Raw genomic sequence first — 543,621 nt, forward strand, 5'->3', positions numbered from 1 at the left:
CAACACCTCAAACTGCCCCACTGACATCCTGAACTATGTACGAACACACAGCTTCAGCTCCTGGATCCAACCAGGAAATCCTCCATGCTGCTGTTTTCTTAGTTTCTTACTTTTTCAGCTCGTCATCGTTTGACGTCGGCTTCATTTTTAGTTTTCACAGTGTGTTTATTGAGGAGGAATTGTCCTCAAAAACGCAACGTGTTCAGTGTGTAACAGCCTTAATACATGATGTGTAATTAATTTATAACGTTGCCCTTCCAGTGTGACTCATACAATTAACATTTTCACTTTACAGTGTTAGAGGTAGAAGAGAGGAGCATACCATGGGGGTGAGTATTACGGGTGTGGTTGCTTAGAGAGGTGTACTAGAATTATTAAGATTAACCATTTAATTTCACCTGTGTCAATCCTAGAGTCACAATTTTATATCACAAAATCAATCTCTTTTGACCTGTTTGATCATTGTGGTAACTTATGTTTAATGTTCGTTCAATTTGACTTTAAAACCATCTGTGGGTGTCACATTTTTGCTAATTCTGATGTCAGTGTAAGTGATTCTCTGCTGAATAAATATTATACATTCAAACTGTTACAGCAGAACAAGCACCAGCACCTCTGAGTCACAATGTGGAATTCACATAGTTTCACATGGTGACACAGAAATGCATATTTTGTTATTTCAGACTTTTGAAATTTCAGGTAGTAGAAAACAGATGTTAGCTTGTCTCAGTAGTACACCCCTCAAGTGTTTTGTTTGTTTGTTGTGTTATTTTGTGTTTGTTCATAGCATTGCTGTGTAAACTGTAAGTGCACACTAAATCCTATTGTAATTTTCTAAATGAACAGTGAAAGAGAGCGAGAACTGCAGCTTGTCAGAGATTACAAGCCTCACAAAGATGTCCAGCATCTCAGAATCATGCTTCATGGACCACCAGGTGCTGGAAAGTCCAGCTTCATTAACTCTGTCGACAGTACTTTAAGAGGCAAAATCACAACTCGAGCTTTGACAGATGCAATCTCTGGTGACAGTTTCACTACTGCAGTATGTATGAGGATGTATCTATCCTTATCATAGTTGCACACTCATTTCCTTTGAGGTTTTCTATGACTACAGGAGCGCACTGCAGTGGTAGCTGCTTTATAAGCATTAAACTATAAACCAGTGAAAAATAGTCAGCACAACTAGTGTGTAAATTATTTTGAAAACTGTTAAGATCTTTAGTATCTGGCACTAATATAACAACATCACATTTTTTATTTACAGTACAGGACATTTAAAATTCAGAAAGGAAATCCAGAAACTTTTTACCCTTTTGTCTTCACTGACACCATGGGGCTTCAGAAGGGCGCTGAGGGATTAATTAATGTAGAAGACATCAAACTTGCCATTAGTGGACATGTCAAAGAAGGTTACATGGTATGATGTTTTTTAGCCAGATGTTTGTACACAGTCTGTGATACAGAAACTGTATCGTGCAATAAGGTTTAAGTGACTTTGCTTCTTTTTTTTTCCCAGTTCAAACCCACAGAATCAGATCCTAACTACAACAGTTCTCCTACTTTAGATGACAAAGTCCACATACTGGTTGTTGTTATTCCTGCTAACGCAGTGAGCATGATCAGTGATGAAACATGGGGGAAGATGAGAGAAGTCAGACGACATGCTCGTGACAAAGGTGAGAGCAGATGTTCTACATGTATGATGTCACAATTTCAAATACTAGAAAAACATGAGATAAAATGATTGCATTGGTTTCTGTATTGGCAGGGATCCCACAAATAGCTCTCATCACTAAAATTGATGAAGCCTGTCCTGAAGTCAAAAAAACATAAAGAACGCCTACAGGAGCAAGCGCTTGAATCAGCTGGTATGTTCCAGGACTTTCATAAGTTTCATGAGTTTGTAGACAGTTTACACATGAATATATCATCTCTAATTCAGCTGTACATTTCAGTATATTTGAACAGAAACCTCAGCTATAATGAATACAAATATTTGAATAAGTAATTTATAATTATATCACTAGTGCAACAATACAGTTTCAGTTTTTTTAAATGTAATATTGTTTAAACTTAGATGGACAAAGTGAACGTGGACCTGGGTATTCCACTGAACTGCATCTTCCTCGTGAAGAACTACCACAAAGAAAGTGATACGAATAACAATGTGGATTCACTGATACTGAGTGTACTGAAAAAGATCATTGACTATGGAGAGGACTACCTGAATGACATACAATCCTGACCTGTAATCAATGTGTGAGGGAGCTAGAAAATGAAAATGTTCAGTTACTCTTCAAGTGATTTTGCTCATGTTTCATTTGCCATCGCTACAGTCACAGTCACACAAAAAGGGTGTGAAAAGAAACTTCTTTTCTTTTGCAAATTAAATCCAAATAAACTTCAAGGAAAATCAGCACATATACTTTTTGCTATTTACGGTATATTCAAAATGGTAACTGCATGAAGAATGACAAATATATGTTTGTAAACTGCTATCTGCCGTGTAACTCAAAAAAATCATTTTAACCTTTGATGTAAGACTCTCCTCTGTGAATCAGTGATTTCTTGATTAAAGAACTGTAATTTAAGTTGGATAAGTGGTAGAGGATCGATGAATAGATTAGGGCTGTTCGATATATATGATATATATCGGATGACGATATAAAAACATCTATCGTGTCATTTTACGCTATGTTTGTTTTGTGGTGTCGCAAAATAAACTGTTTACAGCAACAAATTTTCATGGTTTTGATGGTCACTGTAGTGGCTATATTAATTTCTTAAAGTTCTCTCTTTCTCTTATATTTAATATAACCACACTACAGACGGACAAGCCTGTTTTTATGCGTTGTCGTTAGCAACAACGACGGTAACACGATTGCGTGTCCGCTTGTTTATGTTCAACATAAACCTTTCACAATAAAGCTCAAGATCCTGTTGAGACTTTTCCAAATAAACTGAATCAAGTGAAAGATGCAGATTATTTATGGATGAGAAGTAAAAAAGAGCCGCCAGGTGCTAAAAAATAAACCTTAGACTCAAACGTAAGAAGAGGCTTTTCCCCGCAGCACGCCGTGTAATAAATACTCACAAAGAAAACGGCGGCCGTTACAACTTATGTCTAAAAATGTATCGTTTCATGCATCGGTTAAAACACTCGACTCCAGCTACATGACGCACAGCTGGAAACACTTCCCACAAGTCGAGCTGCCCGAGATTCACAGAATTTACAGAAAATGTTACATTTTTGTGATTTATATCGTTATCGGGACGATAGAATTCTTATATCGGGATATGAGATTTTGGTCATATCGCACAGCCCTAGAATAGATATTTAATTACTTAGGTTTTCAACCCATACAAGCATCCAGTTAGATATATAAGTCCAAATCAGGATATGTGCTTAGTCCCCCCCTTGGCTATGCATTTGAGAGCTTAATCAGATGGTACAGATCATCTGTCCTCTAGTCACAGACTACTATTCATGAATCTAGTAAGTTTTCATACTCAGCTTTTTGTTTAATTATTTCCATTTACAGTAAATTCAGCCACGCTGATACTTTGTTACTACTGTCAGTGTGAGAGTAAGAACATTGTAGGAATAAACAGTGTATAAGTATTAGAGATGGACCGATCTGATATTACGTATCGGTTTCGGTCCGATACTGACCCAAATTACTGGATCGGATATCTGCGAGAAATAAAAAATGTAATCCGATCCATTAAATATCAAAAAAGCACCTCACAAAACTTGCTAACTCGGCTCATAACCGTAGCACCTCGCAGCAGTATGCGTCACGTGATAGAGCGGCTGTGTGTATTTGTAGCCTTGCTACCAAACCAGCATTTCATCTCCAAGGAAGTTATCCCAGAGAGAAGTAAAGAAAGTGTGTAACTTCATCTCTGAATGTCTGCAAAGCATTCCCACGTTAAGCTTAACAACCGATATATGGAGCACTGCCTCTCTCTCTCTCTCTCTCTCTCTCTCCTGCTGCTACTTCAATCATGAAACTGCTTAATGATCAGCTGATCGGCTTTTCTGTCAAGAGTCCGTCTCTCTTCTTAGTTTTTGGCTCACTTCTCACCAGAAAGAGGAAACCAGCGGCTGAACAACAGCAGCACTATTAAGCTTGATAAGCTGTTGTTAGAATTTATTTAATATTACTTTCTACATTAAAGTTGATTACATCGATTAAGCATCATGAGGTGGAGGGTGGGGGGTGGTTCCCTATTTTTTCTTTTTGCTGGGAGTTTGCAACCCTATTAGTTAGGTTGCTTAATATTTCTGCTAAGTACTCTTTAAAATACCAGAATAGGGAGGATGGAGTAGGTTTAATTTTATTAGATTGATCAGTGTTGCTGAACTATGAAATATCTTGGGCGCTGTGTATTTTTTTTTTTTTTTTACATACAGGTATAACAGAATAGCTTTAGTGTTGTTATTTATTTAAACTTGAGTATAAACTTATACAAAATGCAGCAGTTTTATTGATTAAAAAACACACTATATCGGATTCATATCGGTATCAGCAGATATCCAAATTTATGATATCGGTATCGGACATAAAAAAGTGGTATCGTGCCATCTCTAATAAGTATTGCTCGCTGCTGTTTAAAAGTTTGAGAGGAAAGAGTAGATATAAAAACAAACATCAAAGATGGGCTCAGTCTACGTATACATTTGATATCAGGTCAGCAACTACACCCTAACCCTAACCCTGAAGATGGATGGATGGATGGATGAGGAAGTTAAATAAAGTTGTGCCTATGACTTTATTACTGATGCTCATCAGGGAAAGACAAAGTGAGCTGTGTGGCAGGCTTGGTTAGGATCCAAATACTGGGCTTTGAGACAGAATAAGTAAGGAAAGACAGCAGCTTTATTGTTGGAAAATACATGCTAACACTAAGTACATGAACACTAAAAAGGAAACAAACATGAAATGAGAACTAAGAATCTTGCGCTAAACCACGAATGGCGAGACATAACATGACATGGCTATAAAACAAGGCGCTTACACAGCAACTGCGGAAGAAGTGACAACAAGCAGGAAGACACAGGACTTTAGTACACAGAGGGAGAACGAGGGGAATGAGGCACAGGAGGAGAGCACAGCTGGGAGTAATCAAACATGATGAGACCAAGGGGAAGCAAAACTCAATACATTAGTGATGTGTCGGTCGCGAACGAAATGGCTCTTAGAGCCGGATCGTTGACGTGAACGACGCGAGCCGGCTCCTTATCGCGAGCCGTGGGGTTTTTTTTCTCTTTCTCTCACCCTCTCTCGCACTTTTTTCCACTTCACTCAGCACACAAGCCTTGTGCTTTGTAGTGATGTGCGGATCGATCCTGAAATATCGATTCCTCCGATACCAGTCATTTATGTTCTAGAATCGATTCTCACATTAAAATATCGATATTTTAGTAATTTAGAGTAAATTTGCAGTTTATCATTAACAGGAACACAGTGGAAAGAAACTATAACATTCGGATTGTCTACATTCAAAGGAACTACTTCCTCTTCCGCCTTTCATAGTCATGTGCAAATTACGGCTGTATAAATGTCTCGCAGATCCTTGGCGTGCCCACTCACCACAATGGCTGAGCGTAATTGTGCGGACGTATTTACCTCCACAAACAGCTCAGACGTGGTTTGCGATACATGTGGCAAAAAAGTGCTCCAAGAGTGAGGTGTTGTGGCCATACTAGGGAGACATTCAAAAGGGCTGTTGGGGGGGGGGGGGATAAATAAATTTTACAGGGTTTATTTATCGGATAAAATACGTTAAATGTCACTGTTATTATTGGCTGGGGGTGTCCAAATTCAGAGGCTGCTTGAGGACCCGGCCTTCGTGGTCTAAAGCAGCGGTCTCCAACCTTTTTTGCGCCACGGACCGGTTTATGCCCGACAATATTTTCACGGACCGGCCTTTAAGGTGTCCCGGATAATTACAACAAAATAAAACTAGTACCGGTAAAAAAAGAAGATTTATTCATAACACATATGAAAAGACCCAGGAAAACCGAGTTAACGATAAAAACAATAACAAAATAACGCTGAAAACCGATAAAAACCCTTAAAACCATACATTTCAGACATGAAATACAATAAATAAAATAAGTTTTGTACAAAGTATCGGATCAGTATCGCCGATGCCACCCTGAATATTACTTGGTATTGGATCGGAAAGAAAATCAGTGGTATCGCACATCACTAGTGCTTTGCGCTGGGCAGAGGGGGGAGGGGCGGTAGTTACACTCGCAGAAACACAGGAACAGAGCAGGAGGGAGAGAGAGAGAAAGAGAGCCAGGGACAACATCACATCACTATTATTTTTTTTTTTACACTTTTTTTTTTTACATTACTAATTCCTTTTGTGCATAATTGTATGTTGTTGTTAATAATTAATTAATTAAAGCAACAAATCAACCTAAAGAGCCGGCTCTTTTCAGTGAGCCGAATCGAAAGAGCCGGTTCTCTAAAAAGAGCCGGAAATCCCATCACTACAAGGGGAATCAAAATTCAATACATTAGTGATGTGTTGGTCGCGAACGAAATGGCTCTTAGAGCCAACTCTTTGTGTCACGCCTGGCGTAGCAGATGTGTGGAATGGAGATAAGGACCCATTCCACACGTCTGCTACGCTAAGTAGTGAGTGAGCTTTATTAACAAAAGGTGAAATACAGCACAACAGGAAGGGGGAACATAACAGAAAATACTCTAAACTGGGAAAACTAAAATTTAACACAAAGCCAGAACACGAACGAGGGTACCTTGCAGGGAGAATCACCAGGAAGCCGGAGGAACAAAAACGGAATAACGGAGGGGAATAACGCAGACGAACCAGCAACTAACAGAGGCAGACACGCGGTTTAAATACACAGAAGGATAACGAGGAAATTAAACAAAAGGAGGGCACATCTGGGAGTAATCCGACCTGACGAGACAGGGGAAAAGTAAACTGAACACACTGAGAACAAACACGGACCTTCAAAGTAAAACAGGAAACACATACACGTAATGACATAACACACCAACTTAACACAGACTGAGGGACACAGAACATAAGAACATGAACCATGAAACAAAAGAGTACAAACACCCAAGGTAACCAAAACCACAGAATAATAATAACATAAACACGGAGTCGCAGATTCCGGATCATGACAGGAGCCCCCCCCCCCTCAAAGGCTGGCTCCAGACAGCACAACAAAAAACATCCAGAAAAAACAGAAAACAACCCGACCAGGGCGGGGGTCCAGGAAGGAGGGTTCGGAGCAAAACAAAGCAGGAGCACTAGAAGGTCATAAAACAAAACACGAGTCCAAAACCAAAAGAAGACAAAAAAGAAACACACCGGAGCTCGAGAAAACAAAGTCCAAAACAGAATACTTCAGGGGGCCGGCCCGGGGGCCGACAACACAGGAGCCCGAACAGTCCAGGGGGCCGACCGTGCGGACGGCAACGGCGGCGACTCAGGCGAAGGGGGTCCGGGGGCCGACCGTGCGGACGGCAACATGCATATAAAAGTCACTTATTAATAAAAAGCTGAAAAAGGAAGAACATGTGCAAGAAGGGTGTAGCTATTGCGGTAAACAGTGTGTTAAGTGGATGAGTTGTACAGAGAGATGGCCACAGGTAGGAATGATTTTCTGTGTCGTTCAGTGGTGCTTTTCGGTAACCTCAGTCTCTCACTGAACGTGCTCCTGTGACTGACCAGCATGTCATGGAATGGGTGGGAGGTGTTATCCAACATTGTCTTTATCTTGGACAACATCCGCCTCTCCGACACCACCTTTAGGACTTCTCCCATCTTTCTAACTCCAATGTGTTCAGGTAAATAAGTTCCCAAATAAATAATCAGAAAAAATAGCACATAAATAGTTATTTTCATTTCATCATTTTCATTTTTAGGGTATGCTTTTAAGTCGCATTTATTTTATAAAGCCATCATTGTGAAGCATGTCAGCCGTGTAATAAAGCTTTGACCTGTCCACGTTGTTCCCTGCTGTCCACCCTATTACAGCTGGGATAGCACCAGCACCCCCATGACCCTGAGCTGGATAAGCGGAAGAGGATGTATGGATAGATATTTAATGACTTAGGTTATCAATGTCACGGCTGGGGCAGCAGTCGTGTTGTGGAATGAAAGGAGGACCCAAAATGCAGGCAGCCGACTGATGATATGAGTGAGGGTTTATTTACAGGTGACAGTGGCAGAAACAGACAACGAAGCATGAGAAATACTAATACTAACGGAAACCTAAACTGGGAAAACTAAATAACAAACCAGAGATCATACGAACGGGGTGGGAGGCAGAGAGACGCAGACGAGGAACAGGACACCATGAAACACAGACGAGCCGACAACAAACACAGACCGACACCCACTAAATATACACACAGAAGGTAATCGGGTAATCACACACAGGAGGGAAGAACAGCTGAACCCAATACACATGATGACCGGAGGAGACAAGCTGAACACAATGACAACAGACTGAGACCTTCAGAACAAAACAGGGAATCTAGAACCCGAACCGGACACAAGTGGGGAGGACACAGAATAACTAGAACAGAGGAAAATAATCATAAAACACAAAACGCTGGGTCAACGACCCAGCACCATGACAATCAATCCATACATGCATCCAGGTAGATATATATTGTGTTATTGTGTAGAGGTAATGTTTATCAGAGAGTGTTATCTGTAGTAATTACTGCTGTAATATCTACACCTTTTTTTGCAAACATATGTCAACCTACTGTTAGAGTGCCTCTGGAGTATTCATTGGTCCACTAGAGGACAGTGTTGAGCCTCAAATGATCAATGTGATCCAATAAAGCGTTGATGCTGGAACACAATAAATACAGATGAGACCAGGACAGCAGGGAGCAAATCAGTATTAGACGGGGAAGCATGGGGGTCAATATCAAGCACATGAGACTATCAAAGTAAAGCATGAACTAAAACACACACATGCAGCAAACAGGAAGGGAAATATGACTGAATGGGAAAACAATGGACACAACTACATAGGGAAACAGACAACCAGAGCACAAAGACACAAGACAGATACAGGGACACAAGTAGGAAACAGAAAGGGATCATAAAATAAGGTAACTTGGAATAATAAAATCAAGTAGATGAACTACCTTATAAACAGAAACTACAGAGGATATAATAAGTTCTAAAGGAAATTGAACAAAACGAATCTACAAAAAGCCAGACCAAAACACAATAAATTCTCAAAACCACCAGGAACATACAGCAGAAGAAAAACTTGAGAATAATTAACAAAGAAAACTATGAATACTAAATCAGAATGAAAACACAACTGGAGTGGAGGTAAAAAGGTAAATAAAACTACATCAGAGGCTAAAACTGAAAACGCTGGTTACAAAACCCAGGATTATGACAGAAGTAAGTTTTTAATTTTGAGAAATAGGTGTTAGTGACACATACACATTAAGAAGCTATGCAGCTACAACTACATTAGACTGGCATCAGATAGAGCAAATAATAGAAGTCACATGACCCAAAGAGAAAGTGAAAGGACATTTATAAATCCAAAGTCACACATCATCTACATCAGTGTGAACAACAACCAAGACACGCCAACTTCACAGCACAGTTGGGCATTCAGGTACGGTAACACTGTGTTAATAATCCAATGCAGGAAATCCAGTTATTAAATTATTAAATTGACCTTTATTGAGTCATCTCACATTTGGTTGACATGTGTCAAGTTAAAATAATTTAATTTCAAGAAGAATTTAAAGAATTTACTGTTTTATAATTTACCGTCTTTTTTTGCTTGTTTAATTCACAGATAGTTGATGACAAAAAAATGTTGAATATTAAAAAAATATTTTCGGGTAAGCAGTTTTTTTTCATTTCATATTCATTGTTGCTGGTTTTCTTCATCCTTCTCTTTTGATTTGCCCTATATTGTCATGTTTGTGAAGCCCTCGTGGGTTTAACATGTAATATTGAGCTACACAAGTAAAACTGGCTTGACTTGACTGAACAGTTTTGAAATCAGGAAATACTGGAGACTCGAGTGATCTTGATCTGAATTTGTTATAGATGTTTGCAAAATTATTTTACAACAGAAAAGTTACCATAATGTCCTTTGGTTTGAAAGTGGCAAAAAGTAACATTTCATTTGACTGGAAAATCTAATAGAACTGAACTGAATATGGGAAAGTGTTGCTAACATGTTTTTACTTTGTCATATTTCAATTGCAGGTAATCGCTCACCACCTTCTCGTAAGATATTTAAAATATGATACAAAATTATTTAGTCCTGAGGAAAAAACTTGAGGCTTTTACACACTGGACACGTAAGATCTGCGCAAATATTTTCTGGTCTAAAAACATTTTTCGGACTCGTCTGTTAGTGCAGCTAATGCAGCTGTTCACACTGACAGTTTGAGCAGCAGAATTCCAGGAAGTGTAATTATGTCATACCATTTACCGTAGACACACAGTGTCACGGCCGAGGCCGCCTGAAAAGTGAAAGGACTCAAATGCTGAACGCCGAACAGCACGTAAGTAGTTTTAGAGACGACGTTTATTCACTCAGTAAGTGTTCATAAACTGGAAAGTGAGGTTAACAAGTGCGAAGTGCCACAACTGAATCAAAGGGGTCTTAAGCAGCCTGGGCTAAGTAAGCAATCTGGTCTTGGTCAGTGGAAACAGCAGTTCCGGGGATTGGGCTGGAGGGAGAGTCACACTGGGTCCAGGGAAAGGGTCAGAGTCACTGTAAATAGAGTACAGACGTTCAGGTATGGTTCAGGAGAAATATGGATGAGCTGTTCGTTCTGAATCTTCCTTCGTACTGCGTACTTGCCGCGGGTGGTCGGTGGTGACGTGGAGGGGTGAGTGGTCCGGGTGTGTGGTCCGAAATTCCTGGCGTGGAGGCAGGGAGGCAGGCAGGTGGTTCGGGTGAACAGCCCGTGGGACTGTCAGGTGGTCCAGCGTCCGGGTTGGAGCTCTTCGGCAGAGATTAGTGTTTGGCAGCTTGGTGTGGCTATGAGAGAAACACACGACGAGACAAGGTAATTCACAAAGCGAGTGCGAAATCACGGTGGTGGCCTGCACTAACTAGGGTTAGCTGAGAATCTGGCGAAGAGAGGTTGAGTGCGCTGGCCTTATGAGTCCCCGGCTAAATTACCCACAGGTGTGAGCAATCAGCGGAACACTGAGGCCCCTCCCAGGGGTAGAGATGCCGGCTCGGAGGGAGACACACTGGCACACACCCGGACCATGACACACAGCTACTCAATGCGGCTTTCTGAAATCATTTTCCTGCCTCGTCTCAAACTGTCCCACTGACATCCAGCACTATGTACGAACACACAACTTCAGCTCCTGGATCCAACCGTTAAATTCTCCCTGCTGCTGTTTTCTTAGTTTCTTACTTTTCTCAGCTCATCATCGTTTGACGTTGGCTTCATTTTTAGTTTTCACAGTGCGTTTATTGAGGAAGAATTATCCTCAAAAAAAGCAACACGTTCAGTGTGTAACTGCCTTAATACATAATGTGTAATTAATTTATAACGTTGCCCTTCCAGTGTGACTCATACAATTAACATTTTCACTTTACAGTGTTAGAGGTAGAAGAGAGGAGCATACCATGGGGGTGAGTATTAAGAGTGTGGTTACTTAGAGAGGTGTACTAGAATTATTAAGATTAACCATTTAATTTCACCTGTGTTAATCCCAGAGTCACAATTTTATATCACAAAATCAATCTCTTTTGACCTGTTTGATCATTGTGGTAACTTATGTTTAATGTTCGTTCAATTTGACTTTAAAACCATCTGTGGGTGTCACATTTTTGCTCATTCTGATGTCAGTGTAAGTGATTCTCTACTGAAGTATTAAATATTATACATTCAAATTGTTACAGCAGCACAAACCTCTGAGTCACAATGTGGAATTCACATAGTTTCACATGGTGACACAGAAATGCATATTTGGTTATTTCAGGCTTCTGAAATTGCAGGTAGTAGAAAACAGATGTCAGCCTGTCTCAGTAGTACACCCCTCAAGTGTTTTGTTTGTTTGTTGTGTTATTTTGTGTTTGTTCATAGCATTGTTGTGTAAACAGTAAGTGCACACTAAATCCTATTGTAATTTTCTTTATGAACAGTGAAAGAGAGCGAGAACTGCAGCTTGTCAGAGATTACAAGCCTCACAAAGATGTCCAGCATCTCAGAATTATGCTTTATGGACCACCAGGTGCTGGAAAGTCCAGCTTCATCAACTCTGTGGACAGTGCTTTAAGAGGCAAAATAGCAAATCGAGCTTCGGCAGACGCAACCTCTGGTGACAGTTTCAACACTGCAGTATGTATAAGGATTCAATTCAATTCAATTCAATTTTATTTATATAGCGCCAAATCACAACAAATGTCGCCTCAAGGCGCTTCATAGATACAGAGAAAAGCCCAACAATCATATGACCCCCTATGAGCAAGCACTTTGGCGACAGTGGGAAGGAAAAACTCCCTTTTAACAGGAAGAAACCTCCGGCAGAACCAGGCTCAGGGAGGGGCGGCCATCTGCTGCGACCGGTTGGGGTGAGAGAAGGAAGACAGGATAAAAGACATGCTGTGGAAGAGAGACAGAGATTAATAACAGATATGATTCAATACAGAGAGGTCTATTAACACATAGTGAGTGAGAAAGGTGACTGGAAAGGAAAAACTCAATGCATCATGGGAATCCCCCGGCAGCCTACATCTATTGCAGCATAACTAAGGGAGGATTCAGGGTCACCTGGTCCAGCCCTAACTATATGCTTTAGCAAAAAGGAAAGTTTTAAGCCTAATCTTAAAAGTAGAGATAGTGTCTGTCTCCCGAATCCAAACTGGAAGCTGGTTCCACAGAAGAGGGGCCTGAAAACTGAAGGCTCTCCCTCCCCTTCTACTTTTAAATACTCTGGGAACAACAAGTAGGCCTGCAGAGTGGGAGCGAAGTGCTCTAATAGGGTAATATGGTACTACAAGGTCATTAAGATAAGATGGGGCCTGATTATTTAAGACCTTGTATGTGAGGAGCAGGATTTTGAATTCAATTCTGGATTTAACAGGAAGCCAATGAAGGGAAGCCAAAACAGGAGAAATATGCTCTCTCTTTCTAGTCCCTGTCAGTACTCTTGCTGCAGCATTTTGGATTAACTGAAGGTTTTTCAGTGAGTTTTTTGGACATCCTGATAATAATGAATTGCAGTAGTCCAGCCTGGAAGTAATAAATGCATGAACTAGTTTTTCAGCGTCACTCTGAGACAGGATATTTCTAATTTTAGAAATGTTGCGCAAATGGAAGAACGCAGTCTTACATATTTGTTTAATATGTGCGTTGAAGGACATATCCTGGTCAAAAATGACTCCAAGGTTCCTCACAGTGTTACTGGAGGCCAAGGTAATGCCATCCAGAGTAAGAATCTGGTTAGATACCATATTTCTAAGCTTTTCAGCGCCGAGTACAATGACCTCAGTTTTATCTGAGTTAAGAAGCAGAAAGTTAGCGGCCATCCAAGTCTTTATGTCTTTAAGACATTCCTGCAGTTTAACTAATTGGTGTGTGTTATCTGGCTTCATGGACAGATAGAGCTGGGTGTCATCTGCATAGCAGTGAAAATGTATGCTATGTCTTCTAATGATGCTGCCTAGGGGAAGCATGTATAATGTAAACAGAATTGGTCCTAGCACTGAACCCTGTGGAACTCCATAATGAACCTCAGTGTGTGAAGAGGACTCTCCATTTACATGCACAAATTGGAGTCTATTAGATAGATATGATACAAACCACTGCAGTGCAATACCTGTAATACCTACAGCATGTTCTAATCGCTCTAACAGGATATTATGGTCAACAGTATCGAATGCTGCACTAAGGTCAAGAAGGACAAGCACAGAGATGAGTCCACTGTCAGAGGCCATAAGAAGATCATTTGTAACCTTCACTAAAGCTGTTTCTGTGCTGTGATGAACTCTGAAACCTGACTGAAACTCTTCAAATAAACCATTCCTCTGCAGGTGATCTGTTAGCTGTTTGACAACTACTCTTTCAAGGATTTTTGATATGAAAGGAAGGTTGGAGATTGGCCTATAATTAGCTAAGACTGCTGGGTCTAGAGATGGCTTTTTGAGTAAAGGTTTAACTACAGCCACCTTGAAGGCCTGTGGTACATAGCCGATTATTAGAGATAGGTTGATCATATATAAGATCGAAGAATTAATCAATGGCAGGACTTCTTTGAGCAGTTTTGTAGGAATGGGGTCTAAAAGACACGTTGATGGTTTGGAGGAAGTAATTATTGAAGTTAATTCAGAAAGATCGATTGGAGAAAAAGAGTCTAACTTAACATCAATGGAACTAAGAGTAGCTGTAGATAATATTACATCTGTGGGATGATTATTGGTAATTTTTTCTCTAATGATAAAAATTTTATTTGTGAAGAAGTTCATGAAGTCATCACTAGTTAACGTTAAAGGGATGGTTGGCTCAAAAGAGCTCTGACTTTTTGTCAGCCTGGCTACAGTGCTGAAGAGAAACCTGGGGTTGTTCTTATTTTCTTCAATCAGTGATGAGTAGTAAGCTGTTCTGGTTTTGCGGAGGGCTTTCTTATAAAGCAACAAACTATTTCTCCAGGCTAAATGATGATCCTCTAAATTTGTGACACGCCATTTCCTCTCCAGATTACGAGTCATCTGCTTTAGGGTACGTGTTTGAGAATTATACCACGGGGTCAGGTACTTCTGATTAGAGACCTTAGTTTTCACTGGAGCTACAGTATCCAGAGTCGTACGTAGTGAGGAGGTGAAATTATTAACAAGATAATCGACCTCTGTTGGGGTAGCGTTCAGATAGCTGCTCTGCTCTGTGTTGGTACAGGGCATTGACGATGATAACAGTGGCTGGATTATATTCTTAAACTTAGTTACAGCGCTTTCAGAAAGACATCTACTTTGATAAAGTCCACTCTCCACTGCTGCGTAATCAATTATTGTAAATGTAAATGTTATCAAGAAATGATCAGACAGGAGAGGGTTTTCAGGAAACACTGTTAAATGTTCAGTTTCTATGCCATATGTTAAAACAAGATCTAGAGTGTGATTAAAGTGGTGGGTGGGTTCTTTTACATTTTGAGAGAAACCAATTGAGTCTAACAACAGATTAAATGCCATGTTGAGGCTGTCATTTTTAGCATCAACATGGATGTTAAAATCACCCACAATAATTATTTTATCTGAGCTCAGAACTAAATTAGATATAAAGTCTGAGAAATCAGACAGAAACTCTGTGTAAGGCCCAGGTGGACGATAGATGATAACAAGTAAGACTGGTTTCTGAGTTTCACAGCTGGGGTGGACAATGTTAAGCATCAGGCTTTCAAATGAATTAAAAGTCTGTCTTGGTCTTTCATTAATTAATAGACTGGTGTGAAAAATTGCTGCCACACCGCCCCCTCGACCTGTGCTTCGAGATTTCTGGTAGTTAGAATGACTCGGGGGTGTAGATTCATTTAAACTAACATAATCATCCTGCTGCAACCAGGTTTCTGTAAGGCAGAGTAAATCAATTTGTTGATCAATTATTAAGTCATGTACTAACAGAGACTTGGAGGAGAGAGACCTAATATTTAATAATCCACATTTCACTGTTTTACTCTTTGGTTCAGATGTGGATACTGTATTGTTCTTTCTTTGTAAATGTTTAAGTTGTTTGTTGCTGGTTTTTAGTTTGTTTTTTGTCTTTTTGGAAGCAGACACAGTCTCTATGGAGATGGGTTTTTGGGGGGGTAGCAGGAGGAGAGAAGCTGCAGAGAGGCGTGTAAGACTGCAACTCTGCTTCCTGGTCCCAACTCTGGATAGTCATGTTTTGAGGGGTTTAATAAATTTGTCGATATTTCTAGAAATGAGAGCTGCTCCATCCAAAGTGGGATGGATGCCATCTCTCCTAACAAGACCAGGTTTCCTCCAGAAGGTTTGCCAATTATCTATGAAGCCCACATCATTTCTGGGACACCACTCAGACAGCCAGCAATTTAAGGAGAACATGCGGCTAAACATGTTGTATCTATCCTTATCATAATTGCTGTTAGATGCTTGCATGAAAACACACTCATTTCCTTTGAGGTTTTCTAGGACTACAGGAGTACATTGCAGTGGAAAATGCTTTGTAGACAATAAACTATAAAAAAAGAGTAAAAAAAAGTCGGTACAGCTAGTGTGTAAATTATTCTGAAAACTGTTTAGGGTCTTTAGTATATGACATTATAAACACTATTTTTTACATTCACAGTACAGGACATATAAAATTCAGAGAGAAAATCCAAGAACCTTTTATCCTTTTGCATTCAATGACACCATGGGCCTTGAGAGGGGCGCTAACGGAGAAATTCTTGTGGAAGACATCAAACTTGCCATGAGTGGACATGTAAAAGAAGGTTACAGGGTATGACATCTTCATTCAGACACAATCTGTGAAACTGTATTGTGAAAAAAGGTTTAAGTGATTTTCCGTTTTTTTCCCAGTTCAACCCCAAATGTCACTTGTCTGAAATGGATCCTGACTACAACAGTTCTCCTACTTTAGATGACAAAGTCCACATTCTGGTTTTAGTCATTCCAGCTGACAGAGTGAGCATGATCAGTGTTGAAACTGTTGAAAGGAATATGAAAGAAGTCAGAGTAGCAGCTCGTGACAAAGGTGAGAGCAGATGTTCTAAGAGCATTTATTATGTCTTAATTTGAAATAGTAGAAAAACATGAGATAAAATGATTGTATTGGTTTCTGTATTGGCAGGGATCCCACAAATAGCTGTTATCACTAAAATTGATGAAGCCTGTCCTGAAGTCAAAAAAGACATAAAGAACGCCTACAAGAGCAAGCACGTGAATCAGCTGGTATGTTCAAAGAAGTAACTTTCATGAGCTTGTAGACAGTTTACACATGAATGTAACATCTCTAATTCAGCTGTACATTTCAGTATATTTTTCAGAAACCTCAGCTGGAATCAGTACAAATAATTCAAGAAGTAATTTATAATTATGTCACTGCTGCAACAATACAGTTTAAGTTTTTTAAAAAAAATGTAATATTGTTTAAACTTAGATGGACACAGTGAACGTGGACCTGGGTATTCCACTGAACTGCATCTTCCTCGTGAAGAACTACCACAAAGAAATTGTGACAGATGACAACATGGATTCACTGATACTGTTTGCACTGAAAAAGATCATTGACTATGGAGAGGACTACCTGAATGACCAGAATGATCCAGATGATGTGTGAGGGGGATAGAAAAAGGTGATTTTGCTTCACCAGCATTACAATCACAGCCACACAAACAGTTAATTTCACCAGAAACTTTATCAAACTGATTTTTGTCTTGTTCTTATTTTATTAAACTTTTTGTTCTTTTGCAAATTAAATCCAAATAAACTTCAAAGAAAACTAATACATGTACTTTTTGTTATTTACTGTATGAAAAATGACAGCTATATACCTGTAACCTGTTGCCTCCTGTGTAACTCAAATACCTGATTTCAAGTCTCGATGTAAGACTGTCCTCTCTGAGTAAGTGATTTCTTGTTTCCAGAACTGTTTTAAATCTGTTCACTTAAAATAATGACGACTGAACAGAGCGTGTGTTTATTTGTTCATTGTATTTATTATATTGAAATAACATTGATAACGTTGGCAGTTAATGATATTTTAATCAGAATCAGAATACTTTATTGATCCCTAGGGGAAATTATTTTTTGTTACAGCGCTTCATTATAAACAAACATTAACAAAGACAGACAATACACTATCTAAGAATAGCACAATATATACATGCATATAAAAGTCCCTTATTAATAAATAGCTGAAAAGGGAAGAACATGTGCAAGAAGGGTGTAGCTATTGCGGTAAACAGTGTGTTAAGTGGAGGAGTTTTACAGAGAGATGGCCACAGGTAGGAATGATTTTCGGTGTCGTTCAGTGGTGCTTTTCAGTAATCTCAGTCTCTCACTGAACGTGCTCCTGTGACTGACCAGCATGTCATGGAATGGGTGGGAGGTGTTATCCAACATTGTCTTTATCTTGGACAACAGTTGCGGACAACATCCGCCTCTCCAACACCACCTTTAGGACCTCTCCCAACTTTTTAACTCCAATGTGTTCAGGTAAATAAGTTCCCAAATAAATAATCAGAATAAATAGCACATAAATAGTTATTTTCATTTTTAGGGTATGCTTTTAAGTCCCATTTATTTTATAAAGCCATCATTGTGAAGCATGTCAGCCATGTAATAAACCTTTGACCTGTCCACGTTGTTCCCTGCTGTCCACCCTATTACAGCTGGGATAGCACCAGCACCCCCATGACCCTAAGCTGGATAAGCGGAAGAGGATGTATGGATAGATATTTAATGACTTGGGTTATCAATCCATACATGCCTCCAGGTAGATATACAAGTCCAAATAAGGAGTTGATGTTATTGTGTATTTGTCATGCGGCGGCTGTGTGAAGGCAAGAGAGGATCCAAATGCACGGCTCTAGACACACGGGGATGAACTCAAAGGCAGGTCTTTATTAACAGGAACATAAGAAGTCATACAAAACTATACTGGGAGTCCGAGAACAAGATAACCACAAAAACTGGAGCACAAGGAGCAAACAAAAAACAGTTCGGGAGGCCAACCTGGAGGATGGCAACACAACAGTGCAAAACAGTGCAGTTCAGGAGGCAGACCGTGCGGACGGCAACGGCGGCGGCGTGGAAACAGTTCAGGCGGCCGGCCGTGCAGAAGGCAGTGGCGGCGGCGAAGGAGACAATAGAGCTGGTCCGGAGGCCGCCCAAGACAGTGATGACGTCTGGCTAGAGGCCCAGAAATTGGCTGACGACGCTGAGGTGCTGGACGTACCTTGGGCGGCGGTGTAACAACCGCTGGACCAGGCGATGCTGAAGCGGATGCGGAGGCTGGACCAGGCGACGCTGAAGCTGAAGCTGGCGACGGCGAAGCTGAAGCTGAAGCTGGCGACGGCGAAGCTGCTGCAGGCGTTGATGACGAGGCTGCTGCAGGCATGGATGACGAAGCTGCTGCAGGCGTGGATGACGAGGCTGCTGCAGGATGACGATGATGGCTGGACGGGCTCCTCAGACCCCCCCAGCGGAAACAGGTGGCCGAACGGGCCCCTCGGACCCTCCAGCGCAGACGAGGACGTGCTGGCCGGGCTCACCAGAACCCCCAGCGAAGACAAGGAAGTGCTGGTCGGGCTCACCAGAACCCCCAGTGGAGACGAGGAAGTGCTGGCCGGGCTCACCAGAACCCCCAGCGGACGAGGCGGGTGGCGGCGTGTGAGCCGCGGAGTGCTGGATGGACTCATCCGAGCTTCCAGCAGAAGCTGATGTAGAACCAGAGGGTATTGGGTCCCCTGGCTGGATGTTAAGCGGACCAGAAGACTGAACTGCTACAGGGGACTGGGCTACCCAGATAGCAAGGAAACATTGAACAGATGTTGATTTTCCATCTGAACCATCAGAATCGTCAGGCTTGAAATGTCAACACAAAATCAATGTTGAAACAACATTGAAATACTGATGAAACCTGACACTGACATTGAAATAACATTGATTCACTGTTGTTCTGTCATCGTTGATTGTTGATCTATTTATAGTTGACAAGGTGACAACAATCACGTTGAAAAACCATTGATTTATGGTTGAGCAGGAAATTAAAGCTGCTAACACTTGGACTATTCCATAGCCCCCCCTCTCACAGTGGTACATCCCTTCAGGTAACCATTGTCTTGTACAGTAGAGCGGGACATTAGATTTACTCTCAGCGGAATTGACCGGAGAAGGCATCAGTTCATGCACTGCACTGGCCTGCACCACGATTAATATAAGGTAAGAATGAATGACTTTTGTTCTATTCGTCATTTCCACGGTTGCATTTGAATAACAGTAAAAAACAAACAAACTTGTTAATGTAAAGTTTCGGACAAAATGTGGGAGCCCGAAATTGTGTCTACTTTCATCTTACAATCCGGCAACAAATAAATTGCACTGCGAACAAAGTCAACAAAGAAAACATTTTTGTTTCATACTTTTCCGTTATATTCCCTTACAAAGCTAGCTTTAACGCTTCGAGGGTTTCTTTGTTCTTGCCGTCGCCTCGGCGCTTGACCCAGACTTTCGCTCTGTAGTTGCTTTTTAGCATACTACTACAAAAAATTGTAAATCTGTGATATATGATTGATAAACGTAAAGGTAACTGTATAAATGTGTTCAATGACTTTGTTACTTTTAATGATTGGAGAGCACCCGGGTGCTCTCCAATCATTAAAAGTGAGGTGAGCGTGCAACGTGAGCGTGCAACGTAAAGTTTGAATTGAGTGCGAATCGAAGCGGCCGCTTCGATTCGCACTCAATTCAAACTTTACGTTGCACACTCACCTAACTTTACGTTGCACGCTCACCTAACTTTACGTTGCACGCTCACCTAACTTTACGATGCACGCTCACCTACCTTGCGTTTGCACCTTTTGTCCACACGTAAACTGCGTTTTATTATTTATTCATTAGTTTTTCGCCTCTCACTGCTTAAGCCATTAATCTTTCTGGAATTGTTTTTTTAAACAGATGCGACCTCACAAAAGATTTTAGCTATGCTGTCAGACCTGACGACAGCTGTTAACGAACTCCGTGAGGAGGTCAGAGCCATCCGCCATCCCTGCTGCAATGAATCGGTAGATGCTGGGGTACTGCCTCTGGATTTGCCCTTGCACAGCATTGAGGAGCTAAACAATGCAGAGGCAGCTCTTCAATCATAAGAGGCAAATAAGGCAATGGTAAGTATATAAAGGTTATGTACACTTTGTAACTATAAAGTGTAATAGCTGTCAGATGTGATTTAAATACATAACAACGGCCTGTTGATTAAACACACAAGCACTTGCATACACATTTAAGACATGAGACACGCTAATTTCATCTCTTAAAATGTGTCTATAGGTGAGACGCTTTGCCTTGATTGGAGGGACCACACTGGAGGTGCGAGTCCGCCGTGTAATGGCTTATGCCATTACAAACGAGCTGGCCTCGGTACTCAACTGGGCAGGGAAAAAAACCAAGGACCAGACAAAGCAAAAAATGTCATTTAAAGATACAGCGCTCTGCAAATGCATATATGGTGGTAAGTTTTACAGTTTTTTTGCTATATTACTTTGTCTTTCTTAATAACAAGACTTTCATGTCCGGTTAATCTGGAGATGGAGTCTTTGGTCTTTGGCTTGTTTAGTCCTCGGGTTGTAGTTGTACAGCTCGAGGACCCCATGTTTATTTTGTTTTAAAGGATACACGGCACACCATGCTAAGACTTATCACTTTTTCCGCTCATAGCTCTTTGGGAATCAAATGCGGCAGTTTGCAGATTTACGCCTGGTGACTTTCATGTTTATCAGCCTAGGAGTTTACATACTTTCTCCCCGCTGAAGACAGTTAACAAGAGCTTATTCATGTGCTCTAATTCACTTTTGTTTGTGTGTGTGTATTTTTTTCCTAGATGGCCTGACGCAGCAGTTAGGGGCAAACTCTATGTCCAAGTTTGTCTTTGCACAAGCAGTGCAGAAATGGCTCCGATACGCCCCAGATCGTATGGGTATGGGTGGTGCAGGACGCACATCATGCATCCCCATCCCAGAGTAAAAAATTACAAACTTCTGTGAAACATATAAATGTAAATAGGAAACTGTCTTTTAATAAAGTATTTAGCAAACGAAACATGCCTATTGACCTTTTTTTGTTTATTTTTTTTCTCTGTTACATCACATGCAATGCTTTCTTATTTTAGGATATTAATATTGACATGATACAATGTGAGACATTTGTTGTTGTTTTTTTTATAAAGGGTGTCCAATTTGAGGAATAAGTACAATTATGTGTTTAGGTGGTTTAAGTATTGATGGAAACATGCAGTAGTTTAGTATTGGTTAAAATACCTATAAAGAAAGGTAGATTTCCAGTCATGATTTAACTGTTGTTTTAATAAAAAGCAACTGTGCGAAAGAGGTGGAAAATCAACACCATAGCTCAACAGTGTTTCAATATCAGAATCTGACATTGAAACAATGTCAGATTCAATGTCAGGTGTCAACATTGATTCAACATCAAAACCTGACGTTGTTTCAACATTAAAAAAGGGTGCAAGAGTGACGTTAGGTCAACGTCACACTTCAACGTTGATTCAATGACGTCGCCTGATATTGACTCAACGTTGTCTCAATGTTTCCTTGCTATCTGGGTAATGATTCAGGTGCGAGCTGAGCTACAGGAGACACGGGGAGCTGAGCTACTAATGGTGGTGAAGTAGATGACTGCATGGAGGACTGAACTGAGGGCGTCTGCACTGGCACAGGGGACTGAACTAATGTCCGAGTAACGGTGGTGGTGAGAGTGGAGTAGGTGGTGGAGTTGATGACTTCACAGGAGACTGCACTGGGGACACTGGAGACTGCACTGGGGACAGATGAGCTGCAGGAAACTGAACCGGGGACTGCAGTGACGGTTGTGGTGGAGGTGTAACGGGTGGAGGAGTGGATGATGGAGCTAAGGGCGACTGAGTGGCAGATCGAACTGATGACTGAAGTGATGGTACAGGTGAAAATGGAGCTTGAGGTGGGGTAGGTGACTGAGGTGCAGGGGACACAGGAGACGTGGCTAGCGGGGACACAGGAGACGTGGCTAGCGGGGACACAGGAGACGTGGCTAGCGGGGACACAGGAGACGTGGCTAGCGGGGACACAGGAGACGTGGCTAGCGGGGACACAGGAGACGTGACTAGAGTAAAAACCGGAAAACCGGTGATGATGCGGGGGTGACGGTCTCCTCTTCATCATCCGACCACATCGCTGCTAGGAAAGAAGCGGGAGAGCGACGGTCAGAGCTGAGAGGGGAAGGAGAAGGGCTCCGCAGCAGCGGCGCCGAAAAACCCTCTCGTTTTAGCAGCCGCTGTTGCGATACGGAGAGCCCCGTCTGCTGCTGCGATACCGTCGCGGCGAGCTTAGTTCGCTGTCGCTGCGGTGGCTGCCTGGCGGAGATCTCCGTCTGCTGTCGCTGTGGTGTGGAATCCCGGGAGGAGACGCTGTCTGCCAGCTCACGAGCTTGTAACGCCTCCTTGGCTCGGCTCAGTTCATTAATAAAGCCCTCATAGCAGGTGAGCTGGCGAAGGTAAGGGTTACCCTCGATTATTGCCCTTATGGCGTTAGGTCCGACGGAAATTGTCCGTGAGTCCAAGGCGTGGGTTATTCGTTTCACCAGACTCTGTACACGGAGAATATCTCCCTCACGGGCGGAGCCTACTGGATCCATTTCGTGGTTGCCTCGTTCTGTCATGCGGCGGCAGTGTGAAGGCAAGAGAGGACCCAAATGCACGGCTCTAGACACACGGGGATGAACTCAAAGGAAGGTCTTTATTAACAGGAACATAAGAAGTCATACAAAACTATACTGGGAGAAACTAAAGCTGAGGCGCTGGGAAGACGCGGGAAATGCACACAACCTAGAAGGACGACGCAACACGGAACAAAGGGATACTTTGACATAAATACACAGAAGGTAATGAGGGAAGTGGGAACACACGGGGAACGCAGCTGAGGACAATTACTCGTGACAGAGCGGGGAGGACACGAACCTGAAAATACTGACACAAAGATGTGGACCTTGAACACAACACAGTACACAGAGATGAGCACAGAGAGAGAGGCAGAGAACAAGGATGAATACACGAGGGGATGAGGAGAACACAGAACACAAAGGACGGGAACACGGTACCAGAACAAACACCACAATAACAGCATGGACACGGGGGGGATCCAAATACCAAACCAAACAATCTAATGAACATAAGGAACAAAATACAAAACCACAGGAAAACTAAGAACACTGGGTCAAAATGACCCAGGACCATGACAGCATTGTATTATTGTGTCGAGGTCATGTTTACCAGAGCGTTATCTGTAGTAATTACTGATGTAATATCTACACCTGTTTTTGCAAACATATGTCAACCTACTGTTACAGTGCCTCTTGAGTATACGTTGGTCCACTAGAGGACAGTGTTGAGCCTCAAATGATCAATGTGATCCAATAAAGCGTTGATGCTGGAACACAATAAATACAGATGAGACCGAAACAGCAGGGAGCAAATCAGTATTAGACGGGGAAGCATGGGGGTCAATATCAAGCACATGAGACTATTAAAGTAAAGCATGAACTAAAACACACACATGCAGCAAACAGGAAGGGAAATATGACTGAATGGGAAAACAATGGACACAACTACATAGGGAAACAGACAACCAGAGCACAAAGACACAAGACAGATACAGGGACACAAGTAGGAAACAGAAAGGGATGATAAAAGAAGGTAACTTGGAATAAGCCAGACCAAAAGACAATAAATTCTCAAAACCACCAGGAACATACAGTAGAAGAAAAACTTGAGAATAATTAACAAAGAAAACTATGAATACTAAATCAGAATGAAAACACAACTGGAGTGGAGGTAAAAAGGTAATTAAAACTATATCAGAGGCTAAAACTGAAAACGCTGGTTACAAAACCCAGGATTATGACAGAAGTAAGTTTTTAATTTTAAGAAATAGGTGTAAGTGACACATACACATTAAGAAGCTATGCAGCTACAACTACATTAGACTGGCATCAGATAGAGCAAATAATAGAAGTCACATGACCCAAAGAGAAAGTGAAAGGACATTTATAAATACAAAGTCACACATCATCTACATCAGTGTGAACAACAACTAAGACACACCAACTTCACAGCACAGTTGGACATTCAGGTACGGTAACACTGTGTTAATAATCCAGTTATTAAATTATTAAATTATTAGATTGACCTTTATTAAGTCATCTCACATTTGGTTGACATGTGTCAAGTTAAAATAATTTAATTTCAAGAAGAATTAAAAGAATTTACTGTTTTATAATTTACTGTCTTTTTTGCTTGTTTAATTCACAGATAGTTGATGACAAAAAAATGTTGAATATTAAAAAAATATTTTCGGGTAAGCAGTTTTTTTCATTTCATATTCATTGTTGGTGGTTTTCTTCATCCTTCTCTTTTGATTTGCCCTATATTGTCATGTTTGTGAAGCCCTCGTGGGTTTAACATGTAATATTGAGCTACACAAGTAAAACTGGCTTGACTTGACTGAACAGTTTTGAAATCAGGAAATGCTGGAGACTCGAGTGATCTTGATCTGAATTTGTTATAGATGTTTGCAAAATTATTTTACAACAGAAAAGTTACCATAATGTCCTTTGGTTTGAAAGTGGCAAAAAGTAACATTTCAATTGCCTGGAAAATCTAATAGAACTGAACTGAATATGGAAAAATGTTGCTAACATGTTTTTACTTTGTCATATTTCAATTGCAGGAAATCGCTCACCACCTTCTCGTAAGATATTTAAAATATGATACAAAATCTTGAAGACAAAACTTGAGGCTTTTACACACTGGACGTGTAAAATCGGTGAAAATATTTCCTATCTTAAAAATATTGTTCAGACTCATCTGTTCTTTTTGCAGCTGTTCACACTGACCGTTTGAGCTGAACAATTCCAGGAAATGTAAACAAGCAGGCAGAGCAACGTTACTGAAATCCATGGGTAAAAAGCAGAATTGATGAAATTGTTTATTGATGTATTTTTGCGATCCAAGATCGATTTGTCTGATTTTTTGGATCTGAATAAAATGACCTGAATAACAAGGCCACTGCGTCAGACAACAAGTGCACTCTAAACTCACACGGTACGCCTACTGAATACACAATCAAATGGAAATAGTCATGTCATACTATTTACCTCAGACACACAGCTACACAATGCGGCTCAGTAAAATAATTTCCCTGCCTCGCCTCAAACTGTCCCACTGACATCCAGAACTATGTACGAACAAACAACTTCAGCTCCTGGATCCAACCGTTAAATTCTCCCTGCTGCTGTTTTCTTAGTTTCTTACTTTTTCAGCTCATCATCGTTTGACGTTGGATTCAATTTTAGTTTTCACAGTTCGTTTATTGAGGAGGAATTATCCTCAAAAACACAACGCGTTCAGTGTGTAACAGCCTTAACACATAATGTGTAATTAATTTAAAACGTTGCCCTTCCAGTGCGGCTCAATTAACATTTTCACTTTACAGTGTTAGAGGTAGAAGAGAGGAGCATACCATGGGGGTGAGTATTAAGAGTGTGGTTGCTTAGAGAGGTGTACTAGAATTATTAAGATTAACCATTTAATTTCACCTGTGTTAATCCCAGAGTCACAATTTTATATCACAAAATCAATCTCTTTTGACCTGTTTGATCATTGTGGTAACTTATGTTTAATGTTCGTTCAATTTGACTTTAAAACCATCTGTGGGTGTCACATTTTTGCTCATTCTGATGTCAGTGTAGTGAGTCTCTGCTGAATAAATATTATACATTCAAATTGTTACAGCAGCACAAACCTCTGAGTCACAATGTGGAATTCACATAGTTTCACATGGTGACACAGAAATGCATATTTGGTTATTTCAGGCTTCTGAAATTTCAGGAAGTAGAAAATAGATGTTAGCTTGTCTCAGTAGTACACCCCTCAAGTGTTTTGTTTGTTTGTTGTGTTATTTTGTGTTTGTTCATAGCATTGTTGTGTAAACTGTAAGTGCACACTAAATCCTATTGTAATTTTCTTTATGAACAGTGAAAGAGAGCGAGAACTGCAGCTTGTCAGAGATTACAAGCCTCACAAAGATGTCCAGCATCTCAGAATCATGCTTCATGGACCACCAGGTGCTGGAAAGTCCAGCTTCATCAACTCTGTCGACAGTGCTTTAAGAGGCAAAATCGCAACTCGAGCTTCAGCAGACGCAACCTCTGGTGACAGTTTCACCATTGCAGTATGTATGAGGATGCATCTATTCTTATCATAGTTGCACACTCATTTCCTTTGAGGTTTTCTATGACTACAGGAGCGCACTGCAGTGGTAGCTGCTTTATAAGCATTAAACTATAAACCAGTGAAAAATAGTCAGCACAACTAGTGTGTAAATTATTCTGAAAACTGTTTAGGATCTTTAGTATCTGGCACTAATATAACAACACCACATTTTTTATTTACAGTACAGGACATTTAAAATTCAGAAAGGAAATCCAGAAACCTTTTACCCTTTTGTCTTCACTGACACCATGGGGCTTGAGAGGGGCGCTGAGAAAGGAATTCATGTGGAAGACATCAAACTTGCCATTAGTGGACATGTCAAAGAAGGTTACACGGTATGATGTTTTTCATCCAGATGTTTGTACACAGTCTGTGATACAGAAACTGTATCGTGCAAAAAGGTTTAAGTGATTTGGCTTTTTTTCCCCCAGTTCAAACCCACAGCTCTCTTGCGTGAATCGGATCCTAACTACAACAGTTCTCCTACTTTCGATGACAAAGTCCACATTCTGGTTTTTGTTATTCCTGCTGACACAGTGAGCATAATCAATGATGAAACATGGAAGAAGATGAAAGAAGTCAGACTACATGCTCGTGACAAAGGTGAGAGCAGATGTTCTACATGTATGATGTCACGATTTCAAATAGTAGAAAAACATGAGATAAAATGATTGCATTGGTTTCTGTATTGGCAGAGATCCCACAAATAGCTGTTATCACTAAAATTGATGAAGCCTGTCCTGAAGTCAAAAAAGACATAAAGAACGTCTACAGGAGCAAGCACTTGAATCAGCTGGTATGTTCCAGGACTTTCATAACTTTTATGAGTTTGTAGACAGTTTACACATGAATATAACATCTCTAATTCAGCTGTACATTTCAGTATATTTGAACAGAAACCTCAGCTATAATGAGTACAAATATTTGAATAAGTAATTTATAATTATATCACTAGTGCAACAATACAGTTTCAGGTTTTTTAAAAATGTAATATTGTTTAAACTTAGATGGACAAAGTGAACGTGGAACTGGGTATTCTACTGAACTGCATCTTCCTCGTGAAGAACTACCACAAAGAAACTGATACAAATAACGATGTGGATTCACTGATACTGAGTGTACTGAAAAAGATCATTGACTATGGAGAGGACTACCTGAATGACGTACAATCCTGACCTGTAATCAATGTGTGAGGGAGCTAGAAACTGAAAATGTTCAGTTACTCTTCAAGTGATTATGCTCATGTTTCATTTGCCATCGCTACAGTCACAGTCACACAAAAAGGGTGTGAAAAGAAACTTCTTTTCTTTTGCAAATTAAATCCAAATAAACTTCAAGGAAAATCAGCACATGTACTTTTTGCTATTTACGGTATATTCAAAATGGTAACTGCATGAAAAATGACACATATATGCTTGTAAACTGCTATCTGCCGTGTAACTCAAATAAATCATTTTAACCCTTGATGTAAGACTCTCCTCTGTGAATCAGTGATTTCTTGTTTAAAGAACTGTAATTTAAGTTGGATAAGTGGTAGAGGATCGATGAATAGATATTTAATTACTTAGGTTTTCAACCCATACAAGCATCCAGTTAGATATATAAGTCCAAATCAGGATATGTGCTTAGTCCTCCCCTTGGCTATGCATTTGAGAGCTTAATCAGATGGTACAGATCATCTGTCCTCTAGTCACAGTCGGACTACTATTCATGAAACTAGTAAGTTTTCCTACTCAGCTTTTTGTTTAATTATTTCCATTTAGAGTAAACTCAGCCACGCTGATACTTTGTTACTACTGTCAGTGTGAGAGTAAGAACATTGTAGGAATAAACAGTGTATAAGTATTGCTCGCTGCTGTTTAAAAGTTTGAGAGGAAAGAGTAGATATAAAAACAAACATCAAAGATGGGCTCAGTCTACGTTTACATTTGATATCAGGTCAGCAACTACAGTGTCTCTCTCCTGGTTTAAGATCATATCTGTAAAATAGTTTTTAGCCAACATGAGGAAGTTAAATAAAGTTGTGCCTATGACTTTATTACTGATGCTCATCAGGGAAAGACAAAGTGAGCTGTGTGGCAGGCTTGGTTAGGATCCAAATACTGGGCTTTGACACAGAATAATTAATGAAAGGCAGCAGCTTTATTGTTGGAAAATACATGCTAACACTAAGTACATGAACACTAAAAAGGAAACAAACATGAAATGAGAACTAAGAATCTTGCGCTAAACCACGAATGGCTAGGCAAGACATAACATGACGTGGCTATAAAACAAGGCGCTTACACAGCAACTGCGGAAGAAGTGACAACAAGCAGGAAGACACAGGGCTTTAGTACACAGAACGAGCCGCTTCACTCCGCACGCGAGCCTTGTGCTTAGCGCTGGGCAGAGGGGGGAGGGGCGGTAGTTACACTGGCAGTAGCACAGGAACAGAGCGGGAGGGAGAGAGAGAGAAAGGGAGCCAGGGACAACAAAGTCACATTAGAAAGGTATAGCAATCATCCACAACTATTTTCAGTTGCAGATGATAAAGGATTCAGAAAGTTTATTCATGCAGGCCCATATTAGTGGGGCGGCTGTAGCTCAGGTGGTAGAGCAAGTCACCTACTGATCGGAAGGTTGGTGGTTCGATTCCTGGCTTCCCCTAGTCTGCATGCCAAATATCCTTGGGCAAGATACTAACCCCAAATTGCTCTCCGATGCATCCATCGGAGTATGAATGTGTGTAAATGTTAGCTAAAAAAAGCACTTAGACAAATGTGCTTGTGTGAATGGGTTAATGCACAAGTTGTATAAAGCGCTTTGAGTGCTCAGAAGAGTAGAAAAGTGCTATATAAGAACCAGTCCATTTACCATTATTACAGAGAACAGCATGTTCTTTTTGTTTTCATATTTTAATTTATATTTAATTGTGTTGGGACTTGCAGTGTTTTGCGTTGGTTCATATGGAACCCAAAGGGAAGAAATGCTTCACCATTTTTCTAGTCTTTGGCTTAGTAAGTGCTCTGTAAGTGTCAGCAGTGTCCTTCCTTTTCCACCTGTATCTCTTTTATGCAATCTTTCACACCGTGAGACTGCCGTTTTTATCCTTCTGAACAGGGAGCACATCAATCTGTTAGCAGAGCAATATGTAAAGTTCATCTAAGCATCTCCCATTAATGTTCAGTAATTAAGCAAAGTTCCCACAGGTCACAGGGGTGTTGGAGCCTATCCCAGTTGTCACAGTGTCGGGATACACCCTGGATAGCTCACCTGTTCTGGCTGTATCCCAAGATATAGACTTAGACTACCTGGGCAAGGGATTTCACTCTCAAAGTGCTTCTTGTTTATTTTGCTTGCTTGTTTGTTTGTTTTGTTTGGTAATTCCTTTATTTGGTTATTGTCATTTGTAACCATTTATCTTGCCCAGACGCACTTTGCAGTCAGGAGTATACTTAATGTGTCAGTCTAATAAAACTGCCCCTATATTATGTACTGTCAGATGAGTTACTGCTCAGTGATGTAAATTAACCTTTATGTGCGTTTCATTTTCCTTTTAAATTCAGCCAGCAGTTCATTTGACTAATCCTGCTTTTCATATTAGTACTTTGCTTGCTCTCCCAAGTGCCTACCAGGTCTCCCCTCACTTGTCACGCTTTGTCCTCTGACAGGAATTAAAAGCTATATGAAATGGAATTTAATGTACTGTTTATAGACATCAGCAATAGATGCATATTTTAGATGGGAAATCTGCCAAAGCTGGAAATTGAGCATGGGACTTGGCTGATTTTGTACCTTTCTGCAGTGTGTCCTCACGAAAGGAAAAACAGGCCTATAAATTCTGGTGTTAGGTAGAGCTCTTTCTGTCTCTCCCTCTCGCTCTCTTTGTCTCTCTTTCCCCTCTCTTTACTTCTACAGGCTTGACAGGAGGACAAGAGACTGTTGTCATAGTGAAGTTGGAAGAGTTATCTCCTATGACTGGTAGATGTCCAGAAGGTGCAGAAGATGAAATATGAGCCAGACACAGACCTAAGGTCAAAAATGGAGGACCAAGTTTAAACCGTAGGCCTTCTCCCAGCTATATTGACCAATCACATTAATAGTGTGTTTTTATGACACATAATAAAAGTGTTTACTCCCTGGGTGTGGTGCTCTTGTGTTCATTCAGTTTGTTGAACGGAGGAAGAGACACAGTGCTGTTATTAATTTGAACCTTCAATCGTTTAATTAATAGAGGAAAATGTATACTTTGAGTTTCTTTATCTTCTCTAATAAAATGAATTCAACAAGACCTGCAGAACATTTAGGTTCAGTGGCTGATATGCAAACTTCATACAAATTATTTAAGCAAATCATGTTTAGATACTTTTTTCTTTCACTTTCAGTAGTGTAACACTTAAATGCAACTGGCATATAGTTCAGTATCCTATTTATCTATTTATATAGATACAGACACTATTTTTACTTGACCTGAGGATGAGTCACATCCAACCAAGAAAAGGAAAACAATGAGCAAACACCTGGGACAGTGTTGTGCTCTCAACTTTGGGTCATACAGACTCTGGTAACCCTAGCATTTCTCCCCATCAGTCTCTGAAAAGACCCCTGCTCATCATCCTTGATAGGGCCATTTAAGAACTGTAAACTAGATTTTCACACAAGAATAATGACCTGATGAGAGCCATATCTAGTCTTGCACCCAAATCTAGCACATTCTGAGATCCTACCCTGCTGCACCCTCTGGCTGTGGTGGCTGGTACTGTAACAGATAATGTAAATCTGAAAAATGAAGTTCTTGTGGCAAAACAGATGCTGCTCAAAAAATATTAAAAGGAAACAGACCTGTCCACTGTGTGTAAAGTCCTACAGGAGTACAAGGTAACCTTTCCTGAGTTGCATAAATTGTGTGTAACAGCCCTGGCGATTGGCGTGTCTTCAGCATTGTGTGAGAGTTTATTCTCCACTTTGTCAATGGGTCCTAACCCCCTATCATCGCATCCTGTTACATAAAAGAAAGAGGAATTCTGTGATCTTGGCCCATGAGAAGTCCTTAACAAATAACTTGGATATCAAGTTCAATTTCAAGTTCAAGTTCAAATTTTATTCACCACATGCAGGTTGCCTTGCAGTGGAATGGACCCGCCCCCGACCTTACACACACAACACAGACATCACATGGGGATACAAGTCAGAGAACAGTTGCATTACAGAAAAAACACTGAAATGTACACTACAATGGGAAAGTACAAGAGGAAAAAAAGAGATCTCTAATCATGCTGGGCTATAGGACAGCATGAGAACAGGAAACAAAAAAACTCCCCTGCACAGAAAGCACATAAATGTCCACAGTACAACATTATAGAGCACGTCACCAGCAACAGGGTTGGGTAGGGGATGAGGAGTAATCCCAGGCAACACAGCAGCCATCCTGCCACTGCGCCGTCACTCCAGCGCAGGCCCAGACCCGCCTCGTGTTCCCAGGAGGCAACAAGCATCGAAGGCATTGGAAGGGGAGGGGGGATGTGTGAGTGCTTATCCGTGTAAGTGTATGCGTGTCCATAGTTCAGCTGAGACAGTGTCCTTCGCCCTATCAGGCTAAGTAAACAGTCTTCCAGCCAACCCAGGTGGCCTTGCATAGAATGGGAAGAACAGTCTAAACACAGTCGTTATCAGGGAGTTTTTGTTCGGCTCCAGCCTTGAGCCCACAGCTGGCGCCAAAGGGATATCCGCATTATGATGTTGATGTTGTTGATGTTGTTGATTTTTCTTTTATGCGAGCAGCTCATGAGAATTTCAACGCTGTTCTTTAACACTCCGACACTGGTCTCTCCATCTCCCGTTGGAGAACCGCAAGTTTCTCCATGATGTTATCAAACTTGTGCTCCGTGGTCTTGTCATTCTTGTGCTCAGAGAGCCGATTCTGAGAACTCACGACTGCAGTGAGCTGTTCCACAATGTAATCCAACTTTCGCTCAGAGGTGTTATTCTCAGCAGACCTCTCCTTGATGTAACCCAATATATGCTCAGAGGTGTTATTCTGAGTATTCACGGCAGCCGTAAGCTCCTCCAAGGTCTTACCCATGCTGCTTTCGAGCCCATTCTGAGAAGTCACGCCTCGTCCCATTGTTTCAATCCCAGCGGGCAGCCTTGGGGGGTTTGAACAGCCAGTTCCGCTTTCTTAATTCTCCGATAAGCCAGGGCCAAGCCAGCTCCGATCAGCAAGCATCCTGTTATCATGGTTCCGAATAGGTAGATATCTTCAGCATCCTCGATCGACAGGCACACGACCCTCCATTTCTTCCACCCGTCCATCGTGTATCCGGCAGGGAAAGTCCCTCCAGGGCACTCGGGCTCTCCTGAGCCCAGACTTCTCGTTGAGAAAAGGGTGTCAATAGCATTCAGAGACCAGTTGATCAAATCCATAATTCTCTTTTAGGTTTAGAGAACAGACTGTGAGAGAGTGTTCCAGGGAAAGTAATACACACAAGACAAGACAAGGACACAAGAGGCTAAGCAGGGAAGATAAGGGGAAGGAGGAGAGGAGAAAAAGTGTGACTGCCTTTGCCGAGAGCCAAACGAGAAGCTGAATGATGGATGAATTTGTAAGAGTTTTTGGAAAGGGAAACAGGAGACTGTTGTTGTAGAGTGGACTGAGGTGAAGGAAGAATGGAGCTTGTAAAATAAACAAGCATATAGAGTATGCTTGGGGAGTGTGATTGTGTGTACAGTGTCTATTTATGTCTGTCTCCACGTTGGGTGAGTGCTGAGTAATTGCATATGAGAGCATGATGGTGGGAATGGATGTTTGTATCTTCGTGTGCCTGTTTGTCTGTGTCTATATGTCAGGTCGGGTATCAGACTCCACCTCTCTAGGGACATCTCAGGCCCTCCAAGGTATGGAGACCTGTCATGGTCCTGGGTCGAGCGACCCAGTGTTTGAGTTTTATGTATCTTTTGTATTAATTTGTGCCCTAGTTTAGTTCATCTAGTTTATTTTGAGATTGCTGTTTAGTCCTTTGTTTCTTAGTTGTTTATGTCATCTCCCCCTGTACTCAGTCTCCCTGGTTCATGTGTCATGTCTGCGTGGTTATGTTTAGTTCATGTCATGTCTAATCTCCATGTTTCCTGTTTTACTTTGAAAGTCTGTATTCAATGTCAGGGTATTTAGTTCCACTTCTCCTGTCCTGTCTTTAGGTTCATGTGTGTCAGCTGTGCTCCCATGTGTGGCCACTTCCCCTGATCATCCCTTATGCGTATTTAGTCTCTGTGTTTCATGCAGTCCGTCGCGTCGTCTGTGTTCTCACCCACCATGTTTGTATTCATAGTTTTCTGTGGCATCATAGTACCAGTTTCCCAGTTTAGTTATAGTTTAGTTTCGTCACTGTGCTTCTGCCTTGTTTGACCCCCATGTCATCAGCCAAAATAAAGGCTCGCTTTTCGTTTGAACTCAGTTTCGTGTCTTCGCCTGTGTCTGCACCTGAGTCCTCCACACACTCTCCACTCGGTCTGCCACTGCGGATCGTGACAGAGACCTATTTCCCCCCACCACTCCCCCTGCCAGTGGCAGACGCCCTCAGACATCGGTGCGTTGGTGGTTCTTGGTGTCCAGGGATGGGCGTCTAGGTACGCACCGGCTCACTCCTGGGGCAACCTTGGTCCCCTTTGGGGGGTGGAGTGCCCTTGGCCTCTCGGCCTGGGGCTCGGTCATTCTGGCACATCTGGCTGCCGGCGGAGCCCACAGACACGTCACTGCAACCCCCCCCCCCCCCCCGGCTTCTGCTCCACGGCCGCTGAGTGACCCCTCGACTGGTGCTCTCTTCAGCTCTTTCTGGGATAGTGGCGCGGTTGCCCCTCTGTTGGTCTTCCTTGGTCTCTTGTGTTCTGAGGGCCTCTGGATGTCGGGAGTCTGGATCTCCTCCATACCTGCTTCATGCCCTGGAGGACGGGGCTGTGGCCCCCCCACACCCTCTAGCACAGGGGTCGGCAATCTGCGGCTCCGGAGCCGCATGCGGCTCTTTAGTCCTTATACTGCGGCTCCGCGTGGTTAGGAAAAATAAATTACAAGTATTTAAATGAAGTGTATTTTTTTTGTATTAGTTCTTTTTAAACTTTAAACATCTAAATTGAAAAGATTATTGTGATCTTGAAATATAAAAATAAAATTATATTTTATTATTTTTCATCGCTCAAAATAAGCATCACACTCGCGGAAACCGCTATACTCGCCGAAACGCCATGCATTTACCGAGACTTTCAACCCCAGGTAATAATAATAATAATTATGGATTGCATTTATATAGTGCTTTTTGAGAACCTCAAAGCGCTTTACAATTCCACTATTCATTCACTCTCACATTCACACACTGGTGGAGGAAGCTACCGTTATAGCCACAGCTGCCCTGGGGCCGACTGACAGAAGCGAGGCTGTTAATCGCGCCATCGGCCCCTCTGGCCAACACCAGTAGGCGGTAGGTAAAGTGTCTTGCCCAAGGACACAACGACGAAACTGTCCAAGCTAGGGCTCGAACCGGCAACCTTCCGATTACAAGACAAACTGCCAACTCTTGAGCCACGATCGCCCACAAAAAAGCCAATTATGGATCTTCGGATCCACATTATATCAGCAGCTCCACCGTGAACTATGTTAAAAACAAACACCGCTCCCACCTCACAGATGACATCTTACAGTCCTGCGTAAAGATGAAAGTGACTTCACTGTGCGCAGAGGTTCAGGAGCAGAAGTTCCATTGTAAACACATCACGGCAGACCTGACGATGTTTGCATGAACATGCTTTTCAGCATCTCTTTATTGACCACTTTTCACACACAGTTGCTGTACGCATGCAGTCGGCTGTAGCTTTTCAGCTCACAACCCGACAACACAACAGCAAAGAGAGCACACACTTTAAGGCGGCGAGGCGTGATTGCGGGCGCAGCTCAGGTGCGTACGCCTCCCATGCAGCGGTACTGCAGACCAAGCCCCGCCACATACATTTACCATGTAAAATAAATATAAGTAAATAAATAAATATTTATTCAGAATTTTGCAAATATTTATTTTTTATTTTTTTAGTAGCATAGTGCTTTTTTCCAATTATTTTTTAAAAGTCAGGTCAAGGTTCTGCTATGCTCCAAAAGCCCAAAGGCGATATAAGGGTGGCGGCTCACAACAGTTTTTCTTTGCTACATGGATCATTTTAGTTCAGCTGGGTGTCTTTCCTTTTTGTTATTCTTTCTTTCTTTCTTTCTTTAAGAGTTCAAAATGTGTTCATTACATAAATAAAATGTAATTTTCCTTGTAGCACTTCATGGATTTCATAAGCAACACACTCACAAAGCATAAAGGTAAAAAAAAAAAAAAATATATATATATATATATATATACATACAGTGTTATCTTCATTTTAGATGTCACAAAGTATTTGTGGCTGCCAGTGTTTTCTTTTGCGTGGAAACTGGGTCCAAATGGCTCTTTGGGTGTTAAAGGTTGCTGACCCCTGCTCTAGCAGATCATTACATGAAGGAACCTTTTAAATACAAGCGCGCTCATATTCACAGGTGTACACACAGGTGCTCACACAAACAAACGACACCCTTTTTGGCTCCTACCTCAAAGCACACTGTGCCATTATGGGTGCATGTCTGATGCAGGGGCATTAACACCTTTCTTATATCACCACTCTGAAGACCGATGAGCGTTGTCAACAGGTTTACTGAAATTCAAAAGGGTAAAACTAATGTGCAGCATAATATGCATTTATATACCACCCTGCTACTACATAGCATATGTCAAATTGTGTAATTAATTTCTAATTATGCCAAGTTGTACTATCAATGCTATCCCAGGCGACCTCCAAAATCGCAGGTAACTAGCTTAACAAATGGACTAGCCTTACAGCCAAATACTGCATTAGCGGGCAACATATTGCACAAAAACAAAGTTGCAACTTATACTTCAAGTACATACCTAGAAAATGAAACTATAAGTAGCTTCGGGTAGCTTCAGCTTACTCTTTGGCTGATTTTGCTTTGCCATCATTACAATCACAGTCACACAAAAATACTTTAAATACTTTAAAGTTTGTTTTGTTCTTATTTTCTTTAACTTTTTTCTTTTGCAAATTAAATCCAAATAACCTTCACAGAAAATCAATACATGTACTTTTGTACTTTTTGTTATTTACTGTATGTTAAAAATGTTAACTATAAGAAAAATGAAAGCTATATCCATATAACCTGCTGTCTGCTGTGTAACTCAAATCATTTCAGTCCTTGATGTTAGACTGTCCTCTGTGAATCAGTGATTTCTTGTGTATTTTAAGATATTCTTTTAAGTCACATTTGTTTTATAAAGCCTCCAGACTCCAGCACCCTTGACCCTGAGTTGGATAGGCGGAAGAGGAGAGATGGATATTTATTTATTGACTTAGATTATAAATCCATACAAGCATCGAGGTAGTTATATAAATCAGGACTCGTATATGTGCTTGGCCTCCTCCTTTGCTATGCAATTGGGAGCTTAATCAGATTCTGGAGTTTGTTGGACTTTCAGTCAGAGTCGGACTGTTATTTATGAAACTAATAAGTTTACCTTCTCAGCTTTGTGTTTAATTACTTCCATTTAGAGTAAATTCAGCCATGCTGATACTTAGTTACTACTTTCAGTGCGAGAGTAGCAACACTGTAGCAGTAAACTGTGTAATAGCATTGCTTTACAGACTATATTTCAGTTAATGAGTTGATTGTTGTTATTGTGTAGACCTAATGTTTACCAGAGAGTGTTATTGTAATTATTTCTACACCTGGTTTTGCAAACATGAGTATTCTTCGATCCACCAGAGGGCAGTGTTGATCCACAAATGAGCAATTCCATCCAATAAAGCTATGATTCTGGCTTCACAGCACATAAGTAGTAAGTAAGTAAGTAAAATTTTATTTATAAAGCACCTTTCAAGACAAAGATCACAAAGTGCTCCATAAAGAAATACCAGAGCATTTGAAACAAAACAAAAAGTTAACCACACACTATTCCAAAAAGATGAGTTTTTAGTTGTTTTGTTTTTTAAGAGACTACAGAGTCCACAGATCTCAAGCTCAGAGGAAGAGAGTTCCAGTCTGGGGGCCACAGTGGCAAAAGCTCTGTCTCACTTGGTTCTCAGCCTCGCAACAAGTAGGCCCTGATCACATGACTTCAGGGATCTCGTAGTGGCATAGAGCTGTAGAAGTTCAATAACGTAAGCTGGTGCTAGTCCATGAAGAGCTGTTTTAGACTTTTTTAAAAAATAAAATAAAATTCTGTTGTTTGTTTTAAGTGTTTAATTGGCCTTGCCCCACCCTACCTCTGAGCGCTTACATGTACACTCACCCTCCTAGTCACACAGGTCAGCTAAGTTGTGAAGTTCGCTGCCATTGCATATTAGACTCACTTCTGCATTGCGTTTTTTTAAAGTAACTACTTAAGAAACTACTTAAAGTGCTTTAAAACAGTAAAAGGCTAGGCTGGGCTGGGCTTTGCATGTCTCTGCTAATGAATGTGTCCTGTACTACCTGTAGAGCACGTTGGCTGAATTTCACTGACCTATAAAGAATTCATGATTAGATACTTTTACTTTTCAGTAGTGAAAGACCTACATTTAAAAAGAGCCATTGTATTCCACATGGTCATTATTTGTTATAGCCACGAACTACAACATTTCTATGAAGCTGTCATGTTTTGGGGGGGAGGATTAGTAGTGATGGCCATATGACACCGATGCTTTGATACAAGCTTTGAACTCGAATTTGCATTTTCCTTGAACCACTGCTTCAAAGCTTACTTCGGTGCAGGAGGAAAACCCAACAAAAACAGGTGGACCATGACGTCTCCTGATTGAATCGCATGAATGGTTGAACCCATCTTTACTGCAACAGAATGAAAGATTCTTTGTAATGCCTGCTTCCCACGTAAACATGTATTTTTGAAAGCTGGAGTAGCTGGCAGCAAAAAAAAAAAAAAAAAAAAAAAAAAACCCAAGACAGTGGAAAAAATATTTTGTGATTAAAAATCTTTACATCCCTGTCCCATGTACATAATCATACCCTGACCAAGTTACACAAGCACACCCTACCATCCCAGCACATCCGGTTTCCCCCAGTACAATTTCTTTCAGCTGCTACAATACAACTGTTTACAGGATCAACTTACAAGTCAATCCAGCTCTCCAAAATTGTATTGTATCAGTCATAAAAAAAAGTTACATTCAGCACATAATTACTGAGACATTGTTTTGCTGTCTCCCATTTCACCACTAGAACCTACTTTCAATACAATTGAAATAGTTCAATGCTGATTCATTGCTTCATTTGCGCATAGAAATTAATAACCAAATGCAGACTCCATGACTGGTTTGATGAAAAATGAACCTTTATTCAGCACAGGCAGCAAATCCAGGTGGCTGAAGAAAACAGGAGACAAAATCACTGAGGCAGACAATCAGTACAACATGAAAGAGAGCTTCTTATTCTCCTACATTTAAGTGGCAGTTTGCAAACAACTTTTAGGTGCATTTACCGCCACCCTCTGGACTGGAGTGTGGGCCAGAGTAGTTTGTCTACAGTCTTGATACACACCCGTCAATCTTAAAAAGCTAAACAGTGCCCTATAAATTACATCCCCTGCATTCCTTTGAAATATGTCCCTTACCCTTAGGTGAATTCTATTTTCCTGTAATTCAGACTTCAATATTTACCTTTCTTGCTTGTACTTATTGCACTCCAACACTAACTGCTCAAATGTCTCCTCTTGTCCACAGAAGTCACAATTCCCTGTGTCATGTTTACCCATCTTTTTAAGTGTGCTATTCAAGCCTGTGTGACCAACTCTTACTCTCGAGATGACATCCTCTTCTCTTCTATGACAGCAAGCTAAAGAAAACTGAGGGCTTAAATAGACATCACGCAATCATGGAAAGAGACACAGCTGGGGAAAACAAGGCGCAGGTGAACAGAATCAATTAACTAGCAAGAGGGGAAGCTAAACTGAACATAACGTACATGAGATGAGAGACTATCAAAATAAAATAGGAAGCCTAAACACTGAGACACAGGCTGTATCCCAATTCAGGGTCTGCAGCCTTAAAGGCCGCATTTTAAGGCCGATTATGTCACAGCGACGCGACGAAGGCTGTCCCAGTTCGAAAGCTGCTCGAAATGCGGCCCTCAAATGCGTACTTCATGTCCCTGAATTTTAAGGACGTGGCGGTGTAGACTTCGTGGCCCAACATATCCCAGAATGCATAGCACGGCGGTGGGTGTGGATAATTTTACTGAAAAAAAACAGCGGATGAGGGGCGCCCGAAGAGTAAACTTTAAGTAAGTACTGAATATTATGTCACTTATTTATGTGCAAATGTTTAATAACGAAGAACATTAAAACATTACTGTTGGCCACATGTTGGCAAAGTCATGTGACATTAGTGACGTTTGTACTAACTTGGTTTTAAAACCTTTACTTTAAAATATACGCCGTTCAATAGCTGAGCTTAATCTTACAGAGAATGATCAAAGCTCATGTAGAAACAAACAAACAACAAGATTTTCTCCTTCATTTCTGTCAAACAAAGCTGTATGAAACGTTTCCAGCTGTTAGTATCATGGTTGTTAGGCAACCTGGGCAGCGCGACGGAGGCTAGACCATCCCATTTCACAAGCCTCGCACTTCCGGCCTTAGCGGTCTTTGAGTACGCGGCCCTTGTGGACCGTTAAGGCTGCGTACTTTAAGGCTGCAGACCCTAAATTGGGATACAGCCACAGACTAAGACACAAACTGGACCGGCACAAACTGAAAGTAAAATCAAAAACAACTGATTCCTGACTAAACACAGGAGACTTAACAGAAACATAGATTATGCACAGGGAACATAGAACAAAAAGAAAAAATAACAAAGAAAACTATGAATACTAAATCAGAATAAAAACACAACCTAAGTCAAGCTAAATTATGTTAAATTCTCCCAATTCTTTTGATCTTTGGGCAGAAGGACAAAGGTTATCTGTAGTGACAGGCATCCTTTCCTGTGTTAGGACTTCTGGAAGTTCATAGAAGGCATTGTTGCCCAAACCAGGAATTTCAAGACCAGCAAGTTAGTGTGTAGAGACAAAAAAAAAAAAAGAGAGACAACCTTTTCTTGATCCATCGTTTGTAACAGAAAGTGAGTTATTTTGCCCACAGGTTTTAGCCTTTGCATGATGTGCTCTGAACAGACACTAGCTGAACTGTCAGGATCTAAAATTGCATATATCTGTATGACATGACTACCTTTAACGGACTTTATTTGAACTGGCAGAATGGAAAGCCATCCACTGTCTCTTCTGGCCCCTGTATGACCACATGTTTTTATAGGAGTTTTATTCTTCTGAGAGGAAGGCTCTCCAGAGGATTTTGGACTTAAACTATTTATGTCTCTGTTATCAATATGGAGGACAGTGAGATAACCTTTACCACATGTCCTACATGCAGTGTTGGGAAGGTTACTTTTAAAATGTATTCCATTACAGAATACAGAATACATGCCCCAAAATGTATTCTGTAACGTATTCCGTTACGTTACTCAATGAGAGTAACGTATTCTGAATACTTTGGATTACTTAATATATTATCATGCTGTTTACAACTACATGAATGTACTATTGCTGTGATTTATTACTGTTACTGAAGGTCCGCGGCTCCGAACCGTAGTAAAGGGACCTCTGGCTAATACGTTGGGTTCCGTGTGGGGCTAGTAGCCGAAAACTAGCTTTACTTTGTTGTCTGGGTCAACTTTCCGAGCAAGAGACAGAGAGAGGCGTTGAAAGGCTGCTCCAACGGAACTTATTGTTTTTGGAGGAAAACACGAACATGGCGTACAGTCGAGTCTTAATAGCTTACTTACAACTGGGCTCGTCAGGCACTCTTCTTGGCTGCAGTGGTTATTATTATATTTACATGCTTCCAGCTCCCGTTTTTGCTCGATGACAGCTCGTACTTTTCCTTTTTCTCCCTCCCTCGCTCACAGACACATAACGTGTATGGCAGTCCATTCTCCCTGCAGCACGGACTACACTGCCTATGATGCTACATTCTTTAGAGCTATACCTGTAGCATTCTGCCTGTTAGCTTAGCACAACAACAACAACAAAAGGCCTCTCTCACCCAGGAAACGCACAGAGAGAGAGAGCGTCACCCTGTAACCATGGCAACCGTAACGCTGCCGCCTGGAACAACAGAACGTAGCTGTCAAACAAAACCCAAACAGTCCTGACCCGCGACAATATGAAACAGGTAAGTACCGCAGTGTAATCCATTTATTTCAACAAAGTAACTGTATTCTAAATACCACCTTTTTAAACGGTAACTGTAACGGAATACAGTTACTCATATTTTGTATTTTAAATACGTAACGGCGGTACATGTATTCCGTTACTCCCCAACACTGCCTACATGTCAAACACTTGCACAGTCTTTACTTATGTGCCTAGCACATAAGCAACCAAAACACAGCCCTTTCTCCTTTAGAAAAAGCATTTTGTCTCTGTGCTTCTTCCGCTGAAACTGTTGACACTCCTCCAGTGTGTGTTGTTGAGTACAGCAGACAAAACATGGCTTTACTGTAAAGTCATGGTTTGTTGTGGTAATTAACCTTCCCATGCTGTAGGTTTTAACCATGTTCATGGGTGTGACTGTAGCAGCAAAGCTGTTCCCTTTAATTTGTTTAGTTGGGTGTAACTTCCTTCAGTTTGTTGTTGACCTTTCAGACAGGGATTGTTGATTTTACATTCTGAATGTCCCCAAATAAAGGATCCAAAATAAATTGAAACCAAATCTAACTCTATTTTTAGAATTTTTCAGTATATCATATGCAAAGGCTCCATTTCTCTCTCATTTTGTATAGCAGTTTGAATTCTAAAACCTAAAAGAGAATTATGGATTTGATCAACTGGTCTCTGAATGCTATTGACACCCTTTTCTCAACGAGAAGTCTGGGCTCGGGAGAGCCCGAGTGCCCTGGATGTACTTTCCCTGCCGGATATGTGATGGACGGGTGGCAGAAATGGAGGATCTTGTGCCTGGCGGGACTGTCGATCGAGGACGCTGAAGATATCTACCTATTCAGAACCATGATAACAGGGTTCTTGCTGATCGGAGCTGGCTTGGCCCTGGCTTATCGGAGAATTAAGAGAGCGGAACCGGCTGTTCAAACCCCCCCCCCAAGGCTGCCCACTGGAATTGAAATGATGGGACGAGGCGCGACTTCTCACAACGAACGCAGCATGGTTAACACCTTGGAGACACTTACAGCTGCCGTGAAGACTCAAAATAACACCATTGAGCGTATGGTGGGATACATCAAAGAGAGGCCTGCTCAAAATGAGACCCTTGAGCGAAAGTTGGATCACATCGCAGAACGGCTTACTGCAGTTGTGGGGTCTCAGAATCAAAAGAATGACAACACCACGGAACAGAAGTTTGATACCATCATGGGGAGGCTCGCGGTTCTCCAACGGGAGATTGAGAGACCAGTGTCGGAGTGTTAAAGAACAGCATTGAAATTCTCCTGAGCTGCTCGCATAAAAGAAAAATCAACAACATCAACATGCGGACACCACGGCACCAGCTGCGGGTCCAAGGCTGGAGCCAAACAAAAAAAACTCCCTGATAACGACTGTGTGTTGACTATTCTTCCCATTCTATGCAAGGCCACCTGGGTTGGCTGGCAGACTGTTTACTTAGATAGGGCAGAGGACACTGTCTCAGCTGAACTCTGGACACGCACACACATACACTTACACTGATAAGCACGCACTCATCCCCCTCCCTTTCCAAATGCCTTCGATGCTTGTTTCCTGTGGGGGAAGACGGCAGGTCTGGGTGCCGCGCTGGAATGGTAGCGCTGTGCAGGATGACTGCTGTGTTTCCTTCGGATTACTCCTCACTCCCTACCCAACCCTGTGGCTTGTCACATGCTCCAATGTTGTACTGTGGACATTTATGTGCTCTCTGTGCAGAGGAGTTTTTTTGTTTCCTGTTCTCATGTTGTCCTCCCATAGGTGCCAGCATGAGTAGAGGTCTCTTTTTTTCCTCTTGTACTTTCCCATTGTTGTGTACTTTTTCAGTGTTTTTCTGTAACGCTGCCGATCTCCGACTGTATTACCATGTGATGTCTATGTTGTGTGTGTAAGTCTATATAAATATATACTGCAATATATCCAGTTCCTGCATATATTGCAGGGTTTTCATGACATTACAACTCCCATGTAAGAACAGAGAATGTGCTTGCAATGATTTCACATCTTCATTTTTAATGGCAGGCCAGGATAATGTCTTTTCAATGTAAGCAGCTGCGAGTTTATATTCATTTCCAGTGTTCTTTGAGCATTTGCTTTGCTTGTATATAGCCTTGTCCTGCAGCCATATATTGGCAACTGTGTACTAGCTCTCTTGGCTGTCATGTTGTAAACTGTTCCAAATAATACAGTACAATACAATACAATTTTTTCCACTCCTTGTTCAAACGCGCCAATGAAAGAGATGTACTGAAGAGGATCACCATCGAATACAGGGATTTTCCTGGATGGTATAGATGATGAACGCTGATGCTGTTGCTGATATTTCATTTCGTCTTCATAAAATGGCACAAATATCCTCAGACTGTCTTTCTCCCACTGTAAGAATCGACCTGCGTGGTAGAGGATCCAAATTATGAAATTTTGTTGTGTTGCCTGTTTGAGCTTGTAGAGGCTCACTTTCTATTTCTGCTTGTGGTAGGATCATTGCAGATACACTGCTTTTAGTATTGCAGGTTTATCTTCTTTGACTGGTGTACTGGGCTTGACAGCGGCTGCAGCTGCAGTTTTTCCTCTATGCGACCAAGTAATGCGGCTTTTTCTGCATTTGCTTTTATTCTTGCAGAAGAGGTTGTGCTTACTTCAGTGATGGAAGTGATATATCAACAACATTTGAAACACTGTCCTCTGGGTTAACACCATCATCAACACCATTATTACCCTTTACATTCAAATGTTCGCAACCAGATAAGCACTGTCTCACTTCATATGCAAACTTATCAAAAGACAATATTTTTGCTTTAAACCATGTTTCATGCTTTTCTTTTTCATCATCTAGTAACAAACACATGAATGGACCATGAACAGATTTTGCTCCATTACACAAAACAACTAAATCACTGAATGAATCTTGAACCATGGAGGTTTTATTCAGAATCAGAATCAGAATCAGAGAGACTTTATTTATCCCCAAGGGACAGTTAAGATACAACAGAGCAGCATGACGTTGAAGATAAGGACAGGGTATAAACAGACAATAAATACACGGAATATACAGTATATACACATTTTTAAAATTACACAGTTTTAAAATTAAAGTGACTGAATAGGTGAATAAATAACTGTAAGTGACTAAAAGTGAAAAAAGTTTCAGCAGCATAAATGAGTGTGGGAAATGGTCTTATCGGCTGGAGTTAAAAACCAGAGTGGGTTTGGGGACAAAGGTGGCTCTCCTCCTCTCAGTCCTGCAGGAAATGCAGCAGAGGCGCCACCCAGAGGGGACCCATCAAACCCCTGAAGAGCGGGCCCGTGGTGTTGTGAGGGGCCTGACAGTAGTGACAGGAGAACTGTGTCGTCAGCATATTTCACCAGGTGACAGTTGGGCTGTGTGGATCTGTAGTCATCGGTGTAGAGGATGAAGAGCAGGGGGGAGAGCACACAATGCTGGGGGATGCCAATTATTTTTAATTGAGGCCCGTTATACTCTCTTTTAGATGGTTAGCTTTATTTAATCTACATTTTCTATCTGCAGTCTTATCCAGTTTCTAACAAACAAACACCACTCAGGTGTTTCCGATCCCCATGATCGGAAGGCCGGGGGCTCCAATCCACTGAATGGCTACTCTGAGGTACCCCTGAGCAAGGTACTGTGCCTACACACTGCTCCCCATGTGCCCAGTGGCTGCCCACTGCCTCACTGAGCGAATGGGTGAGAGGATTTTCCCATGGGGATCTATAAAGTTCCACTTCCATCAATTTCATTTGTTTTCAACAGTTCTCTTTATTCAACACTATATCACAACAGCTCAGCAGCCACAAACTGTTTGCTACTTACGAACAACAACACACCTGCTGCTAATTACGCGTGTCTACCTTAAATACATTCCCATAGACATACCATATCCTAAAACATAAATATTGACCCCTAGCGGCATTCATAAGGTACACACAGAAAAAATGTCTCCTACACTGCATGCATGCTCCACTGCATTTGCCTCTGGTGATGCAGAGGGCTACAAAAAAGGCCAGATATGACCTACAAAAATCCATCAGGGAAGCTAAGAGGCAGTACAGACTGAAACTGGAAGGATACTACAACAACTCAGATTCCAGATGTATGTGGCGGGGTCTGCAACAGAGGAGCAGCAGGGTCACAGTCAGCTGCAACATGCTACCAGATGAACTGAACGAGTTCTATGCTCACTTTGACACCCTCAACACCAACCAACACAGGCAGCACAGTCACTCACTGTGACTTCGACCTCTGAGGAGGACTAACCCCCGAAAAGTAGCCGGCCCTGACAACATCCCTGGCCGTGATTTGAGGGTCTGCTCTTCAGAGCTGGCTGAGATGTTTACAGATATTTTCAATTTGTCCCTCACCCAGTCAGCTATGCCCACATGCTTCAAATCCACCACCATGTTGACAGTCATATACCATATCAAAGAAGCCATCCCAGACACATTAGACCCTCTGCAATTTGTTTATTGGAGGAAACGTCCTACTGAGGACACCATTAATGCAGCCATCCACACAGCCCTCTCACACCTTGAAAAGCAGGACACCTATGTTTGAATGTTCTTTATAGACTACAGTTCAGCATTCAACACCGTCATCCCAAACAGATTGATGGGGAAGCTCTCTATTCTTGGACTAACACCCCCCGTCTGTTGCTGTGTCCTGGATTTCCTCACAGGCAGACCTCAGGCAGCCAGAGTTGGTACCAGGACATCAGATACAAAGATAGTGGGCACAGGGACTCCCCAAGCCTGTGTGCTCAGTCCACTCCTGGATACCTTCTTCACCTATGACTGCATCCTCTCCAAGAGCAACACCTCCATCATTAAGTTCACTAACGAGACAACCGTTGTCAGGCTGATTACTGGTGGATAGGACACTGCTTACAAGAAAGAGGTGGCTCAGCTGGTGTTCTGGTGCCTGGAAAATAATCTCTCCTTACATTCCGAGAAGACTAAGGAGATGTTTATTGACCCAAGGATGAGGAGAGACCAGCACGCCCCACTACACATCAACGGGACCTTCAATTTCCCCACATCAGTGAGGATCTCACCTGGAGCCAAAACACATGGCAGATCATCAAGAAGGCTCAACAATAACTCTTCTTCCTAAGGAAGCTGAGAAAATTTGGATTAACCTCCAAACTTGTTAACAACTTTTACAGATGCACAACGGATGTGGTCGCAAATTTTGAAGCCATTCTGATACCTTCTCCCACCAACGATGTGGAGATCCAACCTCTTTAGATCCAATTAAAATCAAGACAGTCAAAAAGATGCTCTGGAAAAGAGTAGAATTCTTGGAACAGAGTTTAATACACTAAATCATATGAACAGCAGGAAAAATACATACAGACATTTAGCAAGAAAATTACAAACCAGAAAGCAAGCAAAGCTAAACCCCGGGGTGTACAGCCTTAAGCACAGACAGTAGAGAAACACAGAGACGGACAGAGAAAAACAGCAGAGGGAAAAAAGTGCTGGGGTGTCCTCTGGTCCCCTAATATATAGGGATCAGTACCCCGCCCCCTGCTGCTGGGTAACTTTTCCACCCGTCCTCCAACCAAACACAGCTGCAGGGGTCAGGTAGCGGCCAAGGTCTTGGCCAGAGGCCAGTCAGGACTCCGGCTACCGTTTGGCTTTGGCTTATCACAGTAGGTCATGACACAGTCAAACATCACACATTAATCCTAATTATTAAATCTTACACAGCAAGTGGCACAATCTTATAATATATAATCTTATAACTACATAGGTTACATGCTTTCTCATATATAAAAACACAGCTGCGGGCCCAAGGCTGGAGCCGAACAACAACTCCCTGATAACGACTGTGTGTTGACTATTCTTCCCATTCTATGCAAGGCCACCTGGGTTGGCTAGCAGACTGTTTACTTAGCCTGATAGGGCGAAGGACACTGTCTCAGCTGAACTCTGGACACGCACACACACACACTTACACTGATAAGCACTCACTCATCCCCCTCCCTTTCCAAACGCCTTCGATGCTTGTTTCCTGTGGGGGAAGATGGCGGGTCTGGGTGCCGCGCTGGAATGGTAGCGCTGTGCAGGATGACTGCTGTGTTTCCTTCGGATTACTCTTCACTCCCTACCCAACCCTGTGGCTTGTCACATGCTCCAATGTTGTAATGTGGACATTTATGTGTTCTCTGTGCAGAGGAGTTTTTTTGTTTCCTGTTCTCATGTTGTCCTCCCATAGGTGCCCAGCATGAGTAGAGGTCTCTTTTTTTTTCCTCTTGTACTTTCCCATTGTTGTGTACTTTTTCAGTGTTTCCTCTGTAACGCTGCCGATCTCCGACTGTATTCCCATGTATCCCATATTCCTCTGCGGGGCAACCTGCATATGGCCAATAAAGCATTCATTCATTCATTCATTCACTGTAGGTTCAAAGTATGTGTGTGTGTGTGATTATATCATATGATATTTTATCGTGATGTGTTCAAGATTAGGGATGGGTATCGTTTAGGTTTTATCCGATACCAGTTCCAAACCGGTACTTTTGAAACGGTGCCGGTGCTTAAAAAATGGAGAACACAAAATTGGTCCAAAAACCTCTTATGTTCAGCTTTTTTTTTGTAAAAAGATAACAATGTTAGCCTTTTTTGCAGGTATAGGGGATTTATGGCATCACTCTTGGCTGGAAGCAGTGCTTAATCAATGGAAAAAAACACAAACTTTGTCCAAAAACCTCTCATGTTTAGCTGTTTCCCCCTTTTTCTTTGGTCATTTTTGACCAGGGTGAAGGGAGTAACTACGACGGTGTTTGCTAGTTCACCTTATGTGCATTAATGTAATAACGTGGTTAGCCTACTCAACGTAAATTACACACGGACAACATTAAGCTACTCACACAGAAGAACGGCTGTTGCTGCCATCATTATCCGTCATCATTTCTGCTACACTGGCAGGGCTAGGGGCCAGGAGTCTCCTCTTCGGGTTTTTGGGGGATGTTGCAAACTCCGGGTCCGATAACAGGCAACCCACCCGCAGTAGATGTGCATGATGTGAGGTCTCGCAGCAAGCTATCAAATACGGTGCATTTCTCGGCTTTAACAAAATGCTACACGTCGCCAGGTGTTTCATCAGATTCGAGGAGTTACCTCCTTTGCACAGTATCACCTTAAAGCACTTGTTGCAGGCTACTGAGTTTGCAGGACCTGTACAGCACTCGCTGTCTCAAGAGGGCACACAGCATCCTACGGGACGGTACACACCCAGGACACCGGGTGTTTAAGCTGCTGCCGTCCGGCAGGAGGTTCAGGCTGCTGAGGTCCCGGACAAATAGACTTAAGGACAGCTTTTACAACAGGGCAATAGCCCTGATCAATGCAAATAGCTGACCTGATTGGCTACCTCCCTGGACTTTTTTAGGGGGGAGGTAACAATGTTTAAAACAACAATAACAATAATGATATTTATATTTATAACAAGGTGCAATAATAATTAATGTGCAATAACAACAGTGTGCAATAAAAATACACTTATTCTTCTTTTTTATTACTAAGTTATTATACTGTGTTGTGTTGTTTGTGTTGCGTTGTGATGTGTCATATCGTGTCGTGTTGTGTTATATGTAGTGCCGACGTAGGACAGTTTTCCAATTTCATTGTACTATTGTACTATGTATGACTGTGCAATGACAATAAAGAGTTATCTTATCTTATCTTATCTTATCTTATCTTATCTTATCTTTTGCTGTGAAGTACAGCGAGACTTTGACCGCTTCGGCTTGGGTATTTTTAATCTGTAGTTCTGCTCTAAAAGAACGTACGTACCTGGACCCGCCTACTACGCTTGCAAAGGTAAAATGATTGGCTAGAATCAAAAGTGTATGACATTTCAGGGGAAAAAAAGCACCGAAATAAAGCACCGAAATGTGCGCTGCTTTTCGGTCTGGTTACTACCGTTTATGTCAGAACCGGACCGGTACCCATCCCTATTCAGGATCTCTGTTACAATGTTATTGTTTTGGTTGTGCTTCATGAAAGACATTGAGTGTGTATTGGGGAAGTTATTCAGGAGAACTCTCAACAGCATTAACTGCCCTGTTACTGTAAAACCTTAATAAACCACAGTGAAGCAAAATGTCTTGTGCTTAAGACTCTATGTGAAAGTTAAAATATATATGTTCAGTGCACATAGATATATAGAGTATATAGTTACATAGTTATACATATCATACAAAAATCCTCCACACGGAGAGTATCCTGTCAAACTCCATCACAGTGTGGTACGGGAACTGCTCCACTCAGGACAGAAAGGCTTTCCAGCATGTCATTAAAATGGCACAACTCATCTGTGGAGTACCCCTCCCATCACTACAGAACATTTACAACACTTGGGTCAGGAAAAGGGGTTCATCAAGGACCACACCCACCCACAGCACACATTGTTCACACTCCTGCCATCTGGCAGATGCTGCCTAAATGTGAAAGCAAGGAGCACCAGACTAAAAAACTGTTTCTATCCACAGGCCATCAGGCTACTAAATCTCTGACTTACTGTCAGACTGTAATTATCCATAACTGTAAATTTGCAATTTTGTACATTTATATTAATCTGTAAATAAGCAATTTTTGCATATATCTTTACATAAACACTTTTGCATACTCTGTATATATTATCACGGTGAAAGTGTTGAAACTACTTACACTTTAAATTCTAATTACACCCACACATAAGTTACAAGCTACAAGTGCCACAAAGCACTGTTTTACTTATTTATTACTTTCTTTTTAGTTGTGTGAAGGGAACCTGCAAAGTAAGAATTTCATTGCTCTGCATAACCATCTGTATTTTGCAGTGTACATCACAATAAGCTTCTTGACTCTTGAATCTTTAGTTTACTACCTTTTGTTTCCGAGTCCTGCATTTGGGTCCTAGCTCTGCTTGCCACACAGCACCACCATGAGCAGCATGTGTTTTTGTCACAAAATGTACTTGATAATGAGGGTGGGAAACTGCAATAACATCTCTCAGGAGTCCCAAAGGGCCAGAGGTGTAGCGCTCTTCACTACAACACAGACACAGGTCGGTTCTTTGAAATAGGGGTTTATTACTTGGGCTTTCTCTGCTCTTTAGTTACACCATCAAGTCTTCAGGCCTTAACGCCAGTACACCATTATGCCAATACACAGTGAGAACTGTTTAAATTGAGTGAACGGTACACACACATTAGCAATTTTACAGTACATATATTTAGTCCAAACATAAAATAAAGACAGAAATACCTCGTTGACCGCTTGTCCTGAAAAGAGGTCCTGATGAATTCGTGTTACTTTGCCTTGATTTCTTTTTTTTTTCTTTCTTTTTTTTTCCATGGGTGGAATTTAATGAACAAATTTCAGCAAATTTTCATGAATCTCTTTATTTATCTAGCAAAATATAAAATAAGAATCATTGCAGAATCATTATCAGGATAAATCAGAGGAAAGCCACCCACGTGGCATTATAAGCACAATCAACTGATTAACAAGGTTTACTCTTACTCTCTTTTATACTTCTTACAGTTTCTATTTTACGCATCTAAACTAGATTTGTTCATGATGAGTTTGCAATGATCAGGATGCTGTCCATTATGTTGTACACTCTTAATCTAATCCTTTTTTTTTCTTCTTCTTCTTTTTTGCCTGTCCCGTTTGGTTCTTTTGCCATCAGAATTATTGTCTAAAGGCGAAGAAAGATGCCCAATTTACTTTACCAAATTGACCATCCCAGCCTTGCCGTAATGATTTGATTCATCTTTTATTGTTTATTTTATTTATTTATTTTTATTTTCACTTGCTAGATACGGGACAGACTTGAATGAGGAAAAGAAAAGGGAGAAAGGAAGAGGGGGGGGGAAACAGCGGAGAAGAGGGACAGGGATAAAGGGCAAAAAACCAAAAACCAACTAAATAAGCAGACAAAAAAAAACAAACATATATCCATCACCTGGATCACCTGTTGAGAAAGAAAAAAGAAAACAAGCAGAAGAAAACGAGAGCAATACAATAAACAACATCACAATGATATATGGGAATATAACAGTAAATACTAAATATTAAACATTATTGTGCAGCACGTAAGGTCGACAGCGCACAGTGTGCTTTGAGGTAGGAGCCAAAAAGGGTGTAGTTTGTGTGTGTGAGCACCCGTGTGTACACCTGTGAGCATGAGCGCGCTTGTTTTTAAAAGGTTCCTTTATGTAATGATCTGCTAGAGGGTGTGGGGGGCCACAGCCCCGTCCTCCAGGGCATGAAGCAGGTATGGAGGAGGCCCTCAGAACACAAGAGACCAAGGAAGACCAACAGAGGGGCAGCTGCGCCACTATCCCAGAAAGAGCTGAGGAGAGCCCCAGATGAGGGGTCACTCAGCAGCCGCGGAGCAGAAGCCAGCTGCGCCAGAGTGACCGAGCCCCAGGCCGAGAGGCCAAAGGCACCCCACCCCCGAAGTGGCCCGAGCGAGCCCCAGGCTCCAGGCCCAGATAAGCAGCCACCAAGGAGTGAGCCAGTGTGTACCTGGGCGCCCACCCCCAGACACAAAGAACCACCAACGCACCGATGTCTGAGGGCGTCTGCCACTGGCAGGGGAAGTGGTGGGGGGAGATAGGCCTCCATACCTTAGAGGGCCTGAGATGTCCCCAGAGAGGTGGCGTCTGATACCCAACCTGACATATAGACACAGACATACAGGCACACACAGATACAAACATCCATTCCCACCCTCATGCTCTCATATGCAATTACTCAACACTCAACCAACGTGGAGACAGACATAAATAGACACTGTACACACAATCACACTCCCCAAGCGTACTCTAAGAACCGGGTTTAGGTACCTTGGTACCTGCACCCAGACCCAGGTGGTGTTACCCTTTTTCCCTGCGGTGGGGAGAAGCAGACCACCCGACTCCGCAGCAGCAGGGAGGCCCCACACTCCAGACCCCAGTCGGACGGCCAACTCCTCCTCCCGGCCCCCCAGCTCCAGCAGGTCGCAGAGAACAGGGGTGTGAGAACACTCCAAAACCTCCCTCCGCCCGCTCATGTGTTGATGCATGTGTGTTCTAAGGTGCATTTAAAACCCAGGAGGGCATGGAGCTACCTGCCAGAAAGCAGCAGGTAAGCGCATAGCCCCTCCTAATAGCCCTCAGTGTCTACGTGTATTTAAAATTGAGAGGTGGGCAACGACTCCAGGGGTGAGGTGTACACCCTGATGGTCTTTTGGAGTCCGTGTAGCGTGCCCACCCCCAAGATCCTACATGTATGTGTTATGAGAGTGTGAGTAATGTGAATGTCTAAGTTGTGAGATAAAATTGAGGCACAAGAAGCCAGAAGGGGACAGAGGGGGGATGCCTCCCCTGCACCCTGGTGACACACCTTTACCCCAAGGCCCTGCATGTGTGGGTGATTGTGGTGGAGCGGGAAGAGGGAGCAGCTGGAGATGGGGAGGCAAGGAAGGGAGGGGCAAGTGACCCCTCCCTGGGGCTAGCTCCCCCGCTGACCCCAGTAGGCACCCCCATACTCAGCAACCCGCCAGGGAAAGGGGGCCCAGGCCCATCCGGACCGGGGCCCAGAACAGCAGCGCCGCCCGGCCCCACAGAGCCCGGGACAGCCCACCTGACCCCACCACTTTGCCTTGATTTCAATAAACCTTTAGTTTAGCTGAGTAGAGCTTCATGAGTGACATCTGCTCAACCGCAGTCCAAGAAAGAAATATACTCTCATTGTATACTCTCTCGTTGTACTCTCTCTTGTATAATCTCGCTAAGGGAGTTCTCATGAGACATTAGCCCTTACACATTACACAGTAGGGGTGGGGGAAAAAATCGATACTGTGTAGTATGGTGATATTTTGTTTGCTAATAATGTATCGATACAGGGACAGCAGAAATCGATATTTTGTTGCAAAAAGGTTTTTGTGCTCTGACTTCAGAGCATGTTGATCCTTTTTCTGAGCAAGAATCCTGACATTCCTTCACTGTCCAAATGTGTTTAACTTCTTTTTTGGCAGTAATAAACATGACAGTTTACTTATTTTAATTTAAGACATGTTTTATTTTAATTAGGTTTAAAACTTTTTTATTTAATGTAAAATTATATTTTGTTTTAATTTACTTTCAAATTCTTCAGTTGCAGTTGGGCTGCATAGTTTTCATAAATTTCCTAGTTCAGAATAGCTATAATTGTACCAGATGGTTGCGTTCAGTTAAGTTGGACTAGACTGTAATACAAACTGTTCAGTTTGTCAACAATAAAACTGACTGAAATAAGAGAAAGACTGAGTGTGAGACTTTGTTATTAGATAAAATGAATATTGATAAAGTTTACCTTTATGTACAGAATCTGAATATCGCAAAATATTTTTTTAAAAATTGCAATAATATCGTATCGTGCGTTAAGTATTGTGATAATATCGTATCGTGGGATGTATGGTGATTCCCAACTCTATTACACATATACATTTTAAATGAAGACATTTTTAAATTACATATTCATGAAATTACACTATCCATGATAAATCCGTTATCCACATCATGAGCTCTAAATAGAATGTTGTTTAACAGCATTTACAAGAGGCAATGAGAAGCCTGGCATGCCAGACTGCTAGACCCTGCTATGTGTCAAGAACAAGGTCTCAGGTGCTCCACACTATATCTGTGCAGTTTTATCTCAAACGACTGCATGATTCCAGAGAACTTAAATGACTTTTATGCTCAAATGAAACAGGTTCAATAGAATGTGATGACATATCAAAAATTCAGTAAAAAGCTTTGTGTTCTCATGAAAATCTAAGTGTTTCTTCTTCTTCCTCACCTACTAAACATCTGTGCAGATGTTCATCTGTTTAATGTCAAACTGCTGCCATACTCTTGAGAAATTAAAGCACAACTCTGCTCAAATTGAATAATTTGAAAGGAATGTGATAACTTCACAATCATATCTGATATCATAATGATATGAAATTCTCAATGAATTTCTCTTTTTTGTGACTCACACTACAAGCTTAAAAATTGTCATCTCAAACCGCTGCAATATTCTTTAGAAAATAAAAAAAACAATTATGCTAATTTCATTATATCATTCTGCTAAAAAGTTTATTAAAATAATTCCTTATCACAATATTTCTTTCCAGTTTTGAAAATCAATTCATTTTATTTCAATCAATAACTTTTTTTGTTCATTCCTATTAACACAAACTTGCCACCATGATGTTTTTTACTTTTCACATACATTATATAGCATATGGAGTACAGTTGAATGTTTATCATTTAGTCCTGTGTACAGAAATGGTTGCAGAAGTTAGTTATGCTGCAATAGACGTAGGCTGCCGGGGGATTCCCATGATGCATTGAGTTTTTCCTTTCCAGTCACCTTTCTCGCTCACTATGTGTTAACAGACCTCTCTGCATTGAATCATATATGTTATTAACCTCTGTCTCTCTTCCACAGCATGTCTTTTATCCTGTCTTCCTTCTCTCACCCCAACCGGTCGCAGCAGATGGCCCCGCCCCTCCCTGAGCCTGGTTCTGCCGGAGGTTTCTTCCTGTTAAAAGGGAGTTTTTCCTTCCCACTGTCGCCAAAGTGCTTGCTCATAGGGGGTCATATGATTGTTGGGTTTTTCTCTGTATCTATGAAGCGCCTTGAGGCGACTTTTGTTGTGATTTGGCGCTATATAAATAAAATTGAATTGAATTGAATTAGAACTTGAGAAACCGGGGATGAACTTAACAGCTTGAATGCTGGAGTTTCATCAAAACACAGATGCAAAATCAGAGGAACACTGGAGCCAGGAATAGTTTTGCACTCTTTGCTCTGTGTTCCCAAGTTTTTATTCTAGGGAAAATTGCGGAGTGCAAAAAATTGGAAACATGGAGTAACGTAAAATTATGACGGTAGGGCATGACAAAGGACAGTGGAAGATGGAGAAAATAACTGCAGAATGAATAACAAGACAATGGGGTTAATTTACATAGAGGAGAACAGGAGTACTAGACAGGGGAGGGCGATAAATGCAGATGAAACCGAGACACCAAGGAACAAATAAAGACGAGGGGAGTAAAATTCAATATCAAGCACTTGGACTATCAAAGTAAAGCAGGAAGTAACACAAAGACACATACAGTCAACAGGAAGGGGGATATGACTGAATGGGAGACAAATAAATAGGGAAACAGACAACCAGGGCACAAAGAGACAAGACAGATACAGGGACACAAATAGGAAACAGAAAAATGATCATAAAAGAAGGTAAGTTGGAATAATAAAAACCAAGTAGATAAACTACCTTAAAAACAGAAACTACAGAGGATATAAGTTCTAAAGGAAATTGAACAAAACTAATCTACAAAAAGCCAGACCAAAACACAATAAATTCTCAAAACCACCAGGAACATACAGTAGAAGAAAAACTTGAGAATAATTAACAAAGAAAACTATGAATACTAAATCAGAATGAAAACACAACTGGAGTGGAGGTAAAAAGGTAATTAAAACTACATCAGAGGCTAAAACTGAGGGACACAGACAACCAGGGCACAAAGAGACAAGACAGATACAGGGACACAAATAGGAAACAGAAAAATGATCATAAAAGAAGGTAAGTTGGAATAATAAAAACCAAGTAGATAAACTGCATTATAAAGAGAAACTACAGATGATATAATCAATTCTAAAGGAAACTAAACAAACCTAATATACAAAAAGCCAAACTCAAACACAATAGATTCTCAAAAACATCAGGAACATCCAGTAGACGAAAAGGACAATCTTTAGAATAACTAACAAAGAAAACTATAAATACTAAATCAGAATGAAAATATATCTGGAGCAGATGTTAAAAGGTAATATTCAAACTGAAAACTGCAACAAAGGCTAAAACTGAAAACGCTGGGTAAAAATCCCAGGATTATGACAGAAGCAAGTTTTAGATTTTAAGAAATAGATGTTAGTGACACATACAAATTAACGAGCGATGCAGCTACAACTAGATTAGACTGCCATCAGATAGAGAGAATAATAGAAGTCACATGACCCAAAGAGAAAGTGAAAGGACATTTATAAATCTAAAGTCACCGTCATCCAGTGTGAACAATAAACCAAGGGACGACAACTTCACAGCACAGTTGGACATTCAGGTACGGTAACACTGTGTTAATAATCCAATATAAGAAATCCATTTATTAAATTATTAAATTGACCGGACTGAGTCATCTCTACCATTTGGTTCAGATGTGTCAAGTTAAAAGAATGTTGTTTCTTGAAGAATTTAAAGAATTTACTATTTTTTAAATTTACTGTCTTTTCTGTTTGTTTAATTCACAATTAGTTGCTGACAAAAAACATGGAGAAAAGTAAAATTTTCTTTTGGGGTAAGCATTTTTTTTTTCTTATCATATTCATTGTTGGTGATTTTCTTGCCACCCTTTGCCCTTAATATATTGTCATACTTATACATAGATACATGTAGTACTGAGCTACACGAATAAAACTGGCTTGACTTGACTCAACAGTTTAGAAATAAGTAAATGCCGGAGACTAGAGTGATCTTGATCTGAATTTCTTTTAGATGTTTATAAAATTATTTTATAATTTAGTAGTTACCATAACGTCCTTTGATTTAAAAGTCAAAAAAACATTTCATTTAACTTAAAATCTAATAGAACTGAACTGAATATGGAAAAGTGTTGCTAACATGTTTTTACTTTGTCATATTTCAATTGCAGGAAATCGCTCACCACCTTCTCGTAAGATATTTAAAATATGATACAAAATCTTAAAGACAAAACTTGAGGCTTTTACACATCGGACGTGTAAAATCTGTGAAAATATTTCCTATCTTAATATTGTTCAGACTCATCTGTTCTTTTTGCAGCTGTTCACACTGACCGTTTGAGCTGAACAATTCCAGGAAATGTAAACAAAATTCCTGGACTGGAACTTTGGGCGAGGCGCGATTGGTTACAGGCAGAGCAACGTTACTGAAATCCATGGGTAAAAAGCAGAATTGATGAAATTATTTATTTATTTATTTTTGCGATCCAAGATCGATTTGTCTGATTTTTTGGATCTGAATAAAATGACCTGAATAACAAGGCCACTGCGTCAGACAACGAGTGCACTCTAAACTCACACGGCACGCCTACTGAATACACAATCAAATGGAAATAGTCACATAATATAATTTACCTCAGACACACAACTACACAATGTGGCTCAGTAAAATAATTTTCCTGCCTCGCCTCAAACTGTCCCACTGACATCCAGAACTATGTACGAACAAACAACTTCAGCTCCTGGATCCAACCGTTAAATTCTCCCTGCTGCTGTTTTCTTAGTTTCTTACTTTTTCAGCTCATCATCGTTTGACGTCGGCTTCAATTTTAGTTTTCACAGTTCGTTTATTGAGGAAGAATTGTCCTCAAAAACACAACGCGTTCAGTGTGTAACAGCCTTAACACATAATGTGTAATTAATTTAAAATGTTATGCTTCCAATGTGACTCATAGAATTTACATATTCACTTTTTAGTGTTAAAGGTAGAAGAGAGGAGCATACCATGGAGGTAAGTATTAAAAGTGTGGTTCCTTAGAGAGGTGTACTAGAATTAATAAAAAAAAAAACCTTTTCACCAACTCTGTGTTAATCCTAGAGTCACAATTTTATATCACAAATTCAATGTCTTTTGACCTGTTTGATCATTGTGGTAACTTATGTTTAATGTTCGTTCAATTTGACTTTAAAACCATCTGTGGGTGTCACATTTTTGCTCATTCTGATGTCAGTGTAAGTGATTCTCTGCTGTATAAATTGTATACATTCAAATTGTTACAGCAGAACAAACCTCTGAGTCACAATGTGGAATTCACATAGTTTCACATGGTGACACAGAAATGCTTATTTGGTCATTTCACACTTCTGACATTGCAGGTAGAAAATAGAAAATAGATGTTAGCTTGTCTCAGTAGTACACCCCTCAAGTGTCTTGTTTGTTTGTTGTGTTATTTTGTGTTTGTTCATAACACTTTTACAATAGGATTTAGTGTGCACTTACAGTTTACACAACAGTGGTTCAGGTTCAAGGTTCAAGGTTCTGTAACCTGACACATGTCGAGGAGCGTGTCAGGTTACATTTCACTGTGTGTTATACTTGTATAACTATGCATGTGACAAATAAAGAACCTTGAACCTTGAACCTGAACCACTGTTGTGTAAGCTGTAAGTGCACACTAAATCCTATTGTAATTTTCTGAATGAACAGTGAAAGAGAGCGAGAACTGAAGCTTGTCAGAGATTACAAGCCTCACAAAGATGTCCAGCATCTCAGAATCATGCTTCATGGACCACCAGGTGCTGGAAAGTCCAGCTTCATCAACTCTGTCGACAGTGCTTTAAGAGGCAAAATCGCAACTCGAGCATTGGCAGACGCAACCTCTGGTGACAGTTTCACTAATGCAGTATGTATGAGGATGCATCTATCCTTATCATAGTTGCACACTCATTTCCTTTAAGGTTTTCTATGACTACAGGAGCACACTGCAGTGGTAGCTGCTTTATAAGCATTAAACTATAAACCAGTGAAAAATAGTCAGCACAACTAGTGTGTAAATTATTCTGAAAACTGTTTAGGATTTTTAGTATCTGGCACTAATATAACAACACCACATTTTTTTATTTACAGTACAGGACATTTAAAATCCAGAAAGGAAATCCAGAAACTTTTTACCCTTTTGTCTTCACTGACACCATGGGGCTTGAGAAGGGCGCTGAGAAAGGAATTCATGTGGAAGACATCAAACTTGCCATTAGTGGACATGTCAAAGAAGGTTATATGGTATGATGTTTTTCATCCAGATGTTTGTACACAGTCTGTGATACAGAAACTGTATCGTGCAAAAAGGTTTAAGTGACTTTGGGTTTTTTCCCCAGTTCAAACCCACAGCTCTCTTGCGTGAATCAGATCCTAACTACAACAGTTCTCCTACTTTCGATGACAAAGTCCACATTCTGGTTGTTGTTATTCCAGCTGACACAGTGAGCATAATCAGTGATGAAACTTGGAGGAAGATGAAAGAAGTCAGACTACATGCTCGTGACAAAGGTGAGAGCAGATGTTCTACATGTATGATGTCACGATTTCAAATAGTAGAAAAACATGAGATAAATTGATTGCATTGGTTTCTGTATTGGCAGAGATCCCACAAATAGCTGTTATCACTAAAATTGATGAAGCCTGTCCTGAAGTCAAAAAAGACATAAAGAACGCCTACAAGAGCAAGCACTTGAATGACCAGGTATGTTCCAGGAAGTAACTTTCATGAGCTTGTAGACTGTTTACACTTGTATTTAACATCTATAATTCAGCTGTACATTTCAGTATATGTGAACTGAAACCTCAGCTATAATGAGTACAAATATTTGAATAAGTAATTTATAATTATGTCACTAGTGCAACAATACAGTTTCAGTTTTTTAAATGCAATATTTTTTAAACTTAGATGGAAACAGTAAACAGGAACCTGGGTATTCTACTGAACTGCATCTTCCTCATGAAGAACTACCACAAAGAAACTTATACGAATAACGATGTGGATTCACTGATATTGAGTGTACTGAGAAAGATCATTGACTATGGAGAGGACTACCTGAATGACCAGGATATGAATCATTGAATGAATGGTCCAGGAGGACGATATTTCGTCCCACTATATACTTGAGTGTATATTGTTGGGTTGAATAATCCTGACCTGTAACAAAAGTTTGAGGGGGATAGAAAATGAAAATGCTCAGTTACTCTTCAGGTTATTTTGCTTTGCTGTTATTACAATCACAGTCACACAAAAAGTGAATTTCACCAGAAACTTTATTGTACTGATTTTTGTCTTGTTGTTATTTTATTTCACTTTTTTTTCTTTCGTAAATTAAATCCAAATAACCTTCACAGAAAATCAATACATGTACTTTTCGTTATTTACTGTAAATTCATAATGGTAACGGCATGAAGAATGACACATATATGCTTGTAACCTGTTACCTGCTGTGTAACTCAAATAAATCATTTCAACCCTCGATGTGAGACTGTCCTCTGTGAATCAGTGATTTCTTGTTTTCTAAACTGTAATGAGAGTTTAGAAGCAGAAGAGGATGGATAGATATTTAATGACTTAGGTTATCAACCCTTACAAGCATCCAGGTAATTATACAAGTCCAAATTAGGACTTGTATATGTCCTTAGTCGTCCCCCCCTTGGCTATGCATTTGAGAGCTTAATCAGACGTTGCAGATTATTTGGCTTCTAGTTAGAGTCGGACTACTATTCATGAAACTCGTAAGTTTACCTTCTCAGCTTTTTGTTTAGTTATTTCCATTCAGAGTAAATTCAGCCATGCTGATACTTTGTTCCTACTGTCAGTGTGAGAGTAGCAACAACTGTGACCCAGTATTCATGTCTTTTTGGGTTTATAAATATTATTTGATTTAGTATCCTTTGTGGTTTTGGCTCTCTTATTGTTTTCTGTTTATTTTATATTTATACTTTCTATTCTTTTGGGTCATCTGTACATCAAGCTCCGAGATCCAGGCTCCAGTATTCCATGTTCACGTTTCATATGTTTAGTGTTTAGTTGCTTTCCCAGTTTAGGTTTTGTTAGGTTAGTCTTTGTTTCCCTTTTCTTTTTTGCATTGTTTACAACCATAAATAAAGGCTCGCTTTTATTTCCATTCAGTCTCTGGTGTAGCGGCACATCCTTCTTTGCCGCTTCTGCAGGACGTAAAGTTTCTGACTCATGCTTTTCTTAGATTACTTGTATGCCTTTCAGTAGAAAAAATATCAAAACACAAGCCCTTTGATTTGAGGAAATAAAGACTGAAAGAAATGTCTGATGGAAAAGGAAACACTGTGTTGTGCTGCTAAATTTTTGAGGTTATAAGTCATCAGTGTTTAAATAAGAAAATGCCAAGAGGAGACTTGGAGCCCCGAGTCTGCATGCAAAACATGAAAACTCCATAGCAGTGATACGTGTTCATAGGTGTAGGCTACTTATTCTTTCTTATGGTGCTTTGCTGTTCCAATGAAACAAGAAGATCTCATTTGAAAGCACATTTTTGGCCATCCTGTGATCTCATTTGCCATATTCTCTTAATATCTTAGAGTTATTTCCAAGGGAAAGAATGTTTATGCTAGATTCTGTTTTAAATCAGGTTGTTATCTAAAAGTCACTCTCATAAAAGTGATTTTAGAGTAATGTGCAACAATTGTAATGTCTTCTTGATGCATTCTCAGTCATCCAGGTAAGTTAATCTCCAAAAGTTGATTCTGTTCATCTGGACGTGGCATTTTCCGTAGGAGAAACAACCTCCCAGCCCATTTTTCCTTCAGTGGGCTGGTTTCAGTCATTATGCAAATGTACTGTTCATAAGATTGGGGAAACCTGCAGTCAGCTGAGACTGAAGAAATATGTGAATGCGAATATAAACAATAGGGGTTTTTTTACAGTAATTACATAAACAAACACAATTGTGTCTGAGAGTCAAATTGAGTCACTTAAAATCCAGTGAACTGTTCAAGTTTGTCAGAAAACTGCTTACTGACTTTATTTAAGGGGTAATTTTAAGGCAATATAAAGGCCTTTTTTGTAAACTGACAGAAATCACTTTAATAAAGCTGTGATTTCTGATTCTAAAGCTGTTAGTTTTATCTCTCTCCAAACAATATTGACCGAACCAGCAGCAAAAGAAGATCCAAACTACGCTTCACATAAACATCTCATGGACTCCCTCTGACTTTTGCTGTTTTGATTCTACCACACTTCATGCACAGCGCGCTCTCTCTCTCTCTCTCTCTCGCTCTCTCTCTCGCTCTCTCTCTCTGTACTTCAAGAACAGTTTCCCGTCCAAAAATCTGTTTTCTGCATTATTCGCTTGCTTGTTACGCACAAGTCTACCATTGTTTACAGCGCTGTCGGTCGCTGTTTTTTTTTTTTTTCTTTTACTTACTTCCGAAAAGAAAACCTCATTTCTGGCGTTCAATAGGCTACTGAAGAGATTTATGTTTTTTTTTAAATTATGCAAAATGCAAAAAGCTTAGCCGTGTCTCTAATAAAACCGCTGTAACTTCAGAGGTAATGTTCATATGTTGATTAATGGTTTTCTTTCGTTTTTGATGTAGGGGAGACCGGGGATAGTTGTAACATTTTTGACATTTCTGTCTGTAAATTGGAGCTCTTTTAAGGTAGTGGATTCAAAATGTAATGCAAAGTATTTACATGACTCGGCTATTAAATAGTGCAGCTATTTTCTCTGCAGCACAATTACCCATTGCATGGTATGGTCTCAAACACAAAGAGTGAAATGTTACAATTAACCCCATAGTCTGGGTTAGTTGTAACATATCCTGGGGTGAAATGTAACACAATGAAATAAGGGTACTAACAAAACATTAACATGTAATCTTTGTTTATTCAACACATGAATGCACTTAGAGCCATTTATGTAGCTATGTGTGTGTGTGACAGAATGCAGAAATCTAGCTTTTGAACATATGTCAACCCCCCAAAAAAGACAAATTATGGAATTTTCTGCAACTGAATATTTCATTAATTTTGGTTGGTCTTCCTTGAGTTTGGCCTCATTGGCTCAGTGGGCATTATAACCTACAACTCTTGCACCAATGAACATAACAATGAAGCTGAAAAAATGTAGTTGTTCACCAGCATTGCAATTCCATTACTTTTTATCATGGCTTACCTTGGTGTGGTTTGCAAAGTGCTTCAGAAAGATGAGGAAATCTGTTTCTTGCACCCATCCTGATTTATTTCCACTACCAATATTTCCTACTGGTCCATCTCTGACACAGTGGTCTGCATAACGAATGTGTGGGAACACAAACAGTGGAGGAATTGTGTTGCCAATGGCATTAACCGCATATACAAAGGCGACCAGTGAACCTCTCTCTGCTGATGTCGTTGCCCCAACTTGTTTAATATAAGTTAAAGTAATAGTGTGGTAAGTTGTAACATCTGCATTATTGTTACAACTAACCCAGACTGTTGCTGTTACAACTGACCCAGACTCCTATAGCCATGAACTAGCTAACATTACAACCAACGGCTAAAACATTAGCACTAAAGACCTACACAGAATATATCCCCGTAGACATACAAATAACATAATTTAAGTTTGATGAGTTTAACTGCAAAGCAAATAATGCTATTAGAAATTGAAATAAAGTAGAAAAACTTACTTTTTGGTATACAAATTACTTTTTTGTGTGTTAAATTGTCTGTGTTTGACAAAATGTGCTGATTTTTCACATGTGATAGCAGAACTGAATTGGGCATGCACAGGATGAGTCACATCATTTGAAACTTAGCCCTGATTGGAGATATTGGAAGTGTTACAACTGACCCACGTTACAACTATCCCCGGTCTCCCCTACTGCAGAATATTTTTATAAAATCCCAGGCCAGGAAAATCACCTTCCTGTTTTTCTGTGTTTTATCTTCAGCTACTTTGACACAAAGGCATCTGCTGTGATGCTTACAGCTTTGATAAAGTCTCACAAGTGTCAGCTTCCTTTTTATAGATACAAAAATATGTAAATATACTGATCTGAATTATAATATTTCTGACTGTCTGAGGCTAAATTTCCCAGATTCTAATCGAATCGAATCGAATCATGGATCAAATCGATTCTAGAAATCAATGACGATACCCAGCCCTATTTTTCATGTCTGTCTAGGGATGGGCTGGGACTAAAAAACAGCCCTGGACTTTGACTGGGCCCGGCCCAAAGTAATCGATGTGCGGAAACTCGGCAACAATAATGCTTGGCATGAGTGTTACAAGACTTTAATTGTGGCAACAGGGTGGAAAAAAAAAACTAGGCTGTGACTGTCTGACTTGGAGCGCTTAAAAAAATGTAAAGTTGAGCTGCAGTGTGTGTTTTTCCCTGCTCTCGGTCTAAGCTCAACCTAAAAAAAAAAGATAATGGAATGGATTTTAAAAAAGGTTTTCTTCCAAGATAGCATGGAATAGATTATATAACATACCGTTATATAATCTATTCCATGCTATCTTGGAAGATGCTATCTTGTGCAGTAAGAGTAATTAATGCATAAATTATTAAGCTTATCAAGCAATAAATTCATTTTAAGACAGCATGGAATAGATAGAGATGGCACGATACCACTTTTTTATGGCCGATGCCGATATGAATCCAATATAGTGTTTTTTAATCAATAAAATTGTTTATATATATATATATATATATATATATATATATCTTGCTGCCTTTTGTATAAGTTAAAACGCAAGTTTAAAAAAAACAAAAAAAACACTAAAACTATTCTGTTATACCTGTATGCAAAAAATACACTGCACCCAAAATATTTCATAGTTCAGCAATACTGATCAATCTAATAAACTTAAACCTACTCCATCCTCCCTATTCTGGTATTTTAAAGAGTAAGCAGCCGAACTAATAGGGTTGCAAACTCCCAGCAAAAAAAAAATAAAAAAATAGGGAACCACCCCCACCTCATGATGCTTAATCGACGTAATCAACTTTAATTTGATGCAGTGTGAAAAAAATGCACAGAAATAAATTATTTTTCAAGAATAATTAAATAGATTCAACATCTTTCTTCAACAGAATTGCAATTGTTCCTAACACTGTAAACTGTAAGTGTAAACTTTATCCTCTTGTTTCTAGGACTACAGGAGTGCACTGTAGTGGTAACTGCCTTACAGACACTAAACTACAAAAAGTAGGATAGTAGATACAACTGTAAGTGTAAACTATTCTGCAAATACTGTTTAGGATCTTTAGTATCTGGCACTAATAAAACAATACAAGAAAATTAAGAAAAGAAATCCAGAAACATTTTACCCCTTTGTCTTTACTGACACCATGGGCCTTCAGTGCAGTGACAAAGAAATTACTTCTATTTTACAAAGTCATCTTTAGTGACACGTGTTAGCTCTGCAATCAGCTTGTGACCTGTCCAGGCTGTACCCTGCTTTCCGTCCTGTGACAACTAGGAGAGATTCCAGTCCTCTGTGACCCTGAGTTGGATTAGCAGAAGAGGATGGATGGATATTTCATCACTTAGGTTATAAGTCATGAAATTAGGCTAATCTGTCTTCGTTCGAAGTTTACTTTCTTAGATGGTAGATTGGAACAACCATAGCACCGCAACTTAGCATGTAAAATGAAACTGAAATATCGAATGTATGAATTGTTAAAAAGAAAAGGGTCGTGTCGGCACATGCTTTGTCTCCGTGGGATAAGTATGATCCCCACACCTTTCAACGTGCTTAGCTGTCCCTGCTTTTCTTGGCAATTAAGAGCTAGTTTTTCTGACTTTCAGACAGAGCCAGACTATTACTCATGAGACTAGTAAGTTTACCTCCTCAGCTTTGTGTTTAATTGTCTTTATTCAGAGTAAAGTCAGCAATTCTGATACTTTGTTCCTGCCAATGTGAGAGTAGCAACACTATAGCAGTAAAGAGTGTAAAAGCATTGTTTCACAGACTATATGTTAATGAATTGACTGTTGTTATTGTGTAGAGCTAACGTTTAAGCTGAGTAGTCGAGCAGATTGTTGTTTTTGTGAAGCATATTTTCAATAAAATTCAAAAATAAATTAGGCAACTGATCGAAATCTTATTATTTTTCTATATCGCAGCCTCATTTACTTTGACACAGAAACATCTGCTGTAATATTTACACCTCTGATGAAGTCTCACAAGTGTTAACTTTATTTTGATACCACGACTTCTTACAAAGAGTTTGTAATTGCAGAGAAATACACTTTTCAGTTTGACCATCCCATTTTTGAGCAAGAACCTCAGAGAGACCGAGGCTAATGTTTACCAGAGAGTGTTACCTGTTGTAATTACTGCTGTACTATCTACACCTGTTTTTGCAAGCAACTCCATACTTCAACCCACGTGTCAGTGTATTCTTTGGACCACTAGAGGGCAGTGTTGACCCACAATTGAGCGATTTCATGCAATTTAACTACAATTCAGTGTTCATATAATATTGTATTATCTGCTTCAGTCCCATGGTTGAGATTGTATTTTATTGTGTTCACGTGTAACTTTTATCTGTTTATTTATTGTCATTTGTGTTATTTCAGGTATTTCAATATATTCCAGTTATCTGCTCAATTACTCAACTTAAACATTAGCTCTACACAATAACAACAAGCAATTCCTTAACTGAAATATAGTGTATGAAGCAATGCTTTTACACTCTTTACTGCTGTTGTTACTTTCACATTGCGAGTAGGAACAAAGTATCAGCACGGCTGACTTTACTCTGAATAGAGACAATTAAACACAAAGCTGAGGAGGTAAACTTACTAGTTTCATGAGTAACAGTCTGGCTCTGTCTGAAAGTCAAAAGAAAATAGCTCTCAATTGCCAAGACAAAGAAAGGGACGGCTAAGTACTTTGATTGGTCGATTCTGATTGGTCTGTGTGGGGATCATACTTATCCCACAGAGACAAAGCATGTGCTGACATGAGGGTTTTTAACAATTCATACATTCTATATTTCAGTTTCATTTTACATGCTAAGAGGCTGTGGTTGTTCCATTCTGCCATCACCTAAGAAAGTAAACTTTGAATGATGAAAGATTAGCCTGATTCATCCATCCATCCTCTTCTGCTTATCCAACTCAGGGTCACAGAGGACTGGAGTCTCTCCCAGTTGTCACAGGACGAAACGCAGGGTACAGCCTGGACAGGTCACAAGCTGATTGCAGGGCTAAGACGTCATTGAGGATAATTTATAAAATAAATGTGAATTTGAAGCACACCTTATACATCAAAATGATGAGCTGTATGTAATCTGATTATTTGTTGTGAATGTATTTAGCTGAACACATTGGAGTTAGAAAGAACTTCAAATACCATAAATTGCTAATATTAGCAATATTATGTCCGTTTTATTAATACAATAAATTAATTACTGAACAGATTTAATTACAGTTCTAGAAAGAAGAAATTAGCAGATCACAATCACCACCACCAAAATCACCACTCCTACATGCCTACATGCACAATTAGGTGCACGATCAGGTGGTGCCAGCCCAGGCCCCTCGCTGCAGCCGCCCCTTGCCTAGTTTGTCCCAGCTGTGTTCCCACCTGTTCCCCGTCCTCTCATCACTACCAAATACAAGCGTGTATTTGGTAGTACAACATTAAGATCATTCAATCCTGCCTGGTACCGCACACGACCATGGCTGGAGTACTCTGTTGTGCGGGACGCATGCTTCTGTTTTGACTGTCGGAAATAAGGCAGCACTGTTAATGAGTAGATTTAGTTTTTACCTTAACTGGTTTTAACAACTGGAAAGCAGCACTTGATTGAGACAAGGGGCTGCTGAGTCATGTGTCCAGCCACAACTATGTGCATGCTTCAACCATCTGGACTGAGCATAAAAGCAGAGAGGCCACAGGGGCTGCTTTGGATTCAATGTTGGTTGGTAAACTATAACTTGAAAAAAAACATCTCTATGTCAAGAGTATTGGTAGTGCTATAACGTTTCTCTGTGCAAATGAGTTGGGGCTCTGTGGGACTGCAGAACCCTTGAGATATGATGCAGGGGTTAATGATAATGACATTGCTTAAGGTATTTTTCTTAAAGTGATGGAATATACCTTAGAGAAGGATGAGGAGCTGGCAAGCATTACTAAGGGTATCCCCCAAAAAAAAGCAAAATTCACAATTTTGGATAAGGACATCCGAAATGAAATTATCCAAACAGTGGCTGGAGAGGTCAGGAAAAAATATGACCTCTCAGTCAGTTGGTCTGTGCAATGTTTCTGAGGCTGTTAGTGCAGCACCTTAAAGAAACGTGAGGTTTTTCCGTGAGGATGACTGCTGGGGAGTGTCTTCTCCTGATGAGGATGAGTCACATCCAACAAGGAGAAGGAAAACAGTGAGCAAACACCTGGATCAAAGTGTTGTGCTCTCATTCTTGGGCCATACAGACTCAGGTGAACCTACCATTTCTCCCCATAAGTCTTTGAAAAGATCAGCATCCTCGACTGGGGCCATTTCAGAAATGGAAACTAGATTTTACCATAAGAATAATGACCTGATGAGAGCCATATCTAAGTCTTGCACCCAAATCTAGCACATTTCTAGACCTCATCCTGTTGCACCCTCTGGCTGTGATGGCTGGCACTGTAGCAGATGTTGTAAATCTGAAAAATGAAGTTCTTGTGGCAAAACAGATGCTGCTCAAACAAGGTGCAAAGGAAACAGACCTGTCCACTGTGTGTAAAGTCCTACAGGAGTACAAGAAGCTTTTCCTGAGTTGCATAACTTGTGTGTAACAGCCCTGGTGATTGGTGTGTCTCCAGCATCATGTGAGAGTTTATTCTCCACTTTGTCAATTATTTATTCTTTATACTTTATTTTGCAAATTTATTTGAGAATTAGGCCATCCAGTTAAGATAAATTTTATGTTCTTGGTTTTAAAGATCTAGATGGATATTTTATTTTATTCTGTATTTTATTTTATTTTTTTATTCTATTTTTCTGTTTGTTTGTTTTCTCAAGACTTGGTGAACTGAGGGTTTTTTTTATAACTTGGCCTAACCCTTTTTAATTTTGTTAATATTGGCTGTGTTATTGTTGGGTTTTAATATATCTGATATCGAGTATCTTTTTGTGAGAAATTTCACTTTTGTGAGATACTGTTATCGAGCACACCACCCCTTTCCCGCCTCCATTGCCACCATGTGCCATCTTTACATTTCTGTCTGCCCCCTCATATATGCCTGTCTAGAACCAGCCCAGAAAATTTATGTAATTGTACTTGACCCCAAAAATCTTTGAAATGTGGTATCTAATCAGTTGAGTACTCTGGATGGCATTACCTTGGCCTCCAGCAACACTGTGAGAAATCTTGTAGTTATTTTTGACCAGGATATCTAAAATTAAATCCTGTCTCAGGGTGACACTGAAAAACTAGTTTATGCATTTATTGCTTCTAGTCTGGACAACTGTAATTCGTTATTATCAGGATATCCTAATAACTCCCTGAAAAGGGAGAGAGAAACTATCTGTACTTTTAAAATGAGGCTTTGAAGGAAATGTTAGTAAATAGTGCAGATGATTTACTGTCAATCTGTGGAATTTTCTGTTTTACTAGTTTTGGAAAAGTCTGTGAAAGTCCGTAAAAAAACACACACACACAAAATCTCCTGGCAAAAAACTAACAGGACATTTTCTTTTTTTAATTGAATTTATTTTTGCAGTTTTTAGTGCTCACTCATTCTTAGGTTAAACTCTTTTCCCAGTCTGGTGATTTGAGGAGAAAGAGATGATGCAATTGCTCCAGCAATTTTTAGTGTAGCCTGGGATAGATTGGTTGCTCTTGAAGCTTGTTTTTCACGGTCAGAGTAGGGTGGAGGTGACGCTGTGGAAAACTTGTCCAAATCTGGCCCTGGATTTACGTCTGATGATGTTGACCTTGCTGGTCTGTCATTTTGCTCTGGCCTTTTTTTAAATGTGGTCTAGACTAGTGTGGACAAGAGAGGAGGGAATTCATCAAAGTGACCCAAATAAAACTGAAAGCATGCTTATATAAAACAAACTTGGTCTATGTCAGTGGAAACGGAAGAGAACCACTTTTTTATAGCACAATGGATATTCAGGTATGCTAATGTGTCAATATTGTAGGAAAAACAATGATTGCTGGTCTGTCATTTTGCTCTGGCCTTTTTTTTAATGTGAGTTAATTTAGCTTCACATTTTATTTCTGCAATTTTTTTATTTGTAAATTGGACGTTTGGATTATTTTAAGTTGTACTTACTTTGAGTTCAGAACTTGGAATACATGGAGATACTGTAGAATACATGTAGAGCAAACTGATTGAGTGGCTGATATGCAAACTCTGATCCAGAAAAAGCTGATGCTTTGATACTTTTTTTCTTCCACAACCAAAGGTTAAAAACTTACATTTAGAACCAGGTATTGTGTACACTGTGGTAATTATTAGCATTAGTCATTAATTACCACATACCACGACACTACTTTTGAATCAATAACTCCATTCTAAGAAATACGTGTGTATGACACATACAAACAAAGAAGCTATAACGGACTAGTGTGGACGAGTGAGGAGGGAATTCACAGAAGTCACATGACTCAAATAAAACTGAAAGCATGCTTATATAAAACAAAGTCATACTCAGCCTACATCAGTGAAGGCAACACCAGAGAACCACTATCTTTCCATCACAATTGGATACTCAGGTATGCTAACATTGTGTTATCATTTCAGTACTGTAAGAAAAACAATTATTAAATGCAACTGGCATTTAATCAACTACCTGTTTTATTCACAGGTAGTCAGTGCAAAAAACATGAGCTTCATTAGGAAACTTATAGAATCTATTCGGGGTAAGCAGATTTTTTTTGGGTAACATTTTTATGGCTTAAATATTTGTGATGGTTTGCTTGTTTGTTTGTAGCTCTGCTTTGATAAGTTCATAAATTTTGAGGTTTTTTGTTTGTTTGTTTGTTTTCTTTTTTGCATTTAATCCCAGTATGTTTTCATGCATGTTAAGCTCTTTGGGCTTTTTCATATATTATTGCTCTATACAGATAAAACTTGCTTGACTTGACTTACCAAATAGCTTGATGATATTTAAGTTTTGGGGGTTTTTTTTGTTTTTTTCTGTTGTTATTTGCATGTTATTATATTTGCATGTTCAAAATAAAGTTCTATCTATCTATCTATCTATCTATCTATCTATCTATCTACCTACCTACCTACCTACCTACCTACCTAATAGCTTTTTGAGGTGTGTAAATCAAAGCTGCTAAAAGAAGAAAATCCTCGATTCTTGTGTTGTCTTGATCTGGATTAGTCATAGATGTTTGCAAAGTGGTTTTATAATGGAAAAGACTTTTGATCTGAACGTGGAAAATGGTAACATTTAATTTGACATAAGAAAATGAAATAAGTAAATTATATAAGTAACACTGAATATGGAAAAGTGTTGCAAAAATGTTGCTACATTGTCATATTTTAATTGCAGGTACTCCACCTCCCCCTCCCCCTCCACCTTTATCTCCTCGTAAGATATTTAAAATATAATACAAAATTGTTTAAATATTAAGATTAAATCATCACATGATTAATTTTTTAAAATTCCCTTGTGTTGTGATTCACACAATTAACATGTTCACTTTACAGTTTTACAGAAAGAAGAAAGGAACATACCATGGACGTGAGTATTATGGGCGTGCTTCTTTTTTGTGTTCTAGAACTTTGATGTGACTAGTGTTTTTTACACATGCTTGTTATTAGATGTAAATGTCAGACCAGATTATATAATGTATAAATGTATCAGTAGAGAGTTCCAGACCTCCAATGTGCAGCTGTTCTGTTGGCAATGAATCACAGTGCTGGGTGTGCACTGAGTGCTAAAATAAATGTATTAAATTAGGAATTCAAAAAATTAATCATTTTCTGCTATATCTCTTGCTGTTATACTTATTATAATCTTTAGAAATCAGCATCACATTTTCCTCTTCCGCCTCTTATAATCAGACCAATGAGTTACGTGAAATATCAAATGCCTCATTTATGTAACTTCGCACACTGAGGCAGAAAGCCTGAGTTATCAATAATAACCACCATCATGATGCAAATTTTCTGCAACTCGTTTTTTAGGTATCATCAAGCGAGCCAATGCAAACCTGAGTGTGTCAGTCTGGCTTGGTAGTACAGCCCTCAAGTGTTTTGTTTGTTTATTGTGTTATTTTGTGTTTGTTTATATTACTGTTGTATAATGTTAAACTGTAAGTGCACACTAAATCCTGTTGTAATTTTCTTAATGAACAGTGAAAGAGAGCGAGACCTGCAGCTTGTCAGAGATTACAAGCCTCACAAAGATGTCCAGCATCTCAGAATTCTGCTTTATGGACCATCAGGTGCTGGAAAGTCCAGCTTCATCAACTCTGTCGACAGTGTTTTAAGGGGCAAAATTGCAACTCGAGCTTTGGCAGCAGCAACCTCTGGTGACAGCTTCACCATTGCAGTATGTATGAGGATGTACATTGGCTTGCAAAAGTATTCGGTCCCCAGGGCCGTCACATTACAGCCACAAACATGAATCAATTTTATTGGAATTCCACGTGAAAGACCAACACAAAGTGGTGTACACGTGAGAAATGGAACAAAAATCATACATGATTCCAAACATTTTTTTACAACTAAATAACTGCAAAGTGGGGTGTGCGTAATTATTCAGCCCCCTGAGTCAATACTTTGTAGAACCACATTTTGCTGCAATTCCAGCTGCCAGTCTTTTAGGGTCTGTCTCTACCAGCTTTGCACATCTACAGACTGAAATCTTTGCCCATTCTTCTTTGCAAAACAGCTCCAGCTCAGTCAGATTAGATGGACAGCGTTTGTGAACAGCAGTTTTCAGATCTTGCCCCAGATTCTCGATTGGATTTGGATCTGGGCTTTGACTGGGCCATTCTATCACATGGATATGTTTTGTTTTAAACCATCCCATTGTTGCCCTGGCTTTATGTTTAGGGTCGTTGTCCTGCTGGAAGGTGAACCTCCGCCCCAGTCTCAAGTCTTTTGCTGTCTCCAAGAGGTTTTCTTCCAAGATTGCCCTGTATTTGGCTCCATCCATCTTCCCATCAACTCTGACCAGCTTCCCTGTCTCTGCTGAAGAGAAGCATCCCCAGAGCATGATGCTGCCACCACCATATTTGACAGTGGGGATGGTGTGTTCAGAGTGATGTGCAGTGTTAGTTTTCCGCCACACATAGTGTTTTGCATTTTGGCCACAAAGTTCCATTTTGGTCTCATCTCACCAGAGCACCTTCTTCCACATGTTTGCTGTGTCCCAAGGTGGACGGCCTTGTCTTGGTAGGTTTACAGTTGTGCCATACTCCTTCCATTTCTGAATGATCGCTTGAACAGTGCTCTGTGGGATGTTCAAGGCTTGGGAAATCTTTTTGTAGCCTAAGCCTGCTTTAAATTTCTCAATAACTTTATCCCTGACCTGTCTGGTGTGTTCTTTAGACTTCATGGTGTTGTTGCTCCCAATATTCTCTTAAACAACATCTGAGGCTGTCACAGAGCAGCTGTATTTGTACTGACATTAGATCACACACAGGTGCTCTCTGTTTAGTCATTAGCACTCATCAGGCAATGTCTATGGGCAACTGACTGCACTCAGACCAAAGGGGGCTGAATAATTACGCACACCCCACTTTGCAGTTATTTATTTGTAAAAAATGTTTGGAATCATGTATGAGTTTCGTTCCACTTCTCACGTGTACACCACTTTGTGTTGGTCTTTCACGTGGAATTCCAATAAAATGGATTCATGTTTGTGGCTGTAATGTGACAAAATGTGGGAAAGTTCAAGGGGGCCGAATACTTTTGCAAGCTACTGTATCTATTCTTATGGCATTTGCTGTTAGAGGATTACATGAAAAAACAGATTTTCTAGCACTACATGAGCACACTGCAGTGGTAACTGCCATATAGACACTGAACTAGAAAAAGTAAGATAGTAGGTACAACTAGAGTGTAAATTATTTGGTAAACTTTTTAGGGTCTTTAGTATCCTGAACTAATGTAACAACACTACATTTTTTTATTTACAGTTCAGGACATATACAATTCAGAAAGGGGAGCCAGGAACGTTTTACCCTTTTGTCTTCAATGACACCATGGGCCTTCAGTCCAGTGACAAAGGAATTCATGTGGAAGACATCAAACTTGCCATTAGAGGACATGTAAACGAAGATTACAGGGTATGAAATCTTCATTCAGATGTTTGTACACAGTGCTGTGATACAGAAACTGTATCATGCAAAAAGGTTTCAGTGACTTTGCTTTTTTCCGTTGCCTGAAACAAATTCCAGCTACAACAGTTTTCCCACTTTAGATGACAAAGTCCACATTCTGGTTTCAGTCATTCCTGCTGACACAGTGAGCATAATGAATGATGAAACTGTCAGGAAGATGAAAGATGTCAGATCAGCAGCTCGTGACAAAGGTGAGAGCAGTTGTCGTTCATATGATGTACAATTTCAAAAACCTGAAAAACATGAGATAAGAATTATTCAACATACTTTATTAATCCCTAAGAAATTATGTAATTGATTGCATTGGTTTCTGTATTGGCAGGGATCCCACAAATAGCTATCATGACTAAAATTGATGAAGCCTGTCCTGAAGTCAAAAAAGACATAAAGAACGTCTACAAGAGCAAGTACTTGAATAAGCAGGTATGTTCCAGGAAGTAACTTTCATCCATATGTAGACAGTTTACACATGAATATAACATCTCTAATTCAGCTGTACATTTCAGTATATTTGTACAGAAACCTCAGCTGGAATCAGTACAAATAATTCAAGAAGTAATTTATAATTATGTCACTAGTGCAACAATACAGGTTTTTAAATGTAATTTTGTTTAAACTTAGATGGAAGCAGTGAGCGTGAACCTGGGTATTCCACTGAACTGCATCTTCCTCATGAAGAACTACCACACAGAGATTGAGACGGAGAACGATGTGGATTCACTTATACTGAGTGTACTGAAAAAGATCATTGACTATGGAGAGGACTATCTGAATGACCAGGATGATCCTGACCTATAATCAGTGTGTGAGGGGGAAAGAAAAGGAAAATGTTATACAAAAAAGTCACACAAAAAGTTAATTTCATGAGAAATCTAATCCAAATATTTTTGTCTTGTTCTTGTTTTCTTTAACTTATTTTCTTTTGCAAATTAAATCCAAATAACCTTCCTGGAAAATCAATACATCTACTTTTTGTTCTTTACTGTATCATCAAAAGTGTTAACTGCAGGAAGAATGACAGATATATGCATGTGACCTGTTGTCTGCTGTGTAACTCAAATAAATCATTGTAAGGCTGTCCTCTGTGAATCAGTGCATTAACACAGTGAATCCTAATTTTGCTAAGAAAATTAAAAAGCTAAAAAGATACACATGCACAGATGGAGGGTAAATGGAGGTGTGCTGATTTTGGTGGTGGTAACTCTGATCTGTGGAGTTGATTTCTTGTTTTTTGAACTGTAATTACATCTGCATCTTCTGCATCTTAAAGACAAAGGTCACTCTTTTGACAATGCCAATGTCCACATTTTGGACAGAGAAGACAGATGGTTTGAAAGAAGAGTGTCCACTGTGAACGACCATCTTTGAACAGAGGCGGTGGCTTACGACACCAACTGTCTGCCATCTATAATCCAGTTTTGAGATCCCTTCCCAGACACCTTAACGTTCACCATCCTGGGCCTTTTGACCTAAATAAATCACATGATAGGGTCGGGCTGGGTTTCACTTTGGGTTCACCTGAAACCTTGGCTGATGGTGACCCACACCCATTTTCACACCTTGGCTCGTGTGATTAGGTACAGGATCAATAGGGGGTCTGTTGGCTTAAAATCTGGGACCTTTACAAATGTTGACATATTACACGTGACTAACATAAACGCAACAGTTGTGCCACAAATAAACATCTTACTTTTCTAACAACATATAAAATACAAATTGCATGCTGCATTAACTTGAAGGGGTTAATGAAAACACATCTTGCAGTGCATACTCTTTAACCACAGCTGGAAAACTTCACTGCTGTCAGGATCCTGGGTCTCCTGACCCAGTGTTTTTAGTTCTTTGTGATTCTTGTATTTTGTACTTGTGTGATTTATTCTATGGTTTCTAGTTTTGATCCCTTGCCCTTCATGTTTCTCTGTGCCCCCTCTGTTCTGTGTACGTGTGTGTCTTTGCGTGTTTGAGCTTCTTGTTTTCTGTGAATTATGTTCTCATGGTTGGTCTTTTGTTACTCCCTCGAGTCTAGTTTCTTGTGTTCCAAGCTTAGTATTTCCCTCTGTGTATTTGGTTCTTAGAGTCCGCTGCCTTACGGTTTATGTCTATATTTCTTAGTTGCTGTCTCCACCGTGTCAAGTTCGCGTCTCTGTGTTATACTTCCTGTTTTACTTTGAAGGTCCGTGTCTTATGTGAATGTGTCCTGCTTTGCTTCCTTGTTTCATCAGTTCTGATTTCTCCCAGCTGTGCCCTCCTTCTGTGTCTCATCCCCCTCGTTACTTCCCAGTGTATTTAAACCCTGTGTTTCTCTGAGTCAGTGTCGCGTCGTCCCTCAAGCGGTGTGTTTCCTTGTGTGCGCCGCTCTGCAAAGTGTGAGTTTATATTTTCCCAGTTTCGTTTAGTTTTGCATGCTTCTCCCCTGTCAGCAAATAAAGCTGAGTTTTTTGAGTTCATCCCTCAAGTCTGAGTGCCTGCATCTTGGGTCCAACTCCTGCCTGCCACACAGTGATTCATGACAACTGCATGTGTCTACAAATCTCCACCACCAACTGAGAAAGGAAAGCATGCTGCCCTTTACCAAATGTTAATGTTAATGGTAAATAACTGGAAAATATCATCAACCCTAAACTACAGACTGGTTGTTTAGGGTTGACGATTGGTTGGTTCCACCCTGGAAACATTTTGTAGAACCTTTAAATGTGTGTTTTAAACCCAACAATGTGTACGTTAAATCAGATTTATTAAAAATAATCATTTTCACCTTCACTATTAAACACTTCACTTGCATTCATCTGTGTCCGAGTTGTGCTGCAAAACCTTGACCTTCTCTCGATGAGCTTCATGATGTGCCCACCTGAAATGGTTTTCACTTCACAGGTGTGCCTTGTCCTGTTGTGCAAAAGTCAGTTTGGTGCACAGCTGACAGCCCTATTTGACAACTGTTAGAATTCATATTATGGCAAGAACCAATCAGCTAAGTAAAGAGAAGGCCTCACATGAGGACACTCAGAAAATGAAGACCAAGGCCCTTTCTCAATTCTACGTACGCAAGTCCATACTCGCGTTCTTGGCGAGACCGGACTTGCCGAGAACGCACGGGAGTACGGACTTGAACAGACCACGAGTACGGACTCGCGATTTGTACAATTGGAACACCAGCGTACTTGATGATGTCACAGGTCCGGAGTTTTTACTGCCGTCCCCTCTTAATTTAACTGTGATTAATATGTTATGAAGCTTAACTTTAATCTCAGCCAAACCGATTTACTCGGGAACAAATAAAACACTGAAATAAACCAAACATTAACATTTAGACGTTATCTAAGTGACTTATATATCTTGTAACGAAATGTCTCTATTAATAAAAATAGTGTACATGTATGCCTTAATAAAAACAACCAGGTGAGATGTTAAAATGCTTTTATTTTTATTAGTAGACACTCAAAAATTACAATAGACAGCTGCTGGGGTTTGGAAGAGAACTGAACAGTGAAAACGATGTGTCCGATGAGTCCGCTGCTCTCGACGGGCTCTAGTAATCCTTGACCTCCCACTTTGCTATCAGGCTTGTGGTTAACAGACATCTCCGAAAACATCGGAGCACGTTTAGAAATGTATGATATCTTGATAAACCGAGCAGATATTTGAAGTTTTCACAGCTACATTCTCGCCTGAAAATATCTTAAAAGTTTATTTTGTGACCCAGAAACAGTAATATTTAAAAGTTTTTAGCTGCACTCCTCCGCCATTGCCGCGTTTGAGTTTTGGACAAAATGCATTCTTGGATATTTAGCTGTACCAAGTCCACACAAGTCACCACTGATTCATGCTCAATAAAACAGGCGGAGTGAGAACACATCTGGGAATTTTTCGTGTTCTTGGCTTGATGCATACTTCAGATTGGAACAGTACTTGGTCTCCAACTGATGATGTATCACAAGTACAGAAGAACGCAAGTATGCGCAAGTACACATATTGAGACAGGGCCCAAGAGTCAACTCTGCTGCTGAGGATAAATTCAGTCACCAGCCTCAGAAATGAAAAGCTAACAGCACCTCAAATTAGAGCTCAGATAAATGCCACACAGAGTTTCAGTAGCTGACTGTTGTGACCCAAGATCATATGGGTCATATGTGTGCTTGTGTGCGACTCCTTCCACCAGAAGATGGCTGAGGGTTTTTTTTCTCTCTTCTCTCTCTCAGGTGTGGACATGAATGTCTCTTAATGGAGACCAGTGCCAGCTGAGTGGTGTGACCCACAGAAGAGCTGGCATCTTCTGTGGATTGATTCTTCCGATAGGCGTACTGGTGTGGGTCACTGATGGTGGCTTTGATGTGGGCCATAATCAGCCTCTCAAAGCATTTTGTGACGATTGCGTGAGGGCTACTGGCCGATAGTCATTTAGACCTGTCACAGCAGAGCTCTTGGGGACTGGGATGATGGTGGCGGTCATCATACAGGTGGGGAAAGCTGCCTGGATGAGGGAGGAGTTAAAAATGTCTGTCAGGACCTCAGAGAGCTGATCAGCGCAGTTCATCAAAACCCGCCCGGGGATGTTATCTGGGCCGGCAGCTTTTCGGGGGTTAATCCTCTTGAGGGTCCTCTTCAATTCAGCTGCTGTCACACTGAGGGTTAGGGTCCTCAAAGCGGGCGTCAAAGCCACACGCGCATCTTCCGTGCGTATGTGGCTTTGGCTCTCTCACCTGCAGTCAGTTCTCTTCTAGCTCTTGAATTTCTGTGCATCACCAGACATGAAGGCAGCGTCCCTGGCTTTCAGCAGGGCACAGACATAGATGTAACATTGTGTAGATAGATTTAGGAAATAAGTGCTTAATTTTTTAAAACATGTTTAGTGGCATCTTGTGTCAGTACAGAATGTGACTTCATTGAGTGAGTAGGTGGGTTGGTTGCTTGGTTGCAGTCAAGACTTACTATAGCATTAGCTAAATAGCATTAGCATGTTACATATTGGCTAACTAATAGCAGAACCAATAGAAAAACTAATAATCAGTTTAAAGGTGTAATTTTGCCCTGAGATTTATGTTAAAAAGTCAGATTTTTCCTCGTGTGGCCGGATATACTGAGCGGTGCAATCTGTGATATTTTATGGAATAAATTAATCTCTCTTTTCCTAAGCACACAAGTCACATTAGTGAGGCTGTGGCAATGTCTTTATGCTAAAAACATTATATGCTGTCCCATTCAATGCCTAGAATATATCCAGTATTTACTGTTTTAGTACTACTTCACTTGTGTTTGTTATAGGCACATAGTATGGCCTAAAGTCCCCCAAACTTAACAAATATAAAAGGTTTAATTTGTCTCAAGTAGTTTCACATTTGAGAAAAACATAGAGGGAACAGTTTACCCTGCCCGGGATAGGGTTAACGGGGCCCTGCCCTGGAGCCAGGCCCGGGGAGGGTGCCCGAGGGTGAGCGTATGGTGGCCAGGCCTTAGTCCATGGGGCCCGGTCGGGCACAGCCTGAAAAGGGGACATGGGCCCATCCTCCCACAGGCCCACCACCCGCAGAAGGTGCTGTAGGGGTCGGGTGCATTGTGTGCCAGGCGGCAGCCAGGAGCGGAGGCCCTGGCAGACTGATCCCCGGCTACCAAGACTGGCAATTGGGACATGGAATGTCACCTCTTTGGTGGAGAAGGAGCCGGAGTTAGTGCGTGAGGTTGAGAGGTACCGGCTAGATATAGTCGGGCTCACCTCTACACATGGCTGGGCTCTGGAACCAGTCTCCTGGAGAGGGGCTGGACTCTGTCTCAGTCTGGAGTTGTCCCTGGTGAGAGGCGGTGGACTGGGGTGGGTATTCTAATATCCCCTCGGCTTGCTACCGGTACATTGGGGTTCTTCCCGGTGGATGAGAGGTTTTGTTCCCTGCGCCTTAGGGTCGGGGAACGGGTCCTGACTGTCAGCTGCGCTTATGAACCGAGTGGCAGTTCACAGTACCCAGCCTTCTTAGAGTCCCTGGGTGGGGTGCTGGAAGGTGCTCCACCTGTTGTCCTACTGGGAAACTTCAATGCTCACGTGGGAAACGACAGCAAGACCTGGAGGGGCGTGATTAGGAGGAATGGCCTCCCTGATCTGAACCTGAGCGGTGTTTTGTTATTGGACTTCTGTGCAAATCACAGTTTGGCCATAACGAACACCTTGTTCGAACATAAGAGTGTCCTGGTGCACGTGGCACCAGGACGCTCTAGGCCGCAGGTCGATGATTGATTTTGTAATCGTATCACCAGACCTGCGACCATATGTTCTGGACACTCGGGTAAAGAGAGGGGCTGAGCTGTCAACTTATCACCACCTGGTGGTGAGTTGGATCAGGTGGCGGGGGAGGACGCTGGACAGACCCAGTGCACCTAAATGCGTAGTGAGGGTGTGCTAGGAATGCCTAGCAGAGGTCCCAGTCCGCGAGATCTTCAACACACACCTCCGGCAGAGCTTCAACAGCATTCCGAGGGAGACTGGGGACATTCAATTCAATTCAATTCAATTCAATTTTATTTATATAGCGCCAAATCACAACAAATGTCGCCTCAAGGCGCTTCATAGATACAGAGAAAAGCCCAACAATCATATGACCCCCTATGAGCAAGCACTTTGGCGACAGTGGGAAGGAAAAACTCCCTTTTAACAGGAAGAAACCTCCGGCAGAACCAGGCTCAGGGAGGGGCGGCCATCTGCTGCGACCAGTTGGGGTGAGAGAAGGAAGACAGGATAAAAGACATGCTGTGGAAGAGAGACAGAGATTAATAACAGGTATGATTCAATACAGAGAGGTCTATTAACACATAGTGAGTGAGAAAGGTGACTGGAAAGGAAAAACACAATGCATCATGGGTATCCCCCGGCAGCCTACATCTATTGCAGCATAACTAAGGGAGGATTCAGGGTCACCTGGTCCAGCCCTAACTATATGCTTTAGCAAAAAGGAAAGTTTGTCCATTCGGACATTGAGTCCGAATGGACAATGTTCAGCATCTCCATTGACGAAGCTGCTCCATTGAGCTCTGGCCGCAAGCTGCAAGGTGGTTGGTGCCTGTCATGGTGGTAATCCCCGAACCAAATGGTGGACACCAGAGGTGAAGGGAGCCACCAAGTTGAAAAAGGAGTCCTATCGGGTTTGGTTAGCCTGTGGGACTTTGGAGGCAGCTGACAGGTACCGACAGGCCAAGCGGAATGCGGCTCGGGCAGTGGCTGAAGCAAAAACTCCGGTGTGGGAGGAGTTCGGAGAGGCCATCTCTCCCCCGCCTGCACTATACTCCCCAAAAGTATAGTGCAGGTGGAGCGCTGCTGACTTCGACTGAGAAAATTGTCGGGCGGTGGAAGGAATACTTTGAGGACCTCCTTAATCCCACTGACACGTCTTCCGAGGAGGAAGCAAAGTCTGTGGATGAAGGGGATTACCCGCCAATTTCCGGGGGCAAGGTCACTGAGGCAGTTAAACAACTCCTTGGTGGCAGAGCCCCTGGTATGGATGAGGTCCGCCCCGAGTTCCTGAAGGCTCTGGACGTTGTAAGGCTGTCCTGGTTGACACGCAATGTTGCGTGGAGATCAGGGGCAGTACGCCTGGACTGGCAGACCGGGGTGGTGGTCCCCATCTTTAAGAAGGGGGACTGGAGGGTGTGTTCCAACTACTGGGGGATCACACTCCTCAGCCTCCCTGGGAAAGTCTATGCCAGGGTGCTGGAAAGGAGAGTTCATCCGCTAGTCGAACCTCAGATACAGGTGGAACAATGCGGTTTTCGTTCTGGTCGCGGAACACTGGACCAGCTCTTTATCCTGTCAAGGATACTTGAGGGTGCATGGGAGTTTTCCCAACCAGTCTACATGTGTTTTGTGGACTTGGAGAAGGCATTCAACCATGTCCCTCGGGGTGTCCTGTGTGAGGTGCTGCGGGAGTATGGGGTGTCTGGCCCATTGCTACAGGCCATTCGATCCCTGTACAACTGTTGCAAGAGCTTGGTTCGCATTGCCGGCAATAAGTCGGACTCGTTCGCAGTGGGTGATGGGCTCCACCAGGGCTGCCCTTTGTCACCGATTCTGTTCATAATTTTTATGGACAGGATTTCTAGGCGCAGCTAAGTGGTGGAGGGCTTTAACTTCAGTGGCCTCAGAATCTCATCTTTGCTTTTTGCGGATGTGGTGGTTCTGTTGGCCTATCGGGCGATGGCCTCCAGCTTGCACTGGAATGGTTCACAGCCGAGTGTGAAGCAGCGGGAATGAGGATCAGCACCTCCAAATCTGAGGCCATGGTTCACAGACGGAAAAGGGTGGAGTGCCCACTCCAGGTCGGGGATGAGTTCCTGCCCCAAGTGGAGGAGTTCAAGTATCTTGGGGTCTTGTTCGCAAGTGATGGGAGAAGGGAGCCGGAGATCGACAGACGGATTGGTGCTGCGGCCGCAGTGACGCGGACGCTGCACCGGTCCGTCGTGGTGAAGAGGGAGCTGAGTGTAAAAGCGAAGATCTCAATTTACCGGTCGATCTACATCCCTACCCTCACCTATGGCCACGAGCTGTGGGTAGTGACCGAAAGAACGAGATCGCAGCTACAAGCGGCGGAAATCAGCTTCCTCCGGAGGGTGGCTGGCCTCTCCCTTAGAGATAGGGTGAGAAGCTCAGCCATCCGGGAGGGGCTCAGAGTAGAGCTGCTGCTCCTCTACATCGAAAGTAGCCAGCTGAGGTAGTTCGGGCATCTGACAAGGATGCCTCCTGGGTGAGGGGTTCCGGGCATGTTCCACTGGGAGGAGGCCCCGGCAGACCCAGGACACGCTGGAGATATTAGAGATCTCTTGGCTGGCCTGGGAACACCTTGGTGTTCCCCCGGATAAGCTGGAGGAGGTTGGCTGGGGAGAGGGAGGTCTGGGCTTCTCTGCTTAGACTGCTGCCCCCGCGACCTGGCCCCGGATAAAGCGGAAGAAGATGGATGGATGGATGGAGTTTCACATTTATGTTTTAGGTTTTTGAAGATCTTATTATAAAATGATGCTATATTTATAATTTAGTTTAAACCATCTCTCCTTTTTGATCATCTGTCCCTTACTGTTGTATAACTGTGTTAGGAAGATGTCACAACATGCCCAGCATGGGGCTCCTAAAAAACATAAAACTGTTCAACAAATGAAACATTAATTTGGTGCTGGCCTTACACAGGAAGGCATTCATCAAAATGCGAACAGCAAAAAAACATCAGTGCACAACAGGCAAAGAAGCACCTGAAAACATTAAATCAGCGATAGAACTTATTATGGAGACTGAGATCCACGGTTGGTTCAATATTTTATTCACTCAGAGAAATGGGTGAAATAAATAGAGGGGGGGGGGGGGGGGTGATTGTTGTCACAGTAACTACTGTAATCGTCTTCACTGCTATAACATCTGAACACACAATGCATTTACATTAATCACGTTCAGTTAAATACATTAGCTAGCGCCAAAAAATGGCATACTGTATTACATAGCTTACATTAATGTGGTTCTGGTTTCAGTAATATGTCATTTGTAAGTGAAGTTTTAAAGATAAACGCTTTAACAAAAGATTTTTTCTCCCAATGGCACGAGAAAATTGTAGCTTTTCTGTACAAATCACCTTCAGCGTGATCGACGAGGTCAAGTAGAAAATAACGAGTGTTACAAATCAAAGCCAGAATAAAAACATAACATCAAACATATATATGTATATATATAAAAAAAATTGTACAATAAGTTGCGTACTGACATCATAAAAAAGATTTTTCCAGTGTTGTATTGCTTTGCCTTTGGTATTGATAAAGAAGGAGCGCAGATCTGTCACTCTGAGTGTTTCGTTTACCTCTAAAAAATTGTTAGAACTGCATGAAAACGAATGTGGGAGCTTTTCTGAGCATCGTTTTAGTGTACCGGCGCTTATGTGGAATAAAATATAAACCTAATTGTTTTCTTAGTGTTCATATTGTTACATGGTTTCTGTTGATATTTTGAATTACATTGGGGGTTTTTAGTGTTAGACTATTTCCTACACTCTGGACTGTTCCCTGACATTTTTATTACTTTTATTTTACAGTGCACATATGATAAATAATGTGTTGCCACAAGTTAAGATGTGTTTTTAAAGGTAGCTTATACATTTTATTAATTTCACAACCATAAGATTAATCAAGAGCAAAATGCTGTTTCTTTAATTCAATGCTATCATCTCACTTTTTCCTTTTATTTTATCATTACAAAAAAAATGAGTAACCCTGCATTACAATTTTAAATAAATTTTTTTGAGATATTGCTTTGGATGTGAAATTTGAAATGGATGTGAATCTGGAACTCCCTGATGGTCATCTTAATTCCTGAGAAACCTTTTGACATTAACTACTGTTGATTTTTTTTCAGCAACTACCCTTTTCTATGATTTCTTGTTTATTATTTGACAAGTTTAAGCACAATCGTCTAAACCCAGAGGTGGATAAACTGACACAGTAGGTCCAAGCAAATATCAGTAAGGCTACGCACTTATATGGATCATTTTTGTATTAACACAACACTAAAAATGCAATTCAATCCCGTAAAACCTGTGAGGTCTCTTATAAGTGCTGGTAGACTTAGATTGCATTTAAAAAGTTTGTAGTTTTTTTAAGTTCAGAAATCTGTGAACCAAAATGATTATATTAAAATCAGAAAATGAGAAATAAAATGTGGAGTGTGGGAATAAAATTCAAGTTTCAAGGAGGAGTTTTGTCAACACGGCTCAAATATCTGTGAAATATATACGCCCATGTAGAGCTAGTGTTCATGCCCAAGGCCAGTCAGTAAAATACTTTCCTAGCAATTGTGAAATGTTGCACTAAAAAGGAATGAGAGAGAAGTACACAAGTACAGGGAAAAAAAAAAGTCTTGATTCTCGTGTCAGTGTTTCAAAGATGGCTAATCAGCTCGCCTGCAGGCTAGTATGGCTTCACAGCTTTAAGGTCAGTTGGGACAGCTTTGCCAACAGCTGGCAGGTGTTTTACATTGGTCCACAGTTTGGCACACAGGTCACTGTGAAGGTCAAAGCTAGTGGAAATGGAGACTTTTCTGCTGCAGAGGAATTAACTATAAGCAGCTTGTTGTCCACACAGGTTCAATGATTTCCAAGTCATTAAAAAGTCAGGAACTAATCTCATCCTTCAGTGTCTGACACAAATCTCAGAGGTTTGTTTCGTCCCAGGTCGGGTCGTTCATGTTCTTCAGAACTCTCCTCACAATTCTCTCCAGCTCTTTCCTTGCCCGCTGTTCCTCCTCTAGCGTCCTCTTCATCCTCTTGTTGTCCTGGAGGAAGGGTGAAAGGATAAGGAGAAAAAAATAGATGAAAATAAATCAAAAGAGAGACAATAGATATCAAATTCATCACCAAAAATAAAGTGAACCTGCAAAGGCAGAAACAGGCAGAGAAAAGGTCAGTTCAAAGCCACCACAGTGATCTAGGTCATAAATAGCATTGATGCACAGAAAAGGCTTCTTTCAGCTGCTCCGTTACACCAATATGGAACTTTTGTCTTGAAACCAAAGTAAAAAACCCATGACACTGTGCTGTGCTCCACACTAAGTATGTTTTTACTCATTCAGGACCTGATCTCCGTTTAGAAACAGCCTCCATCCCTACTTTGTAGCTACTACAAAAATACTCCAAAGTATTAATGATCTGCAGTAATACTGTCAGTAGAACCAAAACCCTAATTTCCTTTATTTGTATCAGGATAAAGGATCTGCCAGTACAGCATGTGTCCTTAATTAAACATGCAGGCATGTATTCAAACACACTGCCAGCAACTTCTTGGAGACCATCTGTGTTCTTGGACCTAATTTTGAACCTTTTATGTAAAACACGAGCAATAAACTGGTTACAGTAAGAAGATCTTGGCAGCAATAACCTTGTTTCTAAAAGAACTGGAGACAGACCTGTTTGAGTTCCTGGACTTCGTCTCTGAGGCTGTACACAGTGTCCACCAGACTCCTGCAGGCACAGAAAACAGTTCTTATTTATTTAGCTTCACCAGCACTGACTGAATATGCACAGTTTCACATGTTTAACTCTCTGCATGAGTGTTGATGTAGGATTTATATACTTTGAGATTCTGTTTAGTATCCTCCACTTTCATTAAGCATATTTATGCCTTCGATTTTTAAAACGTTTCTTTTTATTTATTGCCATAATAACTGCATGCCCACAGGGATGACAAAGGCAGTATCAGTTTTCTGTGTGTAAGTATTATAGCAAACGTTAAAAAAACATCTTTGTCTCTCACCTCTCCTCTACTACAGTCTGTCCATTGCTCCTTGTTTCCTCCACTATAATCTTCTCCTCTTCTGGGAACAACACCTGGACGTCCTTCCTACTGGAGCCTGATTCGACATCGACAACAGTCAGGTTATTATAAAAAATATAACCTGTGTGACAAATCATTTCAACTTGTAAACATACAGTTCAAAGAACAATATCAGAGGCTTTAACAGGTGATGCCTTACAAACTACAAGCAAGCAAATGATATAATATTACCTTCACTGCTGGCAGATATAAGATAATGAAATGTGGCACTTTCAAACACAAACCTCACACACACACACCGAGAAATCTGTTTCATTTTGCCTGGAGCCTGACTGAGGCTATATGCACTTAACCTCCTAGGACCCGGCGTCCACATATGTGGACATCACATTTTGGGTTATTTAGACCAAAATACTAAATTTTGCTCTACAAGGGCCTGACATCCACTTACGAGGACATTATACTGCCTCTGTTTTATCGAAATCTAAAAAGAATATCCTCATATGTGGCTCTCATTTTTCTTAGAAACAAAAATCAGGTAAAAAAAATAATCTGGTGATTCCTTGTTTTTACATTCATCGGGTCATAATATGCCCAAATATCAAAGAGAAATTAAAAATGCATGCCATAGAAGAGTTCAGATCTTAGGAGGTTAAACCTGCAGTGAAAGGCAATCTGTATGGTTGTCATGAACGTATCACCAGTTATTATGTTACTGTACTTGTCCACTTGCTTGTTTTGTTTGTATGCATTTCAAACAGCAATAAACATATTTTACTATCAGGTATATTAGCAGACTGCTGTATGCTAATGAGAATACACACAGGGTAATACACAGAGATAACTACTACGTACATATTATACAGCACAGACACAGTACACAGGTATACGGACAGCAAGGGGAAGGTTTGAATCACTACACTAATATATAAAATGCTTTGAAGAAATATTTGCCCCCTTCCTGATTTCTTAGTGTTGTCCATATTTGTCACATTTAAATATTTCTGATTATCAAACAAATTGTAATATTAGACACAGATAATGAAAGTAAACACAAAAAATCTAAACTTAAATCTGATTGAGATGCTTTGCCATGACCTTAAAGAGGTAGTAAATGCTTGAAAACCCTCCAGTGTGGCTGAATTAACATAAATCTACAAAGACGAGTGGGCCAAGATTCCTCCACACTGACGTAAAAGACTAATTTCCAGTTATCACAAATGCTGGATTGTAGTCCTTGCTACCAAGAGGGGAAACAACCAGTTTTTACAGGGCAATTAGTTTTGGACACAGGGCCTAGAGGGGTTTGGATAAAAAAAAATTTTGCCATTTAAAAACTGCATTTTGTAGCTACTCGGATTATCTTTGTCTAAAATGTGTTTTATGATATGAAACATGTAAGTGTGACAAATATGCAAAAACTTGGAAATCAGGAAGTGGGCAAATACTTTTCCACAACGCTGTACATATCGATCACTATGTAAACCAGCTGGTTCAGCATCATGTCGGGGTTTGCAACATCGATATCTTACGAGAAAATGAGGCAGTCCTGTAACTATGGGCAGTCCAGATACTGTCATAATCCGAGTCCTCTGATTGGTCAGAACACGGAGGGTTGCCAGGCAAGCCAGCCACTGTGAGGCTGTTGTCAGCGAGTACGTGGTTGTGCATGAGGTCAGTTCCTTGCCAGGCTTTACAGAACCAGCAATGGACGGCATTTGACAAACCAAATTGAATGTTTGGGGGATGAAGGAAGGAATATAAACCAAAGTGTAACCGATAATTTATAAAACCAGGTTGTATGGGATAAAAAATATAAACATAGTGATGACAAAATTAACAAAATAAATGGATGATGTTAATAAAACCCAATAGCACAATGTGTATGTTAACAGTTAATACAATAATTGGAGCATGAGGAAAACAGAGGAAGTGAGGTAAGACATAAAAGGAGAAGAGAGAAAAAACTGTTAGAGCCAAAAGCAGAAAACAAACAATGGTTTCCAATAAGACACAGCAACTATGTAGTTCTATGCATGATGCGTTTACATATGTTGCGCTGATGGATGTGTGCGTACTCACTGGAGTTAAGAGTCTGTCGTGTCTTGGCACTGGTACAATAAGCTTCAATGACTTTGAGTATCTGAGCATCCTCCTCTAGAGCTGCTGTACCTGAGAGACAAGGGCAGACCAGGGAACTGAGCTGATGAGACTGCACCTACACGCCCTCTGGTGGACATTTCTTCACTGTACAGCTTTCTAAAAGATTCAATAAAGGCTTACTCCAACTTCAACCACATATCAAAGTTAAAGTGATCACCAAAGAAAATCTACACAGTTTGGATTTCAGCAGAGGTGAGGACTATGCATTGTTTTTATTAAAAACAATATGCTGGTTTACTGTCTTAGAGAGAACTCCTTCCATTCATAAAATCTGATAGAAATGTACTTAATGGGCTGTCACAATGGACAAGTTACTTTCTTGAGTCTAAGACGCTTCAAAAACTAGTCCAGTTTTATTCAGTGTTACACTGCTGTCCAGCTGGAAGTTTAGCAAAATGCACCTTTTTCATGAGTTGTGACTCTGACAGATTAAAGTTTATAGTACTTAAACATTATCTAATAGAAGCAACTGAAGAAATTTAGATTCACTACTAATAATATTATTAGTTATGTTGCTATGAAGTAATAGAAGTCCCCATGGCAACATTTTATAATTGAAAGTTCAAATTTCTGTTCTTACTTTTTCTGACAGTGAAGTCCTCTTCTGATGGTTTCCTCTCTGGCTTCCTCTTCGGGAGGAGCTTCTTCACATTCTTAGGACTCTTACTCATGTCCTTCAAAAAAAGATAAAAAATAAAATTCAGATTTCACTTTTTCAGTCAAGTCTTGGATTATATCACGCAATACAACAGAAATGAATGAATTTAGAAAAATGTTTGCAAAAAAAGGACATACACACCAAAAGCAATATCTATTCTGTAATAAACTATAAAATCGAGCACCTCCTTGTAGCAGAGAGCAGCAGAGGGCCGGAGAGGAGGAGCAGGGCGAAGACAGCTTAAGCTCCAGGGTTTGGGGGTACTTGGTGGCTCCAGGGGTCCCCACATAGGGCTGCTGATTCCCATCCCATGCAAGGAGACATGGGGAAGGGTGTGGTAAGTGTTCACACTGCTCCCTCCACGAGACTCCGAGTTTCTAGAGGGAGTGACAGGGTGAGAGGGCAGCTGGGAGGAGGTGGGTGAAGTGGAAAAAGAGGAGGAATCAGAGGAGAGGAAATTAGAGGGAAATGACGTGGATGAGCTGTAATTCATTTATTTTGTAGAAAATGTGCCGACTTACTGTGTGACAGACAGACAGAGTCTTGTGTGTGGATGCAGCCGGAGCATGGGTGTGTTTAGTGAGAAGGTCCAGCCATTCCTGCAGATCGTGCTGACTGTTACATGCTACCTGGATGCGCTCACCCTGGCTGCCTGCACAATGACCCACACAAAGTGGAAGATGTTAATATTGCAGACAAGCACACACATCATACAAATACAAAAGAAACCTGACCTTCCTCTCCCCAGTCATTCTTATATTTTCCAAATTATGCTGAATGTGCTACTTGTGTTTTGTACGACAGCCCTTACTTTTTATCCATAAGCAAAACTGACTATTTTTTACTATATACAGATCAGTTCAAGTCAAGGCTTTGTGCAGGCCAGTCCGTAACATTCACTTTGGGCTTCTGGCGGGAGGCGTGTTGGATGACAAAGCGAAGAACCAGACCCAGTTTTGCTTTCTTGAGGGTTTCTTTCAGAATCTTCACAAAGCCGTTGTTCTTCATGATTTTTTCCATATTGACGAGATTCTCAGCTGCAGATGCACTGAAGCATTCTCACAGCATAATACTCCCACCACTGTTTGGCCTTTGGGTTGCACACCTCTTCCTGCTTTCTCCAAACATAAGCAACGTCTCTGCCCTAGAGCCCTAGTTTTGTCTCATCTGACCAAAGGACGCAGTTCCAGTGTGAACGACTGTGTGACGACTTCTCCAGGTCGTCTTTAGCATACTTCAGTCTAGCTTGAAGCTGTCTTTTCTGTAGAAGTGTTTTTTTCTTGGACTGCAAACTTGCAGCCAACTCCTGTGCAGGATTCTAACAATTACAATACCAGAATTGGCTGAGTCATTCACGGGTGTCCTGATAGTTGTTCTGGATAGATCTGCCGGTTTCTTCCTGTTAAAAGGGAGTTTTTCCTTCCCACTGTCGCCAAAGTGCTTGCTCATAGGGGGTCATATGATTGTTGGGTTTTTCTCTGTATCTATGAAGCGCCTTGAGGCGTCTTTTGTTGTGATTTGGCGCTATATAAATAAAATTTAATTGAATTGAATTAGATCTCTCAGTAGTTTTATTTCCATAGTCTTTGGAATAATATTGTTTTACAGAAAAGCAGAAGTGTAATTAAAACATAATAAAAAAAATTCTGAATTTTCAAAAATATTTTGTGAAAATAGTTTGTATACATGTTAAATTTTTAAATATGTCCTCAAAAAAGCAAATTATACTTGAGGGTTAAACTGCAACAGTAATCACTTTATGCTTTTCAGCATGTCCTGCAAGGAGTGTATCTTCTGGGTTCTTATTATTAATGAATTTATGCAAAAACAATCCTTGAATCTCAGAGTTTTGGCGAAAATGCCCGGACTCCCAGTGTTCCCGCCTAATGTAAATGTGAGATCATCAGGAGCAAACTGTCTGTGAAACCCCATATTTGAAACAGGCCATAAGTGTAAAGATGCTGAAATCAAGTGAGATTCTATAAAAGAGCTAAGCAGAAATGTCTTGTAGTAAATGAAGAAAGCGGCTGACCAGATATTTCAAAAGCATTCTTCAAGTTTTCTCCATCCTCTATCCTGGAAATAAGCATTCCTGATAATGGTATCCGCCCCTGCAGACCAACCAGAAACAGTGTTCATCAGTGCACCAGATAAGCTAGTAATGTTTGACACCTTAAAGAAATACATGCATGTTAGTGACAGGAACATTACTGTGGAAATTACAGCGATCAAATCAAGTGTGCCATACCTGATAGATGAATCCACTCATTCTCAGGCTGGCAGAGACCATGAGCAGAGTGTGATGGAAGAGAAGGAGGTAGCATTCATTTGACTCCTGAAAAATAGGATGTTTTATTGGATTATTGCAGGGTTTACCTTGCACTATAAAAGTGCCAAGTGCTGTATAAATAAAATTGAATTGAACTGTGAACTGAACGGTGTTCATTGTGGGAGTGAATATAAATTTCTGGTACATTCACACGGCACAGTTTGTTTAAACGCTAAGTTTAACAAGTATGCTCAGGTTTTTCTGGCTGATCAGAAGCTGGCCTGTGAGTATGCCTTTCATTTCAGAAAGACAACAACAGGTTCTGTGTGTTGTTAAGCCTCTTGCAGGTCGTGATAAGTACCGGACAGTTCTGTGAGTGAACTGCGGCCTGGGACATGTGAAGGACAGGGCCAAGAGTTCGGATATCATCTCCTTCCCAGTTTCTGATCGGCTCTGTTAAAATCTGCAACACCAGTTCCTTCTTCTTCCTGATTTCCTTACACTGAGCCTGAGGACACAGAAACACAGAACAGGCACTCAAAAGCTCCGTGACATCATTTCTGATTGATACAGTGAAACAGAGGTTAAATGTACAAAAAACAGGTCATAAAATTACACTCAAACTCAAAAAATGTAACATAAGACACCATTAGTCGCCTCTTATGGGTTACTTTCTGCAGGTTGAGTACCCCCTCATTTCTGGACTACATTAGCATGCACATTACGTTTGACTAGCTTAATGTTTAAGGACTGATAAGCATGTGTCTTACAGAGAGGTTTTTAAAGGCTGTCATAGAAGCCTGTAGATCAGCTCTGTCAGGGTGTTGGTCCTAAAAGACACAGACAAGATTCAAGATTTAAGCACATGAAAACAAATAACCCTTTTCCCTCTTGTCAACATTCTCTGCCCCAGTTATCATCATTCAATAAAATGATTCAATTAAATTTTGCAGGACTTGAGTATACTAGCAGAGATGCAGAAAGACAGGGAGCGACTCAAGCTTACTTCCATATGTCTGTCCAGTTCTTTCAGCAGGGTTGGGTATCTATCCAGTCTGATGAAGGGTTTACTTAGGCTAGTGGTCAGTGCCAAGATCCCAGGGGGGGGTGCTCCTTTTGACTCCATGTACTCTTTCAGCTCCTCACTGTGATACACACACACAGACAAAATATACAAAATACAGCACATGAGCTTACTCTTTCGGGATAGAAAGTTTTTTTCTGTGGATTAAAATGATCAGACGGTACCTGTGTTGTGTCAGTACATTGACAGCAGAAGGGTGATTAGAGCAGTAGGTCAAATAGATTTTCTTCATCTGGGGGATCAAGCCCAGGAAGAACCCTCCAATCTTCTGCTGGCTCTCAGGAAGTCTACACACACAAATGACATGACAATACCAGTCTGGATAAAAGCAGAATCCTAGTATATTTGTTGCACATAAAGATAAAAGTTTCACTCTGTGGTAATTATGGGTGTTAGCCAGCCTTCAGCCTTAACATAAAACAGGAGTGAAAACTGATGGGAAAACAACATTTCAAGACCAAACTTTAAAACTATAATGTCTTCTGTTAAAAAGATCATTTAGTGACACACAACCAATCGTCAGCTATACAAATGAAACACAGGCTCAGCTGTAAAATACTGGATAAGAATGGCCTGCAAAATTTTCAAACATTACAAGAAAAATATGGGCTAGGAAAAAGTGATTTTTTCAGATACCTACAATTACGGCAGTATTTGTCCTCAAAAGTGACTAAAGAAATTAATACACAATCCAATGAAATAATTAATCTGATTTCACAAACATACTATAAGGGATGCAAGTCAGTTATCTCTAAACTCTACCAGGGCATATTGAAAAGTAGGGGAACTTCAACAGATTATATAAAGGGAAGATGGGAGAGAGAGTTGTCCTCAGTTATAACTTCTGAGCAATGGGACAATATGTGTGAGACTGCCATTTCAACCTCATCCTCTGCATACTGGCGAGAATTTAGTTGGAAAAACCTGGTACGATTTTTCATACCACCAAAACAACAAACACGGGGAAATTCTTCATGCTGGAGGAGCTGTGGGGAAACTGTTGCAAACCATACCCACATATTCTGGTCGTGTCGAAAACTTTCTAAATTTTGGGAAGATGTTATATCAAAGATAGAACAGACTATAGGCTTTAAATCAAAACAACGGCCTGTCATAACATTTTATTTAGGAGACCTACCCGAAGAATTAACAAGCAATGACAAATATCTCCTGAAGATTCTTACTGCTGCTGCAAAAAAAGCAATTACTCGTAAGTGGCTCTGTACTGACCCCCCTGTTCTGGACGACTGGTTGAGCGTTGTTGAGGAGATTCATAAAATGGAAAAACTTACCTTTTTGTTAAGGCTGCAAGCTAATATTTATACCACAAGATGGGACAAGTGGTTGAAATATATCCGAAATTAGAATGTTGTTTTTTGTTTGCTTTTTTTCTTTCTCCTGTTTGTGCCTACTCACATCTATATAAACTTCTGCATGCCTCTCCTAAGCTGCTCTTACATCTGTAGATGTGCTGTCAATTCATGGATATAAAGTCATGTTCTCACTGCCAGAATTGCTTTGTGGGAAAAAGCTGTGCTTTCCAGTCGACTGCTTGTTTTGTTATTGTTGTTTTTGGTTGTTTGTTGTTTTCCTTTTCTGTTGTAAAAATATGTAAAACCTTTATTAAAAACTAAGTAATAAAAAAAAAGAAACACAGGCTCAGCTGCTGTTGTTCATCAAGGTTAAGATTTTTATTACCCCCCAAAAAAATCATTATTATCATCGTGTACTTGTCCAAACTGGAAAAACAGGTTGTATGACTTCATATGACCAATAGATGTCGCTGTTGTTACAACAATCGCCAACATGAAGCTCCATTCAGGACAGCTGCTGGTCTGAGTAATTTTAGTGCAACAGGATGTGAACATGGGTTCATCTGAGTATTGTGCATGTTTTAGAAAGGCTATAGAGAAGTTATATGATAGCCAAAGTTCAGAAAAACATATACTACATACACAGATTTAATTCCAGCACAAAAGTGAAATTAACAACCTGTAAATACAGCAGTCAAACTTTATTCAGTAAAGCAAGCAAGGTTCAGAGAAGAAAGAAATGTCTGTCACTAAGAAACTGACCAGTCAGTCCAAACTCCATCCAGTCTATCTCCAGTCTATCACGGGTCATCAGTCAAAACTCAAAAATATGACATGCACAGTAAAGACTAAGAAAATAAATATATACTGACTTGGTGTGCTCTTCCAAAGACTGAACCAGCATTTGCTGAAAGGTTGAAATGTCTTCCAGGTTTGCCTGAATGTGACCGATGTCAACACTGCTGAGTCTGCAGAAGAGAGGAGAGGAGAGAGCATTAACTCTGATGGTGTGTCAGAAAATATCTAACACAAGTGAGACACACCACACTGCATATATACAGACAGATATACAGATAACCTGTCAGATCCATCCAACTATTTCATGAATTATATACAGCCAAGTACTGTTAAAACCTGCCTTGTAGGTTTCAAACATTTATACCCTATAAGGATAATACAGAAAAAGTATATTAAGGAAAATGTATTCAAGGTAAAGGCACTGTAACTTAAAGTACATGTCTGATGTGGATCTACCTGAAATATATAATAACAGTATGCCTGGCTCCAGCAAATAATATATTCTCTCATATGTGTGTGTAAATATTAGATATATGTGTATACATATTCAATTTAGATTTACGACAGTGTAATAGATATGCCTGTGTGCGTTTCCTCCCCCTCTAAAATCTGACTCTGTTGAATAAAACAACGAAAGGTGTAAAAATAACTCTACCTGTCTGTGGGATGAAGTGGGCGAAGGTATGAACCCAAGAGACTCTGTAACTCCCTTGAATATTCAGTCTCTGCCTCCAGGATGTTCTGTAGGACCTGATAAAGCCGTCACACACACACACAAAATTTTCCATTACATATGTTAAGTGATACTATTAAAATATAAAAGAAAAGAGTGAAAGAGTGAAAAAGTCCCAGGCCATTCAGTTTCCTATCACTGTAAACGTCTATCTTCAGGTTTTGGATAATTGTACAGCATTATATGAGTTTATAAGGAAACTGCTTTTCAGTGGGAAGCGCATTTGTCACAAACTAACAGGGAAAGTCATTGGAGCCTTCGGGAACTGTAGCGTTGTCCTGGCTCGATTAGCTTTCCAAGGGTCTGACTCCGCAGGCTAACTGGCTAATCTCACCATGACATCAGAAACCTCCCAGTAATGAGGTTAATGAATTGCACGGTGACAGATAAGACAGCGCTTTGTCTCCCCTCAGGCCAGGAGCCTGTATATGTTTACCAGCATTTTAAGCAACTGTAAATTATATTTTTGTATATATTATTTTATATCTTATATTTTTTTATTTAAAAATGATCTATAAGAGGAGATGGAGACGATGCCAGTGTGTAACCAATCATGAAAAAGCACACAAACAGATGAAAAGCATGCATCTTCTACTTTAAAAGCTTCTGTTCTAAGGCTTTGGGGGATTCTTTTATGAGAAAAAACACAATAACTTTTATCTATGTCTTCGTGTTTTTGAATTTCTTTTTTAGGAACAGCTTTGACTTCAGGCACGTCTGTGTGCATGTGTGTGTGTGTGTGTGTGTGTGTGCGTGTGTGTGTGTGTGTGTGTGAGACACACTCAGGTAAACCACCCAATGATGGATAGTCTTGTGAGGTTTTGCAGCTTGTTGCATTATTGAAACACTCACAAACAGCATCAGCAGTAGCCAACCCTGAGGCAAGGCTGCCCCAGAAACCAGTGGAATGGAAGAAATAACCTACATTACATCTGCGCCACTCACACACACACACACACACACACACACACACACACACACACGCACGTACACACAAGGATGACACACGTAGGGGTGCTATGCAAGCTCCAAAATTACATGCTACACAATCATTAAATAGATGTGTGGAAAAGAACAGATTGCAACAGTCCACAAAAGCCCACACACTTGAGAAATCCATCCATTGGCACAATGTAGGTGAGCAAACACACACACACATAGAATTTCTTAAGATTGTGATACTTACCACATTGTAATAGGTCTTGTTGATGATAGTGGTATCAAAGCCTTTGGGCGGACTTTTGAGCGTCCCAGACTTTGGCTTGTCTAACGTTTTGTCTAAAAAAAACAACAAAAGAAAAAAAAATGGAGAAAGAGAGTCACTGGCTTTAAAATACAGATAAAAACAAAATACAAGCTACATACAAATTTTGCCAAATAAAAATAAAAGTGATGTGCTCATATAACAACACAACACATTCTTAAGTCACTGTGTGTTTTATTTTACCAACTTAACTCCCTACAGTTTTCTTTCTAAGAATTTAAAGGATAAATCAAAGAAGACAAACTCGATCAAAAGGCAAAGGTCAACGACCGAAAAGTAACAGTTCTGATCGCTCACACAGCAACTAAAGCAATAAATCTTCCTTTCACTGTGGCGCACTGATACCGAACGTCTCATCTAGTAAAAAAAGATCAACAGTCGCTGCACAAGAGCACCCAGAAAATCTCCCTCAGAAAATGTCACATAGAAACAAATTTTTGGGGATGAAAGCTCCAACATCCTCCAACTGCAGGACAATGTTGTGGCTGATCCAGTATGTAGGTCAACCAGTGATTGAATGCTATAACTCATTGACTCGACAATGTCATGTCATTTCACTGTCCCGGCCACTGTTTTTACAGCCCTGGGTGGCCCATAACAGAAACCTTCTCGTATTCTTCTCTTTACTATTTGTAGACACTGCAAAGTAAGGCAAGACGAGAGACAACAGCACAAAAGTATGTTCCAGATAACGATCGCCTTAATGCACTTTTTAAACTCACCCGACGGACTACAGAAACTAAAGAGCAACCTAAGGAAGCTACAAAAGACACTTTCCTAGATCTTGGTTCATTGCTCTCAAAAAGAATGCTTTATGTCATCGCTGTTGACTCTACAAACAGCCACAGCAATCACAAGTATAAGCCTGCTATCTCACACATCAAACAACTCCCACTGGACATTTGGATTTACTGCCATTCCTCAGAGTGCCGTTATCACAGTTGAAGTTTTCTGCTGTGAGGTTAAAGTCAGGAAGTTTCTTTTTATACAGCAGCTCTGGAACTTCCTTTCTTTGTGTTATTGCAAAGCTTTCTTCCTTCTGTCCTGCCTTTCCTCCCCCAAAAGCAACAAAACTAACCAACAAATGTAACCTAAGATGTCAAAATTCAAAGAAACACCATGTTAGTATTAAAATAAAGGCAGAAAAAGCTCATATATGTTGATTATTGTTGAATTCCAGGGTGAAGAAACCTAACTATGCAACTATGTTAAAGAACGGCGAGGAATGAGGGGAATTTCTGAACAAAACAAACAAACCCAAAAAGAAATATGACATATGAAATAAATCTCAATTACTGTACGTGCCAAGGATATCTTGTCCAGTCCTTGAGAAATCATTCAACTAAAAGAGGTCAGGAAGTTATAATCAGTAAGAACAGACATGCAGGAAGTCTGTTTGTGTGTATCTGGGTGTGTGTCTTTGCTGCTGCTTTGGGGGAAAAAACCCTCACGTTAAATTGATATTAGCAGAGTGGGTTTTTTTTTTCAATTCCAATGTTTATTTTACTGCATTTTAAAACTTAAAACTGTCATATAATATTAATGGCTCATATCGTGCATGATGGAAGCAAAATGTTCAAAATATTTTATAAGCAGGCTGCTCTAAATCTGCTGACGGGCTTGAAGATGGGAATATCTCAAGTCAGCGATCTTAACATGAGGCTCATGTGCAGAAAGGTATCAAACTGTCCTCTGTGACCAAAGCAATAAGGAGTTATTTCTCCTCAGTGGTGCACAACATCTGAAGCAGTAATAGTTTAACCCACCATTTCCTTTCAGCTCCCGTACATAGTTACTGGGGAACCACCCAGTCTTGTCCTTCAGCGTGCCTTCCCACCAGCCCCCCTCCTCCTGCCTGGTCACAATAATGAGGTCACCCTTGGAGAAAGACAGTTCGTCCTCATTGGTCTGCTGGAAGGGGAAGCGTGCCCTGACCAACAGCTGGCCACACCCACTGCCCTCTGACATGTCCTGTGAACGAGAGGAGCGGAAAACAACGTGAAAACAGAAAGCTGTTATTTATTAGTCGTGTTCAGGCAGGCACCACCTTCAGGGGACTTTTGAGGATTAAACTGTGTTTTCACAACACAATAATATTTCTAACCCTGTTGCTGTTTGTTTGCTGTTATTACCGTTCTTATCTTTGACATGGTTACTCACCAGGCTGCGGTACTGAGGCTGCAGCAGTTTCAAGGAGCGACTCTGAGTGTTCAGAGAGTCAAAGGACTTGATCCTTGAGGTTGAGGAGTGTGCCACACATACGGTGTCCCCAGAAACACTCAAATCTGCAAATGCATGATGCAATTGAATACATCTTAAATTCATGTGGTGGCTAAACAGGAAGATGCTTCAAAAAAGTCCAAATGTTTGCAGAGATGGAGCAAATACTGCTCTCACACACACACAGCGATCTTACCTTCAGTAGCTTTGTTGAGGGCAACCAAGGAGTTTAGCACCTTAGAGAAGTTCAGTCCCTGCAGCAGGTCATTGACCTCGAAAGGCTTCAAGGAGAGAAAACCAAATAAAGAATATGAAGGGAATTTTAGAACAGCAATAAACCATAGAGAGGTTTGACGTAAAGGGGGAAAAATGTACACACATTCATAATAAATTCATAAAGCATGACATCGAGAATCACACAAACTGCCTTCCTGAAATAGCTGTGCATGTATCTCACATAGAAATGTGGAAGCAAATAAAAGGGGTTTGAAAAACAAAGGGCAACAAAAAACTACATAAGAAAATATCTTCTTCCTATTTGGTTCACTTGAATAATTGTAAATGTACATAATGAAGAAGTATGTCCGCCTAAAAAATTAAGAAACACAAGTAGTTAGTGGGGGCTTACATCCCTACTCCAACTACAGTCTGGACCAGGATTACTTAAAGTCTGAGCCCCCCCTCGTTAATCTCCACATTACACACACATGCACACACAGACACACAAAACCACAATCAACATACTTGTGAGGCTCCTAATCTTGTGTACACCACACACACTGAATGACTTCTAAATTCCCAAGCCGTGAAGGTGGGGCGATACTGAAGCATAAAAGTCAGCTTTGGAAAATAGAGCTATTTAAAAAGAAAGAACATCTGTAATCCTCATTCTCTGTTTCTGCGCAGACTGAGTCGCTTTGATCTAATAAATAGAACCACACTGTCCTTTTATGTTGCCTCTCTCGGAAAGTGCTCTGGTTTGATTTATGCATACAAGCTTGACTGGTAGTCAAGAGCAGCGTGGACCAAAACGTTAGTTCACACGTTCACCTCTCCTACTGGCACTGGCCCAAGATACAAAATGAGACTTAGCGACAGAGCTACAGATGCATGTGAACATTTTATCCATTTAATGCAGGCCCCTGATCAATCTGACACCTGACACAAAAAAAGCACTTTAACTAATGAAGGAAAATGCATTTGACACAGACATCCTACATGTTACATTTGGCAGTTACCGACAAATGTTCTTACTTCTGTCCAACCAGAATCCTAAGATTTAGATTAGGATTACTTTAGCTCCACTGAAGCATATTAGGGTGAAAGAAAAAAATGTACTACAATTACAAATTCAGACAATCCTTAAAAAAAATCAAGCATGCAATATGCTTGTCTTACACTTTGCCCTGTAGATTTTCTCGCCTGCATCTGTAGACGAGCACCTACCGTCACAACTCACTTACAACAAACACCTGTCATAGGTCAAACAGCTTACCTGATTATAGGCAGCACTTGATCTACTGTTGCAGCGAAGGCACTCAAAATGCACAGGATCACTGTCCCACCCTGGTCAGGTTTAATTAACAGCAGACGCCAATCTATGATCACGACTGTTTTTTTTGTTTTTTATTAACTGTGCAGCTCTTCTTAATCACGTTCAGCGTTCGTCCACGCTCAAGCCGGCACTTATTGCCCGCTCTCTAATCCTCTTGTGCTGGACACACACAGTCTGGCTCGCCCTCTTCTTGTCCTGAGGACTGTCTGAGAGAATTACAATGCTGATGTCAGTCAGACTGCTAGTAATGGAGACCTTGGCTTCCAGCAACATGGCTGGCATGCCTCTAATCAAGCTGATTGGAAAACCCACTGGCTCGGGCTGCCTGGCGTGCAGCATTACATCAGCCTACTCTTTTACTCTCCTTCATTTCATCTTTTCATGCTCCTTCCATTCCTCTTCTAAAAGCTCACAGTTGTTTTCCAATTCCTGAGCGAAACCTTGACTCTTGTGTTGCATAATCTACTCTTCTCAATTATGACCCCATGGCTTTTTCCACGGCTAAGATCAATAGTGTGTACGTGTGTGTGTGTGTCACATCATACACTATTTACTAGCTTTCTCTTCACACTCACTGTGAGCCAGGATATAACCTGGCTCCTGGGCCTGCCGTTGTGCAAACACAGACACAAGCACACACCCTAATATGCGATTCTGAACACTGAGAGCGGTATGGATATTTTTAGCACAGCATTTTATAACAAATTCAATATCCAGCTTCATACTTAACCCTTTCTGTGCCAAACAACTGCTTATTCATTCCCAAATATTAAGGGCAGTAGTTGAAACAGCATTCAGATCAGCAGAAAAGTCTGCTCCACCTCCAACAACACACTCCCTTTGACTTAAAGCACGCCCCAAATGAGAACTATGGTAATGATCAAGTCACACATTAACTATCATGTTTTTCTCTTATTCCAAATGGGATGACCCACAACTCAATGGTATCGACCAGCAACGCACCAATATAACCGACAGACATTGATGTCATTCTCTGTCATTATAAAGGATATTAACCTGTGGTGATGGCCTGTGTTTAGCTGTTGTGTATCACGTGGAAGCAAAGAATAAACAAGTGATAAGAAAAATGACAAATAAATTTAAAAAAACATAAAAATGGATAACTCCTAGCATCAGCTATTTTTATTTTAGACCCTAGTATGGGCCCAGAATTTCACATTTGGTGCATCCTTAGTCTGGACTATAGTCATCCTGAAAACAAACATACCCAATTATTGATCTGTTGTGCAGTCTGAATACTGCTGCCAAGTCAGAAATGAAAACAGAGCGTCCACGCTTATCTCTGCTTCTTGTTTCCATAACTACAAATGGTCTACAGGCAGCAACAGCCATACAAGCCTGTGGGCTCAAAACATCTTTGAGACAGACTGAAAATCAACTCATTTTGGCCTACTACTGGCTCAGCTCCTCACAGTCAACCCCACAGCTGGTGGTTTTCAGCATGGGTAGAGGAGTGTATCATATGAGGATACGCCCACCTTGTCTTTCATAACTTTCATATAAAGCACCACGCATGTAGGCGTTTGCTAAAGACTTTATCAATGACTAACTAGTAAAAACTATAACTTTCGAGTTTATTTTTAAGAAAAATCATTCCCAAGTTTGCCTGGACCACATGAACATCACATAAACAGCACACCTGATGATATAAAGCCTCATATTTACAGATTATTATACAGTAATAAAGCTTAAAAGTGTCTGAATACCCCAAAATGGCTCATATAGGCATGTACAAAGCTTTAGTAAGCATTAATAAAGCTGAAAAGGGCTTCCATTAGGATCTATTTCTTATGAGGTCACCTTCTTCCAGTGTTTTTCAGTGTTTATAAATATGTAATTAACGAATTGAATTAAAACAAGTGGACACAATTGTGTCGTTGTGTTTTAATGCTTCCTCGAGGAGAAATAGCCACAGGTATTCACTCATTAATGACACACTTTCAGCTCATGAGTACTGTCTCGTGCCATTAGCAGCTACTATAACAAATGCATTTTTTAAGTAAAAAAAAAAAAGGGGGGTCCATTCAAACAATGAAACTGTTTGTGAAACCACAGGACACGCTGCACCCGAGGCTTCCCGCTGTTAATGGGCACATTATGGATGCATTAACTCACCTCCACACCGAAAGCCCCGCAGCCTTTAACAAACTCGGTTATGTTCCTCTGACACTCGCTGTCGCCCCTCGGCTCCTGGAAAAACTGCGCACGAAGAAAAAAACACAACAACACCAAATTAGCCCAAATTGTCAACTCATAATAGACACAGAAGAGTTCCTGAAGGTGTCTAAGGTTTCGTCCGCTTGAAAACAATCTTATTCCAGCCGTTTGCTGCCTGTGCACTTGCTGCTTTCCAGGATCAAGCCAGCTCGGGTAATCAGTCAAACTTCCGGGTTTAATTTTCAGAGTAAAAGCATTTTTTTCATACCTTTAAATGCTTGCTTTCGTTAAACAATAATAAAAAGTAGCCAACAATTACACAGAGCTTGTACTATAATGTAATTTTTCAGCTAGTTCATCGGGTTTTAATGTTATCATCATACACTACACTATGATGATAACATTACACTACAAAATGTGCTTAACAGAAAAAAAAACCCCAATATATATCGTCTAACTTAAAATAAGCGCATAGTCTTCACCGAAGACAACTAGCTATGAGCTATCCTCCTAAATAAGAAAAAAAATAATTCTAATGAGCAACAAGCCGTAGATAATGACACGGTTCGTGCCTTTATTTTGATAGGACGACTCCCTCCCTGTGCGCAGGTTACTTTGAAACAGGTTTAAGATCTCCCAGGGAGGTTGGATAAGTAGGATATGACGTTGACTGGTTCATGGTCCACTGTGTGTGTGTGTGTGTGTGTGTGTGTGTGTAATGAGCTGATAAGCCTGTACATTAAAGCAGTAAGCTTCCTAAACTCTAGAACTGGCTCTGACGACCTATGAAGCAAAACACATGTAGTGTCATAGTTGAATAATGATGATCTAAGTAGCGTGCATTAAGTAGAATTGGCAGCTAGAAGTATTTCTGCTGGTATTAGGTGCGTTTCAGTAAAATATTATATTTTTAATGCAGAAGGCGGGTCACATTTACATATAACTTCACAAGCTGCCTCCTGCTTTTATATTCCCATAGACATGAATATTTTTTTTAATTGTGAAATGAAAATAACACTTGAGGGGAAAAAAGAAGCCTGTACTGCAGTGGTGAGGATCAAATTGTCGTATTTTCAAGTAGCAATAACTGATTTTTGATTTTCCTTACAATCAACTCAAAAGAAAAATGTAAGAGAAAAAATCTTATATTCGCGATTAATTTTGCAAAGTGATTGGGGTGGGTTTTTTTGTTTTTTAAGATTGTTATTTTTAAACCCTACACATCCAGGGATATTTAATTCCGCAGGATGAAGCTTAATTGGTCTCATGTAATATTTATCATGAAGCTCTTATCATGAACACTTTTAATACAGTTTTCCTTTCTTTTGCTTCCCCATATTATATCGATTTCACTGGGTTATTATTAGTCAGTTATACCTCTTTCTCCCCTTGCATTTACTTACTTTGTCCACCGTCCCGGGTCTGAGTCGCTCCAGCAGCCTGCACAGCACCGCTCCATCTTGCAGGGACGCCTGGAGGAAAGCCTCTGGATCCGAGATGCTTTTCTTGGGAGACTCCAGGACTCCGAGCGTTATGAGCCACGTTACCGTCTGTTCGGCTGAATTCATGCTTGACTTTCAGATGTCATAAAAAACAACAAAAGCAGCGGCGGGGGGTAGCAGCAGCACTCTCCCCTGTTAGTGTCTGCGCTAACCTACTTGTGGTTTGTCCAAAATCAGACGGCGGCGTCAGCCCCGCCTTGTTTTGAACACTACAATCAGCGCGCACTGGCTGGATCCTCTGCGCTGTTTTTTCCTGATATGGAAAAAATAAGGTGGAAGTGAGAAATACCGCTTTTCCTTCCTCTAACAGCCCCTCATTGTCTGTGCTCTGGCTCTCCCTCAGCGGATGTTGGCATCACCTTTGCTCATACACAACTGTAGCAGCGGCAATATTGTCAAACCAGCTGCTCCAAGAAGCAACTTCCTTTGATGGTTTACAAATTAAAAGTCTAACGCAACAGCAACAAAATGAATCTGATACAAAGTAACTACAGGCAGTGTTGGGAAGGTTACTTTTAAAATGTATTCCATTACAGAATACAGAATACATGCCCCAAAATGTATTCTGTAACGTATTCCGTTACGTTACTCAATGAGAGTAACGTATTCTGAATACTTTGGATTACTTAATATATTAACATGCTGTTTACAACTATGTGAATGTACTATTGCTGTGATTTATTACTGTTACTGAAGGTCCGCGGCTCCGAACCGTAGTAAAGGGACCTCTGGCTAATACGGTGGGTTCTGTGTCGGGCTCGTAGCCAAAAACTAGCTTTACTTTGTTGTCTGGGTCAACTTTGCTAGCAGAGACAGAGAGAGGCGTTGAAAGGCTGCTCCAACGGAACTTATTGTTTTTGGAGGAAAACACGAACACGGTGTACAGTCGAGTCTTAATAGCTTACTTACAGCTGGGCTCGTCAGGCACTCTTCTTGGCTGCAGTGGTTATTATTATATTTACATGCTTCCAGCTCCCGTTTTTGCTCGATGACAGCTCATACCTTTCCTTTTTCTCCCTCCCTCGCTCACAGACACATAACGTGTATGGCAGTCCATTCTCCCTGCAGCACGGACTACACTGCCCATGATGCTACATTCTTTAGAGCTATACCGGTAGCATTCTGCCTATTAGCTTAGCACTACAACAACAAAAAGGCCTCTCTCACCCAGGAAACAGGCAGAGAGAGAGCGTCACCCTGTAACCATGGCAACCCTAACGCTGCCGTCTGGAACGACAACGTAGCTGTCAAACAAAACCCAAACAGCCCTGACCCGCCACAATATGAAACAGGAAAGTACCGCCGTGTAATCCATTTATTTCAACAAAGTAACTGTATTCTAAATACCACCTTTTTAAACGGTAACTGTAACGGAATACAGTTACTCATATTTTGTATTTTAAATACGTAACGGCGGTACATGTATTCCGTTACTCCCCAACACTGACTACAGGGCCAGCATTGCTTATACCGATACTGATCCCGATACTTTTAATCTATAAAAGCAGCTTATTTAGAGGAGCTCAGTGTTTCATAACTTTTCGAGGAATCAATTTTTGGGGGAAAGCTGGACTCTTTGCACGTAGGGTCAGTATCTCTTGTTTAAAAATTTTATAGGTAATAAAAAAATACAATTGACAGTTAACACAAAATAATTCAAACATTTTTTTAGAATGCATGTTTGATTTATACTTTTTTATTTACAAATTTAATTTACTGTTGATATTTGGCAACAAGACACAGGCTGAGCTGGCTGGCATAATAGTGTGCATGTAGTATTGCTAAAGCAGCATTTCTGTATAGTACCACTGATAATTCAGTTTAGAGGATACAGTAAAGTGTCAAGTCTGTTGTTTAATTAGAGAAAGCACTAAGACAGAATGAGGCCATGGTCCTCAGCTGGAAAAGGTGGAGTGACTTCTCGTTTGGCTCTTGGCGAAGGCGGTGACACCTTTCTCCTCTCCTCCTTTCCCTTATCTTCCCTGCTTAGCCTCTTGTGTCCTTGTCTTGTCTCATGTTTTTTGTATTACTTTCCCTGGAACACTCTCTCACAGTCTGTTCTCTAAAACCTAAAAGAGAATTATGGATTGGATCAACTGGTCTCTGAATGCTATTGACACCCTTTTCTCAACGAGAAGTCTGGGCTCAGGAGAGCCCGAGTGCCCTGGAGGGACTTTCCCTGCCGGATACACGATGGACGGGTGGCAGAAATGGAGGGTTGTGTGCCTGGCGGGACTGTCGATCGAGGACGCTGAAGATTACCTATTCGGAACCATGATAACAGGGTTCTTGCTGATCATAGCTGGCTTGGCCCTGGCTTATCGAAGAATTAAGAAAGCGGAACCGGCTGTTCAAACCCCCACAAGGCTGCCTGCTGGGATTGAAACGATGGGACGAGGCGTGACTTCTCAGAATGAGTGCAGCATGGATAAGATCTTGGAGAAGCTTACGGCTGCTGTGAACACTCAGAATAACACCTCTGAGCGCAAACTGGATTACATCAATGAAGAAGTTCACTCAGAATAACACCTCTGAGCAAAAGTTGGATCACATCTTGGAGCAGCTCACTGCGGTCGTGAGTTCTCAGAATCTGCTCTTTGAGCACAAGAATGACAAGACCACGGAGCACAAGTTTGATAACATCATGGAGAAGCTCGCGGCTTTCCAACGGGAGATTGAGAGACCAGTGTCAGAGTGTTAAGAACTGCTTTGAAATTCTTATGAGTTGTTCGTACAAAAAAACCCCACCATCATAATGCGGCTATCCCTTCGGCGCCAGCTGTGGGCTCAAGGCTGGAGCCGAACAAAAACTCCCTGATAACGACTGTGTTTAGACTGTTCTTCCCACTCCATGCAAGGCCACCTGGGTTGGCTGGCAGACTGTTTACTTTGCCTGGCAGGGCGAAGGACACTGTCTCAGCTGAACTATGGATACGCACACACATACACACTGATAAGTACTCATCCCCCCCTCCCCTGCCAAACACCTTCGATGCTTGTTCCCTCCTGGAGAACACGGCGGGTCTGGGCCCGTGCTGGAGTGACGGCGCAGTGGCAGGATGGCTGCTGTATTTGCTTAGGATTACTCCTCACCCCCTACCAACCCTGTTGCTGGTCACATGCTCCATAATGTTGTACTGTGGACATTTATGTGCTTTCTGTGTAGAGGAGTTTTTTTGTTTCCTGTTCTCATGCTGTCCTCCCATAGGAGCCCAGCATGAGTAGAGGTCTCTTTTTTTCCTCTTGTACTTTCCCATTGTAGTGTACATTTCAGTGGTTTTCTGTAATGCAACCATTCACTGACTTGTATCCCCATGTGATGTCTGTGTCGTGTGTGTAAAGTCGGGGGGCGGGTTCATTCTACTGCAGGGCAACCTGCATGTGGCGAATAAAATTTGAACTTGAACTTGAACTTGCCCACTCAGGGCACGAGACCCTGCCCCAAGTGGAGGAGTTTAAGTATCTCGGGGTCTTGTTCACGATTGGTGCTGCGGCCGCAGCACTGCGGCCGCAGTGATGCGGACGCTGTACCAGTCTGTTGTGGTGAAGAGAGAGCTGAGTGTAAAAGCAAAGCTCTCAATTTACCAGTCGATCTACGCCCCTACCCTCACCTATGGTCGCGAGCTGTGGGTAGTGACCGAGAGAACAAGACCGCGAATAAAAGCGGAAGAAATGGACTTCCTCCGAAGGGTGGTTGGCCTCTCCCTTAGAGATAGAGTGAGAAGTTCAGCCATTCGGGAGGGGCTCAGAGTAAAGCCGCTGCTCCTCCACATCAAAAGGAGCCAGTTGAGGTGGTTCGGGCATCTGACAAGGATGCCCCCTGGGCGCCTTCTGGACGAGGTTTTCCGGGCATGTTCCACTGGGAGGAGGCCCCGGGGCAGACCCAGGACACGCTGGAGAGATTATATCTCTCGGCTGGCCTGGGAACGCCTTGGTCTTCCCCCAGTGTCTCCAAGCTGGAGGAGGCGGCTGGGGAGAGGGAGGTCTGGGCTTCTCTGCTTAGGCTGCTGCCCCCACGACCCGGCTCCGGATAAGTGGAAGAAAATGGATGGATGGACTAAGACAGAATACATAAAGGAGGTTTTGGGTGTAAATTTACTTTATATTTTCTTTATATTTACACCCAAAAAGATGTCATAAATGCTGTCATGTGGAATGGCATAAATGACTGCATTTATGTCATTCCAGATAAATGACATCATTTATGTTGTCATTTCTTAGTAAACAACTCAGAAAGTGGAAATAAATTAACTTTAATCACTGATGTTAAGGGCCAAGCTGTCTTAATTTACCTGCTAGACAGCAATTTTTCAATTATTTTTTTTTTTTCTTGGTGTACCCTTTATTTTGAAGGTAAACTCTCCTGACTTCCGTTTTAACCTTTACCCTCCTCCAGTGTTTTGACAGCTGCACGTCACAGGACCGTCCCATTGATGACTAACAGGCTAATTAAAGCACACAGAGCAGATTCCCCGCGTTGTGGACAGATACGTGCAGATGTGGTGATTTATCCACGCGGTAACGTACTCATAAAATGTTGTGTCTTCATTGTATGGCTTTAAATGACTAGCTGGCTTTTACAGCGACAATTTTGTATGAGGCTTGACTGTCATCAGTTAGCAGTTAAGGAAATGCACTTAATGCTCATCAGTCAGTAATGAACCATAACTCGACTGGGAAAACCCTTTCCCATTAACTGCGCTAAACTGGACTCTGTCGCCTCCTGCCGGACAGCATGGTTCATGGGTTATTTCTGATTCCTAACTGCTGTCTGTTTATAAATAAACAATAGAATCTAAATTCCTGCAATAACAGCAGCTACACGGTGGCTTTAAGACACAATGGCATAGGAAAACGTAATTATATTGTCACATAGCTATCAGACTCTTTGGAGGAATTATGCATGAATTAATGAGTATCTTGTAAAACTCAAATAGGAAAGCTGTCAAACGTTTGACAGCTAATTGTGCTAAACTGTTTCCATTTATATTTAAAGTTTTAAAGTTTTACAATAGCTTCATTTTCAACCTCAGTGCCTCCTCATTACAAATGACCCCGTGTTGCAAACCAGGAAGGACCGCTGTGTGCAAACCCTATTCTACTTTAAGCCCAGAGAGGCTATTATTAAGATAGATAAAATTAATATACAGAAGAAAATTGATTCATAGCATAATTAAGTAACAAGTGTTCACTTTAGATTCATTATGAACACAATACAAATTACTACAGGAAAAATCCATTTGGAAATGTTGCATATGCATAGCAACTCCATGAAATTTTCAGGAGACTCACCTACAAACAGCACTAATAAACAAACGCCTAAACTTTTGGTAAATATAATCCCAAACATAATGTTAGACAAAGTGAAAGCTGCTTTCAACCTGGGTCGCACATACACATTACACACGCCAAACGTACACGGCTCATAGCAATTAAAGGAACATTTGCACAAGGTACGCAGTAGTTTGTATGGCCCCCACATGCTTGTATGCAGCCCTGCTAACATCAGAGCCTGCTCTTAATGAGATGACTGATGGTTTCCTGGACGATTGGATGGAAACATAATGTCCCAGAGGTGTTCTGTTGGATTTAGTTATGTCCCTATATGGATATGCCCCCCACAGACCATCACTGACTTACCACCAAATTGGTCATGCTGAATGATGTTACAGACAGCGTAACGTTCTCCACAGCTTCTTCAGATCCTTTCACGTCTGTCAGATGTGCTCAGGGTGAATCTGCTCTCATCTGGGAAAATCACAGGGCACCAGTGGTGGTCCTTCCAGTTCTGGTATTCGATGGTAAGTCCCAGTCGGGATCCACAGTGCTGGGCTGGGAGCACAAAGCCCACTAGAGAACACCAGGCCCTCAGGCCACACTCATGAAGTCTGATTGTTTGGTCAGAGACATTCACATCAACGTCCTGCTGGAGGTCATTTTGTAGCTCTGGCAGTGCTCGTCATGTTCCTCCTTGCACAAAGGTGCAGATACCGGTCCTGCTGATGGGTTCATGACCTTCTACGGCCCTGGTTAGCTCTCCCACAGTAACTGTCTCCTGGAAACTCCTCTATTTTTATGAGACTGTTCTTGGAGACATAGCAAACCTTGTGGCAATGGGACATATTGATGTGCCATCCTAGAGGAGTTGGACTACCTGTGCAACCTCTGTTGGGACCAGGTAAATGGTAAATGACTGGTTCTTACAGCACTTTTCTCTTTTAACTGAGCACTCAAAAGGCTTTATATATCATGCTTCATTCACCCATTCATACAAGCACTTTTTTCTATGCTTAAGTGTTCAGAGAGGAACTTGAGGTTAGTATCTTGGCCAAGGATATTTGACATGCAGGCTAAATGACTGCACGTCTAGAAAAGTGTGACACAAATGCACTGATGTTAGACTTCAAAGCAAACTGGGCTGGGTCATGTTGGGTGTGAAAAGAAAATTGATAGATCACGCTAAACAGGATGTCACACTAAGAATTTATATATTCTAAAAGCTTTAAGTCGCTTCAATGTGTGAATTCTTTCTGCCGCTGCCAGTAGCTGATGATATTTACAACTCGCATGTCTTCGATTCATTTGAATTTTATTTTGTTGCTGCACAAGCCTTCATTTCGTCTGTTATTATGAGTTCCACGCAGGGTCTGAGCAGAATGCCACTAGCTACCATCCTCCATAAACAGTGTTGGGGAGTAACGGAATACATGTACCGCCGTTACGTATTTAAAATACAAAATATGAGTAACTGTATTCCGTTACAGTTACCGTTTAAAAAGGTGGTATTTAGAATACAGTTACTTTGTTGAAATAAATGGATTACACGGCGGTACTTTCCTGTTTCATATTGTGGCGGGTCAGGGCTGTTTGGGTTTTGTTTGACAGCTACGTTGTCGTTCCAGACGGCAGCGTTAGGGTTGCCATGGTTACAGGGTGACGCTCTCTCTCTGCCTGTTTCCTGGGTGAGAGAGGCCTTTTTGTTGTTGTAGTGCTAAGCTAATAGGCAGAATGCTACCGGTATAGCTCTAAAGAATGTAGCATCATGGGCAGTGTAGTCCGTGCTGCAGGGAGAATGGACTGCCATACACGTTATGTGTCTGTGAGCGAGGGAGGGAGAAAAAGGAAAGGTATGAGCTGTCATCGAGCAAAAACGGGAGCTGGAAGCATGTAAATATAATAATAACCACTGCAGCCAAGAAGAGTGCCTGACGAGCCCAGCTGTAAGTAAGCTATTAAGACTCGACTGTACACCGTGTTCGTGTTTTCCTCCAAAAACAATAAGTTCCGTTGGAGCAGCCTTTCAACGCCTCTCTCTGTCTCTGCTAGCAAAGTTGACCCAGACAACAAAGTAAAGCTAGTTTTTGGCTACGAGCCCGACACAGAACCCACCGTATTAGCCAGAGGTCCCTTTACTACGGTTCGGAGCCGCGGACCTTCAGTAACAGTAATAAATCACAGCAATAGTACATTCACATAGTTGTAAACAGCATGTTAATATATTAAGTAATCCAAAGTATTCAGAATACGTTACTCTCATTGAGTAACGTAACGGAATACGTTACAGAATACATTTTGGGGCATGTATTCTGTATTCTGTAATGGAATACATTTTAAAAGTAACCTTCCCAACACTGTCCATAAAGTAAACCCCAGATCTCAGTGACCAGCCAGGCCAGAGCTGATAGTCAGCATGCTGACTTACTGCTTCTGAGTCTGCACAGGAGAAAACACAGGCACAGATGCTGAGCATGACACACCCAGTCTGAAAAAAGTAACAGAATCTTCCATCCCCCTATTTTTATAAATATGTTATAAATTATGTTCAAATACATAATTTAAAAATGTAGATTATGTAAATTACTCCATATTGTGAGACTATTCAGTGCATGATGTTCTTAAAGCTGCTGGCCTACACACTTGGCATATTCCTTTGGCTTGGCTGCTGTACAGATAGAAGGCATCTCTACTGATTAAGTAATTAACAGACTAAAGAAGAAAATCAAAATCAAACAAGTAGGAAACAAATGCAAGTTGAATAGTTGGAATATCATAAAAAATCACCTGATAAAGGTTAACCTGGTACAACATGGCGAGCTTCATCACCAACAAAACGCCAACTGATATCTTTTGGAAGATGTTGTCTACATCCACAGATCCATCTCTCCAATCGGTTGGGTGTGATTTTCAGGTTGTTGTGCAGTTCACTGTGGAGATGATTTCACATTAAATAACTGTAGAACTAGCACCGCCTACTCTGCTTTTAAGCTGATTGGCTGTCTCTGGCAAACAGAAGGCTTAAACAGCAGGTGGGTGGGGCTTCTGTGCTTGAGATGACCATATTGAGTGTATCTGCTATCTAAGATATCACTCAGAATCAAGAGCAAACACAAATGTCAGCAGTGCTTAGTCTGTTGCAGTCTGACCTGGGCCTACTTAAGACACTGCTTGGAGTTATAGTAAATTCACCGTGCCAAATTTCTTAAGTGTTCCCGAGGTATCACTCAAACTTATCACTTTATTATTTATTACCTCATATATGCTCTGTCCAACTCTGCTTGGATAAGCAGCTGCTTGTTGTTTTTGTAACACTGCCAAAAGGGAAGTTGGTGAATAAACTATGCAAAGTCAACACTCATAACACGTTATCTTTCTTCAACTGCTGTAAATGCAGATACCAATAGATAGGCAAATAGTTCATGTCAAACAGTCAACATCGGTCAGGCTCTGCTCAAAACATCAGTGGGTGTGTTTTCCAGTGGAAGCCACTGCAACTTGCTCAGAGGAGATGAAGAGGGCAGGAAGTCAAAGTAAAGGACTAAAAGGTTCCTGAGGTGATTAAAGGACAGAGCAAAACTGCTTTGAGATGCAAAATCACAACATCACACACAAGGAATACTCACATACTGAACTCATTAATTGAAATGTGTGTAATATGAGCATCCAGAGTGTGTATAGAAGTGTTCGCTTAAAAATATGTTTAAGAAAACAGGAGGAAAAGAACTTCTTATACAAAATTATTCATTTTATAATCACATAGATCGCATTACTTTACCAATCTTTGATAATATGAAATAATCAACAATAGATTTACTATATTTTTCTTCAAAATATAGTGGAGAAGAAGTAGAAAGTAGTATAACATAGAAATACTTCAAGAAGTATTATAAGACAATGTCAGAAAAATGTACATTTTCTTGTGTACTTTGTGTTGGCGTCTGCTAGAAAATGCAAAAAGGTTGCACTCGTACTTGCATGTACATATTCCATATGCATATGTGATCCAACCCACACACGCCCATATACTCATTTAGAGAACCACCTAATTCTTTCTCAAAGTCAACAGAGGTAAAGCAAAACCACTGAGGTAGAACCTGAAACCAGGAGGCTAAAGAATTTTCCATCATGGCCACCACAGGGTACGCCTTACCTCTAAACACATTTGCAAACTGTCCAGTTGCATCTTTAAATAAATGCCCTATTTAGGACAAACATTTTTGTTATGTAAAACAAGAGAACACTATAGATAAGCTGAACCTCTTATAACAGGATGAGATATACAAAATTGTCAGATGTACTTTTGGTCAATTAAGGTGGACAGCTCTTGGTGTATTCCACAGTAAGTTCAATAAAGACCTATGCTAAAAGGTGATCTACAGCAAGTTCAGATATGCTGACACTAAACATAGTGCAGTTTAAGCTTAATTACTGCTCACAGAAATGATGACCTTTTGATGGTGTTAGATAAAACATTAAGACACCATCGCGGTTATCCTGTTTTTTTTGTCCCTAAAGTCAAGCTGGTGATTTAAGCAGTTTAAAGTGAGCTATTCTGTTCATTCTAACTCTGATTCTATTACAGTAGCTTTGAATGATTCATAGTTTAAAAAAGAAAATCCTTATTTATCTTACACTGGCCCTTTTTGCAGCCCCAAAGTACAGCTGGGGCTGTGAGCACTTCTACATACAGGGCTGTGCAAAAGTCTTGAGCTATATTTCATTTCTTTATATTTTGCAGAAAAATCAAAAGTTGGTGCCGCTATTTATTAAAATATGTGAAAACATATATGGAAGTACAATATATAAGGCAAAAAGACTGTTTGTACAACCACCTTTATTCTTCAGCATAGTCTAATCTGACATTTCTTTAAGTAGTCTTCAGGAATAGTTATCCAGGCTTCTTGAAGGACATCCCAACTCTTCTTTGGATGTTGGCTGCTTATCTTCTGTTGTCTATCAAAATAATCCCACATTGCTTCAATGTTGAGTCACAGACTCTGGGGAGACCAATCCACGACTGATCGTGTTCCACTCTGTGCTTTGCTATGTGCTTCTTTGTCAAATCTTTGTCTGACTTTTTCCTGTTTCTTAAGGACGCGACTTTCAGATACTGTTGATCTGCTGAATAGAGTATTTAAGCCTGCCATTTCTTCTTTTGTCCTCCACTTGTCCAGTTTCCTCACATTTTTCAAGGATACACTGCACACCATGCTAAGATATGTGGGGATCATCTTTTTTGTATCTTTGTATCTTTTCATATACTCAACCAAAGAAATGGGAAGGAGTTATGTGTTTTTGTGACATGTTGTCACCAGAAAAGTTCCTAAAAAACAATTGAAAATGCTTCTTTTGCTGATTGAGATAGATGCTTTTTCTATTTTTAGCTTGCTTAACAAGTGGGGGAAAAAAGAATTGGTAGCCATATCTACATATGTGTCTAAATTTAAAATTCATGCTTTACTTGAAGTTGTTCCTTTTACATATCGCCTGTTTAGTAATCAGGCCACACTTTCCAATTTCACCTGCGAGGTACTTTTGCTGACTTTTTGAAGAGGAAGCAAATGTCCCGTGGGCTATGCCACTTTTGCACAGCAGTGACTTGCGGTTGTGGACTGTGCCATTGCATGTAAGAATGGGGGGTGACACAGCGGTTTCATCAGTCCTGTCAGTTTTTCTGTAGCTGCACTTCAACTTCCTCATTTGCTCGTCAGTGCTGTTTCCTCTTTCGCATACTGATATGATTCTTGTTCAGCAGACAACTTCTTATAGGTCTGCTCTTTTAATCTCCAGAAGAATACAAACAACACAAAACTTTGCTTTACAAAGTAATAGGTGTGCGCTCTGTCGCTGGGTTTGAATAGTCTTCGTTTTTTCAAAGACCGCATGAACATTGAGCCGTACGTGAAGCTTGTGCAACACTGGTGAGTACAGAGGCATCGCAGCAGAATTTAAGCCATTTACTGACACATGAAAGCTCTTTAAGTCTAACAACACGGTGATCTCTTACATGTCCCCAGCTTCAATGCGCCCCTACCTGTTTTCTGTGTGAGGGAGAAAGAAGCAGCAGACTGAAAACTTGGACAGTCATGGATGTCTAAGTGCAGTAGCTGTTTGTGTGTTTGTGTGTGTGTCGAGTGAGTGAGTGATGTCGGGAGACACCAGCACCCTTTCCTGGAGGAGCATGTCTCTGACCAGCCAGTCAGATTCCTCGGACCTGTCTCCAACAGCGGGTGTCCACAGGGATGTCCTCTCCCAGGTGAAGATCATCAAAGTGTGTTTCCTCAGCAACAGCCCCAACTTGGGCAAGAACTTCAAACTCATCCGCTGTGAGGAGGGATGGACTGTCAAGGTAGACCTTTTTTTACTCTTACTTCATACTCTACTCTAAGACTATAAAAGCTTTGCTCTGCTGTGCTTATCAGATAGACTGAAATGCTTTAATAATGTTCTGCCACCCTGCTTTCAGCTACTCTTCTCTAACTTTTCCTGACTTTATTGGCATCACTGCACTCAGATGTATTCTTCATACCTTCTTCTAGGACAACAAGGAAGTCTTGGATTTCTGATAACAGGATGCACACACTGATAAACAAGCCTTGCGCTGGCATTTAGCCTTCGCTTGAGTTCTCTAAACTTACATCAGAACGGAATTTATTCGCATGACGCAGCACGTGTTGTAAAGTTGATTCCAAGCTTGTACTGGAAAGCTAAAATTCAATGTGCTTCTCTAATTATTTCAATCCCAGAATCTGATCAGCACGGTGCTGTCCAGCGGCTGCGTTGGTCCAGAGATAAAATACACTCAATGCTACGGCCTCCTTCTTAAACACCTCAAATCCTCAGAGATACACTGGCTGCACCCTGATCTCACTGTGGCTGAGCTCACCCACCGCTACGAGCAGCAGCACTTAGAAGCTGAGTGGAGGTTGGTAAACCTGTCACATCGCTGAATATTTTGTTTTGACTGGTTTTGACTGGTTTTGACTGGGCGGTACACTCAAAAACACAAAAAAAACATTCTTCGGCAAACATGAAACAATATTTTTGAGTAAAATGCAGCTGAAATGTATAAAATCAAAGCTTTATTTATTCATATGACTAATCATTAAAGAAATGTGCTTGGTATGTACAATCTTAAAATACACTAAAGATACTTTTTTTAGCCTTTTTTGGATAGGGACAGCTTAGAGAGACAGGAAAGTGGGGCGAGAGAGAGGGGAAGACGAGTGGCAAAAGTCCACAGGTCAGACTTGAAGGCAGGCCTCTCCAGCCATACGGCATTTGGTCGCCTGTGCACCCACTGAGCTAAGCATCCCACACTGAAAATATTCAAATAAAGTGTACTCTATCTATCTAAATCTAACAAAAGTATCGATACTAAGCCAGGAAACTAATATCTCACAAATAACTAGCAGACATTATTGCTATTTGTGATATCTCAAAAATAATATAAAGTTTATGACCATGAACTGTGATCTTTATTTGTTCAGATATGACTTGAGGATCAGATACATCCCATCAGACTTTATGGAAAAATTCCAAGATGACAGAACCACCATGCTCTACTTTTACCAGCAGGTCAGTAAAATTGTCAGTGTTTTTTGCACCTTCATCTTTGCAGTTTAATTTAGGTTTCCACGTTCACCCTCAGGTACGAAGTGATTATATGCAGCAGTATGCCTCAAAAGTAAGCGATGGAATGGCTCTACAGCTTGGCTGTCTGGAAATCAGGTAACATCTCATGGACAAAAGAAAAACTGGGCAATAATTGTGCATGCTTTCATGGAAAACTGATGGATGATACTGTTACTACTTACAGGAGGTTCTGCAAAGACATGAATCCAAACGGATTGGAGAAAAAGTCAAACTTTGAATTTCTGGAGTAAGTTTAGCATGCATAACCTTCCTACTTCTCATGCTACTGCCTGTTTACCTTTTACCTCAGGCCTTTCGTGCCTTTGTGGTATATGCGTTTGTACCACTTTATTGTTTTTGTTAGTTGTTTTTTTTTAATAGGCCTGCGCCACCTATATAACCAGCATTTCTCAGAAATAGAAGGGCTTTCTATTTCTGAGAATTGATATGTGGATATGTGGTGAAAGGTGGATGAAAAGGAAGAGTAAAAATGACCAGATGCAGTCTCCGGTTAACACAAAAAGCTACATAAAGTGCATATTTCTAAAAGTGAAAGTTTCACATTACATATTGTTCTAAACTAGAGAGATGTGGGGTTGCATCAAGTTTTTGTTTCATTATAGCTGTCTGGCTTCCATTTATTCCTCCATTAGGAAGGAGATAGGACTCGACCTCTTCTTCCCCAAAGAGCTCATTGACAGCATGAAGGTATGGAGCCAGAACATTTCGATACTATTTCTGCCTAAAGTTACAGGATGAAATAAAATGTGCCTGATTGTCGCCGTCTGCATCTGTGTGTCAGCCCAAGCAGCTGCGTCGCATGATCCAGCAGACGTTTCAGGGCTACTCGACTCTGAATCAGGACCAGTGCATGGCGAAGTTCTTCACCACTCTGTCTCAGTGCTGGTGCTTCACGCAGGAAAGCTTCGCCTGCCAACTAGTGGTGGGTATTTGATGTGTGCACTGGTTGTCACGTCACACTGAATAAAACAAGTGGTTACTGAATTCTAACAGTAAAAACTTGTTTTGTTTGAAGATAAAACGCAGTGCAGTGCTTTATATATTTATGTTTTTCATTTCTTTCTTTGTTCACAAAAATGGGATCTCTTCTCTTCTCAGAGAGGTTTCAAAATTATTAATGTGTGTGTTTTGTGTCTCTGTAGCAAGGCTGGAGCTTAACGATAGACTTAGTTATTGACCCTGATGGGATTAGTCAGCACACTGAGAACTCAACGGTGAGTTTGAACTTTCTCTTACTTCTATTCATTTTTGTTTGATCTCTTAAAACAAATCTGTCATGGTGTGTGTGTGTCTCTCTCTCTATATATATATATATTGTCTAAATCTTTTAAATCTTTTCAGCCCATCTGTTTGGCCAAGTTCTCTCAGGTCCGCAGCATCTCCTGTACTGCAGAGAGTGATGGGCGAGCTCTGCTCAAAGCGCACATTGAGGGAGCCAAACAGGTAGCACTGAACTTCCTGATTTGTTTAACTGCTGTATTTTGTTTCATTTCTACCCTTTTCATCAGTTCCCTGGAGGCGTGAAATCGTCAAAGACTTCCAGGGAAGTAATGAAAAAGAACTGATGAAATTTTGAAGTAAAGTAGGTATCATTGTCCCCATCACCGAGGGAGAGTGATAGGGTTTATGATCTGGATTTTATTTATTTTTATCACACTGCTTTTACAAACAGTAGTTGTGTTGTAGAAGTTGCATTGACTATATCTTAATGCACCCAGTGTTTTTTAGTTCTTAGTGCAGATTAAATGTCATGTATCTTCCACCCTCCAGCCGCTGTCAGTGAACACCTCCTCCCTGGCAGTAGCAGAAAACATGGCTGACCTGATTGATGGCTACTGCCGACTGGAAGGCGCTGAACGTTCACTTATTGTCAGCCCCAACAAAGGTAAAAGTAATGTCCATCCATGGAAAAAGCAAGGGTCTTGAGATTAAAAAATGTCTTTTACAAGCGTGTGCTGGCCAGAAAAAGAGCTGTATAATGGAGTTGCATAAACTGGTATCACATGCATACTGGAGATTTTACAATATATTCATGCAGAGTGTGATTTTGAGAAACTTTATGGTGTCATTGTAACGTTGTAGAGCGTGATATTGAAAAATAAAATGTGAGTTGTACAGCTCCATGCCCTCTCATATAACATATTATGTCTTTAAAGGTCAACTTTGACCTTGGGCACTAACAATGAAGATCGAGGTCAAACACTTACCCAACTTACATACTCATCCCCCCAAGGCCTAATATATTGTCGTAAAGTTTGAAGACAATCTATAAGAAGCTGTGTGTAACATAAACTTCTGAATGAGTTTCACAATTGGTGTGACTTTGCCCCCGTTTTGACCAAAATTAAATCAGCTCAGGCTGTTTATGCTATCTACCATCACACAAAATTTGAACATGATATCTTGAAAACTGTGGATGCTAGATTTCTAACAAAAAGACAGACAAACAAACCAGCAGAACCAGTTACATAGTCCAACTGTAAACCAATTGCAGGGTGAATGACTTGAATGCAGCCTGCATTCAAGTCATTTAAATCACCTAAAATAAATTAAGAAAGACTATTTCCTAAGTTTTGATTCTGCAGCTCATTCCAGGGGGAAGGAATGCCTATCCACCCATCTTCTTAACCACTTATCTAGCTAAGAGTTGTGGGAGGGCTCAAGTACGTCCAAGCTATCATAGATTGATAGGTCGGGTATAGTTTGCCAGTCTATTGCACTCTTTTTTTCTTTTTCTTTTTTACATGATTTCCATGTAACCCACTCATCCTGCTTAATCCTGGCACTTACTTTTGGCCTCTTGGCTCTCACTTTCCATGAATTTGATATTACATTTGACATTAAAAAATAAAATTAAGCCATGTTTTTCCCACTTATTGCAGTAAGGTTTAGTATAACAGTGCAGGAAACTGTGGAAATAACCTTTAATTGTCTAATCCTACCACCTATGCCTTAACCAGATATCTGACTCTTACAGGGAGAGATACGCGAATGAAACTTCCTGACATCCCAAAATGGTGAGCGTGATGAGTCATATTGGAAAGTTGTGGGGTTTTTTTTAAATGTTATTAAAGGTGACACATTGTTTTCCCTTGGTGGGGATAATTTAGTAGAAGCATAACGTATGTGGGTGTAGTTTATTTTAAGATCTTCCTCCTCTGTGTTCATTTTTTCATATGTCTACCGCTCACAGCTGATATGTCACAGATGTTTGCTGAAACGTTCGCTTGTATACAAAATGTTACAGAAAGAAAGAAACAGTTTTCTCTCTTTTTCTTCCAGTGCTGGTTCCAGTGCTCCCAGTAAAGGTTGCAGTAAGTACTAATCCAGCCTCTAGAATTTTACTTTTAACTTTAAAAGCAATGTATGTATGTATACTAATAATGTGTTTTTCTTTTATTCGTTTAACTTTAGATTCTGATATTTATGCTGAAATCCCTGAAGACGGAGCTGACATTAGTGGTGAGTAGCATTTGACTTCAAATCAAAACTGATCCTAAAGCTCACGCAGATTGTATCGCTACCAATGAGCCAAAACCATCTGTCAGTTAAGGTGTTTGTGTTATTGCGATGGTCAGTTGTGGGGATTTTGTTATATAATCCCCTGCTGCTCTCTTCCTTATTGAGAAAGAATGAAAATGTTAAAACATTGTTACAAAACAGCAAACTAAGAAAAGCTGGAGTATTCAAAGTGAGTAAGTAGAAAGTTAAAAATGTACACGTAAAAACTTCCCCGGGTTTAACCGAAATTATACAGTACTGTGCAAAAGTCTTGAGCCGCCCTCATTTCTGTATATTTTCCTTCCAAAAAGACTGAATCTAGTTTTGGTTTTTTTTTGATTTTTAACGTAACCTTGAGCTTCCTGAAAGTTTTTTAATGTTTTTCCTTGGACATTGACTGCTCTATACCAGTTCTATAACTTGACCATTTTAAGAGTGCTTGGGGGTTGTTGTTTTTTTGTTGTTTTTTTGCTTCTTTGTTGTTAAGGTACTTCACACTTATGAATCATTCAAACATAAAAAGGCACCTAACTCAAGGGATGAGCCAGTGTTCTGTTTTCACATAATAACTTGGCAAAGAACCAATTTCTGTAGTTGAATCTATAAAAATGATTTAGATAACACAGTTTGGCAGACATATAAATAATATTTTTGCACCAGTGAGGTGATCCCCAAAGAGCTGTAAGCTGAAAGCTTGGGATTTCTCAACATTGTGTGCAGTGTGTCCTTAAAAAATCGGAAGAAACTGGACAAATGGAGGATAAAAAGAAGAAATGGCAGGTGTGGGAGATGCATCTGGCTATTGATGGGTTGATTGATGTGTTCGCTGGAGCCTCATCAGAAATGGTCTTGGTTCAATGGCCAGCTGGTGTCAACAAGTACCATCAAATTTTGATCCACTATGAAATACCATCTGAAAAGCAACTGGTCGACAACTGCTTCATTTTTCAGCATGTCAGTGATCTCAAACACACTGCCAATGCAGTTAAAGAACACCGGGGTAGAAACCCAACATTATCAGTCACAGATTGGCCTCCCCAGACCTCGGACCTCAACATTATTGAAGCAGTGTGGGATCATGTTGACAGAGAACAGAACAAAAGGCAGAAACATCCAAAGAAGAGCTTTGGATGTCCTTCCAGAACCCTGGAGAACTATTCCTGAAGACTACTTAAAGACATGATAAGAAAGCTGCCTTTAGACTATGATGAAGAATAAAGGTGGTCATACCAAATATGGCCTCTGTTGGAATTGTACAAACTCTGTTTTTGACTTATACAGTATTTTTATATAGATGCGCAGATGTTTCAATAAATAGCTGCACCTATTTTCCTGGTGGTATATTTTTGGCAAGACTTTTACATAGTACTGTATATTTATTTTGGTTTACACTTACACAGGAAGTTTATTAGGTGACAGCTGCAGTGAGGAGTTTACACCTTCTGGGTACTTGTAGTGGTGTGTATCCGGTACCTTTGGTGCAGGCTCTCTGTGGCTGGTGTCAAATACTTTCGAGTTGTAACATGGTCTGTTTCACCTCTTATCCATGTCCAGTTCCACCTCCATACTCTGTATGTCACTATTAAACACAGACATCAGGGATTTATATATTTATAGAAGTCCATTGATTGATAAATATTTTAGGGCATTTAGATCTTATATACTTGTTTTCTTGGTGCACTACTAAAAACAAAGGTAGCTTTTCCTTTTTTTCTTTTACACTTGCTTGCTATGTTCCTTTAAATATCCAGGAGATGTGGGTAAGTAACAAAAAGTGCCTGGGTTGGAGAAAATTTTGCAATAAAATTAAGGTTATTATTATTAATATTTACATCAAATTATATGTATGAGCTGTTATCACCATCAAAAGAAATAAAAACCTAGAAATTGGACATCAGATAAATACAAAATACAAATACAAAAGCCTAATATCAAGTAAATTCAAAAGTTTAAATCAACAGAGAAGAATACAGGACAATCTAATTTTGAAATGTGTGTTTTGTGAGCTAAACAAACTTCCCAGGACCCGTGTAATGGTTCCACTTCATTGGCTAAATTGGGCAACCTAAGGCTAAGAAACAATGCTAATAACAATACTAACAGTAGCAGGCCTTGGTAAACCCCTCCTTACACTCCTGCCTTCCTCCCTCAGTGTATAAGTACAGCGGCGGAGGTGAACATACTGCTGCAAAGTGTGACACAGAGGATGTAAGCGTGTCCCAGTAACATGTAAGGGAAGGAAGTACAAATAGTGGCAAACCACACATCCTGTTGTGTGTAGGCTTTTCTTTTTGTTTTTTTGTTGTCTTGTCTTGTTTGAAATGAACAGCTTTACATTTACAGCATATCACCTGCCTTTTAAAAGAGGGAAACGTGGAGTTTTCTCAACCTGTGCCTTTGTTTCTGTGTGCAGAAAGGTACAAGATCTCCAAGGAGGATTTCGTTGTGGGACGGATCCTGGGCGAGGGATTCTTTGGAGAGGTTCACGATGGAGTTTATAAAAGCCCAGTGAGTCCATCTGTTGTGTTGACTAACTAGCCTCACGCTAAGGCTCAGACATGCTTGATAACAACATCCCACAAATATCCATTAAACTCAAAGCTGAAAATATGAAAAAGGTTTGCAAATGTAAACCACTGTGCGTGTGTGTTTGTTTGCAGACAGGGGAGAGGATCCGAGTGGCCATCAAAACATGTAAGGACTGTTCGGCTGATGTAAAGGAGAAGTTTCTCAGTGAAGCCGGTGAGTGCATTGCAGCTGCAGTGATTATTTCCTTTTCTTTTCACTACACATGTCAGCGTGTGCAGGGGTTTGTGACGCAACTGCAGCACGTAGGAATTTATAACAAAAAAAGCACTTTAGGGGCAAGTTGGGTCTTATATGGGTGGGTTGTCTGTGAAGGTTCTCAGTCAGCTTGCAAAGAAAAGCGTCTGGACTTCTTTAAGTTGCTTGAAGACGTTTCATCTCTCATCCGAGAAGCTTCTTCAGTTCTAAGGTCAAATGGTGGGGAGTCCCAGATTTAAACCTAGTGGGAGTTTCCCCCACAGAGGGACAAAAGGACCCCCTGATGATCCTCTAATCGCCTGAGCCAAGGTGTGCAACTGGGTGTGGGTCCCAATCAGCCAGGGTTTCGGGTGAGCTCTTTGTGAAACCTGGCCCCACCTTATCATGTGAATTCCTGAGGTCAGATGGCCCAGGATGTGAGTGGGCGTTAAGGCGTCTGGGGAGAGAACTCAAAACTGGATTATAGATGGCAGACAGTTGGTGTCGTAAACCACCGCCTCTGTTCAAAGATGGTCACTCACAGTGGACATAAATGGCTTCTTTCACTCCTCTTTCAAACCATCTGTCCTCTCTGTCCAAAATGTGAACATTGGCATCCTCGAAAGAGTGACCTTTGTCCTTAAGATGCAGATGGACTGCTGAGTCTTGTCCTGTGGAGGTGGCTCTTCTATGTTGTGCCATGCACCCATATGGGTGGGTTCTTATATACTTGAAAATGAAAGCGTTGGCTAATTTTTGCTTAAAGAAGTAATGAGTAAAGTGTGACAAGCCAAGAGTGAAATGTGCTAGTTTAGATCATTTGAAGGTTTTTGCACCAGTAACGAGGCTGATGTAGTGAACTTCCTGTTGTCTGCTTGTGGTTTCATGTAATAACTCCGACGGCTAGATGTGGGAGTCTGGAAGCCGCAGGTTTTATCATCCATTGCAAAAACATCAAAGCTTGAGACGTAACAAGCTTTGCAGTTTTCTGTTCTGAGATAGACAAAACATTCCTGAGGTCTGGATCTTTGCTGATGGTTAAACTGTTTAAATCAAGCGTTACATTTTGAAATTTCATGGTCACAGGACAAAATATCCAACATTTTTGTTACGCTTTTTCCCCAGAAATGCCCTGCTTCTTCTTCCATGATCACCAGCAACGCTCTTCTTATTTTCTCTGTTTAATCCAGCATTCACATTTGCATTTCTATGTAGCACTCGTTTTGGTCTCAACCTTGTGCTGTGGCACTCATCACGCTTCACTAGCTGCAAATTCACCAGCTAGCCACACGCTTCTTTGCTGGGCATGCAGTGGGTGTTAAAACAAAATGAGCAACAGAAACTCCTCTGGAATCAGGTTTTTAGAGTTAATCAAACATGCACTTTTGGGTGAAAACTGTATGACAGTAAAATATATAATAACATTCGATTAAAGAGATGTGGGGTCTTTTAGGGGATGCCACATGATGGCTCTGGTTTTCAAATCTCCTCTGTAAAGTAAAGTTGAACATCTTTTATTTTTAGGCCTATCAAACATGAGCAATTGCCCGTGCTCATCTGATAGGAGGGGCTTAGAAAAGAGAGGGGAGAACTATCAATTTTGCTTCTGAAGAAAATAATTATAATCTTCCTCATAAAGTATGAACAAGACTTGCACGAAAAGCAGAAGTCAAATGTATTTTTAGATAAAGAGCTTAGGTTAGGCACAGTGGTGTGATGGTTAGCACCATTGCCTCATAGTGGGGAGGTCCTGGGTTTGAATCCACCACCTGCCTGGGGCCTTTCTGTGAGGAGTTTGCATGCTCCCGGTGTTCTCTCTGAAGCCATGCAGTCAGTAGGTTTAGGTTAATCTGTGTAGTTGTCTGTCTCCTTGTGACAGTCTGCCTAGGCTGGAGTAATGCTAAAAGAGATTTGTAAGCAGGACTTTGGGGCTAGTATGGCTTTTGTTTTCTGTAAACAAAAAGCCGTAATATAACCAAGAACCATTGCTGAATGTAATCTCTGTCTGTCTCTACAGAGAAAATAGTACATTAATAAAGTCTGAATTCTCTCTGTTAAAGACTTGATGAAAAATCTGGATCACCCCCACATCGTGCGTCTGATTGGAGTCATTGAGGCCGATCCTGTCTGGATTGTCATGGAGCTCTATGAACACGGAGAGGTATGTTTTTGTGTTTTTATTCTAATGGTAAACCTAAAGTGTCGCAACCTAAACCGTGACTTGCAACTGTGCCTTGTTTCGCTCACAGTTGGGGAACTACCTCATAGAGAACCAGTACAGCCTGAGCACAGCGACGCTTGTCCTCTACTGTCTACAGATATGCAAAGCTTTGGCTTACCTAGAAGGTCTCAACATGGTGCACAGGTAGCACATTTTCCACAAGTAGTGTGCTTTCATTAACTGCAGTGTATTTTAAGAAAGAAGCTCAGCAGGACTGAATGAAAAACACTTTTATTTTGCAGAAACTTTAAAGCCTCTCTGCATGTTGTGCAGATATTAAGTGAAAATAGTTTGCATGCTGATTTCTTTTGGTGTGATGTTTCTTTATTCTTCGCGTCATCCTGTGGTTTCTATTTTCTCTGTCTGTCTGTCTGCGGGCCATAGAGACATAGCGGTGAGAAACATCTTGGTGGATTCTCCAGAATGCGTCAAACTTGGTGACTTCGGCCTCTCTCGCTACGTAGACGAACATGAGTATTATAAAGGTGCACACATCGAAAAGTTTTGAATGTTTGTAGAAGTCAAAATAAATGTCATGTTTTTGCTTTGCCCGTTTAACTGCACCCATTAACTTAGTGAATCTCAATTTCTCCTCTGTGTGCAGCTTCAGTGAGTCGTTTACCAATCAAATGGATGGCGCCAGAATCCATCAACTTTAGACGTTTCACCACAGCCAGTGACGTCTGGATGTTCGGTGAGAAAAAACAACAACAAAAAAATTCATTCTCTCAGTTACACATGCAGGTCTTTACTCCGTCTGAACACGACACAGGCTTTTATTAAACCAGGAACAGAAACAAGTAGTGCTTAAAGTTAGTTTCACCACGGTACAGCTTGAGGTTTTCACTCAGTTGATTTGTAATTCCTCAGGCTGTAGACTGATGTGAACCATGTTATTTAGTCCTTCCATCTCTCATAGCACACCGTTTTTGGGCTGATGTTAATGCTTGAGGAGTCCACTTCAATTAATTCTTTTAAATTTAGAGCCAAATCACAACAACAGCCGTTTCACAGCAGCTGTTGTTTTGGCATCTTGAGGCATGTGAGGCTCTGCAGCTAGTGCGTCAGCCAAACGTTGGGAGTTTTTAAAGATAACCCACCTCAGCTCTCAGCGACCCGTCTGTGCAACATAATGTGGTCTGCCGCTTCATGCCTGAGTTACTGTGGTTCCCAAACGCTTTCTCTTTGCAGTAATACCTCTTACAGCTGGTCGTGAAATTTCGAGGGGGGAAGAAATTTCATGAACTGAGTTCATAAAGATGAAGATTGATTTCTGTAAAAGCAGACTGTGCCTGATTTTACATACCTGTTGGGCTACAGCTATCGATTTTAGTGATCAAGTGTTCTACTGATTATTCCATTAATTAATCGAGTAATACCCAACAAATACTTATGTCTTATTAACTATTAAAAGTATTCAAAAGAGAAAGAGGCAGGTCTTTAAAAACAGTTCATAGGTTTCCAACCTAAAATAAGTCATAAATCAAATGGGTTTAAGTCCACTGAGAAGGCTTTCTTAGTATGTGTGTCTGTGTGTGTGTGTGTGCATATGAGCAAGTGTGAAAATGTGATTGAGTATGTTTGTCTGTAAGCCTTTGAAAGAGCATGTGGCAGCTACAATGAAGAAAAGTGAGCATATGATATGTTTTTTTTTTTATTGATTAGCATTCAAATATCTCAGTGAAGACAGAACAAAGATCTACCACAAAGCAAGAAAGCATGAGACAAGGCTAATCAAAAGGTATTGGCTGAAGCATTTGCTTATTATGCCAACCCTTTTAACAAAAGATCTTTTAGCATGCAGCTCCTGTACACAGGGCTCGAAGCAAATAATAAAACAAAGCAAAAACAAAACAAACAAACAAACAAACAAGAAAAAAACAAAAAAACAAAAAACTTTCCACCTTAGTAAGTAACTACATCAAAGCAAAAGAATCAAGAGGTTTTTTTGTTTTTTGTTTTTGTTTTTCTTTGCTCTTTTCATTCTTGATATATATATTTTTCTAATACTCTATTTTTAAACATATTTTTAAACAAGGAAAATGAACTACACCTTTTTAAATCACTGTCATAACTATTCCACAGGTTAACTCCTCTAACAGAAACACATCTCTGCTTTATATTTGTCCTTATCTTGTTTTTTTTTAAAGAAATCTGTTCCCCTTAAGTCATATTGACTCTCTCTGACTTTGAACAGCTTCTGAGTACTGGGGCAAAGCAAGTTATTTTGTGCTTTATACATTATCTGTGCCATTTTATATTCAACTAAATCATAAAATTTCAGGGTATTTAGATTAATAAACAAAATGTTAGTTGGTTCTATATAGTTTGATTGGTTTATAATTCTTATAGCTCTTTTTTGCAACTTGAAAATAGGAAGAGTGTTCGTTTTATATGCATTACCCCATATCTCCAGACAGTAAGTCATATATGGAAGCAACAGAGTACAATAGAGTGTGTATAATGATTTTTTGTTCAGGACATGCTTTGTTTTATAGAGAATAGCAATGGTTTTTGACATTTTTGTTTTCACATGGTTTATATGAGACTTCCAACTCAGCTTATCATCAATTATCACTCCAAGAAATTTATTTTCGTACACTCTTTCAATTTCAATTCCATTAACCCTGATTTTAGATACATTTTTCATTTGTCTAGTGCCAAAAATAATCAATTTTGTTTTCTTTATATTTAATGATAACTTATTTACATCAAACCAGTTTTTTAATATATTTAACTCCTTTTCCGCTGTAGTCAGAAGCTGTTCTAGGTTTTTACCTGAGCAATACAGAGTGGTATCATCAGCAAACAATACACATTTTAACAGTTTGGAAATGCTACATATGTCATTTATGTATAATATAAATAATTTAGGGCCCAGCACAGAGCCCTGAGGAACACCACAAGTTACCTTCAACTGCTTAGATTTTACATTATTGAATTCGACATATTGATATCTGTCATCCAGGTAACTTTTCATCCACTTGTATGCTAACCCTCTTATGCCATATCTCTCTAGTTTATTCATTAATATAGAATGATCAATCGTATCAAACGCCTTTTTTAAGTCTATAAAAACACCAACAGTATATTCCTTATTATCTATAGCATTAGATATCCCTTCTACAAGTTCCATCACTGCCATCGAAGTGGACCTTTTCACTCTAAAGCCATATTGGTTATCACTTAGGAGATTATGCTTCTCAATATATTTATCAAGTCTATTAACAAATAACTTTTCTAAAATTTTTGAGAACTGTGGGAGCAGTGATATTGGCCTATAATTGGTAAACTGACTTCTCTCTCCGTTTTTATGGATTGGAATAACTTTTGCTATTTTCATTTGTGAGGGAAATACACCAGTTTGAAAGGACAGATTACAAATGTATGCGAAAGGTTGCACTATATATTCTATAATACTTTTAACTAATATCATGTCAATATCAAAACAGTCAGTGGACTTTTTATTTTTAAATGTCTTCACAATATTAATTATTTCTCTATGAGTTACAGCACCAATAAACATGGAGGACACATTCTGAGTAATATGTTTATTTAGGTCGTTATTATTTCTTGACTCTGGAATTTCTTTTGCTAAATTAAAGCCAACATTTACAAAGAAATCATTAAATTCATTTGCAATGTCTTTAGTTTTATCAAGCACAATATCTTTATCTTTTTTAAAATAATCTGGATAATTCTTACTTTTTGAGCCCTTTTTGATTATACTATTTAATATCCTCCATGTTTCTTGTGTGTTACTTCTACTTTGCTCCAATAATTTGTGGTAATATTCTTTCTTACTTGTTCTTAATCAACTTTCTCAGAAGTGAGCACTTTGATGCAACGCTTCCTGCTGCCAAAAACAGGCATGCTGGTGTTTGCAGCTGTCAGTAATTATTGTTAATAATATTTAAGTGACCCACCTAAAAAACCCAAGTCAGAGGCTCAGACTTTCCTGGAACATGTACACATTTTTAAAAAATATATTTTTTAAATATTAAAATATTATCAATACAATACAATACATATTTATGTTTTATATTAATCATTTGTAAATCAGTGAAACAAGTGAACCAGCCATCATCATTTTACATTGTGGGCTACAAAAAGCCCACAAGTGGGCCATACCAGACCACTGAAACTACGTCATGAATCGTAAAATCACCAAAAAAAAAAATTCTGTCAGGGCTCCGTGTGCGGGCAGGCGGAGATGAGGATCCAAATGCAGGACTCGAAAACAGAATGCAACTCAAAAACTCAGCTTTATTGCTGGCATGAAAACAAAACATGAAGTGAACACGGACTGCAGAGACCAAAAACACACAGACATGATCTGAGGGTACGACGCAACACTGGTTTGAGGAAAACACAGGGCTAATATACAAAGGGTGGTGATCAGGGAATGGGTAACAGGAGGGAGACACAGCTGGGAGAAATTGGGACTAACGAGACAGGAGGAGCAAAGCTGGTCACACTGATATAAGACACAATCCTTCAAAATAAAACAGGAAACAATACACAAGGACGCAGACTAGGAAACACAGACTTAACACGGGCAGAACTAAAAATAAACCAGAATAAGCTGGAACATAGAACATCATCATCAAATAGATCAAGAGGATAACCAAAAAATACAAAATCAAACCAAAACATGAAAACTCAAAATACTGGGTTAAAACTGACCCAGAACCGTGACAAATGCTCCTTGTTAAAAAAAAACTGTAATTCCTGTAGTAGATGGTGTCAAAACAGGAATGTGTTTTTCATCATTTATCTACCAATTAATTAAATAGATGTAGATTGAGGTGCTTTATATTGGAACATAAAGACCATACAATAATACAAATCAATCAATAAGAAGAAAAGCTGTAAAACTTAAAGGTAAAAATCTATGCACTCCTTCACATTTTCCAAAGCTGTCCAATGTCCCAGATTCTGGCCCCGGACCGTATGTTTTACACCCTTGCTGTAAACTAATGTTACTAAAGCCTAGAATTGAATATAATTTAGTATGCATGCTGCATATTATGGGGCGCCGTTTTTAAAGTGAAACATGCTGAAATTAACGGCAACATTTTTCCACATTTAGCTCAAAACCTTACAAAAACGTGTTTTTTCGAGTAATTTTTTACAACATTTATGTAAAATGTTTGTAACTTTTCATCAAATGTTAAATATGAAATCTAAATTTTAAATGTTAAATCTAAATGTTAAATATTAAATCTAAATATTATATTTCAATCTAAATGTTAAATCTAAATATTATATTTCAATCTAAATGTTAAATGTTAAATCTAAATATTATATTTAAATCTAAATGTTAAATTTGCATGTTAGCCTAAACATTTAGATTTAACATTTAACATTTAGATTTAGCATTTAACATTTAGAATTAACATTTAGATTTAGATTTAAATATAATATTTAGATTTAACATTTAGATTTAACATTTAGATTTAAATATAATATATAGATTTAACATTTAGATTTAACATTTAACATTTAGATTTAAATATAATATTTAGATTTAACATTTAGATTTAACATTTAGATTTTGATTTAAATATAATATTTAGATTTAACATTTAGATTTAATATTTAAAATTGTGTTTTAAATATGAAAAGTTACAAATATTTTACTAAATGTTGTAAAAAAGGACTCGTTTTGAGCTAAATGTGGAAAAATGTTGCCGTTAATTTCAGCATGTTTCACTTTACAAACGGCGCCCTATAGCATATTACTAGTAACAAGCGCTGCAGTTTTGGACATTTCCTGAGCTTGCCAGTAACAGCTACAGCTCCGGTAACAGTGTGTGTAGACAGACTCCTCTTTATTCTATTACAGCGTCATCTTCACTGCTGCTGTTGTTTCTCATGAGTCTTTTTGTTGAGATAAGTAGGGGCTGCTTGAGCTTAATGGTGTAAGACATTTTATTCACACGCGTGCTCCAAAATACATTTGCACTGGTTTTAGTCACAAATTTAGGTGAAAGGCTCACAACTGTGCAGTGGTCAGTGGCAGCTGAGTGCTGCATAGTCGTGGTTTAACAAAGCATCGCAGTAAAGAATTTACATTGGGGATTTTTTTAGTAATCAAGTCTCTCAGTGAATAATTGCAGCCCCACACCTATGGGACTGAAGACATGCTCAGTACTTTTGTTCATGTGATGCAGAGGTGTCAAACATATGCGGGCACCAGATTTGGTTGGGCAAAGACTCCAATCTGGGCCAATGGACAGCTTGAAAAATGTGACAGAATGCATAAATTTTCACATGTATTTTCATAAGTTTTACAGCTTTTCCGATTAATAAAGACCCCTCTCTGCCACTGAAATTTATACTGCACCAAAGTAATTAAGTAGCAGATAAACAATGACAATAACGCTCCTGTTTTTAAAATATCTACTATAGAAATTAGATTGTTTTTCCCATTTTTTACAGTCAGGCCACAGGAAAAAGCATGACATAAAATTATTCATTTTTCTGAAAAATCACCTTGTTTGATTTGAAACAAAATTAAAAGTGTCTAAACAACATGAGTGTGTCTCTCTAAAATCTGATGTTCAAGCTTAAATCAAGTTTCATATCTGAAATAATAGTTTAGTTGGGAATCATCTTAGAGACAAATCTGCTGATGTATTTATATATATATATATATATACATATGTGTATATATATATATATATATATATATATATATATATATATATATATATATATATATATATATATATATATACATAAGTGCCAGTCTCAGTGTGAATAGATAAACATAGATTATTTTTAATATAGCTAATCATATGTGTGTGTGTGTGTATGTGTTCAACCAGCTGTTTGTGTGTGGGAGATCTTCTCAATGGCCCAGCAGCCGTTCTTCTGGTTGGAGAACGGGCAGGTGATCACCCAGCTGGAGACAGGCGTTCGACTCCACAAACCGCAGCTCTGCCCGCCCATCATCTACTCGCTGCTTACCCGCTGCTGGGCCTATGAGCCCAGTGGCCGTCCCAGCTTTGGCCAGCTTGCCTGCTCCCTCAGGTGCACACTCACCTAACTGAACACATGACCCCCAGTACCTGCAGAAGGACTGATCCCACTATTCAAAGTTATATAAACTGATGATGCCTGTGTTTAACAGTGACATCCACAGAATGGAAGTGGAGCTGGAGAAAGATGAGAGGCGAAACAAACCACGGTCCAACTCGATAGCATTTGATCCCAACCACACGGAGCCTCCACCAAAGGTACCACACATGCACCAATATGAGAATCTCAGAGGGTCTAAACTCCTCCCTGCAGCTGTCTTTAAATAAACTTCCCACCTAGGTGTAAACCAGCGTAGACAGATTAGGCTGAATTACTGCACACAGAAATGATGACATTTTGATTTTGTCAGATGAAATCTTAAGACATCAACAGTTTCTGGTTCCTTACAGTCAAGTTAGTTGATTAAATGACTTAAAAAGGACTTTTTCTGCTTATTTTATCTCAGTGTTTTTCACTCTTTGTCTGTTATAGTAGTTTGACTTAGTCATAGTTCAAAGAATCTATGGAATGGAAACAAATAATGTGCTTTTTGAAAAACCGCCTGAACATACAATTTAAAATTGCTTCTTTGCTAAGTTGTCTGTTATATGTTTACACATTACACTGGTGCCTTTTTTATGCTTAAATTATTTATAGGTCATTGTTAAGTGGCTTAGTGAAAAAGCAGCCAAAGACCTTCAGAAAGCCCGTGGCACAGATAAAGATCAAGAACTCAAAGAAATGAGGGGTGGCTCAAGACTTGCACAGCACTGCACACACATATATTTTTGTTGCGTTACAACGCATCTTGAAAGTGAAATACACCAGAGTTTCTGCTTATTAAATGTGCCAAACTTTTCACTTTGGTCTCATAAATGAAGCTGCAACTGCAGATGCTACATGCTAGTTCCTCCATATTCAGGTTCCTAGAAAGCTGGAGATAGTGTGGAAGTGAATGGGGAAGATCCAGTCTTTCATTAACTCACACAGATCACTTTCTTTTTCACAAGCAAATTTCAACCATTTATCTTTAGTTGCCTTTTTTATACGCTTATTGTGATTTTTAAAATGTCTTTTTTCATGTGTATGCAGTTTAAAGTTATGTGCAGAATGAATTATGTAAATGTATTAACCTACATATTGTCCTCTTTCTTTCTCTTAGCCTTCCAGATCAGGAGGCAGCACCCTTCCCCGAGGCTCACACATACAGGTATCTAAACACACTTACACACACAGATATACAGTGGTGTACACATACATGTATATTTGTGTCTAAATTCAGATTCAGCTGCGCGCGTCCTCTTACCCAGGAAACACATATTCAGTGAATGTTAATACCGTTTTGAAATTTGAAATTTTACCTTCACAAAACTGCTTCTTATCAGCAATTGCATTATTGATCTTTTCATATTGCTTAACAGAATGAGAGGGAAATCTCTTAGAGTCACGTTCGTCAGTGGAAGCGCTTCTGGTTTTTGGCTAAAGGCGTTAAAATTGGATGACCGGAGGATATAGTGGAAGAAACAGAACACGTGACAACAAAACTGTTTTGCATAAGCAACTGAGAAAACGTTACAAAAAACACATGAGGTTTTAAATAACTATCTGCGCTGTATATAACTATCTGCACCAGTATAATAAAATTAGTAACATGTCAAGGGCGTGTGTGTGTCTGTGTGTGTTTTTGTGCATGTGTAGGCACCTCCAAAGGATAGCAGCCCAGCATGGGAGAAAGAGAGAGTGGAAGAAACTTTGGAAAGACAAAGAAGAGAAATGATGATGGACAAAATGTGGCTGGAGCAGGAAGAGAAACAACTGGTGAGAGATCTCACACACACACACAAACACACACATAATGCAGCCAGGTTTGAACCACAGGAGTTTAGCAGTGTAACAAAATGAAGTGATACATGTCTGATACAATTTCATGGGACTATAATTGATTACACATAAAGCACTAAAGCTTATTTTTAAATGTGTTTTCCTGTAGGTTCCTGTTGTGGGACGAGATACAGAGATCGAGGTACTTTCTTCTTCTTTTCTTCTTGTGCAAATCATGCTTTGATCAGCGTGAGGCAGAAACCCAGTTGAAAATACAGCTGCTCGGCCATGCAAACCCATGCCGTGAAGCTCCTGGTGCACAGTTTTTGTGCTGATGTTAATAACAGAGGAGATTTGGAGCTCTGCAGTGTTTGAGTCATTACAGTACTAGCAATAGCTATGCAACCACGTCAGCAGTGGGTAAACCCACTGTGCAACTTTAAGTGATTTCCCACTTCCTGGTGGAGTTACCATGATTCCTAAATGCTTCAGATTTTCTGCAATACTGCCAACATTTGATCTTGAAATATCTAGGTGGGAAGAAATTTCATGAACTTACTTCCGAGGTGCGAGGAGAAGGACAGAGATCTGGTGACAGATCTTCCTTAATGCTTCAGCAACACATGAAGCATTAAGGAACAACTTTATTGGTTGACCAGCGTGTTTCAGCTTATGGCTTTCATCGTGGTCACAAGTCGAAACGCGTTGGTCTTTTGTCCATATAGTGTAAAACTATAAATGTTAAATTGATCTTCCATCTACAGTTTGAGCTGACAAAAATTCAGTGGTGACTTGGTTACATCAACAGAGTTTAAACTTTTAAGACACAAACATTGTTGTGCTTTAAATAACTCGTGTGGTTTGCTTAATGAGGAAGTTGATTTACTCAAAAATGTGGTAATGGTGTGGGGTGGGGGTTGGGAGGGTGATTGGTTTAAACATATTGGTTTCCAAAGATTATTTAAACGCTGCTGGCTAACTGTACTCTTAAGTTGATAAAGAGTATCTGTGTCACTGTTTCTCTGTTACTTGCAGCTTCCTCACAACAGCTCAAAAAACGGTGAGTCCACTTTTCTCTCTTTTAACTGCAGTGTAACGTACAAAATTAATTAATTATTTAACTAATTAGTAAGTTTCAAATTTACTCCAACATTTATCATCCTTTTTTTTTAAACTGTTAAACTGTTCATGGAGTGGGCAAAATCCTGTGCTGTTGGCATTACTAGTCTGATACATGGCTTTGATTTATTAGATTCTCTTCTGTGTTTCAGGTCCTCCACAGAAACCTCCAATGCCAGCTGCACAGGTAAAAGTGCGCAATAAAGTTTTCATCGAAAATAGTTAAGAAAGGGTTGAAAAGGTTTAAATGTGGACATTTTAAAGCTTAAATGAAGCTACATGTCAGTAAGAGCTTTCTTGTACTGCTGCAGCCTCGTCCCACAGCTGAGCTGGACCGATCAGGTGATCAGGTTTACACCAGCGTCATGGCGATGGTGAAACAGGTGGTCCAGCTGAAGAATGATGTCAACACACTGCCGGCTTCTGAGTATCCCAATGCTGTCAAGGTAGGTCTATGGTAGTATCTATGATACACTGAGGATCAACTTTTTTCAGAGCACACAGTACTGACAGCAGAGGGCGCCGTTGGTTTAGCTCAAGCAGACATAAAGCTTTCTATCAGGTGAAGGAGAGTTTATACAACTAAACATGAGTTCCAGCATTTAAAACATGGGACATTTGTGGTGTTATTAAAATTAACAACAGGTGCACTAGAGGGGCAACAATGAGACAACCAATGTTCCCTCTAAGCTGCGCGCGTGCGCAATTGCGCACTGCTAGCACGGTCTCAGCGCACAGAAAATCTGCGTTGCGCACAAAAAAAATCTAACCTGAATTGAAATTAAAATTTATACTTTAACAATTCTGTTTTGCAGTGTTAGTCAGTGAGTGACTGGCTGCTCCCGTATGGCATTAGAACGATGCCACCTTATCCCATAGTCCAGCCAATAATGTGATTCACATTCGTATATACACAGCTAATCAACGTTGTTGACAGGCTATGACAGCGTCCTTATGTGCCGACACCGGTGTTTTAGCTAGCAAAGCAGCGTGGCTGATGTGCAGTAAAGCCACGTTAATGACAACGTGTACAACCATTGGAGATGTGAGCAGGACAGACGGAACAATTGACGAAAAAAGTGTGAACTTTATACCAGTTTTTAAATTGTGTTGATCGGCGTAAAACCAGAATTATGTTAAAAAAATCTATGTAATGTTTGGTTTTCTTCCTGAATACTGTCGGAAGAAACGGTAAAAACGGCGTTTTATAAGGAAAAATGGGACTGTGAGCAAAAACAAACTCCACCCCCTCTCCCTTTCCTATTGGTGGAAAAATGTACCATGTTGACCAATCAAAAAATTATATGGCAACATGGCATTTAGTTGTTTAGGGAGGGGGGACGTTTTAGGAGTGACGGCAGTGTGTTGAGATGTGAAAGATTTGCGACGTTTAGCGCAAATCTTGTGTAGTTAGTGTGTAGTGTAGTCAATAGTTTTGTTGTGTGTGTCAGAACAATGAGGCGACTGCTGAATGTTACAGGTGTTACAGCAGTGATACATCTCCTGTTGTCAGGCCTGCAGGTATCAGGCTGTTGTTCTCCTTTATCTCATAGTGGACAGAAATGATTTTTTGGAGTGGCACAAATAATTTGTGTGGCATCAAATTTGATGCAAAACAGCTGATTGTTCTGTAAATAGTTTGAAATGTTTATTTTAAAAAAAAACGCCTTGGCTTCATTTTTAGGTAAACAGCTGCAAAAAACTTTGTTGTTTGCATAACCCAGTTACTTTTTTGAAGAAGTAACTATATAATTAATTGCCCAACGTTGGTCATTATATACTGTATTTTGCAGACAGAGAGTTACAGGACTCTCTCAAAGACCGCAGACTCATAATACAAGTTAGAGCTTTACAGAAAATAAAAACAAAGTTGTGTTTTCAAAATTGGAGTTCAAATTATTTTTAATAACTTTTTAAATCTTTTTAATTTGCATTGTAAGTGGGCTAAAGCAGTTAATTAAATGTCGTCTAACATAAATGTAAATGCTGTAATTTGATTATTTTAATAAATCATGTAACTTGGATGGATTCGATGCCGGTGTGACCACAGTGCAAACGTCTGCTGTTGCTCACAGTGGTCCAAGGGACCGCTCAGGGCGTTTGTGTGTTCGCTCAGACACGTGAAAAATTAGAGGGAACATTGGAGACAATTCCCAAACTCATCATGTCCATCATTAGTGCTGTAACTGTACCATACACGGACCTTTTTTCAGGAGTAGTTTGAGCCACTGACAGTAGAGGGCGCTGTTGTTTTAGCTCATGCACACATAAAGCTCACTATCACGTAATGGAGAGTTTACACAACTAAACATGAGTTCCAGCTTTTAAAACAAGGAAGACTGTTTGTATTTGAGTAATTGATAATTTTATCCTTCCTCGTCCTTACTTGTGCTTACTGACTGAGTCGAGTCAGTAAGCACAAAATAACTTGCTTTGCCCCAGTACTCAGAAGCTGTTCAAAGTCAGAGAGAGTCAATATGACTTAAGGGGAACAGATTTCTTTAAAAAAAAAAAACAAGATAAGGACAAATATAAAGCAGAGATGTGTTTCTGTTAGAGGAGTTAACCTGTGGAATAGTTATGACAGTGATTTAAAAAGGTGTAGTTCATTTTCCTTGTTTAAAAATATGTTTAAAAATAGAGTATTAGAAAAATATATATATCAAGAATGAAAAGAGCAAAAAAACAAACAAAAAAAAACAAAACAAAAAAAACCTCTTGATTCTTTTGCTTTGATGTAGTTACTTATCTAAGGTGGAAAGTTTTTTTTTGTTTTTTGTTTTTTCTTGTTTGTTTGTTTGTTTGTTTTGTTTTTGCTTTGTTTTATTATTTGCTTCGAGCCCTGTGTACAGGAGCTGCATGCAAAAAGATCTTTTGTTAAAAGGGTTGGCGTAATAAGCAAATGCTTCAGCCAATACCTTTTGATTAGCCTTGTCTCATGCTTTCTTGCTTTGTGGTAGATCTTTGTTCTGTCTTCACTGAGATATTTGAATGCTAATCAATAAAACATCACTCACTCACATGTCTCTCACTCCATTCATCTTCGCTTTTCTCCATCATCTACCTGCAGGCAGTGGGTATCTCTCTCCGGACCCTGATTCAAAGTGTTGATGAGATCCTTCCCTCTCTGCACTCCTCTGTCACATCAGAGGTAGGTTTCAAATATTGTCTGCCTTATGTTTTGTGACAGGGTATGCATATCAGCCAGCAGACCAGATGCAGAGGGATTTTATTTGAAGATTCACATAAACAGAAGTTATGTTGTGAAACAACCTTAAATACTCAGTGCAAAAAGGCTTTTTGGCTTCTATGTGTGTCAATATAGAGATTATTACCATTTGACACTTTATGCCATATATAAGCATACTAGATCATCTTTTCAGTCTTCATACCTTTTTTTTTTTTTACCTCCTGTTGTCTGTATGATCTGATCTTCCTTCTGCTCCGTCCTAGATTGAGGGCACGAAGAAACTGCTGAACAAGGATTTGGCAGAGCTGATTAATAAGATGCGACTGGCCCAGCAGAACTCCATAACATCACTAAAGGAGGAGTGCCAGAAGCAGATGTTAGCTGCTGCTCACACTCTTGCTCTTGACTCCAAAAACCTCCTGGATGCTGTGGACCAGGCTCGAGTCAGGGCCAACCTGGCCAAGCCTAAACGTGACTCAGAAGACGAAGAAGATTCTGGGGAAGACACATAGGTTCCCTGCTGATCAAACGAACTTGAAAGTTGGCTTTAGTTATAAAAGGATCAGTTCCTTTCTTGAGGACATGTGGAGGCTATTATGGTGCAGCTCTGTCCCGGGGGGACAGGGGTGTATCAGCTAATGAAAGATGTCATACTGTATTTGTATATGCGCTTAAACAACTGAACTGAAATGCTGAATGTATTAATAATATTTGTAGTGTTTATTCTATATTTTTACTATTAAAAATGATGACCTTTCTGTGTTGCAGTGGTCATTTTATGATATAAATTAATGATACATGATACACCTGTGGTATTAATGTAAAAATTCTATGTTGCTTTGTTCTCAAGTTATTGCATTCACACCTCTGACCTTGATCTTTAGGTCCAGTTCACTTCAGTTTGAAGTCATTCAAAAAAATTTGGTAGATGGTATCAATTTGAAAAACCTACATCGCCTCGTTCTCGAGTTATCCCAGTCACAAACTTGCTTGTCCATGCTGGCTACCCGCCCAGCAGTTTGACAATAATACGTCTGAAAGGTAAAAAACTACACTGAAATGATGTACTAAAGTTTGTTCATGTGCTCATGTGGTTACCACAGCAAGCCAGCACACCCTTGAATATTGTGCTTTTAACATCAGTCCTGTTAAATGGCTGTGGGGTAAACTCTCTAGCAGGTAATTTGCATAGCTGTTACTGTGCAATGACAACCTCGGGCAGCCTTGGGTGGGGTGTACAGACTTGAACTGCATTTATTCACAGTCGTTCACAGTAAAGAAAAAAAAAGACTATATTGTTGCTTCTAAGGAAAGTGGCCAACTAGAAATATTGTTTTTGACAAAACAGTTTAAAACTTTTTATTTTTCCTGTTTGTAATGTGAATAAATTGTTAAAATGTTAATATGTGTTGTTTCTCCAGACTTTAATCGTGAAATCCAACAAATGACACGAAACAGGTGTCGATAACAAGCAGAACAAGCTGTTTGGCATTGACAGGGAAGATTTTATGAGTGGGCTTTAGGGACGTTGTTGCTGAAACGCTCTTCACACACATTACTAAAACACTTTCACACACACACACTAATGAAAACTGAGAAGATTTCAGTTGAACAGGAAGTTGAGAAAAACAAACGGTACATTTCAATACCACAAAAACCACGCTGATGTCTACTCAACAGCTTGTTAGCAGCATAACAGAACAATTTTTTGGCCTTGGTAGTGACTATCAGAACACTGTTGTAGGATAGCAACAAGTCTAGACCTCCTGGCCATGCTAAGATGCACCATGCTAGCTGCACCTACAATCTGGAAAGAGGACTGTGTGACGGTACCTCAACTACAATGAAATTTTATCTGATACCCTGAATTTTTCACATGCATTCTTTGAGATGAGAGGCAATGAAGAGGATGTCGTAAAAATGTTTCACTTGTTTCCTGCAATGTATTGAGTCTTTCAAAACAAATATTCAGACAATTTTAGACAAGAGGGAGTGCTAGATGATTATACACAAACTCTATTGGGATTTCTTGTTTCTGGTGTCTGATGTCCAGGTGCCAAAGTGTGACTATTCAGCACATCCACACTTATACTTACAGCAGGTCGATGCTCCATGGCTGTCACATTTTAAAGAGTTCTGATGGTAATATATTTCACTTGCAGGCTGTTGAGCAGACATTAATGTAATGTTATCTGTATTTTGAAATGTGTTCTCACTGGTCACTGTCCTGTTCACCCAAAACACCTTCCTATTCAGTTTAAACGGCTTCCTTTTCACCTGAAACAGCTTGGTTTTCAGTAGTGACAACCTTTCAGAGTTTTTATTAGGTGTAACCCACATATTCAACTCTACCCAACCCCAAAATACATTTCCTAGACAAACTTGGTACCACTACAGGGGAAATTGGGGCTTTTCAGTGGTATAAGATTTAATGCCAAGAAGCATCATTACAACTTAGAGATAATAGACAAATTTCCTTACTTTTTTGTAGGCTGACACACACTCTCTCCAAATCTTTTAATAAGTAGTGCTGAAATTTTGGACTTGTCAAGTTTTGTTAACTTGACAAGTCCAAGGCCTATTAACTTTTCTTAACTTGCCTTAGTTATCCTGACTCTTGCTAGCATAAAAAATGATTTATTACACAAAATTCACTGGACTGAACAATTATCAGAGTCCCAGATATGTAGATTTCCACAAGTTTGACCAATTTGCCAAGGTCTGGAGGAAGTCCCAAACCATCACCCTCAGTAAATTGGTTAGGTCTGCCCAGGGACCACTAAGGCTCAAACCTGCCATGAATTGGAAATTGCTGGAACACTAGCATCACTGTCCACAGTGATGCATGTTTTGCAACACTATTGACTGAGAGGGTGCCAATAAAGAAAGAAGCTCCTGCTCCAAATCAACACCTTTGAGCTCAGCTGAAATTTCCAGCTTACCAGATGGACAAGCCAAATACCTTCTGGAGAAAAGCTTTATGGTCAGACCAGTCAAAGATTGAGCTATTTTGCTACATTTACAAGAGGTATGTTTTGGGGTAGTAAATGTGAGGCTTTCAAACATAAGAACACTGTCCCAGGTGTCAAGCATGGTAGTGGTAGCATCATGCTTTGTGGGAGTTTCATTACACCCTGGAAAAAGAACAGTTCAAAGAAATCATTAAAAGCTTAAAATTACACTGATGGCCATGATGAATGTATATAAACCTCTGACCAGAATTAACAATGTCTTTACATGGACTTTTGAAAAAGAAGGTTTTCACAGGAATCTGAGCAGTCCTGTGAAAAACTAAGCTTATCCCACAGTAACTGAGAGGCTAAGAAGCAGCCGAGTGTTGCCATAATTATCTTGTTGGTGGAAAGGCTGCCAGGAAAAGAAAATGTCAGGTTTGTAAAGTTTCATCTGAAGAAGTTACAACTCTTCTGGAACAATATCCTTTAAACAGAAGAGACCAAAGTGGAGATGTCTGACCATAATCCATCCATCCATCTTCATCCACTTTATCCGAGGCCGGGTCGTGGGGGCAGCAGCCTAAGCAGAGAGGCCAAGACCTCCCTCTCCCCAGCCACCTCCTCCAGCTTATCCGAGGGAACACCAAGGCGTTCCCAGGCCAGCCGAGAGATGTAATCTCTCCAGCGTGTCCTGGGTCTGCCCCGGGGCCTCCTCCCGGTGGGACATGCCCGGAACACCTCACCCAGGAGGCGCCCAGGAGGCATCCTTGTCAGATGCCCGAACCACCTCAGCTGGCTCCTTTCGATGTGGAGCAGCAGCGGCTCTACTCTGAGCCCCTCCCGGATGGCCGAACTTCTCACCCTATCTCTAAGGGAGAGGCCAACCACCGTTCAGAGGAAGCTAATTTCTGCCGCTTGTATACGCAATCTTGTTCTTTCGGTCACTACCCACAGCTCGTGGCCATAGGTGAGGGTAGAATCAGAATCAGAATCAGAATACTTTATTAATCCCGAAGGAAATTAGGGTTACAGCATGCAGCACGCTAATGGCGCATGCGCACTTACAAAGGAACCTAAGGGACGTAGATCAACCGGTAAATTGAGAGCTTCGCTTTTACACTCAGCTCCCTCTTCACCACGACGGACCAGTGCAGCGTCCACATCACTGCAGCCGCAGCCCCAATCCATCTGTCGATCTCCGGCTCCCTTCTCCCATCACTCGCGAACAAGACCCCGAGATACTTGAACTCCTCCACTTGGGGCAGGAACTCATCCCCAACCATGGCCTCAGATTTGGAGGTGCTGATTCTCATTCCCGCTGCTTCACACTCAGCTGCGAACCGTTCCTGTGCGAGCTGGAGGCCCTCACCCGATGAAGCCAACAGAACCACATCATCTGCAAAAAGCAGAGATGAGATTCTGAGGCCACCATTGAAAGCCCTCCACCACTTGGCTGCGCCTAGAAATCCTGTCCATAAAAATTATGAACAGAACCGGTGACAAAGGGCAGCCCTGGCGGAGCCCATCACCCACCGGGAACGAGTCCGACTTATTGCCGGCAATGCGAACCAAGCTCTTGCAACGGTTGTACAGGGATCGAATGGCCCGTAGCAATGGGCCAGACACCCCATACTCCCACAACACCTCCCACAGGACACCCCAAGGGACACGGTCGAACAGGGCCGTGCAGAGAGGTTTAAAGGGGCGGGTGCTCAAAGTTAAAAAGGGGCACATTGAACCAGGCTGAATAACAATTTCCCCAATTTCCCCTATAGTGATGCCAAGTTTGTCTAGGAAATGTATTTTGGGGTTGGGTAGAGTTGAATATGTGGGTTACACCTAATAAAAACTCTGAAAGGTTGTCACTACTGAAAACCAAGCTGTTTCAGGTGAAAAGGAAGCCGTTTAAACTGAATAGGAAGGTGTTTTGGGTGAACAGGACAGTGACCAGTGAGGACACATTTCAAAATACAGATAACATTACATTAATGTCTGCTCAACAGCCTGCAAGTGAAATATATTAGTCTTAAAAGAGACCAGGGCCATGCAGAGAGGTTTAAAGGGGCGGGTGCTCAAAGTTAAAAAGGGGCACATTGAACCAGGCTGAATAACAACAACACACATTCATCAAGAATCTAATATGGGCAACAAGGCAAAGCAAACGTAGCCGATGTTTTACCCGATGTACAATGTTGCTGTAGAGGGGTTGCTGTGGATAGTGCTGGAGGGCAGGGCTGTGTTGATCTGAGACTGTAGACATTAAAAAGTCCATAGGAGAGATGGTAGCTGATTAAACAAGTGTCATGAGATAATAACAAAATGCAAAGATTGGTGACAGCGCTTGGAACCATAAGGCAACAAAAAACTGTGAGAAATAATTTAGACTCTGCTTGTGAATCACTCTTTGCTTCTCTTCTTCCTTCCATCCCATCATTTCATATATCACTCTCCACCTGTCTATCTAAGAACAAGGCACAACTTGCTATTGCAATAAACTATAATCTAATTATCCACACCTAACAACTCTTGCACTTAATGATGACAGAAAAATATTATAGCACTGCCTTTAGTAGCCTCACACAGCTCCTACTGTTTCCTCCTCATGTCCTTACCAGGCATGTCTGGACAATGTTATATCATGAGTAATATTTTTTTTAAAAATCCATCTAAATAAAACACACACATGCACGCACACACAGTGACATTTTAGACCTTCTTTAGAATACTGTATATACTATGGGCATCACGGTGCTGATCCAGAATCCTTACATTATTATTTATTACTAGAGCTACAATAATAAAGCAATGAGGAGAGAGAAGTAATAAATATGAAATAATGTATTTATGATGATTCCATTTGTTTCACTATCCACTCTGTGCAGGGGCAAAGCTTGTTACATTTTTAAACTGTAGAGATACAATAATTTTACTGCTGTAAAAACCAAATTTTGTCTTATTTAAAATATAAATCTTATATAATCTGCTTCTTAATGTATGTTCTTTAAAATACAGCGTGTGTTTTTTAATATATTATAATTATAATAATGCATAATTATGTGGACATGCATATTAGATCGTTTTTAGTGAAATATAATCCCTCCAGAAAGGCAGGAAAAGCCTGGAAACTTACTTTAAAACGAAATATGTTCCCTAAAACGGTGGACAGAGCTACAGACCCATGACAGCCTTACACAGGTAGCCAGCAGCTATGACCAGCACTACTTGTGCAGTTAATAAAAGGACAGGTAAAGTTTGTCACGCTGTTGCACACACAGCACGCTCGTTTGTTTCAACTTACCAACGTGTGCATAATAAGCTAATACTCCTGTGTGCTATAGACTACAGTGTACGCTGTACACCTACTTACTGGTTTTGTCGCATCAGTCTGTGTCTCTGAGTTATGTGATCATGTGACTGATGCATGCCAGATCCTTTTATTTAGCAAAACTGTGATTAATAGTTAAATATTATTGTTGAGGGGCACAGACAGGACTCCGCACGCACACACACATTTAAAAAAATAAATACATTTTTTGCCTTTTGCCTCAACAAAAGGGCACTTTGGGCACCCATCAGGAAAGGGGCGGGTGCTCAAGCCCCTCTAGCCCCCCCCCTCTGCACGTGCCTGCAGTCGAATGCCTTCTCTAAGTCCACAAAACACATGTAGACTGGTTGGGCAAACTCCCATGCACCCTCAAGTATCCTTGTGAGGATAAAGAGCTGGTCCAGTGTTCCGCGACCAGGACGAAAACCGCATTGTTCCTCCTGTATCCGAGGTTTGACTAGCGGACGAACTCTCCTTTCCAGCACCCTGGCATAGACTTTCCCAGGGAGGCTGAGGAGTGTGATCCCCCTGTAGTTGGAACATACCCTCCGGTCTCCCTTCTTAAAGATGGGGACCACCACCCCGGTCTGCCAGTCCAGGCGTACTGCCCCTGATCTCCACGCAACATTGTAGAGGCGTGTCAACCAGGACAGGCCTACAACGTCCAGAGCCTTCAGGAACTCGGAACTCATCAACACCAGGGGCTCTGCCACCAAGGAGTTGTTTAACTGCCTCAGTGACCTCGCCCCCGGAAATTGGTGGGTAATCCCCCCTCATCCCCAGCCTCTGCTTCCTCCTCGGAAGACGTGTCAGTGGGATTAAGGAGGTCCTTGAAGTATTCCTTCTACCGCCCGACAATTTTCTCAGTCGACGTCAGCAGCGCTCCACCAGCACTATACACAGTGCAGGTAGAGCACCGCTTTCCCCTCCTGAGACGCCTGACGGTTTGCCAGAATCTCTTCGAGGCAGTCCGAAAGTCTTTTTCCATGGCCTCTCCGAACTCCTCCCACACCCGAGTTTTTGCTTCAGCCACTGCCCAAGCCACATTCCGCTTGGCCTGTCGATACCTGTCGGCTGCCTCCGGAGTCCCACAGGCTAACCAAGCCCGATAGGACTCCTTCTTCAGCCTGGTGGCTCCCTTCACCTCTGGTGTCCACCATTTGGTTCGGGGATTACTACCACGGCAGGCACCAACCACCTTGCAGCCGCAGCTCAATGCAGCAGCTTCGGCAATGGAGACGCTGAACACTGTCCATTCGGACTCAATGTCCCCAGTCTCCCTCGGAATGCTGTTGAAGCTCTGCCGGAGGTGTGCGTTGAAGATCTCCCGGACTGGGGCCTCTGCTAGACATTCCCAGCACACCCTCACTACGCGTTTAGGTGCACCGGGTCTGTCCAGCGTCCTCCCCCGCCACCTGATCCAACTCACTACCAGGTGGTGATCAGTTGACAGCTCAGTCCCTCTCTTTACCCGAGTGTCCAGAACATATGGTCGCAGGTCTGGTGATACGATTACAAAATCGATCATCGACCTGCGGCCTAGAGCATCCTGGTGCCACGTGCACTTATGGAGACTCTTATGTTCGAACAAGGTGTTCGTTATGGCCAAACTGTGATTTGCACAGAAGTCCAATAACAAAGCACCGCTCGGGTTCAGATCAGGGAGGCCGTTCCTCCCAATCACGCCCCTCCAGGTCTCGCTGTCGTTACCCACGTGAGTATTGAAGTCTCCCAGCAGGACAACAGAGTCTCCAGGTGGAGCACCTTCCAGCAGCACCGGGCCCCATGGACTAAGGCCCGGCCACCAGACGCTCGCCCTCGGGCACCCTCCCCGGGCCTGGCTCCAGCACGGAGGTCGGTAACCCTATCCCAGACAGGGTAAACTGTTCCCTCGATGTTCTCTTCATAAGGGTCTTCTGAATCGCTCTTTGTCTGGTCCCTCACCCAGGACCAATTTGCCATGGGAGACCCTACCAGGGGGCTAAAGCCCCCAGACAACATAGCCCCTGGGATCCATGGGACACACAAACCCCTCCACCACAATAAGGTAGCGATTCATGGAGAGGGTCTGACCATAATGCACAACAAAATGTTTTACAGAAACCAGTCAAGCCAAATCACCCCAAACACCTCATACCAACTGTCAAGTACTGTGGTGTAGGGGTGATGATTGGGACTTTCCTTTGCAGCCGCAGGACCTTGGTGTTTTTCAGTCACTGAGTTAAACATGAACTCTTCTGTATATCAAAGTATTCTAGATCTGTCCAACAGCTGAAGTTTGGCTTAAAGCTGGGTCATTCAACAGTGATCCCATGCATTGCAGCAAATCTGCAACAGAATGGCTGAAAACAGAGAACAGTCAAGGTTTTTACAGTGTTAAAGTGAAAGTACAGACCTCAACACAAATGCCTGCAAACATAAATGAAATAAAGCAATGCTGTACATAGCAGTGGACCAAAATTCCTCTGCAATAATGTGAGAGACAGATAAAGTCAAACAGAGTGACGTGAAAACTTTCATGAATGTCTATTGTCATTTCCAAGGGAAATAAGGCTTTGATACCAACTTCTGCAAGCCAGTAAAAACTGAGGTTATCATCATGCAGTCAAAAAGTTTAACACATGTTTGCATGATCAACACATCTCACACCACATATGTAGAATTTCTGACTTAATAGTTTCATTAAATTAGTTAAGCCGATTACAATAACAGCAAGGTATGTTGCAAACACAGCACAGAGGTGATATGCTATATGATTAAGTCAATTGTTAAGAATGCAGAGCTTTGACATACCCTTTAATCATAAGATAATGGATCTTTTCACAACCATTGTTTCAGCCCTGCAGCAGATTCGTCTTTAACACAAGTTTCTACAAAGGTAATGTCACAGGCTTGCCAAGCAGACACATCAAATCTGATTTCGTTTCACTTTTCTTTCTCATGAGAGGAAAGAAATTTGCTTTTTAAGCAATTGAAGCCTCAAAGAGGCTTTGTGAAGTCACGAATACCCTTAAACTCTATAGCAGAGAGTGTCACAGCTGGGGCGGCAGTCGTGTGGAGGTGAGGAAGGAGGATCCAAAAGCAGACAGTGGCGGAGGTGCAAGTGGGTTTTATTTACAGTGCACAAATAACCAAGGTGTGGGCAGAACTGAACATAAACCTAAACTGGAAAAGCTAATACAAAAGGAGGACATGGAGCGAGGAGCAGAGAGACGTGGAGACACACGGAATAACATTAAATACACGGCAGATACACAAATGAACACAGGGAATGAACACAGACGACGCGACGAGGAGCACAGTCCAAAAAGGCCCAGACGGACAAGTTCAGGGGGCCGACCCGGAGGCCGACAGTGCCAGAGGCCAAAACAGTTCAGTTCTGGGGGCCGACCGTGTGAAAGGCAGCGGCAGTGGGGCAGGTCCGGAGGCCGGCCACGCAGTAGGCAGTGGCGTGGAAACAGTTCTGGGGGCCGACCGTGCGGACGGCAACAGCGGCATGAAAGCAAGTCCGGAGGCCGGCCACGGTGACGAAGATGCCCAACATGCGGCCTGGCAGATGACCGACGATGTCGAGGCGGCAGTTTGGGACCTGAAGGTGGCATGGCCCCCGCAGCACCAGGCGAGGAGGATGCTGAGGCTGGACCAGACGAGACGGAAGCTGAGGCCGGACCAGGCGAAGCTGATGCAGAGGCCGGACCAGGCGAGGCGGAAACAGAGGCCGGACCAGGCGAGGCGGAAACAGAGGCCGGACCAGACGAGACGGAAGCAGAGGCCGGACCGGGCGAAGCTGATGCAGAGGCCGGACCGGGCGAGGCGGAAGCAGAGGCCGGACCGGGCGAAGCTGAGGCAGAGGACCGGGCGAGGATGAAGCCGGAGCTGGACCAGGCGACGGCGTGGGTGGAGGCGCTGAAGCTGGACCAGGCGACGGCGTGGGTGGAGACACGGAAGCTGGACCAGGCGACGGCGTGGGTGGAGACACGGAGGCTGCAGCTGGCGAGGATGAAGCCGCGGAGGCTGCAGCTGGCGAGGATGAAGCCGCGGAGGCTGCAGCTGGCGAGGATGAAGCCGCTGCCGCTGCCGGCGGCGTGGATGGAGCGGCAGTCGGCGAGGATGATGAGGCTGCAGCTGGCGGCTGGACGGGCTCCTCGGGCCCACCAGCTGACGAGGCAGAAGACTGGACGGGCTCCTCAGGCCCTCCAGCTGACGAGGCAGGAAGCTGGCTAGGTTCTCCTGAACCTCCAGCTGACGAGTCTTGGGGCTGGACGGGCTCCTCGGGCCCTCCAGCTGACGAGGCCGGAAGCTGGACGGGCTCCTCGGGCCCTCCAGCTGACGAGGCCGGAAGCTGGACGGGCTCCTCGGGCCCCCCAGCGAAAACAGTCTCAGAACCAGTGGGCACTGGAGCCCCTGGCACACACAGAACAGAACCAGCAGGTGCGGGGACCCCTGGAAGGGAGAAACAGAACCAGCAGGTGCGGGGACCCCTGGCAGGGACAGAACAGAACCAGCAGGTGCGGGGACCCCTGGCAGGGACAGAACAGAACCAGCAGGTGCGGGGGCCTCTGGCAGAGACGGAACAGAACCAGCAGGTGCGGGGACCTCTGGCGGGCACAGAACAGACTGCAGCTGCGCGGAGCACCGACCCTGCTCAGGCAGCGACAGCCGGGTGCAGTCCTCAGCTGGGTTCTTAGCCTCCAGGGGTCCAGAGTCAGCTGGGGGCTGAAACCCAGCCTCTGGGGAGGCCCTGGAGCAAGTAACAGTCTCTAAACTAGCCAGCTGTTGAGGAACGATTGCCGTCTTAACGTGTTTGTCTCTCTGCAAAACGTACGTACTAGAAAAAGAGTCCAAAATGGGAGGCACAGACGCAGCCTCCCGTACAGAGGGAGTCGGTGAAGACGGAGCTGGCATAGATGACTGGGCTAGTGGGGATACCGGGGGCCGAGCTGAATGCTGCTGTGCAGCTAAACGAGCTTGCGGCTGTGCAGCTAAACGAGCTTGCGGCTGTGCAGCTAAACGAGCTTGCGGCTGTGCAGCTAAACAAGCTTGTAAAAAGCTAATACAAAAGGAGGACATGGAGCGAGGAGCAGAGAGACGCGGAGACACACGGAATAACATTAAATACACGGCAGATACACAAATGAACACAGGGAATGAACACAGACGACACGACGAGGAGCACAGGCAGACACGCACTATAAATACACACACCAGGTAATTAGGAAATGGCAGACAGGCGGGGACACAGCTGGAACTAATGGACATAACGAGACACAACCTACAAAGTAAAACAGGAAACACACAGACTGTTTTACACAACCAACTGGGGACACGAACAGAACACAGAGGAGAGACACAGGTAGGGATGATGGAAACACACAACCCTAAGAACAAATACGAAATCAGAATAAACTAGAAAAATGATAATAACAAACTCAAAGCGCTGGGTCACCGACCCAGGACCATGACAGAGAGATTATAAAGGAATTTTGGAGTTAGCCAAGGGCTTATCCAGCTTATCCTCTTTATAAAATTCTACCGTCAACTTCTACTGTAAACTGTATACTGCAGACTTTATAAAAGAAATTTCTTATTTAAATTAACCATGCTGCAAGCACGTCTGCAGGAACGTGAATTACATTAGATGCAAATTGGTTAGTCACAAATCATATGAGAAAATGAACACATGCACTAAAGGTGTTTCTTTCAAAATAAAAGTCTTCTTAGTCTTCTTACAGAGGATAAAGACATCCATTATGTGACGGCACTGGATACAGGTTACACATTAAAAATCTGCGCACTGGCTGAATGCAGGTTTCTCTAGAGTAGCTGTTTTAAGATGGCTATAAAATTCCTTGTTTTCAATACATTTCTACCATATTTGGGTTTAATGAAAATCCTTCAACAATGTAATTATGTAATTAATTATTTCTATTGTCCACTTTCTAGATCAAGAATTTATCTTAAGATAGAGAAACTGAATGGTTTGTTTTTCTTTTTTAAAGTGTATTTGTTTTAACTGAAAAGCCTTCAGTAGCCCCTTTAATTCTAGACACCCGTAGTTGAACAATATTGTTTTAACAATGTCAGACAATTCTAGTTATTACACAGTTTGAACCCCTGTCCCCTCTATATTATTATTAAATGTTCTTTCCAAAAAGAGCATGCAGTTATCTCATTTTACAAAAGAAAACAAAAAGGCGGACAAACCCAAGTTTCGGGTCTATTTATAACACCTAGAGAAAATCCCCTGAGGTGGAGTTAGCCATGTGTTTATGCAACACCTGCCAATATAATTCTGCCCAATGTTCAGTTTACGCATTCAGCTGCGGACGCTTATATCATTAAGCTGTAAACAGAATCCATTCACCAGGTGAGTATTTTACATTTAAGTAATTTTACTTTAGAATGAACCTTAGAATACCATAAGAATTTAATTCTGAACACTAATTACTGCATATGCATTTAAACATTGGAAACCATCCTAAAGGTGATGCTGTAAAAAGTATCTAAATATCAAAAGAACTTTTATTTGTTTTTATTTTTGCAGTTTTCTCTCTCTCTGTGTGATAGATAGACTGGTGGTCTGTGCAGAGTGTACCCTGTTTCCCTCCCTCTGACAGCTCAGATAGGCTCCAGTTAGAAAAGCCGTTAAAAAATGGAGGGATAGATGGTTCCAGATCATGTTAGAGGAATGAAGTTTGCATTATTAGAAACAATATCTCTTCAGGTTTTTAATGCTGTGGTTGAACACAGGATGAAGAAGCAGCTCATCATTGATGTGGACACTGGGGTGGATGACGCTATGGCCATCATGGTGGCCCTCGCCAACCCTGATGTGGAGATTTTGGGGATCACCTGCTGCCATGGCAACACACCCCTGGAGAATGTCCTCAAGAACACGCTGCGTGTCCTGAAAGTCTGCAATAGGCTGGATGTAAGTTTTGAGCAGAGTGTGGGAGAGCCTTATACATGGATATGGTGACAGATCTGACTGCATGGCTGCATGCTGGATGACCTGCTATTAAATGCAACCTACAATACAGATTCCAGTGTATCGTGGCTGCTCAAAGCCTCTGCTGGCCCGCAAACAGCATGCGGGTGATTACCACGGGAAAGACGGGCTGGGGGATGTCCCGGATCCAGATGCTCCAGGCTTGGATCTGCTGCAGAAGAAGAAAGCTGTGCAGGCCATGATCAAGCTTGTGAATGACAATGCTGGAGAGGTGAGTGCTCTGTTAAACATGTTGCTAATGTACTGTAAATAAAATGTGTATGCATGTATTCTATGTATACCAGAATTATTATAGTTTTTGGATTCTCTTTATTTATTTTAATTTTTGTTTTTAATTCAGTTTAGTTCGGCTTAGTTTCTAGAGCGGATTTGCTCATTTCATTTCAGTTGTTATTAAGTTTTATGTATCTAAAACACAACTCAATGACAACATTGTTTCACTACATGTGCCTTGAATTTAGGATTTTCTGGAAATGGTTTATTTATTTTAAAAAAAAAGGTAAACATAAAGGTTTACTCTATGTAAATGATTTTCACTAAAAAAGTAAATTTCTAGATAAAAAACCATTATTTGTAGGGGTTTTGTTCATCCCACAGCTATGTTATAAATAACAAGAGCGCTCCAGTCATCAACACAAATTAGTCTTCTGCCTTCAGGTGATCCTCGTAGCCACTGCCCCCCTCACTAACCTGGCTGTCGCAGTGCAGTTGGACCCTTCCTTGCCAAAAAAGCTGAAGGCGCTCTACATCATGGGGGGAAACATTGAATGTAGGCTTTTATTTACCCTGATGTACTTATTTTCTGATTTATGATTTTTTTTTCTATATTAATAATAACAAGAATTGCATTAATAATGTCTGTGTGCAGCCAGAGGTAACACCACAGTGTGTGGAGAGTTTAACTTTGTAGCCGACCCAGAGGCGGCTTACATCGTGTTGGACCGCTACACCTGCCCAACCTACATGGCTACATGGGAGTTCACCTGCAGGAACAGCCTTCCGTGGGTAAGGAAACAGACAAGCTGTACAGCAAGCTGTACAGCAAGCTGTACGGCTTTACACTAACTGAAATTACATTTAAAATAATATTTGAATATTTGTAATAATGCTATTTTTGGCTTGACTGATAATTTCACAGTGATTTAAATTTGCACCCTCAATTTTTCCTCCTGTAGTCTTTCTGTGACACCTGGCTTGCCGAATCTACTCAGAAAGCAGACTTCATGAAAAAGATTTCAAGTCTTTCAAGGACGGTAAGAGCGTGCAAATGATATTATTACAATAATTAGAATCCCATCCCCAGAAAGTGACAGACAAATTTATATCTTAATACATTTTTGCAAGAAAATATGTTGCAAGAAGCACTGGATCCCCAGGTGCTGCGAATGATGAGGAATTTCTGTTAAACAATTTTGAAGTTTTTTCACCTTTATTAGATAGGCCATGGGAAAAATGAGACAGAACAGCAGAAAGAGAGTGGGGGAAGACAGGCCAAGAGGGATGATCTGATATGGTCGTGTTGGTGTTGTTCCCAGATCATCATGAAAATGTTGTTCCAGGTTCAACATTGCAAGTGACCAATCACATTATTGTGACGTTATTCTTTTGCGCGCCAAGCCATTCGTGCATTTATGAAATTCCAGTGTTGCAAGGACAATATCAATTTTGCTTACCGTTTATCAAAAGGTTAGGGTTAGGGTCCGTTGATCGGCAGACAGAGGCGGTGTCTTGCAGCTTAAGTACAGTTTTTTGTTTTATGCCGGTTTTTCCCGAAGTCGCAAAAGTATGACGTCACAACATTCTGATTGGTCACTTGCAATGTTGATCCTGGAACAACATTTAGTATGATGATCTGGGAACAACACCAACACGAGGATATCAGATCGTGCGGCCAAGAGAGCCTCGGATCAAACTAAACCGCAGACTGGTATCGTGTCATGTGTTCACCATCTCAGCCCAGTGAGCTAAACTGCCACTCCTCCCAGATTAACTTGTCTAAGCAGGATCTTAGTGCTGTGACACAATAATGCCAGGCTTCAACACACTGTGCTGCCAAAAGTATGTTATGATACTTACATACATGTCATTACACATCCTTGTTCTTTAATTTATAATTTGCTGAAAGGGGGGAGAAGCATAATACATAAGAAACAAAAACCGTCGCACTGATAAAATGATTGAAAAAAAAAATGAACCCCTGCTTCTTAAACAGGGAACGACCATCCCAGTCTTCCAAACCTAACCAATGACCCAGATCTCAATGCAACACTGCAGTGAAGTGTCACAGCATTGAGAAAATCAGGGCACCCCAGGTGCACTGACATCAAGCAGTCACCTCACCCCCAATGATAGGCGAGTCATCCTGCGTCTACAATTGGGGAGTTACAGTATATTTCCATTTTTAAGAAGGATAGTTCGTCAGCTTTATTGCTCTGGACATTTTCTGTTTACTCATTTTATCTATTTGTTGTTAGATGTTTAACACGACCTCCACTGGTTTCTTCTTTCTGGCGCAAAGTGGGCGATAAACAAACAAGATAGACAGGACCTGCGTCAGAAAAGCCGATCATCTTATTATTGATCAGTTTCATGATTGAAGTAGAAACAGGAGAGGGAGGGGGAGAGAAGAAGAGGCAGCTGTGAAGCAAAAACACAGAATAAATCCAGCTTTGTGTCTTTTTCATTGTAGCTGAAGTACAGGACAAGCTGCATTCTTTTTCACCTCAATACGAAACGCGTAATATTTTCTCCGAGACGATTCCGGTTTTTAGGGGACGGTTGGCAACTCTAATAATTAACCTTATGAACAAAATAAAGTTCAACATCAACATCATAGCACCACCCAGGTGTATAGAAACTCTGTCATGCTAGCTAGTACCCAGTACAAAAAAGTCAGCATAACTAAAATAAACTCCACCTAAACTTGGTTTATATCTGACCCAGATAGACTGCAGGTCATAACTTCTTACCTGAAGTTCAGTTCACCTGACACTCGGACCGGCGGCCACCTCGGGTCTCTGCTCCTCCTGCCTCCCCTTTCTCTCATCCACCTGCTGGCCTCCACCACTTGCTAATGTTACTGAATCTGTTGAAGCTCCACGATAGCCACCGCAAGAAGTAACGAATAACGACCCTATCTAAATCCCAGTAACGATTAACGCGTTCCTGATTTTGACATAATAACTAGTTACCGTGCTCGTTACCACAATAATAACGTAGTTACTGTAACGCGTTACTTAATAACGTGTTAGTCCCTACTAGGGATGGGTATTTTTAACGATTCGATTCTTTATCGATTCTCTTATAGATTCTTATTTTTAAAAAAGGAGAACACTAAGGTTGATTAGCTGAGAACTTTGTTTTATATGTGTTGTTTTATCTTTTTGAACAAGATAGAAATTTAGGAGTAACATGGCCTTACAAACCCAACAGTGAGATCTTAAGAGATCCACAGCCTACGGCTCTTCAATGGGGTGTTCACAGGGTTCCCAGGAAAAAAAATTGTAAATGTAAAATAATAAAATAAATATTCTTCTGTAGCAATAACAAAGTATAACATAAATTATTCTGTAGCAATTACACAAGAATATCCAGTAATGTCCCTGCCTACAATTAAACACATTCACTTACCGAAAATCATCTGCTGTGGCAAATGGGTGCAAGCCTTTGACCACAAACTTAGTCACTGCTCGGTGACATTCGTCTATCCTGGCCTGAAAGGAGACGCTAACGGTAGACTGCAGCGAAAACTGCCAGCATCTGAGCCAGACTCTGTCTCTCTCTCTCATCATGGTCCCCTAAATGCACAGTAATGGCAGGTTTTGTAATAAGGCAGATCGCGCTAACATAATATGCACTGTTAGTTGATTATTTACCTGCCGCATTAACGGGAGAGGACGTGCAAACGTTACCGCTGCTGCTGGGTTGAGATTCACGAGTCCGGAGCGGAATTAAAAACACGACATTCATTTAAGGTCATCGCGTGTTTTGTGAGCAAATGCTTTTGCATATTTGTTGTGTTTCCTCCCTTAAATGAAATATCTACTTTGCAAGTATTGCAAGTTGCCCTGTTGTCATCCGTTCTCGTAAAGTATGACCAAACTTTTGAGCGTTTGAAGGGCCGTGTTTCCTGCCAGGTAAATGACGCTCCGCAACGTGGTGACGTCATTCGGGGCGACTGGAATCGATAAGGGAATCGTTTGCAAAAATGCCAAACAATTCCAAGGAATTGAAACAGTTTGAACCGGTTCTCAACAAGAACCTGGTTTCGATACCCATCCCTATTCCCTACACTGATAATCACAAAATGTCTAAATACCTCTGATGTACTGATTTGACAGAAAGCCCAATCAGCTGACTATAAGAAGGAGATTACTGCAGGAACTGGTTTTAATTCCTGTGACGTCTATGCCTTAGCTGCTGCCATCGATGATACATTGATAACTGAGAGCGAAGAGGTAAGCAACTCCTGATTTTTATCAGGTTAAGTAAAATTTCAAGTATTGTTTAACAGTTTCTTGTGTTTCTCCTTCAGGTTGCGGTGGCAGTGGAGTTGGAGGGGACCTACACCCGAGGCATGATGGTGGTGGACTACATCCAGAAGCTGAAGAAAGACCATAAGGCCATCATCATGAAGAAAGTTGACTTGGAAAAGTTAAAGCAAATGTTGACCAATGCACTCAAATAGAATGTTTCTATGCATGCTGAATGCGTGAGTTTGGTTCATAACAAGAAATAAAAACTGATTTTTTTTCTCTTTGAAAAAGAGCACACCCAGTTGCTGGTGCCTAAAAGCTGCTGGGAATTGATTTTCCAGGTCGCTCACTATAACCCCACGGTGAATAATGGTCCAATTTTCATGGCCAAGCATGTGGGCTTATGTGTCTGTGGTGTCAGCTGGCGAACCAGCCAGCCATTCCAAAAGTGCCTTTATGCCTATTGCTGTTAATGGAGGTCCCGTTTGAGATCACTGACATGGACCTCATCGGGCCATTTTATCAGAGTGCACGAGGATATCACTTTGTATTTGTTCTAGTCGATTATGCGGCATATTATGCAGATATCCAGAGGCAGTGCTGCTGCGCACCATTTCTGCAAAGAGTGCGGCGCAGGCACTTTTCAGGTCATCTCCCACATCGGCATCCTGAAAGATATACTGACTGACCGGGGAACTTTATTCATGTCCCACACACTGAAAGAGCTATACAAATTACTGGGCATTAATCTGTTCAGACCAGCATCTACCACCTTGAGATTGATGGATTGGTGGAGCGGCTGAATAAGACTTTAAAGTCCAGTCCTCTACTCATGAGGATGAACGCAATTGGGATCTCTGGTTAGACCCTCTGTTGTTTGCAGTGTAGGAGGTGCCCCATGCCTCCATGGAATTTTCTCACTTTGAGTTGATGTTCGGCAGGAAGCCACGAGGCTTGTTGGACTTGAATAAAGAAAACTGGGAGGAAGGTCTGAGCCCACCTAATAATTAGATTCAATAGGTTCTGGGCCTGAGAGCAAAGTTGCACATGTTGGGGAGGTAATCACGAGAGAATTTGCACCAGGCCCAGGAATAACAGCAGCACAACATAGGCAATTTTCACCGGAAGATGCTTGTATTGCTCCCTTTTTTTCAGCGCAAAGTTACTTGCAAAGTGGCAAGAACCCTTCATGGTCACAGGGCGAGTGGGTGGGTACGGTTGGACAGGGGAGGAGCCACCCAAATATATCACCTTAACCTTCTTAAAGCGTGGAAAGAGGCTAAAACCAACTCTCTGGTGAGTCTGGTTAAGGAGAGATGAGTGGGGGGTAGAGGCGCCAAATTCAACCATTCCCACCTTCCTCCCCACCTGGGCGGAGCATGTGCAGTCCTGGATTACCTTTGGCCAATGAAATCTGATGTGTTTTCAAAGTGTTTCTTTTATTTCTTTTAATCGCTCTATATCTAAATATCGACCTCATTATACGAGAAAAAAAACTTTTCTCTAAAAAGAGCATGGCAGCATAGCTTACGTTTCTTCTTGAACAATGTGCTTTGCACAAATGAAACCAGATTGGAGATGTTTGGCCATTATGAGTCAAATAAAAAACAATCCAAACATATCAGCACAAATAACTCATGTCAACAGTCAAGAATGGTGGTAGAGGGGTAATGACCTTCGCTTATTTTCTAGCCACAGGACCTGAATATCTTGCAGTCGGTGAGTTAAACATTATTCTAGAGTCAAGACACAAGTTTCTATAAGGTTTTAATTACAATTTAAGCGCTCTACACCGCAGAGGTTATGAAGGAATTCCCACCTCCCACTGGGCAGAGTTAGCCAAAAGCTAATGCAGCCTCTCTCTAAGTAATTCTATCCAGTCTTCAGATCACAGCATTCAGCTGCAGTGGCTCATATCAGTAAGCTGTAAACATCTGTCAGAATCCATTCACCAGGTGAGCATTATACATTTTATTGTTACTTCAGGTCATCTTAGAGTCTGCTCTTCCCCGATGGTCACTTCTCATTTCCATGAGTGGCTTCACTTGCCTACCAGCACATCCAGCGATTTAGCTGGACTTGTGCTGCAGCGATTGTGAGACTGCAGCTGCTGAGAGTCCACTACTGCTGAACCTTTGGATGGCAGACAAAAAAAATCTTACGATGTTTTCAGCTAAATTGCTGGACGGGCTTTTAGGCAAGAAGTGAAGCCGCTCATGGAGGTGAGAAATGACCATCAGGGGAGAGCAGACACAATCCGACTACTACCAGCACACTTTTGCACCGGATGTTTTCGTAAAGTTTTCATTTTGGTATTTCTGTGGATCCATACAATTAATTTGCATGTTAGCTAAATATTTAGTTTCCTGTAACATTTAGATTTAACATTTAACATTTAGAATCAAATATAACATTTAGATTTAACATTTAAAATTGTGTTTTAAATATGAAAAGTTACAAACATTTTACTAAATATTGTAAAAAATGACTCGAAAAAACATGTTTTTGTAAGGTTTTGAGCTAAATGTGGAAAAATGTTGCCATTAATTTCAACATGTTTCACTTTACAAACGGCACCCCATACACCTGTGCCATATTCATGCTGTCTAATCAGAACCTTGACAAGCCACACATGTGATGTGGCATGGATGTTCATGGCAAACAAGAAGTTCTCACTAACACAGATTAAGAGATTTGTGAACAATATTTGATAGTAATGGGTCCTTTGTGTATGTAGAAAATGTTTCAGATCTTCATGAAAAATGGGAGCAAAAACAAAAGTGTTGCATTTATATTTTTGTTCAGTGTAATATAACTACACATCATGGTGTGAGATTAATTTTCCGTAGAGGCTGAATAAACTCAGTAAGCCAAACTCAACACTACTCTGTATTAATTTTCTCTCTTTATAAAATACCAGAGGCAAGATTAGATGTTATAATTAGGTGATGAAAATGTGAAACAGACATAGCGGTAAAATATTAGCATTGTAACTATTTACTTAACATTTGCGAAAACTATGTTTTGTAAAATTTCAATACCTGTAAGGTTGTGGGTTTTTTTTTAAGTGCTATTACCTTTTCGCGTGTAGTTTAATTCATCTGCAGTTTTTCAGAGATTACCTAGTCAATCCAGCTCAGGTAAATGGACTGGGGGGGGGGGGGTTTCTACTGTACTTGAGCACTCATAGCAATTTATACAACATGGCTCATTCACCTATTCACACACAAAAACAGTAAAGTGGAAAAATGTTGACTGGTCCTGATGTTTGCAGTGATATTCAGATGGTAGGGTCAGATTTAGGTGTAAACAACATGAAAGTGTGGATCAACTGCGAATATGGACTAAAATGTATCATACTGTTGTTGGTATAATGGTGTGAAACAATTTCAACACTTTGGGCTCCTTGATACCAACTGAGCTTCATTTGAATGTTGCAACCTACCTGGGTACTGTTGCTGACCACATCCATCCCTTCAGCACTACAGTGTACTCATTTTCTGATTGCTACTTCTAACAGGATGACAAATAATGTTTGGGTTTTTTTATTTATCTTTTGTGTGAAACATTGCTTAAAGAATTTAAAACACACGACTTTAGAACGACTCTTTTATTTTGAAAAAGAAATATTTTTAAGTCACTTGAAGCTCTGGCTGAAACACAGTCACCTCCAGTTCCATGTATTTTTCTTGAACTCCTTTTTATAAATTAGAGTGGTTTATTATGCATGCAATACCGCATTAGCCGCTTAGATTTTCTTCTTCCACAGAAAAAAAACAGAGAGAAACACAAAAATCCGCTAAAAGTCCAGATGAAGCTGCTTGGAAAAGGGTGTTTGGAGAAGCCACAGCATGAAGCGATGTACACAGTTTGCGGTTGCATAGTACAGTACATGAAGTTCCTCATTTTAAAACAGCATGCCGTCTTGTATTGCACATTACTGAAACTTTGTATACTGGACCTTGCTGTTGTCCCACACGGGTTGACTTAGTCTTATTTCAGCACATGTATACAGCAAATCGCATCTCAAAGACATTATGTACATTTATCTCTTATAAAAATAATTGACAGCAAATATTCATGTGTTATTTTTCTACTGGAATAAATGTTTATTCTTTTACTTTCTCGCTCTTTTTTGTGTTTTATATTATACCAAAGAAAATCTTCTCTACACGTCCTGTGTTTTGTGGTCACCTGGAGATTTAGTCAGAGAAAAAAAAAATCAATCAAAGATGAATTTTGCTTGCAGAGAAACTTTTGCTGACACATAAAGTCAGAAGGAACAAAGAAAAGCAGGTCTGGAGGTCTGTGAGTGAAAGTGGCATTATTTCATTCTTACATTTCTCTTCATAAAGAGAGCAATGGTGGGACGCTGGTCAGGAAATCCCTTCTGATTGTCTCAAGCAGCCCAGCTCAGCATTGGTTGGTTTGATTTTGAATGGTAAATGTCTCGCTGTTCAATCAACCAATGGATTTTATGCTATGGGGCACAATGAGACAGATAAGCTGCTTGTAAACAGTAGTTTTATGCACTCTTTTCCCATTTGGATAACATGGAAATAACCAGGAAACAAAGGCAAACAAATAATCTGTGCCTTTATCCCAGATTCACATTGTAGGAACAGCTGCTCAATAACCACTGTAGTTTTTGCTTACTCATTTGTGCTATTCAATTTGTTTCATAAATTATGTATTTCTGCACTTTTATCCAGATCTATGCAAAGTGATCCACTGCACCTTCTTTTACATTTAAATCCATTTATAAGAGCTGCTTAAAATCAGGGAAAGTCAAATTATGTCACGTCAGCCTCCTTTTCTAAAAAAAAACCCCAAATGATCTAATCAGGCCTCCCAACAGCTCAAAACTGTTTCAGGCTGTAGAACTGTTGGGGACTGTTAAATATGGGTCGTGGTTCATGTCTAGATTTTGAATATTCAAATAAAGAATAAAGATGCTACAGTTTGAAGAAGTTCCTCCTGACCGGCTGAAGTGCATATCATCAAGATTTAGTAAAGCTAATGTCCTATGTTGGACAACTCTGCACCTCACAAGCAACCAAAGATTTTCAGTGCTAATTTTCTTTTACAGCTTCAACACAGACTTTATTAGGCCTGCTCATGCTGCCACCTAGTGGCTGCAGCATGCTTATCCTTATTTGTGCTGTAGCTACATCACCATCTGATGTCATTTAAAAGAACACCATACCAGAATCAAATTTGAAAAATCTTGTGAACAATTTGTACTTATTCGTAATTGAACATGTTTAACTAAACAAAAAAAAAAAAGTAATATAATAAAAATCAGCCTAAAAACAGCTCCCACTTCCTATTAAACGTTTATGAGAACACTCTGTATAGATCTCGGACAAAACAATAATAGTAATTTGCTATTTATAAGGCACCAATCTAATTTGGTGCTGCAGCAGTCAGTACTGTACATCGTTTTTGTCATAAGGGAAATAACATTTAGAATAGATGTATTTGTTTAACATGCCAAAGAAAACTCTTTTGACACACATTCTAATTCTTACTGTACATATGGTAATTTTCCTAAAAATCACATTTCTCCAGGTGTGCCAAGCTCAGATTTTGCCATGATTGGGACCAAACTAAGCTTATTAAAAAATAAATAGATTTTTAAAGCAAACTAGTTAAAAGTAACTGCACTGTGTTATTACAGTAGATTGTTATTACTCCGTTTTTCAGTGTTATTGATTGATTGATTTTCTTGGGGGAATAAATACTTTATATTTAATGCTTTAATTCATTTCTCAGTAAACATGGTTTAAATTTAGTATTTAATTACATGGCACGTTTGGTCCTCCATACAGTGAAAGAAAACATTTGAATCCTTGTGATGTAGCCGTGTCACTCACTTCCTGTATGTATCATATCACATACAGGAAGTTGTGAGGTACACTGCAAAAACAGGCATTTAGGTTGTTCTTTGTGTTTTTGGTCCTGGAGAAATATGGAAGCCAAAAAACTGTCGAATTTACAATAGTTTTTATCGAAAGAGCACAAATTTCCAAGATAATAAAGAATGTTCCAGCAGTTTTTCTTGTCAACATGACGACTTACTCATCTTATTATCTTCTGATAACACGCAACGTGATTCCTTACTTTATCCTCGTGACTTTCTCTTATTTGCATAAACTATAATAGGACACTTGAATGTTACCTAATATACCTTTTAAAGTACTTTGTTTTAATAGAAAACCCTAAAGTTGGTCCAATGGTACCATTTATTATCTGGAAATAGTAAGATGATTAAGTCAGAATCACAAGATAATACTATCTCTTAAAAGAATGGGATATGTACAGCAAATTCTGTTAACAAAACTTAAGATCATCCTTAGCAAACACAGCAGCTCTCATGCTCCATACAAAGCACCATGTGGGCAAACTGCCCTTTTTTGTGAGGGTTCAGCCTGTGTCGGTTGTTTCAGTGCACTTTCTAATATATAACAAATTTCTGGTCTAACAGAAACTTATCAGTGAGATGGCTTCACTTTTATACCATGCAGGCCACTTTAACATTTTCTAAATTATCAAAATATTTGTTTGTGTCGTTTCAGTGTACTGAATGAGCGATTACCCTCAAGGATCCAGAGATATCATTCGTCTGCAGTTTGGGACATTTTCTTTTCTTTTTTTTTATATTTTTGGAGAAACGTGCCTCATACTTGTACAAACACCAACTTGATTACAGTGGGCTTTTTTTTTTTTTTTTTACCTTTGGAGGGAACATGCTCTGCAGTCAGGAAAACATGCCAGCTACACAGGGAACGAACATGGTGCAACCAATCCTGCCGTGTAACATTTATATCATTTCAACCCCTTAAAGCCAACAAAAGGAACTTTGACAGAGATTAACCAGTGACTTGACTTAATGCTAACCGACATCCATATGTGTGTTTTACCTCTACGTAACTGTGATTTTACTGCTAACAAATGCAAAATAACCTGTAGCTTCAGCAGCAGATGGAACTTCACGTCAAACAAGCAAACAAACAGAAGAAAAACAAGACGCTGGCAGGGGCGAAAATGTCAAGACAGAACATCCCAGCCAGCTGAAGAGCGTCCTCCTGCATTGGTTTTAATGCCAGTCCATATTTCAACAGTATCAACTGCATCTCAAGTAGAATTTTGCTATTGTAATCCACTACAATATCACACAGTCTCGGCTATTGCCTTGTCTAACTCTCTAAGTGCAGTAGAGCAGTATTGCCTTCCTCTACAGTGTAACAGAGGTCTGATCCCAGCACCATCAGAGTCTGTTCTGCTTATGACGGTCGGGGTCTTCACCCAAATAAAATCCTGAAGCTATGCTACACAAAAGCTGGACTTGCTCAACGTGACTTTCAAATAGCAAAATAGTTTGGGAATGTGAAGCACCAGTTTTCAAAACTAGCAGCCAGATATCATCTGCATAACCAACCCACAAACCCACCACCGAGCGCCTATCCACAACGAGGTGAAAATTGGACCTCCATATCTACACCTCATCATGGGAGAATCCAGAGTAAAATATCAGTGAAGTGGATGCGGAGGTTGATCAACTACAAGCATGCAATAAGCTAAATGAAGAGAGGATTTATACATGGCCCAGGATAGGGGGCAGCAGCCTTTCAGCAGTTTGTGTGCAGAGGGCTTCCATCTGACCTGGTGTGACGCTTCAGGCACTCAGAAGCCCATACAGTACATCATCACCATCTGACTACTATCCATAATTAGACTGTTGACACCGGCAACAAGCACTGTGTTGCACATCTGCTGAGCATTATGTTAGTAAAATCCCAAAAAGGTCCCAGAAACTTAAAGAAATTTTACAAGTTTTGTTAATGTTGGCCTGAACCTCCTCACTACTCACACTGTTGACTGATGGGGGTTTGCCCTGACAGCTTGATTAAAAAGAAAATACCTGAATGTGATTCTTTTTTACTTTGAAAGAGGAAAAATAGCCAAGTAGATCAAAAAGAAAGGGGCAAAAAAGGTACAATTTGGGACCATCTTGGCTCTATTGCAGCGTTTATTTTGGGTGGAATTTTGGGCCGTGTGGGCCACTGTGGCAAGACGAGTGTTTTCAGAGCCGGTGCCGGGAGTCATGGCTATAGCTGCCCGGTGAGCTGCGATTGCGATGTGGCTTGTATGCATCCTGATAGGGATCCTGGTAGTCCTGGTAGGCGTCCTGTTGCTCTCGGCTATGCTGGGAGCCAGAGGACATGCGGTTGCGTCCCTTATGTGCCCGCTCGTTGTGGTAGTTTTCATCTGACGTCATCAGGTTGCGACGTTCATTTGGGGTCGAGTGGTCTCCTGTGTGGTTGCTCTGTCGCATTCTTTGGCTCTGCTAATCACACGAACATACCAAGGACATAGATAAGGCTCAGGAGGAAAGGAAGAGACCTAATAACCAACACGTTCTCACTCCCAAAGCGTAACATTTTACGCTAGGTCACAAATCGTCAACATATTACGTTTTCGGCTACCCACCACGTTCCTGAATGACGACCTCGGAAAAATGAGGAAATATGAGAACCGTATGGACTCAATCTACACATGTTCGCTCTTTTTTTTCAAATCGCTTAGAAACACGCTACTTAACATAATTAAAGTCTTGGTTAAGGTCAGGAAAAAGGTTATGGTTAGGGCTAGGGATAAGGTTAGGTTTAGGGCTGGAATACAGGGCTGGAACGTCTATTACCGCGGGAGCGTCATTGCACTGGATTTCAGCCATAACCCGCCACGTACCATAAGAACGCTGAAGGTCTCCTTTCGTGTTCCACAGGAACGCCGCGGGACGTGACAAAACGTCGGCATGTTATGCCACGGGAGTGAGAACGGGCTCTAATAACACAGTATCCACACAAATGCACACATGAAGCGCCTTGAGGCGACTTTTGTTGTGATTTGGCGCTATATAAATAAAATTGAATTGAATTGAATTGAATTGAATTGAATTGAATTTAATTGAATTGAATTGCTTTCAATTTCCAATGGGGAGTTATCAGTGGGTGTAGATTTCACTGCCTGCAGCAAATAGGATTATGACTTGCTTAGCATGGACATCGTAAAAATCTGTTCAAAAAGAGGAGGAGCCAGAGATAGAATTTAGGTCGAATCAAACATGCACTGTCAGATTTGCGCGGTTAGGCAAACAGATGACAGTAATAACATGCAAACACATGGCAAAGCAAAAAAGTTTGACCAACTGTATTAATGTAACGACACACTTGTGTAGGTTTAACTTTCTCTGATATGTGGGACTGTGCTGAGTTGCTGATAACGCAGGGAGAAGAAGAAAGATCACAGCGACAATGACAGTAAGTATAGTGTAAAAATACTTAGACAAGTTTTGCATTTTGATAAACATGCTTATCCTTGTCTCTTACTGTCCACACTGAGGCTACGTCCACACGTACACGGGTATTTTTGAAAACGGAGATTTTCCGTTTTCGTTTTAAAAAATAATCCCGTCCACACGTAAACGCAGAAATGAAGGAAAACGCTGCTAGGAACATGCCAAAGCAACAGGTGGCAATATATTCCTAACCGTGCAGAAATGTTGGCCAATCAGAAGTCTAGAAGCCTCGGTGGGAATTAGTAAACAAAGCTGGGGCATAGAAGCAGAACCGAGTCGTATGTGTGGAGGGACAGTAACTGTGTGTGCATATGTAAGCATTTAAACACTGCAGAGAGAACAATTAACAGTAACAGTATTGTAGAAATTCATTTCAACGAAACAATAACGTGGCGCACAGTGTGACGTCAAAAAAGGCGCACACCTTTGACGCTGCATTTTCTGCGTTTTCTCCGTTTTTCTCGTCCACACGTAAATGCAAAAACAGAGTTTTCAAAAATATCCACCCTGGCCGGAGTTTTTAAAAAATCTCCATTTTCAGTGACCAAAAACGCCGTTTACGTGTGGACGAAAGGTGCAAACGCATAGAAAAATCTGCGTTTTCAAAAATACCCGGGTACGTGTGGACGTAGCCTGAGTCAACATACATGGATTAAATGTGTACATGACTTTTGCATTGACGCAGAGTCGTCTGCATTTTTTTTTTTTTTTTGAGCGTGACAGAAATTTAGGCTCTGGCACCACTGAAAATATTTAACATTTCATGGTTCTTCACTGAAGACACACTAAGAACAGCTCACTCCATATCTGCAAGGTTATCAGAGGGAAGCATCAATGGTTTCTTTGTTGACACATTAAATCAGGGATCTTTCTCTTTAAGCTGATAATAAAACAGCTGGATTATGCAGGATGCTACAGTGCCAACACTCTGGTGTAGATTTAATGGACAAACTGTTATTTCCCACAGAACAAAATGCCACAACTCCAACTGTCGTGACTAGACACAACAATTTATTTCAAAAAACAAATGCTGCAAACTCGGAAGGTATAACTCTTTTTAAATAACATGAATGAAGAGGAGAATGAGTAAAAATGATTTGCAATAGGCTGGGTTTACTCTTTTTACTTTTATTATCTGAACCACACCCATCAAAGTCAAAGAAAATAATTTTGGCACAGGTGGATGTGTACCTGCAGTCCAGAGATGCTGGTGGGGTAGGGCGTGAGTGTGGTGGGGCCCAGGTTGCGTCCCAGCAGGGGGTTCAGGGGCGTCGCCATCGAGGTGTGGGTCGCTTTCCAGTATGCCTCGAGATACTCGGCGAGATGCTCACAGGCGTCCTCCAGCTGGTTTTCATCCAGGATGATGTCAAACATTTCCTGTTAGCAGCAGAGGACACATGAAATACATGATGTGCACTCTTACACTGTATGTGAGGCTCAGCTATGAATGTACATTAGCACAAGGAGTACTGATAATAAACATCATATCAACGGCTTCAATAAATACAAATGCTTCCAGTTTTTGCTCTCCAGGACATAAAAATCTCCCTGACTCTCGTTTGACCTTAAGATGCATTTGTTTGGGAGTGCAGAAACAAAGTTTATGGGCAACTTTTTAAATACAGAAACTGTAAAAGTACGAGAACAATGAGCCACACAAGCCAGCGCAGGAGGAGAAAGTTGGCTTACTGGTGGACACTGGGCTAGTTTGTCTGCTGCCACGAGCTGGACGTTCAGGTGTTTGCTCTGGGACTTCCCTCTGGACTTGACTAGCCTCTGCAGAACCTGGATGAAAGAGCAGAAACGCACACAAAGAAACCAAAAGTATCTCAGTTTTAGGTGAACTGTCTGCTCATATCATCTGCACCTTCTTCTGAGAATTTGGGATTTTTAATAATGTTTACATCTACAAATAAATATTATACCCAATGGGGTTAAACTGTGTCAAATTTAGCCTCAAAATATTTATTTATGATCACCATTAAGCCAGAACCTTTATGACCAAAATGTGATGAAAACAAGTAACAATTATTGGTTGAAATAAACTAACAGTCCAAACATGTTGGAGGACTCGTGCCCTCAGTAATGCAGTGATGCTATACGCCTAATATTGCTGCTTCTTCCTGGTTACACTGGTCAGTTTTACTGGTCAACAGTAGAAAAGCATGCTAGGAAGATGTCGTGTAAAACACGTGCAAACAGTAAACAGCAGATTCTCAGTCTGATTAAACTTAATCCTAAAGACAGACAGTTGATCAAAGTGGTTACTGTTGTAGTCCCAGTGCTGAGGGAGGAGGTGAAGAAGACATACTCTCCCATGCAAAAGTGCCAAAGTGCAGATTTATATCCCCCAACACACACGCGCGTGTTCATCAGAGGCTTTAAAAGTACAGGACTTCATGCTAGTTTTGAGGTAACACTGTGATTGTGATGAGCTGTAACACCCGTGGATAAACAACATGAGCCTAACAGAGACACCATTACCTTTGTTCTCGATGTTTGTCTCCAACTGAATGACTCTGTTGGACAGTCACTGTGAAGATCATATATGCTTAATTTCCTGTTTTGTCCAGCCTTGACTTGATAACCTTGTAACCCATGGCCTGATTGATAATAAACCCATCAGAGAGAGTAAAAATGTTTCTTAGTGCGACAAAAATCTTCCTCTTTGAAGGTCTGCCTATGATCTGAGTACCTTTGGTGAGGAGACTTTAACATGGACGATGATGGGGGCCAGGGAGGTCTTGAGAAGCTGGGCAGGGTGGTTGATGGTGTCGGCATCCAGAACCACCAGCTGCAGGGAGCGGGCCAACTCGAAGATCCTTTCAATCTCACTTTGCACCTCAGCTAAGGGGACAAAGACAGACATTAGACATTTGCATGATTCTCGCTACTTACAATTAAACTTCACAGTTTCAGACTATAGCTCAGTCAACATATACGTGAAACTCACCTAAACTGGAGCGAGTGTTGGATCTTTCTATGATGGCCCTCTTACTGGGGTTGTTAAGAACAGACCTTTTGGCCAGCGATATATCTGCTGTGACTCGTGTGATAGTTATCCTGTAATAAAGAAGACATAATTTTTTTAACCAGGGCACTGACTCGATTTTGAAGACTGCACAGAGAAGAAAAAGGACCAATAAGAATTACTCTCCATATTTTTTTCTTCTTGCAAGTAACTTTATATTTTACTTACCATTTATTGGGAGTGAATAAAGACTATGTTAGAATTAAAATAGTTCTATAGTTCTTCCTAAGAAGTGTGCATTTAATTTGTCTTTACCTGCCATCAAATCTGTGCTTGAGGAAGTCAAATAGTGCTTTCTGCATCATGTCTGTTACCTGCGAAGCAAAAATGAAAAATTGGTCAGGGACTTAATCTCGGAATATGGCTTTGTGTGCTTTGTGATCCTCAGTATGAATAAGCCACCATCCATCAGGCAAATCCAGGACAACAAGACAGATGGCACTTTACTGCTGCTAAAAAAAAAACATAATGATGTCGGATGCCCCATCTGAGCAAGCAATATGGTAATGACATCATCAGCTTAGATAGTTACCATGTGACCAAACGCAGCATAAATCAATGAAATGTACTGTTGTTTATGTATAAAGTTTTTCTTTTCATTTACCTATGATATTTGTTGTTATAATTGGTATTTTAAAACAGGAAACATGGTAAAAGGCATGCACCCTGCACCACTGTAATAACTGACCATAATTTGTCTGTACAAATATACTTTAGAGCACCAAGACGTTTACATTTTTAAAATTTTACATAACAGTGAACGCATTTTTAATTGTTTAACATAAAAAACATTCAGACACTCCTAGCTTTTAGGTTTTACTTTGAAAGGTTTTGATTGGCTCTCACAGCTCACAGTTGAGAACAGTCTAGACTTCCCAGCACTAAACGGACATGACGGACACAGCTAGCTACAAGCTGGTGATCATTGAGGAGTATTCGCAGTCCCATACCTGGCACTCCAGATGTACCTCAAAGCAGTTCTAGTATTCTGCTTTTCTACAAGCCACAATTATCAGCAGTACTGGAAGCAACAAGCAAAAATCTGCCAATTACTCAACATATTCTTATCTGAACTCTTCGTCTCCTCGCTAGTCTGGCTGCAATCTGGATGTTACGTGGGCGATGACACGTTCATAATTAACAGTGCCAACAGAAGGCTATTTTGGGGGACTCAGTGAAAAATGTACAGGAGTCATCTCATTTCTTGTCCTATTTGTAATTAAATTCAGATTATTCATGTTTGTTTGCTTTTAATGTGAGAACGTCCGATTGTTCATTCGGCTGTAGAGGCAGGCAGCTTACCTCGTAGCCCTTGAGTGAGGGTCCCACCAGAACTACAGGCCTCATGGAGGGAACCACATCATATGGGGGGATGTGCTCCGTCTGTTAACACAAAGAAGCAGCGGTACACTCAGGCTGACAAAAATAAAACCACAAGAGACAACAGACTGACGAAAAAGCAAAGCAGACAGCTGCGATAAACCTTTTTCATAGCAGACGCCGTGGCTCCGCCACTGCAGGAGAAGTACAGGTGTGATAATGATGGCTGCATTAAGGGCAGGACCTGCTTTCGCTGATGCTGGTTCACTATCATGAGTTACCGCAACTCTAAATAAAGCTAAGCCGTCATTATTATACCTATGCTTTCATTACAGTGACGAGGCGAAACGTCTGCCTAGAAACGGGTTTCTGGACTGCAGAGTCAGCTCAACACACAACCACACGTAGTAAATGGGAAGCTGGTTTACTGCCATGTCAGGGCATGTAGCAAATGGTAAGTTAATTTGTCACAATTGAAGCAAAAAGAAAAAAAAATAAGAATATTAAGAATACTTTTAGATTGTCCCAACTTTACTCAACTTTACAAAAAAATCTAACACATTATCTCAAATAAACGTTAATTTAACATGTTAGCTTACAAAATGTGATTAATGCACCGGTGTTTATCATTTGCTACATAAACGACCACTGTACACAGATTTTGACCAAACACTCACAAAACTACAGTTGAACCCAATTTCACAATAAAGGTACCACCACGACACAGTACAACTCAAAACAGCAAACACTTGGTATCATTTAGTTATGTAAGCCAACACATTTCATGTGTAGATCGTTCACACAGTTAAAAGCCACATTTTATTAAACAAAAACTGTGCATTACAAGGTAATAACAATATCAGATTGCGGTATATTTTGTGGTGAATAAAAACATTGAAGTTTAGGAAAAAGTAAATATTAATAATACTTTTGGTGACATGGCATAGTCTTTTAACATCACTGCTTAACTTTCTCTGGAATCAAACCAAGGTCTTTCAACTGCACAACTTAAAATTATGTAAATGGACGAGACTGATTCACATTAAGCATTCAGGGGTGGTTGAATTTCCAAATAGCATATGCAGTTGCCTACAAAATTCAGATATTAATTCAATTTATAATGATCTATTACACTGTCTCTCTCTAAGTATATCAGCTGACAGTAAACAATGTTCATAATGAGAAATGTTTCAGGTAAGTTTTTTTGGATCCCAACTTTTATATAATTTACAAGATTAGATTAGATTCAATTAGATTAGATTAGATTCAATTAGATTAGATTAGATTACTTGGTTTTGAACTCCTTGGCCTTTGGTTTGATTGGGTTTTTTGGCACTCAGTCAACATATTTCTGCAAAAATGGCCTGATGCATGAATTCTCATGCTTGTTATATATGTACTGATCTATGTCATATTCCCTTACAAACTGAAGAGTGTGAATATAATAAACTTAGACATAAGATGTTAATGGTTTTTTTGTTTTGTTTTTTTTTTTTTTTTGGGGGGGGGGGGGGGGGGGGGGAGAGTTAGTATAGCCAGGTCAACCATTTCCCCCATTTTCCTCTCCTTTATGCAACAGTAAGACTAAGTAACCACATGTGGCTTCATATTTAATCCACAGTTTTTTATTGTAAAGAACCTATCATAATGTATTATGTTGCGCAGTGATGGCACTTTGGCGTCACAGGAATCATTATAACTTGTTGTTGGATATTTCAGTAGATCTGAAGCATTGTACGCTATGTTACTGTAACTTATTCTAAATGCTACCCGTTCCTGTCACAACAACAAGAATTGAGTGGATAGTATATGAGTGTGTTTTACCGTCACCAACTTACCACTTTCTGTTTCTGCTTTCCTGTAGGAGGAAAGAGAAGACAGCGACAGTGATGTCAGTAGCTGCTGCCACAGGAGGAGTCACCAGAATATTTCAGAAACACTCCAACATGCTTCACATATGCAACTTTCCATTATAAGCCATAACAAATGAAACCTACCAAGGATAACTATAATATGAAAAATAGAAAAAAAAAAAGCAGTTCTATTGTCCTAAGGTTATATTCACAAAGTCACATGAGTGCAGTTCAGAGGGGGGGTCATAGTCTTGTCGTTGGGTTCACACTGTGGTAAGCCCCAGTCTCAGAGCGCCTGCAGTCCTCAACTGGAGGAAGAGGAGGATCATGGGAAAATGTACCAACAACTCTGAACTTATGCTCTACGCAGAGACATGGGAAGGTTTTAGAGTCTTATTTTCTCTATGTTGTTGTGGCCGAGAAGCTTGGCTCTAAGCTGGCAGCTGGCTATTAAAAGCCCTCTCCCCCTGTCCGATGTTCTCACCTGCTGAGGATATGAGTGGTCGGATAGAGGCAGAAACCTCATCCTCCACACTGGAAGAAGAGTTCCCTCCAGACTTACTGGAAAAGACAATGGGAAAAAGAAAGACAGAAAAAAACCCACAGTATTAATTCAGAAAAGGACTGAAACCTAAAAAAAAAAAAATCTATAGTATGCTAAGACTGAAATAAAAACTAAAACTAATGATATTGAACATTTAATTAATTTAATATTTAATCAGCTAAACCACCTTAAACATCAGAACACCGTAACACAAGTCTCTGTAGTTTCCCATATTTCTTAATTTTTCTAATAGTTTCTACTGTAAGTATTTTCATTTTCTCTTTGTGTTCCTTCCCGTGTCTTCCTGATTGTCTGTTTGCCTTTACTCTTTGTGTTTAGCATAGTTGATTCCAGTTTTATTTTGAAATTTATGTGACTGTGTTTATACTTCCTGCTTTTGTTCTTTTCCTGCCCTTATTACTCTCTGATTGAGTTCATCTCTTGTCCTTCTCCCTGGTGTGCATTTAGTTCGCATATCTTTTTACCTACTTCTCCTGAGTCTCCTCTCGTGTCTGCTTGTTGCCCAAGTTGGAATTTCCCCCTTCTGTCATCACTTAGGTCCACTGCTGAATTTTCCCCCATAAAACTTCACATCTTCCTCAAATATTTACATCATCTTAAGTATGGCAAAACTAATCACAGCATTAACAATTATTAATTCAAGAACTTTTTCAAGTTACTTTCTTTCTTTTTTTAAATATACAGTGAATAATTTAAACAGAAACTGAGTGAAAGTTGCATCTTCTTTTAAAACTAAAAGAATTTTCATGAAACTTGGGAATTCACCTCAGGTTGGCTTTTTGTTACAGATGTCCATTTTTAAAGTATATGAGGCTCGTTGTTATTCAGTTATTCAGCTATACACTCAGCAGACACTTTATTAGGTACACCTTTTCAAACACTCTTTACCACAAATGTCTAATCAGCCAATTATATGGCAGCATATGGATATATTTAGACATGGTCAAGACAACCTGCTGAAGTTAAAAGCGAGGATTAGACTAGGCAAGAAAGGTGATTTAAGTGATTTTAAATGTGACTGTTCATGTTCAAAGGGCCAGTAAGCACCTTCTTTCTTGGTGAAAATGCCAGAGGTCAGGGGAGAATGGTTAGACTGCTCAGAAATGATAAGGAACAACAGCAACTTAAACAACCACTCATTACAACCAAGGTCTGCAGAAGAGCATCTCTGAATGGACAACATGGCAAAATTTGAAGCAGGAGGACTATAGCACCCAAAGACCATACCAGACACTACTCCTGTCAGGTAAGAATAGGAAACTACGATTCATCAAAATTGGACAATTGAAGATTTGAAAAATGTTGCCTGCTCTGATGATTTCTGGTTTAGCATTTGGTTAGAACTTGGCGTTGTGGTTGTGTAATGGATTGGGGGATATTTTCCTGGCACAGTGTGTTTCCTTTTGTACCAAGTGATCCTTATGTAAATGCGACAACCTGCCTAAGTATTGCTACGGACCATGTCCACCCCTTTATGACGACAGTATACCCATCTTCTGATGGCTGCTTCCAGCAGGATAAGACATCATGTCACAAAGCTCAAACTGGCTTCTTTAACATAACAATGAGTTCATTGTACTCAAATGCCCTCCACAGTCACCAGATCTCAACCCCCTTGGGGAGGTGATGGAACGGGATATTCCCATCACGGATGTGCAGCTGACAAATCTGCAGCGACTGTGTGATGTTGTCATGTCAATATAGACCAAAATCTATGAGGAATGTTTCCAGCATTTTGTTATCCTAAACCAAGAATAATTGAGGCAGTTCTGAAAGCAAAAGAAGCCCATCCTGGGCTCCACCTAACAAGGTGTACCTAATAAAGTGCACTCAAAACTTAGAGGTGTTACATGGTTAATACGTGGCAAGCCTATTGTATGTGTGCTCTGTTAATGCATGAGTCCCCCGTGTTAGTTAATCGTTAAATCAAAAACATCTGTATTTTATCAGATTTTCAGTTTTTTGCTTGCTGTGCATTATCTGACAGTTTAGGAAAACAACATGGACAAAAAAAAAAATCACTGTCTGATTCATATAAACAATATATGCTATTTGTTACAAGAAGAAAAGACCTGTAATTTACTGGTATATATATGTGGATTTACTTTGAGCATTTTTTTATTTTATTACATAGCAAGTTCTTGTGGACTTCTATAATGCAACATAAAATAAGTATAAATAATATAAAAGTAGACCTATAATTTTAACTAATATGTAAAGCAGTAAAAAATGGCTTCAAATTACAAGTGATTTTACTCAACAATAATAATAAATCCGTGAAGTAAACGACATAAACAAAGCAAATACTACAAAAATATATGAATAAAAATGTATCTCTTTTCAAGATGCTTTACTGTCCAGGATCTCTGTAAGTCAAAAAATCTCTAACATAGTGGTCCTATTTTTCAGTGACACAGAGTCGTCCTGTTTAACGGGGGTTCGAATGTCTCTCCCTGTCTGTGAGGTTCGATGACAAAAAGCCACAGAAGCCACGCTGTTAAGTGAAGCTTCAGCATTCCAGTCGAGTAGGATTAGTATTAAACTCAGCAGCAAGGCTCGGGGAACTGCCTGTGAGTTATTGTACAAACTCTGGATGACAGAACATTCAAGACACATTATACACACACACACAAGGAAACTCGAAGGCTGATAGGTGTGCTAATTACAGCTATTGAAACCGCTGGACTGGTACAGTCGACACGAGTGGAGAGGACGGAGTAAATGGGCATGAGTCACGAAAGAGTCAAAGGAAACTTTAAAGAGTAAATAAATAAAAAATAAAAAAAATCACAGTGAGACACTAACACAGTCAAACAGGTGACGAGGCTTTCATGGAGAAGTTACATGCTTTTATATAGGATGAAATTATTTTAACTTCTGTATTGGTTAAACAGCAGTCTCAGGGGCTGTGTCAAGAGTATTGCATCAAAATATTCAAAGGTGTGAAGCTGATAAAGGAATCAATTCAGGCTGTTAATATAAACTGGCATTTTGGATCGCAATCAATCATCATTTCCATCGCTAAGACAAGTCAAAATTCCCACGGCACCCCTTCCCTTCCTACACCCCCAACTAATTACAGTATTTTCTTGAGCAATTTGATTATCTCATTAGCTGAACAAAAGTTATGTTGATAAAATTGAAACATGTCCACAGTAGTTCCATATAAAAGTTGAATTGCTTAAATGTCTTGTTGTGTCCCATTAACACAATCCTAAACACAAAGATAGCAAGTTCACTGTCAAGCAAAGAAAAACAACGAAACCTCACACAGGAAAGGTTAATTAAATTATTACCAAAATCTACTGTACTGTACAACTCTCAGCTTAATTTGTCTTTTTTGTTTGTTTGTTTGGGCAATTCTACCTGTTTATAACCATGATTTGTCCAAAGATGATCTAAAATTACTGACATCTATTTCCATGCTACCTCATTCCTAGCAATATATGCATTTAAATAAAATGTCATCTAGCTAGATTCATGAGATTTTAAATACTTTGCTTTAAAAAAATGTGGCAAGTAGAACACGTAGAAGTAGTGCGCTCAGTGGAAGCTACAAAATCTACCAAATTCTGGTTTATCTGAATAATGTTTGCTTCTTACGATCAAAAATGCTACAATTTTGGTGCAAAGTTGACTTTAAATGATCCTCAAGTAAGGTTTGATTTACGTGAGAAAAACAATGAGACGACGACTGTGGTTTTGTGCTACTTACCCTTGGACTCGTCCTCTCTTTTGCTCCTGCTGGAGTCGAATGTTTTCCAGCTTCAGAGGGCTGGGAATGAAGCCGATCTCGCAACCCTCTTTCACTAACCGACCGATCCACCAGTCATTGTTGAACTTCTGAAGATGCAAACGTGAAAAGGGATCAGATCAAATTGAATTTTGTATCATCACATATATGCCGTAGTTATGATGTTTTAATACAAATACATTAACCTCTTTTATGTGCAGGAAGTCCTTGGCGTCAAAGGAGATGGCTGTGGCTGGCACTGGAACATCTTCATCCAGTGCGCCACAATAGCTGACATTGGTCCTTACAGCAAATGCCACAGGTTTACTCTGAAGGACGAAAACACAAGCTCAGTGAGGATCAGAAAAGTATATTTAAAATGATTAAAAACTTCTTACTCTAACAGACTTGAGGACTTTTTATTGATCTGGGAAAAAATCCATAATAAAGATAAACTAGCATGAACATTGTCACAGCCTGTCTACCTTGGCTCTTTCCAGTTGAACGGCAGCCTGCTGTTCCCTCTCCTGACGGCTCTGTCCCGGTCCTTGACTCTGGCTTGGGCTCTGGCTCTGGACCTGAGCCTGCACCTCCCGCTCCTCCTCGAGAGAGACATCTGAGTCTGATGGTCTGCTAGTGTATGAATCAGCTGATCCCTACGAAAAGAAATCACAGAGATTACTGAAACTATACAGACTGGATACATCTTTTGATAATTGCACCAATCAGGCATAACATTATGGCCACTGACAGGTCACCCGTTAGTGGGATATATCAGGGAGCAAGTGAACATTTTGTTCTCAAAGTTGATGAGTTTGAGTCAGAAAAAAATGTTCAAGCATGAGGATATGAGCAAATTTGACAAGGGACAAATTGTGATGGCTAAACAACTGAGTAGGAGCATCTTCAAAACTCCAGCTTTTGTGGGGTGTTCCCAGTCTGCAGTGGTCAGTATCTATCAAAAATGGACCAAGGAAGGAACAGTGGTGGCCAAGAGTCACTGATGATTGGGTACAGAGGGCTGGCCCATGTGATCAGACAGACAAGTTGCTGGCTGTATCCCAATTCAGGGTCTGCAGCCTTAAAGGCCGCATTTTAAGGCCGATTACGTCACCTCGATGCGACGAAGGCTGTCCCAATTTGAAGGCTGCTCGAAATGCGGCCCTCAAATGCGTCCTTAATTTCCCTGAATTTTAAGGACGTGGCGGTGTAGACTTCGTGGCCCAACATATCCCAGAATGCACAGCGCGGCGGTGGGTGTGGATAATTTTGCCGAAAAAAAACGGCGGATGAGGGGCGCCCTAAGAGTAAACTTTAAGTAAGTACTGAATATCATGTCACTTATTTATGTGCAAATGTTTAATAACGAAGAACATTAAAACATTACTGTTGGCCACATGTCAGCAAAGTTATGTGACATAAGTGACGTTTGTACTAACTTGGTTTTAAAGCCTTTACTTTAAAATATACGCCGTTCAATAGCTGAGCTTAATCTTACAGAGAATGATCAAAACTCATGTAGAAACAAACAAACAAATGAACAAAAGATTTTCTCCTTCATTTCTGTCAAATAAAGCTGTATGAAACGTTTCCAGCTGTTAGTATCATGGTTGCTAGGCAACCTGGGCAGCGCAACGGAGGCTAGACCGTCCCATTTCACAAGCCTCGCACTTCCAGCCTTAGCGGTCTTTAAGTACGCGGCCCTTGAGGATTGTTGAGGCTGCGTACTTTAAGGCTGCAGACCCTGAATTGGGATACAGCCGCTGTAAATCAAACTGAGAAAAAATGTAATGCTGGTTCTGACAGAAAGGTGTCAGAATACACTCTGCATCGCAGTTCGTTGCATATGGAGCTGCATAGCTGCAGACCAGTCAGGATGCCCATGCTGACTCCTGTCCACTGCTGAAAGTACCAACAATGGGCACGCCTGTGTCAGACCTGGACCATGGAGCACTGGAAGAAGGTAGACTAGTCTAGTGAGTCACATTTTCTTTTACATCATGTGGAGGACCAAGTCGCTCACCTGGGGAATATCTGGCACCAGGATGCACTATGGGAAGAAGGAACCAACTTACAGAACTTAAAGGATCTGTTGCTAACATCTTGGTGTCAGATACCACAGCACACCTGTTTTGGTGGCAAAAAGGAGACTAACACAATATTAGGCAGGCGGTCATAAAGTTATGCCTGATGGGTGTATGTTGGGAGTGTGTTGTCTTTAAAGATGGCAAAACTATTCTAGAGCAAGAGTTGCTGCCCAACAAGAACAGGAAATAGTCACAGTGCTTTAAATTTGTTATCAAGTTATGGCTAATCCAAACTAATATTAGTACTCTGTTCCTGATAGGGTTATTAAAGAAAATGAAAACTACACTCAAGGCCTCTAAAGTAAAATAAAAAACTCTGCACAGCAAAACACTGTCCCAATATCAAGGACTTTAAAGAACAGTTAGAACAGATGCACCCGAATGACCTGAATTTTCTCTCTGAAAAGACAAAAAAAAAGCACAAAGGCTCTGAGGTTCATTCAGTCACATGGTGATAGAGGACACGTTTCAAAACAAGGATGTGCTTTAGCTTTATCTGAAAGCATCTGAGCTGCTAAGCACCATAAAGATAAATTGTTTATGGGATCACTTGCTGAAGTTTTGGAGTTCGATGCACATCAGCTTACAATCACAGTGCCAAATACTGAGTGGTGGCTTGGCACACTGAATGCAGAACAGGTAAAATCAACGATATATATATATTTAAAAAAAAGAGTAGGCTGCCAGTAGCATCTCAGACAAAGTGGATTTCTATTCTTGTGCTGTCAGCAGTTTGCATGACTACATGCATTTAATTCTCAGAGAGTGAGAGATGTCTTCTAGTTATTTTTTACTCATCTGAAACAATCATCCCATACAATCATGAAACTGTATTAGTCAAACTACAGTCTACATAGCGACAGAAAATACTTCAAACATACATACATACATTTCTCCCTACAGAGAAAATAAAGCTACTATGGACTACTAAAACCAAAGAATATCAAAATAAGAAAATGAAATATAAACTAAATATAAACTGCTTTTAAATTAATGTGCAGGCCTTGCTGTAAGGTTCTCAATGAAAACGTCATGTGACCACAAAAAAAAAGCTTGCTAAAACTGTTTTTAACTGTTAATTATTTTTAACAAACATGACTGTCCATTCTGCTCGCTTACTTGGTGCAGTTAAAACAGTAACACCTTGTTTGCTTTTATAAGACAGACATATGCAAGTATCTGCCCATGACTTGTTTTACAGACCAAACACACTGTGTAAACTGAAGACCTCTAATCAGCAGGGTTGGGTCAAAACTACCAAGTAACCACAGCACTAAAGGTGGGAATCCCCAAACACCCCACGATACGATGTTACTCCAATACCAGCTCCAAATTATGTCCTTAAAGTTAAACTATGTTAATACCTGTTTTGTCTAATAAGATAAAGTTATCTCACTTCAGATTTTCTTTTGTTGTTTTGGGCCAAAAAAATGCCAAATGCCAAACATAACAACACTGTGACGAAAACCTCGCTTAATAAGACAAACAGTCTGCAATTGATTGGGGTCAAGCTGGCGATTACATGTAATCTGTTTCTGATAATGCAGTAATTCACTGTCATAAACCATTTTTTATTACATATTTGTTGCTGTCTACATATACAGAAATTTACATTTAAGATATACAACCAGCTGGTAACCAGCAGTAAAGTTCTCTTCTACCCTCCTTCTACTATATGTAAAACAAAATTCAATACAATCAGACCACCATCTATTATTATTTTAGATGTAAAGCAGTTGCTGTCATGTTTTACTCGTGTGACTGAGCCGTTGGCTTGCTCCAAATTAGAAGGTAGCGTTGTTCAGCTAAATGTGTCCACTGTTGGATGGTTTTTTTTCAGTTGAGCCAATCTAATTTCAGTTTGCTTGGCTAATGTTATCTCAGGACAATGGTGGATAAGAGATCTCTGGTTAATGGTATTGTCAGTGCATTTTAATGTATTTATTAAAATAGCAATATGTGGTGTCTGTGCAACTACTGCAATACTATACTGTCCCCCTATACACCTACAGAGAAGATCTGAGTTAGAGAAGAAGAATCGGAGGCCACGTGACGTGACCCCTGAGATGCGTTGACGAACAAATGCAAGGTAATGGTGGCAGTGCCGAGCTGAAAGCAGGTGTTGTAACAAAACTCGATGCAGACTCTATGCTCTCGGCAGCATTTGTAGTGCAAAATGCAAAGCTGGTCAGGGCAATGCATCTAACCTGTCGGAAACACCTGGTTAAACACAAAATAATGATATCTCTAAAGGCTGATAAGTGGAGAATATTTGATAGGTTAAAAGCCAAATTCGCCAAAGGACCTGCAGCTAATGTTAGCATGTCAATCGCCAGCACATAAGAAGTCGTCATCTTCTTCAAGTACTTAATTAGGTAGTTTGCTGACAGAGAAAAGGAGCTTTTGTCACTTTGTTGGATGATATTTGAACATTTTTATACCGGCTATGCTGAAATTTCTTATTAGCATGCTATTCGTGTACATTTAATTTACAAATTTTGGCACCTGCTTGCGTATCCCTTACATCTGATACAGGATATCGGTGGTCCATTTTTTTGCAACCTGTCAGGATTTTTTCTTTCACTTAGAGCCTCAAAAAAAAAAACGCTAGGCTTGCAGCAGTTCATCCAGCCACCCAGTAGGAATTCCTTCAGTGCAACATTTTTTGCTCAAACACGACTGGATCAAGTGCTTCCTTCTGCTGTTTTAATCTAAACAATCAGCCACTAATGATGATTCAATTAAGGAAGACCATTACTCCCAAGAAGATCAATCAATTTAGTCATCACAGCTAAGCACTTTCTGCTTTGTTTTGTTTTTTTGCTGTTTTTTTTTACAAGCCAGCAGTGGTAAGGCCTGACTTCAGCACGCTGCTCATTTGAAATGTAAGCATCCCATCCCAGACTAACTGGGTGTTTTTGTAGGACTTCCAAGAACAAAAAGATGACAGAGGAACAAACACATCACTATGTTCCTGCTGGCTGTTTTTCAGCTGTATCAAACACATAGTCCATCTGTACAGTTTATTCGCGCTCAGCCTGTGAGAGCTGTTACATGGTGTTATCTGTGGCTCTAAAGGGAGTTTTGTCAGGTCTGGGGGAAAATAACCCCGCTGATGTCATAATGATATAATTTGGGTTATCTCAGTTTTAACTTGGAGGCAAAGTGCTAATTTAGAACAGGAGGCCTGAGCTTCAGTTTCAGGGTATCAAGTCAGAAAGAAAGGAGCAAATAATGACAGAGTTGCATTATAAGGATGCAGTTCATTGGGCACAATCTCTAAATGTTAGATTAAAAGTCAGAACACATTAGTCTCTGCAGTTTTTAATCTTGACCATGTGTCCACCAATTTCATATAAAAACGTCTTTTTCCCCCCGATATGATTTTTGCATCACTGCTCAACTCAATCTCATGTATCTGTGCGGAAGATTTGAGGGTGCACTGTAGCACTTGAGCTATTATCCAATGGAGTAGCTTCAGCATGTGACTCATCAGCATCAGAATCCACTTCATGACATCACGATGCATGTTTCGCCAAGCCTCGTCAGAGCCCTTACAGCACACAGTGGCACGATCAGATTAAAAAAAACAAAAAAAACACTCAGCTCGACAATTTTTGAGAAAGTCAAATGTGGGAATGAGGATCTATCAGAGTGGAGAAACGAGTGATTAGCATCTTTGAATCTTTGAATCTGGGCTTGGTTCACCTCATGAGTGTGATGAGCACTAAATGGCTCCTTCTGGATCCGATGGTTTCCTGACGTCCAATCTTACAGCTTTATAGGCAGATTGCCATCACATGCACAACTACACATGCAGATAAAGCAAAACACACACACACAGAGACACACAACAGTGTGAATGTCACACATCAGAAGCCATCTGCCTAACACCCACCCACCCAACCCCCTCCCAGTCAAGCATAACCCACGATCACGCTACACTGTACCGTTGGCTTACCCATCGAAGGCCTTATATGTGTGTATATATGTGTGTGTGTGCAGTGAGCTACTTCCATCAAAAAACACACAGCTGAGAGCACAAAAGCAGACTCACACACACCCATCCAAACACTCACCGCCTCCGAGTCTTCAAATCCATGCAGGTACAAATTGTCATACATGGAGGTTTGATATTCCAGTGAGCGCCTCTAGAAGAACGAGGGGGTAAAAAACAAAAAGAGTGTAGGCGGACGAGGAAGGAGGGGGCCCCAGATTTAAAAAAAGGATGGATGTGGGGGGTGACAACAATCCCTTCTCTCCACAGCAGAGAAGAATGATTTTAAAAAAAAAATCTCCCCTCCCGTTGGATCACGCCTGGTCCTCCGGAGGCCCGTCGCTTGATGGATGCAGCTTCTCCCCGATCCCAGAGTGCTGCTGGCTGGCTCACGTTATAGGATGGAGAGGCTCTCCCTGGAGGTAGCCCAATCCTGGCATTTCATTTCATCAGGCTTCCTCGCACACACACACACATATACAACAGCGAGAGCAGCAGAGGCAGCAGCAGAGCAGTGGATCCTTCCTCAATATCCAAGCCTGATGACAGAGCCAATGTGCAAGAAGCTGATTGGCTGACTGGCTGTCCACTCATCTTGGATGAGCGCTCTCCTTGATTTTTTATTTTTTTTTGTTAGTGCGGGGAGGTAGCAGGGATCGGGGGAGGGGGATGGGGGATCAGCACCCTCCATTTCCTTGCTACCTCTCTTTCTCACTCTGCTTATTTATTCTCCAGAGAAAGACAAAATAGCTAAATAGCTAAAATAACAGGAGCATTATTAGAAACATGGATTTAAATTCATGGAAGTTCATTTTCTTTTGAGAATTAATGTGGTTGTGACACATCTACACCACTAATACCACTAAAATAGAATAAAAGTCAGGTACTGAATGGTTTGGATTAAACCTGAGCCAATCTTTTGTTAACAAATACTTAAAATAATTACTAAAGACATAGTATTTTCTATTTTTTAGGGTATCACAGTCCAAACACGCCTTATCTCCTTATCTCTTTAAATGTTAATGTAACTTTTATATTTATAAATCATTTCCTGGCATTAAGGCCTAAATGTGGTTTCAAAGTCCTCTCCACACAGTCAGCAGTTAATGCTTAAATAATATGTTATTACTAAAAAGGAACCATTTTCATGGCAACTGAATACAAACGCTTTTCATTTGAAATGGTGCAAAAACACAGGTGTTACTGATGAGACCTGCAGAGAATCGGTTCTATTTATGTACACAGGCGTAATTAATGTGATCAGTAAAACCTGTGATAAGCCAAAAATATCTGCTGCTGAAAAGCTCTGCTCCAACTAAACTGAAACAACTAATACTTAAAAATGAATATTTTGTGGGTGAATATTTGCTGATAATCTCTTTTGTCTATGATACCAGATTATTTAGCTACTGGAAGATAAAAACAATGGGTGGACACTAGGGCTGCTACGATTAGGCGACTAGTCACGATTATGTCAACTATTAAAATCGTCGACGACTAATTTAATAGTCGACGCCTCATTTGAAGCTTTGTAAGATCCCAAAAACGTGGCAATAAGTAGTAGGATTTAAGAGTGTAATAACAGACTGAAACAGAAGATGGCAGCACTGCATGTACAATGATGTCAGCTGCCGTTAAACCCCGAAGAAGAAGAAGCAGTGTCCGGTATCGTAGCTGTGTCCAAATTTAGGAACGGCATCCTCCTGTGCCTGCATTTGTAGGCCGATTACGTTACAGCGACACAACGAAGACTTCGACAAATGCGCCCTTCATTTTCCCAGATTTGAAGGATGGGTCGGGTGTATACTTCGTGGCCCAACCTATCCCACAATTCATAGCGCAGCCCTGCTCCGTTTCCAACAATGGCAGCAGCTAGTTAGTTTTAATATTACTCTTATTATTCTTTCTGGGTCACAAAACAAACATTAAACATATTTTCAGGCGAGAATGTAGCTGTGTAAACCTCAAATATCTGCTCAGTTTATCAAGACACCACATATTTTCAAAAGCGCTCTGACGTTTTTGGAGACGTCTGTTACCCACTAGCTCGATAGCTAGCCGGGGTTCAAGCCTCACTAGAGCCCGTGAGAACACCGGACTCCTGGCAAAATCGTTTACAAATCCACCGCCGTCTTTCGCTACTCAGGTTAAACATGACATATAAGTCACTTAGATAACTTAAAAATGTTATTGTTTGGCTTTTTTTTAGTATTTTATTTGTTTCTGAGTAAATCGGTTTGGCTGAGATTAAAATTATAGTTTTTACACAGCTGAATAAATGTCAAGCAGGCAACTGATTATCAGAAGTGTGAGATGCTGGAGAATATAATCCGGTGTCCTGTTATATTTTAGATAGCAAGGAGTTTATTAAACTTCACTGAAACAATCTGCAAATTTCATTAAAATTTAATAAACTATCATCTTGTCTTTATTTTTAGTTAGCACATACCTGAAACACTTAAAGCTGTAAGCTAATGATAGTTATATAAGAGCAGATGCTGCTGGTGCAATAAGCTGTACGTTTTATGTCCAATGGATGCATGATCTGATTAGTCGTTTGTGGCAGCCCTAGTGGACACATGCTTTAGAAAACTCTTGGAAATTCTTTAAGTTAACCAATCAATTAAGAAAATACTTGAGCCGGACCAATATAATTGGCAGATATTAGCTATTTGACAATTGACTGGTATCATCATTTTTAAATAAACACCGTTCAACCATGTTATGAGTGTTGATATTGCATAGGTTGTCTACCAGAGGGCACTCTGCAGCTTCCCATTTGGTACCACATGTTTGTATGTTCTGAGCAGTTGGGTAGAGCGTAAATGAGTCAAGAAATCACTACACAAAAATTAGGGAAATCTTGTCTAAAAGTAAAAAAAAAAAAATCAGCTTATTCGTTGGATGGTCAAATCCAAATGTGATGAGAAGGTGTTGTTTACCTTTTTTAAAATAAAATCACATGAACAGTTCCAAATTCAAAGAAATTCAGTTTTAAGTCACAAAACAGAGAAATAAGCAAATTCAATTGGCTAATCATTTCAGTTTCACATTTGGTCTAAACAAATTGAAAAATATACTATAACTTGTCAGCACAATAATCTAATAATAATCAGTTTCACACTTTTTTTGGCTCATGCCTTACAATGGTTTGCTTCTGCGTCTACCTAAAGGCTCAAATTAAATTAATGTTTAGCTCGCTTGAGCCAAGACGACAAAAGATGGCCTTTGGTCAACAAGAAAAGTACATTTAGCTCTTAGCATTTAGCCCCTAGATTTAACTCTTTGAACACAGACTAACAAATATAAATTGTTTATCTTTTTCAGAAATGGCTAAAATGTTAATGATAACTAAACTAAATAACTGTGTACTTTAGTACTGATCATTTTTACCATAATCAAGCACATTTAACATACCCTGTACCCAGATGCTGCTCTCAACTTAACATAAAATTCATTTTTCCAATATTAATATACCAGTGAACCAACAAAATGTGCACTGGGGTTTAAATGCACTACATTACTGGAAACTAGAAGCTTGATGAGTGTATTTTAAGCAGACCGCCTTACTCACAACCATATGACTCATATATATTAAATAAACTTTCTTCAACTTAAAAAATAGTACAGAATAACTATTACTAACACTAGAAACGGCACATTTATAAAAAAAAAATTACACCACTGAGTACAGCATGCTGGGTAACACCATGAATAAGAGTCTGCTGAGAGCTGTGACGGGCTCTGTGCCACATTCAACAACAGTAAAGACAGATGGAGGATGAAGAAAAGAGAGCAGAGATGCTCCAAAAATAACTTTTGATAAAAACAGACGAGCTGTGTCTGCTTTATGCACTTTTTTCCATTTTAAATATTGAAACTGGTTTGTTCGGTGAAGAAGAGGCAACATCTTACTCAAGACTAACACGTATTTTTCCTCAATGCAGAATAATTTCTGCCCCAAATTTTGGAAATATAAGTCTAAATGTAAGTCCACTTTTAAAAGCCAACTTAGTTATGGGAACATTAATTAAACATTAACACTAATGAGCCATATGCTGAGTAAAAACAGTGGGAGCAAAAACTACCATTACATTTAACCTAAAAGCAGAACAGCCAGCCTGCTGAGGCCAGACTCCACAGCCCTGTGCCAACAACACAATATTTTCTAATAGAGACTAAGAATGCTACACTATTTGGTTTTTTTGGTTGTTATATTTGATCTATTTGTTATTTTTTTTATGTATAAATGACAGAGGAATGGGCCATTGTAATCCTATATAAATCCCTGCTTATGCAAAAAATAGAAATAACAACAACAATAATAATAATAATAATTTCGCTCTGTTGCCTATAACGCCAATAATTTTAAAGATATCATTAGACAAAATTTTCAACATACCAACCAACACTACACAATAATAAAACAGTAAAATCTACTGCCCCTTATGTTTCCAGTAAAGCACCAGAACTGATTGATTGTTTTAAGGAATAACTAAATGACACCATATTCAGATATGCTGTAAATGTTCATATTTTGCATTTTATGCAGTTATAGACACTGCCTGATGTAGGGTTTATGCCACAGCTGCCCTAAATTAACACTATTGGTAATTAGCAGCATCATTTTTATGCCTCTGTAATGGTTGATCCAAGCTCTTAAATAGAAATGAGAAATTTGATGCTAAAATCTGATTATTATTGTTATTTATAAATTTTCAAATGTACTGCTTAACAAAAAAAAACAGCAAAAATAGTAAAGCACATTGATATTTTTTGATTAAGATGTAAAATTATAGTTATTTACTTGCAATTCATTTTAGTGCTTGATTGTTATGCTTTGTTAATTTCTGTATTCTCAGAATAGTCCAGAGTGCCAGCTCGGATTTGGGTATGAAAATGTGAATTCAATTTGGTATTTGCCTAATAAATAATGATATAATTGTTAGTTTGAACACATTTTTGACTTTTAAAATACTGGTGTTGTCTTGTTTTTATATCAGGTGACCTAATAATATTGTTAAGTACTTTATATTGAAAGAAAAGATGTTGTATAACTACATCTAAATATGTTATTGATGCACTGCCACCTTCTACTACCTGCACTTTACCACCCCCTGCAGTCAAAAGCAGTGTATGTCGTAAATGTGTGATCATCAATCAGAAACTCAGCAGAGTAAAAATCATGAATAGCTGTTTGTTTGGGGGTTTTTTTGAGGTATGAAGATCCTGTTCAGTAAAAAACACCATATATGATGAAGCCCATTTACAACACAGGGTAAGCAAATATCTTAACAAGGATTTAATTTAGGGGAAAATTTGATACATGGAGCAATTAATGCTATGCATAACTATATGTGTTTTTTTGTTGTTGTTTCTATCCCATTTCTATTATTTGGTATAAATGCACAGAAATATCTGAATTACAACCATTCAGAGCATTTGTTCCCTGCAGTACCTGTCTGAGGATGAAGCTGGTGGAGGTGGTGCTGCCGTCAGACCTCTTGAGGCGACTCCTCCTGGAATAAGTCCCTCGGTTCACCTGGCGGGAAAAAAAATGAACTCTTAACCAGCAGCTACAGTGTCAACTCTTACATTTTCTTGTGCACATCCATTATATTTGGATCGCTTGCTGAAATGCCACATGAGACTAATACATGATGCAAAGTGACATTCGGGCACATGTGCTTCACACAGCAGCTGATGCTCTTTCCAAGATTAGATAAGGTCAACCTTACAAGCCATCTGACATGCAACACAAGCTAACTTCTATTATATGTTTCTGCATTATACGCTGCACTTGCCAACTTACTTTTCTCCTTACCTCACTCGTGACTTTCTTTCTTGCTCTCCTCCAAAAAATCCAAATATACCAACAGAGTTCATCTCCAGGGAGGTAAATTAATTATCTGCCAGTGATTTGCCCCATTTCTGTTCAAATCTCCAGAGTTAATGACAATGTCACCATTAAAAAGTCAGAGCCTACTTCCCTGAATTTATAAAACAGGGCCATTAATCTGGGTCACCATCCCTCTTCTGCCTCTCACTTTCAAGCTAAGAGCCCAAAGCCAAGAACTGACCCGCTATTATTACACACAGTAAAGATCAATCAAACTGGAGAAAAATAAATTATCAGCTATCTAGCAGGGGGCTGATATCAGGGGACTGATGCACTTCCTTCCCTTTATATACCACAGCTATTAAAATAGATGCACTGTTAGAAAGCTTGGGTCAGTCTTATGTTCTTTATAGATGCAAGGCAAGTAAGGCATTTCTGTGAGCTGAAATTGCAAAAAAACTGTATGAAAAGCATGACTTTTAAACATCAAGTGGAATCCACCTTAAACTGAAGCCACTGAAATGCTGACACACTGGTAGGACTATGTCTTTTCTATCTGTTCTGTAATGCTTTGATTCATAAGTAAACAAGGAAGAAAGTCATTAAGTAGAAAAGCATGGGCAAGGAAGAAAGCATGTGTAAAGGCTCAAAATAATTACGTTGAGGTGAATCAGTAAGTCAATAAAACCATTATGAAAGTGAGATTTCCAAATAATGTAGTTTATTAAGTATAACTAAAGTCCACTCAAAAAATAAAACTTTTACATAAGTAAAACATCACTGATTTGTTATTCCCTCAGACACAGTTCATTTATTGTTCTTAATATCTAAACTATACTGTCACCTGGAGAGTATAAAGGTGGGAAGATGTGCATTGCAAAACACAAAGTTAAAATAAAAATAAAGAGTTGACCATCTATGCTTTGTTTTTTGTCAATAGTCTCATTCATATTTAAATACTAAAACAGTACAGTTAGGTGTTTTAAAGCCTATATTCATAATGTATTACAGGGGGGGTTGTTTTTCTTTTTAAAACAAAGCTACCTTTTGCTGTCACCATAACGCTTGTAGTGGACTGAGCTACTGAATTATTCTGGTTACATTTTTATTTTAATTAAATTTAAAATACTTTTTCTTCACTTTTAAATTAAAATGTATCCTCCGCAACAGTAGCAGCCTTGAAGACACCTGACCTACCTGAAAGATGGGCGCTTGGATGCCCTCGCCAATCTTGTTCCGTATGTAGATGTGCCGGGACATTTCGGCCAGGACATCGGTCCAGAGGGCTGGCTGCTCAGGTCCAGCCCAGCGGAGGGGCGGCGGGTTCCGGGCTGCGTGCTCCAGTTTCACGCCACACAGGAGAACATGAGCGCTCGTCACGAGACAGGTGTTCCCGCTGCTTGTTCCTGCCGCGCGCGCCGGGAGCTAAATCAGACACACTGCAGCCGCTCGAGCCACTCAAAACCAGATGCGCCCTGATGATGGACGGAACTATTTTAGAAGCAGAGGAGGGGGTGGTGGGGGGGTGTTACCATTTAAAACGCCTCAGGTGACTATTTTAAACATAACAGGGAGCTAATTTAAGCTCAAAGCCCGAACAGCCCCTGACACATTTATTCGGCAGTTTATTAAAAAAGACCCACTGCTGTTGCTGAAGTGTGATAATGAAGAACACATATAACATCCTATTTTGTCTTGCAGATGGATTTGTTTTTATCTTGTTTTCACGTGTATTCATGTGTGTTCAAAATAGTAAACAAAATTTAAAACAATTTAAAAACCACTGAGAGTAAATGTACATATGTCATATACACGGTAATTTACTAGACGCTACATCTCTACAAAAACAGAAAGATTTCTTCTTCTTGGCACACTTCAAACGTTAAGTCTTTTGAACCTTTAAAATAAAAAAGTAAAAAAGAAATTCTCTGACACTTTAAAGGGAGGGACCTTTATACATATATATATATTGTGTTCCCTTGTGTGTGTGTGTGGGGGGGGGGGGGGGGATACTCAGGGTTGATGAAGCTATTGTTATGTCTAATTTAGGTGCACCCCTGTCATAAAATTAATAGCCCCAGTAATAATTCTACATATAACAGTGTCTTTCTTTTCTGTTGTCCATCATGATTACCTTTAGCTTTGGATCTAGCTCGCTAGCTCTTGGCTGTTTCCGCTTCTGCAGTTCTCATTATACTAAACGGTTGCCAAGAGATTCTTTTTATTTCCCTCCAGTGATGAGTTCGTTTGTTGTCTCATCAGCTCTTCCAACAAGCGTTTGGCTTATTAAAATCATTTTTATGTAACAAGAAAACAGGTAAGTTTCCATTTCTTTGTTTCATTTCTGCATCACCAAACTGATACCTGCCTGTACTGTAAGCAGGCATCAGTGATATGTGTCATGTATGCTTATAGGGGCCGATTTACCCTCCCCAAATATAGACCAGCAGACAGTACACCTATGCAGAAACGTGGACTGGCCTTCAGAAAAAATCTGAACAAATAAATCAGGTTAGTTGGGGTTTTTATTCAGTCCCAAGAAAGACTTTGTGAGAACTTAGAAAGGAACTGATATTTACACACTGTGTATGTTATCGACATATTAATGTTGAGCTAATACCAACTATCCATATTCTCTGCAAACCCCACTTTCATGTTGTTTCACGTTTTGCTCAGCAGATGGCAGTATAATCAAAGGGACCGTAACAAGGACCGAACACTGTTTACTGGACCCACCAGTAGGTTCAGGAGCACAACTGAAGTATGTTTTCACCACTGTCCCTTTGAGTTAGTGCATCGGGTACATGAAATGACATTTCTTTTACTGTATACACCACAGATGTACAGATAAACCACTAGGCCTCAATAAAAATGTAATTTCTGTAAGTATTTACAAAGTGCTGTTAATTAGAGCAGAGCTTTTCCAGACATTCGTGTTAAATTTTGGATGCTTATATTATTTTAATTTGCACACAGAAACAAAATAATTTCACAAAAATCAAAAACTACCAGGATCAAAATTATTATTAACCCCCCTGATGCTAATGGTTAGCTGTGTAATGTGTTGTCTCAGACACAACTCCTGAGCAATCTCAGCCCATTCTCTTTCTCCTTGTTGTATATCTTTGCATACTTCAATCTGGCTTGAAGGTTTTTCTTGGTCTGAAACCTCGCAGTCCACTCCTGTACAGGGTTCTAGTGATTTTTTTTATTTCTTCAAGACTATAATTCCCAACTTTGCTAAGTCATTCACTGGTGTCCTGACACTTGTTCTGTCTTTAGACACATCTCTCACCAGTTTTCTTTCCAGTCCTTGAAATCATTTGTTTCCTACCTATTCCAGGCTTGTTCTGAACTGTGTCACTCTCTTTGAATGGCTTTCTTTCTTTCTTTCTTTCTAGCCTGTCCTGTGTGGCAGCTTTTGCAATCAAAATCCTGATCATTTATACTTTTTTTTAAAGATTTAAGTTATTTCACTGGCACTCACAGTGTCTTAAATGCTGATGCTTAGCATCACTTGTGCTAGTTTTACATGAACAGGGTGTATGATCAAATATCATGCCACCATTTTTGCTCCACAAATTTCACTAATGCCTAAATATCCAAGAGAAACAACAACATTTCGACATTTAGAACAACTATCAAACACACTGCATTGGTCTCATCAATTTACCATGATTAGTTTCGATGTTATGAGCACAAATGTGGGAGCAGGTGAGGTGGAAAAACTGGAATTCTGGAATAACACAGAAGTTTGACATTGTTCCAGCCACGTCTGATTGGTCAAAAGCAGTAATATTGCTATCTGTCACATAGCCCGATCTTTGGGAGAAATCCGTGTGGTTCTATAACTTCACGGTGAGTCAGTAAATTACAGCACACATCAGTTATAGGTCAATGAAGTGGTCACAATCAATTTGATGGACTGTCCTGCATCTGAAACTGCAAAAACACATTCTAATTTACTAGAAGAGCTCTTGGCTCAGTTTGTCTAACTGCAAATAAATATCACAGTTTTCCAACTGAGAATTGTGCCAAATGCTTTTTGGCTGTAAAATTGTCAGAGTAGATCTGCAACATTTGTTTTTCATAAGATAATTGAGTTTATGTTGTTATTAGATCATTTAAAATAATTTTCTAGCAAAATGTCACAACAGATGCATGCAGTATGTTTTACTTGTATCTGCAGAGAAGCTTCAGCTTCAACAAAGAACATGTTAGTCCATTAGTCAGCCCTCTGAGACACTGAGTGGTTTTATCTGTTGTTTGGTTTTTTTTCCTCCAAGGTACCTGAATGCCTCTGCACTCACCTGGTCAATAACACAGTTATTGTATAGCCTAAGAATATCTTAGTCACTGTGCTTTTACAGCCATCTCTCCTCTCACGCGATCTCTTGTACCTGCAGGCATGCATCGCATGAAGCCTGGATGAAAACATAACGGTCCGCTGGCAAGGATAACGAAATCTAAGCAGAAACTTTATTTTTGGCGTCTGCAGAGGAAGCATGTGATGTATAGTGTCCCGGAGGCAAAAACAAAAAAATAAAGGTATTGCTAATGTTCCTCTGTGTGTCAGTGCGTGGCACTTTTTTTTCATATACTGAAAAAAACAAAAAATACTTTGATACACCGATTTATGTTCTGAGGCACTTTGATCAGAGAAACCTTCAAACAAGTGAACATAGCAGATTAACCTGCTTTAAAGTGGACAGATTAAGTTGTTTTTGCTTCAAGTTGGGATAATATGGATTGTATTATGGGATGTAAAGACAACCAGCTCTCTTACAGAGACTCAATCGCAGTTAAATTTTAATGTATTTATGTAAGATTGGGAAAAAGCTCCCTGAGTAAATGTCAAAGGTGGATTTCACACTTTAAATTATTAAACTGCTTGCATATGTCTGTGACTGAAACTCTGGGTTAGGGTCTGCTACTGCTTATTAACTAAATGAGCAAACAAGAAATGATATCTGGCAACAAAAAACCCTTCAAAGTCATTAAATCAGGGACCAACTAAGTGCAAACAGTGAGTGACAACACCTTTATGAATAAATACTGCACAGCTACTTTATTAGTTACACCTTCTTAGTACTGGGTTGGGCGCCTGTTGCATTCAGAACTACCTTAATTCTTCACATTATAGATTCAACAAGGTGCTGGAAACAGAGATTTTGGTCCATGTCGACGTGATACCGTCACACAGTTGCTGGAGATTTTCTGGCTGCACATCCATCATGCAAATCTCCTGTTGCAGCACATCCTAAAGATGCTTTATTAGTGGTTAGTTTAATAAACGATTATTGAGCTTATGATGATGTGATATCCTGCTGGAAGTAGCCATCAGAAAATGAGTACACTGTGATCATGAAGTGACAAACATGGTTAGTAACAATACTCAGGTAGGTTTAAATCATTATCATTTGTTATTAAAAGGCCCTAAAGGACCTAAAATGTGCCAAGAAAAGTTGCTTTCACATTGTTTATTGAACTTTTTTGGGTCTTTATTGTTCAGTTTTGGTGAGATTGTGTAAAGAGACTGATTAGACAAACAGCTGTACCTAATAAAGTGACTAGTGAGCGCAGTTCATCTTCTTTGTACTGTGAAATATTTATGGACTCTACACTCCTCTTTTCCTGCTCCTAAATGGGAAGGGGTGGAAAAAGAAATTCACATGAATAAATAAATTAATATGCTGCGTGACGGTTGACTATTTTGGTGACCCAGTGTTTTTTAGCAGCAGATTAAACTCTCAGACAGCAGAGCAGAACTGTTCACTGGACTGTGAACAACAAACACTAGAGTGCCATCTATTCGGGGCAGTGATGTGAAGTAAAGCATTTGGGACTTGATGGGTAGACGCTGGTCTTTTATTAAAAATGTGAGCTAATCAGCGGTTGGTGCCTTTTGTAAATAGTTATTAAATGGTTTAATATATTTAATAAAAACAGCGTATGTAAGTGCAAGTGTATTCAAACAGGCAGGTGTTTATCCTGGCAAGCATAGAGACACCATGAATTTATTTAATGTGCACAAAAAGCACGCACATGTAGAAAAGATTGTTGCATAATACGTGTTTTAAAGATTTTTCTTTCCACACTTTTAATCATGTGTCATGTACTTTGGGGCAGGAAGGTGTGGCTTCTCCAACAGCAGACATAGCTGTTACTGCCATGATCCAGCAGCACTGCTCTTACAGTGGGAAGCACAAACAGGATTACAGCCTCAGTCACAGAAAGCAGGATTTCTAAGAACTCGGCCTTGCAGCGCCTTTTATCTTACAGAAGCAATAATCCCACAAAGGCCGCGGTAAATTAGCGGCGGGCAAGCAACAGACCTGACTGCAGCTTTGAAATTTTAGCTTTTGAAATTTGTCACTAATCAAGAGCTCTTCAGCGGTGACTATCCCAAGACCACATTCTGCACAAATCACCATTATGAAGGCATGCAGAGAGTTTTGCATCCTGTTTACTGAGTTAGCGCTACTTTTTTTGACATTGCATATTCTAATTGTTCCCATGAGTACCAAAGGATGCCCAAGTACATTTCACACTGTCTGCCTGTGTACAATTACAGCAAAAGTATGCCATAAAAAATAACGTTCAAGTGCTCGAAGTAAAGGTAGTAATAATAGTACTATTTACAGAAGTTCTAGGTAGGTAACAATGTCACACTATTAAGCATTATTAAGGTATTATAAAGTGCTCATCATTTATATATCATTACTCCTCCTTAGTATGCCATTTGTAAATACAGATATATTTATAAACATATCTGTATTTATAAATGAAACACTGGAGGCATAATAACATATAAATGATAAATTAAGCACCTGCTAATGCTTAATAATGTGACATTATTATACAGTGTTATCCAGTACTGTAATGGGTAATGCCACCAATTTACCACATTAAATGAAATTAAGTCACTGAAGTTATTAACAGTCAGATTAACAGTGCTGGTAGTTACTGGTTAATTACCAATGGCTAATACATCAGTATGTCCAGTTTTTTGACTGAAGATTTTTTTTAATGCTAAAATTTATTAATTGTTATCCATGAATTTACAAATCTACTGTTTTAAGAAAAAGGTAAAGCATATTATTATTATTATTTTATTTTTTTTATTTACTTGCCAAATTACAGTCATTCATGAACAGAAGAATTACTTTCAGTGATGAAACGTTATGCTTGATTAGTCCAGTAACATGCCCAAAACTGTAGATCCGGTTAAGTTGCACTGTGAATATACTGGTGCCAGATATTTAATCAAAGCTTTAGTCAAAAGCTTAGATGATTTCAAATTGCCCATTATAAATGTTTTAAAGTAAAAGTCTGCTTCTTTAACAGATTAGTAACGTGAGTAAGTAAACAAACGGAGGACATAGTGCAGATAACGTTTTCAGCTTTACTGGCACCTGCACCTTCCCTCCCTTCTCCACCTGCTCCTGCTGTTTGTATTATTTATCAGTTATACTCTCTGACCTGCAAAGATAGAAATATTCACTCTGGTATACAAAATGGTAAAGTTACCATTTTGACTTACCTGTAAGCTCGTCTGCTTTCAAACAACGTCAAATATTAAAGACATGAGGGAAGTGGAGGCAGTGAAGTCGCTAAAAGAAGAACACCTTGTGACCCTTTGCAGTCAAACGACTTGCAGGGAATAACACCTGAGTGCACAGAAAAGCTATATCAACAATTATTTTTATGCCTTTGAGCCCATTTGTTTTATTTCTAGTCCATTTGGGGGGCTGGATAGTGATGTCACACTGTTTTCATGACTGTTCCTCTCTTATTTAAGCTTATATTCATTTGCCCAAGCCCATGCTTGGAGTTGGAGTGATTTTGTGTGACATCAGAGAGAAAACAAAGTAGCTGTGCTTGCCCATCACTTAGACTTACCTCTAACTGTGCAGGGCTGCGAGGGTGCATGTCTCTTTTTAGGTACCAAAATTTACCAAAATCAACCACTTCAGAGGGTCTAATACAGCGGGACACATGAGACTGCCTGGTTCTGCTTTCTCAGCGTTTGGCCTGGCACTCTGACAGCAGCATTTTTCCTAATAACATTCACAGCTGAAGAAACAATCAGTTTTAGAAACCAAAGTGCTGACATTTCAGTGGTTCTCCACACCTCAGCTGGAAATATTGATTTTGGTTTAATACACAAAATAAATCTTATTACAGTTAAATCCTTTGTGCAGTTTTTTCCCCCAAATGCCATTATCTTTAAAATTGCAAAATATGTCATCATCATGGTCAGTTTCTCCAGTTTGATCTCGTATCCTCGGGTACTACTGCCTGGACGTAATCTTACTCAGAAGCAAGGCTAAGGCTAGTGTGGGCATCATCTTTCTTCTGATCTGTTGGGCATTCAGCAAATCCTCTAACCTCTAACCTTAAAGCTCCAGCCTATGTTGCCTTGTGCTCTGTTCAACTTTGCTGTATCAGCTCAGTCTTCTTTAGTCTATTTGCAGACAGCTGTAAAGTCAGCATACTGTAGAGTGGTGCAGAGACATCCAAGATATTAAATCAATCAGAAAGATCGATTGAATAAAATAGTTCATTTGATCTTTTTGAACTGAATAGAACAGCATAAAAAGTCTTAAAACTGCACATTTGCAATTTTTACTTCCTCATCCTTAAAAATCCTACAAAATCTCAGTTTTAAAAGAAGACATTTGTAGTCCAAAACGAGCAGATTTCATCATGAATTTGAAAGATTTTTTGCACTTATTTGGTATATTTTTCAATAAATGGTGTGGTCGTTACCATATAGCAGTACAAAAAAAAAAGCAATGACAATCAAACTATTGGCACCAAAATGTATTTTTGTCATCTTCATTGTTTTTTTCAGTGTACATTATAGAAAAATATAGAGTAGCAAAAGTTCACAGTGTCCAAAAGGCAGTGTTAAGTCACATCAATCATATTTAACACAAGCGTTTTTGGGAGCAAAACAAATCCATTTTGGGGATTTTTCTTAAAATAGGAGGATAAATTGTGTCCAGTGTGAATCAGATTTGACACCAAAGCGGCCTTTAAATACAAAACTCACTTTCTCTGCCGCAGACAGGGTAGGAACACCGTTTTTAAAAAGACATTTCCACTTTCTTGGTTAAATACATTCAAACATTTGTACACTTTACACAAACATGGACTGTATATTCATGAAAGAATGTCAGTACATGCAGTTACTTGTATATAAACACACATATTGTACTATCGGGGCTTTTTGTTTCATGCTGTGTAAAAATGCTGAGAAACTGGTGCACTCACTTCTTGGTATTTACAAATTAGAGACACAAAATATGCAATATACATTTTATCATTAACAACACAGAGCTTGGATTTAACACCAAAAAAAAAAAAACCACTTTACTTTATTGTAAAGTTTATTTGTTTTAAAATAAAAATATACAATTCGGTTCAAATTTGTTATGATTTAGAGGTTAAGGGTGCAAAGTGTTTTTGGTATTACTAGAAGCCAACATATTTTTCAATTTCCTCTCACAGTGACTTTTATGTGGGAAATTTTCAGCAGTAGAGTTTGAGGTTGGGCTTTTTCGGCAAATCAAAACAGAATCTGGCACAAATCATCAGGAAACTAGAGCCAGTGATCAACCAGTGCACCTCCAATCCAGTTACGTTAACAGCTTTTTCAGCTAAAAGCAACGATTTTGTTTCCATGTTCCTTTCCGATAACAGTGGAAAATTAACCGAGCAACCGTGCCAAAGATGCCCCTATTTAATTACCTAATAATTTCCCCAGGAAATGTATTACATTATATTTTATATTATGTAAAAAATGGCACATTGTAAGAAAAATTACCCACCATTTGAAGAAATAAGCAACAAATAGCTGAAAAACACATTTATACAAGTGTGTGCAATGTTGTCCAAGTAATGAGACACGCCATCACGAGACCGGCCACTTCATTAGATACACCTTACTAGTAATAACTTTGACTCCCTTTTGCCTTCATAACTGTCTTAATTCCTTGTGGCATAGACTCACAAAGGAGCTGGAAGCATTCTTCAGAGATTGATGGATACAGTGTAGCGATGAAGGGATGAACATGGTCAGCAACATTACTTAGGCTATGGAGTTTAAGCAAAAGACTATATTAAGGGGTCCAAAGTGTGACAAAAAATGTTCCCCACAAAATTCTGCTACCTGCTGAGGTTTGATTAAAGGTAGATTCTGACCCTGCCGTCTGAATGTTACAATACAAATTGAGATTCGTCAGATCAGGCAACAGTTTTCACATCTATTGCCCAATTTTGGTGAGCTTGTGTTTGTAGCCTCAGTTTTCTGTTCTTAGCTGACAGGACTGACATCATGTAGCCTATGCTCATCTGCGTACTTGGTTTGAGTTACTGTTGCCTCCATCGTTCTTCCTCGTTCTGTTGCTCAGTTTGAACTTCAGCAGCTTCAAAATTTGATCAATATGGTTTGAATTAAGAGACGTGCAGGGAGAAACCAGTTATTTTCTACGTTGTCTTCCTCAATAGAAAACACCAACGTTCAAGCACATTTTATCATCTTAAAGTTTTACATTTTAAATTTGTGCAGAACCAAAACATAAACCAAAACATTTTTGTATTTTTTGGGGGCAGCAGTTGTTTCCCAGTCACTTCAGTAAAAACAAAAATCGTAGCCACCATAAGCAAGTTAATCACAAAAAAGTTACGTTTTGTTGCATGAAATTAATATTCATTTGAAAAGTCTAACACTGACTAATGAATTATTCACATTCTGTTGAAATATACATGAACAGCTGTATTGTTTTTGGTGATTTTTGAACGCCTTGTAAAATCGGGGCGGTACGCCCCCATATTTTTCCATAGCTGAATCAGCAGACAGAGACACCAGTACAAACAGTGACATCTGTGAACACCCCTAAAATAATTTGTTCATTCTGCTGATAGAAAAGTTGGCAAACATGCATTTTCTTTTTTTTTTAAACCAATGTACAGTACGAAGTCAAGCGTGTCAAAAATGTCCTCTTCAGGATTGCTGTCCATCGTTTTGCCAGCTAAGTATGAAAATTAAAGCGAATAAGCTGCGAGTCTGTTAATTTCTTAGCTTTATTCAGAGTGGAGATGTTCCTCCATCATTTCATGGATCTGTTTTTTTATCATGGAAATCAGTCTTTGCAAACTTAGTGTCCAAGCCGTCTAGAGAAGGTACTGGCCAAAATTGCATAAAGGCCTCACAACCAACGTAAGAGTCCAGTGGATCCAGTTACACACAATGTCAGCGGAGTTCAAGCCCTGGAGGTTTGGGTTCTGCTTTCTGGCACCCTGAGCACGACCAGGGCACTTCAGGGAGGGTGAAGTGAGTAGACGGGGGTCCCTGTAGATGGAACAAACGAAAACAAAACAAGTCCTCCTCTGGGAGGTAAAAGTTGATGCACTGTGGCTCACGAACAGATGCACGCACAACATCTGAAACAAGGGCCGGATCGATCGGACCACCCACAGCTCGTTCTTGGTTACTGGCTCATAGTCTCTGCAATCAGTAAACCAGTCACCTCTTATTCTGGCTCTAAGAAAACAGGCAGCTACATGGTGAAGAAAGGGAGGAAACGAAAAGGCTGCCGGCTTTTGTGGGATACTGAAAGTACCGTCAAAATATAAGAATTTAAAGAACTTCCTATAGATGCGGAAAACTAAAAAGACACTCAAGATGTGCTCTCAGCAGCGCTTCTTTATATGTGAACTGTAATTTGGGATCACCTTTGTTTTGCTTCTTCCTTTATATTTACACAATTGACCTTATTTTGAAGATTATTAGTCCCCAAATCTGGGATTAATAAATTAAATCTTCCCTAGTTACAGCACCACACAGTCCACGGTGACTGACTGCGGGGGTTTTGGGCTGGCAGACATTTATTCATGTTAGGGTAAAATGACAAATCGTGCAGGGCGATGGTGCGCAGACAGGTCAGATTTTTTTAAACGGGAATTTTACATCTGAGTGATTTATACTGGAAATCTTTATAATCTCAGTGCTGTGGTCAGAAATGATAGTGAGTTGTGACACACAGCTGGAACTGCTTTAAAGCAAAGAAATAGTCCAAAACCAAAATGACTTGCATGGCCAAATATTTGGGTATTTCATGAATAACTCTAATAGAAATCATTTTGGTGTTTACCTTAAGACTATTTAAGACTTTGCTCTGATTTCTGAATGATGAGCACATTGTGGTGGATGAGTTTGTTGGTTGAAGCCCGGCCTCCTCTCAGCTGTGCATGTAGGTCCTGCAGGGCGAGTCTGGATGGAAGTCGTACTTGCTCAAACTGGAAGGGTAGTAAGTGGTGGCAAACATATTGCCTGAGGGCACCGGAGAGGGGAAATGGTTGCATGTCTCATCGTTGACATGAATGTTGTTCTTGTTCAGCATCTACAAAGTGGCAAACCGTGTTTTATAAAAACCTTTAGAGTCTATAAACCATTTAGAAATGTATTTAAAGTAATGTACGAGCCCACCTTGAACTCCATGGGGATGTACTTCTCATTCTTTGGCGTGGCGTTGCCCTGCTTGTTGTAGGTGAGGTGGTTTGGTGTGCTCGGGTGGATTACCGCTGACTCTGCCGATGGTCGGTTCAGGTGGTGACAGTATGTGAAGGCCAGAGCTGACAGGAGGGCTGCTGCAAAGAAACTGGCTAAGCCCACAGCTGCCAGCTGGAACAAGGTAAAGGCTGTACACAGAGAGGCGGGAAGGAAGAGCGCAGAAACAGAGCCATTGTTAAACCAGTGAGAAAAGTAGCCTAGCAAGGGAATGGTTAATGATAGGCTGAGATGACAATTGAGGACACTAAATAACACTGATGAAGTTTTAAGTGAAGTTTGCCTCAAAATGTTACAAATGCACACGATATGATCCGCAAGCATAAACTAAGTTTACGAATGTGTGCAATTTGTGTGTAACTATTTGTGTGCACAGATTATTTGCGTCTGACCACACAGGATCGAACAGCTGTGTATCATGTTCTCTTGCAAAAAAGCTTCCTTCCTTCCAAATTCGAGAACACATTGACCTGGATTATATTGATATTCAAAATATACAGATTATATTTCCTAGTTTTACACTTGCACTTGAACGCAGCTTACATTTGTGGATCTGTGAAGAGCTGGCAGTGTGAAATTTTTCTCAAAAACCCAAGTGGGCATGTTGTGTGATCTGTGCGTATCGGGCGATTTGTATTTGTTCATGAATTTAAGTAATAAAAGTCACAAATATTTTTAAAGATTTGTACAAACAGGAAGGTTTTTGAAAGCGAAAAGGATCATGTTTGTGAAGCTGAAGTTAAAATCATTGTGTGTAAATGACTGCGAAATGTGCGGTGGCCCTGAAAGGTCAAACAACAGCTGCAAAACGCTGCAAAAGCACACAAAACACAACAGAACAGAAACAGAAAAAATAAAATAAAATAAAGTAAGTTGAATAAAATAAAAAAGAATAGAAATAGAAAAAAAATTCTGATCTGATTCTAAAAAAAGAAAATGACAAAAAAATGTGACAGAACAGCTGCGAAAGTGACAAGCTAACAGTAAACAGCTAATAGCTAACATGTATGTACAGTTTTATATGAATCGTATGATTAAAACATTTTCTGTATAAATTCCATGGGGCGATCGTGGCTCAAGAGTTGGGAGTTCGCCTTGTAAGGTTGCCGGTTCGAGCCCTGGCTTGGACAGTCTCGGTCGTTGTGTCCTTGGGCAAGACACTACACCTACCGCCTACTGGTGTTGGCCAGAAGGGCCGATGGCGCGATGTGGCAGCCTCGCTTCTGTCAGTCTGCCCCAGCTGTGGCTACAACTGTAGCTGCCTCCACCAGTGTGTGAATGTGTGTGTGAATGGGTGGATGACTGGATGTGTAAAGCGCTTTGGGGTCCCTAGGCGGGACTAGTAAAAGCACTATACAAATACAGGCCATTTACCATTTTAATATTTTGCTTTTGCAGCTTTTTTTTTTTTTTTTATTTGACAGTGTTGTCTTCAGTTGCATTTGACCTCTCAAGGCCACCATATTTTTATTCTCCTTTGGGTATAACCTTTGTAAAATAGTTTTACATGAGAACAAACTGCTTTGCATTTGTGTGTGGCTCATTTATGAGTACACTGTACACATTTGCAAATCTTAATTTACGCTCGTGGGTCATGTCGTATGCATTTGCAACACTTTTGAGGTAAATTTTTCACTGTAACAGGAAATAGTCTGTCTAGAAGGTGGTGTAAAAAATTTGAGCTTTTGTTAGAAGGGAAAGAAAGCGAGGAACTAAAAGCAACTGAAAGTTGATGTCACTACCTGAATGGGACAAATATCGATTCCACATTTTCGGCCAATCCCATGCCACGCGGGGCCGAAGTCACAAACAAAAGTCAATATGGTACCAACTGTGTGGTACACATCAGGAGAAGAAGAAAGCCAATAACTTTTACAAGAATGGCTAGTTGTTGCTACATCCTCCAATTAAACCGAGGAGATACTGATTTGGTTTGGATGCAACGCTGGAAGAAAAGCAGGAAACCCTGCAGATATTTCATGCTGGGAATTGAAGAGCGCAGGAGGTGTGTATGTGTGTAAGCTGGGAACAATGTGTAATTATTTGGGGGAGAGTGAACAGAAAGACATCAGTTGTTTTCACTCACTTCCACAGCTCTGGTCCTCCTGACCGGGCAAAATGACTGCAGAGAGACAGACATGAAAAAAAGAAAAGCCATCAATGTAGAGAAGAAGAAAAAAGAAAATCACAGCAGCTCCGAGAGATCAAACAAGACAAAAGTAGTTAATTTCTCACAAAGCCTTCCCTGTTCTCGAGGTAGGCACGCTGCTGACATCTCAGCTAATTCATCTTTTTAATTTTCTCCAAATGCAGAGTGAACAAGTCAGCATTTAGCGTGCCTGATTAAACTTTTCACTCAAATTAATGTTTCCAGCTTATATCTGCAACAGTCTGCAGCGGTCCTGTTTACATGTGCGATCATGCGCTTACCCGGCACCTCGTGAGGCTGGCACGGCCTAGACTGGGTGACGTTGCCCTGGCAGAGACTGACCTCAGCCTCTTGGTTCTCATCGCAGCGGCGGGTGCGATGCTGCAGGCCCTCGTCGTCACAGTCCCCCCACTCTGTCCATTCACCCCAACCTGCAAACACAGGAATCAGGGAAAACGACAAACGTCCAAATGAGAAACAGGAAAATATATGAGCATTTTTCCAATCACCAACAAACTCAACCTCCTCTGCAAGGAGAGGAACTGTGTGGTAAGTCACCAAGAGTGCAGCCTGAGGAGTTCTGGCCACAGTGCATCAGTGCAATGGTCATCATCATCAGTCAGCAACCTTGTGTGCCTCCCGGGATCGCTTTGTTTCCCGAACAAAAGCCTAAAATGGACGAGCAGTTGATTACACCGATTTGCCTCCCGTGTCTCTGCATTTTTTTCTTCTTTTCAAAGTCCAAGGGAATAAAGATATACAAGAAGCTGCTCGCATCCAAATTCAGGTCGATAGGGAAATTTGGGGCTATTTCATTAACTGTTTTTCCGTTCCTTCTCCGACCTTCAGATGACGCATGCTGGGAGAGGCACCAACGGCCACATTGTTTTCCTTCTCATCACAAATATTGATTGGCCTGTGTGGGGGAGATTTCCCATCAGTGGCCAAAGAAGAAGCAGTTATTTAATCTGGGTAGACTGAGAGAATCTAGAGAGTATTTTTAATGGTGTAATAATTGTAATGAATTTTTAAAAATTTAGAAATTTGGATAAAGGGGTTGTTTGTAAGAAAGGTATAAGCTGACTTTTATCTTTAACTTCACAACATTAATGTTCAAATCAGATTAACTCAGCAGAAACTGCAGTCCTTTGTAGTGAATCCCCCCCTAAGACACAGAAATTCATATTATAACTGCTGATAATATCTGTACCATAATTTCTTCACTTCAGTTAGAAAGCTTTTATCTTCAAACCTAGACACAGACAAAATCTGCTAGTGATGTAATATGTTCAACTGATCCATCTGTGACCATTACACATCTTTGGTTTGTCTGAAACCTTCCATAGTGCGGCTTCACATATCCCTTCATACCCTCACAGGCGTGTATATTACAAAGGGCCTCTTCAGTATGCAGGCCTATGCAGATATCTCCTCCGTTGGCAGGGGGTGGGCTGCTGCATGTCCGAGTCCTCTGGTAGTGCCCGCCTCCACAGCTGGACGTGCACTGGGACCAGGCAGACCAGCAAGACCAGGCTCCATTCACTAGATTTTGAAGAAAACCCCATAATAATGTAACACAATGTAATGCAAGCTAATGATGCTATATAAAAGTTTCATGTAGCTGTGACCTCAGTGCACAAGTGTTTTTAATTGGCATTTTTTCCACTGGCCACCAGGGGGAGATTCCTATAGTAGCAAAAAGTCTAACTGTGCAGAGGTCTATTGCGGAGGGCCATGAGTACCAAAACGAATTAAATAAATATATCATTAAATAATAAATCAAATGTGCCATTAATAAATTAAAATAGGAAGAAAATATTTATTAAATTCAATTAAATGAATGAATATTCAATTATTTATATACTGAATTAATTAATGATTTAATGATTGATTATTTAATGAAACACAACAATAAACGAGACATACAACATACATTCATCTCGTAAACGATCGTCCCCACTAGAATAAAGACAGACAGGAAATCAGTGTATGCATGCTTTAGGATGCGGGTACCTAATGATTGTTAGCCGCTAACACATGAGCATGCAGTGACCACAGTTCTGCAGTCAGATCCACCACCCAATCAACATACATGCTCAGCTCTAGGCTTAATGCTTAATGGGACCTCAGTGTCCAGCTGGTGATGTCACTGTGGTTGTGTCCACCATTTATATACAGCCTGTGAGGTACAGTGCACCAGAAGCTCTCTGTTACCTGGACACGGTTGAGTGTTGCAGTCCTGATACTCCACCGGCGATCCCACACAGGCGCTGGGGTTGATCCTCCCTTCTATCGTCAAGCAGCTGCGTTTCCGAGTTCGGAAGCCTCTGGAGCACTGCTGGGAACAGCTGGACCACGTTTCCCAGGATCCCCATCGGGCACCTTGTGGCTGGGATGAAGTTCGGACACTTGTCTTCATTAAGTCTTCAACCAAAGCTAGCAACAAATATAAAACACATTTTGTTCTCTATCTTAGAATCCAAACAAGGGAAACAAATAACACTAAAAAATATACAAGCCGATCACAACATCTGCCGCAATCTGCTGAACGAGTCAGAAATTTTCTCTGAATTCAAATCGGAGACACGCTATTGTATGGTTTTATTGCTAAGCTCAGCAGCCAGCCTGTTATAAAACAACAATTAGCGAGGTACAATGCAGGCACAAAATGAGCTAGATTTCCCTGTACGCTGACACACACATACAGTTGGTATACCCACAATTGCAAATAATTTACATATGAATCAGAAGCGCTTCCTGAGGCTTTTAAATGAGGCCACCAGAAACATTTCATTAAGATTTTCTTTTCTGAGGATGACAACTTGAGAGCAGTCACACAAGCTACAAAAAACAATGATATTTCCCACTTCCTCAGCTTTATTTATTTTGGAGTAAATACCCAAAGGGTGATACAATCCAGATTCTATGAGAGAGAAGAGAAAAAAAACCAAAAGCTTCGATGGCTCTGAGGGATGAAGGAAGAGGACATCTGCTTCCCCACAACAGTTCAATGATGTTTAATCAATCTGCTGACTGATGTCCACAGACAGGAAACCAGCTGTGTTTAGCGTGGCGTACTGGGAGATATGCCACCAGCAGTGCTGATAAAAGCTCAGACAGATACAGCTCTAGGCAGATAGCGTGTGTACGACTGCTTTATGGAGTCGAAAAACTTCACAAAAATGATTCAAACCTTAAAAATTTACCCGCGCTTACCCTCCCTGTGGAATCCAGGTACACCTGCATTCTAGCAGGTAATCACAGCAACAGCTGTGTTTGCACATTTACAATCAAGCACATCTGCTGTGACTTACAAACAGAAAATATGGCAACATTTCTAGTTTCTAAGTTGTTAAACTCGCTTTTCCACATCTCCCAGCTTATTTGCAGTACTCACAGTCAGTCTGGCAAGCTCCAGACCCGTCGTTGGGGCAGAAACGGGTCTCCACCTTCTTCCTGCCCAGCTGGAGCTGCTGGGGGTCCGGCAGAAGTGCCCGGCAGGTGTACCTGAATCTCTGCTCCTGCCGTGACCCGTCTTGGCTTACATTGACGGGCATCCACTGGGTCCAGGGGGTGTTACGACGAACTTCAGGGCAAGCTTCCAGGTTGCAGGCTTTGTACTCCTGCAGAACAGGATGGAAACAGCTCTTCAACTTTAAAGCTAATGAAAAGGCAAATCCCAGCAGGCTACAGCTACTGCTGTCTATCCTATCACAGCTACATCTCCCAATTGATTGCAGAGAGAGCCTGCTGCCTTATTATATCCTGCCAAACAACACAAACATTACAGTTTTCCTGGGAGGGGGCTCTATCATGCAGCAACTTACTGTATTTAATAGGACATAAACTTGAGCTTTATTGAATGCAATGAAGAACAAAACCCTTTTTAGATGTGAGTTTTCCCCAGTTGCAGACATTAAAGTTTAATGCAGAAGAACTTCCAGCCCTTTAATTGGGTAGTGCTCGGAAAGTTTTTCTCTGCACCAGCTAACTTTGACTTTGCCCTCAAAAAAGTAAGTATAAGTAATGTTAGTAAGTATAAATAAATAATTCTGACAATACAAAATGAAAAAAAATGTAGAAAGTTTGTAGAAATAGAATAGCAGAGCAGATAGACTGGGTTGGATCAGATTTCCCAAGTGTTTCCAAAAAATGGCAGGGCTTCAGAGTTCAAATGTATACCTAATAAAGTGGCCTATGATGTGGACAGATAGACTGATTTTTCCCCCCAAGTCTAGCAGACTGAGACTGAGCAGAAAGAGCGGGGACTGTGTGTACCTGCCGTACAATCTGAGGTACTTGTGGGGAAAACAAACGTCCTTTATCTTGTTGTATAAAAACAGACAAGTAGGTCACTCATGTCTGCAAATCAACTCGGATATTATTCTGCCTACTCTCTTCTCTTCACATATAGAGCAAAAATACCGTAGCACATCCAGGACAGCTGTTTCCGTTCTCACAGCTTCTCGTCCTGGAGTGGACCCCCCCACCACAGTCAGCACTGCAGTGAGCCCAGGGTCCCCACGCAGTCCACACTATGGGAAGTGGGCATGGCTTTTTCTCATTGCACAGCCTGGAAACACAAAGAGGAATGCACACATGCACGCTCACTCACACACAGAGCTTTGTAATGCAGTAATCGGGCCTGATCGCTAAATTCTGAAGTAACCTCCTCACCTCTCCTCCCGTCCCTGGCCGACACAGACTCTACCGCCGTGGCGAGGTGCGGGGTTATTGCAGGAGCGCTGCCTCACCTCAAACCCAATGCCGCAGCTGCTGCTACACTGGCCCCACGATGACCAGGGAGTCCAGCCGCCATTCCTGAGAAAGAGAACGTAAGAAGGGATGTGACTGAGCCTGATGTTTTAAAACGAATGTCTCCGTTTTTTAAGCAAACTGTCTCCTTTTATGAGTGTATTAGTTGTTAGAATATAGTTGAACATAAAGGACTATTTTTAGATTTACTTACATGACATGTGCATTTTGTCAAAGATTGATTTCAAAGGATTAGTATGGGAATAATGGCTGTCTGCATGAAAAGAAATATACCTGGAGCAGTTCGCCACCTGGATCGTCGGGCCCTTGCATTCAATCCCACCACATCTGGCCACCGGTCCATTGCAAAAGCGCGACCGACACAAACAGCTGCTGATGGAGCCATCGCCATCATCGTGGTTACAAGGCTGCCAAGGCTTCCACGGACCAAAACCACCATCCTGAGTCAGGTTCCTCACCTCCAGAGAGGATTAGAGAATCACATATGATAATTAGCATGCTATATTAGGCTAGTGATAATGAGTTTTTGTTTTTTATTATCAAACAGGAAACTTGTGATGAAATTCTTATTAGAAGTGAGATAGGAAAGATCTATACAACAGACAAACCCAGGGTCTTACAGGGCATTCAGTGATGTTCTGCGTCCACTGGTTCATGTTGGAGCTCTCCTCGATGGTGGTGCACCGCTTCTGTTTATGATCCCAGCCACAGTAAGGGTCCCGGGCCTCCATGCAGGAGCTAACAGGTATTCAGATAGACTATCACTGTCTGTAGATGCCTTTCTTTAGCAGTGTGCAGATTTTTAAGCTGACACAAAGTCGGACAATACTGATTGTTGTGTTTCTGCTCATAAAAGATCTCCTGTTGTATTTTGAGTGAGAAAGCTGTCAACTATTCCAGCAGTGTACTTATTGTCAACAAAATTCATAAAAGCCTGCTTGATATGTCTGCTCTGAGTCTTGCAGAACTGTACACTCAAAAAAATGAAATTGGGTGGTTGTTACATGTGCAAGATTCAAACTTGTAATTTGAACTAAATAATTTCACGTTTCTATGGTGAACATAATTAAATCATGTAGCATCTGCATGAAATTCAGCAACTTAATTTGTTCTTGTTGAGATGACCGGATACGATCTAGTAAGAGTGGTTCGTTGCCTGGACTCACGAAATTCACAAGATCACATTAGATGTCAAACTGCAGGAAAATCGCTGGAGTTTTAAGAGGTAGACAACTACACCCACACCATGTGTTTGCTATTTATTGTGGTTTAACCTGTCAAGGACAAAAACGTACAGAAAATTCTTCATCAAGCCTTGTAATCATAGCTTTCCTAGTTTTGTTAAGCCTGGATTGACAACTTGGTGGTGTGATGGTTCGTGCTGTTGAGTCACAGCAAGAAGGGCCTGGGTTCAAATCTACAATCTGGCTAGTTTGCAGTGTGTAATTAGAGTTAGGTTAATTGGTGATTCTAGATTGTCCATGAATAAGTGAAAATGGTTGTTTGTCTCTATGAAATAATCAGCCCCCATATTGGTTCATTAAGCAAGACTAGCAGTAATTGCCTTGATTAACAAAGTAGTTGTTCAAACAACAAGATTTCATTGTGTTTTCCTAAAGTTTTTAACTTGTGTAGAATTAATTAAAACAAATTTCACTCTACATACTTAAATGAATCACTTCAAGTCAATGTAAGTATTCTACGTTGATCCAACGTAATCTGATTACATCAAACCACCAAATGCCAAATGTGTTGGTTTGACATGGTCAAAAATGGGTTATTGTACTCGGTTAAATCACGTGGAAAAAGGTGCCGTGATTCAATTGTGTTCATCCAACAACAGATTTTTTTGAGTGTACCCTGACAGTTCAAAATGTGTCTCTTTGTAGGGAAGATAAATAGGGCTCTTAACATAATCATCTTTGTCAGCATTTGTTCGCAGGCCCTTCAGACTTGGACAGCCGCGTGTGTTTGTTAGTAGATTTGCCCACTCATCACCAGCACCAGAAAATCAATATATGAGCAGGCTCACACAGACTAAAGGCTACAATTTTTCATTTGCTTTATGCTAAATATTTATACTCAGTCATATTTATGGTTCTTATGTTCATTAATCTGTGGGTATATTTGTTTCTATTTGGTATAAAGACAAAAAAGCATTTTAGAAAATCTTGGACCAAACCGTTCAGTTGGGTAGCTGGAGCAGCGCTCTAATGGGATCTTCACCAATCTGTCATCGAGGCCCACAAACAATGATCTGTCATTGTGGAGAATTTGCAGACTCTTTATTGGCCCCACTTTCCCTTCGGGCAGGATCCTGAGCTCCTCCAGGTAGCAGTCATGCAGGCTTTTATTGGTTGTGGAGAGAGCCTTCAGAATGGTGCCATATTCTTTTAAGACAATAGTAATAAGAGCAAGCTCCAGGAGGGCAGATAAAAAAACGGTTCGAGTGATTATTTTCTCATTTTTAATTAGAACGTGTCTCACCCGTGCCGATGTACATGACGTGGTAGAGAGAGTGTCGGCCCTGCACGATATCCACCACCAGCTTAGAGAAACGCAGGTTGTCCTGGGTGAGCAGGGGGTTGACGGTTACTGGCTGGACCACGTCGTTCATGAGGAAGAGCCGCTGGGCGTCCTGGAGGCTGCGCTCTGTCAGGTTTCCCCCATTGGCGCCCTCCTCTAACGTGCCACACTGAGCAGCCAAGAAGGAGGCAGCAGAAGGGCGTTTAGTGAAAGGGAAGCTTCTTATATTGTGTCTGTGAAGGTTCTTAGTCATCCAGGTCATCGTAGTCTAAGGAGCTTGGAAAGAAGCCCGTTTTCACACCTTGGCTCGTGTGATTAGGTAGAGGATCATCAGGGGGTCCCTTTGTCCCTCTTGGGGGGAAACTCCCACAGGGTTTAATCTGGGACTCTCCACCATTTGACCCTAAAACTGGAGAAGCTTCTCGGATGAGAGGTGAAATGTCTTCAAGTAACTTGAAGTCCAGACGCTTTTCTTTCCAAGCTCCTTAGACTTCTTATACTGTGTTATTATGGACAGTCTGCATAATTCATAATCCAGAAAAGTCTTATTTGTAATATACTGGCCAATTATGCAGTCTCTTAGTTCTTCGTCTAGCTGAAACATGCATTTAAACACACGTCTCTTAAGATTCTCCACCTCAAAAGCTCATTTTCTTCTGATGCTGCTCCTCATGCAGTGTTTGTGCACTGCACCTCCACATAAGGTAGGGGTGTTAAACATAAGGCCTAGAGACCAGAACTGGACCAGTAAAGATTAAAATTTGGCCCACTGGAAGGCGTTAGAAAATGTGGAGGAGAGATATTTGGTACTTTTAACTGTATTTTCATACGTTTTATAGCTTTTTCAACTGATAAAGACCTCCCCTGCAGCCATGCATGCTACACCAAAGTAATGAAGTTATAAACAATTAAATGACAGAAAAGTTCCTGGTTTTTACAGTGTGTCCACAGTAAAAAAAAAAAAAAAAAAAAAAAAGGGTAAAGTCCGATGATGGATATCTTATTATCGTTAGGCATGTAAATAGTTTTGTGCATGCTAGCTTAATGGCAAACCTACAGGCAACAAATGCTTCATAAAAAAATTGCTAAGCTTTTTCTTGTTTTATATTTAAGGACAAAATTTCAGGCAAGATCATTACTGTTGCAAAAGGACTGTTAGCGACAGTGTTAATTTATATTAAATAAATGCAAGTTTAAAATTGCACATAGCAAAACACAAGCTTATATACAGACATTATACAGCAGGAAATGTGACTACAGTTTCCCTGTAGCTCAAACTGAATAGCACTTTGCAGATGCATTGGGAAATTTGCCAAGCATTTATTTTGGGGACATGTATTTGTTAGAGCTGAGCAAAACTTCTCTGCTGCACTGCATTTAGATATCTGCAATCAGCACAGAGTGATGAAGTGGATGTCAGTCTTTTGAAAATTTCTTTACAAGCCTTCGTGGAATTGCTGGGCAACTGTGGCAAGATAAAGCTGTTTGCTTTAGTGTCCTCACCAACCTCATGTTCTCAGAGAAAAATACATATGTATAAAGAAGTCTGAATTCTTTGTCATTGTCCATGTTTTGAAATGAGTTACCTGAAAGTTGGGTATAGGGTTTGGAGTGGCCAGCCAAGCAGTGCGCGGGTTCTCCTGGTATCGAAATGGTCCATTGAAGGCTTGGGTGATGGCGCTCAGATTAAAAGCACAGACAGCAGAAGCTGATATGCTGTTTCTAGAGAAGCACAGGAAATTACAATGCTCAGGTCTTAGCTAATGAATGTGAAGGAAAGCATCATTCATCATCAGCAACATTCTTGAGCACATCTCTACAGAAAAGCACATATTTCTTGAATTGTTAAATTTATAACGGTAAAATACAAACATAACCTTTTAGTTGCCTCAGTTGAAACTACTCTATGGAATAAACATTAGTGTAAAGGTGTGTAGTCTTAAAGCAAGCCCAAAGGCACAGCTGATATGCGAGGACACATTTGCCAAAATAAATTACCTTTCATACAATAATGATAAGAGAGATTAATAGTTAGTACTCTTGGTCAAAGTTTTATTAAAAAGCCTCAAAGTGCTGTCTAGGTATATTAGCCAGAAAAGGACTAATGTACACAATATCACTGTAACTTACCAAACCAAGTGTTTTTACGAGGCTTTAAATAAGGCAATGTACAAGTGCCAAAATAATCCAGTTCCTTTAATGGCCAATGTGTTAACATTTACGACTTTAAAGAAGAAAAAAGCACATTTCTAGCACAGTATAATCCCCTGTCTTGGTTTTTATAGACAGTGACAAACTACATGGCAGCTGTCCAGGAACAAATGCTTTAAAGCTATGCGTAATTAAGGTTGTGTAGACCTGGAGTGACGGGTAGGTGCACAGACAACTGTAGCTGCTAGCTATAGTCTTACCTCAGCTAATCCATGCCCATATTTTCAACCAATTTTGTGAAATTATGTGACAGACAGCATTGCCTTCTGGGTAGTTCATTGTACTAACAGGCTGTCTTACTCTTTTATTGAGTTTTGAGTCAATTCTATGCATTATTGATTGTATTTAGCACAAATTAGCTAATGATTACTGTTGCAAAAGGACCATTAGCGACAGTGTTAATTTATATTAAATAAATGCAAGTTTAAAATTGAACATAGCAAAACACATGCTTATATACAGACACTGACAGTGTGACACTGACAGTGTGTCAGTGTGGCAGCATGTGTCAGTGGAACACAATTTGCTAGCCTAGCTAGCTTTCAATAGCTAGCTTAGCACTCCATCCTTGTGTCTATATTTAGTCACGTTAAGCAAGCTGGTAAGGCTACAGTGAGTACATCTTTCTTTCATATCCTCCTGAGAACCGAGGAAAGTTTCTTTCATTGTAACTTTTTTTGTGATGTCCTGCCTATTTGGAGCTGAAAGAGGCCACCCAAACACACTTTTGCAAACAACAGGACTTATTAGTGTAGCTCAAATAAGTCAAAATATATTGACCAAAAACAAACGTCCTTTAAAGAGGACATAAATGAACAGACTGGTTCTCAGGAGGATATACGCTCTGAGTTAACTTACTTTGGTATGTAAAATGTCACGATCCTGGGTCTTATGGCCCAGTGTTTTGAGTTTTAGTTCATTTTGATGTTTATAGTATGTTTAAGCTCATTAGGTTTCCTATGTTCATTTGCTTATTAGTTCCCCCTTGTGTTTTCAACCCCTGTGAAGTCTCCCTTACCCTTCATGTGTTTCATGTCTGTGAGTCTCGTGTTGTCATGTCTGCATTATGTTTCCTGTTTTATTTTGAAGGGGTCCGGTGTTCCTATGGTCAATGTTTTTAGTTTTACTCTCCTCTTGTGACGTCGTTATGTTCATGTGTGTCAGCTGTTTCCCCATGTGTTTCCATTTCCCTCATTATCGTCCTGTGTGTATTTAGTCGGTGTGTTCTGGTCATTTTTTGTCAGGTCGTCTGTTGTCCACGCCATGTTTCCATGTCTCATGTCTAGGTTTTTCTTGTTGTTTGTTTAGTTCTCCCAGTTTAGGTTAATGTTAGTTTTACTTCAGTCTGCATTGCCCTTTGTTTGTTCCTTTTTTACCAGCCATATTAAACGGCTCGCTTTTTGTTAACATTCAAGTGTTGTTCCCTGTTCCTTAGAGTCTGCATTTTGGGTCCTTCTCGTCAATTCATACAGTCTGCCCTCGCCAGACTGTGACATAAAGTCTATGAAATTACATTATTAACAAACAGAACTCACACATTAGTGGTAAAAATGCCATAAATCAGATCTTGCTCAGGTAAGTAGAAGGTGCTCTGGAGCTCGTTGTAGTAAAAGGGGATTTCTCCTGAGCGTGAGCAGTTGAGGCGAGCCTTCATGAAGGTGGTCCAGGTGTCCTCCAATAGAAAGCGTCCACCCATATCATTCTTACAGACCCGAGCCACTCGAGAGAACACCATTTTCCCACAGTCATTTTCCACCGCAGTTTCCCTCAGGAAGAAGTAGGCAAAACGACCAATCTCATAAACAGACACAAAATGAGGCTCTAGAAGAATAGAAGAGGCAGAGACACAGGTCAGCGTGATGGATCGACGAAAGAGTGATGAAAAGAACAAACGTTGTGGTGCTTTGTTAACCGTTGAGCCATTTAGAGTTGTACTGGGCGGTGCGCAGGGGCGGCATGTTGCCCAGGCTCCTGTAGATCACTGGGTCACGTCCAGAGAAATCAATCACTGTGGCAGCATACAGCTCGCCCTTTTCTGTGATCATGGCAGTGGAGTTGTGACGCGGGTCGTAGGGACATCGGGCAACACCGTTCACAGTGTCTAACACCTGACTGAGGTTAGAAATCTGACGGAAAGAAGGGAAAACTAAACTAAGCATTTCCTGCTATTTTAGTGGGTTGACAAGCAATTTTGTTCTTTCTGCTTTTATTGCTTTATTCACCTTATTTCAAAACTTTTAATGAATTTCACAACTTTTAATAATGTAATCTTCAGTTTCTATCATTTCCCAAATGCACAAAGCTGCTGAAGACATCTGAGGATCACAAAGGCACCAAAACTATTTATAATTACTAAATATAATTACAAATTATATAGAGAAAAGATAAATTAGCTAATCAAAGTGACTAGAAAATGACTTTTATTGTCAGATTTCTGGATTTTATCCTTTTTAAATTCCATGTCCTTTTTCCATTTTACATCGGGCTCTAGCAACTTATAATTGCCTTTCTTTTAATTACCCCAAAAGGATTTTAGACTATAAAATATGTATTTTCTTGTCATATAGTTTCATTAATTCTACTTAAGTGCAAAAACTGACATTTTACTAACCTGTCTGGTTATGCAGACAGGGGTAAAAGCATTGGTCCCACATGTGAAGAGCGTCCTTCCGCTTATCAGCAAAACCCGTACATAGTTTTGGCATTCACCCTGCAGACAAATACGCCAGAACTCAGTTTTACTGTTTCATGACATGTCATCAAAATGTCCAATATAATATAATCATATAATAATATAATCCAGTCTAACGTAATATGTTTCTGAATACACAGACAAATATCTGTATTTCAGTCACAGCACAATACCTCAGATTTGCCTTTGCTCTGACATGAGCGCTTTGTGTCTTCATCGGATGCCCATTCTGTTGCCTGAGGAGAAATGTTCAATTGTAGAATGTTTTTTTTTTATATTGGATCTTTATATTTAATAACAGATACTGTTAAAATGTTTAAAAATAAAATGTCTTTGACAGTGTGTAGTCTTAACCTTACCTGTATGAGGGAGGTATTATTCAAACTCAGTCTGAAGAGGAAATTTCTGTAAAAGATATTTTATTTTAGAGCTAAAAGAACAGACTGCTCACAATAGCAGTGTACAGCATATAAATGTTATCCTCTAGTATCTCCCAACTTCTGTCCAGACACAGTTTGATGAAAACACATTTGTGCCGCCTGGGCAATATAACTGTATAGCTTGTGTTGCTGGATTTTTTCTTCTTCCTTTTGGGTCTTTTTACTCCATTTAAGAGCTGTCTTTACTCTTTAGTGCTGTCTTTGGGCTTTCGGGACTTTGTGTTTTAATTAAAAAAATGTTGTGTGTATTTCCCTTGTTTATGTCCAGAAATATCATCATGTAAGAATTGGGGGCTTGTCTAGGATATGAACGCTGGCACGCTTCTATGATGACACATCATGTATCCACTTTACACCACTGTATGCTAGTAACATGCTGTATGATTACTGTTTGAGTGATGCATGCTATTTGGTACCTTGCTCCTACAACAAGCTGGTTTCGTCTCAGGTCCAAAGCAAGTTGGGAGAAGTCCTTTGCACCTGGATGTGAGAACTCAGACACCCAAGACCTCAGTGCTGGATGCACAAAGAACCAAATGATGAGCAGTGAGGGAAAAATAAGAAGAAAGAGTATAAAAGTAAGTGAAAGGAAAAGCAGGAGAGGATAACATGAAATATGAGAGACAAGAGAAGAAGAAGATGAAAAAGATCCATTATCCAGTGTTTGCCTTTTGCCAGCTTTACAACTCATCTTTAATCGTAGGGCCTAAGACCAGAAAGGAGGCTTTTAAACAGACTTGAAAGTACTGATTTATTTTCCAAAATTATAGGGTAGGACATAAAGATCTGGAAGTCTCCCAATTTTCATATTATATTACTTGTTCTAATTAATTAGCAATCTCTTGAAATAATTTATCATGAATTCAACAACATAAATTTACCATCACATAAGACTGTTCAATGTCAAAGTAATAAGATAAGTAAGGTATATCTGTCAGGTCTTTATTTTTTCCTCTCAACTTGTGCAGTTGTCTCAGATTTTTTTAAAGGACACATTACATACCATACTGAGATATTACAGACCTTTACATTGTAGCTCTTTGGGACACACCTACAATTTTATGTCTTTCTATTAAACAAATGGGAACAAATTATTTGTTTTGTAACGGGTTGCTAGTCGCAAAGTGCCTAAAGATACACAAAGAACCACTTTAAATTTTGATCTTTCCTAAGTTGGCCATTGTGTGTAGACCCAACACTGGTTCATCGCTTGAGTAAGGTGCCTTTTTTGCCAGGTCAAGTACAAGGACTGGGCTAAAAACATGTGAAAAAGACACCACCACTGATGAAACATTGCTCAAAACCAATTTAAAAGATAACAAGTATGTCTGCCTCCCTTTAAGCAAAATATAAAGAAATGAGGGGAGGCTTAAGACTTTTCCATCTTCTCAAGAACTTTGTTTTGAAAGTTTCTTTATAACTTTAGTCTATCATGGTTGATATTACATGCCCCTAATTGAAAACCACCACCTGAGCAGTATGACAGCGAATCAGAACTGAGCGGTAAATAAAGTTGCTTTAGCTGTTTTACATAAGCTTCGGGGAGGGCGAACAAACCACATACAAATGATGCTTCCCGCAATGTTTCAGAGCAAATTACTGCTGCTGCCTCTCAGGACTAAATGCCTGTTCCTCTCATTTGATAGCCAGCTTGTGGGGAAAAAAATGTATCAACAACAAAAGCAGCACGGTTTGCCAGGCAAACACTTTGAGCTGAATGCAAACTGACATCCAGTCAAAATAATGACATCAAAGGCCCTTTCACAGTCATTAGACAGCTGAAGAAGAGCATTTAATGAGGCCATGCTGCAGACACAACATCAACACCTTTATTAATTTCACATAAATCTTTACATTCAATTATTTTGCAGAAATTGCCAAACACAGCTCCAACTTTCAACGTGTCTTTTGTAAGCCTCGATGCGTGAGATAAACACAATTCCAACAAATCCTTATTAATGCAGATTAATTCCAACTAAGAGTTCATCGTGCTGCCAGATTTCACAACCTTATATTAGAGTCACGCTTCACACTTTGTATTGGTTAATCTCAATTAATGTCACATAAAACAACAAATTGAAAGGTTATGAGCAACCAGCGTGTCAAGATGCTTATTAGAAACTGAACTATCATTCTTGTCTGGTCTCAGTTCTGCTTTGAATAGCTCTGAAAGAGGGCAACAAAACAACATGAATACAAACCATCACTTGAACAGCAGTGATTTTCGGAGAGCTATTGAATCCAAATTGCTTTTGTGCACTTGCCTGTGTACATAATGAGCTGCTGCAAAGCAGACAAGGGCAGGCAGTCTAAGTCTCTCATTCAAAATACCAATCTGACAGCTGACAAGGAGAAGCGACTTGTTCTAATTTCTTGGACTTTCTCTTTTAAGTCCAAGAAATTAGTTAACTACAGGGAATCAGAAATCGACACTCATTCTTGCAACAAAAGAGCCAATTAACTAAGAGCGTCTAGTTTCATCGACCTTATATTTCAGATTTCAGAACTGTCTACACTTTGCATTATGTAACTTCTTGGCATTTTAGCAATTTTATTTAACAAAATGAGCACAGGAAAGAAAATAAGATCATTGTTATTACTGGACCTGGATCCTTTATTAGGGATACCTTGCTGGCGTCAGGTCAGACCTGCTCTTGGCTCCAGAAGAACTTGAATTCTTAATGGCATAAATTGAACAAGATGCTGGAAACGTTCCTCGCAGATTTTGGACGTGATAGAGTCACACAGTTGCTAGATTTGAAGTCAGTATGAGCTTTATCCTGCTGGGAGCAGCAATCAGACGATGGGTCTACTGTGGTTATACAAGGACAGACATGGTGAGCAGCAAGACTCAGGTAGGCTGCGGAGTTTAAACAATCGACTGGTATTAAGTGTGCCACACCATTATACCACCACCAGTCTGACCCAATGTTACAAAGCAATGGGTCATCGTGGAAATGGAAATCGTGTTCTTTATGTCAAATTCTGACCCTGCATTTAAATCAATACGCGCCACATCAGGCGATTTTCCAATGTTTCCACCTGTTGTTAATTTTGGTGATAATTGTAACTTCAGTTTCCTGTTCTTAGCTGACAGGAGGGTGCCCAGCGTGGTCTTCTGCTGCTGCAGCAGATCTGAGTGCTTCCGAGGGTGCAAAGATGCTCTTCTGCATACCATGGCTATTTGGGAAAATCCAGCAAATCAGCAGTTTCTGAAATAATCATCTTTCTCAATCATCTTTCTTCCCAATTCAGATGCTTGGTTTCTTTGGTCCGTTTCTTCTGATTTACTGTGTATTTCCTGTGTATTCTGTGCTTCCTTGTCTGCTCTTGTGTCATTTCCTGCTTTATTTTATTGTTTGTTGTTTTCTTGTGTTCTATTTACCTCTTGTCTTTGTCTTTTTCTTCCACTACAATGCCCTGATTGCTTCCACCTGTTATCGTTTTACCTTGCTATACATGGTGCCTTTTTGTGTCTCCCTTTGTCAGTTGTTCCTTTTTGGTTTCTTTAATGATTTTTACAATTTCTATATCAGTTAAAACTCACCATTTGCTTGTTATATCATCTTCATTCTGTGTCCTGTGTTTTTGTCTTCTTTTCAGACGGAAACATAACTTGTCCAGGATAAAGATAATATTGCTGTTCCTTGTCTATTTCCATTTCCAGTGACATTTAACAAACATAATTTCTCAAAAGCTGTAGACTATTGTGGGTTTTATGGTTGGCTACAATATGGTTGTGATAGCAACAGAATAAGCCGTGCAACCGCGTTTAGACAGCAGTGATTAGAGCAACAAAAGTAGGTGAAATGACATTCTAAAAGTTTAAAGCTTTTATGGATTTGGACGAGACTTTTGTGCGAGCACCCAGCCTGCTGTGCTGATAAATTTTCGTGAGAGCATTTTTTGAATGCAAACTAATCGATCGCTGTTGCTGTGGTGGTTGTAGCTGAATATACAAACCCAACGAAAATCAGTTTTTAAAGAGTGGCGAATGAAATGTTGAGAGATGGTATTGATTTAAAGTTGGTGGATAAGTGAAGCTTGTTATACAATTATGCAATCGTTATTTAACTTTGCAAAGGACCATAAAATGTTTGTGACCCAACCAAAGCTCCTTCACAAAGATACCATTTCAGCTTCAGGGACTCTTTATTGTTTGTGTAGCAGGGTCTGGCCAGAGAACCTCCTCGTGTTTCCAAGAAGAAATTATACAAAGTTAAAGTAAACATTACCAAGGGATCTTTAGATCCATATATGTACATTCTTATTCAGTGAAGCACTGGAGTAAAGCCATGTTTAGCAGCCATGGTTTGACATGAGAGTATGATCAAAGTGTAGGGGTGATAAAATCAGAAGGGGCAGACATATATACAGTTTTTTTATACTTTAATTTAAATCGAAAATGTATATCTTATGTAGCCTTTTGCATACAGTTGGTCCTCATACAACCCTTAACCCATAGCCTTTACGTCACTTATTCAAGCAAAAGATGCATTTTGATTACCGTTTTACAATAAGGCTACCACACTGCTCGCTCACAACAACCTGCTTAAAGAGCCTGAATCTGAGAACTGTAGACAGTCTAGGAAACGCATGCATGTCTACAAGTTTGCCTAATTCTCAACATCAGCATGACAACCCGATCGTTGTGTGACGAGGTTAAGATCTCTGATCTTGATGTTGGGCACGTGGACTAACCGGCTACATGTGAAAATCGTCACTTTGAAAGTGGGCTCAAAGAAACACGGCCTTTGTGTGCGTGACTCTTTTCAATTCGCCGACTGTGTATTCTTACATAAAAAAACCAACACAAATTATGTTGTTTGAAAACAGAAATTGTCTTGTGGAAAATAGATACACTGTCCTCTTTTCACAATGGGTAAACGTGCAAGCAACGCAGTCTCTTACTTCAGCTGAAAAAGTGTCTCCCTTCAGCATGAACTTTGGTGCTAGGTTGGGGCCTTTGTTCAGTTTTGCATGTGCACATACGTTGCTACGATGGGGTAGGCCTAAACTAGAGTGATTAAAATGTACAAAGTTCCTGATTTTGCAAGCGTGCCTTTATTTTTGAGCCCTAACTTCATTCGTGCCCCCCCCCACTCTATCGGTGGTGTGTTTCTTTGCTCACCTTGGTAGGAAACAACAGGATGTTCCTTTCTGCTGCAGTCGGCAGGCTTGATGTGAGGCTCCTCTGACAGACACATGGATAAACAGATGACCAGCACAAGGCCACAGGGGGAGAGGGCCCATACCCCCCACCCTGATGTTACCATAGTTACAACCGCATCCAGTCTTCTATCGGGTCCTCAGGAATCACCTGTCGGAGCAGAAGTGATATCTGTCAATCAACCAGGCAGGAATGGCAGGGAGAGTAAACCGATCAGCCTTGTGACAAATAAATATCCTTGTATTTTTTGGCATTTTGATAATCACTCTAGAAAACTCAATACATCAGTGCTGGACTCTAAAAATCCATATCCACTCAGTAATAGCTCACACTTGCACTCACTCTCCATCCTCCTGCCCATTCATCTAAATTAATTTTGCCAGTCGACGGGGCCCGCTGTCCCTCCTCACTTTCAGTCTGTCTGCTTTTGGTGTCCATCACCTCAGTGTCAGCAGGACTCGGTCATGGCTAATTCACCTCAAAAGGCCAGAGCCGCCAATCTTCACTAACGCCAGCTCTCAAACTTTGGGTGCCTCTTTCTGACTGAGGGGATCCATTCAGAGATGAGCCCCGGGCACAGAGCCAAACAGGAGGGTGTGCCACATGAAGGGTCGAATTCATTTTATATGAATCAGAATCTGCTCAAAGGTGATGATCTCATGGTGACTTTAGGCACAAAGATCAAAGGCTCTTTTATGTAGTTTACAAATTTCCATCCAGCTGCGTCAGACAAGTATCAGACTTTTGCTTTCTCACGTGCAGCACACAGAGGGAGGCAGCGTTCAAGATACTCTGTTTGGTATAAGTAAATGCAGCCACATACTAGCTGTAGCATACATACTGACGCTGGCAAGTTAGTTACAAGCGTCTAATCCAAATGTGTTGGGTCTTTGTGTTTTCACGCACACTTCTGTGGGGCCACATTTTCTCATTTATTTAGAAATTTACAGACTGGAAACAGAGCAAGACAGGACAAAGTGACACCCACCAATAAAAGATGTTACTATCACTTTTCAGTGGCTGCATGCATTCACCAAGATATTTAAAGTTTGCTAAATTTATGCAAACAAGGATAAAGACCTTTAAATGTTTTTGCATGTGAAATTACTCTATGTATGAGCTCTGAAATGGAAAAAAATGTCTTTTGAATCATCTAATAGATTTCTGTTTTAAGCTCCACTCCTGTACTTGCCAGTGAACCATTGGGATGTGAGCAAGCATTTAAGTAGCTGAAGACTAACTACAGGAGACACCTTCACCATGAGAGCACGTGAAATGCCTGAATCTAGCTACACTGTCGCCTGAGGGTTAGGCGGGACTAGAGCACAAATTTGACTCTGAAAATGTCTGAGCTGAGTGATAAATGAGTTTATGGAAAAGGCCATAATGTCCCAACTATGTATTGAAAACTTTTGAACATGCTCAACACTACAGGGCAGCATATTTCTTGCCCATTCACAGCGGCGTCTTTTTCTTTAACCCTTAAACCAGTTTCAGTGCAGCTGCTACGCACTACAAAGAATGGAGGCGGTGAATGTCTGCCTGTCTACTGCTCACTGGGAGGACTGAATACATGTGGAGGCAGAGGTTTTTCAGCCTGCTGGGTCTTACATTGCTGCTTAATGAAGCGACAGGAGCAGAGCCTCCACCGCTGGCCTCGCCTTTGTTACGGGGCCACGGTCCTCTCACCGCGCAAAGGCTGGCCAGTGAGAGGCCTAATGTTCTGGGATTTGTCTATTCAGCCCAACGAGGGGGAGCGACAGTGGATGTCAGTCAGATTCTTCGGGGGCAGTAGGAAATGTGTGGACGCAGACTCTCCCTTGGTGATTAGCGTTAGTTAAAGACAAAGAGCGCATATTCATCATCCTCTGTCTACATGACAAAGTGTGCTAGGACCTCTGTATGGTTTGGTTAAGTTTAGTAAAGTACCACCCAGACTCTTTAGACACACTGTGAGCCCAACTATGTGCACTCATGTTTTTCTTGAATGTTTTTAACTGTGCTTTAACAAAAGCATTGTGCTTCCGTCTTTGCTTCTGAGAGAAGGTAGTCACCTCTAATATGACCATGAAAGTTCACTTGTCGCCAACGCTTTTTCTAAGTACTGCCCCCCAAAGCTGTATGGTTGTGCCTTTATATTTGTCCTTTTCACACTTCTTACCCTGTAACAGGGAAATCTGATAAGTTCTTTCCAGAAATACCCTGAAGGTTTTACAGTAAGCTGGTCTCCACAACAAAACGTTTAGTACTGTGTAGAATATAAGCTTTACAGTATGATGCTGTCAGCTGGTTGACTTTCATTAGTCTTATTTGAGTATTGCAATCTCCAACATCATTGCTGTGTGTCCAACCGTCTTTGTGAACTATAACAACACATGGCTAATGAAACTTATATTCGTTGCACTGCCAGGTTACGGACTGTTGCTGCACCAACATTTTGACAGCTACAAAAGGTGGCCATACCAAATATTGACTGTACAGATTCCTTCTGTGTCTTATATACTGTAAATGTATACTGTAATATTTAGTAAATCAGGGCATCTCTTCCCCAATTTTCCTGAAAAATATAAAGGAATGAGTAGAGGTGGGAATCACCATACATCCCACGATACGATATTATCACGATACTTAACGCACGATACGATATTATTGGGATTTTTTTAAAAATATTTTGCGATATTCAGATTCTGTACATAAAGGTAAACTTTATCAATATTCATTTGATCTAATATCAAAGTCTCACACTCAGTCTTTCTCTCATTTCAGTTGTTTTGTTGACAAACTGAACGGTTTGTATTACAGTCTAGTCCAACTTAACTGAATCAACCATCTGGTACAATTATAGCTATTCTGAGCTATGCAGTTTATGAAAACTATGCAGCCCCTTCAGCAACTGAAGAATTTGAAAGTAAATGAAAACAAAATATAATTTTACATTAAATTAAAAAGTTTTAAACTTAATTAAAATAAAACATGTCTTAAATTAAAATAAGTAAACTGTCATGTTTATTGCTGCCAAAAAAAAAGTTAAACACATTTGGACAGTGAAGGAATGTCAGGATTCTTGCTCAGAAAAAGGATCAACATGCTCTGAAGTCAGAGCACAAAAACCTTTTTTGTAACAAAATATCGATTTCTGCTGTCCCTGTATCGATACATTATTAGCAAACAAAATATCACCATACTACACAGTATCGATTTTTTCCCCACCCCTAGGAATGAGTAGAAATGAGGGGTGGCTAAAGGCTTTTATTCAATACTGTATCTAAACAAACAATAAATACTTTTCATTTCATTTGTCATATGAATTTAACATAATCTGGAAAAAAAAGGTAGGGTAGATTGCTGCCCCTCCCTGAGCCTGGTTCTGCGGGAGGTTTCCTGTTTAAATGGTAATTTTCCTTCCCACTGTCACCAAGTGCTTGCTCATGGTCTGACTGTTGGTGTTTTTTCTGTTTCAGGGTCTTTACCTTATAAATATAAAGCGCCTTAAGGAGACTGTTGTGATTTGGCAGTATATAAAAAACATTGGATTAGCTGAATTTAATTGAAATCTGAAGTAAGCATATGACCGCATCAGTACAGAGGACATATGTTACACATAAAATAAGTAGATGGTCGTGTGATGCTTCTAAATGTGGCTTGAGTGATTCGATGTAATATTATGGACCCGACAGTGGCAGACGGACCTGAGCTACAGTCTTTGAATTTGTTATAGAAAGTTGGAAATAAATTGCTTCAAAAATAAAATCAGAGAGCTTTTTTCCCAGAGACGGAGCGTGTCTGAACATTCATTCACTCGTGTAGCTGGCTGCGATAGAAAAACACCTTAAAGAAATAACAACTTGTGATGGGATTAGAAACACAGAGTCTGCAATTCATGTGACCGGTCTGTGTTTGGACTGTGTGGGAAAAAAAATCCCCCGGGAACACAAAGTGAACATGTGACCACCACACTGGAGCAACACAGCCAAGATTTTAAGGCAGGGCCATGTCAGTAAATAAAGCCGAGGACTGGGCCGCCCTGTATCAACACAGCTAAGCATGACAGGTGTATACTCAAACCCCTGCTGCCGGCCAATTTGTCTCTCCTACTTCACTGGTGCCTCTCCATGTGATTCCTCTGCAACAGCGAAAGCTGATTCAAACATCTTGCGCACAAAACTACACACTACAAATCTAAGATGCTTGTGCGTCTGCTGAAACAAGAAGATAACTTCATGTTCCTGCAGCAACTCCAAAACCTCACACAAAGACATTCAACTGTAACCTGTACTCAAATTTTGCAGCAGTATTTAAGGCTGAATATTTTTTCTGTATGCTTTTCATTTTATTGGGATGCCTTTTAAACATAGATGTTTTGGTAGATTAGATTTGTTTCACAATTGCAAACTACTGTATTGATTATTCTGCAAGACGAGACTGAATGAAATTTCATCTGTTAAATATTTAAAGGAGATACACAGCAATGCAATTAAGCATTTACTGTGTTATCACGTGAGCATCTACTGTATATGGATCCAAACAAGCGGTTAAGGATTGTGCTCGTTTCTAGCAAATGTGACTTTGAAAGTAACTTCTCCTGACCAAAGTAGTCACTGCAAGTGGCCTCAGAGTCATTAGCAGCACTAGCCTGGGAGACGGGTCTGTTGTCCATCACGTCCTACGATGTAAACCAACCCTGCAAACAGAATCAGCTCGTGGCTACCTTCCACTTTCACATCTGTGCCCATATATAGACTCTTTATCTGCCATTGTGATTTACTTTGACATTTATTGCCGGCACTTGAGTTGTAGAAGTTTCTTAAGCTAAAAAAAAAAAAGCTTTACTTGGCAAAAAAGGTTAAACTAATTCCCCTTACACGTTCACACCAAATGGCACTCATGGCTTATTAAATGTGCTTGAACTTTTCCTGCAGTACAGATAGTTTGATTCTTATATTAAAATCTATCATGATATATGCAGGCCACTTTAATCGGTATATCTTGGCACTGTTGGTTCCAGAACGTAATACTTCACGGCACAGATTCAACAAGGTGCTGGAAACACTCCATATTAACACAACAGCATCACACAGGTGCTGCATATTTGTTGGCTGCACGTCCATGATGGGAATCCCCCATTCGACCACATCCAAAAGGTGCTCTACTGGATTGAGAGCTGGTGTGTGTCAGGACTATGAAGGCCATTTATGTGCAGTGAACTCATTGTCATGTTCAACAGGTGATTTGAGCTTTTGAGGTGCTTCCAGCCATCAGAAGATGGGTACCCTGTGGTCATAAAGTGATGATCAGCAACAATACTCAAACAGGTTGTGGTGGATAAACAGTGCTCGGTTAGAGTGTGCCCATGCACCATTATAGCACTGACAGAAGGATGGATCCATGCTTTCGTTTGTTTGAGTCTACCGTCCAAATGTCAAAGCAGACCAGGCAACATTTTTCCAATCTTCTGCTGTCCAATTCTGGTGAGACCGTGCAAACTGTGGCCTGAGTTTCCTTTTCTTCTGCTGTAGTCTAGATGAGTACCGCAGCATTAACAGACAGATGCACAACAAAAATCAAATGTCTGGCACAGCAGACGACCAAGAGCTTGTCCGTCAGAGCAAATCATCACACGTTTGGAAATACTTTGGATTTAGGGCAAGTGATGTTAACTAATAATAAGTTACAGCGTCTGCATGATAATTTATTACGCACCACAAACTGCAGGATTATTATTAACGCATGAAGGCCAAGAGAAACAACGCAATATTTGCAAAAGTGAATCATCCGCCGTGCACTCAGGCGTCCATAAAAGCGAGCCTGTATGCGTGTCTGCATATCCATCCAGCAGACAAAGACCTATTGAAATCCTCGAGGCAAAGATATGTGTCCACTAAACATGGTGAGTAATGAAGGATCATCGTGGACAAAAGATGTTTTCCCCTCATGCAATTAATTTTCTGAATTGGCAAAACCGACATTGTACACAAACGATCATAATGGTTTGGAAAAAATGGAGTGGAAGAGTTTATATTTTGCTTCTAGCTTCTGCACTCAATCATCAGTGCAGGTCAAGTAAAAATAGGATTTTGTGAAGATGTTTTAACTAACTGACTAACCAAGAAGTGCAGCACAATGTAAAAATGAATGCAGTGCCTTGCTGATTTAATTTCATGTTAAGTTTTAGTAAAGTTAATTGTATTTACATAGTTTTGCTATTGTACATCAGCAGGATCGTAGCGGAACATGGACGTGAAAGCAGTGTTTACAAGACAGTACAATTAAAACAAGGATAAATAACTAAACTTAACTGTAATCTTAATATCGATCAGATTAATAGTGATAATCACAATCGCGCAGCTCTAGGTTATTTGAGTTGCTTTCCTTTCAGGTTAAAGCAGTCTGGCCACTCTCCTCTGACCTCTGACATCAGCAAGGCATTTTCACCCAGAGACCTCCCGCTCATACTCAGAATGACCATGCCATGTTCAGAGTGAAAAATGTTGGAAATAAATTCCTTCTAAATGTGAAGGAAGCTAAATTTCAGACTTTGACTATGCTTTTTTTTTTTTTTTTAAAGTTTTCCTACTGATAAAGACACCCCTCCCCCCAATTAAGTAAAGTAATTTAACCTCAAAGTGTTGTGTTGACAGATTTCTTTCATTTACTGCAACTTTAAAGTATAAATGCAACCTGTAAGCCATGAGATTGGGGGGGGTCAACAACTTTGCAGAAGAACACAGGGCATTAGGGGTGGGGGAAAAAATTGATACTGTGTAGTATCGTGATATTTTGTTTGCTAATAATGTATCGATACAGGGACAGCAGAAATCGATATTTTGTTACAAAAAGGTTTTTGTGCTCTGACTTCAGAGCATGTTGATCCTTTTTCTGAGCAAGAATCCTGACATTCCTTCACTGTCCAAATGTGTTTAACTTTTTTTTGGCAGCAATAAACATGACAGTTTACTTATTTTAATTTAAGACATGTTTTATTTTAATTAAGTTTAAAACTTTTTTATTTAATGTAAAATTATATTTTGTTTTAATTTACTTTCAAATTCTTCAGTTGCTGAAGGGGCTGCATAGTTTTCATAAACTGCATAGTTCAGAATAGCTGTAATTGTACCAGATGGTTGATTCAGTTAAGTTGGACTAGACTGTAATACAAACCGTTCAGTTTGTCAACAATAAAACTGAAATGAGAGAAAGACTGAGTGTGAGACTTTGATATTAGATCAAATGAATATTGATAAAGTTTACCTTTATGTACAGAATCTGAATATCGCAAAATATTTTAAAAAATTGCAATAATATCGTATCGTGCATTAAGTATTGTGATAATATCGTATCGTGGGATGTATGGGGATTCCCACCTCTACAGGGCATTATTACAAACCTTCAAAAAGAGGCTGTCATGTCTTCAGAAGCCAAACAGTTTGTTTTCTTTCGTTGTTGGTTATTTGAAAATGTAAAAATGACCCATCGACTCCTTAGAAAAGTCAGGAAAAGTATTTAGAAAAAGCTCCCCCCCCGTTCTCCTTCCCCTGACACACTACAGCTACACAAGTAGAAGCCGCTGACGTTTCTCCCCTGGTTTAACATTTAAGTGGAAATGTGTGTAGTGACACACTGACAAGTGTTTGGACAGAGCAGCAGTGCCTCTGCAGCACTTTGTCACAGTTGTACAAACTTCACACAGCAGAGGCCTTTGTCAAATCCTCCATTTTTCTTTCTGGACTCTTTCCCTGCTGCTTTTTTTTTTCCTGCAAGTTTGTGAGATTTCTTGAATATAGTGATTTTTTTTCTGTCTTTTGAGTGTCAACTACTTCTGCTGATGCCAGAGTGATTCACAGTGATGTTCATGCAAAATTTAAGAAACATGGAACTTCCCCCACCTCTATTTGAGGAACCATGCAAGCTCACTTTGACTTTTTCCTCTTAGAAGAACTAAACAAGCGTATCCCAGAGAACTTAGGAGGACTCTGATAGAGGCCAAAGAGATGGCCCCTTTATGGAGTGTGGTCCGAGGGCTTGAGTTGACTCTAGGTAAAAAAAAACAAGGCATGGGTGAACCTCTTTTGTGAGCCATGTGACCGGCAGGTTATTAAGCTTTAACACGTCAGCTCGGCAACTGTGAAGGGGCCGTTTCCTTTTCTGTCAGCGTGAGTAACCTCTTCCCTCATTTCTTGCAAAACAGCTATTATAGGTAATTATCCATGTCGTGATCTGCCTACAAAAAGACGCACTACAGAAGACCTTGAAACTGCTTTTTAGCACTTCCGCCACACCAGCTACAAACTGAGCACCCGACAACACTGGGTGTGCGCGTTAAGTGTGCTTCATTAAAATCCAGACATGTCCTCTTCACGGAGGAACTCTGTGACAGCGAAATTAATAACGAGCAATTATTTCTTCATTCAGAAGCCCTGTAATTTGTTCCTGCGTGACATCAAAAATAAAAGGAGGGAGTCCAGCATCTGACCCTTGTATATCAGCCTCTTGTCTAAACTCTCTCCACCCGAGTTTTTGGACAGCGTCCAACTATCATGAAAAGACAGAGTGAACACCAACCCCCCACCCCACTACACCCCACTACAAAAAGAAAACTGGATTCCAAACTCCAAATTCCTCCTTGAGTAAAAAAAGAAAGAAAGGACAACATCAAAACACTGAATCAAATTGCTAAAATTCTCTTTCTGACTGCAGCTCCTGCTCGCCCTCACCTATAAGGAGCACTGATATTGATTACCAATGAAGTCAGTTGATGGAGATTTGTTAGCTGGAGCAAATGGACACTGAGAGGGCACCCAAAGTCCCTCCATCAAAATATTCAGAGAGGACCATTTCCGAGGCAGTGTTCTCAGCTCCTTCCTACCGGGGTGAATGGCCTCTCTGTGCAACCTGCCAACTATCTGCCAATGGCTGCTCTCTTTTACAAGTGAATAGACTGAGTTTAGCCACAGTTAAAAAGACACACTAACGTGCCATGGCTGCGCCACAATGGCCGCCCGGGTAATTTGCCAAACCTAATGATGCCGGTTTGGCCCGGGCGAGAGGAGGTAGAGAGCAGGAATCCTAAAGAGGCACGCAGCTGCACTGATCCCTCTCTTCCTATCTCTCTCCTCGCTCCTCCCCGTCTCCCTCCGTCCTCTTATCATGATCTCCATTTCTTTTGCTTTGCTTTTTTGCCAGATGACACGACTGGGATGTATAACCAAACACGTACAGCTGCAATCACTCTCTGTCAATACCCGCTGCCCCACTTGAAGGGAGCCGCTCTGTCAGTAGACATGATTGAAGATTACTGGTTGGACAGCTCATTCCCTGTAACATGAATTTCAATGTGAAGCCAGGGTGATGGAAAAATCACATAAAACAAACAGGAAGAAAAAGCAAACGGCATCCAATGGCCTTAGCTACGCTTGAACGGTACCACAACAACAATTTATTTCACATTTTTATGCATCAAGCTTGTAGTTTTATCCATTAAGCAGTTGTTGAAGAGTTGTGGTGTCACTGATCAAGATGTTTATATCAATAATTGGTTAAATTACAGCCTATAGCTACTTTAATGCCAACCCTAATGCCATCTGCTCTATCAGGAGATGTATTTTTACTTACTTAGCTCTGAATGGCAAAAACGTTAGTAACAGTTCATGTAGTATGCATGACTGCTAATGATTATCTCAGAGTGGATGATGCAGAGACGGAGCTGCGCTCTAATGCTTGTATTGATCTAAAAATTTTAATAGACAGTAGTTGTGTTTCACTTCAAGGCAAGACTGATAATCAATATTTAAGGAGCTGTGCAGAAGCTACAAACACTCTTGATATGGAGGAGATGGTTTACAAAGGTGCCAAAGTGCTAACCACCGCATAACAGGGGTATTCAGCTGCATGTTAAGTTAATTTGTGATTCTAAATTACATCTAGAGTTGAATGTGGGAATCAGTGTTAGGCCTGTGACAAAGTGGTGAGCTGGCCAGGGTGTACCCTGCCTCTTGCTCTGTGACCTCTGGGACACCCTGAATTTGGAAAGCAGAAGATGGATGCATTCAACAAAAAGAAAAGAAATACATTAATTCACATGTTATAAGAGCGCAGACAACACCGAGTGTTTTAACATTTGGTATTAAAATCTTTTCCTCCAGGTGTCCAGTTGAACTCTGTGTACAGATTTTCCTGCTGGATGTCAAATCAGCTTAATAAGGAAGGGCTAGATGAGAAAACAAAAAACAAAATGTTTTTCATGGACAAATGTGCCCCAGAACGCCTCGGCAAATAGTCTGAGTGATCTGATCACAAAGAGTCTTAGCGCTTGTTTACATTTGTATTGACCACTGTCCACTTTTGATCTGATCCGCCAAGATGGACTTTAAACTCAAGTGTTAACACGGTTTAGATTACAAAGTGCAGCTGCCAAAACAAATCATAGAGATCAATCCGCACCTCTCTAATCTGTATGAAGAGTTCCTTCACATACTGAACAGTCATCTGTAGACAAAGAGCAGTATTCAGGCATAGAAAAAATTCAGAAAGAATTTCAGAAAGAACATTTTTTGGTGAACTTCCAGCACTGAAAACCAATCTTGCCCAACAGGTCTACCAGGACTGAAGCAGACTGCTGGTCACAGAGCTATAGTTGTTGTTATTATACTATTTCTGGCCTGGCTGGAGGAGATTTGTACAGTACTGGTAGTAGTAGTAGGAATTGTAGACACCATGGCCATAAGTCTCCAAAAGTTGATTTACGTGAAAAAAAGACCATCTCTGAATCGAGGAGGGGGCCTAAGGGTACATCTTTTGCCATCTTACAATGCTGTGATTGCAGCCGTTCTCCAACTCTCTGTGAATGGTACTCAAGACCATTGATCAGTGGTTGTTGATCAATGGTCATGAGAATTTGCATAATTAAGATTAAGGAACTGACCTCCCAGCCCATTGTTCTTTCAGTGGGCTGATTTCAGTCATTATGCAAATGTACTGTTTATGAGATTGAAACCTGCAGTCAGCTGAGACTGAAGAAGTCACCTGGATGAGTGACGAAACGTTTCTCCCACAAAACGCTACGTCCAGATGAACAGAATCAACTTTTGGAGATTTACTTTCCTGGATGATTGAGAATGCATCAAGACATGGCCATAAGTGCAGCAATGCCTAGTGATTTGACTGGTAGACGACAGATGGTGCACAACAATATGTTGGCAAATGAATAAAAATCCCAATCCACTGAAATTTTTCCCTAAAAAAATTCTTATTCATGCTGTAATGAAATACCAAAGGACAGCCAGCCTTTATGGTCAAAATATGTAAAATAACAAAATTAATTTTATGTCTTGAATGAATGGGCCAATATTAGCCAACAAATGAAATGAAATATAAGAAACTTTAACCATGTTATGAGGATTGATGTTGCATAGTTTGTCCACCAGAGGGCACTCTGAAAACTACCCTGTTGGTACCACACGTGATTGGAACGCCACAAACACAATAACCAGATCATCTGACCACAGTAACGCTTGAGTCGCTCAACTCTATGTCAGTCAAAAGCTGATTGGTTAACAAGCCAAAGGAGTGACAGGAGAAGCGTGAAAAAACATCAAAGACGTTTGACTTTGTTCGTTATAACCTTGCTCTTCTCCATGGCTGACCAATGGTACAACAACAGCACAAGCAAGAGTAGCCCTTGTTGTACCACAAACTTGGGACACTGCCTCCATCTGAGAAGAGACGATCTCTGCAGGTAGACGGGCAGCCTGTAGCGCATGCTGAGCTCCTAAATGAGTAAATAAATAACTACACAATAATTTTAGGGAAATCTGTTTCATGTGACCTACAGAAAAAAATATTGCCTGTTATATCTGACTTTTAAATCACCAACTTCTGATATTGGTCCTAAAAGCCCTATATTGTCAAGGCTACTGTGTTCTACATATAAGCCCTTTACTGATAAAACTATATTCCTAATGAATCCATTTTGCAATCACCAACATTTTGATTATCAGCTTTAATTTCATTCATAGTAACTGATTAGAATGACTCGTAAATGTCTTACTCCCCAAAACTGTGCACGGCAAACACAAACTGAGTTAATATTATTCCAAATACGACTGTCTTGGGTTTTGAATTTCTTGGGTGGCTGACAATCTGAGCATTTTAATTACTAATCCACTGCACAAAACCGATGCTGCTGTCATGAAAAATCTCATAAGACCTGGTCCTTATAACCCACCAGAAAAAATGATCATGGCTACTATTTTCCACCAACGACTAATTTCCATAAATCATGCTCATAGTGTAAAAACACCCCGAAGACATTAATCAGCAAACTGTTGGTGCTGTGATTAATGAGATGACAGCATGGTGTCAGTAATTAATTGAAGAGTAAAAGGCGACTCTTTGCAATTTTAAAAATAGAAATAAATAAGCATGCTGCTCTGTGGGAAAACATCAAACAGGAACGTTACACTCGCACACGTGCAACATGTGGCTTTTTTCAGAAAGGCTTCATTACTGAAGTGGGGGGAAAAAACCCACGCACACATTCAGACATAATAACCCAGACTAAGAGTATTGATCCAGGGCTGGGAGTTTCCTCTGTCTCCCCTGCTTCTCTCCACCCCATTCCTCTGTCAGTTTTAGCACTTATGCTTTAACCAGAACAAAGGAAACATCCACTACACGTTACACAAACACATCCCCACATGTAGGCTCCAAAGTCACAGCTAGGGTGATGTACGCTGAAGACGAGCGAGGGGGAAAAAGAGGAGGGGTAGGTGAAGGGTCATATTATAGATGATTAGAGAAGAAATGAGCCTGCAGTGACATGAAAACTGACAGGCAGGCAGAAGGAAAAAAAACGGGCAGAAAAAAGTAGACACAAAGACAGAAAGGACAGGACAACACAAAAGAATAAGCAGTTGCACTGATGCAGCCAATCTCCGCATGGGATATGTGAAAGCAACGCACACACGCCGCACAAATATCACACAGAAGAAAATAAACTTACTGGTTCACCATCAGCACCAGACAGATTCGGCAGATGAACGAGCGTGGCACGGATCCCGGCGCTTCACATGGTGGGAGAGAGCGAGACAGAGAGAGAGAGAGAGAAAGGAAGGTATGAAAAACAAGAGAGGGAGAACTTGTTACACATCGGCACACAGTGGCACGCTGACCAGAGAGTGTGCAGGGAGGTGAGGGGAGGTAAAGGGGTGAGTGTGTGTTTGTGATGGGGGAAAATAAGGGAGGGGGGCAAAGAATTTCTATCTGTGCAGAGCAAACTCAATAGACAGAGATGTTCTGCCCTGTGTGAGATCCAGTTTTAGATTCTGTTAAAGAATTAGGTCACAGTATGGCGGGAGCCAGCTTGAGCATTTGAATTAGTTGTGGTTTGTTACAAGCTGAGTATTGCTGTGCTTTTGCAACGCATTTAAGACTGAGGACTTATCGACATGTCCCGTTATTCACTTATAGTCACCTCAGACTGATGCACTGATGGAGAGTAGCTGATTAGCAGGCAAAGTAACTGCAGACGACACCTTTATGAGTCCTAAAGAATAATCAGAAACACCGAGCTAGCATTTTGAGCACAGAGTGTATATAAAATATAGACATCATCACTGTGGTGTCACCTGTTGATTATCAACAGCGGGGAGTGTTCAAGCTTTTTGAAGCTGACTGTGAAAATGAAAACGCCGCTTGATTTGCGATGGGCACGTCGTTAGCCAATGAGCATGCCCGGGATAAACCTCCTTTCTGGCTCTGGTAATAACCATAATTTACAAAATGTACTTGATGTTTTGTTCAGCAGTGGACCAACCAGAAACACTGTCCTCTGTTTAAGGCAGATTCCGCTTTGGCTTCACTTTTCAGACTTGGAAGCTACGTGCATGATTTATTCAGTCTATAATCTCAAGCTAAAGCGAATGGCATTTAAGGGCACACCTTTAATCTTGAGCTAAAGGGGCTGGCTTTGGATCAAAGCAGCCATACGCCAAATCAATCGATCATCTTATCACACAAGCACAAATAACTCAAAAGCTGGTGAAAATCATGATTCCCAGATAGCATTGGAAAAATACATTAAAAGGACAAAACAAGCAATGAGAAAGCTGTGCGTGAGGCCACCATCGTGATCAATGGTAAATGGACTGGTACTTACATAGCTCTTCTTTCCTTTAACTGAGCACTCAAAGCCCTTTTAAGCACTTAAAACACTAGGAGTGCTCAAGAGATAAGTTGCACTTCTCTCCTTTGCCCTCTTTCATGTTTGCTCACTGGAGCAGAGGAGATACACGTGGTGAAACGGCGAGCAGAGGCGAGCAGCAAAACATAAGCAGAGACCTCACACGGAAATCAGATGAAAAAGCTGCACATAAAGGGTGAGCAGGTAACCAAGTGCTCAATTTCCAGACGGCAGCAACCTAGGTTCCAATCCAACCTGTGGAGCTTTGCCACTTTCTTCACTTTCCTGTCTGTTGCTACTATCATTATCAAATAAAGGCAATTTACAAAAAACACTATAAAAAAAAGGATTGTGTACTGAATTATTTGGTTTTTTTGGTGGAGGTGGAGGGGTGGTTTAACATTTAACTTTCTCTTTCACACTCTTATAACCATGAGAAAGGCCACCACTAACACGTCCCTGGTGCTACCAAAACGCTAACAGCGAAGCTCGAGTTATAAGACAGATGGAGTGTGACTTCCAGACTCTGACTGGGACACCTGTCAATCAATGTGACCACACCCGTAACTCAGTTATGAAGGTGGATAAGTTATTTAAAAAAAATGCCCTTTTATTGCTGTAAATTTGAGCATTTTAACATGGTTTGAAACCACCTTAAACGCACCAAGTGTTGCTGGGTTTGCTATATTATATAGTGTGGCACAAACAATCAGCAGCAGATAGATAATGGATGATAGGAAAATGTCACTTCTATCTGAGAAGCATTCTGAAGTAAAAGAAAATGTTGTGTTTATGGCAAAAACCTTTAACGTTAGTGCTAAGAATTAAAACACAGCGACGCACTCTCAAACTAACTATTTACGCTTCAATCAGCAGGCACAAAGGCAGACAAAAAAGAGGTTAAGTGCTCTCAGCTACATCTGAAATCATCTGGATACTAAAGTAAGACTTGGTGTTGGTTGAACACAGCTGCAGTAGCACCGATGTGTAAATGAATCAGGAGACAGAGTCAACACCAAATTCCATTAGTTCAGACAAACATTTCGTTTGCCTAAACAAAGAAATTCAGACTTCCCTCTTGAGAGACCCGATGCCCAGCAGAAAACTGTGATAACATCCGCTAATAAATTTAACTGACTGTGACCCATTAAGGGCAAAAAAGTTCAAACACAAGCACGAGTACCTTTACAACTGAATATGAATACTTTAAATACCCTAAAGAAACTAGCTGTGGATTTTTGTGTTAGCTGTAGAATAATTAGAGATCATGTCAGAAAACATGAGTCTAACTCTTTAACTCTTGATGCAGTGAATAAATTTAATATTGACAGCTGTAAGTCAGCTTGGTTTTCCCATCAGGCTTTACAGAAACTTCATCCAGTGGATGTTAGAGGCGGGTGGATCAATCCAAATATTGATAGTCGATACTAGAGCAGGGCGATATGACCAAAAATATTTATCACGATATACATTTGAAAATTTGCGATAACGATATAACTGACGATATAATTGACACTAGACAAAATACTGTACAACTCCACAACTTTATTAGTGCAAAAAACCCCATCAATGTATTTTCACTTAAACAAGCAGCTGTTTTTTTATGTACATTAAAGTTATATAAAAATGTAACAGTGCAAATTCCTCGCTGACAGTTTAACCAAAAGTCATTTCCAGTGAAAATTGGCCGACATATCCTCAGCATAACCATGTATAATATCCACAAAACTTAAAAAGAGGTTATACACACACAATACGGTAATATTATGTTGAAGCACAGTACGTATCACTCCGCGAGGCTCCGCCTACGATAGCCGTAATGCTCCGACAATCCATCAAGCCGTGCGGCTTTGTAGCTTAGCAAAGTCGTACTAAAACATTTGACAGATTTTCGAGCGCCGTGTACATAAAATCGTTTCGAGGTCAGTAAACACAATTAGAATTCATACATAAGGCACACGGGATTATAAGGGGCTCTGTCGATTTTTTAGAAAAATCAAAGGATCGATTTTAAGTGTGCCGTATTTTCCAAACAACACGGTAATAACGACGGCCTGCTAGCATGCTCTACCAAAAATAGTGCTTTGTTGTGTATCTGACGGACGAAAGCTAAACCAGTTCCCCACCACTGAAGTTGCAGCATTTTTGCAAACCAGTTCTGGTTCATCCGTTTCATTCAACAATCTGCTTTTGCTCTTCTCATTCTGCGTCGCCGCCATGTGCGTATGTAAACATAGGCACTGCGCATGCGCGTTTTACCCATATTCTATCGCGATATTTCATTTTCCTATTGTTGCCCAAAATTACACCAGTATTACCGTGAAAGGTATGATATGGCCCAGCCCTAGTCGATACCACTGGTATCTTGTTGTCACTGGTATCAGATTGATACCAGTGCGATTAGATTGATGCTTATCATACCCCGAACACACTCTGTGAAAAATATCTGAACCTTTTTTGTTAGTTACTTGTTAGTTAGACAGTAACTTGGTATCGGATCAATACCAGAGTATCACTAGTGGATACCTGGTAATTACACATGCCTTTGGCAGATCAAATGAACATGGAAGTAAGCAATGAGTGGGAGGAATGTCCGGAGAGTAGGGCTGGGCCATATTATACCTTTCACGGTAATACCGGTATAATGTTAGGCAACGATAAGGAAATGAAATATCGTGCTAGAATATGGGTAAAACGTGCATGCGCAGTGTCTTTGTTTTCATACGCTTATATGCACATGGCGAACAGGCATGGCGGCGACGGAGAATGAGAAGGGCGAAAGCGGATTGTCGAATGAATCCGATGAACCAAAATTGGTTTGTAAAAATGCTGCAACTTCAGTGGTGTGGAACTGGGTTGGTTTTCATCCGTCAGACACACAACAAAGCAAAAGATTTGTAGAACGTGGAAGCGGTCCGTGGGGGCAAAGGGAGGAAACGCCACAAACCTATTTCATCATTTGAACCAGAAGCACTTGTTGGAGTACAACAAAGCTGTTAAAGCACGTGAAGAAACGTCCGCTTCAACTAGCGCGGTGGTGAGACCAAAGAAGCTGACTCAACAAACAATCAGCGTAGCTTTAAATAGCTGCACGCTAGGACTGGGCGATATATCAAGTTTTTAAATATATCGACATAGTTTTATACGAGATATGAGATGTGACAATATCGTTGATATCGATATAGTCTACGTTACGTTATAACTATACTTGTGGAGCCGCAAGTTTGCCTCTCTTTCGTCCACTGTGTCTCTACGCAACGTTACTCTGCCTCGCCTCTCTCCTTCACTGAACACAACTCCTCCACCCCCATCGCTTCACCTGCAGGCAACAACAAGATGAACACGGCAGCTATCACAGAGGAGCCGGTCGGTAAAAAGAAAACATTTGGAGATTACTATTTTAGTGCTGTCAGCGTGACGTTAACGCCATAACTGCATTAACGGGGCAAATCTCTGTTAACGAGTTACCGCGGATCGCCCCGTGCGTGGGGCTGAACGGCGTCAACTAGTGATGTGCGATACTGAAATATCGATTCCTCCGATACCAGTCATTTATGTTCTAGAATTGATTCTCATATTAAAATATCGATATTTTAGTAATTTAGGGTAAATTTGTAGTTTATCATTAACAGGAACACAGTGGAAAGAAACTATATCATTTGGATTGTCTACATTGGAAGGAACTACTTCCTCTTCCGCCTTTAATAGTCACGTGCGAAATACGGCTCTATAAATGTGTCGCAGCCTCTGGCGTGCGCACTCACAACAATGGCTGAGCGTAAATGGAGTCATGTGTGGACGTATTTTACCTCCACAAACAGCCAAGATGCGGTTTGTGATACATGTGGCAAGAAAGTGAGGTGTTGTGGCAACACCATTTACCTCGTCAAACACCTCAGAGTAAATCATATCACAGAATATGACGAGCATGTGTTGAGGCGAACTGAAGAGGAGGAGAGAGACAGGTGCTGCTAGGGCGAGACAGACGTCTCTCACGGAGTCCTTTAGTGCTGCAGGCAGGCAACATGCTCAAATAGCCACAACTTCAGTTTTCTGTATGATAATTCTACATTATTAAGTGATAAGAACAAGTGATCTGATGTCCTGTAATTATTATGAAGCTATAATTTGAGATACAATAAAAGATACAGTAAAAAAAAAAAAATTTGTACAAAGTATCGGATCAGTATCGCCGATACCACCCTGAGTTTTACTTGGTATCGGATTGGAAAGCAAATCAGTGGTATCGCACATCACTAGTGTCAACGTGTTAACGAGCTAACCGCGCTAACGCGTTGACGTCTAAAATCCTTTCATTTTCTCAAAAAGTGGACAGTGTGCTGTCATGGTCCTGGGCCATGTTGGCCCAGTATTCTTAGTTTTCGTGTGTTTTGTATTTTGTTCTTTATTTATGCCGTGGTTCCTAGGTTGTTTAGTTAAGATGTTCCTTATTTGGTTACCCCCTGTGTGCCCCTCTGTGTATCTGTGAACCCTTGTTTCCCCTCCTTGTGTTTTATTCCATGTTTTCCCCAGCCCGTTATGTCCGTGCTCTCTCTCCTCCTGTCTGAACCTCTGTCTACTTCCTGTTTTACTTTGACAGTCTCCCGTCAGTGTTGCATTTACTCCTGCCGTGTCTCGTTACGATTATCTGTGTCAGCTGTGTTCCCCGTGTGCTCCCACTTCCCTCGTTAACCCTCTGTGTATTTATGTGCATGTCTCCCTCAGTTCAGTGTCGCGTCGTCAATGTCTCCTCTCCGAACCTGTGTGCTTTTCTGTGTTCCCTCGGTCCTCAGTTAGCATTCCCAGTTTAGTTCTGTTTTGTTGTAAGGCCTGCAATAAAGCAGTGATTTTGAGTTCAGTTCCTGTGTCCGTGAGTTTTGCGTTTGGGTCCTCATCTGCCTCTACACAGCCAGTTCATGACATGTGTCTTATGTATGAATTCTGGTTGTGCTTACTGACCGCGAACCGATTTTATGTGGTAGCCAGCGCTCAGAAACCTTTCAAAAAGTGTTTTGGTACGACTTTGGTAAGCTACGAAGCTGCACTGCTTAAAGGATTGTTGGAGCATTACAGCTACCGAGGAGCCTCGCGGTGTGATACATATTCTTTTTCTCGTACATCTATGCTGTATGTTAATAAAAGTGCCTGTGTGAGATTTGGGACACAGCTTTGACTAAGAACTCTCTTTGTGTTCTTACTTTATGGCTTTAAAAAATATCGAGATATATATCGTATATCGCCATCCAGCTAAAGAATATCGAGATATGAATTTTGGGTCATATCGCCCAGTCCTACTGCATCTCTAATGACAAAAGTAGCAAACCCTGGGAGGAACTAACTAATGCAGTGATGCATTGTTTAGCCAGGGATATGATGCTCATTCAGCAAGTGGAAAGAGAAGTCAATTATATCGTCAGTTATATTGTTATCGCAAATTTTTAAATATATATCATGATAAATAATTTTAGCCATATTGCCCTGCCCTACCGGAGAGTATACATAACTGTTCACTTAATACGAGATACAGGCTTATACAATTTATTACATTACCATAGACCACAGGTGTCGAACTCCAGCCTCGAGGGCCGGTAGCCTGCAGGTTTTAGATGTGTCCTTGATCCAACACAGCAGATTTAAATGGCTAAATTACCTCCTCAACATGTCTTGAAGTTCTCCAGAGGCCTGGTAATTAACTAATCATGTGATTCAGGTGTGTTGACCCAGGGTGAGAGAAAGAGCATTTGGAAAGAGCTGGGAACCAGACGCATTTACAGCTATCCTTGGGGTGACCAGTGATTTGACGTGTGTTAATAAGTATGAACAGATTGCAATCCGCTTTGGAATGGCAATTGCAAGAAAGTTAATAGTACGGCAGTCGGGTGGAAAAAAAAGACTCTGCACTCACATTTGAGCTTTGGATGGGAAGAATTGTAAATATGTTGCATCTGGAGAGACTGAGGCTTCTCGGTGATATGAGACTCAATATATTTGAGACATCCTGGCATTTTAATGGCATTTTTGAATGGGGAAAATTAGTATGCTGCGTGTGTGTGTATTTGCTTGTGTCTTTACTGGGAAATACTCAAAGAAATAAAAAGAGGTAAGGGTATTTGTTTGAATAAAAATGCAGAAATCTACGTCCAGTGCAGGAAATAAAATATACATTTTCCAATTCAACACGCGGCGTATTTAAATTACAACCTTAGAAATGGCAATGCAGTCCAATCTTTCTGTTGTATTAATTTACATCTAATATCTTTGATGTTCCACTCTCCACAGCTGTGTGTTTTATGATCTTCGCCCGTCCAGGTTCCTTCAAACTTAGAAGCATAATCACATTCTTTCTGTCATTCCTGAAAGGTTTTTTGCTTCCTTATACATGTGTGATATTTGCTTAAGCAAGCGAACACAGCTGCTGGCATGCTATGGACAGCTTGCACCGTGCTGCCACTGACCACTGCTGAGTACAGGAAAGGCCGAAACCCACCCACCATACAAAATTCTGGGCATATCTAAGTGCATCATGAAATTTAAGGACTAATAAATGGAATGCAAAAAGGCATAAATGTTCGCAAATACTGTTTCTGTCGTTAAAATGATAAATACAGAAATCTTCTGGCTGTAATGAGCCTGATCAGCGGGCTGTATGACGGACCAAGATCAAATAGCTCTCCTCTGGATGCACACCATCATATCTGCGCAGTGCTTTACCAGCTCTGTGCGGACGCTCTATCAAGCCAGCAAGCAGGAAATATGACAGCTCCTCACACTGTTGACAGAGACAGCAGCCAGGCGCGACTGTACAAGTGGCTGCCAATCTGATAAGGCGAAGGGGTGACCTCCTGTTCAGAAATTAATGGCACCGATAAATCAAACACACTGAAAAACGACAGGCTCGTTTAGCTTCTCGTGCGCCCGGCGGAGCCTAAGAGACAAATAACACTGTCCAGTCTCATCCCCAACTTTAACAGGGCAGGATATTCATCTCCCCCAGCCTCAGTCTCACCACAGCGGAGAACCAAACCCCCCCACCACTACCACCACCACCACCCCACCCCCTGAGAGGATGAATGGCTCGCTCCTGTGCAAACTTCACGATGACCTCCTCCGGCTGTGTTTTTGCTGCCCCTCCTGTCAGCGCTGAGGCTGAAAGATTGCAGGCACGGTGAGGCGGCAGGGGAGCCCTCAGCGCAAGACGAAGCAGCACCGGTGAAAAACGACCAGCTCGGAACGTTATAGAGGACAGTGGGCTTTGGGTGGGGGCTAAAAGACAGCCAACAAACTGTCAGCTAAACAAGTGAATATGAACTTCTGTATCACCTTGAATATAATGGTTCAAAGCGCCTTCAGTGGCTCGGGATTCCCAGCATTCTTTAAAAGCATCTTAGTCTCAGTGTATTTGCTATATTAAAGTTTAGTATGTGGTACGTTTGAACATTTTTGCACATATTTGCTCGCTTTTTACCCTCTTTGATGAACATTTAATCATTTAACCTGTTGTTAATTTGAAATCACTGCATATGTAAGTCACCTTAAATACAATTTTTAAACGCTATGCCATTCAGAATATGCCTATTCTTAATTATGAATGTGTAAGGCTATTTTATGTCAGCAAAAACTTCAACTAGCAGCTCAGGTTGACCGAGCAAAAGTCAGTGGACTGATCACCAACAACTACAATCCATGTGCTTCATTGGGCAAGATACTGAACCTCAAGTTACCCTAGATGCATCCATCTGAGTGTGTGCGTGTGTGAATGTTCGATAAAAGCTTGGGTGAATGAGACTTTGAATGCTCAAACTGAGTAGAATATAAGTGCCACTCTGTTTACGGTTGGATAAATATGCGCTCATAAGTTTAGAAGTACTTTATTTATCCCATATTTGGAAATTCTGGCATCATCATGTCAAATTTTTCTGACGTCCCCTTTTAGAGGCGTCATCTGCGCTTGTGAACTCAAGCAAAATGGTTCGATAACAAAATAAAAACCTATTTTTTCCATGTTTTTGTGTCTTTAATCTCAGAATATTTTCAGATTCTCTTCTTACAAATTGATATTGATATTGATATTTTAACTTCATAATATTAGACAATATTACATTTTTGTACCACGTTAATATCAGGGCAGCTCCAGGACTTTTTTTCCTTGTGAATTTGCGAAGTTAATCTCAGAAAATGTAAGTTTTTGTTTAAATATTACACAACTTTTTTTAACTTATGTTTCTGAATCAATTTGCTTTTATGCACTCGTTATCCACTCCTGTGTTTATGTGACTTGTGGCACTTGTAGATGAACTCGTGGAAATTAGATCTTGGCGTTGGTTACATTTAGTAAAAAATGTAACCAACACTGACATCTGTCCCGCAGCTTGTCTGAGGTATTAGAAAGCATAATTTTCAGTGTCAATTAAACTGCGAGTTATGTTCAAAATCAACTTATTGACCATTTTGTTGATAAGAAATCTATCACGGAGCAAAACTAACTTTGCCTATGATCACATTTCCTCCAAACTTATTAGCAAATATTATCACTGAATATCACAATATCAACACTCTAATATTGTCACAATCAATTAATCCAAACACACCAGCCAATCCCCAATGGGCTCCATTAATCAAAGACCAGCTGCAGAGGAGGGCTACAGTGGTAACCCAACAACTCTTAACCCCCAAAACCAGCGCCACCACCCACGTCACCGCCTTCAATGGACTCCTTGTGCAGCACATAGGGCTCCACTGTGAAGCACGTCTGCGTGTCACAAAGAAATATTGATGTTAAACACTTCAAACATTCAGTTCGTTCCGCTTTAAACACTGGCTGTGTTGATTTTCGAAAACCCTGCAGTCACTGAGGTTTACCTTTCTACTGGAGCTATAAAAAAAAAGACTCACACACACAAGAAGAAACAGGGGCTAGGTCCAGTTTAGAGGTTAGAGAAGAAGCCCACAGACACTTACGGTGAGTCACTGAGCAACATTCTGGGAAATTTGCTAAAATCAGATCTCAAACATGTAGATTAGCATAAGTCGTGTTTGGGTCCAACCTATATTAGCATGCAGCTGGTCTTGTTCTGTCAAAACTAGAGTCTGGCAGCTTTTAAAATATCATGTTTACTCTTCATATCTTGTTTATTTACTTGTGCAGAAATAGAAATGCAAAAATGAGAGATGGTTTTAGCAGCTGCAAACTTTTTTTTGCTATTTATGGGGTAAACTTCAGGAGGGTAAGCGTCTCGCACAGCGGCACGAAATCTCTTACCAAAATTCACATGCCATCTGAAGGTCGCTGCTTTTCATTTCCAGAAAACTTTCTGCTCTTCCTCATAATTACCACCATTGTCCTACAATGCAAGGCACAAAATGCAGAGATTTTTACCAAGGTTTTTTAAATAAATAAAGGTTAGGCACACAGACACAGTCTCAGTCTGTCCATCGGGGCCTCGGGAATAAACTTGCTCATTTGCTCTTTTTCCACTCCAGCCCAACCTCATGACACTGTGGAGGTCTGTGGGTAACACATTCAGGGATCCAGTTTAATGACTGAATACCACTTCCATTTCAGGGGTTATACATTAGCAGCAGAAGGGCTGTTGCATATAGTCAAGGCTCTGAGAAGCCCTGTCTCTATTTAGTGCTGAGGCAGAAAGAAAAATTAATTGCAACTAAAACTGTTATTTATTTGAGTATTATATAGCAATAAACACATTTAATACTTCCTGCACAGTCTAACTGTAAAGCTTGTCATAGTCATCATCTGACATGTTTGACTCCGCTGCCTGCTGTCACTCACACATTTAACGAGGAATAATCATAATAATGATAGCAGCACGTTCATGTTTACCAGTTAAAGTCTGAACAGTCTGTCTGAAGGAAATATCTGTTAAGTTCTCTGCCTTTTTTCCTTCTTCTGTCACATGGATCTCTTTTTATTCAATTCAGTTCAATTCAGTTTTATTCATAGCGCCAAATCACAACAACAGTTGCCTCAAGGTGCTTTGTATTGTAAGGTAAAGACTACAATAATACAGAGAAAACCCCAACAATCAGACAACCCCCTAGGAGCAAACACTTGGTGACAGTGGGAAGCAAAAACTCCCTTTTAACAGGAAGAAACCATTGGCAGAATCAGGCACATGAACAAGTTTTTCAGCATCACTCTGAAACAGAAGTTTTAGAGATATTGTGCAAATTTTTTTAAAAAAAGCAGTCCTATAACCTAAGATTATAACAATAACAATACAATAACCACCTTGTGTTTCTGCCCCGTCTTCAATGACAGCAGCAACAACAACAACAACAGCAATAGTGCAGGCAAGACAGAAGTCATGGTGTGCTCTCCTCCCAAGATGGTGCTACAAAAGTTGTTTTATTGTATTTTTGCAGTGGTTTGCAGTTGTCTGCAGTTTGTTTGGCAGGTACCTTTGTACAAATCAACTACTTTCAGAAGGCTCTGAAGCAAAACCCATTTGTCAGTGTCCTAAAAGGAAAATATTCACTCACTATATCATCTACAAGCACCAGGTTCACAGTCCGAGGTGTATACTGACTGAACACCTGGAGGAAAATTACGGGCTGATGTGAAGCCAATCCATCATGTTATCCACTTGCAGTACAGTCACTGAAGCTTTACTGTTGCACATCAGTCCACCAGGAATGTAGTCTACTTCTAAAGTTTGGTTAACCGGTTAAAAATAAATCCTGCACCGACGACACTGTCTAATTTTACTGGCGTCCTAATCTTTCTAAAGATATTAAAATGCATTCACAGCACGTGATGCAGTGTTAAGAAGTTCTGACTTACAGAACAAATAATTTCATCAAACTGTCAACTTCAAAGCTTTAGTACTTAATGCTTCCAACATGTGATTTAAATAAGAAAATATTAGAGCCGAATTTGAGGGGGAACTCCAACTAAAGGATATTTCACGGTTTTAAACTGAAATATGCTTTCCAGGCAGCCCGCCAATACAAATTTTACATTTGTAAATGGAGTTCGGCGCTAATTCGTTCAACGCATTAACGACAGACGGGCTGGTGAATTCCACGAGCTCGTCTATGAAATAAAGTTTAAAAATGGAACAAAAAAAGAAAAAAATGTTAATGGAAGCTCGAGCTTACCTCTCACCTTTGGGTCATCACAGGATTCACGGTGAGGGAAGTTATGCGGGCTCAGAGACAGATGCAGGACGCGCTGCAGACCCGCCGTCCACAGCTGTGCACTCTGCTGCAGCCCTGTGATGGCAGGGCGAGGCAGGCTCAGACCACTAGGGGCGCTGTGTGATAAACTGAGTGGTTTCAACGTTTAATACCGCAATAAGTGTGATTTGACAGGCGTCTTTATGGATGACGGAAAACAAAAAGAGAAAGAAAACAAGAAGAAGTTATGTTGCTTTTTTTTTTTTTTTTTTTAATAAAAGTCAGTCTCAGGCCCGTATTGAGTCATTATGACTTCCCAGAGCCGATAGCCAATGTGAGTCTGTGACACTGTATTGCAGAACATTTTCTCCAGTAAGACAAACCTCGATTTTTAAAGAAACTTTACAAACTTTACAAAAAAAAAGTGGATCCACTTAGTCAGAAAGGTTGTGCTAAAATTAGTCTTGGCTATGGATTGTCCAAGGGTTGCCTTCTCTTTCTTGATAGAAGGCATGTGCCACTTATTACTGGCACATGGACGAGCTCATTGAGAAAAAGAAAAATACAATCAAGAAAACACTGAGCAAAGCTTGGCTGCCACCTAGTGGGAGAACATTACGCAATCCCACTGCAAAACATAAACCTAATCATGTACTCTATGTAAACAATGACTGTAAAGGACTACAATTTGCATTTCAGATAAGATATGAATATTTCCAAAAGCCTCAAACACGTTTTTCAATTAAAATAATCAATTACGACCTCTGTATATTTTATTTTTATTTAATTATATATATATATGTATGCACACACGTAGATATACATATTTACTATACATATTCAGTAATGTGCAGATACTTTATATTTGTACATATATTTATTGTTATAATCCTCAGATTTACCCATTCATATATTTTGTTTGTTCTTACGTTATTGTATTGTATTTTGCACGCCTCTGTTGCTTGTGAAGCTTGTACACAAGAATTTTACTCACATGTGCTGTACCAGTGTACCTGCACATGTGATGTGACAATAAAAGTGATTTGATTTGATTTGAAAACATAAACACATAAAAACTCAGTCAGAAATAGAACGAGTTCAACATATAATACAGTTAATGTAAGATAAAAACAAATGAGACAATTTACCTTGCAATCTGTATTCAGGTGTTTCTTCTGTATACACTATAAATATAAAAATGCAATTTTCAACCATAGTTTGGCTTTAAATCTAGAATTATTTCTTTCTTACCTATTTCTACTTGCAAGATGTGAATGCTTTTGGACTTGTAATGGTAGATGTTCAACATAAAAAAAAAAGCATGTGAGCATATGACATAACTAAATGAATGAATGAATGAATGAATGTTGGGAAACATGACAGAACAAAAAACTAAACAACGACAAATCAGCCACAAATCTAATAGGGCAACAAGTGTATTGTTTTTCTGCCTCTTCTTCTTCTCATTCTTTATGATCTGCATATAATACTAATCATCATCATCATATTATAGCACTTTTTTCCTGAAATTACAACGTAATAAATAAAGCCTGAACCATAAAATTATTGCCAGGAAATTATTTATTTATTTATGTATGGTATTTTTTTAAAAACTGGACTGTTACTTGAACCTTCTGACTAAAAAAAAATGAATTAAATATTACTTTGCATTTATGAGTTATAATCTGCATCTGGCATTGTTGTGCAATTTATTTAGGTTTTCGTGAAGAAGAAAAAAATCATACGGATTATCCACAGGTCTCAAAAACTCCTGTATGAACTATGATGCATTTGGCTTCATATGGTTAAGTCTAACAATATGCAGTGACTGAGGAAGCATTAAGTTGAATTTCTCTTGTAAAATTACCAAATCATGCCATTTCTAAAGTCTTCACTCAAAGCTCTACTTCAATCTTGTTATTTAGAAAATAAAGGAGAATATATTCATTGTTCAGTCCTATCTAATCGCAGTTTTTAGTATATCCACCTGAGTAAACCTGTTTGCTTTTTTAGCTGTGATAACGTGTTGATGAACTGTTGCTCTGATTGTTTCTATTTTCTTAGCCATGACGTAATAAACTCCCGCGCTTTAGTAATTCACCGGTAGCTAATAGAAACAACGCATTCACGCTCCCTGTGTCGATTTCAACCAATAGACACAGAGAGTGCGTGCCAGCCAATGGCGAGCGCATGCCTAAGGTCTTCGATCCAATGACCCCTGAGTAAGGTCGATAAAGCTAGCCAATAAGACGCTAGCAGCATTGTGTGACCGAGGCAGGGTCTGCCGGGTTCATTTCGCCGCTCCTCCACCCGGCTGCTCTTTTTGGATCTCACTGCAATGGCGGAACAGCAGCAGTTCTACCTCTTGCTGGGTAACTTGATGAGCCCTGACAACAACGTCAGGAAACAGGCAGAGGTAAGAAGAGGAAAAAAACAGTTTTTAGTGGCTGACAAGTTCGGTGAATGCTGGAAGTCGTGTGGCCAAGTTAGCAGAAGCTAACCACTTAGCTGTCCAGCCTGGCCGCGCGCAGGCTCTCACGTCAAGCTCGGTAGCCCACGTGCGCTGTGAAGCCGAGTACTAGTCAGCTAACGCTAACTACCACCATGTTGCGTAGTTATACGTGGACATAATTTCGATGTCACAGATACCAGCGCTGTCGTGACACCATGTAGCCGTACGTGTCTCGGCAAAGCTCGGGCTGTTCGGTAAATAGTAAACGGACCCGTTTGTCGGAACCAGCCTCCAAACCTCCAGCTGACAGTGGCGCCTGTAGAGTACAGGAAGTAGCAGCAAGCTAATGAGCTACCCACAGTGCTGCTAGGTTTGTTAGCTAGCACGCTAGGGCTCAGCACATTGGCTTGCTAAAATATTAAAGCGGAATATTGAGACTGAACGTGGCACATATGCTGAGTTACTGCTGCGGTGATAAACAAACCATCAAAGGGATAGGCTGTAGATGGTGAGGTAGTTCATTCAAAGGGGCGAGTACTTATGCAATGGCCTCCGGTCGTGTTAACTAAAAGTCAAGTCTTAACCAGACAGTTTAAAACTAGCTGCCGTGTTTCCCTTCGTGAAGCTGATCATCTCAGTTTCAGACACGTCAGTAGCTAGGCTCGTCTCCCCGGATTAGTTTCTCTCAGAGGATTTGTTTAGGCTGTGTCTAGCTCGCCTATTCACTCTCCCCCCTCACAACCACCATTATTAGCCTCTTGTCGCCGCAGAGCATTGTTACCAGCGTCCCCCTCCCTCTCCGGCACCCCGACTTTTGGATGAGGTGGTTGAATCTTATCACACACCACCTCTATCTACCAGTCAGCGTTTTTCTTTGATGAACTCAGACTGTCTGCCGGGATGCTAAGCTCATTGGAATTCATCCTTTATAGGAACTCCTCCCGTTCTGTTTTACTCACATAATAGGAATTGATCCACCTGTATGGGACCTAAACTCACATTTTAACAGTTGAAAGATACAGTTAGTCACCATTTTTTTTTGTAGTTAATCCCATCACTGCTTCATCCAAGTGGTGGTATTGTGAGAAGCCATGAAGTGCATTTGAATTTGTGTGGCAACCAAATTCATTTAGGCTTTAGGTGGACAAATGGATTAGTGCAGTAGTTCAAGTCAGGTTATAAGAGGAGTGGACTTTGCAGATTGATTTGCAGGTAATTCAAGGGTTGCTCAACCTGAGCGCTTGGTCATTCTGATTCTAATTGTTTGGGATTTGATTTCAGCCCAGCCGTTGGCACATCTGTGCTCCTCCCTGTCTCGTTTTGTCAGCTCGGGAATCATTGAAGGTGGCTCTCCTGTGCAGTTGTGTTAAGAGTTTGTACTCGATCCTTCCACATGATGGGGATGCTGAAACTACATGCACATAGTGACTTTTACCAGAGCGCACACCAGAGGTTTCACTGTATCCCTGTGGAGTCTCATTTAACTTGGGTAAACCAGCATAAGTGGTAAAATAAATGGGTGGCTCTTGTGTATGAGCCCATTAGGGCTCTTGTTCAGTTTATATACATATTCAGTACACTTGCACAAAAGTCACACTTTTACTGCTCATTAAAATACTGATTATCTTTATAGCAAATATCAGTGATGTACAGGGTTTTTCCTGACTCAGAACTGGACATTTGGGGTATGATTATGCAAAGAAACACAATGTGAGTTGAGGCAGAGTGTGTTACCTTACCTGACAGATGTCTATGTATTTTTCTGTTTTTTTGTTGGTTTTTTTTTTTTTTTACTATTTTTATAAGGAAAATATATTCATGCTTCTGTAGCTTAACCCTCAGTAAAAATGGGAAAAGTGAATATTCAGTCCTGCCTTTATATTTCAGGAAATCCCTGATATGACCTCACTGGACAGTCCTTATTATTTTGACCACAGCATCTGTTTAAGCTTGAGTGTTTTGGTTTGTTTGTTTTGTTTTGTTTTTTTGGGGGGGTTCTTTGTAACTGCAGTAAAGGGAACATGATGCTGTATTAGCAGTAGAAATTCATGTTGTGCACGGCCTGTCTGATCCTAACCGCGGTGCTTTCATTTTCTTTTCAGGAGACCTACGACAATATTCCAGGCCAGAATAAGATCACATTCTTGCTACAAGCTGTCAGAGATGCGTCTGCTGCAGAGGAGGTTTGTACACGGATTGTGAACATATCTGTGGCATGACATGGTGAATTTTTTCAGCCTGAAGCAGGGGGACTGCAAAAACTTGGCCACTTAAGAGCCCATCTGAGACATTTATGATCTGCTGTATTGTGCTCAATGAAGTCTTGACACACCCAAAAGAGACAATTTAGGCCAAAGGTCAGACAAAGTTGACGTAATTCTTTTACCTTTAAAATCTTAAGTTGTCAACAAATGTTGTGTGTGAAATTTGTTTTTCACTCGTTCACATCTCCGTGGGTTTTTCAGGTGCTGTGTCACAGTTCATATGAGACATTACATGCTAAATAAATGGATGACGTGCATTTTTGCCATATATGAATAATGTACTGAGTGGGTTTTAATACACACAATAACTTGGCAAAACATCATCCAAAGTAATCAGGGATGCGCTCCAGCCTCTCTGTCAGAATCTAATAAAAGGATGGTGAAATATTAAATCCAAATATTCTAGCAGTGTTATTTTTTTTTTTTTTTTTTAAATAAGCTCCTCATAATCTTGTCAAAGGGATACTTTGCATTATACTGAGTGTAGTAATTGTTACCCATTCAGACAGCAGTACACATGGGAAAGAGTGATGCAATGCGTGACACTGAAGCCTGCAATACCTTTTATCTCTAAAAGGTGCAACATTGCTGGCATTTCAAGTATGTAGTCCGGCTATCACATGTGAGGCCTCGACGCTGCCTGACTACGGCTTGTTGTGAGTCACAGTTCTGGCATTCAGGCAGTCATGTTTACTCTGAATCCACCAGCTGCTTGGGCCCTCATGCTTCCTCTGCTTTACTTTACCTCAAGGCTGATATTTTTAGAGGCTTGAAATGGGAGCAGGCAGAGAGGTGCTTGGCCCAGGGAGAGTGACTCTGCCATTCTAAGACACTCGGTCTGGTTTTATTTTTTATTCCCCTTAATGACCACTCACTCTAAAGGTTTTGGTTTACCAAATGGGTAACATGTTTTTGCAGAAGGAAACGATTTGTTTCACAACACTTGTTAATGAGAGAGCATAAACTATCAAACTAGCTGGTCCAGTAAGCCAACTGCCCAACTAAACTGAAAAAGGCCCGTGTATAGCATCCTGCTATGCGATTGCATTTGTCCCTGACCACCAGAATCCCTCACGTTAACTTTTAATGAGTGGAAAAAGGTTGGCGTTCATCCTCCAGCTTCACTGTGCTAATGTTATGCTAACATAGCTGTGTCGCTACCAATCACGTAGCACAACATGTTTAGGTGTAAACTAGCGAGCTAACTTCCTGTTAACTTCTAACTCCGTTAAATGTAATAAATTCTGTTTTCATGGATGTTAAACTGAATTGTTACACCTGGTAAAGCAGCAACGCTGATGATTTAATTGAAGATGAAAGAATTTAGATCGTTTTTAACTCTCAGTATTCGTTTGAGTTTGGGAGCTGAAGGGAACAGAGTTTTGGACCCAGATTACTCCACGAAGCTCCTCACTACGGCAGCTGTAATGCTCTGACAATCCATCAAGCAGTGCGGCTTACCAAAGTTGTACTAAAACATTTTTTAACAGATTTCTGCAGCCCAAATCGGTTCGAGGTCAGTAAGCACAACCAGAATTCATACATAAGGCACACTCTCGATTTTTGAGAAAATTAAAGGATTTTAAGTGTGCTTTATAGTGTGGAAAATACGTTATACAGAAGAAAAGAATATATCGTGATATATATCGTTACCGCACGTGCTTCAAATTATATCGCGATATGAATTTTGGGCCATATCACCCAGCCCTAGTATGACGTCATGTTGAAAGCAGCATTGTATTTAATTTTTTTTGCCCCCACAGGTTAAACAGATGGCAGCAGTGCTGCTGCGGCGGCTGCTGTCTTCCTCTTTTGAGGAGATCTACCCAGGCCTGACCGTGGAGATGCAGACAGTCATCAAGACAGAGCTGCTGACGGGCATCCAACAAGAGACCTCCCCAACCATCCGCAAGAAGATCTGCGACATTGCAGCCGAGCTGTCCCGGAACCTGATCGGTGAGTATTATTATTATTATTATTATTATTATTATTATTATATTTTATTTTTTTTCTCTCTCTCTCTCTGTTCTGGTGGCTGTTGATTAAACGCTGAGGATAAGCCATGACTCAGTATTTCCCATGTTATGCAGGAATAATGGGCAAACATTCTCATGGGTCATTAATGAAATTCTCAGATGTTGATCAAATAACATTCAAAGTGGAAATTACTGAGGAACGTTTGGTGTTTTTGTTTAATGTAGATGACGATGGGAATAACCAGTGGCCAGAGGTGCTCAAATTTCTGTTTGATTCTGTCAACGCTGAGAATGTCGGCCTCCGAGAAGCTGCCTTGCACATATTCTGGTGAGCTCCTGTTGCATGATGAATTCAAACTCTTACTCAGGCGAATGCACTGATGGCTGACGGATGTCTTCCAATGATATCTTTCTAGGAACTTTCCAGGAATCTTTGGCAACCAGCAGCAGCATTATATGGAGGTTATCAAGCGCATGCTTGTTCAGTGCATGCAGGACCAGGCAAACCCACAGGTAAGGTTTTAGGATGGGGCGTGGCCTGGTAGCTGAAACGTGATGTCATTTAACTATGTGTGGATCTTTCTTTCATATCACACGCCTCTCAGTTCCCTTTCTTAGCTGCTTTTATTTATTTAAATTAATCTCACAGATTCGTACCCTGGCAGCTCGGGCTGCAGCATCTTTTGTTCTGTCCAATGAAAGCAACACAGCTCTGCTGAAACACTTTGCTGATCTCCTGCCGGGAATCCTGCAGGTAAGCTACAACACATTGGTGTGTTTGTGTGATTTTCAGACCGGATCACTTTGTACGATATGGAACCTGTCAGTACTTATGTTTTTGCACCGGTAATGGCTTCTGAGCACTAAGAGCATCAGTCATTTATGATCTATTAATTAAAGTTTAATGTCAGATATCTGCAAATGGAGGCTGGAACTTCAAAGTAAATGCTCTACTGCTTACTTGGAGTGACATAATGTTTTCATACTGATATCATTGATTCTGATGACAGTCTCTGCATTGAGAGGTTATTGAAGTCATGTGAAAGCAAAGACACATGCAAGTGTTTGGTAGCTTTTGTTCCTGCAGGTTATAATAATGCAGCATCATTATGAAATATTGGACATCTTGGATCCTGTAGCAGATCTTCTATTGCAGTAGCATATTTTGTTTGTTTGTGGAAGAGGAAGTCAGGACTTCAGAATGTGGCATTAACTTTGCCACACCTGTTGAATATATTTGCATTACAAACCTACCTGTTTGTTTGATTTACCCATCAGGCAGTGAATGAGTCATGCTATCAGGGAGATGACTCTGTGCTCAAGTCTCTGGTGGAAATTGCAGACACGGCACCCAAATACTTGAGACCCAACTTGGAGGAAACACTGCAGCTCTGTCTGAGGGTAAGCTGCAACCTCTAAATAGTGAATTTCTCTTTACCACTGATCAAGACTCGAGGCATTTCATGTGCAAGTGTCCTGTCTCCTCAGCTGTGCGCTGATACCAACCTTACAAATATGCAACGGCAGCTGGCATTGGAAGTCATCGTCACGTTATCAGAGACGGCGGCGGCCATGCTAAGAAAACACACGGCCATTGTAGCACAGAGTGGTAAGAGTTTGATTCAGCAGCCTCTTTAATGATGTGCCCAAATAAGATGAGTGGAGTAGTTTTGATAGAAGTCTGTGTTATGTTTATTAGTGCCTCAGATGCTGGCTATGATGGTGGATCTCGAGGATGATGATGAGTGGGCGATGGCCGATGAGCTGGAAGATGAAGACTTTGACAGGTACGTCCTGATGCACTAATATATTTCCATCTTTGAGTGTCGGTACAGCATCTGCGTCCCCTACTTCTTAAAGTACTCTGAAGTTCAGTACATGTGTGCATGTCTATAAGTTCCTGGATGTTTCTTGTGCTTCACCAGTAACGCTGTGGCTGGGGAGAGCGCGCTCGATCGAATCGCCTGTGGTCTGGGAGGGAAGATCATTCTTCCCATGATCAAACAGCATATCATGCAGATGCTGCAGAATCGTAAGTAAAGCTGCACATTACTGCAGCACTGATTTAACTTTAATTAAGCTACCATCTGTTTTCATACAGCAAAATGAACAGCTGCTTGGATACTAAAGTGCTTAAATTTGTGTCAATTATGTGTTCCCTGCTAGCTGACTGGAAGTATCGCCATGCTGGGCTAATGGCGCTGTCGGCCATCGGTGAGGGTTGCCACCAGCAGATGGAGGCCATCCTCCAAGAGATCGTTAGCTTTGTCCTCCTGTTCTGCTCCGACCCTGTAAGGAAACGACAGCCGTCGTATAAAAGTGCCACTCAGTTTACTTAACCGTCTTAATGGTTAGTTGGTCAATGTTTAGTCGCATCATTTCCCATTTCTTAATCATTTGCTCCTTTTTCCTTCCTAGCACCCAAGGGTGCGGTATGCCGCCTGCAATGCTATTGGACAAATGGCCACAGACTTTGCCCCCACCTTCCAAAAGAAATTCCATGATAAGGTATCTTAAGTGACTTAAACAGCTGTGCCAGCACTTTCATTTTCTTCATGGCTACAAAGACTGTTTGTTTGTTTTAGGTGATCTCAGCCCTGCTGCAGACCATGGAGGACCAGAGTAACCCTCGGGTGCAGGCCCATGCCGCCGCCGCCCTCATAAACTTTACAGAGGACTGTCCTAAATCGCTGCTCATCCTTTATCTGGACAACTTGGTGCAGCACCTTCATGTCATCATGGTTGCCAAGCTGCAGGAGGTACAGTAAAGTGTTCGAGGAGACCGTGCATTCACAAAGTCTGTGTGTGTGGTCGGTCTCATACAAATCATTTCTTCAACCTTCAGCTGATCCAGAAGGGCACGAAGCTGGTGCTGGAGCAGGTGGTGACATCCATCGCCTCAGTGGCCGACACCGCAGAGGAGAAGTTTGTGCCATATTACGACATGTTCATGCCCTCGCTCAAACACATTGTAGAAAACGCCGTGCAGAAGGAGCTCCGGCTGCTGCGCGGCAAGACCATAGAGTGCATCAGTCTCATCGGCCTGGCTGTCGGCAAGGAGAAGGTATACTTTGACCATCAAAGCATACCATGTGTCAAGATCCTAATTCAAGGTTATTCCCTTTAAATTAAGCTTTAACCCTCATATTCGCACATCTTTCTCTCTGCCCTTCTAGTTCATGCCAGATGCATCGGCTGTCATGCAGCTGCTCCTCAAGACCCAGACTGACTTCAACGATCTGGAGGATGATGATCCTCAGGTAGGACGACTTGAACAAAACTTAAAACGATCTAGTTCAAGGTTGTGGTCACGCTCAGTCAGCTGCTATGGTTTGTTCTCGGTTTAGATCTCCTACATGATCTCAGCCTGGGCGAGAATGTGCAAGATTCTGGGGAAGGAGTTCCAGCAGTATCTGCCGGTGGTGATGGGCCCCCTGATGAAGACTGCCTCCATCAAGCCTGAGGTGGCCCTGCTTGACAGTAAGTAACAGACAGCTGCCGCCTGCACTGACTTCTGATGCGTGTCCAGTTTGTTCTATAAGTCTGAAATGAAAGTCTGCAGGCATTCAAATGAGCAGATACCAAAGCACGCTTTAAACCTGATCAATCCAGTGGTGAATAAAAGCCTTTACCCACATTGCAACGAATCAGTAGATTAATAGTCACAATTCTCTCTGAAGAATATCTGCTCACTGTCACGTGTTCATATTTAATTTTGCAGTGATGTGCTGCCTGCTGGGACTTCTGTATGTGATTCTTGTATGTGTAATGTAAAGGATTCACTTAAAACTCTTTCACTTTCCTTCTTTTAAAGCCCAGGACATGGAGAACATATCAGAGGATGATGGCTGGGAGTTTGTCAACCTGGGAGACCAGCAGAGTTTTGGAATCAAGACAGCTGGCCTGGAGGAGAAGGCCACTGCCTGTCAGATGCTGGTGAGAAGAAAATGAGACTCAAGACTGTCCTGAGAAGCTGTGGATGTGGTCATCACTCACTCTTCCTCTTCTTTCTTTTTCTCAGGTGTGTTATGCCAAAGAGCTGAAGGAAGGTTTTGTTGAGTACACCGAGCAGGTGGTGAAACTCATGGTTCCTCTGCTCAAGTTCTACTTTCATGATGATATCCTCTTGTTATGACATTTTGAACTGCAGTATAATTGAATGGTCTGATTCCTGTATAGCAATTTCCTATTCTCCCAGAGCACTCAGTGCTGCATGATTGGGGGGGGGTCCAACCTTTAAAATAGTTTAGCTGGATTCAAACATTCAGGAGGAGGCAACACGATCAGATTAAAGTCTTCAGCGTGAACGTCTCTGATGGTTCCACTGTTCAGATTAAGTGAAAATACAGGTGACGTTGGCCTTAACTGTCTCACGTGTGCGGGTGGCAGCAGCTGAGTCCATGCCCCTGCTGCTCGAGTGTGCCCGGGTTCGAGGACCAGAATACCTCACCCAGATGTGGCACTTCATGTGCGACGCCCTCATCAAGGCCATCGGCACAGAGCCAGACTCGGATGTCCTGTCAGAAATCATGCATTCGTTTGCCAAGGTAGCTACATTTTGGGCTTTTGTTTTTTTATCTCTCCCCGTGAGCCATGTTGATTTGTGCACTGACAAAAGTGTGTTTGTTAAAGTGCATAGAGCTGATGGGAGACGGCTGTCTGAACAGCGAGCATTTCGAGGAGCTGGGCGGCATCCTGAAGGGAAAGCTGGAGGAGCACTTTAAGAACCAGGAGCTCAGGCAGGGTGAGACTTCAGAAACACAAATATTTTACCCATGACAAATGATACGTCACAAATACCACGAGGGCATGATTATTTTAAATGCTGGTACAAAATCCTAACACGTACTTCATTGTGTTATCCAGCTAAGAGACAGGATGAAGATTATGATGAGCAGGTAGAGGAAACGCTACAAGATGAGGTGAATATTTTTGCTTTGTGTGTTAACCTTCAAAAATGATGATGATGCAAGACACTCCAAGCCTTCATGGTGTTTGTCTTCTCCCAGGATGAGAACGATGTGTACATTCTGACCAAAGTATCTGACATCCTGCACTCGGTGTTCAGCAGTTACAAAGAGAAGGTGCTGCCTTGGTTTGAGCAGCTGCTGCAGCTCATTGTCCAGCTAATAGTGAGTGATTGCTGAGCACTGTTTAGTATCATATGTACATGGAAACGGGAAATGACTACTACTAAACTGTCTCACTTGTCTTCAGTGTCCTAACAGGCCCTGGGCTGACAGACAGTGGGGTCTGTGCATCTTTGACGATGTGGTGGAGCACTGCAGCCCCTCCTCGTTCAAATACGCAGAATATTTCTTGCGGCCGATGATCCAGTCACTCTGCGACACGAGCCCCGAGGTCCGGCAGGCAGCTGCCTACGGCGTCGGCGTCATGGCTCAGTTCGGAGGCGAGAGCTACCGCCCCTTCTGCACAGGTATGACCTGGTCTTTACTTTACCTGCTGGCAGTTCAGTTGCTTGGCGACACCTACATGATGTGCTCTTCGTCACAGAGGCCCTCCCCCTGCTGGTCAGAGTCATCCAGGCAGCTGACTCGCGCTCAAAGGAAAACGTCAACGCTACAGAGAACTGCGTCTCTGCTGTGGGAAAGCTCATGAGGTTCCGACCAGAGTGCGTCAACGTTAACGAGGTCCTTCCCCACTGGCTCAGCTGGCTACCGCTCAAAGAGGACAAAGAGGAGGCGGTCCACACTTTTGACTTCCTCTGTGACCTCATTGAGAGGTAGGGTACCGAGACTTCATTTTCCTGACTGTCTATGAACCCCCTGCACACCTGACCTCTCAATCCTTTCTCCACAGCAACAACCCGATTGTCCTCGGACCAGAGAACGCAAATCTTCCTAAAATTTTCTTCATCATAGCCGACGGAGTCTCAAATGAATCTATCAAGAGCGAAGACGCGTGCAGCAAGCGGCTCGCTAACGTGATCCGTCAAGTGCAGGTAAGCCCAGAAATGTTGACACAGCCCTCAAATCTACTTGATGTTTAAATGCTTTGCAGATTACCCATTCTTGTCATGTCTTCCAGACCTCAGCAGGATTGTGGACACAGTGCATATCGACACTCAACGAGACGCAGCAGAAAGCCATACAGGACCTCCTGAGTACTGCCTGAGCCTGAACCCTGCCTCCGTCACCTCCCTTCTCTTTAAAAATTAAAAATCAAGCCCATTAAGAAAAGTTGAACTCCTGAACCTCCTCCAAACACTCCCTCTTCTTCCTCCTGCTCTGATCTGTAGTGCATATGGATGCTGGCTTCACCCCATCCCCCACCACAACCCCCTACCAACTACATTACTCCACCTACATTCAACTGACTTGGAGCAGGTTGGATATGAATGACAAAGGAGGACTCTGGCCATCTGCTTTAAAGACTTTTTACCTGTATTGACGGGAGTGGGATAAGAGTAAAAGGTTTTGTCTCTTCACGTTACACGTCTTCTACTCGGATGTTGTTGTTTATTTTTTCCCAACCATTCCCAGACATGTGACCGGTCTCGTCGCGCCCAGACTCAATCACCAAGTCGCCCTACACAAACTCATTGGACAGTCGGGCTCAGGAGGAGCTACAGTGGGGGGGACGTGGGGACAGGACAATTCTAGTGGACTGAGCAACTGAACGAGGTGGAAATGCACACTGGGCAATCACTGCCTGTCTCCTGTGAAATTTATTATTTTATTTTTTTTGTATTTTTATTTTTATTCTTTTCTCGTTACATCACCCCAGCATTTCCTGGGGGGAAATGTCCTCTGACTACTGCAGCTCAGAGCTTTCAAAAGTAATGGCATGTTTAAGTGGCTAACCCTAGAACATATTCATCGTTAGGAAATTTACGTCATCGTTGTCTGGGAGAGTTGATATCGACTTGAGCAGCTTTCCTCCATAGCCTTCCAGACGGCTGTTCACAGGAAGTGAAGCATTTGAACGGTTAATGGCCCTTTTTAGGTAGCAGCATAACGACTCGGGGCTCTTTAAGAAGTTGGTCACAGCCGTAAAGCCTGTGGCGCGTTGGTGAAATATGAAGTGTAGAATGAAATGTATTTGTTTAAGTACTACTTTACTCTTAACTTTACAGTTCTGACCCTTTGCAGTCCTGCAGGTATGTGATGGAAATCCAGAAACTACCAAGAATAAAACTACATTTGAGAATTCTGAAAAAGTGGTCTTTTCATTTTCTGCTTGCAACTTCCAGTCATTCGGCATCTTGGACAACCAGGGGAAACTGTCATCACATGTCATCACGCGCATATTTTGAAGCTTTGTCTAAACTGGCTTTAATTTCGCAACACATAAGATGTTGGTTCTGCCAGTGGTGTCCTGATTAACATGTTCTGTAAGCTGAAATTATCAGTTCAATTCTAACCCAAAGTCGTGTTTACAGCCAGGATTTAAAGTGTTCAAACATGTGGAACAGCTGAAAGTAGTTTCTGTATAAAATCAATTTTAAAAAAGAAATTTTCTCCCCCATCTTGTCTCAGAGGTTTTGAAAGTTCCTCTTGAGGTTGTACTTCTGGGAAATTCCGGATACTTTGTCACAACTCAAATTCTTGTAGTGTTTGCAGGTGCTGTTACACTGAAATGGCAAGATATAACTGCTGCCCTTAAATTTTTTTTTAAAGTGTCTATCTATTATATTACGCACTTATTTATACGTGTATATATTTTTATTTTAAAATATATAAACTTTTAAATTGAGTTATTGGGTAATTCTGGATCCTGGTAAAACATCCTAGCCACTGAAGACACGAGTCACAGGTGTTCCATGTAGTCTGTACAGAGCTTTATTGGGACATCTACACCAAAAGAAAAGTTTAAAGCTTTCAACCAAACTGAACGGTCATGGATGTTACCCTCTTTCAATCAAAAAAAGAGATCAAAATAAACATAAGCATGTCGAAGAGTGCATGGTAAACACCAGGCTACTGGAAAGCTCAAACGTCCTGCAATAAAATCCAGTATCCACACGGGTTATGTTGACTTCTTGATTAAACTGGGGCTGGTTAAACCTCATGGTCATTTTCAAGGCTGCGATTTAAGATGGTGGTCAATTTTATTGAACTGGGGGGGTCATTATTCCCCTCGATTCACAATTACCAACCTTTGAAATGATCGTTAAGTTTCAACAAAAACCGACGCGTTATCGCAGGGGTGGGATGTTGTATTAGTTTCAGCTAGGAGTATGTGGTTTAACTGGCAACTGAGTGTTGTTGCAAAGCAAACTGAAGCGTGGAAATGTTTTCTGTACAGCAGTTAATTCACTTTACATTCCACTGGGGACGTTTGCAAATGCTGAAGTTGGCAGTTTAAATCCCCAGACCAGCTGGGAAAACCTGCTGAGGGACATTGAAGCGAGCGCCGCCTTCGCTGTAAAGCCGAGCACAGAAATCCTCGTGCAAGGCCGTGTGCAACTTTCTTTGTCCAGACTGGCTTTAAAGAGAAAACTCATAATGTGAAACGTAGTCATTCGACTTGTAGATCTGTCAGCTTCAGCTCAGATATGATCAGCAAGGTGATTTTAGTGTTCGGCGGTGAGCTACAGTTCTCAAGAATGCAGGTAGCCTGTCCTCGGATGTGGGTGGTTGTCTGAAGTGACTGAAAACGCCACGATCATCTGATTTGATTACACACTGAAGACGAGAGCCGATTTACACCACAGAGAAAATGAAGACCTTTGAGTTGGATCAACCCTACCGGACCACAAAGGGGTGTGTGTGTGTGTGTCAGTGTCACAGGAGATAACATAGTATTTACAGTGAAGATGTACAAGCTGTTAGGTGTACTTGACAGGAAGGAGAGGGAAATTTCACATTGAAACACGGTGATTAAGTCAGAGTAATTTTCACAGGACAAACAACCAGAGGAGCCTCCAGTCTGCTTCTCCCTTTCATTCATTTTTCAGTGTCCATGTCTTTGTCTCCTCAGGAAGTCCTTCTCTACTTTCAGCCTTCGCCCCCCTCACTCCTCGCCTACTGAAGCATGTCCACGAAGGCGTCGAACTCGTCTATGTTTTTCTCATAGACGCGCAGCTTCTCCGGCAGCGAGTCCTGCGGAGGGAGAACGCAAACTCACGTGACTACTGAGATTCATTTCCGTGCTGTCAATTCTGTAGGCGCCAAAAGCTTCGCCGTCAACACAATTGCAAATAAGAAGGTATTTACCAGGTCGTCAGCCATCGATTGGGAACTGATGTGAAGTGAGAGACTGGCCAGTTGTGGAGGATTCTGAAACTCTCTGTAGAAGGTGCCCAGATCCATCGGCAGCAAGTCGTCTTTAGAGAAGGCCGGACGCTAGGTAGACAGGAAGAGAAACCACTTCAGCTTCATAGTAAAACACCTGGAATCTTGTTTGCTTTAAAGTAGGGCTGCCACGATGAGTCGACTAGTCATGATTACGTCGACTATCAAAATCGTCGACGACTAATTTAATAGTCGACGCGTCGTTTGAAGCTCATCACAAAACAGTGGGGAAAAAAAGAGAAACAGATCACAAAAGACAGAAATAAGTAGTAGGATTTAAGAGTGTAATAACGGACTGAAACAGAAGATGGCAGCACTGCATGTACAAGGATGCCAGCTGCCGTTAAACCCCGAAAAAGAAGAAGTAGCTCTGTCCCAGAATTCATAGCGCGGCCCTGCTCAGTTTCCAACAATGGCGGCAGCTAGTTAGTTTTAATATTACTCTTATTATTCTTTTTGGGTCACAAAATAAACGTTAAACATATTTTCAGGCGAGAATGTAGTTGTGTAAACCTCAAATATCTGCTCAGTTTATCAAGACACCACATATTTTCAAAAGCGCTCCGACGTTTTCGGAGACGTCTGTTACCCACTACCTCGATAGCTAGCCGGGGGCTAGGCTAACTAGAGCCGTGACAACACCGGACTCCCGGCACATCCTTTTCAAACCGCTGTCTTTCGCTACTCAGGTTAAACATGATATATAAGTCACTTAGATAACTTAAAAATGTTATTGTTTGGCTTTTTTTTAGTATTTTATTTGTTCCTGAGTAAATCGGTTTGGCTGAGATTAAAGTTATAGTTTTTACAAAGTTGAATAAACGTCAAGCAGGCAACTGATCAGAAGTGTGAGATGCTCGAGAATATACTCCGGTTTCCTGTTATATTTTAGATAGCAAGGAGTTTATTAAACTTCACCGAAACAATCTGCAAATTTCATTAAAATTTAATAAACTATCATTTTGTCTTTATTTTTAGTTAGCACCTTAAACACTTAAAGCTGTAAGCTAATGATAGTTATATAAGAGCAGATGCTGCTGGTGCAATAAGCTGTACGTTTTACATCCAATGGATGTATGATCTGATTAGTCAACTAATCGCAAAAATAATCGGTGACTAGTCGACTATCAAAATAATCGTTTGTGGCAGCCCTACTTTAAAGTGGACTTTTTTGTTTGTTTGAACCCAGCTGTGCACTGTTTGGTTTTTTCTCATACAAAAATAACTACATACAAAATCAACCATGACGAAGTCGTCCTGCTGCCCTGACCCCTCTGAGCCCTGAGAATGAAGGCTGCCCTGCAGGGGAGACGGGCAGGGAGGAGAATCTGGAGGGTGAACCTGAACACAAACAGCAGAAAAGGTGTCAGCCTTAAAGTGAACCTCAACTGTACTTGTTGTGCAAGACAAGACATTTGGGAGCATTATTTTTATCCACAATAACACTGAAGTTACCATAGGATCATTCTCCTCCGAGTCCAGGCCTCGAGGAGCAAACGCAGCAAATGGCAGGTCCAGACTGGCTGCTGTTATCTACACAGATCCACACAGAGCAGGGTTCAGTGTGGTGGGTGAGAAGCTAAAATCGGTGTAAAAAGCAGCCTAAGATGACGTACCTGTGTGCTGGGTTTATTAACAAAGGCTCCGACCTTCCTTGTGAACGCATTGAGCGACTCCACAGGGTCCGAGGGAGAAACGCTCCTCCGCCCTTCTTCTTTGCGTCCGTCTCCGCTCTGCGACAAGCCGTCATCATCGCCACTGAGAGGAGAGAGAGGGACAAGACAGGAAGTTTAAATTTCAAAATGATTTAACGGAACTACGGACCAACACTGGAGTTCAGGGAATAAAAATAGGTTACAGTTTTCACCGGTTAATGCAAAGCCAGAGGACAATCACCTGCTGCTCGGTGTGTTGGGGGCATGCTCTACTGTCAGATGAACATCTGCTCCATGAGGAGGCATCAACAGAGCCCCGCCTTCCTTCCCAGCATGCAAGACCTAGAGAAGAAAAAGCAATGGCAGGGTTATGAGAGGACAAAAGCAAGAATCTTGATGGACATCGTTTAGTTATTTAAGAAGCTAATTAGGAAATAAAAAGAATGTTAATCAGTAAATAGAAGAAATCATAACTGCAGTCCTTCATTAGGCTTTCTGGAAAACAGAATATCAAACTATGAGAATAAACCACCATAACATCATTATTTATAACAGTCAGAAGTCTTTGCTTCACTGATCACATCGTCCTCATCATAAGTGGGACGTTTTATGCATTCCTGCAATCACCTCAGAAGTGGAGTTCCACAGGGTTTGATTCTTAGTCCACTGCCGTTTCTAATCATGTTTATTTCTAGTCAGTGTTTCAGTGTCAGTTTTCTTTTTATGTGGAACTAATTTTATGAACTTATTAACACTTTAATCATAGACTAGTTTTAAAATGTTGCAGTGATAGCCTTGCAGCAAGAAGGTCCTCTTACTATGACCTACAAATATGTAGGAAGTTCGAAGATTCTTGTTCAACAGCTGGCTTTTTGTTTAGTGTAAAAAATATGCCTGACCTCTTCCATCACAAACTACTGAGCTGAGAACTTTGATGTTTCTCCATGGCTGCCTCAGATCTTAAACCTTTATTTTCTGACTCTTCTTCAGATCATTGTAGCCGCTGGTGATTCTTGTTTAATTGAGTTCTGTTGTTTCTGTCTTCCGATTGTGTTCTTGTGAAGAGAAAAATAAACTCTGGGCATAAAACATAATTAACTGCTGATGGTGTGAATGGCGTTATCACCTGGTTTGGATTGGAAGCAGGGTGACAACACTCTGCAGCTCCTGCTAGAGCCGTCGGCTGGTAGGATAACCTGGAGGCGTACAGCTGAACAGGAAGAGACACACACAAGAGGAACGATTAAGCATGGAGGAGTTCAGGTTTATCATATACTGTGTGACTTTTAAGGGACATGCGGAGCTGTCACAATGATAGATTTACTGAGGTGGTGCCATGTGATGTGGATGATCAAACATGTCTAGTGATCAGCAGCAAACTGAAGCTGTGCACTGAACAAAGTAGTGGAAATTTAAACCGAAGATGGAAAGAACAGGATTAGATGAACACACGCCCAAAAGCAAATGTTAAGTCTGAGAAAACAGATCTGTTCAGTGCAGAATCAGGTTGTGTCTTACAAAAACACAAAGAGTCACACTCCCTCCCAATGGTCAGTATAGACTCACAGTGTGAGTGACAAGTCCAGGAGCCAATGGGAGCTGCAGACTATCCAGCGGGAGGGGCTTGGGCAGTTTAGAGGGAGACGGGCTCAGCGTACACACACACTGAGCCAAAGCAGTCGCACACACACACACAGAGAGATAGAACGCACAACAAGACAACAGGAAAAGAGAAAAAAAAAGACAAGGAGAGAAAAAGAGAAAGCGAAATGAAAAACAGGAGTGAAAATGGAGAGAAGAATCCACAGGTTAAAGAAAGAGATGACGACGAGGGGCGAGGGAGCGTACGCTAACCTGAGAGGGAGGGGAGGTGGAGAAGGAGGTGGCGCAGACCTCCTGTGAGTCCTGAACGCCTGCAAACTGCCCTCCGTCCTCTTCATCGGGAGCCCTGCACACACAGAGATATTTGTAGTTGGAGTGCAGAGGCAGGAAAGTTCTAAGCTGATGGCGGACATGTATACATTTGTTTCTATTGCTGAAAGATAACAGAAAGCCTGAGGTCAAATGACACAGAGTGGTATTAGATTAAGGCACTGTATGTTTTCCTTCTGATACACCGATTCGACTCTCATGGAGATAAAGGACAGGGAGATAAAGTGTGACCTCAGAATGATGGATTGCATCACCTTAAATCTGACTACTCAACTTCTGCACTTGGAGGTCATTTAAACTTCTCTGCAGTTGTGGGAGACAAAACCAGACTGAGTGGCGAAGCTACCTGTAGTTGCAGGGATGGCCCATGTTTGCCGGACGCTGGCTGCCGCAGGGAGGATCCACGAAGTGATCCACGATGATCCCCATGATGGGAGCCGACCTTTCGAATTGCCTGAAGAGGAGGACGGTTAAACTGCTCATAAGATGTGTTTCCCATTGGAATAAATATACAAGAACCTTCTCTGAAGGACAGCTGTTGTGGCTTTGATTTGTTGGTTACCTGTTAGACATGAATGCCAGATTGGTGCGGTAGGCGCACGAAAGCGTGATTGTACCGATAGGGGTGCCAACAACTCCAACGCGCACCGTTTGGAAACCTTAAAAACAAGCACAACATAAGCAAATGTAAACCAGCCCTATAGTGTAAAAGTACTTAATGCAATACAGTAGTGATGAAAGCTTACTTTTGAAAAAATGTTTACAGTACAAGCAAATCAAACTGCTGTGTCAAACTGGAGCAGAAAACATGAAGAGATGTGTGTTGTTCAGTGTTTCTGTATTGATTTAACAAATGTCAGCCGAGTTAGGCCTGATTTAGACTTCTGTGGTACACCATTGCAGAGCCCACATCACAACCTATGTGACTGGCTGATGTCGTTTGTGTGGGTGCATTACGTGTTAATTACCACGAGTCCTTATGTTGATGCTGTGACTATTGTTCCTTATATATCTCTGGAAGTGCACGTCAGTTTTCATCACAGATTTCCCAGTGAAGCATAAATTGGTGATGCTTCAGTGACATATGGCACAACCACAAACGCCTCTGAACAACAGAAAGTACAACATAACCTGGCGCACACCTCCCTAGAAATTTAACTACATGTCAGGTTGTCGTCATCCAGGTCATGGTAATCTAAGGAGCTTGGAAAGAAAAGCGACTGGACTTGAAGTTTCTTGAAGACGTTTCAACTTCTCATCCAAGAAGCTTCTTCAGTTCTGAGAGCAAACGGTGGCGAGTCCCAGGTATTGAAGCCCTAATGTTGTTGTCCCTTAAAAGGATCGCTGACCCACTATTGATCATGTGCCTCATCACATGATCCAAGGTCTGAAAAAGGGTCATTACATGTCAGGTTGCAGTCTACAACTACTGTGAATGGCCTGTTTAGCACCATCGACTCCTCCGGGGCATTTACAGCTACTTTGTCAATGCAGTTTTGAATTTATCAGAGAAAGAACAGCAATCATTGTCTCAATATAAGGAATATTTAACAGTCGTAGGCTCTACAAAGCTTTTTCACAGAAGCTTAAATCAGGTCTTAAACTTACCTTCTCCTAATCCACTCAGCTGGACCTCTCCGAAGTAGATCCTACACAGAAGAAGCAACACGCAGTTTAGAAGAATGGACTGAAAACAGCACAAAGATAAAAAGGAGTGAGATGATGCACTGGAAGTGAGGACAAATCACCTGTAGAGTATGACATAGTCGTGTCCCTGCTTTCTGGACAGTTTATAAGCAGGCGTGACTCTGGTGATGGCCAGCAGAGACTTCAAGAGGACAGACAGACGGTTATAGACTGCATATGACACCTTGATTTCCTTATCGCACCTGCAGCAGACAGAAAACACGGCGATGTGTTACAATACAGCAGCTTAAGGGGATTTTAAATAAAGACCAACTGAATATAAAAATATCTCTGCAAGGTGTGGTGATATGTAGGTGTTTATGTAATAAGGTTTACCAGCAGGGGGCGCTGTATTTAAGAAAGCTCATGAATGCCTCCAGGGAGCACATAAAAGAAGACTGGTCTGTGGTGTGAGAGGTTTTTTAGAATGGTTTCAATAAAGTGATTGGAGCAGTAGCTCGCAAGGCATAAGTGGATCCTGTGGTCTTTTTAACAAGCGCTACGAAGACAACACATGGTACCAGGAGTGGGGTTCTCAATTTCTATCAATCCCTCGACACCGGCTCTCCTCCTCTGGGAATCTTCATCATCGCTGTCCTCTGATCCAGAACCTGGTAGCTTCTCCTCTGCTGTGTCATTCTGAGCTGCACCTTCCTGCTCCTGCTCTTCTTGCTCTTGCTTTCTCCTCTCCTTTTCTGCCTTCATCTGGGCATCTATCTCTTCGGGGCTGGTGTACGTCCGCATCCGACCCTTGTGGCCACCTTTCTTACCTCCTTTTGGCATTTTAACAAACGAAGTCTTTACTATAAAGTCCCTAACCAGTGAACACTGACAGAAAACATAAATGTGGCGGCCACATTTATGTTTCCATTTTACACATGGTACCAGGAGTAAAAGTGGGAGAGTGGAAGCGATAGCAGTTCAAAGTTGAGAGATGGAAAGTTTGAAGCCACCGGAAGGACTGAAACTGGTGGGGAATGTGGACAGCAACTGGCGGTGTTTTAAGCAGCAGTTTGAGCTGTATATGGCTGCCATGGGACTGGACTCCAAACCCGATGCCAGGAAAATTGCATTGCTGCTCACAGTAGCTGGTCCTCAAGCCATTGAAGTCTTCAACACGTTTGAGTTTGAGGAAGTTGGTGACAGGAATAAGTACGACAAAGTGGTTGAAAAGTTTGATGCACACTGTTCACCACAGAAGAACACAGTATATGAAAGGTATGTTTTCCGATCTCGGATGCAGCAACCAGAAGAGACTTTTGATTGCTTTGTGACTGATTTGAAGCTCAAGGCACAGTCATGTGATTTTGGAGAGCTGAAAGATTCTATGGTTCGTGATCAAATTGTGTATGGGATCCATGATAAACGGACTAGAGAACGGCTGCTCAGAGATTCCAAGCTAACTCTGGATGAAGCAGAAAGACTGTGTCACGCAAGTGAGTTAGCCCTGCAGCATGCAAAGACATTTAATGAGACACGCGTCGCTGCAGTACATGATGGTGCAAAAATAGCTGTGGTTAAAATGAGGAAGAATATGTCACAAGAGTCCAGCAAAGAGGGTACAGTGTACTCCTGTAAGCGATGTGGTAGCAGACATGAACCTAGACAGTGTCCAGCTTATGGCAAAAGATGTTTGAAATGCGATGGAAAAAATCATTTTGCCAAACAATGTCTGTCGAAAGCCAAACCCAAATCAGTGCATGTAGTTGAAGAGACTGACTTAAGCGAGACTTTCTTTGTGGGCATGGTGTCACTGGGGGATGTAAAACGTGAGCATAGCGTAGCAGAAGCCAGTGACCGACGCTCAGATTATGAAGACATGTGGATTGTTTCACTCCCAATACAAGGAACTTTGGTGGCACTGAGGATTGATACAGGTGCACAGGCAAACCTAATCAGCATGACAGAGATCCATGCTATGAAACCAAAGCCCAAAATAGTAAAGAAAAGAGTACCTCTAAAAGACTACAATGGAAAGAATATTGAAAGTAGTGGTCAATGCAGACTTAAAGTGACAATAAAACATAAGGATTATGATGTATTGTTTAATGTTGTTCCAGAAGGTCGTGAATCACTGCTGGGTGGAGTGACATCCAAAAGATTAGACCTAGTAAAAAGGGTGTACCACATTAGCTGTGCAGAAGCAGCAAGTGGACAGCGAGGAGCAGTTGACTCCATTGTGCAGTATTATGAGGATGTCTTCAAAGGTTTGGGATGTCTACCATGCACTTACAGTATCCAGCTGAAAGAGGATGCAAAGCCAGTGATCCATTCACCACGTAGAGTCCCAGCTCCACTGAAGGACCGTTTAAAGAAAGAACTGGACAGGATGTCACAGTTGCAGGTCATTACAAAAGTGGAAGAACCAACTGAGTGGGTAAACTCAATGGTTTGTGTGGATAAGAGGAATAAAAACAATGATTTGAGAATATGCATGGACCCTGGTGATTTAAATCAAGCCATAAAACGTGAGCACTACCAGATACCAAAGCGTGAAGAGATTGCAAGTGAAATGGCAGGCGCCAAATACTTCTCAAAGCTAGATGCAGCGCAGGGTTTTTGGCAAATAAAGCTAGATGAGAGAAGTTCAAAATTTTGTACTTTCAATACACCTTTTGGCAGGTACAGATTCCTCAGAATGCCATTTGGCATAATCTCAGCATCTGAGATTTTTCATCGTGCCATGGACAACATGTTAGAGGGATTACAGGGTGTTCGCTGTTATGTTGATGATGTGGTTATTTGGGGCTCCACCCTACAAGAACATAATGAAAGACTGGTGAAGGTGCTGCAACGGGTAAGGGAGAATGGATTAAAGCTAAATCGTGACAAGTGTTATTTTGGTGTAAAGGACATAACATTTTTGGGAGACAAATTCTCTGCTGAAGGTATTGAGCCAGATGAAAGAAAAATAAAAGCCATCGCAACAATGCCACGCCCGACAGATAAGAAAGGTGTGCTCAGAGTGATGGGAATGATAAACTTTGTAGGAAAATTCATACCTAACTTGTCAGTGAGAACATCAAAACTAAGGGAGTTACTTCGTGATTCCATAGAATTTAAATGGTCAGCGAGGCATGAACAAGAGTGGAATGATGTAAAAACCACATTGACAACGCGCCCAGTGCTTGCATATTATGATCCAACTAAGAGTCTGAAGATCTCAACAGATGCCTCAAAGGATGGGCTTGGAGCTGTTTTACTTCAAGCTGAAGAGGGGAGTTGGAAACCAGTTGCTTATGCTTCTAGATCCATGACTAAGTCTGAAACCAGATATGCTCAGATTGAGAAAGAATGTCTTGGGCTGGCATATGGACTTGATATTTTTCACTGTTATGTTTATGGTCTTCCTACCTTTACAGTTGAGACAGATCATCGTCCTCTTGTGTCAATCATTAAGAAAAATCTGAATGAGATGTCGCCGAGGATTCAACGTCTCATGATGAAACTGCAGAGGTACAGCTTTGACTTGATATACACACCAGGCAAGCATTTAGCTTTAGCGGATGCACTGTCGAGAGCATCAGAGGTGTGTCACGCAAGCTCCACTGAGAAAGAAGTAGATGATCATGTTAATATGATTGTGGAGTCTCTGCCGGTGTCTGACGCAAAGATAAAACAAGTATGTGAAGAGACAGCTGCAGACAGGGAGCTGCAAATGGTGATGGAAAATATTCAAGGAGACTGGCCCAAAGGGTCTTGTTCAAAGTATTATCATGTTAGATCAGAGCTCAATGTGGCAAATGGACTGCTGTTGAGAGGCAATAGGATTGTGATACCACATAGTCTGAGACAGCTGATACTTCAAAGAATACATGAGGGACACCTGGGCATAGAAAAGTGTAAAAGGAGGGCTAGAGACACTGTGTACTGGCCTGGCATTAATAAAGACATTGAGACCATGATCGGAAAGTGTGAAACATGTAACAAGTTTCAGAGCAGACAGGCAAGAGAACCCATGATGATTCCTGAACTTCCTACAGCGCCTTGGAGGAAAGTAGGAACAGATCTATTTCATTTTAATGGGAAAGACTATCTGTTGGTGATAGATTATTACTCTAACTTTCCTGAGATTGCTCTGCTTAGAAGTACAACTGCTAATAATGTGATCACACATGTGAAGTCTATCTTTTCCAGACATGGAATACCAGAAACTGTCATTAGTGACAATGGTCCTTGCTATAATTGCAAAGAATGGCAGAATTTCGCAAGAGAATACGGCTTTAAACATGTCACATCCAGTCCTCAACATCCACAGGCAAATGGCAAGGCTGAAAAAGGAGTGCATATCATCAAGCAGCTTCTGAAGAAGGCTACAGACAGTCAATCAGATCCTTATTTAGCTCTGTTGAGCTACAGGACTGCTCCTCTTGACTGTGGTTTATCCCCTGCAGAATTGCTGATGAATCGTAAGCTACACACAACTTTGCCCTGCTATGCAGAAAGCAAGCAGAGTGATGAAATTATGAAAAAGCAAGAGCATCTGAAATGGAAACAAAAACGGCAATACGACAAGGGAACAAGAGCACTTGGATTGCTTGCAAAGGATGATGTAGTGAGAATTCAAGATCAGAATGCATGGAGCAGGAAAGCCATTGTTCTTCAGGAAGCAGGTCCGAGATCATATGACGTAAGAACTGAAGAAGGTCATGTGTTCAGAAGGAACCGTCGCAACTTGCTGAAGACTAAAGAAACATTTCAGGAGGAACAATATGGTGAGGAAGATGAAAATGTTGATGTGTCACATGCAGAGACAGTGTCTGATTTGAAACCACTGGATGGACATGAGTATGTGGAGAAGAGTGCAGTGGTTTCAGAACCTGTATTGAGGAGGTCAGAGCGTGAGGTCAAAAGACCAGTTAGGCTTAATCTGTAAAGCTATAACTGGATTTGTTTTTATCTTATATTCTGATGGTGTTGAAAAAAAAATAATAATTGAAAAAATTTTAATGTAAAACAATTATGTGTATATGTTAGTTAAAAAGACCTATGTTGTATATAATTCAGAGGAAAGGGGATGTGGTGATATGTAGGTGTTTATGTAATAAGGTTTACCAGCAGGGGGCGCTGTATTTAAGAAAGCTCATGAATGCCTCCAGGGAGCACATAAAAGAAGACTGGTCTGTGGTGTGAGAGGTTTTTTAGAATGGTGTCAATAAAGTGATTGGAGCAGTAGCTCGCAAGGCATAAGTGGATCCTGTGGTCTTTTTAACAAGCGCTACGAAGACAACACACAAGGCAGCTCGTTTTCGTGTTTCCAGGTCTGCTTCTCCCCGACTACCTTTCTTTGATACCCCTCTCTAAATTTATCTTGTATGAATAAAGCAGTGTGGTGCTCGGGGAATGGAGACCATTACTGATCATTTTGACTGTACTTTCAAAAGCACAGGTGCACAGAGTAATACCAAAATTAAAACAGTGTTTTGTACAGTACTGGTGGACCTGACAGGGTGCCGACAGGCTCACTTTATCACCTACAGAAACAAAATAGTTCAGACACAGTTTTCAAACGGAAACACTTCAGCAGTTAGGTCAAATTATCACTCAACTCTTCTAGTTTTAAAAGAAGTCTAATTTTAAAGAGGTTTAAGGGAAGCTAATGGCACTCGTCACTGACCCACTTTACTGATGTGTTTATGGGCTCAATCGCTGACTTCACATCTCACTGAATACAGCAAGACACTCGTTTATTTTAAATTACGGTTCTCATTAGAGAAAAAAAAGCCATAGACCAGAGTACACTTACAGAGAACTACCCTTCTGATTTACAAGTTCCTACAATGAAATAAGCTTCAAGACATCAAGAAGGTGAGGGTCAAAATTCTCAGCTTGAGGCTTAAGGATAGGACATCATTGTCCATTAAAGTGGGTGATGTCCAATTGTTTATATACAAATTATTTTACTCAAACTGCTGGTTACTACTGTATTTCTGAGCTTCTTCGTGACTTGGATGCTCACAAAGCTCTACGTTTAGTACAGGTGTCTGACAGCTAAGTTTTGGCAGAGAGAATCAGTAACAGTACTGATGAGTACTGATTCAGATACTATAGTTAAAAGATTTGTGGTCCTGCTGGCTGATACTGTGCAAACATGAAGAAGCAAAATCAGCAACTCTGAACCACATGGCCTACAGAAGACTTACTAAAGCAAAAACAAAATTCACTCACTTTTCATTCATCTCCAGGCACCAAGTCTCTAACTCCATCGAGTCCCCCTGAGGGAAGACAAAGCAAAGACAAACTAATGAACACAGTTACATTAAAGCGGCTGCATATTTAGTTAATGATGTGGTCTGGTTGGTGTTGCAAAAGTGTAAAACAATGATAAACCCAAAGCCCAGTTTTTACAAAACAAGAAAACAGGATGCAGGTTTTTTTTTTTTACCTCTGATGTCTTCAGAGAGATCTCAACACACATGGAGCGCCCGATGCCTGGAAGCTGGCCAGCCAGTGCCTTTTTGGCTTCATGGGTAACCTCTGGGATGTCTTTGATGGCCAAATTAAACTAGAAGGAATATTAACCTGAATATCCATAATCCATGCCATGAAAAGATCCACAGTTAACTTGAAAGCCAAACAATCATGACAGAGAATGACTACGTTGTTTTACCCAGTCAGATCCAGTAGGCGATGATGACGAGCGAGTGCAGATCTTCTCTCCCAGCCTGGCTTGGACTATCACCTGGACAGTCTACAGATACACAAACAGGCTGCTCAAACAATGACCTGGTTTTACAGAAACAATCCATAGAAAATTGCTGACAAGCCTGTCCAAAATATAACAGGCACTGTTATGAAAGAGACGTATGTTGGAAAAGATTATTTTAATTCCAGTGCTTTGAGCCACACTAATAAAAACCTGGCTTTCCATTGTTTATTTATTTATTCAGTTCTGAAGCCTCAAATGTCCATTTAGAAACCTGCAATTACATATGTATAGAAAAAGTTATGCTAGTGTCTCACCTTAAGTGCAAAGAACTTAATAAACTTGTCTAAGTCCTTTTGATCCTGGGGCTTCAGGTCACTCTCCATATTGTTACAACCCTGCAAGATAGATGATCAATAGAAACGTATTGAGGCAACAAGGGAAATTATTGTGTTATAGCACAATAAAAATAATACAGCCTACAACAAATAAGGAGGATAGTTACAGTAAAAGTGTAAAAGCACAGTGAGGGCCCTAAACTGTGGGAGTGCAAAACCTTTACATGTAAAACAATGATAAAAACAAAGAAAGTAAAAGATAAGACTGAAATTGCACAAGTAGTGCAAATTACATTACAACAAATAAAATAATTAATAAGTAATATGTGCACTATAAATCTAAGAAACAGCTGCAAGGTAAAATACAAAAATACACTTTCTTACAGCTTTTAAAAACAGATTTATGGTGTATACATTCAACCAAACAAGAGTGAGAAACAAAACGTAAACTATTCATGTACATACATGTGTATGCGCAATTACATGTGTTTAAGTAAAAGTGACTGAAAAACCTAAACACTGGGGAAAAGCTGAATTCAACCCCCATTATCTCCCCATTGTCCACGTGTTGGGGGGTTTTCACGCCACAAACCCCCATTTCAGGACTACAGTTCCTAAGAAAATATCTCAATTACTTTAACAAAATAAGCACTTTTCACCACACTGGCAACAGTTTAGCGTTTTTAACTGAAAAACGTGGACAATATAGTAATAAATAAAAGGTATTAACAGGAAAACTTTATCACCGTGGTCTTAGCCCTCCAAACAACAGTGGACTACAAAAAAATAATAATAAAAGCAGGCTAGCAGGTTAGGCCTCCACGTTGAAATTGTCCAAATTATAGTTAGAGGTCATGTTAGAAAACAAAAAAAACCCTGACAGCCTTATTACCCTTTACACAACAACCGATAGTAAATTCAAATTCTACAGTACCGTCTTTCTTTGGACAACTACGAAAGGTTTAAGGTTCGCAAAGCCGAAGCTGTGAAGCATGAGGATACTGACCCACGGAGCAGCAGCCGTTAGCCTGCAGCTAACACTAGCTGCCCAGCTCAATAACGTACTTTAACTTAATCGCGAAACAATAGTACTTACATTAGCTGTGACCTTAACGACGGAGCTTCAATAAATGCAAGCCAATTTAATGCAAGCGAGACCCAGAGCTGTGTCACACAGACATTTTATACGCCCATTTGAGATGTACACAACGTCAGCAGCTGCTGTGCCACTTTTCTGTTTATCTTCTCCATGTCGACGTGTTTGTGTAGCGGCGTGTTCACCGCGGCGTTTTCGTTAAAATACAAAACTGCTACATTTAGAGTAAAAAAAAACAAGTTTTTGATAAAATAATCAGGAAGTATTTTTATGCGATTTGAAAAAAAAAATTATAACCACACTGAACTTATATCTAAAACATAAACGCCAGTCTGTGTGGCGAATCTGCGAATTGAGAGCCGCAGGTTAACGTTAGCTATTTCAATGACTTGTTTTTTGGGCCCATAAATGCTTTATTTTTTATCTGAAGGTAAGAGTATTATCCTTAATCGTGCAAAAATTATTTATCAGTGCTTTCAATTCGATTTGCAACTGTCCCACTACGACATGACAGCAAAGTTGTCATCTCAAGTGAGCAAAGAAAAATAATAATAATAAAAAACGCAAGCTAGGGTAGCACGTTAGCACGCTGGCTTGAGTTGGCTCACATGTACTGGAGCTATCCCTAAAGCTAATGATGGCTCGCTGATAATAACGTTTAAAACATCAGGATATTCCCCCCTAGTATTAAACTCTCGGTATTTAATGGGTTCTTGTATACAAATAACGTGGTTTTCCTTATTAGCGAAAATATAATATCAGCAAAATAGCACATTAATAATTGTAGCAATGTTTGGTGGAATAATATATGCTGTAGATTAATGTCGGAAATCTGTATGTAAAATTCCTCCCAGGTTTGAGGAAATAAGGCTATACCAAGTATTTAAATTGAGTTGCTCTTATTAGCAATTAAAAGGAAATGTTTTCTTATCCTCAGCATGGCCATCCCTATAGCCATCTTGGACTGTGATCTACTCCTGCATGGTCGAGGTCACAAGACCCTTGACCGCTTTGACCTGGACTCAGTCTCAGACAGTTTCCTCCTCACGCAATTTGGCTTCCCCAGAGGCTTTATCTTGTATCTGGTGGAATTACTCAGAGAGGTTTGTGGGCCTTCATGTCATGTTAAGAGATCAGTTTAACTTTGTCTTTATGAAATATGCAAACACTACTCTGTTGTGTTCCAGGGTCTATGCAGGCGAACCCAGCGCTCCAGAGCCATTAGTCCTGAGGTCCAGGTGCTGGCGGCACTGGGTTTCTACACATCAGGTTCATTCCAGACTTCTATGGGGGATACGATTGGTATAAGCCAGGCGTCAATGTCGAGATGTGTGTCCAATGTGACGAGAGCCCTGGTGGAGAAAGCACCTCAGTTCATCACGTTCAACAGGTACGATGATGTTATGCCACTTGATGTCAGGCAGGAATGACAAAAAAATTTGAAACTGTAACTTTGTTCCCAGAAACTTGTTTTTACTTCAAAAGAAGTAAAAGAAAATCTCACTTGAATAATAATAATGATGTTTTCCAAACAGAGATTTATCCACCATAGAGCAGTCCTTCCGGGAGTTTCAGAGGGTCGCAGGATTTCCTGGAGTCCTGGGGGTGCTGGACTGTGTTCAGGTTCATAATATGACATTGTGTAAATAACGTGTGTGTTTATGTGCGTGCACGCTCATGCACTCATTTGTTTCTACAGGGGTAACCTAATCATCTCTCTTACTTTAATTTAATTTCCAGGTGGCCATCAAAGCACCAAACAGCGAAGACTCCTCATATGTGAATAAGAAGGGCTTTCACTCTGTGGCCTGTCAGCTGGTTTGTGATCCCAGAGGACTGTTACTCAGCGCAGAAACGCACTGGGCAGGTGGACTCCAAGACACTGTTGTTCTAGAAAGATCTGCTCTTTACAAACAGCTGCAGGACACAGAGCAGGGCTGGCTGCTGGGTGAGCTCTGGACTTTCTATTCCTTATTAGAAATTAGCTTGTGGCGTTGGAGTCAGAGGTTATAAGTTTTCCGATTTTCAGGTGACAGCCGTTACCCTTTGAGGAAATGGCTGATGACGCCAGTTGACTGCCCAGAATCCCCTGCAGAGTTTCGATACAATCTGGCCCACACGGCTACACGTGAGATCGTAGATCGAACCTTCAGAGCCATCCAAACCAGATTCAGATGTTTAGATGGCACCAAAGGATACTTACAGGTATGGCAAATGTGTCACAGCCAATAATCAGGCCCAAACATATTAGTAGAAATAAACCACGAGACATTTTTAACCTGCAAACAGTATATTTATTTGTTCACGCTCTGCCCAGCAGAGTGCCCTCTGGTGGACAAACTAAAAAGCTGAAGGATGTTTCTCCAGTGTCCTCTTTATTTATTTTTTTATTTATCAGATGTCATAAAAGCCAATACTGATAGATCGGCAAATAGGTGATATCTGCCGATAACATCTGACAATCTGCTGAGTTCATGGTGTTAGAATGATACACAATCAGTACCAGAGTCAAACAGGCCACGGTCATAACCGAAAATGAGACCTTTACCTTATTTGTGAGTGAAATATAGCAATGCATCTGGCGTAGTATTGCCAGTAATGAGTTGGTTTTTGCATCTGTAACCGCTATCCCTCCTCTCCTGTTTACAGTACTCTCCAGAGAGGAGTTCATCCATCCTGCTGGCCTGCTGCGTTCTCCACAACGCTTCCTTGCAGTCTGGATTAGACGCCTGGACTCTGGAAAGAACAGAGCCTCTCGAGCAGCCAAAGAGCCTCAACCATGACCGTGACAGCCAGGCAGAGGATCTTCGAAGGCAGCTCATATTCAAACACTTCAGCTGAAGCTGTGGCGGTTAAAGGGGACGAAAACTGGGACCAGCGCAAAGCTCAATATCACAAGAAACACATTTAAAGCAAGAACGTCCACAGACACGCTGTTGCTGATGCAGTTTTTTAATATTTTGCTGGATTCTACTCTACTGACTATACTAAGATAACATAGATATATTTATGTATGGAGAAACATGCAAGACGCTATACAACAAACCAAGACGACATATCCATACACATTTCAAATAACTGAACTCCCTGGAAATGCTTGATTATTCCCTCAGGACATTCAAATAGTTTCCAAATCTTTATGGAGTGGTTGGAATAATCAAGCACCTCCTGGTGTTTGACAACTATTCAAACTGTGCAGCTGCTTCGTCATCCAGGTTTCTTTACAAGTTGAAAAAAAATCACCCACCCCATATTTATTTTTTTAAATCCAACCCTGCTAATTTTCTTTTCCCCATTAGATTCCACAGGTTAAGATCTTGGACTATGTCACAATACAAAAACAAGACCCTTATTTACAACAACTGCACATTAGGTTGTCTTTTTTTTTTTTTATGTACATCGGTGCATTAAGACTCACGGGTGAAAATGACAGGCTGCAGTCACATGATTTTCTTCTTTTTTTCTTTTTTTTTGGAACATGTGCGGCATGACGGAACAGTCACAACGTGAAACAGATACAGACGATGTGAGTAAGAAAAGGAGAAAATCTGTGGTAGCTAAATCTTTGGTGCTTAAAATTGATTTTGAAGTGGCAGAACGTTCTTAAAGGATTTAAATAATGGATAAGGCTTTTATTTTGAAGGAATACCAGTCATTAAGGGTGTTTTTTTCCCCCCACTGTTTCTTGAACCTTGTCAAAATAGTGGTGATGAAATAATTTTTTTTTTTTTGTCAGTTTTCAATCAAGTTATGCAATTAACAAAACTAGTGGTGTTTTACTGCCTGGAATGTATTAGTCACTTAAATGGCTTCATCAATATATACAAACTTTCTACAAACAGGAATAAATACAACATACACTGCTGTCGCACGACCACATTTTTATATCAGGATTGCTATACTTTTTGTGTTGTTTATTCAAAGTTTGCTTTTTACATTTAATTACCAAAAAAAATATAGAAATTAAACTTTTTTCCCAAATATTTTGTTTTCTTATATTCTGGAGATTATTTTTGGTCAAATTACTGCGAGGAACCCTCAGAGATTTTCATGCGACAGCAGTGGAACATAAACACTGTATTACAGTTAAAAGACAGAAACAGATCATGTCAAAGCTTTACACCTGATGAATCAGCATGTAAAACGTTACATCATCCTAAATGCCAAAACACAACGTAGCACTATTTCCTTGTTTCCTTTTTTTTGTGCATAAAATAAATATGCTCTTTTTTTGATGCTCAGAATATATTATAAGTTGTATTTTTATGCTTTTTTTAAATGTTATTTTTAAAAAAAATGGAGACAATAAGATAAAGTAACTTTTTTTTGATGCATAAATTAAATATGCTCTTTTTTTAATGCTGCAAATATATTACATATACATTTTATAATTTCATAAAAATACTTTTGTCATGTTTCCCCAACCTCTTTATGATCCCTCGGTATGAAAATATGATCTCTCTCCCAAAAGAAACAGAGCAGAATTTTGGTCAGAGCTGGAAAAAATAATTCAAATGTCAGATGTGGATGTAAAAAAGCTGAAGCGTAATGCTTAAAGCCAGATAAAAGATCCACACCCTGTGTTGATTTTGGATCTGTAAGAGAGATCTTTGTCAAACAAGTTGCGACTGTTGTGATCTCAAATGCGTAAAGGAATGTGAAATAAAAAGGTTTCACCCAGATTTAAAAAAAAAGATGATTCATCCATTTTCTGCAACAGAATAAACAAATCGTTTAGTTCAAGGAACATTTTCAGGCCTGTGTTTCTATGTGGGACTTTAGGTGTAAGGCCAAGTTGGTCATATTCAACTGAGCGGAGTGGAAGGCACTTTCAGAATGGCACGGCTTCCAAAAGCATATGTTGATGCCTAGTTGGTGTTGGTGCTTACACATGCTTTTATCTATTTCACACTTTGCTTAAAAGTGTTTCCTGTTACAAATGTTCCTATTAGGTCAACTGCTCTGCTCCACTCTGTGTACAGGAGGGGCTTTCACGTATATGGTGAAACAGAGAGCAGAGGAGAGATGACCTAAAAACACGACAGAGGCTCATACTGCGGAAAAATGACTATTTCTAAATGCATGTTAATTGGTAAATTTACACATTGATGACATATTAAGCAGATGCAGCCCTTCGTGCTTTGTTCACCAACCTAATGCGGCACATCAGGAGCATCTTGGAATAAAAGTACAAGAACTACATGATAAAAACTAGAATCCCACAGTGGACGTTTTTAAATGTACACTGCCTTTTTTTTTTACATTTCTTTCAGCCACATTCCCATAATTCTTTCTGTTTGCTCTTGCAAAAAGACCGTGTTGCTTTGCTCTGAACAGGAATGCTACACTTCATTTGTTTTGGGGAGGAATTAAATATATTTCTGGAAACGGGAAACAACTGTTTTAGATGGTCATCTTTAGGGCTGTCTGACAAAGTAACACAAAAGGTCTTTACGCGTGATCACAGCATTAGTGGCTCATATATGCCTTTCATTTTGGCAGCTGTGGCTGTTTTGTGCTCATGGCCTGTTTAAGCCAATCGAATCTATAAGCTCTGACTGCAGGTTCTTTAAAGTTTAGTAAGGCGACTGTGTTTTTAATGTTTTGTGAGTTATAAACTATTTTTTAATAACTAAATATAAAAAAAGATTAGTTGAGTATTTAAAATGATGCTGATGATTCTTTTTTGTGCATAACAATGGAGATTCCAGCACGAAGGTCTGTTTAAAATTGAGAACGTTCAAGTGCAACAGAGTCTGTTAAAGCAGAGAAGTGAAGCTGTAGATAAAGGCATGGTAACAGAGGTGCAGGATGGGAGCCGTAATCTAAGCTCACTAGAGGAGATGATGATAATGGATTTTCTAACAAACTAACAGAAAACGTTTTTTGGTCCAGCTGGATGTTGATTTCAGCAACCTGGAGCATTCGGGTCCTTTGGAGGGATTCAGGGCTGAGAAGTTAGATGAGGAGAGGCTGAGCTGTGTCAGAAAAACTCAGAGTCTCCATCTGGTTTTGTTTCTCTGATGAGGAGAAAGGCAGAGACGGCTGGTTAATGTTTGACAAGTGGCGTGTAAATATTGCAGCATACAGTGGAGTTTGTTTGTACCTCCGCTCCATCTTGGACCCGCTTGTCTGGTTGCTGTGGCCGTCAGCTGTGTATCGGCCGATCTGGTTGTGGGAGTGGCCTTCTGACTGTAGCCTCTCTCCTTCTGATGTCGCTAAACTCTCCTCCAGTGGAGCCTCTTCGTTGTAGAAGAGCAGGCTGCGGGAGCGGACTACGACACAGAAACATGCAGCGTTCACCGGACATCCCTCGTGAGCCATCGTTGCTTTTAATTATGTGAAACCAAAAGCTTTTTGTACATATTTCAAAATATCTCCCATTTCGAACAACATCCCAGTTACATTTTGTAGTTCTTTCTCATAGTAAGGGTCAGGGCCTGACTATAAGACCCTGACCCATTAGAAATGATCATATATAAACTTTCCAACAACCGTGAAACAAAGGAAATTCTATGCTGAGTTTAAAGTCAACTGGATGAGCATTTCTCATATTTTTTGCTAAAAGCTGTTTCCTATTGGTTGACTGCTCTGTTCTGTGTTTGGTGGGAGGGGCTTACACACGTGTGGTGAAACAGGGAGCAGAGGAGAAAATCTAATATGACCACAACTCTTAACACTGCATTGAAAACAGTCCAGATACTGAATTCTTGTGACTCCAGTTTTGTTTTTAAGTATTAACTTATGTGTTTTCCACTTTTAATTATTTGTATGGGAACATATAACTGTGCCTTTCTCTCCCTGGACAGTTGCAGAGGAGTCTGGTCAATTTTAGGGGGTTAGAGCCTATTAAACCTCACCGCTCAGAGGATGGTTGCTTGCAGAAGAAAGTTGCACTTAATTTGATGACAGCCTAACGTCTGGTTTCAGTAGGGCTTTCCCACGAGTGAGTTGTTAAAGGAAGTGAATTTATAGGGAAGTGCAAAACAGCTCGGAAGGAAAATCCAAACCTGTATCCACTTTCCAAATGGGCTTTCATTTTGAAGAAAATTGTAACAGTATATATGAGAAGATGGAGAAAAATATATTTCTAAAATGTGATGCCGCTCTTTGCTCTGTCTAATAACTGTAAATGCATTGAATGCATTAGACTGGAGCTACAAAAGGAAACTTCAGCAAAGCTTAGACACCTTTTGATGATGACAAATCTGCCATAAACACTAAGATGCTAAATACTGAACATATTTCTAGACCTACCCTGACTGGTGGTGTAGAGGTCCGCCGATGGAGAAGAACGAGAAGAGGGGGAGGACTGAGAAGAAGCGGGGGAGGAGGGCAAAGAGGAGGTGTGACTGACCAGGGAGAGGGGAGAAATGCAGGGAGAGAAGGAGCCCAACACCAAGACAAAACACAGGGCCATCATCTGCGGAGAGAGGGGAACATAACACTCGTGTTAATAATAATCACGAGAGCGCTCAGACTGTGATGCTCGTGATGTATTGGGCTCATGCAGACACTTCAAACTTATTGAATTCTGAATTTCAGTGCATATTCCAAATTAAGAAAAGAAAAAAGAACCAAAAAACATTTTTTTAAACTTCTTAGACGGTAAAAGGAAAAAGGATAAAATGGATCCATTCAACAGAGACTGATGGAAAAGAGGAGATGCATGTGATATACTCGCTCCATCATCAGTATCAGTTTGCTTGATATGAGTAATATGACCACTACAGTTGTGCTTAGCATACATATAGTGATAGGAGCCGATCATTATCATTGACTGCTTTAAGATGATTTAGCCAAACGAGAATGCATCTTCTAAACTTCAAATGGGAGGCAGGTAGGCTAACTTCATAGAGACATATTAATTGTAATATTTATACAGTTATAATATATCCAAATGCTGTCCAAAAGCAAATAAAATCACCTCAATTACAACAAAAATATTAACATAAATGTGTGTGGACAGCAACAGCAGCCGTAGTATTTACCATGAGGCATGTTCCTGTCTGAGTTGAGGCCATTTTACACGAACGGGGGACGACCTTCCCTGAAATCAGCGACTGAAGCTTCTGGAGCTGCTGTAGGAGAGACCTGGAGACAGGAACAGAGGCAGAGATTAAAGAACAAGAAGGGCAGTAGTCATTATTTAGTGTACAGAGAAGACTTTGACTCTCACAGGTTGTGGCCTCAGAGCGTTTGGGAATTTCAATCTCTATAATATGTATATGGCTGCACCCACAACGTGCATGCATGACTTCGATCTCCACCCAACCCACAACAAAGGTCTCACACACAAACTCAGACGTATAGTTTGTTTCAGCCGAAAGATGCACGGCTCTCATTATCGGGTTTATTCTACATCAAAGAGAACTCTAACCACCTGATTTACTTTTGTTTTCCGTGTCCAACAAAACAAGCAGAGAGCAAAGCTAAGCTGAATAGAGTGCATGAATAAAACCACTAGAAAACAGCACATTAGTGGGATCTGGGGAGCAGGGCTCTGATGGTATGAGCCGTCTGTGGCTGTAAGGACACACTCTGACCACTAAGTGGAGACAGAGATCAAGTTTCTGACACACAAACACACACGCGCGCAATGCAAAGCAGAAAGTCAGTTAAACATTTAAAAAGTCAGACGCTCAGTCATCTGTTGCTGCTTTTATAGTTTCAAATTTCCATGCTGAAATCGGTGACAGGCCCCAGAATAGAGCAGGGAAACGCGGCCTGTCAGCTGTAGTAAACTCGTGGAGGAATGATGCTGACCTGCATCACTCGCACGAGTCTTTGATGTAAAACCACAGCTCAAGTTATTGCAGCTTAAAATCCACGGCAGTGAGTGAGTAAAGGTGTGTGAAAAAAGCAACAAGGACAATGGGAACGATTGTCAGCTGATTAAAATTCAGTGCTGGAAGCTAAGCTAAACTAAACATATCCTACACGTTTGTCTGATGTGGATATGCAGACGCTAATCCAAATCCAACCCCGAGTGTGAGTTACACGACTAACAAACCGGTAGTCCCAACCAAGTCCTGCGCGGATCCGACTAGACGGAAAGAAAACAGCACAGGGGAACAAAATGACCACTAATAACTGCATCTGGGACACTTTTAGGAACTGGGAGCTTAAATTTAGTGCGTTTGTTTAAAGCCTTTTTTTAAACTCACATTTACTCTTATGAGAGTGAACGGGGCTGCGTGCTGACTCACGTTTCCCAGTTTGCGCCAATTCATTGTTCCTCCCTGCAGTGGTTTAACATATTCATCGGTGTGCATGTGTGTGTGTGGCTGGAAGGGAGGGGGCTGCCTTCCATGATGAAAGCTGCTGTTAACTCGCCACTTTAATGACAGGCTGAGTGTGCCACAGACAGACAGACAGACAGACTCTCCTACCCCCTCCTCCTCAGCCATCCAACCCTCCACACCCACCCACCCTTCTAACCACCCACTCCAGGATAATAGCAGATTGGTTTCATATTGTTATAATAACAGAGGAGACAGCGGCACCTCGGTGAGTCTACGCTTTGCTTATAGAGCACAGATAAATTTCACTCCAGACCCCTTTAATTCTCTCACGCTGCATAGATATTAAAATCCCGTAAAGGTTTCACCCACAGAGCGCGTGTGAGTGTGTGTGTGTGTGTGTGTGCATACGCTTGTGTATAAGCTACAGTCCTGTTTGTAGTTTTGCATCTCCATTCTCTCCGGGTGAAAAACGAGAACCATCTTCGTAAGGCCTTCTGCAGCTCGTCCGGCTCTCAGTTTACCAGGCTGCATTCTTTGCACACTTGCTGCTCTCAGTGATCGCAATCCAAACATCATTACATGAATGGTGGGTTTGTATTACTGGTGTGTGGAGCCAACATAAAACAGCTTCAGTCTGTTCAAAGCTGGAAGATAAAGTAAAGTCTGCTGGCACACGTGTGCGTGCATGTGAGTGAAAACCTCACCTGTTGGCTGTCTCCAGGTGTTCTACTTTTCTCCACAGGTCGCTGTTTTCTGACGTGTAATTCTCCACCCTGATACACACACAGTCAGAGATACACACATTGTTTTTATTGTCTTATCCCTGCACATGTTGCTCTGATGAAAAACAGCATTATCCCCAAAGGCTGGAGTGTCATGAAAGGTACATTTTGACCAATAATCCACAACATTTTGACCAGTAATTATCTGTTATTGTTGAGGAGGCACAAAAACTAAAATCTTCTGCCAAGTGAAAAACTTCTTTTTCTTCTTCTTCTCTAGACTGCTCCCTTTCAGGTCAGCTGCTTCCATTTAACCCGACACACCAACCCCCCTGCATGTCCATCCATGGATCCTAAAAGGTTAATTGTGTTCACCTGGACATAGTGTGTTCACTGGGAGAAATGTTTTGTCACTCATCCAAGTGACGTCTTCAGTCTCAGCTGACTGAAGGTTTCTGCAACCTTATAAACAGTACATGCACAATGAGTGAAACTAGCTCCACTGGAAGACAATGGAAGATGCAACCATGAATCATCTATGTGGGTTTCTTCTTTTCCTCCTGCCTGACATCTCTATCTTCAACATACTTTGAGCAATATAGCCACTATCCTGCCTCTGTTTATCCAGACCATCTCAGCTTTGCCTCTGTAGGTGGTTGAAGGTTGTAGTAGGAAGAGTGACTGTGAATCATCAAACTTCATAGCTGACAAATGAAGGCAATGCACAAGTGCCAAAAGCTGCAGTTCCCCTACTAGCCATGGCTGTTGAGCTCCTGAGCTTCCCTTCATTGCTCATTTTAGTGACTGAACTCTTGATAATCTAATAAATTTGGCTCTCCATCCTTGGATCCAAATATGCCCCAATTAAAGCAATGGGCAGTCATCTTTTAGGTACAGTCTGTAGCTACGACATGATTTAACCTAGCCTAATCAGCTAACCTGACTTAAAAGGAGGTGAACAGCCGATTGCTGATTCATACCAGCTCTTCTAAGTTACTGCGCTAACAGCTGGATCTTTGAAAAAACTACATGATGCAAAACATGAAGGTCCTAATTCAGAACTATGAGGTCAATAAGCCTCTCAAATTCATTTAACCAGCTCATCATTTCACAAGAAAAGAATCCTTTGCTCTGCTCAGATGTACTTTAACCACTCCGTGGGTCCCAGTAATGTCAAAACCATTTTTTTTACTTTGCACAGTGTCAAACTAACATCTTTGATGACACAAATCTGTTACAAAGTTTAAGAAAAATGCCTCACTTGCAAGAGTTTCTCCCTACTCCGTTTTCCTCCTCTGTCTTCTACTAATCCTACTGATCTCCATTATCAGGGTAACGTCTCGCTAATCTCTCGCTTTCTTTAATCCTCCCGATGTCCCGCTGTGTGTTGGTTGGAATATAACTCATTCATGCACACTCCTTTGAGGAAAGCATCCCGCTGTTTTCTTTTTTAAAGGTTCGTCCAATAATCCCCTCCTCATGTCCGAAAAAAAAAAAAATAGAAGGAGATGGATTTCTGTTTTTATTCACATCCTCTTATGTCTCTGCTGCTTTGGTTGCTTTGATTTAGTTAAAAGAGGCTGCACTCTGACACACCTCTTTCCCTTCACTCTAATGGGATTAATGGTGCATTTTGTATACCTGTACAAATCTTTTTTGGCATTTGTATTTGTCGCAGTGGAAGCTGTGTAAAATAAAACCCATATTTTCAACTCTATTTCACTGCCCTGTCAGGAAAGTCAGTGAATCTGGCCCATGTGTTAAGCAGGTTATTGGAGTCCTGCCATAGCAAGGAATGGCTGGAATAATGGAAAGTAGAGAGGAGAGAAAAGCAGTCTCTGTTAAGCTTTGCTGTTCTTCAGTGAATCACAGTGGAGGAGACGAGTGCTGATGAAATGCTTTGTGTGTTTTGCTTTTTTTTTTTAATTCTCTCTCTATCTCTCTCTCTCTCTCTCTCTCTATATATATATATATATATAGAGAGAGAGAGAGAGAGAGAGATAGATAGATATATAGATATATATAGATATCTCTATATATATCTATATATATCTCTATATATCTCTATTAGGGGTGCAACGATACTCGTATCGATATTGAACCGTTCGATACAGTGCTTTCGGTTCGGTACGCATATGTATCGAACAATACAAAATTTAAAATTTATTTTATCAACTTTCCTTCTGACGGTGCTGTCTGTGTTGAGCGCTCAGTGGATCTGCGCTCGACAGTGCAGCCTAGGCGGAGTAGTCGAACACAGATTCACTGAGCGCAGGGCAAGCTAGCTAGACAGAAGTTAAGCTCTCCTTGCAACATGGCAACTTGAACCTCCCCCACCCTCATTCAGATCTGGCGTTTGGAACTATTTTGGTCTTCATGTGACATATGACCCTGAAGGTAAGCGCGTCATGGACTAAAGTAAAACAGTATGTTGGATGTGCCACGCAATGCTCAATTACATTGGTGGGAACTAGTGTGTTAGCGCAGTTAGCTCGTTAACGTGTTGGCCGTCCAGCCCCACGGACGGGGAGATCCGCGGTAGCTCGTTAACGGAGATTTGCCGTGTTGTGGCGTTAACCTCATTTCAATGAGATTTACGCTGACAGCACTAGTGGGAACACAACGAATATGACTGCACATTTACGCCGACATCATCCTAGTGCAAAGACAAGTGGAAGCAGACAAAAACAACAAGCAGGCATGCTACAAACTTTACCCGAGTCATTTAGACAGCCGTTAGCACATGATTCTCCTTATGGGGACCTGATATGTTTAATATGCTGCTGAGAATATAGCCCAGAAGAAGCGTATAGTATAGCTTTTATTTTGGAAAGAGCCATTTCTCTGTAATAAACTCTCTTTTCCAAAGATGAGTGATTCCTCAATCAGATACAGGGCTCGCAAAATCGCTAGCCCGACGTCCCGGGGCTAGCAATTTTTCCAGTCGGGCTACCAAAATCTATCTCTGCCCTGCCCATCGGCCTATCGTAGGAAGGAAAAATATATGTCAATGCTTTTGCATTCTTTCGGAAATGTAGCTGGGTAATTATGTCATTGGCATCGGTGAGCCACTGTCAATATGTGACATATTGAAATCCCGTTTGAATTTGCGCTTGTTTTTTGCTTTCACTTTGCAATCGCGCGAACTGTGTATAGAGAGCGACAGCACTGATTGGTGATGATAATTTGCGCACCAATTCCTCTGACATCATCTTATCAATCGTTAGCTTACTATGCAAACAAGACAAGTGAAATCTCCCGCAGCAAGCTTAAACATGTGAGAGGTTGATCGCGCAGAGAATCGCTGAGCGTTATGTGAGTGCGTGTGTAAAAGCAGCAGGATATATATTTTAGTTCTGCTGAGCCAAATAAGACAGGTCAGGGTGAAGAAGTGACAGCCAAAGAAAAGCTTACCACAAAACGGAAAAGTTATGACAAATCAGACTATAAGGCAAAAAGAAAGTGCAGCTTTATGGTTTCATGGACAAAAGAATTTCTGTGGCTGCAATATGACGAGCTAAATAACCAGGGCTGCACATAAGTGGTCCACAGGTGCGCATTCGCTGTCAAAATAAAAAACGCGCACAAGATAAGAAGTTGCAACACGTGTTTGCGTACATAAGATTTTCAGGAGGAGGACAGACATTTGTTTAGAACTCTTAAAGATGTCGAAGAAGCTCCTTTAAGCAATTACTTTGGTGTTCCTCCACCTCCAAAGAAATGTCAGAAGGAGTCCGAACCACAAAAGAAGCGCGTATTCTCGGAAAAGTGGTTGCAGGAGGTGAGCTGGCTTCAAACAACTGATGAATGCACAGATGTGGTGCAGAATGTGCCGTGAAAATTTAATAAATGACAAATTAAAAAGGCATGAACATTTTTTTTGTATCAAAAAAATATCGAACCGTGACACCAAAGTATCGAGCCGAACCGAACCGTGAATTTTGTGTATCGTTGCACCCCTAATCTCTATATATCTCTATATATCTCTCTATCTCTCTCTCTCTCTCTCTCTCTATCTATCTATCTATCTATCTATCTATCTATCTATCTATATATATATTTATCCGACCTCACAAGGACCTGCATTTGCCTCCCATTCCCTGGCAGAGCTCTTGCGTCTGTTACTGCGCTCAGCTCCAAAGCAGTTAGGGAAACCTCTAAATGTGAAAAAAAAGAAATCTGGCTCTTGACTAAACTGCAACTACCAAGCTCACTTCAGTGTTACACAACACCACCGTTTTTTCTCTTTGGGCCCCTGAATTTTTCTGTTTTTTTTTCTTTGCCAGTCATGCATGCAATGACCAAAGACAAGATTTTGCATAAAGAGACATGTGGTTAGAGTCATCTTGGGAATAAAACCCTACAAAGCTCTTTAACACTCTCAAATACAGTGTAAGGTGAAAGACGTGGAAGATTCTGGTTAGATGTTGCTCTAACTAACCGTTCAAAGGGGGCCTATTGTGCTTGTGCTAATTTTCTGTAATTTACATGATTCTAACATTTCAAATAATAAAACTTTTGGTTTCACATGGCTTTTTTTTTTTATCTCGGCTCTCTGCGATGTCATAGAGAGGGGATCACATACAGCTCTAGCCATGGCCACAGAAGCCTGGTGCATCTGGCGTTAAAACCTTCTGTTTACAAGGGGAAGCCAATGATTAGGGTCAAGGTCACACCATGTGAATCTCATTAAAAACTTTGTATTAGCCACAGCTTTTTATGGATCGTCTTCAAACTTCACAACAATAAACGAGGCCTTGGGGAATATGAGTACCTACTGTAGGTTAGCTAAGTGTTTGACTTTCATTGTTAGGGCTCAAGGTCATATAAGAATACATTATATTGAAGAGGATGGAGAGAGCAGTTCAACATACTTTTTATTTTTCAATACGACGCCCTGTGATTTCACAGTGACGCCTTAACAGGCTGACGTCAGCATTTTGTAATAAAAACTTTGTAAAAAAGTTTTAGTGAAGCCCTTGCCCTTCGAAGGAAGCTGCACTCTGAGTGCTCTTGTTTTGAACTGTGAATCATGCTAAGCCAGTCTAGGAGAGTCATGCACAGCTGCTGGGCTGTCATGACAACAGCAGTCAGCAGTTGAGTCGAGTCAGCAGTTTAAGGTACGAAAGTCTTCTAAACAATGACAACAATGCTCTTAATATAATTTTAAGTAAACTACAATTATTATTATTATTATTTTTTTAAAGGCTTTGCACAGACGACAGTTACAAATGTAAACCAAAAGAAATGTGCATGGAGCGGAAAGATAAAATTTTTTTCCAGCCTTACTTTTTCTCCAGACATTCCACATATTCTTTCTTCTTCCTCCGACTCTCCTGAGCTGAGATCTGGAGAAACGGGCACAAAACCAATCATTGCTGCACCACAAAACCGCATTTCTAATTGGAGCAAAATTTTTGGTAAACGTGTTACTATTTCTGTTTGAAATAGTAACACAAGGCAGTCCAAGATTCTGGGAATAGCTCACGTTTTTGTTTTTGTTTTTTTGGTTAATTAAATGTTCAGTTCAGCCGGGCACACTAACAGAAGACAAAAAGGTGCAGTGCCTGCTTACCTTATTTTTGATCTTTCGTCTGACTCTCTTCAGTGCCTTCTCTTCACTCTTCGTGAGAGGAAGTTTGTTAGGTACCGGGTAACCCTCCGCAACCAGGGTCCTCTTCTCTTCTTCTGTCAGCATGAGGGGTCCCGAACCCTGCAGTTTCTGCACAGTGAAACAAGCACTTCATCAGCGCATAATGCTAATAAGCTCTCATAATTCAGTCTCTTATTTATGTCGGTCTGCTTTTAATTTGCATGTTGACAGCGAGCACACCAAAATCTCACATCTCTCTGTTCTTTCTGATGTTGAGTCGAGTCAAAACAGGACTGCATTACACCCTGGTACGAGAACAACACTGTTGGAGTTTGTGCGATGGTTTAGCTGTTCACGTGTTTCATTAATAAAAAAGAAAAAAAGAAAAAAGAAAAATGTTGCTGACACTGAACAATTGTGAGTAAACGAGATTGGGTCACGATGGCCTCAGTGCAAATGTGATTCATTTATTCTGAGAAAAGCTGCTGAATCAGACAAACAACGTCCAGACGGACGGATTTTCTGACTTTCTGTTCTTTCAGCAAATTATGGGATGTATTTAACCCCAAATTAAGCTGATTTACAGATCAAAAATCCCAACTCTACAGTGTCTGCTTTCACAACAGAAGGGCAGCCTATGAAACTCACAGCGCTATATAAGGACACAGTCATTTGAACATTTCTTATAGCAAACACCAAACCACTGACACATTAAATCGACCACATGCGCTGCAGAACGGGCACGGAGAGGAAAAAAACAACAGAGGGCACAGAGGGTAGGGGCTCTTTAACTCACATGCGGCGCGGTGAGGAGGGGCGAAGAGGAGATGGCCGAAGAAGATGAGGATGAGGACGAGGCGCGACCTCCTGGCCTCTGTTGCGGTTGAGGGGAAGACGGTGGCAGAGGGAGGTGTGGGGAGGAGGGGGGCAGTGAGCCATCACTGTCGCCGTGGTTACTGCTGGGAGGGGTGGGCGGCAGCTGGAGAGCATCATCTAAAAAGGAGCGAAGCAGGAAAGGAATCAGTGCTTCTACTTTAAACAAATGACCACTGAAGATATTCATAGCTAACGTAAGGCCATTCTCCCAGACCCCAAATATTATACTGCTGTGATTATTGTGGCGTATGCAGAGACAGCTCGACGAGTATTTTTGCCCTGATTATGGTCTGTAAGGTGGTAGTGGCTCTAACGCTGGGGTGGGGTGGTTAAGCCCTCATCATATTTAAAGTGAAGGCTTTTGTTCCAACAGATGTTTGAAATCATTTATTTTGTAATACTTTAGGTGAAAATGTGCACTAACTAACTCATTCAGCTGCTCACTTCCTTCACAAGGGGTCACCACAATGGGTGGATCCACATATTTGATTTGGCACAGATGTTTTAGACCAGATGCCCTTCCTGACTCAGCCCTCCCAGGGATTTGCGTCTCCTTCTGGTTTCAAACCAGGGATGTTAGGTAAATGTCTTAACCTCTACACTATGAAGCCACTTCTAACATTAAAATAATCGGAGTCAGACAAACCACTATAGCACTGTGAGTGTGTCTGTTACCGCTGGGCAGGCTGAGGTACTGTCCAATCTCTCTGGGTTCATCTTTTATAGCAATGGGCTTCATATCCTCTTGACTGCGCTCCTGTAGAAACAACAAACGTACCTGACATCAAAAACACCACCCATTTTATTTTTTTAAATGTTTCATCACTGAGACAAAGGACAGATGGATGCTAACCGTGTGTTTCCATGGTGAGCCTCTGTGTGGAGGGGCGGGGCTTAATATGAGAGGCGGGGCTTCCAAAGGCTGAGGATCTAACCTTTGGCCAACATCAGGCTCCTCCTGCTTCACCAAGATAGCTGACAGGTCCTGGCTGAAGCTCCACTCAAACTCTACAGAAAAGACACCACAGACACAGGCAGGGTCACAAGAGGCTGGAGTCTATCCCATTTATCACATGGTGAGAGGTAGAATACACCGAGACAGACTGCCAATCTGTCGCAGGCGAACACATAGTGACAGGCAACCATTAACACCTACGGCCAATACTGAATCACCAACTAACCTAAGCCCAAGGCATCTCTTTGGACTGTGGGAGGAAGCCAGAGTACCTGGAGAGAATATTTCACACAGAAAGGCCTTCTTGCTGTGAAAGAACGATGCTAACCACCACACGATCATGCTCCCCTAAAGTCATCCCCATCTTTCTTATACTGAAGTATTTAATCTGAACCAAATGGTTTGATGTGTGAGAACAACAAAAACACAAAGAAAAAGCTAAAGCAGAGCAAAAAACTGCAGAAATACCTGCAGATGTTTTCCATGTGTCACAAGGGGAAGGGGGGGGGGGGGGGGGGGGGGGAATCACATTGTTTTGATGTCATAGCAATGCAACATGGGAACACCGTCCCATCTACACAAACCCTACCCCTAACCCCCATGACTCCAATACAACCATATGCATACAACCACGATCGTACCCCAACCCTAACCCGACTATATGGCCCTGACTTTTGCATTCACACTTAAAGGCCACAGTGTTATTGTGTATTGGACCAGACAATCCCAACTCAAGGTTCAATCGCTAACTCCTTCTTTCAACTATCAAATGAAATACCAGTGGCAATAATGAAAAACCACCAGCAACAACAAAAAGAGTCAAGAATTCAAGAAAAGTGTTCCCATTCTTTAGAAAAGAAGGTTCCAGTTAACTGAGAAACTTGAGCAAAGTTGACCTTATTTCTCCTCAGCGAGGCTTTGCTGTAGGTCTTCCAACGGGAAGTAATTGACAGCTTCCAAATCACACTTTGAAGGAGCTCAAAATATCTGAGCTCTTCCTGACAAGGCTGGACAATGTCGTTCTGGCAACTGCGGTGCATAATTTCCCTCCAGCTAGTGTATATACCCTGAAATAAAAGATGGGCTGAACCAGCAACTCGCCCTCATTATGCTTCCTGGGAAGAGAAACAGTCGCCGACTTTAAACACTGAAAATATGCATAATCGAGTGACCCGGCAATGAGGCGAGAGTGCAATTTCAAAGGAGGGTTCACCTAAACACGATGTGGGTATATTTCTAGAGGAGCACAGGTAAATCGTTGTTTAGTCTGCTTTGAAATCCAGGAAGTATTTTTAGGAAGTTTTAGTGTGTCCGCAGAGATGCCAGTGCATCCAACCTCCTGAAACGACCTGAGGCAAGACAAAGCTGACAAGGCCTGCTAACATCGTGCTGCTTGTTAGTGACTGATGACAGCTAATGAGGAACTTCTTTCTTTCCACTCTGACAAGCCTCATATCTTTGCTGGACGGTTTCTTTTGTCTAAAACTTCTTAAACAGTGGTATGAAAGCAGCATTCAAACCTCTGAGACTGTTTTAACTAAACATTGAAGATTTTGAGTGATCTTAAGAAAAGGGGATTGACAAGACTGTCTTCAGACGACAAGAAAGAATTCACTGGAAGCTTTGTTAGATACTGCCATGACTCATGAGGGGTGCTGAGTCAGAAGGATCCTGCAAAGAGAAGAACGAAGAGTGGAAAGGATAAATAGATAAACAGCTGTAACCTCATCGACCTGTGCCTCATGTTTGCACCCCCGGGACCAGATTTCACATTCTTACCAGTACCTGAAGCAAGACGATCTAAAATAGACGTTGACTTTTATTTTTAAAGCCTTTTCGAAGCACAAGTTCTGCTAACTCCCACACAGCACAGTAGCCCTCTGGAGATATTTTGTCCCTGAAAGAGGGTCGGAGGAAAATCCACAAGAAAGTGTTGTGTCTCCTGAAGCCTGTCTCACAAAACAAAATGACTAAGTTACCTGGATAACTGCACAGAACAAAACCTCAAACAGCTGTTTTGTTTGGTTACAGATTTGGTTGGTTCCAGATTTTCCAAGCTGCCCTATCCAACTAACAAGATTCCTGTTTGCGAGTCAGAATCCAGATGCTGCAATCAACAGCGTCATCTAATCCAGTGGTCTCCAACCTTTTTTGCGCCACGGACCGGTTTATGCCCGACAATATTTTCATGGACCAGCCTTTAAGGTGTCGCGGATAAATACAACAAAATAAAACTAGTACCGGTACCGAAAAAAAGAAGATTTATTCATAACACACGTGAAAAGACCCAGGAAAACTGAGTAAACGATAAAAATGATAACAAAATAACGCTGAAAACCGATAAAAACCCTGAAAACTATACATCTCACACCTGAGCCTCAACTCTCGCGGCCTGGTATCAAACGACTCACGGACTGGTACCGGTCCGAGGCCCGGGGGTTGGGGACCGCTGATCTAATCCAAAGATACAAAGACTCGGTGGTCTTTTTCTTGCAACTCAACTCTGACCTTTCCAAATAGGTGGCTATAAAGTAGCGTTCCACCAATTTTGCACATGGAGTTCAGTTTACTCTGCATTAGAGGCAATTGTGCCAGATTGATCTCAGAAGTGTGTGTGTGGGGGGTGGGGCAAACATGTAAATGGAAAACATTGAGGTGGTACTTAAATATAACGGAAAACCAAACAAAACTCGAGTCAAGCCAAGTTGAGGCACTGGCTAAAAGAAACTGTCCTTGAAAGTGGTGTGCAATAATTTACAAGTCATGTGACACTGTGGTTGATGAAAGAGAAATCCAATCGTCAGTTGAATGTTTAGATTGGAAAAAAATGGAGCCACTCAATCAATCCACTGTCTTCTGTTTCTCTCATTCACAATTTAAGTTGGCAGCTAACACAGGGTGAGAGGCGAGGTACACGCCCGACAGATGGCCGATCTGATGCTAACACAGAGAGACAAACAACCATTCGCACTCACATTAACACCTATGGGCAATTTAGAATCACCAGTTAACCTAACCCCACTCAGTGCATGTCTTTGAACTGTGGGAGGAAGCCGAGTACCTGGAGAGAACCCACACAGTCACTGGAAGAACATGCAAACTACACATGCCAAATGCCACACCTCAGCTTATGAAGGAAGGAAAGAAAGAAAGATAAGTTTTGTCACCTTTTATTTCCCCGAATGTCTCAGAATGCATTGGTGACAGGGACCTCCTGGCCTCCCTAGTTCTCAGGAGGCTGATCAGTGCTTAGGAAGTATTTCTTAGCCTTTAGAAGACAGGTCCTAGTTGTGGCTTTTTCCTTTATCTTCACCTCTGCACCTGCCCGCACCATCTTGTGCCTCTTTGTCTCCAAACTGCTCAAACCTGAACTGTCCCTCTAATGTTCCTATTTCTGAATCTACTCCTAAGAGTGAGTGAAGGTCTAAAAGTTAAAGTCTAAAAGGCTCCGCGAGCTTTCAAATGGAAATTTTCATTACAACTGTCCTGTTTATTTGAACAGCGCTTATAACCCTGGGACATACGAGTACGTCTAACCAGAATTAAAGGGTCAGCTGCACATGCTTTGAATTAAGGCCCTTTAAAGGTGAGCTGCTCCACGGGGCATAATTAGGCAAAAGTCACGCATTAAAAGTTTTCTTCCTACAACGTTAAAAGCGAAACCACGACACAACTTTTAAAGAGTTAACTGCGGGCAGACAGGGAGGAGTGAGGATGTTTCATTATGTCAGCACTGACACACGAACGCCACGCCACCAATGACTTTGATGTTTGTCGCATCAAACACACATCCTAAAGGCTCCCCTGGTGCATTGAAAGAGGGCTTGTGCTGTTTCGTGCGTGCGTCTGTGTGTGTGAACGTCACGTTAATCACATCCTGGTTTCCTAGCAACGTTGTGCTGGTAAAAAATGGACTGAAGTTTACAAGCCGTGAGTGTGTGTGTGATTGGTGAGAGCAAAGAGGGGGGACGGAGGTGTGTTCCCAATCAGACAGCTGCTTGCGTGCTTTTGTGTCTGCATCCTGTCCATCACTACAGCAGAGAGAGAATAAATCACATGGCTGCTGACTTTGGGCGTGTGGGTAACGCCCAAAGTCAGCAGCCATGTGAGGAATAAACAGTCCCTCAGGGCAGTGAAAAACAATGATAAGAAGCATTATGAGCTACAATATATCTAAATCTACTTGCTGCTGCTTATTTGAACCCAATAGTTCAATCACAGTGGGCACAAACAGGGATAGCCATTTGCTTCTGAAATCACAAGGGTCTCTCAACCCTATAAAATCTGCCTTTTAGCCTATACTTGACTGAATGTTCAAAGCGATGCAGGCAGTAGAGGGATGAATTATTGCCATTAATGGACCGTGCATCATCTGAGTTTGTACATCAGTAGGTAGAAAATTGGGCTTAATAAGTCCAATGTCATCACAACCGCAGCACTTCCCCCTTGAGCTGGAAGAGCTTAAGTCCAAGGCTGCAGCTAACAATCGCTGCGCTTTTATTCCTAATTGATTCAATTATTCTACAGAAAAAAGGTCGTTAGGTCTGCGAATTGATGAAAAACATCCCTGTTATTACTTCCTGAAGGCTGAGGTGACATCTCAAAATATCTTGTTTTGTCCCATCAACAGGCCCCCAACTCCTCAAAAGTCAGAAAAAAACAGTTAAAAGCAGGAAATCCGAACATTTTTAGTTTTTATCTGACTGCAGTGAAGCAAAAAGCAAATGCCTAACCAGTTAATCGCATTTTTCCACGCCACGGCATCACTGTAATAGACGTCTCTTTAGCAAGTGTAACTGCCATAGAAGTGATGATAATGTAGCTGGATAAAAACCTCCACTGGCAGTGCGAGGACCCCACCCCAAACAGCTCATTAGTCCCACTTCACTATTTTTTTCCATGCTGCCCCGACTCCTGCATGATCTCACACTCATTACGGCTCAGCTACCTGTGAAAAATACCATTCGCCGCTAATGTTGCTGATTAGCAACGTGAGCCTGAAATGTTTTAGGAAATCAACGAGCGCACAAAAGGCATCAGGAGGAAGACAGGAATCCAGTTTTGGGGGTGGATCCGACATTTACCTATGCCACACATCCTGCCTATCAGAAAGTGGCCTCTCCTTAATGAGGCCAGTCCTGCTGCTCGCCTGAGCCTCGTTAAGCTTCCTGCCCTCGTTAAGTCCTCTAACACTGTTTTTTAATGAATACCAGAAGCTCTTAGCTGTTAGCCAATGCATAAGAAAATGGTCCTGAACACGGAGAGGCCACCGTGATATTTCCACTGACATCACAGTGACACACTTGTCTAAATGTAAATGTAAGGTTTAGGACAAGTAAAACCAATTGTTTCACTATCCACGTTTTGGAATTTTGTTGAATGTTGTTAATTAAAAAAAAAGAAAAAAAGCTTAAAAAGGTCTTCCTGTGTGGGTAAATTGCTGTAAGCTCAGGTAAGAAATCCGGCGTTAATGACCAAATGGCTCCTAGCAGTCATCACGGGGGGTTAATGCAGGAGAGGTGGTTGCTGTGTTTGATCTCAGCGGGGCTGCAGTAGCATTAAAACATTCAATGGATCAGCGCAAAAAGGAGCTGCAGTAAAACACGCAGCTTCTCTTTAACCGAATAAGAGGCACAACAACAACAACAAAGACCACACGCTGAGAGGAAGAAAGAAAGTTTCAAATGACCACAGACAATCTGTACGCTGTTGTGTTCTGCTGGAAGCAGTGTGAGTCCCGCAGTAACAACAAAGCAAGGCAGCCAAGTGACCCTCGAAGACCTCCAGGAACCACCAAACCACATTTGATCACTACTGATTTTAAGCAGCAGAGCCTTCAACTTTTAGGCCCCTCTTCTATGGGACCAGCTCCCAGTTTAGATTCAGGAGACAGACACCGTCTCTACTTTTAAGATTAGGCTTAAAACTTTCCTTTTTGACAAAGCTTGTAGTTAGGGCTGGATCAGGTGACCCTGAATCCTCCCTTATTGATGTTCCAATAGCCCTAAGCTGCTGGAGACTTCCCATGATGCATTGAGTGGTTCTTCTTCACTCACCTCTTTTAACTCTCTCTGTGTTTATAAGTTAATCATTAGTTATTATTAATCTCTGCCTCTCTGTCCACCACAGACATTCAGATAAACAATTAAATGACAGAAAAAATGATTTTTTTTCACCGTGGGCTACATAAATTTTGAATTTTTACACTGTGTTCACAGTGCAATAAATAAATAAATAAATAAAACAGGACATTTTTGTGAATTAACAGTCTGGGCAGTCAGCTGCCAAAACTTTGGCTGTAATTTTACACATTTATTTGTTACAGTTTAAGCCCAAACAGTCGTGCTGACAGATTTATTTTGTTTACTACAGCAGCATTTCTTGATCACAAAAACTAAAAATGTGCTGGTGAAATCGCACTTCTGTTTCTTAGATTGAGATAACTGGGAGATTAAATTGAAGTTAAACTTCTTTACACTGATAGAGAGGGCAGTTTCACCAGTGTGCCTCACCTAAAATCAAAGTGGGCCATGATGTAAAATGAGCTTGAGGTGACTGTTGTTGCAATTTGGTGCTAAATAAATAAAATAGGATTGAACTGACTTGATTTGTTGGGAACCGCCCAAATAGGAGGACATCATAATCTTTTATTGTTACAGTGATACGCTGCTGTTGTAGACTGAGGCTAAGTAAGCACTAACTGATTTCTTGATTTCCATATAAACCGTAATGACCTTCCATCTATTGTGTGCTGTGTTCACTGTGATGGGTACTTTAAGACAAAAGTGGCCTGGATGCAGTTCATCAGGCTAATATCTGATCTCACTTTTATCAACCACTGTGCAATTCAAGCAATGCAACATGGGTGATACTTGCTGGGGCAATAGGGGCAAATTTTCTGAGCGTCTTTATCAGGACGCTTCTCATATAAAAAGCCCAGCAGTTGGTGTCAAAGAAGTCTGATCTTGTCTGCGAGTGGTACATGATCCCTGCATCCACTGTTTTACCCATCATTGTAATTCTAATTGGACAGGACCTTCTTGTCCAACAAAGCACACTAAGATCCACAAATCCCTTCATTCAGAACTGACGGGCTTTCTGAAAGGTCAAGAACGTCTAACACCTCTTGGTGCCTAATTAACCTGACTCATCGTGACAAACAAGCAAAACAGCTGCTCTACTGCCGTGCTCTCGTTTGAAGCTGGAAAGGCCTGCAAGGATGTGCGCATCTTTGGCAAGGCTGCAAGGATTCGAGTTTGATTCTGGGAAGTGAGATACTAGGATTTATGACCAAGGCTTGCCGTCTCAGAAACATTTTAGCATGCACGCTAAATGGCCTGGAATCTCACAAGACACCACATGTGCATTTTTTTTTTTATTATTATCAAAGTCCCCTTCTCCAAACTGCATAAGCAATACCACACAGCAATGGAACTGTGCGCAGAAGTCCAACCCTGAAAAATCATTCATGCAGCGATACCGCAGAACTTCTCAGATGCAGCAGTCTTGTCAAAACACTGCTACATGCCAGTATGACAGCTAATAGTCCAGGAGTGCCACAACTTATCTGTCACTGTGAAAAGTGTCAACTCTAGAAGTGAAAATTGAGCATTCAACAAGTGGCCTAATCTGACATGCAGCTCTTTATTCAACAGGCACAGCACTGTGCATAAAACAGAGCCTAATATAATCGCTAATGCTAAAAAAAGCTCCTTAAACCGCTGAGACAACATGTACAACCAGCTGCATGCAAGACAGTTTTCTTTCACCGCCGCTGCACACAGTAAAACCCCTTTGGTCATCCTCTCCAGTATAACCACGTTAAGGTTAAAAGGAAATGCTGGAAAACAGGGACTAAATCCGTTTTATGTTTATTTATAACACATTGCTGGGTTTGCCATTTGCTTGCCAGAGACGCTTTGGAGAGCCTTTTAACATTCATGCAAAAGCAGAGAAGAAGACAAGATGTTGTCGTCCTAAAAGAAAAGCAAAGCAACATTAACATAGTCTTGCAGCGTCTTATTTTTGTGCCAGTGTACGAGCGGAAAAGGCATGTTAGGACACAGTTGGTTAAGCGATATTTTGTACCATTTCCCTTTAAAACTTTCGAACGCTGCCTCTAGAGTGAAACATTAAGGCACCATGCAGCAGATGCGGGTTGTAAAATGCATGCATGCACATGTCCAATAACAAATGCATACAACGTGGGTTTGTCAATGTGTGTGTGTGTGCACCATATGTGAACTGATAGTGAAGAAATAAAGAAAAGAATATCCACAAAGTACCATGAAATCACAACTAAGCATTTTTTTAAATTGTGCAATATCAAATATTTAATGCTGTATTTCTTTTCCCTTTTCCTGTTTGGGTTTGAATCACTGTGCAGATATTCATATTTTGTTTGAAGTTTGGACCGACTGGAGCGGTTGTCACTGTAATCTGATTTATTCAGCCTGATATTACTTCATCCTTTGTCCCTCTCTCTTTCTCTCTCTCAGGAGCAAAGTATTATCTATCCATCAAGGATTGTGCTTTTTTTTTTCAAGAAAATGTGGCATTTTGGCAGTGCAGATAATTTGATATTTATACGAATGAAGTGGATTTTATTGGATTACAGGAGACAGAGAAGCAAAAGAAGATAAACAGGCATCAGAGAGACAGAGAAAGGGAGAGAGAACGAGAGAGATAACCTGACAGAAGAGAGAGAGAGAGTTTCCGCTGGCTCCGGCTAAAGCTGCAGATTTAAAACCATACGCTTGTCATAGTGTTGTGTGCGTCTGTGTGTGTGTGTGTCTATGTGTGTGTGTGTCTGTGTGTGTTAGGTGGGCAGGGCTTAGCTGGAGGAAAGCTGCTCATACTGGGTTCATACAGCAGGATCCCCGGGACAAACGGAGAACAGACAGCACGCAGACAGACGGCGCGAGAGCGAGACAGGTAGAGACGCAGACAGGAAGGGTAGGGATAATGAGGAAGATGAGTCAGGAATAGACAGAGGAAGGTGAAGAAAGCAGGACTCGGAATATGCAACATTTCTCCTCAACTTGCACACAAAGTGCAAGTGGATCGTTAAGCCATTGATTATATATGACAGGCAGTGGATTGAGCCAATCGAAGTGCACGACAGTTGACAGGCAGCAGAGAGGGTCAGGCTGCCTGCTAAGTGTTATATCAGGTAGAAACCTGAGCCAACCAGATAACCAGGGGACAGCCAGCGTGATAAAGAGCCAGACTAAACATCAGCAGGAGAGTTTTGCTTGGCTCTGAGCGGTTTAAAAAGAAGCCAAGGCTAAGAAATAATGAAAAGATCAAACTTACCAGAGTCTTGGTCCATTTTGACTGACAGGGCTGGGCTCTGGGGGGCTGAGTCTTCACTCAAGGAGTAGCTGTGCTCTGCTTGAATATCTGTGAGATTAACAAGGCCGTCTCACAAGGATGGAAAATGTAGCAGCGCAAGCTCTGTGTGTGCATATTTGAGAGCTCTCTCATCTTCTCAGTCAATTGTTTTCAGTTCCAGTTTTTAAAAATATTTCAGTCATACTCTCTGTCATGTAAATACAGAGTTATAACATGACAGCACGCTTACAGAAAGAAGCCACAAAGCCAGTTCAGTGCCCGACACCTCATGAATGTCACTGCAGTGCTCTTCCGGTCTCTTGGCTGCATCAGTGATAGCTATTAAGACATATTTTGTCATTAAGGCCTTAATCGATGATGATCATGAGAGCACGGGTTCCTCATGAATGCTGCCCCTCAATATTCATGATTTTCTTTAATTAGACAGAAAAATCTGCTGGGAACTTCATTATGTCCAAGATTTAAGACTCTCGCAATTACTCCGGGTGCTGTGCATAAGTCTCGAGCTACCTATATTCTTTATAGTTTGCTTCCAAGGAGCGATAGTTCTCCAAGGTCTTTCAACAATTTCCCATTGGCTCCCTTTTGACCTATTATCAGTCCAGTCCTGACTATTGTCACAGGAATGTTTTGTTTATTAAGCCATGTAACACTGACCAATGAATCACTCAACCACAAAAGGGCACTCAACTCAAAGGATGAACCAGTGTTGATCCTACAAATAAAAAAAAATGTAGCAAAGAACCCATTTTAAATTGTATCTTTAGGCACTTTGTTGCTAGGAGACTGTCACAAAAACACATCATTTGTTCCCATTTCTTCATAGTTAACAATAACACAGGATTTAAAAAGTATTGTTGCACCAACAAGCTGATTCCCAAAGAGGTATTAGCTGAAAATTTGCCATATCTCATCATGAAGTTGAGTGTATCCTTAAAATCTTGAGGAAATAATTGAGAACCAAAGAAGAAGAAGCAGACCTAAAAAAAATCACTTTGGATGAACAGTATCTGCAACTCATGTCTGTAGGAAACAGGAAAAATCCCGCAAAGACCTGACACGGGACCTGAGAGATGATACTGAACTTTTAGGTGATCAGCTATTGTTCAGCGAAGGCTCATTACAAATTGTCTCAGTGGAAGGATAACAAGGAAGTCATTCTTAAGAAAGAGAAATGAGGAGAAAAGGCTGACATATGCCAAATTACACAAGAACTGAACTGAAAATCAGTGGCAACAGGTCTGATGGAGTGATGAATTCAAATGTGGTTAGAATCATTGTCGGGATATGTGGAAGAGGTTATGAGAGAGGTACAACAGTGAGTGTCTACAGTCATCTGTAAAACACGGTGGAGCCCCTATCATGGTTTGGGGCTGAATTTCAACCAGTGGTGCTGGAGTTCCTGCCGAAACTGATGCAATTATGACCACAGAAATGTACCATCAGAGTGTGATTCACAATGCAATACCATCTGAAAAGCAACTAATCAGGAACAGCTTCATTCTTCAGTATATCAATGATCCAAGACACACTATCAATGCAGTAAAAGCATACAGTACCAGTCATGGATTGACCTCCCCAGAGCTCAAGCCTCAACATTACTGAAACTGTGTGGGAACATCTTGACAGAGGACAGAGGAAAAGGCAGCCAACGTTCAAAGAAGAGGTTTGAATGTCCTTCAACAAGCCTTGAGAACTATTCCTGAAGACTACTTAAAGAAATGAAAGGAAAGCTGACTAAAAGAGTTCAGAATAAAGGTGGTCATGCCAAATAGTGACTACCAAACTCATTAGAATAAACTTTTCCAGAGTACTAAAAGTACTATTTTCTGGATAAATGTATACATTCATGATGCTATGTACATATCCACACGTAGTACATATACATATGTCCATACAAAGTGAGAGTGCTGTTAAGACTTTAATGTAAAAGTGACTCAGGCGTTCTTGAGACATGATAATAACTTGCATCCTGCTTTTTGTCCTTTCTTCTAATCATTCTAATGACTTTGTGACTATGGCAACGGCTAACAGTGACACTCATTTGTCTCAAGTGATGAGCTGATGACAGCTTCCACAGGCTGTGAGCGCCTATATTGCAATAACTTTGAGCTGATAAACTAGATCCAGTAACAAGCGAGTTTAATCTGTTCCGTTCTGCAGGCAGGAGTTCTGGAAGTCAGACTTTGGCAACAGAAGCTGGCTCTCATATCATGAAATTTGAACTCTTGGGCACAGAAGGAGCCAGCGCTGATGTCAGAGAAGTCAACCCAAGTAATGAGACTGGGGACTTTTCTCCCCAAAGGTTGGCTAAAGCCGGGTATGCAATGATATGGTTGCCACAGTTGAGCTAGTTCTGACCTTTAGACAGGTTTGAACGGTGAACTTCTTACAGTGGCTTTTCCCATAACCACTGATGTGACTGGTTCCAACTTTCTAACTTGTGCCCAGCAATTCTGGCCCTGGCGCCAGTCATTTGGTGAAAATGCATGAAACTGGTTCTAGAGTAGGCACCAGCATTGGTGCTTCATTGGTGAAAAAGAGGTAAATGTGCAGTTCTGGGCTGCCCTCAATGAACAAAGACCAACAAAAAAGACCTGCGGTGCTCTTTTGAGTCGCGGCTCCAGACATCTGTTATTACTGCGCCAAAGAAGAGGACAAAGAATGGAAACACACAGTAAATGAATTGCAGCAACTGGCCTTAGCTTACAGTTCAACAGCTATTGTCATCATACCAGCATACGTAAGTCCAACCTGGTGCTGTACCCATGTGTATTCGATCCAAGGACCAATGAGTGCTCCTGGCAATACTCGTGATTACGGAAAACAAGTGAGAACTAAACAACTAAAAGGGATGATACGGAGCAAAAAAAGCCCAGCCATAAGGAGCTGTGTGTGGGTGTGTGTGACAGGTGGATTTGGATTATCTCTCATAATAAAACAAGAGGAGCTCACCTGGGCTGCTGTCCATGTCAATGTGTAAAAATGAAGGTCTTTCTGCCAGTAGGGGTCGCTCTAATACATGGTCGTCGAAGAAACTGTTAAATAATTCACTGCTGAAGTCGTCCATCTGGTCACCCGAGAAAGGCTGGAAAACATATACAGAAACAGACACAGACAAAGGAGTATTTAGCTGACATTACTTTATAAAACCACTCTGGTACAATGAACCTCATGCAATTCAACGTTCAATGAAAAGCACAAGGATAAAGACAAGGGAAGATGGGCTCAAGGTATGGCGCTCAAATGCTTTTCTTTTTCCAACCAACAGTGCAAATCTGAAAACATCCAGCTTTCAGTGATATAAAAAAGACAAAAGTGGCAAACCTTAGATAAGCTGGGACAAGAAAATAGCTGGAATTTTCATTTTCTGCAAATCGACTCATCAAATAATGGACCTATAGTTTCAGTTCTACGACAGACTTATCTCTCAGTGTCAGAAACAAGACAACATGGGCTGTGTTGATGACACGAAGAGTCAGTCAATGGGAAACAGCATTGACAGATTAATCCTCTAGTCTGGATGAATGAGTCACTGAGCAGAGAGAGACGGTGTTCTGGAAGCAAGGGACAGCACGGTGCTCTGATTTCACTGGTTTATGCACACATAAATACACATACACACACACACACGATATGAGTCACCCTGGTCTTCAGAAAACATGGGAAAAGCTGAACCAAAGCCTATGCGCACATACACATGGGTTGGTTGGAAACCCATCAACACACTGCTTGGAGGCTCTTCAGACACAGTGACAGAAATAACTTGATTTAATTAGCAAGAAACACAAAAGTTGATTTACATGTTTTATTCCTGGAAATTAGCTTAAGCGAGGCTCCCAGAACTGCCAGAAGTGTCACAACAGATAAAATCAGTCCAGGAGCAACAATAAAGACATGATTGGGATAATAAATACAAGGCTTACCTCAATATTTCAAATACTAACAATGGATCATATGCACGGAGGGAAAGGGCTTGTAAGAACTGTAAGAAATCGACTGAGGGCTATCAATGGAGCTGACATAAACACTAAGTTTTAGAGCACATTTTAAATTTGATAGGTGAACATGACTTTCTAAGCGTTCCTGTTATGATTAGATTCCCGTGTCTGTCTATTATGGGGGAATTTTTTTCCCCCTGTGAATTAATACTATCAGATAGAGCTCACATGAGCAGATTTAACCTCTTCAAAAGTATATCTGACTTTTATTAATTGGCTTTATTCAAATGTTGCTAAATGCATCCATCAAAAAACTTTAAAAAAAAACAAAACCCTGCAGACCCTGCTTAGTAACCACGACTGCATTTGAAAGTGGGGGTGGAAGTGTATTTGAACTTCAGGGTATGTACTGATGAACGGACATCCTCCTTCAGGATTTTCTGGTAAAGCGCAGAATTCGTGGTTGCATCAATTACAGCAAGTCATCTGGAAGCAGCAAAGCAGCAAAGCAGCTGCAGACGATCACACTACCACCACCATGTTTAACTGTTGTTGTGGTGTTCCTTTTATGAAATGCTGTGTTAGTTTTATGCAGACGATACAGGACTCAAACCTTTCAAAAAGTCCAACTTTTGAATCATCAGAATAGTCTCTCAGACAATCTGGATTTTTTTCAAGATGAATCATGAACTTTGACCTTAACTGATGCAAGTGAGACCTGCAGTTCCTTAGATCATATTTCTGGGTTCTTTTGTGACCTCCTGGATGAGTCGTCGATGCACTCTTGAAGTCATTTTGTTAAGCGGTCATCTCCTGGGAAGGTTCACCACTGATCCAGGTATTCTCCATTTGTGGATAATGGCTGTCACTGTGGTTCACTGGAGTCCCAAAGCCATAGAAATTACTTTATAACCCTTCTCAGACTGATAGATGTCAATGACTTTGTTTCTTATCTATTTCTTTAGATCAAGCCTATTTCACTTTATCAGACATGTATTTAAATGATTTTGTGACTCAAGAGGACTGGCAGCAATCAGGACGGAGTGTGACTGGTGACATTAAACTCAAGTTTCTAAGAAAAATGTGGTTAATAACTGTTAATTCATGATTTAACAATCAGGGAAATTACTTTTTTCACAGGGGGACAGTTAGGTTTGGATTCTTTTCCCTTTAATAACGAAAATCAACATTTAAAAACGGTTTTATATTTTATATTTACTCAGGTAATCTTTGGCTGATATTAAAATTTGTTTGATGATCTGAAACATATAATCGTGACATTAGAAATGGGGCAAATACTTTTTGCTGGGGGTTAAATTATGTAAGCGTAGCACATGAAAAATATCTGATCTTGTGAATTGTGTCAATTTCTAAAACAGGAAGTGGGGAGGAAGGTTCGGGATTTGGAGGTTCAGCAGACATGCAGCAGATGTACAGGTGCAAATGAAAATTTTAAAGATCTCTGCTACACTGAGGTGCTCCGGGTGGCCTTGACAGTAAGCCAGGAAATAGTCCTGCACACAACGGCAACTGTAATTATATGTATTTCTGTCCTATATATAACACACTTTTAAACCCACCTACGCATTTGTGAGTCATGGTCCGCTGGAGTCAAAAAAAAAAAAAGATAAAAGGAAGTCCATGAATTAGATCAATTTTTGTACCTGAACCTCCCCATATGGAAAAGATATACATAAATCTTATAAAGTTTGTATCTGTCTTGTGTGAAACTTGTATGAAAAGCATACAAGAGTGAAAACAGATATAAGATCCCTTGAAAAATTATATAATGAAACTTGTATGTTTTGTATACTTACTAAAAAAATATATGAAAGTAATGAGAAAGTGGCCACTTTCATGAGTAAATCATATATGTTTCTACTATTTCTTTTCCATATGGGTCAAGGCAAAAAATAAGTGTGAACCCGAATGAACCCGAATGATATATAGCCCACGCTATGATATGAAAAGTTTAGTTGGTTCCAAATCAGCGTGCAAACAACAGCGCAGTTTGTCCAGGACAGTGGCTCCAACTCCATCAAATAAAAAGCTTCTGTTCCATATTCACATTCTCAATGTCGCTCTCTTTTAATCTTGTGTTTTGAATTCATCCATACTTTCACTTCCTTTACTACCTATCCACCTCTGGGTTTGCCCTATCCTAATGCAAACGACTGGGTAAACCCTGGACAGGTTGCCAGAAAGGCAGACATGAACCCAGAACCTTCTAGCTACAGGGAGACAGTGCTAACCACTACATGACTGTGCTGCCTATTATAAACTCAGCAAACTCCTTCTGTTTATAGTCATGCGAATTCCAATAAAAACGCAGTCGCTGCTTAGTGCAGTTGAAGCCAAGACAGCATAAGCCAAGCCTCAGGTCAAAAACATCTATGAACGAGAAGTAAAGTCAAGGTTTCTGTAGCAGTGAACCTGCGGGGTCTTGGCCACCCGTCGCCCTCCCTGTGGCTTTTGTGCAGTTTTCCCGAGGCGCACAGTCTTTCACTGCAGACCTGTGGTAAAGGACTGTGTTTAGCAGGGCCTGGCGGTTGCTCTTTTGACATGGATGGTCCAAAACACCCTCTAGTGTGAGCCTAACTCAGTGGTGAAATACAATGCAGAAGGTGCAGTCATCTCATCATTTTCCCTTTTGAATATAACTCACGTATACAGTAATCCAAAATGACCAGATATTAGCTCATATCTTCTGATCCTCTTCCACATGTGCATACTCGCCCATTCATACACACATACAGGAATAGCATATGCATGGTGACAAGAGAAGCCCTGTTCTCCCGTTGCACTAAATGCCATCAAAATATCCGTTTAAGTAACCTCGACACTGCCCCTTTAATACTGCTCCATTAGGGAATATAGGTCACATTTAAAACCACCCTATTCAAAAACAAATCGAGAAAAGTTTCCTAATTGCGGTCATAATGGGAGTGATGTAGAGAGAGGGACAGAGAAAAAGCAGAGAAAGGTCCATAATTGAAGCATTATGCATCCAAAATTAGTTCTAGTAGCTGCATTAGCTCAACAGTGCAGCCAATATGTGGTTTTCTCTTTATTCCGCTATACTGTGTTGGGTTTTACTTCATATTTGTCTACATTTGGCTTCAGTTTTGCATTCAGCTGGAAGAGCGACTCTATTTTTGGGGGTTGGTTTGTTTTCCACTTGCTTACCTCCAACACACCTGGAGCCTTCGATGCAGCTCTCACCCAATACAAGCACAATCGTGTGTGAGGTTAATCTTTTGCCTATCCATCACCTGGCATTGGGTTGATGTATGCGCGGCCACGCTGACTTTTTTCCCCCCGCGCATCCTGCACATTCAAGTATTCTGGCTGATAAGCCTTTTTCCTCTTGTGGCTGGACATGTGCAGACTCCTTTCACTAGAAAAACAATGGGAAATCTGCAGTTTCAAGACTCGGCTAAGTTTCATCCTTCCAGGTAAACCTTAAAGGTAAAAAAAAAAACCTGGAGGGTGAATTTCACGTGCAATGGAATAGGCTGCAAGAGGGGTGTGGCAATGACGACTTAAGAAATCTTTCATTTTAATGTTAATAAATGTTTTTCCAGTTTGTGTAGAGTGTAGATGTATACACCACAACACTGAGCCAAATGTAATAACTGAAATAATCAGATGCTGCCAAAAGTCCCTGCATCTCAACACAGCAGCAGCAGCAACAACCTCCTTTACAACCATTCATCCCTCACACCACCAGGTAAAGAGCTGCTGACACAAATAATGCTCCATGGAGAAAGCCAAGCTGTTGTTGTGGCAGCTACAGAGTTAACTTGTGGGCCACAAGTAAATTTATGCACGCAGATAAAGCAATGTTTTTGTGCCCCACCAATCCGTTTTCAGACTAAAGGTCAATATTCAGTTGAAAATTTCTCTGAGCTAAATGCACCGATGCTAATCTGCATCACACCTGCACTACCTGACATTCAAATGGCAAACGCACCGGCAACATTTCCCATTCCTAGAACTGCAATTTGCAATTAATTTATTATCGCAACGAACTGTTTTATCATCTGTACCGAGAACACCCTGTGTAGCGCAGCCACACTAGAAGCATACTTTTATTATTGGGGAGCTTATCCTCAAAAAGCTGCAGCCAGTGTGAACGAAGGAGCCGAAGTCTGAACCTGTTATTACCTGAAACGCTTCCCCTCTCTGCTGGGAAAAGATCCACTTTAGAGAAGAAAACAGTGTTAAAAAGCAGTTGACAAGTTTTATAGCTCATTTCAGGGCTGATGTGTCATTAGAGGGGACAAAGCTGAGAGATAAACCACACAAAGAGAGCTGGGAAAGACAGAGGTATGGGGTAATTATAAATGTAGAGAGCAGCTCTGCTATGCCTGTAATTAACCGTGTGGAGTCTTAACACATCTCTCTCTTCTCTCTTTCATTCAGCTACTTCGCTGGTTCAGGTGAAGATGGCAGAAATAAAATGGACCAAACTGCCCAGCCACTAGTCAGCGGCAGTAGAGTTCACAGGCAAGAAGAACCACCTCCTATATCTTTACGAGGACTGAAAGCACAGACTTAAACTGGATCACTGAGGCCAAAAACTGTATGTCATTATGGAGGGAATACAGCAGTGGAAAGTATCGTAAAAATCTTCAGAACAACATGTAAAAGACCAAAGGAAAATACGCTGAAAGAAAAATATCTTCATGAAGTCATGTAGCCTTGTAGACTGCCACTGACAATCATGTGGATTTGATCACAGGCTTCATATAAAAGTTGGATGTAGCCGCTGTGACATCCCCCAGCGGTTTGTGGACTACTGTGTTGAGGCCTCCCATCAAGCATACTGGCTGTCACCATGAAATTTAGATGAAATGGTGGAGCGCTACGTTTCTGCTAACTTTAGTAAACTTGTTTAGCAAGGTGCAAGAGACACAGAGACTGATACCTGCTATTAATGTTGACAAAGGAGATTTACTTACTTTAGATAAGATAATTAGATAATTAGATAATTGCATTCAAATTCACCAGCACCACAGTCTGTAGTCCTGTTCATTGATTCAAATTAGTGAAGCTACAGCTCACAACTGCAGCCACCTGTCAATCAAGTGGCCACGCTACTCATTAAGTTAAATGCACAAGTCATATAGAGGTGGTGAGCTCACACTGGAGTGGTTCAAGTGAGAATAATAACAACTGTACGGCATTAAAACATTCACAACAGGTGGGATATCCAGTCTTTAAGTGATGACCTGATGAACCCTGCTTCCGGGTCCAAACTCTGCATTTATTAAGGCTGTTGTGATTTTTAACATGGTTTAATGCTTTATATTTTGTTCTATTTAATGTGAACAAGCCCCTAAAAAAGTCAGTGATCATCGGCTGTCAGGTTTTCTGATATTGGATTGTCATTTATGCTTAGAAATATTTACTCATATATGCTTAGAGTTTTATAATCAATTGCATATTGATAGAGGTTTGATCCTTAGCAGTCTGTAAAGACTCTGTGTGCCTTCCAGAGTGTTCATACACACTCACATCCTGGGGTCACGAGAAGAGGTCGTACCTTCTTTTATTGTTTTATGGTATAGCAAACACAAGTATATCTGTTTTAGTCTAAGTGTCTTTTGTTTAGATGAACTGCTGGACTTCCAGACCAGCAGAATTAGGGAAGTCGTTTATGGGGTCACACACGCGCACACACGGTACTCTCTGGTTACATGTATATCTATGTAAGACTCATATGTTAATGAACCTATGCATATGCATGTAACCTCAATAAAGGAGCAGTGTTACGAGGGAGCAGACGAGAGCAACTGAGATCAAGCGAAGGAACGGCGCTCGTCCGGTTCGCTCCCTCGTGTATGAGTAACACAAAGAACTTTGCCTACTTGTGTCTTGCTTTTGCTGTGTAGTAGAATTGTCTTGAACGTTCCAGCGGATAGGTTTATGCTACAAACCTATCATGGGCCTCTCTCGGTTTTTATCATCACTATTCATTTTAAAGCTCAGTTTTTAAAACCTTACAATGTAACTACAGCCCAGCCCAAGCAGCAGTATATTAATGACTAACCTTATATTGCAGTTGTTCTCCTGACTGAAGTTTGGCCCGTTAACATCATCCTGCCATGAAGTTACATTTGTTCCTAACCATCAGGAGCCCTCATTGAGTGGGAAAAAAGTTAGCGTTTATCCTCCAGCTTCAGTGTGTTTATATGATGCTAACCATAGCTGTGTAGCTAGCCACCACACAGCACATCATTACATACCAGCTAGCCCAGCTTCAGTAACCCTACAAACGCCACTGCTGTTTAGTTTTCTGTCTTCATTTATGTCGGAAGTGATACCAGAGCTGTGCATTTTAATTTTTGCTGTGGTGGTTAAGCTGCCGGATCCTTCACGGTTCGTGCACGTCGAAGCTCAGTTTGCTCTTCCTGGCGTTTCAGCCGTCGACACGAAATACCGTCATGTGGTGGCCTCGCTGGATCCGCTGTCCACCTGCTGTATGATGACCCTCCTCCAGGATCCCCCCACCCAAAGGAAATACACCGCTCTCAAGGCGCTGCTGCTGCTGTGCTACTCCCTCTCAAATGCAGAGCGGCCCAAGAATCTCTCTCTCGGGCCTGGGTGATGGTACCGCACTCAAGCTCATGGAGAGCTTGAGTGCGGTCCTTGCTAGGAACAGATGACGGCAGATTCCTCTTCACTCACGTCTTCCTCCGACAGTTGCCGGTGCGAGCTGGCCTCGCCAACTCCCCGCTGCTGGTTGTGAAGGATTACCACTCACTTGCAAAAGAAGCGGATCCCATTCTCCTGGCTACTAGGAGGTTCGGCATCCAGGCAATAGTTCCCGACTCACCGATGGCATCTCCCACGCCCCCACCGATTCTCAACAACTCATCGATGGTGGCTTTGCAGTTTTAAGGCCGAGGGAAACGAGTCCGCCTGTGCTCTGTAGCGGCCGTGACTGCTGGGGATAAGGAAAGGCTACTCTTCATAGAGGACTCACGCTCAGGGAGACGTCTTCTGGTTGACTCCGGCTCCCAGAAGAGCCTCGGGAACTCTCGTGTCGTCTTTGCATACCTTCACAATGGTATATTATTTCATCTTATAAAAAATTGTAGATTTGCCACATACCACCAGAGAGAGCCGGACCACACTTTTATGAAGACTGAGATAGCGTAAGGAACTTGGTCAATTGAGAGGAAGTCGATGCTTCTCCACATTGAAGGGAGCCAGTTGAGGTGGTCTGGGTATTTCACATGGACATTTCCTGGACGAGGTGGTTGGGGCATGTCTTACTGGGAGGAGGTCCCGGGGCAAACCTACAACACGCTGGGGGGATTATATCTCTTAGCTTTCCTGGGAACAACTTAGTGTCTCCCAGATAAGGTGGAAGAGGTGGCTGGGGAGAGGGAAGGCTGGGAGTCTCTACCTTGACTGCAGCCCCCACGACCCAGACCCAGATGAGTGGCGGATGGATAGATAGATGGATGTTATACTGAAATTCACTTCCATTCAGTTGTCCTGAAGGGGGAATTCAGCAAGAGAGAGAAAAATCTTATTTTTTACTGTAAACATGTTTATTTCTGCTCTAAATTTGGACATTTTAAAATGGAAGTCTATGGAAAGTCACATCCTGTACCAACCTCAAGTGGCCATCTGTGGCGGCTCGACTTTTAAGTCTCGAGGTTTGAATAGACTAGAATAACTTTATTATCAACATCAATGGAAAATTGTCTTCGGGTCCCTAAGCCATAAACAAATCAATCAATTCATACATACACACATATAAAACTGGCACTTGGATTTGATGAATAACGTTTATAATGGCCTATGCAAGAAAGTATTTCTTGTGTATCATAAGTAAATTAATAGGTAAAACATAATGACTACTTGTAATCAAAGCTTCCAGACTTCATTAATCCACGCTTTAGCTAATCATGAAGTAATACAACTACTATTAAATGGATCAAACCTGCTGCATTCGGCAGGAATATTATGCAGACCTCCACTCCAATTATGCACTTCTGCGCCACTGCCTCAGCGACGGTTGTTAGCATTAGCTCAAACTCTCAAATAATTGCTGGCAGTAACCTGGACAGTTTTAGGTCCAAAGCCCTGCAGGACTAAGGTCCATTATAATGAATCCCACAGTGAAATAAATCTGGTTCTCATACCCGACCATGCGCATGACTTACGCCTTCAAAAAATAAGAAAAAAATCCTGAAATAAATTTCTTCCTGATGCATTTGTTTAAAGTGTTTTCTATAAATGAGTTATGTGAGCTGCACGTGTGTTTCACGTGTCTAGTCTATGTTTAGATTTCTCTGATTTAAGCCTTGATTTTTTTTCCCTTACATAAAAGCAGGGATTATTTTGCATGCTTAAAAAAAAGAAAAAAGAAATACCAAAAAATTCCTGGTTGCTCCAGTCTGTAGGAGATATTTCCTAGATTAAAGGAATTTCTTCCATCTTTATCACGAAACAGGTGAAATTATCCTTCACTGCACTGGTAGAGTTTTCAAACAGGTTTTAAAATTCAGTAAAATACTGAATGACTGGCCTAGACCTTTTTTTTTTTGTGTGTAAAATGAAACTGCATTTTTGAGAGACCTGGAAACATCATGTCATTATCCTGTAACGCTGGCTGCCGCAGATAAGAAAATGGTAATGTTCTCTACTGTATTTGGCTTCATGTGGTGATGTGTGGCTGCAGTGGGTTGGCTGGATTTGGCCTCACTTGAACTACATTTGTGAGCAAGAGAAAAGGGAGCTGTGGTTATTGTGTGTGATTGTGTGTGTGTGTCTGTGAGACAGACATGAAATGAGCTATAGTTCTCAATAAAACAGCAGAAGAGTATTTTTCCTTCTCTTCTCACACACACATGCGCAAACACACACACACACAAACACGCACACTTTGCTGCATGCCTGCACACATTCCTTCTGGCAGCTGAGCGGCCAATGGGCAGCCAGTATGCAAATAAGTTGGGCGTGTCCTTTTAAAGCTGGAGTACAGGGTCTGAATGGAGAGTAGAATAGAATAAAATAAAAAAATAAATAAAAAAGAATTGAGTGTGGATGGAGAGGAAGGTGAAAAGACTAGAGCAGAAAGAAGCTTTACAGCCTAAATATTTAACAGTGTTACTGCTTGAGCTCAATTTGTGTGATTTTCGACTTGAAAAAACAGCATATCATACTAATAATAATAATATATATATATACATACATACATGTAGTGTATATAGTGATTTCTATGTCAGTTTATCCATTACTCATTTTAGTTTTGTAATATTTTAAGTGATAAAGTTAAACAGCATCTTTAAAGTGAGCACTTGTTGCTTCTGTTGTCATGTGTGAGAGTAATCTGGATACATTTGGGTTTAGGGACTGGTGGATTAACCAGGATGTATACCAGAAATTTTCCATCTTGCCTTTTGAACAATTTATAAGCAAAAGCAGACATAGTAAAAAAAAAAAAAAAACTTCAATGGCTTTACTTCTTTATTCATACTTGAAGTTGTTAACAGGCTGCATTGTTGTTGCCATAGTTACAACTTCTTTACCCCTGCGTTATGTGGCTGTGGGTCATATGACTATGAAATAAAATAAAAGGCACATTAATCCATTCTGAGAAAATAATTAGCTGTGCCTCCAATCTCATTTCCTTTAGGATTAAGGAGAACATTTATGAGTTGCTGGCAGGTGGTAATTTGGTGCTCTCTACGCATGATCAAAGCATCTGTTAAGGTTTAACAGTAGCCGAAGGACACTCCCGTTTAACCGTGCCTCGTGTTTTAAAGTGATTCGCGCTTAATGCTTACGTGTGTCTTAATTTTTCTTTCTTGTTATTATTCAGTAGTCATCAGGCGAAGAGCTGACGAGGGTTTCTTGTACAAACACCTTATGTTTGGAAATTTGAGGAATTTGCTTGCATCACGATTGGATTACATGAGTTCAAAATGATAAATCAATAAAACTCCACGTCTGTGCTCATATTTGGTCGCACTCTGCTCTTTGTCAGGCCCGGCAAATTCATTTCACGGGCAGTAATTTGCAGTAAATTGTCCCATTAGCTGACAATCGATTTTTGTTTTGTCTTGCTGCCCACACCTGTTTCTTGTACCCACTGGCTATTAAAAGCTATATACTGTAAAAAGGTAAATAAAAAGCAGAGCAAAAAAATGTTTAAACCCCTACTGGACTGGACCACAGTGCACAGCCTATTAAAAACCAAAGAGCTGAGGTCTCCCTGCATCCAAGCAGTGAGCCTTCCAGCTTTTAACACATTATTAAAAACTTGTCCATTGTGGTAATAGATGCCACTTAAAAAAAAAAAAAAAAAAAAAAAAAATTATATTATATTATATTATATTTTATATATATATATATATATATATATATAAACAGAGCTCTCTGCTCCTCTCTGCACAAACCACAATCTCAAACAATTCTGTACATAAACATAGAAGAATTGTAATTTTTATTTTAAATGAGAATAAAAAGACAACAAGTAACATGAAAGACTTGTTGACTGCAACTAAGTTGGTTGAGACTAAAATGGAGCCAAGAAGGAGTAAATATGCAATTTTCTACTATAGTTAGTAGGAAAGCAAAAAAAACCCCAACAACAACAACAAAAAGCACATTACTGTGGGTTTAAATAAGAACTCATTTATTACAGAAAAGTAATAGAGTAATATACACCTGAAAAAAAGCTAAATAAATAAAAGGAAAAATGAACCAACGGCATGCAGAACTCTCAGCTCAGACTGCAGACTTGAGAGAGACTGAAATTTCGGTTAATCAGCCATCCTTTCCCATGTCCTCTGTGGTGCAGCCCAGCCTAGTGGCTTCACAGCAGAGTGGACTACTTTATTTAGAACGGTGTTGTGGGGTTTTAAACCACGAGCAGACTGCTCGGCTGACTCACCGACTAGAATAGAGGTCTGCCTAAAAAACCTGTGGCGTTTAAAAAAAGAAAAATGAGGAGGACACAAAGTGGAAAAAGAGTGAGCGAATGAAGGGAAACAAAGACAAAAGATGCTGCTCTTAACAGAGTCTGCCCTCGGTGGTTTGCAGCAATTAAGTCCCTAAAGGGAAGGGTGCAGGAACTCTCTGGAGCACGGCGCACATTCACTGTTCTTGGCGAGGATGAACGCGTCCCGCCATGCTCACGGGCTTTTATCGATCCTCTCATCACTATTAACCCTGACTGTGTTTACATTCAACAGTGTGGCTAAAAAGAAAAAGTGCAGAACCAGAAATACAAGCTCGGCTGCCAGCGTTAAACAGACAATCTCCACATAACAACGACTCACTATTCATGGAGCAATTTGAACCCTTGATTCTTTATCAAATCCTGGCTTGCTGTTGCAGCACTTTTGTTATATCAAGAAATCTACTGCTGGTGCTACTGATGAACAAACATGATTCTACACAGCCACATCCTGTTGTTTGTAACAGTGACAGACGAGGTGTCTCTGCAAGGATGGGGATGTGCTCAGAGCACCGAGGGAAACAGGTGCCGTTGGACTCGCAGGTGTGCGGGGGTTTAAGTCGCCATGAGTGATGATGACCAGCCCCAATCCTAACCCCATGTTTCTGAGAAACAAAAAATGTTTGTTTGTTTTTTTTTTAATTAGAAAGATTGCCAAAAAATTAAATAAATAAAACAACAATACAAATAAAAAATACAGTGATAGCACAGAACTGGGGTTAGGGTTATCACTGATGACTCCACAGGGTTGCATAAAAAGACAGATTGGAAATCGGATGAAGCCATCAAGAGATAAATACAATAATTAGGTAGATTACAATAAAGGAGGGATTAAAGACTATTTTCTTTTTTCTTTATAAAATGATTCAGATTTAATGAAATAAAAACACTGACACACACACTCACACAAACTAAATTAATAGTCAGGTGTGCTGGTGAATGCTGCAACATCTGCCAGCTGAACACACACGCAAGTTAACCAGTAACACCCCAGCCTGTGTGTGTTCCCGATCTCGTTTACACAATTAAACACACACACTCCCCTACACACGTACACACATGGGGTTATGAGCACAGGTTACGAGCCCCGGATGTCTGTCAGGATCTAACAGCTACACCGCCCTCCTGAGGTCCGGCTCCGGGCGGAACAGGCAGTGTAGGTGCGTTTGATTTTAACGTAGATGGCAAGAAAAAAAAAAGATAGAAAGAGAAAGAGCACTAAGAGTTTGATAAAAATGTAATTAAAAAAAGCCTCACCACATTAGTGAGAAAATCTCCGTCGCTGAGTTCCTCCAGGTCCAACAGGTTGGTCCCTCCGGACGGATAGAGTTTCTCCGCTGTTAAACTGTCTAAGATAGAGTCCATCATGACTGCCTGCGTCTGTCTGCAGCTCACCGGACGGATGGACAGCTGTGCGCGTCTTTAAGTCAGACCATTAAAAAGCGGGCAGTTTGTTTTCACACGGCCTCGCACCGCCCGTGTGTGACTCCAGCTGCTGCTGCTCTCTCTCTCTCTCACTGTCAGCGCTGACAAATGTCAAATTTTCACATCCTCCTCCAGTTGCGTGTCGCTGAGACGTCGGCGCTTCTTCCAGCTCTCTCCTCGCGTGCGCCGCCTCAGCCACTCGCTGATGAATATTCAGAGAAGCCCCGCCCACGTTACGTCTAAAAAAAGAACACGCCCACAAAACAAAGTTGTAGTCGCTTATTCGCTCATTAACAAAAAGGAAAAAGAAGAAGACTACGCGACCGATTTAGGGCTTTAGATCTGGGGTGTCAAACATAAGGTCTGGGGTCCAGGAGTGGCCCAACACAGACTCCAATCTGGCCCACTGGATGGCTGCAGAAAATGTGAAAGTTTTACAACTGATAAAGACCTCCTCAACTTCTCTGGTGACTCTGCAATAGTCGGCCTCATCACTGATGGGGACGACAAGGAGTACAGAGAACTTATCCATGACCTTGTGGACTGGTGCCAGCAGAACTATCTCCAGATCAACACTAGTAAAACCAAGGAGCTGGTGGTAGACTTCTGCAGGCACAAACATCCTCCACTGCAACCACTAAACATTCAAGGTATGGACACTGAAGCTGTGGACAGCTACAGGTACCTTGGTGTTTATCTGAACAATAAATTGGACTGGACTCGTAATTCAGATGCCCTCTACAGAAAAGGGCAGAGCAAGCTGTACCTGCTGCGGAGACCCAGGTCTTTTGGAGTGAAGGGCCCACTCCTGACGATCTTCTATGACTTTGTGGTGGCCTCAGCCATATTTTACAGTGTGGTCTGCTGGGGTGGCAGCATCTCTGCTGGGGACAGGAAGAGACTGAACAGGCTGATCCAGAGGGCCAGCAGAGATCTGATCAGCTAGAGTAAGTGAAATCCTTTTCCATTTTTTTGCACTAAATAGAATCTGTAATATTACCCAATTCACATCTAACTGAGTTATTATGCACTTATTTTAAGATCCATGAAAGTTCTGTGAATAAACAAACAGCACACACAGTATATGATCCACCTGCAGACATCTTTGAGCATGAAATATATGCAGAGCTCCATGCCTATCTTTCAGAATGTGTATTTTTGTGGAGATGAAACTGGGGAAAAGACTATAAAGGCTGTTTTGACACCTCAAGATACTCCCTGCAGCTATCACACACACACACACACACACACACACACACACACACACACACACACACACACACACACACACACAAAGTGGGAATGAAACAGATATTTCTCTTCACTCCACCATGATTGCTCAGGCTCGCCTGTCTCATTTCATCCCTCTCATTCTGTCCCAGATTGTTTCTCCTCTAAGACACAGATTGAAATACAGCATGGCAAGAGAAACCCTGTTCATTGTTTCAGAGGTGCACAATGTGTGTGTGCTGCAACTCCGACCTGTCCCACGATCTGGCTAGATTTTAAGTGAACCCAGCATGTCATCTGTTTTGTTGGATTAGTACCAGTAGTAGTAGTAGTTGTTATGGTTAAATGCCCTATGGACCGCTTGGTCATCCATTATTTAGATTCACCTAAAAATATCTCAAAACGCCTTTTAAATTGGCATAACGATAATGCCAACCGACGTTAGTGAAAGTGTTTTTGTGTGTGATGTCTCTACAACTATTGTATGGATTGTGATGGTTGTTTTTAGGACAACCTTATAATAATGAATTTCAGTATCCTATAAATGCATGAACTAGTTTTTCTCTCTGTGACAGGATGTTTCTAATATTAGAGGTATTGTCCAAATGCAAGAAATCAGTGCTACACGTTTGTTTAATATGTGCATTGAAGGACATATCCTGGCATTACTTTGGCCCTCCAGTATTACTGAGGGCCGAAGTAATGCCATCCAGAGTAAGAATCTGGTTACACACCATGGTTCTAAGACTTTTAGGCCTGAGTACAATAACCTCAGTTTTATCTGAATTTAGAAGCAGAAAATTAGAGGTCAACAAGTCTTTATGTCTTTAAGAAATTCTTGCAGTTTAACTAATTGATGTGTGTTATCTGGCTTAATGTTAGATAAAGCTGGGTATCATCTGCATAGCAGTGAAAATGTTTACTATGCCTTCTAATTATACTGCCTAGGCCTAGGGGAAGCATGTATAGTGTAAATAGAATCGGTCCCGGCACAGAACCCTGTGGAACTCCATATTTAACCTTAGTGTGTCATAAGTCTGTTAAATACCTTTAATTTCTACAGCATGCTCTAATGTCTTTAATAAAATGTTATGGTCAACAGTACTGAGTGCTGTGCTGAGGTCAAGCAGGACAAGCACAGAGATGAGTCCACAGCCAGAGGCCATAAGAAGATCATTTGTAACCTTCACTAAAGCTGTTTCTGAGCTGTGATGTGCTCTGAATTCCAGCTGAAAGTCTTCAAATAAACCATCCCTCTTCTGACTCTCTTAAGATTTTTTGAGATTAAAGGAAATTTGGAGATTGACCTATAATTAGCTAAGACGGCTAGGTCAGGTGATGCTTTTCTAAGTAACGGATCACTGGCATGGAATACTGACATGTTTAAAGGCCTGTGGTATGCAGCCCATTAATTAGATAGATTGATCATATTTAAGACTGCAGCATTCAAAAATCCCATACCAATCGGAAACAAAATCTGCCATTGAAACTGCAAACAGAGCACTATAATACAATACAATGTTTTTTGAGGGTACACTCCCCAGACCTCAAGTCAGATTTGGCTCTTATCCACGCAGTGACTACTGCCTTATACGCATCAGCGTTTATAATTGATAGAAAGAGAAAGCTGAATATAACACGTCAGCAATTTAGTACATTTCCAGTGTTGTTTGGATTGTTTTTGAACCCAAACGAGGATTTGTCATTCATGAAAATGATAACTCACCAGAACTTCATGGGGCCCTGAGGATTATCAGCACACATTTAGGACAGTGTTTAAACGTGATGTATTGTTCATATTGAGGTCATTGCAAAGGGTGTGGTGGAGGTTAAGAGACATGTGCTCTTCAGAATGGACCACACTGATTATCATCAGGTATTTCTGTGTTTGTTTTATGTTCCATTTCAAACAATAGTTTGTTATGTAATGATCTCTTACTCTCCAGGCTTCTTTCACCTGACTCTGGTTTTCCTTTTTTCCCCTGCTTTTTTCCTTATCTATCATTTCTTCCCTCTCTGCTCCCCTTCCTTATCCCTTCTCATTCTTCTTTTCTCCTTCCACATATCACTTTACGGATGGTGTCCCACCCCAAGGTACAAGGTGTCTCTGTTTTTCTCTCTCTCACACACACACTGGTGTTATATAACTGTGGTGACCTTTCGTTTACTCGAGCAGGGCCCTTTTAAACCTACAAATACCTAATTCACAATTGAAGCTATATTCTGGGAGGTTTTGACCACAGGTGGAGTTTTAATGCTCTTGTTGCAGTAATAATGGAGCAATGGGCCAAAGAAGAAGACAATAAGTTGAATATAACTGCACAATGTAGATATTTTTGCAAGAGTATATATATATATATATATATATATATATATATATATATGTATATGTGGGCGGTCTTCATCCGTCTTCATTTTTCAAGCTCAGGTCCTCTTACCTTCACCCTCCACATCTTCTTGAGCTTTTGTCTCAGCCCTTGGTACCTGTTCCTGTCATTATATAGTATAGTATAGCTACATCTATCGCTACAGCCATCTTCCTCTGCTTGTCCACCACTGCTATGTCCGGTTGGTTGGCCATCACTAGTTTGTCTGTATGTATCTGGAAGTCCTACAGGATCTTGGCTCGGTCATTCTTGGACCATGCTAGAGGGCATGTCCCATTTTGATATAATCTCCTGATTGACTCTGGCAATGAAAAAGAAAAAGAAAAGAAAAGAAAAAACAACAACATTTTGTATAATTCTAGCAAATTTGAACGTATGACCGCCTTTATTCTTCAGCAAAGCCTGAACTCTCTGAGTCAGCTTTGGTACAAAAATACCGTTTTATGTGTGTCATATTGTATTGTCTGTTTTTCAAAGATTTAATTAAAGAAATGGGAACAAACGATACACGTTTGTGACGGGCTGGTAGTAACAAAGTGTCTAAAGATATAATTTAAAATGGTTCTTTGCTAAGTTGTCTGATATTTTAGGCACAACAATGGTTCATCCCTTGAGTTAGATAACTCAACACTTGAGTTAGATAACAAAACTTTGAAAGACCTTCGGAAAGAACGATTGCTCAAACCACTTAAAAAAATTATAAAATAATTCCTACTTGAAAGCAGAAACAGTAAACAGTTGCCCTGCTTTGGCCCTCTTGATAGAATAATCTGTCTCTTTACCTGTTAAACGGTCTTGTTTTTACCAGACTTTGCCTACCATGAATGTATATTGTGTGTTTTTCAGACCTTTTCAGTAAAATACAGCCGTCTGCCTGATGAAAGTGCTTAAACCAAAGCATTGGGCTCTTCTAATTTTTCTATTTTGTGCCGACATGTCTCGTCTGTCCTCCGTCCACCAGCCTTTGATTCTGAAATCGATTTCAGTGCCCATCTTTGAAGGATGTCTCAATTCCTAAAGTACATTTCCACCAGAGATGAGCAAGAAGAGAGGATGTTTGCCTGTTGAACTATCCATTGCAGGACTGTTTTTGGCTCCTGTGAAAGAGAAGCAAACAGCTTGACCCATTATGTGACTATTTTTTATTCATTTTAAATCCTTATTTCCTCTGTCTAAAACAAGCTGAAAACAAGATAACCTGCAGGGAATGAGAAGCCAGAGTCAATCTCCTGATTGACTCTGGCAATGAAAAAGACAAAGAAAAGAAAAGAAAAAACAACAGCAGATGGGTGGAGGTTTTGTGTTCACAACCAGAGCTCTGTGCCTGAGATGACCTGGTATGAGATGACCATATTGGGGATATCTCCTCTCACTGGTGTCCTAGTGACCTAAGAGTAGGAAAAAAAAGGCTGACACTGAACCTTTAGAGCAGCCTGAAGCCCGAGGTTTTGCCTCACAAGGATTACTTTGACATCATTATTTACTTAAACTTTGGCCATATTTAATATTAGCAACCACTGTTATAACAGTATAAATATGACAGATAATAAGAAAAAAGAAGATTACCTCTGATAATCAATTACAAATCTAAATCACTGTTATCTCAAATCACTGCTAATCTCTTAGCAGTGACTTAAATATTTCTAAACTGCAGCTTATGGATGTAAACAATCATTATATTAGCAAAGTCTGGAAAACTCGCTTTGATCAGCAGATTTGAGACATCTTTTGTGGATACAACGTGTTTACTTCACCTGGAAACAGCAGAGTGAGAGACAAATAAAGTTTAACATTTAATTTAACATTAATATATTCAAAGTAGGTGAATAATCTTACTTTTAAGGTATATGTTTACATGTGATTAAAGTTTAAGTTGGTCTAACAGCAACACATCTCAGTACAAACTAAAAAGAAAACAAAAAACAAAAACAAAAAAGAAACTCAAAGCCTGCTTAAATGCACAAGCTTCCCTATTGGCTGTCTATCTGCCAACGTATGTGACAGGCAGCTTGTGATTGGCTGTTTCTATAATGATGCAGGTATGACTCATGTTCTATTCTGAGTCAGAGTTGAAGAGGGGTCCTGACCTTTTGTCTCCTTGGTGACCGTTATGATGTCACCACACCTCCTTGCTGTCATCATCCTCTTCTGGCTCCCTCTGTCTCTGTCACTAATCCATACAGGTCGGTTGGCATCACAGGCGAGGAGAGCAGTGACATAAAAGCTCAAAGGCAGAGGACATTCAGTTTATCTCTGCGTGAGTAAATGATGTGCCCACTCTCCACCACACAGTCACTACCAGGCAATTACTATTAACCCTGCCTCTGCTGACCCTGATAACAGGCCTGAGCGCATTCATTCGTGGCCAGTAGACACGAGTGGCTGTCCACTGCTGATCTTCATTAATATCCAGTCATACTTTTTTATCACTGACTTTCTTATCCAAGTCTGTTGATGTTAAACTACAGTGTCAGAGCTGGTGGTGAAAATACTGAAAGCAATGAGGGAAAATATATTTGGTACATAAACAAACAAATTGTGCACCTGAACTTTTGCCCTTTGCAGGGAGGGATAGGTTTCATCCCCCCATCACGATAAACTGCATAAGCAGTTAAGAATATGGATGGAGGAAAATAATACAGGAAAAAATGGAAACAACAGGTACAAACAGGGAAAATAAATCATAACAAATGTATATTAACACAAAGGCAACCTCAACAAGAAATGCAGTGGAGGAGTGATTCATAGTTTTGCCTCACTGCCAGAAATTCCTGGGTTCAAATCCACCGTCTGACCATTTTCTCTATGTGGGGTTTGCATGTTCTCACAGTGTCTGCGTGGATACTCCGGCTTCCTCTCACAGACTGAAGACATGCAGTGCCTTTGGACTGTGGGGTTGTTTTGATTGGTGATTATAAGTGGGCCACATGTGTTAATGTGACAGATCAGTGACACATCCGGGGTGTGCCCAGCCTGTTGCCCTATGGCAGCTGGAATCTGCTCCAGCGCCCCAGAATTGGATAAGCAGAAGAAAATGAATGATTGGAGTTAATGCCTACAAAATTATTTTAGTGCACATAATGGCCTGATAATTTATCTGTTGAGATGATTATTATTTCTAATTTTGGCACTTTCCATGCTCCGTACCCACTGACCAATATGTCACAATCTATGCCCAACTAGTGCCACAAGTAATGTATTGAGAGATGAGAGTTGAGCATATCAGTCGTTTGGACTCACAACACCTAAAAATTAAAATATGCACTTCTCCTTAGTTTACAAGAAAAATCACAGTTTGTCCCAACAATCCTTCTGTCATCTTGATCAGTAACAATCAAGGTTATTATCGTTAACGAAAACTAACGAAATAAGGAAAACTAGAAGTGAAAAAACATTTTCGTTAACGGAAATAAAAATAAAAACAAAAAAAGGAAAACTAACTAAAATTAACTGAATTTATAGCAAAAATGTGTTTAGTTTTCATTGATGTGTACGTGTCATACAATAGTCAAGGGTGAAAATAAAGTTTAGTTTCCAGATTTTTTTCTTGCTGTCTAATTATGCCAGCAGGTGGCAGCACGTTAGTCGAGTCGTCTGTGTTGCTGCTCCGTCCACGCGCAGAATCATGTCAGGAAAAGTTGAGCGAAAGCGCCAGAGTCCAATTTAGGATTACTTTGAATATGACTGTGTTTTGGATAAAGCAAGTGTCTTGTAGTGGAAACAGACAAATTATGAGGGACATTTCTAAAGGGAAAAAATCCCACAAACCTTAAAGTGCACTTGAAAAGCTCACACAAGAAGGCTAACCTAGCTTACCTTGAGAAGGTAAGGGAGCACACTCAACCCTCATCCCCAGAAAACAAAAGCTAACCCCAGGCAAGGCAGTGTGATGCATCCCGAGACAACAGGACGGGGATATCTACATAACTGTGTGAGTCAATTACCTTCAAAAAGTTTATCAATTCACTTGAACCAAAATTACGAACACCCGGTGCTGCAAGAGTTAACAGTCTCATTGGGGCCAAGATATACATTTTATAGTTGCCTGGTATCAATGGTTGTTCATCTGCCTTTATTTATTTATTTAAAGAACCCATAGGTGGGAATGTGAGTTGTCTGTCTCTGCGTATTAGCCCTGCGACAGACAGGCGACCTGTCCAGGGTGCAGTATGGTAGCTGGAATAGCAACATACCCAAGGATGAGCAGAATGACTGATATGATGAAACTGGGATTTTGTTACACTTAATTATTGCAAACACAACTAAAACTATAACTGAAACGAATCAAAACTAAACTGTAACTAAGGATTTTCAAAAAATAAAAACTAAACTAAACTAGCAAACAATTGGTAAAAACTAATTAAAACTAATATAAAATTGAAAATCTGAAGTCAAAACTAAATAAAAATAAAAACTAATGAAAATTGCAAAACTATTAAAACCCTGGTAACAATGACAGAAATATAAACAGGTAATCACAGAATGGTAAATGGCCTGTATTTGTATAGCGCTTTTACTAGTCCCCCTAAGGACCCCAAAGCGCTTTAAACATCCAGTCATCCACCCATTCACTCTCACACACTGGTGGAGGCAGCTACAGTTGTAGCCACAGCTGCCCTGGGGCAGACTGACAGAAGCGAGGCTGCCATATCGCGCCATCGGCCCTTCTGGCGAACACCAGTAGGCGGTAGGTGAAGTGTCTTGCCCAAGGACACAATGCCCGAGACTGTCCGAGCTGGGGCTCGAATCGGCAACCTTCCGATTACAAGGCGAACTCCCAACTCTTGAGCCACGATCGCCCCTAGAATGATCATTAACTGAATATCTTTTCACTGTAAACAGCATAACACTGAGGGTTTATGAGAAGAAAATCTAATTATAACTTTAAAGCTAAGATCTGTAATTCTCTGAAGATGTTGATCTCTGTGTTTATATATAAAGCGTATGGGGTTCTGTGGCTGCTTGTTGGTGGCAACTGGGTGGAGCAGTTGATGGTCACAGGGTGGACAGAGCGGAGTGATGGAGAGCAAGCACATATCCAATTTTCCATTATGTCTGTACGAATAGCCGGAGATAGATTGGTGAGTATGAGCAGTGAAGTCTGTAAGAAGTCCAGTATTTTTCCTCCCTGTTGGAGTCTGACTTATTTTCTGTCTCTCACAGTCTTGCTTTGCACCGTCTGCCTTTTTTTAGATGTCTCTCGCTGATCATAAAGTTCAGAAGTTCAGACAAAAGGGGAGATGCATAGGAAAAAGCACAGAGACATGGTCGAGTAATGCCAAGACTGTAATGAAAGCCAGCCTCATTCTTCACACACTGTTACATCATCCACTCACTCCAACAACAAAGCCAAGTCAAAGTGTTTCTCACACACTGATGAACTCTGCTGACTAGAAGGATTCCAGTGTTGATGAAATTATTATAAATGAAAACATTAAAGCACAAAAATGACCTTGTAAAAATAAATATGTGATTTTCAGTCTTCCTGTGGCAAAGATATTGGCATTATCTTCTGCTATGCTAGTCTTTCTCTTTTCAGGGAAGTTTTTTCCACAAGATTTTACAATTTACTGACAAAAAACCCCGTAAAGGGCTTGAGGTCAGGTCTTTGTGGGGGTCACTCAACTCCTTCCACACCAAAGTGGGTGGTTAAAAATGTAATGTTTGTGCATGATGTCTGCACCAAACCAAATGATTGTACCGCCCCCTGCTGGTGGGTGGAACATATTTTAAAAAACAACAACATGTTTTTTGTGAATAGAAAATAAATGCAAACGCTTGTGTTTGCACCTAGTAAACATACATACCAGACTAATAACATTAACATGTTGTATTTGTGTTTTCAGTCATCCTACATCATTCCAGGGTATCTAAAGTTCAATCTGATTATCTCTAGAGCTGCGGTCCCCAACCCCCGGGCCTCGGACCGGTCTGTGAGTTGTTTGGTACCGGGCCGCGAGAGTTGAGGCTCAGGTGTGAAATGTATGGTTTTCAGGGTTTTTATCGGCTTTCAGCGTTATTTTGTTATCGTTTTTATCGTTAACTCGGTTTTCCTGGGTCTTTTTACGTGTGTTATGAATAAATCTTCTTTTTTTCGGTACCGGTACTAGTTTTATTTTGTTGTATTTATCCGTGACACCTTAAAGGCCGGTCCGTGAAAATATTGTCGGGCATAAACCGGTCCATGGTGCAAAAAAGGTTGGGGACCGCTGCTCTAGAGCCACTCCTAATGCCTATAACCACTGGGACCACTTTGGACTTTACCTTCCACATCTGCTCCAGTTGGTACTTCTCTATTATCTCATGCTCCTTCTTCCCGATGTTGCTGATAGATTGCCACATCTATCACAGTTGTGGTCTTCTGCTCCTTGTCAACCATCATTGTGTCTGGTTGGTTGACCAGTAGCCGTTTGTCCCACAGGACCTTAGCCCTGTTGTTCTCAACTACCTTTGGGGGTGTCTCCCATCAGGATTTGGGGACTTCTGGTCCATATGGGGCAGACATGTTCCTGTACACTATCCCAGCCACTTGGTGTGTCAGTGTTCATGGTTCTTACATTCTGCTACTTTATGCAGGATAGTCTTCAGGGCACCTTTGCACAGTCTGCAGCTTGGGTCCGTCCAGATCTGGTAGATTTTTGACTCGATGGATCTTTCTTCTGAGGCCTGTTCTTGTGCTGCCATGATCAGAGCCGCTCTGCTGTACTTTAAGCCACTGGTACCTACTTCCTTAATCTGTCAATGGTACATCCCATGCAGGGCTTGGTCATCTATGACAATTCCTCCTCCTTTACTTCATTACCATCTGTCTTCAGCTGCCTCAGGCTTTCTTGGAGTAGCTCATCTCAGGTGGATGTTTCAGATGTATTTATGGATGCTGACACTTTCTAATCATCTCTTTCCCTCTTTCTTTATTGCCTCAGGCTGGACATTAGAGGGAGACTTCTCTGTGTTGTGAAATGCTTTTGTGTCTTCACTTAAGTGGCATCCATCTCCTCTGGTGGCCAGATTCCAACTGAGTATCTGATGAATGATGGCTTGGATTCTGCTGGTTTCTCACGGCCTGTCTTACCTTTTCGAGGTATTTGACTGTGGCTAACCTTTGCGCATCTTTATCATTGCTTCCATTGGCCTTTGGGATACCCATTTAGTTGTAAATATCCTGTATATCTGCTATCCTCCCTTCTGGTAGCTCCACCCATTCAGTCTGGATCACTTCTCCTCTCTTTTCAACCCTTCGACCACATTTATCCAGTCCAAATCAAATCCTGATGTTCTCGTTGTAGATCCCCGTTAGATAGATCAGTGAGTTATTGTTTCAATCCCTCCTGGGATGCAACGTAATAATCATCCATTTGCAGGTGGTAGCTCACAGTCACTCCACTCCTGAATCTATAACTGGATCCACTCTCAGTGATGAGCTGGCTTATGTGGTTGAGGCCTATGCAGAACAGAAGTAGGTGCATTGGAGCTGTTGTCTTCCACAGTCCCATTAAGTTCTGAATAAATGTTATTAGTGTACTATTAGCCTTTACAAGTATCCATATGTGGGGCACTGAGTCGTAGGCTTTCTAGCAGTCAGTTCAGACACCACTCAAGTGTATTGCAGCAACTCATGTGATTAGCTGATTGTGTACATGCCTAGACATGGGCATTTTGATCTCATGATCAAAATGGGAAAGAAACGTGATTTTACTGATTTGAGTTTACAGGAAGTCAACTGAATAACCGTTTTTTACAACTCTGAATTTACAAAGCAGATGGGCTACAGCAGCAACACTGAGGCTACAATTTGCACAGGCTCAAAAAAAACAAAACAAAACTGGACAAATGTTACCTGGTCTGACGAATATTGATTTGGCCCAATTAACATGAAAGCATGTTGGAAAGGTACATGTACATTCTGCCTTGTACCGATAATTCAGTGGTAGTTTAATGGGGTAAACAATATTTCTTTTATGTATTATTTAAATGCCACAGCAGACCTTAGTTGCTGCTAACCATTTCCGTGCCTTTGTGACCACACTGAACTCATTTTCTGATAGCAGCATAACACATGATGTGTGACAGAGCTCAGATCATCTCAAACTGGTTTCCTTAACATGGCATTGAGTTTACTGTACTCAAATGGCCTCCACAGTCATCAGATCTCAATCCAACAGATTCACAGAGTTGACAAATTTGCTGCAACTGTGATGCTGTCATGTTAATGGATCAAAAGAGTCAGTGAAGGATGCTTCCAGTAGCTTTTTGAATGTATGCTATGAAGAATTAAGACATTTTTGAAGACAAAAAAAAGACTCCAACCCAGTAGTATCAAGGCATAACTAATAAAAAGTGTCTGGTGAGTTTATATTTTTTAAATCCTGGTCTCATCACCCATAAATCCAGAAACCCAGACGTTGCATGATAACTCTCAATCTGGATGTGAGATATGGGAGATATCTAACACTAAAAGAACTAAAGTAAAAAACAAACAAACAAACAACCCATTATACACTACAGTTTTTTCCCATGGGGGTTTGTTTGCTGTTGTCACCACTGCATGGTCTTAGATCTGGTCAGTTTCCTGGTCAGAGCGTGACGAACAGTCAACATGTAGGAGCGACGTTCAGGCAGAGGGCGCTGCTGATCCAACACCAACCTGTGGCACACACACACACACATACACACACAATCAAACAGCACATGAAAAAGAATCATAAAATCCTCTGGGCTCTAATAGTACACCCAAGAGAGATATCTAATTATTGTTTTTGCTTTCCAGTATCGTTCAGGAACTTTCCTATCATCATCTATAAGTAAATCTTTTGTACCACCTTTGTTTATTGCAGTATGACAGGGCGCAGTCCATCAGGAGCAGCACTGACTGTTGTTTTGAGTATATTTAATTAATAAAAATGTTGCATTCATAGTAGAAACACTGAAAACACGCTTAAAATCTGACTAGCATGGATATCACATGTCTGACAAAACACAGAAGAAACAAACCTGATGAGCTGAAGCACTGCTGCTTCCACTGCTAGGACTGCTTCAGCCACAGACAACTCTCTGAAACCACACCTAAACACACAGAACGAAATCAATGGCTCATTTAGTTAGCATGCAAGGAAATCGTTTTTACTTACTTTATTTAGCACTCAGACTTTGTAGGCACCATATAGTGGAATTCAGGCTGAGCAGAATTGATATCCAATACATACACTACTATACATAAATATTTAATTCTGTAACAAAAATGTGAAATTCATTAATAAAATATTGACCATGTAGTCACAAAAAGTTTGTTTCCATATAATTTACATGCTGTGTGCCTCACCATCCCCCCATGTGTACATTATACATGAAGTAAGAGGGAGTAACAGCAGAAGCTCCAGCTCAGAGCACAGCATGAATCAGTGACAGCAAATTTGGCGTGGATTAAGTCAGAAACAGCATAAAAGGGGGCACTGGGGTTGCAAAGTGGTTTGCAGATGGACAGCAAAGATGGGGAGGCTAAAACAGCTTCAGCTGGGATTTGCCAGCTGGTTGTGTACAAGAGTATCAGCTTACGATTACAGCCCAGCTTGACTGGACTGACATTTTTCTTAATCAATGACAAAGTTATTTTATTATCAAGTATAACAAAGACAAGAAAAGCATTGTACAGTATTACCATGCACATATGAAAACATGAGCGCTCAAACCTTAAATCCTTGGCTAGTCTCTGTCCTTCGTCTGTTGTCACCTGCCTGCCGATTTCCAAATCTGCCTTATTGGCGACCAGCACCGCGGGGACCACTGACACACAGACACACAAAGTGAAGTGAAATAAACCATCATGATGACCCTATGGCACGCAGTCTGGAGTCATTCTGTCAGCACACTACTAACAGAAGACAGGGTGGCACTACCAAACATGGAATCTACGTCCACTCGATCTGTGAATATGTGGGTGTGTTTATGTGTGTATGTAAATCAAAGAGACAGAACAGAGGCCTGATGTTTGTGTGAAGAACAGACTGTTAGTTCAGTTTTCAGCAGCCGTTTTCTCATACAGATCAAATTATCTCCCCACCCAGATTCTGCTTGGTTTGGTCAATGAGCGTCTTGAGTTGTGGGACCTCCAGGAAGCTGAAGCGCTGTGTGATGGAGTACAGCAGCAGGAAACCATCAGCCCAGCGAATGGAAGACTCCAGAGAAGCTACAGAGCTCTGCTAGAGGAGAATATATCATCAAAAGGTTTTCAGATTTATTCATAAACAATAGACATAGCTGGATATGTGTTAACAGGCTAACACTGTCACACTAACATCTACTTCAACATCACCATCTCACATGACAAGCTTGTCTTTGGACAGGGTAAAACAATGGGGTTACTTAACGTAATCCCTGGTTCTTTGATAACAGAGTGAGGTGTTTCACTACGCTAAGGCGATTCCCATAGTGAAACGAAGTTAGAAAAAGAACCTAGAAACGTCTTGCTATGGGGTGGCCAATACAATACTGGACTCCCTTGCTAATATTTCTTTATTTTTAAAAATTCTGTGTATAGTATTAATAACAAGAAAACACAATCCAAGTCCAATGAGAACAACAAAAGGTGTAAGTACAATCCCTGAAGATTCTTAGACTTCATATACAACAATATGAAATAAACATAAATTTATATACTATGAACATATTATACATACTATATCAGAACAGGAGGCGGTAGAAGTTGAACACTTATCGAGCCCTACTCCTTTGATCTTTGGAAAGTTAATTAGTATTCTGTGTCCTACCAACACTTAGTCCATGGTTGATGGAAATAACTTTCAGCTAGTACTCAAAGCACTTTTACACTCCAAGCTGCATCCACAGGTATTTTTATTTTATCACTCATGCACACCCACAAAGAGGATCTTCAGTATCTTTCCCAAGCACAACCTACAGATGCAGGAGCTGGAAACTGAACTACCTACTGGTAGAATTAGGAAACAAGTGTAATGGGTGTAACAACTGAAACAAATGGCATTACTTGTCCAACTACACTGTAGACTGTGGAGGACCATGAGTGACAAAATGAATGAACTAAACACAACATTAAATAATTAATTTAACATTGAGTAAATTAATTAAAATAGGAAATAAATAAAACATTTTTCTGAAGTTTTAAAAGAAATGAATTGCTATTTAATTAATTACATATTTATAAAATAATTTCAATTTTAATTACTTAATGACACAGTCAATTAATTATTTAATGATGCAATTAGTTAATCTATTTTGGCACTTTTGACCCTCCATACAAAAACTTGTTTGCAAAACAAAAAACATTTGAAAATTTTGCAAAATAAATGCTTTCATTTGAAAAACATAACAAATAATTTGGACAGAGCAACAGTGTAGCCTTTTAAAAAGCTACAAATAAAAGCCAATATTTACCTTCCAAGTTAAGTCCAGAATCTCCAGATCGACTGCTTCCTGATCCACCACCCGGCTGCATTTGTAGGTCACCTCTGAAGAACACACACACAAAGACACACACAGAGAACTGTGTCACTTTCAAAAATCCTGCCAGTGAAGAACTCGGGTAAGTTATGTAATGTTTACTGTCAGCAATGCAAAAATATTTACCCAGGTCTTACCCTTTTTATGGTCGTATTCACCAATAAATCGCTTGGTTATGAAACGAACACACAGCGCTGGGGACACAAAACAGACACAGTGGCTGAAGGCGAGAAGCACATTTCTAACACATTCTGCACAGTCGCACACACACAAAGTTCCTTTTAGTCATTTGAATCTGATCTAAATGTCTGTGAAGGTTCTCAGTCATCCAGGTCATCGTAGTCAAAGGAGCTTGCAAAGAAAAGCGTCTGGACTTCTTTAAGTTACTTGAAGACGTTTCAACTCTCATCCGAGAAGCTTCTTCAGTTCTAAGGTCAAATGGTGGGGAGTCCCAGATATAAACCTAGTGGGAGTATCCCCCCACAGAGGGACAAAAGGACCCCCTGATGACCCTCTAATCGCCTGAGTCAAGGTGTGAAACTGGGTGTGGGTCCCAATCAGCCAGAGTTTCGGGTGAGTTCATTGTGAAACCTGGCCCCACCTTATCATGCGAATTCCTGAGGTCAGATGGCCCAGGATGTGAGTGGGCGTTAAGGCGTCTGGGGAGGGATCTCAAAACTGGATTATAGATGGCAGAGAGTTGGTGTCGTAAACCACCGCCTCTGTTCAAAGATGGTCGCTCACAGTGGACATAAATGGCTTCTTTCACTCCTCTTTAAAACCATCTGTCCTCTCTGTCCAAAATGTGAACATTGGCATCCTCGAAAGAGTGTCCTTTATCCTTAAGATGCAGATGGACAGCTGAGTCTGGAGGTGGCTCTTTCAGACCCAGCAACACGCTCAGACAAAAACTGGTTCACCCGAAAGACAAAACGCCAAAACACAGACTTAACAATGTGGTGTATGCTGTACAGTGCAGCGAGGAATGCCCAGACCTCTACATTGGAGAGACCAAACAGCCACTTCACAAGCGCATGGCACAACACAGAAGAGCCACCTCCAGTTGAAAGAGGAGTGAAAGAAGCCATCTATGTCCACTGTGAGCGACCATCTTTGAACAGAGGCGGTGGTTTACGACACCAACTCTCTGCCATCTATAATCCAGTTTTGAGTTCCCTCCCCAGACGCCTTAACGCCCACTCACATCCTGGGCCATCTGACCTCAGGAATTCGCATGATAAGGTGGGGCCAGGTTTCACAATGAGCTCACCCGAAACTCTGGCTGATTGGGACCCACACCCAGTTCCACACCTTGGCTCAGGCGATTAGAGGATCATCAGGGGGTCCTTTTGTCCCTCTGTGGGGGAAACTCCCACCAGGTTTATATCTGGGACTCTCCACCATTTGACCTTAGAACTGAAGAAGCTTCTCGGATGAGAGGTGAAACGTCTTCAAGTAACTTAAAGAAGTCCAGACGCTTTTCTTTGCAAGCTCCTTTGACAATCTGATCTAAAGCATCCTCACGTCATGCCTCCTTATGTGAGTGTTGCCTTCAGAACGACGCTCTTAGTGACTTTATTTAAATAAACGCATAAGTGCTTCCTTTGTGTTTGGGTGGAAAGAGCCCAAAAGTCTCGTGTCTGTTTGACTTTCATGTCTGCTATTTAAGGCCTTGCTGTATTTTATCAGGATACATTAAAAGGTTAAACACGCTTGTTTAAACCATCACTTGAGCCTTTACACCTGGAAAAACACTGAGTTTACTTTCAGGCATGCTGCCCACCACTGTCACAATCAAATCCCAGCATGCAGACTTTGTCGACATTGTGCATAGATGTTTTGTTCCCTGAAATTTACTCTGGTCCTTCTAATATGAAAGAAATTAATGGAATTTGATGTGTGAGCCTTTAAACCATTGACAAAGTGCCGACAGCTAAATTTGGCATTGCTATTTTTGTAGTTTGCTATTCGCATTAGTTGTTATACTGTAAGAATGTATGATAATTTTTACTCATCACACGTCTTATGTTTCCTGAGTTATTTGGTTTTTTTTTTTAAAAAAATTTTATTGAAAAAAGAAAACAACAGTACTTGCAGTTACCGAAATACAATCAACCTTTCTTCATCTCCCTAAGTAAATAAACATATATATATAAGAAAAAAAACAACGCATTCTAAAACAAATACCCCCCCCCCCCCCCCCCCCCCCCCCAGTCCCACACAGATCAACACAACCATCAAACATATTAGAGGAATATAACAGTAACAGAAGTACATTTAAACAGGCAATACCTCTAGACTAGCAAAATAAGAGATAAAGGGTTGCCACTTGTGAAAAAAATTGGCTGTGCAACCTCTCAACGTATATTTAATTTTTTCAAGTTTTAAAAAAAACATGACATCTTTAAGCCACCGGGAAATAGTAAGATACTTAACAGACTTCCAATGCAACAATATTAGACGTCTCGCTAATAGGGATGTGAAGGCTATAATATCCTTTTGTGTGGAATCAAGTGCGAACAGGAATCCCAAATACAGCAATCAGAGGACAAGGATGAAGAGTTACCCCAAGAACAGTTGACATAATAGCAAAATACCCAGTCCAGAAACTTTGTAGCTCAGGACACAGAAAAAACATGTGGCTAAGGTGACAAGGAGAACCATGGCAACATTTATTTTCCACTTCTGGATACAATTCAGAAAGTCTAGACTTAGAGAAATGCACCCTGTGTATGACCTTAAATTTAATTAGTCCAAGACGAGCACTGGAGGTGGAAGATCGTACCCTCGCTATAGCCTGTTCCCAAAACTCCTCATGTATTCGAATTCCTAGTTCTCCTTCCCATGTACACTTAAGCTTAACATTAGAGTGGTTACTAAAAGACAGAATAGCATCATAGAGTTTCGAAATGGTTCCTCTGTGATGAGGAATAAATGATAATGTAGTTTCCCACTGCTGTTCTGGAGGTAAAGAGCGGAAATCTGGGAAACACTTGGCAACAAAATTTCGAATTTGAAAACAGCAAAACAAATGGGTAAAAGGGAGATTATAACGAGAAGACAAGTTGGGAAAACTATCGAAAACACCATCCACATATAAATGTTTGAACTGTTTTATACCCTTGTCACACCACACTGAGAATGTTGAGTCCAAAAGTGAAGGGGGAAACAAATGGTTGTCGCTTAGAGGACCCGGTTTCCTCAGTTATTTTCGTAGGAATATGTGTAATATTAAAATGTTATGGGTGTGTTGTAATGTCTCTATAACTGTGCTATGAATCTGTCTTCTCAATGCATGAAAGCAGCTGAGCTCATAGTCGAGCGCACAAACATTTGAAATGAAAAGCAACAAGTTTGTCTATTACACTCAACTGAAGACGAGCTACTTTTAGAGCTGGACAAAAGTAGCAGACCTGTATGACATTCAAAACATAGCAGTGGAGGTGATGGAGGTACATGTCAGTGCTATCAAAGATAAACACTCTAGGTTTTCCATTTTTAGCAAAAACCTTTAAACCGTGACGTGCAGTTAACCCTAAACTTAACCTCTTTCATGCACTGCTGAGATGTTATCTGTTTCAGAACTTACAAAGCACGTCCCCCTCTCTGCGTGCCTGTGGTTTTCAGCTGCTTTGTCTCCAGCTTACCTGTTTTCCCAGTGTTCTGAGCTCCCAGAATGAGAAGTTTAACTGGAACCATTTTCCTGTTGTAGCCAAAATTAGTCCAGCGCGTGCCCTGCTGTTTGTCCCCGATTGATGCCCTGCAGGGAAGAGCAGAGGATGCTGAGCCAGCTTTGGGAGACAAAACAAAAGTAAATGTCAAAATAATAAAAACTGCACACAGTCTCAAAGAACTGAGAAAGAGCACGGACAATGAAGCCAGAAACTGAATAGAAAACTTACTACTGCAATAGTACTGACCATAAAGTGAAAATAAACTCCAGATATGGGGAGTAGTAAAAAATAAATAAATGAACTCGCTGCTTGGTCTTAGACACTGAGCAGACAGAGAGTGGAGAGATGAGACTGTCTCCTCTTCTCTCCTGTGCCCCCCCCCCCTTAGGAAACTGCATATGACAGGAGCCATTTGTCTGTGGGAATGGCGTCCAACTCCGAGCGCACATCCTATTTTGGATCTATTGAGAACAAACACACGGGCACTCCTTTAACTACTTAATCACATCAAAAGCTCGCCTCTATCCACAGAAGTTCTTTGACACCAGATATCGACCCAGAGTCCAAAATGATCTCAAGCCTCACTATAATAACTCTGAGACTCAGGTGAGTGCCTCTGAGTGCACATACTTCAATTTCAGAATGTCAACTGGGCCGAGAGCGTATTTTGAAGCTCAAGTATGTGCATATATTTAATGAATATTAAAAAACTTTTAAACAGCTACATTTCAGAAGGAAGGTGTGAAACCCATCGTGCTTTTTGCTACCTTCTGCCATGCAGATATACTGCTTCAATGCTGGATGCTCATATAAAACATGAAGCCACTCTGTGAGTCAAAAGCTCAGGCTTCACATATTGTTTTGTGCACTTGGATCTACATGCCATAGAGATAGGACGTCCTTATATGGTCATCTCAGTCACAGCACCTGCAGTCTTTTGTTTGTGAGGGGCAGCCAGTCAGAAGAAAGGAAGGGAGAGGAGCTAAAACTTGTTTCCAACAGTGGATCAAGTGAGGAGTTGCACAGCAGCTCAGTGTAAATAAGGATTATTTTAAACTCAGAACATGCAGAGCTCCTACAGGAGTCCAAATTCTGACTTATTACTTCCTTTCTAGAGTCTAGTAATATAATACATATTTTAAAAAACATACATTGCAAAAATAAAGTGAAGAATATGAGGACTTGTTTGATTTTAAAGCATTTGGAAGGCGTCATAAGCAGAGATGGGCAGTAACGCGTTACTTGTAACGTTACTTGTTACTTGTAACACGTTACTGTAATCCGATTACTTTTTTCCAGTAACGAGTAAAGTAAGGGATTACTATTGAAAAAATGGTAATTAGATTACCGTTACTTTCCCGTAGGAACGCTGCGTTACTGCGTTACTAAAACCGTGATTTTTTGCGAGAATGTCTCATTAAAGTGACGTAAGCGAGTGCGACGTTCGTGACAACAGCTGTGTGCAGATCAACAATGGATCATATATGGAGTGCGGGAGAGAGTATGAGCGTGCAGCGTTTAAAGCGTGAAAGTACTGACCTTACTTTGAGTTTGATTCCATAAAAAGTGACAAAAACATTAGTGTCCGTTGTGCGTGGGAAGAAAACTTCTTTTTACAGCGAAAAAACCCCTAAACTTCCAAACAAGCACCGAGTAGCTACGACGTAATGGGAAACTCACAGAGAAACTCGCGGATTCTTCCATTGACCGCTGCAGCACACCTGCACCAGGGTAAACCTCCGCCTACCCCACTCCTGCTTTACAGGTGAAAATAGAGCAAAAGGACCGCTAGTCTTTGACTTTATTTATTTTCTGCTTTGTTTTACTTGCATCTATTTGAAAGACTGAGTGTAAACACACACACAAAAATTTATGTGCTGGAATGTGCAGAAAATAGGTTTAAATATTAAACAAATTTCTTCAAGTCAGAGAATGTTGCATATAATTAAATTTTTGCTTGATGCATAAAGTTAAAAGGTTAAAACTAATAAAACAAGTTTTAAAAAGAGACTTTTCCATTTGATTACATTTTGTATGATGGATTATGCAGAAAAAGTAGAATTGGGCTGAAAGATCTATCGCTTTATTACCTATTCAGGTTGTAAATCGTGTTTTTAAAAAGTAACTAAGTAATTGATTACTTTTGAAAATAAGTAATCAGTAAAGTAACGGGATTACTTTTTGGGGGAAGTAATCAGTAATTAGTTACTGATTACTTTTTTTCAAGTAACTTGACCAACACTGGTCATAAGTGATATAATTTGAATGTTATTAAAATAATGCAATGGGAAAAAAAACTCCTTAAAACTGGAGTAAAGACATTTTTAGGATTTTATTTATATTTTGTATGTTTCTCAGATTTATTCCACAAAGCTGGTTCTCAGCGGCGAAAACAATTCAACAGTATACACAAGCATTGAGGGCGACTTCAACTTATGGAGCAACACAAAGTTCAGAGCTGTCGTCATATCAAGCGTTCAGCAAACAGATGGCTCGTCGACGGCGGCGGCTCCTTCTGTGACGGCTTTGACGCACTTCGCCATTGTTTGGGAAGCCCTGCTGATGGAGTCTGGAGACAGAAAGAAGCAGCACAGATTATGATACATATTTGCTTGTACATTATTTTGAGAAAAAAAAACAGCTATTATATATACTAAAAAAATAAGTAAACAAACGTACCTGTCATGTAGAAGTCCTTTACTGTAAGCTGAGGCGGCACCAGAGGAGCTGCTAAGAGCTCCTGGTTCACAGTCTGAGAGGAACAGAGTGAGGAGATAAACAGCTGAATAAAGTTGTCAGGTAAATCAGAGGCAGACCAACTAACTGTGAGTGTTTCTGTACCATAGCGAGCTCATTGGCTTGTTTAAAGTAGTTCGCCTCCTCGACATCGTCGTAACGGACCAGGTTAGGAGAGACTTCGGCAAGCCTGGATCGGATCTCATCTAAGGAGTCGTAGGGCAGCGTTACACCCGTCAGCTGTAAACGCACAGAGACGTTAAGATGACTGGTTTCGTGTTAATAGTGAACATCAGTACGGATACTCAAAACACTTCCTGCTTACTTCAGACAAAGCTCTGATGATCTTCCAGTCCTCTCTGGCGACTCCAGGAGCAGTGACGGCTATCTTGGTGTGCTGGCTCCTGCCTTCAGTGTTGACATAAGTGCCGTTTTTCTCCGTGTATGCAGCACTGGGTAGGATGATGTCTGCCATTGGTGCTCCTACGTCACCGTGATGACCTGAAGGGGTTGCAAATTGATGTTCATTCATGTCCCCAGATTAGCAGCATTTGGTTTGTCAAATCTGTGTGTGTGTGTGTGTGTGTGTGTGTGTGTGTGTGTGTGTGTGTGTATACCCTGGTAGATGATGAGGCTGTCTTTGGGCAGGTCAGCTCTGCTGATGCAGCCCGCATCAGCTCCCAGCAGGAAAAGCACTTTAGGTGGATTCTTCCTGATGGCGTCCACTCCGGCCTTGTAGCCTAGATCGAGGGCAGCCACTTGACTCGCCACCCTGCTCTCACACACACACAGACACACACACACACAGTATGAGCATCTACTGTATCTCATTGCATTAGGGTTACTTGAAATCAGCTGCTTAGCTGTACCTGTGCAGGACGTTAAGGACTTTCCAGCTGTCCTCCACTCCGCTGCTGGCTCGGGCGTTCTGAGCAATGGTGGAGACGGCGCTCAAAATTGCAACTCCATCTTCTCTTTGCAGAGCGCCGCTGCCCACAACCACAACTGGACGCTTGGCAGCTGAAAGGACCTGCCAGGAGAGAGCGGAAAAAAAGATATTCAGTCTGGAAATGACTGCCCCTGCCTGAGCCTGGTTCTGCTGGAAGTTTCTTCCTGTTAAAAGGGAGTTTTTCCTTCCCACTGTCTTCAAGCGCTCACTCATAGCAGGCAATCTGATTGTCGTAGTTCATTCTCTATATAGTCAAGCGTTTAAGGCCATTCACCATTTTGAATCTCACTGGACGACGTGCGTGTCCATTACCTCGCAGAAAGCATGTGTGCCATTGGCCAGCTGCTTCAGGACTGAAGTGTCTTCTCCTAGGTGATCGTACGTGTAACTCAGGTCAACCTTGTGGCCCACCGTGGCAATCTGCAGCTCATTATGGAGCCAGCTGAGTGAGACGATAACAATTACCAAACTTTAAAAAAACAAACAACTTAAAACTTAGACTTAAATAACAAACCGTTAACTGTGATATGTGTTTACCTCTTGCGGATTCTGGCATTGAACAGTGGGGCTTCATAGCGAGGGTTCGTTCCCACGAGCAGCAGCAGGTCAGAGTCCTCAATGCCAGCAATGCGAGAGTTCAGCAGGTAGTTGGAACGCAGGTCAGTTCTGCAGAAAGCAAAAAGAGATGTAAAAAATAACACTGTCAGCTAATAAAGCCATGCATTTTAGCACCTAAGGGATGATGGGAGGCTCTTCCTTACCCTGCACCTGCCATGGGGAACAGCTCCTCAGTGCACAGGTTTTCTGAGTTGAGTCTGTTGAGGAGATCTTTGAGGGCGACCAGAGCTTCAGCGTCCGCCATCCCTCCCACTATGGCTGCCACCTCACTCCCCTGCACGCTCTGCAGCTGCACAAACACAATGTGATGACGACATGACGACAGCCCCAAACTTCATGACTACAAACAACAACAAACCTTAAAGTTTCACAGAATTTATATATGATTAATTTAATTACCAAGCAAGAGCCAATAAAGAAGCAAAAGCACTTACTGCTCCAGCAACACGAGTGAGAGCGTCCTCCCAGGTGGTCGGGGTCAGCTGACCTGATTCATCCTTCACCATTGGTTGGGTCAGCCTCTGCCTCTTCAGCCCATCATATGCAAACCTGCAGATACAGTTTAGTTCAGATACAGTGGAATACATACATATATATATATATATATATATATATATATATATATATATATATATATATATATATATATATATATATATATATATATATATATATATATATATATATATTTAAAAAAAAAAACACCCAACTGTTTTAAAGATGATTATAAAGTGTGAGACTTTATTTCCTGTTCTGTATTACCTGGTCTTATCAGAAATCCATTCCTCATTGATGTCATCGTGGAGCCTGGGCAGTATCCTCATCACCTCGCCTCCACGTGTGCTCACAACAATATTGCTACCGACAGCGTCCAACACATCGATTGACTCGGTTTTCCTGCAAAGACGGCAGAACAACATGACGTAAAACTGCTCCTGGAAGTTCAAGAGAACTCGTGTTAAATACAATCGAGCATCAGACCCTTTCCTACCTAGTCTCCCACGGTCTTGCAGTGAAGGCGTAGGGCTTGGAGGTGAGCGCCCCCACAGGACAGATATCGATAACGTTGCCCGACAGCTCCGACATGAACATCTTCTCCACGTACGTCCCGATCTGCAAGTCGTTTCCTCTTCCTGTCGTTCCCAGGTCTTCAACGCCGGCAATCTCGCTTGCAAAACTACAAACGCACGCAGGCAGGGCAAGCTGTTTGAATATCCACCTCCATGCAAATGTTACAGCTCCATCAAAGCATGAACTGGTTTTAATCACTGTACATCAAATCTGTCAACACTGCTTTTAGTTATTTATTCACCCTTTATTACAGAAGTGCAATATTTTCTTTAATTACTGTTAGGGATGCAACGATACCAATTTTTTCAAACCGATACGATACCGATACTTGGATCTGAGTACTTGCCCATACAGAGTACAAAAACCGATACTTCTACCACACACACACAAATGCAATGAATTGGAAGACAGGTTTTATTTTATTCTCTGCTGATAAAAAATAAAATCTTAATAAAAATGACCACAAAAAAATTTCAAGTGAAAAATAAACACTTCTGTTAAATTATTGCAGAGTCTCCACATTGTAATTTAACAAAATATCACTGAACTATTGGCACTGTCTCGAGCTTTCAGAATAATAAATAAACACTTCTGTTTGGAATAAAATAAACTTTTAAATTGTTACAGAGTGTCCATATTGTAAACAAACAAACAAAATAACGAAAGTATTTGGCATTGACGAACAAACTCCTCATCTGCCCGTGGATCATCAGTCCACTGTCCCGTTAAACCAAGGACTGACATCGCGCACACACTGCTTGTCTTTACCTCTTCAGAAAGTTTTGGCACCATTATCTCCCTGATGTGTGGGCGGTTGGGAATTTCATATCGCAGCTCGAGTATGCTGAGAAGACGATGCAATCCTATGTTTTCCACGGCCGGCATTGGCTGGTCATCCAGAGCGATAAAATGAGTCAGAGCCTCTGTTATTTTAACTGCCCGTGGATTTTCTCTTGACATTTTTCATCGCTTTTCCAAAACCTGAGTTAAAGTTGGCTGTTCCACACTGCTGACATTTTGTTTAGCCTAGCTACAGCAGCCTCCAGTTTCTCTTTTTTATCTGGAGCTGCCAGTCTCACTCGTCTAACCCTGTGCCTGTTTAGCGCGGGATGTCCCCCTAGTGGCCAATCTAAAAAACTACAACAGAAATGACAAGCCACCCTCTGATTAATGAAATAAGTTAGTATCGGTTCATGGTATCGGTTAACTTTTACGAGTATGAGTACACACACATTTTACAGTATCGGTCCCGATACCCGATACCAGTATCGGTGCATCCCTAATTACTGTGACCTTTCCCTCTTGAAGCACACATTGATGTCTAGCACTGTGCATGTATGTGTGCGTTTTAGATGAATAAGTGTGTTATCGGTCTTTATTATGTCCTTATGTTCGGTTTCTAGGTAGTTTAAAACACAATTATAAAGGAATTGTGGACCTTCCATGAATGTAACGTGTCTTTTCCCACATTACATCGCTGTTAATGCCACATTATTACATTATTCGTGACTGATGTGTACATGACACTCACCGGACGCAGCGCGTGCACTGGATGCAGCGGGTCATGATGGTTTTAATGAGAGGCCCAATGTTTTTGTCCTCCACTGCTCTCTTTCCTTCTGAGAAGCGGCTGCGGTCTGAACCGAACTGCATGGACTGATCCTGAGAAAAGAGGAGAAAAAGACGGGAAAAAAGCTGATCCTTTGATCTAAATGCGCTCATGAGAATAACTTAAATTACACTTCTGCAAGGTTACCTGCAGGTCACACTCTCCTCCCTGATCACAAATAGGGCAGTCCAGCGGGTGGTTGGCCAACAGGAACTCCATTACTCCCTCTCTGATGAGACACAAACACATGAATACACGCCTTTAGTTTTCCTTCGTTTGACTTGATGTTTTCAAAGTGTGCCCAAAGTTTGAATAACATTAAGCTAGAACCAGAGACCGCTACAGTTTTTACCTGGCTTTTCGTGTTTTCTCTGAGTTGGTGAGGATGTTCCAGCCTTTCATGACGGGCATGGCGCAGGCTGCTACTGGCTGAGGGCACATGACACAACACGCATACATTACAAATAAATTACTAATCATTTGCGCTGAGATTGGTCCCAAAGCATCTTAAACTCAGTCTCAGCTAAAATCATTTTCATCAAGTATAAACAGGAGCCTGACGTTACCTTTGGTGCTTTCTCAATCTCCACCAGACACATGCGGCAGTTTCCTGCCACAGAGAGGCGCTCGTGGTAACAGAACCTGGGGATTTGAACCCCGACCTTCTCACAGGCCTAGCCAGGAAAAGAAACAAGGCAATTTGGTTAATATACGTGATGTGAAATTACAATCCAGGCTTTGGCGAATAGATTGCCAGGTATTTTACGTTTTCTTGCTAATTTTGTGGTCTGACTTCTTTAGAATTAAAATGTGAAAATGACTAACAGATGAGTCAAAGCTTTGCTAAAATATCCACATTCCTATTACACTAATATTCCTTTATAAAACAGGAAAGTGACTAAATGTCAGTTGATCTGTCCTTAGTGGTTACTGCCCAGTCGACTGGTGCTTGAGGGAATCATAAATCCAGACTGCGTGGTGTTATTTCACAGTGTTTGAAAACTAGGCCAAAACTTAATCCAGAGATTAGTTAGCTACCTAAAACTGACCCTCTATCCTTGTTACTCTACACTGGCTACCTGTTAGATACAGAATTAGTGTATTTGAGCCCATTTTTGAATATGAAGCTCAGATTCACTTTGATGCACGAAATTACTGTCATGAAAACACAGATACCACAAAGTACTACACAGCATGAGCCGGCAACACTAGGTGACATCTACAACAGCTTGCAGTAAAATTGTGTACTGAAGCTTTCGTACCTGCAGCACAGTAGTTCCAGGCTCCACCTCCACTGGTTTCCCATCCACAAACACCTCCACCATGTTGCTGGCTGCACGCACTGGGGTACGCACTTGAAGTGCATGCACATAGAAAGAAAAGATCCTACTCAATCAACAGGCACATTTTTATGCCTGTTACATGCATACAGTAGGTGCTACATTTAGAAACTTGCATTAACTGCTATGTAATCTCGACTCTAACTCACAGACCATACCTGGGTTGGAAGAAGCCAGGCTGCCCTTGGCAGCTCCAGCTAGAGCCCGGCCAACGGTCGGCAGTCGCAACATGACTCTGTGAGAGAAAACATATGAGCGCTACTCAATGTGCTAATGCTGAAGTCATCATAATTACTTAAAGTGTACACAAGTGTTTGCAAAGGAGAAAGCAAGCATAAATGCCAGATCTTTACTTTTGTTTTCAAAACACAATCACTACAGTGAATTAAAGGGCTCTGCTGTTGCCACTTTTGTCCCCATCTATATTCTGAAAATGCTGGCGACCAATAAAAGAAACATGCAAAATCATGTCGCTCACAAGGCAAGTTACAGTGTCCTACATCTGTAATACACCTGAGGGCCTCAGCAGTGGCGTCATGTACATAATTAATTAGATATTTGCAGCGATACAAGTTTGTAATACAAGCTTCCTACTTTATTACAAACTGTACAAACTCTCCTCATGAGACTTTCTTTTTCATAGGGTGGACAAATTACTACATAATCACATTTTACACATTAAATATAGGATTTATTACATGGTTGTTATGTTGGATTCAGTAAGTCTAGTTTAAGTGACAAACTCCTACTCCTGAGCCACGGTACCCAGTGCTTCTGGGCTTTGCAGTTGTCAACAATAACAAGTGTTATGGCCGCGATTTCAGTGTTCAGCATTTTAACAAAATAATGCAGAGAAATGAAGAATTTACAAATAATATCGAGACAACAAAACATCAAACAGCACAGCACAACAGCTTTAAATAATACTCTGCTTATGTGGATGTGCTAATGAGCTGCGGGCTAACAGTGACAGCTAACAGTATTACTCAAGGACACAGAGACGCTGCATGTTCGTAGAGGGTAACTGAAGTTATAAGCTCAAATATTTCCTTTTTCGTTTCCTTCCATTTAATTACACATATATGTCGATGCGTTCATGTATGCATCACATTTGTTTGGTTCTTACCTTTCGCTATTTGGCCTTCTGGACCAGAACAGCGGTGATCTTAGTTATACCACCAATTGAAACAGCTATGGCGTGAGCAGAAATAGCAGGATGTCGTGTTTCCGCTTGAATACGAGGTCACACTTTTCACAATAAAAGTCTTAAATTCGTTCAAGCACTAATATTCAGCATAAATTGCAGTTTTTATTTACAGTCTGTAGCTTCAATGTAGCAACAAAATGTCCCCAACTTAAAAAAATTAAAAAAAAATTAAAGTAAAGTAAATTAAAAATGTAAAATAAAATTTGAAATCTCAATCATTTAAAACATGACGGTATTTGAAAAAAAAGAAACTGAACTCGGTTTGTAAATTTTATCTTGTGGATATAAAATGTATTAATAATATGGAACAAAGTAATGATATATTGGTCTGTGTTTTGGGAAAAAACAAAACAAACAAACAAACAAACAAACCCACTGATAACTACACGGCGTTTTAAATTGCCACACTGGAGACTTTCTCGCCGTATGAAAGTTCAAACTTCACCTTTGACTACATTTCCCATGAGGAAGGGAACGTTACCGGAACTATCTACGTGTGCATTTTCGCGACAGTTCAGGAAGCATCATATGCAAACAGCTACAGAAAACGAGCAGTAGTTTGGGCTTTCTCATGTGAAGGACTACAAGAGAAACAGGTAATTTTGTCTTTAAGTGAGGAATTTCAGTCGTTTACCAAAAAACTAAATAGCTACTGTTCAATTTGCGTTATGGTTATTGCTGGTGAGACTTAACGGGCCGTCTCATCTTATTAAAGTAGCTAGCAACGTGCTAACTGTGTCTGCTAGCAAACAAAGCGACAAGGAGATTAAAACATATCAGTGTTTATGCAGGAAGTCACTATTATTATTTAGTATGTGTCCTATTTAATTGCTACGAATGAGATGACTTTACATAATGTGTAGATGTTTGATGCAACTTAGTGAAAATGCACCAGATAGCTGCTTCTGTGCTGTTCTTTTTAAGCAGTTGTTTTTTTATTGAAGAAAGCCAAGAATGCTTATCAATCACAACTTGCTGTAGGACATATATAATATTACAGGTTAAGAAGATATAGTGTACAAGTTTGCTTTGCAGGACTATGTGCCAAATTTGAAACCTGAATTTACAGCTAAGGTACAGCTTATATATAACTTACACTAGGCTGTAGGGCATCGTGTCTAGGAGTTAAGCTTGATGAACTTCTCTATGGCTGTCCATGGTTTTCCAAAATGGCTTTATTGTGGGTTCCTTATCAATTTTACAATCACGCACCAAACCCTTCATACTAAGCATTTAAGCACATTTATATGGCAAATGTATCACACAGAGCATGTCAGGTGTAATAAAAATGAGTGGAAATGCACGTAAATCATCCATCATTGCTCTGGAAGCTTTGCAAGTAGGCATAAAATGGCATAATACAGTATAGTTATAAATTCATCCTAATTTTGTCTCAGGTTAGAGTCCTTTTCACTTTTCACTCTTCTCATCTGATTTTCAGCACCATGTTGCCAACCACAAACAGCAACGGTGCCCTGGCTTCCAGGGACGCTGCACGCCACACAGCGGGTGCGAAGCGCTACAAGTATCTGCGGCGGCTGCTTCATTTCAGACAAATGGACTTTGAGTTCGCCCTGTGGCAGATGCTTTACCTGTTTACCTCTCCTCAGAGAGTGTATCGCAACTTCCAGTACAGGAAACAGACTAAAGATCAGTGGGCCAGAGATGATCCTGCTTTCCTGGTCCTGCTCAGTATCTGGCTATGTGGTAAGTCAATACTCATTCCCTAAATAATTAAAGAGCACTGTGGTCAAGGTTTGATGAGGATATTTGTGAATTTTACCTCTAACCTAATCGGTTTGACTACATTTAAACAATCACTTGTCCTGCCAGTGAAACCCCGATGTTGGCTCTCTGCTATGATACCTAAACACTTCCTGTGTTGTTGTGCAGTGTCAACGATAGGCTTCGGTCTTGTGTTGGAAATGGGAGTCGTGGAGACGCTGAAGCTGCTGCTCTGGGTCGTCTTTGTTGACTGTATAGGAGTCGGTCTGCTCATATCAACTATAATGTGGTGAGCAGTAGCATTGAATAAATTAATGAGATGTCCTCTTATTTACTCTAATTAAGGCGTATTGTTTGTTCTTTACTGCATGCCAAATCGTATGTGTTCTTCTCCAGGGTGGTCACCAACAGGTACCTGCTGAAACAACCCAGCAGAAACTTTGACGTGGAGTGGGGCTACGCATTTGACGTTCACCTCAATGCTTTCTACCCGCTTTTAGTCATCCTGCACTTCCTGCAACTTTTCTTCATCAACCGTGAGTAGCCTGTAGATCTGTATGAGTTTAATCAGCACGTGTGAAATTAAATCATCTGATTCAAACCAACAAATGTTTGTCAGTACAGTTAAAATAAAATTTAAAGGGCGAAAGAAATGTTTATGATGCTCTTGCTTCACTACATTTCTCTTTTTCATTTCTTATTTCTTTAATTTTGTACCATGGCGGTTGCTAATATTTAGGCTCTCCATAGATGAATTACAGCACTGATGACTCTTCTTGTGTGTTGTGTTTTTAGATCTTGTGATGATAAGTTCAGATTGGTTCTTGGGATATTTTGTCGGGAACACTCTATGGTTGATTGCTATTGGTTATTATCTCTACATAACCTTCTTAGGGTACAACGGTAAGTACCCTGCACATCATAATGCACACAACTGGTGTGCTGCATGCATTTTCTTAATCTGTTTTTGATTTATTGCTGAAAATTCAATTTCATTATATCTTAGTTACATTAGAAATGAAAAAAAAATCTTATTTTTTTTAATTTATGAATTTTCAGGTTCATCATTTGTTGATTTTCTTAGTCTTAATCTTTGAAAATACTGACTGTTGATTTCTCCAACAATGTGTCACCTTGTTATCACTAAAAAGCTGCTGTAAATTGGTGATTAACGCCAAAAGGTGATCAGAAAAGTAGCATAACATTTTCTACTGCGCATGAAAATGTTTCATAAATTTTTATAACTTAACAACTATGATTTTGCTATAATTTACAAAGTCCAATCAGCCCTAATTTTTTAACATTATTAGTATTTTATGGGCTTAGATGTGCAATAACAAAATGTAATACAGCACTAAACTGTAATCTTGATTTTGCTACCACCTAGTGGCCATTTGGTGACATTGACACAAGTGCAGCAGACTAAACTTTGAATTTACACACATCTACAGGTTTTTTCGCTAAAGTAAAGTGAGAAGGGTTTAACTTATTAGAGATTCATTTTCTTTGTGGCTATAAAGCAGCATGATCACCATGGAGCACGTATACCTCGAGAGAAATGTAGTTTGTGTTTCAGTGTGATTGCAGTTCTTGCTGTCAGTGGTTCATGTAAAGAGTCTTCTCTTTCAATCCTCACAGCTCTACCCTTCCTGAAGAACACCGTGGTGCTGCTCTACCCCTTTGCTTTGCTCGGCCTCCTCTACATCCTCTCCATATCTCTGGGCTGGAACTTCACTCGGGGTCTCTGCTCTTTTTACAAGTACAGAGTCATGTAGGACAGGCTTGCCTCTGAGATTGGACACTAGCTGGCTCCAGGCTGACGCAAAATCTGTTTTCAGCTCATCTCTAGGTGACAATGACTCCACGTCCAGCTGCTGTCAGACAGGATTTGGCTGAGAGGGACCTCTGGGGGACTCTTAGTAAACTGGTTGATTGATGCCGAGCTGGGTGACACTGCTCAGCTCTCTCTTGATTTTCTGTTTGGCTGTGATGTTAAGCTGCAGCTACAAAGTCCGTAAACGGTGATGTGTTCAGACTGGTGACAGAAACGATGGGGGGCGGGGATGAGACGCAGCTTTTACTGTTGTTTTTTTGTATGATTTGTAAATATGACTCTGGCAGGTTGTAATATAAACACAGAGGTTTGTTTCTGATGAGTTTGCTTTGTTTCTTTGAGTTTTCTTAAAAAAATAATCAGATTCTGCTTATTGAAGAAGGAAAAAAACGTTAAGTTAGAAACATGGGATGCAAACTTATTTTCTTTTCTTTTCTAAAAGTGTACATTCCAAAGCACTTTCAATAAAACGTTTTAACTTAAGGTGCCTCAGTTTTATGTGCTGGCACAGGTTCAGGGCAGTTTAGTTTAAAAGCTCCCAGCAGCAGCAGCGTTTTTGTTCTCTGGATTGCTTTTGTAGTAACATGCTTCCGTCTCACGGTGTCGCTGTTGCAGTTGCAATCACAACTGAGAAACTCGCTGAAGCATCGCTGATGCTTTTGCTTTCTGTGTAAATGAAGAGTGACTATTACAAAGGCTGGAATATCTTAGCAGATGTGTTCAGTGTGTCTCATCAGTTCATACTGTTGATACAAAGCAAAAAAGGGTAAAATAGTCATCGTGTTATCCTGTGATGTTCTAAATAAAATGGAAAATTAATGTAGTCTCATTAACTTTATGAAAGTTATGTTACCAGTAGGGATAAATAAATAGCCCTAAATGTAGAAAATTTATCTTAAAGTCCATAAAAATGTAATTTTATTTAAGAAAACATATCATATCCAGCCTGCACAGATTAAAGAAATCATTCAAGTAATTTCAATAATTATGGGATGTTTGCCTTTCTGTGTGTGCATGTCAGTGTGGCCTCATTCAAAATGTCATGAGTGAGAAATTGATTTTCCCAAATGCCGCACCAATAAACTGAACTCAGTTCTGCTTAATATTAATTTTATTTTTTCATAAATGGCTGTTGGTAAGAGCAGATGTTACAATTAAGCAATGGAAAGGTAAAATAGGCATGTTAAAATGTTATCACTATTTAATCAACATTCCCAGAGCAAAAAGTACATATTTTTGCAAAAAAAAGGTTAACTTTATACAAAGTGCTGCTGCTATTTTAAGATAAGATAAGATGACCTTTATTAGTCCCACAGGTGGGAAATTTGTTTTGTTACAGCAAAAGTGCAAAGTTATGTAGCAGAAATTAGAAAACACTGGAATGCAATAAAATAGAATAGAATAAAATAAAATACTATATACAGTAGAATAAAATAGAATAGAATAATATATACAATAGAATAAAATAGAAATACAAATACTATATACAACTGAGTAGGAAAATACAAAACTACAACTTTGTCAGAAGAAGAATTGCACATGTAGCAGTCTTATTGCACATGTGTGGGTTTGTGTGTTTGATCAGCTGCAAAAGTCTTTATTGTGGAGTCTGACAGCAATGGGGAGGAAAGACCTGCGAAATCTCTCTGTCCCACACCGTGGGTGCCGCAGTCTCCCACTGAAGGAGCTGCTCAGTGCTGTCAGAGTCTCTTGCATGGGGTGGGAGATAGCCACCATTCTCCTGTCACTCACCACCTCCACTGGGTCCAGAGGGCATCCCAGAACAGAGCTGGCCCTTTGGATCAGCCTGTTCAATCTCTTCCTGTCCCCAGCAGAGATGCTGCCGTCCCAGCACCCCACACCATAGAAGATGGCTGAGGCCACCACAGAGTCATAGAAGGTCTTCAGGAGTGGGCCCTCCACTCCAAAAGACCTGGGTCTCCGCAGCAGGTACAACCTGCTCTGCCCTTTCCTGTAGAGAGCGTCTGAGTTATGAGTCCAGTCCAGTTTATTGTTCAGATGAACACCAAGGTACTTGTAGCTGTCCACAGGTACCATACCTTGGATGTTCAGTGGTTGCAGTGGAGGATGCTTGTGCCTGCGGAAGTCTACCACCAGCTCCGTGGTTTTACTGGCATTAATCTGGAGGTAGTTCAGCTGGCACCAGTTCACAAAGTCTTGAGTCAGTCCTCTGTACTCCTTGTCGTCCCTATCAGTGATGAGGCCGACTATTGCAGAGTCATCAGAGAACTTCGCTTGTAGTTGAATTACTTCATCTGCAGTTTTTTCCCCTTGTAACAGTAACAGAAATGCACACATGAAGGTAGCTCCAAGGAACATCTTCTCAGCATCTCTAAGTTTTCAGAAAAGATTAAAAGTCCATCAGTGATACTGGTGTGAAGTGCTCTGACAGTAACAAAAGTGAATAAATCACTTGCTGTCATCCATTTCACTGAGTGCATTGATGCCAGCTCCTCTGTAATCTCAAACTCTTTTGTTATCCCACGCTCTCATCGCTCACCGAGTGACACGCAGTCTGACGACGCCACATTTTTGGATTGCCTTGGATCGCTTGGATCCCTGGCTCAATAGGTGCTAAAAAGGACTTGGTACCAGGTGCTGCCACCTATTAGAAAACCCTTAAATTGGTGTTGAGTTGACTCAAGTAGATACTAATGGAGAAGGGCTGTGTGAAGAAGTATTAAATGTAGGATTCAGTGTGTGAATGTAATCAGCACCGTCACTTTAACCTCCTAAGACCCGAACTCTTCCACGGCATGCATTTTTAATTTCTCTTTGATATTTGGGCTGATTGGGTCCTGATGAATGTAAAAACAAAGAATTACCAGATTACCATTTTTTTCCCCTAATTTTTTGTCTCTAAGAAAAATGAGAGCCACATGAGGATATTCGTTTAAAATTTCGATAGAACAGTAGCAGTATAATGTCCTCGTAAGTGGATATCAGGCCCTTGTAGAGCAAAATTGAGTATTTTGGTCTAAATAACCCAAAATGTGATGTCCACATATGTGGACGCCAGGTCCTAGGAGGCTAAATATTTAAATATATTTGATGTTTCCTACTCAGGATTGAACCTAATGACCATGAACACCAAAGCTTGCTTTGTACCAGTCCAATTGTGCATCACTGTAATCTTCACCACAGTTCTGCAAACGACCTAGTTTTGTGTGCACTCAACTGTATCTAACTGCCTGGTACAATATTTCCACGCAGTCTTTGAATAACACAAAATTTTGCATGACGTTTCACAAAAAACACAATTTAATCACATGATGTGTATGAGTTAAATTTCCAGCTGATAAAATGTTTCTCTCAAATGTACAGTTCTAACCTTTGAAAATTACTTACCATCTTCCTCTGCTGTCTTTCTCACACCTTTCTCCATCTCTCAGTGTGCATATTTTTTTTTCTCTCAATGGGAAATAAAGTAGCTGTACTTTTATCTAGCAGATAAATTTAATGAGAAAGAGCATTCAGCTTTCAAGTCAAGTCAAGTGGCGTTTTATTGTCATTTCAATCATGTACAGTGGTTCAGAACAGAGTAAAATGAAAACAGGTTCCTCCAAGACCCTGGTGCTACATATAACATATGACAGACAATCAGCACAGGTCTACGTAAAGTGCAATGTGCAAAAATTGCAAAAAAAACAAGACAAGACAGTGCAACATTAGACATATCAGGATGATACAGACACAAGACAGTGCAATGGAAATGTGCAAAATACTGACTACTGAATTTCCCAGAGGAACCCACACGAGGGATTAATAAAGTTTTATCTAATCTGTTGTGCCAAAAGTATCTTGGTGTAAGGGGTGTGAGGGGTCTTTGCAGATGGAGCGGGTGCTATAAGTGTCCGTGATGGAGGGGAGAGAGGCTCCAATGATTTTCTCAGCTGCTCTCACTATCCGTTGCTGGGTATTGCAATCCAATACGGTGCAGCTACCATACCAGACAGATATGCAATTGCTTGGGACGCTCTCGATAGTCCCTCCGTAGAACGTGGGGAGAATGGATGGATGGAGATGGGCTTTTCTCAGCTTCCGCAGGAAGTAGAGATGCTGTTTGACCTTCTTAGTTATGGAGCTGTATTGAGGGATCTCCTCTGTGGAACCAGCTTCCAGTTTGGATTCAGGAGACTGCCCCTCCCTGAGTCTGGTTCTGCTGGAGGTTTCTCCCTGTTAAAAGGGAGCTTTTCCTTCCTACTGTCACCTTCCCTAAATATAATTGTTGGGGTTTTCTCTGTTTTCTTTGTATTGTTGTAGGGTATTTACCTTGAAATGTAAAATGTCTTGAGGCAACTTTTGTTGTCATTTGGTGCTAATATATATATAATTGAATTGAATTAAAAAACTGAGCAAAAACTATATTCGTCTTTAAGATATATTTATGTATTGCAACTGCTGCTTTATCTAGCCTGCACTGTGACTAGATCATGGGAATGACAACTAAGGCTACGTTCACACTGCAGGCGAAAGCGCATCAAATCCGATTTTTTTGACCCTATGCGACCCATATCCGATCATGGTCTGACAGTGTGAACGGCGCAAATCCGATATTTTCAAATCCGATCTGGGTCACTTTCGTATGTGGTACTGAATCCGATACATATCTGATGTTTTAGAAAGCGACTGCTGTTTGAACGGTCATGTCGCATTAAATCCGTCTTTTACGTCACTGACACAAGACAGACGCCAATTATCAGCGCTGGAGAAGACATCGCGAACGCTTCCTGGCCATCCAGTGTAGATGTTAGTCAAACTGTTGGGAAGACAACGTGAACATTTTATTTGTACTGTATAATCTGCAGATTCTGACAGAAATCTGCAGCTATCCTTTGAAGCACCGCTCCTCTCTAAAACAGCAATAAGGATCATTATCAGGATCACAATAAGGATCATTATCATTACATAACAAAATAACTTCAAACAAAAATTGGGAAACGTAAAGTCCGAAGTCTTTATATTAAGGCCATCAGTCAAACAATACTGTTTGTTCTGGGTCTAAACAGAGCGCGTTGTGTGTGACGTCTTCTTTTGCGCATGCGGGCCGCTTTGAGCGTTCACACTAGAGCGCGTTTGCTGTCGCATTTTATTTGTAGTGTGAACGAGCAGACAAAAAAATCGGATTTGATCAAAAAATCGGAATTGAGCATCAAGACCTGCAGTGTGAACGTAGCCTTAAAGAGGGTCAAAGGAGGTCAGTTAACCTCACAGGATGAGCAGAGATTGTATGCTACCAAACTAAATGCAACAGCTTGAGTTCAGCTTTGACTTATGCTACCTAATATAGCCAAAAAATAATGTTTTAATGTTTAAAAAGTAAAGGTTAAGCATGTAAGCAGACTGCGGGATGACATTATATTGTCATTAGGAACTTAGCAATATGCGTGCACATCAGAACTAATGGGAACAAGTTCTCATCATCAATTGATAGTATCTGAACACTGTACACTTTATCCCCTGAATTATGCTACACATATAAATAGATAAGTGATAAAACCCAAAGTTTATCACTATTTATTCAACAACGCCTTTTAACTTTATGTGAAGTGCTGTTTCTATTTTGCTTGTAGTTAATTACTTTGAAAGCAACAATGTAGCATTTTCATATTTTACAATTCTTGTAGCATTCGATGTCATGGTCATCATCCTGATATCCTGTTGCAATTATGGCGTAAGTGTTAGGATGTTAGGATGAATGGGTTAGGGGTTAGGGTTTGTTTCTAAGGATTTAGCAATTGCACAATGTGAACATGGCAACTTGGCCTCACAAAACTCCCTGACTGAAATGAGCTATCAATCCCTTTTTCATTTATTGTAATTGTTTATTTGTATATATATAAAAAAGCCCCATTTCATGGCTCTCAGGTATTTGCATACATTTGGCTTAGATAAGCACAACAATCACCAGCTCTGAACTGCCAGCCATCTAAGACGTCTACAGACAGCACTGTAGGAGGAAGGCCCAGAGGATCCTCTCTGATCCTGGCCAGACATCCTTCACACTCCAGCTGTCACACAGAAGGTACAGGAGCATCTGGACCTGCACCAGCAGATTCAGGGACAGTTTCACAAGCCATCAGGCTGCTGAACTGCTGGAATGTTGGACATTGGACAACACTGAGGGGACTAACTTCACTAACTTTCACATTGGTACTTCTTAAAAGTACCATCACAACACATGAGGTGCAGATTACAATACAAATATCGTGGTTTCATTCAACTTTTAGGTTCATTGTTAAAGAGCATGTACAAAAACATTATGACATCTTTCATTAGCATGATACACCACCTTCCCCCAGAGACAGAGTTGTGCTAAAACAGGTGCACGTGTCTTAATGAAAGAGGCTCACCCCGACATAAAGTCAGACTTTATGTTCATTTGATCACCACAGAACTTGTGTGGTTACATCTTTAGCAAAAACCTCGATTTAACTCTTTCACCTCTGCAGTGGAGTTTAGTCTGAGGACACTCAACAATAAGGTGCTATTGTAATAGGGGCCATTTCTTACTCCTATGAGAAGCAAGAGTTAACTTGAGGATCAGGTTGGACGTGTCTGTTGGTGGTTAGCATCCCAATGACACTTCCTCGAGGGCTGAAGTGGGACTGTTAAAAAGTGTGTTAACGCATTACTATTACAGGCTGTGCCAAACTGCACTCTTGACACTTGATTCAGCAGGTGTGAAAGGTAATCCTGCAGCATATTTTGCCACTCACACTTGACAATACACCTGTGTTTGCTATCATCTTGCTGCCACAGTACAGTGTAAATATAAGCAAATGAATGAATGAATTAAAAAAGGAAAATACATTGATAATTTTCTGCTAGGACATTATGTGTTTTTTAAGAAGTCAGCTAATTGGATTATATTTCAGAAAAGCTTTTTAAGTATTTTTTAATTTTATTTTTAAATTTAATGTTATTTTTTTGCCATTATAAAGCAAGCGACTGCTCCACCAGAACCTGAGTTTTTACATGTTTGCATGAGGAGATTTTGGCTGGACATAAAAAAAAACTTTCCCTTTTTATTGTTTGCTTACACATATATGATTTATTTAAAGATGAAATAACTTGGTCTCATTGTAAAGTGTGCGATCAGATTTATTAATTTAAAAGGTGGCTGAGTGCTGTTTAAGTGAACAGTCTGATCACTGGAGTTCAATCATTAAACCTTCTAATAACTAAAAACAGAAAGATTTATGTAGCTTTAATTTACACATGTCATGCCAGAGAATAAAATCCATGCATAAAAATGAACTTCTCACATAATTTGAGCTTTAAGAAAGTGACATCTGGTTCTTTGACAGTCACTTACTCAAACAGGTAAGAAGATTATTTGATAAGACATCCCGAGAAACTGAAACTTCAACACAGATATACCAACAGATGAACTGTTGATGTAAAAGTTTGTACTTGTTTGTAAAGTGACATTGCCATTTTGCTTTTAGTTTAATTATTTTATCTGCAGGTTTTTTCTTGTTAAGTGACAGAAATCCAGTTGTGCACTTATATGAGTTAGGTTCAGGGTCTGAAGTGGGAATGTGAGGCCAGCAGACAGGTGATCACATCAGGAGTCGATCTGTATCTGGATTTGTTAAACTTCAACAATGAAAATGTTTGTTCCAATTCTGTGATTGAATTCTGTACATGGAGTTGGCTCTGATTCTGCGGTCATACTCCGATGATGTTTACTATTTTAGTTCAACAACATAGGTAATTTTTAACGCTGACCCACGCAGTGCTGTATAATACAATGCAAAAATACCAGTTTAATTTCCTGGTTAATTTTTTGCTTGGATTTAATATGGATTAGGCTATATTTTAAGATAAGCCAACCTGAATCAAGAAACAAATTAATCATAATTTACTAATATTGGGTAGTTTTTCATAGTATTAGAACTATTTTTCTCATTGCAGTGCATTCATTTGCTGCACGTAAGAATTCAAAACATTAAAAAACCTGTAATTTAGCATATTTAACTTACTTTTGGGACTTTATATCAAGTACTTTTTAAAACTTATTTTAACCCTCTTCAATTCTCAAATGTGTTCTTTTATTTCTGGATTAAAAAATCTTATTTCAAGATTTCTTATTAAGTAAAATAAACTTGCTGCATGGACAGATAATTTCACTTGTTGTCAGTGCTTTTTGTATCAAATGTAGTATTTGTTTCCTAAATGTAGACTAGCCATTTTTGCAGTGTGCACATCTCCCGTCCGGACGTTTGCTCAAAGTGTTGCATGGAATAAAGAGAATTGTATTGATTAAAGAAATTGTTGATTGAGGATTTAAACACAGAGTGTTGTTCTTCCTTCAGCCCGAAGATCAAAGAATTGGGTTTTTAACAGCATACAAATGAATTTCTTCCATAATATTTTTTTATTCTTACTTTGGAAGATTTGAGTTTTGAGCAAGCGAAGTCTGGGTTCGTGACAGCCACTCGCTTATACAGATAGATAAAGATAAAGATGGTCTGATTAGACACTAAGAGACCAAAACTTCAATATACCAACTGATAAGTTGTTCTTTCCAGCGTTTATACTTATCCATTGTCCTTAGCTGCATCACATCACTTGTGGGTTTGCCAGCTGATGCAAGATTTGCAATATATATCTATATTTCTGTCAGAGGAGGACAGCTGTCCTTTTCAGATCCCTCAGGCAGATGTGTGTAAATACTTTTAAAAGGTAAACACACAGAAAGCTCCCCGACCAGATAACATCCCAGGTCGTGCTCTCAAAGCATGCACACATGAAGTGGCAGCTGTCTTCACAGACATCTTCAACCTCTCCCTGTTTTTGTCTGTAGTCTTCTCATACTTTAAGAGGACGGCCATCATCCCTGTCCCAAAGAAACCTAATGTGAGCTAACTGTATGACTGTCACTCATCTCTGTCGTTATTCAGTGCTTTGAGTGTAAAGTCAAAGCTCACATCACATCTTCACTGCCTGCTACACTTGATCCTTTTCCGTTTTCATACAGGCCAAATAGATTCACAGATGAACGTTTTAACTATCAAATAAGGGACACTCTGGCATGCCAGAAGCACAATGCGCAACCAGCTGGGTACAATGTAAATATACAGTGTAAATATACAGAGATTTAAGGTTGACTAAGGGAACCAATTTTTGCTCATCATACAAGACCTCCTGGCTAAAATGGGATAGTTGGCAACCCTAGCGCTCTCCCACCACCATAACAACACATGTGTGGATGCTGTTTATTGACTACAGCTCAACTTTCAACATTATTATTCCATCCAGGCTCATCATGAAGTTTGGGAATCTGCACATCAGCATCTTCTTATGCAGCTGAATTTTGACTTGTTCCTGAGCCATAGCAGTTACATTTTTTTCTTCTTATCTTGGTAGAACGTGCGCTTTGAGCGTCTGAGGTCTCGGTTCTTGGCAGTCACTCGCTTACACAGATAAAAAGATCATCTGATTAGCAATCCAGAGAAACCCAAACTTCAACATACCAACTAACAAGTTGTTGTTGCCAATGTTTATCCATGGCCACTATCCCCAAAGCTTTGGTACATTCTTCTTTGTTTACAGTGATCTTATGCAAGAGCAGCAATAGTCAAACTTCCTGCTGTCAGATTTTCCCCAGGTGCATTTAACAATAACTGAGTTTAAAAACAGAAAGGACGAAGATGTTGATGGTTTTAAGAGGACTGTGGTACTTTGGTGCTTGAAAAACAACTACACTTCATTTAGATAGAAAAAAAACTTGGTTATATTATAAAGATAAGAACACAACACATGCGGTGCAGACTGCATTACATATATCATTGTTTCATTCAACTTTTAAGTTCTTTGTTGAAGAGCGTATATACATATATTAGGGCATCTTTCATTAGCATGATACGCCACTCTGTCGAGAGTATTCTGTCTGCCTGTCTGGTAACCCTGTATGGCAATTGTAATGCTCTGGTCTGCAAAGCTTTAAGGAGGGGGGGTCAGAGAAGCACAACAATCACCAGGTCTGAACTGCCAGCAATCCAAGACGTCTACAGACAGCGCTTTAGAAGGAAGACCCAGAGGATCCTCTCAAAAAGCTACTGCTATTGCTACAATATGCTATTGTAATAGGGTTCTATTTTTACTCTTATGAGAAGCAAGAGTGAACTTGAGGATCAAGTTGTACGTGTCTGTTGGTGTTTGGCATCCCAACAACACTTCCTACGAACTGCTGTTCAACACAAACTGCTGCAGGGCTGAAGCATGATTGTGAAAAAGTGTGTTAACTCATTGTTATTACAGGCTGTGCCAAACTGCATTCTTGACACTTGATTCAGCAGGTGTGAAAGGTCATCCTTCAGTATATTTTGGCACTCACACTTAACAGTAAACCTGTGTTTGTTAATATCTTGCTGTTATGGTACAGTGTATAAGCAAATGAATGAATGAATTAAAAAAGGAAAATGCACTTATTATTTTCTGCTAGGACATTATCTCTTTTTTTGAGTTATTAATTGGATTATATTGCAGAAATGCATGAAGCTCTTTAACTATGTTTTTTATTTACTTTTTAATTTAATTTATTTTTTTGCCATCTGGAATCCATTATAAAATGAGTGACTACTCCACCAGAACCTGAGTTTTTACATGTTTGCATGAGGAGATTTTTGTGGAAAATAACCAAACATAAAGACCGGTTCATACGGTTTTGAGGAAGACTTAAGAAAAGCTTTATTTTTGCTTACACGTATATGATTTAATTGAAAAATGAAATAACTCTGTGTTATTGTAAAGTGTGGGACCACATTTAGTAATTTAAAAGGTGGCTGAGTGCTGTTTAAGTGAACCGTCTGATCACTGGAGTTCAATCATTAAACCTTTTAATGACTAAAACCAGAAAGATTTATGTAGCTTTAACTCACACATTTCATGCCACAGAGTAAAATCCATGCATAAAAATTAACTATTCTTTTTTTTTTTGGTTCTTTAGCCGTCAGAATTGTTGCCTGAAGACCAACAAGGAGACCCAATGGATTTACTTTGCCAAATGGATCATCACGGCCTTGCCGTATTGGTCCATTTGATCGACCTTTGTTGTTATTATTTATTTTATTTTATTTTCAGTTGTTACAGACGGGACAGACATGACTGAGGGATAGAAAAGGAAGAAAGAAAGATGAAGGAAAAGAAAAACAGAAGGGAAGAGGGACAGTAAGAAAGGGCACTTAAAAAGAGAAAGAAGAGAAAAAAAATCTCCTGGATCACCTGTTGAGAGAAAAAGAAGAGAAAACAAACAAACAAAAAAAAGCCAGAGCAACACACTAAACACAACACCATCATGTTAATCTAGCTAAGTGTAAACAGCAGTAAATACTAAATATTGAATGTTGTTGTGTAGCAAGCAGGACCAACAGCGCACAATGTGCTTGGAAATAGCAGCCAATAAAGTTGTAGTTTATGTCTATGAACAGTAGGGATGGGTATTGATAATAATAATCAATACCTTCAATAATTTCACGATTCCGATTCCATTTTCGATTCTGTTTAACGATTCGATTCTTTATCGATTCGTTTTAAAAAAGGAGAACACTAAGGTCGATTAGCTTAGAACTTTGTTTTATATCTTCTCTTTGAACAAGATAGAAATTTAGGAGTAACATGGCCTTACAAACCCAACAGTGAGATCTTAAGAGATCCACAACCTACGGCTCTTCAATGGGGTGTCACAGGGTCCCCAGGAAAAAAAATTGTAAATGTAAAATAATAAAATAAATATTCTTCTGTAGCAATAACAAAGTATAACATAAATTATTCAGTAGCAATTTCACAAGTATATCCAGTAATGTCCCTGCCTACAATTAAACACATTCACTTACCAAAAATCGGAGGCATCTGCTGTGGCAAATGGGTGCAAGCCTTTTACCACAAACTCACTGCTCGGTGACATTCGTCTATCCTGGCCTGAAAGGAGACGCTAACGGTAGACTGCAGCGACAACTGCCAGCATCTGAGCCAGACTCTGTCTGTCTCTCTCATCATGGTCACCTAAATGCACAGTAATGGCAGGTTTTGTAATAAGGCAGATCGCGCTAACATAATATGCACTGTTAGTTGATTATTTACCTGCCGCATTAACGGGAGAGGACGTGCAAACGTTACCGCTGCTGCTGGGTTGAGATTCACGAGTCCGGAGCGGAATTAAAAACACGACATTCATTTAAGGTCATCGCGTGTTTTGTGAGCAAATGCTTTTGCATATTCGTAGTGTTTCCGCCCTTAAATGAAATATCTACTTTTCAAGTATTGCAAGTTGCCCTGTTGTCATCCGTTCTCGTAAAGTATAACCAAACTTTTGAGCGTTTGAGCCGCTTAGGCGCCGTGTTTCCTGCCAGGTAAATGACGCTCCGCAACGTGGTGACGTCATTCGGGGCGACTGGAATCGATAAGGGAATCGTTTGCAAAAATGGCAAACAATTCCAAGGAATTGAAACAGTGGGAACCGGTTCTCAACAAGAACCGGTTTTCGATACCCATCCCTAATGAACAGTGAACACCCGTGTGCACACCTGTGTGGATCAGTGCACTTGTATTCAAATGGTTTCCCCATGCAATGGTCTGCTAGAGGGTGTAGAGAGCCATAGCCCCGTCCCCCAGGGCATGAAGCAGGCATGGAGGAGATCCAGGCTCCAGACATCCAGAGGCCTCAGAGTGCGAGAGCCCAAGGAGGACCACCGGAGGGGCATCCGTGCCACCCTCCCGGAAAGAGCTGAGGAGAGCCCCAGATGAGGGGTCACCCAGTAGCCACGGAGCAGAAGCCAGAGGGGGCTGCACTGGTGTGCCCGCCGGCTCTGCCAGCAACCAGCTGTGCCAGAGTGAACCGAGCTGCAGGCCCAAGGGCCCCCTTTGCCCCGGAAGAGGCCTGACAGAGCAACAGGCGCCAGGCCCCGCCAAGTAGTCACTAGGAGTGAGCTGGTACATACCTGAGCGCCCAGCCCCGGACACCAAGTACCACCAATGCACCGACCCCTGAGGGCATCAGTCACCGGCAGGGAGTGTGGTGAGGGGAGATAGGCCTCCATACTTTGGAGGGCCTGGGAGTTCCCAGAGAGGTGGAGTCTAAGACCCGACCTGACATATAGACACAGACAAACAGGCACACACAGACACAAACATGCATTCCCACCCTCATGCACACATATACAAATACTCAGCACTCACCCAACGTAGGGATAGACATACATGGACACTGTACACACAATCACACTCCCCAAACATACTCTATACCCCGGGTCCAGGTATCCTCACCCCTAGAGAGGGAAATGGCACCTAGACCCAGGAGATGTTACCCTTTCCCCCGGGGTGGAGGCAAGTCATACTCTGCAGTCATACTCCGATGATGTTAACTATTTTAGTTACAAGATCAAAACTTTAATGCTGACTCACACAGTACCTCCTGATGTATAAGACAATGCAAAAGTACCAATTTCATTTCAGTCACTTGATCTTGCATTTGCTTCAAAGGTCTGACATTTTGTCCTGTCAGATTTGCACAGACATCAAGCTGATAGCCTGTGGCCTGTTAAGGTGTTAAGTTTAATGGGCTAGGGGTTAGGGTTCATTGGTCAGGAGTTAAGGTTGGTGGGTTATGATCTCGGGCAACTTGGCCTTGCAAAACCCCTTAAGTCACATGAGCTACTGGTCCTTTTTTCATTTACTGTAAAATTATTTTACTGTGTTTATTTGTATGTATGCAGACAAATAAAATCTGTACTTATTGAGTTTTGTCTCTTATTATATTTTGTGTTTACATTGTAAATGTACATAAAGATATAAGTAATGTGGTGGTAGTAACACCTCATATGGAGAGCAATATGTCTCAAAAACGTGACAAATGTGTACAATATAATCCACAAGTATAAACTAAGGTTTCCAAATGTGTGTGCAGTCATTTGTGTGTAACTTTTGAGGACTCACTAGCATGCGCTTCAGTCCACACACAAATACAAAGTAATTTGACCACACATAAAACTATTTTGCAAATGCATATATCTGAACCTGAATAAATACTGATCATTTATGCAGATACATTTGGGTCACAGCATTAACTTTATTTACTACTACACAGTTGAGAACTGGTCAACTTCTTCAACGCCAATCTGGACAAACTGTTTCTTAATGAATGTTGTACATGATTTGTGAGACTGCAACACAAAAGTTTTTATTTGTTGTTATGAATCATAACACTCAGGCCTTAGAGTGTACAGCATCACTCTTTTTGACTGCATTAATCAACATTTCCTTGAACTTCTCCAAGTCGACGTTCTTCATGATGAAGACTTTGTGTTCTTTTTTCAGCTTCTCGTTGCGGTCCAGCACCATCATGCCTCGAGTGTAGATCCCCTGCAACTCCACCGTCACTGCAACCTGAATGAGTAACAAAAGAATTCATTAAACAATGATTTCAGCTAAGATGTTTTACATTGTAACCTGACAAAAAAAGGTGCAGTCACTTGCCTCTTCACTCTCAGGTATGACTGCATCATTGAGGGCTGCAGCCATGGCGTAGGCGTCACAGGGATTAAATTCTTCATGTTTCTCTTCACACTTCTGTTCACACAGTATGTCAGAGGTATTTAGACATCTTATAACATTCTGTAAGTTGTCACCAGTGGGGCACCAAGATTTAAGCAAAAGGGCTGCGAGCATATTTACACAATACTGAAGATGGGTTAAATTCATTGCTAACTGGAGCTTATTTTCTTGTACAAAGTGAGGACTTAAGACTTAAATGCTTGATGCTTCGTGTCAATTAATACACTCTTACCTGTCTTGAGATGCGTAAAATCTTTTCCACAAAGTCTGATTTTTCAGTATGTACAGATAACCAGTTGTCACAGAAAGACTAAGGGAAAAAAAAGACTGTAAGATATTTTCAAATACCACTTTATACACAAACTCAGTGTTAGCAGAGATCCTTTCAAACTTTAAAACTGTTCAGACATTATTCATTGGAACAGAACTGAAGCCCTCCTCACCCATGGCAGGATGTTCCTGCAGGTGAACTCCCAGGTAGCCATGTAGGTTGGGCATGTGTAGCGGTCCAACACGATGTAAGCAGCCTCTGGGTCACACACAAAGTTAAACTCTCCACATATTGTGACGTTACCCCTGGCTGCACACAGAAACAAACACAGTCACACACTCGTTCTCATATATATCAGATATTTATAAGACTAAAATCACGAATGGATAATGAGAGACAGAGGAAATACTCTGTGAGGAGACCACCTTCAATGGTTCCCCCCATGATGTAGAGCGCCTTAAGCTTTTTAGGCAAGGAAGGGTCCAACTGCACTGCTGCAGCCAGGTTCATGAGGGGGGCAGTGGATACGAGGATCACCTGAAGGCAGGAGACAGAGTTGAATTGATGATTTTATTGCCCCCTAACCAACCTTTGAGCTGAAAACAAACCCTCAAACGTAAAATAATAATAATAAAGTCTTAATATATATGCATCAAGTTTTTAAAAGAATTATTATTGATAAATGTGTTTAGAATGAATTGAGAATTAAACTGGTTTGGGATGGCCCAGTGGTGCAGTTTGTCTATTAACCACTGAAAGCAGTTAAAACTTGAAACTTCATGACAACTGACAGATAATTTTTATGACTTCCCAATTTAAACGGCATTAAAGCTTCAAGTTATGCTTTTTTATGTGTGTGGCAACTTTGTGATACTTCACATTGGCTTCTTTCACATCAAGTGCATTGTACCCTTTGCAATCCATAACCAACAGATGATATCATTATGTCTACATCCATTTTTACTGGTCACCATGAAAAAGCAATTAAATCATTAGCTTTGGGTAAAACAAGTTTTTATTAGTCAAGTGATGCAATTTCATCTGTGGGAGTTCAACAATTTTCAGCTAAATGTCAACATATTTTTTTTTAGGAAAACTTCAAGGCATGTCTGCTGAAATAATCTGTGACTGGGCCTTTAAATAAAACATTTGATCAGAACCACAAACCATTTACAAAAAGCGGGTAAATGTATTCATGCATTTTGAGATCACCTGCTTCTCCACACAGCATTTTTACCCAACCCCTGTGTAAGCTACAACGTTCTTAGTGTACACATATCACAGGAAAATGAGGCTCTCAATTTTCATTCATGTAAATGCTGTTCATTTACATGATGCAGACACTCACCTCTTTATCATTTGCGTTCACAAGGTCAATAATGGCCTGTTTGGCTTTTTTCTGCTGCACCAGATCCAGGCTTGGTGCGTGTGGATCTGGAACGTCTCCAAACCCGTCTGATCCAAAGAAATTATCTGCATGGTTTTCAGGGTCCACCAAAGGCTTTGAGCAGCCACGGTACACTGGAATCTGTATGAGTATTATACGCTGGATGTAAGAACATATCTAAGAACATGTAGAAGGGCTCTCTTACAGCGTGACACAAACTTACGTCCAGCCTGTCGCAGACTTTCAGGACACGAAGGACATTTCTGAGGACATTCTCCACAGACGTGTTGCCATAGCAGCAGGTGATCCCCAAAACTTCCACATCAGGTGTGGAATAGCATCATCCACCCCAGCATCCACATCAATGATGAGCTTCTTCATCCTGTGTTTAACCAGAGGATTCAAACCTGAAGAATGATTATTTCTAATAATAATCCATTTTTTGACCACATGTCTAACTGTAGCCTATCTGAGCTGTCAGATGGAGGGAAAGAGGCAAAAACACAGATAACTACAAATATTTTAAATAAACACAATACAATGTTTTTCTCTTCACACTCTCAAAACCTTTCTCTCATAGCATAACTACATGCTTTGTAGCTTCCCTAAATATGAAGGTTAGATTGAAAGACTGCTTCAATTGTTTTATGGTAGAGGCAGGAGAATGTTTTAGATACAGCGTTAAATTATGTAGTGTTCAGTACAAATATCGTAATTAGATCAGCTTTTAAAATATCTGGGATCTTCAGTTTACAATATATATGAAAATAGTTGCTTGTAAGATAAGATAAGATAAGATAAAACTTTATTAATCCCTCAGGTGGGTTTCTCTGGGAAATTTGTTTTCCAAAAAGCACAGCACCGACAGAAGTTACAGAGTTAAGAATATTATATATATATATATATATATATACACACACACATATATAAATACAAAGACATATATAGATAAAATATACAAAGATGTTGTACAATGATTTGTACAATGATTTTGAAAAATGTTCATGAACAGGTAATTGACCTGCATCTGATTGTGGCAAGGTTAAAGAATTTAAAACAACAGTTTCCATTGTCAAAAAACAAAAAAGAAATCAAAACACCACAAAATTATGCTTTTAGGTGCAATAGAAAGAAAGAAAGAAAAAGATAAGTGATTTCTGGTGGTTTTAAGAATTACATTTTAAAGATATGTTAACCTTCACATGTACAGTGAGATTCTGAAATTATTACTGAAATAAAATGTAAAATACTCACCTGGTAAATGGATTCTGGCAGATGTTTACAGCTTAGTGATTGGAGCTGTGATAGCTGAATGCTATCAACTGAAGAACAGCCAGCTTTATATAGGGAAGTGTTACATAAGTACATGGCTAACTCCACCTTCAGATATTCTGTAGGTGTTACAAATTTAGCTTGAATTGAGATTGTCCAAATTTCCGCTTGCTTGAATAAAGTGAAAAAAAAATATTTTTGTCATGTAAATGAACAGCATTTTAAAAAATCACGCACAGGGAGGTGGGTTGGGTGAGTCGATTCTTAAGGTGTAACACTTGTATCCTTTGGTATCGACTAATGGGTGTTATCTTTGTATTAATGTTTAAGAAGACGGTTACAAAATTGCTAACTGCTAAATTATGTAAAAAGTGGCACACTAAGATAGACATTTTCACTTTTTATTGTCATACAGCAACAATTTAGATAATTTCGTCCACTCTCGTAGGTAAAATATGATGCTCTTTTATCTCTGCAGTTATTAAGCATGGGGGGTCTTAGTCTTTTTCTACTTACAGTCTGTGCTAAACTGCATTCTTGACACTTTATTTCAGCAGGTATGAAAAGTAATCCTGCAGCATATATTGCCACCCACACTTTTTAGTATAGCCATGTTTACTAAATATCTAAATATCTTCAGTGGAATTCAATCATTCAGCCTTTTTAATATCTAAAAAGAGCTTTACACACACATGATGGCACCGAGTTACATAATTCCCTTGGGGATTAATAAAGTATCCTGATTCTCAAATATATGCATACAAATGAATTTCTTCCATAATATTTTTTTAATTCTTACCTTGGTAGAATCTGAGTTTTGAGCAAGCAAGGTCTGGGTTCCTTTACAGCCACTTGCTTACACAGATGAAAAGATGATCTGAAGAGACACTAAAAGAAACCGAAACTTCAACGTACCAACTGATGAGTTGTTCTTTCCAATGTTTATACTTATCCATTGTCCTTAGAAGCTGCATCACATTCTTGTTGGTTTGCATACATTGGTACACTCGATCCTTTTCAGTTGGCCAAATAGATCCAGAGATATTGCCATAGCACTGGCTCTGCATACTGCCCTCTTCCACCTGGACAATAACACCACATGTGTGCGGATGCTGTTTATTGATTACAGCTCCACTTTCAACACTATAATTCCATCCAAGCTCATCATGAAGTTTTGGCATCTGCACAACATCATCTCCTTATGCAGCTGGATCTTGACTTCCTCACAGACAGACCACAGTGGTACAGATCGGCAGTGCCATGTCATCTACACTGACGAGGGATCTGTACTCAGTCCCATGCTGTACACCTTGTTCACCCATGACTCTGAGGCCACACACAGCTCCAACACTATAGTTAAATTTGCAGATGATACCACCGTCAAGTCTGCTTCCAAAGCAGAGGTGAGAGCCCTGATATCATGGTGTTGAGACAAAAACCTACTGTTCAGTGTCAGCAAGACCAAGAAGCTGAGAAAGAGAGAGCATATTTCTCCTGTTTTGGCTTCCCTTCATTGGCTTCCTGTTAAATCCAGAATTGAATTCAAAATCCTGCTCCTCACATACAAGGTCTTAAATAATCAGGCCCCATCTTATCTTAATGACCTTGTAGTACCATATTACCCTATTAGAGCACTTCGCTCCCGCTCTGCAGGCCTACTTGTTGTTCCTAGAGTATTTAAAAGTAGAATGGGAGGGAGAGCCTTCAGTTTTCAGGCCCCTCTTCTGTGGAACCATCTTCCAGTTTGGATTCGGGAGACAGACACTATCTCTACTTTTAAGATTAGGCTTAAAACTTTCATTTTTGCTAAAGCATATAGTTAGGGCTGGACCAGGTGACCCTGAATCCTCCCTTAGTTATGCTGCAATAGATGTAGGCTGCCGGGGGATTCCCATGATGCATTGAGTTTTTCCTTTCCAGTCACCTTTCTCGCTCTCTATGTATTAACAGACCTCTCTGCATTGAATCATATCTGTTATTAACCTCTGTCTCTCTTCCACAGCATGTCTTTTATCCTGTCTTCCTTCTCTCACCCCAACCGGTCGCAGCAGATGGCCCCGCCCCTCCCTGAGCCTGGTTCTGCTGGAGGTTTCTTCCTGTTAAAAGGGAGTTTTTCCTTCCCACTGTCGCCAAAGTGCTTGCTCATAGGGGGTCACATGATTGTTGGGTTTTTCTCTGTATCTATGAAGTGCCTTGAGGCGACCTTTGTTGTGATTTGGCGCTATATAAATAAAATTGAATTGAATTGAATTGAATTGTCACGGCTGCCGGGACAGGAGACTGCAGGGCGGAGAGCACACCCCGATTTACATCAAGGAGACAGAGGAGAAGGGAGTCAGATACTTCAGGTTCCTGGGGATTAACATCAGTAATGATTCGACTTGGTCACATCGAGTGGATATGATCACAAAAGCAGTGAAACAGTGGCTCTTTCAGTGGCGGTTGATGGCGTTTGACGTGGACTCCAGAATACTTATCAATATCTATCAATGCACCATTGAGACTATTCTGTCTGGCTGTATCTGGTATGGAGGTTGTAATGTTCTGGTCCCCAAAGCTCTAAGGAGGGGGGTCAGAGAAGCACAACAATCACCAGGTCTGAACTGGCAGCCTTCCAAGACGTCTACAGACAGCACTGTAGGAGGAAGGCCCAGAGGATCCTCTCTGATCCTGGCCAGACATCCTTCATGCTCCAGCTGTCATACAGAAGGTACAGGAGCATCTGGACCTGCACCAGCAGATTCAGGGAAAGTTTTACAAGCCATCAGGCTGCTGAACTGCTAAAATGTTGGACATTGGACAACACTGAGGGGGCTAACGTCACTAACTTTCACATTGGTACTTCTTAAAAGTACCACCACAACACATTACATTACAAATTACTTTTTTTTTCTCGTTTGGCTCTTGGCGAAGGCGGTCGCACATTTCTCCTCTCCTCCTCTCCCTTATCTTCCCTGCTTAGCCTCTTGTGTCCTTGTCTAGTCTCGTGTTTTTTGTATTACTTTTCCCTGGAACACTCTCTCACAGTCTGTTCTCTAAAACCTAAAAGAGAATTATGGATTTGATCAACTGGTCTCTGAATGCAATTGACACCCTTTTCTCAACGAGACGTCTGGGCTCGGGTGAGCCTGAGTGCCCTGCAGGTTCTTTCCCTGCCGGCTACACGATGGACGGGTGGCAGAAATGGAGAATCGTGTGCCTGGCGGGACTGTCGATCGAAGGCGCTGAAGATATCTACCTTTTCGGAATCATGATAACAGGGTTCTTGCTGATCAGAGCTGGCTTGGCCCTGGCTTATCGAAGAATTAAGAAAGCGGAACCGGCTGTTCAAACCCCCACAACGCTGCCCGCTGGGATTGAAACGATGGGACGAGGTGTGACTTCTCAGAATGGGCTCACTGAGTGCAGCATGGATAAGATCTTGGAGAAGCTTACGGCTGCCGTGAACACTCCGAATAAGACCTCTGAGCGCAAACTGGATCACATCCTGGAGCAGCTCACTGCGGTCATGAGTTCTCAGAATCTGCTCTTTGACCACAAGAATGACAACATCACAGAGCGCAAGTTTGATAACATCATGGAGAAGCTCGCGGCTCTTCAACGGGAGATTGAGAGACCAGTGTTGGAGTGTTAAGAACAGCTTTGAAATTCTCATGAGTTGTTCGCACTAAAGAAAACCACCATCATAATGCGGCTATCCCTTCGGCGCCAGCTGTAGGCTCAAGGCTGGAGCTGAACAAATACTCCCTGATAACGACTGTGTTTAGACTGTTCTTCCCACTCCATGCAGGCCACCTGGGTTGGCTGGAAGACTGTTTACTTAGCCTGGCAGGGCGAAGGACACGGTCTCAGCTGAACTATGGACACACACACACATACACACTGATAAGCACTCACCCCCCCACCCCTCCCCTTCCAAACGCCTTCGATGCTTGTTCCCTCCTGGAGAACACGGTGGGTCTGGGCCCGCATTGGAGAGACGGCGCAGTGGCAGGATGGTTGCTGTGTTTGCTTAGGATTACTCCTCACCCCCTACCCAACCCTGTTGGTTGTCACGCGCTCCATAATGTTGTGTTGTGGACATTTATGTGCTTTCTGTGCAGAGGAGATTTTTTGTTTCCTGTTCTCATGCTGTCCTCCCATAGGAGCCCAGCATGAGTAGAGGTCTCTTTTTTCCTCTTGTACTTTCCCATTGTAGTGTACATTTCAGTGGTTTTCTGTAATGTTACCGATCTCTGACCTGTATCCCCATGTGATGTCTGTGTTGTGTGTGTAAGGTCGGGGGGCGGGTCCATTCCACTGTAGGGCAACCTGCATGTGGCGAATAAAGCTGTTGACTGATAAAAAATATTGTGGTTTCATTCAATTTTTAGGTTCATTCACAGACATAATGACATCTTTCATTAATTCAATTCAATTCAATTCAATTTTATTTATATAGCGCCAAATCACAACAAATGTCGCCTCAAGGCGCTTCATAGATACAGAGAAAAGCCCAACAATCATATGACCCCCTATGAGCAAGCACTTTGGCGACAGTGGGAAGGAAAAACTCCCTTTTAACAGGAAGAAACCTCCGGCAGAACCAGGCTCAGGGAGGGGCGGCCATCTGCTGCGACCGGTTGAGGTGAGAGAAGGAAGACAGGATAAAAGACATGCTGTGGAAGAGAGACAGAGATTAATAACAGATATGATTCAATACAGAGAGGTCTATTAACACATAGTGAGTGAGAAAGGTGACTGGAAAGGAAAAACTCAATGCATCATGGGAATCCCCCGGCAGCCTACATCTATTGCAGCATAACTAAGGGAGGATTCAGGGTCACCTGGTCCAGCCCTAACTATATGCTTTAGCAAAAAGGAAAGTTTTAAGCCTAATCTTAAAAGTAGAGATAGTGTCTGTCTCCCGAATCCAAACTGGAAGCTGGTTCCACAGAAGAGGGGCCTGAAAACTGAAGGCTCTCCCTCCCATTCTACTTTTAAATACTCTAGGAACAACAAGTAGGCCTGCAGAGTGGGAGCGAAGTGCTCTAATAGGGTAATATGGTACTACAAGGTCATTAAGATAGGATGGGGCCTGATTATTTAAGACCTTGTATGTGAGGAGCAGGATTTTGAATTCAATTCTGGATTTAACAGGAAGCCAATGAAGGGAAGCCAAAACAGGAGAAATATGCTCTCTCTTTCTAGTCCCTGTCAGTACTCTTGCTGCAGCATTTTGGATTAACTGAAGGCTTTTCAGTGAGTTTTTTGGACATCCTGATAATAATGAATTGCAGTAGTCCAGCCTGGAAGTAATAAATGCATGAACTAGTTTTTCAGCGTCACTCTGAGACAGGATATTTCTAATTTTAGAGATGTTGCGCAAATGGAAGAACGCAGTCTTACATATTTGTTTAATATGTGCGTTGAAGGACATATCCTGGTCAAAAATGACTCCAAGGTTCCTCACAGTGTTACTGGAGGCCAAGGTAATGCCATCCAGAGTAAGAATCTGGTTAGATACCATATTTCTAAGCTTTTCAGCGCCGAGAACAATGACCTCAGTTTTATCTGAGTTAAGAAGCAGAAAGTTAGTGGCCATCCAAGTCTTTATGTCTTTAAGACATTCCTGCAGTTTAACTAATTGGTGTGTGTTATCTGGCTTCATGGACAGATAGAGCTGGGTGTCATCTGCATAGCAGTGGAAATGTATGCTATGTCTTCTAATGATGCTGCCTAGGGGAAGCATGTATAATGTAAACAGAATTGGTCCTAGCACTGAACCCTGTGGAACTCCATAATGAACCTCAGTGTGTGAAGAGGACTCTCCATTTACATGCACAAATTGGAGTCTATTAGATAGATATGATACAAACCACTGCAGTGCAATACCTGTAATACCTACAGCGTGTTCTAATCGCTCTAATAGGATATTATGGTCAACAGTATCGAATGCTGCACTAAGGTCAAGAAGGACAAGCACAGAGATGAGTCCACTGTCAGAGGCCATAAGAAGATCATTTGTAACCTTCACTAAAGCTGTTTCTGTGCTGTGATAAACTCTGAAACCTGACTGAAACTCTTCAAATAAACCATTCCTCTGCAGATGATCTGTTAGCTGTTTGACAACTACTCTTTCAAGGATTTTTGATATGAAAGGAAGGTTGGAGATTGGCCTATAATTAGCTAAGACTGCTGGGTCTAGAGATGGCTTTTTGAGTAAAGGTTTAACTGCAGCCACCTTGAAGGCCTGTGGTACATAGCCGATTATTAGAGATAGGTTGATCATATATAAGATCGAAGAATTAATCAATGGCAGGACTTCTTTGAGCAGTTTTGTAGGAATGGGGTCTAAAAGACACGTTGATGGTTTGGAGGAAGTAATTATTGAAGTTAACTCAGAAAGATCGATTGGAGAAAAAGAGTCTAACTTAACATCAATGGAACTAAGAGTAGCTATAGATAATATTACATCTGTGGGATGATTATTGGTAATTTTTTCTCTAATGATAAAAATTTTATTTGTGAAGAAGTTCATGAAGTCATCACTAGTTAACGTTAAAGGGATGGTTGGCTCAAAAGAGCTCCGACTTTTTGTCAGCCTGGCTACAGTGCTGAAGAGAAACTTGGGGTTGTTCTTATTTTGTTCAATCAGTGATGAGTAGTAAGCTGTTCTGGCTTTGCGGAGGGCTTTCTTATAAAGCAACAAACTATTTCTCCAGGCTAAATGATGATCCTCTAAATTTGTGACACGCCATTTCCTCTCCAGATTACGAGTCATCTGCTTTAGGGTACGTGTTTGAGAATTATACCACGGGGTCAGGTACTTCTGATTAGAGACCTTAGTTTTCACTGGAGCTACAGTATCCAGAGTCGTACGTAGTGAGGAGGTGAAATTATTAACAAGATAATCGACCTCTGTTGGGGTAGCGTTCAGATAGCTGCTCTGCTCTGTGTTGGTACAGGGCATTGACGATGATAACAGTGGCTGGATTATATTCTTAAACTTAATTACAGTGCTTTCAGAAAGACATCTACTTTGATAAAGTCCACTCTCCACTGCTGCGTAATCAATTATTGTAAATGTAAATGTTATCAAGAAATGATCAGACAGGAGAGGGTTTTCAGGAAACACTGTTAAATGTTCAGTTTCTATGCCATATGTTAAAACAAGATCTAGAGTGTGATTAAAGTGGTGGGTGGGTTCTTTTACATTTTGAGAGAAACCAATTGAGTCTAACAACAGATTAAATGCCATGTTGAGGCTGTCATTTTTAGCATCAACATGGATGTTAAAATCACCCACAATAATTATTTTATCTGAGCTCAGAACTAAATTAGATATAAAGTCTGAGAAATCAGACAGAAACTCTGTGTAAGGCCCAGGTGGACGATAGATGATAACAAGTAAGGCTGGTTTCTGAGTTTCACAGCTGGGGTGGACAATGTTAAGCATCAGGCTTTCAAATGAATTAAAAGTCTGTCTTGGTCTTTCATTAATTAATAGACTGGTGTGAAAAATTGTTGCCACACCGCCCCCTCGACCTGTGCTTAGCATGATATACCACCTTCCCCGAGGAACAGAATTATGCTAAAACAGGTCTACATGTCTTAATCAAAAGGACTCATTCCTACTTAAAGTCAGACTTTATGTTCATTTGATCACCAAAGAACTTGGTTACATCATTAGCAAAAGCCTCAATTTAATTCTTTCACCTCTGCAGTGGAGTTTAGTCTGAGGACACTCAACAAAAAGGTGCTATTGTAATAGGGGGCCATTTCTTACTCCTCAGGTTCTTGATCCTCAAGTTCTCTTGAGTGAACTTGAGGATCAAGTTGGACGTGTCTGTCAATGGTTGGCATCTCAACAACAGTTCCTACAAACTGTTGTTCAACACAAACCGCTGCAGGGCTGATGCGTGATTGTGTCAAGAATGCAGTTTGGCACAGCCTGTAATAATAATGAGTTAACGCACATTTTCACAATCACGCTTCAGCCCTGCAGCGGTTAGTGTTGAACAACAGTTTGTAGGAACTGTTGTTGAGATGCCAACCATTGACAGACACGTCCAACTTGATCCTCAAGTTCACTCTTGAGTGAGGAGTAATCCTAAGCAAATACAGCAGCCATCCTGCCACTGCGCCGTCTCTCCAATGCGGGCCCAGACCCGCCGTGTTCTCCAGGAGGGAACAAGCATCGAAGGCGTTTGGAAGGGGAGGGGTGGGGGATGAGTGAGTGCTTATCAGTGTATGTGTGTGTGTGTCCAGAGTTCAGCTGAGACCGTGTCCTTCGCCCTGCCAGGCTAAGTAAACAGTCTTCCAGCCAACCCAGGTGACCTGCATGGAGTGGGAAGAACAGTCTAAACACAGTCGTTATCAGGGAGTATTTGTTCAGCTCCAGCCTTGAGCCCACAGCTGGCGCCGAAGGGATAGCCGCATTATGATGGTGGTTTTCTTTAGTGCGAACAACTCATGAGAATTTCAAAGCTGTTCTTAACACTCCAACACTGGTCTCTCAATCTCCCGTTGAAGAGCCGCGAGCTTCTCCATGATGTTATCAAACTTGCGCTCTGTGATGTTGTCATTCTTGTGCTCAAAGAGCAGATTCTGAGAACTCATGAACGCAGTGAGCTGCTCCAGGATGTGATCCAGTTTGCGCTCAGAGGTCTTATTCTGAGTGTTCACGGCAGCCGTAAGCTTCTCCAAGATCTTATCCATGCTGCACTCAGTGAGCCCATTCTGAGAAGTCACGCCTCGTCCCATCGTTTCAATCCCAGCGGGCAGCCTTGTGGGGGTTTGAACAGCCGGTTCCGCTTTCTTAATTCTTCGATAAGCCAGGGCCAAGCCAGCTCTGATCAGCAAGAACCCTGTTATCATGGTTCCGAATAGGTAGATATCTTCAGCGCCTTCGATCGACAGTCCCGCCAGGCACACGATTCTCCATTTCTGCCACCCGTCCATCGTGTAGCCGGCAGGGAAAGAACCTGCAGGGCACTCAGGCTCACCCGAGCCCAGACGTCTCGTTGAGAAAAGGGAAAAATCTTTTCATTCTATTCCATTTTTTTTCATTCAAATTTTGTTGTTTTCATTCTTATGCCAGTGTTTTCATTCTAATTCTTTTCTCTTCATTCAAATTCTGTTGTTTTCATTCAAATTATTTTGTTTTCACTCTAGTTCTGTTGTTTTTATTCTAATTCTGTTGTTTTCTGAATTCTCTTCAGAAATTCTCTTCTTGTCATTCAAATTCTGTTGTTTTCGTTCAAATTCTGGTGTTTTCATTCTAATTCTGTTGTTTTCATTCAAATTCCGTTGTTCTCATTCTATTCCAGTTCTTTTCATTCTATTCCAGTTCTTTTCATTCTATTCCAGTTCTTTTCATTGAAATGTTGTTGTTTTCTTTTTAATTCCAGTGCTTTCATTCAAATTCCATTCTTGTCATTCTAATTCTGTTGTTTTCGTTCAAAAGCCATTGTTGTCATTCTAATTCTGTTTTTCTCATTCAAATTCTGTTCTTTTTATTCTAATCCTGTTTTTTCATTCAAATTCTATTGTTCTTCTTCAAATTCCTGTGTTTTCATTCAAATTCCGTTCTTGTCATTCTAATTCTGTTGTCTCATTCAAATTTTGTTATTTTCATTCTAATTCAAGGGTGTAGATTTGGTTGTGGCATTGGTGGGGACGGATGATTCAACCACCGAACCCTGCCCTGTTTCTTTTTTTCCCTTTTTGTCTTTGCTTCTTGATAAAAAAAAAAAAAAAGGAGAATTATACTTGCCTACATATGTTATTCTACATGCTTTTATAGCATTTAAAATTACAATTCATAGTTTTATATGTGAATTATATAATGTTAAATTACTATTAAACAACTGACTGACTACGTATTTTAGGCTTTAGTTTACTTCAGCCATATTCCATACAAATCAGGTATCATACAAACATAAAAATAGCTTCAAATACAGTCAGGACAATAAAAGAATATGACTTTAAGGACTTAACAACATTACTTCAGTTATAGTACACCAACATCTCTGATACATTAGCACTAAGGGAACGCTGAATGACCTAGTGGTTTTTGTCCATAAAACTACTCATCTAAGATTAAATAAATAAATAAATAAATAAATAAATAAATAAATAAATAATAAAAGATCTCTCAGCAAAATTAGCAACATTTTAGGCACTATTGCCCTGATCAAGTCAGTGAGCTGGGATCTTTTATTCTCAACATGAACTACTGTTACAGTAACAGACATGGACCCACACAACAACTCAATGTCCACTATGTGAAGCAGCCAAACACATGCCTTCTCCTCTCGTTAACCGAGATAAACTGCTGGCACATTTGTTTTACATCTATACTGTCCAGTCTCTGCTGGTGGACATACAGCAGCATTGTTTAATCTCATTTGAGTCATTGTTAACCTTACCCATCTTTTTGATCTTCTGAGAGCACTGAAGTTTCTTTCAGCCTCAGTACATGCGTTTTATCCTCAGATTAAAAGTATTACTCTGTGCTTGCTTTGCCTCACCTTTGGCCCTGGCTCTTCCCCTCTGACTGCACTAGGACATATTGCTACCTGATAAAATAACACATTGATTCGTGCCATATAAAAAGTGAGACGTGTCAATTCAGATTCTTTGTCAAATATACACTAATGAATATATTTACATCAGCAGCCTAACAGTTGTCATGATAATAAATACTAGTTAATCTATAGCACCAAATCATCAGTCAGTCACCTGTGACCTCGCCTCTTCACCTCTGTCCGAGCTACAACATGGCAGAGCTGCCTCTGTCACCTGATGAATAACAGTGAGACATTCCAAATACATGCAGTCACACATGTGCATCAAATACAGTCATGAACCAACAAGTCATCATCCAATTCCACCTGTGATGTTGTGTCACCATTACTCTCTGAGCTTTGTGTTGGTTCTTCTGTCACCTGACAAATAGGACATACATGACAATAAGAATAAAATGTGGAGCTGCTTCAGTGTTTCTGTCACTTTGTGCAGATTTTGACTCATCAGTAATGTTTGTAGGGTGAGTGCATTTTTAAAACAATTTGTGCAAACTGCACTAAAAGGTGGATATTTGCAAAATCATGAAAATTAACCCTATGAATATGTCAGTGCCATTAGGATGAAATTATTGTGTCACCAACATTTTAACGTTAGACATATAATTTTAACAGCCTCTGTAAACTAATACCCTGGCTTACTCGAGGCTGCCGTTTTCTCTGACAGTTTCAATCAAAATTAGAAATGCTGCTCTGAGACTGAGATAACTAATAGTGCTGCATGTTGTGCAGTTAGTTTCCAAAATACTTTTTTATATCCAGGCTCTTCCTTTTTGCTGCCGTCCTCCTCTCCTCCTCACAGCGCAGGCTTGCCGCTGCTAAAACTAAACAGAGCTCCCTGAAAGGCACAGCCAATCACATTGGCCATATTTGTCACATGACGTAGGACTCCAGTAGAGAATGTAATTTAACTCTTTCTGCACCGCTGGGTGAATGAGACGCTGACAGATCGCGGAATAAGAAAATTCTCTTCTTGTCATTCAAATTCTGTTGTTTTTGTTCAAATTCTGTTGTTTTCATTCAAATTATGTTCTTTTCACTGTATTTCGGTTGTTTTCATTCTAATTCTGTTGTTTTCGTTCAAAATCCGTTGTTTTCCCTCTAATCCAGTTGTATTCATTCAAATTTTGATGTTTTCATTCAAATTTTGTTGTTTTCTTTCAGCTTCTGGTGTTTTAATCCAAATTCCGTTCTTGTTATTCTAATCCTGTTTTTTCATTCAAATTTTGTTGTTTTCATTCCAATTCTGTTGTTTTCATTCTAAATATGTTGTTTATATTCAAATTCCTGTGTTGTCATTCAAATTCCTGTTTTTTTTTTTCATTCTAATTCTTTTTTTTTCATTCTAATTCTGTTGTTATCTTTCAACTTCCGGTGTTTTCATTCAAATTCTCTTCTTGTCATTCAAATTCTGTTGTTTTCATTCAAATTATGTTCTTTTCACTGTATTTCGGTTGTTTTCATTTTAATTCTGTTGTTTTCGTTCAAAATCCGTTGTTTTCCCTCTAATCCAGTTGTATTCATTCAAATTTTGATGTTTTCATTCAAATTTTGTTGTTTTCTTTCAGCTTCTGGTGTTTTAATCCAAATTCCGTTCTTGTTATTCTAATCCTGTTTTTTCATTCAAATTTTGTTGTTTTCATTCCAATTCTGTTGTTTTCATTCTAAATATGTTGTTTATATTCAAATTCCTGTGTTGTCATTCAAATTCCTGTTTTTTTTTTTTCATTCTAATTCTTTTGTTTTCATTCTAATTCTGTTGTTATCTTTCAACTTCCGGTGTTTTCATTCAAATTCTCTTCTTGTCATTCAAATTCTGTTGTTTTCATTCAAATTATGTTCTTTTCACTGTATTTCGGTTGTTTTCATTTTAATTCTGTTATTTTCGTTCAAAATCCGTTGTTTTCATTCTATTCCAGTTCTTTTCATTCAAATTCTGGTGTTTTCATTCTAATTCTGTTCTCTTCATTCTTGCTTAGTTGAAGCAGCCACCATCTCTTTGGGTTGGCCTGTCTAAGTTATCATTAAAGCAGCGTTGCTGTCTCTTTCTGTTGTTACTGCTTATATGATTATTAGGTTAATTAATTATAATAAAGATTTATTTTGTGTTAAACCCCTCTGCCTGGCGTCCTTTTCATTTCAACCCGGATCCAACTGTTATTGTCCCCCACCCTCTTCGCCTAGCTTTCATGTGGGGACGTAACACAGTAATATCCAGTGAGGTTGGAGTGATTTATGTTTGTATACACGTGAATTTTGTAGTATTTTTGCAATATTTCAGAGAAGTAGAATTAAACAAATGATGAGATGATTTTATTTACCTGCAAATATTGTCCTACAACAAAATGCATGTAGTCTTTGACCCAATGATTCCTATTTTACACCATTCCCTCTGTGGTTTTGGTCTTTCTGGCTAAAACTGGAACTAGTTTTACTTGTCATCAAACTTAATTACCCTTAAATTTAGGATCATTCTCTGCTTTAAATTGGAGCATTACATATACAAATATTAACAAAGTTAAACCGAACACTTTGGCAGGGTAAATGGAAACATTGTCAATGAAAAATTTAAATAAAATAAAAATTAAATGTAATGGGCCGGCTTTAGGACCCACGGGACCCAAGGGAGGGTATAAAAAAGGAAGTAGCTGCAGGTGTTCTTTTCTCTCATTTGCACTGATGAGCGGCTGTGAACAATGGTTGTGTGAGTAGGTGAAGAGCCTGAGAAGTTTTAATTGTCTTCTACACCAGCGGTTGTTTTAAACCTCTACAGCAGAGGTTCGAGTAGTGTTTTAGAAGACAAGCCAGGTGTGCAGCAAACGCAGTTGTCCGCTGGAGGACAGGCTGCACATGTGAATTTGTCTCAGTTTTTTCCTCCTTTTCGTTGCGTTTTTCTCTCAAGTTGGTTTTAGAGAAGGGTCACCTTTTAAAACTGTGTTGTTGTTGTTGTTTTTTTAATGCGGGGTTTGTTTTTATTTCTACTGGGCTGGTGCAATATTAGTCGGGCAATGTGCAATCCCTGAGCTGGGCTCTTACCTTAGGGCAGGGGTGGGCAATTCCAGGCCCCGAGGGCCGGTGTCCTGCAGGTTTTAGATCTCACCTTGGGTCAACACACCTGAATCACATGATTAGTTCGTTACAGGCCTCTGGAGAACTGCAGGAGCTAATTTAGCCATTTAAATCAGCTTTGTTGGTTCAAGGACACATCTAAAACCTGCAGGGACACCGGCCCTCGAGGCCTGGAGTTGCCCACCCCTGCCTTAGGGGAATTAGGTCTTTTAGAGGTGCACCGTGTGGATTTGCAGTGAATACGTTTTATTAAGAGTGATTTTAGTGCCACCAATTATTTCCTGAACTAAAACACTTAGTGCATGCGATAAGTGTTCTGTTGGGCTCAAATTTATTTGGGGTGGATTTTTTTTTTTTTTTTTAAAAAAAAGCAACGAGCATCTGGGACCACCGGGGTAGAGCAAGCTCTCAGGTGATAGTTGCATTGCTGGCAGGTTGTGTAACCACCCTCAGTCTCTATGTCCGGTGCTATATGAGTAAAACTCTCTGGACTTGAGATGGGTAGAGTTCAGGCGTGGTTTATTCCCCTTTTGTGGGTTTCTGCAATAACAAGGGACATGAATAACCATGGGTTTCCAGCAACAGGATTCTGCCCAAACAAAGCAAAAGCTTCATTGCTACTAACAGATAAACAAATGATCGTATGGTGGAACTCTGAGTTTTCTTAAAATAAATAAAAAACAAATATTGATTGAAAAATAAAATGGCAACAAAACCTATCATGGAAAATGAAATAAAAATATTACTACATTGTGGTTTAGGTAAAAAAAAAAAAAAAAAGAAGAAGAAATTAATTCACTTAAATGCACATTCATGTGAATAAAAATAAACTTCCAGACCAAAGCCAAAATTTCCTTTCATGTACAATAGTAAATGGAACAATGCTGCCATCTACTGGGCAAAACTTAATAAGCAGTATTTCTTAAACAGAATTAGCCTGCAGCTCAACCAAATACATGTTTCAAAATACACATACCTACAATAACATGGGACATGAATAACCATGGGTTTCCAGCAACAGGATCCCGCCGAAACTATCAAGATAAGTTTCAAATTATTAGACACGACAGTCTCCTCTAGCTGTTAGCCGCTAGCTCAGCGTGTCCATTTTTCCTACCGTCTAACCCATTAATTGTAAAACAAGATCATAAGACTGAAATCTACTCAGATGCTACTGTATGGGCAGTTCATGCTGTTAATGCACTGTCATGTTAACTTCAATGAGGATTTTCAAATATGTTTTAAACTCATGTTCAGTCAGGGAGGACTGAGGAAGAACTTACCACAGCAAAAGCTTCATTGCTACTAATGGATAAGCTTAGGGAAAACCCGTTTACCAGTAGCAGACTTCCGCTGCGGATTTTCAAAATAAAGTTTCAAAATAAACCCATGGTTGAGATCCCAAGTTTAACAGGAATTTAACAACAACAAAACCATATTCAATCTTTTACATCGTTACAGTTGCACCAATAAAACTATATTGTGGTCGTTAGTGACCTTTTCTAGTTTGATGTTTTAGGTAGTGATGGCCAAATGAAGCTTTCTGAAGCACTGAAGCTTGTATTGAAAAACGGTTCATTACTCGAAGCTTTTCAACACAGTCCTCTCTGGTGACATCTGGTGGCCAAAAATATGAAGAGCAGCTTGAATCCACAAAATAAAACCAACTGCTTCATTCTGATTGCCCACTCTACTGAATGGAGTTCTGTCTGATATTGGGCCGCCGCTGTGTTGCTTTAAACATGTATTTTTGGGGGTGAAAAAAAAAGTTGTTTATTTCTTTAATACATAATTTTGACCAGTAAACTTTCCTTGTTTAAACATGCACCATGGCTTGGTCTTTCTTTGCTTGTGACTTCTTGATGTTGGTAAAAACAATAATTGAAAAATACCACATTACATATAATATACATATAATAATGTATGACACATTATGGGGTATGTTTCTGCTGTGAGGTCCCGCCTCCATGTACTTATGCAATTAATCGCCGGACGGGTGTATTTATAAATAATATTATATTAGGGACCTCAACATCAAAGTTTACCGGAAGCCCACACACACGGACCAGTACCTCCTGTTTGACTCCCATCACCCTCTGGAACACAAACTTGGAGTAATTAGGACCCTACACCACCAGGCAGAACATGTTCCCTCTAAGCCTGAAGGGAAAAAGAAGGAACACACACATGTAAAGGAAGCACTCAAAACGTGCGGCTATCCTAAATGGGCGTTCATAAAGTCAGCAAAGAGGCACAGAAAAGAAGATCAGACACCAGCGAGGGAGGATAAGAAGGACAGACGCAACAACATTGTCATCCCCTATGTAGCCGGTGTATCAGAGAAACTCAGGAGGGTTTTCTCCAAGCATGACATCCCGGTGCATTTCAGACCCAGCAACACACTCAGACAAAAACTGGTTCACCCGAAAGACAAAACTCCAAAACACAGACTTAACAATGTGGTGTATGCCGTACAGTGCAGCGAGGAATGCCCAGACCTCTACATTGGAGAGACCAAATAGCCACTTCACAAGCGCATGGCACAACACAGAAGAGCCACCTCCACAGGACAAGACTCAGCTGTCCATGTCTGTGAAGGTTCTCAGTCATCCAGGTCATCGTAGTCAAAGGAGCTTGCAAAGAAAAGCGTCTGGACTTCTTTAAGTTACTTGAAGACGTTTCACCTCTCATCCGAGAGGCTTCTTCAGTTCTAAGGTCAAATGGTGGAGAGTCCCAGATATAAACCTGGTGGGAGTGTCCCCCCACAGAGGGACAAAAGGACCCCCTGATGATCCTCTAATCGCCTGAGCCAAGGTGTGGAACTGGGTGTGGGTCCCAATCAGCCAGAGTTTCGGGTGAGTTCATTGTGAAACCTGGCCCCAGCTGTCCATCTGCATCTTAAGGATAAAGGACACTCTTTCGAGGATGCCAATGTTCACATTTTGGACAGAGAGGACAGATGGTTTGAAAGGAGTGAAAGAAGCCATCTATGTCCACTGTGAGCGACCATCTTTGAACAGAGGCGGTGGTTTACGACACCAACTCTCTGCCATCTATAATCCAGTTTTGAGATCCCTTCCCAGACGCCTTAACGCCCACTCACATCCTGGGCCATCTGACCTCAGGAATTCGCATGATAAGGTGGGGCCAGGTTTCACAATAAACTCACCCGAAACTCTGGCTGATTGGGACCCACACCCAGTTCCACACCTTGGCTCAGGTGATTAGAGGATCATCAGGGGGTCCTTTTGTCCCTCTGTGGGGGGATACTCCCACTAGGTTTATATCTGGGACTCTCCACCATTTGACCTTATAACTGAAGAAGCTTCTCGGATGAGAGGTGAAACGTCTTCAAGTAACTTAAAGAAGTCCAGACGCTTTTCTTTGCAAGCTCCTTTGACTACAATGACCTGGATGACTGAGAACCTTCACAGACATTATATTAGGGACATTTTCCTATACATATTTTTGACCTGGGGGTAGAATTGATTGTGAACTGGGAAAGGAAAATGCTTATGAACTTGTAAATTAAAAACATGATGCATTTAAGGTAACCCTTTTTCATTTTTATTTAAGAAGAGAATTTGTTTCACTGTGCGGTGACCAAACCTGTTCCTTTTCGTGGAGATAATTTCTCCTGAAAATCCCTTCACATGGAACAGAGGAGGCTGGAGTGCAGAGAAACTGGTAGAAATGCAGTTATACATTCTACCTGGGCCCCACTAACTATCAGCTAAAGAGAATAAATAAATTAAATTGCTGCACATTTTGCAGACTAACATTTTAAGATTAATTAAAAAAAATAAGATATATTTTTATATATTACATTAAATGTAAAGAGTTAAATGGAAGTTTTTCTAAAGTTATTTAATGATATTTATATTATGAAAATCAGATTTTTGACATTTTAAGTTTTTCCCATTGTCAGATAAAATAAACACGCACAAAACAAAAGCAAACAGCCAGAACACAAAGAAGGAAAACCCACCCGATTGACCAAAATCAACTCAAAATACTCCCACACAACAGAACCTCCTCTATTCCTCGCTGGCTCCAAATCTTTCAGTAGAAATATCAGTGGTTCGCCATCTGTCACCATCAAAGCGCTCCACAAATCCCGCGAATGATTCACTTCCTTATAAACCAGGGAATCACACACCGAAAAAGTTAGGCTCTAAATGAAGCTTCGGACGTCACTGATCACGTGACTCTGGCCAAACGAATCAAGCTTCGACACAGTGCTTCTGAAGCAGTGTGTTGATTTTTTTTGACACACGCACCGGGGCGTCAGCTTCAAGCGAGCCATCACTAGTTTTAGGCCTATTGCAAACCCTTTGTGTTTTGTTGTTGTTGTTTTTTATTTAAATAATACATTTTAACGTATTTGACTGATATTGACCCTCTTGTCCCGTTTATTCTGGGCTTGTTCCTGTAAGAGCTTTGGGCCTGAAAGTTTGCACGAGTAGTACAGAGGCCCTTAGCGGTTACTCCTTGGCTTTTACTCGCTACATAAAAACTATTTCACCTTCCAGATACTGCATTATATGACATCTTCAGCTGGTGAACTTTCCTCTCATGGATATTTTGTATAATTCATTTGCATATCTCATATAGAGATGACTTGCACTGATTTCTGTTCAGATAAATATTCCAATTTAAAACTGATCAGATGAGCAGGTGCTGTTTAGTCACCTGGCCACTATTTCAACTCACTGCAGCCAATCTGACGTTTCACAGAATTTCCTTCACTGACCATCTTCAACCTTCAATCTCTACAATTGCAATGTTGCTGTTAATGAGAGCAGCTTGCTGTGATCTTTAAAGATCATTCTCATGATGTTGCTTTGGAAATGTTTCTTAAGAATTTGTTGAGTTTAAGTAATACAACAGTAATTATAATAATGACAGAACATGGCAGATTTCAGTGAATGTGGAAAAATATCACAATCACAGCAGTTATAGCAGCATCCTTTAGATCCTTTAGCAGCACTTGTGAAACCACACACACTTCTTTTAAAATCTGTTACAGAGAGAGAAGCTGTATGCTCATTATTATCTGGAAGATGTAATGATGTGATGATAATATATGTTAATGCTCTGTTGACACAGTCTTAGAGGTGATGATTACATTTTGTCTTAGTGCTGAGGTCATAGCGATGGAGTTGATCTGGACTGCATTATTCTGCCCCATCTTTGGAAACCAGTAGAGAAAAAAATACAAAAATCTTTCAAAGTCTTTCAATATAGCAAAGAAACAACATGAACTATTATGTCAGTAACACGTAGAATTTCTGCTATTTATTCAAAGAAAAAACAGGAAACCATAAGCCTTTGTAATAGTGAGGGTAATAAAATCTAAATATTTTGATCACTTTAGTGCACATGATGGGTTAAATAAAGTCTGCTGATGGTCTGCTTACAGCAATGATTAAATATTAGAGCTCAAATTAGTTCCAACAGTCAGACAGCTGTGGAGGTTCAGGATCAGTAGAGTGGACATCATCACTGAGGGTCATTGCACAGAAGTGAAAACAGGAGGAAGCTACAGACCGCTTCAGTCGTTCACGACTTTGTATCATTTGTATTGTAAAGATTTTTTCAAATTGTTATTTTATTTTGGGGATTTTATATTATTTTATGTCTGTATATAGTTATTAGTTTTACACAAAATATAAAAGCAGCACTTACAGAAGTTTTGTAAATTACTAAAGTATTTACTAAAGCTGTCTCCCCTGAGTGAGCATCAGGGCCCTCTGCAGTTTTTGTGTAGAAGTGCAATCTTAGAATGAAACTGATTTATCTGGAACACAAGATGGAAAACTGATATTCTCATTAAAGACAGAAAATAGATGCAAATGCGCAGAAATGTAACTGTTCATGCCTGTAAGAACAAAGATGAACAGCAGCTCTTGTCGTTTGGAGACTTTAACTTATACATAGAAGATCAATGTAAGGGTATATGTGTCGTCACCGCATGTATAAAAAGGCTTTTTCTGAAACGCTCTCTCGCTTACGGCCATACCACCCTGAACACGCCCGATCTCGTCTGATCTCGGAAGCTAAGCAGGGTCGGGCCTGGTCAGTACTTGGATGGGAGACCGCCTGGGAATACCAGGTGCTGTAAGCTTTTGCACTTCCACACACAAACTGCAGAGGGCGCTGCTGCTCACTCAGTGGAGATAGCATCAAGGAATACTATGATAACAAGGACGTCACTTAATATTTCGGTATTTTGTTTTGAAATAATACAAATGACAGTTTAAATATTGAAACTAATCTGAGGCCATCTTTTAGCTCATTTTCTAATAGGATGGTTAGCGTGTCTTGCACAAAGCTTTTGCACTTCTAAACACAAACTGCAGAGGGCGCTGCTGCTTTCTCAGGGGAGACTTTCTCTTTTCTTCACCTGGTAGCAGTTTTGAAATAATGAACTGTGAGGCAAGAGAAAAGAGTAAAATAGTTTATTTTATCAGTAAAGATCAACAGAAGGCACGAATAACAGAATCCAAGGGCAGAAGAGAGACCAGTGTCGGTATGTTATACAACCATGTGATCAGATAGCAAAATATACCTTTACATCCACCATCTAGCTGCAGGAGTTCATGGGTAAATCCTTGGAAGGCCGAAGAAACACTTCAGCAGGAAAAATCGCAGCCTTTTGCAAAAATATATCCATATATAATTATACACTTTTTCTACATGTCGAAGCAAATAAACTCTACAAAATGCAGAAAACTATCCGAGGACATGAACTGCTGGCGCATTCATAAGAAAGTCCATGCTTATTATTCGTATCAGAGTATCACTGAATCAAAAATAGAAGCAGTACCTTTGTCAAAAACAGCAATAGGAAAAACTTACGAGTCCATAGAAAGCCAAAAAATATCAGCTTTGAAAACAAGAAGAGGTACACAAAACATTTCAAACTGATGTTTATAGGAGAATTTATAGGTCTGAAAATACAAGTCAGTCCCTTTCAAGCAGTTTAAAACAGAAACAGTAAAGGAATGCCATGGCTTTGAGATACTTTGGTTGTAATACAAATCCCAGAGTTCACAAGCAAGAGGACTACAGAGATGGCCATGCTACAAAAAAAAAAAAAAATACAACTGGCATCAAGACCACTGTCACTAACAAAAAGAATTTAAGATAAAAATGGAGCATTTTGAATAAAAAAAAAAAAAAAGAAAAAAATTTGGGAAAAAAAAATATTGAGCATCACAATTTTACAAGAAAAAGCTGGAATATTTCAGGAACGATGCAGTTTTTACAAAAAATAAAAAATAAAAAACTGTCATTGTAATTTAACCAGCCTCATTTTGCTACAACTGCCTATCCCACCCAACAAACCTGACTCAATACCAGTTTACCCATCACAAGTCTCCCAAGTAAAGTAAAGCCTCCTTCTAGATACATGTTGTAATCTTATTGACTGCTCAAATGTAAACTAATCTTAAAATTCCAGGTATTTTTAGAATATTATAATCCGTGAAACCAAATCAGAACTACGATGAGTTTTTTTTTTTCATTTTCTGAGTTTAAACATCTCAGTTATTTTTTGTTAGCTTTCTGGCTAAATAAAAATTAACTTCTTCAAATGCTGCGTCTTTGTGACATAACGTAGGTACATACTAAAAATTCTCAAACACTGCTCCGTAAATATAGGTTACATCGTGTTAAAAATAACTTCAGCTGCCAGGCTGTGGAGTCTAGTACGGGTAGCCGTCAGGGAGGCCCAGTCTTTGGATGCACTGCTCCACTCCTTCAGCCAGATAAGGCCCGTCATCTTCATAGCTGGGGAGGTGGGAGCCTTCGTCCTCGCTGGGAGGTAGGACAGCATCCGGGTCAGGCTTGAGACTTGGCCTCTGATTGTCTGGGAAAGCCATGGAGAAAAGTGCCTCGGGGTTGCACACGAACTTGTAGACGTACCGCTCACCGGCCACCTGCAAAAAGAGTTCGAATTGAGAAATTAAAAAAATAATAATAAAACAAAAGTAATCTCTCAAAAATTTGGAAATTAATGGCAAAATGTTGAGGACAGAAAACTGCAGTTTCTCTAATGGCCACTTGAGGCTGGTTTAAACAGTGAGTCAGTCTCCATGGACTTCAGTGTTTAAATGCCCAAAACAGCAGAAATAAACAACACTGATGATGTTTAATAGCCTGGTACAACAACACACACACAAAAAAATACTGCCTTTAATAAAAATTATAAAAAAAAATAACCTCAAGTCTTTTAAAACTCCAAACATTAAACTGGATGGCTTCCAGATGTGCTTCATTAGAGGCTAAGATTAGATTAGAAATAAGAGGTCAAAAACTCAGTGGTGCAGTGTAAGAGCCCAATAGCTAGTTTTTTTTTTAATAGTTTGTAATTGATTACAACAACATAGGAGTAAAGGAAGACTCAAGTGGAACATGACCTGCCTTTACCTTCTGCATAATGCCCTTTTCATAATAGTACCGCAGCGAGCGACTCAGCTTATCGTAGTTCATGGCAGGTCGATTCTTCTGGATCCCCCAGAGCCGAGCCACCTAAAAACATGATGGGGGAGGGGAGGGGAAAATTAATATATGGCTTTAGAAATGTTGTTTTTCAGACTTTAGATTATTAAGCTTCTCAAAGTTCCACATTAGGTATGCAGCAGCTGACCTCTTCGGGGTCAATCAGCTTGAACTCCATGTTTCGCCCCGTCCAGATGATCAGGTGTGCATTGGCTGGGTTGTCCAGGAGTGTGAGCAGGAACTGCCACAGCTGCAGGGAGCCACGGCGCTGGTACGGCAGACCCTCCTGTTTCACTTTACCTGGTGAAGACACGCAGAAGTCACCTTTCCTGCTTTTGTGCTGTTTTGTTGGTTGGTTTTTTAAACCAATTTCTTAACCGTTTGCTCATTTTTTTTTTTTTTTAAAATCATGTCCCATTGTACAGAACATAGTACAACATTAGAAACAGAACACTCAACCTGGTGTATGCAAATGCCAATAACGAACACAATACCGCCAGCTCACAGCACACTGTCTTAAATGATATTGTCCTTCCCTCCTTTGTCTTATACACCAAGTGTTAATAGGGATGTTTTGGAAGTCCGTGTCTTACCTTCCAGCCTTTCCGGCACAACACAGGTGTCATCATAGTACAGACACTGCTCTCTGTCTGGACCAAATCCTGTGGAGCAAAGAATAGAGTAAAAAGGCTGTGGCAGCATGAAAGGGCATTTTTAAACCCAGGACACACAAACTCACCTGCACTGTTATTTTGGTACAAAGCAGACTTCTCAAAGGATGATGACTGGCATGTTTGAACCTCTGAAAGGCACAAAAGTCACAATTCTTCATAAATTGCAAGCAAATGTAAAGTGTCTGAGCATGGGTTTCACTTATGGCAAGACTGCCTGTTACCCTAACAGACGTGAATACATTTTATTCAGATGCCGTCGCCACACTAAGTAAGTGCAACACACCTGAGTCATAGCCAAAGTCCCTTGGCTCTTGTTTAATTGTGACATGGTTGAAGGCAGTCTGAGGACGTGCCAGACCTGACGTAGGAGGCCCTGGCTCTGGATATCTCGGGTCCACCAGTTCTTGTTTAAAACCCCGGGGAGCATGGGGAACCAGAGGCTCTGAAAGGTGGCGCTGATACATTGGCCTCCCGTCACGGATGGCGGGGTGGTACGGCGTGTTTGCGGTCTTCTTTGGAGGAAGGAAAGACAGGCAGGGATCCGACAACTGCCGCTGGAACCTGAAGTGTGGAAAGAAGTGGATGTTTAAAGGTTTGAAGCTCATTCGCTTCCAGCTTAAACCGTGTGTGTGTGTGTGTATATATATTTTTTAAAGCTTACCTTTGTTCTGCGTTGAACGACACACTGGAAGAGCCGATGGGAGGATGTGGCATAGCAAACTGCTGGCTTTGATTGGCCTGTGGAAGGTTGCGGAGGTGGGAGGGGCTGAGGGCAGGAGTGTGGTTTGGGGAGCAGTTGTTGGTCAGCTGAGGGGTAGATGGCTGTAACTGCCTCTGTAAAGGTGGAGGTCCAGTAGGGTGGATGGAGCCACGTTGTTGTACTGCAGGTGTGGAGGATGGAGTCGGAGCGGGCTCACAGGCACTAAGGAGACCAGATAACAACACATCATCCAAGAGTTCTGTCTGCCAGGTGTGTGGTGGTGGTAGTATTGCAGTATATCACACACAGGTTTAAAAACATGAATGTTACCTGTAGCTGTAAAGGCACATGTCAGCCTGAGGCGTTCTGCAGGGAGAGAAGTCTTTGGACGAACTGGGTTCACGCTTCACTTTGCTGGCGGCCAGTCCATGAAGCATCACTGCAAAAAACACACAGGCAAATAATACATACATGTCTGCAGAGCATGGAATGAACACCCTTACTTTAGATGGCCAAGTGGACTGCTTCAAAGATTAGTCTTAAAAAACTTTCCTTTCTGATAAAGCTTATAGTTCAGGCAGAAGCAGGTGATAAGCTTAGGCTACGCAGGGCTTCCCATGATGCAGTGTTTCTTCTCAACTCTGAGAGAGAGAGATAGAGAGAGATAGAGAGAGATAGAGAGAGCTATCTATATATGTAGATATATATATATAGATATATATCTCTATATATATATATCTCTCTATCTCTTGTAAAAAAGGAAAAGTTTTCAAAAGCTTTTTTTGGGCTGGTATTACAAGTATATGAACATCACTCTTTATCTCAAAACTGTGTTTTTTGCTGTCTCAAATGAGTAAAATTGAATGTTCTGTCCCTATTCAATGCCAGGTCATTTTAATTGACTTCATCAGTTTATCTTTTGCACAGTTACACAAGTCTCACACTCCTAATTTGCCTCCAACTGCCTAGTGTTGGATCCCTGGTGAGCGTAATGGTTAGACAGTTAGGATTACACAACATTGCCTCTGGGAACACTGGCTGGGAAAATGTGTTTGTTGAAGCAGCACTTCCATAACCAAAACACACTCGAGACCCATTAAATGGCAGCTTTGGTGGAAACATTTGCCTGCCGGTGTGGCAGAACGGCTTCAGATCCAAATGAGAGTTTACTGCCAGCGTTTCAGACCCTGAATATTTCCCTCGTAACTCTTATCTGCTCATGTTGATAATTTAGTAGCAATGACACCTTGCATTAAATAGACAAGCTCTGCACGTTTTTAAGTTGCACTCTTCCAGTTTGCAATGCAGGCTTGCCATTTAGCATAAAGTTTTTCCTTTATCATCCCTTTCAGCATTTGCTCCCCACTCCTGCGTCAGTGAAAGAAAGGAAGCCTACCCCTATCTGATCTGAGCTTTCCAGGAATCTGTAGAGATTGTCATCAGTATGCTGCACCGATGACGCCAGGCCGCTAATGTTTCCATCCACGACACGGTCTCCGTCAGCTTCATTGTCCGCACGGGGAGTCGTTGTGTTGAAGCAGCTATGATTACGGCAGCAATAAGTATTATGCAATACGTGTTTGGCACTAAACGCACCATTTCCTCACCGCCTGCCTTATCTGTAACACTTTTAAGTACAGTACTTTTTTTTTTTATCTCACCTCATTTCCTCTGGTACATGACGACTATCATTTAACTGGCAAAGCTCCAAGGTGAGTGGAAACACCAGCGAATGCGAGCACTGTAAACAACTGGTTTTACACCAGTGACCTTTGAGATCACGAGTCACAATCTGGTAGTTCAGCAGAGTTTATCCATTTGCCATGAAAGAGCAGGAAGCTGCACAGATCCTAAATGAGAGCCAACAGCTGACAGTGCAATGTGATCACACGTGCCACCCCTCTTATGTCCAACTCCACGTTAAAGACCAACTTCCAACGCTCCAGACCCATCATAAAGCTCTCACAAAAATACTCGTGCATAAATAGTGTGCACCGCTGCTAAAACCTGAAATCGCGATCTCTCCAAACATCCAAGAAGAAGCAGGTACTCACAGTTATTGGACTGGAAATCCGGGACAAACTGCTCGTCATCGGTAGCTTGAGCTGAGCGGGAGGGAAAGACATGCCGTTTAAGGACCCCTCTCATCAACTATCACACATCATTTGTATAATGTGGGATGCTCACCTTCAGCGATCCATATTTCTTGGAGCTGAATCAGGTCTTGGAATAGCTCTGGAAGATGGTTTCACATTCATTTGTTAGAATGTGTGTGGGCGAAATTATTTGACATTTCACATGTAATTAATGACAACAAATGGCCTATAGAAGATTGTCAGAGAAGTATGACCTATTAAAGAAATACCAAAGACCACGAGGGGCACTTGAAAGAACAGCGGAGGGGAAAAAATAATCCTATTAGCAAATTTATGAATATAATTTCTCCCCACATTGTTTGTATCCAGCAGACAGATGTTATCCTGGCACTCACAAGAAGTTAACTGAAGTTTCATAGTCAGTCTGAGTTTTATATGTACCTTCTGTGTCCTGAGCCAGCTCGGTGTCCATGAACTTCCTCTTCCTTTCGCTGAGACACTTCGCTGCTTCCTGTGTGTGACATTTCTGCAGCAACGGGCAAAGGAATGAAACTCAGCACACATGCATCAAGACAAAAAGATAAGAATATAAAATCATAATGTTTCAAACTCACACTCTCAGGGACCACAAAAGGAACCTGCTGATCATAAAAGGCCTCCATGTTGCAGGAGTCTTCACCCTGGGATGAGCAGTGAGGAAGTGATATACTTTGAACATACTGGAGTCATTAAGCAGACTAAATCTAAGTCTATCGTAGTCTTTTTTCCCCCTACAGGACTAGCCCCTCCATCCATACTGCCATCATCCCTTTCACATGACTTGGCATGTTTGTTTACAGTGGCTATAAAAGCCCCGTTGTCACAGAAAGACTTATGCAATCTGCAGTACGCAAATCTGACATGAATAAACTGACGTGAAGCTGCGGGAGGAATCGCTCTTCAAAGGCTGATTTGAGGCAATGAAAAGAAAGCAGCTGAATAGTCAAATAAAACATGACGTCTTTTCCTTTGGCTGTGCCGTGCCAACTTTAATGACGTACAGAGAAGCATGTGTACAAAGAATGACAATGCTATGTTTGAAAAGACAGGAATTAAAATGGTTTGACACTTTGCTTGCCAAGAGCTAGGATTAAAGAAGAAACATTAAAAAAACAATAACAAAAAACAAACAAACCACTTGTTCAGCTAATAATGCCAATACCTAATCATATTGCTGCAACTGAGTGCATTTAGGCACAGTCAAGGTGACCAGCTGAAGTTCAAAGTGAGCATTAGAATGGGGAAGAAATGGAAGTTAGGTGGCTTTGAATGTGGCGTGGTTGTTGGCGCGAGTATATCAGAAACTGCTGAACTGTTGGGTTTCCCCACACAATCGCCTCTAGAGTTTACTAAGGCTGTTTATGCTGGAGATCAGAGGTGAATGATAACCACTTGGTACAACCAGAAGAGCATCTCTGAATGCACAACACCTCAAACCGTGAAGCAGACAGGCAACAGCAGCAGAAGACCACACCGAGTGACACTCCTGTCACCAGGAAACAGAGGCTAAAATCTGCACAGGTTAACCAAAATTAGACAAGAGGGGAAAAAAGGCTGCCTGATTTCTTCTGTGACATTCAGATGACGAAAGCATGGATCCATTTCGCCTTGCTACCACCTGTAACTGGTTGTAATGCTGCAGTTTGTGCCAGCTGAGCATTGTTAAATGCCACACTCTACCTGAGCTTTATTGCTGGCCATACCCATCCCATTATGACCGTAGTGTACCCATCCAGCAGAACAACACCACGTCATAAAGCTCAGATCACCTCAAACTGGTTTCTTGGTGTACCTAAAGTAGCCGATAAACGTATATGTGCGATAAAGATATGGGACATTATTTTAACAATGTTTTGCACCTCTTAACTACACCAGATTTCAAAGCTTTGTAAATTTCTACATTTTTAATGTTTCTTCAAACAAAAAAGGGGGTATTGACCTGGCTCAAACTGCTCAAGAGTCCAACTAAAGCTCGCGAAATATGGGGCAAAAGTAAACAGTGAAAAACTATTTCAAGAGATAAAAAGGTCAGCCCCCGACGTTGCGTAACGTTTTGTCTCGTCTTCGGTTAAAGAAACCTCCACAAACGATTTAATGTGAGGGGGGGTCACTCGGCTTTGCTTCAGTGACTCCAAACACCACAGAGGAGAAATCACGCCAACAAACTCCGCTAACGTTAGCAACAAATCCTCGCTTAAAGTGAAAGATTTGTGAATGGAGTTTCGCGTGACGCTCGTTGAGTCCTCCTTGTTTTTCTCAATGAAGTGAAACACGATACTGACTGAGGCAGGAGAAGGAGGATGAGGAGGGGGGGGAGACACCCGCTCACCATTGAGAAATTTCGCCACAGACAAACAGTGAAGGATTCCCGGCGCCAACAAGCTGAAAAAAGCTGCTGCAGACGGAAATGCCGCAGTGCAGGCAGGCGGTCGCGGGGGAATAAACGCAGCACTGAGTTAGATTTTTAAGAAAATGGCGTTAGCCTCTGAACGCCTATGTGCTCCCCTCGGAGCCTGTAGCAAAGGAAAAAAAATCGCGACCATGCATCTGGTGTTTATGTAATTAAAGGCAAGCAGGCGCCAGCTTTTACTAAAGCGGTAAGATAAAAACAAAAAGAAGAAGACTCACTTGGTAAGTGAAGTTTCTTGGCAGTGTGAAAACAGAACTCGTCGCAGATTTCCTCCCCTACATCCCATGCAGCACCTCGATTAATCACTCGGCTGTGGATTTTTCTCAATGAAGGACTGTGATAGCTGCGGCTAAAACGAGCGATCTCCTGCCCTGCCATTGGCTGGAACTCAGAGTCAGTCAGAAGGCGAGCCAATCGTCATCGAGGCTGCTCTGTGGCCCGGCCCCCAGTGTTTTTTATGAATGGCTGCGTTTCATTCATGAAACCAGGACTCTCTTAAAGGGCCGGCGCTGCAATTAAGGTCTTACAAAGTAAACAGGTAAATAAATAACCAAATTCAAGGTCATCTGTAACTTCTACACGGGAACAATAATGATGAAAATAGCACTAAAAGCATGCTTTTGCTGGTTTACTATATAGCCCACTGATTTCAACTAAATCAGGGGTGTTAAACATAATGCCTGGCAGCTTTAGAAAATTTGAAGCAGGGCATACACACACACACACACACACACACACACACACACACATTTCCGGTGATAAAGACCATGCATGGTACACCAAAGTAATAATGTAATACACAATCTACTATATTTAATTCTACACTATTTTTCACAATTTAAGCCCAAAGAGTTACGCTGACAAATTTTCTTTCACTGACTACAACATCATTTCATTATCAAGTAGAAAAACTGCTGAAATTGCATTTAAAATGAGTGTGACACCCGAACTAGGTTATATTCATGAGATCATCTTTCCTGCCACAGATCATAATAAACACTATAGCAACAAGCGAGACAAATAGTTGCCATGTAATAATAATTGATGTCCTTAATTTTATTGTTCTCTTATGATGTTACAATTGGAACTGCAACGACAACCACCACTGAGTAGATCATATATTTAGTGTTACTGTTATTAAACCTTACAGTCAATTACAAGGGTTTTCTTTTTTTTTTTTTTTTTTTTTTTTTTTTTTTTTTTTGGGGGGGGGGGGGGGGGAGGAGTTACATATGTAATAATTTAACAAAAAAAGTCAAAGAAATAATAAAAATGTGTCTCTTAGCTTCAGCCTGGAATAAGATGAACCAATGTTATACTCACTATTAAGGTGAGCACAGGCACAGGGGAGCATCATCAGGTTATCAGACTAACAGTCGTTTTACAATAAGACCCTAAAAGGATTTATAGCTTTGTTGGTTCACAGCAAGTACAGTAGGTCCTATCTCCCAGCCTCATTATCATCCCATTCTGTGTGGAGACGGCACGAACTCCATGTGGTTATGTGGGTTTCCTCCCAGTACTCCGGATTCTCCCAAAAATCCGCATTTTAGGTTAACTAGTGATTGTAAATCGGTGTGAATGCAAGATAGATAAAGCACTTGAACATGTATGAAAAGGTTAAATCTGGTTTTGAGGGCCATTAACTTAGCTTCAAATCTTTGTTCCTTAGAGCATTTCTTACATTTCTTACTCAGGACGGTGGAATACCGAAAACTGTACCCAACCCTAATGCAGCTCTTTCACATGTTCCTCCTCAGCCACCTGTATTGCCCCAGTTACAGTTTATTTCTTTTTTGAAGGCACATCCATCAGTTTTTGGAAGCTACCGCAGAAAATGTGTTTTTTTGGGGATAAGACTTCAAAAAGACTCCCGTGACCTGGACTGCATGTAACACTGAGGATATTTAAGTAGTCCTGTAAAAACTGGGAAACTGTCAAATGTTCGACGGGTTTAATCCAGCATCGCACATGACTGTTTGAAGAGTATTCATCTCAGTGGGTGGCAGAGCCCTTGCTGCACTTTTAATTCTACTCTGATCTCATTCCACTTCATTACCTGCTGCTGCAGAGTGATCACCCAAAGAAATTCCACATGATTACAGGGTAAATCCCCTCATACAGTACCTCCACAATAACAGGTGGCTCTTTACAATGCTTGGAAAGCTACAACAGTGCAAACCCTGCAGTTATCAACATGTTGCTCTAAACAAATACAGTGTTCCTGTCTACCTAAGAGAAAAATCAGTGCATATTACTAAGGTGTTTGTGCATTTTTCTGCTTAAAGTTCTGCAGACTGCATCACCCACTGAATATAGATTTAGTAATTCTTTTATTCCCCTGTGCTCTTTTTGTCCAGAATATATTATGTATTTATTAAAAAGGACTTGACAGAGCTGATGACATAAAACGACTTTACAATTAATGGATCCAAACAACAGGAAGGAAAGAGCAGCTGTTCAGCATTAAAGGGTTAATGTTGATCTGCTAGCAGTGAAAATGCATGTAAATGTTTCTTTTATGGCTTCATACTGACTGACCTCTTCAGGTGGATTTTTTATTTTTTTGCAGGGCTGCGCCGACTGTTTGCATTCGACTTAGAAAGTGCTCGATCAGCGTGGGGAGATGCCAGAATGGATCTGTGCGTGTGATAAAAGTTCCAGTTCAAACATCAGCTGAGCTCAGCAGCTCTGTTACTGATTTGCAGTGTCTCCTGTTTGCTGTGCACAATATCACATCGCAGATTTTTTTTTAAATTTATTCTTCCGTTCTGGCAGATCAACAAGCGTGATATAGTTGAACATATCTTGGAACAGGAAATTACACACTGCAGTCCTAAAGCTTCTTATCAAATGTTCCAGTTGTGTGTTGATGTCTTTTTTTCACTTTTTATCTTTTTATCTGTATATTTATTAGGGAAACAGAAGTTTTCACATATGATAAACTATCACCCCATTTTGACCTACACCAACGGGTAAGTATTGTAAGTAAAATTACACCCGTATAATAATTATTGTTTTGACTAGCTCTAAATATGGGATCAGTTACTTCTCTGGGATTATGCTGATTTATAATATTTAGTGCATTTTACATAAACAGATCACAAGGCAAAATATCAGGATTAAAAAAGACAGAGATGTATGGATATTCACACGGTTTTAAAGCTTTTTTACTACACTTATTTCCTGTCGTGTGAAATGCAGTTGTTAAACCACTGGGTGGCTCTCATGCCTACATCCTTTAGTCCTCATTGAGTGATAAATTACCTCAGCTCTCATAGAACCAGAGATCTTAGATCACATTGTTTTTCCCTGCATAGTTTTGTGCTCCTCCTAAACTTTCTAACGTTTGCACACGAACCCCTAAAAGCCAGCTGCTCTGCACTGACCACTTATTAGCAGCTCTCAGCTCAGATTCACCTTTGACACCATTGACTTTGCACTTTAATAATAAATTAATTCACAGATTACAAATTCAAAGACAACCCCGCTTCTCAAGAGGTCAGAACACTGTAAAGTGTAAATAAAATAAAAATGTAAGGATGTGTAAGTCACGTAAACCCATCTTTTAATTACAGTTGAAAAGAAAATAACACACTGAAATTGAGACATTGTACAATTTTAAGAGCAATGTTAGCTCGTTTTGAGTTTGATGCGATCTGAATGGAGCAAATGTTGATCTAAAATCTGTATATGCTGGTTAAGGTGTCTTTCCAGATGTGCAAGCTGCCAGTTCCACAGGCGCTCATGTACCTCCATACCACCAGAGACACAAACTTCTGACCTGAGCACTGATAACAAGGCAAATGGTTCCTTTAGTCTTTAGTCCGGAGTACACAGATTCCATATTTTCCAAAAAGAATTTCAAGTGCTGATTCATCTGACCACAGAACAGTTTTCCAGTGTTTCTGGATCATGTTTGTGGCTTCTTTTTAGCATGATACAACCTCAACCTGCATTTGTGGATGCCGTTCTCACTCCCGAGGCGTAACATGCCGACGTTTTGTCACGTCCCGCGGCGTTCCTGAGGAACGCGAAAGGAGACCTTCGGCGTTCTTATGGTACGCTGCGGGTTATGGCCGAAATCCAGTGAAATGACACTTTAATGATGTTAAATAGCGTGTTTCTAAGCGATTTGAAGAAAAAGAGTGAACATGTGTAGATTGAGTCCATACGGTTCTCATATTTCCTCATTTTTCCGAGGTCATCATTTAGGAACGTGGTGGGTAGCCGAAAACGTAATATGTTGACGATTTGTCACCTAGCCTAAAATGTGACGCTTTGGGAGTGAGCACGTGTTGGGATGCCACAGTGAACTGTGTTCAAAGACTGGAATAAGGAAGTGTTCCTGAGGCCATACCCAATCATGTTCCTGAGCTGTTGTCAATTAACCTAATTAGTTGGTATTATAATTAGTTGTTAACCTAATTTAGCTTTGTTTCTTGTGTTTGTTTATTTTTTTATTTAAAAACTGTTTTAATCGTCATCATGTACATATGCTGGTGTTAATGAACGGATTTAGACACAAGCTCATTTCTCCAGAAAGTCAAAGGTCAGAAAGTCCATAAAAGGCTGAATGCATTGTGAAAAAGAATGAAAAATACAAACTGTCCAAACCCTAACCCTATCTGGCAACCCTAAAGGTATCGTTTAATTATTATTAAAAGATAATAATTGAACTATAAAGGATAAGTAAATCATTCACTATTATTAGAGCCTGTTACGGCCCTGGCCATAATGTGTCTTGGTGGCTGTTTCTTGTCTTGTCTGTGTCTTTAAGTCTCTGCAGGTCCCTGATTGGATAAGCTGACGGCTGCTGATTGGTCCCCTGATCATGTGGTTGCTTTCAAAATCCCTCACCAGCAGTTGTCCCTGGGCAGCCACTGACAGCAGCAGCAGACCTGACCCTGGCTTCCAAAACCTGTGACATTTATGTTTGAGATTCTCGTGACTTACCGAGCTTTGTATATAGTGTGTACATTCGTTTTCACTTATAAATAGCACTGAAACAGAAGGGGTTAGCAGCCTTATTATTTTTCCTTGTACTGTTTTTAGATAGCACCTCCTCACCTGACTTAGCTTGTTTTGTTTGTTATTTTGGCCTTTGTTCACCCCAGAGCTTCATTTTTCAGACAAATAAACCACCGTTCACTAAGAAATTGTTTTGTCTGTATGGTTTTGGGGCCCAGGGCGGGGTCACTTCCTTTTTTAACTCTTATGTTACGTTCCCGTACCCCTAGACTGGGGCGTAACAGAACCATTAATGTAAACCATTACCAGTGTTGGATCAGAGCACTGTATCAAATGTAAAGGCACTACTTTGAGCCCAGGTCAGGTTGATGAAGTTAAATAAATCGTAAAATCAGCGTCCTGCATCATATCCACAGTACTGTGTATCAGCGAACTACCATAGCTGTCTGACATGGTGACAATTTTTTGCTGTTGTTGTCTGGGCACCTGCTGGGCAGTGGATATTGTTGCTCTGCTGTATTATTTCTGCCACCTCTGGCACAAATAAACAATAGCTGGCTGCTGGCATACCACTAACCCCTGTTGGTGAACCCTCCTGAATTACCAGCAGGCTTTTTTCAGCAGTTTTATTTCCAGGCTTTTCCACGAGCCGCCAGCTGTTGGCACACTAATTAAAAAAACTCCCGCCGAGCACCGCAAAGTAGAACTTATCCTGGTTTTTTTTTTTGGTTTGGTTTAAAACAACAAGAAATAAAATCACAGCAGTTCATTGTTTGTCTATGCCTGGGGGTTTATTTGCTCATTTGAATAAGCGACGGGAGGAAAGCAAGAAAAGGCAAGTGAGCTTTTGATCTAGAAGTCCACGACGCGTCTAATGGAGCCTACAGATGGATTAAGAGCTCCCCACTCCGAGTGTCGTCTGTATTCGCCCTTCTCCAGCAGGTACTGGCGCCCCCTGTAGCTCGGATGCTCATAGAAGACCCAGGTGCCGTCCTGGATGTGGGCCGAGTGGATGTCGCGGTAGCGCCAGCGGTCCTGCAGGTTGGGCATGTCGTCGCTAAACTCTATCATCTGGCCACTGAAGTCTGGACGTTCGTAAATGCGGATCCTGTGCCTGGTGGATGGCTTAAAGATTTAAAAATAAGAACATGTTAATAATCGATAGGAATTCCTTTAACTTTAAGCAGCTAAGACCACATTTGTCCATCCTGTAAGGAGGAGAACATTTCTCACAGCGTTGCATTGCTAGTTCTGTGGTTGCTTCCTGAGACTTACATATCTAATGAAGCGACAGGAGCGAATGGTGTCATTGAAGCCATTCCAGCTCTGATAGTTGGGGTACTCCCCTTTAGAGAGGACGTACTGGTAGCCCATATACTGGGGTCTCTCATAGATGACCCAGGCTCCACTCTCCACCCGAACAGAGTTACAGCGGCTGAAGTGGGAGCTCAGCTCGGGACAGTCATTGCTGCATTCGAAGTAACGACCCTGGAAGTTCTTGTCCTCGTAAAAAAAGATCTGCAAGCAAGAGTGTGAATTAAAAGCTGTGCAAGTAAAGCAAACCCTAAAACTCTCCATATCTCTATGGACAACACCGCTGATATAACTCTTTTTACAGAGAATTATACGTTATAGATAGTTATAGATAAGTTTGTTGTACTAACGCAGGGCAAATATTGGACTTTCACTTTTTTTGTGCTGCTCCCTAGTGGCTAAAAATGAAATAATTCAGCTTTAAGGTTTTTGTTACCATCTATATTTATTTGTGCAGGAACATTCATGCACTTCAGGTTATAACTGACAAAAGCACCGTCCACTCGTCACACTAACAAACTAACATTTGACAGGACATCAGCTCAACGCCATTTAGCAAGAAGCAATTCACCCACAGCTTAGCGTGAGGTCATTACGGCGTTATCATATCGCACAGTTGTGGCGCTTACCTTCCCTGTGCGCTCCATAATCGCGTCGTGTTCCTCCTCACCCAATCAGATTAATGCCACTCATACACACTGCATTGCCGGCAGTCCACTTTTAAATAAAGGCTGATGAACTGCATTGCCAGGGGAATCATTGTCATTCAAATGAGCTCTCCATTAACATCGGCACATTAGCTGATTCTGCAATTGTTTTAGCACATGGCCTTTATATGTGTTGATGCAGAAATTTTGACTGAATGCTGTTTAACTCTAGAAAAATAGAAATATTGTTGCTGAAAAATCACTTCTTCATTCATGTCACCTCCCATATCCTCCGAAGAACCAGCCTAATCATTTATGTCCTCTGTAATGGATTTTTGGTACTAAATACAGGACATCCTGGGCTTTCCATTGATATTCATGTGTTTGGGTGGTTTCTTTTAGCTCCAAAGAGGCAGGAAATCACAAAAAAGTTCAGTGGGAAGATTCTTTTTTCCTCGGTTCTCAGGAGGATATAAGATAAGATAAGATAAGATAAGATAAGATAAGATAAGATAAGATAAGAAGATAAGAAGAACTTTATTTATCCCGAGGGAAATTCTTTTGTCATACATATGCTCAATGCAGCAAGGGAGACAGAGGAGCAGAGGAATAAGATATACAATATGTACAATAGAATACAAGTATACAGTAATATACAGTAGGATATAGCTGCTGTTATCTTAATATTTATGGAAATATTGTTTCAGCATGTATTATTGTGTTTTGTATTTCATGTTACATTACATCACATTTTCTATTTTTCTGTTTTTCTGTTTTTGTTTTGTTTGCCCAGTCAACTGTAACTTATCCTCTTGTTTATTATTATAGCTATTCTTATTGTCACATGCACAGCCTTCCCATCTGAACACTATTCACTACTAGAATTAGATATAAAATATTTATAAATATAAACCATTGACCATTACAACATCTTATAAATATTAAATAATACAATTTTGTGTGTATTCTCCTGTTTTTCTTAATAAATATACTCATTTATATAATGAATAAAAAGCTTGGATATAAAAAAGACTCTAATATATTTATTTTGTGTAATCCAAGTGCATGCATAATGTGCACGTGAGTTTATATACTGGTGCAAATTTTAACCTAAAGTTCTTGTAGTTATTTTACTATGATTTAAAATGACTTTCACTATTTAAACATTGCATTTGTCCAGTTTAAATCAATATTTATTATTTATTAAGTTTTAAAGTCTAAAAAAGCTTTAATTTGATTTTTTTTAAAATGTTGTGATTAAATGTAATACAATATGGATAATGAGTGAAAAGGATCATGGGTAATAAATGACAACCAATGTTTAATTTTCTATCATGACTTTATTTTAAGCATGTTTAGTTATTTTCCTTGTTTTTATTTTTTTCAAAGATTTGTCAGTGGTTACTGCTCTTTAACCCGGCGGATGGATCCAACGCTGGGCTGCATGCCCCCCCACTCAGCGTACCTCCTGTATTTGCCCCTCTCAAGCAGGTACTGGCACCCCCTGTAGTTTGGGTGCTCAAAGAAGATCCAGGCTCCTTCGAACACCTTGCAAGAGTGGACATTGTTGCTTTTCCAGTTCTCGGGGAAGGCAGGCAAGTTGTCTGCCATCTCCATCGACTGACCTTCAAAGTTTGGCTTTTCCCAAACTTTCAGCCTCCATGAATCCCCCACCTGCAAGGAACAAATGAAAGAATGGGAATGTCTGCATTGTTGGTTTCTTACTGTATTATATTGTGAGTTGATTATACACCATTCACACACATATATAGTCACCTACATTTCGAATAATTCGACAGGACCTGATGGAATCGTTGATACCTAGCCAATACTGGTAGTCTGGATACTCTCCTGGGCTTAGCACGTACTGGTAACCCATGTAGTTTGGTCTTTCATAGACTACCCAGAATCCTCCCTCCACTCTGATGGAGTTGCAGCGGGGGAAGTAGGTGTGCAGGTCACTGCAATCATTGTCACACTCGTGAGACTGACCCTGGAAGTTTTTGTCCTCGTAAAAGATGATCTGAGAAAACAAGTTTTGATGAAGCGTTGCACTCACTGAACTCTAGGAAGTGGCTGTTATGGTAAAACAAACACATTCTGTATTCATTCATCTCAAAATACAGTATAAGCATGAATCATATTGCCACAAAGATGTGCCTGTCACATATAGTACCTTCTCCATTGTCGATATCAACAGGTTTGGTGTGATATAAAACATTAAAGCAGCCACCCCCTATATTCACTTTATACAGAACAGGGACAATAAAACTAAGCACATGGCTTGCTTTCTGTGAACTGGATTATTCAATCACTGATTCAAATATTTATCCAGGCTTATCACATTGTTCTGAAGCAGTGAATCCTGTTTCCCTAAACAATGCAAATGCACAGTGCAAAGCATCCCAAAGCCACTGGATGCAGCAGAGCGTGCTGACAAAAACAAGGGCACTGCAGGACAGTTGGTTTGATATGAAACGTTTTGAGCTGAGTCAGTGACACAGCGGGAAGGCACCAGAGACTCTGCTGGAGATATTTATACACACTTTATAACTAATTCATATTATAACAAGTAAGCAGTAATTTGATCGATCATTTACCCCTAGCGTTTCTTTCCATGGTAAATAAGCTGATTCCACGCACTGTTCATGATGCAGGGAAAAACTCCCATTTGAAACAATGCGTGAGGACACAAGTGATGGTCTTCAGCACGACACTGTAGTGAAGGTTATGTTTAGGAAACAAGCAGGATTAAAAGGAAGCAACACAAACAAAAGCTGATCTCCTGTTCCCACCCTGTTATTAATCAGAACCTTAACTCCACACTTAGTCATTTCCACACAAACAAATGTCATTTTTGATAAACTTCCTTTCCTTTATTGAATCATCAAGGCAGATTTTTCTTTTAAATGTAACAAGCAGATTGCCACAGCTTATATGAACATTCATGCTCCCCAGAGGGTGAACTCCCCACACGATGACCTTCACCTTTAAATCTGCCACCATAAGATCGCTGTTGTTGCTGAAGAATGATCCAGATTCTTAAAATAACAATAACAATGTTTTAAGTATTGCCCTTCATTTAAAGGTATCCAACATTAAATCATCAGTACTGAAGTACCTTCAGCAGTGAAACTACTGGTTTCTTTGTACTTTGTCATAGTTGCTCGGTTCTCCTGCTTCTTTCCCACCTGAGAGAGATATGATTTCCTGCTTAAACTAAGATCAGGATGCTCAGCCCGTTAATACAAGTGCATAGTTTTCTTTTATAATATGATATGTATTTATATACATACACGTGCATGACATATATATATGGCATGGCATGGAGTTGTAGTGTTGTATTTACACCAGAGGTCTAACAAAGGGGGACTTTGTGAAACTGCCACACAAAAAGTCTTCACATCTTTAAAATAACGTGATTTAATAGTTCTACTTGGTTTTTATTAATGTATTCATTTTTCCAAATCGAGCTTGAGGCACATTTGATGAAATCCACAAGGACAAAGTCAGTTTGCTTGAGTCATTTATTGATTGTCATGTGCATCACTTTTTGATTATGACTGTTAATCAAAACTCTGTGATCCTGCGGAAAGAGCCGACGCCAGGTGAAGATGCCCCCCAGTCGCCGTGCTGCCGGTACTCGCCCCGCTCCAGGAGGTACTGGTGCCCGCGGTAGTTGGGGAGGTCGTAGAATACCCAGGCACCATCTGTCACCACACAGGAGTAGGCCTCGCGCATCTTGTAGGTATCATAAACCGATGGGCAGTCATCAGAGCACTCCACCATCTGCCCACCGAAGTCCGGCCTCTCGTACAGCCTCACCTTCCACGCACTACCGTAGACCTGCAAACACAAGCAAAGCACAGTGTACTCGGTGCAGATTTACACTGCCAACTTTAGTGTTATGAAAAGTCCTGGAAAATTCCTCCCAAAGATAAAAAATACATGTGCAGGGTTTCACTCTAGGCTATCAGCTCACATGGACTTACATTTTTATTATGTAATCTCTTCAAAAGCTGGTCTTTGGCTGCTATTGCAACTGCGACTGATTAAATCAAAACAATGAGCTTAAAGAGGCTAAAATGTTCCATCAAACAGAAAGAAATTACATTTCTTACATACATTAATCTTTTTTTTTTCTTTAAGAAAAAGCTAAAAGTTGCTGCCAGTTGTGCTTCCTATTGTCTACTTGTTTAGTCTGCTGGCTTAACAGTGAGCACCCAGCCTGGACTGGTGCCCTTGTACAATGCTGTCCTGCAGGGACTGCACAAACACATTTCCAGAAGCAGTCTATGTGAAACCTCTGTTGGATTTTGTGGTTGAAGGAACTTGGAAAAAAAAGGGGGGGAACTTACATTTTTGACGGTACGGCAGGATTTGACATTGTCGTTGAAGGCCATCCACTGCTGGTTGTCGGCGTACTCCCCTGGGCTGAGGACGTACTGGAAACCCTTGTAGTTGGGTTTCTCATAGATGACCCACACGCCGCTCTCCACTCGGATGGAGCTGCAGCGGTTGAAGTATGTGTGCAGGTCGGCGCAGTCGCTGCTGCAGTTGTAGCAGCGACCCTGGAATTTCTTCTCCTCGAAAAATGTGATCTGTGGAAAACGTACGCTTTTAATAAACCCAAGAGGAGGAAGAGTCTTTAAACGCACACTGATCGCAACAGGTCTTAGCTTACCTTCCCCATTTGGATGCACTGTAGACCTCATTCTTTGCTGCAGCCCCATCAAAGTATTTAACGATAAACAAAATGTGCAGAGTGTGGCAAGTCTTTGATACCCAAATGAGGTAGATTTACATATCAGCAAAATAGCTTGGAGCTGTTTGATTTGCCTTTGTTCTGGCCTGATGATGGCTCTGTATCAAACACATGCTGGAACAGTGAAGGCAGAGGATCAGTGTTAGACTGCGAGGGACAGAAATTATTTAACACTGTTTAATAGTAACTCCCTTCAAAACAAAAAACAAAAAACTGAAGGTATTATTGAAAATTGAGGTATTACTGCAAAAAAACCTATGTGAACATGTAACTAAAATGGCATTTTTAGGCTTTTATTTTCTATTTCTGATCCTACAGGAAACAAAAACCCTGCCTCATGTAGTATTTACTGGTTTAAGTATATGCTGATAGACTCAAAATGTCTTTTGGACTACTGTTGCAAATATAAAATGCATACATTAAGACCTGTTCTGTGCAATTTAGAGTGTTTGCATTATGTGAAACTGTAGAATATTACATCTTTCTGTCTAGTTTCATTAAACAGAATAGACCTTTTATTTAGTGACGATTTGGTTAAGTCCATTAGGAACCTTCAGACTATATATGTAACAGCTTTAAAGTAATTAAACATCAATACATGCAAGAAATTGATAAACTATACTATACTATAATGTACAATCTACTCAATAAATATTTAAGATGGACACAGGGGGGGGCCTTAGCCAATTTGGCCATGTCACCTCCAAAATACACAATCTGAGCACTTACGCCTCATATTGTTTCTACTTTCTATTTACTCCAAGTGCTTCACACTTAATGGATCACACGGGCATAAAAGAGGGTGACAACCTTTTCAAACAACTGATGTCCTTCATCTTTCTTTTCCTAAACCGTCTAAAAATAAAGAGGTGAATCCTTAAAAGCCCACCGAATGAGTCCTTTTGATTTTATCTCCTTGGATTGTTTTTTATTTTTCTTCTTCTTGGGTTCTCAGTCTTGGTATAAGCTTGGGGGGGAAGTTTTGTTCGTTCTTGTTTGGCATTCGGCATGGTTTGCTCATTACAAACCCACTACACTTTCACATCTTTTGATTGTTTCAACACGGTTCTCTGTTCATATCGTCTTTTAATTTATACACAGCACTTTGTGACTTTTATGTCTGTGAATAGTGCTATATAAATAAACTTCACTTACTTATGCTTTACAGTTTCCCTTCTTCCTAAAGTCTTTGAGTTTTAGATACAAATAGGAGTCTTATGAGCTTCTAGTTCTGAAGCTGATAAAATAAAACCAAACTCTCTCAGTATTCAGAATTCCTTATTATTTCTGTTTGGGATGTATTTCCTAATAGTAAATCCTCTCTCAAATACAGAACTTTGAAGCATCTGTAAATGCAGTTAATCTTCGAAACCTTTCTAACATATTACTTACAACTGAATTTTGACTTATCAGTATTTACATTAGAAAAACCAGGGGCGTGTCTGGATGGGATTTCAGCTTGCTTTATTATTATTCACAGTACATTTGGAGTGTGTGATTTTGAGTTAACAGGCGTCCATAATGCGCCTGATGGAGCTGAACTTTGTGATGTTGCTCCCCATCTCTCTGAGGTTCCTGTACTCTCCCGGCCTGAGGTACAGCATCCTGCCTCTGAAGCCGGGCTGCTCGAACATCAGCCAGTGACCGTCCATCACGTTGCAGGACTGACAGTCAGACATGTGAAAACGATCCATTATGTTATCGCAGTCGTCGCTCAGCTCGTACATCTGGCCTCCGAAGTTCTCCCTCTCGTAGATCCTCATTCGGAAGGGGCCTCGGTGCTGTGGATGAAGAAGCAGGATGACTGTGGCCTGTAAGTCTATAAAACTTATCTTTAGCTGAGAATGTAAATCTAAAACTACATCTTGGACAACATAAAGTAGCAATATTATTTAAAAAATTAAATATAAACTATATTTTAATGTTTCCCTCCATTCATCTTCTTCCATGTTTATGAAAACTTTTGCTGCTTCATTTTATATCTCCATATCCATGGGATCTGGAGGTTTTGTTCTCTTTCATTGACAGGTGATTACACCTGAGGATGGTTAAAGAAGGCTGGGAGATATGGATGACTTCTAGTGAGTGAATCCTAAATTTAAAATATGATACATGCAGAAAGATATGACTGAACAGCTAGGCTCAATTTTTATTTCAATATATTTCACAATTAATTACAATTTTTCTCCTGCATGCAGGAGGGCAGCCTTTGTGCTCAGACAAATGTTTCTTTTTAGCTTTTATTGTCACTGGCCTTCTACATCTACATATTTAAAAGGTCTCTGTCTTGTCCTTTCTGTTGTGGCCGGGCCCCGAATGCAGCTCAATGTCATCCACCTACCGTGGGGATCATGCGACTGGATCTTATGCAGTCGCTCATGCTCATTCCCATCAGGCGCTGGTTGTCTGGGTATTCTCCTCTCCTCACCAGCATCTGATGGCCCATGAAGTTGGACTTCTCATAGACCATGAAGAGGCCACTCTCCACCCTGCAGGAGTTACACCTGCTAAGGTAGGACGTCAGCTCTGGGCAGTCACTGCTGGTTTCATAGGAGCGACCCTGGAAGTTCCGGTCTTCATAGAAAATGATCTGCAAAAGAGAAAAACAAGCGAAGCATATATAAATAAGCAACCTGTAAACAGCTATTTTGCATATTTGTTATTATGAACTCGTGAAGTTTAACTTTAAAACTTCCTACTGTTATTAGTTTCACTTACCCTCCCCATGGTCATGGTTATCTCAGATACATCTCATCAACATCGACCCTTTTTCCCTTTTTATACATTGCACAGCTTGTGCTGAAACCTTTGAGTCATCACTCTATATTGTGGCACAGCAGCACTATAGCGTGGCAGACCGTATGTCCGATTCTGCAAATAGGTATTGTGATAGAAATTTGGGATTTATGCTCCCTTCCAGCAACTTCTACTATTGCATTCATCTCTCTTCTGTAAAAATCTATGTCGTATGAACATCAGATCTGTACATGAGACTGAATGTTGTGGTAACAATAACAGTATTAAACAAACTCTATTGAGGTATACTGTGAAATGTGAATGCTGTGCCACGTGAACCTCATGATGAGTCAGGATGTTTCACACAAAGGTGAGGAAGGTGGTCTCGGGCTCGTACTGTATATAAAAGTGGCACGGGTTGGCATCAGTTGGAAAAAAACCAAAGCGTCACCATGGGCAGGGTAATACTTCTCATTTGCTTGTATAGTGCTAAAGAAAAATCTGACAATACTGAACAATTAAGACTTGTGGAAACATTGCAAGAGGGTTAGAAATGCAAAGCAAGTCCATCCAAATATTAAATCACCACTCTGCGCTGTCAGCTTACCACCTCTTTCCTGTTTATTTTTTGCAGATCATTCTTTATGAGGAGAGGAACTTCCAGGGTCGCTCCTATGAGTGCAGCAGTGACTGCTCCGACATCCACATGCACCTGAACCGCTGCAACTCCTGCAGAGTGGACAGTGGGTGCTTTGTGGTGTACGACCACCCCAACTTCATGGGTAATCAGGTCTTCTTGAGGAGAGGAGAGTACTCTGATTTCCAGCGCATGGGAGGCATGACGATGATGGATACCATTCGCTCCTGTCGCATGATCCCCATGGTAAGACATTTTGGTGGTTGTAGATGGTCTGTACCATTTCATGTGGGGATTGCACAGACAATCCAAAGTCCAAAGAGGTAGCTGCTAGGTCAGCTGGACCTGGGACGGACTGCATTTCTCATGATTCATGTCTTTTTTTCCCGCTTTTAGCACAGGGGACAGTTCAGGATGAGGATCTATGAAAGAGAGAACTTTGGAGGCCAAATGCACGAGCTGATGGATGACTGCGAGTCCCTCCAGGAACAATTTTATATGTCTGACTGCCAGTCCTGCAACGTGCTGGACGGCCACTGGCTGATGTTCGAACAGCCCAATTTCAGAGGGCGCATGATGTACGTGAGGCCAGGAGAGTACAGGAACCTCAGAGACATGGGAGTGAGCAACATAATGAAAATCAGCTCCATCAGACGCATCATGGAAATGTGCTGATTGTCTGTCCGTTCACAAGAAACTCTGGGAGAAAAATAAAAACAACGAAATATTTTTGAAGTATCTCTTTTGCTTCATGTGTGGAGTCAAAGATGCAAACGTCATGCTTTATATCCTTTAAGATAAACTTCTATGTTTATCATAACCTTACAGCCTTAATCAGGACTATTTTCCCTGGCATTTGTGCACATTCAACAAAATACTAAATGCCATCACAACTTTAGATAGATAGATAGATAGATAGATAGATAGATAGATATAATTTTATTTCGAACATGCCAATATAATTGAAATAACAGAAAAAAAGAAAACAAAAAAACAAAACTTAAAAATCATCAAGTTTCATGTATATATCTTTGTCTACAGAATGCGTGTGCTCGAAAAGGAGTAGGATGAAGTTTACACTTTTCTTGTTCCTACCCCCTTATTTCAAATTTCATTGCTTACAAATCCATATCCAGGATTCAACATTATTTGATCATATATGGTTAACTATGTACAAGTCGAACACATTGAACATACACAAATAAAAACCATTTTCAGCACGTAAACCAGAACAACAACAAACTACATTTTTACATAAACTAATCACCCTGTCTATAACACCCGCTTAATCTCTGAGCTTGTTTTATATCTATGTGACAAACACCTTAATAAACACACAATGAGACAACTCAGTCACTGAGAGGAAGATTTCCTATATTTATGCAATTTCCCTGCTCTAACACACCAGCTGTGTTAGAGCAGGGAACTCCAGGCCTTGAGGGCCAGTGTCCTGCAGGTTTTAGATCTCACCCTGGGTCAACACACCTGAATCAAATGATTAGTTCATTACCAGGCCTCTGGAGAACTTCAAGACATGTTGAGGAGGTAATTTAGTCATTTAAATCAGCTGTGTTGGATCAAAGACACATCTAAAACCTGCAGGACACCGGCCCTCGAGGCCTGGAGTTCAACACCCCTGCCTTAAATGCTTATGTAGCAAAGCGCTGCTGTTGCTCTGTTGTTATCTCAGTTATAGATAATTGACGTGGACACAAAGATAACATATAAAAATGACCATGATGGTCAAATGTAAACGCCATTTGTAATACAGCACATCACAGCATCACCGAGCTACTTTAATGCTCCGTTTTAACTGGGTATTGGCTATAATCAACATATCAATCAAAATATTATTACAGCTATGAGAAAAATAAATGTTCCATAGGACTCTATACAATCGTTTTAAAAATGAAGTACACCCCATGATTCAGCGGCAATAACTTGAAGTAATTATTTAATGTATGACTTTATCAGAGTCTGGCATCATTGTGGAGGATTTGTGGCCCACTCTTCTTTTTAGTGTTGCTTTAGTTCCTTTGTTTATGCATTTGGTTACGCATCGTTCTCTCAGTGTCACAGCATTTTCATCAGGTTAAGGTCTGAACTTTGGGTCTTGCAACACCTGCATTCTTTTCTTTTTCAGTCATTCCTTTATACATTTAGGGGTGTGCTTCAGATCGCTGGTCCTTGTGTACTAATATGTTAAATCCTGTGCAAAAAAGAGTTTCCATGTAAAATTACTGTCAGATTTAGGACACATATGCACTGGTGACTATGAGTTTACCTGGAGATGAAGTGAAGAGAGTGGTGACTATGATGTAGGAGGGAAGGGAGAGAAAACTAAAATATTAGTGTCCAATGGTTCAGAGGTCCAATGAGTAATACAGAAATGGGAAAGCTTTCCAAAGTGTTTCCATAGGAGTGATGATCATTTATGAATAAATAGAAAACATTGGGTTTGGGTTGAAATAGCAGGGATGGTGATGATTGTTTCCCTGAGACAGTCAACGTGGCTCAAGTGAAAACATACAACAATGAAAAAATGAAAAACCTTTGGATTCAAAATAATTTACAAGAAAAATAAGAAGAAAGAAGGAGGAGGGAGAGCATGTGAGCATGTGAGCTGTCAGATGCAGATCCAAAAAAAAATCAGATTTGCCAACATCAGTCAGATAATGCTAAGAAATACAAGGGTAAGAGATGCATCCAGTAATGATAGACATTATTTTTAATAAAGATGAAATTAGATAAAGAATACTAGATATTTAAATTAAAAAGGTTCAGTCCTGATAAATCACTGATGATTTACACTCACACCTGTGCATATGCACTGATAATAAATGAAGGCTAATGAACTTTGACAGTTTTAGCTGTCAGACACATGAGCTCACTTTTGACTGAAATGCTTTCAATTCAGTGACTGCAAGTTAGCCAGTTCCTGTAGCTGCAAAACACCCAAACCTTGACTGTTGGTTTGAGATGTTTGTGCTGATATACTATGTTTGGTTTTTGTCACATGTGTGCATTATGGCTTAAACATTTCCACTTTGGGAGATGCTTAAGCCATACTTGTTCAGCATTTGTCTAATTGAACTTTAACATTTGACATGCTAACCAAAGCCTGTAGAGTCTGAGATGTAGCTGCTTGGCTTTTTGCAGTTTCTCTGAGCGTTGCACGGTCTGACCTGGGGGTGAATTTGGGTCCACTCCTGGGAAACAGTGGCATTGTGTTAACACACACCTGAATGCTCCAGACCAGCGACCTATCAAAATCTCTGCTTTTGCATAAGTGCTCACACTTTCAGTGATCGGTCACCCTGGATTGAATAAGTAGTTAAAAGACTGGATGGATTCTATTGTTTCAGTCTTGCCATAAAACTAAATGCAAAGTCTGCAGCGTCAAGTGAGTTGAGAACTGCACTATTTCGTCTTTCAAATATTATATATTTATCCGAAAATCAAAGCTTTTTTTCATCTTTAAACACTATTATTCACTGCTCTACACATATAAATGTGTCCTATAATGAAAAAGATGTTTGCTTTGCCGCCATTAAATCTGGACAAGTTAAATCTCAGTAATTGCAGTGTTCACAGTTTGATGTGTAGTACAGTAGAGACTTCCATACTGATGAGCTGACTCAGTCATTCTGTACAATTGAGGCAGATTCTTTGGATGTCACATGATGCATAAAAGGCAGCGCGCCAGTGAGAAAAACAACAGAAATCAAATCGTGTGACCATGAGTGGAAAGGTAATGCAGGGTACAGATCCCTGCAGCAGCTAGTGTGGGACATTGAACTCTATATATACTGTGTCAAACTCAATAGTATTTTTATTCTGTAACTTCTGCCGTGCAGCACTGTCTGATATGACTTACTCTTACGATAATCTCAGACACTCTGAACACTCTCTCTCTGGAAATAGTCTCACACAAACACAATTTGTGTCTTTTTCTCTAGATCATCTTCTTCGAGGAGTGTAACTTCCAAGGCCGCTCTTTTGAGTGCGTCAGCGACTGCTCTGAGATTGCCTCTCACTTGAGCCAATGCAACTCCTGCAGGGTGGAGAGCGGGACATTCATAGTCTATAACCAGCCCGACTTCATGGGCCAGCAGTACCTCCTGACCAGGGGAGAATATCCCGAATGCACGAATACCTTTGGCTTCAACGACTGCATTCAGTCCTGCCGCATTGTCCCTGCGGTAAATATAATATAATCATTTGTAAAGATGAGGACAGTCAGCAATGTAAAGGATCAGTTTGTTGAATTCATGTGTAACCCATTAGATGAGAAGTGCAACTTCCTTGTCTGAAGCAGAGGATATGTGTTCTATATATGTCCAGCATATAGCTTCTATCACGCATTTTTATCTCTTTTTTATCTCTCTTTCCAGAAACATAATTTATGTTTCTATAAAGCAATTTGCCACAAATGTGAATGTAGCCTACCACAGTCCTTAAAACCATAGAAAAAGTGCATAAAGTAACCAAACAGTCTAAACTTGAGCTAAAAAATTGATTGTTTTTGACACACTTATTAGTCATGAATGAACATTTTGTATCAAAGCTGTTTTATGTATAGATCTTATAGATCTAGCCTATAAGATCTGCTACCTGTTAGCATGCTACCTAGCAAGAGCTTAAGGACTTGTGTTACATTTTTCAAATGACAACTTTCCAGAACTACTATTAAGATTCCCACGTGACACAGCAGCACACACATTCTTCAACAAAGTTAGCATATAGCTTATTCCCATTTCCTTTCCAGGCCTAAAGCAATTTTTGGGTACCTCTGCATTAGCATTAGCTGGGTACATTTGTTTTGAACTGCAAAACAACGATTTCACTCCTTTAAAATATATACTTTTTATAACTTTTACAGCACAAGGGACTTTTTAATATGAGGATCTATGAAAGACCAAACTTTGAAGGCCAGATGCACGAACTGACAGATGACTGCAACTCCATCCAGGATAACTATCACATGTCGAGCATGCAGTCCTGCAACGTGATGGAGGGCTACTGGTTGATGTTTGAACAACCAAATTATGAGGGCCGGATGTTTTTTCTGAAGCCAGGAGAGTACAGGGACTTCAAAGGAGTCGGCAGTAATGACATGAAATTCAATTCAATCAGACGTATCACAGAATCTTAACTGTCCCATGACTTTTATTTGGCTAAAAGGTTTTGCAGATGGTTTGTTGTATTAATATTAACAAATTGGCAAAAAAGAGAAAGCTTTGTTTTATCCTGAAACTGTGATTTGTGCATTGTTTGAATGTAGTTTCAGCTGTAATGTATAATTTACTGTGAACTGACCTCTTTTATTGTGTGGTGCACATAATAAATAGACTGGACACAGATCTGTGTAAGTTGTTTTTCAACTCAGTCCTCAATCAAAATAAATAGCTGATTTACCCAATCATATATGTACATTCACAGTTCACATATTGATGGTTCTAAATCTTTAAACCCACTTAAATAAATACATTATAATTTTCTATATATATATTTTTTTTATTTAACACAACTTTGCTAAAAACAAGGGCAAACCAGTTTTATATTTTGAATATTAAGTAACTAACACCTTTTAGCAATCTTTTTTGATATTTCTGGTAGAACAATTGCTCTCATTTGCATAATATACAACTTTACATACAATACTTACATTCCCTACTTTATTAACCATCTATCATCTATTTTTCAGTTTTCACTCTACTGGATAACTGTATTAGGATTATATGAATGGTTCTTCTTAATGTCCTTAAGTTTTTGTTTGATAGAAGGGAAAGTATTTTATAAGGGTTGAATTCTGATAGACCCATTGTTCACTGACTAAGTTACACCAGTAATATTAGTATAGTAAAACAAACTGCCTGAACAAGCTAACCCCTATATGAAAAAGATCAAGTGTTGCACTTCTGGCAAATGTGGGTTTTTACTGCAATAAAACTTTACAGAAATATGTTTTATAGACTTTACAACTTTGCAAGGTTCTGAGATATGAATAATTACAATGTCACAATAAGCCTCTTGCAGTTAAAATGCATGCTGTACACCATATATATATATATATATATATATATATATATATATATATATATATATATGTAAATAAATTAATAATGATTTAATTGTCGTATGACAAGCAAAGAAATCAAATAATCCTAACAATACAGATTCAAATGTAGCGATGCATTAATAATAGCACGTTATACTTGATGCTGTATCTCCATTGCATTAAATAATCTCAGAGTGTTTTAAACATCGTATCGGAAAAAGCTGATAAGAACCAAACAAAAGCACAACAGACAAGAGGTTATTTAAAACAACTTGTTTGCTGACATAAAAAAAGCGGTTGAATTGTTGGACCTATAAAAGGCTGCTGCCACTTTGCACAAGGCTGCAGCAGTGGCAGCTGAAAGTAGTACCATGTGAAAGATGTTCACTGCAGCTTTCATCAATTTTACAAATGCATCATTTTTGCTGTTAGCATTAACATTGATACATTTAATTATACGCAATGTGTAAAATGTGTATCCTAACACACGTGAATGTAATTCGGTGATATGTCTATATACCATCTTTCACCATTCCAGTGTAAATACTGTATATGTTTAGGGATTTGTTGACAATAGTTGTTGGTATTTTTAGTTTAGTTGTGGATTTTATGTGTAGGCCATTAAACAAATGCAAGGGGCAGTTTCGGCTCAGAAAAAAACAGCTGATTTGCACTGCAGACCTCACCAAACAAAGCACAAGAAAAAAATATGTTCTGTGTGAAAAAGCTGACCAGCCCAGTTATTGTTCTCAATCACAATGACACAGGTCATCCATGGGTTATAAAGGCAGCCTGGAGCCCACGGCTGCTGCTACAGTGTGACAAAAGTTAGCCGACACAATGGGTAAGGTAAGGATACCTTTAAAAAAAAAAAAAAATCCTGTTCCTTTTGTGCTTCTGCATACCTGCATGGACTATTCATCGAAAACCAGTGATGCAGAACCACTTCACGTGTGGTATTTTTAGCAAAATGTCTTTAATTTAATCGAGCGTGCATCCAATTTACCGAAAATCCCTGAATAAACTTCTTTCAGATCATTTTCTATGAGGACAAGAACTTCGAAGGTCGCTCTTATGAGTGCAGCAGCGAGTGCGCTGACCTACATTCCCACTTTAGTCGCTGCAACTCCATCAGAGTGGACAGTGGTAACTGGATGGTCTATGAGAGACCCAACTACATGGGCTACCAGTACTTCCTGAGGAAGGGCGAATATCCAGACTACCAGCGCTGGATGGGATTCAACGACTGCGTGAGATCCTGCCGTATGATCCCTATGGTAAGTCTCAGTTGGGCATTTTTGTATTAAAGGTGTCACTGATCTACACTGATGATTGTATTCATCATTTCTGCAGCACCAAGGCACTCACAGACTGATGATCTACGAACGCCCAGAACTTGGAGGACAGATGATGGAGCTGACAGATGACTGCCCCTCCCTGTATGAACGCTTCCATTTCAATGACATCTACTCCTGCAACGTAATGGATGGCTACTGGATCTTCTACGAGCATCCTCACTACAGGGGACGGCAGTACCTGATACATCCTGGTGAATACAGGAGGTTTCATGAGTGGGGAGGCATGAGTCCCAGGGTTGGATCCATCAGACGCATCATTATGTGAGAATACCGATGTGAGATATTTCATGTGAAATATTTTAAAAAGTACTACCAATAAATCAAACAAAAGACCAGAGTGGTGTCAGCTGCTTTTTGTTTGTTTTTTTCCTGATTGCTTAAACTTTTTAGAGTCGTCTGGAATATTTAAGGACTGATTGCTTCTCATTACCTCTGAAGAAAGCGGCATGAAATGGTCTAAGTCACAGGTGTCGAACTCCAGGCCTCGAGGGCCGGTGTCCTACAGGTTTTAGATGTTTCCTTGATCCAACACAGCTGATTTAAATGGATAAATTACCTACTCAACATGTCTTGAAGTTCTCCAGAAACCTGTTAATGAACTAATCATTTGATTCAGGTGTGTTGACCCAAGGCGAGATCTAAAACCTGCAGGACACCGGCCCTCGAGGCCTGGAGTTTGACACCCCTGGTCTAAGTCAACACAAACATTTCTTGTCAAACAAACTATTGTTTTACAAGAAGTTTAAATGTTACAGCAAAAAAATACTTAAACATCAAGGCTGTCTTCTTTTGGATAAAGACATAAACACAAGCAGTTTAAGCCCAGCATATTTATTGAGAAGAGACAAAGGAACAAGGTTCAGAAGGTTTTAATTAAAGTCGGTGATTCGCCTGAGAGAGCCGATCCTTGGACTCGCACCGCCCCAGTCACTGTATCTGCGGTATTCGCCAGGTCTCAGGTAGTAGGTCCTCCCCCTGTAGTTGGGCTGGTCGTACAGCAGCCAGTGGCCGTCTACCACATTGCACGAGTTAATGTCAGACATACGGAAGCGGTCCTGGACGTTGGGGCAATCGTCGCTCACCTCCTGCATTTGGCCGGCCATATCTGGACGCTCATACAACTTGATTTTGTAGGAGCCCCGGTGCTGCAGAACAATGCTTATTAGTCAGACACTATGGAAGAGTAAAACAGTCCATCTAAGACAATCTAATGGAAAAACATCCTTAACCAAAAAGTTCTTCTTCAGTTTATGTTTCTTTTGTGGAGCAGGGACGACCAGATGGTCCCAGCATCGGAGCCAACTGGATGTGGGGAACCAAATATGATGAAGGTTTTGGTCAAACATTAGCTGTCAAGGATTTATATTCTAAAATGTTCCCCAAAACTAAATTTATATCAATTTTATTCGAAGTTGTCTAATAATAATGACAGTTCCTTTACAAAGTTTGTGTTAGAGCTTCTACCTGTTGATCCAAGTCAGCCTTTATTTTACTTTAGCTTCTTCCATTTTGTTACTTTGAGTTTTATTAATAATTTATTGAGCACATACATGTCTTCTTTCTTTGACCTTGCTTTGTACTCCAATAATTCAACAATTCAACATGCCCACTTCTAAATAATATTAACTCATTGCATCTTTAATACAATCTTATGCTTACCATGGGAATCATGCGACAGGAGCGAATGCAGTCATTGATTCCGATCATGCGCTGGTTGTCGGAGTACTCCCCCCTGCGCAGGAAGTACTGGTGGCCAAGATAGTGAGGTCTGTCATAAACCATGAAACAGCCGCTCTCCACCCGGATGGAGTTGCAGCGGTTGAAATAGGGGTGCAGGTCAGCACAGTCGCTCATGCACTCATGGTGCCGACCCTGGAAATTTCTGTCCTCGTAGAATATGATCTGCAAATGTATGTCACAGCATTCGCAAATTTTTAGCTCCTTTTTCATTCAAGCTCTTAGCTCAAGGTTAATGTTTTGCTTTGGTTTTTAATTCTGTATTTTCAGTAACATAATAAACTTACCTTTCCCATTGTTATTTTAGTGGGGGCCCGACTGATGCTCAATAGATGCCCTCTGTGCTGCTGTCCTTTTATATAAAGTAGCTGTGTGATGGCACAGCATAAAGTATTGTCATCCAAATAGGTTTTATAAAACAAATCTGGTTATGTATAGCGACGCACTGCAGTGTGATGATGAGTTATTGTTGTCCACTTTTCACACGTTCATCACTATTGATCAAAACACCATAGTTTGCTAGTGCCCCACGGGTCAGTGATCACATTATGTGCAAAACAACTGCGTCCTTCTCATTCAAATAGATTCCTAACTGTACAAATGCCAGGGTCGGAGCAAGTATTTTTCCTGAATTTTGTCATTCAGGGATCCTGGATGGCTTTGAGTGTCCAAAGGCTACAGTTTTTTGTTTGTACCTCAGGCTGTTTTGGATAATCAATAATTTCTACAACAAAAAATGATTAAATGTTGTCATAAACTTGTTTAAGGGATAATTAAATCTACCTTTACCGTTTTTTAATTGATTTTTTATTTATCTAGCCATAATCACAGAACTGCTGTGGCCCTGAGTGTAATGTAACAAATGTTAGAGCTAAATAGCAAATATAGATACACTAAAGCCTCTACTGAAATTGTGAACATCAGTATTTGTGTTTGTATTGACATCAGCATTGCTACAGTGCCTAAGTATAGTGTTTAGTATGGAAACAGGCTACACTGTTGTTGAATTAATTATTAAATTTTTAGGTTTGCTGATGTTTACTGTGGGTTTTTGAATGGAGGCTTCGCAAAGTAAGCGCTGCCGTGTACACCCCCATTTAGGGCCTATGATAACGCATGCCTGTACGTGATGATAACAGAAACACTAAATCCAAATCCTAACATTTTTATGGTATGGGTCCCACTCTGTTTCCATGAAATGGTTCGTGTTGGGGCAGCTTTAGAAATAAAACTTCAGTAAAGCAGAAATTTACATTACTGCCTGTATTTTCTATTGACATTTGACATTTGTTTCATGTAAAGCTGTTATTCATCCATATTATTTGTCAGTTGATATTATTAATAAAGATTACAGCATTGTATATACACATGATACACAGTATTGACAACAGTTTGTTTACATTTATTTATTTATCTATATAATGGAGGGAAATCCAAGCCAAAGCTTCAGTATGCCAATTTCACTATTGTCCATGTAAGGCCTAAAAGTGACATTATAAAGTATGAAGCAGTTAAAAAATAATAATTATTGATTATTAGGCTGGGAGACTGTGTAGTGTAGTTTGCTCCCTTACACTAAGCTTGAACAGGAGACCTTAAATATGATGCTGTTTGCCACTTTTGGGTCACAGAATCTATTTTAATGTGTTGTAATATGTGTATTACACATATATGAAAGCTTACTTTCAGTTTTACAGCAGGTAAAGCAGATCTTGAAAACTGGAAAAACTCTGAAAGTGACATAAAAACAGTATAATGCTACTTATGCATAGACACACATCTTTTTCTTTTTTAAAACTTCAACCTAAGGTCACGAGACTCCATCTCTTGTTATTCTAATAAGCTGGCATTTTGTTGGCTTTGCCACTCTGCCAAGGCCTTTATCCCATTCATACACATAAAATCCCTGATTCATCAGTGCCAGACTGCTCCATTATTCAGCTCCAATTATCCCATACGGTGGCCACACATATAATGTCTAGAGTTTACAAATCATTCCGAGCATTTAAAAAACTATATTCATCCCATCTGTGCTAAACTGATGTATGCAGATTTCATATTCATAATGCAAATCCTGTGTTACACACTCAATTTGAAAGATTTGCTCTAAAAGGCACAAATTCTTTGCACTGTGATCATTGCTTTAGAAATGGAAAATTAATATTACGTCATCTACAACTTTAAAACATTTTAATTTGATATTGTACATTTCAAATCACAGACCTGACTAATAAAGGATTTTTAAGAACAGATAATCTGAAACTTTATCTGATATTTTTTCTTCTTGCTTCTTAAAATATAAAAAACATGCCCCACATTTGTTATGTGTAGTTGTTTATTTACACTTTAAGTACACTTTGCCTGACTGCTTGGAGCAACTGGTTGTTTTGTTTGTGGCAAACAGGGAAGTTACAGAGTGCCCTCTTGTGGACAAACTGTGCAATGTCAGCAATGATAACACAGTTGAAGGGTGTTTTTCCCCATCTCTTCTTTACTTTTATCATTTTCACTTATTGGCTATTCTAAATCCTGACACAGATACATATGCAAATAGCGATTACAAGCCAATAACATTAATCTACCGATAAATCAGTCTGGCTTTACTTGATTTTTTGACCCATTTACTTTAAATCTGCACATTTAAAACATGCTGCTATTTTAAACTGTTAAATATTCCCATTTTCCATCCTTTCAGGCACCACTTCAGAATCGCTGCCTACAAATGGAAACAACATGGTGACTACACCAAAGGAAACATTTATTACCACTGAAGAACTTAAAATTATGTGAGAACAACACAAGCTTTGGTGGTCATGTGAGATTACAGAGCTATTATTTTTTATTATTTCTCAGTTTTACAGTTTGCTTTAAGCTTGAAAACCTCAAGCAAAATACAGAACAAAAGCAAAGAAAATGAACAAAGACGATCAGCAACGTCATAAAACCACACAGACAATTTTAAATGTATAAAAACTAATTTGTCTATTTTAAATGACTAAGCACAAATAGCTGGAATTGAACAAATTACTATAAAATTGACTGTTAGATTTGATATAATTCATATTTAAGTTGAAGTCCAAATTTCAGTCCATGAAGGACATGACTGGACTGTAATGACTGTAATCCTGAGGGTACAACTTATTACTGCAAATGAACATCTTCAGCTTTTATTTTGATCAAGTCAAGATATGCTATAAATACTTATGTGTTTTCACACTAAAGTAAATACTTGTTACTGGGATACTTCACCACAGCTACTATTTGTGCCTAAATTTAAAAAAACAAAAAAAAAAACAACAAACAATATAGCGTAAGAAAAGAACCCCACTGTAACAGTAAATCTCAGTCATCTGACTGCACAACTAGATGAAAGCTTACCTTTATTATGTTGTAAGGCTGAGGTTTATCAGCTACCCATAGGGCAAAAAGGACGTGACTAAAATTAGATGTGTAACTCGTTTCTCTTGTAAAGCCCTCGGTGGATTTAGCCTACATTTGACATTTGGGGAGTGTGAAACATGGAGGTGTCTGGAGGCTCTGTTGATTCTGGCAGATGGTGGTATTCCTTGTGGTGGATGTGGCGGCGGTGTCTTGGCTTGTGATGGAACCACGAGGGTGAAAACTTCAGATTCTGCAGAGGGAGGAAAAAAAATAAAAATAACACACTATGACTCAGTGAGCACTATTACACTAACCGTGACAGAGTCAGAGGAGAAGCAGTGGTACAGTCTGACACTGGGTGTGCAAGAAAATAATTTCCTCATTTAGACTCCATCCTTCTAACCTGTACTCTTACTTTGGCATCTTTATAACTTGGGACCATCCAAGAAACATCATGCAGAGAAAGAAATCTGGTGATAAATAAGAGTGCTAGCTATAACAACACTCTTGTTTATCACCTGCACCTGAGCCCTCCCCTACTCAGACAGAGACCTATTATTATTTTCTTTACTTACTGTCATATATACTTTACTGTAATGATGGATGTTCACATTAAACATGGCCAAAGTTTAAAATAATCATGTTAGTATACAAGTTAAACCCTCTGAACCAGATGCTAAGGCTTCAGACTGGTCTAAATACTGGTTGTGCAGGGTTTTTTTTTGCCTCTTGGCTCTTTATGATGTCAACGAGAGCACAGACGCTATGAGGACCTTTTATTTATGAGCTGGCTTACAGGAGGGATATCCATTTCTTACCTTTCCAGGGTCATGCTGCAGAACAGCAGGTGCCATTTCTTCTGCTCTCTGAGGATACATTGGGTAAACATGCTGCACTGTTGGCTCAAGAAACTGCAAGCGTAGAAGAAAAGGACAGATAAGTGCCTCCTGAACAGCATGTTTCCTCAATAGCCATGACAGAATTATAATATGGTACGTTACTTCATTCAAAATTACACTGCGGATTTTGCACACAAGCTACAAATATAGCAGAAAGATCGAAGGCATTTTACAGTCATGTATCATGTCTTATCTAACAAAATAAAACATACTCAAGGGAATAGATACAGTTAAATAAATGTGCAACATTTTGGTCTTCCTTGATGAATCTGCACCTCCACTGTGGAGTCCTCCATGAACAACACAGGTGGCTGAACAGAAACTCCATCAGCAGGCAGGTAAACATATTGTGACTGCTGGGGGTACAAGACTGCATAGGATGGCATCTGCCACTGGAGAACAGACATCAAGAACAGGTCAAAACTGGCCAAACGCTCCTGAACTGAAGCTAAAGTCAAGCTGCATTTTGCCTACCTGGGGTGTATTCCACTGATACTGGTTTGGCATGCACTGGAGTGAGAGTAGGCAGAAAGAAAGTTTGCTGTTAAATAACTTGCTGGTGTTAAATGGCACCAATGGGAGAAATGATTGGATCCCTGAAAGGCTGAGCTGACCTGGTAGTGGTGACTGGATAGTTGCTCATACACAGGCTGATAAGCATGGGGGACCATTGGCGAAGATGGCGGCTGGAAGAAAGTCATCAATCATGCGAATATTTAAAGTTAGAAAAGAGCTTCTGATTAATCTGCGTTACTGCAACTATATCTGGAGATTCAAGTTTGGTCTTTGTGGGTATAAATTTGTCTCTTTTAGAAAAGACACCACAAATGCATGAGCTCTTATTAGACCAGCTCCCTTGGATAAACTGGTTAAAACCAAATTGGCATTTATAACAGCTGATTAGGGTGGTGGTGGTGTATGTTATTATGTTGTTAGTTTTGCATTGCTTAGTTTGTCCACTAGAGGGAGCTACACCCACACCACAAACTACTACCTGCTGAGGCAAACTGAGCATAAAATCAAGCCTTCTGCATAGTACTGAAAGTGTTAAATGGGTGTTATATGAGCACTTACAAGCCACTGGTAGGAAGGAGTATTTATGTTGGAGCAGTGGAAGTAGGCAACTCCATTATGGTAAGTGTAGGGAGAACCTGTGGATGTGGTCAGGTAGAAGGTCCCATAGGATGTTTGCTGAGACATGGCAGGTTCAAGGCTGACTGTAGAGGTGCTCTTTGCTGAGAAAAGAATGAAACCACAGAACCATGATCTGGTGTCTTTAGCCATCACAAGAAATGTGCATGTAAAAGCTGGACCATGAGGCTGAAATTTAGTACTCCAGTTATCACAATTATTTTAGAATGCTGATAACAATTAATCTACATGTTCAAACACCTGCACTACTGGACCGTCAACCTACTTTGACTTGAAGGTTGATGCTTTCGAAAAGCCGGACCAACACTGAGTTTCTTGTCTTTGAAAGTGACTCCATTAGTCTGTAACAGCACATAAACAAACGTACAGATATCAATCTAGTCAGATTGCTTGCATGATTATATGCATGAAATATTCCAAAGCAAGACACTAAACTACTTACATTGTTGATGATTTTCAGAGCATCTTCTTGGGTTTCAAATGTAACAAACCCATATCTGTTAAAAGACAAAAGGCAGAGCGTGTTTTACTGTGACAGTAAATGTGTAAATAACGCTTATAACTCTTAAAGTCAAAGCTGAGAAAATCAGCTGTGCATACTTTATCATTCAGTCGCACTCTGTGTATGAGAGGAAAAAGACAATGAACTCACCCCCTCGACACTCCTGAATGATCTAAGACAATCTTCACCTCTTTCACTGTGCCGTGTTGAGAAAAAATGTGTCGCAGGTCACGCTCATTAACCTTGAAACACATTAGTTTGGTTCATCATTGCAAAAGAGATTTTAAATCATGGTCTGAATCATTTGTTCTACATTATTTCAGCAGCTCTCACCCTGTAGTCAAGTCCCCCAACAAAAATCCTGTTAGGGATCACATTGCCAAAGGTGGTGCTGTGGTCTGTCAGGCTGTCAGCATAATCATCTGGAAGTAGCACATCACTTGGGGAGGAACTGCCCCCGCTCTGGGAAAAAAACCCACCAAATATAATTTTGTGTGAACAAGTTGTTGGAATGAAAAGTTTCATGTCGAGCTTTCAAGCCAAGAGCAATTATTTTATTTCTCCTACCAAAATTTCTGTATTTATGTGTACATTATTGTGCAAATGTAAAGTGGAAAATACATATCTCTGTTCACTCAGGCCCAAAGACAGCGTGTACTGGTCTTACTCTGGGCCAGTAAGAAACTCTACACGTAATGAGGTTGGCCTAATTTTTTAATTTCTTTCCCAGAAAGTAGTCAAGATTAAGAGTATTAAAACTTAAGTGCTACACTTACTGGACAATTTATTAGGTACACCTTGCCAGTACTGGGTTGGGCCCCTTTTTGCATTCATGGCACAGATTTGACAAAGTGCTGGAAACACTCCTCAGAGGTTATGGTCCATATTGACATGACAGCGTCACACACATCCATGATGTGATTCTCTCATTCCACAACATCCCAAAGATGCTCTTTTAGATTGAGATCTGGTGAGTGTGGAGATCATTATAGTATTAAGTCAGGCAGGCTGTGGTGTTTAAACAATGCTCACCTGGTACTAAGGGACCTGAAGTGTCAAGAGAAAATATCCCTGATGGTTATGTTGATACACAGCAGGCTAGATCCATGCTTTCACATTGTTTACACCAAAATTCTGACTCTACTGTTCAAATGCTGCAGCAGACATCGGGACAGTCCTCAGCCCAGGCAAAGGTTTTCTAGTTTTCTTGAGCCCCTGCACACTGCAACCTCAGCTTCCTGTTCTCAGCAGACAAGAGTGTCACCGTGTGTGGTCTTCTGCTTCTGAACCTCATCTGCTTTAAGGCTCAAAGTGGTGCTCCTTCAGAGCTGATCTTCTGTATACTTTGCTTATAACGAGTGTTTATTTGAGTTACTGTTGCCTTCTCTCGGCTCAAAGCAGTCTGCTCATTCTCCTATGGCCCCTCACCTCAAGAAGGCATTTTCACTCAGAGATTCCCCCTCACAGAATATTTTATCTTTTCCAGACCATTTTCTCTAAATCCTAAACATGGTTTTGTGGAAAAATCCCAGAAGATTAGCAGTTTCTGACATACTGAGACCAAGAGGTGCAGCAGCAGGATTACTTGGTCACGTGACTTTGAGTCACTTACTTGCTCTGTGATTGGCTGATTACATATGTGTCTTAAGGAGTAGGTAACTAGCTTTACTTAAAGTGGCCAGAGATTATAAATCCCACTTCTATTTACACAACGTGACTGGTAAAATGAATGTAGCCATGTTCACAAGGAAATTCTGCTCTAAAACTTAACACTTAATCAAAACTAACAAAATAAATAATTTAACAGCAGGTTCTTAAACCAAAAGTAGATGTACCTTCAACCTTTATACACAAGAAACAGCCTCTGGGCTGTTCAGTATTTCCCTATAGTTTAAAGGATTGTGTGCAAATTAAGAAGAAAAATAAGTTACTCAAACAACACAAACTTTTTAAAATTATCTTCAACGAGCATTAATATTTCTCAGGTAAAATGGTTTAATTCGTGTAAACAGCGTGCCCCATTAAAGTGTAGTTAACGTCTTAGCTACTTTGAACTAACCTATTTAGCTAGCATGTTGCCAAGTTATATATATTGCACAAGTTAATTCCAAGTTAATTAGCATTTTTCTTAATGTATTTTTCACATAAACTAAGATTATAACCAACAATTTATTGGAAATAAAGTAGCTCAAAAGTATCGAAAACTAACTGTGATAAAGTTTATATCGCATAACATAACATAACCCAGCATTACTTACTTACCTTAGCTCCGTTAGCTGTTAGCTAAAATAATTGCTCGCAAAGCGGCAAGGGCAAACTTGACAGTGCACTCACCTTTTGGCTCTCCGCTTCCATAGCCATATTATTCTGAAGCTAAAAAGATAAATGCACGTTACTGCTCTGATTAACGGTGGCCTATTCACGATTTGGCTAATGGTTGTTACACGGCTTCATTGCTCACCTCCGACCGTTAGGTTAGATTAGCCTTCACCACTCACACGAACTATGACCTCATCAGTTGGTTTGTGTATCTCGGAAAGCAAAGGAAAAGTAAAGGTGAATACGTAACATTTTTATTACTATTTTATTTTATTTTTATTACTATTATTAATTTTTTTATTGTCTCCCATTAAACTATGTATAAAGGCGTGTTTTCACCACAGATTATTTTTATTTATTTAATAATTTATTTATTTTTGTCTTAAGTCAACATTGTGGGATATTATCTAAAAAAAAACACTTAATAACTCAAAATTTCAAGGTATCAAATTTTCATGTATTTTGAAACAGTCAACACAAAAAGGTTAAGAAAAAAAGCATTAACAGAATTCAGTGGGCTACATACTGAACTTAGATAGAAACCCACATCCTGTTGTGCTACTATCAGTCAAATCTAGTACCAATATCGACACTGGTATCGATATTTAATGATAATGATACGCCCACCTCTAGTGTACGCTCTTATTTTAACTACAATAATAACATGTTTTCTCAAAGTTAAATTGGGTATTTATGTCGTTTTTTCCCTACAAGTCATATAATTTAATTTTTTTTAAAAAAGAGACGTTAATACAAGTTTTAATTTTTCTTTTACGTCTTAATAATTCCAGACAATATAATTTTCATAATAATAAAATAAATCCTTTCCCGGCTTCTTTCTCGCCTTTTATAGAGAAAGAATAGCCACAATGACCTGTTGGGTTTTGGGTGGGGAAATGTGCTCATTTTAAACCTAGAATGTGCTTAACTGCTGAATCCTTTCCTGATTTAAAATAAATAAATAAAAATATGGGCATGGAACAATTTTGCTGTCCTACTTCAGTCCACGTTTGTTGTATTAAAAAGTACAGTACTAAACCGTGGCCACATAGAGGCGCCATTTCTCTGTTGCTAAAAAAGGCACAGGTAGTCACAGAGACCCAGGGCGCATCGGAACCAAGCATGTTCTTTTCTTTTCTTTCTATTTGAACTATGAAAGTGAAAATTTTGTTAAATGTGAAATATTGTCAAAGAAATCTGTCTACAAAGTTCACAAATATCTCATCACTGACTGAATCCCTGTATGCTGATTAAACACACACCGCTTATATTTCCACTTAAAAATCGTTTTTGTTTTGTTTTGTTTTAATGTGTTTTAATATTATGTTCCTCAAAGAATGACTTTTCCACATTTCCACATTTCTTTCCTCTCCTGATCCTTCAGGAGCCACTTCAGATGTTGAGCAAAATCCTCACGGAGCCATAATTTGTCTATGATTGGCTGCAAAGTGTTCTGAAACGCCATCATTTGCATCTCGTGCCCCCACAACCACCTTTTTATGCTCCTCCCTGGGACCACAACAAAGTGACACTGAACACTGCACAAAGTCTTCAAGAGCTGGAGGGTGGTGGTGGTGTGGGGGAGGGGGGAGCAACCAATCCATACCTAGTAATACTAATAGTGAATGAAAAACACACAAGCAGGAACAGGATTTGCCTTGAACACATCCATATTATTATGAATAAATGTGCAAACACAGTTTATAATCCACTCAGTGTGTAATTCTTCTCAGTCTGTGTTGCACATTTCCCACCATTACACCCTTCTGTCTCTGGATTGCTTGCCCTCATCTGAGTAATGTGGGCCACACCATTACTTGTCATTCATTTCCAGCTTTCCTTAATTGCCAGGGTGAATTTGCCAACGAAGTCTGACTGTGCAAAATGAGAAGGGCATGTTTGATAATTACAGCAATTTACGAGCTAAAAGTCCTTTTATACTCCACAAAGATCATTTAAGACACAAGTGCTGTCAGGGCAACTCGCCTGGCTGCTTGAGTTTTCTCTGGAAACAAAGGAGAGTGAAGGTTTTATTCTTTGACTGTTTTAGTTTGTCGCTTTGTATTGACTACCTTCATTTCCTCTTAATATAAATTTTCCATGTTATACATTATTTTCCCCCCACCCTGTCATTGCTAGGGAATGTTGTGCGTCAGAAGCCTTTCTATCACTGCGTTTCAAGATTCAAGACTTTTTATTGTCATCAGGCCAACAAATTAGGACAATTCTCCAACACAGGGTTCCAAAAAAGGACTTGAATAACATAAATAAATATATATACATATATACACATACATACCCACATCTATCTATCTATCTATCTATCTATCTATCTATCTATCTATATATATATATATATATATATACATATATATATATATATATATATATATATATATATATATATATATATATATATATATATATATATATATATATATATACTCAGTTAGATTGGGACGTTATATTGCACTGCTGGACTGAACATGAGTTATTTGCATGCCATGTGTATGTCTATGTGATGTATATATGTTTTGCGATCATTTCAACCTTCAATTGACTTAAATTAAACAAAAATGACCTCAGATGAGTCTGAATCAGACACAAACTGCTGACTTGACGTTCAAATGCAATATTCGTTGTGTCATCTGTCTTACATCGGAGTGAGTAATTTGGCCCAAAATGAGCCTCGCGCTGGAGGGGTGCAGGCTTTGCCAAATGCAGAGGAAGAGGGCTGGTTTTAATCTGGAATATAAGGTTTGGAGGTAGCTTATTTGTCATCAAACGTATTGATATGAAAATGACAAAAAGCAGCATTTTCTGTTTGTTTATTTCAGACTAAAAATACTGAGGTGAGTGTTCCAAAATAAAATCAGTTGTGCCTCACAGAGATTCAAATCTATCCACTCTTGGTTTTGTGACAAACAAGAGGTAGAGAGTAAATAACAGGCATGGAAGAAATAAAAATGGAGGTCAAATATCAGGTCAGACTTGCATTCCCATTGAAAAAAGGGCCCGTTTTTACCTCAGTCGGTCACTCAGTCAGACAGTCGTGGAGACAGAGGTTGATGAAAAATGAGCCGTAACAGAAGGGTTCAACTCTGACTCTGTAATTACTCTACAAATCTCTGATTTCCCCTCCTTCATCTCCAGACTATTTATAGCTGCTGCATTCCTCTCAGAGAATAAAATGATCTCTTTGAGACAGTACAATGCCAGAAATAACAGGTTTGGACAAACATTTGCTGAGGCGTGGTGGGCCTGGCTGACCATCGCTGAGTTCCACTGTGGTTTTAGTCTACTGTTTTTTTCCCCCCTCGTCCATTTATTCATCTGTTCTTCTAAATGTGCTCGGGGTGGGGAGGTGGTGAGTAAGATGCGATGGCTCGACAAAAGCAGCTTGTATGGAGCGGGATGAAATCACTTTCTGACACACGAGGGGATTGGGCGAAAGAAAACACACAAACGCGCACCTTCATGTCTGCAAACACTCAGGTGCCTACAAGGCCCAGACCTCCCTCTTTGTGCATCACTGTGTTTATGTTACAATCATATGGATTTGCTGGCAAATATGATCCACTGAGACATGTGCGAATATGTGTGTGTGTGTCCTTGCGTGCCAGTGTGTTTAGGTTATCAGGGGAGCTTTGCTATCGACTGTGTTTTTTGTCAAATTTCGTTTGCCAGAACGAAACAAAGATCATATGATGCCTGCTTAGCATCCAGACTTCATATCCAATTTATTTAGACCAGTGTTTAGAAAAGGCTGTGTGGGTAAATGAATGGGTAACGCTCCTTTTAACTTTGGACCACTAGGCCAGATGACCCCCTAATTTGGGGTAAGTTTATACCACTGAGTAGAAGAGATCTTTTTTTTTTTTTTTTTTTTTTTTTGGGGGGGGGGGGGGGGGTGTCATTGTTTATAGTAGATTGTGTGGAGTTTTGGGCTTTAGTATGTCTAAATTCCCCAAATGGATCCGATGAGATAAGTTAAACTAATGTCACAGCTAATATCTGCTTTTGTGGACCCAGTTCTATTTGATTCAAACCCTTGATCTAACGCTTGTTTAAGGTTATCCAACTCTTTATCAAGTTTCAAAATTCCTGCCAATAAAACCTCAGACTATGCAAAGGACCCTAAACATAGGCTATAGTGGAGGAAATATGAAGCTACTGTAGGAGTCCAGCACTCTGTTAGCTTAGCTCAGCAGAAAGATTAAAACAAGTTACAAAAGTTTTAAAGCCATCCAACTACACATGGCATCTATAGCCTGTTGTTTCATTTGAGTGCACTGAACCTATTTGAACCTCATGGCAGGTTCTTTCTCTAAGCGAATTGTTTCCTAGCTATGGCTTTGTGTTTAACTTACACAACATCTGTATGTAGTAAAAAAACAAACAAACAAACAAAGTTTTCACAGGACTGGTGTAAAAAACTAAATATGTTTCTGCTTCATTTAAGGCGGTAAGTAATAGCCAGCTGCTGCTAATCAAATATACTTAATTAAGTAATCATCAAAGCTGGGACCACGTCTGAAAAAGCAAACATTTTGGGACTATTCAGGTGCCATAGGAGTGGGCTACCACCAAATTCACCCTAAGGTCAGAGTGTACCATGCTGAAAAAAAAATGCAAGAGATACATCTCAGATGCTACAGGCCTCAGTTAGCATGTTAAATGTTAAAGTTTATGACAGCACAATTGGATACACTTCCAGGAGAAAGTCTCTTCTCTTCAAAAAGTTCATAGCAGCTTGGATTAGGTTTGCAAAGTTGCATCTGAAGTCAACCACAATATTTCTGGAATGATGTCCTCTGGAGAGATGGGATCAAAGTGGAGATGTCTGGTCACAATAGTGCACAAACACCTCATAGAAAATGTCACGCACAGGGATGGAGGGGTGATGATTTGGGCTTGTTTTACAGCTATAGGACCTGGGCCACTCCGCAGTCATTGAGCTGTCCATGAACTCCTCTGTATACCAAAGTCTTCAAGAGCTAAATGTGAGGCCAGCTCTCCAACATCTAAAGGTTAACCAAAATGGGGGAAAAATGCCTGCAAACTTCAGTAAGCTGAAGCAATTTTGTAAGGAAGAGTGGGCCATTCCATGTACTTCAACTTATTGCTGCTAAAGATGGTTCTGCAGTCTGCTGAATTTTGGTGCATGGCAAGTGAAACCACTGTCTTTTGCATGATTGTAAATAGACTTTAAATGAAATCAATGTAACAGTAAAATGCCTTTATTCTCATGGCGTGGTCACATGGTTACTGAAGCCAGAAGTTTGCCATTAGTTGAGCATCACTGGATAAGAGTCATTGTTTCTATGGAACCCATTTAACTCCCTGACATATACTGAAATATGACAATGCCGTCTATATAGCTGTGTCCCAATTCCTAGGCCGCATCCTTCAGAGGACCCAGTCTTCACGGTCTACGTGGGGTCGGTCCTTCGAAAACCGAGAAGCCCGGAAGTGCGAGGCTGTGAAATGGGACGGTCTAGCCTTCAAATTTGCATCACCAGCTGTCTCGGTGGAGTTTAATAAACTCAACCGTCTGCTCCTTGCTCCCCTAAATATAACATGACATTGGAGTCAATTCTTGACCATCTCACACTTCTGTTTAACCAGTTTTCTGTTTGATGTTTATTCAGCTGTGTGAAAACTATAACTTAAATCTCAGCCAAACCAATATACTGAGGAACAAATAAAACACTGAAAAAAGCCAAATAACAACATTTTTAAGTTACCCAAGTAATTATATATCATGTTTAACCTGAGTAGTGAAGGACTGTGGGGGGTCTGAAAACAATATGCTAGAAGTTGGGTGTTCTCGCCGGCTCTAGTGAGCCTTGACCTCCCGTTTAGCTGTTGAACTGGTGGGTAACAGACGTCTCCAAAAACGTCGGAGCACTTTTGCAATTATGTGATGTCTTGATAAACCAAGCAGATATCTGGAGTTGACACAGCCACATTCTCACCTGAAAATAACTTAAAAGTTTATTTTGTGACCCAGAAAGAATAATATTAAAACTAAGTAGCTGCCGCCATTGTTGGAAACTGAATTTTGGGACTTTTCAATTCAAAAACTTTGAATTGGGACAGCCTTTGTCGCCTGGCTGTGACGTAATTGGCCTTCAAATGCGGCCTCTGAAGGATGCGGCCTAGGAATTGGGACACAGCTTTTGTTTATCATTTTTGCCAGTACATTAAAAAACAGCTTTTCTTCTGAATGCCAGCTTTATGCCACTCTATCTCACGCAAAGTTTGCTTTAACATGGTTAATGTCTCTAATAGAACTTCAGGTAAAAATCCAGGACTGTGGGACAGATTTGTATGTGAGTACAGAGAACGGGGATGTTATAATAAACCCTTTTAACTGCTGATATTTTGACTTGTCACATCAATATAAGCAGAGGTGTTTCTAATAACCTCAACAATAAGTACAGTGGAACCCCGACTTACGTAATTAATGCATTCCCGAGGGTCTTTCGTAAATCGAAATATGGCACCCATCGCGGCTTTTGAGTGAGGCGATGCTGGCTGGAGACGAAGTTCTTGGTGGAGGAGGAGGTGGAGGCTGAAGAAAGCATACGCATGCATGCATACAGCGAAGCGCAAGTACGAAAGCCAAGGGTTTGTCACATGATTCGGAAGGCATTTGTGGGCATTCTGGGCTCAGCCAATCAGAGCCAGCGGATTTCGTTACGCAGGCATTTTGCCGTAACACGGGCAGAAATATTGCCATTAAGTGCCTTCGTAACTTGAATTTTTCATTAAATGGGGTATTCGTAAGTCGGGGTTCCACTGTATTGGTAATAACTACAAAAGCACTTTTCATTCTGCTATATTAATTAATTAAAAGGGCCTGATGCAATGCAAGAAAAGCAAGAAGATGGAATTAATCATTTCACTGATTCTATTTTACCATTTCTTAACAAGAAAAAAACAACAACAACAACATAATTGCACAAAAACATCTTTGCCCACAGTGGATGTTGAAGTATTTGCTGCATGATAACCATTATAGGTGATCCATATATAATACGGCCACAAAAAAATACACGTGCCAATCACATTGTATCATAACACAAAGACGTTGTCCCTTTTCTGGCTTTCTCCAGTGGTTGTTTGCTCTTTTGTGAAAATGTTTTACCACAATGGTGTTGCATTCCACAGCGACACCCGATGATTTCTCTAAATGTAGACATATTATTTAGGGTTTTATATGCTGAGGCCCTGGCTATAGTTAGTGGGTGTGCACACACTGACCTATAATAAAGTAAACACAGTCAACTGGGCTCCGGCCAGTGAACTAAAAGTGAAGCCAAGTCTTCTCGCTATTTCCCTCTGGAAGTATCAGGTAAAAGGAAAATAATGGTACGATTCACTTGATGTTTCACGACATAAAGTCAATGGAGCTGGAGGACATTTCATAGTATCTGTCAGCTGCCTCTACTCCAGCGCTCATCAAATTAATTGATGACTGGTAATGTTTTTTATGGTTGTGCTTCCTGAGGGTTCCTTCCTGAGGGAACAAGATATTCTGCCACAGTAATGCTACCTGTTTTTATTTAAAAGGCGACTTTGTCATCACCCACACACACAGTCATTGCCACTCTTGGTGGAGGAGAAAAGATCCACTTTCAAAGATCTTAATGCTAAATCACTGTTTTGTTGACCTCTTTTGATTGAAAGCTGTTGTGGGTGCAGAGAAAAGCCACATCAGTAATGTGCTTGACGCTGCTTTTACGTTTTGCAAGCCACCTTGTTGCCCAAATAAATGGGAGCAAAATTGCAGTTATTACATCACAATTTCTATAAAAAGGCATGTATTAGACTTGATATGGTTCATATTTAATCTTCTTCTTCTTGTTCCAAGCCACATAGGCCCTGAATTACAGCCCTTGTGCTTTTTAAAGCAGACCTATTATGATTTTGACCACTTTTCTGTTCAAATTGTGGATGCTTGTATCAAACATTCAACTAATGAGGCATACTGTATGTACTGTAGCCCTATAAGCTAAAAGCTCAGGCTTCAGTCTGCTTTAAGCACTCAGTTTCTTTCTACAAATGGTTCTCAGTCATCTCAGTGAGAGCTGTTATCTCTAATGTGGTCATCTTAGAAAAACAGCTAGAAGCTCAAAGCCCCAAATAGCCTTTCGTTAAGACTATTGACAGCAAAATCGTTACAGAAGACACCCTTTGTTTGAATAGTGTTTTAAACTCAAACTGCAGTAAAAATAAATATGCAGTCATGGTAAAAACAAAGTACACCATCTGTCAACTCTAAGATTTAAAAAATCAGGAGATAAAAAATATGTAGACCTTACCGGGGCTTTAAATTAGGCAAATACAACCTCAGATGAGCAACGACACATGGTATATTGCACTGTGCCATTTATTCATTTGACAAAAACTAAGTCAAAATGAAGAAGAAAGTTCTCACAGGACTACATATAGGTTTGTAAAAAGTACACCTCAAGATGCAGTAGCTTGTAGAAACACCTTTAGCAGCAATAAGTTGAAATAATTGTTTCCAGTGTGACTTTATCAGTCTCTCGGATCATTTTTGGCCCACTCTTCTTTACAGCACTGTTCAGTTCATTGAGGGTTTCCAGGATTTGCTCATGGACAGCTCTCTTAAGGTTCGAACACAGCCCTTCAGTCAGGGTAAGGTCTGGTCCACTACAACCTTGATTCTTTTCCTTTTTTTTCAGCCATTCTGTCGAGTTGCTGCTGTGTTTGATCCAGTTTAGCTTTTACAGTCAGACAGATGACCTCATATTAGACTCTTGAACAGTTAGGTTTACAAAGACGTTCTCCACTTTGGTGTGGTCTGTCCACAGGACATTGTTCCAGAGTTCTTGCAGTCTAAAATAAACCATGCTGCCATGTTCTTTTTGGAGAGATGAGGCTTTCTCCTAGCTTACTTGCTATAAAAAATACTAAGAGGAGGACTAAGGGTGACAGAGCTTTTGCCACTGTGGCCCAGAGACTGTGGAACTCTCTCCCCCAAGCATTAAGAACTGTGGACTCAGTAGCTGCTTTTAAAAAACAACTCAAAACTTACCTTTTTAAAACTGCTTTTGGTTCATTTTTTACCTGTTTTATTTTCTCATTTTAAATCTTTTTATGACTTGTAATCTTATGTGCAGCACTTTGTGATTCTGTCTTGAAAGGTGCTATATAAATAAAAAAAAATATTTATTTATTTATCTAAACCCCTCCAAACAAGTTATTTTTGTTCAATCATTTTCTAATTGTACTTTCATTAACTTTGATATTTAACATGCTAACTGATGCCTGTAAAGTCTGAAATGTAGCTGTTGGGCACATTTGTACTTGGGGGCAATTGCTGGGATATTCACTCTTGGAAAGATTGGAAGCTGCCTTGAATGTTTTCCCACAGTGAATAACTTTTTCTCACTGTAGGATGATTGTGTGGAAACAGCCTTATAACCCTTCCCTTGATGGGCAGCAACAATTGCGTCTCTGAGATAATTACTGATGTCTTACCTGTTTGGATCCCTCTCAAATCAAGCACGTTTGGATAGCAGAGCGTGGTTGCTACCTCTCAATTCCTATAAAGGTGTACTTAGATTTCCCCACTGTGTTTCTGCCTTTTGTCACATTTTATGGTTAGTGTGAATTTGTATTTGCCTAATTCCAAGATCCACCCAGGTTTAGATGACTTTTTAATTACGTCCTAGTACATAAAGCCTTAAACTGAAAAATAGTGAACCTTCTTTTTACTGTAAATCAAGATGCTGCTTCTTCCTTTCCTATGCCCTCCATGACTCGAATCATGCCTAACGGTCATTTGGGATCAAACCAGAGAATTGTCAGTTGTAGCTGTTCTTATTTACTAGTTTCTGCTCCATGTGACATCTTAAATAAATCATCGTTCATGGGGGAGGAGTGACAAAGACAGAGGGGACGACAAGCCGAGTCATTCTGCGATCATTTCAGATGCGGGCTCATGAATTATTTGGTAGGAAGATAACACTAATTTTGCATTAGATTTATGGCCCAGTGCACCTGCAGAGTTTCACCACCCCCCAACAAACACGCTTACACACAAACACACGCATGCATATTTGCTGCCCTGCCCCTCCTGACACCCTGTTGTTTGTGTGTGTAGTAAATGTAGGTCATAAATGTGTGTGCGCGTTTGTGTTTACTGTACTGTATGTGGTCATGATGGACACACAGTGTGCTATGGGGGTCTCTTGACAAAACTACAAATATAAATACACACATACACACGCACTCAATCCAGCGGTAGGTCACTTTAATATTTCATTTGGCTGATGGACGGCGTCTGCTTCTCCGTGAGCCAAACATCATTACAACTCACTAAGTGACTTAACTCTAATTAGAGCTGAAAATCACATTAAAGCTGCCCTGTGATACAGGAAGTAGTTCACCTTTTCCCATTGCTTGTTTGGGACTGGAATGCACGAGTACCATATCGTTAAACACATTTTAAAGTCAGAATTTTTAAAGCACAGAGAACAAAAGTCAAACGACGTGCAAATTTCAGCATATTTTAATCCCCGTTGTTTGCATTCAAACCTCACACTTGCTGCTTAATGCTAATTTACAGAAACAGTGATGCTTAGCACCTTTTTGTCCTGATATTTGTAGCCAATGCAACGAAAAAATAAAAAACTGCATCGCTTTTTTGTCCGGCCGTTTTGTGATGTGCCAGAATGTCTGTGTTTACGTATATAATTTATGAATGACGAGGGAGTAAACAGCCCTGACTTTGGTAACATGCTTTTGCACTTTGAATGCTTGTGCGTAAGGCTGTGCAGCTCATGTGTGAATGAATTAACAGCCTGTTTATGATTCTTCTTTCATTCCACTTTTCTTTAAAGTTTGCTTCGCTTTTATTTTTCATTTGTTGGTGAGCTGGTGGTGTCAAGTTTGAACATAATGTGTTTCGGTGTGTTGTAGAATGTTTAGTATTGTATATGTGATAATGGCTTAATGGATGACTGGAGGAAAGGGTGTCTTTGTAGCCTCTGAGTTGGTTGAATTCCCACCTGAGGCCGGGCCATGAATCCCACTAAATCAGGAGAAGATCCAGGAGGAATATTCTGGAACTTCTGGCTGTGGTAGAGGAAAGGGATTGGTTATAGAGTTACACCAGGTAACTAATATTTTTCTACCAGAACTTCTTGTAACTGTAATTTCAAGTGCAACTACCCATATCATATGAGCTTCATCACCATTGGCTGTATATGCAAATTATAAGAGTGACGATTCTTCGACCCATAGTAATTTGCCGTACATTAAATGATATTAATGATTATCTAATGTAAATAATGGCAGACTGGCCACGCATTAAAAAAGAGTCGAGATGGTCTAATGAATCATCACAGTTAAGGGTGAGTCATGAAGCGTTTAGGTGTTTGGCTTTCTCCAGGGAAATGACAAACAGAAACCCTTTATCACTCTTTTTTTTGTTGAAAACTTGATAAGAGTATAAAAAGAAACAAAACAAAGAACTGTGTATTTTCTTCTTTAAAAAAATTGCAACCAAAGTCACAGAAAATCTTGGTCTGAGGTTTTTAGTTTCTATAGAAATCTGTCCTTTTTACTTCAAGCTTGTAAGTTTTCCTTTTCCACGACTCTGTACATGAAACTGTTTTGGATTCCTACTTTGAGTCCATATCAACTTACTTTTAAAACCTCAACAACCACCTCCTTCCCTCTCCATCCACTTCCCTGCACAGTTCTATGCTTCACCTAGGGTGGGAGTCAGAGATGCCCTTGTTTTCTCCTCCCTCCATTCCTCCATCCCTCACTGTGTTTGTGCTGAACAGATGCCAGTGCTGGGTAAAGTCCTTTCCAGAGGGACTGCGAGCAGCATATTGGTTTATAATTAATGAAATTAGGGCTGCTGTCTGCTGAGGAGGCTACGGTCCCAGTGTAGGATAGACTGCTGCCTGCCAGGAAGACAGACGACTGGAGAGATCCAGGAGGACAGACAGAAAGAGACGGCTATCGCTGGATCACTGTCAGTACACTGGACGACCCTGGCAGTTTCCTGAACTAATATTTTAAAAATTGATCCATTTGTGACAAAGGTGCTAGCCTAATGCTAGCTACTTCACTGCTACAGTACAGGCCTCCTTAACACTTACCAGCCAGTAACATGTGAGCACTAAGCCTCATATACACTGTCTTTTTACCACAGATGTAAATATGTGCATGAAAACAAATTACATATACAAAAAAATCCAACTGTAATTGTAATGCCAACTCTCAGAGTTTAGGGTACGCCTACACTTACCCTAAACCTACACATGCCTACACATAGGCCCTTTGTGCTGAAAGCCAAAGCTGCATGGACCCTCACAACCAAGTATGACATTGTAAAATCACAAATTAGTAACATGTTGTCATTCTGGGGAGTCAAATACTGCTGTTCACAGAGATTTGTGCACAGTGTCTCATGGCACCAGTCTTTGACGCAACTTTGGAGGCAATATTGAACACCAGGAGGTCACGGTCCCCGACGACAGGTGGTGGTTTGTGGGTTGTTTTCTTTTGGCAGGATTTGGGAGAGCACTTTGTTCCACTTAGTTTTTGTTTTCATATTTGTGTGGCTCTACCAGCTGGTTGGGTTAATGCTCCAAAACTTGCTTGTTAAGGTTTATATGGTTAAAACTAATGAATAATGTAGGCAAATATTGCAGTTTGGGTTAAAATACGCACCTTTACAACATTAAAACGGCATGTTAAAAAATGCTTAAGCAATATGTTTGAATTTCAAGCCAAGGTCAAGTTTGATGAGTTTGGCGCAGTATTGCCACAAACTACATCAAAGAAAACAATGTGTATTGTGCAAGGAGTGAAAACAGGCTGGAAATGTCCATGGCTTTCCATGAAACTAGTGTGATTCATTCTGTAATCTAACTGTGGACAGTTTCCTTGGCTGAAAAAATTCAGTTAATTGATTAAAAAAGTTTCCCCAAATCCAGTCGTGTACTTCTTTGTTACCTGTAAAGCCACATTCCCTTTTTTTGGCTTTTAATACTAAAGAAGCAAGAACAAACTACCAAAAGCAACAGGGGGGTGCCCCAAGGTCTGCCAAATGAAATTATCATGCTATACAAACACAGATGCCTATAAAATATTAATCCTTGAATTAATAATTTGTTGTTTCATGTTAAATATTTAACATTGTTTTGAGCAGATCACATGATCAGATGAAGTCCTAGACTCGAATTTGCTATAAGAAAATAATAGTTTGAAAATAAAAGATGTGAAAAAAGACTCATAAAAGTGTGGATAGTGGAATTTTCTCACCAGACATTTTGACTAGTCACAGTAGGAAAATCACAGGTGTTCATAAGATATTAACAATAGTTTTGTTCTATTCAAGTGCCCCAGTGAGTCGATGCAATGACAGTCAGAGAGCATGGTTTCAAGAGCCTCAATGTAACTATGAGATCACTCATTTTAACATTTACTTTGGCAAAATGTCCACTATGAAAAGGGGACTGACTAAACACTGACATTCATTTTCTGGAGACTTGCCTTAACCTTAAAGTTTAACTTTCAATATTCACCCTAAAATATATTAACAGTATGCAGACTTTTTGCCTTTTGTCCCCAAAAGGGAGCCACAATGTGACTGTATGGACTCACTAATGTCCCCAAGACCTCACACACACAGACACACACACACGTGCGCGCGCACTTGTAGTCCTATTCATGCCCACTAATCTTATTTTAGTCACTTTCAAGCTCTCCTCCTCCAGTTAATTCACTTAGAGCTGCTCAATCTAGCAGCAGCCATTAAAGCTCTCCCGCTGTGTCCCGATGCAGCCAAACCTTCAGTCCACACGAACACAAAACGATACTGCGGCCACATCAAATGCACCGAGCTGACCTCCAGCATGTTTTCCAAGAAATAAGTCATGGATATTCTTGACGAATGAATCTTAACATTTTAACAGAACGTCTGAAACATAATAAGGGCTGCTGTGTGATACTGCAAATTTTGGTATTGACCTGATAGCAAGTAAACATCAGGACTGTATTTATACCGATACCAGTACCGATACCTTTAACATATAAAGATCAAGATGAAAGATCATCACCACAAGTTTGCAAATTCTGAGCATGTTTTTATGAACACTAAAACGCTGTGTCTGTGGCACTATGTTAGAGACAGAGACTTGAAAATAGTAGCCCCCCATTTTATTTTATGCTCAGAGACATTTTCTTTTGGTAAGGCCACTGTAATGTTAGTTTTACTGTTGTATAAGTTCCACCAGCAGAGGGCGCTCAGCCCTGTACGCATCAGTAGCTGCAGTGTTGCCAACTTTGCAACTTTGTCGCTATATTTAGCGAGTTTTCAGACCCCCTTAGCGACTTTTTTTCTAAAAAGCGACTAGCGACAAATCTGGCGACTTTTTCTGGTATTATTGGAGACTTATTTATGACGACTTTTTGACATGAAAACGCGTATCGCTCTTACTCTCAACAAGCAGCGGTGCTGCCTTGGGCACCTCACCCGTGCCAAAGCGCTCACAGGCGGAGGATAGTCCTCCCCCAGCTGCTATCAGGGCAGGAGACGTTCACACCTGTGCGTCCAAACGGCAAATGAATCGCGCATGAGCGAAGCCGCTGATCCCACACTGACTGTAACGCAGTCAATTCTTCTTTTACTGTTACACTGTTTTGTGGATCACAAGGTTTAAAACTACTTATAAACAAACACTCTCACACACAGTAACTCCACCAGAGTGCCGATTTTGGGTCACTTTTGCCGGTCCAGGCCTGGATAAAGGAGCAGGGTTGGAATTGTGACATTAAAAAACAATAATTGCTAAAAGAAATTTAATTTGTGGTTCTAAATAAATTCTAACTGCATTTAGGACGGATTTTTTTTTTAACTTGCTTTATGTCTCTTCTCTCTCCAACAGCATAGGTTACAATTACATGAGCATGACCAATTATGCAAATTAGGCGATGACGTCATTTGGCGACTTCTAGCGACTTTTAGGACAGCCAATAGCGATTTTCCTTACTGAGGAGTTGGCAACACTGAGTAGCTGACGCTACACTAGAAGAAGTAGTGTCAGTGGTGAAGAGGTAGCGTACGGCCTGCGCGCCGAAAGAACTGATTAATCAGACATTTTTCTGTCTTTACAGGTAATCTGGGTGGTTGATAATATAAACAGATGTTATAAAAGTGACAGACAGCAGTGGCGATTAATGATAAATGTCTTGTGTGTGGTGGATGTTAAGCTAAAGAGCTAATTTCCAAGTTGGTCCAGTTGTTAGCCTGTGCCGATCCAAGTGTTAGACTGTACCTAAAGTTTGTGAGTTAATTGCAGGTGTATTTTTGGGTTAAAGCCACAAGATATATATTTTGCACAATAAGAAAACATGTGAATTGCTTTATGTTTAGTTCATGAAGAGTGAATGCTAAAAATATGTTAAGAAAAACATTTATTTGAAAGAGATTAGTTTGATAAATACAGTTAAGAAGACAGGTTTATAAATAGATCAAAACAGAAGTAAAAACAAGATAAAACTGTAATGAGAGTTCACTATGTTATTCATGCGTATAGTAAAATGTATTTTTGTGATTTAAGCCGTTTATAAGAGTGGTGCATGTGAATAGGAAACTGTATAAGCTACTTGTATAAAGTAATGCCAGCTACACTAGAAGAAGTAGTGTCAGTGGTGAAGAGGCAGCGTACGGCCTGCGCGCCGAAAGAACTGATTAATCAGACATTTTTCTGTCTTTACAGTTTTCTGTAAAAATAAATATGTTGCACGGGAGATGAGTTGGCCCATCATTTCAGCAGTGTAACATGTCACTAACTGAGAAAAAAAATAACCATGCCTTTTTTTAAAGTTTGGAAGATTAAGACTTCCTCAGTTTCTCGGCTTGATAACACAAGTGCTTGCAGTTTACTGCAGGCATCATGTTGATAATGCATCTTGTTTGTCTCAAAGCTTCATTGTTATGACATTTGTGCTCCATCACATTATAAACAGGCAGCGTGGCTGGCTGGCAAAGTACAACCACTAATTGTTGTAATTGTTAGCAGTTGCTTGAGCCGCCTGGTCTGTGTGTATTTCTGTATATGAATACAGTATATCTGTGTGTTTATAGCACGCGTTATAGGTTTCTTTGAGTGCAACATACACCTACGCACATGTGTGTGTCTGTGTGTTTATGTATTGATCTGTGTGGACGCATTACTCTAAACACTTCCTTTCTCTTTCACTTTAGGCTTTAAACACTCATGATTAGTTGGGAAGATTAGAAGAAATACCAGAGAGGAAGGAAGGAAGAAATAATGAGGGAAAGCTGAGGAGAGATAAGAGCAAGTAAAATGAACAAAACAAAATCTCACTTTGGTTATTGCGTTCTGTTTGACAATAGTAGAAATGTAACTGTTTTAAAATCTTACCTTTTTTAAGGTAAGTTCATACATATTTCAAAAGGACAGGACAAGTATTGATTGCTTGGAAGGGTTGGAGGAGAAAGCCTCTCGTATCCAATAAAAACATGGCAACATGGATTAGTTTTGCAAAGTCTGGACAGACTGCAAGAGCTCTGAAACAATGCCCTTTGGACAGATGATACCAAAGTTGAGATGTTGCAGTTGACTGTGAACTCCTCTGTATACCAGTGGCTAAGTCAAAGTTCAGAGCTGAGCTGTGCTGTGTATAAATGAATGCCCACAAACCTCAAAATGAACTGAATCAATGTTGTAAAGAAGAGGACCAAACTTCCTTCACATTGATACAAGAGACTGATAAAGTCATACAGAAGACCAGGACTTCAAGTTATAACTACCAAACATGACTCCAAAAGCGACTGAATGGTGCGGTGTAGTTTGTTTTTCATGGGACTGCATAGAGTCACTTCACTGTATGTTAATATGTATGCTAGCTAACTTGCGTGGCTAGCAACTGCAGCTTGTAATGCACTGTGGTATAATATAGGATGCTAATTTTGGTTAGCGAAAAACAGACTTAACATTCATCTCTGATAACTGCGCCACCGCCTTGATAGAATGGAGTCAGTGGAATATCGTCAAATCAGTAAATCCGACAAGAGCTAGCTTTTGGAAAATATATACTATTGATTATCTTATATGCGCTAAACACAGCTAGAACTGAGTTAGCTAAATTTTGCACCAAGATTGGAAATAGGAGGATACTTTTGTAACATGGCTGGTTTCACCTGTGTGTTATAGCAGCAGTCCCCAACCTTTTTTGCGCCACGGACCGGTTTATGCCCGACAATATTTTCATGGACCGACCTTTAAGGTGTCGCGGATAAATACAACAAAATAAAACTAGTACCGGTACCGAAAAAAAGAAGATTTATTCATAACACACGTGAAAAGACCAAGGAAAACCAAGTAACGAATAAAAACGATAACAAAATAACGCTGAAAACCGATAAAAACCCTGAAAACCACACATTTCACACCTGAGCCTCTACTCAGGTGTGAAATGGCCTGGTACCAAACGACTCACAGACCGGTACCGGTCCGAGGCCCATGGGTTGGGGACCGCTGTGTTATAGTAACAGTCATATAGTTAAACTTGCACTGCACTGAAAGTAATATATAAATGTTACAAGCTAGGAAAAGAGGCTGCCATTACAACTTTTGTGGAAAAGTGACCAGTGTAGTCATTTGTACTTGAAGCAGTCATATCCCGTCAGAGTAACGGGAAAGCATGCACATCTGAAATTCATTCATTCATTCATTCATTCATTCATTCACACAGTTTGTCATTGGAAGTGTCAGAACTTGACTGAGCCTTTGGACTGTCCAGGGTTTTGGGGACGATGTTCTGGGAATAGAAAATTTCAGTGGTAGACCAACGCCACCAAAACCAAAAACTATTTGTATGAACAATTTGTGTTTTTGTAATTTTGGTTAAGTGACCTTTCTTCATTAAATATTCCTTGTCTTGACAACAGTGAAAACAAATATGCTCACCCTGTCAACAAACAGATCTCAACCGTCACTAAACACAGACTACCAAAACACGGCGTCGGCAGCAAACTTGAAAATAAGTCCAAAGAACATTTTCCTCCATCCTGTGTGAGGGAGCTGGGCAGTAAAGCGTGGTGAGCTTTGGGCCCGTGGCGGCACTGTGGAGGAACAGCCGGTGCTAATCCAACCCAGTAACGGTTCAGCAGACGGCAGTAGGAATCGGTGGAAAGAGGGAAGGAGCGTGAAATCCCAGACACCTGGTGGCTCTTTCTGCACAAGAGTCTGCAGCTGGTGTCGAGAGCCCACAGCCACCCGGCCAGCTGTGCTTCCTCGACGGCTCCTCTGGCTCGCACTGAGGTTAGACCAACACATTATCTGTCTGCTGAAAGGGTTAATAACTTCAGCTGTGCTCCAGTCACTGCCACGTTTCTTTTTTTAATGCAAAACAGTCGAAAGTGTATTTCAGGATCAGTTATTAAATATTCTTTTGGCAAACTGATGTCCTTCAGTCACAGAAATAACAGAAACCTGTTGTTCAGGGGTTTTTTGGGCGACATCACCTAAGCTGGGAGTTGTGGATGTGATGTAAAATCCAGTGTGATGAAGCGAGATCACTGCGCAATGACATAATTATTTACAGAGCATAAATTAAGCCAGCGTTGCCTTACATAACTTCAGAATGCCTTAATAGACTTTCACCGTGTGCTCAAAGCTCAGAGAGGCATTAATGATGGTGTATACGCCGATCACGAGCCACGGCACTTGTTTCATATAGTCTAGGTCCCTTTGACCTCTGTTGCTGTCCCATGGTGTCTTTCACCAGGATGTTGGCAGTGGATCATTCGGGTCCTGTGGGTTGTGAGGATTAGGTCATTTCTGGCACATTACATGTTTGCTTGGGAGGAGATTTAGGAAGTTTGGGGGCAGAGTCAACACTTTGGGTTCTTTGTCATGTTGCTTGAGACATTCCTGAACAGGTTTAGTGGCGTGGCTGGGTAGGAGGGGGTCTTGCTTGGTCTGCAACAGTATTTAGGTTCTCCGTATAAATCACGGTCACATCTACAGCAGAGTTTCTCAGTCACCTGTTTAACTTTGCTGTTGGCTGGTACCGTAGCCTAAAAACTTCTTCAGTTACTGGGTGAATAATAAGCACCAAATGAAAAATAAGAACAAGCAAATAAATTGTGCCACAAATTAGAGCCTGTAAATTCTGTTATTTATGATTAATGATATTAATTGGTCTGTTTCCTAATTAGAGTACATAAGTGAATGTTCTGTTTACCGTACCTACAGAAGCATTAGTAATCTATCAATGGAGTAAATTAAAAAGGTAAATAACTTTATTGTGCTCGCTCAGTTTGTACTGCATGTTGTATAGATGTATTTAATTTTAGATGTTTCTTTCCCCCATTAAAACACTGGGCTAAAAGTACTGTAACGTTCCCAAGAACCAGACGTTTTGATCTCAGTTTGCCCGTTTATTCGGTAACACAGGCAAACGGGCTGTTAACTCCGGGGAGAGTGCTCTCGTACAACACCTCACTTCAGCCCCGTACAGTCACACACAACAACCGAGACCCGCCTCCCCTTCCTGCACACATTAACTCCCTTTTTCCTGCAGCACAACCAAACATGTATCTTAAAGAAATAACAACAGAGTGCAGAGATAGCCAACCTGTCACTGTAAAATAACCTTTAACTATGGTTACAGTACATTATTTTAAAGGCAGAATTAGGGCTGCCTTTATTTAGGTTAATAGGCCCACCGTGCAACTCCTTTTATCTGTCACATTTCAAACCACATCACACAAGTTAATATGTCAGATGGAACAATGCCAAAAAGCCTCTTCACCTAAATTAATGTGGCTAAATGAATCATCAACATTTAAAGATGGGATTTTCACAGTAACCATGACACACTGTATTCCCCTACAAGCAGCAGGGGGCCCAGGACACTCCCCTGTGGGACTCCGTGTGCTAAAAGGTAGATATAGTTTGAACCCTGACTCAGTGGGTTAAATACAGAGTAAAAGATTATAGTGTTTATGATCGCAAACCATCACTGAAAGCTTTTGAAGTAGCATACTTTGTTGAATTAGTCATTCATCACTGAAAACACCTGACTACAGACAGTAAAGATGAGCTGGGAGGTTTTATTGGAGCTCAACAAAATCGGAGTAGGTTAACGTTAATGGTAATCCACATCCACTAATGAATTGTCCAAAAATAAGATGTCCATTCCTAAAGTTCTCCCAAAAGTAGAGAGAAAGCTTCCTAATTTAGCTTTAAATATATTTCCTTTTAAAAAAAACATGTATTAACAAACAAAAGAGCTTTTATTACTTGAAATGGCACGTTAAATGATCATATTCCAGACTTTTAAAAGTTAAAACCCTATTAGTCTTTCATTTTCCTCTTGAAGGGATTTGCTTTGAATGTCTTTTGTGGGCGTTAAAAATGTTACTGGCTCAATGTAACGCTATTTAGAGGCGCACATCAAAACCCGCCGGTCGGCCACTAATGCAGCAGAGCTGCCATAATTAAATGTTTGTTTTTGAAGGAGATGTGATGTGGTTGTTTTCTGACTCGTTTCATCTCTGCGTGTTTTGAGGGGTGTTTTCACCATCTGTGTGTGTGACGGGCCAAAAGTTGTGATGTTTAGTTACCACGAGTAGCTGATGACAATGTGCAATAACTTGGATGCGTCTTAGCATATATAATACCCTACAGACGTATTGTGTTAATGACACATTTCTGAGGAGGAATTTTCTACGATTTGAATAAGAGCGAAATTCTGTTTTGACAAATGGAAAAGTTACGTAACCGTGTGTGTGAACTGGTGAGGATTTAGATGTCACCACACCTGCTTAAAGCTTTGTTTCAAGACTTGGTTTTAAACTTCATCTTAGAACCAGTTTTAGGTTCAGGTAAAGGTTAAATAGTTGTAATCGGTGTGAGCATTAGTGCTATTGAGGAGGTGTTATAGGAGCATGGTAATTACAATTTACACAGTTTCTGTTCAGGTGCTTGTGGGCGCGTAAATTGTATAATTGTCCATAAATGTCACCTAATGAGACAGACAGGATGTACTTCGATCACAAGTAGGATACATTAGTAATATTGTGTTTAAGAAAACTCAATCAATAATTCCTAATCTGACTGAAAGTGCTTATAGTGACATTATTTCAAGTTCTGGTTTTATTCACAGAAAATAAACCAGACATCTGTAATCTGGACGCTTAAGCTGCTCATACTTGTAGTAAAGAGATTTCCTCCTATTGTAGGAGGTAGTAGGATATTAGGATACTTTTAGGTTTTTTTTATTTCAAGTCCTCCAAATGCAGAGACAACTTGTTTGCAATCTCTAACACTTCATATTCAGATGAAGATCACAACACTAGTTGCAATCTATCTGCAGCACTGTGCAAAAGTCTTGAGACACCCTCACATCTTTAAATTTTGCATACAAGGAGCCAAACTTTGTTGTGCTTTTTAAAGCGGTCCTTTATACGTTCTTTCAAGTTTCTAAAATAATGTTCTTAAGAAAAAGGAAAAGAAAATCCAGAAAAAAAACATCGGCTGGTCCGTCTACTGTCACTGAAGCCTCATCAGAAATGGTCTCAGTGGAGGGTGGCTGTCAAGAAGCCATCCTTAAGGAAGGGAAACAGGGAGAAGAGTGAAGTATGAACATTAAATAAGAACTAGACTGAAAGTCAGTGGAAAAAGTTTACATTTTTGGTTCAAATTGGGATCAGTATGTGCAGAAAAGGTCAGGCGAGAGCACAATAATGAGTGAATACACCCATCTGTAAAACAGGGTGGAGGCTCTGTCATGGTTTGGGTTTGCATTTCAGCCAGTGGTGGAGATCTCGTCAAAAGTGATAAAATTATGATTGTACTGTTAGATTGGCAACAGCTTCAATTTTTGACTTGACAATGATCCTGAACACACTGGCAATGCAGTAAAAGCATAACTGGAACACTGTCAGTCATGGATCTCAGCATTAGTGAAGCATAGTGGGATCATGTTGACAGACAACAGAACAAAAGGCAGAAACATCCACAGAAGAGCTTTGAATGTCCTTCAAGAAACCTGAAGAACTATTCCTGAAGGCTGCTTAGCAAGCACATGAAGAAATGAGGGCTGGCTCAAGACTAACGTATCGTACTTTTTCATGGGTTCTGTGCAAATTAGTGCTACCCATACTTATTGCAAGCTACAAATCACATGAGCGTTTTAGTTGACTAAATGTGTCATGGTTCTCAAGATCTGGAGAGGTCGTGGTGTGTGTGTTTTTTGTCTTCGCCTCTCCCACCAGGGCGGAACTGGACCTTGATTCCCCGCCTCTGAACCCGCCCTGAACACACACCTGTGGCTCATTCACACTGATGCTGTGTCCCAATTCAGGGTCTGCACGCTTGAAGTACGCATTTCAAGTGCGAGTACGTCACCGCCACGCGACGACGGCTGTCCCAATTCGAAGTGTACTTCAAATGCATACTCCAAATGCGCCGTCGATTTCCCCAAATATCAAGCGTGGTCCAGTGCACGCTTCGTGGTCCCATATATCCCACAATTCATAGCGCGGCGGTGGGTGTGGATAATTTTGCTGCAAAATACGGCAGAAGGGAGGGGCCAAGAGTGAACTGTCAAAAGTAAGTACTGAACATGACGTCACTCAATTATGTGCGAATGTTTAATAACGAAGAACATTAAAACATTGCTGTTGGCCACATGTTGGCAAAGTTGTGTGACATTAGTGACGTTTGTACTTACAGCGTTAACTTGGCTTTAAAAAAAAAAAAAAATATATATATATATATATATATATATAGTCCCGTGGCCTCGGCCTCAGATATTCAACTAATCAAAGTGATGTCATGACGAAACATTTTTCTTCTTCATTTCTGTCAAACAAAGCTGTATGTAACGTTTCTCGCGGTTAGTATCATGGTTGCTAGGCAACCTGAACAGCGCAACGAAGGGCTAGACCGTCCCATTTCACAAACCTCTCACTTCCGCACTTCTCATACTTATAGTACGCGCCGTACGTAGTACGCGTAGTGCGCGTACTTCAAGCGTGCAGACCCTAAATTGGGACACAGCCTGACTACTTAAGAGACAACGCAAGAGAGGCTGCTTCCTCGCTGGATCGTCACATTACCTAGCGTCAGTGTAGCCTAGCCTTTGGAAGTATTCCTTGTGATCACGTAGCGTTTCCTCCTAACGTTGTTTTTCTGTGCACAGGCCTTCTAGATTCCCTGCTCGTCTTCATTTCTGTGGATGTGTGTGAGTGAGCGCAAGCATTTTGGAGTGGACGTTCAGAGTGAGCTGTGGATTAAGTTGAAGTGGAGCGTATGTAACCCGCCTTGGACCTTCCCCTCCGACCCCCCTCCACCCCCTGGAGCCCCGTGTTATCTGTCTCACTGTATATATGTAGATATTCTCACTTGGTGCCACACTGTAAATAAACCCTCACCTTCTCTCTAAACTTCAGAGTCCTGCGAGTGAGTCCTCTACCTAATAATCTGTGACAAAATGAAGTCATCAGGGTGCCCAAAGGAGCAGTAGATGAAAAAATAAAAGCCCTCAGTATGCAACTAGTGTGCTGCAATGTGGACTCTAAATTAAAAATGTAAAAATTTGCACGTATAACTTTCTCGAATGTTTCGCTACAGGCTGTTTGTTGCTTACATGCAAGGCAGCGCGCACAAAGGCCACAGAAGCCTCCAAAACATCACACACAGACACACACAGCGCCACGTGTTGGCTTCACTGATTACCGTGTGTTGCGTTCAATGGTGTGTAAAGTGCTGCCGCTGCGAGTATTAGCCTGTTTATCAGAGTGTGTATTAACGTGCTCCAGCGCAGGGGCTGAGGGGACAGAGTGTGTGTGTTTGAGTGCGTGAGCGTGCTAGCAGGGGATCACAGGTGTGTTTGCGAGCTCCGCAGAGAGCCTCCTTCCCCTATAACCCCCACGCCCCCACCTCGAGCATCCTGGGTAATATCAGCCCACGGAGCACCTGCGTCCCTGTCCCAGAGCGCACGCACACACACACGCACACACCTCTAATGGCTCCGTATCAGCCTGCCATACGGCTCTAATAGCCAGCTGTGTGAGCAGAAAGCCGGTGGACCGTGCTGACACTCACTGATGCAGTTGTAATATTAGATCTGAGTTAACTGTGATCTCCAATTAGTTTTCATCACACTTCAAACAACCGATGAACACAGAAAACTACATGAAACACACAAAGGATATTTCACGCTTTAGCTTTGAATCCATTTAAAAAAAACAAAAACTTTTTAGTAGCACACAGGGCTCACGCTTTACTTTTCCAATAACTTTTTCTTGACTTTCCACCACTAGGTTGGCTGTTTTCCGAGGGATTTCCTCTCCAGTTTGAGTGAAAACATTTTCAGTGGGGAAAAAAAACAAGTAGGTTAGAGTCGTGGTGGAGTGTGTAGGTCAGGGCTTTCACATGCAACTTAATATAAATGTCTTCCCGACAACAGCCTGCTACCACAGCCATTTCACACAAACACGTTTGACCTTAGAGGGGCAGACAGAGATATGAGTTTGCTCAGATGATTCAAATTGTTATCAGGTGCTCTGGCATGTAAGGAAAACACAGAGCTGCACAGAGTTAGCGAAACTCTTAATGACTCCCAGAACAAAACAACTCACAGCAGATATTATCACAGTGTCTCTGACAGATAACATTTGATAACATTTTTAAATGGATTATATTCATTGGAAAGACTCAAGGAGATCATTACACTCAGATTCACTTATGTAATCAGATCAGTACATTTTGCCATTAGTATACTGCAGAACGCTATAACACCAGTATTTAAAAAAGGAAAACAGCTCTGGGAAATATTGAAAACTATAGGATGAGGCTTTCACTCGCACATACATTTTAAGTTAACAAGAACTTTATTTCTGCAAACAACAGCTACATTGACTTCTCTGGTCAGTAAACCCAAGCAGCTAAACTGCAGGACGGTTCACCTGCATGGTGTCATTTAACACGTGCTGGTGTCAGCTAATGTTTCTCCCTTTAATATTTGTTTCTGCAGTCCTCGAGTTAAATCTGCACAATCTAAATTAAAAAAAAGGAAAAAAGAAGCCCCCCCCTCAATCCCTTTAATTGCTTTTGTACAATTTATATTTTGCAGTTTACAGCTGCTGTTTTTACAGTCACGTCTGTGGTCAGCGAGGCCTTTGCATTCGACAGCTGCTCTTTTTATAATGTCGGAGGTTGGAGTTGCAATTGACTACTTAGAATCAGAGATGGAATGACAGCTATTTTGATACGAGCTTTTACGTGACTTTACATGCACCCTTCAGTCTTTATCGAGATCAACTGACGGATTTCTCTGGAGACATGACGACAACAAACAGGAAGACTCTTGAAAACAGCCTTCGTAAGTTGATGGGTGTGTTTGATAAACACAGACACACACACCGAGGTTTGTGCAGGCTGCTACTGTAAGTGTCATCGCAGTGCTACTGGATTTTTACGATTCAAAAGATGCAAGATTTCCCACACAGAAAATGCATTAAACTTATCAGATTTTCCTGCCCTGCCTACAACAGAATCAGCAGGAACAACAACAGGAGCTCTGTCCTGCAGATAAACTATAAAACGATTCATTTGTTTTCACAAAATCTCAACCTTTGTTGCACAAAATGACACAAAACAGTGTAAAGTGACAGTGGTTGCATCCCAGTTTAATGGCAGATTCACTTTTGCAGGTGGATCACCAACATTTACATCATAACGTACATAAATGTCCCAAAAAAAAGAAAAAACAGAAAAACAGTTATTTTCTTTTTCAGCCAAAGAAAAAGTTGAATGTTGAGAGTGTAACAGTCCAAAGGTCCTCTTGGCATGTTTTAGTCCCATTTACAAAGACATCTGTAGTCATTGCAAAGAAAAGAAAATGTAATTACAACAATAATACTTAGATTTAAGTAAATACAAAGCTGGTAATAAATAGTAAAAGGAGCAAAGTGTGAACTGGCTTTTTTTTGAGTTTCACATACAGACAAGTCAATGCAGGGATCTCCAAAATAATTTTTTAGGACAACACAAAAAAATTATATCTAGAAGAAAAACAAAAATTAGAAAATAAGAGGTTTTAGTATTTTTTCCCTGCATGCTTGTATTTCTAAAAGGCGAATGCAGTTCAGTGCCGTTTATCCTTGGTCCCTATGTAAGTGCATGTAACCTGAACCTGAAGGCATGTAAGAGTTTGCTCCTCTGACCTGCTGTAAGCCTCTATCCCTGCAGTTATGTATTTATGGGGTTGAGAGGGGCAACATGCACTCAATCACTTTATACAAACCATATATGCACCTTTTATCAAAACAGTACAGCAAATACAAAATTTATTGCATTTTATCGACAGCAGACAAAGAAGATGCACATTCTTTGCTAAAACTGTTGGAAATGTACTTGGAGAGCTAGTAAGAGGGCTGTGTTTTAAATGCAGTCTAAGATGTAGAAGGCTTGAGTGTTTTCTTTTTTATCCTGTCAAAAAGTTGAAAACGACTCAAAGAATTAAACCAATCTGATTTTCAAAGACGTGTTGTCCTATGGAGCCTTTTCCCCAACCTCAAAACAAAAACCATGGCATAACTGAAATGCATTTTCTCTCAGTGGCACTGAGCGTTGTCCCAAACACTGTTTTATAAACAAAAACACTGGCTCTGAAGGTAGGTGGACTCACTTTTCAGTCAAACCATCCATAAATACTTTTCCCAGGTTTCTCAGATATTAGAGAGCTCTGATCATCAGCTCTATTAAAGGTGATGACAAAATTGTGTTTATTCACAGGTTGTCTGTGTGTGGTCGCTGCTGTTATCTCTGTTGCTCTCCAGACTGGGGGCTGTCCGCGCTGCTGTAAGGGGACAGAGAGGAAGCTACTGGCCCTGAAGCTTTTGCATCATCCCCTTCCTCCTTCTCAACCTCCATTTCCACCTCACCTTCTCCTCCCACATCCCCTCCTTCTGTTCTGAACACCTCCACTGATCCTCTCCCGTCCTCACTTGACTCCTCAGACGGGGAGAGAGCCTCTTCCCCTCCTCTGCCCTCGATTGTGCAGACGCCTCCCTCACTGGGACTGGAGCTCTCCCTGTCATCCTCCCCAGCGGTAGGCTCTCTGGCCTGGCTGTGGTGCTTAACGTTGTAGCGCTGGTTCTGGAAGAACTTGATGATTGTGTGTTTGGGCAGGTCTAGCTGGGCTGACAGGGTGTGGATCGCTTCCTGGTCCGGGTACAGTCCCACATCGCCAATGAAGCTCTGAAGGATTCCCAGGGCCTCCAGAGAAATCCTTGTCCGTGACCGGGCCTTCTTTGTTCCTCCACCTCCGAGGCCGGGGCTCACCCCGCGCTGAGGCCCATCTTCTGAGCTTTGCAGCGCTGGCGGGGGGATGGGCTGGGGTTCATCATGAATTGGGGATGGAGCCATTAGCGGTGGCAGGGGCTGCCTGTGGAGGGTCTGTTTAGAAAATAAAAAGGTTGAGTCACAGCATTTAGAAGATTTGTGTCGCCTATTCTGCAATAGGCGAGAGTAAAATAGAAAAAAAAACAAGACAATGGATCCGTCTCACCTTATTTAACAGAAATGTTTGCCTTTTCTTGATTTTCCATATCAGTTCATTTAAAACTGTACATTTAAAAAGCCGATTCAAGGGCAGCTCACCTTGGTCTGAGGCAGCTTAACACAAAGTTGACACTGTATGAAGTTAATAAGTGGCCCTTGAGTCATGATTTCTTTAATTTACTGTTAAATGTTATCACTTTTTAAAACTTCCTCGGTGTCCTGTACATATGAACAAATAAGACTCAAATCCTAACAAATGATATATGTTATATGGAGTAACTGTTCTCAAAATAAAAGGCAACATCACGTACATGCTGTAAATACATTTAATGAAAATGTATTTAGATTTTGCCAGTAATTGATATGTAGCTTGCAAAGAAGAGTAAAAAAAGTATGTAATATACATTTGTTTGGCTTTTCTAAAGTTTTTGTCTTCTTGCTATGCACAGTGAAATCAAGCTAAAAACAGAACAAGATAAATTAACATATGTATGTGTGTTTTCATACTGAACAAGTGACACAGACTTACGTATGTACATAGGTCAGGTTTTTGCTAGTAGTTTTGCTGTAGATTTTAATAACTTTCAGTGTGTGACAAAAGGAGACGACGATTACTTTATCGCTGTTTTTTTTTAAGACAGCTGAATCACATGTGCATTTCCTGCATTAGAAACTCAGTAGGATGTGACTGAAAGCAGTTAAAAAGGACATTTGATTATATTTTTGCTTTGTGTCACTGAAGATGTTAGATGTGAAAGCACTTAAAACACTTTCATCATTCCCTTTAGACATGTTTCTTATATGTAAAGCTACAAATATACCGCCTTTTGATGATTTGTGTGGGGGGCATATTTGCTTTGCCATCCATGCTGAAAAAGGTTGCACGTATTTGTCCATAAATAACTAAATCTCTTAAACTCTCGAGCTTTGAAACATCAAAATCTATTACACACTATGGTTTGCTCTGTCAGTCTATTTGAAGATTATTCATTCTGTGTTCTCACACTCCTCATCGCCACGGGAGTAAGTGAACCGTTCGGCTCGTATTTCAGCTCGTGCCCCTCTGCAGACTCAAAGAAAATGTATTACAAGCGGAAGTGCTATCAACCGGCTTCCATCACCGCCAACATGCACGCTAAACTCCCAAATTCATCACACAAACAAGCACGCTACTAGAGCTTATTAACAGGGTGGGGAGGCCTGCACACCCAAACACAGGAATCCAACACCATAAATCTGTGGTCCATCAAAATTAAAGGACCTAAATAAAGATAATGGCAATTCCTTTTTCTCTGCTTCAATAATTACAGGCTATGTTCTGAATAATATTGAGGTTAGGGCTAGACTGGAGAGCATTTTGGTTTTTGGGAGAGGGTGGGATGGAGGAGTGTTTAGCAGGAAATGTGTGGGCTGGTCATTTACCACTTCTATTTTCAATGACTTATGGGGCACAAACATGACAAAGAGGAGGGCTGCTAAGAGGAGCAGGTGGTGGGATCAGACAGACGGAGGAGACAGAGGAAACTTTTCGACACAGCACAGCGAACGCTCATGCTGGTTTTCCCATTTTCTCACTCGTAAAAACACTTTGATTTGTGTCTTTTCTTACACATGGCTGCGCTGTGGTTGCGAGTGGCTGACTATTTTTAAATATCAGATTTTCACGCGTTTCTTTTGCTCCTCGGATTTTTAACCACATTTACCACTTCAGTGAAACACAAAACAAACTTTCCGATTCATCCTAGCGGTGCCAAACTCCAACCACTGACTGCATGTTTGTTACCTGCGGCTCTGAGATGTGCAGGACGGTGTGCAGCCTGTCGCTGTGCTGCTGTCTCGACTCTTCTTCATACACCTGATCTCGGTCGACTTGTGACAACGCCAGGAACCTCCTGATGGTGCACAGGTTCTCCCACAATGTGCGGTTCTCAGGGCTTGGGCTCTCTTTCCATCTTAGCAGCTCACATAGCCAACCCTGAAGGAAGAAGAGAGGTTAGCTGTGTCTTTACTATCAAACAAATTAATGCAGCGCCCACTTGTTTGCAGGTGTAACTCAAAAAGAAAGCATTAAAACTACTCTAGCCTCGTGTACTGAGCGTTTGGAGATCAGGAGGGTTTACCAAAGGAATACTGGTGGTGGTGGACACCTGATTAAAGGGTGTTTACAGCAATTACAATGAAAGAAAAATAATTACTAACATGCTTCAGTAATTTGCAAAATCAATGGTGAAATAAATAAAGAATCTTATATAACCACCTACACAAAAATGCTAAAAAGTAACTGAACTACTTGAATTACAATGCAAATAAAACCCCAAACAAACAAAGTTAAAACTAGTTTACAACTTTCCAAAACTGAAGGCAGGTATGTTTAATGATTTCCCTGTGAAGAAAATGCTCTGTTATGGCATGCAGGTGACTAACATGACATTTTAGGGCTACACACCAGCTGACTGTAACATTCGTTCTCATTTAGGAAGCAAAATGATTTCAGTCACAAAGTGTCTGTACTTATATCCACCATACCTGAACCAAAGCATAACGTATACATATCTATAAACCACTGTAGACACATATACACTGAATATATACTGTCAAGTCCTTATGTATATACAGTAAGCATCTATCCATCCCTTCTTTATCCCATAATTTATCCCAGCATGTTTGCGCTCTTTCATCATTGTACATATAAATAAACGTACTATACAAGCTGCTTTTCCCCATTGTTTGTTCTGTCACATACACTGAGACCCTGCATGTGCACATACTTTTTCACTTTTTCACATTTATTTATATTATTTTATATATGTACGAACACGAGTGAATCAAAGTTTGTCCCAAAGAGTCGAAGGAAAAACCAGAAGGAAAGTCTGATATGAGTGGGGCCTGCAAATGAGTGTGCGCATGTGTGTGTGTGAAGATTGCATTATCTCTGCTAGGCTGACCCAGGATCTGCCACCAGCTGTTGTTTATACACAGCCTTCAGCCTGGAAATTAATGGTAATAATGTGATCATCCCTCCATCATCTTGTCTGTCTTCTCCTCCATCTTTCATCCTTCTGTTCGTCCCGTCTTCTCATCCTTTAGCGTTTCAGATTTAGTTTTTAAGCATCTCTCGGTGAGTCTCACAAACCCAAACACACCAACTCGGTATTCATAATAAATGTAGTCTGTTGTCAGAAGATATTTAAACTGGTTTTAAAACCATAGCGTCCTCCCTCTCCCTCTCCCTCCCTCCTTCCCCGTCTCCCCCTTCAGAAGCAGACTATGCTTTGATCTCGCCCTCGATCGCCCGCATTGTTTATCTGAGGATGGAGTCATGATGGTATGCCACAAGTGGGTAATCAGATACCGCACACGCCCTCGCACAAACACACAGTCACACACGTCTTCACTACACCCTCATCAGCTCCTTCAAACATTATCAACTCAGAAATTTTTACTCATGTTGAGACATTTTTATCTCAAGTTTGCACGTGTAACCCTCTATGTGCATGCACGTTTAGGCAGCCCACCTACAGCCCTCACAGCAGCGGGCTGTGATTACAGGTTCAGATTTGAGTATAATTCGGTTGTGAAAATCAAACAAAACAACAAAAACAAGGACTGACCTGACTTTTATTAGCAGCCACCTTAGCGAACAGAGCCTGGGAGACCTTCGCCCTCTTCATCTCCTGCTGGATCTCCTCATAGATCCCTGATGTGATGTTTACCAGCGAGTCCAGCTTTATCTGCAGCTCCGGGCCGGGCATGCTGCATTTTGTCTACACAAGACCAGAAACACAATCTGATGTCAATGAAAAATAACGATATGTTGGAGTGAGTGACATAAGCTAGACTATAAGAGTGTACGATTTTTCAAGTTTTAGTTGAAAAGAAATCTGCTAGCGCTTTATTCCATGTGCAGAGCTCGTATTTAAATGTGTGCATGTACCTGTGCGTGTCTGTGTGTGTTGGCACTGGAGATGTGGTTGGTGGAGTGGTTGTGGTTAGTGCTGGTACTCCTCTCCCTCTCCTCCTGGTAGATCCGGTCTCGCTCGCTCTCGGGCAGGTTAAGGAAGTTTTGCATGGCTTTCAGGTTGACCAGCAGAGACTGAGAGGCAGAGCGAGGATCCTCCTCCTTACGGAGGATTTCTGACAGCAAGCCCTGCAGACGCACACATTTAAATAGTCATTCTTAGATTCTATGGAATGAAGTCTTTTATAAACATCTCCACATTTGCCTTAATTCCACGTTTACCTGTGTGCGGTTAAAGGCCACACGGGCAAACACGGCCTGGGAAACGCTGGCCCTCTTCAGCTCATTCCTGACCTGCTGGTAAATGTCGGAGGAGACTTCGGCTCCGGAGTTGAGGCTGGGCTCAGAAACAGCCCCGGAGATCTTGCAGCTCCGTGAGATAGGAGGATGGTTGAGGAACTGCTGGTTGACTCCCTGTGGGTGCTGGTGGGCAAGCAGGCGGCTAACAGCCAGCTGCTGGTTGATGAGGTGGGCCATCGCGAGCTGTTGACGTACAAGTTGAGGGGGGAGTTGGGGAGGCAGGAGCCCGCCGTGGCCCAGGAGAGGTGGAGCCTGTGGACGAAGTGGAGGACTGGGGTGATTCTGTCCACTAGGGTGAGGCAGGCCGTGAGGCTGGGTTGAGGTCTGAGTGTCCCCGAGGCCACTCTTGAGGGAAAGAACTCCGGACCCACCCAGGGTGCCCAAATGGGTGGGAGAGGGCAAGAGAGGGGGAGGACGATGGCTGAGGATGCTTAGGTCCAAATCCCGCTCCACTACGTCAACACACATATACAATATTGTGTTAATATATCTGGATTGAACATCCTGGTGTGGGGTTAAAGGTTAATATTTCTTAGACTGCTGGTTTCAGACAAATCTCACACAGAAAACATGCAAAAACTCTGAGACACTTCTTATTAGCGAGCATCATATGCAATGTAAATGTCAGAAGGATGTAATTTTCATTCCACTAAAAACACATTAGACGATGGACGTACCTTTTATATCTGACTTCTCATGTGACGACCACATCTTTTCAATGTATTCACCTACAAAGAAAATGAAAGCGAGAGGACCAAGACTGTTAGCAGTTTCTTCAGAAATAACCTAGTTTCTGCATACATGATTATAGGGCTGCCACGATTAGTCGACTAGTCACGATTACGTCGACTATCAAAATCGTTGAAGACTGATTTAATAGTCGACGCGTCGTTTGAAGCTTTGTAAGATCCCAAAAGATGCAGGAATAAGTAGTAGGATTTAAGAGTGTAATAACGGACTGAAACAGAAGATGGCAGCACTGCATGTACAAGGATGCCAACTGCCGTTAAACCCCGAAGAAGAAGCTGTGTCCCAGAATTCATAGCGCGGTCCAGCTCAGTTTACAACAATGGCGGCAGCTAGTTAGTTTTAATATTACTCTTATTATTCTTTCTGGGTCACAAAATAAACGTTTAACATATTTTCAGGCAAGAATGTAGCTGTGTAAACCTCAAATATCTGCTCAGTTTATCAAGACACCACATATTTTCAAAAGCGCTCCGACGTTTTCGGAGACGTCTGTTACCCACTAGCTCGATAGCTAGCCGGGGGCAAGGCTAACTAGAGCCTGTGAGAACACCGGACTCCCGCTAATCGTTTTCAAACCCACCGCTGTCTTTCTCTACTCAGGTTAAATATATATAAGTCACTTAGATAACTTAAAATGTTATTGTTTGGCTTTTTTTCAGTATTTTATTTGTTCCTGAGTAAATCTGTTTGGCTGAGATTAAAGTTAGAGTTTTTAAACAGCTGAATAAACATCAAGCAGACAGCTGATTATCAGAAGTGTGAGATGCTCGAGAATTTACTCCGGTGTCCTGTTATATTTTAGATAGCAAGGAGTTTATTAAACTTCACCGAAACAATCTGCAAACTTCATTAAAATTTAATAAACCATCATCTTGTCTTTATTTTTAGTTAGCACATACCTTAAACACTTAAAGCTGTAAGCTAATGATAGTTATATAAGAGCAGATGCTGCTGGTGCAATAAGCTGTACGTTTTTACGTCCAATGGATGATGATCTGATTAGTCTACTAATCGCAAAAATAATCGGTGACTAGTCGACTATCAAAATAATCGTTTGTGGCAGCCCTACATGATTACCCACGTAGTTCAATGATGCTTTACTTATAAAAATGATCTACACTGTATCCAGTCCATTAACGGTTACTTCATGTTTCTCATCCCACTCTGACATCAGACAGTGTGAGCAAAAGTTAAATGGCTCAGGTTTTATCCAAGCCTCAGTGGTGACAGTAGAGGAGCTTGTGAGAGATCCTACAGGGATCCTTCCAGGAGTTCGTACAGCAGCGGTTCTCAAATTAGGTCATGGCACCCCCAGAGGTCCAGGACCCAGAGTCAAGACTACCACAAAATTTTGCTCCAAGTCACAAAACTGTAGTGTATCATTTCAAAGTGTGAACATCTCAACTATAATTCTAGTCTTCGTGGGACGATCTGATCACAACCTCGGCTGAAGTATCGCCTTATTTTCACTTTCTGTCTCCATATTCACCAGATAAGATTATAAATAAGTGAAGAATGTTTCCTCTGAACTCTTTTCTTTCTCTTTCCCTGGATTTTAACAGCCTCTCCACGTAAGTCTGCTTCTTGTTAGGCTTCCACTCCGGTTTGGCTGTGTGTCGCATTTTTGGTTATTAAGGGAATAAAAAGTTGCAGCAAGGTTTGGCAGGGCATCAGATTTTTACCTTGTGTGTGTGTAATAAGTATTATTCCTGTGTTTTGTTGGTGTGTGTGTGAGTTGGGGGGGGAGGTTACTGCTGTTTTCCATTAGGAGTTAAGAGCATTTAGTTTTGTCATGTGTATTAAGGGTGACATTAATGTGAACCATGTGTGACAGTTCCTTCCTACTGAGAGCTGTCACTGACAGACGTCTCATGCAGCAGATTAGACACACAGAGGCTGGCACACGTGCTCAGACACATACAGGGGGTGGACAGAAGAATGGAAAAGCTTCATTAGAAAGGATCACAAAACGAAGGCATTAAGGCAGGTGAGTCATATTAACTTGAGATGTGACTAGCAATAAGTGTCAGTTCCTTCTTTTTAAAAAAAAGTGTCTGACAGTTTTTACCTTTATGAGTTTTCAAAGCAGCAGAAAGCAAATAAAGTATAAACAGCCGAACAGCTGGTGGCTGAGGTTCAGGAGAGTTGTTCAAAAAACTGTAAAAGTTTTTAACAAGGCAGGAGGGGGACACTTAACCGGGAGGTTACCAAAAGCCACACACCCTAGACTCAGAATATAATCACTACATTGCAGCAACAACACCTGGCAGTGAGGACCAGAACTGTACATACACACAAGATCCAGCACTCAAAAAACCCACGTGTGGCCACATTTCTGCTCACTGCTACGTAAAAAATATCATTTTAGTCACCAGCTTTCCTTTAAAACAAACAAACAAAAAGATTGCAAGATGACCTCATTATCGTGTTCATCATTTTTACTTGTTGTGGCAGGAAAAGCATGTGTGGAATCAACCCGGGAAAACAAGCATCAGCTATTCTGATTTAACCTCTGGGGGAAACACCTTCACACTCACACCTAAAACCTGCTCTAATGTTAAAGGTCAACAAAACTCTCCTGTTATTTGGGTTTCTATTAAATTCTATTGTATTTTATTAAATATATAGACTGTTACAATAACCAATGCTCATATTAAAGATGGCTACATTTTCAAATAACGCAACCGATAAATGCAGACATAGTTCCTATAAGGTACAGGTGTAGTTTCCACTTTTGAAAATATCCTTATTTATATTTTTATTAAAGATAATTAAGGATATTTTCAACTCTGAGAGTCAAGGAACAAAAACAGAATTTACCGTTAAAGTTTAAATGACATGAAACTATGTCTGTTTCAGTCCGTTAACAACATCATTAGTTACATTTCTTTGAGACAAAAGTGTCCACAGTGGAAAATTACCACCCAGAGATTTTCACATTGTACAAAGTGGTTCCCTGACCTCCCAGTCCATTGTTCCTTCAGTGGGCTGGTTTCAGTCATTATGCAAATTTACTGTTTATAAGATTTGGGGAAACCTGCAGTCTGAGACTGAAGAAGTCACCTGGAGTGACGAAACGATTCTCCCACAAAATGCTACGTCCAGATGAACAGAATCAACTTTTGGAGATTCCCTGACAAACTGTTATAATATTGATCCTATAGCCAAAGACACACGTAAGGAGCAGGAAAAACACTAAGGTGACCTTTTTAAAAATCACACCAGCCTTTATCTTGTCTTAAACATTGCTCCACTTTAAAACAACAGCATTAGTAAAACCAGGGGAATCATTTGGTAAATCATAAAGCCAATTTACAACCGTAATGCCATTATTCATTTTTAAAAAGGGTAATTAGGGACAAATTCATTCCTGCTTCAAACTGTAGCATTTCAGCCAGGGCCTTAGAAAGCATTCAGTTGTCACAATCTAAGTGAGAGCACACAAGCTGCAGCTAATTAACTACATTGTGGTCCCATTAGACTTTGCATGCTGTTGTCTCTGACAGCCAACAAATATATGCAACACTGTTCCATAATCAGAAAAATACTGACGAGTCTCCCACTGAGCACCTTCACTTTAGCACTTTAGGGCAGGAATATCTGTGCCCAGCTTGAGGCTAGTTTGCAGATATAGCTTGCTTAACAATGAAAGAAAGAAAAAAAAAAGGAAGCTGGCTGCCTTAATTACACTCAGCTACCTGATAATGTGAGTAAGGCTTCAGAGTTACCTTTGATGCGTTTGTATCTCTTGTACCAGCGTCCAAACTCCTGGCACTTGGAGGTGGAGACGTTGGCATAGAAGGAACTGTTGACGATTGCTGAGATCATACTCTGACACAGAGACCATTTGACAAAATACATTAGTCATTCATGGGGTTAGCCCAAAATTTTTGAACCATTAAGCAACAGCTTTGTCTTTCAGACTGATTAAAAATCTAAAGTCTCCGCAAATGACCAACAACTGGCCACTTATACCGAGCAAGAGATGCAAAAACGCCAGCAAAAGCTCAACATGGGAAACGCTGAGGATTAAAAGTCACATGAGTCAAGCTGCGAACTCACACCACCCACACACTTCCCCTAATCACTAATTACATCATGACTAAGTCTTATGTATAAATCACAAGTCGAAATGACACACTCTCGACTCTAATGACTGCAGGGTGTGTGTGAGCAGGATAATTGAGGTGTGCGTGTTTGCATCCTTTCCCATGGGATGGTACCAATATTTGTGTGTGTGTGCGACTCAGATTACACATTGCACTAAGCGTGTGGTGAACTGATGATGAAACCATGTGCTTAGAGACAAATACTTAGCATCTTGGCTATCAATAAGTGTGTGACAAAAACGGCAAAAAAAAGAAAGAAAGAAGGAGTTTAAACTTTGTCCTTGTGTTCAGTTCATCACAACACATCATAAAGAAAATCTGAATATCGAGCAACCTGCAGGAACATGTAAATATGTCCTGCATGTGCTGATTATAGCTCACATTTGTGGCTTATGGGTGCTAAAACCTGAAGTATAAAGCATTTATTATCTGGGACTTAGCAAACTAATTCTTTTGAATGTTCTGTTTACACCATCTAATGTGAGTAATATGCAGTGACTGAATGGATTACCTAAACATCATAAAAGCATTCAGCTTATTCAGAGAAAGAGCGACTCGAGTCTGATTTGGACCCATGACGCAGTGAAACTCCTGCTGAGCTTGAACTCTGCAGGAGCAGTTACCTGAGAGAGAGGACACTCCTTTGCCAGAGCGCTCTGGTTGGTCTCTCTAAGCAGCTCTTTGAGGGCGTTTCTCACGGTGGCGTGGGTCCACTGGTCTGATGGCAGCTCCTCCAGCCGGGCAAAGCTACATGGAAATGACAAAACTTTTCTGTTCACTCTTTCAAGAGCAGTGCTGATTACAGAAAGAAACAAACAGGAATCTGATGTAATCCAAGCATTTAGAAGACAAGACTAGTTTTGACCCTTGTTTTCTGCAGTCACTGGTTGTAAGAGGCGTTCCTCTTGTATTTTGCCCGTTCCAAAGTAATCTCTTGTATAAATTATACCTGCTGCACATATATGATGAATAACATAATGTATTAAAATGTATATAGTGCATTCTAATGCTTAGAATAGGATTCTATTCAAGTCATAGCTGGACTGGCCATCGGGCATACCGGGCATTTGCCCGGTGGGCCGCTGGCGATTTTTTGTTTTTATAGGCCGATCGATTTTTTTTGTTTGTTTTTTGGAAGGGTATAAATAATGAAAGGTGTTGGATTGGCCAGTTGGTCATGATCGACTCTGGGCTGGACCAATTATAGCCGAGGAGGTCGGATGCACCCTCCCCCTTGTTTAGCAATCTTATAGGCCATCCATCGGCTCTTTGTTACTTCGGAAACATGGCTTAGACAATTTCCACGACGTAATCCGATAACAACCGATCTCTTTACCCGTCGGCTTCCCGTGGCTGTCATGCAACAGGTGTTGTACCAAAAAGTGATTTCCAATGTTTGCGTGTATTTTTTATGTGTAATATCTATGTTGGTAAATAGACTTCGGTGAACAGCGTTTACAAAGGGGCTATATATGGAATTAAAAAATTATCAGTTTTTTCAAGTATCTTTACAACTCTGTGTTATTGTACTTATATTATAACCAATCCGGTCCTTTATCGCCACTTTAAATATTTTTACAGAACTATTGTCATATTTGAGCCATTTCTGCTGTCCAACTACTTCTTACAAAAGACATTTTTAATGTTAATTAGACTTTTTTTAACGGCATAAATAAAGGTTATATAAAAGTCACTGCCAAAGACTGATTGCGGCTTCTACCTTGTTACACTAATGTTGTTTGTAGCTCAATATGACTTTATGTCATCCATGAGGGATGCAATTGACATATGTTTCACATATTATAGCCCAACAAGTTACTTATAGCAGTTTAAATACGAGCAATCAGTTTTTGGCAAATACCGGAAATCAGTTTTTGGCAGACAATCACTTTTTGGTACAACACCGGCTATTGCAGTTAATAATACAACAGTTTATTGCCATTTTTTGTGTTTCTTTTTATCGCTGTGTAACTGAGTTCAATTGAAAGCCTGCATGCGCTAGTACTGCTTGCCACAAGTTCCCAGAATCCTTTGTGGTTTTACCCCTGAATGACGTCACATTTTTGGTGGGCCGGTCTCTAGTCAAAATGCCCGGGCCGATTTTTTGTCCCAGTCCAGCCCTGATTCAAGTGTATTTATTCTGTAACTCTTAAAAGTCGCCACTATAATGAGTGGATGGGTAAAACTGTACTTTTGGGCTCCCAGTGAAACCAGAGCTGCTGGCCTGTGTGCATAGTGTATACATATGGTCATCTCCATATGTCCACCAAGCACACGCAGCAGATACACACACTGCAGTTCTGTTACTGCAAAGTGCCCCAAAACTCTGCAAAATGAAATTAGATGAACAAAATCAAGTCAGCTGGTGTGCCTGGTACTTATTTTGAGGGGATGCTTCACCATGGATGCAAAAAAAAATAAAAAATTCCTATTCCTATTTACAATCTGCAATACACAAAGCTGACCTGTGCAGTAGGATCCGCAGTGTGACCATGTGGTAAACATCCAGCAGCATGTCCGCTACCGTGGCCTCCGGAGCATCTGTTAGGTAGTGGATGGGCATCGGCTTCCACCGGCCCACTTTAATGATCCCTGATGACACACACACAGACCAATTACTGTTTAAAGTTACCACGTTAAACTGTTTTGTTCCCGTCAATATATTAAAAACAGCTCAATCTGTTCGTGCTTTTGACCTGTTGGTTAAACTCTTGGTGAATCTTTGAGCATCATCATGATTTGAACATTCCCCTGGCCTTGATACGGCCGTGACTGGAAGTGCAAATCTAAACAGACCTAATCACATTAGGATCTTCTAAATCAAACACAGACCCTGTCTAGTCTCAGCCTGCCAGCCTCAGTTGTGTGTGTGTGCGTGTTGCATGAGGATGCTGGTGATAGGGGCAAAGAACAAAGTGTGTTCTCTTTGGCCTCCACAGTTGATTAATGAGAGGAGAAATGTAAAATCAGCTCAACATTAGGTCTGGAGCAGGCTGTGAATGGGCGCGCTGTTTTGATGTTCATGCTCCAAATAAACACTGTGAGGTCATTGCTCTCTTGTCTAACAGAATATCTTCTGATAACTGGCAGTTTCTACGTTTCCTAGATCTGCCACGTCTTTAAAATTATTGATACCTTCACGTGTGGTCAACTACTCACTGAGATGCTACTTTAACCTTTTAAAACTCTCACTTGAAGTGAATAAAGCTTAAATTACTGCTGACAGGGCAGATGTTTGGGCTTTATCATTTTACCAATCTGCAGTCTTCCCTAGAGCCCAAACAATACCTCATATCAGTGTATCTGTCTACATGTCAGGCGCAGAGTAAGATTTTGCACTACATATTTTGGAAGAGGGCTCGACTTCCTCCACACAGACCCAAAAACAAATCTTTTTTTGTTGTTAGAGCAAAAGGATGTTTATCACAGATTTAGCTTAAATATTAAACACAATTTCCTGTCATCTTTTCATATGACTCTGCAAGCTTTAAAAGATGAGTACTGGATTCTTGATGGTACAATTTACACACGTCATACACTATTAAACATAGCTGCATGCACACCAGTGCATTTCTCCCTGCATTTTTTCCACACAGACACACATCACAGGACTGTATCCAACAAAATCACAACTTTGTAGGTGGGATAAGATTACGAATACAGACATTTTTTTGACAATGCAACAACAAGATAACACAAAAATGGTAACTAACTGAAGATGACTAACAGACTGACACTAACGACCAAAAAGCAGCACACATGTAATAAAACAAAAGGGCGTTTTAGTCATTTTCATCTAATTATCAAGCAAGGAAAAGTTTTATGGAGAAAAAAATAGACACCTAGACAAAAATAGACACCTAAAGGTCATGTTCCACATGGAGCAATTTGGGAGATTCAGAGGTACCGTAAAATTTTATTTTAAGCATTTTAAAAATAAGTGGGTACCGACATAATCTATGTTAAGTGCAGTTTCCTTCTTAAAATAAAGTTTGGGTTGTTTAAAGGGATCCACTAGTGGTTTGAACACCTTAAAAATAGTATTTTTTCAGTTTGTAATATCAGTGAATGTTTCCAAAAACTTGACCTTAAGTTAAATTTAGTTAGACTATTTCTCAGCAGTGCACCTAAGCCCACGTTACAACCCGAGCCTTAACCATATATTCCAAATAAGAAATAGCTGCTTTTTAATTAGCCATAATGTGCAAGTTAATTAAAGAAAAAAAAAAGCCCTGCGCCATTCAGTGAAGAGTTTAAAAATACTCATCCAGTCAAAGTTATGCAAGATGCAATTCAATCGCAGAAGAGACTCTGTATAATTTTGGTTGTGACCACACTCGGGGGAAAAATGCATGACTCCAGCCAAAAATTATTTATTTGAAAAGAAAAGGCTTATTTCTCAGAACAAAACCTAGCTATTTGGGACAGGCGAGGGGGGTCGTAGGGCGTCGGCCACATGGTTACAGTACCCTGTGTTTATGGGACACACCAGGAATTTCAAACTGCCCTGCTCTGTGAGAGTGAGTGTGTCTCTCTGTGTGTGTGAATGCAGTTGAACTGGATGCTGCTTGCTCTCCTGTTTTGATCTCTGAATTTTGGTGCTGGTCTGGGGTTTTCAGACATAGATTTATTGTTCAGTTTAACCGCCACGCAGCCAGGTGGGTGTAGTGAATCACTGAAAATACTTTCTTGGTAAATACCGCTCCTGTGACTGTCCCGGAGTTTTGCGACATCAGTACTCACTGTACCGATGTGGAAAACCCCCACTCAGTAATATTTCATTCAGCTGCTGCTGGATTAATTACTCAAATAACTAACAGGGCGGTAATAATGAGTAAGGCATGAGGCTTCCCATCAGCGTGTAATAACAGAGAAGTTTACAAAGGCATGTTTCTCACATGTGAAGAGGCTTCAAATTAGTCAACATCCGATCATGTTTTTTAATTTGTATTTAAAAGATGTGGCATGACTACAGTTTGGCTTTGTTTTCACTGCTCTGCTGTCTGGGTGGCATTTATGGCGAAGTTAAAGCCCTGAAGATGCTCACAGTAGATCCCCTCGTGTCTTGGATGTTCTTAGAGGAGTAGGGCTGTGCGATATGACCAAAATCTCATATCCCGATATAAGACATCTATCGTCCCAATAACGATATAAATCACAAAAATGTAACATTTTCTGTAAATTCTGTGAATCTCGGGCAGCTCAACTTGTGGGAAGTGTTTCCAGCTGCGCGTCATGTAGCTGGAGTCGAGTGTTTTAACCGACGCATGAAACGATACATTTTTAGACATAAGTTGTAACGGCTGCCGTTTTCTTTGTGAGTATTTATTACACGGCGTGCTGCGGGGAAAAGCCTGTTCTAACGTTTGAGTCTAAGGTTTATTTTTTAGCACCTGACGGCTCTTTTTTAATTCTCATCCGTAAATAATCTGCTCTTTCACGCGATTCAGTTTATTTTGAAAAGTCTCAACAGGATCTTGAGCTTTATTGTGAAAGGTTTATGTGGAACATAAACAAGCGGACACGCGATGGTTTTACCGTCGTTGTTGCTAACGACAACGCATAAAAACAGGCTTGTCCGTCTGTAGTGTGGTTATATTAAATATAAGAGAAAGAGAGAACTTTAAGAAATTAATATAGCCACTACAGTGACCATCAGAACGATGAAAAAATATTGCCGTATACAGTTTATTTTGCAACGCCACGAAACAAACGATAGCGTAAAATGAAACGATAGACGTTTTTATATCGTCATCCGACACATCGTTATATCGAACAGCCCTATAGAGGATTAGTAAGTCTTTCAGATTTAGAGGCGTCAGTTTTATGTGGATAAACTTTACTGATTTTAAATTGTAAGTCAGGGCTGCAGTTTGCCTGCTATTCGTTGTCATGTCATCTGTGAGATTTCTTAAATATATATAGTGGCAAATTGCAAAAACTGTCACCTCAAGGTGTTTTATATTGTAAGGTATTGACCCTACAATAATAGAAAACAATAATAGCAAACCCCAACAACCTATGAGCAAGTACTTGGAGACAGTGGGAAGGAAGAAGCCTCCAGCAGAAGCAGGCTGAGGGAGCAGCAGCCATGTGCAGTGATTGGTTGTGGGTGAGAGGAGACAGACAGAACAAAATAACTATGGATTAAATTTAGTTCCCTAAACTGACAGGTTTAGGGACAGCAGGTTAAAGCAGGTTTAGGGAGAAAATGTCTAAAGACATTTAGAAATGCATTTTATAAACCCAGGTATGATCTTAACCCTCTCAGGCTCAAATTAAACTTTTTGTTGCTAATGCACAACCAAGTCCTGCAGTGGTACTTCTGAGTAAAAAAACCTCATAAAATATGTATGTGGGGTAATCAGGTTGTTAGTTTTTAACTGTTGCAAATCTGCAACGCCTGCCTTGAGAGGGTTAAATTTGAACACCTGTCTGCACCTCTGGAGCAACTGCAACTTTTAGATCATTACCGGGAAATGTCCCAGTCAGCTTGACTCTGAGATTGTGAATCAAGTTTTCTACTCCAACATCTTGAGGGATCCGAGGGTGAACATTTGGTACAAACACCTGAACTGTGACACACGACACTGTTTAGCAGTACCCACCATATAATTTTTGGCTACACCAACATTATCTGTGCACACCACCTGTCCTGCTTTACAGATTTGGCTCTCAGTGACTTCATCCTTAATCCAACAAATGAAAATCTAGTTGACGAGTCACTGTTTCGAGGAGCTCCAGCACTCCTGACCAAGAAGCGGTCAGTATGGGACTTCCAGAGAAGACTAAAAATACTAACAGTGTCAGGAGATGACAGGGCAATGAGCCAAATTTAAAAATCAGTTATGTTTCATTTTCAAGGACGGAGTTGCTTTAAGTTTAAATGTCCTTCATAGTGAGTAACATCTGAAAACCACATGAATTTACCTTTTCAGACCTACCCACACTCCCTGCTTACCTCGTGCCTGCACAGCTGAGTTATGCGAGTATCCAAGAGCAACCAGTGCCGTCTCTACCAGCTGTGTGAACAGGACATCTTTACGAACCAACACAAACTCGGCGTGGCGGTCACTACGCCCCTCACAGTTGCCTGCCATTCCCATGTCTGCATGCTCCACCACACAGTAGACTGGGATCATCAAACCTGGCGCAACAAGACAGAGAGGGAGAAGGTTATAGCGCTAATGTGTAGCTCACCCACTTCCCAGGTCCTCGCATTTAACGGGAAATCGCAGGTCAGGCCTCGCTAGCGTTTCACAGTGTTTCCCTCTACCCCACCTGTTAATGTGTTTTTATCTGAGGAGGGGAGAAGATTTCCATGATATGCATAACAAACAGAATATTTCAAGATTCAGCACTTTGCAGGTGAAAGGTAGAAAATGAATCTTTTCAGGATTTCCCATCCCGGGCCTTTCTGTTGCTGAGGGTCTAGCATAGGGGTCCCCAATCCCAGTCCACGAGGGCCGGTGTCCCTGCAGGTTTTAGATATCACCGTGGGTCAACACACCTGAATCACATGATTAGTTCATTACCTCTGGAGAACTTCAAGACATGTTGAGGAGGTAATTTATCCATTTAAATTAGCTGTGATGGATCAAGGACACATCTAAAACCTGCAGGGACACCGGCCCTCGTGGACTGAGATTGGGGACCCCTGGTCTAGCAGTTAAGGTGTGGGAGAGTTTACCCTTTTAGCAATTGCTCAAATGCTTGAGCACTCCCCTCTCCCACCCTCCCTCTTATCAATGAGGAGATATTCTTACTCTGTTAAATGGTGACAGAGAAAATGTCTTTTTTGCTGTAACAATGTATCATTATAGTCAAGAAAACAACTGTTACTCGTCTTATAAAAGGTCTACAATTATTTGTATAATACGCAGATAAAAAAAATAATACATTTTCAAACATGTTAAGTCCTCCCTGTTGGGCTAAGGATATGTGGACATATGTAAGATTTAATGCTACATTACTGACTGGAAATTCATCCCAGGGAGTAAAACAAACTTAATGTTATAAATTACTTTCTCCAGGGATTCCTCCAGAAGTTGAAGCTCACAGCCACAGTTCAACAAATTTGTCTGTTCAGTATTTAGTGCGTCAGCGCTGCTGCACTATAGCAGCTTGGTGGTCTCATTGTGTTACACTGGGCAGCTGCCAGTGTCAGTATAAGTCAGTGCAAGATTGTACAACTGTATTTGTGTTTGAACCACATATTAAAAGCCACAAGGGTTAAGACTTGTTTCCAGAACCGCTATTAAACTGCTGCATCTAGCGCTCAGGAGCGATGCCACGACTCCAGCGGTGAAAACGATTCCTATGCATCAGTCTGAACTTGTTATCGGATAAGTGCTTAGAGATCCTCAAAGCGCAGAACCACTCACACCCATCCAGTCCACTCGTCTGTCCCACAGGAGCTGCTAATTAACAAGTCATCAATCCTTCTCCCCCAGTGTGCGGAGCAGTGACAGATCAGCCGGAGCCAAACCGCAGCAGCATCAGGCACGCTATCAGCCAATAACCAGACCGCTGAGTGGAAGGGTGGAGGGAGGTAACACAGCAGTGTGTGTGTGTTTGGGTGTGCGTGTATGTTCCGCTACAGTGTTTGTGTGATGATGCATGATGATGTTTTCAACTGCATGAGAGAATAATGGGCATCTATGACTGAGTGTTTTCTGTACCTTCTGCTCTGTAACACTATCCACGAACTCTCTATAAAGCTCTTTACAATGTGTTTCTTTTCCTGCCAGCAGGAGAAACTTGGGTTCATGATTGTGAAGTGATTAGCAGACAACCTGCTTTGCCACCAGAGCCACGGCTGTGTCTTTTAGCCATTACATCCAATCATTACAGCATACGAATGAGCTAGAAAGTAGTATGCAGTGATAACTTTACTACATATATCCTCTTTGATTAAGGCTGGGACAGCCTCAGAACAAAGCCGTTTTTACACAGTATCAAGCCTGCTGGATGTTCATGTGCTCAGTACACTGACGTGGAGCGGAAAACACGCCGTAGACAAGATATCATAAAGATTTAGACTGACGTACATTTTTAAACAACCTCCTGTCAAAGGCTTTCATGCCGAGCTCACCTTCAAAAATGGGCTCATTCATTTGTCACCTGTCCAGTTGCATGAAGTAAAAAATAAATAAAAATAATTAAACATGTATGATCACTAACCAAGCAGAAATACCAAATATTCTGATTTGAGGTTAATAAAATTGATGTAAATACATAATAATTATAATAATTAATTAATTCTTTATCTTCCCTTTACGCTGCTGAATTTAATTTAAGGATAAAAGTCATTTTAAATGAGGCAGTTGTGGCGGGACTGCTGGGTGTCTTTCATTGTCTGACTGTTTAGACCAAGTTGGCTCAAGTGGAGATTTTACTTTGTGTTTATGGCATAGAGAGAATTTGGGGAGACTGATAGAACTTGCAATACAGAGTTGGAGCCACTAAATGTTTATTAACTCCTTTCACTGTCTGTTGACAGCTTTAAACACAACGCACCTCCAAGTGGTCTCAGCGGCGTGCAGTTCTGTCGGGTTCGTGGGTTTGTTGGGCTGCCATTGACCTCCATACGGCTCAGCTTGCACTGAAGACCACCGCTGGAAGTGGGACTTTCCCCTTTCTCCCCCATCTCCTCTGGGCTGGCGCTGTCCTGACGGCTGGGGCTCTCCGCTTCCCCCCCTGCGTTTCCACGCTGCTCCATCCTCTTGCAAACTCCAGGAGGAACACACAGCATAGCCTGTGAAGCTGGCAACACACAAGAGCTTTGCTTTAGCACAATTGAATCTACAGCGATTAATAACTACAACATGAATTAGTCAGTAACAGCTCTACAGCAGTGAGGCCGACCTAGAGATAAGAGACACATGGGTGGATTATGAAATACAACAAGTCTTTGTATGAACTCACCAGTCTGGAGTGAGGTTAAAAAACGCTACTTTTGGCTGAACCCTTATTCACCAGCAGTCCCCACAGCAGGTAGTGCCACACATTTGACTTTACTACACATCCTTCCTGACACAATCCCACAGGTATTTGTGCATCCTCCCAGGATCTAACCAGGGAGCTTTCATTTAGTAGGTGAATGCATAAACTACACCATAGGTGTCAAACTCTGGCCTGCGGGCCAAATTTGGCCCACAGCCTAATTACATTTGGCCCTCGAAGCCACACCAAATTACTATTAGAGCTGGCCTACTGGTATTATACAGCTAATATATATATTGTTTAGTATTAAGCTTTGCTTGTTCCATATTCAGCTTTTCAGCAAAACTTGTTTGATTCCATAAGAAAAGATTCATTCTTAAATCTGGAGGAAGATTTTGTTTTCAATAAATATTAACGTTAGCCCGCGACTTTGTTCCAGTTTTGAATTTTGGCCCACTGTGTATTTGAGTTTGACACCCCTGAACTACACCATGAGGAGGAAGAACCTCATCAAAAAACTGCAAATCACAGATCCTTGAAACAATGAGTCAGTAACAGTGATGTTACAGTAATTGTCCTCGACAGCTTCTCCTGAGAACTTTGCAGCCTTCAAAGAAAGTTGGCCAGCTTTCATTTTATTACACATTCAGGTGGTCCAGAGATCTACCATATGCATAAATAGCTTGCACTGTCATCTTTTCCAGAGTTTTCTTCACGATGGAAAGAAAAACCCACAGCACTAAAATAAAACAATCGTAAAAAAACAAAAATAACACACGATATAGTTGATCTACAGCGTGCCGATCAACTATATCATCTTTCTTATTTTACCATTGTTGACAGTGTAGAGCCATTACAGACTGTTTCATCAACCACTCTGACTTTGTTCCTTCCCTGCCCAGTCAATCCAGCTAACACATTTTTTTCTCTTATTTACACAGAAGTGAGGCAGGGACGACCACAACAGACTAAACACAGACCCGTTTATTATCCGCTGTTTAGGCTCACAGGAGTACACAACAGGTTATAATGAAAGACGTGAAGGTGCTTAAAGCGCATATGAATACAGTGATAGTGCACACTGTATACTGTGCATGCAAATAAGCAGAACTGTACTTTATAAAAATAGTATGCTACGCAGTAGTAATTTTCAAATGCCTACATTTACTCTCTTCTTAACTTCAAATCGCTCGAGCCTCTTCTAAGCAACAACAAGAGCTTAAACTGCACGCTGCTGCAGAACACATCACTATATGCTAATGAGCTCATCTTTTGCAATACTATGTGAATGTGCTTGACTTTTATTCCTGTCTTTTCAGTCTGCGTCTAAAAAACATCAAGCTATTAAATAAATATTAAAATAAAAAGTCTGTTTTGCTTTCATTAATATGCTAAAATATGCAGCCGCTTTCTCCAATATACAGTCCGATTAGCTTATTTACCTGGAGTTCCTGTGGTGCGACTATGACGTTCCTGTCACTCTGCTACCGGGAGGATAAAATTATAGCAAATAATATTCAAGATGAGATGCCTACTTTTGCTTCGAGGTAGACTCAGTATCAACTGTTATGCGCACGGTTAAATAACACGGAGAGCATGTGAGACAACATGACAGGGAAGGACACGATAGAAGAAACCAGGAGAGGACGGAGTACATCACAGCACACAGCATGAAATCACAAGACGTGACACTGTGCGACCTGAGGGGAGGTTACAATACTATATAGTGTTTTATAGCTCCGAGTGACAAGACGAGGTGAAGTTAACACAACAAAGGAAGTAACTGCTGTCGCACTTTTTGTACAGATTTAAAAGAATTTGCGTGTTTACCTTTATCTCTGGAGGGTGAACTGTTACGTTTGAACCAGGTGAGCCGTTCCTACTACTTTTGATAAGCAAGTTAAACTCATCTAACAACTGCAGACACAATATACTCATGTACAACTTAGACTAAACGAAAATTAACCCACTTCCTGGCAATCACTTCAATAGACGGCACTGCAACTGGTCACATGAGATCATATCATAAGAAAGAAAGCGAAGAAGGCCCAAAGCAACACAATGATGTGACTGAAAGCACTTAAACTACAAATCCGTCCTCATGGGTTCCTAATCTTGCACAAAACATTCAAACAATTATTGCTGAGGCTCATTAAAAAAAAGTGTGTACACTCTAGATTTATGGCACATGGTAACAAACAACTGATTGTTAACAAAGAAGAATGAGAAACATCCTGTTTACACATATTTCTGTATACTATAAAAAGGTTTATCTGCACTGTTGTGCTGTCAGAAACAACAGTCCTCTTATATTTACATTTGCTGAAGCTTCATGAGTAATAAGCTGAGAACCTGAATCCAACTTATGCCGTTAAATAGACTCGGCGCTGCTCAATTGTGCTCACAGCTTTGTATTTTTCCTCACGCTGTGTGGTTTTCAGTGGTATGGCCGTAAAGTCGGCAGTGACACGCGAGTCTGCGCCAAATGTGACACATTATTATAATAAAACTCACATGCAAAATTAATAGCTGCCATTAAAAGAGTTTGGCCAACACAAACGAGGAAAAAATAAATAAAAGAATCACAACGTATGGAGCACAATGAGGCCCCTCCACACTGGACCAGGAAACAGAAGAGAAAGTCCTGAATGCTTCAACGGTCCTGTAAACAGATTCCTCGTCTTCACATGGGCAGGCGTCTTAGATCTATTAACAGCTGCCAAAATATATTAGCATCTCATTTCTATTGTCTGACGCCTTCTAAGGCTTCAAGTAGTACAACTACGTCTCTCTGTTCACATCATCTGAAATGACACATGCAAGTTTTCCTCGAGTGTTTCGACATCAAAAACGGCCAAACTTTCAGCTCTCACACGGGACAGTTTAAGCTTGGTTTTCTCCTGCCTTTTGATTTGATTTGATGTAAATAAAAAAGAAATACTCTGGTTTTGTTTAATATACATCCTCTCACAGCATGTTAACACTCAGCTGTCTGGTTCAGCTCCATCAAAAGTTTATACGTGCTCGCATGTCTGCAAGCAGAAGCTGCAAACACTGAGCGCAATCAGTTATTCATGCTTGGAGTCTGCCTGTGTAGCTGGTATATTGTAATGTAGTTATTGTAGCGTAGTATCTGCACATTTGAGCTGAAGGTCACGCTGTCACACACTCATAGACAGTACAACACTGGCGTCAATGTGACAACACTGGAATACATTTTACATACAGTTATTCACACACTCACTACAACACACAACACTACAGGATCTAGTAGGAGCTTGCACAAATGACCCCAGTCCCCAGTGCAAGAACAAGCAGAAGCACCTGGAAAGGCTCAGCTATGCTTGAGACACTCAGTGTTGAACTTTCTGTGGAGCAAACCCAGACCGTGCTCTTTGCACCCGTGCTCTTTAGTGAGCATAGTCATCAACACAAAATAAAAGCCTCACGCCTTAACTTCTCCGATCCAATTCTTCACAATCATAGTTTCAGTCAGATTATTTTTCCAGTACATCCAGTCTTACTCTACATTAGACCTTTTTTTTTTTTTTAATGAATTCTGATTTTATTGCATGTAAACTTAAAACAACAAAGTGCTCTCTCTCCCTCTCAATTTGAGTTTGGTCTGCTTTTAATAAGCACATTTTTTTAATATTTGGGGTAATGGATTATAATCAGCCCCTTTCCCTCGTTCACATTTTCTCCACTAACCAGAGCAACATTTAAGTCATTAATGAGGAGACATAAAATGTGGGAAGAAAAAAGTAAATGGCTTTGAGGTTTGACAAAAAAATGTAATGTGGACATGGAGGCATCACGGCGAAGCACACAGGATGTGAAAGGAATCAGTTTAGATTTAAACACAATTTTTAAGACTTTTTTGAATAATGTTTTGGTTTGCTATGCTTTTAAAACACTGCTATCTGATCAGTGCTGGCAGGGAGTAAAGAAATATTCTTTATATGCTGAAAACTATGCTCTCATTGTTTATTAACTTACCAAAAGAGCATTTTTCAAACTAGTAACTTGATATGACGCCACCATTTGACCCTACATCATCCTGCTCTGCTACATGTGCTGCCACACAGCGCTCACAGTACTGTGAATTGTGTGAACACATTCTGCTGTGTATGAGAAACCAGAAGCTCATAGTGATAAACATCAGCCATCCTAGTCATCAAACACAGTTACTGTAATGAATTCAATTATAAAGTGTCAGAAAATAGAATAAAAAGATACCTAACATTTATTTTTCCTGCAGATTTATTTTCTCTTGATGAACCCTTTACTTCAGCTCGCATTATGACCCATAGACCATAGTTTATGCATTCGGGTTATGATTGGACTAATTTTTTCCTTCTTTATTTCACACGTGTCAGAGTGTAAAATCGAGCAGTTCATCCAAAGAAAGCAAACCGCTTAACCTACCATGTATCCATGTTGGATATAAGACCCTTGGAAAAATTGGCTCCATTGAACGTGAGGCAAAAAAGGAGGGGGACAGTTCCTAAATTCTTCATCGAATGCATATGTAAAAACAACTCTGGCCTCATGCTGTAATACCTGTTTGATTTTAAACGCAATGTGCCAGGATACAGATGTGTGTGGGTGCACGCCATGTGGCGAGGCCCAGCAATTTATTCAGTAAAGAATTGCTGTCATTTGTTTAAAGATTCCTGGTGCAGGCCCAAAAAGACTCTTATTTTGAAGGTGAACTTTGATTATGACCTATAAGTTTATAAGAAAAGCTCCATTTTAAATTTTACACCACATCAGTGTGGCTGAGAGGCCTTTATTGACTTAATCGATCACTTCTGTACATAAAGAATACGGCATATTCCAGCCCCACTGTGACTACACATTCTTGAGCTCGCTGTATGATTATGCTGAACCACGTGAATATATTTTAAAGTCAGGCACTGACTAGAGTCTCACATATTTCAGAGCTGTAACTGAAACAGCGTTTTACTACTGATGTTTTAAATTCATATCAAAAACAGAGGGGGTAAGATGCAGTTAGCCTTTGTACACTGCTTTTTGGAGTAAAGTGTCTTTTACTCACTCATACACACATTAAAACTACTTCAAGCAACACAGTCGGTGGGAGTACAGCTCAGAGACCACACACTCTCAGCACGCACTCTTTACTAGCGCACATGGAGGCCAAATGTACAGGCACACTCAGTAGCCTTCGACCGACAAATGATGTAGAAACACACGGAAAACCTCCAGCAGACTCTAATTTAGGGAGTGTGCGTAAAAGCAGAGCTTAAAGGGCCTTTAACTGCTTTTTAATGAATTAAACTGTGAATTCTAAGAGTAGGGATACTGGATTGAAACCTGATGGCCCAGGAGATTAAAACCAAGCTGAGTTGTATTTAGCTGAAATGATTGGGGTCTGGTGACACCTAAATGTTTGTGGCGAGGGTCTTAACGACCTCTGGAAGATTTGTGGGTTGCTCAAGATGCTTTCGGGATCTATATTCTAAATATGTAGACAGACAAGAGTTTAAATCTGCATTTCTAATAATCTCATCGTGTAAACACACAGCTTCAATCAGAAGATGGACTCTTGACCAGAGTCGTGTAATAATGCTATAGATTCACTGTAATTAATTGCAAGCACATTTAATACCTATAGTGAGCCGTACAGGACGACAACTGGTAATTGTCCCACCAAGATAAACTAAACTATGAGGATTATGCAACTATGGTTAATACACTATATTAGCAGCAAAACCACCCTAAAAAGAAAGTTTACATCTCATCAGGAGCCTCTAACATGGCTCAAACATATAGTTTCCAATCGCTGCTTGCTCACTTAGAGAATAAGCAACAGATCATACTAAGGGATGTTTTTCTTGGAGAAAAAAAGAGATGAGAAGCTTTTTTAGAAAACCACACAGTGACTCTGTTCTGTAGAGGGGAAATGCTGGAAGCTCTCAGTATTTGTATGTATCCCGCTTAGATAAAAACCTCCTTTAAGTGGAAAATCATTTTCCCGTTAACACAAACTCCCTATTTTAAAAAAAACAAAACAAAAACAACAACAAAAAAGTTTTACTTTGCCTTTCTTCCTGTACAGTGAAATTACTTTCAAACTGAGGGCATTTTAGCCAATTATTTTTTAAAGTTCACTATCTAACACTTATACTAGCGAATACATATTATTATTAAATACTTTATAACACATTTCGTTCCCCACAAGCCTTATGTTGCCATACTTAATATGACATATTTGCCTCTAGCTTGCCGCTTGTTTCAGCAGAACCCCTCCTCTCTTCTCTCAAAATCTCCTAAATAACAGCTATTTATGAATAATTATTAATAAATTTGCAGTATTTTAAATACTGGCTAACTCATCATTAATTCGGCATACATATCCACATTATTACTTACTCTACTGTCGTCTGAAGTTATAACTTACACGCAGAGGAACAGCAGCAGCTATTAGCAGCTCTGAAAAGAAGAAGAAAAAAGCAGGTTTTTCTCTGGCCCTGTTGTGGCAGGAAGGCAAACACAGCTGCAGCTAATAAAATTAGGCTAATAATGGCTCCGTTTGATTCAGGTGTGCTAAATGAACCACTACTGACAATATACGCCAGTGAACACCGACAGAAACGGCGCTATTGTTAACGCTCAGCGGCACAGTGAATCAAACGGTGCTGGAGTTATTAATTTTATTAGCTGCAGCTGTGTTTAACCAAAGGCGCCTACGTGAAAGAGGTCAGCTAAACAAAAGGATATTAAAATAATTGACGGCTTGCCAAAGTGAAGAGAGGAATATTCGGTTTTTAGAGAAAAGGCATGTTCGTTTCAAAGATTTTTTTTTAATTCAAGAGAGGGCATCTTTTGCCTGTTGGCAAAGGCCTCCGGCTAATAGACGTGTCAATTAAGTGGGGCTTTAATTAAGCTAACCCTTTGCATTGACAGTGAGGGAGTGTTTGTGGTGTGGTTTATTAGATTTTACCATTTTAAAATAATATGGAGGTCATAAAAGAAATATTTTATACCAAGAATAGGCCACTTTGTTTAAATGAATCCATGTTTGTTTCTTTCCAGCTTTTCTTAGAAATCACTGACAGTCACCCATCATCTGTATTTAATAGTGGTGGGAAAATGCAAAGCTTCAAACTTCAAAGCACAGAAAACTGAAGGAAGAATTATTAGAAGTTAGTGGTCCCAAAACTATTCAAAAAGGAAGGATGTGTCCAGCTTACAGAGGGATAGATAGAGGGTGTTGGAGGTGAACTTCCTTCACACACGTGTTTAGCAGTTATTATGGCGCCATAAAAATAAACGAGTGTTATAAATAAACTGTTTAAAAAATAGTAAAACGCATCATAGACATATATTTACTATGCAAAGCAAATGTGCCAAAGAGAAGTGGTGGGATTGATACATGATAAGAGAAACAATAATTTTCCAATGTGAGTCTTGCGCCTAAAATACAGAATCAAAAACTAAAGCTGTTAAATAACTACATTAGGCTTAAAACTGTACTTTAAGTCTTCAGAATATTCCCCAAGTTAAAACCCATTAATATCTCCTTGTAACATGATTGTGAGGGATGTTAGTGTTTACTTTATTGTAATAACAATTGACAGTTTAAAGATAAACTAACATGACTTCTGTCAGCTCAGCCTGGCACCTGCTTACTTACATATAAATATGTGAGTTTAGTGCTACATTGTCCTCAAGCATGAGTCAAAACTGCCATAAAACTTCAGTCTGTAAGCTCTTTGGTTTTAATATGTCATTAATAATTTGTAACAACTGCTTAACTTTTGGTAACATCTAAAAGCATCATTTCAACTTCTACCCATTTAAGCTTGCCAAAGTTTTATGTCTGCTTACTCGAATATGAATAACTCACTTTTCAAGAAGTCACTGTGTGCGCTTGGGAATAAACTCCATCCATTGGTGAAAACAAGTGAATCCAGCCTGAGAGAATAGGAATTTTCCACCGCTTTCCCTTCCTGGCGACAAATGGCACGACAGTGGACCGAGCAAGGAGATCTAAAGACAAGGAGTGATGAGGACAGACTGCTGCTGGCGGGCTGAGTAAAGAGCAGTAAAATGACACATGCAAAGAGAGTGAGAGAGAGGGGAGAGTGCAGGAGGCAGGGAGGGAAAGAAAGGGGAGGGAGGAAGGTCTGGGAGGGAAACTCAGAGACAGAATGACATGAAATCAGAAAGAAAATACAGTAGTCACATTTATTGCTGCCCCCAGATCACAGCTTTAGCCTCAATTAATGTAAAGCAAATACAAAATGGACAAAGCTGTGCAGGTAAAATAAGCCACTTCTTTGTTCTCGAAGCTGCAAACTAAAATGAATAATGTGATCATGTTAGTCATTAATTCATAATCCAGATGTGGCGATAGCAGAGAACAGGAGGACGGCGAGGAAAAAGTGGAAACAGGATGATGGCAGAAAAAGGTGATTAATGTCAGAAGTTCATCTCGGAAGCAATGTCAGAAATCGTGCGGCTCATAAATAGAAGTAGACGCGATGGAGATAGAGATCTATAAATGAAAGACACAGAGATGATTCCTTCATATATGATAGGCTTAAAAGTCCTGTCTTGGTCTTTATGTCTCTTTAACCCACAATTCTGTTCTTCTATACTACACAGAGTTTTCCAGCTTTGGTGTTAGACAGACGAGCAAAACGCTTCAGCGAAGCTTTAAAGAAATGGTTACATGATGCACTAAACTGATGGGAAGCTCGGCCTTTTTATGAAGCGGACAATTCAAAATTCAGCGGAGAATCCTGGTGTCCAGTGTCTTCCTGTGTTTTTCTCACAGTGTGAAAACAAGTTTGTGGTCCCTGATTATAAAAGGAACCAAACCCGGGACAGCTTCACGGGGAGCTTGCTGTACTCTGTGTATAACATGTTAATGCTACTGGATTATAGCTGATTGTGTTTCCATTGTGTTTACAAGATGATACATGGGGAATAATATCTGCCTTGCTTTTAAGGAAAGCAATAAAACCCTGGACTTTCCCATTATTTATTTCACATATATACACCGTCCATCCACCGGTTATATGTTTGTTTGTGTGTGCGTCCAAATAGCAGGCCTGGGTTTTCCCAACAGTGTGGTCAGCATGTCTTGATTTATTCTAGATGGAAGAATAGTCACCTATCATTACCACTCAGCCCGTCTGCCTTCCTGTCGCACCTCCTCTGTGGTTTTGCTCTCTCTCTCTCCCTGTGTGCTGTGTGTATATGTGTGTGTATATGTGTATGTGTGTGTATATGTGTGTATATATGTGTGTGTATGTGCCCGCACTGACAACACTTGTCTGTCCTACATCATCTTAAGTATCTTTGACAGCTCACCACAGGTCACTCACCATGAGCATAAGGTGTGTGTGTGTGTGTGTGTGTGTGTGTGTGTGGGTGTGGGTGTGTGTGCGTGTGAAGGTATGTGCAGCAGTTAAAGGGTGCTTTCAGAAGGCTCCAGCGGGAACAAGCCGGCTCTCATAACCTGTAATGGCAAATATTGATGTTACACGTGCTTTAACGTGCTTAAAAGACCACGCGGTGTGTTCTTGATTGACTTATATGGCATAAAGTGAGATGTCTGCAATCTGTTTTAAAGCAGAACAAAGTTTCAGTGCGGCCGACTGAAGGCCTCAAAGTTACTGCAGAGCAAATCGTTACATCACAAATAAAAATCAAGTTTCTTTTGTTTCTCTTTCAATCCATGTGGATTTTTTTTTTGCTTTGCGCATTTTAAGAAGACACTTGTCAGATCAGTCACAAACAAATTATAATCGTCAATAATAATCAATAATCACTCTTTAGCTTCTCTATTAAATGGATTAATCTTGAAGGAGATGCAAAACTTTTCATATGTAACTCACAGAGGCTACGTTTTACTCACAGGCCCACAAGATATTCAATATTTCTATAGCTTAATATATAATATGATAAAAAGAAAATGAAACAAAGCCAATTGGAAATGTTTAATATTAACATTCAAAATCTGTTATTAAAATAAAGACATGTACTTTCCGTCTGTTTGGTGACACTTGTCACTGGTGCAGGAGGGACTGTACATATGCTGGACCTGTCATAAGCTTGTGCTTTTCTGTGCAAATGCTGCCTCACTGTGGTGCCAAGGGGGAAATTATATGTTTGCTGCTGAGGGTGTGTAAACTAGTCCAGAGCTTAAGCTTTAGGTAATTATCAGGTAATAAAACTAAATACAAAACTAAAAGAAGATGTTTGTTTTTTTTACCTAATTGAAATAAAAAATACAGTAAGAAAATGTGTGTTAAACAAAATTAAACAGATGGAATATACTGTATATAATAAAAATAATGAATTAATCAATGCATACATGTACAGGAAATGTCTACCAAAGCCACCTGTAGTTCCTTTGTCTGTCTTCTGTGGTTCACTGTGGCTTTGACGTCCTCAGAAATATAGATAAATTAAATTGTGTCACCTGTACAGAGAACAAGAATAAAGAAATCATTTCAAATGTTTTTAAATGGCCTATGTAACGTTTACTGAGCTATCATGAATTTAAACAAATACATTTACATTGCTTGTTTTGCTTCCCCAAAAATTCCCCAAGTAAGAAGAGGAGCAAGGAGAAGACCCGTCGTGGAAAGCCAGGCTCCTGCACGCACCACAGGCAGACAAAAGAAATGGATGGCATCCAGAAATCCTACCAGTTGCTGGACAAAGCTGGACTAAAAGACAGCACAGAGGCACTGATCATGGCAGCACAGGAACAAGCTCTGAGCACAGGATCCATAGAGGCTGGGGTCTATCACACCAGGCAAGACCCCAGGTGCAGGCTGTGTAAAGACGCCTCTGAGCCAATCCAGCACATAACAGCAGGGTGCTAACAGGAAGGGCATACTCAGAACGCCATAACCAAGTGGCCGGCATAGTGTACAGAAACATCTATGCCGAATATGGCCTGGAGGTCCCGAGGTTCTGCTGGTGGCTTTCCAATGGACATAGTAGTGGTGGACAAGCAGAAGAAGACGGCCGTAGTGAGAGACGTAACGATACTGAATGACAGCAACATCAGGAAGAAGGAACACGAGCTGAAGAAGTACCAAGGGCTCAGAGAAGAGCTGAAGAACATGTGGAGAATGAAGGTAACAGTGGTCCCAGTGGTAAACACAGAGCTCAGTGCAGTGACTCCTGAGCTAGGCGATTGGCTCCAGCAGATCCCTGGAACAACATCCAAGAGCGCCGTCCTAGGATAAGCAAAGTTACTGTGCAAGAACCTTAAGCTCCCAGGTCTCTGGTAGAGGACCCGACCTTGAAGGATAAAGACCCTCTGCAGGGCAAGGGTGTAATTTGATATAAATATAGATATCATAATCTCTATATAAAATATGACAAAATCACAAATCAGGGAAAAAAACAACAACAACAACTGTGCTTTAGTTGGTTTAATTTCTTTAACAACCTTTGTTGAGTGATATCACCAAAAAACAGCCTTGTTCATGTCTATGTAAAGCCTGTGTAAATGCTTCTGCTTTCATGTGAGCACAGCATGTATGTGTTAAGACTGAAAAGTGAGTACTGACTGCAGAGATGAGGAACTGCTGCCATCTCTGCACTGAGATGAAAAGAAAACAGATTATCCACAGAAATATGTAAGTGAGCTGACTAACCAATGGATTTCCAGTGTGAAAAGTTTACAGCCCGAACCGTGAGCTGAAGTTGGGAGATTTTTATGCTACACAGCAAGAAGTGCATCATCTTACTTCTGATATGAAATTCAGAACTGAAGTATTGAAGCTCTGGACGACAATGCAGCATTTTGGACTGAAGAGGAAGAAGTATCACACTGACTGGATGGCAATACACCTCAGCAGTTCAGCTAATGGGAGCTCTACTTTAGCTTAGAGTTGCTATGATCAAGTGCAGTTTAATATTTATGCAATCATCCATCAGTGTGTTATTTGTAACTCTGTGTGCGTGTGTGTAGTTCGCACTGTGTGCAGTGTGTTTACAGTTTTCTGTAAAGAGTTGGTCAGTGCCTGAGGTCTTTATGTGGTCTAATCCCACAGCCTCTTTCTGGAAAACACGAGTAGCAGTGGAACCACTGACTCAAATTTTGGATCTCATTCTCATGACCAAGCAATTGTGTGAGTTTCAGAGGGCTGTGAAGCTATAAAAGAGGGCAATATGAGCACATACACGTTACATTATTGTAGATATTTGTGTGAAGCACAGTCGGTCCCAAGATGGGCAGGGTGAGTAGAACAACATTTAGATCTGGCATGTAAAATCATTAATACCAGGTTATCACTCACATACAATCCCCCAGATCATCTTCTACGAGGACAAGAACTTCCAGGGTCGCAGGTACGAATGCGACAGCGACTGCACCGACTTCCACTCCTATCTGAGTTGCTGCAACTCGGCCCGTGTGGAGAGCGGGACCTGGGTGATCTACGAGAGACCAAACTACTTGGGTTACCAGTACGTCCTGAAGAGAGGGGAATACCCCAACTACCACAGCTGGAATGGCCTCAATGACAGAGTCAGCTCTTGCAAGATGATTCACTTTGTAAGCCATCTCAACACATCAGGTGCCTCGTACCAAGAGGTCAAAGACACTGTGGTTAGTGGGAAAGTGGCTGTGTAAGATCCTACACATCTCAGGGGACATTGGGGATTTTTATAGCATTTTAAAAACGCCACTTCATTTTTACATAAATGAACCTTGAAATCTGGATCGGTGGAATAAATCCATGATAAGAAACAACATATTTTGTAGTGACATCAATCAAACCTAGCTTCATTGTTTTCCCAACCCCCTCCCCTCTACCTACCGTCTTCTTCTGTATCCCGCTTCACTCAGGCCCCTGGAGACTCCTACAAGATCCAGCTGTATGGCAAAGCCGATTTCTCCGGTCAGGTGTTTGAAGCGAGCGAGGACTGCGCCTCTGTGCTGGAGACGTTTCACTGGAGAGAGGTGCACTCCTGCAGGGTCCTGGGAGGCTGGTGGGTCTTCTACGAGCACCCCAACTACAAAGGCCGCCAGTACCTACTGGAGAAAGGCGAGTACCGCAGGCCTGTGGACTGGGGCGCTGTCTGCCCCACTGTGCAGTCGTTCAGACGGCTGACTGAGTAAAAGAATTCCAATTATTATTATTTTTTTAACCTTTTCTTTGGCTTTCGATTAGCTAATAATTTGCATCAATGCAGCTGCTAAATAGCTAAAATAAAAACTGAATGATGAGGCATTGCGAAGTTGTTTCATCCCTGTGTGTTAGTGTGGTGCTTTAAAGTGTGGAGATAAAAAAAGTCCACCCTGTGTGACCACAGCTAAATTATTTAAAGCTGTATTAAAGAAGTTATTAAAAGGGACTCGGGGGTCTAGTTGAGGGGGTTGTGGGTGCTGTAACACCCTTTAACGGATTTTATGTTCACAGATTTTCCCAAATTAAAAACATAAGGCACCACTTTGGTGTTTATGCAAAATTCAAGCTATTTTAAGTCAGGGCTAAACTTGGCAAAGTATGCTCATGTCCTTTAGAAAGCTCCAATCATTGCTTTTGCATGAGTTGTGTAAGAGCTGCATTCATTTTCAGTCTAACTGCTGTGTGGTGCACACCTTTCAAATCATGTTACAGACTGGTATCCTAACAGAAACCAGTGCTAGCACAGTAAAAGGAGAAAAAACATGCTTTTAGTATACACTTAGAAGTCTTTCCTTTATATGATTGACTGTAAATAAATCAAATGAAACTGTAAAACAAACGTTTATTCTCAGATCTTCTTGAAGGTGCTCATGATAACAGTTTCCAACAGTTTAAAATCAACATATTTACATTGTAACCCGCATGCCAAACTTTGTCATGCAGTAGGATGTGTGGCATGCTGCTCCCGTCGAGTGTCCCAGTCTCCCTGTGTGCTCACATCGAGGACTGTCCCTCATCTACGAGGCTAAGCTGGGTGGTGTGCTCCCCCCACTCCACCCTCTGCAGGTCCAGGAGGGGCTCTCGGGAACGTGACGCCATGCTGGAGGTTTGGAGAGAAATCTGAGGCTGGATGTCAGACTGGGAAAGGGAATAAGGATAAGACTGGGATATGAAGTGGGTCTCTGACTGGAGGTGGGACTCAGAATGGGATTGGAGTGGGAAGTGGGGCCGAAGCCGTGATTGTGGCTCTGATAAATCCACCAGAAGGGGAGTGATGGATAATGGGTGGCTTGATGAAGAAAGAGAAGGGATGGAGGTGGAAGAGGAGGGATGTGGCATGATTGTGTGCTCGTGGGGAGAGCTGTTGAGCGAAGGGGGAGCCGAGCGGTGAGAGACCGGGGGAGTGGTACTGGTTTGGTGAGAGAATGGAGGACTATGGGGGGAAGGAGAAGAAGAAAGTGGATCGAACTCTCCTTGAAACACCTCGGTCATGCTCAGCTGTGGAGAGGGCGGTTCATGCATCATGGACGACGGAGGATTTTGATCATCAGAACAGTGCACAGGTGCACGCTGGGTATTGAGGTGTAGGGCCAGAGAGCAGCTGAGTGGGGACACGCTGGGCGAGGGAGTCACGGCACTGGGAGTCAGCAGTGCGGACGGGTTGTGAAAGATAGGCCTGAGAAGTCGCGTCATTTCCTGCAGCTCCTGACTCACAATGGATACTTGATGGGAGAGGACAGACATCTAGAGGACGAGATGAAAGGATGTGAATGCAAAAATAATATTACTGGTAATCCCATATAAATACAGCATTTCTCAGTAACACATAATTACAAGAAGCTTTTATCCCAGACACTCTTGTCGAGATAACCCCGCAGGGATTTGTGTCTCCTCCTTGAAGGGAACCGAGGATCTCATGCTCACTGGCCAAACGTGTAAGCTCCTCTAAAATGGCTTATAACTGTTTCTTAATATATTCATTGGTCAGTGTCATGTATAATTATGAAGAAGGATTTCATTCATTCATTCATTTGTTCTTTGATTTGGTCTAATTAATTCCCTGCCCTAATGAGTCTTATCAAACCAGTAGCAAGTGATTAATTTTTACTGTCATCATGCAACACAAGTTACACCAAATTATATACAGATGAAGTCTCTTTATGTCTCTAACAAATCGTAAATAATAAAGCAAATAACAAGTAAAAAGAGCTGATGACTTCCATCATCTCACCGCCCGAGAAAAGAAACTCTTCTCCAAATCCAAATCCACACTGTCAAAGTCTATTTATTTAAAATTGTGAAAGTACACAAATAATTAGGCAAACAGAAAAAAAACCTTATGCCTCAAGCTTAAAAACAAGTACTGAAATATCCATATTCATACGTGTTTCACATTTTGAAATCCCTGAAGCGCACAAAGCTGCTTAAAGTAAGGGAAGTTGTAGAGCTAGCTTACTTCTTTTAAACAAACCAATCTCAACCTGGGGCTATGGTAGGTATTTGGTGGGGTGGGGGTGGGGGAATGATTTGGCACAGATTTCCGTACTCCCTCTAGGAGTACACTAGCTTGTGCCCCAGGGACCATTCACATGTCAGGGGACTGTGGTTTGATCACATAATGTAGTGTATTTAAAAATAACAAGGAAAAACGACACACATGCAGTGCATGAAATGTACCTTTCTAGCATTTGGAGTCATCGACTGGCTTGATCCCTTTAATTATCACCGAACTGCTTCTTTGTTAAAGCCACAAAGAAACTGAATAAAGTTTTGATGGACAATTTTTTTGCCCCGAAGTAATAAACAAAATCTCTTGACAAACAGCTACATCTTAGGCCCCTGAAGGTTCTTATCTACATCACGTTATGACATCATCACGTTGTTTGTCAACCACCTACCAACGACCTGTTCTTAACCTTTAAGCACCTAATATCTAATGAAAGAATTACATAACTTTCATGTAATGGCAGTCAAATCTGTTGAAGTTGAATTATACATGATATATTATAATGTCACCATGTTACCTAGCAACGGCCTAGCAACAGGCTTAAATCATCAATTTTTAGGATTTGGTGCACCTAGAACACTTTATCGAAGAATTGCATTATTTTCATGGGGATGTACTAGTACTACTACTAATTATAATAATAATTACTAACTTCATTGTCACGATCCTGGGTCTTATGACCCAGCGTTTTGAGTTTTAGTTTATTTTGATGTTTATATGGTTAAGCTCATTAGGTTTTCTAGTTCATTTGTTATTAGATTCCTCTTGTGTCTTCCAACCCCTGTTAAGTCTCCCTTGCCCTTCATGTGTTTCATGTCTGTTATGTTGTCAAGTTCATGTAGTCATGTCTGCGTTTCATTAGGTTTCTTATTTTATTTTCTAAGAGGTTCTGTGTTTTGTTTTACTCTTTCCCTGTGGCGTTGTTATGTCCACGGTGTGTCTCCTGTGCCTTTCTGTCCCATGTTCTGTCTCCCCAGTTGCTGTTAAGTTTACATGTCTAGAGTTCAGTCAGTGTGTTTCCTGTTTTACTTTGAAGGTCCATGTCTCATGTCAGCGTTTCTAGTTTTGCTTCCCTTGTCTCGTCCAGCCTGATTACTCCCAGCTGTGCTCTCCTTCTGTGTCTCATTCACTCGTTATCCCTCAGTATATTTAAGCCCTGTGTTTCTCTTTGTCAGTGTCGTAGTCTCCCTCATGGCTGTGTTTCCCTGTGTGTTAGTTATCCATGTCCCAGTTTAGTTTAGTTATATTTTTTGTACCATTCTGCAATAAAGCAGCTTTTTGAGTTTAATTCCTGTGTGGTGAGTTTTGCGTTTGGGTCCTTCTCCTGCCTGCACACAGCCGAAACATGACAGTCATGCAGTTCTTAGCATTATTAGATTCATATCTTAAAGTGTTGGCAAAGTCTGAGCCACTTTACATGCATTTTGTTGAGACTGTCCTTGGAAACAACAAGTTAGACAGAAAGTTAAACTCTTACAGCTGAACAACCGTGTTCTACATGGTTGTGTAATAAATCATTAGCTGCCACAAGTGCCCAGTAAAAAACATGTGGACGTAACCACAGATTAAGAGCCTGCTGAAAAAATGTTTTGTTTTTCATGACACTATAACAAGCCTTACCTCATATTTAAGTTTTGTAATGGTTTGCATGGTTTCATCCCGGGCCCCTGTGGACACAGATACACACACTTACACACAGTGCATTAACTCTGAGTGAATCAGGACTTTGGAAGCTGGTATGAAGGATGATGTAAAAATGTGGCCTTCAGAAGTTTGATACCCAGTGAGCTGGACACAATAACAAAAACATCCACCATATAAACAAATGTTGCTCAGTAGCAACATAATATTCACAAAGGCTCTATCCATCAAAAAACGTCAGTATTACTGTGCATTAGTTTTCACCTCCTCTTCCTGCTCTTTACCTGAGGTGGCTGAATCCGGGCCGGGCAGAAAGCTCTGGGTTGCACTGGGAGAAAAATCAAATCTCGGAATTGAACCGCTCTGGTTTTCTGTCTCGATCCCATCCAAAAACCTGAGGGAAGATGGGAAGGTGGTGAGAGTGCATTTCACGCAAGACAACAAGATAACACAATAAATTGGATTTACAATATCAGATAATTGCCAGTTAGTATAATAAGAGACTCCAGAAAAAAAGGGGGCAGTTTGGGGAACTATTTTTTCTGAATGTGAGAATTCAGCTATCAAAACCTGCTGGTTAATGACACAGAGACACCACATGGTGGCAGCAGACTCTGCCAACAAACTGCAATACTGGGTAAAAATGACACATTAAAAGCTGCAGTTATACATCCAGGCAGGTATACTGGAAATGGCTTTTACTTGTTTAAGACAACATACAAGATCCCTTCTTCCTCATGTAAATTTACATTATACATAATGTAAATTTACATGAGCAAGTTCCAACAAAATAAATCATTCATTGAGTCCAGAAATATTTTTATTATATCACACAGAACTCCTTTAGAGTTTCCAGGAGTGTGATTAAGGCACTCCCCAAAACCTTTCAGTTATTTTATATTCTTAACAGCAAACACTTTCTTTTCAGAGTAAAGTAGTCGACAAGATTCATTAGCCCGGGAGGCACGAACCTGCTCAATAAAATGTTGTTATTATTTTCCTATTAGGATCTAAAATATGCATGAGAGTGGTGCATGAGAAAAGATCGAGCTGTGCCCTGTCCTCTGAGGTGCGTGCATTTACTCAGTGAATTTCAAAGTGAGTGGAACCTGGATGACAATCCAAAAATCCGTAGGCAGCATGCAAAAATAAGTATAAATGTAATGAGCACCATCGATTTAAAGTCTATAGATTTGTAGTTGAGTTCTTTTATGGGAAACTTACAACCCAGTACATCAAAAATGATCAAAGCATCCTCGCTCCACACTGCTGTCTGTTCTGAGAGTGCTTCAGCTCTGAGAGGAAAGTCTCTCGGATCTATTATCTGCTAGACTCCTGCAGATCCCAGACCTCCATCTGCTTTCTACAAACCCCGCAAAGTTCACAGAGATGTCAAGGCTCACCACGCCTCTCCGAGAACTCATCGTTATAAAGAGGGTTTATGGAAACGCTGCCCAGCTGTCAACAGTCAGTGGGTCAAAGGTCGTGCTCAGTGCGAGCAGATGACAGAGAGAGGCTGCGCACCTGTGTACTAATTACTATCCACACTCCTGCTCACTCACAATCATACACAGAGTGTGTGACTGTAAGCGCTCCCTCATTCACTCATCTGCTATTTACTCCTGCTAGGACTTTGAGTTTTTGGACGCTAATGAGTCCCCACCGACAGATGTGGTATTGCATAACGCTAATGTGCGTGCCTATTATCTCACGAGGTAGGAGGAAAGTAGCGTTACATTGTGGGATCTTTAGCAAAATGAGGTGTAAGGTGAAACGTACTTTTTTTTTTTAGGACAAACTACCAAAAACAGAAGCGTGGATGGAATCAAAATAAGGTTTTTTATGTGGATATAATGTAACAAGAAGCATTCCGAGAGCGCAAACCACCACGGTGGCTCACTCTCCGGGGAGCATTTACTTTTAAGGGGATAGTGTTGTAGTGTGTAAATAAACATTATGTATGAGTAGCTAATGGATACTGACTTGTAAATAAGGGCGTTAATAACGTGAGATTATTATATAACGTTATACTACAGTATATTTCTAAGTAAGTACGCGGCTCATTTTTTCTCTTGACAATACTTTAAAGATACGACACTTTGAGGCCAACTTGAAAAAACGTAAAAGTTCGGTCAAATATGACTTGATGCAAACTATTAAGTGATATTTAGAATGCCCATTCACCACAACACGCTCTCATCCCAACAAAATTGTCAGTATGTTACGTGTTCGGAGCTGGTTAGCTAATACATTTACATGTATAGAATGAATCGATACATGTAAATGTGTTTTGGGGATTGAGAATGCTCTTTTCACCAGTATCATTTCCTAAATGTTGCCAATACAAACAAAGGCAGCAGAATTTTAAGTTTTAAAGATAAAAGACATATTATGTTTGACCTTATTTGACCTTGAAGAAGAGGTCAGAGTTTAAAAAATAACATGATATTTTAAATCTATATACAGTACTTTGTATATGTTGACACACACCACACTTGCAAGAATCATAGTTTCTAAATTCTAAGTAACTCAATGATTTATTGGTCAATTTTTGACCAATAAATCATTGAGTTGACCTTGAAGACCTTGGTAGATGTGAACCAATTTTAGTGGACTGTTAACACGACCCCGCTCTACACCCCTACAAAGTTTCATCAGAATTCATTCAAAAGCTTTCCAGCTATCACGGTTACAAACAGAAAGACATCCAAATGCTACCAAAAACATAACCTCCTCCTCAACAAGTTTGCGACAGTTGCTTAGACATGATCTTACTTCCTGTTCAACAGCTTCGTCCTTTCTATAAAAACCTAAAATCCATCTGCCAGCTTTTTGTGAGACATAGTCGAATGATTAACAGCGCCCATTCTGGTGAAGATTGAAAAAAAAAAAACATCCTTTGAAGTAATTCGGTGAAGTTACATTGGACATGACACATCTCAGCTTTGGGACTTCCCATAGTATTACCAGACACTTCAGTCCCCAAATCCAATTACCATGTTCTTCCTCTAAGCATGTGGTGTTATTTATTCATCTAATTTTGGTGAGTTTCCCAGTTTTGAAGATATTGGCTGTAGAGATGTCTGCCTTCTCTTGAATATAATTAAACTAAACAGCGCTTGGCTGGAATTGAAAGGATGAAAAAGGATGACTGGGAAAAAAAAAATCAGCAGCAGCATCTCATTTCAGAAATCATGACCCACTTATTCAAAATAAAATATGCCAACTTTGTTGGGAGCAGTTTCATATAAGAACTATTCTCTTTGCTACGTCCACCAGTCATATTGCTCTGCAGTGCAGACCCCTGAAGAGAGCTGCGTGCTTGCAACAGGATGTATTAAAGGCAAGAATTGAAACCCGCCTCAGTTGGACTGTAATGTTAGGTAGAGTATATACGCCAAAACATAGAGAATTCCTCCAAAAAACAAGAGCACGCACAGAGAGATTGTGTGATTTCGTTCTTGGATAAGTCTCTACTTCATGAAAGCCATTTCTGAAACCACTCTGAGACTCTTCCTTTATATAAAACACAGAGGGACAACTCGACTTTTTCCTCTTCGATATTAAAAATAAAAATCTTCTGAAAAAAAGCATTTTGAGAATCTGCATACATTTAAAATTTGTAACATCACTTTAGCTACACACAAACGACTTTTAAAGCAGTAATATACAACACCGCCGTAGCGTCACTGACAAAAGAGAGGGGGGAAATTTTTTGATCCCTTATTTTAAGAAACCCATATAAAATGAAGACAGAAACATTTTGAAAGGAAATGCTTAGATGCAGAAAATGAACAAATGCAAGTATGTACTGTGGCTCTAATGACAGCTGGGGTACCCCACCATCCTTTCTGTGGTCTGGATACAACCACAAAATTTCATCAACATCACAAAGGATTTTATTCCCTCACCAGACAGCATGGGAAATATGCCCTGGTATGTCTAATCCAGCCTTGAATATCCTCTATGGAAGCATCCCTATCGGCCTCTTTCATGGAAATTAAGAGGTTTTCTATTGAGGGATTTCTGTCAGAAATCTTCCACTGCTATGATGAGAAAATTCCACTACTCTGCAGTGAGGTGCAAAGGATGTGAGGGTCAGGGCAAAAAAGATTTATGAATGTGGGGTGGTCATAGAAACAAGCAAAACCCGAGCAGACTGATGGAAACCAACATGATAATGTACTTTTCACTGCTTTTGTCGTCTATTTTCTTGACAGAAAGTGTGGACAGTCCATGCAACAGTGAAGGCGCTTAAAGTGTAGATGCACTGTTTGTCCACCTTCCTCATTTTCTTCTTCTTTCACTTTCAATGTATTTATTTATACAGTTCCAAATCACAGCAACAGTCACCTCAAGTCGCTTAATATTGCAAGGTAGACCCTACAATAGTACAACAGAGAAACCCCAACAATCATATGACCCCCTGTGAGCAAGCATTTTGGCAACCGTTGGAAGGAAAAACTCCCTTTTAACAGGAAGAAAGCTCCAGCAGAACCAGGCTCAGGGAGAGGCAGGGAAGAGGCCTTCCTCATTCTCACTGGCCCATCATCCACCATCATCTGTAAACAAATGGCCCAATTTATAGGGATCTAATTCATGTGCTTTTTTTCACATGATTAAAGGTGAATTCTTTGACCTGTATAACATGTGTGCTTTCTGACACAGGAGGATATGTTGCAGTGAATAATTTATCAAATTTTAAGTGGATAAAGCAGGATAATTAAGCCTTGCCAATGGCCTAAACTTAACCGTATTGAAGATTGATGCCTACCATCAACAAGCTTTCAACCAAATTGTTAGTATGGAATGTATTAATATATATGAGGCTGTATGCATAGTTTTGGCCCTGTTTGCATCGGAGAAAACCTCAAATAAATCCAAGCTCATGCACCAAATTCTTGTTTTTAAAGTCATTAAAGATGTATGCTGTGCAATCATTCCACCCAGGAAAAAAGAAAGGTTCAAAGAATTCATTAAAAGCCTTAAATTATCATGCTGTTCATGCAAACTTCTGACCACAACTGCATGTGTGCAAAAAGGGTTTAACACACAGAAACTAGTGAATATGTTTTGAAGTTTCATCATTTGAGATGTGAGGTACGCCTAATAGCTTTTTAGCTTCTTGTACTGTGTTGGCCGTTTGGAAAAACTTACAAAAAAAATGCTGAAATTGTTCTTAAAACAACTGAACGCTTGTTGTCTTTGTACATCACTCCCTTGTATGTTCCCTGAAAATGGTTGAAAGTGTATTTACCATGTTTAACAAGTTTCAGTCGATCAAAAGTTGCTAAATTACAACTTCACTTCCTGTTCGGCAGCTTTACCGGTGGTTTGTCTTTAATGGACAAACACTGTTGAAAGAAATATTTATAAGATAACTTTTGAAAGGCTTGATTTTAAGCTTGGTAAGCAAGGCCGACAGGGTGCCTGACTGCTGCTCAAGCCAAAGTGCATTGAACCCCTATGGTGCTTTCTCCGAGTGGTAGACCTCATTTATGCTAGGCCTGGCTGGGCTCGAGAATGAGCAAAGGCCCAACCACCTACCCAGGGCCTGGCTCCAGGATGAAGCTCCAGTGATTATGTCTTGGTCAGGGTGAACTATTCCCTCTTTTATTCTCTTGTCAGCATCTAAGGGGTTTTCTGAATCTCTCTTAATCTGGACCCTCACATAGGACCAATTTGTCCCGAATAAAGGGCCAAACTTCTCAGGCTGAATGGTTGCTATCCCAACATGGGCAAGCAAACCCCTCCACCATGGTAAGATAGCAATTCATGGAACAACGTCCTACTGGGAGACCGGGTGCACACTTCTGATATGCCAGAGCATGTCTGTGATCTGCCTCTCAGCCAGCATGGCAATACCTTTGTATCCACCCTGAAGAGCTGCAGGAGGTAGGAGAGGAAGGTCTGGGTTTCTCAGCTTAGCCTGCCGACTAATCCAGACATGGATACGAAGTAGAAAATGGATTTAAGACTATTTTTACCAACTTTGGTGAACATTAGAAAAAAAAAATGCGTTTTTAAACAATTTTTACAGTTTCATTAAAAAAAAAATCCAACAAGACAGTAATTCATATGTTTGTGTGCTTTGAACTCAACTTTAATGAAGAAATCTAACTGTGCCATTTTTTATTTTTTTTTGAATGAAACGTGATTAAAAAGCCATGTGCCAAGAATCTCCCTCCATCTGCGACCCAGTGCTGGCATTCGGGTATAAGGCATTAGATGAAGAAAAGCTAGAGACAGTGTGGGTGTCTGTGCTGCTTGTGTCTGTGCCCAGTTTACTAAAACCAATCATTAAAGGTAGGTGACTTTTTTTTCTTTTTGAAAAAATACAACTGTAATCCTGCTTTTCCCTACATGTTTTTTTGTAAAACTGACACAGTGGCACAATTTATGCTCGTCTGCGCCCTCACACAGCTGAGCCAAAATAAATTGATTCCCCAAGCCCAGAGTCTGCTGCCACCTCTCTAGGGACTCCATGCAAATTAGCCTGTGGATGGTTTGTGTTTATGAATAATGTCACAAGTGACAAGCAATTCAGGCCAAATTCACACTGAGGATTATTTACCAGTGAATGAACTCCTCCAGGCGAATCTAATGCTAAGTACCGAGTCAATAAATCCGTGAATGGCTCCCTACCGAGGGCTGAGGTCCGGCTGCAGGCAGCTGAAGCTCACAACAGGGATCTGCAGGCTGGAGGGCCGGACGGGATCGCTTGCTGGCCGGAAGGGCCTCGGCGGCAGAAGCGGAGAGCGAAGAGGGGAGCGGAGGGGGGAACGCAGGCCGCGGCCCAGCCTGCCAAGGGATGACATCTTGGGCAGAGGGGAGCGTTCGCCCTCGGACCCTGAGCCCTCCTCATCTTCCTTAATGGAAGGAAGCTTTTTCATGATTCCTCCATTACTCTCACAGTCTCCCTGATGGGGCAGAAGTTAAGATAGGAGGTTAGAAAACATCATCAATTTTCAGCAAGACTGAAATAAATATTCTTTTTTTTCCTACAGATTACCTTTAAAGTGAAAACACGAAACAATCTGAAAAGCTTCTTGAGAGAAATCAGGAATGGTGTCATGTCACTCAGTGATCAGTAGGGGGAGCTGCTGAGTTACTCAAAGCACTGATCAGAGTGGAGACTCGCCATTCACAACAGCTGCAACGGCTCTCATCTCCATTCATTTTATGAGCAGCCCTGCAAAGAAGCAGTCTCATTCAAAGCAAACGCTCCAGTCGCTGACAGTCAGTCTGTGTGAGGTGAACCAACTGAGTTTAATTCCTGCACTCTGCGTGTTGTAGGCAGTAGATGCATTATAAGGTTGTTGGTTGTATCTCCTGCGCCTTTCCTCTTTTTGCATTCATGCATTCTCACATGCTCCAGTTCAAAAGCTGATTAAAAAAGCTGGCATGCAACCCCATTTTCTCTTTTCCCTCTATTCTCCCTTGTCCTCAAATTTTGTTTCCCCTTGTCACCACCACCAACACCACCCTTCCCCTCCTCTCTCCTCTGCTTGTTGTCTTCTTCATCCAGTCTTGGGCTCACGTGCCTGCTTGGTATTTTTAGATCACAGAGGTTTAATTTTAGCAGAGGTTTGCCTGCAGGGAACTAAGCGGAGAAGGGACTGTTTGGAGTTTCAGTGTGTGTGGGTCTGTGTGTAGCATGTGAGCAGCACGTGCAGTCTTGATATGCAGCGTGCCACAAAAAGGCCACCGGGAAGTTATTGGTGTTGGGTTTGCAGGTGTGGAAAATGGTGTATGTATGAACACTGGGCTGGAGTGTGACCAGTAACATGTTGTGTGTGTGAGTTTCTGAATCTTTTAGCAAGTGCAAATATGTTGTGTTATGTTAGCCTGCTATCTGCATTGTGTTTGCACTTATACATGTGTTGACACAATCACATCACTGTGAAGTGAGTCTCCGGGAAATGAATGAAAGTAATTGTCTTCTGTAAGTGATGGAAATACGACTGTGCGTGTGGATTTCTTTGTGTGTTGGCACGTGAATGCAAATATCAGCAAGGTTCTTCCTCCTTCTTCCCCTGCAGCTTCCCCTTCCTCCTGATGTTTTCCTCGTCTCGTCTCCATCTGGATATCGCTCTATTTTTATCCATCTGGGGATGACCCTGCCCCTCCCACACACATCTGACAGCACTATTTTTAGTCCCACGCTGTGCCCACTTAAGGATGCACCGCTGCTTTCGCTGCACGTGCATATATATAAACTCCATATGTGGGTTTGTGACTGTAAGATGCTGACAAGTTTGGTGCAGCGAGTTTGAGATTTATTCTTATCTTTTCGTGCTGGATCTGCATCCATCTTGATTCGAAACTGCCTGTTAATGCAAATATCTAATCAGCCAATCACATGACAGCAAGTCAGCACATTTAGAATGGGGAAGAAAGGTGATTTAAGTGACTTGGAGCATGAAACTGCCCAAACAACCATCTCTAGGTTCTCCAGAGAACGATCTTAAAAAAAGAGAAACTATCCAGTGAGTGGTTTTACTTCTTTCATTTGAGACCAGGAAACTGACACTACATTTCACAAAGGATCACCACAACTGGAAAACAGAAGACAGGAAAAACATTTTCCGGTCTGACGAGTCTGCATTTCTGGGTACGCAACACAAAAGCATGGCTCCATCATATCTTTTAATAGATCCCCCTGTTGGTGGTGTAATGGTGTGGAGGATATCTTTTTGACACATTTTGGGTGTCTTAAGTACCAGCTGAGCATCATTTTAACATTGTGTGTGTGTGAATGGGTGGATGACTGGATGTGTAAAGCGCTATACAAATACAGGCTATTTACCATTTACCACAACCTGTCTGAGTATTGTTGCTGACCATGTCCACGTGTACCATCTTCTGATGGCAGCACAAAGTTGGACAACTCACAAAGCTCAAATCATCTCAAACTGGTGTCTTGTCAATGCACTAATTTAATTATTCTTGTTGACAGAATTAAGCCCATATTTTTCAAAAACTGTTCTTGGCTTTGGAAACTTGTTTTGATACATCTTTCGAGTAAAATTCAGCTGGAACAGAGTTGAATTTTAACTGTGTTTGCTTAACCTGTTTGAAAACATGACCACATTTATCTTGTAAGGCTTAAAGATTTAATTTTATCTTCTAAATTATTAAATTTCAGAATTTGAAACTAGGTTATTTTCAGGCAGAATGAATTTAGCAATAAATGTTAAGTGAAATGTTTATGGCAAAATCTAATATTTAGTAAGAAATTGCTGCAATCATTTCATACCAGGTGAAATCTAACTTTATTATACTACACCTAAAAATGGGACAAGGTTAGGATTTCTAACAGCAGTGATGTTTTATACAAGAACAACAACAAAAAACAAGTCATTTAGGTTTTATTTACATATTTATCTCTCTTTTTTTGTTATACTATATGAATGTCAAACTCATTTTACATTGTGGAGCACACAGAGCCCAGTTTACATGACTTTGGACTTAAATTGTAAAATTGTAACATTACAGCCCACTGGTGAACCCAGTGTAAAAATCATCAATTTTTACAGTAGATAGTGAAAAAACTGCAACCTTCTATCATCTAATTGTTTATCTATTACTTATTTACTTTGGTACAAACTGAATGGTCATGGGTGAGGTCTTTATCAGTAGGAAAAGCTGTAAAAAAGTATTAAAATACAGTTAAAAGTCTAAGATTCATGCCACTCTTTACATTTTTCCCGGGGAGCAGATTGGAGACTTTGGAGGGCTAATTATGGCCCCTGGGCCTTATGTTTGACTGTCTTTGCCCCCTTGATGGTTTCTCTCTCCTCTGTGCTCATTAGCAAGCTTACTCACAGTAAAAATGTGACTTATTTCTAGTGTAAGCTGGTTTTTCATGTGCATGCTACAGCTGAGATCCATCTGTAAAGCCCTGGCATGTGAATCCTCGTGTTTAGATCGTGTCTTTATCCGCTGGCTGCGTCTCAAGCAGAAGTCGCGGGTTCCTCCTCAGTCCCGGTCCAGATGGCTAATCCTTTTCAAGTGCAAAGCCATCGCCGCGGCATGGCGTAAAAAAAAAAAATAATGGGTGGAGGAGATCATTGCACAACTGAGACTAATCTAAGACACAGACAAACTATTTTTGTACTTTAGTTACATTTAAAATGTATTAGCTAGAATTTGGTTTGTGATTAGGGGTACGTTAATCCTTTTTTTTTAGCCAATTAGAGGAGGTGTGTATTGATATCAGTGGAAATGAGTTTTCGCCCTTTGTGAAGCAAAATAAGCTTGGTTAAGGAACACATGATGCTTTTACTAATGCAGGTAATGACATAGCTGTAGTTCTGCACATAAGTTATGTGGAGTGACTATAAAATGAGTTTGCCATGACTTTGGATGTTTTTGTTAAGTAATTGTTCAGTTTTTAGTGATATTTTATTTTGGCATTTGCGTTTCCTTCTGCGCCTCTTGTTGATTTACTTCCTGCCTTTGCCTTTTCCCCTCAACTTTTATGATTTTTTCCGCCACCTTCATTTCTTTTGCCTTTTGTTCTGTGTTTAATTGTCCTGCTTTCTCCCTGTACCCTGTCCTTCCATCTTCTTGGTCACCTCTGCTCGTTCTCAGTGTTCCTCTCACTTTTTTCCTTATTCGCATTTTTGCCGTTTAGGATTTCAGGGCTTCGCATTGCATTGGGGTCCACATTTAAAAGAAAAAATAATAATAATAAATCTTAAAGCTAGGGTAAGAAGGACCCATAACATTCATAATGGCTCTCCAGTGGAAGGGTGTTTTTTTGGGGTGGCATCTGCTCTGGTCCTTAAATCAACCCAGAGTATAATGGAGGGATTATACATCCCATCTGGCTGTAAACATGTTGATAGGATATGTGGCTGTGGAGAACAATCCAAGTGCTTTACCTCCTTCTACCAACCACCAGTCACTGCTGACACCTTGAGTTTATTTGTTCTTCTTCTTATTGCATTGAACATCACTGATAAAATATCACCACTGGATTTATAATGTGTGTTGCTTCAAAAATAATGTTTAGCCTGAAACTAAAATTAATGTGGTAAAATTGCTACTTGACAACAAAGGTAATGTAGTGATGTTTGGCAGTTGTTGTACCTCAGTATTGTGCCCTTCTCGTAGATTGTACGTCAGATCGTTCCGGATTTCCGTGATGAACTTCTGAGCGTAATCGGGATAGAGGCAGAGCACCTCACGCAGCCCTTTGAGGCTGATGTACTGCAGATCACAGTAGGTTAATGCTTTCACACAGGCGTTGGTCTTTATAACTTCCTCCTGTGTCAGACAGTCAGAGCCAATCAAGTCACCGCGACCTGGGAAGCAGAGACACAATAGATAGTAAACAGTGTGTGTGAGGTGTTACCAAAAGAAGTAGCTCGGCACTTGATAAAGGACTCCTTATCTCATCTGGCATCTGTTTTTTGTTTTTTTTAATAAGATGATCAAAAAACCGAGCTATGGTTTAGACTTCTGTTGGCAAAAAATGGTTACTTAAAAATACCTTAAACTACAGCAGTGGCAATGTAAAAGGTTTGTAATAACAATGAATAACAAAATGAAACAAAAGAATGAAAGCCACTAAGTAAAAACTGGAGAGGATTCTTCTGGAAGGAAGGAAGGAAGGAAGGAAGGAAAGAAAGAAAGAAAGTCAGTGTTGAGTGGATTAAATAACAATAAAAAGTAATGCAAAATAAGTAACTGCTTCTAGTCAAGCCTTAACTGTGGGGGAGAGACACTTGACCAACACAGCTTCCACTAGCATCACATTACTTCTTTTGACATTTAACATCAGTTAACTAAACTACCACAGCAGCCTGGTGTGAACAGCTCCTGGCTGTGATGTGACTGAGTTGAATGCACTTGGCTTGGGACTCAAGCATCTAACTTGCTAGCATAGCTAGCTTGCTATGGTAGCTGGGAAGCTAGTAGTTAAATGTTAACACTTCACAAAAGTCAGTTTGCTCTTCGTTACCAGAGCATTAAATGCAAAGTAAACATGGGTGTTACTAATGTCTACTTTAGTGGTTCAGCTCTTTTTGGATGTGAGCTTTTTGTGACTAGTTTCACCTGTGTTTACCCACTGTTTCATGTCATACTGTGGAAAATTTATTTTAGCAAAAGAAAAGCTCGACTTCAGATATGTTTTATTGTTACTAAGAAAAAAAATTCTGTACTCAGATGAGTGAAATTCTAGTGTTATTTTATGTCTGTGTTCACACCAATCAGTGGGCATCAGTTAAAACAGTAGATAAAACGTGCTAACCAAACTAACTAGTCACATCTGGCTGTACTGACAAGTATGGCAGTATGGCCATATCAAGACTTCAATACAACCCGTTGGGTAATATCACAGTAAGTATGTTCACATCTGTTTATCTATGTTATGGTTCCCAGGAGAGGCCCTAAATCCCTAGGCTGAAAACTACTGAACTAAACTACCAAATAAAACTAAATAATTAAAACTAGCTTAATAAGCTAGCTTGCACACTGAAGAGTCAATATCAACAGTCTGATGTTATCATACATAATATCAAATGCAAATATACATTTTGCCCTACAACCACCCTTTTCCTTTGATTCTCTAAATGTTTTTAGCTGATTTATTGTGGACCATTCCCCAAAATACTAATATGCAAGCATTTGCCATGCTACAAGCAGCACATGCTGGCAGAGCTGGCAAAGTGCTCCCACTGGAAATAAACTCTGAGGGGAGAGCATGTGCCACATATTTCAAGATAAAAACCCAAATGCAGACACAGACTGAATACTAAAAAGACACAGAGAGATAGCCTGATAGCTTATCAGGAGGATGAGAGACAGCTGGCGAGACAAGGTACAGTTTAAACTAATTAATTAAAATTTGTCAAGTGAAGCAAAACTAGGGACAAATTACAAGGGACAAAAGACTACCAAAATAAAACAGGAAGTAACTGGGAAAGCTAGCCTTAATAAATAAAGAATCCAATATATGACTTTAGGACTCATAGAAACGCGAGTTCTAAAACACCAAGAAACTCATAATACTAGAATAATCGTGGAAATGCACGGAAATCAAGATATGCCTCAGAAAACTATGAACAAAGAAACAACCATAAAATCACAGAAGCCTTTACAATATTTATAGACACTGTGCGCTGTCCATCTTACATGCTGCACAATAATGTTTAATATTTAGTATTTACTGTTATATTCCCATACATCATCGTGACGTTGTTTATTGTATTGCTCTCGTTTTCTTCTGCTTGTTTTCTTTTTTCTTTCTCAACAGGTGATCCAGGTGATTGATATATGTATGTTTTTTGTCTGTTTATTTAGTTGGTTTTTCTTTTTTTGCCCTTTATCCCTCTTCTCTGCTGTTTTCCCCCCTCTTCCTTTCTCCCTTTTCTTTTCCTCATTCAAGTCTGTCCCGTATCTAGCAAGTGAAAATAAAAAATAAATAAAATAAACAATAAAAGGTGAATCAAATAGACCATTACGGCAAGGCTGGGATGGTCCATTTGGTAAAGTAAATCCATTGGGCATCTTTCTTTGCCTTTAGACAATAATTCTGATGGCAAAAGAACCAAATGGGACAGGCAAAAGAAAGAAAAAAAATGTATATATATATATATACACAATATTTATAGAAATGAGGAAAACCTTAGAACACCTACAACAAGACTCACAGACCATGACAAGGTGACATGTATTGTTAGACTGAAGTACAAATAAACAGCTATGAATTGGAATAGAAGGTCAGCATTTCCTTCTTCTGCTTCCCCTCTTTACCACACTGTTGTCTCCTGAGCTGTAAATCTAAAGTGGCAATGCCACACCAATTTGTGCGCATGTGTGTGTGAGAGAAAGAGCAGACAGGAATACTGTGATAAGAAAAAAAGCACTGTTTGCTCACCTCTATATGTATAAGAAAGCAAGAAATGCATGCTTCTATGCCTGTATGTGTGCACACATAACACATGCAGGTCAGACATACTAACAAGTTTGCTGTCTCTCCTCTGTAGGCAGCAGTCACTTTATTATTTACACCAGTTAGCTCATTAAAATGAAAAACATTGTTGCTAATTTGCTACCTCCACTTCCTGAGTGTGTTTATGATTCTGTATTCTGTTTTATCCACGTTGGAATGGAAAGCGTGTCGATGTACGTGTTGTAGGACAAGACCCTAGAGAGGCTCTTATTGTGGCGGTATGACATTGACCCAGGTTGGTGATTTCAGCTGTTTAACAAGCTGCTTGCGGTGCAATTTAAAGGTGAAACTGCAGGAATATTCTCAGTGGTGGTTTGAGGTTGTTAGCTGTTCCCCGCTCTTAAGTGAAGCTGCCGTCTCTGTGCTTCTTTTTTGCATTAAAATTGGCTCAAACATCCTGAAGCCACAGATTATCTCCCATATCCCAGAGTTTTTTAGCCTCTTTTTTTCTTTCTGACAAACAGCCCTCACCTCAATAAAATACTTGCGGATACGACGAGTCTCGCTCCGCAACAGCTGGATGCCTGACACTGTTTACGTATAGTGCAAAGTGTCTGACAGCATGTCAACATGTCTACAACTTGTTCCACCGCAGCTAAGTGGAGAAATGAATAATTCATTAATTCACACATTAATGTTGTTTATAGGTTTGCTTTAGGGGTTATGGGTGCTCCCAAATGGTCTCATCCATCCCTGGGTCACACTCCATCTTCCATCTGATGGGGTGTTTATTGTTGCCCACAGGGACGGTTTAATATGACTGCAGTTTTATAAGCTCTGAGCCGCTCTTCTTAATTATGTTCGTCTCCATAAAAGCCGGCTATTAAATCTTGAAAACCTAATAACGACCTTAGTGTTAAACAGCCTTTTTCCATCTTTGCACACAGCACTGAAACCAGACAAAACATATTTGCTTGCAAGCAGATGAGATTAAAAAGGAAGATTCCTTATCTTCTATTTTGTCTTCCTGTCTTTGGTACTTGGTTGATTTCCCGTGTGTTTTAAAAGCAACCTTATATGCCACCATCACAGCTCTAGAAATAATTTTTCCAGCATATTATTACTTTATAGGGGCAACCCTACATTTGTACTTGTGCACAAATGGCAAAGTGCCGCCACTGTTTAACTAACAGCTGATGTAAGCTTCTGCAACTAAACTGTTAGTTTCACCCGGATCACCTTTGGGTCATCTTTCTGTGCAAACATTTCACTCAATTTCCAATTCTCACTGCAGCACAAAGAGAGACCATGCAATGGCAATGGCCACGAATGAAGAGCTGAAAGAGGTTTCGATGACTCGACTCGAGAGCAAACCTCCCACGATGGCTATCTGGCACTCAACGAACACAATAATGACAGCGCTCTTTTCCTCTGAAGCTCACTGAACTCCATCCTCGTGCACTCTCAGATAAATGCTGGTTTTTAAGCCTGTTTCCTGCCAAAATCAAGGAGAGCTTCTATGTTCTAGAGTCCAAGACAGGCGTGACACGAGGCCTAATGCTCTGACACTTACTTCCCTAGGGTGCATTGCCACTCATGTACTTAATACTTTTTACCTGATTCTAGGCATTAACATTAACTATTCCTACCTCTTATGCCAATATTTAACTCTATACTTTCATTCTTGGACTCTTGGACATTAACCCTAGAGAACCAATGGGGTCAGATCTGACCCCATTGGTTCTCCAGGGTTAAAGACTTTGCATACGACTGGGTAGCCTTAGCTGTTTATTGCCAATAGCCTTTGCCATTTATGTTCTTTTTTGCAGACATTTCAAGGAAATACATCACTTTTTGATCAGATTAGTATTTTGATAAGAGTTTGATTATTGGGTGGCCCCATTGGATTGCCTGGTTTTTAAGGGTCTTGCAGACTTTTTGACTTTGGGAATGGGTGTACTACATAAAGAACTCCTTTAGTCTCTCACAAACAGGGGGTCTGAACGGCAGGTGGGCAGACTGGGCTGTATGCTTGAGGTGACCAGATTAAAAATCACCCTTCTCTATGACTTAAGACAGAGCCAAGGGTATAAACGTAAGCTTTTGGGTCACAGGGATAACTTGTGTGGAAACCGACCTCATGGTTTAAAATTTTGGTCATGTTTAAAATGAGCGTCTCTCATAGTAACAGTGTATATATGTCAGAAAATAAGGAAACATAATTTATGATTGAACTGTTTGGGTTTGTACTCAAAATGAGCTGATTTTGTTTTTCTTTACCTAAAATGGCCAGCACAGTGTTGTCCTTCAGGACTTCCATGGAGCCGGAGCACACAAAGTAGATAGCCTGGAGCGCGTCACCCTGGCGGATGAGGAACTCCCCCGGAGCGCAAAAGGAGGTCTTGATGATCAGGGAGAGGGAGCGCAGACACCCCCTGCTGGCCGATTCAAAGAGCGGCAGCTGCAGCAGCTCTTTGTTCAAGTGCATCGCGATGTCGGCTCTGAGCTCATCCGGGAAGTCCTTCAGCAGCTGAAGACGGAACGAGAACATGGCTGAATCTCGGCCTCAACTTCTGCTGCTTTTAGAGGCTTCTCAACTTTCTCTACCATCCTCTGAATGTAATGTGTGGGAAGGTGAAGGTAACAGCCAAAATAAAACCTTTTCACCTTCCCACATAGTCACAAGCAGCTGATACATGCATGTTCAGCAAGAGGTTTAAAGGCTTAAAATGTTTTTGCATATTTACTCACTCGTGCGATCTCGCTGGTTTCTAAAGGGAAAGGCCTAGTGTAATGTGGAAAAGGGGAAAACTTTGCAAGGAGGAAAGTTGCTGGTAGTCATGTCAAAGTAAGAGCGTCTGTCCTCCATGATGTTATTTCTTTAAAAAAAAAGACAGGATTATCTAGATTTAAAACCAACTGGTGGCAAAACACACGAGGAGTGAGTTTAGAGTCTGTGAGGCCATTAATCCGTTAAATTAAGATGGCTGCTCCAGCGTGAGAGAAACCAAACAAAAACCAAATCCTCTCAATGACTGGGAGCCGTTTTTTTATATATATATTTATTTATTTTCTAGTCTGCCTGGAGGACAAGTCACCTCATCTGCACTTTCAGTCCACTTTATCCCATTGTGGCTAATCCATGCTAGAGAGGCCACATGTCCGTTTGAGAACGTAAAAGGATCAGCCTCACGTTTGTTTCCATCTAGAATTCACTGAATTGGATGCACAAACACTCCTATGAGTTTTACTTTTGCCTCAGGGCAGCAGTACCTGAGATCTATCTTAGATTCCTGCACTATCAAGACCAAATGTCATCCTTCCTACCTCACTGACATCAATACCGTTGTTGACAGACCAGGTTGTCTGGAAACACTCCATCATGCGTTGCTCCAGCACCTTGGGTAACCTGTGCACACGAATAAAGTCCTTCAGGTCCTTGGTGCGGGTGTGGTAGAGGGAGCGACGTGAGTACATCCTCTGGATGATGGCGGTCACGTTACCAAAAACCACAGCATGCATTAATGCTGCAGAGGAGACAGAAAAACAGGTAAGAACACCTGAAAAGCTGCTCAGTGAGATGTTTTCTGCAGTACTTGAGGTACTTGTGTGAGTTCGCTTAACGTCCAGCATGAAATGTGCAGTGTGAGGTTTAAATAACTTAGGATTACTGGGCAAAAGTGGTATTTTCTTATATTTAAAGTGACCCATTAACTGTTCGCTATTCTGCAGGGACTGAGTCAGGACTTTTTCCATATTATTTATGGATGGATGGATGGATGGATGGATGGATAGATGGATAGATAGATAGATAGATAGATAGATAGATAGATAGATAGATATTTCTTATGGCTCAGGCTGTAAAGGGTTAAGAACATCTGATTTTGATGTTGAGGTTTTTCCCACCTCCGATCAGCATGGTGCAGATGGAGAAGATCTTCTCAGAGTCCGTGTTGGCCGAAACGTTGCCAAAGCCCACACTGGTCAGACTGCTCAGGGCAAAGTAGAGTGATGTCACGTAGGAGCTCCTGACAGACGGTCCGCCGCTCACTGTCATCCCTGAGCCATTCGGTGCCCTCACTCTGGTTTTGCTGCCATTCCACTGGCCCGAATCCAACACGCTCGGCCCGTTCAGTGGCTCCAAACTAGAGCCGTTCCACTGGCTGTAATTGCTTAGTCCAGCTGTCACAGTGTCTTGAGGCGATTCAGAGACTCCCAGCAGGGAGGTCAGCGGTGCCATAAAGTATGGCGTTCCCAAGCGTTTGGCCAGTTCATGGAGCCAGCCTGGTGGGGGAAGTGGGACAGTCCAGAAGAGTTTGTCAGTTTAATGAGAGTGCATCCGTGTTTGTTTGATGACCTTTACTAGAAGGCTTCATTAGCGGCGGTAACGAGCCTGGAAGGGTAGAGTCATTCCTTCAGCTTTGGTGTATGTGCATTTGGGAGTACACGTCTGACACAGCATGCAAGCATTTTAATGTCAGATTGTATTTATGCACAGTGCAAATAATAAGTCTCATTATCTGTCAGCTTGTGGCTGTTTTCACATTTTGAGAGGAAGTCAAATCTCTTAGAAATTACTTACATCACAGGGACTTCTCAAATTTGCTTCATACTTCTACTTGTTCTTAATCAACCACAGTAACGGGCATCACTTATATAAGCAGAGGTCATTCTTTGAAGTACTTAATATAAGAAAATGTCAGAACCCTAAATGGCTTTAAAATGATTAGGCATCCTAGTGGCGCACAATACCGATATAACATACTCTTATAATGCTTAAAAAAGTTCAACTCTATTATCTAGTAGGGGTGGGGGAAAAAATCAATACTGTGTAGTATGGTGATATTTTGTTTGCTAATAATGTATCGATACAGGGACAGCAGAAATCGATATTTTGTTACAAAAAAGGTTTTTGTGCTCTGACTTCAGAGCATGTTGATCCTTTTTCTGAGCAAGAATCCTGACATTCCTTCACTGTCCAAATGTGTTTAACTTGTTTTTGGCAGCAATAAACATGACAGTTTACTTATTTTAATTTAAGACATGTTTTATTTTAATTAAGTTTAAAACTTTTTTATTTAATGTAAAATTATATTTTGTTTTAATTTACTTTCAAATTCTTCAGTTGCTGAAGGGGCTGCATAGTTTTCATAAACTGCATAGTTCAGAATAGCTATAATTGTACCAGATGGTTGATTCAGTTAAGTTGGACTAGACTGTAATACAAACCGTTCAGTTTGTCAACAATAAAACTGAAATGAGAGAAAGACTGAGTGTGAGACTTTGATATTAGATAAAATGAATATTGATAAAGTTTACCTTTATGTACAGAATCTGAATATCGCAAAATATTTTAAAAAATTGCAATAATATCGTATCGTGCGTTAAGTATCGTGATAATATCGTATCGTGGGATGTATGGTGATTCCCACCTCTATTACCTAGTCATATATTCATTTCAGTCAAAACACAAAACAGATGCAAAAATGGACAAAAACCTATGACTAGATCTAAAACAGGCTAAAGATACAATTTAAAATGTGTTCTTTGCTAAGTTGTCTGTTATGTGTAGACACAACATCATCCCTATCCATCAGAAGATGGATGAGTACAGGGACTGTACACAGCAGCCAAATAAGACTCTGAAAGACCTTCAGAAACCCTGGAGAACTATTGCTCAAGACCAATTTAAACAAAACACTAACGTCCGTCTCCTTGGAAGCAAAAATACAAAGACTTTTGTGCATTATTGTCTGCTCCCTTGTCTTCTTTCCTGCTGAGTCTCTATCAGAATATTGTAATTTCAAGAGTAAAACACAGCTTTTTGTCTGAATTGTAGCAAACCCGGAGCTGACTTGTGTAGTGTTACATAAATAAACTGGTAAGAGAGCTTTTAAACCTCGTGTGCACAACTCTCATTAAGCCTGACTAGTGGAGAACAAGCCTGCTCATTGGAAGCAATTTGTGCAAGCTCAATTACCAACCCTATGATAAACGGCTGACCCACTTCTCCACCTTAGCCCACCCCACATGTACATTTGCATCCACGCGCATCTACAAATCAGAGAAAACGATATATCTTTAACCGCTGCTCACCGTCGTCCTCCCTCTCTACTCTTTTGTCTCATTGCGCTTTGTTGCGTTAAATCGCTCAAACAGGATAAGCACCAGCACCACATGCACCTCGCAGTATTGTTGTTGTTTGGCACCGGTGAGCGCAGTAGGAGGGGAAACAGATCACCATAATTAGAAGTGTTTTCGCAGTGAAAGGACACACATACAAGCTGCACATAGAAGAGTATCTTCATGCTTTGCTTTGGCGCATTTAAAATGACACGCACAATCTTTGATTGGGTCTGTCTCCCTGTCTCTTTGCTCTTTTGCATCAAATGAATCCCCGTAAATCTTTAAATGAAACCACAATACAGACACATAGACACGAACCTATATCCCAGGAGGTGAGGCTATTACTTTCGATCTCACTGCGTCCAATGAAGTACCACACGCAGGCCATCCAGTGGGCCAGCAGTGCAAAGGTGGACATGAGCAGCGTGAGGACCACAGCGCTGTACTGCGAGTAACGATCCAGCTTCTGCAGGAGGCGTAAAAGGCGTAGCAGGCGCACCGTCTTCAGCATGTGAACGCCGAAGTTCTGGGAGTCAGAGACAGAAGAGAAGGCGAAAACTTGTAACGGGAAATATGACAAGTGGAGCTGATTAGGATGGGATTAGTTACTCTCAGATAGGTAGGGTAGAATATTTACCGCGACTTGAATTAGAAATAGTCAGGTTTAATCTTTTTCACATCTGGAGCTGGGGAAGGTTTGTAATTAGAAGTATTGGTGGACACTGACAGTCTTAATCAGTCACCTTGATAGTGAGCTATGTTACTGAGGGACCTGGTGCACAAACCTATTTACAGCCAGACAAACAGCAAAAAAATGTCTCAGTAGCCTCACAACACAGACGGAATTAAAATAGCCCAAGAAAATAAATTCAGAGCTGGTTCAAATTCAGTTGTAGCAGGCAGAGGAAGTCACCGATGTTATCATACTTTAGTGAAAACAGTCCTGATGCTCCATCTTACCTCCTCAAACATGCACACCATATTGATCTTTCTCATTCTGTGCAGTTCCTTGCTCATTTCTGTGTCCAATTAGTAGCCTGTTCACTGGTTTCCACACATGCATGATGGATTACACCACACAGAGACAAGAATTAATTCCAGAAACCTGGATGTGATTAAGAATCGGCAAAGAAGAAACAGGTGTGTGATTGCTCTGCTCTGCTCCTGTTTAAATCACGGGGGGGGGGGGGGGGGGGGGGGGGGGGGGGGGGGAGTTACAAAAATATGATGATGATAATCTAAAAAATAAATGATTAGAAAACAAACCAAAACTAACCCAACTCAGTGTCATGCTAATCACACACTGTATATACAGATCTGCCTTTAGTTGCATGGTTGTGTTGCACAAAAAAATCTGAAAAAAGTTCATGGTTCAAAGACAACTTCATGGGAAGTGTAACTGTAACTTTTTAAACAGGCACCTGTTATTATGATTTCCAGCTCCTCAGTTTTATTCTGGGACTTCACTAAAGTGGTGTTTGAATATCACATTTTTCTAATTTTGGTTCTGTTACCACAATGAGTTTTAAATGAAACAACTCAGATGCAGCTGATGTGTAGACTTTCAGCTTTAATTCAGGAGGTTGAACAAAAGGATTGCATAAAAATCTAACACAATCCCATCATTTCAGGGGCTCAAAAGTAACCAGACAAATTAAATAACTGAAAATAAAGTCTTCATTTCTATGCAACGACAGCCTGAGGCCTTGAACTCATGGAAATCACCACATGCTGGGTTTCCTCCTTTTTAATGCTATGCTAGGTCTTCACTGCAGCGGCTTTCAGTTGCTGTTTGTTTGTGAGGCTTTCTGTCTGAAGTTAAGTCTTCAACAAGTGACATGCATGCTCAATAGGGTTCAGATCAGGTGACTGACTTGACCGAGTAAGAATATTCCACTTCGTTGCTTTAATAAACATCTGGGGGGTTTGGAGGACATACACTCTTCGATCTTTTGGGTCATCGCCCATCTGTATTATGAGATTTTAACTGCATTTTAGCTGAAAAAATACAGTATATACACTCCACTTGTCACATCAGTACTTAAATTTTCTGTTTATAACATCAAGTGGTTAAGGATGCAACCAGGAAGCCTTAAAGAAGTGCCAGAAGTCTGGTCCTCCTTATCTAGAGTCCCACAGCCTTTTGGACTTGCAACCCCTGAAAATACAGACACATCTCTTTATGAGAAACAGCACAATGGGGACATGAGCTGTAAATGCTCTATAAAAAAGTAGTAAAACTAAATAAATATTAGACCAAAGTAAAAAAAAATAAAATTGTTTTTTCTCAAATATAAGAAATCTTTTGTGCATTCTTTCTTTATTCTAGATTTCTCTGGAGTGTAGCCTCATGTGCCAGTCTCAATCTTTTCTGTATGAACAGCTATCAGGATCTGCACTGAGCATCATCTGGCTAATCTACTTGTTTCAAACTGTAATTTGTCCTCAGCATACTCATTTATCAACTTAATTACCAGTTACCTAATAATGAGCTCTGGTTGATGCTAACCCTCTCGGCTTTCCTACCTTTTGAAGCCACTCTTGCAACAAATTTGCACAGGAAGAGCAACGTTTCAACAAAATATGGAACAAAAAGTTGTCAGTCACTTTTCAGTTCAAGTTTAAGTGCAGGCGTTGTCGTCTTGGTGACCACTGAGCATGTTCAGTTTAATGGCCTTATTAAATCAGCAGTGAAAGAGTTGAGCAGCAGGAGAAGTGCTACTGATAAAAGAATGAGGTCTGTGACCACCAGCGGGGCCCTTAGAGCCGCTACCTTCACGTCACGTGCACAAAAATGGATAAAAATCATAACTAAAGGATCACAAAAGCATAAGCAACAGTCAAGCAAGCAGGATTTATGCACCATGCCTCTATTCCAACCCTTGTGTAAAAGTCATTGCTGCAGACTCACCACACTGATATTGAAGGCATAGAGCAGGTCAAAGGGCAAGGCGGCAATCAGATCCACAGACAGCCAGGACGTGACGTAGTGAATATATATAGAACGGGCGTCGTAGACCACCTGACCCGACGTGCTCACGTAAGTTGTTCGGAAGTTCAACACGATATCTAGAACGAAGCACACGAAAGGCATCATTAAATCTGGAGATGACCCAGTTGGATGACCAAGGCTACGTCCACACGTACTCGGGTATTTTTGAAAACGGAGATTTTCCGTTTTCGTTTTAAAAAAATAATCCCGTCCACACGTAAAGAAATGAAGGAAAACGCTGCTAGGAACATGCCAAAGCAGCAGGTGGCGCTATATTCCTAACCGTGTAGAAATGTTGGCCAATCAGAAGTCTAGAAGCCTCGGTGGGAAAAAGTAAACAAAGCTGAGTCATATGTGTGGAGGGACAGTAACTGTGTGTGTATATGTAAGCATTTAAACACTGCACAGAGTACAATTAACAGTATTGTAGAAATTCATTTCACCGAAACAATAACGTGGCGCACAGTGTGACGTCAAAAAAGGTGCACACCTTTGACGCTGCGTTTTCTCCGTTTTTCTCGTCCACACGTAAATGCAAAAACTGAGTTTTTGAAAATATCCACCCTGGCCGAAGTTTTTAAAAAATCTGCGTTTTCAGTCACCGAAAACGCCGTTTACGTGTGGACGAAAGGTGCAAACGCATAGAAAAATCTGCGTTTTCAAAAATACCCGGGTACGTGTGGACGTAGCCCAAGACCAACCCAACTTCTATTGAAACAGAACTGGCTAGCAAAAAAAAGGAACTCCACCTTCACCACAGATAAAACAAGAAAGAAAAAGAATGACATCACAAATGTAGGCTGGAATGCTTTAGCAGTGTGTCAAAACCTTAAAGTCTAATTGACTCTCCTTCTTGTCATTAATCAGTCACCTTCTTGCCTAAAGCAACACTGTGTCAGTTTGGTAACTTTTACTTGCATTTTTTATGAGCAGTAGATGAGAAGCATGATACTGCAGCCATGCCTGTAGCATAAATATGAGGCTAAAGCCAGCAGCCAGTTACTCGGCAGAACCACAGGGACTGAGCTAGCACAACCAGTACCTGTAAATCAAACAAGTATTGTGTTTGCTAAACCAGGGTTGTCAAACATAAGTCTCAGGGGCCAGAATCAACCCGCTTTTTTAAAGCTATTTGACGGCTGTGGAAGGAAGCGCATGAATCTTAAATTATTTTAAAAATTATTTTTTGAAGGGTGGCATAAATTTTACTTTTATCTGTGTTTTCATAACTTAAAGGACCTCCTCCACGTTCATTCAAAATTCACCAGTAAATAAGTATAAGATAAACCATTAGATGACAGAAAGTTCCTGTTTTTTCACTGTTTAATTTTGAAATTTACAAAAAAAGAAAAAGAGGATTTTCTGCCAATTTTCCATTTGATAATTACAGGACAGTGGGTGCAATGAGCTAACAGAACTTTTTCTGTAAATTTATAGATTTATTTCTTAAGCCCATCATGCAGAAAAACTGAGATGTATTGTTAAAATATTCGTCAAAACTTACATTTTAACTACTGGTTTTATCTACTGTTTTTTTTTAATCAATTTTAAATCATTCTTTTTATTTGTTTCTTCCTGTTTAAAGTGTTAACCAGCTGCTAGCAGTAGTTGTGCACTAGTTTCCTCAGTTTTAATGTTGCTCCCCCCAAAAAAAGTCCAAAAAAATCCCATGGACACAGCTGCATACACGAGTGACTAATGTGAGCTCCTGGTGGCCTTTAAAGCAGTCTGATCTTACAAGTTCCACTTCCAGACTGACCCAGATTACCTAAACACAAACTGTATTCATGTTTTGGTGCAAATGGAACAAAACACAGGCCTGGACGACCTGGTTAGTGCAGCTGCAATGGGAGATGTAGAGTCACATGGACACTAACAGACCCTTTTGACTGAAGGGACTTTTCGAGAGCTCAGGACAGTGGGTATCATTTGTCTCGCAGACTGTTTAACGCAAACTTTTATGGGATTTGGGCCTTTGTGAATACTTTTGTGTGACTTCTATATGGATCCTTGATCATTTCAGGCTCATATTATATTCATTCATAGATGTTTCCACCAGAAAAAAAAGGTGCTCATTTTTAAGTGTGGTTCATAAAATTGGATAGAAAATGATAGGAGTTAAAAGAGAAATGACTGGCAGAGAGAGGGGAAGCATCTTAAAACGGGCTTACCAATGATAAAAAGTATCTCCACCAAGATATCGCTGACACTCGGTGGGTTTCGCGCTGCCGAGCCGCCGTCCTCTCGTATTTCCACAGCTGTGAAGCAAACGTTATAGGGAACCGTGATGGCCACGTAGAAAGTGGCCAACAAGATCAGCCAATCCCAGCCGGCCTTGAATGCACCGTAGTGAAGGAGGATGAAACGGGATTTTTGGACATCGGCCACCTTATACTCGGGGACAGGGTTCGCATTGGCTCCGAGAACGCTCTTGATGTGTAGCATGGAAAAACACATGAGAATTAATGGGCATAAATTAACAGTATTAGCATTATATATCTGCCAAGTTAACAATGGGGAGTTAACAATCGGAATAAAATTGGCCAAGCTGAAGACAAATGGCTATTCCGACTGTTCCTCGCATGTTGGAGGCAGTTTGGCAGTCTTTATGTCATCCAAGGTTGCTTAAATTTACAAGCATTCATCTTTTTGAATTGATATGCAGATCACAGTCACAAGCAAAGGTCTTGAAACCATGACAACCCCCTTAACCTCTTAAGCCCCAAGCCTACCTGATCTCCTGCTTTTTCCCCCGTATCAGGGGGCGTTGGGGCTTAAGAGGTTAATCAGTAAAGCCAGTAAACCCCTGACGCCTTATAGTCTTGTGCTTCAGTTGCACTCTCCTGGAGGCTGCAGCTTTCCCTACAGACAAAACATGCTGATGACACTGCTACTTTTGGCCTTGCTAAAGGCTTAGTCAGGGTTTGAAAGTCTGTGACGGGGTATTTATATTTAAAATGGCACATCCTCTGTGCATATTTTATTGATACTTAGCAAAGGAGAATTGTGACTGTAGAGTAAAAGTCAGAAGTCACTGAACTTTAAAAAAAAAAAAGACATTGGCTGTGAATAATTTAAACCACCAAACACAGCACATCTCACATTGTTGATCTTCAGCTTGCTCTTGGTTTTGTCCTGTTTCTGCAGGTGTCCCGACAGCTGATAGAGGACAGCCCGACTGCGCCGGCGCTCCATGTTACAGCCTGAGGGGCAGCTGATCTGGCGAATCTCCAGACCAGTTTCCTCGTCTGAGAGCAAGGGCACACAATAGGAGAACAAAGCACTAATGTGGCAGAAACTCTCACCGTGCTAACCTGCACATGCCTACAACTGAATCTAAAAGGAGGCAAATGAGAGATAGCGTGAGGACGACTGTTGTCTGGTTTAATTGAGCAACATTATGCACATTGTAGTAGTTTGGCTACACTGAGATCTGTAATCCAAAGCTAATATGTTTCACTTTAGGTCGTGGCTGTTCACCATAGCTATGGTGGAGAGCCATAATCTAAATGTCTGAGGTCGTGTAAAACACTACACTAATACGTGAGGTGATGACAGCATTACATTAGTGGAGCGATGCTGAACATTTACTCCCTGCTGCTGTGGAGCTGGTTGTTATGTCTTTACATCCCTCAACCACACATACAGAAAAGTTTTCAGCACATAACAAATCCCCTCCAGTTGAAACAAAACAGAAAACAGCACAAAAAAATAGGAAAACTGGCGATGAATTCTTGAGCGTTGCAACTGACCAATCGCGTTGTTGTGATGTCATAGCTTTGGAATATGGAGGAAAAGGAAAAAACAAATTTATTTGTTTATATAAAACTCAGCATTTAAGGTGTTTTCTTTAAGAATTCATACAATATAATAAATATTTTATCAAGTCAGGTTTTCTGTTAGCCAAGCTTAGGTTTCTCATGTTGGGTTCCTCGTGACAGTAAGCTAACGTCTTGGCTAACGCTAACTGAATGCATCTGAATGCTAAGACAGTGTAAACAAGTCAGCTGCGATGCTGATTCTGGACGTTGTCATCATGATGCAGGAACAACACCGACATAGGAATATTAGACCATGTGAAAATTTCCACTTTGGATATTTTCAGATAAACAGTCAAAGTAGCACACAGGAATCTCGATATGTGCTTTAAGTCCTTGATGTTAACAGTAAGTTTGCCCAAATTTTACCACTTGGGAAAGCAGGAGAATCGACTTGCCCGACTTGTTTGTGTTCTGTGAGAAGCTGCACTGATCCATTCATAAAGCTCCATCAGACCTTTAGATAGACAGCTGCAGCAGCTCTGCGTTTGCTCGAACCACTAGCATTATAGCATTATTTACAGCTCATCATGTGCAACGCACTCACACATCACTGTATGCTCACATCACATGTTCTTTAAATGCAAAGTGTATTTGTTCAGTGAATATATGCTGGCGCATTCATGCACAGCACTGCGCTTATGTGTTTTATAAGTCCATGCACAATAGGATGTTTTTATTTGACCCCTTCTCTTTAAAGGAATCATATGAACTGATGGGCTCTTTGCCATCTCTCTCGACAGAACTGACAGCAGGTAAGTGAAGTAGGTAGCTTGACTGATTCGCGTTAATGCCTTGCTCATTTCACGTGAATTGGACAGGGAGTGGATGGTGCTCACCAATGTCCGATTCATTGCCATGGTCCTGGTCCTTGTTTTCTGTGATGTCCTTATGTGAGACCAGGAACAGAACCACCTCGCCCTTCTCGTTCTTGATGGGAACAATGTCCAACAGACACCAGAACTTAGAGCCTTTTCAAGGAAAAGAGATCAGAACACAGACACATATTGGTTTGGAAAAAAGAAACACAGCACTAAACGCTATTTAACTTGTCAGTCTGCTCCAGCAGCCGAGTCTTACCGCTCTTCTTGTACAGAATGATTTCAGTCTTGAACTCCCGGCGTTCATCCAGAGCTTTTTGCATCTGTGTGGTGAGAGGGTTGCTGGTCTCACTCCCGTACAGAAAGTGACACATGCAGCTCTTCTGCATCAGCTCGCCGCGGGCAAAGCCGGTCAGTTCGCAGAAGCCATCGGAGCAGTAGACAATGGGATAGAGAGACTCGACCTGAGCATTCCCCAGGACGAAGTTGCTGTCTGAGCGGAGGGAAGATAGGAAAGTGATGGAGCAAAGTCACAAGGGAGGAAGAAGGAGAAACATAATCAGGGTAAGAGTGCAAGAAAACTGGAGAGCAGTCAGAGGACAAAAGAACAAAACCAGAAAGCTCAAGTCGTTCTCTCTTGTTGTTAAATGCTGATAAAATACTTAATTACCACCAAACAACAGCTTAAACCAGCTGAGGCTGGGAGCTGTGCCTTTAAGGATGGGTTTTGCTGTGCATCCTGTCACATTCATGCACCACGTTGTGGGGTTAGCACCTACAGGTGATTATTACCAAGATTATTCAAAAGGTATCGCATTAAAATTTCATCCACGGCTGTCTTTTCTTTTTTTCTCTCAGTACTCACTCTCGCTGCGTGTTTGGCTCTAAAAGGCTTCTTCTCACTTTGAAGAGCTGTCCTCAAGGAGAATTTAACATGCCTGCTGCTTTTCAATGAACTTCAAAAAATAATCATCTCCTTTTCTTTGTTCGGCTTCTGCACCTCCCGTGCATTATAATGTTTTTTATTATCTGCTGGGTTTTTTTTGTTTTTAATCACATATTTTATGATTTGGGGCCACGTCAATTTATCCTTACTTAACCTTTAAATAGTTTCAGACCGAAATTAGCAACAGTATTTTCTTCTTTGTGTCGGCTTTGGCCAGTAGTTAACATTGTTAAGATTTTTATATCACTCTGTTAATTTGAAATCATCTCTTTGCAAGTTTCTATATTCATTATATTTTTTATTGAATCGTCATGTGGCTACAACATTCGGTGCCTGCCCTCTGCCATTTGTATGCTATCGTTGGGAGGTTTCAGTGATTTATTTATTTAATTTCTTTTCCCAAAAGTAGACATTTTGAGATTTTAAGGTAAGCTTTAGCTGTTATAATTAGAGATGGCACGATACCACTTTTTTATGTCCGATACCGATACCGATATCATAAATTTGGATATCTGCCGATACCGATATGAATCCGATATAGTGTGTTTTTTAATCAACAAAACGTTTTTTTAATATCTTGCTGCATTTTGTATAAGTTTATACTCAAGTTTAAATAAATAACAACACTAAAGCTATTCTGTTATACCTGTATGTAAAAAATACACTGCGTCCAAAATATGTCATAGTTCAGCAATACTGATCAATCTAATAAAGTTAAACCTACTCCATCCTCCCTATTCTGGTATTCTAAAGAATACTTAGAAGAAATTTTAAGCAACCTAACTAATAGGGCTGCAAACTCCCAGCACCCTCCACCTCATGATGCTTAATCGATGTAATAAAATTTAATTTGATGCAGGGGGAAAATGCACAAAAATAAATTATTTTTCAAGAATAATTAAATAGATTCAACATCTTTCTTCAACAGAATTGCAGACTGCACAGATGGTATCTTCCCAAAGGAAAAAGTACTATAGCTTACTAGGGTATATTAGACTTAACAGTTACTATATACAGTAATGGACTTCTATATATTTTACACAAGATTAAAACTTTGGGTGTAAGAGTCAGATAATTATTTATTAAAAACTAGATATTTTAAATGAGAATAAGAAAGAAAAGTATGTCTTTGTGCCCCCTTTTCCCTGTTCATGCCCTATCGGCCCCCCTGGCTAAACTTTGCTAGATTCGCCCCTGCACAGTTACCAGCCGTCAGCTACATAGAAAACGATCCTGCTGTAGAAAGTAATATTAAATAAATTCTAACAACAGCTTATCAAGCCTAAACGTGCTGCTGTTGTTCAGCCGCTGGTTTCCTCTTTCTGGTGAGAAGTGGGCCAAAAACAAAAAAGAGAGACGGACTCGCGACAGAAAAGCCGATCAGCTGATCATTAATCAGTTTCACGATTGAAGCAGCAGGAGAGAGAGAGAGAGAGAGAGAGAGGGAGAGAGGCAGTCGCTCCAGGTATGGTTGTTAAGCTTAACGCAGGAATGCTTTACAGACATTCAGAGATGAACTTACACACTTGCTTTACTTCTCTCTGGGAAAACGTCCTCATAGATGAAATGCTGGTTTGGTAGCAAGGCTACAAATACACACAGCCGCTCTATCACGTGATGCAAACTGCTGCTACGTGCTACGGTTATGAGCCGAGTTACGCCGCGTAGCAAGTTTTGTGAGGTGCTTTTTTGATATTTAATGGATCGGATTACATTTTTTATTTCTCGCCGATATCCGATCCAGTAATTTGGGTCAGTATCGGACCGATACCGATACGTAATATCGGATCGGTCCATCTCTAGTTATAATATCATAAAAACTAGTTACATAACACCTAACCATTTAGCTATTATATAAATACTGACATATCCAATTTTAAAAGCTATATATTAATAGTTAGCCATAGCTCAGTTACCAAACTAAAATTAATTCTGTGTGATACATTTTTCTATAATTTCTTTTAATATATACACATATGAATTACTATGAAGAATTTAGGTATAGACTGACTTGGATAAAGATATTATAACATAAAACCACAGACTGTATATTAGTGATGGATGCAGTGGTGTCTTTGATTAAAATCCTATTTAATGGCCAGCAGGAAGTGACTCCAAAAAGATAAATATCCCAGAGATGCTGAGCACTTGTTGGCCCTTTTGCCTTCACTCTGTGGTCCATCTCATCCCAAACCATCTTGATTGGGTTTAGGTCAGGTGACTGTGGAGGCCAGCACTCACTCACCTCATTGGTCAAATAGCCTTACACACCCTTGAGGTGTAGCCATGCTGGTTCAGTGTGCCTTCAGTTTTTAATAAATCACCAGCAAAGCACCCCCACACCATCACACCTCCCCCTCCATGCTTCACGATGGGAACCATGCATGTAGAGACCATCAGTTCACCTTTTCTGCGTCGCACAAAGACATGCCAGGTGGAAACAAAGATCTCAAATTTGGACTCATCAGGCCAAAGCAAAGATTTCCATTGGTCTAATCTCCATTCCTTGTGTTTCTTAGCCCAAACAAATCTCTTCTGCTTGTTGCTTTTCCTTAGTAGTTTTTTCTTAGCAGCTATTTGACCACAAAGGCCTGATTCACACAGTCTCCTCTGAACAGTGGATGTAGAGATGTGTCTGCTACTGGAACACTATGTGCCATTTACTGTGGCTTGCAAAAGTATTCGGCCCCCTTGAACTTTTCCACATTTTGTCACATTACAGCCACAAACATGAATTAATCTTATTGGAATTCCACCTGAAAGACCAACACAAAGTCGTGTAGACGTGAGAAGTGGAACGAAAATCATACATGATTCCAAACATTTTTTACAAATAAATAACTGAAAAGTGGGGTGTGCGTAATTATTCAGCCCCTGAGTCAATACTTTGTAGAACCACCTTTTGCTGCAGTTCCAGCTGCCAGTCTTTTAGGGTCTGTCTCTACCAGCTTTGCACATCTACAGACTGAAATCTTTGCCCATTCTTCTTTGCAAAACTGCTCCAGCTCAGTCAGATTAGATGGACAGCGTTTGTGAACAGCAGTTTTCAGATCTTGCCACAGATTCTCGATTGGATTTAGATCTGGACTTTGACTGGGCCATTCTAACACATGGATGTGTTTTGTTTTAAACCACTCCAGTGTTGCCCTGGCTTTATGTTTAGGGTCGTTGTCCTGCTGGAAGGTGAACCTCCGCCCCAGTCTCAAGTCTTTTGCAGACTCCAAGAGGTTTTCTTCCAAGATTGCCCTTTATTTGGCTCCATCCATCTTCCCATCAACTCTGACCAGCTTCCCTGTCCCTGCTGAAGAGAAGCACCCCCAGAGCATGATGCTGCCACCACCATATCTGACAGTGGGGATGGTGTGTTCAGAGTGATGTGCAGTGTAAGTTTTCCACACACAGCGTTTTGCATTTTGAACAAAAAGTTCCATTTTGGTCTCATCTGACCAGAGCACCTTCTTCCACATGTTTGCTGTGTCCCCCACATGGCTTGTGGCAAACTGCAAATGGGACTTCTTATGGTTTTCTGTTAACAATGGCTTTCTTCTTGCCACTCTTCCATAAAGGCCAACTTTGTGCAGTGCACGACTAATAGTTGTCCTATGGACAGATTCCCCCACCTGAGCTGTAGATCTCTGCAGCTCGTCCAGAGTCACCATGGGCCTCTTGGCTGCATTTCTGATCAGCGCTCTCCTTGTTCGGCCTGTGAGTTTAGGTGGACGGCCTTGTTTTAGTAGGTTTACAGTTGTGCCATACTCCTTCCATTTCTGAATGATCGCTTGAACAGTGCTCCGTGGGATGTTCAAGGCTTGGGAAATCTTTTTGTAGCCTAAGCCTGCTTTAAATTTCTCAGTAACTTTATCCCTGACCTGTCTGGTGTTCTTTGGACTTCATGGTGTTGTTGCTCCCTATATTCTCTTAGACAACCTCTGAGGCCGTCACAGAGCAGCTGTATTTGTACTGACATTAGATCACACACAGGTGCACTCTATTTAGTCATTAGCACTCATCAGGCAATGTGTATGGGCAACTGACTGCACTCAGACCAAAGGGGCTGAATAATTACGCACACCCCATTTTGTAGTTATTTATTTGTAAGAAATGTTTGGAATCATGTATGATTTTCGTTCCACTTCTCACGTGTACACCCCTTTGTGTTGGTCTTTCACGTGGAATTCCAATAAGATTGATCCATGTTTGTGGCTGTAATGTGACAAAATGTGGAAAAGTTCAAGGGGGCTGAATACTTTTGCAAGCCACTGTATCTGGGCTCTAATCTGAGGTCCTGTTAACTTGTGATTTCTGAGGCTGGTGACTCGGATGAATTTATCCTCAGCAGCAGAGGTGACTCTTGGTCTTCCTTTCCTGGGCCGGTCCTCATGTGATCCAGTTTCATTGTAGCACTTGTAGCACCTGGTTTGTGCGACTGCACTTGAGGAAACATTGAAAGTTTTAGCAATTTTCCAGACTGACTGAGCTTCAGCTCTTAAAGTAATGATGAACTGTCGTTTCTCTTTACTTAGCCGATTGGTTCTTCAAGAAAGGCACACCTGTAAAGTGAAAACCATTTCAGGCGACTACATCATGAAGCTCATTGAGAGAAGGTCAAGGGTTTGCAGCGCTGTCAACAAAGCAAAGGGCGGTTACTTTGAGGAATCTACAATATAAAACATATTTAGAGTTATTTATCAATTTTTATTTGCTACATAATTCCATATATCTTGCTTCATATATTTGATGTCTTCAGTGAGTATCTACAATGTGTGTCCAAACTTTTGACTGCTAGTGTGTGTGTATGTAAGCATACGTAACTTGACGAGCAGGCTATGATATAAGCCAGAGCTATGACAAATCTTTTGACAGCTTAAGTTATGCAGCCAGCCTTGAATAATTCATTATCAGACATTGGGTTAGGTATGATGACTGACTCACACTCTTAAGGCATTCATTCCATTGAGATCATTAAAGTCCATGCATGCATGAATCTGGGGGACTGGAGCAACCACTTTGAAGAATGTGAGCAATACAGGATGAGAGAGCCAATGATTGAATGAGATGAGCAGGAATAGATGAATCAATAGATGCATATAAAGGGACATTGCTTAAATAATTGGGGACAATGAAATTTTATAATTTGCACATTAATAAAGCATGCCCAATGTAAATGCTCTTGCCAGACCTTGAAGCACTACTCAGACATAAATATAAACTGCCTCTCAGTGCTAGAGGCTCATGGAAAGTCACATATTTCTCCGAGGCAGTACACTGAAGTTGTAAATCAAAATAATTAACTGACAAAAAATATTTTTGTGCATATTGTGTCATCATTAAATATATGGCTCAATAAAATCTCATTTATAGTGACACAGACATGTGAAAAAGAAAGTTTTCATAACATAATAAAAGAATAGCAGCCAAATGCTACTAATCAACTGCGTTTGATTGGCTGATAACCAGCCAGTGTGAGCATCTCTTAAAAAAACTAAAGTTTTGGCAGTTTGCTGGTCTGGAGCATTCAGGTGTGTTAACACAATGTCACAGTCTCCTCAGGCGTGGATACCCAGTCAATTCCACCAAAGGTCAGGCTATGCAATGCTCAGAGAAACTACAAAAACAAAACAAAGAGCTACATCTACAGTTAGCATGTTAAATGTTAAAGTTCATGACAGTACAATTAGAAAAAAACGTTTCCAGGAGAAAGTTTCTTCTCTTCAAAAAGTTCATGCCATTATGCCTCAGGCTTATGAAACTGCATCTGAAGAAGCCAAAAGACTTCTGAAACAATGTCCTCTGGAGAGATGAGATCAAAGTGAAGATGTCTGGTCATAACAGAGAAAACTAAACATATCAGCACTTGATCGAAACTGTTGAGCACGGTGGTGGCGTAGTGATGAGTTGACCTTGTTAGAGCCACAGGACCTTTACACCTCGCAGTCACTGAGTCAACCATGAACTCCTCTGCATACGAAAGTATTCTAGAGTCAAATGTGAGGCTAAATGTGGGGACAGTTAAAGTCTGACCCAAACTAGAACGTGCAGCAGGACAATGATCCCTAAACACAGCAACAATGGCCGAAAAAGAAAAGAATCAAGGTGTTTCCTGTGACCCAAAGTCGAGACCTCAACTCAAATCCTGAGGCAGTTGTCAGCACACACCGCACACCCATTCTTCATAAAAGAATGAAGATAAAAACACTGTAAATAAACATTGAACGGCAAGATGGTTGCAAAGAGGAGTGGCAATAACAACAAAATAAAGAAAGCAATAACAATTGCTGACAAGGTGGTTGTAGAAGCCACTAAATCGTGGGGTGTTCTCAGCTTTTCGGATGCAATGAGTCCTGTGAAAACTTTTTTTTTACATTGCTGTATGAGAAAGCCACAATTTCTGCGAGTTAGATGAGAAGATGAACGCTGCTTTACTTTTTTGCACCCTAAGTCGTGCAGCTACACAGCAAAACGCTGACTAAAGGGAGGATAATAAGGTGATAACATCAAGTTGTATTATTTATTGGTCTCCTGGAATACACCATGCACAGCAAAGGAACTACAGATACTCTTATAAAAATCGAGCTTCCAGTTCAGAAAAATGTTACAAATTATTTCCAAATTTAATTTAATTTAAATGAGGATGTTCTGGGTTAGCTGGGAGCTGAGTCCAAAGCACTGAATTAGAGAAAGGGAAGAAAATGGATGGACTTCCAGCAACTGTTAAAAGACTTTATTATATATAAAAGTTTAATTTGCTAGCTGCTGGTAGTGGGGAAACACATTTCTTCCTAGCGACCTGTAATCGTCACGTGGTTGCCGACCTGTCTCGAGGCCTGAGTCACCTGGGATTCAATAGTATCAAACTTCTGATCTAACTGATGGCAAAACAGTGATGTATATTTCCCCAAATGCTGGCAATTCTTTTAAAGAGCTTGTTTCTTTTATTTTTTATGATTGCTGGGAGGCAAAACTGTAAATATAAGCTTTGGTTATTGGCTGAAAGAAAAAGATTGCTGAGTGAAGTCGTGCATTCATTTCTTTCACTTCAAATTTAGTTCGCCGCCACCTACAAACAAACATTGTAAGTAAATCAGTTCAAACATTGTTTTCACTCGCCCATCCATCATGGTCATTATGTTTCCACAATATGTAGGAGGAAATGTATGTTTCTGTATAAAGGCCATATGTCGCTGCTGACTGCAGAAGGGCATATCAATCAGTGAAGTGTAATTTTGTGGCTGTGCTTAGCTAAAGGCAGCTCATGTTTTTTCTCTCCCAATGTACAGCTTTATGAACAACGGACCACGGTGAAGCTTGAGATGCAACAAGTGTGAAGCCGTGTTACTCATACAAAGCCGGGTTGACGGGCACTGACAGCAGCCACGCTGGTGCCGTCTCCTTCTTGTCAGTTTTTACCAGATGTGCTGCCGTAGAAACCAGCTGTAATAACACCTGATCATTCAAGCTGCTCTGTCAGGCAGCAGGAGAGGGAGGAGCTCAATGATTTCACACATAAGAATCCGGCGATTCTGAAGAGTGTGACAGAATAAAATGGGATTTGATGAATCACTTTACCCAGAAAAATAGCCTTGTACATTTGAAATGATTAAATAGAAGAATGAAGGAAAGAATATATTAATATTTAATAGCGGTGAGCCTATTTTGAAAAAGAACAAAGGTAGGGTTTCTAATGAGGCTACATTAGGAGATTTTACTGGGACTCTTAAACTTTCAGGGTGATGTGATAGAAAAATCCCACAATGGGTATTTTTGGAAAATGAAATAACAAAAATGGTTACTACATTTGTAATTACTGACAATGATGTTTTAAAATAGAGCAATCCAAATATCTGTTTGGATCGATACTAACCCGATAGGATCAATATTTCTTTCTGTCCTCTAAGCTTAGTAAGTAAGCTCAGTCCTGTATTTACTTGGTATTGGACCAAAACTAAAATTTGCAGTATCGCTTAGCACTAAATAAAGGCACCCTGACAATTTTTATTCAAGCCTAGCAGTTCTTCTGTAGTCTTCTTCCATGTTTAGCTCCTGTAAACTGTCAGTAGGAATGTGTAGGACTGTGTAGCATGTATGCATGAATGCATCTGAGTCCAAAGCAGCAACACCCAAGAGCTAAAAGGTGGCACAATAGGGACAACAGGAGTTGGAGACCCAGGCATAACCACATGCATTTATTGCAACTGTGTGCCTTTGACATGGTTGCTTTGAAGATGGATTAGGGTCCACAGCCACTCCTAACCAGTTGTCATTGTCAAAGTGCCTTTGGCGCATCAAGGTGGCAATAAAACGACAACAAGATTCAGTCTGCTGTCAGTTTGAGATTGAATGGAGTTAAGTTGGCAATTGCATGCAATCTGTTTGTGATAATGCAGCAATTAGCTGTGAAAAGTCAGCAACAATCTGCTGCTGTCTACATAGAGATTCACATTAACTAATACTTCCATTCCCAGTCCAGCCAGAACCTCATAGATTTAAAACAGAAATTAAGAAAGTCATCCACAAATAGTGAGGTAGCTGCTGCAAAATGACCAAATCACTTTGCAACCCTGCGTTTATATAGGAATAACCAGAATGCAACAAGTTGGCAACTAGCTGAGTCGAGTCACCTATTGCAAAGAGATGCATCACAGACAAACTGTGTTGTTTATTCTAGGTTTTATATAAAAGATGGAGATAGCCACCATTATGTGGTCTTGGCAGTAGGGCTGGGTATCGTCACTGATTTCTAGAATCGATTCGATTCCGATTCACAAGGTCCTGAATCGATTCGATCCACGATTCGATTCAATTCTATTCGATTCAATTCAATTCGATTCGATTCAATTCTATTTGAATCTGGGAAATTTTGACAGTCAGAAATATTATAATTCAGATCAGTACATTTACATATTTTTGTATCTATAAAAAGGAAGCTGACACACGCAAGACTTTATCAAAGCTGTAAGCATCACAGCAGAGGCCTTTGTGTCAAAGTAGCTGAAGATAAAACGAAGAAAAACATGAAGGTGGTTTTCCTGTTCTGGGATTTTATAAAAATATTCTGCAGTACATCAAAAACGAAAGAAAACCATTGATCAACATATGAACATTACCTCTGAAGTTACAGCGGTTTTATTAGAGACACAGCTGAGCGTTTTGCATTTTGTATAATTTTAAAAAGTTTTAATTTGTTCAGTATTGAACGGCAGAAATTAGGTTTTCTTTTCGGAAGTAAGTAAAAGGAAAAAACAGCGGCCGACAGCACTGTAAACAACGGTAGACTTGTGCGTAACAAGCAAGCGAATAATGCAGAAAACAGATTTTTAGATGGGAAACTGTCTAAAAATCTGTATACAGAGAGAGAGAGCTGTGCATGAAGTGTGATTTTATCGTGGTGGAAGCAAAACAGCAAAAGTCAGAGGGAATTTTTATGTGAAGCGTAGTTTGGATCTTCTTTTGCTGCTGGTTCGGTCAATATTGTTTGGAGAGAGATCAAACTAACAGCTTTAGAATCGGCGCAAAAAGGGCGTGAACACAAAGTGCGGACCCGCCGACAGATCAGAATCAGTGAGCTGTCGGCTTTCAGCCCCGACCGTGTCCGTGCCGTCAGGTGAGAAAGGCGACATCTTACTGATTCTGATCTGCGGGTTGCGCTGTGTGTTTACGTCTTTGTGCAGGATCCATGTTCCTGCTCTCATTTACTGTCTTAGCTGTTTGGTGGTTGTTGAAATTTTGTGACGTTTCACTAGAGATTCTGGCATTTCAGGAAAAATAAATTTATATTAAAAAATCGATTCAGGATTTTAATGAATCGATTTCACGTTATCCAAGCCAGAATCGATTTTAATTGATAAATCGATTATAAAAACCCACCCCTAGTTGGCAGTCTCTCTGCATTTATCAACTGGATGGAAAGTGTTTGCGAGACTGCAATCAGTTGGATTGCAGAGTCAAACGTGTGATTGAAAGTCTTCACCCAGAAGTTTAGGGTGTTGCACACTGAATCTCTGGGTAGCCAGCTAGTTGTGCAACTACTTACATTTGACCTCCAACGGCTAAAACGTAGCAAAACTAAATTCAGCCAGTCAGCTGATCATATGGGCAGCCACTAATTTGTCCTTGTTACAGCAGTTTGTCTTATTTTACTCTAGTGTGACTGAGCTTCAAAACAAGTTAGTTTCCATAGTCTCCCATGTTAAAAGCATAAAGATACACCTTGCTAACATAGCAAGCTTGCTAACATAGCAAGCTTGCTAACATTAGCTGATAACTCTACCTTCTCTTCCAAATTTGCTCACTAATGGCTCTAAACACAAACTAAACAAACAAACAAAAACATGTAACCAAAAAGCTAAATTTGATAAGTGACATGATGGTGGCTTTATCCATCTTTTATATACAACCTAGAGTAAGTAACACGTTCATAAAAGCATTCCTCCAAAGCACTACTCAGTCAAAAACTCCACAGGGAACCCGCAGAGCATTTTAACAAAGAAAACAATGTATTAATTCAAGCGTTATTTCTTTGAGAACCCTGACAGCACATTATCTTCAGCCTTGGTTCTTGCTTTTTTGTAAGCATTTTTTCTGTCTCTCGTTGTTATGGATGCAGTCATTTCCTGGCTCTAGAAGATGACATCCACATTCTTAATCCCACATCCAAAGCTGTGATTAGCTTGCTTGTTACCGAGCCAAGGAACCAGCATTCAGACTTCTCCTTAATGGGAACAAAAGAGCTTAATCCAAACCATGGAAATACACCCTTACCAAATGTACAGAATGCTTGCAGACAACGTTACCCCACGCTGTACTCATCATTTTTTTGAAATACTGGGAATAGATATATTTTTGCGCTGTTAATACAAAGCAAAAGAGTAGTTGCAAAAAACCAAAATATCACTGAGCCTCTTTGCACTTTTAATCTCATGAAAACATAAATGAATGGAGTAGAAGGAGCTTCCTGCAAATGCTGAATCACATCTTTGCACCTAAACGTGTGATGCTTTCAGCTTCTGCACTGTGTGCAAGGTTACAGAGCTCATTACACACACATGCGGCGGTCGGCCTCATCGTTACATGGACACTTTCCCTCAGAGACGTGATCTGCTTACAGAGGAAACGGTTTCCTGTGCCCCTCCATTTTCCTTTTGGCCTTATGCCGTGATAGTATTTTGTTTTTGTTTTATTTTCTGCTCATTCCCCAGGCGCTAGGCAGGCCTGTCACATCCCTAACACAATCCAGGTGTAATAACGTGTGAACTGCACAACAAAACCGCTCAGACTCAGCCCCTGAGCGGCTTAGGGAACCCCGATAAACCCTGCTACTGATAACACTGACAGCGACAGCCTGCCACAGCACATTCACGCACAATGTAAGCCTAACGCACGCACACAGGCCGCAAACATTACATGTTTGTTTGCAGCACCCGTTTGGAGGCGTCTACTGAACCATAATTATTATAGTTCTAATATTATATAAGAATATAAAACAATCTCTCCTTTTTACCCTTTTAAATGTTTTCTCATATAATTTACTTTGTGACTTTGCCTCATATAGCAACACCTTTTTTCTGTGCAACTGGCATTTAGCCAATCACAGCCCAGCACACAGCACAACATGTTTGCTGAGGTCACTTTAGAAATATTGATAATTTTGAACATCAAGTGCAGAAACTGTACAATACAATACAATTTTATTTATATAGCACATTTAAAAAACCACAGGTATGCCAAAGTGCTTCACAGAATGAGTTAGAGCAATAATAAATACAAATATAAAGCACAAAATACAAATAAAATATACTAAGAGGCGGGTGACATAACTAACCAATAATACACCAGGCATAGTAGGCACCAGTAAAGTCCACACACAATGCTGAAGGTTAAAATTATAAACATTAACAAAGTGATAAAGATAAGTTCCAGTACACTAAAAATGTGGGCTCTAGGAGGCGGGGCTAAATGTGGGCTCTAGGAGGCGGGGCTAAACAAATAAGTTTTTAATCGAGATTCAAAAGATTGAATTGAATCAGACGCCCGAATAGCTAGGGGGAGGTTATTCCAGAGGTAGGGTGCGACAGCGGCGAATGCGCGGTCACCTCTGGTCTTGAGCCGAGATCTAGGTCGCACCAGGAGCATTTGGCCTGCTGATCTAAGCGCTCTCCCAGGGATATAAAAGCTGAGGAGATCCGTAAGATAGCTGGGCGCGGTGTTATTTATGATTTTAAAAGTGAGCAATAAGATTTTAAAATCAATACGAAATTGAATAGGGAGCCAATGGAGGTCGGAAAGAACTGGAGTAATAGACTCAAACCTGCCAGTTCCAGTTAAGAGACGCGCAGCCGCATTTTGAACGAGCTGCAGTTTGTGAACAATGGCAGAATGGAGACCAGTATAAAGGCAATTACAATAATCTAACCTTGATGTAACAAAGGCATGGATACGTTTCTCCAGGTCCTTACGTGGTATGTAGGGCTTGGTTTGCTATCAAACAGTAGACACACTGTTGACCAAAATTATTAATATGCGTTTAATCTGGCCTCCATTTATAGCTGAATTTGTCTGTGCCTATGAAATGAAAAGGGAACAAACAAATAAAAGCACTGAAAGCTGGACGATAGCGGTTATTAAAGCCGCTCTCTGACGCGTTTCCTCGACTGTAACTGAAAACACGTTTTCATTTCCGATCAGCTTCAAAACTATTTAGCCCACAGCTTCACGTATGACGAAGCTCCAGTAACGCAAAGCAAGCAGATGTGTGAGCTAACTCAAAGCTACTGCATGGCCAACATTAATGCAAAGCAAACACTTAATTCTTGCATATGTTGATAGTTACTTGGACAAAATGTGCTTAATGTTCTCTGCTCTGGTGAAGGGACTTCCATATTTGCTCAGTTAAAATGTTTTCCTGCTGTCATTGTGCAGTACTTGTGCGTGGGTTTTATAATGTTAGTCATTAAAGTGTCATTTTGAGTCTGAGCTATTTTACTATCTGGGTTTTGGTCTTTTATCAACAGCGTGACCTGCGGTGTACCCCTAAAATATCACCTGTTATTAACATCTGATCTGTATCTGACACGTTGTCTGGATGCTGACAGCCGACGCATACATTTACATATATTCCCGCAGCTTTTGTTGGCCTCTCTGTTGACCTTTCAGCTGATGTTATTTATTCAGAACGTGCTCACGCTGCAAGCCTCAGGTATCACAGTAATGATGTATTGATGATGTGATATTTAAAAAAATGAGGCATCCATAAATTAAAAATGCACGTGTTATGGATAACTGTGTTAATTGTCTCTGTCTGCCAAGCACTTTTACATTTTGATTTTGTAAAGTTTTGATAAATCTTCTATAAATTCTTTAAATACTGCAGTTACACCAAGCTAACAACCAAAAGCAAAGTGCTCCTGACTGTTGTTGGCCTCATTTACATCCACAATTGCTGTGACTTGTTTTACCTTTCCCTACAAGTTATTTGAACAGGAATCTAAAGCTGTTACAAGACATGCACTCATCTGTCACTACCTGTTCAACTAATCAGCCAGTTACATGGCAGCAACCCAATCCCAGTTTAGGTGAGTATACATGGTCAAAACAACCTGCTGACTTTTAAAGTGATCATCAGAGTAGGGATGGGAAAATATCCCGCGAGCCATAGCTCTCTGGATGAAAATGTTTTGTTGCTTTGAGAGGTCAGCGGGTATTTAAGAGACTATGGTAAATGGCCTGTATTTATATAGCGCTTTACTAGTCCCTAAGGACCCCAAAGCGCTTTACACATCCAGTCATCCACCCACTGGTGATGGCAAGCTACATTGTAGCCACAGCCACCCTGCGGCGCACTGACAGAGGCGAGGCTGCCGGACACTGGCGCAACGGGTGAAGTGTCTTGCCCAAGGACACAACGACCGAGACTGTCGGAGCCGGGGCTCGAACCGGCAACCTTCCGATTACAAGACGAACTCCCAACTCTTGAGCCACGATCACCCTCCACTATGTAGAGCTAATACAAAGGCAACAGTAAGTCAAACGTTCTTCTGTGTACCTAGAGTATAATGAGGTAAGGCAGAAGAGCATTTCTAAATGCACAAAATGTTGAAGCTGGACAGCAGCAGAAGACCACACTGGGTGCCACTTCTGTCAGCTAAGAAACTAAGGCTACAATTCACACAGGTTCACCAAAACAAGCCAATAGAAGATTTGAACAACAGATCTTATCTGATGGTTGAGTGAGTGAGTTGTGCTGCTACATTTGAACAATAGGGTCAGAATTCAGCCTAAACAACATAAAAGCAACAAGCAATCCCACCTTGTACCAGTGGTTCAGGCTCGTGGTGTAACGGTACATAGGATATTTTCTGGGACCCCTTAGTACCACTTGTGCATTGTTGGTAATGCCACAGCGTATGTTCTTCTAGCACCTTGTTGAATTAGTTCCTCAAAGAGTTAAGAAAAATCTGAAGGCAAAAGAAGGTCCAACAACCTTGTCCGGGTATGTTAAAGTGTCCATTATTTCAAACTAGCAGACCTTCGTCAGAGCATCACACTGAACTCACTCCCAGCCAACAGTTAAGACTGAATGAGGAGACTATACTGCATTTTCGGAAGTCAGAAACCATGAAATTAAAAAATACTGTTGAACAAAAGCCTAATTGTTAAAAAATCTGTCGCCACGAAGCTGACAGCTACATTCAACATTTTCCGAGATTTGCTATCGAACTGTTATTAAACGGCTGACTTTGTACGTTTAAATATGCATGATGTGGACCGAGGTATCTCTGGGTTAAAAGAGAGTTGATTTTGCATTTTAAGCTTTCTCCTAAAATGAACGAAAGGAAATCAAGAAATTCCCTGGAGTCTCCCTGCTTCGTCTTGCTCCGTTAATGTTGTATGAAAAAAAGACAAGACGATCCAACCTAAAAATACTCTTCTGCTCAGCTGGTAACGGGCATTTGAGGAGTCACTGTGAGTCACAAAGAACAGGTCCCCTGTTCTGTCACTGAGCATAGGTGATGACAAATAAAACCAGTGAAGTGTGTGAAGATCACTGACATCTGAAGCAGCTTCACAAAGATCTCAGACAAGTTCGCTCAAAGTTACTGAAGTCTCTAAACTCCTACCCTTTGACAGTTTCTTGACAGCACCCCCGTTGACAGCATTGTACAGTTATACTGTTGCATGGTTGGAGAAGCCCCTCTTTAAAGTTCCACCTCTGTGGTTTTACCAACTGCCTGTTAAAGGTTAGGAGCAAATGGGAATCCATGAATGAGAAAGTCAACATTACCATCATCCCAGACATCATTCACATGCGGCTGTTCAAGCATGAAGAGCTTCTGCTTATCAAAAGTCAACATTCATCCAATCTATTCACGCGTTTATCCCCCGTAGCTGATTCCGTTTATGATTAATGCTTACACGTGTTTAATCAGGCCTCATTGAAGCCACTTATTGAAATTCTGTCACCGTGAACTGCTCTTATTATCAGCTTTTTGTAGCAAGGAGCATCATTTAGGTTGGTTCGAGTCGGTGTTAAATACGTGCAACTCAAAGAAAGGATAAATAAATGTGATAAATCAAAAGTGGAAAAGTACGTTTATGCTACTGAAAAGGTGTTGGATCTTATCACACCCAATATTTTTTTACATCAGTTATTTCCTGTTTAACTTCTGCACCAACACACATATTTATTTTACTTTTGTTGTAAATGTTTTTTCCGCTTGTGTTTGAATGGACGCCACACTCGTCTTATTTCACGCAGATTCTAATATTAAGCTGGAGTTTCCTCCTTTTTTGTTACTTTATCCATTATTTGTGCAGGATTAAAGTACGCAGAATCTCCCGAGAGCATGGGAGTTGAATAAATCTGTATAAATAAATCATCAGTTGGTTCATGATAGTCAGTGTTCACTATTTGTAATGCTCCTTTCTGTGGTATCAAAACTGATTTGTGTGCATGTTGTTCCTCCAAACCTCCAGACAGTAGCTTATGTATATAAGGAAGGGAATACTAAAGGAAAAAATTCCAATTACCTTTCCTGCAATAGTACAGCCGGGACTTTGACATCATTTATATATGTTTTAAAGCAGTTTCCAGCCAATAACAGCGCTTCAAAATGTACTTGCATAAGTTGTTCCTAGGATTCTTTTTTTCCAGTAAACATGTCCAATATCATTGCAAGTATGCAATTCTGATCATCACTGGTAATGTTTTGCATGCAAGATCAGATGGAATCAGTTTGGAAGTGAGAGGGAATTTTTTCAAGACTGATATTGAAAAAGAAGCAAAAACTTTAAGCTGAGGAGAGAAAGGCATGGCACACTGTCCACCCCTGCTATAATTTGAGTAAATATATGAAATCAAAGGATTATTTATTCAAATAATCATTAAGGAAAATGTCCTTGGTATAAAATGAATATGTACCTATTGAGTACATTTTGTTTGGCCATGAGTGTAAACCTTTTGGATCCCTCCTCCTGATGAAACACCAGGAGACACTGCACGCTTTCATGTGATGGTTACATGTGGAGGCAGCCTGTGGTTTATGTCCTAGAGTCTCAGACTGTCCACCAAACACCAGAAATGAACACCGAACAGCAGACTAGCTCTTTAGGTCTGTGGTGATACATGCCGGAGGGCTAATGGAAGCTTTCCTGGTGCTCTGTGGACTCTGTCCCCCTGTGGCATCTTTTTGATGGGTACTAAAGCTGCTGCCTTGGACCTTCTGATTCCTGGATGATCCAAACTTTAATTCTGCAGAAAGCACAGGTGCATACCCTTTCTTGTTAGCTGGGTTAAATAATTTTCAAATCCAGGGCCAGTTCCTAATGAAGGGTAAGCTTTATATTTCTTTTGATAAGAAAAGCAGGTGGACAACTCCTCGAGTCTTAATGAAGTGGGTGAAATCCCTGCTTACTCAAACAGTGTGTCTAATGGATTTCCTCCTGCCAGCCTGTGCACTGGGACCGCCGGGCGACTGGAAGAAGTGATCAGAAACAATCTGCTCTGCTCTCACTTTAGACTTGAACTGATTGCTGTTGACACAAAATGAAAAAAATATCTAATTGAATCAGTGCTATCTCATGAGACGTCAACTGCACGGGCCTCGCAGAAAACACTGCATACTGAATATTATTAGACTTTTGAGTTTTCCACAACACTTTGCAGCAGGAAACAAAAATCGACACAAATGACATTTATTTTGTGTTTTTATTCAACTTAGAGCTCAGAAAACAGGTCTTGCGGTTACAGTGCATCGGCTCTCAGTCCAGGCTTTTCATTTACACCTTCAGGTCTGTGTTATGTAACTCTCTTAAGCAACTGTATGTGCTGATTGACAGCAATATTTGTGAGCCTAATGCACAGTGCAGCAATTTTGCAGTGAATGTGAGAACAGGTGAATAATAATAAAAGGCTGGGTTTTAATTGGTTTGACAGTCCCAGTAAAACACTCTGACTGAATGTGCTTATTTTCTTTTAAAACAGTGTTACTCTGAAGATGAAAGGAAAATCACATGTCAGAGCATTTTGAATGAGTTCAGGTGGCACCATTACTTTATGAATAGATCTATGGTGACTTTTATAGCTGATCTAACAATTTGAAATGTTTTTCTCACAGATCAAGATGTCAAGGCTCATTTCGAGAGGCAAAAACTCGAGATGGCCAAAATCTCCAGTATGAGCAAACAAAAAAAGCATTAATTGGGCAATACACTGGCTGCCTGTCCAGGTCCTTTCACGCTATAACTACTGGATAGGCTCCAACCATTGTGAATCTGAATAAGATAAAGAGAGGAAAATGGACTGTTGGTTGGACTCAATACGACCATCAAGATTGAAAATTCCATCCACAGGTCCAAGATCCAGAAGGCTATGATTTCACGTTTCACGTTTATTTGTGACATAACATGTCGAAACTGTTCCAAAAAGTCCCAGCTCTAGATCAGGATTGACTCCAAACTTTAATCACTTGTGAGTTGGGCTAAGCCTCATCTCTGCCAAAAAGTTTTCATGCCAATCCATGTGCAACTTTTTAAGTGATCCTGTTTACAAACAAACAAGCCGGGCCAGTCACATAACCTCCTTGGCAAATGTAAGAAGGACTTTAAATCGAGTCCTGATTTCCAAGACCTTCATAATTAGGTTATACACTCATAAATTTTAAAAACAACAACAACACAGCAAGCTAGCTGAGAAAAGATAAAAACTTTGCACTGAGAGTGGAAGGTGGAAGTTAATCGGTTATCTCCATCCGTCCATTTTCTTAACCGCTTATCCAAGTTGGGATCATGAATATTATCCCAGCTATCATAGGGCCCAAGGCAGGTCACACCCTGGACAGGTCGCCAGTCCATCAGGGAGCTAACACAGAGAGACAGACAACCACACACTCTTACATCAACAGCCAATTTTGAATCGCCAAGCATGGTCTGTGGACTGTGGGAGGAAGCCGGAACAATCCAAACTGCACACAGAAAGGCCAGCTGACGGCGCAGCACCACTGTGCTGCCTGGAGTCCATTAACAAGTTAATTCAACCGTGCTTGAATGAGATGACTGATAAAGGGTGTGGCATGGTAAACTGAAGCATTTTGAGCAGACTGACATGTATCAGATACAACCTTTCAAGTACTTACAGCACATTATCTATTAGACATAGAAACTCTGGTGTGTTATATGAGGAATCAGTGCCGTAAAGCTCAGCTTATCATGGATACAGTGATGTAATAATAAATTGGCACCGGGAAAGCTATGATCCAGTAAGACTAATTTGGGTTTTAATGCATTGTAAACTTACAATAAGAGCCATGGCTTCTGCAGGTCATTGTACTCAGTGCATTAAACTCCTTTGGCCAAGTCTGAATTATCAAGTAGCCTATGCAAAATTATCTCTATAAGCTGGCGTCTCAGGTAGGCGCTTGATGAATTTTTCATATGTTAAACAATAGTCTGGGCTTTCTTTCATTCATCATTACTCATTCATTAAAGAATCGGCAAGCTTCAAGTGTCCTAGATCCCCATCAAGCACTTTGCATGTCCCCGGAGGATCACTCTGTGCAGAGTTTGGATATTTTAATCTTTTATCTAAAAAATGTTTTAATAGATCCGAGTAAGTAAATAAGTCAGTGATATATAAAGTGCTGTAAATGTCCATTGCGCACAATAAAATTTAGAGGATTCGGGGAAGACATGTACTCACGGGTGCCATCAAAACGAGTGGCGATAGTATCCAAAAAGGTGTTCTGTGGCGCGATCAGACCCCGCATCACGGGCATCCGGGAGCGGGTCGAGCCTCGTCTTTCCCGGCGCTCTGAGCCATGGCTTTCGCTCGCGGTTGATACGAAGCCCGGCAGAAACCTCGAGGATGCCCCCGGCGCTCCTCCTAACCCCTGGAGGAGGGCGCCGAGCCGAGAAACCCGGGACTCCACGGTCCAAAGCTGACCACCGACCACCGAGCAGGTGATCCGGGCTTATAGGAGGAGAGAGGAGCCGCTGGAGGCTACAGGGGTGAGGACGGAGGGATGAAGGGGGGATGGAAGGACCACGGCGCGGATGGTCACATTTACGCACGGATGTACTGCATAGCCATCCCTCTTTCCTCCTCCCCTTCCCGCTCGCTCTTTCTCTCTGCCTCTCTAACACAAACACTTTATTCCTTTCCAAACACTCTCCTCTCAGGCTAAATGACCATTTCCAGTCACCGTTTTCTTTTTTTCACCCAATTTTTGCCCTCTACCATCGCACCCCTCCCTTTTCCACCTGTCTTTGAAATTCTATCAATCTCTCTTCACCTTCCCTGCTTTGATGTTCTGATGGAGTGTCTATTTAAAGCTGGTAAATTAAAGTGTCATATTGTCCTTACTGTTTACACTGCGTGATTAACTATTACCAGCATTGTCTGTCACGTTTCACACTTGAAGCTGCAACATTTGTCACTCAAAGAACAAATGAATAATTTAGTCAGGATGGACATGAAAACTGTTAAAAACTCTCATCAGTATGATTATTTATATTAGAATCCACAATCCACTCAAATATACAAAATCCACGTGCTTATATGTGCAGTTAGATCAGTGGGAACACATTATACTTCTCCTTATTTTCTGTCATTTGCATACTTTTACAATAATAGATGGTAATGTTAAACATGTTCTATTATGTTTGGTTTGCTAGTTGTTTGTTTATTTGGTTGGTTGTTGACATGGAAGGGAGGAGATATACCTAATATGGTCATTTCATGCAGCAGCTTTAGCTGTGAGCACAAAGTCCCACCCATCTACTGTTCACATCTTTGGTTTGCAAGGGACAGCCAATCAGAAAACAGCTGGCTTAAGCGACTGAAAAGGAAGTCAAAATAGTTTGTTTTCAGACAGAGGATGAACTGAACTGTGAATGATACAAGCTTAATGTGGTACAGTCCAGGATATGGAGCTGAAAGTGAAGCGTGATAATAATACTGTTTTTATGCATTTTTCTAATATAAACATATCAAATAATATGCAGTGTGATACAGATGTGGTTTGCCAAATGAGATGATGACATTATGTGGCATTTGCATTTTCTCTCTGTGCAGGCTTCCTGTCACTGGGCTAGTTTTCTCCATCAGTCAAAAGATTAGACTGCCACTTACACCCTGGTTCTGTGGGTCTTAATGGATCCCCGTCTATATGTCAGCGCTGTGAGTGGCAGCACATCCAGAGTGCAGCCCTCTTTTCGTTCGACATTAGCTGGGATGGTGCAGATAGTGCCAGGATGTGGATGGAGGCCCACCCTCTGCATTTGCTGATGTGACAGGTTTTCCTTATGTTGAAGTGCTTGGGATTGGAAATGTGGTTGAAAACCAAAACCAACACTAAACACTGCCAACCCAAGTTAGCCTTAATGGCCTTAAAAAAAAATCACATGTCTGAAAGTTGTTAGAGTTTAAAGTTTTAAAAGAGGCTCTACCCAACCAATCTCTTAAATGTGGTTAAAGCTGATGTCCCACTGCAACACTGCAAAACTAGAGAAAAGGGATGATGTCACTGAAGTTCTGCATCTTTTATTTATTGCTGCCACACAGTTAGGACACACTTTTGGTCAGTCAGTAGAAAGTGGTTTGGCCCGAAGAACAGATTAAAGATGCTAAACACTGTCCAAGAGTGGGACTTCTAAGCTCAGAAATCCCATCTTCTGCAGTTGGGCTTTTCTTAGTGGCCTAAGGTGTGAAACAGCTATGATGCAGCACAGACGATGGTGTATAATTTCTTACACCACATCTATTCGGTACATACAAATGGTTTAATTTTAAACATTCTATAAGCCTGCCCTGTAGGACCATGATGGTACTCGTGTTCCTCTTTAAGTAATGTTTTCTTATGATATAACTGAAATTAAATTAAATGTAAGACACTTTACATACGCATCTTTGCTATTCTGGTTTTAAGCAACATGCACCATCCCACAGACTGAAGACAGCATGGTCCTGACCGCAAGCTGAAAACCTGCAGCATATATTTTTAAATATTTGTTTTGCATATTAAAATTCTACCTTCAAGGCCTTCGTCCTGCACATCCTGCCCTTCAGGTGCATTCTCATCAGACTGCAGCTGGCTTGCAGCTAGAGTCTCCCTGGCTTCTCTTTTAAGGAGAACTCACAGAGAAAGACTCAAATATCCTGAAATGTCAGGGACAAGCAAAGCTCCAACGTTTTCACACTTATTGCACTTTGTCTGCATCGGGACCCCCAAAGGTCTTAACGCTCCTGGAACTG

General features: G+C 40.7%; 29 protein-coding genes, 1 long non-coding RNA gene, 1 other non-coding gene and 3 pseudogenes across 42 annotated transcripts; 17 read left to right on the forward strand and 17 right to left on the reverse strand.

The window, feature by feature from the left end:
• The first annotated feature begins 285 nt into the window (after positions 1 to 285).
• Positions 286 to 2,436, forward strand: LOC148096295 (interferon-induced protein 44-like; annotated as a pseudogene). The gene is made up of 6 exons (XR_015717176.1): positions 286 to 329; positions 847 to 1,042; positions 1,265 to 1,417; positions 1,517 to 1,676; positions 1,769 to 1,868; positions 2,078 to 2,436. The product of XR_015717176.1 is annotated as an interferon-induced protein 44-like (transcript).
• Positions 2,437 to 7,633: 5,197 nt separating this feature from the next.
• On the forward strand, positions 7,634 to 17,637 carry LOC102778378 (interferon-induced protein 44-like). Its single transcript, XM_087836392.1, has 7 exons — positions 7,634 to 7,643; positions 11,620 to 11,653; positions 12,167 to 12,362; positions 16,326 to 16,478; positions 16,559 to 16,733; positions 16,830 to 16,930; positions 17,139 to 17,637. Exons 1-7 carry the CDS (start codon positions 7,634 to 7,636, stop codon positions 17,316 to 17,318), a joined length of 849 nt encoding a protein of 282 aa, XP_087692518.1. The 3' UTR covers positions 17,319 to 17,637.
• Positions 17,638 to 20,837: 3,200 nt separating this feature from the next.
• LOC148096296 (uncharacterized) lies at positions 20,838 to 21,792 on the forward strand. Its single transcript, XR_015717223.1, has 3 exons — positions 20,838 to 20,868; positions 21,032 to 21,212; positions 21,582 to 21,792. It is a non-coding gene; the product is annotated as an uncharacterized LOC148096296 (long non-coding RNA).
• Positions 21,793 to 25,923: 4,131 nt separating this feature from the next.
• LOC102780648 (interferon-induced protein 44-like) lies at positions 25,924 to 28,441 on the forward strand. Its single transcript, XM_087836393.1, has 7 exons — positions 25,924 to 25,933; positions 26,242 to 26,275; positions 26,784 to 26,979; positions 27,203 to 27,355; positions 27,452 to 27,623; positions 27,716 to 27,816; positions 28,028 to 28,441. The coding sequence occupies exons 1-7, from the start codon at positions 25,924 to 25,926 to the stop codon at positions 28,193 to 28,195; spliced, it is 834 nt and encodes a 277-aa protein (XP_087692519.1). The 3' UTR covers positions 28,196 to 28,441.
• A 14,501-nt stretch (positions 28,442 to 42,942) lies between these two features.
• Positions 42,943 to 43,554, forward strand: LOC148096297 (uncharacterized). Its single transcript, XM_087836251.1, has one exon. The coding sequence runs from the start codon at positions 42,943 to 42,945 to the stop codon at positions 43,552 to 43,554; it is 612 nt and encodes a 203-aa protein (XP_087692377.1).
• Positions 43,555 to 58,015: 14,461 nt separating this feature from the next.
• Positions 58,016 to 61,173, forward strand: LOC148096298 (interferon-induced protein 44-like). Its single transcript, XM_087835995.1, has 7 exons — positions 58,016 to 58,067; positions 58,852 to 58,885; positions 59,582 to 59,777; positions 60,002 to 60,154; positions 60,250 to 60,421; positions 60,514 to 60,614; positions 60,819 to 61,173. The coding sequence occupies exons 1-7, from the start codon at positions 58,016 to 58,018 to the stop codon at positions 60,990 to 60,992; spliced, it is 882 nt and encodes a 293-aa protein (XP_087692121.1). The 3' UTR covers positions 60,993 to 61,173.
• An 11,072-nt stretch (positions 61,174 to 72,245) lies between these two features.
• On the forward strand, positions 72,246 to 75,989 carry LOC102782309 (interferon-induced protein 44-like; annotated as a pseudogene).
• An 8,477-nt stretch (positions 75,990 to 84,466) lies between these two features.
• On the reverse strand, positions 84,467 to 105,693 carry LOC102782011 (rho guanine nucleotide exchange factor 7-like). Of its 2 annotated transcripts, XM_087835788.1 has the most exons (22): positions 105,106 to 105,693; positions 103,661 to 103,744; positions 100,166 to 100,250; positions 99,910 to 100,034; positions 99,516 to 99,720; positions 97,672 to 97,763; positions 96,408 to 96,502; positions 95,827 to 95,922; positions 93,806 to 93,928; positions 93,564 to 93,702; positions 93,328 to 93,387; positions 92,919 to 93,065; positions 92,537 to 92,623; positions 92,321 to 92,399; positions 90,810 to 90,940; positions 90,473 to 90,694; positions 90,211 to 90,304; positions 89,550 to 89,639; positions 89,000 to 89,158; positions 87,447 to 87,543; positions 87,100 to 87,154; positions 84,467 to 86,469 (listed from the first exon to the last, which is right to left on the reverse strand). In XM_087835788.1, the coding sequence occupies exons 1-22, from the start codon at positions 105,268 to 105,270 to the stop codon at positions 86,347 to 86,349; spliced, it is 2,553 nt and encodes an 850-aa protein (XP_087691914.1). In that variant the 5' UTR covers positions 105,271 to 105,693; the 3' UTR covers positions 84,467 to 86,346. The 2 variants fall into 2 exon arrangements, with proteins under 2 accessions (XP_087691914.1, XP_087691915.1); XM_087835789.1 differs by lacking the exon at positions 89,000 to 89,158 and having other exon boundaries at positions 84,468 to 86,469.
• Positions 105,694 to 116,155: 10,462 nt separating this feature from the next.
• On the forward strand, positions 116,156 to 140,522 carry LOC102781721 (protein-tyrosine kinase 2-beta-like). The gene is made up of 30 exons (XM_087836287.1): positions 116,156 to 116,402; positions 116,499 to 116,830; positions 117,228 to 117,406; positions 117,972 to 118,059; positions 118,133 to 118,212; positions 118,301 to 118,363; positions 118,770 to 118,824; positions 118,919 to 119,059; positions 119,280 to 119,351; positions 119,479 to 119,580; positions 119,908 to 120,022; positions 121,115 to 121,154; positions 121,420 to 121,451; positions 121,552 to 121,599; positions 124,052 to 124,146; positions 124,299 to 124,380; positions 126,462 to 126,562; positions 126,651 to 126,766; positions 127,007 to 127,107; positions 127,227 to 127,316; positions 133,456 to 133,660; positions 133,761 to 133,866; positions 134,811 to 134,858; positions 135,347 to 135,466; positions 135,639 to 135,671; positions 136,505 to 136,529; positions 136,741 to 136,775; positions 136,900 to 137,034; positions 139,659 to 139,739; positions 140,042 to 140,522. Exons 2-30 carry the CDS (start codon positions 116,627 to 116,629, stop codon positions 140,288 to 140,290), a joined length of 2,841 nt encoding a protein of 946 aa, XP_087692413.1. The 5' UTR covers positions 116,156 to 116,402; positions 116,499 to 116,626; the 3' UTR covers positions 140,291 to 140,522.
• Positions 140,523 to 152,356: 11,834 nt separating this feature from the next.
• LOC102781432 (inosine-uridine preferring nucleoside hydrolase-like) lies at positions 152,357 to 157,753 on the forward strand. Of its 3 annotated transcripts, XM_087836175.1 has the most exons (8): positions 152,357 to 152,424; positions 152,808 to 152,988; positions 153,098 to 153,277; positions 153,724 to 153,835; positions 153,935 to 154,071; positions 154,242 to 154,319; positions 157,407 to 157,523; positions 157,601 to 157,753. In XM_087836175.1, the coding sequence occupies exons 1-8, from the start codon at positions 152,357 to 152,359 to the stop codon at positions 157,751 to 157,753; spliced, it is 1,026 nt and encodes a 341-aa protein (XP_087692301.1). The 3 variants fall into 3 exon arrangements, with proteins under 3 accessions (XP_087692301.1, XP_087692300.1, XP_087692302.1); XM_087836174.1 differs by lacking the exon at positions 152,357 to 152,424 and having other exon boundaries at positions 152,722 to 152,988; XM_087836176.1 differs by lacking the exon at positions 152,357 to 152,424 and having other exon boundaries at positions 152,809 to 152,988; positions 154,242 to 154,329; positions 157,411 to 157,523.
• A 3,383-nt stretch (positions 157,754 to 161,136) lies between these two features.
• On the reverse strand, positions 161,137 to 190,587 carry LOC102777708 (voltage-dependent L-type calcium channel subunit beta-4-like). 3 transcript variants are annotated; one of them, XM_087835868.1, is made up of 14 exons: positions 190,525 to 190,587; positions 188,947 to 189,030; positions 177,890 to 178,060; positions 177,611 to 177,733; positions 177,387 to 177,514; positions 173,591 to 173,667; positions 173,092 to 173,111; positions 171,236 to 171,316; positions 170,189 to 170,247; positions 169,856 to 169,965; positions 169,598 to 169,749; positions 168,592 to 168,687; positions 168,094 to 168,279; positions 161,137 to 165,891 (listed from the first exon to the last, which is right to left on the reverse strand). In XM_087835868.1, exons 1-14 carry the CDS (start codon positions 190,585 to 190,587, stop codon positions 165,628 to 165,630), a joined length of 1,614 nt encoding a protein of 537 aa, XP_087691994.1. In that variant the 3' UTR covers positions 161,137 to 165,627. The 3 variants fall into 3 exon arrangements, with proteins under 3 accessions (XP_087691994.1, XP_087691995.1, XP_006807185.1); XM_087835869.1 differs by lacking the exon at positions 173,591 to 173,667 and having other exon boundaries at positions 173,092 to 173,110; XM_006807122.2 differs by lacking the exons at positions 188,947 to 189,030; positions 190,525 to 190,587 and adding an exon at positions 183,571 to 184,027.
• Positions 190,588 to 198,147: 7,560 nt separating this feature from the next.
• Positions 198,148 to 247,271, reverse strand: LOC102777144 (semaphorin-5B-like). 2 transcript variants are annotated; one of them, XM_006807120.3, is made up of 23 exons: positions 247,163 to 247,271; positions 234,866 to 234,926; positions 221,830 to 222,018; positions 217,115 to 217,214; positions 216,618 to 216,663; positions 216,432 to 216,494; positions 216,178 to 216,276; positions 215,479 to 215,692; positions 215,102 to 215,387; positions 212,942 to 213,077; positions 211,317 to 211,524; positions 211,012 to 211,219; positions 209,450 to 209,567; positions 209,103 to 209,287; positions 208,731 to 208,874; positions 208,479 to 208,626; positions 207,451 to 207,676; positions 206,268 to 206,489; positions 205,425 to 205,595; positions 204,335 to 204,484; positions 203,991 to 204,026; positions 201,824 to 202,035; positions 198,148 to 201,737 (listed from the first exon to the last, which is right to left on the reverse strand). In XM_006807120.3, the coding sequence occupies exons 3-23, from the start codon at positions 221,972 to 221,974 to the stop codon at positions 201,576 to 201,578; spliced, it is 3,279 nt and encodes a 1,092-aa protein (XP_006807183.1). In that variant the 5' UTR covers positions 221,975 to 222,018; positions 234,866 to 234,926; positions 247,163 to 247,271; the 3' UTR covers positions 198,148 to 201,575. The 2 variants fall into 2 exon arrangements, with proteins under 2 accessions (XP_006807183.1, XP_006807184.1); XM_006807121.2 differs by having other exon boundaries at positions 247,170 to 247,249.
• A 2,152-nt stretch (positions 247,272 to 249,423) lies between these two features.
• Positions 249,424 to 261,052, forward strand: ipo5 (importin 5). The gene is made up of 26 exons (XM_087836340.1): positions 249,424 to 249,596; positions 251,735 to 251,815; positions 253,660 to 253,852; positions 254,098 to 254,200; positions 254,289 to 254,385; positions 254,522 to 254,626; positions 255,151 to 255,273; positions 255,361 to 255,481; positions 255,572 to 255,659; positions 255,798 to 255,904; positions 256,039 to 256,163; positions 256,291 to 256,380; positions 256,458 to 256,631; positions 256,718 to 256,936; positions 257,049 to 257,132; positions 257,220 to 257,352; positions 257,687 to 257,808; positions 257,894 to 257,990; positions 258,247 to 258,419; positions 258,505 to 258,616; positions 258,739 to 258,794; positions 258,882 to 259,004; positions 259,090 to 259,309; positions 259,387 to 259,615; positions 259,693 to 259,834; positions 259,921 to 261,052. The coding sequence occupies exons 1-26, from the start codon at positions 249,519 to 249,521 to the stop codon at positions 260,005 to 260,007; spliced, it is 3,282 nt and encodes a 1,093-aa protein (XP_087692466.1). The 5' UTR covers positions 249,424 to 249,518; the 3' UTR covers positions 260,008 to 261,052.
• A 599-nt stretch (positions 261,053 to 261,651) lies between these two features.
• On the reverse strand, positions 261,652 to 276,637 carry atg13 (ATG13 autophagy related 13 homolog (S. cerevisiae)). Of its 2 annotated transcripts, XM_087836341.1 has the most exons (18): positions 276,483 to 276,637; positions 275,366 to 275,446; positions 275,013 to 275,093; positions 274,788 to 274,907; positions 274,571 to 274,617; positions 268,465 to 268,605; positions 268,325 to 268,365; positions 267,279 to 267,375; positions 267,063 to 267,170; positions 266,639 to 266,732; positions 266,351 to 266,449; positions 265,911 to 265,994; positions 265,026 to 265,126; positions 264,746 to 264,887; positions 264,585 to 264,662; positions 264,363 to 264,470; positions 263,052 to 263,180; positions 261,652 to 262,937 (listed from the first exon to the last, which is right to left on the reverse strand). In XM_087836341.1, the coding sequence occupies exons 2-18, from the start codon at positions 275,432 to 275,434 to the stop codon at positions 262,860 to 262,862; spliced, it is 1,617 nt and encodes a 538-aa protein (XP_087692467.1). In that variant the 5' UTR covers positions 275,435 to 275,446; positions 276,483 to 276,637; the 3' UTR covers positions 261,652 to 262,859. The 2 variants fall into 2 exon arrangements, with proteins under 2 accessions (XP_087692467.1, XP_087692468.1); XM_087836342.1 differs by lacking the exon at positions 266,351 to 266,449.
• Positions 276,638 to 276,814: 177 nt separating this feature from the next.
• On the forward strand, positions 276,815 to 281,302 carry harbi1 (harbinger transposase derived 1). Its single transcript, XM_006807116.3, has 7 exons — positions 276,815 to 276,912; positions 277,420 to 277,585; positions 277,670 to 277,872; positions 278,018 to 278,105; positions 278,223 to 278,430; positions 278,512 to 278,687; positions 279,132 to 281,302. Exons 2-7 carry the CDS (start codon positions 277,421 to 277,423, stop codon positions 279,321 to 279,323), a joined length of 1,032 nt encoding a protein of 343 aa, XP_006807179.2. The 5' UTR covers positions 276,815 to 276,912; position 277,420; the 3' UTR covers positions 279,324 to 281,302.
• creb3l1 (cAMP responsive element binding protein 3-like 1) lies at positions 279,425 to 319,745 on the reverse strand. Its single transcript, XM_006807115.2, has 13 exons — positions 319,410 to 319,745; positions 306,183 to 306,315; positions 303,189 to 303,275; positions 293,772 to 293,926; positions 293,594 to 293,675; positions 292,839 to 293,035; positions 292,025 to 292,171; positions 291,739 to 291,797; positions 286,432 to 286,500; positions 284,474 to 284,576; positions 283,740 to 283,905; positions 282,589 to 282,757; positions 279,425 to 282,502 (listed from the first exon to the last, which is right to left on the reverse strand). Exons 1-13 carry the CDS (start codon positions 319,518 to 319,520, stop codon positions 282,466 to 282,468), a joined length of 1,515 nt encoding a protein of 504 aa, XP_006807178.1. The 5' UTR covers positions 319,521 to 319,745; the 3' UTR covers positions 279,425 to 282,465.
• An 11,984-nt stretch (positions 319,746 to 331,729) lies between these two features.
• LOC148096299 (ras-related and estrogen-regulated growth inhibitor) lies at positions 331,730 to 338,365 on the reverse strand. Its single transcript, XM_087836730.1, has 7 exons — positions 338,314 to 338,365; positions 334,804 to 334,860; positions 334,601 to 334,674; positions 333,252 to 333,390; positions 332,881 to 332,974; positions 332,186 to 332,257; positions 331,730 to 331,838 (listed from the first exon to the last, which is right to left on the reverse strand). Exons 1-7 carry the CDS (start codon positions 338,363 to 338,365, stop codon positions 331,730 to 331,732), a joined length of 597 nt encoding a protein of 198 aa, XP_087692856.1.
• Positions 338,366 to 340,653: 2,288 nt separating this feature from the next.
• On the reverse strand, positions 340,654 to 347,879 carry LOC102780848 (NADH-ubiquinone oxidoreductase 75 kDa subunit, mitochondrial-like). The gene is made up of 19 exons (XM_087836354.1): positions 347,790 to 347,879; positions 346,822 to 346,898; positions 346,586 to 346,677; positions 345,890 to 345,997; positions 345,676 to 345,752; positions 345,471 to 345,552; positions 345,246 to 345,376; positions 343,635 to 343,820; positions 343,406 to 343,540; positions 343,078 to 343,192; positions 342,787 to 342,932; positions 342,563 to 342,691; positions 342,338 to 342,467; positions 341,946 to 342,106; positions 341,694 to 341,848; positions 341,402 to 341,577; positions 341,182 to 341,316; positions 341,020 to 341,092; positions 340,654 to 340,909 (listed from the first exon to the last, which is right to left on the reverse strand). The coding sequence occupies exons 2-19, from the start codon at positions 346,892 to 346,894 to the stop codon at positions 340,818 to 340,820; spliced, it is 2,196 nt and encodes a 731-aa protein (XP_087692480.1). The 5' UTR covers positions 346,895 to 346,898; positions 347,790 to 347,879; the 3' UTR covers positions 340,654 to 340,817.
• A 480-nt stretch (positions 347,880 to 348,359) lies between these two features.
• unc50 (unc-50 homolog (C. elegans)) lies at positions 348,360 to 351,748 on the forward strand. Its single transcript, XM_006807114.3, has 6 exons — positions 348,360 to 348,466; positions 349,312 to 349,577; positions 349,764 to 349,884; positions 349,992 to 350,131; positions 350,391 to 350,498; positions 351,234 to 351,748. The coding sequence occupies exons 2-6, from the start codon at positions 349,316 to 349,318 to the stop codon at positions 351,368 to 351,370; spliced, it is 768 nt and encodes a 255-aa protein (XP_006807177.2). The 5' UTR covers positions 348,360 to 348,466; positions 349,312 to 349,315; the 3' UTR covers positions 351,371 to 351,748.
• Positions 351,749 to 365,661: 13,913 nt separating this feature from the next.
• LOC102780568 (nucleoside hydrolase-like) lies at positions 365,662 to 368,048 on the reverse strand (annotated as a pseudogene). Its single transcript, XR_015717204.1, has 7 exons — positions 367,891 to 368,048; positions 367,629 to 367,808; positions 366,706 to 366,817; positions 366,453 to 366,589; positions 366,242 to 366,319; positions 365,932 to 366,024; positions 365,662 to 365,841 (listed from the first exon to the last, which is right to left on the reverse strand). The product of XR_015717204.1 is annotated as a nucleoside hydrolase-like (transcript).
• A 20,536-nt stretch (positions 368,049 to 388,584) lies between these two features.
• On the forward strand, positions 388,585 to 388,703 carry LOC148096300 (5S ribosomal RNA). The gene has a single exon (XR_015717314.1). It is a non-coding gene; the product is annotated as a 5S ribosomal RNA (ribosomal RNA).
• Positions 388,704 to 389,022: 319 nt separating this feature from the next.
• On the reverse strand, positions 389,023 to 397,318 carry LOC102780277 (ETS translocation variant 5-like). The gene is made up of 13 exons (XM_087836530.1): positions 397,219 to 397,318; positions 395,166 to 395,231; positions 394,993 to 395,077; positions 394,643 to 394,690; positions 394,510 to 394,560; positions 392,786 to 392,894; positions 392,417 to 392,677; positions 392,039 to 392,316; positions 391,821 to 391,883; positions 391,675 to 391,743; positions 391,230 to 391,381; positions 391,010 to 391,111; positions 389,023 to 390,519 (listed from the first exon to the last, which is right to left on the reverse strand). Exons 2-13 carry the CDS (start codon positions 395,211 to 395,213, stop codon positions 390,286 to 390,288), a joined length of 1,500 nt encoding a protein of 499 aa, XP_087692656.1. The 5' UTR covers positions 395,214 to 395,231; positions 397,219 to 397,318; the 3' UTR covers positions 389,023 to 390,285.
• A 5,418-nt stretch (positions 397,319 to 402,736) lies between these two features.
• Positions 402,737 to 403,976, reverse strand: LOC102800040 (gamma-crystallin M2-like). The gene is made up of 3 exons (XM_006807113.2): positions 403,915 to 403,976; positions 403,247 to 403,489; positions 402,737 to 403,096 (listed from the first exon to the last, which is right to left on the reverse strand). Exons 1-3 carry the CDS (start codon positions 403,930 to 403,932, stop codon positions 402,824 to 402,826), a joined length of 534 nt encoding a protein of 177 aa, XP_006807176.1. The 5' UTR covers positions 403,933 to 403,976; the 3' UTR covers positions 402,737 to 402,823.
• Positions 403,977 to 405,252: 1,276 nt separating this feature from the next.
• On the reverse strand, positions 405,253 to 406,153 carry LOC148096301 (gamma-crystallin S-1-like). Its single transcript, XM_087835941.1, has 3 exons — positions 406,109 to 406,153; positions 405,713 to 405,955; positions 405,253 to 405,606 (listed from the first exon to the last, which is right to left on the reverse strand). The coding sequence occupies exons 1-3, from the start codon at positions 406,151 to 406,153 to the stop codon at positions 405,334 to 405,336; spliced, it is 561 nt and encodes a 186-aa protein (XP_087692067.1). The 3' UTR covers positions 405,253 to 405,333.
• Positions 406,154 to 407,445: 1,292 nt separating this feature from the next.
• Positions 407,446 to 408,638, reverse strand: LOC102799766 (gamma-crystallin M2-like). Its single transcript, XM_006807112.2, has 3 exons — positions 408,617 to 408,638; positions 408,291 to 408,533; positions 407,446 to 407,778 (listed from the first exon to the last, which is right to left on the reverse strand). Exons 1-3 carry the CDS (start codon positions 408,623 to 408,625, stop codon positions 407,503 to 407,505), a joined length of 528 nt encoding a protein of 175 aa, XP_006807175.1. The 5' UTR covers positions 408,626 to 408,638; the 3' UTR covers positions 407,446 to 407,502.
• A 1,506-nt stretch (positions 408,639 to 410,144) lies between these two features.
• LOC102799488 (gamma-crystallin M3-like) lies at positions 410,145 to 411,439 on the reverse strand. The gene is made up of 3 exons (XM_006807111.3): positions 411,416 to 411,439; positions 411,039 to 411,287; positions 410,145 to 410,478 (listed from the first exon to the last, which is right to left on the reverse strand). The coding sequence occupies exons 1-3, from the start codon at positions 411,428 to 411,430 to the stop codon at positions 410,203 to 410,205; spliced, it is 540 nt and encodes a 179-aa protein (XP_006807174.2). The 5' UTR covers positions 411,431 to 411,439; the 3' UTR covers positions 410,145 to 410,202.
• Positions 411,440 to 411,882: 443 nt separating this feature from the next.
• Positions 411,883 to 412,805, forward strand: LOC102799187 (gamma-crystallin M3-like). The gene is made up of 3 exons (XM_006807110.3): positions 411,883 to 411,894; positions 412,068 to 412,316; positions 412,467 to 412,805. Exons 1-3 carry the CDS (start codon positions 411,886 to 411,888, stop codon positions 412,743 to 412,745), a joined length of 537 nt encoding a protein of 178 aa, XP_006807173.1. The 5' UTR covers positions 411,883 to 411,885; the 3' UTR covers positions 412,746 to 412,805.
• A 3,002-nt stretch (positions 412,806 to 415,807) lies between these two features.
• On the forward strand, positions 415,808 to 417,287 carry LOC102798890 (gamma-crystallin M3-like). The gene is made up of 3 exons (XM_006807109.3): positions 415,808 to 415,821; positions 416,030 to 416,272; positions 416,953 to 417,287. Exons 1-3 carry the CDS (start codon positions 415,810 to 415,812, stop codon positions 417,223 to 417,225), a joined length of 528 nt encoding a protein of 175 aa, XP_006807172.1. The 5' UTR covers positions 415,808 to 415,809; the 3' UTR covers positions 417,226 to 417,287.
• A 1,666-nt stretch (positions 417,288 to 418,953) lies between these two features.
• On the forward strand, positions 418,954 to 419,824 carry LOC102798594 (gamma-crystallin M2-like). Its single transcript, XM_006807108.1, has 3 exons — positions 418,954 to 418,980; positions 419,166 to 419,408; positions 419,485 to 419,824. The coding sequence occupies exons 1-3, from the start codon at positions 418,972 to 418,974 to the stop codon at positions 419,752 to 419,754; spliced, it is 522 nt and encodes a 173-aa protein (XP_006807171.1). The 5' UTR covers positions 418,954 to 418,971; the 3' UTR covers positions 419,755 to 419,824.
• A 475-nt stretch (positions 419,825 to 420,299) lies between these two features.
• On the reverse strand, positions 420,300 to 421,539 carry LOC102798308 (gamma-crystallin M2-like). The gene is made up of 3 exons (XM_006807107.2): positions 421,514 to 421,539; positions 421,149 to 421,391; positions 420,300 to 420,634 (listed from the first exon to the last, which is right to left on the reverse strand). Exons 1-3 carry the CDS (start codon positions 421,520 to 421,522, stop codon positions 420,359 to 420,361), a joined length of 528 nt encoding a protein of 175 aa, XP_006807170.1. The 5' UTR covers positions 421,523 to 421,539; the 3' UTR covers positions 420,300 to 420,358.
• Positions 421,540 to 424,042: 2,503 nt separating this feature from the next.
• On the reverse strand, positions 424,043 to 429,682 carry LOC102797610 (protein boule-like). 3 transcript variants are annotated; one of them, XM_006807105.2, is made up of 11 exons: positions 429,495 to 429,682; positions 427,494 to 427,622; positions 427,311 to 427,402; positions 427,101 to 427,155; positions 426,924 to 426,999; positions 426,581 to 426,741; positions 426,121 to 426,192; positions 425,981 to 426,016; positions 425,782 to 425,898; positions 425,426 to 425,518; positions 424,043 to 424,857 (listed from the first exon to the last, which is right to left on the reverse strand). In XM_006807105.2, exons 1-11 carry the CDS (start codon positions 429,519 to 429,521, stop codon positions 424,711 to 424,713), a joined length of 1,005 nt encoding a protein of 334 aa, XP_006807168.2. In that variant the 5' UTR covers positions 429,522 to 429,682; the 3' UTR covers positions 424,043 to 424,710. The 3 variants fall into 3 exon arrangements, with proteins under 3 accessions (XP_006807168.2, XP_006807167.2, XP_006807169.2); XM_006807104.3 differs by lacking the exon at positions 429,495 to 429,682 and adding an exon at positions 427,937 to 428,087; XM_006807106.2 differs by lacking the exons at positions 425,782 to 425,898; positions 429,495 to 429,682 and adding an exon at positions 427,937 to 428,093.
• A 25,533-nt stretch (positions 429,683 to 455,215) lies between these two features.
• On the reverse strand, positions 455,216 to 484,221 carry LOC102779992 (DNA-binding protein SATB2-like). Its single transcript, XM_087835933.1, has 12 exons — positions 484,086 to 484,221; positions 475,784 to 476,029; positions 473,226 to 473,411; positions 468,730 to 468,856; positions 466,888 to 467,011; positions 465,884 to 465,986; positions 462,083 to 462,133; positions 461,328 to 461,857; positions 461,022 to 461,234; positions 460,699 to 460,851; positions 458,871 to 459,062; positions 455,216 to 456,982 (listed from the first exon to the last, which is right to left on the reverse strand). The coding sequence occupies exons 2-12, from the start codon at positions 476,016 to 476,018 to the stop codon at positions 456,344 to 456,346; spliced, it is 2,553 nt and encodes an 850-aa protein (XP_087692059.1). The 5' UTR covers positions 476,019 to 476,029; positions 484,086 to 484,221; the 3' UTR covers positions 455,216 to 456,343.
• Positions 484,222 to 488,408: 4,187 nt separating this feature from the next.
• LOC102797316 (gamma-crystallin S-like) lies at positions 488,409 to 489,961 on the forward strand. Its single transcript, XM_006807103.2, has 3 exons — positions 488,409 to 488,448; positions 488,523 to 488,765; positions 489,060 to 489,961. Exons 1-3 carry the CDS (start codon positions 488,440 to 488,442, stop codon positions 489,330 to 489,332), a joined length of 525 nt encoding a protein of 174 aa, XP_006807166.1. The 5' UTR covers positions 488,409 to 488,439; the 3' UTR covers positions 489,333 to 489,961.
• A 14-nt stretch (positions 489,962 to 489,975) lies between these two features.
• Positions 489,976 to 541,321, reverse strand: LOC102779710 (voltage-gated delayed rectifier potassium channel KCNH8-like). Its single transcript, XM_087836698.1, has 15 exons — positions 541,069 to 541,321; positions 521,193 to 521,426; positions 520,952 to 521,083; positions 519,397 to 519,542; positions 518,466 to 518,724; positions 516,214 to 516,371; positions 513,621 to 513,828; positions 511,083 to 511,460; positions 510,504 to 510,703; positions 509,457 to 509,706; positions 504,368 to 504,582; positions 499,916 to 500,190; positions 493,555 to 493,664; positions 493,250 to 493,296; positions 489,976 to 490,866 (listed from the first exon to the last, which is right to left on the reverse strand). Exons 1-15 carry the CDS (start codon positions 541,142 to 541,144, stop codon positions 490,117 to 490,119), a joined length of 3,438 nt encoding a protein of 1,145 aa, XP_087692824.1. The 5' UTR covers positions 541,145 to 541,321; the 3' UTR covers positions 489,976 to 490,116.
• Between the last annotated feature and the right edge of the window lie 2,300 nt (positions 541,322 to 543,621).

This window comes from Neolamprologus brichardi, chromosome 23, assembly GCF_056152115.1.
Source record: "Neolamprologus brichardi isolate AB-2024 chromosome 23, ASM5615211v1, whole genome shotgun sequence".
Classification (NCBI taxonomy): Eukaryota; Metazoa; Chordata; class Actinopteri; order Cichliformes; family Cichlidae; genus Neolamprologus; species Neolamprologus brichardi.

Bases quoted from the DNA above. Each gene is read 5' to 3' on its own strand.
- LOC102778378 (XM_087836392.1), top strand. The intron at 11,654-12,166 runs GTGAGTATTAAG...CTTTATGAACAG, and splicing joins GAGAGGAGCATACCATGGGG to TGAAAGAGAGCGAGAACTGC. The intron at 16,931-17,138 runs GTATGTTCAAAG...GTTTAAACTTAG, and splicing joins GCAAGCACGTGAATCAGCTG to ATGGACACAGTGAACGTGGA.
- LOC102780648 (XM_087836393.1), top strand. The intron at 27,356-27,451 runs GTATGATGTTTT...TTTTTCCCCCAG, and splicing joins ATGTCAAAGAAGGTTACACG to TTCAAACCCACAGCTCTCTT. The intron at 27,817-28,027 runs GTATGTTCCAGG...GTTTAAACTTAG, and splicing joins GCAAGCACTTGAATCAGCTG to ATGGACAAAGTGAACGTGGA.
- LOC148096297 (XM_087836251.1), top strand. From the start codon at position 42,943: ATGGATTTGATCAACTGGTCTCTGAATGCTATTGACACCCTTTTCTCA.
- LOC148096298 (XM_087835995.1), top strand. From the start codon at position 58,016: ATGTTTTTACTTTGTCATATTTCAATTGCAGGAAATCGCTCACCACCT. The intron at 60,422-60,513 runs GTGAGAGCAGAT...CTGTATTGGCAG, and splicing joins ACTACATGCTCGTGACAAAG to AGATCCCACAAATAGCTGTT. The intron at 60,615-60,818 runs GTATGTTCCAGG...TTTTAAACTTAG, and splicing joins GCAAGCACTTGAATGACCAG to ATGGAAACAGTAAACAGGAA.
- LOC102782011 (XM_087835788.1), bottom strand. From the start codon at position 105,270: ATGAATTCAGCCGAACAGACGGTAACGTGGCTCATAACGCTCGGAGTC. The intron at 95,923-96,407 runs GTAGAGTTATTT...TCTCTTCTGCAG, and splicing joins CCACTTCATCCCACAGACAG to ACTCAGCAGTGTTGACATCG. The intron at 86,470-87,099 runs GTCTGTCTCCAG...CCCTTCCTCCAG, and splicing joins AAGTCCAGGAACTCAAACAG to GACAACAAGAGGATGAAGAG.
- LOC102781721 (XM_087836287.1), top strand. From the start codon at position 116,627: ATGTCGGGAGACACCAGCACCCTTTCCTGGAGGAGCATGTCTCTGACC. The intron at 120,023-121,114 runs GTAAAAGTAATG...TGACTCTTACAG, and splicing joins TATTGTCAGCCCCAACAAAG to GGAGAGATACGCGAATGAAA. The intron at 133,661-133,760 runs GTGCACACTCAC...TGTGTTTAACAG, and splicing joins CAGCTTGCCTGCTCCCTCAG to TGACATCCACAGAATGGAAG.
- LOC102781432 (XM_087836174.1), top strand. From the start codon at position 152,722: ATGGTTCCAGATCATGTTAGAGGAATGAAGTTTGCATTATTAGAAACA. The intron at 153,836-153,934 runs GTAGGCTTTTAT...GTCTGTGTGCAG, and splicing joins CATGGGGGGAAACATTGAAT to CCAGAGGTAACACCACAGTG. The intron at 154,320-157,406 runs GTAAGAGCGTGC...CTGATTTGACAG, and splicing joins TTTCAAGTCTTTCAAGGACG to AAAGCCCAATCAGCTGACTA.
- LOC102777708 (XM_087835868.1), bottom strand. From the start codon at position 190,587: ATGTCCCGGCACATCTACATACGGAACAAGATTGGCGAGGGCATCCAA. The intron at 177,734-177,889 runs GTAGACAGGCTG...TTCGTCCTTCAG, and splicing joins TTCAACTGGAAAGAGCCAAG to AGTAAACCTGTGGCATTTGC. The intron at 170,248-171,235 runs GTAAGCTGCCTG...TTTGCTTCGCAG, and splicing joins CCTCACTCAAGGGCTACGAG to GTAACAGACATGATGCAGAA.
- LOC102777144 (XM_006807120.3), bottom strand. From the start codon at position 221,974: ATGGTAACATCAGGGTGGGGGGTATGGGCCCTCTCCCCCTGTGGCCTT. The intron at 208,875-209,102 runs GTATATTTCTTT...TCTCTTTCTCAG, and splicing joins CAGGTGGCGAACTGCTCCAG to GAATGGCGGCTGGACTCCCT. The intron at 205,596-206,267 runs GTAACAGAGAGC...TTCAAAATCTAG, and splicing joins CAACACTCAACCGTGTCCAG to TGAATGGAGCCTGGTCTTGC.
- ipo5 (XM_087836340.1), top strand. From the start codon at position 249,519: ATGGCGGAACAGCAGCAGTTCTACCTCTTGCTGGGTAACTTGATGAGC. The intron at 255,274-255,360 runs GTAAGCTGCAAC...CTGTCTCCTCAG, and splicing joins CACTGCAGCTCTGTCTGAGG to CTGTGCGCTGATACCAACCT. The intron at 255,905-256,038 runs GTAAGTAAAGCT...GTTCCCTGCTAG, and splicing joins CATGCAGATGCTGCAGAATC to CTGACTGGAAGTATCGCCAT.
- atg13 (XM_087836341.1), bottom strand. From the start codon at position 275,434: ATGGAGAGTGACCTGAAGCCCCAGGATCAAAAGGACTTAGACAAGTTT. The intron at 275,094-275,365 runs GTGAGACACTAG...GTGTATCTGTAG, and splicing joins TTAAGTTCTTTGCACTTAAG to ACTGTCCAGGTGATAGTCCA. The intron at 274,908-275,012 runs GTAAAACAACGT...TATTCCTTCTAG, and splicing joins CGCCTACTGGATCTGACTGG to TTTAATTTGGCCATCAAAGA.
- harbi1 (XM_006807116.3), top strand. From the start codon at position 277,421: ATGGCCATCCCTATAGCCATCTTGGACTGTGATCTACTCCTGCATGGT. The intron at 278,106-278,222 runs GTTCATAATATG...TTTAATTTCCAG, and splicing joins GGGTGCTGGACTGTGTTCAG to GTGGCCATCAAAGCACCAAA. The intron at 278,688-279,131 runs GTATGGCAAATG...TCCTGTTTACAG, and splicing joins GCACCAAAGGATACTTACAG to TACTCTCCAGAGAGGAGTTC.
- creb3l1 (XM_006807115.2), bottom strand. From the start codon at position 319,520: ATGATGGACTCTATCTTAGACAGTTTAACAGCGGAGAAACTCTATCCG. The intron at 293,927-303,188 runs GTAAGTTTGATC...TCTTTTCTGTAG, and splicing joins CAAAATGGACCAAGACTCTG to AGTTTGAGTGGAGCTTCAGC. The intron at 293,676-293,771 runs GTTAGCATCCAT...TTGTTTCTACAG, and splicing joins GCTCACCATGGAAACACACG to GAGCGCAGTCAAGAGGATAT.
- LOC148096299 (XM_087836730.1), bottom strand. From the start codon at position 338,365: ATGGTTCCAGTTAAACTTCTCATTCTGGGAGCTCAGAACACTGGGAAA. The intron at 332,975-333,251 runs GTGGGGAGATAA...TCTGTGTGTCAG, and splicing joins CCAAACCAAGCAGAATCTGG to TGGTCCCCGCGGTGCTGGTC. The intron at 332,258-332,880 runs GTTTGAGCGCTC...CTGTGTGTTTAG, and splicing joins AGACTAGCCAAGGATTTAAG to GTGTGGTTTCAGAGAGTTGT.
- LOC102780848 (XM_087836354.1), bottom strand. From the start codon at position 346,894: ATGTTGCGACTGCCGACCGTTGGCCGGGCTCTAGCTGGAGCTGCCAAG. The intron at 341,317-341,401 runs GTAAGCAGGAAG...GTGCGTTTACAG, and splicing joins TCATCAGAGCTTTGTCTGAA to CTGACGGGTGTAACGCTGCC. The intron at 340,910-341,019 runs GTACGTTTGTTT...TTCTGTCTCCAG, and splicing joins AAAGGACTTCTACATGACAG to ACTCCATCAGCAGGGCTTCC.
- unc50 (XM_006807114.3), top strand. From the start codon at position 349,316: ATGTTGCCAACCACAAACAGCAACGGTGCCCTGGCTTCCAGGGACGCT. The intron at 349,885-349,991 runs GTGAGCAGTAGC...GTTCTTCTCCAG, and splicing joins CTCATATCAACTATAATGTG to GGTGGTCACCAACAGGTACC. The intron at 350,132-350,390 runs GTGAGTAGCCTG...TTGTGTTTTTAG, and splicing joins GCAACTTTTCTTCATCAACC to ATCTTGTGATGATAAGTTCA.
- LOC102780277 (XM_087836530.1), bottom strand. From the start codon at position 395,213: ATGGAGGCCTTTTATGATCAGCAGGTTCCTTTTGTGGTCCCTGAGAGT. The intron at 392,317-392,416 runs GTAAGCTTTAAA...TCCACACTTCAG, and splicing joins TCGTTCAACGCAGAACAAAG to GTTCCAGCGGCAGTTGTCGG. The intron at 391,884-392,038 runs GTGTGTTGCACT...TGTGCCTTTCAG, and splicing joins GGACTTTGGCTATGACTCAG to AGGTTCAAACATGCCAGTCA.
- LOC102800040 (XM_006807113.2), bottom strand. The intron at 403,097-403,246 runs GTAAGTCTCAGG...TAAATCTTTAAG, and splicing joins CCTGTCGCTTCATTAGATAT to CCATCCACCAGGCACAGGAT.
- LOC148096301 (XM_087835941.1), bottom strand. From the start codon at position 406,153: ATGTTTTATATCACACCAAACCTGTTGATATCGACAATGGAGAAG. The intron at 405,956-406,108 runs GTACTATATGTG...TTGTTTTCTCAG, and splicing joins TGATATCGACAATGGAGAAG to ATCATCTTTTACGAGGACAA. The intron at 405,607-405,712 runs GTAGGTGACTAT...TGTTCCTTGCAG, and splicing joins CCTGTCGAATTATTCGAAAT to GTGGGGGATTCATGGAGGCT.
- LOC102799766 (XM_006807112.2), bottom strand. The intron at 407,779-408,290 runs GTAAGTTCCCCC...TTGTGTTTGCAG, and splicing joins CCTGCCGTACCGTCAAAAAT to GTCTACGGTAGTGCGTGGAA.
- LOC102799488 (XM_006807111.3), bottom strand. The intron at 410,479-411,038 runs GTAGGTGGATGA...CTTCATCCACAG, and splicing joins CCAGTCGCATGATCCCCACG to CACCGAGGCCCCTTCCGAAT.
- LOC102799187 (XM_006807110.3), top strand. The intron at 412,317-412,466 runs GTAAGACATTTT...TCCCGCTTTTAG, and splicing joins CCTGTCGCATGATCCCCATG to CACAGGGGACAGTTCAGGAT.
- LOC102798890 (XM_006807109.3), top strand. The intron at 416,273-416,952 runs GTAAATATAATA...TAACTTTTACAG, and splicing joins CCTGCCGCATTGTCCCTGCG to CACAAGGGACTTTTTAATAT.
- LOC102798594 (XM_006807108.1), top strand. The intron at 419,409-419,484 runs GTAAGTCTCAGT...TCATTTCTGCAG, and splicing joins CCTGCCGTATGATCCCTATG to CACCAAGGCACTCACAGACT.
- LOC102798308 (XM_006807107.2), bottom strand. The intron at 420,635-421,148 runs GTAAGCATAAGA...ATTGTTCTGCAG, and splicing joins CCTGTCGCATGATTCCCATG to CACCGGGGCTCCTACAAAAT.
- LOC102797610 (XM_006807104.3), bottom strand. From the start codon at position 427,990: ATGCAAAAAGGGGCCCAACCCAGTACTGGCAAGGTGTACCTAATAAAT. The intron at 427,403-427,493 runs GTGAGAGCTGCT...ATGTGTTTCAAG, and splicing joins TTGGGGGACTTGACTACAGG to GTTAATGAGCGTGACCTGCG. The intron at 427,000-427,100 runs GTAAGTAGTTTA...GTGCTGTTACAG, and splicing joins CTCTGAAAATCATCAACAAT to ACTAATGGAGTCACTTTCAA.
- LOC102779992 (XM_087835933.1), bottom strand. From the start codon at position 476,018: ATGCTGTGTGTTCCTCCTGGAGTTTGCAAGAGGATGGAGCAGCGTGGA. The intron at 467,012-468,729 runs GTCAGCTTTGTG...ATTTCCATGTAG, and splicing joins CTGCGGATCCTACTGCACAG to CTTTGCCCGGCTGGAGGAGC. The intron at 462,134-465,883 runs GTAACTCTGAAG...TTTTCTTTGTAG, and splicing joins GAGATACAAACGCATCAAAG to GTGAATACATTGAAAAGATG.
- LOC102797316 (XM_006807103.2), top strand. The intron at 488,766-489,059 runs GTAAGCCATCTC...CGCTTCACTCAG, and splicing joins CTTGCAAGATGATTCACTTT to GCCCCTGGAGACTCCTACAA.
- LOC102779710 (XM_087836698.1), bottom strand. From the start codon at position 541,144: ATGCCCGTGATGCGGGGTCTGATCGCGCCACAGAACACCTTTTTGGAT. The intron at 509,707-510,503 runs GTAGGAAGGATG...TTCCGTCTTCAG, and splicing joins ACGGTATTGATGTCAGTGAG to CTGCTGAAGGACTTCCCGGA. The intron at 490,867-493,249 runs GTAAGGCTTGTT...CTCGTCCTCTAG, and splicing joins TTACAAAACTTAAATATGAG to ATGTCTGTCCTCTCCCATCA.